General features: G+C 46.4%; 3 protein-coding genes and 3 long non-coding RNA genes across 12 annotated transcripts; 3 read left to right on the top strand and 3 right to left on the bottom strand.

Moving 5' to 3' along the window:
* Positions 1-506: 506 nt before the first annotated feature.
* ABCC1 (ATP binding cassette subfamily C member 1) lies at positions 507-135978 on the top strand. The gene is made up of 31 exons (XM_035717481.2): positions 507-648; positions 39626-39802; positions 42435-42560; positions 47055-47192; positions 48323-48448; positions 59490-59551; positions 60867-60998; positions 69348-69578; positions 70459-70636; positions 71908-72069; positions 75798-75890; positions 77689-77892; positions 87177-87323; positions 88991-89078; positions 91886-91961; positions 93480-93606; positions 97372-97548; positions 99381-99548; positions 102090-102273; positions 111621-111711; positions 114148-114283; positions 117026-117233; positions 119208-119518; positions 123739-123938; positions 125654-125780; positions 126571-126672; positions 129308-129454; positions 131624-131782; positions 132458-132624; positions 133598-133792; positions 134298-135978. The coding sequence occupies exons 1-31, from the start codon at positions 601-603 to the stop codon at positions 134404-134406; spliced, it is 4596 nt and encodes a 1531-aa protein (XP_035573374.1). The 5' UTR covers positions 507-600; the 3' UTR covers positions 134407-135978.
* LOC118354965 (uncharacterized) lies at positions 64534-81020 on the bottom strand. The gene is made up of 2 exons (XR_004816474.2): positions 80857-81020; positions 64534-64776 (listed from the first exon to the last, which is right to left on the bottom strand). It is a non-coding gene; the product is annotated as an uncharacterized LOC118354965 (long non-coding RNA).
* Positions 135979-141024: 5046 nt separating the features above from the next.
* ABCC6 (ATP binding cassette subfamily C member 6) lies at positions 141025-190048 on the bottom strand. 3 transcript variants are annotated; one of them, XM_025416410.3, is made up of 31 exons: positions 189901-190048; positions 188863-189045; positions 186695-186820; positions 186423-186551; positions 183004-183129; positions 182093-182154; positions 178832-178963; positions 173966-174169; positions 172440-172617; positions 169552-169713; positions 167533-167625; positions 166350-166553; positions 165033-165179; positions 164073-164160; positions 163601-163676; positions 161762-161888; positions 161378-161554; positions 159123-159290; positions 158498-158672; positions 157092-157167; positions 155580-155700; positions 153588-153795; positions 152367-152677; positions 150216-150415; positions 148147-148273; positions 147024-147125; positions 146260-146406; positions 144366-144524; positions 144120-144286; positions 141887-142081; positions 141025-141561 (listed from the first exon to the last, which is right to left on the bottom strand). In XM_025416410.3, exons 1-31 carry the CDS (start codon positions 189934-189936, stop codon positions 141453-141455), a joined length of 4515 nt encoding a protein of 1504 aa, XP_025272195.1. In that variant the 5' UTR covers positions 189937-190048; the 3' UTR covers positions 141025-141452. The 3 variants fall into 3 exon arrangements, with proteins under 3 accessions (XP_025272195.1, XP_025272196.1, XP_035573372.1); XM_025416411.2 differs by having other exon boundaries at positions 188863-188978; positions 189901-190015; XM_035717479.1 differs by lacking the exon at positions 144366-144524.
* A 4128-nt stretch (positions 190049-194176) lies between these two features.
* LOC112679048 (nodal modulator 1) lies at positions 194177-251346 on the top strand. Its single transcript, XM_025478542.3, is given in 32 exon segments — positions 194177-194463; positions 196711-196800; positions 198341-198386; positions 202149-202249; positions 203214-203320; positions 205567-205639; positions 207599-207637; positions 207639-207752; positions 208284-208421; positions 208750-208839; positions 211112-211217; positions 211394-211544; positions 217553-217727; positions 219257-219398; positions 220435-220566; positions 221597-221733; positions 223246-223333; positions 225325-225388; positions 226230-226325; positions 228787-229005; positions 229095-229177; positions 230227-230386; positions 230512-230638; positions 232902-233015; positions 233846-233973; positions 234924-235065; positions 238446-238529; positions 239929-240039; positions 241870-241971; positions 243372-243491; positions 247944-248036; positions 250700-251346. Coding segments are annotated over 32 exon segments (3678 nt in total). The 5' UTR covers positions 194177-194289; the 3' UTR covers positions 250832-251346.
* Positions 251347-257825: 6479 nt separating this feature from the next.
* On the bottom strand, positions 257826-269471 carry LOC112640331 (uncharacterized). 2 transcript variants are annotated; one of them, XR_003123988.3, is made up of 4 exons: positions 268920-269471; positions 259017-259153; positions 258054-258220; positions 257826-257935 (listed from the first exon to the last, which is right to left on the bottom strand). It is a non-coding gene; the product is annotated as an uncharacterized LOC112640331 (long non-coding RNA). The 2 variants fall into 2 exon arrangements; XR_003123989.3 differs by lacking the exon at positions 268920-269471 and adding an exon at positions 261913-262085.
* On the top strand, positions 269300-299608 carry LOC112640330 (uncharacterized). Of its 4 annotated transcripts, XR_004816471.2 has the most exons (5): positions 269300-270444; positions 275847-276018; positions 293375-295658; positions 295889-295968; positions 299488-299608. It is a non-coding gene; the product is annotated as an uncharacterized LOC112640330 (long non-coding RNA). The 4 variants fall into 4 exon arrangements; XR_004816473.2 differs by lacking the exons at positions 295889-295968; positions 299488-299608 and adding an exon at positions 271197-271554 and having other exon boundaries at positions 269506-270618; positions 293375-295801; XR_004816470.2 differs by lacking the exons at positions 295889-295968; positions 299488-299608 and having other exon boundaries at positions 293375-295801.
* Positions 299609-487587: the final 187979 nt, after the last annotated feature.

The following is a 487587-nucleotide window of genomic DNA, read 5'->3' as shown; positions in this document are numbered from 1 at the left end:
ATGTGGAGGCGACAACTGTTTGGGATGGGGTTTGGAGTCCCCCAGCCCCGAGCGCCCTGGCGTTTCGATGGGTCGTGGGTTCGAATCGCACTCGTACTACGGGCCTGCTGCGTGACCTTGGGCAAGGCTCGGCGCGGCTCCCGCTCGGAGCCCAGGGTCCCCACCTGCGAGGGGCAGACTTGGCGGGGCGCATCCAGCCCCTCCGGTGTGTGCCGGCTCTGGGGGTCAGCGGGCTGGGGAAGCCCCGCAAGCGGCTGGAGGGATCCGGGGGGGGGGGGCCCGGCTCGGGGTGGGGGGCACCCTCGGGGCGGCCCGGGGCTCAGCACCTGCGCCTCCCGGAGCCACCGCTCCCGGTGCCGTGCCCCCCCCGCCCCCGGGCTCCTGGGCGCCGCGCAGCCCCCCCGCGCCCAGCAGGGCCGCCGCAGGAGGTGAGCGGGGCGCCGGGGCGGGGCGGGCCGGGCCGGGGCGGGGCGCCGCATCCCCGTGACGCGCGGGCCAACCAGGGCCTGGGCGCCGCCGCCTCCCGCTCGCGCTCCGGCTCGCGCTCCCGCCCTGCAGCCGCCGCCGCCGCCGCCGCCAGCACCCGGGCCCGCCCGCCGCATGGCGCTCCGCGGCTTCTGCAGCGCCGACGGCTCCGACCCCTTCTGGGTACGTGCTGGGCGGCCGCGCGGGGGCTCCGGGGGCGGGGTGTGCGCCTGTGCGGGGAGCTCCGGAGCAGGGCGGGGGCTGTGCCTGTGCCGGGCTCCGCGGCTGGGGAGACGGGGCCGGGGGGCTGCCTGCGTTGCAGTGGCCTCCGTGCAATTAAAAATAACCTTCCGCGGAGGGGGACTCCGGGGAGGGGGGCGGCCCAGGTTGGGGTGTCCCCCGCATGAAGCTCTCCCATCCCCTTTGTGGGCGCCCCCTTGGCGAAGGTCTGCGCTGGGAAGAGGCTGGCGGGCTGTGGAAGGGATGTTTACCCCCCCCCCCCCCCCCGGGGCGTGCTGCATCAACATTACTAGGTTGTGGTTACACTTTTTTTTTTTTTTTTTTTTGCCATCTTTTACTTTCTGTCTGCCGCTTTAATTACTGTAGGGGCATCTGGGGGAAACAGGGGGAAGAATTAGGGGAAGTTGGGGGGAACAGCCAGGGAGGAAAGTAGGGTTGCTCATCCCTGATGTGTCTCACCTGACACCCCCCCACCCCCCTCCCAGGATGCCCCAGACCCTGGTACCTGTGCCATCCCCCCTCCCAGGATGCCTCAGACCCTGGTACCTGTGCCACCCCCCATCCCAGGATGCCCCAGACCCTGGTACCTGTGCCACCCACCCCCTCCCAGGATGCCCCAGACCCTGGTACCTGTGCCACCCCCCCTCCCAGGATGCCCCAGACCCTGGTACCTGTGCCACCCCCCCTCCCAGGATGCCCCAGACCCTGGTACCTGTGCCACCCCCCCTCCCAGGATGCCCCAGACCCTGGTACCTGTCCCACCCCCCCCTCCCAGGATGCCCCAGACCCTGGTACCTGTCCCACCCCCCCCTCCCAGGATGCCCCAGACCCTGGTACCTGTGCCACCCCCCCCTCCCAGGATGCCCTAGACCCTGGTACCTGTGCCATCCTACCTCTGTAACATGAGGCTCCTCTCAGTGGGGATGCACGTGGCTTTCGCCCTGGCAAGTTTTCCTCTGCGTGTTCAGTGCTGCGCCTGGCCCCAGCTCCGAAGTCCACTTTCTGTGGTTTAATCCCCACTGTCTTGGGCTCTAGTTTACCCTGTAATGCGATTTACCCCTTTGTTCCAGGAGGGCACGTCTGTGTCACATTGTCTTAATTACTGGTAGGAACAATAGGCAAATCTGGACATGATAGTTTCCCCCTTTTGTTTAGGACTCAGGAGAGAAAAACAGCTTTGCCTGTTAGGAGCTGGTGATTAGCATCCAAAAATACCTCCTTGTCCTGTTTTGTGGCCCTTTCCTTGCAGGCTCCCTCTGGAGTGCGAAAAAGTCATCCTTTGAGGGTCCCAGGGAAGGCTTTATTTTTTTTGGGGGGGGGGGCGTTGGGTATCAACCAAATAGACCTAATTTTCAGGCCAATGAGATCACAGATTTACACATGGCTGGAAAAGATGCTTTTGCATTCAGGGTCTGGGGAGATTGGAGAACTGAGCATTTGCAAAGTAGGACTCTGGAAAAAGCTTGTGGAGTCCCTGCTCCCTATGCTGGGTATAACAGCACCAAGATTATTTCAGCAGAGTTCAGAGGAGGATCTTGGTCTAGTGTTGCTATGACTTTTGGAGTGTTTCCTTGTTTATTTTCTTCTCCTGGATGACACAGGGGAAAAAAAATAGGCAACCATAAATTAGATTTTGCATAGGGAGGTGCTTTATTGATGACAACTGGCAGTTGATGGTTAATGAGGTTTTCCAAAGCGCAGTGTGTTTGGGGGTGCTCACAATTTATTTAGCTTGAGAAGCTCGTTCCGGGAAGCCAATTGTGTTTTTTCTCCTTGGACTTTTTGCTACAGAAATTATCCAGTGGTGGTTTTCTTGAGGAAGGCAATGGCTGGCCTTCCCTCTCCACCCAGTCTTTGAGCTTCCAGACTTTGCTATGTTTCTTCTCCTTCTGGATTCCTGGATGCCCCAGTTTTGGGTAGGAGCGGGGAGGTGTGGAGCCTAGAACCGGAGTTTGAGAGCTGGCCCACTGCTGCATGAGAACTTCCAGGTAGCAGGAGAAACCAAATGCAACAGAAAGAAGGTGGCTTCTGTGTTTGCTGGGGTGGCACACTCAAGGCTGGGGGAGGCCAGCCTCCCAGCCAGTTAAGCTGTGTGACCTTGGGCCAAGCCTCTTTACCTTTCTCTGCTCAGATTCCTCATCTGTAAAATGGGAGCAGGATCCCCTCCTCAAAAAAAGCCTCAACTTTTGGGGCTTTTTATGGTTATGATTGTTTGAAGAGTGAGATCGGCCTGTGCCCTGAACAGAGTTAAACAATATTTTTTACCATTCTTTCTAAAGATGAAGTTGTATGTTTCCACTTGCTCCTCCTTCCTTTGGACTTTTTCATCAACTGCTAGGGAAGGGATTGGGCTCCCCCACCCCACCACTTATGCCTGGCTTCTCCCTGACCAAGGTCGTGTGTTTAGAAATTAAAGGGACTGGCCCACGTGAGACTCTTATCAGAGCTTTGTTCCTGGGCCAGTGCCTGCCTCTGAGCTTCAGGAAACGTCCGGAAAAACCAGAACGTGGAAATGGCCCACGGTGAGGGTTCCACTGACTTAACCACCCTCACCCGGGCAAATGTTCTGGGATGAGATCAGAGGAGCTTCATTACCCAAATCGGTGTTGAGTTCACCAACATTTGGGTTTTTTTTTTTTTTTTCTGTTTGTGCTGGCAAGAAGGGCTGTTTCTGGCTGGTGTTTGTATGATGGTTGGGTGAATGGGCCTGGGCCTCTCCCTGTGGGTTAACTTTTATTTTTTATTTATTTTGTAAGTATTTATTTATTTATTTATGAGAGACACACAGAGAGAGAGGCAGAAACACCGGCAGAGGGAGAAGCAGGCTCCCTGCGGGGAGCCTGATGCAGGACTTGATCCTGGGACCCTGGGATCACACCCTGAGCCAAAGGCAGGCACTCAACCACTGAGCCACCCAGGTGCCCCATTGTGGCTTAACTTTTAAAAATTATTTATTACATAGAAAAATTGGAAAAATGTCAAAGTGGGAGAAAAATCAGTAAGCAGCACACAGTGCCTGAGAGCGAGTGCCTGCGTCTCCTGGCTTCAAATCCTGGTTCTGCTGCTCAGTCAAGTTACTTCCAGCGTGCCTTAGTTTACCTATTTGGAAAATGGAGGCGAGAACACCATACTGAGCAAAGAGCAGTCACATGGGAACAAATGAGCGAATCCTTGGCAGGTGCATAGAACATTGCTGCCTGGTATACAGTTGATGCTCAGTAATTGTGAACGGTCCACACCGGTTGGAGTTGTCAAGTTAGGTTTTTGTTTTTTTTTGTTTAAGATTTATTTATTTCTTCATGAGAGGCAGAGGGAGAAGCAGGCTCGCTGCAGGGAGCCTGATGCGGGACTTGATCCTGGATCCTGGGATCAGGCCCTGAGCCAAAGGCAGATGCTCAACCACTGAGCCACCCAGGCGTCCCTCGAGTTAGTTTTTGCTGCTGCACCTGCTGTGGCTGGGGATGAACCCCAGTAGCAGATCTGTGTTGCGGTTTGTGGAAGCCTGCTAGTATTTGGCTCCTGAGCTGCCGTTTGCCTCAGACAACTCAGTGAATCTCTGAGTATTTGAATCAGTAAGGGGTGGGAGAACAGAAATATTTTAGAAGCTATTAAAAATTCCTCCTGGGGTAAGATCTGGCCTGAGTCAGTGTAATTTTTTTTAAAGCTTTTATTTATTTATTTATTCATGAGAAACACACAGAGAGAGGCAGAGACATAGGCAGGGGAAGAAACAGGCTCCCTGTGGGGAGCCCCATGTGGGACTTGATCCTGGGACCTTGAGATCATGCCCTGAGCCGAAGGCTGGCGCTCAACCACTGGACCACCCAGGTGCCCCGGGACTCCGTGTAATTTGTCCCTTAATAGCTCTTCTGGGCTTCATGACAACCTTTGAAGAGCCATATTCCACCCCTAACTGCCCCCCCCCACCAACCCCTGCGCGTTTCCTGTTGGTTTTCAGACTCATCCTTTTTCCTTCTTCCACCTTCCCTTCTTCCCCCTTTTGTTCACCCCTCCTTCCAGTCTCCCCCTCTGGATTGTTAGAGGTGAAAGGGACCCTAGAATGAATGGGGTCCTCCCCTCTCCACACGGCATGAGCGGAGGCCTGGAGTGGTGGCGTGGTGGGCCCAAGGGTAGAAGGTGAATGACTGTGAGGAGAAAAGGGGAAACTGAGGGGACAGGGCCGGGTGAGAGCTAGTTTGGGGTTCTCTGGGTCGCTTCAGGGCCTTGTCCTGCTCTCCTTCCCCCAGCTGGACTGGTTCCACTGGTGATGCTCTTGGAGACGACTTGCCTTTTGAGTGTGGTCGTGGACTCAACTTTTAGGAACCGCTGTCTCCAGTGGGAGACGGGGCGTCTCCAACCTAGCCTGTCCCAAACGGAACTTCGGACCCTCTGCATGTCCCGTAACACCAGCCCCATCCTCCGAGGGCCCCCAACCTGCAGCATCCTTGACCCACCCCCTCCCCTTTCCCCCTCCTATTCCACATCTCTGAAGTCAGCACATCCTGTTGCCTTTTTCTTCAGAATGTTTCCAAATCTGCCAGCTTCCCACAACATCCCCCCTCCTCCATTCTGGCCGGAGCCACTGTTGATGGGCTCACTCCAGGATTTGAACAGTCCCTCCCTCCTGCTCTTCTGCTTCCATCCTTGACCCCTAGTCTTAACCCAGCAACCAGAGGGGTCCTGTTCAAGACACAGGTCAGGTCCTGTGTGCTTGAAACCCTGCAGTGACTCCACACTTTGCTCAGAAGCCAAAAGGCTTTGGCCTACAGGAGTCAGCAGAATCGCCCCAACACCTCTCTGACCTCATCACCTACTTTCTCACTTTCTTCCTGCCACACTGGTTACTAGGCTGCCTCAGGGCCTTTGCACTTGTTTCCCTTGCTTGGAATACTCCTTTACCTTTGAATGTTTGTTCAGATGGCACCTTAGGCAGTTTTTCTCTGACTCTGCCACTTTCATGTACCTCTCTCCTTCCCTGCACTCAGGCTTCCCCCCACCCCACCTGCCCCTGGCCCCGAACCAATCTAATACACCAGATATTTTATTTATTTTGCTTATTCTCTGTAAACTCCCACCAACAGGTCCACTCCACAGGAGTAGAGTTTTTTTGTTTGTTTCTTTTTTTTCAGCCTGTGTTTATTTATGGCCATAATCCTAGCACTTAGAATGGTGCCCGAGATGTAGTAGGTGCTCAGTAAATATTTGTGAAGGAAAGAATGACACAAGGCACTGGAATGGCTTTTGAGCTGCGTTGCAGCCTCTCTCCAGAGGTCTCTGACGGAAGAGTCACTCACCTGTGTGGAACGGATACCCAGGGAGATTGAGCCCTCTGGCTTGCACACTTGACGGTGTAGATTTTACTTTGCGAGGGTCAGCACCGAGTCTTCCTCCTCTCTTTTTCCCAGGACTCAGTGCCTCACACATACTAGGGTCAATCAGCATTTGAATTCGAGTCTCTAAGGTATAGATCTAGTCCACCAGTGTGCTGGCTTGGCCTTATTTATAATTATGAATTCCTGTCATTGCTGCTATTTACTCACAGAAAGAGTGTGCAGAAAAACACTTATTTCTGACTTCTGAAAAATCAGAAGATGTGATAGCAGTGGGGCCCGTGTTGGTACCTGGTAGTGGTCAACTGGGGCTGCCCTCCCCAGAACAGGCCTTCTGGCTCCCGTTTGCTGTAATTGCCAGACCTCCTTGTTGTGGCTTCAATCCTGGAGCCCAGTGTTGCTCGCTTTTTTCCCTTAGTGCTTTCTCACCAGGTCACTTCCTTCCATGAGGGAGCCACCTGGCACCCGTGGCCAGTTGAGTGGACATCCTCTTTCTGGAAGCCTAAAGCTTTTGGCGAAGTGCCTGGGGCCCATGCGACTTGTTCGTTTGGTGGTGCAAAGACCAAGGGCTCCACCAAGTTCATGTTGGCCGGTTTCTGGCTGGGGGGGTGTGCAGGGGGAGAAACAAATTGCCAATGTCCCAGGAATTTTTTTTTTTTTTTGCCCCAGGAATTTGAAGCAAGTGTCTTGTGTGTCTTTTGGCTCTAGATTTTCATGGGGCATGAGGGTGATGAGGTCTAGCTTTTATTATCATAGCCTAATGATTAGTAAACCTTGAACCCATCAAAACTTGCCTGAACATTTTGCAAAAAGGAAGTGCTAATAAAAGGGATTGGGGATAATGCCAGGGGGTTGAACATCCTGAGGCGAGGGCTTCCCCAAGCCTGGCATGGGAACTGGGATAGCGTCTCGTGATGGAGGCATGGAACCTGTACTTGCCTCTTGGAGGCTGAGGGTGGGTGGGGGCGCTTTGGGGAAGCCAGTTTCGGGACAGGGGCAGTAGGCGTGAAGCACAGATTGTCAGCCTTGGCACTTTGGCATTCGGGGCCAGGTGGTCCTCTGCTGTAAGGGCTGCCCTGTGGGACATTCAGCAGGATCCTTGGCCCTCTCCCCACCGGGTGCCAGGAACCCCACCTTGTGTGGCACCAACACAGATGCCTCCAGACATTGCCACATGTTCCTTGGGTGGTAAAGTCCCATGGCCATTGGAGGCATCGGGAGAATAAATCTGGGGCAAGATTTGCCTTCATGCCTGCGAGATGTTAGGCTGTTGCCCTTCGTGTGTAATTGGCTTACAGGGGTTGCCTTGGAGAAGCTTAATGAGACCATAAGGAGGTTAGACTCTTAATTCCCTAGAGCAGGAACTTGCAGGCATAGCCTTGCTGCTCGCCTCTTTGCACCCAGGCCTGTGTTCCTCTGTGCTCCTTCATTCTGGCTGGAGTGTGTGTGATGATAGAGATTGGCTCGGACCCTTCACTCCCTCGTTTTATTTTATTTATTTGAAATACTTTATTTATTAGAGAAAGAGCAGGAGCAGGGGAAGGAGCAGAGGGAGAGGGAGAAGTAGACTCCCCGCTGAGCAGGGAGTCCCACGCAGGACTCGATCCCAGGACCCTGAGATCACACCCTGAGCTGAAGGCAGACGCTTAACCGACTGAGCACCCCCGCCCCCCCCCCCCCCGGTGCCCCTTGACTCTCTCATTTTAAACTGCCCCAGGAGAGGTGGACAGTCACGAAGTTGAGGTTCTACTTAAGTGTTCCCTTAGCTTAATTGTGGGATTCACGTCCTGGGGGAGGTTGCCAAGTCCTGGAAAATGGGTCTAGATGACTGGGGAGGTAGTAATTGACTTTTTATGAGGCTTCTCCCTTTCCTCTCTGAGAATCTCAGTTTACCTTTTATAGGCCCCTTGGGTGGTTACTTGATTGGGAGGTGCCCTTCTCGTCGGAGAGTATTTCTTTAATTTTCCCCAGCACAACTTCAAAACACTGGATTTGATTGCTTGTTCTTCCCACAACTGTTTCTTACTCATTTTGTCAGTCTTTTGTTAATTGAGCATCTACTGTGTTCTAGATACTGGGCATACAGCCACAAACAAGATAGATGAGGTCCTTGTGCTCATGGAGCTTACATTAGGAATGACCAGAACGATTTTGGGTAGTGGTAAGTGCCGCAGAGACACAAACTGGGAGGAACATTGGGGGTGGGGTACAAGCTATGATAGAAGGGTATCCAGGAACAGCCTTTCAGAGGAGATAATATTTCACCTGTGATCTGAATGGCGAAGCTGGTCGTGAAAGGACTGGGGAAAGAAGTATTAGGTAGAGAGAACCATGGGTGCAAAGGCCCTGGGGTGCGTGGAGTTGTCAAAGTATCAGAGAGTTTAACTCAGAGGAACTACAGAGCCCATCTCCTAAAAATCTTGCCTACAGCATCCTGCAAAAACGCAGAAAGCATTAATAAAATGGCTTGTAGTAATAATAGGGGCCTGAAAATTCCAAAGAGGAAGCTTGGCGAGGAAATAGAGCCATACTTGCAGAGGCGTGGGCTTCTGATCCATTTAATGTTGGAATGAGTCTCAGGTTTTTACAATTAAATTCAATGCTTTTAATTTTTTTTTATTTATTATTTTTATTTTTTTATGAGTCTCATCTGTTTCTGAACCGTAGCTGAAAACCCTTTAGGGTCAGACCAAGCTGGGATTCCCCGCTGCCCTCGATTCTCTTCCAGAGGCATTTCGTGACTGGTTTAGATGACTTCCTTTAAATTGCTAGGAAACTCTTCTTTTAAAGCTGGATGTTGAGGGGCGCCTGGCTGGCTCAGTCAGAAGAGCATGTGACTCTTGATCTCAGAGTTGAGTTCAAGCCCCCGTTGAAAGTACAGGTTGCTTTAAAAATAAAATCTTTAAAAAACACTAGATTTTGAATTGATCTGGCTGATTGCATGAAGATCTTGTGTGGTAACTGTTTTGATTGTGCTATTTTAAAAACGGTGAATAGGAGAATACAGGGGAAAGTAAACATTTTAATATGGCTCCTCCTCTTTTCCCAGGGGCAGCCACTGATGATAGTTTCTTGAGTATCCTTCTAGAAAAATGCCAGGCACCTGCAAATATGTATGGAGGGGCACGAGAATACCTATATCTTTTTTTCTTCCCTAGAGAGCTTCATATTCTAAACGTTTTGTATTTTGCTCCTTACACTTAAAAAAACTGATGTGGATTTTTTTCCCCCACGTTAAGTCCATGCAAATCGAAAGAAAAAGGAAATAACGCTTCTGTCCAAGCCATGCATTCTTCTCTTCTATGACCGTGTCATATGTTTACCTCAGTCCCACCTTGGTCGCTGTTGGGGTTGGTTCCAGAATTTTGAGATGAGACACATTGCGGCCTGGAGCATTCCCGGGTATTCATTTTTGCATATGTGTGCAAGTCCATGCAAATGACTCAGCAGAATAAGTTCCTCCTTGAGGAATGGTTGGGTGGAAGGATCTGTGCTTTGAAAATTTGATAGTTCTGATTGCGCGGTGGCTGCTCTCCACTCTTGGACCCACCAGCATTTATTAAACACCTGTTGTGTTCCTGGCATTCGAGGCCAGGAATCCGGCTGGAAGTTGACCAGGTTCACGTTGCTTCTCTGTGTAGGAGAGAATTTTTGTGGGAGTTCAGTCTGGAAAGTGCTTGGCTTTTGCTCCCAATTTAAGAAGATACGGTTACGTTTTAAGCAGTCTTTGCCTTCTCTGTCATTTCCAAAGAGCTTTGACATCAACAGTTTAACAACGTGTGAAGTTTTACTCAGTCTCATCATGCTAATGCAGTCCAATTTAATTTTTTACACATAAACCTTCCAGTTTCGTCTGTTGTCTGATTTACAAAAGTGACATTCCATTTTACAAAACAGACATCCCATGGACAATTTATTTATTTATTTAAATTTAAAACATATTTTGTATATATTTTTTAATATTCTATTTATATATTCTATATTTTGTATATATTATGTATATATTTTTAATATTCTATTTATATAGTCTATATTTTGTATATATTTCTATATGTTTTAATATTCTATATACTATATTTTGTATATATTTTCTATATATTTTAAAATATTCTAGTTATATATTCTATATTTTGTATATATTTTTAATATTTTATTTATATATTCTATATTTTGTATATATTTTCTATATTATGTATTTTCTATTTCTATAAAATATTATATAATATTTTACATATTATATAAGCCCTTGTCCAACATGGGGCTTGAACTCACGACCCTGAGATCCAGAGTCATAGGCACTACTCATTCAGCCAGCCAGGTGCCCCCATCTCCAAGTTATTTAAAAAATGTGTGAACCTGCTGCTCCCTTGGGCTAGGAGAAACTGAGGTCTTCTTCCGGGCTTTTCTGTGACCATAGAAATGTTTACAAACATAAACACGTTTAAATAAAATGAATTATGTTAAAATCATCGTTCTGCTATTTTTTACTTTAACGTATGATATGTGTCAATACATAGTGTGTATGTGCATATTCTTTATGTGACATGTAATGATATTTAATACAGCATAACTTATAATATCCATAATTCTGTGATATTTCAAGTTACAGATTTGTTATAATTAACTCAGTGGTTTTTCCCTATTATTAACTACCACTTGTGTCATTTCCCATTTTCCATTCCTGTGAACAGTGCTCCAGTAAGCGTCCTTGTCCGTAATGTCAAAATTCTGTAAGTTTTTTTTATTTTTTAAGATTTTATTTATTTATTCATGAGAGACACACAGAGAGAGAGGCAGAGACACAGGCAGAGGGAGAAGCAGGCTCAAGTAGGGAGCCTGATGTGGAACTTGATCCTGGGACTCCAGGATTGCACCCTGGGGCTGAAAGCAAGCGCTAAACTGCTGAGCCACCCAGGGATCCCTGTAAGTTTTTTTTAATAGGTTTTAGCTGGTTATTCTCCAGAAAGGAGAATTTTTTAAAAAGATTTTATTTACTTATTCATGAGAGACACAGAGAGAGAGAGGCAGAGACACCGGCAGAGGGAGAAGCAGGCTCCATGCAGGGAGCCTGATGTAGGACTCGATCCCGGGACCCCAGGATCACACCCTGGGCCGAAGGTAGATGCTCACCTGCTCACCCAGTGTCCCCAGAAAGGAGAATGTAATGCATTCTATTACCACTGACTGACCACGAATGAGAATTCATGTTTCTCTGCCTCATTCCAGGTGCTGGGCATAATTGACTTTGTTAATTCGATGGATTAAAAAATATATATATATATCTTATTTTTGCTTGCATTTCTCTTTTGGTTAGAAGCTGAGTGTCCCCCAGCATATTTCCCGGTTGCTACGTGTGTCTTTTCCTATGTCTTCTCTGCCCATCTTTCCACTGGTTTGTCTTTTTCCTGTTAATTTGCAGACACTTTTGATTTGGGAATCTTGCCTCTTTGTCATGTGGCTCACAGATATTTTTCCACAGGCTGTTGTTTATTTATTGGCATGTTAACATCTGATTCTTGTGCAGATTTGTGTGTAGTTTGCAAGGGCACCCTGGACCATGCCTATCAGTTTCAGTCTTAGGGTTTTTCATTTACTGTTGGAAGGATTTTCCCACGTTCCTGTATAACTTCTTAAATTATACAGTGTCAAAGCAATAGTTCCTTGTATTGGTGGACTATAATTTACATAATTATTACCTGTGGTTGACATTTAGATTGCTGTCTCTTCTTTTTTTTTCCCCCCTTAAAAGAAAACATAATGAGTATCACATGGATTATGCCTGTTGATTTAGTCCTTGGAGCATATTCTCAGGAGTAGAGCAAGTGTCTCAGAACATTTGAAAAGATTTCACTTTAGCTAGAGCTTTGTTTTGTTTTGTTTTGTTTTGAAGGGGTTGGCTCAATGCACCATTCTAGCAAAGTCTAAGGATACCCATCAATAGGGTTGTTTTTATTACGGAGGGCAGACGATCGGTGCATGTTAGTGACAGTGTTTTTTCTGGTCCCTCCAGTCAGCCTAGAAGCTGGAGACCAGTGGCCCAGAGGCAAGTTGTTGCTGCTGGATGCTGGGAAGATGACCTGGCGGTTCTAATTTGGTTACATTATCTAGGAGCCCTGTGATAAGGCATCTTCCTCAAGATCATTGTCACTAACCCAAGATCAAGGAGAAAAGACACATGGTAGATTAGACTCTGTCTGAGGACTGCTGTGATAGTGTCATGGGGCTCTCTCATCTTTCTGATGAGAGAAGTCTGGGGTCTGGGTGGGCCACACCACGTTCAGTGTTGAAGTCTGGTGGCCCACCTCCAGTTCACTTGGGTACTTGAAGGGCTGGAGAACGGGCTCAGCTCTGAGTCAGACCCTCTTTATTTTCAAAGGGGCTACAGGGGAGGGACCAGCATTGGCCATTCAAGTCATGGGGCTTCCTGGACAAGAAAGTACAGCTTCAAAGAAAGCCAGGGAGTTCTCTGTCTGGGATCAAAGAGGCCAGATTCAGGAGCTTGTGTTTCAAAATCCGTCCTGCTACTTCCCAGCATATGACCCTGGGCTGGTTACTTCTGGGAGCCTCAGTTTACTCACCTGTAAAGGTGGCATTATGATGACATTGCATATTTTACATACTTGTAAGGAAGAGGTAAGGCGCAGGGGATGCAGAGCTCCAGTGGGCACTGGCCATGGTTAGGAGGCTGGACAGCCGAGGGCAGTGGAGAGGGCATTTCGGGTGTCGTGATTCTCTTCTGGTTTATCATTTCCTTGCAACCCCTGGGCCCATGCAGGCCTTGGCAGAGTTGGGAAAGAGCCCAGCCTGACCACATGGATTCAGACACCTGTCCCCAGACTCTGAGACAATTCGGGTTAATTGGCCCGGTTGTTACTGGCTGTCTGTGGTGGTGGTACTGGGTGTCTGTGGTTTTGTTACCAGGTGTCTGTGGTGTTTACCGGGTCTGAGTGAGGCATGCTGGGGTATTGAGTATCAGCTTTGAAATTGGGCTGGTGTATGGGGAAAATTGATTTTCCCCATGCTTTTCTTCATAGTTGCATACTTGCTTAAGTATTTAAATCGATGGCATACAAGTCAAGTTGTGACAGTCCTTTTTTTTTTTTTTTTTTAAGATTCTATTTCAGATAGTACAAGCAAGAGCAGGGGGGAGGGGCAGAGAGAGAAGCAAGCTCTCCCCAGAGCGGGGAGCCCGATGGGGGACTCGATCCCAGGACCCCGAGATCATGACCTGAGCTGAAGGCAAATACTCAACTGACTGAGCGACCCAGGTGCCCCAAGTTGTAACAGTTCTGAGAACTGCTGACATTTGTATACTTGGAAGGTTCCAGGTTTTCTGTTACCATAGACATGGCAGTGATTGAATTATTTAAAGGGACTTTTTTCTTTGACTCTCTTCTTGGTCTGATATTATAAGAGATACAGTATAGAATGAAACCGTACAGGATGGAGTATATAGTACAATCCTCCGTAACTACAGTCTTCTGGAGATAATCTCTTATTGGCAGATTGGCGTCTTAACTTTCAAATCAGTCTGTTTTTGCCACTTACGCTAAATATGTAGTGTCTTGTAAAAACAGGGATGGGATCCTGTAAAAACCAACTCTTCATTTTTTTTTGTTTTCACTTACTAGTGCATCTCAGATATGACCCATTTTTTTCATTGACATATTTACTTGATGAAATGTCAACATGGACCTAATTAAGTAATTTGCTAATAATTGTTCCCTCTCAAGGCGGATGGGTCCCAGCCTTGTTGTCTTAGCCTCTGCACAGGGAGCTTCTGGGAAAAATGTGAAGGGAGTCTTGAGTGGGTGGGTGTTGGAGGGGCATGTCTCGTCCTCTCTTAGGTGCCCCTTGCAGGAGACAGAACCTCTGAGGTTCGGTGCCTGTGGGACTGGGCCCTCATCCGTGGCTTGTCCCCATTCAGTCCACAGCTTTTGGGAGTCTCCTGAATAGCCTTGCTGGGCTAGAGAACCTGTAAGTTATGGGATCGATAGGGCAAGTGAGCATTTGGTTTTCTGCTTTTTTAGTGGGAGAAAGGTGTTGGGAGAGGCTGCCGTGTACTTGGTTACTTAATATTTTCCTTTAAACCAATTCACTTAAAAAAAAAAAAGATTTTATTTATTTATCATGAGATGCGGAGAGAGAGGCAAAGACACAGGCAGCGGGAAAAGCAGGTTTCCTGTGGGGAGCCTGACACGGAACTCGATCCCAGGACCCCGGGATCACGACCTGAGCTGAAGGCAGATGCTCCACCACTGAGCCACCTGGGCGTCCCAGCAATTCACTTTTTTAAAACCTAAATCGATGTATCCTGAACGCAGTTGCTTATCACTTTTAGGAACACATGCAAAGTCACAGGGTGGCTGTATTCAAGTATTTACCAAATAGCTATTAACCAGCTCATTACTAAAATGAAAACATAGGGTATTCCGTAGACTGCCCAGGTCAGCGGTTCTCAACGCCAGGCAATTTTGCCCTCGCGGGACATTTGTCAACATCTGGAAGCGTTTTAGGTTATCGCACCTGGAGGGAGGGTACTCCAAGCCCGGACTGGGTAGACGCTGCTGCTGTTACACCCCACCCCCTCCCCCATGAACAAAGAGTTATCAGGGTGCACGTGTCCCTGATGCTGAGGTTAAGCTCTCACCTGGGGCAGCTCCAGTGGCCTAGTGGTTTAGCGCCGCCTTCAGCCCAGGGCGTGATCCTGGAGACCTGGGATCGAGTCCCACGTCCGGCTCCCTGCAGGGAGCCTGCTTCTCCCTCTGTCTCTGCCTCTCTCTCTGTGTCTCTCATGAATAAATAAATAAATAAATAATCTTAAAAAAAAAAAAAGAAGCCCTCGCCTGGATTCAGGCCACATGCGGCCGTGGGTAACGTAATGCTTTGCTAGTTGGCTAACACTCAGTCTCCGTGCAGTTCTGTCTTTTTCGGGTGACTCATGGGCGTGTAACTGTGACACTGTGCAGCTGGCTGTAGCCTGCTAGTGGATTCCAGGCCTGTCCCCACACCTGATGTCAGATCTCCAGTGAACCTGTTCGGTAGTTTGCATGTGGATATGGATTCAGGGTCCCGTGTGCCTCCCCACCCCGAGGACCGTACAGACATGGGGGGGACAGGGCGCGTACGGGAGCCTGAAGTGGTTGGAATTCGTGACCCTCTGGCCGGGCAAATCCGCTTTCAAGTGCAGAGAGGATTTCTCCTGTGGGCCCAGGCAGAAAACAGTGGCCTGCTGGTGACCGTGCCCATGGGAAAGGGCTGTACTTTGTCAGCTACGAGATTTTATCACCTCCTCTCTGCCTGGGTTTGGCAAAAACACCCTGACCTGGGGAAGGAAGTGTGTAGACAAGGCAGGTGGATGTGGTCGGAGGTGCCGTTGGCAGCTCTGCCCAAGCTGGCCCGGTCAGTTTGCTTGACAATCACCGCCCCGCCGCCTCCGTTAAAGTTAATTGCAGTGTTGTGCATGGAGCAGTAGTGAGGAGGCGGGGTGGGGGGGAGGAGTGGAGGGGTGGGGAATGAGGGGGAGTGGGTGGAGGGGGGGGCGGCGATTGCTGTTTTGCATTTTTCACTTTTCCTTCTTGATTCTGGAAACTTAGGAAAAAGCCTCTTGCTGTCCCTAAAGGTGAGTTCAATGAGGATCAATCAAGGATCCGGGCTGGCCTGCCTTCTGTCGAATCCAAAAGGCCTGGCAGCTATGGCATGCATCCTAGTTTCAGAGACGTTGTGCTGTGCAGAGATAGCCAGCAGAGGCTGTAGGATTCCCTGATCGGGAGAAGCTGATATCAGAGGAAAATGTGAAGGATTTGGGGTTTATTTTTAAAAAGATTTTATTTATTTGTGAGTAAGTGAGAGAGAGCACAAGTGGGAGGTGGGCAGAGAGAGAGGGAGAAGCAGGTTCCCTGCTGAGCAGGGACCTCTCAGGCAGGACCCCAGGATCCCAGTATCGTGATCTGAGGTGAAGGCAGGTGACTTAGGCCGGTGACTTAGCTGACTGAGCCACCCAGGCACCCTGAAACGTGGGTTTGGAATTAATAGCTTCCAGTCTCTCCCTCCCTTCTTCCCACTACTGTGAATTAATCCTCTTATTGCTGTAGGTCAGATACTGGGAATACATCCCTGGTGAGTGACACAAGCGGCCTCCCTGTCTCTCGGAGGGGGATGCTCAGAGGGACATAGCAGTACAGGTTGCTAGTGTAGCTTCCATTCAGATCCCAGTTCTGCTGCTTGCTAGCTGTGTGAGTTTGGACAAGTCCCTTGACCTCTCTGTGCTTCGGTTTTCTTGTGTGCAAAATGAGAATGATGGTAGTGCCCACCTCATAGAATTGTCAACTTAAAAGAATTCAAGTAGACTAAGGTGCTAGCCCTGTTCCTGAGTGCTGGTCCTGTCACTACTGCTTGTCCCTTGTCCTTGTTGAAATGGTCATCATCATCAGTACACAGCAGTCCCTTGCTCTGGTCTAAAGGGGAGTCCGAGGATGCTGAGATGGGAAAGTATGGATGGTGATAAGGTCCTGGGTCCATCTCCCCACCCACCCCTGGCCAAGTCAGCCATGGTTAACTTCTGCTTCTCTGGGTAGCACAGCCTTCTTGGTTCAGGTCCAGAACTTTGGACATTGTGCCTCAGTTTCCTCATCTATCACATGGAGAACAGTAATACCTGGGTTGTCAGAGGTTTATTTTAGGGATTGGACAAGAGGAGACATGCACAGTGCTATAGTCTATGTCCAGGCTGTGGAAGGATTTGCTGTGATGGTATCTAAACCTCTCTAGCAAAAAAGCTGCCCTGGTCCCTTCCACCTTAAGCACTGTTTCCTTGATCAGAACCTTCCCTTGACTGGCACCCAGCTCATAGGCAGTCTTCCTTGTAGTTGGTATCTTTGCTCTAGTTCTTGGTCTAGAGTGTGGACCCAGGGGGCCTGCGCCTGCCCCTCTTTGCTGATGGCTTCTGCAGAGCTGGGGGTGCCCCCTCACTTTGATTTGTGACAACTGGGTCATTTTCAACGGGATCCTTTGCCCTTGTTTGCTTAGCTCTAGCGTGCCTGGGAACTTCCTGGTTTGGGCTGTGAAGGGGCCAGCATATACAGACTGCTCCTTTTCTTGCTCTTGGAGTTGTTTCCTTTGGACCCGTGCCCATAACTGGGATTGTTGGGTTTCAGGCGGGATGGAATCTCTAGCTTTCCTTTGCATGTTTCTGGGTTGCTCCTCGGGTAGTTTGGTTCACTCCTTTTGTTTGCTGAACAAATATTGAATGAGAGCCTACTGTATGCAGGTGAATTGAAAGGGCATGGTCTTTTTTTGGGAAGATTCCAGGTAGAGTTCCAGTTGGAACTCCTTAGGAAAAAGAGTTGAGAGCGTAGACTTCTAGAGCATGCCTAAGTGCCAGGGAATGTTCTAGATGCCTTATGAGCACCGTGATTTCATCCCACAGTAAATAACCTCTGGAGAAGGGACTGTGGTTATTCCCATCCGATGGATGGGGAAACAGGCAGAGAGAGGTGATGTCACCCAGCTAGTAGACGGCAGAACCAGATTCAAACCCAGAGTCTGGCTGGGAACCCCTGCCCTGTGCTACAGGAATATAAACTTTGGGGTGCTGAAGGAAATATGCATTTAGGTCCTAGTGAATATTGGTGGAGTTGGGCACTTTAGCCAGATGAGGCCTCTCTCCACCAGCTGGCATCTCAGGCAGCCGTGGAGGGATGAGATGTTGCTGACCAGGCCGGGGCATTCTAGGTCCAGGATAGAGCCAGTGGGAAGAAGCTGGGTGAGCTCAAGGAGCAGTGAGAGACCTGCGGGCGGGTGTCAGGGCTGCATCTCGGGGGGCCGGGGAGATGACTGTGCCTTGCCGGGCTAGGTTAAGGCTGATGAGAGTATTAACTCACACTCCTGTTGCTCATGAATCCCAGGCCTCGTTCAAAATGCTTTCCATTTAACCCTCAGAACAGCCTACAAAGTTGGTAGATTAGTTATCACCCCCATTTTACAGATGGGGCACCTGAGACCTAGGAAGGTTATGTACCTTGTTGAACGTCCCACAGCTCATATTGCAGCAGAGCTGGGACTGAACGGTGCCCGTTTGGCCCAGAGTCCAGGCTCTTAGGCGTGGCACCATCCTGCCACGGTGATGGGAGTGTCCCTAGTGGCCTGTTTTAAAATAGCCGTTGTGGGTGCTTCCCAGTCAGTGGCAGGACAGCAGGACTCCGGGGTGGCCCGGAGCAGTCTTTTCCAGCAGGCTGTGCCAGATGACTCTGGCTGATGCTGGAACGAGATGGAATAAAAATCTCTTGAGTGGCTTCGGCCTTGTGGCACATGGTGTCCTGAGCTCACTTGGGGGTGTCATGCTCACTCGGGGGTGGTGAGGCTGCAATAATCGTAGCAGTAGCAATGTTTTAGAGGTGACAGCGGTGAACTTGGCCCCCAACAGCTAACCTCTCCCCGAACACGGAGGGTTAACAATCTGAGAAGTGAGTGACCACAAGTCAGAGAGGTGGAGTGACTTCCTCAAGGGCACACAGCCAGGAAGAGGTGTTGCTAGGGCTTCAGCCTAGGTTGTCTGCACCAAGGGTGGTGCTCCTGACCACCGCGTCATGGTCCTCCCTTGGACACCACGTCCTCCCGGTCCATCTCCCTGTGATGCTCTCTGGCACAGATCGGGAGCACGCAGCTTGGATTTCTGTTTGGAGTAGAGGGACCTTGGGATAGGGAAGAGGGAGAGCTCGGATGTTGGGGCGGGGGCCTCTCGGGGAACTTTCAGAGGATGGTGGTGGATTTCCCAGTTTCCTGTTTTGGGCCGTACTCAAGAGAAGGGTCTGAGAAGAATGAGCCAGAAACTGAGGCTCTCGCTTTCACAATGCCTGGGAGCTTTTGCAATGTGTGGATGATGCAGCACTTTCCTGGTGGGAATCCCAAGTGAGGCTTGGGTTTTCCTTTGCTTAACTTGCTCAGGCCCTGGCCCATGCTCCCTGCCCATCTGTTGCCCAATCCCCCTCCTGGCGTTCTGTTCTCCTTGTGGATGGACATGCGTACCCGAAGCTTGTCTTGGATACTCTTCCACGCTCCCCTTAGAACGCGTTGCCCCATCTCCGAGATGGCACATCTCGGCATGTTTGCTGCCCTTAGGTCTTACCTACTTTGAGAAACCTGCCCTGAGCTCCCAAGTGGAAGCAACAATGACAATGACTTTCACTAATAGGTCACCAGGTGCCCACCTGTTGTCCCGTGCTCGACTTCTTGGGGAGGCGGTACCTGCGGCATGAGCCAGCCTGCCTGTGTTGACATCCACTCCTTCTACTTCCAGGCTGTGCCACCTGGGGCAAGTTGCTTTACCCTTTTGTTCCTTGGTTGCTTTTCCTGCAAAATGGGAACATCCCACTGGGGGATGAAAATGAAATAACGTAATGTGTAGATTTCATCCTTGCGATGACTTTGAGAAGCACATGTTGTCCCTGCTGTGAGGATGAGGAAACAGAGTTTTCATCCCCTTGACTTGGTGACTTAGTCCCTCTGACTGCTCTGGAGATCTCTTGTCACTTATGTGTAATTCCTCAGTGACACGTAGTACTTGAAAAATCTTTTGTTATAGCTGTATAGCTAACACCCTACTTCCTGTATCTGATTCTAAGCTTCTTGAGGGCAGGATAGATAGGTGGATCGCATGGTTCAACTCCTTTTGCAAACAGGGCTCAGTAAACATTTTAAATGAATGGACAGGCACGTGGATGGTCTTTGGAGTCACTAGATACTGGTGGCAGGAGTGAGGCCATGTAGAAAAACCGTTAAAACAGTTGGGTCTCAACTGAAGTGATTGTGCCCCCACAAGGGGACGTGGGCACTTTCTGGAGACGTTTTTGTTATCATGACTTGGTGGCAGAGGATTGCTATTGGCATCTGGTGGGTAGAGGCCAGGGATGCTGCTGGACATCCCGCCATGGGCAGGACAGCCTCACAACAGCATGATCTGGCTCCAGATGTTAGCTGTGCCAAGGGTGAGGAATCTCAGGTTAAGGGGACACGTAATCTAGTTAAAAGCAACATAGCAATGGGAAAAGACATAGCATTCAAATTTATTATTATTTTTTAGCAAATGCAAACGAGTCCTGTCTAGATGATTTATCTTCTTACTGAGGTGATGAAGGATGTGTATTTGTTTTTGAGAAGGGTGTCAGGTTCTAAAGGCAACCTATGTGAGGTGAGAATTCAAATAGTTAAAATGACCCTGGGTCGTCATCGTCTTTTTTTTTTTTTAACAGCTTTTTTGGGATACAATTCATACACCATATGATTCATGCATTTAAAGTACACAATTTGGTGGTTCCTAGGATAATCACAGAGGCACAGAGGTGTGCATCCATCCCTATGGTGGATTTTGGAACATTATTTGTGTTTGTGTCCTTCAGGCATGGCCGGGTGTGTGCCTCGTGTAATGGGTCATAAATGTTATGTTTACAGTTTGCGGAGACTCTGGTGTCTGGTTCATAGATCCCACAGGTGCTGCTGAGCACCTGCCATGTGCTAGGAGCTGCAGCTGGTAGGAGGGGAAAAATCCAGGGTCACTGCCTGGGCATTCACTGCCCCCACAGAGGTGATAGTCCAGGGGAGGGCAGGTGGGGGAAAAATTCATGTCTGAAGTAACATCAGATCAAGTCCTATGAAATTAACTGACCTTCAACAATTTTGACCTATGGCCAGGGTTTGCAGACTTCTTCTGGAAGGAGCCAGGTGGTAAATAGTTTTGTGGGCCAAGGCCAAATCAAGTGACTGTGCTTGAAAGCAGGCAAATCATCTGTTTTATATTTTATATTTTAAAAATGTGAAATTGGTTCCTAGTTTGGAGACAAAGCAGGCAGAGGGTCAGATTTGGCACATGGACTTAAAGTCTGCCAACCCCTGACCTCAGCAAATGGCCATTTATGTGGTTTTTGTTATCATGTGTATTACACATAATGTGTTATATGCTGTATTGCATATTCCAGGACATATAAAACATTACAGTGTTAAGATAGTATGTCAAACATCAAGTAATATCTGAAAAAAGTAGTTAATGACTATATGGTGAGTGCTCTGTGGGAAATGTACAGAGCTCCCTGAGGTGGTTAAATCAGGGATTTGATGTGCTTGACAGAGGTGGGGAGGTGGGCAGGCCTCCCCGAGGAAGGGCTGCTTCTGCTGAGGCCCAAAGGCTGCCTCTGGGTTGCAGGCAGGGCAGTGAAGGGGTCAGGGTTCCAGGGGAACAGCTGTGCAAAGGCCCTGAGGCATAGGGTGGTCCAAGAGCAGTGAGTGAGGAGCTTCAGGCAGAGAGTATCAGGTTTGGGTTACAGTTTGAAGGTATCCCTTTGTGGGGTGGAAGAGAGGCCCGAGTGGAGGCCAGCAACCAGTTAGGAGCCTGGGTAGTAACCCAGGAACTATTTGCCAGGTGTGGAAGGGATTGAGTGAATCCCCTATCTTCTAGTGGTATACCACTTTCTACTTTTATTATTTCATGTTAATAAAAGGACTTCATGTTTATCAGATAGATACCAGAGGTCATGGCTAGGTTATATTCAAAACAAATCCATGTGCTGTCATTTCCTTGATGATTTCTCTGCCATCCATTGCTTGGACCAGTACCATCTGATAGAAATAGAACGCAGGCCACGTTTGGAGTTTTAATTGTCTGGTTGCCACTTTAAAAAAAAATAAAAAGCAAGTGAAATGATTTTAGTGATATATTTTCTTTATTTGTAAAGATTTATTATTTGAGAGAGCAAGTGTGCATGAGTGGGGCAGAGGCAGAGGTAGAGGATCTCAAGCAGACTCTCCACTGAGCGTGGCGACCAAGGCAAGACTCGATTCTGTGACCCCTGAGATCATGACCGGAGCCAAAACCAAGAGTCGGCTGCTCAACCGTCTGACCCGACCAGGCATCCCTTTATTTTTATTTCTTAAAGTGGGTTGATTGATTGTGATCTGTATACCCAGCGTGGGGCTCTAACTCACGAGACCCCGAGATCAAGAGTCGCGTGCTCCACCATCCGAGCCGGCCCGGCGTCGGAGTTCAGCTGTTGCAGATCGCACACGCGAATGAGAACACGCTGTTTGTCTTTCTCTGTTTGCCTCATTTCACTTAGCACAAAGCCCTCACGGTCCATCCCTGTTGTCACGCACGTCAGGATGCTCTGCTGATGTCCGGACGATGCTCCGTGGTGTCCGTATACGGCACGGTTTCTTTATCCCGTCGTCGGCCCGTGGGCCCGAGTTTCCCCGTCTTGGCTGTTGCGAGTGATGCGGCAGTGGACGTGGGGATGCACATCGCCCTCCAGGATTGGGATTCCGTTTCCTTCTGATGCATTTCGTGATGTTTTACAGACTGGATTCCCACAGGGGTGACCGGGCCAACATTCATCACCGCTTTTATGACGCTCATTGTGTATCTCCGGCTTATCCAACTTAACCCGCACCACCTTGTTTTCCGCCTGGGAGGTTTTAGGAGTGATTAAGCGAAGCTGTTGACCCTTGGGTCAGGCCTTCTGTGTTTTCTTCAGTTTGAGGAATAATTTCTAAGGGGATTCCTTGAGTCATTGTTTGGAATAGCAAAAGATTGGCAGCAACCCAAGTGGTGGGCAGCAGGGGCCTGGGTAAATAGATGATGTCCCGCCATTCCGCAGAGGAGTGGGGATGCTTCCAGAAGAAAGGAACAAGTGAGGACAGGGCCTGCCTCCAAGATCCTTTTTTTTTTTTTAAAGATTTATTTTTATTTATTTATGATAGAGAGAGAGAGAGGCAGAGACTCAGGCAGAGGGAGAAGCAGGCTCCATGCCGGGAGCCTGATGCAGGACTCGATCCCGGGACTCCAGGATCGCGCCCTGGGCCAAAGGCAAGGCGCGAAACCACTGAGCCACTCGGGGATCCCCCCCCCTTTTTTTAAGTGAAAATGTCAAGATATAGTCGTTGTATTTGGTATAATACCTCTTGGATAAAGAAGGGGACAAATAAGAATATGTAGCTGTATTTGCCTAAAGAATTCCAGAAAGGTACAAAGGAAACTCATAAAGGTGGGGTTGGGTTTGTATACGGAGATGGGGTGCGGGGGACGGTGCAGAGCGGACGTGACTTGTCAGGGAGAGGGAGGCAAGAGTAACTTTTTACTGTTGGGTGCACACATATATTTAAATCGGAGTCCCATACAGCCTATGAAAATCAACTTAAAAGGAAGTTGATATTTTCTGTTGTTCCCAGCTTCTGCCATTTAAAGGCATTTCCAAAGCACCTTCCCTGTGGAGGAAGCAGAGATTGTCATTTGGGAAAGTGATCTGGGTGATCAGAACCCCTGGTGAGTGGAGCAGGTGCTTTGGGACTGGGTTAATTCAGGCAGGATGAGGTGGAGGCCAGGACCCCCCCCCCCCCCCGGGGAAATCGAGGCACGAAGGAGTGTCAGCTTGGTGAGGGCACAGCCAGCCCTTGTCTCCTGCTGGCTCCATCCATATGCGATATCATGCTCATGCATGGTGAAATATTTTGCATGTAACTCATGAAAATGTCGAAGCAGCATAGGAAGAGGTAGATCTGGAAGTAATCCCAATAAGACAGTGACATTTATTGAGTGCCCGCTGCATGTTCTGGCCTGTACTTAACTGCATGCTTATTTGCTTCATTCTGTTGGTATCCACACTTTATGGCTTTGGAAACAGGCTTGGTTGCCCAGTGTCATGTGGTCAAAGGCTGAAACTGTGCCTGATACGGGATATGATGAGGGCAGGGACTCTGTTAGATGGGGTTTCTCAGCCCAGCACTGTTGCTCTTCGGGGCTGAGTACCTCCCTGTGGTGGGGCTGTCCTTACATTATGGATGTTTGGCACCATCCCTAGCTTCTGCCCACGAAACGCCCAGAGCGTTAAGTCCCACTCCAGTAGTGACACCAGAAATATTTCCAAACATTTGTCAGATGTTCCCTGCGGGAAAACTTGTGGAAGCAATTTCTCTGGAAACTGAAATTAGATGAAGGCCTGAAATCTGTGGTCCCCATGTCACTCAGAATGAAAGTTTAAAGTGCCTGTAATGACCTGTGAATCCTGCGTAGTCTGTCCCTCCCTGTCCCCTGCCTTCCTCCCTGACTTCATTTCCCACTACTGCTGAATCATATTGACCTGTTATTGCTGCAAAATACCAGACATGTTCTTACCGCAGGACCTTTGTACTTGCTGCTTCCAGTGCTTTCCCCCCAAATGGCCTTTTGGCTTACTCCCTTGTTTCTTTTCTTTTTCTTTTTTTTTTTTTTTTAAAGATTTTATTTATTTATTTATGACAGACACACAGAGAGAGGCAGAGACACAGGCAGAGGGAGAAGCAGGCTTCACGCAGGGAGCCTGACGTGGGACTCGATCCCGGGTCTCCAGGATCATGCCCTGGGCTGAAGACAACGCTAAACTGCGGAGCCACCCAGGCTGCCCCATACTCCCTTGTTTCTTTAATGTGTTACTGAAATACCCATTCTCAGCAAGTTCTTCCTACCTCTTTGAGTCGTTTTCATCATAGCACACATGCACATGCCCACACATATATATGTACGTGTGTATATTTATACACACTATATGTATGTGTGTATGGTTTTTCCCTTTATCCTGTTGACGCTCTCTCTCTCTCTTTTTTTAAGATTTATTTATTTATTTATTCATGATAGACACACACACACACACACACACACACACACACACACAGAGGCAGAGACACAGGAGGAGGGAGAAGCAGGCTCCATGCCGGGAGCCCGATGTGGGACTTGATCCCTGGACTCCAGGATCGCACCCTGGGCCAAAGGCAGGCGCCAAACCACTGAGCCACCCAGGGATCCCCTCTCTCTCTCCTCTTATAAGGCTGTCAGTTCCATGAGGACAGGCCTGCCCTTCACAGCTGGGTCCTCAGCAGCTGGAAGCAGTGCTCAGTTAACAGATGAATGCTGTGTGTCCTGTTTACTGCTGTGTCCTCAGATATATTCTTCTAGCTGGTATATGCCTCACCCCTCTCAGGTCCCTAGAATGTGACCAAATGGAGGATTTCCTGAAGCTCCAGAGTCTGATCAGAGGACAGGAGGTGGCTGGGGACAAAATCAGCAAAAATGGTCAGGGTGGGCTGGGGACCATGAGAGCAGGGGCATGCTTTGTAGGGAAGGGCCCAACACTGGGAGAGTTGGGGTCAAGGCGGGTCAGAGCAAGCTACTGGCTGCGGTTGACATTTGGACACCTGTGACAGGCAGCCGTGGCTCTGATTTCATCTTGGCTGTCAGTCCTCTTAAGCCAAGAGTCTTGGATTTGCAGGTAGCGCCTGTCCCTGTCTTGCTCAGGTGTTCAGTTCTGCACCTTGGGTGCCAGGATGCAGTGATGCTTTGAGGCTCTTGCTTACACAGGGCCATGGCCTGACTTCCTGGGTGCTGGCGGTAGAGTCTGGATGTAACCCTTCTACACCCCACCCCCACCCCCGTTAATAATTCTGGGCTTTATTCTTAGCTCTGGTGAGTCAGAGGGTGAGGAAAGGCCACAGCTCAGTGCAGCAGCAGGCGGGGGACATGGCTGCCCACGTGATGCTGGCACCTGCTGCCCTTCTCTCACCGCGGGTTGCCCTGGCCTCTCTCTGTGTCGGGGCAGGACAGGCCGGAGACCTCCTAGTTGCTCTCCAGCCTCTGCCGGGGCAGTGGAGGCTTCCTGCTGTCTCTGTAAATAGGATTAATGGCCAGAAGCCCAGCAGGCCCTGACCTGACTGACCTGACTCCCTGCTTCCCTGTGCTCCTCAGCTCCGCTTGCTTCTGGCTCAGCCCTGTCCCTCCGCGGGGGATCTCGCGCTTGGATCTGTTCCCAGCAGTCACCTCACCTCTGCTCCTCAGAAACAGGGCTCCTTGCTTGGTTGTGTCCTGCACTTCTCCTTCTGTGCCTGTGCTGGGGCTCTGCAGCCAGCCTGTCGGGGTTCAAACCCAGCTCCCACCAGGTCCTGCCCGTGTGCCTTCCGACAAGTCTTCTTACCTCTGCTTGCCTCCGTGTCCCCCTCTGTAAAATGGGGGGAATGCAGGACCTGCCTTATAGGGCGTGGCTCTGATGAGGAAACGGAGTGATGGATGTCAGAGCAGCAACACGGGCCCCCGGGTGGCTCGGTTGGGTAGGCGTCCGACTCTAGATCCCAGCCCAGGTCTCAGCCTCAGGGTTGTGAGTTCAAGCCCTGCATTGGTCCCCATGCCGGGTGTGGAGCCTACTTAAAAAATACAAATAAAAGTAAATTAAAGCAGGAACACAGTGCTTGGCACACACGGTCAGTGCTTTGTACGGGCTCCTCTCCTATTCATACTCTCATCAGCCTGAGTCGCAGCCCCGTGGCTTCACACTGGCTTCGTGGCCGCCCTGCTCTACACCCCCACACATCCCAGTCCATGCTGCCCAGAGCTGATTAGGCATCTCCAGGCAAGCTAAGCCCTTAACCCAAGGTCTGCACAGCAGGTTCCATTATTAGATATATTTGCAGGTGAAGGAGACCAGGGCCGGAGAGTTTAGCTAATTACCTGAAGGTCAAGGGGCAAAAGTGAGCTTTGGCAGCTGGATTCAAACCCAGGCCCTCCAGCTCCAGGATCCCTTGTCTTTGCTGCTCCTGCTTGTGTTCATCTTCTGGAATCCTTCCCTCCCTTCTGCATTTTTGAAAAGGTGGCTACCCACATGATGTCTTTGCCCCTGGTGCCCTCTGCCTTGGAGGTGCTTGCCCCAGATCTCTGCATGCCGGGCTCTTTCTGACCCTTGCTTTCTCCACTGCTGAAATGTCACCTTCCCTGACCCCCACCTTGATGCTTGCCATCCCAACACCCTTCCCTTTCCTGAATAGCGAACATTGCCCTTTGCAGTTATGTTCTGTGACCTTGTGTCTTCCTTCAGTGGACTGTGAGTCTTAGGGAGCAGGGACTGTGTCTGATTTATCCCCACATCCCCTTGATGAGTCCAGAGCTTGGCACAGAGTAGGTACTCAATAAACACTCATGTGATGGAGAGAATGAATGAATGGATGGATGGATGAAAGAAACCAACCAACCCTGTGTTTTATTGATTGGTTTCTTGGCCAGGAACTGAACCTGGAACCCTTTTGGGTCATATCATTTAACCCTCTTGATGAATCTGTAATAGCTTAGGTTCTAGAACGCATTTCACAGATAAACTGAGGCCTGGTGAGGCCACTGCTTTAGGGTGGAAGGGGCAATTTTTGCCTCCCCTGGGGCTATTTGGCAATGTCCGGAGGCATTTTTGTTTTTGTTTTTTTTTTTGTTTTTTTGTTTTTTTAATTTTTTTATTTATTTATGATAGTCACACACAGAGAGGCAGAGACACAGGCAGAGGGAGAAGCAGGCTCCATGCACCGAGAGCCCGACGTGGGATTCGATCCCGGGTCTCCAGGATCGCGCCCTGGGCCAAAGGCAGGTGCCAAACCGCTGCGCCACCCAGGGATCCCTGGAGGCATTTTTGATTGTCACAGTGGCTGGGTGTGCTGCTTGCAGGTTACAGGACCCGAGTTTCCATGAAAGGGATTTAGAGCTCCTGCCTTGGAGAGTCGTTTGTAAGGATTAGATGGGATGTGTGCTTACTGGACAGAGGTCAGAGATGCTGTTTAACATCCTCTGATGCACAGGATAGGTAGCCCTCAAAACGAAGAATTTTCTGGTCCTGAATACCAGTGGTATCAAGATTGAGAAACACTGCTTTCAGGCACCTGTCTGTGTGTGACAAGGTGGAGACTAGAACCCAGACCTCCAACCTTGTATTCTTAGCTGTCTCCTTGCACTGTCCACGTCGGGTAGGTGGGTCGGGGGAGTTGTGGCATATTTCCACGTCTGCGTTAGCACGTTACCTCTCCATTCTGCACAGTTGATCTTGGACTCCCTAAGGCCTGAGGACGTTTACTTGATGTCCTGCTCAAAGAATGTCGCCTCCTGGGGACACCTGGGTGGCTCAGTGGTTGAGCATCTGCCTTTGGCTCAGGTCATGATCCCAGGGTCCCGAAATTAGTCCCTTATCGGGCTCCCCATGGGGAGCCCGCTTCTCCCTCTGCCTCTGTCTCTGCCTCTCTTTCTGTGTTTCTCATGAATAAATAAATAAAATCTTAAAAAAAAAAAAAAAAGAATATTGCCTCCCAAGTTGCCCCAGGCTGGCTAGTAAGGCCCTGGAGCATGCACATCCCCTGGAGTTCCAAGCACCTGGCTGAGAGGTGGTGCAGCCTGGGAGGTTAGGGCACGGTGTCTGTCTCTAGGTTCAAAGCCCAGCTCTGCGACCCTAAGCAAGCTCCATAACCTCTCTGGGCCTCAGAGTCCCCTAGGTCCGAAAAGGAGGCATTCTAACAGCCCTGACTTTGTAGGGCTTTGAATGGACTCATGCTTGGAAAACCCTTAGCACTGTGCCCGACATTTCAACTATTGGGGTCATTACAAGCGCCCAGTAGATATGTCTGTTTTCCTTGTTCCCAGCTCAGCATTTAGCAGTGTCTCCCCTTAAATTCCTGCTGTCACAGTTTGTTTATTCAAAGTGCGAATTCCTTTTGTTATTATTAGTTTAGAGGTAATACAGGCTGAATGAAAAAAAACAAATGGTGCTAAAGATAATAAAACAAAATGAATAGTGGCTTCTTACTCTAGCCGCCCTGGAGATAGTCCCTGTTAGCTTGCTTGCTTGCTTGCTTGCTTTCTTTCTTTCTTTCTTTCTTCCTTCCTTCCTTCCTTCCTTCCTTCCTTCCTCCCTCCCTCTCCCTCTCCCTCTCCCTCTCTTTCTCTCTTTTTTTTCTTTTCTTTCTTTTCTTTTCTTTTTTCTTTTTCTTTCTTTCTTTCTTTCTTTCTTTCTTTCTTTCTTTCTTTCTTTCTTTCTTTCTTTCTTTCTTCTTCTTCCTTCCTTCCTTCCTTCCTTCCTTCCTCCTCCCTCCCTCCCTCCCTCCCTCCCTCCCTCCCTCCCTCCCTCTCTCTCTCTCTCTCTTTCTTTTTCTTTCTTTCTTTCTTTCTTTTCTTTCTTTCTTTCTTTCTTCTTTCTTCTTTCTCTCTCTCTCTCTCTCTTTCTTTCTTTCTTTCTTTCTTCTTTCTTTCTTTCTTTCTTTTCTTTCTTTTTCTTTCTTTTCTTTTCTTTTCTTTTCTTTTCTTTTCTTTTCTTTTCTTTTCTTTTCTTTTCTTTTCTTTTCTTTTCTTTTCTTTTCTTTTCTTTTCTTTTCTTTTCTTTTCTTTTCTTTTCTTTCTTAGAAAATGTCCCTGCCTGCAGAAGCATCTGTATATGTATACCCTTTTATACTTATTTTATTATTTTTTATATACTAATTTTAAATGGGAACAGTAGTAAATGCATGTGATTAAAAAAAACGAACAGAACATTTTCTAGGTATATGAAGGCATCTACCCTCGGATTCAAATTCCTGGCTACCCATGCTGCCTGCAGGTTATGTGACCCGGCCTCAGTTTCTGTATCTGTAAAAAGGGTTTAATTATAGTGCTTGCCTCCCAGAGTTGTTTGTGAGGATTAAATGGGATGTATAGGGTCACTAAGAACCCCCATGTACCTTCAGACTTTTTGTTCCTGTTGATGGGGGAAAGTGTCACGTAATTTCTGACCTGTAGGTCTTTGCTTGGCTCTCCTCCTGGCCCAGAGCTCTTTCTGTAATGGTACCCACCTCCCACCATTATTCTCTGTCCCCTCTACTCTCCTTCAGGACATGTGCTGCCATTGGACGTGCACGTAGCTATTTAGTATCTGCCTGTTTTAGTAGAATGATCCTCTGAGAGTAGGAACCTGACCTCCAAATGTTATTGGAACATAGGAATCTCCTGATAAATAATTGTCCTCTGAGTGATAGAAAGCCACCTGTCATGAGTTGCTGAGGCGATCACATCCGGGAAAGGACCCTCAGGCCCCACTGGAATGCCTAGTTCAGAGTAGGTCCTTGTGACTAAATAGGTCAGAGGAAGCCTCTACTCCCAGATAACAGGTGACCCAGAGCCACGGTTCAGATTCGTAACTGTGTACCCCGCCTGTTGTTTGCTGTCTGCTTGCCCTCCTCTCTAGAGCCACCCCTCCTGTCCCGGGGTCAGCCAGTGGGGCCCTGGGCAGAGCTGTTCCCCTCATCCCTGCAGGCCCAGGCCTGGTGTCCCTGTAGAAGCTGTGTAGGCCAGGTCGGAGCAGCAGCCTGTGGGGGAGCCCCATGGGGCCCCCTGCCAAGGACATACCCTACAATACGGTACTTCTGTGACTAGCTCGATTGAGCTGAGAGAGCGGTCAGCATCAGGACCACTCCGTGTGGGGCTGCCACTTGGGCTGGGCAGCCCTGGGGTGGCTTCTGGACTTGACCCTGCCAAAGGGAGTGATGGTGCCGGCGGGAGAGCCATTGAATGGAGGTGAGGACAGACCAGAGTGCTCCTGACGGCACATGGTAGGCTGGATAACGGCCCCTCCAGAGTGCCCTGGCCTGGTCCCCAGAAGCCGTGAAGCCGGAAATAAGGCCAGTATTCATAGTTGACCTTGAGATGGGTGGTGTCCTGGGTTATCTGGGCTTGCACAGGAATCACAGAGGTCTTTGTCAATGGAAGAGGGAGACATGAGAGCACAGATGAGGAGAGGCGGCAGTGTGAGCAGCACTTGGCCTGATGGCTCTTGGCTTTGAAGATGGAAGAAGGGGCTGTGACCGGAGGAATGTGGACGGCTTCTAGAAGCTGGAAGAGGCAAGGGAATGGATTCTCCCTCGGGGTCTCCTGAAGGAACGCAGCCCTTCCCATGCCTTGACCATAGCTCACCGAGACCCCTTTCAGGTTTCTGACCTCTGCACCTGTGGGATTAAACCAGGGTGTTACCTTAAGGCACCAAGTTTATGGGACCCCTGGGTGGCTCAGTGGTTGAGCATCTGCCTTTGGCTCAGGGCGTGATCCTGCAGTCTTGGTATCAAGTCCCACGTCAGGCTCCCTTCCCTGCATGGAGCCTGCTTCTCCCTCTGCCTGGGTCTCTGCCTCTCTCTGTCTCTCTGTCTCTCATGAATAAATAAATAAAATCTTTTTTTTTTTTTTTTTTTTTTTTTTTTTAAAAGGCACCTAGTTTATGGTGATCTGTAACAGCAGCATGGGCAGTGAGTACAGGTAATGGGGTCTGAACTTGGTGATGATGGAAGGACTCACATCTTCCTCTTGGCCCAGATTTTTCATGGACACGGGCACAGCTCCAGAAAACCCTGCTAAAATTCCTATGTTTCCCTTCAAGAGGAGCCAGCACGGGGATCAGGAGGGCAGCTCAATAGTCAGGCTTCCTAAGTTTGAGTCCCAGCCTCAGCACATACAAGCTGATTGACCCACGGCTGGTTATTTGTCTTCGTGTCTCTTTTCTTCATCTAGCAAAGGAGCTTCACAATAAAACCTCCCTTCCGGGTAGTCATAGAGGTTAAATGAATTAATTCACTTCAAATGCACAGAAATAGTGCCTGGCACATAATTAGTGCTTAGCTAATGCTACCTGGTATTATTATCCATAACGATCTAAGATCACCATGTGAAGTTTATACAATGGCATAAGTTTTCATTAATACCATTATTTTATTTATATACTTAATATACATGCCATTTATTTGTTACATACATTATTTTTTTTAAGTTTTTATTTATTTATTCATGAGAGACAGGCAGGCAGAGACACAGGCAGAGGGAGAAGCAGGCTCCATGCAGGGAGCCCGATGCGGGACTTGACCCAGGGACCGTGGGATCACATCCCGGGCCGAAGGCAGACGCTAAACTGCTGAGCCACCCAGGCGTCCCTGTTATATACATTATTTTGTAATGGTATGATTTTTGTTACTGACGTAAGAATTAAGATTACTGACAATAGTGTGCAGGACCCTGTGTGTAATTTTAGTTAACCTTTGGGATAGCTCTAAGAGATAGGTATTCTCAGCCTTGGAGATGAGACTCAGAGAGGTTAAGTAACTTGTCTAAGGTCACATGCAAATAGAGAAGAAAACTGGGTCTAGGAGACAAAGGGATAGTCTTTTTGGGAGATGGGGTGGGATGATGTGGAAGGAGAAGGAGAATAAAGAAGGAGGAGAACAGAAGGAAAGAAGTGGGCTCTAAAAGAGTCAGCTGAAGAATTTGTATATAATAATAATCATTTATGTGGGTTTTTATGATCCCCTAGGGAGGAGAGGGTGTTAGCTCCATTTTCCTGGTGGGCCATGTGAGCCTCAGAGATCAGTGACTTACCCAGAAATATACTAGTGGTAATGGTATAAACCCTAAATTCATGCATGTCAAATTCTGAGTCATATTATTATCTGAAAGTTGACTCAGTGGATCAAAATTTGTATTATTGGGATGTTTTGTATCATGAGAGCAGATTCATTTTATTTATTTATTTATTTTAAAAATATTTCTATGTGGTCTCTGTTTGTTTAAAGATTTTATTTATTTATTCATGAGAGTCACAGAGAGAGAGGCAGAGGGAGAAGCAGGCTCCATGCAGGGAGCCCGATGTGGGACTCGATCCCGGGACTCCAGGATCACGCCCTGGGCCAAAAGCAGGTGCTAACTGCTGAGCCACCCAGGGATCCCCTATTTTTAATTTTTGAAAAAAAGATTTTATTTACTTAGAATGAGTGAGAGCATAAGCAGGGTGGGGGGAGGGGAAGAGCAGACGAGGAGGGAGAGGGAGAGAAGCAGACTCATCGCTGAGCAGGGAGCCTGGCACTGGGATCATGACCCGAGCCGAAGGCAGATGCTCAACCGACTGAGCCATCCAGATGCCCCAAGAGCAAATTAATTTTAAACTTGTTTAAACAATATAGTGAATTTATTGGGAAAGGTCCACTGGGAAGGAGGACTGCAGGTGAAGTTTGATCCAGTGGCACCCTTCCCCCATCCTCTCCCCCCCACATGGCACCAAGTACCAGTTTCTTTCATCTCCGCTTTTTATAATGTCCACTTTGTTCTCAGCTCTCCACAGAGGTGACACTCCTTCCTTCCCCTCCCAACTTTTGGTGCTTCCCTGGTAAATAGCCGAGACACCTATAAACCCCACATCCTCAGCCTGCATCACTGGGGACAAGAGAGTAGCATCTTTGCTGTGATTGAATTGATTTGGATCAAGATGCCTTAGTTTCCGGTGGCTCAGTTTCCTCATCTGTGAAATGAGCATAGCTTTAGTGCCTCTCCTGTGAGGACTGAGTGATATGCCTGGTACGTCGGTGCTCAGCGTGCCGGTCGTCATCATTCTGCTCCAAGAGAGAAGGATGTGAGATGAAAGCACCCAGTAGATATGTTACAAACTCCCCGAGCTTGTGGGCCAAGCAGACTTGGATATGTGCATCAGGGCTGGGGGCTGTAGGGGGAGGCACATGAAAGGGCACCAGGGCTGTTGAGGTGTCCTCACACCATTAATCGTATGGGTTGGGGGAGTCTGTGATGCTCTTCTTGTATGGAGCTTTTCTTGGGCCGCATTCCCCACGGTGCGCTGCCTGGGTCCACACTGGTGACTGTTTTCTGGACTCCCTTCTCCCAGGGTTGAATTTTGTCACCAGCCTGGGGCCCGATGGCCGCTCCAGAATTAGAGAGCAGTGGTCAGGCCAGCCTGATTGCTGAAGCTCCCTGGATCTGGAGGCAGAGCTGCTGGAAGGAAGAGCGGGGTGGCTGCAAGCCCTGGGGTCGTGAGCCACGAGTGGCCCGCAGACTCTCTGTGAGTCATCGCCTTTCCTAAACCTTCCAGTGGCCCTCCGCATTTGCTGTTTCCTGCCCAAACCCCAGATAGCGGGGTCACGCTGCTGGTCTCCAGGGGGCGGCCAAGGGAGTCCCTTTTACAGAAGATTCCTTATAATCTCAGCCAGTGAGGGACACACTGGACGCCCTGATATTGTTGTCTTCATTCTGGGGACAGTTGTCAGGGCCACTGTTGGCCGGCTGAGGCGGCCTGGGGGCAGGTGGCATCTTGGCTGCCTCCTGCAGCAGTGAAATTGCACGTTCACGAGCAGGTTTCCCCTCTCTGTGTGCCCCCCAGTCCCCCCTTGCTGCTCCCTCCTGCCTCTCCCTCTGGGTCAGGGCGGGCGTGCGGCTTGGAGCAGGAAGCTGCCTTCTGAAGGGCTGGCTCCTGCCTTCGCTGAGCTGAGCATTTCTTCAGCTTCTCCTTGCCAGGGATTCCGTGTCCTTAGATGCTCCCCAGTTTCCTCTTGCTTACTTCCTAAGTCAAGTGTTTCTCTGTCCTCTGAGCTTCCTGAGTCTGGGCCCTGCCAGTGCCAGGGGTGGGGATTAGCGTGAATTCTTAGCATCTGCTACTGGCTGTCACCCCCTCGTGTCTAGAGCATGACAGTCCCATGCAGAACACCTCTCATGCACTGTGCCTTTTGCTACTGGCCAAAACCCCCTCCAGGCCCTTGGTTTTCCTGACCATCTCACTGGGGAGGAGACTAAGCTTGGAGAAGTGAAGTGACCCGCACAGGTTTTCATGAGGTCAGGGCCTGAACTTCAGTCCGCATCTGCCCAACCAGTAAGTCCAGGGTTGTATCCAGGTTCTACCTGGATAGATTGTTATTTTTTAAAAAGCAAAGTAGGAGATGATGTTGGAGAGGGGAGGCATGGCATGAGCCATTTACTCAATAATTTCTGGGTACCTGCCAGGTGAAGAGGAGAGGTGTCCAGAGTAAATAAATATGGTCCTGGCACTGAGGTCCTTGCATGGTCCTCGTAGAACAGAGGTAGTGACAAGTAGGAAAATAATTGCAAAGATTGGGGGGATGAGTCTGAGGATTTGGGGAGTGGGGAGGAAAGCTTCCTAAAGGAAATGCCCAAGTTGGGTTTTGTGGGATGCATAGGAGTTTGTTACAGCAGAAAAACATTTCAGGAAGAGCATCTAGCCAGAGGTATCCCAGAGAACCATTCACCTGACCAGCAGCTAGGGAGTGCCTTAAAAGCAGGGACCATGGCCCTCCTGGGTCTCCAGTGCCTTGAACAAGCCTGATGCACGTGTGGTAAATGTTTCTTGGAGTGAATACTGGAGTTGACACATTGGGGAACAAGGGTGGGAGAAACTGTAGGAGAAATAGATGGGGCTCAGATGTGGAAGATCTCACGAACCACAGCAGGGATCGGCTTTTGAAGGGGACCGGGAGCCATGCAAGCTGGTACCCAGAGGAGAATGGACAATCAGATCTGTCCCATTTATTAACATGAATACTTAAGTCTGTGAATTTTCTCCCCGAGCAGGAAAGCCTTACTGCTTTTTAACACATATGGAAAGATCTTCCATTTCACTCATTATGGAGGGAGGGAGTGAAGCTACAGTGAGCTATTTTCCACATCCACCTCTGCAGAGATCAAAAAGCTCGTAATACGTGTTGTTTGGGAAGTAGCCACCGTTATACCTTGTTCGGCGGAGTATAAATTGATACCCCCTTGGAGGCCACTGTCTGTCTTAACTTTAGATGCATGTACCTTTTGTCCCCACACATTCACTTCTAGAAAGTTATCTTATATATATATGCCTGTGTGTATGTGAAACAAGGAACTTCCCAGGTTATCGATTTACTGCCGCATTGTTTGTCTATTAGAGTAGCCCATGCCCGGTCGGTAGGAGGCTCGTCAGTTAAAGTCAAGTCCATACCAAGTGCCTGGAACAAAGAATGAGGAAACACTTCTTTTGCAGTGCAGGATGACCTTTAAGGCCTGTTATTTAAGAGAAAAAGCTGGGCGCCTGGCTGGTTTAATTCGTAGAGCATTGACTCTTGACTCTTGATCCTAGGGGTTGTGAGTTCAAGCCCCCCCGTTCAGTGTAGAGATTAAATAAATAAATAAATAAAAAACTTAAGAGAAAAAGCAAGGTACAGAACAGTGAGAGGTGGATGCTCCTTTCTATTTGATAACAGAAAATATGTAAATATGTATTTGTGTGTGTATACACCCACACACACATACACACACATACATAAAATATTTTCTGGAAGGATATGCAAAAAACCCATAATGGTTGCTTCTAGAGACAGGGTTAGAGACTGAGATGCAAAGATGGCATGTTACTTTTACCTTTATTTAAAAGAAAGGTCTTAAGAATAAAACATACCTCTGTTACTGAGAAAATCAGTTGCTAATATTAGGCTAAAAACAGAATACAGGGCAGCCCGGCTGGCTCAGCGGTTTAGTGCCGCCTTCAGCCCAGGGCCTGATCCTGGGGACCCTGGATCGAGTCCCAGGATCGAGTCCCACATTGGGCTCCCTGCATGGGGACTGCTTTTCCCTCTGCCTGTGTCTCTGCCTCTCTCTCTGGGTGTCTCTCATGAATAAATAAATAAAATCTTTAAAAAAAAGAATACAGAACAGTATATTTTATACTTTTTGGGGAAATGAAATCGATACACTTCATCTGGAAGATATTTGGAAGAATACACAAGATGTTAGCAAGGGCAATTTTGCCTGTGGGATGGGATAGGGGACAGCAGGTTCAGGGAGGGAGATTACTTCTTCACCATATGTATGCCATTTTATATAGTTTGAAACATTTTTGACACATAAAATGTATGACCTTTTAAAAAAGTAAATTAATACAAAGAGAGAAACATGGATGAAATGTTGGTTGGGTGCATGAGTGGGTAGATGTATGGATGGTTGATGCATAGGTTGGTAGATGTTGGGTGGGTGGCTGCATGCATGCATGGTTGGATTTGTAGAGAGTGGGTAGATGGATAGACAGGTAGATGGATGGATGGGTGGCTAGGTACATGCATGTTAAGGAGAGGGTAGATGGATGAGTTGGTACATGGGTGGATGGGTAGATGGATGCATGTATGCATGGACACATGGCTAGGGAGTGGGTAGATGGGTGATGAGTTGGTTGTGTGGGTGGGTAGATGGATGCATGGATGCATGGGGAGGGAGTGGGTAGATGGATAGATAGGTAGATAAATGAGTTGGTACATGGATGGATGGATGCACAGATGCATGGGAAGAGGGTGGGTGGATTAATGGATAGATGGATGGGTGAGTTGGTGCATGGGTGGGTAGATGGATGGGAGTTGGTGCCTGGATAGATAGATGCATGGATGTATGGGTAAGGAGTGAGTAGATGGATAGATGAGTTGGTGCATTGGTGGGTGGATGGATGGATGGGTGAGTGGGTGGGTAGATTAAGTATCTTGCGGATACACGTATGGATGTCCGAGTAGGTAAGATAACTGGCTGTAGTAGGGACGACTGAGTGGGGCCAGGAGGACTGGAAGCAGGGAGTGGTTAGAATGGTTAGAGAATTATTGAAGTAGTCCAGACAAGGAATAATTGGGGCAAGGATTAGGTTATGGAAATGTCTCATACATGAACCAGCTTCTGCTATACAGAACCGCATATATTATTGCCCAGCATTGTTTTCACAAGAAAGGCAAATTCTTTTGGAATGAGCTTTTTCTGGCAACTGCTCAGAAACGGTTCTGTGTATAATAACCAACTAACAGTTTAATTCTGTTTTCCACCATCACCTCAAGAATTACAAGTGATGTGAAATCAGTCAAAATAATCAGTCTTTGATCTAAACCACTCTTATTCTCATTTACAAGGCTGTCTTCCAAATACCAAGTCCACGGAGGCGTGACCTTTATCCTTTTTTAGGATTTCTTTGTGTCTAGAAGTTTCCTAGCTAATCCCTTTGTGTGCGTTGACCTTTTAAAGTTTATTTATCAATGATTTTCTTGTTCTTGGTTCTGGAGAAGTAACTGTTCGTATCCTAGAATAATTATACCTCTGAAGAACCAGTTTAGGTACCTGCTTAATAACCAGAGCCCCACTTGCGCTCTTTCTTAATGTCAAATCCTTTCTTTTTTTAACCATCTTAATAACCATTTTGAAGTGTGCATTTCAGGAGCGTTAACTATGCTCAGTGTTGTTGTTCATAATGAGGTGTCTTTTCTGAGAAGCTTGGAGCATGTATTTTGATGAAATGTGTGTTTTAAGTGAAATGATCTTTTTGTTCCCATTACCTTCTTTCATGTCCTCCTATGTGGCTTGAAAGCTTGTTATAGAGCCCTAAGTTTCTGAGTTCCTTGGTGGTCCTGCTTACCTGATTGTGGGGAGTCTGTAGGGATCAGAGCTACCTGGAGCTTTCTGGAGTGTGCTTTGTCTGGTGGCGGGGAGAAAATTCTAGGAGGGAAGTAGGCTGCATGGGGCCTGGGTCCTCGAGGCAGCTGGAACACCCGGACCTCATCCTAAGAAGGGCTGCTCCCCAGCTCTCCTGCTGATGGTTGTGAAGCAGGAATTTGGGCCCGGTGCTGCCAGATTTTTCTCATTTTCTAAGTGGAGCCAGATCTAAATGTTTACATGAAATTTTCTGATTTTAAAAGTTGGCATCTAACCTAAGACTCTTTAAAAAGCATGCTAAAACAACAGCAGTAACAACAAACCGTGGGCCAAATTGGCCTGGGGGCCACCAGTGTCAGATCTCTGATGTTACCTGACCTACTCATGGTAGAAATAGGAAGTGAAAACCCCAAGGTAGGGTAATAACTTTTCCCAAAGTTGTGTAACTGTCAGTGGTCAAATCAGGACTTGAATTAAATTCTCCATTTACAGAAGTCCTAACTGACAGATGAAGTTTATTCTTGGGCCCATATACTTGATCCATTTATTATGTGTCTGCTTATCTATTTGGCTCCTTCCTTCCTCCCTCCCTCCCACAGAGAGAGGCAGAGACACAGGCAGAGGGAGAAGTAGGCTCCCTGTGGGGAGCCCAGCGTGGGACTCGATTCCAGGACCCTTGGATCACCCCCTGGAGCCGAAGGCAGATGCTCAACCACTGAGCCATCCAGGTGCCCCTGTTTGGCACGTTTCTAATGAAACACATGTGGGTTCCTAAAAAAAGAAAAGCAATTAAACTTGTTTCCGAGACTGGATAACTTAGTGGTTCAGTGCAGGGACTTCAGAACCAAATTGGCTGGGTTTGAATTGGGCTCCAGATCTTGCCTACTGTGCGGTACTGGCACATATCACCAAACCTGTCCGTGTCCTGGCTCGCCCTTCTGAAAAAAGAATGACAGAGTCCTCAAAGAATTAAGGGAGATAACCGCATATAAAGCATTTAGAATAGAACCTAGCACTTAGATTACAACTTGGGCGTCATCCATGATGCTGATGCTGCTAATGGTGGTGGTGGCAGTGATGATGATGATGATGATGGTGGTGGTGGCGCTGCCGATGGTGGCTGTGGTCATGATGATGGTGATGTTGGTGGCACCGATGGTGGTGATGGGGATCAAGAAGAAGACTTTCTGAAGTCCTCAGTTGATGAGATGGTAAGGTAGGGTGATTCATAATGACTCAAGGACTCTTCAGTTGACAGGGGAATACCCTTCTGGGTTTCTTCAGTGACAGGCTCTAGCTTCTTCATGATGGCGGGACTTGCCGCAGGTCCCAGGCCTTACTGGTTCTGTGAGGCAAGACCTGCCTTTATGCCTTATTTTTTGTCTCATGGTCTTTCTGGCTCCTGATCTTTCCAGGTGGCACGTTGTGCCCAAGAGGGCCTCAGGGTAGGGTCTCATGTGTTTTCTTGCGCTCCATCGTGTCGAGTTTTGACCTTTGGGCCCCCCTCTCCCACGGCCCGTGGATCCTGATCCTATGTTTTTGTCCGCAGGAGTGGGATGTCTCGTGGAACACCAGCAACCCCGACTTCACCAAGTGCTTTCAGAACACGGTCCTCGTGTGGGTGCCTTGTTGTTACCTCTGGCTCTGCTTCCCCTTCTACTTCCTCTATCTCTCGCGCCATGACCGAGGCTACATTCAGATGACATATCTCAATAAAACCAAAACTGTAAGTCCCTTGGGGTTTCATCGAGGTGGCAGGTGGGGTGGGGTGTGCTTGGGTTGGGGAGTGGTGGTTGGTGAAGACAGACACGTTTCTTCTGCTTAAGTGGGTTCCTTCTTCTAGAAGGTGGTGGGCAAAGGCTGAGGCTTTGGGTTCAGACTTGGGTGCACAGGTGGGCTCTGCTTCTTACCAGCTGTGTGACCTTGAGCACAGTTTTTGACCTGCCTGAGCCCCTGCTCCCCCATCAGTACAGTGAGCATGATAAGCTCTCCCCTACGAGATGATCAGGAGACAATTAGGAGGTCTTCATACCTGACCCGGGGATTTCTTTATCTGCCCTCCCCTCCCGTCCCCTCCCAATAGTCTTTACCTTGAAGTAATTTCATGCTGCAGAAGGGTGGCAGGAAGGATCCCAGGAACTCCCCCCCACCCCACCCGACCCCACCCCGCTGACCCTGGATCCCCGTTACAGTCAACAGGTTTTAACATGTTGCCACACTTGTTTTATGATTTGCTCTTTGTCTCTCCAGTTACACAGGTCATTTATTTTTTTCGGAGTCATTTGAGAATCGATAGCATCTGTGCTGTTTACTAGTTGATTCTTATGGTGTGTCTTTTCTCAAAACAGGGCATTCTCTTATGTAACGACAGTATAGTTACTAAATTCAGGCAATTTAACATGAACACAATACTTTAAAAAAAAATCTTCTGTCTGAATTCTGCTTTTGTCACTTGTCCTACACAGCCCTGTCTAGCACCACACCCCCAGCCCCATCCAAGAACCAGTCTTGGGGCAGCTGGGCGGCTCAGCGGTTGAGCGTCTGCCTGCAGCTCAGATCGTGATCCTGAGGTCCTGGGATCGAGTCCCATATTGGGCTCCCTGCAGGGAGCCTGCTTCTCCCTCTGCCTGTCTCTCTCTCCCTCTTTCTCTGTGTCTCATGAATAAATAAATAAAATCTTTAAAAAAAAGGATTTTATTCATTCATTCATCCATTCATTCATTCATGAGCATGAACGGGACGGAGAGAGAGAATCTGAGGCGGACTTCACCCCTGAGTGCAGAACCCGATGTGGGGCTCGATCTCACCACCTCGAGATCATGACCTGAGCTGAAACCAAGAGTCAGATGCTTGACCAACTCAGCCACCCAGGCGCCCCTCATGCAGTACTTTTAGTCATGGTGTCTCTTTGGTTTTCTTTCATCTGGAAGGACACCCTGCCTTCCTTTGTTGCTTTATGACAATGACGTATTGGAAGAGCGTGGCCCAGTTGTGTTAGAGGGAGTTCCTCAGCGGGGGCCTGCGTGATGTTTCCTCAGGATGCTGGTAATGCATGTCCAGCTGGAAAGCCATGGAAGAGGTGTTGTGTCCCTCTGGGGTCTTATACCTAGGGTCGTGTGGTGTTCATCCACCCCGGATTGATGGGGTTCATTTGGATCTGTGGTCGGAGTGTTGCCTGTTTGTCCCCATTACAGGGCTGTCTCAGGGAAGACATGTCAAGAGCAGGTACTGGTCACGTTCTTTATTCCATTTCCTCTTCTCGACTTAGCAAGTGTCTTACTTCATTTTAAAAGCCACGTTTCTGAAGACTTAATTTTCCTAAAAGCGAGAGAACTTGAGTGGTTTTACTGAAGCTGCCCCTTTGCCTACAGTACCCTCATCCAAACGTGTCTCGTTCATACCACACAAAACGCTATCGATTTCCCTCTCCTACGTGGATCTAATGTCTTCCTCTCAGACCTTTGGGGGCACTTTGTGCTTTTTTGGGGGGAGCAACATCTCCCTTTAAAATATAAAACAGATTTTACAAAGAAATGAACAACGCCTTGCTCAAAAAACCTCTTGTTGAATAAAATCCTCACTGTGGCCCAGCGTGATCAAGTGCCCAGGCTCCCCTGCAGCCATCTGCCACACTCACTGCTCGTTCCACAGCAGCCATAAACCTGTCACACGCAGTTCCTACCTCAGTGCCTTTGCACTTGCTGTTCCCTGTAACTGAATTGTTATTTCCCTCAAATATCCACATTTGGCTCTTTACCTATATGTCTCCTGATTGCAAGGGCCCTCCCTGACCATCCTGTGTTGCCGGCTTCATTTTTCCTCATGTCAGTTCTCACTCTCTGGCATCATAGCCTACATTTTGCAGGTTGGTTTTGGCCCATTTTTTTCCCCACTAGAAGCTCCGTGATGAAGGCAGGGACTTTTGTCTGTTTTGTTCAGTGTTGTATCCTTGGCACTTTGAAAAACATGTGGCCCATAGCAGGCACCCCGTGAATGTTGGTGAATGAGTGCTTAGAGCATGAGGTGCCTTATGCAGGCGTTCAGGGTGGCAGATGGAGGTGAGCTGTAGACTGAGCTCTTGAATTTTCCTGTGATGGAAAGAACAGCGACCAGACAAATGGCGATGCCCTGGGTGCAGAGGGCATCGTACTCTGGTTACAGGCTAGCGTGTGATGGCCCGGAGGCTGGCTCGCCCTACCTAGGACTTGCCCGTGCTCAGAGGCTGTGTGCTGTATCTGAGGACCACAGTGATGGTTTCGGGGTTGGCTGGTCCCTCCAAGGCTGAGCTTTTTGCAGGGGTGCTGGGCGAAGTTCCAGGCCGCCTGTTGTAAGACATGTATGTCCTTCTTCTCTTCCAGGCCTTGGGATTTGTGCTATGGATCGTCTGCTGGGCAGACCTCTTCTACTCTTTCTGGGAAAGAAGTTGGGGCAAAATCCTGGCCCCGGTGTTTCTGGTCAGCCCAACCCTCTTGGGCATCACTATGGTAAGTAGGAGCTAGCTGTCCACCAGGTACCACCAAGGCTAAAACCATTGGTCAGCGTCTAGAAATGAGAAGATCTCATAAGAAAAATCCAAAAATTGGGTTTCTCATGAACGATTCAGAGATGGCAACAGCAGCCTCATCGTCTCCTGGGACAACAATCAGCCGGACCTGAGAGATGACTGCAGCCTTTCAAGGGGGGCCTGTGCCGTGCACTTTGCCACAGTCCCCACCACACCTTGTTACCCTCCTTGCCACTGAGGCTGAATGGCGGGTGCCATCTCCTGTCGTGTCTGCTGTGTTCCGTTCTCGTGCTGGCTAGCTCAGCCATTGATACCAGTTGTCTGTGACCTAACGGCCACTTGAGTTTTCAGCTTCTGGCTTACGAGGTGGGATGCCAAGCTGAATGGGAAACCACCCTGCCCCACGGGGGCCCATTATTGTGTGGGACACTCACCCAGGGCAACTGCTTTATTACAGCTGCCAGGTTTTAAGTACTTAATGTGTGCCTGGTGCTGTTGTTGGGGGTTTATATGTCTTGAAATGAGAGATTAGAATTCATCTATTCTCAGAGCAGCCTTGTCCCCATTTGGCAGGGGAGGACACTAAGACTCAGGGACATTAAATGTCCTCAGGGTCATGCAGCAAATACCTAGCTGAGTGAGGGGGTGGTCACTGTGGAGGCTGTGGTTTGGCGCCCACATGCCACGTTGTTGTACTCTGAATGAAGGGCCGTTCCTGCGTATGCATGCCATACCTCGGTCCTTGGAGAAGCCTGGAAAGTTCTCAGCAAGCATAGCCCTCGAGTGTTTGAGAGTGAGCAGGGAAGCAGGTTCGGGGTAGGATGTTGTAAGTGGGGAGAACAGTGAGTCCAAGGAGGGGTTAGAGGCTGGGGGTGAAGGAGTAGAAGCCATCCATGAAGGAGGACTGCGGAGTGGGGCTTCAGGGGGTACAGAGCAGCAGTTGGCAGAAGATGGGAAAGGCAAGGCAAGTCTGAGCCAGATTGCGGAGGCTCGTGAATCTTTATTGCACTTACTAACAGCCCCAATCTCTTTACATGTGGACTCATTAAAGGATTTGTGCTCTTTATTCCTGTGTTTATGGATAAGCAAGTTGAGGCACAGAGAAGTAAAGGAACTGACTCAGGGTCACACAGCCAGTAAGTGGGAGAGCCAGCCTCACACCCAGGTGTCTGCCCCACTGTTTGTGGGCTTCTTTGCCAATACGTGGCTCTCCCCGGGGGCTTGCTCACCTCTCTGTCTCCATAGCCGGGCCCCACGCCTTAGCATGTAGTAAGCACCCCATAAGTGTGTCAAGGGAATTGGTAAAGGAAGAGCTTGGTCTTGTTGGCCTGAAGGTCTTAGACTGTACGTCTGGGCAAGAAGGTGTAAAAGGGAGACTAGTGTTGTCTGGAGTGGCTCATACCCCCCTTACCTTCCTTCTTCCTGGTCTTTTGATTCTTCATTCATGAGTGTGTCTGTGATGTTGGGGACACAGGTGTGAGGGGCTGAGGGTCACTGGGCCTTACGCCTTCTGAGACTCTGAGCTGGCTGAGAGGTGGCCTAGGAGATCTTCAGTGTCTCCCTTGCCCTGTAGGCTCCGTGACAGAGGAAAGGATCCACCCTGCTGTTCCTGTGACAGTGACATTCCGTCTACACCCCTGGGGGCAGGAGGAGATGGCACTAGGAATACGGGGTGAAAGCAGTCAGCAGATAGATTTTTATCCTTACTGTGTGGCAGGGATTGGAAACAAGACAGACACAGTTCCTGTCCTTGTGGAGCATATGTGCAGTTGTGCAAACACTCAATGAACAACTTCCCCCAAAAGGGCACAGTTTGCTCTTGTGCAGTGTGCTGTAAGGGTGAAGTTTGGTGGACGTGTTTGGCCTGGGGGGCTAAGGAGCCAGGAGTGGTAGAGCCCGAGCTGAAACAATGAGCAGGAAGTTAAAAAGTTGAGGAGGCTGAGGGCAGGGGACTGTCTAGTTGGAGAGAATAGACTAGGGTGTGCAAAAGTCCTGGGCGTCAGAGGGAGAAATGGGGGAGTTGACCTGTGTGGCTGAGGGAGAGGGAGTAAGGAGTGGAGGGCAGCAGGGATGGCAAGAAGGGCAGAGGGCTGACTCCATAGGACCTTGAGTTTCAGGGGAAGTGGGTTTTTTTGTTTGTTTGTTTGGTTCTGCATTCCCAAACTTTGGTTCTCCAACTTTCTTGTGCCATGGGCCCCTTTCTCCTTTGCCAGTCAGGTCTGAGGATAACGTTCCTAATATAAATACGCAGGATCAGGGAGGGATGCCCGGGTGGCTCAGCGGTGGAGCATCTGCCTTTGGCTCAGGTAGGGATCCCGGGGTCCTGGGATCAAGTCCTGCATCGGGCTCCCCGCAGGGATCCTGCTTCTCCCTCTGCCTCTCTCTCTGTCTCTCGTGAATAAATAAAATAAGTCTTAAAAAAATTAAAAAAATGTAGTATCACAAAGGAAACCAATCCTACACACACGTATATATGTGAAGATTTTGTGATCGTGTTTTTGTTTTTACTTGAGGTTTAATTTAAATATAGTAAAATTCACTTTTTTTTTTACATTATTTATTTATTTATTCATGAGACACACACACAGAGAGGCAGAGACATAGGCAGAGGGAGAAGCAGGCTCCCTGCGGGGAGCTCGATGTGGGACTTGATCCCATGGCCCTGGGATCACAACCTGAGCCAAAGGCAGATGCTCAACCACTGAGCCCAGGTGCCCCTAAAATTCACTTTTTTAAGAAAAATACAAGTTCATGAGTTTTGATAAACCTACAGTGTCATGCAACTACCAGCTCCACATTGAGGCCTGGAACAGCCCCATTGCCCCAAAACGTTCCCTATCACCTGGCCTTTTCCAGAATGTCATGTGAATGGCACTGTGCTGTCTGGCCATTTGAGGCTGACTTCTCAGACCTGCAGGCCAGCTGTGTTGTGTGTGTCCAGAGATGTTTGTTTTTTAGTTTTTCTGGGTGTATTTGGTGGCCTGGTTTCAGCACACATTGTTTATCCATTGTTCAGTTGCAGGGCACTTGGTTTGGGAAACCAAGCATGCTTAAAAACAGCAAAAGATTAAAAAACAAAGTAAAAAATATACGTGCGTTCCACATCAGGATCTCCCAGCATCTGGGATCCCTCCTTCATTTCCAAGCAGCGATGGCTGTACGTGAGCGCAGGAGACCTCGTCCCCCATGTATTTTCAGATACAGTTTCTAATGGCGACAGAGTCCCAGGGACTGCTAATGCTCTGCGGTGTATCGCCCTCACTTCTGACTGGTGGTGCTGATGAGATAAAGCAAAGCTGTGATTGTTTTCCCATCCAAGTTCATGGACCTCTGGGTTCTGGCCACAGCCTGGTCCTTGGACCCCAGGTTAAACCCCCCAGTCCTCAAAGGAGACTTTTGGAGCAGGGGTGTGGCTTGCCTGGCTCTGTGTGTTCAAAAGCCAATTGTGGCCTCTGAATGGGGAAATGGATTGGATTATTGGGGCAGGTGGGGAAGCGGGGAGACCAGTGGAGGGCCCATGGGGTCACCCAGAGCAAGGGGAGGGGGCAGGTCCAGGATGAGCAGTGGATGAACAGAGCATTGGCCTTGGTGGCAGAGCCGGTTTGGGTTGCTGATATATTAAATGTGGGGAGTGAGGGAGATGAGGGCACCCCCCAGGAAGATGAATGATCGGTGGCTGTGCTTCTGGGGAGTAAGGGCAGGTGCCATGGGGTCACTCCTCAGAAGTCTGGCTCATGACTGGCTTTGGGGATGCACCTCTGGAGGCCAAGTCTGCTTGTTTGGGGAATGGCCATGGCCATTTCTCCTTCTTTCGGGAAAAAGCCGTCTTACCACGGATTTTCTCTCCCTGATCATTAAATCATGTGCGAAATGGCCTACTAGTCCCAGGTATCAGGAATGAAATAAAATCGCAGGCTCCCCTGTCCACCATCATGCTGATGAAGTTCCCACAGACGAGTTGTATAAATGTAGGCAGGTGATGTAACTTCCTTCATTTCCTTCTGTTTCCCAAAGAATAATTAGTCTCTGTCAGGGCTGGGATGACCTGTAACTGAAGGGTCGGCCCATGGCTCATTTTTGTAAATAAAGTTTTATTGGCACTCAGCCATGCCCATTCATTCAGGAAAATGTGTGCCTCCCCCTATTGTAAACTGAACTTCCTCCCTGACCTCGCCATCCTATCCCAGATCTGTACATGGCCTCCGTAAATTCCCACCACTTTCACGTTAGGTGCTGTTGTCCTTTCTCTTTTTGCAGACGAGGCAGCGGAGGCTCAGAGGAGTTCAGTGACTCTCCCGGGGTCACCAGCAAGGCAAGAGCAGAGCTGGTAGTGGAGCCACGTGTCCTCCCCAGACTGTGTTTTTTGTACCACTGAGCTGAGGGCAGCCCTGCTCCAGGCCTAATACGTGCCAAGACTGTGGGGGTTTGGGGCCTGGACTTCTGACAACTCCTGTCGTGTGCTTCTCTCTTGCAGCTGCTTGCTACCTTTTTAATTCAGCTCGAGAGAAGGAAGGGAGTCCAGTCCTCGGGGATCATGCTCACTTTCTGGCTTATAGCCCTACTGTGTGCCCTTGCCATCTTGAGATCCAAAATCATGACTGCCTTAAAAGAGGTAAGTGGTGGCCTTTTCCCACATCTTCCTGCAGCGGCCCTTGGGAGGGATGCTTGCTCCTTCCAGCTTAGGTGGAAAGCATGTGTTCCCACGGGAACCAGGGGATGGGTACTACATGGACCCAGTTTCTTCCACAGGGATTTCCCTAGCTCTTCCAGCCTTTGTTCCAGAACTTTCTTTCTTTGGGGCCCCACTTGTGTAGCTTCAGGGGCCCATGTGGGTTCTCCAGGGGTCAGAGCCACAGGCAAATAAATGCACACCACCCTCTGAGCATCTGTCAGCAGTTAAAGAGCAGGGCAAGTCAGCTCTGGATATTGGGCCTCTGGGGGCCCAGTACCTGCCCTCCTATTACTTCAGTGCCATCAGCCACCACTCCAGCCAAGAAGTGGTTCACGTTGGCTGCCTATGCTGCTCCCAGGAAATGGGAAGAGTGTGCTTTTTCAGATGCTAACTTGCCGTCCCCTGCCATCTTCAAGCTAGTCAGTAACTGCACATTGATCGATCACCTGTAGTGTTTGGTGTAGATGGTCTTTAGTACTGAGGGCAGCTGACATGTATTGAGGTCCTGTTTCCAAGGTACCAGGCAGGGACTAAGTTTTTTTTTTTTTTTTTTTTATGAATAATCTTATCCACTACTCACAATTGCCCTGACAGGGTTGTGAGCCTCAGCACTAACATTTTGGGGTGAGACGTCTTTGTTGTAAGGGGCTGTCCTGACCTTTGTAGGATGTTTGGAGGGCATCCTGGCCTCCCCACACTGGGTGCCAGTAGCAGTGCCCACATTACAGTAAACAGAAGTGGCTCTAGATACTACCAGATGTTCCCTCGGAGGCATAATTCCCTTGATTGAGAACCGCTGGTCCCTTTATAGATGGCAAAACCGAAGCGCAGGAAGGTTGAATGAATTGGCAAAATCCCGCCACCAGTACGAGCAGAGCCACGCCTGAGCCTCCCTTCAGCACATCGGACGCCCTCACCAGGGCATCGGGAGCCACACTGTCGTGTAACCGCCTCCCTTCTGTTAGGGCAGGTGGCTCAGGGCAGGGGAGCTTGTTCCTGGGTCTGCACCCTGCTCCCCTGGCCTCTCCAGAAAATGATCTTCTCTTCCTCCTTCCATGGCTCCCATTTAGGATGCTGAAATCGACGTGTTTCGTGATGTCACTTTCTACATTTACTTTTCCCTCGTGCTGATTCAGCTCGTGTTGTCCTGCTTCTCAGACCGACCGCCCCTGTTCTCTGAAACCATCCATGACCTCGTAAGTGTGATCAGAGATTGTGTGTGTGTGTGTGTGTGTGTGTGTGAGAAAAATACTGCACCATGCCAGGTAACATTGATTAGACGTCTGTTCTGTGCCAATATTGTCCATTTGGCATCTCATTCCATCTTCCCCAAAAGCCCAGAGAGAGGTAATATCATCGTGCCCACTCTGCAGATGGAAACATAGAGGCCTACATGTGGCTACGGGGGCTTAAGAAGGGACTCTGATGCATAGTTGTAAAGTGTTGTGTCTTACAGGCCTATAGGTTTTCTCATTTGGTTGCCATAGTGATTTTAGGAAATGTGAGCGAACATTTAAAAGTTAGGAAGTTTCCCATAAATTCTAACTGTGGAGGTTTTCTAGAAAAACGAGAAGTTCTGGCAGTATTAGGACCACTGTCCCACATGGCAGGCAGCAGTTGACCTCAGCTGTGGTGTGTGGCCCTACATTACCGCAATCCCCATTACTCTCTTTTGCATTATATAGTCTTGGTTCCTTCTTTTACAGTTTGGGCCTGGCCCCTGAGGGATTTCCATTTGAGACCCTTGGTTCATTCTATCAGTTTGAGGGACACAGAAATCCTGTGTCACCAGCAGATGAGTGGGTGGATGGAGATACGGCCAGTCTTCCTGCTGGTGAAATGAAAGGGAACATAGTCCTTTACTGCAGCTGCCTCTGTTCCTCTGCCCTGTTTCCCTGTCTTCCTTCTTCCTTCCCTTTCTTCTTCTCTCCCTCCTTCCCTCTCTCCTTCCATCCACAGCATGTGCCAGGCCCCAATCTGGGCACAGGGGTGTGGCAGTAAATAAAGCAGAGTTCTTGCCTGCCTGAAGCCTAAGTTGTCATGGGGGCAGGGAGGAACAGACAGTAACCCAGGAGCCAAATATTATCAGTTAGGTGACAGTAAATCCTGAGGAGAAGAAAGCATGGAAAGGAAATGGACATGTTGGTTGAGGGTCATGGGCAGTTTCAACATGATAGGAGCCAGGAAATTAGTTGAGCAAATACCAAGAAGAAGAATGGTCCATGTAGAAGGGTGTCAAGTGCAAAGGTCCTGGGGCGGGAGCTGCCATGAAATGTCAAGGGAGCAGCAGGAAAGGCCAGTGTGGCTGGAGCAGTGGAAGGCCAGAGACGGCTAATACCTGGCATCTCAGAGGTAGGGACAATTGCCTGTAGTTGTGTGGTCCATTGGATTTTATTCGGAGAGGGAGGGGAGAGCCTTTGGAGCATTTATTTGATGCTTTGTTCGTGGTTAGTCAGCTGTATACTGGTGAAATTGCAGCAAGAGCAGTTTTCAGCTGCTGTGGTTCTATTGGGTTTGGCCTGGCCCTCAGCAAGAGGCTGAGGCTACAGTTATGGGTGGTGAAGGCATCTGTGGGGTCGGCTTGGGGAAGGTTGATGCTTGCAATATGTTTGGTAGAAACCCATGTCCTGGAGCGTGTTTGGAAAGGCCCCGTTCTTGGACTTCCCTGCTCAAAGTGGAACGGTGTTGGAGAAATTTGCAAAGTGTGTGTGTGTATGTGCGTGTGCATGCATGTATGTGTTTCTACCCATAGGCGTGTGTGCATGTTTATGTGTGCTTGTGCATATATTTATGTTCATGTGTTCGCATGAAAATGTGTCTGTGAGCATGCATGTGTGTGTTAGGGTATTCTTATACACGTGTGTGTTTTCGCGTGTGTATAAAGTTCACAAGGGCAGTGACCATGCCCAGGGTACCCGTACCCCTTGGATCCCAGCTCATGCCTGGCACAAAGGAAGGGCTCAGGTGTCTATGGCTGTTGGGTCTCCTGTTCATCAGTGTTTGTGTACGTGGGTGTGGGTGTTTGGCAGGGGTGTGTCCCCATCAGGAAACCTTTATTGCATGTCGGGCTCTGCTGTGGAGCTGGAAAGAACAATGAACAAGTCTTAACCCGTCCGGGGGGCTGCAGACCCGGGGTGGCTCTGAGGGTAAACTGAGCCTGGGAGAAGCTGGCAGGGTGACCTGGAGCTCACCTGGCTCTGCAGGCTCCCTGTAGGACCTGAAAAGCAGCTGTCCACAGGGGCCTGTCTCAGACACTTTGTGGGGGGAGGGAAGTTCTGATTTCTGGTTCCCTTTGGGGATTTGGATTAAATTTCTCTTGCTTCTTTCCTGGTTGCCTGTACATCGGGGTGGCTCATAGAGCTGACTTCTTCCTCCTGTTGTGTTTTCTAACGTCTCCAGCAGCCTGGGCCTGGAGCCTTCTCTGCCTCCCACGGGGGCTGCAGTGGCCTGGGACACCCTGACTGTTGTCCCTAGCATTCTTTTTTAATTGGTAATCTAAGCTTAGGGAAGATGATTGGACTGTTAGACCCTAACTTACACCTTAAATCTGATGGTGGAGGCAACGTGGTGTCATGGAAGAGGAGCCTCATGTTGGAGTCGGGTAGACTGTGGGCTCCCTCTGTCCCTTTATTTTTTTATTTTTAAATATTGTATTTATTCATGAGAGACACAGAGAGAGGCAGAGACACAAGCAGAGGGAGAAGCAGGCTCCCCTCAGGGAGCCCGATGCAGGCCTCGATCCCAGGACCCTGGGATCACTCCCTGGGCCAAAGACAGATGCTCAACCACTGAGCCACCCAGACGCCCCTCCCTCTGTCCCTGTAACAGACATTTATAAAGCATCTGTTGTATCCTGTGCCTCAGTGGTTCTGAGGACATGTGAAATTGATGCGGTTCGTGCCTTACATACTCTGCAACAAACCACCCTGAATTTGGTCCCATAAAACAATAGGAGTTTATTATTCTGCTTCACAGTCCTGGGTGTTGCCTGGCTCAACTGGGCACTCCCCCCTTGGGGTCTCTCCAACAGGAGCCGTCCTCACTCATGTATCTGCTGCTAAGTGCTCACCCCTTGCCCGAGCCTCACCGGGGCTTGACAGTCCACTTCAGGGTGGCCAGGATGGCCTCACAGTGTGGCAGCTCGTGTCTGAGAATGAGTGTTCCTAGAGAGACAGTGTGAGGTGGAAGCTGTGTCACCTCTTATGACCCAGTCCCAGATATCTGCAGCCACACTCTTGGAGGCAGGTCTCAAAAGTCGGCCTGGGTTCAAGGGGGTGGGGACACAGCCTCCACCTCTAGATGAAGGAGTGGTCAGGTCTCATCCTAAGAAGAGCTTGTAGTGTGGCAGATGATGTCTGGCCGTCTTTGGATAGTGCAGTCCACGAGGGACCCTCAGGAAGCTTGTGGCCTCACGGGGGACAGCCATCAAATGGGCGAGCAGACAAAATGAAACTGGAGCATAACTACAGTTGAGATGAAGCCTGGGAAGGCTGAGTAGTAGGGTCTGTGACTTAGATTTGTGGCCTCAGACAAGTCCTTCCCCCTTCCAGGACCTCAGTGCCCCCTTCTTGAAAACACGTGGAGGCTCCATTTGATGCTTGCCACGCCGCCTTCCCGCTGGGATCCAGGGCCTGTGATCAGGAGAGGAGGACACCGTCAGGTGCCTTCCACTGCCTGCCTCCCTGTCATCCCCAGGGCTTGCATCACACCGGAGCCCAAGAGATGCGGAGAGTCTGGCCTGAGCTGCTCTCCTGATGTCAGAGCCGCGGTCACATGTTGCTTGTCCTCAGAGGAAGCGGTCAGCTATGCCCTCGGGTGGCCGGGGTCAGGCGGGGTCTGGGGGGGAACTGGCAGCGCCGGGCCCTCCTCTGCTGAGTCACCGAAGCCAGCATCCTCCCCAGCTGGCCCTGTGCCCTTTGCATGACTCAGCCATCTGTTCTGGCCCTGGCTTCTGGTAGGGCTGCTCCCCTCTGTCCCCCCAGGCCCTGGGCTGCCTGGAATCTGGGAGCGGCTGACCAAGCCTCCCACGCTCTCCGCTCTCCGGGGGTTCTTTCTGGCCCCAACCTGTGATCCTTCATCTGGCCAGAGCCAGGCTCCTGTTGAAGATGATGGGGTGGGAGGGAGGAGGGTGTTTCCATTTGCACATCAAGGGCAAACGTGGTCATGGGAGTGGACCCCCCACTTCTCAAAGTGGAGGTTTTCGGAGCAGCAGCAGCAGTGGCATTCCCCTGGTGCTGTTAGAAAATCAGAGTCTTCCGCCAGCTGCGCTCTGCTGGGTCAGAGTCTCATTTTAACAAGATCTACGGGTTCATGGTTGAAAAGCATTGGTTTAGCACATTTAGGAAAATTGCTCAGCTCATTTGGCATAAGAGGTATTTTTAGCCCTGTCTGTAAATACGGAATATATTTCCTTCCCCCCAGTATTTTGCCATGAACGTGTCCAACCCACAGAAAAGTTGGAAGAATTACACAGTGAGAACCCGGTCTGATTTTACAGTTAACACTTTGCTAACCTTGCTTTCTCACATACCTGGCCAGCCAGACAACAGGCTAAATTTTTGGGGGATCTGAAACTTACTTTGAAATATTCAGTATCCTTCACCTAAGCACTTCACCGTGCAAACCATTAGAGTTCTGTATCCATTGTCAGTTCTTTCTTTTTTTTTACTTAAAGCAAAAATATACGTAGTGAAATTCCTGAATCTTAAATTACTGTCTGATGAGTTCTGACAAGTGTATAACCCAAGTCCCCATCAAGATGCAGAACATTACCAGGAGCCCAGAAAGTTCTCTCCTGTCCCTCATGGTCTGTCTCTACCCCACACACCCCAGAGGCAGCCATGGAGCTTGGACTGCTTATGAAAGCCTAATAAACCCATTTTTTTTAAAGGATTTTCTTCTTCATGCTGTGGGTCATTAGGGAGTCGGTATTGTGCAGGGCAGGGGGTGGTGCTCAACCAGACTCAGAGTACCGAAATGAACAAACTTGACCATCCAGGAGAGGGTGGTGGGCAAATAAACTAACTACGAGGGACAGCGGGCTCTGAGGGGCCTCAGGAGAGGTTCCTAACTCAGCCTGGGTTCCAGGGCCAGCATCCAGGGGAAGAGATGCCTGCGTCCAAGAAACGAGAGGTGTTGGCCAGGCCAAAGCCCAGGAAGGTGCTCCCAGCAGAGGAAGGAGCATGTGCAAAGACCCAACCATATAAAGGAACTTGTGGGTGTTTGGGAGCTGCTTGGTCAGTTTGGCCAGTTTGGAGGGGCCAGGGAACCAAGTGCGCAAAATCAAGGGTAGAATTGTGTGTTACTGAAAGGACTTGGGGTTTTTGACCTGATGGAAGATTCTCAGCATGGGGAGTGACATGCTCAGGTTGTAGGTGTTTTGGAGGATCCCTCTGGCTGAAAGGAGGAGGGTGCATGGGACACAGAGAGGCTGGTGGCCCTTATAGTCGTTACAGCCCCGCAGATGGGTCGGGAAGGAGGCTGAGCTGGACAGTGACCCTCTGTGTTGTTGTTTTTAACGTGGTCCTTTTCAAAGCATCATAGTGAGGCAGGACTTTGAGTCTCTCCTCGTACAGATGTGAGTACCGAGGGCCTGAGTGTTGGAGTGCCTTGCTTGAGTTCACAAGACTGGACCAAAAGCCCTTCTCCTGGGTTAGCACACCTGAGTGTGCATCCCCTGGGAGGCCTGGTTAAACTCTGAATGCTGAGCACCCTCCCCAACCCCCCCGCCCTGAGTCTGAGTCCCTCAGCTGTGGTGGGACGTAAGCATTTGCATTTTTAGCAGATCCCCAGGCACCATGGATGCCGGTGATGGGGGCCACATCGGAGCACCCCTGCTCTAAGCTGTACTGCTGTGGCAGGCACCCCTTCCTGCTGGGCACGAAGGCAGTGGGAGAATGGGAGTGACTGACAGGAAACAAAACAGAATCAAAACCAGGACAGCTGTGTGGGGACCCAGAGAATTTGTAGCGAAAAGGCTAGAGTGTTGAGAGACCCAGATGAGGTCCCCAAACTGCCTGGTGTGAGCTAATGAATGACCAGTTCTCAAAGAACCAGTGCCTGGGGCTGTTGCACTAAATTGGTTTAAGCCACTTGGTTTCTGGCCAGACCGGCCAGTGCCAGGTAGAGATGCCAAAGCATGCAGCCTTCTCTGTACATCGCATAGACCAGGCTTTTTTCTCCCTCTGCCTTCATCTGGGGCTTGTCTGAATTACTTTCCTTTCTGAATAAATGAGGGACCCACTAATAAGTCTCCTCCCTCCTGGGATAGGAGTCACTCTGCTCGCCTCAGTGGCCAGGAAGCCCCAAGCTGGAAGCTCTGCCGTTGGTGAATTATGGGAGAACATTCTGCTTGGTTGCGGTCGAGTGGAACGCCATCTGGATTCTCATCCCTCACCCGTTCCCTTTCTTTTCCTTGTTCTTGAAGGATCAGTTCTTGACTGCTTGAGAATTCAAGTTGTCAATGATCATATCAGGCCTTCGATGCCAGACAGGGACTTCCAGAAACCAGCTTCCAGACTTACAGATTTCCTTCTGTGGGCTGGCGATGCGGACCTTCTGTCAGCGTGATGTGGCTTCTCATAATTTGAAAATCCCTGTTTGGATCAAAAGACGGAGGAGGCGAATTGGACAAAGCTCTTGGAGCGTGCAGATACGAAACTGTGAAATGTTCTTGTACATAATGCGTGTGCGGGGAAAATTTTCTCGCGGCAGCTGGGATTTCTGCTGGCCAGGGTGGGGATTAACCTTTTCCCCCTGGGCTAGCATTTCTTATGGTTTCAGGGGAACAACTCTATTTGTATACAGTAGGGCGGACAGGGCATGAATTGGCCCTCAATTCTACAATCAAAAGGTTGCTTTGTTCTTGCCCCACGGCAGCTGGAGTTGTCTGATTTTGAGAGAATGCTAGGATTTGGGGACCCTTTGTGTGCATGTGCCTAACACCCCCGCTGTTCTCACTGTGTCTCCATGCAAATGGGAAAAAGACCTTGTACCCCATTGGGGTGGATGAATTTGGGCACGGCCCTGCCTCCTTTGGGCTAACGCAGCCCCTTGCAGGCACAGGACTTGAGGGTCTTGTTGAGCTGGGCACCGGCTGCATCTGAGCCCCGACTTGCCCCTCAGCTGGGCGTCTGTTTGCAACGTCCGTAACCCACACAGCTGTGCTCCGTGGCTCTAATTTTATACCTTAGTGACCACAATTTCAGGGTGTTATGAGCTCTGATGTAATAAGTGGGGCTTAGCCAGCTTTCTGTGTCAAGAGCCAGACAGTAAGTATTTCAGGCCTTGTAGACCATATAACTCGGATTGCAATGACTCCCCTCTGCCGTCGTAGCTCAGGAGCTGACGTAGACGGTATGTAAATGAGTAGGCCTCCCGTGTGCCAGTCACACTTTGTTGGCAAGCAGCCAGCCTGTGGGCCTTTCTGTGCCAACCCTTACAGAAAGCATCTGGTATGGTGCTCAGTGTATTGTGGGGCTGCAAGAATTATTATTGTTATTGTTTCTGATATTAGTATTAATACCATGAATACCATTTCCAGCTTTCGCTCTGTGCCACGTACTATTCTAAGGACTCTTAACATGCTTCATCTCATTCAGTCGCCTCACCAGGTCACTTGGCCAAGGTCCCCGCAGCTGGTAAGTGGCCGGACTAGGTTTCAGAGCTTGCTGTTTGCTGCCTCACACAGAAGCCAGCCCCCGGCCCCCTTCTCTCTCTGGCACCTTCATTTTTCTTCTGTGCTGCGGCTCTCCTGTTGCTATTTATATATTTAATCCCACCGGTTTGCTAATTGTCCACCTCCCCCTCCTTTATCCCCGTGGGAAGCACTATCAGGTGAGGACCTCCCCATCTCATGTATAGCTCAGTCCCCAGCCCTTAGCCACCTCCTGGCATCTAAGGAGGCCCTCCCTAAATATTTACTCAAGTAATAAATGAGTCATTGTCAGCTGTGCCCTACCCCCTTCCGCTTCTACTTCCCCGCTGGAACCCCACCTTTTCACACTGGGTTGGAATTGGGCTGCAATTGAGATGCCCTTAAGATTCACCCGATAACCCACCCACCACCAGGTTCCAGAGCAAAGACCACTGCCTCCCCTGTGCATAATGTTGTCACCCTGGGTTGGAAAAGTTCTAGCTTACAGCACAGTCCCATGGACTCGTTTCACTTGTCCCTCTGTCCAGTCTTGTGAGGGAGGCTGAGCTGACAGACGAAGCGTTCCCATCACCCAGATTAAAAAACCAAGGCTTTGGGGGCAAGGGTGGGGGTGGGGCTTACCTGAGGTCATTCAGTGAGAAAAGTGGCAACTCTGGGGTTTGAACTCTGGCTCCAGTCTGAACTTATTCTGCTTTAGATTGGCTCAGAATGCCAGTCTATGGGGCAGCAGTGTCTGATTTCCTTAATACAAATTTTGCAAGGCCAGAACCCAAGCCCAGAGACACTGATGGAAGCTGGTCTGGGATGGAGACTCTGGGCCCCCACCCCCTGTTCAATGAGCTCCCCAGGTATGACTCTGGCCCAGGCAGGGCTGGGAACCTCCTGACACCTCATGGCCCCAGAGCAGAGCCTGGTGGTTCTGGGCTCAGGATGCGTGTTTACATCAACGGGGAGAGTTTTCCTTTAGCTCTTTGTGATGGAAGCTTCCATATGTGTATAGAAGTAGAGAGCAGTGTATGACACACTGCCACAGACTCTTTACCCTGCACCGTGCCGTGTAAACATTTCAAAATGTATCACTGAAAGATAGGAATTTAAACATGTTTAATAACTTTTTATTTTGAAATAATATTTTGACTTACAAAAGATTGCAGAAATAGTAGAATTCCTGTCTGCCCTTCACCTGATGATCCCCAGTGAGAATATCTGAAAGATAAGGATATAAACAGGACAACAGTCCCACTGCTCTCTGGCCCGAAAGCATTCATAATAGTTGTTGGGTATTGTCAAGTATTCTGATAATCCATTGCGGTTGCAAAATGGTGCATTGTCCTGAATGTTGTCATTCATTCTTCATTTATTAGCTGGACTATTTTTTTTTTTTTTAAGTGGGAGGTGGGAGAGAGAGAATCCCAAGCAGGCTCCACGCCCAGCACAGAGCCCAGTGTGGCCTTTTCATGAATGACACCAAGGGGTTGCCCTTTTTTTTTTGTTTTAGTGTCATTTTGAGATTGTGTATTTAAACATAAGTGATGGTCGCAGTCTCTTCTGCTTACTGTCCTGATCATGGCTCGTATCATCCCTTTGTAGGCTGTTGGGAGCCACTTCTGGTTGCTTCTGAGGCCTTTTAACTTTACACGTCTTTAGCTTCCGTGGTATCGGGTGTGACAAGACATCCTAGGCTTATCTGGTACATTTCCTGCTGAGCCACTTTGCCAAGGAGACCGTGGGAGTTAGAAATAAAAAACTTGATGCCCTGGTCCCACCCCAAACCAGCTTAATCAGAATCTCCAGGAGGTGGAGACCAGGTATGGTGTTGTTTTTAGAGCATTCGCAACCTGGATGGAAAACCACCACCCTCTGGTAGAACACGTGTACTTGTTGGGCTCTCCAACGCTAGAACGTGGAGAGGCCTCCTCTTCAGAGACCTCATCGCTGTGTGGTGACCCGCCCCCCTCCCCCCCCCCGCCCCGCCTTCACTAAAGCATGTATTTCAGAATATAGATCTGAATGTGTCAGCATGGAAAAAAAGGTGGGCTTGGGTGCCATCCCAGAGGCTCCATGCTGACGTATCTTTCCTGGTGTGTGTTTTTGGAGCTCAGCTCTATGCCGCTGGAAAAGAGGTTCTGTGCATACTTGCTTGGGATGTGTTGAGGACTTCTTATTGCCCTCAGGATGAAGAGCAAAATTCCTTCTGCGGCCTCCTGTGTAGACCACTCAGCCCCCTCTTGGTTCCTGGAGTAGGTTATCCTCCCTTGTGCCACAGGACCCTTGCACACATACTCCCACTGCCAAGACCACCTTGCTCCTCCCCTACCCTTGTTATCCTCTACTTGGTTTTCAGACTCCAGCAGGGATTCCTTCTCTGACCTTCATCAGCTACGTCAGCCCCCATCTGTTTCTCGGCTCTCTTGCTGGGAGCTCACTAAGATACCAGTGACCTCAGTGATATACCGACCTAGCTTCAGGGGACGATCCTCGTCGCAGTTGCGGTTGTGTGTTTGCTCACTGGCTCATTTGATGAATGTCTCTTTCTGCAGCCTGTTGGGGGCTGAAAGACTGTCTCATCTGCTTTTTTTTTTTTTTAAAGGATTTATTTATTTATTTATGATAGACATGGAAAGAGAGAGAGAGAGAGAGGCAGAGACACAGTAGGAGGGAGAAGCACGCTCCATGCTGGGAGCCCCACTCGGGACTTGATCCCGGGACTCCAGGATCGTGCCCTGGGCCAAAGGCAACCGCTAAACCGCTGAGCCACCCAGGGATCCCCGAGTCTCAACTGCTTCTAGTTGGGGGAGCCTGGCAAGGTTATTCCGTCCTCTGCTCTTCTGTTTCTTTAACTCCACAAAGTGAGGACGATGCTTTTAACTACTTGGTAGGGTGGTTACGAAGATTTAATGAGGTTGTTTTTGTGAAGCACTTATACAGATCATTCTTGTCAAGCAAGAATGAAACAACAGGGCCAGCTAGTAGAGATGTTAGCAGGTGTCACAATCACTCCAGTCTCCAGTACAGCATGAGCTTCCTGAAGGCAGGGATTGTGTCTGTTTGTATTTATACACGCGGTGCTGGGCACATAAAGCAGGTGCTCAGAAAATACCTGTTGAATGAATGAATGGAACAGGAATAATGGTAATGACCGTGCTCATAAGGTTCTGTGAGGATTCAGCATGATGCTAGCACTTTGCAGAGTGCCTGGCGCATGCTTGGTGCTCAGTATTTGTTGAATGAATGTGTCAGCGAATGAATGGGGGAACGTCGGCCCCACCACCCTCACCGGGTTGCCCTGGGAGTCAAGCTACGGCAGGGCGGGGAGGTGCCTCCCTACCCCACTTTTGCATAGTAGACCCTCCGGAATGATTTCCTGGGTGAAAGTGGGGAGCTGCCATATGTTTCTTTGGAGGTCGCTGGGGCTCAGGAGAGAAACCCTTCTAGGGTGTGCGTCATCGACGTGACAGTGGCTGCTGGTCCTTTGAGAGTAGGACCGCTCCGCTCACTGCTTGCTGCTGGGCACTGGCCTCGATGAGAAGTTTAACCAATCGTTTCCCGTGTCCCCCCTCCCCCTGTGTTCTCTCCACTAGAATCCCTGCCCGGAGTCCAGTGCCTCTTTCCTTTCCAGAGTCACCTTCTGGTGGATCACAGGGTAAGGCCAGGCCCGCGGTCCCTCTGACACCCTTCACCCATGTGCCCAGCGTGTCTGCCCAGGGCCCGGGGCTCAGACACCGACTCTGTGCTCACACGTGCAGACTCAATGTGCATGAGCCACAAACGCTTGCTCCTCTGTGTACGGCTTCACCTGGGGCACTTAAAGCCATGTACTCCAGGCTTTTGGATTGGGGTTTTTGGTTTTTTATTTTTTATTTTTTTAACGTCAGGTATAATTACCATTGTTGGCATCGTTTCTGAGAAATGCAATTGCCATTGGAAAAATAATACCTGTGCCCCGTAGGAAATGTGGGTAAGAGAAACATGCCTAGACCCACAACCAAAAACACCCAAGGCAACCGCTCACAACACTGTCCTTTTTTCCACACATTGTCAGCATCTTACCTGAGATTCTATGAATCCTTTCTCCCCTGATAAGCACCATTCCGTGTCTTTATAGACTTTTCACAAACATCTTTTTTTTAAATTATTTTTTATTTTTTCTTTCTTTTTTTTTTTTCTTTTTCTTTTTTTTTTTTAAATGAAATTTTTTCAAATCATGGCTAAGGAACATCACTAGGACAGTTGGTGTAATTTGAGTGTGGGCTGCAGGTCAGGCCACCCTTGCTCATATTTCTGATTTTCATTAATCTCTCTCTGGCTTCTGTGAGAGCAAGTCCTTAGAGGGCATACGCTTACATTGAGGAGTGGAAGTGTGTAGAGTCTACAGCCTGCTCTCAAGGGGTTCAGAAAAAAGGTCAATTTGGGTATGTTTATAGGTAGAGACAGAACAGTACAGAAGATGTGACAAATGGCAAACAGCAGTGGGCTGAGGGAAGGCAGGTAGGAATTCTTTGTGCAGTTCATGGGATTCTTCTATAAGTTTGGTGTTATTTCAAAATAACGAGTTAAGGTGATAGGTTTCCTTTCTATTATGAAAGTGTCCAAACACGTAGGAAGACTAGTCTTAGTCAATCGCAATGAATCCGTCACTCAGATTTGACAATTATTAATGCTTTGCCACTGAGCCTTTCAAAAAAAATTTTTTTAAAGGAAATTGGAGCCATTGTAATATTTCTATCCTGAAATAGTCCGTGTCTTTTAAAAATGAGGCCATTTTTCCTGGGCGACCTAACAGAATTAGCAGTGATGACTTAACGTGCCCAAATGTCCTGAGCTGCGTGCTGTCCCCGGTGGCGGTGGGCTGCCCTGGCGCAGAGGGTGGTGGGCTGGTGTGGCCGGTGTGGGCAGCGAGGGTCATCGTCCTCTTCCTCTCTACTCTCATCGCCTCCCTCCTGGTGTTTTGGCCTCAGGTTGATGGTCCGAGGCTACCGCCAGCCCCTGGAAAGCACTGACCTTTGGTCCCTGAATAAAGAGGACACGTCAGAACAAGTGGTGCCTGTTCTGGTAAAGAACTGGAAGAAGGAGTGTGCCAAATCCAAAAGGTAAGCACGAGCCCCTTGCCCCAGTGGAGAGCCGGGCACTCTCTAGAATGACCTGGCCACCCCGGCCCGGGATGGTGGCAGCGTCACCTCTTACTAGCTTCATGGTCCTGGGCAAGCTGCTCTGCTCCTCCGAGCCACGGTTTTGCTCATCTGCAAATCCAGGAAGAGTCTTCCATGTAGCTAAGGCAGCCTGGGTAGAAAAGGAGAGTGGGAGAGTGCATCGAGCAGCAATTGATGCTGTTTTCTCTGGCCGTTGGGAGGTGTGTGCCTGCGGCGTGCGGCCCTGCCCTGCCGGACACAGCTTCACTTCGACGGCCTTGCTGGGAGCCTCTGGCCTCCTGAGGCTTCTTACTCCACTCAGTGTTTCTGCTTCAACACACTGAGCCCACCACTTCATTAGTTTTTCTGCTTTTGACTGTGCTGGTTTTATTTTTTTATTTTTTATTTTTTTGACTGTGCTGGTTTTAAAACCAAAACAGACTCGAGAACAGAAGGCACAGAGTTCTGTGTGCCCCCTCCCCCCCCCACACACCTGCACAGCCTCCTTCATTATCAGTGTCCCCCACTGGAACGGGACATTTGTCAGAATTGATGAACCTGTGCTGAGGCATTATGATCATCTGCAAGTCCATGGTTGGCATTACGGTTCACACTTGGTGTCCTGAATATTATTTTATTTATATATATATTTTAAAGAGTATTTATTTATTTGAGAGACCGTGTGCACACGAGCGGTGGGGGAGGGGCAGAGGGAGAAGCAGGAGAAGCAGATTCCCTGCTAAGTGGGGACCCCAACGTGGGGCTCGATCCCAGGACCCCAGGACCATGACCTGAGCTGAAGGTAGATGCTTAACTGACTGAGCCACTCAGGGACCCTGGTATCCCGAGTTTTAGACACTCCTCCCACATAAGCTGTATGCCCTCATGTGGCCCCTCTGTCATGTTATTTTGGGAATTGGACCAGGGCCTCCCCAGCACATACTTGATTTCCTCAAATCTAAGACGTCCTGAATTACATGAAACAACATGATATTATGCACCAGTAGGAAGGAGAAGTGGCTGTTACAGCGGGGTCGGTCATTGACTTAGGATGTGTTCTGTGTCCGGAGGAAGCAGTTGAGAAGTGTGAGTGATGTGGGGATGGTAGATGGTGGTGGTAGAAGCAGAGTAAAACGTGGCTGTCATTACTCCTGTGGTTTTTATGGGATGGGCCTGTTGTTGAGCTCTTAGCACTGGCTGACGATGGGGCCAGCCTGGTGTGCTGGATTTCCCACAGACCATTTGTCCTTCCAGGAGAAAAACCTCGGACCCGAGGTCCAGTTGCCAGAACAGGTGTTAGAGGTCTCGGTCAGGCCTCGCTGGTGGGTGGAAATTGGGAACACTGGGGCTGTTGGCCGCTAGGACGCCAGCAGAGGACCTTGTGATGCTGAGTGGGTGGCCCAGTTAAGGTGGCCGTGGACACAGAAGTTGTTATGGGAGGCAGGTTGAGCGTAAGCCTCTGTGGGAGGGCATCGTGAGATGCATTGTGAGATGGGTGGTGTTCTCTGCACATATGGTTCCATCTGAATCTGATGCCCATGACCCAGTTGGTGGTTCTCAGGTAGAGGTGGGTCCTTGGTTCCATCCCAAGCCTGGCTGGTAGCATCCTTCTTGATGACCAGGTTGCTGGAAACAGTGTGGGAGAGTTTGCCCCTTGAGGCTCCATGGAAAGTGGACTGGGCACGAACAAGAAGCTCTATCACCGGCCTGGCCCTTACTTGACACGTTCAGCAGATCTGATGTTACCTGCTACTGTGTGGTCTGTTTAGGCCCTCTGTGTCCAACAGTGGGACCAAACAGTCTCCTTGTTTGGTGCCACCTTACAATCCACATAGGAGACAGGACGGGAGTCAATAGAGAGATGGGAAAAGTTTTGGAGAGCCTTACGTTTTATGAGATTACATAAGGAAGTGGGGTAAGAGTGACTGAGGAAGCTGATGGAGACACTGTGGTTAGGGATGGCCTCTCTGAGAAGGTGACATTTGAGCAGAAGTTAGTATCGAAGGAGGTTATGAGCTGTGTGCGTGTGTGTGGGAAGGGCTGTATGGCTCATGCAAAGGTCCTGAGGTAGAAGTGAGTCTGGCGAGCTTCTGGAGCAGTGGAGTGGGGTGGGGTGGGGGGCAGTGTGGTCTGAGTGGAGTGTGAGGGGTAGAATGGGAGGAGATAAGTAGGAGAAGCATTTTTAGGGGTCTCATCGGCTGTGTTAGTGAGCTAGGGTTTGATCCTAAGTGCAATGAGAAGTCAGAGGTTGGTTTTAATCAGGTCAGTGGCATGTCCTGAGTTTTATGTCCTGAGTTTTTTAATAATGAGTGGGGCTGCCCTGGGGAAGGTGAGAGAGAATGCAGGGAGACCAGGATGGGGGCCCTAGAGGCTGTCCCTGAAGTGGCTTTTTTTTTTTTTTTCCTCAGAGGGCTTTCTGACAATTCAGTGAGGTAAACGTCATCTGATAAGCCCTGTCATGGTCCTAGGTAAGCTCCGGGCAGGTCACACTATACAAGTTGTGTTTATTCACTAGATGTGGCACCAGGCTGGGTGCTCCCATCCTGCCTGGGAGGGCATGGTGAACCCTGGCTCCTCGGGCTCCAACAGGGGCCACCCCAGAGGCACTGGGTCTCTTAATGCCTCGGCCTTTAGGGCTTCCCAGCTTGGGGGTTCACTGCCTTGGGTCACTCGTAGCTGAGTCACTCTGTTTCCAGAGGCACATACTGGACCTGGCACCTGTAACCCCTGTGGACATGGTGGGTGAAAGGTGAACAGAGAGTCCTCTTCTAAGCTGGAATTTCTTGGTGTCACCCTTTGCGGCCAGGCCTCTTCTCTTAGCTAGGAAACAGGATGCAGGTGGGAGGGAGAAGTTACACCGGGGCCCTGGCAGACCTTGTAGGGAGGGGGCACAGATATATTCACCATCTTGGTTTTGCTGGCGGTTTCACAGGTATATGTATCCATATAGGTCAAAACTCAATATACGCTCCCAATATGTGCAATTTATCATACTTAGGAAATGTCTCAGTAAAGCTATATGTAAAAAAAAAAGCACAAAGCCTGTTTAAAGACAGGATGACTATATTTGCTTAATTGTCTCTATTTTGTAAAGGAATGCAAACGGAAAATAACAAAAAAACAAAGCACCAGTATGTGTGCATTGAACAGTGGTTCTGAACCTTCCAGACTCCTTGCCTTGAATACAGAGATTTTCCAACATCAGTACAGTTACTTTAAGGTAATCTATCAATAAAAATAGCCCACCCGGGACATGTGGGTGGCTCAGTCAGTTAAGCATCTGCTTTTGGCTCAGGTCATGATCTCAGGGTTCTGGGATCAAGTCCTGGGCTCCCTACTCAGCAGGGAGCCTGCGTCTCCCTCTGCCCCTCCCCACGCTCATGCTCTCTCTCTCTCTCTCAAATAAAAATCTTTAAAAAGCCCACCCACATATCTAAAATTTTAAAAATTAACAAAATGCTCTCTCTAGACTTTAAAGGAAAACTGAAACAAGGGATTTGTAATAAGACAGCATGTATTTCAGTGAGTAAATGCTCAGGCGTGCGCTGGAAAGAGCAGAATGGAGAGTCCTTGCTTGTCCTAAAGTGGAGGATCCCTTGTGACAGCTGCAAATCCCTGCAGATCTCCAGAACCACATCAGTCACCCTCACCGAAGAGGTTTTGCAGAGTTGGTGGCCAGTGCTTGGCATTGTTCTGAACAAAACACAGTCTTCCTTTCATTTCGGCAATAGTTGCATTCCTGAAAAAGTTCGAGGTGTATTTAAACTTGCAAGAACCAAAAAATACACACTATGGGTTTATGTCCGAAAACAGAGTTAGATTCCAGACCTAGTCATTTCAGGCAGGCTTTTCAACCTACACAAATTCCTGTTGGGGTCTTCTTTTGGGGGCGGGGGGATTTAAAGTTTTGTAGGTTCCAGGAGGTCTGGTATCTAGCTCAATCTTTGACAGTCAGAGAATGTGGAATTTGCAAAGCACGGCCCCTTTTGGGAACCTCTGTTTTTGAGGAACAGAAAGCACTGAAAAAAAATTTTTTTTTTTGAGAAAAGGGTAAGATGGTGGGGGAAAGATCTTGAGTCATTTGCATTTGTAAGCAACACATTTACAGTTAGGATTAGGGTTCGACTGTTGTTTGTATATCCTTAGCTCTGAGAAGAGTGAAAATGTGCATCAAGTTTGTACAATACATTCTCTGCAGTTGTAAGTCACGTCTGCCCTTGGATATTCACTTCAGGTCACAGACTGTGATGCTCAGAGTACATCCAGAAATGTAGAAATTTCAGGCGAGCTAAGATTTTTTTCAAGTTTGAGATTTACCTCTCCTAACACCTTCAAGCCAAATGACAGCATCCTCGTGGCGCCTCATTGCTGTTTGGTTGGTTCAGGCCTCCTATAGTGGCTCCCAGTCCTGTTCAGGTTCCCCTGAGGCACTCTACCTGTTTGTGGAAAGGCTGCCAAACCTCATTTCAAATCCTTCACTCCAGGCCTGGCTCCCTGCTCCCCCTGCCCGGAGCACCCTTTTCCTTCTCCTGAATCTCGCATCCTACATAGTTTTGCTCCGATGTCACCTCCTCCTGGAAGCCCCCATGATAGCACCAGTAACACAGTCTCTGAAGTGAAGTCACGCCTGCTAATCCTTTCCTCTCCTGGGGTTCTATGATGGTGGGGGCTCTGTCCAGAGTTTGGTCCAAGACACGTCTTTAGTTAGTGGAAAAGTGACCGATGGACATCTCTGCCCACAGTGACATTTTCCCAGCCTTCAGCGTCCCATGCTTTCTGTTCCCATGCTCTGGACAATTTTCTCCTGACTCAGACCTTTCCCCTCCTTGCCGAAGCTTGCACATGCCCTGCTTGCTTCCTCTCCCCTCCTGGAACACTTCCCTCCTTTGTAGGCCTCCGGTTCCTGGGATAGTTCTCCTTCTCTACTTGGCCTTAGCTGATCCTTCCCACTACTCTTGACCTTGTCCACCCAGACCTGTGTTTTCCTCCTCTCTGTCTGCCCGAGACCTTCCCCCTGACCCTTTGGCACCTCTTTCTTGGTCCCTGGCAACAGCCCTGGGTCACCCGCAGCCCATGCAGGCCCAGGGCCAGGGCTGGCTTAGGAAGTGGTAAAGAAAATGAACAGGCAGGGTTGAGCCACTCCCTTCCTCTCTGCCTGCCCTCTTTCTTTCTTGCCAAGGAAGGCTGCGTGTGCTAGGAGGAATGATACTAAAAATCCCCGCCAGCAGCCCAGCTTCGGGGCAGGTCAGTAAAGGGAAAAGGGAAGACCTTGCATGGTGACATTGACAGTGTGGTTGGTGGGATAATGCCCTCACAAAGATGTCCACGCCCTGATCCCCAGAACCGTACATGGCACAGGGACTTGGCCTGATACGATCACGAGGCCCTTGTAAAAGGGGACAGGAGGTCAGAGAGAGAGAGAGAAAGAGAAAGAAAGAGAGAGGGAGAGAGGTGCTCTGCAGCTGGCTTTTAATTGGAGGAAGGGGCCACAAGCCTAGAAATGTTAGGAAGCCTCTAGACGTAGGAAAAGACTAGGAAACACATGAAAAGGAATGTAGCCTTGACCCTTAGATTTCTGATCCCAAGAATTATGAGACAATAAATTTGTGTTGCTTTAAGCCATTCAGTCTGTGGTAATCTGTTACAGCAGCCGTAGAAAGTCACACAACTTCCCACGAAGTTTAGATTTTATTCTGGATGCAGGGGGGAGGCTGTCAGGGGAGTTGAAGTAGGGGGATGGTATGTTTTTAGGAAGGTCTCATTGGCTGCCCTGAAGGACTTGGCTGTCAGGGAACAAGAGTGGGAGGAAATGAGGGAGCAGGAAGGAGGCCCCTGCGGTGGTCGTTTGCATGGGACAGAAGCTGTGGACCTAGAGTGGAGGGATGCCCACACATATCCTGGGAGGGGCAGGTAGGACAGACCCCTGATTGACCCCAGGGAATGGAGACTCCCATGGTTCTGGTCCTCTCCTGGGGTGGGGAGTGAGCCAAGGCAAAGTATCAGGTGTTTTAAATAGTCAATTGTGTGGCATCGACCTAACAGGGGAGAGTCTTCTGAAATTGAGTGCTGTTCAATATACTCGTGCCATGGAAGGATTCTATAAATTGCAGAGGTTGGGTTAGGTGAGGATGAAGCATGTATTTGAGTGGTGGAGCCCACGTGGGGCCATTAGAAGATGTTCACTTGATTTTAATTTGGGAGACAAGAGCTAGGAGGGGTATGTCTGTTGTTGTGTAACATATTACCCCAACCTAGCAGCCGAAAAGGACAACGAACATATGCTATCTCTCATAATTTTTCTGGGTCAGGGATCCAGCCTAGCGGAGGCGGGGGTGCGGAGGTTCTGGCTCAGTGACTTTGTGAGCTTGCTCTCAGCTTGACAGCTGGGGCTGCATCATCTGAAGGCTCGACTGGGGCTGCAGGCTCCGCTCTCAGGTTGCACATGGCTGGCTAGTCCGGGCTGGCTCTTGGCAACATCTCCCCATGGGGGGCTCCTCCAGTGTCCTCCCCACTTGGCACTTGGCTTTGCCCAGAGTGAATGATCCAAAGAGAAGGTGAGACAGAAGCCGCCCCGTTGTCTGTGACCTAATCTTGGAAATGGCGCGCCCTCCATCATTTCTGTCCTCTTCCAAGCAGGAGGGCACTGTGCAGGGGCCTTTTGTGGGCTCCGGTTTCTCACATCCTTGTAGACATTTGTTACTACCTGACTTTTGGATGGTACACCTTGTGGGTGTTGAAGTAATATTGTGGTTTTGGTTTGTGTTTCTCTGATAGCTAACGGTGTCAGGCAACATTTTGTGGCCCTTTGCATATCTTTTTTGCCCCCTTTTAATGGGGTTGTTGTTTTTTTTCCTTATTGTGTGATGAGAGTTCTTGATAGACTCTGGTTACAAGTTCCTTATCAGGTATTTAATTTGCAAATATTTTCTCTCATTCTGTGGTTTGTCTTTTTCACTTTCCTGATTGTGCCTTTTGAAACGTGACTTTTTTTTTTTTTTTTTTTGACATAGTCCAGTTGGTCTCATCTTTTCTTCCACTGCTTGTGCTTTTTGGTGGCCTATTTCAGAATCCATTCCAAATGCAAGGTCATGAAGATTTTCACGTTTTCTTTTTTTTTTTTTTTCCTGATGATTTTATTTATTTATTTGAGAGAGAGTGCACCTGCGAGCGGGGAGGGAAGGGCAGAGGGAGAGGATGAATCTTAAGCAGACTTCCTACTGAGCACGGAGCCTGACTCAGAGTCTGATCTCATGACCCCAAGATTATGAACTGAGTTGACATCAAGAGTTGGATGCTTAACTCACTGAGCCACCCAGGTGCCCCTCACTTGTTTCCTTCTAAGAATTTTATAATTGTAATTCTGTGTTTAGGTCTTGACCCATCTCGAGTTAATTTCTGTATATGGTGTGAAATGGGACCCAGCTTCATTCTTTTGCATGTGGCTGGGTGGCTTCTCAGCACCATTTGTTGAAAAGGTTATTCTTTCCCATTGAACGATCTTGACACCCTTGTCAGAAATCAGGTTTATTTCTGGTTCCATTGATTATGTGCGTGTATGTGAGTGTGCGTGTGTGTGAATCCTTCCTTCTCCTTATGCCTATCCTGATTACAGTTACAATAAAGTTTGAAATTGGGGGCGCCTGAGTGGCTCAGTGGTTGAGTGTCTGCCTTCAGCTCAGGTCATGATCCCAGTGTCCTGGGATTGAGTTCTGCATTGGGCTCCCTGCATGGAGCCTGCTTCTCCCTCTGCATATGTCGCTGCCTCTCCCTCTCTCATGAATAAATAAATAAAACCTTAAAAAAAAAAAGAAACAGAAAAGTGTGCATTCTCCATGTTTGATTTTTTTTTTTTTTCCTTAAAAATAGTTTTGGCTATCCTGGGTCTCTTGAGTTTCTGCATGAATTTTAGAATCAGCTTGTCATTTCCTATAGAAACAAGTCTGCTAGGATTCTGAGAAGAGATTGCGTTGTATCTGTAGGTCACTGCGGGGCTGGCCCTTTTCAGTGCCCTTCATGTGTATTAACACATTGGATTTTCAGAGCAACCTGGTGAGGTGGGTCTTAGGTGTATCTCTGTTTTAGCAGATAATAACCTGGGCCTATAGAACAGTTGGGGAATCTGCTCACCTAGCCAGCGCCCTGAGGCTGTGCTCCTAAGCAGTGGGCTCAGCTGCTCCTCTGCAGTGACTGGTTTCCTTTGGCTGGGCCTCCGCAAGGGGTGGACTGCTCTGGCCCTCTTCCCTGCCCCCCTGGCTGGCCAGACAAGTCTCCAGAAGACCCCACAACCACTCCACACTCCTTGTGTTCCAGACAGCAGAGGAAGATCACATACTCCTCCAAGGATCCTGCCAAGCCAAAAGGGGGCTCCCAGGTGGACGTGAACGAGGAGGCTGAGGTGTTGATTGTTAAGACCCCACAGAAGGAGCGCGAGCCGTCTCTATTCAAGGTGTTATACAAGACCTTCGGGCCCTACTTCCTCATGAGCTTCTTATTCAAGGCCCTCCATGACCTGATGATGTTTGCTGGCCCAGAGATCTTAAAGTAAGACCCCTTCCCTCTCATCTGAGCATGTCTTTGTGTCCCTGACCTTCCACCTCCTTCCACCAGCAGCATTCCCGACCACTGCCTTGGGGTCCCAGGGCATGTCCCCCAGGGGCTTCAAGCCAGCCTCTCTGTCCCCCCTGCTTTGATTAATGCTTCGCATTGATAGCCATCTGAACTCAGGTTTATTTGGGTTCAGTTCTATTATAACTTTGGTTATAGTAGAAACCACCTTCCCTGAAGCCACAGGAGGGAAGGGAGAGGATTGTCTAGGGAAACCAAGAATAAGAACATGAGCCAGAGAGACACCTGGGTAGCTCAGTGGTTGAGTGTCTTCCCATGGCTTAGGTCATGATCCCAGTGCCCTGGGATCGAGTCCCACATCGGGCTTCCTGCATAGAGCCTGCTTCTCCCTCTGCCTGTGTCTCTGCCTCTCTCTCTGTGTCTCTCATGAATAATCTTACAAACAAACAAACCCACGAGGTAGAGTGCATCCATCCGCCTGCAGCCTGAACACAGAATCTCACAAAGGAGCCCCCTCCCTCCTCTCTCTCTTTACCTCTCTCTTTTTGTCTCTTTGGGGCCCCATGTTCCTTTTCTTTGCCTTCCTCCCCCTGCCTCTCATATTCTCAGGTTGGGTGAGAGTATTCTCACCTCTGGGTGACTGTCCGGTGATGGAACAGAGCAGTCGGTACGAGAAGCCCAAGGCTTGGGCGCTCTGCGTGGTCACATCCCCACTGTGGCTTTGTTTTCCCATATGAGCTGGAAGGAGTAGCACCCGCCCCTCCCGGCTCCGAGGAGGTCGAAATGCCCAAGTGGAAGGACCTTCCCCATGGCGCGTGTGTCAGTGTCCCGTCATTCTGTCCTTGCTCCTTCATAGGTTGCTCATCAACTTCGTGAACGACAAGAAGGCCCCGGACTGGCAGGGCTACCTGTACACTGCGCTGCTCTTCATCTGCGCCTGCCTGCAGACCCTCGTGCTGCACCAGTACTTCCACATCTGCTTCGTCAGCGGCATGAGGATCAAGACAGCCGTCATCGGGGCCGTGTACCGGAAGGTGGGTGAGGCCGGACGTCACCTGCCGTAGCCTCAGGATCTGTGGGGACCGGGCCGGGGCACCGTGGGAGCTGCCGTGAGGATTCCAAGCCTTGCTTCTGGAGCAGTAGCAGGAGGGTGGCCCACATGACCACAGATGGCTAGGATCGGCCAGCAGGCATCACACTGCAGCAGAGCCAATGTCCAGGGTGGGTGGGTGCGTAGCATCTCCTTGAGGCCTGCGTCCGCCACGGATGGGATTTCATAGGTGGTACTTGACTTGGGAAAATCCAGGTTCGGATCCTCACTCTGCCATTGATGCTCTGTTGGAGCTTGTTCCAACCCCCCACTTGAGCTGAGCCGGTGGTCCTTTCCCGGAATAGTGGAGTACCTAGCAAGCATTCATGCTTATCCAGTTTAAGAGGAATTTCTCGCTTCCTTCAGTTTCTTAGCTTCTGGGACAGATGCTGCTTGAGCCCATGGGAAGAGACTACCTAGTGATGGTCAGGAGAGGGGGCCATTTGGTTGGTGCTCAGCCCCGTCTGTCCTTAGACTTCACCCGGAGAACTTCACGGCTCCCCTGTCCAGGCTGCACCGCAGATGAACAAAATCAGGGTCTCCGAGGGGGAGATCTGGGCACTAGTATCTTAAACTCCCCAATTAAGAGTGTGAAACCATGTTTGAGAACCAGAACAATTTTGTCCTTCCAGGGAATGTTTGAAAAGAGTCTGGAGATAATTTTTGGCTGTCCTCGCTGGAGGTGGGGGCATGTAGTGGGTAGAGGCCGGGGATGCTGGTGAACACCCTATAATGCACCGGCCAGTACCACAAAGAAATACCCAGCTTCACATGTCAGTAATGGCAAGGTTGAGACACGCCGACCTTGACCTCAGTCCTTGAGCGTGATCTGCAGACCAGCAGCATCTGTGTCACATGGAAGCTTGTTAGAAATGCATTGTCCTAGGCCCCACCCCAGTCCTACCAGGTCTGAAACCATAACAGATTTCCCTGGTGACATGTATACAACCTAAAGTGTGTGAGGCCCTGCTGGAGGGGCCTTGGGGGGTCCCTTCCCTGTTTCAGGAGTCAGGACAAGGCAGCGAGTGTTGCTGATAAGAGCTGGGCCTTCACAATGAGACAGACGAGCTGGGAACGCAGATAAGGCGGCAAGGGAGGAGAAGAGAGAAGTGGGCCTTCTGCTCTGAGCTGTCGTCCTCCTCCAAGGGGGCCCGGGGAAGGGCCTGGACTCTCGCCTGCCACACTCACCCTCTCTCCCTCTCCGTTGTCCTGCAGGCATTGGTGATCACCAACTCAGCCAGAAAATCCTCCACCGTCGGGGAGATTGTAAACCTCATGTCTGTGGACGCCCAGCGGTTCATGGACCTGGCCACGTACATTAACATGATCTGGTCAGCTCCTCTGCAAGTCATCCTTGCTCTCTACCTCCTGTGGCTGGTGTGTGTTTGACGTCGTCCCTGTTGTGTGGAGGGAGGGACCACCCCTGTGGGCGGTGGGGGTGAGGGGGTGGGTGTTGGTGATAAGAACCTCTGTAATTCACTGGGGCCTTTTCTTGACGTTGTTCACATTTTCTCTCCTGGCCTGTTGGATAAGTCCTGGGTATTTTATCCCTTTCCTCAGTGTTTGGATCTATGCTCTTTTTGGTGGCACAATACTTGTTTGCATTTGTCCTTTTTCTGACAGTGTATGTAATTCACAACCTTAGAACATTATGCACCACATTTCTCCCACTGTGTCTTCCCAAACACTAACCAAACTCCTGTACTCACCAGTCCCGAACTGCTTTGGTCAAGATTTCTCTGAGTGACAAGGGATAGAAATCCAGTTTAAAATAGTCTAAGCAAGTACAGGGAATTTTGTGAGTGTGTGTAACTGCAGAGCACAGGGTATGGCTTCAGGCATGGGTGGATCCAGGTGTTCACTCAGTGCTGGAAGGACTCAGGCTCACTCCATCATTTCTTGGCCCTATTTGCCTCTGAGTTGACTTCATTCTCTGTGATTTCCTTCAGTGGCTTCCATACCTTTGGGCTTTTATCATCTTTGCTGAGAGAAAAGAAAATATTGCAGTCCTCATTTCCTCAGCCAGAGCCCCCTGGAGAGCTTTGATGGACCAGGCACAGTCCTAGTCATACCCCTGAGCCAATCATTGTGGTACAGGAGGCAGAGTTCCCTCATTGGCCAGCCCGGGTCACATGCCCACAGGAGAGGGGGGGCAGTTCCCAAAATGAAAAGTTGATGAGGTGCTATTGGCCTTACACGTGCCTTATCCTTCGTCACCTCTGAGCCTTTGCATGGGCCTTTCCTTCTGCCAGGAGTTCCTTTCCCTCCTTCTTCCGTAAGGGTGGCGTCCTACTCATCTTTCAAGGCTGTGATGACTGCCACCTTTGCTAATTCCTTTTCCCTCTTGATTAGATGGGTTTCTTCCTTTTTAAATCCCAGTAGTTTAGTGCAGAAGCTCCTCTAATGTTACCTTCTGGAATAGTTTTTTTTTTTTGCTGATTGGTGTAGCAGCCCCTCCTCTTCTGGTAAGTGTATCTGTTACTCATGGGCTCAGTGTCTTTTTTTTTTTTTTTTTTTTAAGATTTTATTTATATATTTCAGAGAGACAGAGAGAGAACACGAGGTGGTGGGGGGCAGAGGGAGAAGCGGGCTCCCCGCTGAGCAGGGATCCCAACGTGGGTCTCAATCCCAGGTCCCTGAGATCATAACCTGAACTGAAGGCAGATGCTTAACCAACTCAGCCACCCAGGTGCTCCTCAGTGTCTTGTTTTTGCCTTATTTTTTATTTTCCTTGAGTGTAGTCCCAGCAGGGCCTGGTGCCTAATAGGTGCACAGGAAATCATCTGTTGATTTGACTGTAGTTTACATTTTTTTGTCAGTTTATATAGCAGAAGATGAATGATTATAAATTGTTTCTAGCAATGAAACAGAAATAAATACCAGAATCTAAATGTCTTTTTGGGCTGACATCTTGGGGTACCCACTTCTCCAGAAATTTCAGCCACAGGTGAAATATTTTTGGAACACTTCTTTTAGAATTGGCCTTCAGGGTTGATTTATGAACCATTAAGGAAATTGTTTTGTTTTAGATGAGGGTTGCTGAATGTATTACTGACATTTGGAGCCAGATAATTTTCTGTTGTTGGGGGGCTGTCCTGTGCCCCTGGCCTATTCACACTGACACCAATAACACAGTCCCCAGCCTCCAACCCCAGGTGTACCCATATGTCTCCAGACATTGCCAGATACTCCCTGGGGGCAATTCTTCCTTGGTTAAGAACCACTGGTTTGGATAGAGATAGGATTTCTCTGACTGTCAAAAACACAGTATAGGATAGTGATGGTGGTTCTGGGCTCAGGAATCAGACTGCCTGGGTTCACTTCTTGCCTCTTCCATTATTAGGTTTGTGACCGTTTTACTTAATGTCGCTAAGCCTCAGCATGTCTGTCCTCTTCTGTAAATTGGTGATGACAATGGTATCTCTCGTCATAGGGATATCAGGATGAAGGGAGGAGTCAGCGCAGGTGCATGGTGTTTTTTACTCATGTTTGGTATCTTTTAATTACTTTTTGTAATCCAAGTTCATTCTGAATGCTTTAGGTTGTTGGTAGAAATCACCTGCATTCTCAGAGGTGGATTAATCACCTTGGGAAGAGATACTTCACAGAAACCGTTAGGAGCAACAGCATTGTTTGGGAGACTAGGACTGGTACCCCCATGGGTGATTACTTGGAAGAGAGTGATGCTCCTGGTTTTCTGAATGCTTAAGGGCAAAAAAAAAGATCACATTACCCTCTAGTTCCGTCTGCGTGTACCTGCTGAGTGCATGCATACTGGGCCAGTTTCTCAACCTGTCTCTTTTTAGGTGTCGAAATTAAAAGATGGAGAGATTGTATCTTATCTTGGCCTCTTCATCTCTCTCGGGGGTATTTTCCTCATCTGCAACTGGGATGATAGAACAAGTTTACGACCTCTTGTCTGCAAATCCTCAAATCCAAGAGCTCTGAAAGTTTCCTTGGCTCCTTTGGTGCCATAACCTGACCTGAACTGATATGAAGTATTTATGATCTTGATGATTGTCTCAGTGCAAATGTTCCTATTTTGCTGCTGAGAAAGCAATACGTTTGATTATAGAGTGCTGTGCTAGGACCCCAGTGGGCCTGTCATGCAGTATACGGACACACCTGTGTCAGCAGGTCCCCAAGACCACGCCAGGTGGATGAGTTGCGAGGAGGACTCATAGCTCTAATTTACTACAGCAGGAATAGCAGAGGGTAAAGACGCGGGGGGAGGAATCAGAGGGAAGTAGGTACAGATTTCAAGAGTCCTCTCCCAGGTGACCCACGCAGGATGCACTTCATTCCCTAGCAACAAGTTCTGACAACGTGTGAAATGCTGTCAGGCAGGGAAGCTTGGTAGAGAGCCAGTGCCCAGGGTTTTTGTCTATAGGTTGCCTCTGCTTGGCACATACCAAACTTGCAGACTCCCAGGAGACAAAGAGGGGTTCAGCATAAACCATGTTGTTTGTACAAAGAGTTGAGGCCCACTGAGCCACTCTTGCCAGTTCTGAGAATGGTGGGAGCCCTCCCCAAATCCAGGCTCCCAGCTGCCAGCCAAGGGCCAAATTTGTAAGCAGACCTTTAAACAAGATCAACCATTAGGCTGGCTGTGTTAGCTAATTTCTATTCAACACCTTATTATTTTTCTAAAGTTTTTTTTTTTTTCAAGATTTATTTATTTATTTCAGAGAGAGTAAGTTCACGACCCAGGGGAGGGGCAGAGGGAAAGGGAGAAGCAGACCGCCCTGATGAGCAGCCTGACACGGGGCTCCATCCTGGGACCCTGAGATCACGGCCTGAACCAAAATCCAGAGTCAGAGGCTCAATCAACTGAGCCCCCCAGGCACCCCACCTTTCTAACGTTCTGATATGTGAAACTCACCTGTCCCCTGGGGTTTCAGATACCGGACATGTGTGTTCTTAAAGGGGTCGTGGGATCCCAGGAGATGTTCAGGAATAGATCCAAAAATTCTGAACAGCCCCATTGCTGGGTCACAGTTATGCAGGTGCCCTGAATGCGCTCGGCCAGGTCTGTGGGGTTGGCATAGTGGGTGCTCAGCCAGGGAAGCCCCATGTTGAAGGCTTCTGTTCTCTTCCTTCCTTAGAACCTGGGCCCGTCTGTCCTGGCTGGGGTGGCTGTGATGATCCTCATGGTTCCGCTCAATGCCGTGATGGCCATGAAGACTAAGACCTACCAGGTAGGGAGTCTGTCTCCATAGGGCTCCAAGCTGGGCTCTCTTTCAACACTGGGATTTTAGCGAGTTCTTTCTATGTAGGCCCTTGGGGTTCTCAGCCCTGCGTGCCTGTTGGAATCCCCTGAGGAGCATTCACAAATGCTGATACCTGGGCTCCATTTCTGGAATTCTGGTTTGCATTGTCTGGGTGGGCTCTGGGCATCAGTTTTTGTTTTTTTTTTTTAAGATTTTATTTATTTATTCATGAGAGACACACAGAGAGAGGCAGAGACACAGGCAGAAGGAGAAGCAGGCTCCCTGCAGGGAATCTGACATGGGACTTGATCCCAGGACCCCGGGATCACTACCTGAACCAAAGGGAGATGCTCAACCACTGACCCACCCAGGCATGCCCTGGGCATCAGTTTTTAAAGCTTCCTGGATGATTACGATGGACAGCCAAGGTTGAGAGCTCCTGAAACAGACCTCATAGACCATTGACCAAAATCACATCTGTGAGTCTCTGGGAAATTCCATATTTCCCACAGAATTCAGTCATTTATGCATTTTCTGTGCATTTTCAAAAGTTGAGTAAAAATTACCCCCGGCTTTTTTCCTTTGTCCCCCACTACCTTATGCTAGGCAGAGCGTTCAACTATTTTCAGAAATGTTTTATACTTTCTAAGTTTTTAAATATCCATGTAACAGAGCACATGCCTTCCCATTATAAAAAAAAAATATTCAGTTGATAGAATAGTATATAATTTAAAAGGGGATGTCCCCTTCCCTGTCCTCTCAATCCCAGTGAGCACGCTGAAGCAAATCCGTCTAGAACTTTACGTGTATTTATAGAGAGATCTGATTATACAGGTGGGCTTGGTGGGCCTATGTGTGTGTGTCGTGTGGCATCACCACCACGTAAGTTTTTATACACATGGGCCTGTTTGGCAGCCTGGTCTTATCATTTGACACCACCTCTCAGGGATCTTTCTGTGGCATGTCGTATAATCTGACCTCATTCTCTTGAAGTAGCGCCAAATAGTCCGTAACCGAGAGAGGCCAGAGTTTATTTCTCTGCTCCCCAGTTGATGGCTGTTTACGATGTGCCTGCAAAATTGCACATGAGAGCGCTTGACCGCACAGATGATGCAGGAGGAGAGAGGAGTCCAGGACGTGGGCCTGTTGGAATGAGGCCACAGCAGGTGCAGGTGGGAGGAGGTTAGGCAAGGAAGGGGCACTGTCACCTTTCTTCCAGTGCTATGCCGGCTTCCCTGAGTGACCTGCTTTTGAAACAGCTTCAGTCCCTGACTTTGACCTCACATGACTTAAAAATCATCCTCATCCATGAGCCAGGAATGACCACAGACAGTACTCAGTGACAGGGTTCTTGTTAGCAACATGTCACAGCATATGGCTCAGTAAAGAGACAAAGGAAACAGAGGGAAAAAAAAAAAACCCAAAACAACACAAAACCCCTGTATCAGTCTCTCTCCTGTGTTTGGATCGGTGGGACGGGGCCCCTGCCCTCCTTCCCTGGATGCCTATGGGGTTCTCGTCTCTGCTTCTCAAGTCTAAATGTAATAGGTGTCTCGCATCCAATTTAACATGCTCCAAAGCAGGCTTTTTCCTCTGGGTAAAAGAGTCCTTTGTGCTCTCAGGGTCAAGGGCAGGCCAGGGGTGGGCGTTCATAGGGATCGCAGGATCGGCTTTCCCAGCCTTGGGAAGGCCCAGCTCTCATGGTTGGGGATGCTGCTGACGGCCTGCTGCTGGGCCTGGAAGTGGGTCTCTCCAGCTGTGGCCTTGACTGTTCTCATCTCTGAAGGTGGCGCACATGAAGAGCAAAGACAACCGGATCAAGCTGATGAATGAGATTCTCAACGGGATCAAAGTGCTAAAGCTGTACGCCTGGGAACTGGCCTTCAAAGACAAAGTCCTGGCCATCAGGCAGGAGGAGCTCAAGGTGCTGAAGAAATCGGCCTACCTGGCCGCCGTGGGGACCTTCACCTGGGTCTGCACGCCATTTCTGGTGAGTGAAGCTGGATCTGGCCCCTGGGCCCCTACCCTCTTGTTGGTTTCTGTTTTGTTTTCGCACCTGAATATTTTTAAAAGGTCACTGTTCAACCAGGCTTTTGCCTACAACTCTTTTTGAAAAATTGCCACCCGCCCCTGCTCCCCAGCTCTCCTGCTTTACTTTATTCATAGCACTTAGTAGCTTCCAGCTCAAGGGATCCTCAGAAGTAGCTAGTTCAGGAACCAGTGGTTCCTAGGTTTGCGATAAGGTAAGAAATTTGTGCCAGGATGTCAGGTAGGTCTCTTGTGTCCCTCGAGGAGAAAATCGTGGTACGAGAAGCATGCCAGCTGAACTCCACTCCGCTCTTCTGCTACCATAGTCAAGCTACATGATGGTGTCAGCCCCCTGATCTGTTGCCGACTGGTCACAAGCTGTGGATTTGGCCAGTGCCAAGCACTCTCTAAAATTTACTTATTTACCATCTCTCTCTCTCTCCACTAGAAGGTTGGCTCCAGGAAGGCAGGGATTTTGTCTTCTCTGTTCACAGCTGTGCCCTCAGCCTAAAACAGCACACAGTAGGTGTTCAGCAAATATTTATCATTCAATGTAAAAAAAAAAATAAATGAAACCAAACAAAGTCATAAAATGAAAAATATATTGTCTTCCCCTTCCGTCTGTCCCTTTCCTCCAAGGTGGCCGTTTTGTGTATCTTTTCAGAAAAAAAATTATGAATGTAGCCCATAAAAATTTTTTAAAAATATTTTTAATGTATTTGGATAGAGTCATGCATGCATAGTGTTCTTTCTGTACCCTTTTTGTACTTGACAGATGACCTCTCCCTTCATGCGTTCAGATCTGCTTCATCTGTTGTCATGAAGCATGCTTGTCCAGTGCACGGATGTGCCATAGTTAAAGTAACCCATCTCCCGTTGCTGACTTCGCAGGGTAGTCCCCTGGTCTTTGCTATTATGATCCATGCTGCACTGAATGTTCCAGTATGCATGTCGTGGATCCTTTAATGAGTCTATCCCTGGCTGGCCAACTTTGAAAAGTTTAAAGATAACAGTAGAAGTTAGTGTTTTTTCTTCTTGTCTTTCTTTTTTTAAAATTTAAGATTTATTTATTTTAGAGAGAGAGCATGCACGTGCGTGCATGTGGGAGGGAGGGGCAAAGGGAGAAGGAGAGTGAGAAACTCAGACTCCTTGCCGAGTGTGGAGCCTGACACAGGGCTCGATCTCATGACCCTGAGACCATGACCTGAGCCGAAATCAAGAGTCGGACATTTAACTGAGTCACCCAGGTGCCCGCAAGTTAGTTTCTAAAGCTGCCCCCAAATAGGAGACCATATAAAGATGGATTCTGTAAACTCCTTAGGTACAGTTGGCTGTTAAGGATGGTTAAGGATCATGCCCCCCCCCCCCCCCGGGCTGGTTTTTACTTTCTGTCTTTGTATTCTTAGCTGTACCATTATTATTTTAACACTGTGCTAATAATAATTGTCTCTTAGTTATGTTGGCAGATATATATTCTTATTGGAAGTTTCTCTGAATTAAAATCACACATTTTCACGCATATGAAACTCTTCCATGACAGTATTGCCCCTTTCATCTCAGCTGGGTCACAGGTGGAATGTTTAAGGAAACTCGTGCATTTTCAGTGTTTGTCAAAGTATGCTCCTTCTGACACTGGGTTTGAACTTAGGCTCATGTCTCCCAGAGTATGAACCTGCACATGGGGCAGTACAGTGGAAAGCAGCTGATGCTCACGCTTGAACACACGTCGGAATCACGTGGGAGGCAGGTTGAAAGAAGAGCCAGTAGGTCTGGGTAGGATCTGAGTGGTTGCATTTCTAATAGATTTCCCAGTTTCTCCGGATTGCTAGTGGTTCGGCAAAGGGTACACAGTTTGAGAACCAGTGGAGTAGATCCTTACTGCTTGGAGTATGGCCTGTGGACCCGTAGCATCAGCAACACCTGACTTTCAGAAATGGAGACTCAGGCTGCACCGTAGATCAGCTAAAATAGGACCTGAATTTTATCACCCACCTGCCCGCCCAGGTGGTTGGTATGTAGGTTAAAGTTTGAGAAACACCGGCAAAAAGCAGAAGTGAGCAGACTTTTTCTACGAAAGACCAACTAGTAAACGTTTCAGACGTTCTGAGCCGTACAGTCTCTGTTGCAGCTCTTCTCTCCTGCTAGTGTAGGAGAGTGTACATGACACCCGTGTGAGTGGGTATGCTTGCATTCTCGTAAAAATTTACTTTATAGATACCGAAACTTGAATTTCATAAAAGCTTCCTGAGTCATAAGAAACGCTTATTTTTCTCATGTTTTGTCACCCTCTCTAATTTTTCTCATGAGAGACTCCTAATTCTGGGAAACGAACAAGGGGTAGTGGAAGGGGAGGTGGGCAGGGGGATGGGGTGACTGGGCGATGGGCACTGAGGGGAACGCTTGACGAGATGAGCACTGGGTGTTACACTAATATGTTGGCAAATTGAACTTCGATAAAAATATATATATTAAAATATATTAAAATATTCATATTTTAAATATAGTATATTATATTATAAAATAAAATATATATTAAAATATTCAATTTTTAAATAATTTTTTCAATTATTTTATTCAATAATTTTATTGAATATTGAATATTTTGAATAATTTTTTCAATTATTTTATTCAATAAAAAATATATATTAAAAAAACACATCACCAAAAAAACGCTTATTTTCATATTTCAAAAAAATATATCTGATTATGTAAAATTCTTCTAAGCCCATGGGCCAAACATAAGCAGGTGTGGACGCCTGGCTTAGAGTGGGGGTGCCTGCTGAACTTGGCTGCCAGCCCACCGTGTGCCCCGGAGCTCTTAGTCCACCTCCCTGCATCTGGGTTTTCATGTATGGAACATGAAGGGGTGGAGCCCTAGGGGTGTCACATATGGGCCCCTGCCTGCCCCCCACTCCCATGTCCATACCAGTCATCCACAAAGCGTCGCGGGGCTCTCTCCCACTGAGTTCTGTTGAAGCCACACCCAGGTGACCACTGTCAGCTGACTGGAGTTGGCACACAGAGTGACATCTTTCAGCTGTTCTAGGACTCTGAGTTCCCTTAGATCCTTTCCGGCTCACATGCGCCAGCATTCCGGGCTGGAAGGTTCTGCTAGCTCATTCTTTGAGAACATTCTGGTCTCCCCAACTTTGCCCAGGTGTCTGATGGCTTTCTTTGATTTTCAGAAGTAAAATGTATTAGAAGGCCGGTTGGTAGTTATATATGGGAATTAATAGTTATATTTGATTGTTTTCTTTTAAACTGTTAAATAGTCTTAATGCATTTATAACTGTGAAATATTCTCCTTTGTATATGTGATACATTTTATTTTAAAAATGTGGGCAGCCCCGGTGGTTCAGCGGTTTAGCGCCGCCTTCAGCCAAGGGCGTGATCCTGGAGGCCCAGGATCGAGTCCCACGTCAGGCTCCTTGCATGGAGTCTGCTTCTCCCTCTGCCTGTGTTTCTGCCTCTCTCTCTCTCTCTGTCTCTCTGTCTCTCATGATTAAATAAATAAAATAAAATAAATAAATAAAAAATAAAAATAATAATGTATTCCCATGATAAAACTAGTTAAAGCTGTTCCAAAGGATCTAGGACAAGGTTTCTCAACCTTGGCACTGTTGACATTTGGGACCCGATAATTCTTTGTTTCTTTGTGGGGGGGGAGGGGGTCTGTCCTGAACATTGTAGGGTGCCCAGCAGCATCTTGGGACTCAACCCAACAGAGGCCAAGTGACCCCTCTTCCCCCACCTCCCCAGTCGTGACAATCAGAAGTGTCTCCACACACTGTCCGGTGTCCCTCCAGTTGAGTGAGAACCACAGGTCTGTCTTGCTCCCCAGACCCCCGATGACCTACCTAGCTTCTCTCCCTGTACCAGTTTCTTCTGAGTATTTCCAGAGAAAGCCTGCACATACAGCAGCATAAACAGTGACTGTATATATGTAATAAATGTAACTAAACTTCTGTATTTCTTTTATTTACTTTCACACAAATGATGGCAAGTCATGCAGAAATCCAAAGTGTTTGAATTGCATTTTTATTTTTTAAATTTTACTTTTTTTTAAAAGGTTTTATTCATTTGAGAGAGAGAGAGAGCTGGGGGAGGGGGAGGGGCAGAGGGAGAAGCCAACTCCCCAGTGAGCTGGGAGCCTGCCACAGGGCTGCATCCCAGGACCCTGAAATCATGACCTAAGCTGAAGCTGATACTTAACTGAGCCACCCAGACACCCCTTGAATGCATTTTAAAAGTTTTATTTATTAATCATTTTAAAGATTTTATATATTTGACAGAGTGAAAGAGCACAAGCAGGGGGAGCAGCAGATGGAGGAGGAGAAAAGCAGGCTCCCCGCTGAGCAGGGAGCCCCATGTGAGCCTTGATCCCAGGACCTTGGGATCATGACCTGAGCTGAAAGAAGATGCTTATCTGACTCAAATCACCAGGGCGCCCCTGAATTGCATTTTTTTTTTTTTTTTAAATAGGAAGAGCTCTGCAGCCAGAGGGAGAAAGTTGACAGGGTTTAATATGTGTGTTGTGTGACACTTGGGATGGGAGAACCTTTTCCCATAAGGCCTGGCTCTGCACATGGGGTCCTCTAACCAAATGTCCAGTTTCTAGCTCATAACTCAAATGTGCTGGCTCTTCACTTAACATCTCCTGTCCTCATCTTCATTAGGAAGCCATGGCAAGAGATGCTGAAGGGGCGGGCTGGCTTTTCTTGACCTTGAATTTGCCACTCAGTGTGTGTGTGTGTGTGGGGGGGGTGGATTGTGGGGAAGGGCAGGGGCAGTGAGCTTCCAGAGATGGAGTTGGTTAAGCTGTTTGGCATGAAACAGATGAGCCTGGGTGTCAGTTGGGGACCTCGGCCCTGGCCGAGACACCGTAGCCTCTGACTACATTAGGATAAAATATGTAGCCTTTGGTTCCCTTGAAAGGTGTTTGCATGTTCTTTCCACTGGCAAATTCCTGCGCTTCAAGGATGATGAGGTGTTTACCCACCGGTAGGTGTGATGGAAGACAGAGGCCTGGGGAGGTCAGACAAGAGCAAGGATGCCATTTGGGTGGGATTAATGGGATTGTTTTTCTGAAATACAGAGCCTGGCATCTATCATGTACACTTAATGCACTTTCCAAAAATAGTATCCCCCAGGCAGCGGTCAATATTTAGCATTTTGAGTCTTGGAAGGTTTGCAAGCTTCCCCCCTTCTTACCCTTATCTCCCTTCGTTAGGATAATTATCATTCCATTTGGTAATTATCCATTGTGTACTTCTCTGCTGATCAGATCATCCATGGACCTTAACCTTTGTTGTTGTTGTTTTTGCTTATATTCCTAGAACAGGGGACTTGGCATGGGGTGCACATTCGGTAAATACAATGTAGAATAACTAACTGAATGAGTAAAAGATTTAAATAAACTATGTCAGGAACTGTCATGAAGTTGGCAGAAACCTCACTCAAATTAACTAGAGTGGGAAAAAATGGGCCTTTTGAGTCACAAAACTGGAAAGTGTAGGAAATTGCTGGTTTTGAGCATGACTGGGACTTCAGGCATGGCTAGATCTAGGTGGTCCAAAGGGAATGACCCCTTCTCTATCACTCAGCTCTGCATTCTCTGTTTTCTTTTGTCAGGGAGCTGCTCACCACATAATTACAGTTCATCCTGTCATCTTAGTAGCCCCTGTGGGGGAGAGGGCCCATTGACCCATTTTTCCCATTACTCTCTACAAAGCTGTGGGATTGGGTCTCACTGTGGCACATGCTGTTGGCCTCATGCTTATCCCAGAAGCACTGGGGCCAAGGAGGTGGGATGCTTGGATTGACGAGGGTTGTGGGGCTTCTGTGGAAGCTTGGGGTAGACCATGAGCAATTGGCCAAACCTCATAGACTCAAATTTGGAAAGATTCTGTCCCCCAGAAGAAAATTGGGGATTGTTACTAGAAACAGGAATGGATGTTGGGCAGACTAAATGAACAGATGTCCACACAAAGAGACACCAGGTGTTTTAGGGGTTGGGCTAGAGTAGATGGTTGATTTGTTTTCCACATTTCTCACTGTGGAGGGACTATTAGCTCTTGCTGCGGGACACTTGTTCTTAATTGTTTGCAAAAAACTTTTCACATCCTTGACTCAACCTTCAGGAGGCTGTGGCAACACACCCTCCCCAACTCACCTACTGCTCCAGTCTTTTCACTGACCCCACTTGTCTCCACACACTTCCAAATATACCCCCTGCTAAAGAGAACTCACTCAGTACCCGTTTCCCCTAGACTGTGGGTCTCAGGAATGCCAAACCTGCTGTACACAGTAGGTTCTCAGTTAATAGTTGATGAAGAATGACCTCCACTTCCTGGAGAAGCCAGGGCTGTAGACTCAGGGGCCACATTATGTTGTTTCCTATCCACAAGTGCCCTGTGCTGCCAGCCAGCCTCCCCCACCCCCCCAATGATTGCGCTAAGGGGGCTGGTGTGTTGTGGTGGTGAGATGCCTGAGGCCTGGTTTTCCCTACTCTTGAGGAGACCCCTCTGAGTGAATGCTCTCCTGCCCACCCGTCTGTTCACCTGCCCACCCATCCATCCGTCCATCTACAAACATGGAGTATCTGGGCTATGCTCCAGTGGCTAGTATAGAGAGAAATCACTGCTCTCATGGAGTGGTCATTCATTCTGATTGGGAGAGATTGATGATAAACAGTAGACATGATAAATACCCCATATAGCGTACTAAGCTGTTGTAAGTGCTATGGAAAAAAAAAAAAGATTGGGGCCAGAGTGATAGGGAGGGCTTGCAGTTTTAAATAGGATGGTTGAAGACCTCACTCAGGAGTCGACACTTGAGTAAAGGCCCAGTGGAGGTGAGGGCTTCCACCAGGGAGTGGGAGGAGCATGTGCAAAGACCCTGTGGCAGGACAGTGCCCGCTCCATAGAAGGAATAACCGTGGAGGCCAGCGGGGCTGGAACAGAAGGAGTGGGGTGGGGCGGGGCAGGGGGGAGGATGGTAGGGGAGGAGGTCAGGCAAGTTACAGGGAAGGGATTGCCCTGGATCCAGAATCAAGACTTTGGTTTCTGTACTAAGTAAAATGGACTGACTTTAGACAGATGGTTTTTTTGGTCCTTAGTATTTTTACTGAGTTATAATTTAACCATCTAAAGTGGACAACCCTAAGGTGTTAAATATATTCACCAGGTTGTGCAACCATCATCAGCCCTATCTAATTCCAGAACATTCCTGTCAACCCAAAAGGAAACCCTACAGTCATTGACAGTCATTCCCTGTTTCTCTGACCCAGGCACGCACTCATCTCTTTCTGGACCCATAGATTTGCCTATTCTGGATGTAAACCAATGAAGTCACATAATACGGGGGTTTTTTTTGTGTGTCTATCCTGGCTTCTCTTTCACTGAGCATCATGTTATAATGGGCCATCCTTGTGGTAGCAGGTGTCAGTGCATGTTCCTTTTTATGGCCGAACACTGTTCCTTTGTGTGGATGTATTTGGGGCGTTCTGAGTTAGAGTTGCTTTAGATGAGAGAGGCTAGTGCGTCATCCTGCTAGTTAATGTCAGAGCCAGAACAGGAACCAGCTCTCTACTTCGCAGCGCCTAGCTCTTGGGACCCAGTTAATAGGTTCTTTGGAAGAACGGACCAACGAGTTTGGACTGGGGCCCGTAACCAGACATAAAAACAGCTGCCATATATTGCATTTTGCTGTGCCCCAGGGCAGTGTGCTGATAAAATAAGCACTTTGCAGAAGTGCCTCATTTCTTGCTGCCAGCAGCCCTGCGAAGGTGTATCACGATTCGCATTTTGTAGATAAGAAAGCGGAGGCTTGCTCCGAGAGGGGAGGTGACATGCACAGGGTCCTACAGCTGATACGGGGCAGAGCTGTTGGTTTTTAATTTTTCAGCTGTGTTACCTGCCAGTATGTAATAAGGAAATGAGGTGACTCTGACCCTGCAAATGCACTGGACCACGCCACAAACGAGAGGCAGGGTCCGCAGGCCAGCATCCTGACTTCCAGGCATTCTGCTCTGAGCTCAAAAGGGCAGGGGCCTGGGCAGTTTATTTCCCGCAGTGAAAGTCTCTACTGTCTCTAGGATCCTGTGGCTCCTGTGGGGGCAGGGACTTGTGTCCATCTGTCGGGATCCAGGGTTGTCTACATTGCTTCTGATAACGTGTACTCGGTGATCTCGTAGGATGCTTGCTCTTCGCCCCGCCTGGCAGCACCTGGCACCTGTCTGTCCCCAACAGTAAAGGAGGGAAAGGCCTGGAAACCTACCTGTTGGTCTCCTGCCTCCCTCCCAAGCTGAGCAGCCCGGCCCCGGATGACTGAGTGTCCTCCCTTTGTCCTGCTGTCTCAAACATCCAAGGCCGAATTCCCGTTGGCTGGGAGCCTCGGTAGTAAATCATGAGGCTCTAATGCACGTCTGACTCTGTGAGGAAGAGAGTACCTTTGCCTCTTAGTTTTGCTTGCTTTCCCCCCATGCCCCCCTTCAATGTTCCTTTCCTGGGAGTACAAAATCCTACATTCTGTGAGCTGGGAGAAATTTTAAACAGTGCCATTAACTTTCCACCTCCACTGTCATTTCATGGATGAGACACAGGAGGCACGGGGAGAGGAGGCAACTTGCCCAGGGTGTTTCTGGGTGCCCTGAAGATTGTCGGAGACCTGCCCTGTGGAGACTGCTGTGGACAAAACCCAAGTCCTCGGCCTCTGTAAAGTTTACACTGTAGTGTAGGGGCAGGTGATAAATACATATGGCACTGCGGTAAAAGGTCATGGAAGTTGCTATGAAGACACATAAGCCAGGATAAAGGATGCAGAGCAGGAGCGGGTCGTTTTGGGTGAAGGGATACGGCAACCTTTCCAACGGGTCAGAGGGAGGAACCAGGCCACCATCTGGATGGGAAGGTCATTTCAGGCAGAGAAACTGCAGGAGCAAAGGCCAGGAGGCACCAGGCGTTGTTATGGGGTCCCCAGAATGTCTGTCCAACCTGCTTTGGAGAAGGTTGGTGCGGAGGCCAGGATTTTCAGCTCCTGGTCACTCACTGATCTAGTTCATCCTTGGGAGTGTTTAGAGAGTGCCTGCTGTGTGCTAGACACTGCTTCAGCTTTTTTTACTACCCTCCTGGTGGCCTATTGTGGGGCGGGCTTGAACACACCACCTGGCCGAGGTAGGGAGTGCTGTTGGTACAGTCATGTCTCTGACGCAGGGACACAAGTCATTGCCATACGCTCTGCTTGCAGGTGGCCTTGTCTACATTTGCTGTCTACGTGACCGTCGACAAGAACAACATCCTCGACGCCCAGAAAGCTTTCGTGTCCTTGGCCTTGTTCAACATCCTCCGGTTCCCTCTGAATATTCTCCCCATGGTCATCAGCAGCATCGTGCAGGTACAGGCGAAGCTGGAGGGACCTCAGGGAGGGGTGATCTGGGGAAATGTGGTAAAAGCACATACAAATCCCCCTCCATGTGGCTCCCTCTGCATTACCTGTCCCACTGTGCGAGGTTGGCCTGATGAGGCTCACACCAGTGGTAGGCCTCAGCCCACTGTTGGGGAAAACCCCAGCCTAAACGCCGCCCCCAGCACCCCCACTGGCCCCAAATCCCTAAAGTCCATGGCAGTGATTCTCTAAAGAGAGGAAACTGTCTGCTCGGTCACACTTTCACTCTCTGTGAAAGTTTCTACACTTTGCAACTAGTGGTATTTTTTTGTATTTTTCTCCCCAGCATTGAACATGTTCATGCTGAAAACCCGATTTTCAGCCACGCAGACAGATCCACCTTAAGATTTGGTTGTACAACTTGGGTTGTATGCTTTTATTAAATAAATTAATAAGCAAATGAAACCCCTTTTTGTTGTGAGAAAATTCAAATGTCCACAGAAGTAGGGAGAGAACAGAACAGTAAGTATAATAATGAACTCTGTAGCATTCACCCAGATTCGACATTTTGCCACACTTGGCTCATCTAATCCTTTTGCTGTCTTCCCTCCCCCTCCCCCACTTCCTTCCTTCTTTTCTTTGCCAAAGAAATTTTTTCTTCTCTTTTTTCTGTTTTTTTCTTTTCTTTCTGTTTTTTTTGTGTTAAGATTTTTTTTTTAATTTTTAAGTGATCTCCATACCCATCGTGGGGCTCCAGCTCATCACCCCGAGATCAAGAGTCACAGGCTCCACCGACAGAGCTAGCCAGGCACCCCTGAGGAATTTTAAAGCCGACCTGAGACCTCTTGACATTTCACCCCTAGATGCTTCAGCGTGCATTTCTTCTTCTGTTGTTTTGTGGGGTTTTTTTTTCCCTTCCATTTACTTTTATGGGATAGGATTGATATATAATGTTGTATACATTTTTTTTAAAGATTTTATTTATTCATGATAGACATAGAGAGAGGCAGAGACACAGGCAGAGGGAGAAGCAGGCTCCATGCAGGGAGCCTGATGTGGGACTTGATCCCAGGTCTCCAGGATCATGCCCTGGGCCAAAGGCAGGCGCTGAACCTCTGAGCCACCCAGGGATCCCCTGTTGTGTACATTTAAGGCATTACAACGTGTTGATCTCACACCTTGGTGTGTAGCTGCCAGATGACCGCTGGGGAGTTAGCTCACACCTCTATCATGTCACATGATAGCATTTCCTTTTTCGGACAGGGGCTGTGGAGATACTGTCCATTAGCCACCTCGAAGCATGGACCGCAGTATTGCTGATCGTCATCACTCTGCAACAGCTCTCCCAGCTCTTGCTTCTCCCCCTGCCACTTGGTGGCAAGTTTGTCCCCCTACACAGGGCCACTGCCTCTTGTCATTCTTTCTTAATCCCCCCTGCCCTCTTTTTTTTTTTTAATGCCCGTTGTGGGCTCTGAAAGGAAAATACACAAGAAACCAAAACCTGTTCTGTGTTTCATTCTGAGGCACACTCTTGTGGGAAACACCAAGCCTCCAGAGAGGAGGGAGGATGTGGCCTCTCAACACCCAGGGGAAACCACGAGAAGTTAGCCTCGAACTGTTCGTTTTGCAAAAATACTTTGAAAACTAACTGCAGCCTGCAATTGCTTTCTCTGTAGGCAAGTGTCTCCCTCAAACGCCTCCGGATCTTCCTGTCTCACGAGGAGCTAGAGCCTGACAGCATTGAGCGAAGGCCCGTCAAAGACGGTGTGTGTGTGTTGAGTTCCCCTGTGCCACCCTTGTGCTCGCCCTGTGGCATGGAGGCTCCCCTTGGGGGTGGCTGCACCCTCAGCCTGCCTGCGAGGCCCCAGGGAGCAGGAGCTCTGCAGAGCCGGGTGGGCGTCGGGCCTTATCTTGCATATCCCAGGCTGGCAAACTTCAACTTCTATTTTCTTGGTGTTTTCTGGTTATGAGACCGCCAGAGGGTGAGGCCTCCCACACGGAGCAGGCTCTGGGGCTCAGATCTCCTCTGTTCTGGGCCAATGGGCAGGCAGGCACAGCAAGGACATCAGAGACTGACCGCCTCTGTGTACTTGGGCAGGTCACTTGACTGCCCCGAGCCTGTTTCCCCATCTCAGTAATGGGAACAAAGATGGCTTTGTGTGTCAGAGTGTTATATTTATTTTATTTTATTATTATTATTATTTTTATGTGTCAGAGTGTTACGTGGTGAATTTTTACTGGTAGGCTTCTGTCTTTTGTGACTCAGTAATTTATCATTTCCTAGGCAGCCGCCCTGAGTGGGGATCTTATTCCCAGCTGTATGTCCAAGCACTTAATCATAAATATTAATGCATTACCGACAGTGACTACTTTTCACTTGAGTGACACTCCCATCGTGCACATTGGAAATGTGGAAACCCCCATTTTACAGATGAGGAAACTGGCTTAAGTCACTGGCCCGAGACTGCACAGCTAATAAGAAGTAGAGGCAGGATTCAGAGCCACAGCCAGTCAGTGGAATCTGCTCTGAGCCACTCTACAGTGTTGCCATAGGGAGATTTGCTGAGCGCCTACTGTGTGCCCAGCACCACAGCGGTATGCAGTCCATGTCATTATTAGCTGTTGTACTTCACCGAGAAGCACAGTGAGGCCCAGAGAAGTTAAGTAACTTGCCCAAGCCCGTCCAGCTAGGCAGCGGCGGTACAGGGACTGGACCCATAGAGTTGGGCTCCAGAGCCCAGTAAATACAGGTCAGGGGAACAAACACGTGTATGCGTTTGTTGAAAGGTCTGAGCAGTGCCCACCCCTAGTAGGCTTTCAGATATCCTCGGTGGTGTGCAGGACACTTAGCGCAGCACCTGGTCTGCACACGTGGTGGCCGTTACTCCCCTAGGGGGAGAGAGAAGGGATCTGGGACATTTGCAACTCAACCCTTTAGGGCTGGTTCCTTAGCCTCAGTGCTGCCGACGTTCGAGGCCTGAGCGTTCTTTGCTCTGGGGGCCGTCCCCTGAACTACAGGATGCTGAGCAGCATGCATGGCCTCTACCCACTAGATGCCAGTGGCACCCACCCAGTTTTGACAAACCAGAACTGTCTCCAGACATGATGTCCCTTGGGAGGGGGCCACAAAGTTGCCCCCATTGAGGACCCCTATTTATAGAATGCTGGAATCCTCTTCCCGGTATCCCTGGCCTTGGTCATGAGTTTCTGCCGTCCCAAGGACCTGGTCTCCCCCGCTACCCTGTAGATGGTACAGTGCCATCTCCTCCTGGGTCACATTTCTCTGTGTAACATGGGGCCAAAGTTTGGGACAGCCCAGGGAGGTTTCAGGTTCCTAAAGTAGCTCCCAGCTCCCTGCGGGGGTCCTATTGGAAACCACCCCCAGGCTTCCTGGTGCGGTCCAGGCCTCAGCACCCCCTTCTTAGACAGGTTGACTTTTTGAGATGTTTATCTACACTCTATGGGTGCCTGACGAGGCCACCTTGGCAGCTCCCAGCCATGTATGGTGTTTTCTAGCTTGTCTGGTTCAAGAGGCTTTTCTTAAATTACTTAAATAGCACCTTCCAATTTGTTCCTCATTCTGTTGCAAGGGGGCAGGGTGCAGGGCATAGGTGGAGGGAGGGTGAGGTTAGGTTAACCAGTAACTTCCTCTTGCTGGGGGGTTTTTGTTTCTTTGATGTGTGTGTGGGGTGGGGGGAGGATGTCTTTTCTTTCTCTGATAGCTTAAAAGCCCGTCCATCTTATCTCTAGGTGGTTTTAAGGAGACTCATAATGAAGAGTTAGAAATTATTGTTTCAAGTAAGGGGGACATGAGGTCAAAGGACAGGAAGGGGGGAAGTAGATGCGGACGGAGGACAGAGGGGCCGGCATCTGAGAATCCAGGGCTGTTGTGGATAGAATGCTGGCTTTGTCCTAGGGCCCTGCCCACCCGGATCCGCCCTGATCCTCCCCGTGATACCCCACCTCCTGCCTTTTCAGTCTGTGAATGGTGTTTCAGAAAGACTGACCTCCTGTGATGTGAGCCTGGGAAGGGGGATCCGGGGAGAGGTGTTAGGAGGCAGCCCTGCAATCTGGGTACTTGGTACTTTGGCCCTGGACCCCGCTTGAACATAAAGGAAGGGCCTAGGGTGTGGTGAGGGCCGGGGCCGGGGGGGGCGGGGGGGGGGGGGTAGGCTGATGGAGAGAGCTGCTGCTTCCCCACTGGCCTTGCCTCCTGCTGGGCCGCCCACAGCTGCCTGATCCTCCCAAGATGGGGTGAGGGAGCCAAGAGCCTTGAGGAAACCCCGGGGGGTCCCTCCCACCCCCGACCACTGCCAGATGGGCATCTGGATGGTGCAACCTCCTGTCATTCGGGGCAGAGCCCTGTTGTGGTTTCCTTCTGTTTTGTGGGTCTGGTTGGGGTTCTTTAGAAACCGAGGCTGATGTAACTAGATAATGCCTAGTGCAAGTGTCTCACATCTGGCACTGAGCTAAACAAAGATTAGGGAAAAAATAAAAAAAGCGAGAGCCTCCTGCTCACACTCAGTCTCAGGACTTCCATCTCTGCCTGACATGTTGCTGGTGCTTTTCAGGCGGGGGCGCCAACAGCATCACTGTGAAGAATGCCACGTTCACGTGGGCCCGGAGCGACCCTCCAACGCTAAGCGGGTAAGCTGGGATGTCGAGAGAGCCACAAAGCTCCGGCCAAACATGGGTTTGAATTCTAGCCACACTCTGTGACACTGAAGAGGCCACTTTGCCTTTCTGAGCCTCAGTTTACCCATCTGGGAAGTAGGTCCAGAGGTCTCCCCTTGGGCTGCAGGAAGGAGCAGGTGCGAGTGTGCTGGCACAGAGGGTTCCTTTGGATTGTAAATGACAGAAGCCTTGCACAGATAGGCATAGGCAACAAACGGAGATTTTTGGGTTGCATGAGTGAGGCCACTCTCAGGTACAGTGTGATCCAGGGGCTCGGTGTCATCAGGGTTCTCTCCATCTTGTCTCTCTTCAGTTTCCCTCCGTGCTGCTCCCTCTGTCAAGCTGCCTCTCCCTTCATGATGGCAAATGGCCCCCATCCGCTAGGAGTGTACCTGTTACCAGGGCTGGAGACACCCGCCCCCCCCCCCCCCCCCCCCCCACGTCTCACTGGTCCACATTGGGTCATGTGCGCCTCCCTGAGCCAGTCACATGCTGGGAGAGACAGCGCACCCGGATTGGCGGGGCTGGGTCTGAGGCCGTGATGCTGCAGAGGGTGGCAGGCAGGCTGGGATCTGCTGAAGGGAATGCTTGTCAGCAGGGATTGGCTCCCAGGACACATGCCTCTTCTCCATCCTGTCCAGGGTCCTCGGCTGCCTGAGTCCCCCTCTCTTCCCACCCAGCCCTCATTTTCCCACAGCACACAGCGTCCAGGGAATTGCCCCAGTTCCCCGGGCCACTTGTCAGGTGCCTCTCTACTGCTTTCTGACCTGGGGAGGCCTTGCCCCCTGGCTCTGTCAGGCTTCCCCATAGGAGTCCCCGAAACACAGGGCTAAGTTTATCCCCCAAACCCCTTAATGGTTACTCCCTCACCAGATGGCCACATCGTTGCTGTGTATTAACTCAGGAAACAGGCCTGCGTGGGAGCGGGGGCAGCGAACGCTCTAGAGAAAAGAATCTTTGTTGACACCTCCCTTGAAAACCCCTGCATGCTTGGGAAGTTCTCATGTCTAACTTAAGTCTTGCCTGCTTCAATTTTAGCTTTTCTCTCATCTCTTCATCTCTGTTGTCTTCTTGCTCCAGTCACCCACCCCACTCCCACCCTTGAACTCCCCAAACCTTTCCCAATCCGCACCTTTTCTCTCCTCAGCCTGTAAAAATACTCCATTCCCGCCTGGACAGTCCCAGGAGCTGCCTCCCTGGGCTTCGTGTTCTGTGGTGGCCCCGCCATCCGTCCCCCCCTCCGCACCAGAGCAAAAGCATGATGCGTGTGGCCGTGCCACAGATTCACAGCATTGACCAAGCCAGTGACAGCAAACGTCTGACAGTATTTCCACTGAAATGTTGAAGCCATAATAGCATCTGTGGGAAAGCAGAGCCGGAGCGAGGAAACCTGCCTCCCGCCTCTGTCCACGCTGGGTGCATCCGGCCGCGGTGGGCCGCCACCTGTTCGGGCGAGGGCGTGGCTGACGCGGAGCACCTGTGTCATTTCAGCATCACCTTCTCCATTCCGGAAGGTTCCTTGGTGGCCGTGGTGGGCCAGGTGGGCTGCGGAAAGTCGTCTCTGCTCTCGGCACTCCTGGCGGAGATGGACAAGGTGGAGGGGCATGTGGCTATCAAGGTAGGACGGGGACTGGGCAGGTGAGGGGTAGCTGGCCGGGGCGGGGGGGGGGGGGGGGGGAGGCTGCCGGCCTGAGGGGAAGGTCAAGTGCGATGCTGGGTTTTGTTTCCCGACAGCCCCTTGATAGAAGCAAGAGCAGCCAGGACTCCCTCCTCCTCTCTCATTCTCTGCTCTTGCCCGTGCCCTGCTAGAAGGCAAGAGTTGGCCTCACTAATTTCCTGTCATATTCCAGCCCCGGGAATAGCGCCCAGCAAGTAGTAGGTGCTCCATAAATACCGAGTAAACACATGGGTGCTCCCTGGTCCTCTCCCTCACTCGCTCACCCTCTCCTGGCCTCTGGCCCCCTGTGCATCTCATGGTCTTAGTGGCATGAGTCTTTCTGGCTTGTTCTTTCTGTACATGCATCTCTCTGTATCACTTTTTATAAATGTAGCAAAACGTAAACGTAAAAGTGTTTATTTGTATCTTTTTGTTTTGTTTTTTGTTTTTTTGTTTTTTGTTTTTTTTTTTTTAGAGAATCCTCTTGAAGAAAACTTTTTAAATCCCAAGCATTCCTGGGATTCTTAATATGGGACTAAAAGAAGGACTCACAGTTTTTATTGGTTTTTAAATATACAGAGTACTTTGAACTAAGTTTGGAATACTTCTCAGGAGAGAGTTTAAAAGGCTGCTTCACTGACCAGATTAGTCTCATTGGAAGTCAAGAACCCCTTTGTGCATTTAGCTTATGCCCCATGAAGGACCTTGCCTGGTGTAAGAGTCTTCCCTCAAAGTTTTATTGACACCGGCATTTCCTGGAGCGTGGTCTACAGCAAACTCCTCTTGCAGTCGTTTGGAGGGTAGAAAGTTCTGGACTCCCACGAACTTGGGAGATGCTGCAAACTCCGCTTCCCTCCCTCTCGGTGACTTAAAGTAAACATTAATAAAGTAAAGGCTCGGGGATCCCTGGGTGGCGCAGCGGTTTAGCGCCGGCCTTTGGCCCAGGGCGCGATCATGGAGACCCGGGATCGAGTCCCACGTCGGGCTCCCAGTGCATGGAGCCTGCTTCTCCCTCTGCCTATGTCTCTGCCTCTCTCTCTCTCTCTCTCTCTGTGTGACTATCATAAATAAATAAAAATTAAAAAATAAAATAAAGTAAAGGCTCTGAGAAGTCCCGTGAGGTGAAGAAGACCCATTTAACTTTGGGTCACCCAGTGTGTCCCAGACATATTTGCCCATACTCTTTATTATTTGTTCAACAACTGTTGGCATAATGTCTCTGAAAGTCTCCTCTTGGGAATGCTGGTTTATGTAGTTGTTTTTATTTCAGAGCGAAATCCTTCGTTTATATGAGGCCCTTTAGCCTGGTATGCATTGGTAGAGAAGTACACTTTATAATCGTTGGATCTAAACTAATGACATTTAGCTGTGATTTTAAATGTCCTATCACTGCTCTCAAGTGCATGTTTACTAAAATAAGATTAATGACCACTGTGACCTAGGTTGATGGAGAAGACTCTAAACCATCCGCGTTGTGTTCTGTTTCATTGATGGGGTTCCCACGACTGCAGCTCTATTGACCTTTCGGGCTGGATGATTTTCTTCTGTGGGGGCCGTGCTGTGCTTCTGTAGAGTGTTCAGCAGCGTTCCTGACCTCCATCCACTAGATGCTGGTAGCAGCCTCCAGTTGGGACAACCGAGAGTTGTCTGGATGTTGTCAGATGTCCCCTGGGGAGCAGAATTGCTCCTGGTCGAGAATTGCCATTTTAAAGTAAAAGTATTAAAAAAGCCTTTAAATACAAAAATAATAGATCTAGAAGTTGAGGTTGCACCCGAGTATTTGGTTCGATGGGTTGACAGATTTCTAACTGGTTATTTTACCATGCAAAGGCGCATGCTAGAAATATTAATTTTCTCCGAATATTTTTTTTTGTCTGAATTACCTGTGGGCCCTCTGGTGGGACTTTGTGATATTTTGGTCTCTTTTGAAGTGAGGGCATTAGAGTCAGCAGTTTAGCCTAGTAAATATTTATGAGAATGGGATCCCTGGGTGGCGCAGCGGTTTGGCGCCTGCCTTTGGCCCAGGGCGCGATCCTGGAGACCCGGGATCGAATCCCACGTCGGGCTCCCGGTGCATGGAGCCTGCTTCTCCCTCTGCCTGTGTCTCTGCCTCTCTCTCTCTCTCTGTGACTATCATAAATAAATAAAAATTAAAAAAAAATATTTATCTGAGAATGAAGGTTAAATTTGGGACAGCTGGATCCCACTGCCAGCCTCATCCCCCTAGAATTCCCTTATGTAACAATCTTTACTGGGATGCCTGAGTGGTTCAGTGGTTGAGCATCTGCCTTCAGCTCAGGGTGTGATCCTAGAGTTCTGGGATCGAGTCCCACATCGGGCTCCCTGTGAGAAGCCTGCTTCGCCCTCTGCCTCTGCCTTCTCTCTGTGTCTCTCATGAGTAAATAAATAAAATCTTAAAAAAAAAAAAAAAAAAGCATCTTTACTGGCCCTTCCAGGAAAGCCCACACTCCCCATCAGGACCCTCAGGACCCCTGGCCTGGTGTGAGCTGGCCCCCCACTCCCCTGCACGTTCCTACCTGTCTTCCCCCTCACACCATGTTCCAGTCGTACTTGCCTTCCTGTTCCTTGAATGTTCTAGGTTCTTCTCATCTCTGGACCTTTGCCCGTGCTGTTCCCTCTGACCAGCTATGCTCTTCCACCCCCTGTTTGTCACACCTGCTTATCCTCACCTGTTGATCATTACTTAAAACTTTCTTACTAAAATACGTGAAACAGATACCCTCACCCCTAGCCCTTATTCTAATGACATTCTTGGCACTTTATCACGTGGAAATGAACACTGAACTTTGGAAATGGACAATTTTTGAAACTGATGTCCTTGCTTAAATTTCATCAAGGAAATTTACCTGAGCAATCCTTCTGTGATGACCCAAGCTAGGTCTCCCTTTATATATATATGTATACACATATATAATGAATATATATATACATATATAATGAATATATATTCATTGATTCATGAGAGACACCGAGAGAGAGAGAGATTGAGAAAGGCAGAGACACAGGCAGAGGGAGAAGCAGGCTCCCTGCAGGGAGCCTGACATGGGACTCGATCCGGGTCTCCAGGATCAGGCCCTGGGCTGAAGGCGGCGCTAAAGCCCTGAGCCACCTGGGCTGCCCTAGGTCTCCCTTTTTAAAAGACGTCTTGAAGGATGCATATATTTTTCTCTCTTAGCATTTACCATAACTATAATCAAATTATTTTTTTATTTTGTCAGGGATTTCTTACTTTTTTTTAAGATTTTTTTTGGGGGGGAGAGAAAAAGAGTACATGAGTAAGGGAGGAGGGCTAGAGGGAAAGGGAGAAGCAGACTTCCTGCTGAGCAGGGAGCCCAACATGGGGCTCGATCCCAGGACCCTGAGATCCTGACCTGAGCCTATGAGCCACCCAGGCGCCCCAGGGTCGTCTTTTTCTTGAGATGGAGGAGTTTTAGTGGCTGCTGGAAGCATTCAGTGAATACTTATTAAGCACAGAACTATCATCTGTGCCAATTTCCACTCCTGAATTCCTGATATTAGAGTCCGTGACTGACCCAGCATGAGGTCTGATCCTAGCTCTGGCATCTGAGTCTGCCATGACTCAGTTTCCCCTTGCTTGAACAGTGGGTGTGATGAAAATATCTTGGGAAGTAGGGCTCTCCAGGTGGGTGGGTGGGCTGGCTGCTATCTTGATCACCAAGGCTTGTCTGTCTTGCTGCCTTCTAGGGCTCAGTGGCCTACGTCCCCCAGCAGGCCTGGATTCAGAATGATTCTCTCCGAGAAAACATCCTTTTCGGACGCCAGCTACAGGAACGGTATTATAAGGCTGTGATTGAAGCCTGTGCCCTCCTCCCAGATCTGGAAATCCTGCCCAGCGGGGACCGGACAGAGATTGGTGAGAAGGTCAGTACGGCTTCAGCATGGCTCCTATTACTGGTGAGCCAGAAAATCTTCTCCCATTAGTGTGTGTGTGAGTTGATTGTGGGGGGCTGACCCACACTGGGCTCAGCTAGCCAGCTCCACTCCACATGGCAAGCCCACTGTGCTCAGGTCCAGCCTGTGGGATTGGCTGGGGTCTGCCCCAGACCCCATCTTGTTGGGGCTTAGGCTGAAGGGGCAGTAGCTCTTCCCTGAAGAGGGGGGGGAGCTCTCATGGTGGCAGCGGAAGCCCAAGAGAACCCCCCCGCAAAAAAAAACGAAAAACAAAACCACGTGATGACCCTTAAAGCATATCGTCATTTTCATTTGATTGAACAGAAAGATACGGGAGCAGCAAGTGCACCCTACCTTTACAGTCACTTGGCAGTAATCATATGACAGAGGGTGCTGTACAGGGGGCAGGGTACCCCTGGAGTCAGAGGTCCACAGTCTCTTTCAAAGTAAGGATAGTAGTAAAAAGAACACTAGAGTAGCTAACAGTTACTGAGCATTTACTGTGTGCCAGGCAGTGTCATAAGCATTTTACATGCATTCCGTCCTACAGCAAGGCCATGAGATGGACTTTACTGTCATTTCTATTTCATGGTTAAGGAGAAAGAGGCATAGAGGGGCTGAGTGACTTGCCCTAGCTTTTTCCCACCTCAGGGCCTTTGCATGTGCTTTTTCCTTTGCTCGGCCTGCCTGTTGCAACACCCCTGGTGGTTATCTGGTATATGCGTGGGGAGTACAAATGTTCCACAGCAGCACCAAGGAGCTTTCCTGCCTCTCTTTAGTTATAAGCCAGTGGCTTCACCAGCTTCCTTCGTTGGTGAGCGATTTCTTTTATCTGAGGGACGTCTACAGCCCCTTGGAAAGAAAAACAACTATTAGCAGGGCTCTTTGGGTTTTCAGTTAGCAGAGGAGCCTGGGCTAGCTGTTGTTTTAACACAAAGTGTCTGTTTCTACCACTTGCGGAGACTCCTAACTGTCCCTGTGTAGGTCCCAGGACCAGACTCTAAAATGAGAGAATATGCTTGGGTCTGGTGTCTGCCCCTCGGCCAGGGGGCAGACCAGGGAGTTGTGGCCAGGGGGCCCATTCAAAAGAATGTGACTGCCAGGACCCCAGCTCGGTGCCTGGGGAGGGCAGGCCTCCCTCAGGAGAGACTGGGCACTTAACCAGTGGGCCGTCCACTTTGTGGGCGGTCCATCCCTGGCCACATACAGAGATGACAGGCGGTCATCTGTTCCTGGAGGGAGGGCTGGCAGTGCTGCTGTGTGCTCCGTGGAGCACCCCCGTGGGAGTTAGAAATGCGTGCCCTTCCTGCCGGTGAGTGGGGCTGGGTTTCGGCACCCCCAGGGTACAGCCTGCCTCTGCTCTATGTGCTTTCACAGCGACGGAGAGAGCAGAGCAGCCTCGCAAATGTGTTAGCTGTTATCACCTGTAACAGCAGCAGCCGCAGTAGGATCATCACTGTGCGTGCTGCTGCCTTCCTTGCAGCCCCCCATCATTTGCTGCCACCAGCTAGCCTTTGCCCAATATCTGCTCTGTGCCAGGTGTCTGCTCAGCAGCTCACGGGGGGCTCCAGTTTTCTCTTTTGCTTATTTTAGGGTCGAGTGTCCAAGACCCCACGGTGGGCCTTGAACCCAATTCACACAGATACGACCTCATGCCTTGGCTTCCTGCTCACACAAGAGGAGGCAGATAGCCACGCAGGGTGGCCAGCCTGGGCCTGCGGCATCCAGCCTGGGCCTGCTTCTACCCGTCTGCATGTGTCAAGGCCCCAGGAAACCCACCCTTCTGCTTTGTCTCTTCCCAGGGCGTGAACCTGTCTGGGGGCCAGAAGCAGCGAGTGAGCCTGGCGCGGGCCGTGTACTGTGACTCTGACATCTACCTCTTCGATGATCCCCTGTCAGCAGTGGATGCTCATGTGGGAAAACACATATTTGAAAATGTGATTGGCCCCAAGGGGATGCTAAAGAATAAGGTACCTGCCTAACAGGCAGGGCTCGGGTGTCTGGCTGTCCTGCTCTTTGGTTAAGTCAGAATGTGTCCCCTTTGGGAATCCTTCACTTCCCACTTACCAGGATTTTTTTTAATTGGACTTTAGAACACTTTTTTTTTTTTTTTAAGATTTTATTTATTCCTGAGAGACACAGAGAGAGGCAGAGGCAGAGGGAGAAGCAGATTCCCTGCGGGCATCCGGATGCGGGACTCGATCCCGGATTATGCCCTGAGCCAAAGGCAGACGCTCAACCGCTGAGCCACCCAGGCGTCCCTAGAGCATATTTCTAACGCTTCCCTTGGATACCTTCCCAGGACAGCCTTCTTGCTCTTGTCTTTACAGGGGGAAGCCCTTGACACTGATTTGCAGTCCTCTCTCCACTTGGCCAACGGAGGCCCCTCTCTCTGACTTAATTATAGAGGTGGCTTCGCAGAGGGAAATCCCAGCCCCTCTGAATAGGCAGCGACCCCGTCCCTGCCGAGGTGGCCGTGGGCCTAGCCTTGGGAGCAGGGAAGCTGCCACAGACTATAATGACAGGAAATGGGTCCTCTCCTCTATATGATGATTATTATTTTTCTGGGATACATGGTGGCTGGGAGGGAGCACTGGTTCTTTTTCTTCTTCTTCTTCTTTTTTTTTTTTTTTCCTGCTGGAGAAAAGAAGTAACACACATGCCCGTGGGGAAAATATAGGAGATTCAGAAAAACACGAAAAAGAAAATCACAAGCAATTATGCATAGTCTCACCTCAGAGATTTTCCAATTTTTTTTGAGTCTTAACAAAGTTGCTTAATAGGGTTATTCATATTATATATGTGTATACATATATATATGTATGTATGTAGTAGGCATCATGCTATTTAACTTATTGTAAGCATTCCCATACACAACAAAAAAAATTTTTTTTTAATTTTTAAAGAAATTTTGGTTACTAGTGGCACCTGGGTGACTCAGCCGGTAAAGCATCTGCCTTCGGCTCAGGTCATGATCCCAGGGTCCTGGGCTCGAGCCCCACATCAGGCTCCTTGCTCAGCGGGGAGCCTGCTTCTCCCTCTGCTGGCCACTCACCCTGCTTGTGGCCCTCCCTTCTGCACCCTAGTTTTTTTTTTTTTTTAATTGGAGTTCAGTTTGCCAACATATAGCATAACACCCAGTGCTCATCCCATCAAGTGGCCCCCTCAGTGCCCGTCACCCAGTCACCCCCACCCCCGCCCACCTCCCCTTCCACCACCCCTAGTTCATTTCCCAGAGTTAGGAGTCTCTCATGTTCTGTCTCCCTCTCTGGTATTTCCCACTCATTTTCTCTCCTTTCCCCTTTATTCCCTTTCACTATTATCTATATTCCCCAAATGAATGAGACCATATAATGTTTGTCCTTCTCCGACTGACTCACTTCACTCAGCATAATACCCTCCAGTTCCATCCACGTGGAAGCAAATGGTGGGTATTTGTCGTTTCTAATGGCTGAGGAATATTCCATTGTATACATAGACCACATGTCCTTCATTCATTCATCTTTCCATGGACACCGAGGCTCCTTCCACAGTTTGGCTATTGTGGCCATTGCTGCTATAAACATCGGGGTGCAGGTGTCCCGGCGTTTCATTGCATCTGAATCTTTGGGGTAAATCCCCAGCATGCACCCTAGTTCTTGTCTCGGGAGCAAGGGGCCAGCAGTCTGGCTTGATGCTTGTTTTTGTATCACCCTTGAGCTAAGAAAGATCTGCATTTTTAAGTGACTGGGAAAAAATCCAAAGAAAAATAGTACTTTGAGGCCTACGGAAATGAGAATTGCATTGAATTTAAATGCCAGTGTCTATGCATAAATAAAGCTTTTTTTTTTTTTTTTTAATCTTCTTCTGTCTTGCGTATGGCCATTTTCCCACTGCAGCAGGGTAGCCAGTAGTTGCCATAGCGACCAGAGCATCCAGAAAACCGAAAATATTTACCGTTTGGCCCTTTAAGAAAAAGTTTGCCAACTCAGGCAGCGTGATGAATGTCCTTCCCAACCCTGACTTAATTGGATAAAATACATATACACGTATGAATTTCATAGTGGTTTTTTTTGGGGGGGGGGGAGTTACTTTAAAGAATTAAGCCATTGCATGCGAATTGTTTTGTATCTGGTTCATTCTTTGAGTCATCCACACTGCCTACCCCTCATCCTTCAGATTGTTGTTCGCAAATCAGCTTCCCCATCACCCGTGTTTTAAGTCGCAGCCCCCTACCCTCCGCCTGTCCCCTTGGGACCAAAATGACAGAAATGTTGCACAGAGCCTTTGGTCGTGTGACATCCAGCATGCACCGTGTTGTACTTCTGTTGGTCCTTTGTCCCGACCGTGGGGTGTGGGGCAGGGACCTGTTTCTCTCCCCAGTGCCCCCCAGTTCCTGGTTCCAGTGTGGAATGAAGGCACCCACAGATCGGGGCATCCCAGGCACTCAGACTTGAGCTCGGCTGGCTAGGTGTCAGGGCATTTCCTGTGTCACCCGGGCACTGACACACTGGTCCCCACTCTGCCCACAGACGCGGCTCCTGGTCACGCACAGCATCAGTTACCTGCCCCAGGTGGATGTCATCATTGTCATGACCGGTGGCAAGATCTCGGAGATGGGCTCCTACCAGGAGCTGCTGGCCCGGGATGGAGCCTTCGCCGAATTCCTTCGCACGTACGCCAGCGGCGATCAGGAGCAGGCCGAGCAGGATGACGGTAGGGTCCCCGGGGTGCCTTGTCTGCCTCCCCGTTCCCCACTGCCTCCCGGAGGTCCTCCCGGCTCCCCTCCAGCACGGCTCATCAGTGCTGGCCCAGCCCCTTCGCAAACCCCGTGGAGGGACCGTCCTAAGGCTCACAGGACTGACTTGAGAGGGGGTCCCAGCACTTTAGGCCGGGGTGGGGTCGGGGGCAGACTTGGGCCCAGATCCTCATACTTGGCTGCGAGGTGGCTTTGGGCCTGCTGAGCTTCAGGGTTCTCGTGGCAGGAACAGGGACAGTGATAATTATAGTCCTCCTGCTTCTCAAGAGGCGGTGGGAAGTGGTGACATACGTGGCATAATCCAGAACAGATGCTAGGGTCATGGGGGACATGCAGTGGCTGAGGGTGCAGGCTGGCAGTTGGCGAGACCTGGGTTCAAGTTCCACCGCTCCTCTTACCAGGGTCCTCCAAACCCTTCTGAGCCCCAGTCTCCTCGCTGATCAAGCAACATAATAACAACTTTCTGGTTTTTGGTGGAGATTTAATGTGCCGAATTCCACAGAGCCTTGGGCATGGTGCCTGGCACAGAGTGTTTGATACAGGACAACTGCTGTCATTCCTTCCCTGGGAAGAGTGCCCATCATTTACCCCCCGTGCACTTGGCACCTGCCAGGTCATTGCAGACCTGCCCACTTCCCAGCTACCATACGCGGCGTGTTCTCGCGGGCTGGGGCTCAGAGCTGTGGCCTCACCCTGTCCTCACCGGAAGGCTTCTGTGGCTGCGGGGAGACTTCTAAGAATCTTTCCTTGCTTCTCAGTTGGCTTAAAATTCACAGGATTGGTTTGCAACCTCCAGGCTGCCCTGTGTTTCCATCAGTTAGACTGGAGTCTCAAAGGCTCCTCTGCTCCCCTTTCTTCTTGGAGCTCTGACCCCACAGCGACGGAAGTGGTCATCTGACACGTTTGCTACTTACCTTTCAGCTGTTGCTGAGAGGTCACCTGTCCTGCCCTGACCCCCTCCAGCCCCACACCCCCTGCCTCCAAGAGCTAATTACAGACTAGCCAAGCCTCGGGAGCATGTTCCCTGTGTACCTCGTCCCCAGACCAGTTGGGCCCTTTGCCCGGCTGCAGTTGTCCTGGAAGTGTCCGTGATGTGCCACTAAGACACAGCTAGTGTTTGCTGGGGGCTTACCAGGGCTCCTGTTCTCTGCAGGAGTGGTCACATTGACTCCTAACGACAACTCATGAAGGAGTAGAATTGTTATTCCCAGTGCCCTGGTGAGGAAGCTGAGGTTCAGGGAAGCTTGTCCCTTTGTCTGCCAGGGACAGCCAGGTTCCCGTCTCTGTGAATGGGGCTGCTCCCTAGGAGCTATTCACTGTTCATCACTATAGTCATGCGGCAGATTTTATTGAGCATCTACTATGTGTTAAAGGCTTGTGTTACTTCCCTAGGGCTGCTGTGACCAAATGCTACAGCCTGGGTGGCTCCCACAACAGAAATGTGATCCCTCATAGTTCTGGAGGCTGGAAGCCCGACACCAGGGTGTGGGCAGGATTGGTTCTTGCTGCCGGTCTGTTCCACGCCCCTCGCCTGGCTTCTGCTGGTCTGCCGGCAGTTTGGCCTTCGCTGGCCTGTAGAAGCATCACCCCAATATCTGCCTTCATCTTCACACAGTGTTCCCTTTTGTGTGTCTGTCTCTGAATTTCCCCTTTTTATGATGATACCAGTTATGTGGGATTAGGGCCCGCCCTCATGACCTCATCCTAAGTAATTACATCTGCACATAAACTGTCTCCAAATAGAGTTGCTTTCTGAGGCATTGGGGATTTAGGCCTACAGTGTATGGATTTGGCACGGGGGTACAATTCAGCCCTTGACAGTTTCGGGGAGACAGAATTGGACAACATCTAGACAAAGCCCTGCCCTCACGGAGCTTAGAATCTGGTGAGAGAGAAGGACAGAAACAAATCAAGAAATAAATGATTTCATAGAGCATTAAGTGCTATGAAAGAAGAAAGATGCAGGGTGATGAGCTGGGGAGTGATGGGGGTGGCACCCGGCAACCCAGGGAGTGGTCAGAGACGCCCTTTCCGAGGAGGTGACAGTGACATGGAAAGGAGCCAGCAAGGAGAAGATCTGGGGAACAGTGTTCTGATGCAGGGAACGGTGTTCTGACAGAGGGAACAGCAAGTGCACAGGCCTCTGGCCTGGCGTGAGGTCAGTTTGTTGAAGGAACGAAAAGGAGGCCAGTGTGGCCAGACCACGGCGGCCAAGGAACAGCGGTGGGAGATGGGCCTTCGTGGGGTGGGGGGGTTGGTCTCCATGCAGCGGGAAGCCGCTGAATGTCAGATAAGGGGGAGCAGCTTGTCCAAGGACACGCAGCTGCCACTGGCAGGGCCGGGCCGTCCCGTCTGGCCTCTGAGCTTCAGGCCTCCTTCGTGGTCTGCCCAGGGTGGGGGCTCATTCATCCCTCCGTTCAGGTTTGCCGCAGGGGGTTCCTAGTGGTTTACGGTAAGTGCTTTATTGAGATAGAATTCACGCAACGCACGGTTCACTCACTCAAGGTGTACAGTCTGGTGACTTGGAATGTTCCGGGTTCAGCAGCCATCCGCAGAATGGCCTTCAGAACGTTCTCGTCGCCCCTGCAGAAGACCTCCTTGCTGTTAGCAATCACCGCGCATTTTCTTCCGGCTGCCCACGTCCTAGGCACGCACGCTGTCTTTCTGCCTCTTGAACCATCTGTTCTGGACATTTCGCACAAATGGAATCTGCGTGGTCCCCTGTGCCCGGCTTCTTTCACTTCATGTGATGTTTTCATGGCTCACCCGTGCGGTAGCAGGTGTCCGTGCTTCGTGTCGTTCTGCTGGGCAATAGCACGCCGTATTTTGTTTGTTCATTCATCAGTTGACGATGGTCCAGGCTGTCCCCGTGTTTTGTCTGGTGTAAGTTGTGCTGCTGTGAACACTAGTGGTTTTAGAAGAAAGGCGTTTGCCTTTTGCCAGCGAGAGGCGAGAAACTCCTTCAGCTGTTCATTCCTGACCGGGAAGGAGTTTCTGCATATCCATGCTCTCGTGGTTGGAAAGTTCTGCCTTTAAGTCTAGCCTGCGTCCCTCCTGCTGAGGCTGCTGAGTCGTCACCTTCCGGTTGTCAAGCCAAGGTGACATGCTGGGTGAGGGTGCAGCCTCACGATCGCCGCTGCGTCTCGCAGACCGGCCTCAGTCAGGTGAAAACGACCCCGTGTGCTTTCCCGAGTGACACGTGTGCATTCAGCTGAATCCTTTCCCCGGGACGAGGTCTCTCTCCTTCCTCTCCAGGTGCACAGGGAGTGTCCTTAAACCCTGTTGACCGCAGATGGTTTTTCCCCCTTCCCTTCCTCCGCCGCTGCCGGCAGATCCAAAGCACTGGATACAGAGCAGAATGCTGCCAGTTTCTTTCTTTCTTTTTTTTTTTTTCCTTTTCTTTTTTCCTTCGGCCACGTCAGCACTTAATTTGGCCATGAAAACGCCAGCCGCCAGCCTCGCGCTGCTGTGGGGTCATTTTCCCGATCCAGCCACGCAGCCTCACGTACACAGGTGCTCAGCCTGTGGGTCTGAACTCAGACCGGGCACCCCATTCTCTTTCTACCTCTCCCGGGGGTGCTGGGGGGGCTCGGTGATACAGCCTGGCATCAGGGCCCATTCTTGCTCAACTGTAGCCAACTCCCAAGAGCCAGTGACCTTGGATTTGTTTGAACCACATTTTTGGCTTCTCCTGAAGGGAAACTTTTTTTTTTTCCCCTCCCTGTTGGATGAATCAGGTCTTTTTTAGAACACCCAGGCTGAAGGGGAGGAGTGCTTGGTCTGGGGGTGATTCTTTTCCACTGGGGTAGAAAAGAACACATGTACCAGAAACTAGGCTTAGGACGGGGAGACACCGACTCCTCCCTAGGGGTACTTACTACACTGATAAGTCAGATGCTTTTTCTTTTTTTCTTTTTGGTCTATTTTTTCTTTTTTTTTAAGCTGACAACGTTACAAATTGGCTCATTAACCTTTGTACCTGGAAGGTGAAGAATGTTCCTATTTACTCTGGTTTCTTTATTAGGAATCTAAAGTCTGGAGCAGGAGTTTCCAGCGGGGAATACTTGTGTCTCCCAGGACACTGGGCAATGTCTGGAGACATTTTTGGTTGTGACGACTGGGTTCGGAGGGGGCACTGTTGGCATCTAGAAAGTAGAGACCAGAGAGGGCTGCTGAGCAACCTATGATACACAGCAGACCCCATTCCCACCCCCCCACCCCCCCACCAGCCCTTAATGTCAGAAGTGCCAAGGCTGATGGCTTCCCCGCTCTGGCTTCACGCTGCCCTGCTCCCCCATCGTTTTGAGAGAACGACCTTTATTCCAACAATGTGCCCACTTCCCAGACCCCTGCTTGATTCATCCCTCAACCTCGTAACTGATTTTTCTCCATCTTTCAGATCTTTGCTGAAAGTTGTTTTGTTTTTGTTTTTTTTACTGATCATAAAATCAGCCCATGCTCACTTTAAGCATTTGGAAACTGCAGAACCAGGCAAGAGAATCAGGAAAAAGAATGTCCATCCGCTCGCCCACCCACCAGAGGGGTTGTGTCTGTCTTGTCTCGCCTCTCGGCCTTTTTCCCGAGAGGAGTAGCATCCTTCTCTGCTCTCAGCCACTAGTCCTCCTGCTTTGCTTGCTTGCTTTTCTTAAGTGGGGCATAGGTGCCTCCCCCATTACAAAAACCCATCATAAACACTGCACAGCTGGAGCATGTGTCGTACACACAGCACATTCCTTTAGGCTGTCCTCAGTGGCCGTATTTCTTCTTCTTGAGTACTGAGAACTTTCTGGGCCCAGGCGGGTGGATCGGGCCGGGTGATGCAGCCAGTTAATTCCGTTTTTGGTCAAAAACGAAGTGCTGACTGTAAAGCAGTGACTTGGATTCTTCCCTCGGGGGAGACTTGCCTCCTGGCCCATGCCCAAGCAGAGTTCCAGAACCTTCTTGAGAATAAACAGCGAGTTCTGAAATGCTGGCTTTGAGGGCCAGTAACAGGCTGGACACAGAGCCCTGGGAGTGGCACTAAAGAGGTTCAAGGGCGGGGACAGCACCAGGCTTGTCAGCATGAAAGCCCCATACCTGGAACCCGGCACCACTCAAGAAATGTTGACTGGATTACAAGTTTCATGCCTTTGCTTAAAAAAAAATTCTTACTATTTTATAGCATCCCCAAGCCCTGACGCCTTTCGTTTTCCCCTTCCTCTGCTTTAGTTTTCTTTGTAGCACTGAACATTGCCTGACAGCTAATTCTGGATTCACTCCTTTATGTATTCTCTCTCTCTCTCTCTCTCTCTCTCTCTCTCATTTAAGCTCCATGAGGGCTTTTTGGTCACATCTCTATCCCCAGGATTGGAAGGAGTGCCTGGCACATAGTAGACAGTCAGTATAATGTATTAAGTAGGTGAATGAATACATTATGCCTTAATTGTTTAAAGCATGTCCTACCTAAGCTTTGTGCATTAACACAGCTGTATAAATATCCCAGTTTAGAAGAAACTATGCACTGATTTTACCCATTTCTCCAGGGCTGGTTTAAAAACCAGCTTTGTGGGTATGGGCTGGGAGATGGTATCATGGTGGCCAGTGGGATACCCATTCTGGTCCTGGAAGGTCAGCTCTGTTGGTCACTAGGCCATTCATTTGTCAGTCTGTCCATCTGCGTATCGCGTGTATATAGAGCGCTTGCCGTATGCCATGGGGACACCCAGTACTTGCGCCACTATATAGAATAGTGCCCCTTAGATTATGCAGTGCACGTCCTGTGCAACCACACGTGGTCATCTGATGTGCCGGGTGTTGGGTATAAAGTAATGTGGTAAGACCTACTCTCTGTTCTCAAGAGCTCACAGTCTTCAGAGTGTTTCCCCTCGTTGGAGGAGACAAACACCAAATAATCAAGGACGTGGTGGTGCTAAATGCAGTGATGGAAGTGAGCCTGGGGGCTCTGAGAACCCCAGAAGGCATCCTCATCCAGCCTAGGAGGGGCCAAAATGAAATATGAGCCAAATCACCTTCTCTTCTTCCCTTGGCTGCCTGTGCGTCCGGTTCAGAATAAGATTGTGCGGACCAGGCCCCTCTCGTGAGCAGCATGTGTCCTTGAGGAACCAAAGGCTTCAGGCTGGAGCCGAGGCCTGTGCTGTCTCCCAGCTGCTGCGCCTCCTCCGCCCGCCCCGCCCGGCTGTGACACTTGACTTTTTACCCTCTGCTGCCATGAAAACAGGTGTAGATACAGAGGGTTGGCCTGGATTTTTCTAGATCTTTTTATGTGTAAACACGGCTATCACTTTTGGGGAAAGAGCTGGCCCCGTGCAGTGCTTGCCAGGGATCTACCCAGCACACATGGGGATGGAGAGGTGCAGACGCAGCAGGTCCCTCGGCCATCTCTGGCCCTCTTCCTTAGGAGAAGACCTCCATCCACCCCCCCTGGGCATTTAAATGGGGGTTTCAGGAGGAATTTTGTCTTGGTTCCTAACACTTTCCCGGATCTTGTGAATTCTCAGGTGGCAAAGTGGTGCACCAGGAGGAGGAAGGTCAGTGCCAGCTGGGTTAGAAGTAGTCCTGCTTGCAGGGGGAGGCTGTAGATAGACTGGGCCTGTGGCTGCATGCTTGGGAAGAGGCCCTTGACTGCGTTTCTTCCGCCTTCCATTGTTCATCCAGCAAACATTTTGGGGGCACCCACTATGTGCCAGGCTTGGTGGTGGGCACTGGGGGAGATAGTCTGAATCCCCAGATCTCTTGCTCATCAGCTGGGTGACCTTGGTTAAGCTCTACTGTCCTAGAGATAAAATGACCATGACGAGCATGCCTTGGAGGAAAGCTTGGCACGTGGCAGATGGATGGTGAATGACCAAGAGTTTGGTTATTACGATCCCACCCTTACCTCGTGGACATGGCAGGACCTAGGCAGACCAGGACATACAGGGTGGTGTGCGTGCCTGACGGAGCAAGCGCGGGTGGCTGTGGGGGGCTGCCCTGGCTCCCTCTGGTGAGGTAAAGGCATGAGCCGGCCGCTGGAGCAGACCCTCCTGCCTTCCGGAAGCAGCAATGTGGCTGCGGGTATAGACTGAGGGCTGTTCTGTAAGCCACGGAAGCCGACTCCCACCCCTGAAACAAGGGTGTTTACTGGAAGGGGAAGCAGGTAGCTCAGAAACCGGAGGCCAGACCAAATAGGCAGGCCTCAGGAAATGGGAACTCCTGGAGGACACATTAGCCAGAACTATCTTTGGTTGTCAGGGGGCCACTGATGGTTCAGAGTCCTGGGGAAGGGGGTTCTGACGGGCTGACCTTGGGCAGCAGCCTCCCCCCCCCTCCCCGCCAGCATGGCCTGCCAAGACTTCAGGAAGAGGGGAAGGCAGACGGAGTGGTGGACTGACCCACGTTCACGTTGCCCTCCCGGGACTTTTGGTCCCTCCCCTTGCAGAGGAGAATTTTCCAGCTGCCCCAGCCAGTGCACCACCCTGTGAGCTAATGGGCTGGCACCGAGTGGGCCACTGTGAGGTCTCCCGTCTGCACCTTGCAGCTCATACTGGGAGGAGCAGAAGGGAAGCTGAGCTTACTGAGCATGACCTGTACAGCCAGGTGGGCGAGGGGAGCTCTCTGAAGCCCCTGCCATGGGGCGGTGTCTCTGGGAATGTTCCCAGGGATCTCTACCCCGCACAGAGGAAGATGGGCAAGGCCAGGCCTGGGCCTCCAGTGCTGTGTGCATTTATGAGCGCTGACTGCATGCGCCTGCATGAAAAGTCCTGCTTGTTAGTTAGCATTCTGCTTTTTGATTTAGTTTAGTGGCTTTTTGTTGTTTTGTTTTGTTTTTAACTTAAGAGAAAAAAGGTGCTGCCCTTAAGAGAAATGTGTAAAGCAGTGATTCTCAGTCTCTGCTGTGCCCCAGAATTATCTGTAGAACATGTTTAAAAAGGAGAGTAATACTGAGCACCACCTCAGTGTCTTTTGCTTCCTGAGCACCATGCATGGCCTCAGTCATCCTCCCTGTTGGGAAGGTAGCTGCTGTGGTCACCCCCATGTTGCGGATGTGGACTTTGAGGCCTAGAGGCGTTGACTGCTCCCCTTAGTACACACACCTGGGAAGTGAGAGAACACTGCATTCCTGGCTTTGCTCTAACTCAGCAGCCAGAGCTAGAAGCTGGGCCAAGGGCGTCCCCGGGTGGGTGGGTGGCTGGGTATGTGGGGCATCGTTCACGCCAAGACGGAGAATCACCAGCTCAGAGCTCCCCGCCCCCCCAACCCAGGAATGATTCCCGGCCCGGCTCTGCTATCTTTGTTCTCTTTCTTCCCGTGACGGTCATCTGAAAGAGCCTGCCTTTTTGCATTTGATTTCAGCTCGTGTCCCATCAGCCTGTTTCCAGGGTCAACCCCGTCACCACTGGCTGTGTATCAGTCCCCTTTTGTAAGGACTCCCCTGCACGCCCTCCCCTCCCCTTCCCCGCCAGCTGGTGGAGCCCTGCACCGTGTGTCTGTCTCTCTTGTAGGCTCCTTCTTTCTCCTGGCACCAGCATAGGAGACCAGTGCCGGCTGGGGGTAATGATAATGTATCACTGAGTAGTTGGGGAAATTAAGGGAGATCATGTATTTCAGCACAGCACAGGGGAGCCCCGCTCATTTAATCAGCGTTAGTCACTCTCATTGAGGTTATGGTGATTAGTGTTGGTGCTGGGGGCGTAGTTCCTGGGACTGGGATGTCTCATGGTGGCTGTACCAGTTGTTTGGGCGAACTGCACTGTTGCAGGTGCCCTCTTCCCCAGACCTCTGGACCTCCCCATGGTCTGGCAACCAAAGGGTTAACTCCTGGCACAGGGATGCAGGGTGCAGGTGCCCTCTGGGACGCCTCCTGTTGGCTGGCACCCTTGTCAAAACTGGTTGTTAATTTATTTCGAGTATTTCCCTCACTTGGATGCTTGGGGACCAGAGGGCTGTGCGCTGTTCCCCATGTGGCTCCCTGCATCCTGCCCCTCGGACTCACTTTAGTGCAGCTCTGATGTGGTCAGCTGAATGGCCTTGTACCTGTGGCTGCTGGCACGGAGCACCTTCCCAGGCCCAGCATACTGCGCTCATGGGTGCCTGGAGACGGTGGCAGGTCACCATCCCTGCCCCAGGGGAGCCAGCTAGCTCCACAGACCTCCTGCACCTCTGCCAGGAGCCAGTCTGTGGCCTCAGCCAAGCACCTCTTGGTTTCTAGAGCTTCCTGGTGGCCTGACAGTGTGCCATGTCCCGTCCAAATGACGGGTTTTCCCTGTCTTTGGTCTTGGCGTCCAGCTCTTGAAACCGAATTTCGCTCTTTCCTCTCTCCTGCCAGGGTTAACAGGTGTCAGCAGTCCCGGGAAGGAGGTGAAGCAGATGGAGAATGGCATGCTGGTGACGGATGTGGCGGGGAAGCAGCTGCAGAGGTAGGTGCAGGAGGGAGCCCCGTTCGTGTGGACTCTCCAGGTGCCGTGTTTCTGTGCCGCACCTGGGGGCAGAGGAGAGGGACGGGGTACTAGCAGCTTGTCTGACCTACTGAACGCCTCAGCTCCCGAGGCCATGGAAGATGTGGGCTATCTGCCTCCTTCCCCAGATCGCTAGGAGACCTCACTTTTCTGCGGCCTGAAGGGGAGGCCTGGCGCTGCTCTCTCGGGAGGCACAACTCGCACAGGCCTTTGACCACCTGTCTGCCTTTGTGATGCAAGTTCCCCACACGATTTGGGTCTTTGCTCAAGTCATTCATTCAGACTTCAGAGGGACCTGGAATGTTCCAGAGGGACCTGGAATGTTCAGGTCTCGGGAGCCAGCACTGGAGTCAAAATAGTCGCAGTAATAGTGACCATGACGTTTTACATACCATTCACAGCCAGATGCGGTGCCGAGCCCTGTGCAGTCGGTTGAACCTGGAGGTAGTCACTCTTGTGTTACCGTTTTATTTTTTTATTTTATTTTTTTTATGTTTTATTTATTTATGAGAGAGAGAGAGAGAGAGAGAGAGAGAAGCAGGCTCCATGCAGGGAGCCTGACGTGAGACTCGATCCTGGGTCTCCAGGATCAGGCTCTGGGCTGAAGGTGGCGCTAAATCGCTGAGCCACCCGGGCTGCCCATGTTCCCATTTTATAGATGAGCAAACCGAGCGTTCTCCCTAAGTCAGGCAGCCAGAGAGAAACTGAGGTTGGATTTGAACCCAAGCCCTGCCTCTGAGCCAGCGCTCCAAAGTTCTGTGCTTTTGCTGCTTTAAGGGAGGTTGCTTTCAACTAGATTGTTGGGGATTTGGAGGAGCAGCATGCCGTGGACTTTGTTGTTTAACTTCTCTGTGCCTCAGTTTCCTTATCTGTCAGATAGGATCTGTGGTGTACCTACTGCAGAGGGCTGAAGTGGGATAGACACCCAGTGGTGCATGTGAGGTGCTTCGCACAGTACTTTCTTCCATCAACCCCGTGTAGCGAGCACTCACTTATTATTGGATGAGTTGGGGGTGCTGGCAGTTACTTCTCTGGCATGGGGAGATTTCACAGAAATGGGGCTGGGAAGGAAATTGACATGAGCCCACAGTACCCTCCTAGACTCCGATTTTTATTTTTAGATTTTATTTATTTATGTATTTGAGAGAGAGAGAGAGAGAGAGAGAGCGAGTGAAGGGAGAGGGAGAATCTCAAGCAGAATCTGCACTCAGTATGGAGCCCAGTGTGGGGCTGGATCTCACCACCCTGAGATCATGACTGGAGCTGAAACCAAGAATCGGATGCTTAACTGAATGAGCCACCAGGTGCCCCTGGCTCTGATTTTTATCACATGGGACAGGTGGAAATATTGCCTGCACTGTCGGTGCACCTGTAGAGGTGGTGAGCAAGGTGTATGTGTGCAAATCACTTAGAATAGGGCCTCCCCCAGGGGGTGCAGGGGCACTGCCAGGGTTCAGGCAGGTGGCTGGTGTGACCTGTCCTGATTGCTGCCATCTGGGAATTTGCTGGGAGAGCCAAGGCGAGGCAGCACCTGCAGGTGGTCCTGGGACCTCGGGGCAGGTGATGGTGGGAGGCTTGCCGAGGAGAACCGTGGGTGGATTGAGTAGAAGCCTAGGGGACTCTGGGCATATCAGTTGCTATGAGGCAGATGACCTCAAACCTAGTGGCTGGTCGTCTCATGGTCTCTGTGGCTTGGGAAGTCTGGGCACAGCTTAGCTGCCTGCTGCTCTGGATCTCACACAAGCTGCAACAGGCGTCTGCCAGGCTGAGGTCTCATTGGAAGACTCGGCTGGGGAAGGATCCGCTTCGAAGCTCACATGGCTATTGGGAGGATTCATTGCCTCAGGGGCTGTATTAGCAGCCTCAGTTTCCTGACTGGAGACCCCCGTTCCCAGCTCCCCGGGCTACGAGCCTGTGTGCTTTGCTTCATTGACGTGCACACACCAGGAGGGCGGTAAGGAGCATCAGCAAGCAGGATGGAAGCACACCCCAGCCCTTTGCCGTGTGGTTCTAAGCCATCGCCGAGAATGGGTATTCCCACCTCATAGACCCACACGTGGGTGTGCACACACCCACACAGCCATGTCATCCTCCAGGATTACGAGTCCCCAGGGGAAGGGACTACCTCGAGGTCTGTAAAGACACCTTTGGGCCACATGATCTGCAATAACATGTCATGGTCTGTAGAAAGCTGCTGACCACCCCTGGCAGGAAAGAGGTGCTTTTTGGATAATGCCGGCGTAAAGGGACAGTTCTCCATGGGGCCCTGTGTCACCTTTCCCCTCTTCATGTCACATCTGTAAAATCAGAAGATTGAGCTAGTTTGGCACATTGTTGGGGTTGCCTCCCTGCCCAAGGCTTCCATTTGGTTGACGCTGTGTGCCTTGGTTTCCCCAGACAGCTCAGCAACTCCTCCTCCTACAGCGGGGACGTGAGCCGCCACCACACCAGCACGGCTGAGCTGCAGAAAGCCGGTCCCAAGAATGAGGACGCCTGGAAGCTGGTGGAAGCAGACAAGGCTCAAACGGGGCAGGTGAGGGCTGGCTCCCCCGCTGAGGGCAGCAGCCGGTGTCACCACATGCCACTGCGTGAGGGTCCTGTGCACAACACTTCATTTGTGTTAAATTGTGTCTCTCCCTCAAAGAGCCTATAAAAATGTTCTTTTCTGGTGCCGGAAACGGGCGGGAGAGGCAAGAGGACTTGCCCAAAGTCACAGCCAGGGAGAGGCAGAGCTAGGATTTGAACCCTGGTACTCAGACTACAGCGTTGGCGTGTGTAGCCTCTGCTATACCGGCTGCCGCCTCCTCGGAGCAGCGAAGGGCTCTCGTTGGCTGCAGGGGACCTGGGTGCTTTAGATCACGCCTCTCCACTGTGGGGGAAAGTGTATGGAGGATGGAGCGAGATAACACCTCCGTCATAACGCCTATCGTGACCGTGTGCATGCGTGCACGTGTGTGTGCATGTGGTGGGATCCGTTTCTTATTTCTCATTTAGCCCTAACGATTGCATAGTGAGAAAGCCCAAGTTGCGTGCCTGTTGCTCTTTCATGCCTGTCTCAGGCTGTTGGGGCTGCTCAGCAGAAGGCCACAGGCTGGGTGACTCAGAAGCAGCCCACTTTTATTGCTCACGCTTCCTGGTGGCAGGTCCCAGGTTAAGGTACCAGCAGGTGTGTGTGTAGTGACACTTCCTGCTTGGCTCAGAGACAGCCATCTGCTCTGTGTCCTCAGGGTTGGGAGGGGTGAGGAGTTCCCGGGGGTCCCTCTTAGAAGGGTGCGGATCCCCTTCTGAGGGCTCCATCCTTATCATCTGACCACTTCCCAGAGGCCCCTCCTCTGCACACCATGCCCCTGGATGGAGGGGTTAGGATTTCAGTGTGCAAACTTGGACACAGCGTTCGGATCCGTAGCACGAACCACCAAGTTCTCCTCGTCACAGGAGGAATCTGGTTTTCAAGCTCTCGTTCTCTTCGAGGAGTTTCACAATCATGTATTTTGGGCACGTGTTGATAATTTTCCATTTATGGTCATGATCTAAAGTTCATTTTAAAAAATAAAACACACATGTAGTGTGTTTATTAATTTTTTTTTAAGTAGGGAATGGAATTTTTTTAAAAAAAAGTACACACATAAACAGGCCACCGTGAGAGGTGGTACAGAAATGAAAGGTCGGGACACCGTTCTCTTGGATCTACCTGGATGCACCCAGAATCTCCTGAAACCTCTGTTCCAGGCTGCTTCTCCCATCTTCCCCTCACCGCCGTGGCCATGGGCACAGTACATCCTGCCTCCTTACTCTCGCTGGTCCTCGGGGGGGCCGGAGTAATGACCGCACATCTAGGGCCGGAGAAGGAATAGGAGGCCTATTTAATCCTTACGTAATCCCACACTGCCCAGAGGAGGTCCTGGTATTACCTACCTGCCTCCCATGTAAAAGGAAAACAGACTGTGGGGGGCTTGTCACTCGCCAGAGTTGGACCAGGAGAGGCTCTGGGCTCAGCACACGTTCTCAGAAACTTCTCACTCCCACGCCTGCCGTGTCTGCTGCTCACGAGGAGCCCCCAAGTCCTGCATGTAATTCCAGCCTCAGCAGATCAGAGGGCTGCTGGGCTTTGTGACGAAGCCAAATGGTGACAGTACACATCGTAGTTCTGGGACACCCCACCCCCCAAAACACACACACACACACACACACACACACACATACACACACACACACTATTTCAGTTTGAAAAACAGAAAAGTTCAGAAAGAAACTCAGTTATACAGAAGACTGCTGTCCTTTCACCCGTCACCTTTCAACCTGGCTGTAATTCGACAGATGGTTTTTATGACCCAGAATTCAGTGTGAAAAAGCTTAAAATGCCACTGAGCACACACACAAGGAAGGATGCCTGGTGTTGTTTGAAACCAAGCCAGGCAGGTGCGACCCAAAGCCGGTCACCTCAGTCTCTGGTGTTGACGTCAGGCCATAGGCCACGTTTTGGATGACTGAACATCATTAATTAGCCCTTGTGGGGCTCCGTGGGGAGTATGGGAGTGGAATAAATCCTCATTCGTCGCCCCGTGGCATGGGGGCGCAGTTTAAGCAAGCACCAGCCAATGGGAAGCCAGTGGAAATGATGCGGGACTGACCATGGCTGTTCAGAGGAAATGGGGGCAGCGCATGGTCTTGGTTGCTTGGCAACGTGCCACATTTGCTCTTTGATGGCTTCCTGATGGTCCTGGACCAAAGCTCAGAATCTTAAACAGGATTTCCCAGACCCCGTGTGGTCTGACCACTACTTCTTCTCCAGCTTGATCTTATTCCTCCTTTTGTTTCCTGAAACATGGTGCATTCCCTCCTACCCCAGGGCCTTGACACATGCTGCTCCCACTGCCCTGAGTGCCTTTTTTTTTTTTCCCCATTCTGCTTGCTTAATTAACTCTTGGTTGTCACTTCCTCAGGGAAAACCTCTGATTACCTCTCTCCTCGGTTAGGCCAATATACCCAATTTTATACTCTCACAGAACTCTGCACTGCTCCAGCCCTTCTCTATAATTATACATTTATCTGGGTCCCGGAAGGCCTGTCTTGCCACTTGACTGGAATCTCTGTGAGGCCAAAAGCCTTGACTATATCTCCCAGTGACTTTGTCAAAAAAACCCAAGGGGGGGACTATGCCATGGATATGAGCACAGGCGGGGAGTGGGGGGCATGGGATCGCACAGCTGCGGCTGGAGTGCCCGACCCCTGGTGGGAACATTCTGCAAGCTGTCCTCCCTCCCCTGGTCTGCAGGTCAAGCTGTCCGTGTACTGGGACTACATGAAGGCGATCGGGCTTTTCATCTCCTTTCTGAGCATCTTCCTTTTCCTGTGTAACCACGTTGCCTCCCTGGTCTCGAACTACTGGCTCAGCCTCTGGACCGACGACCCCATCGTCAACGGGACCCAGGAGCATACTAAAATCCGGCTGAGCGTCTATGGAGCCCTGGGCATTTCGCAAGGTGGGGGCCCTCCCCTCCCCACCCTCCCCGGTCCACCCAATTTGGGGCCCTGGGAACCACTTCCATGTCTTATTATGGAGTGGAGTCCCCCCGCTTGTCAGAGTTTTGTGAACCCCCAAACTAAGCCATGCTCACATGAACAGTAGTTATCACTTAGTAGACACTCAGGCATTTAGCGAATATTTCTTCAATGCTGTTTCATGGGGCCCTAGGAGATGGAGAGAAGCTCGAATGTGCCCATTTTACAGATGAGCAAAGTTGAGGAACAGCAGCCCCCCTGGAGCATTGCCGAGCAAGGGCCCTTGCACCTCGTTGCTCTGTCAGGATGATGGGGCTTCTATAAACTCTTCATTTGTGGACTCTTCCCTGCTGCCTGATGGTGGGAATTCGTTTAGGCCAGTGATTCTCAGTGAAGACCATGTTGTCCCCGGGGGGACAGGTAGCAGTGTCTGGAGGTACTCCGAGCTGTCACAGAGGGACAGGGTGGGGATAGTGCTGCTGGCTTGCAGTGGCCGGGGATGTCAGGAGATGTCCTGCCGTGCACAGCACAGCCCCCGCAACAGAGTGACCGAGCCTCAAATGTCAGCAGTGACGACGTTGAGAAACCTTGTTTACCCTTCCTGTGGTTGCCTGAAGGTCTCCAAGCACCACGACATTCGGAGTAAGAGCTGATGTTTCCTGAGCACTTCCTTGATGCCTGGTTACATTCTAAACACTCGAATGGGTTTTATTTGACTTTTGCAGCAGCGCCACAATATTAGCAGCTGATATGTTGCCCATTTTAGAAACAGACTATACGGTCCAGTGAGGTTAAATAAGTTGCCCAGAGTCACACAGCAAATACATGGCCCCCCCCGGCATTGAATGAGGCGGTCTGGCGCCAGAAGCCCGTGCTCTTAATCCGTGCACCACACAGTGCACGAGCTGTGTGTTCAGGTGCTCATAAGAACAGTGGGCATCTACACGTACAGACGTATATCGGTGTCTGCAGTACGGAAGTGTAGACGATAAATACAGGTTTGAGCACTTCCTGTACACCAGGCACATTGCCCTTTACATTCGGCTGTGCTGCGAGCTAAGTATCCCTGCCCCCATCTTACAGATAAGGAAACTGGGGTGCAGAGAGGCTGAGTGACTTGTGGGAGGGTCCCACAGCTGGTGGGTGGCAGAGGCAGGATGTGCCAGTGTCGGCTCCAGAGCCCATCATTTTAGGTGCTGCTTCCTTGAGGAAGCCTCCCCACCCCTGTGGAGTCTCCGCAGAAAACAGGTGCTCTCCTGTGGGTTGTTTGCAGGAGCCACGGGTGTGGCTCATGATCTCCAGGAGATAGCTTTGAAAGAACACCAGAAGAGCAGACATGGATTTCTTAGATTTCTGAATCCCTAACCACCCCCTCAGGGCAAAGGACTGGCCTCCAAACTGTCACTGAGGCTCGGGGAGGGTGTGATAGTCCCCTGGGCTCACACAGCGGCATCTGTTCTAGAATATCCACTCCAGGAGCCACTAGCCACATTTCAGGTGCTCACTAGCCACACTGGACTGAGTAGACACAGAACATTTGCGTCATCTCGAAAGTTCTGTTGCACATCATGGGTCTAGAGGGATATGGCACACAGATTAAGGGCATGACCCTGGAGCAGGCTGCCTGGATCTGAACCCCAGCTCCGCTTCTGATTGGCTGACTCTGTTGAGGGCAGAGGAGTTCACCTGTCTGACCTTGAGTTTCCTTCTCCATAAAATGGGTGCCGATAGGATTTATATAGAGTCAGTGTGAAAATCAGATTCATGCAAAATTCTTGCACAGTGTTTAATTTATAGTGAGTTCTCAGTAAATAATAGCCACTGCTGTCCTCACCATCACCATTATTCTTAAAAGATAAGAGTGTAGGCCTGATGCATCGTCATGGCCACTCCTCCCTGCCCCCAGCTCGGCCCACGTCCCTTCGTTGTGGTGTTTACGGTGAGATTGTTTGTAGGTATCACGGTGTTCGGCTACTCCATGGCGGTGTCCATCGGGGGGATCTTCGCTTCCCGCCGCCTGCACGTTGACCTGCTACAGAACGTCCTCCGGTCCCCCATGAGCTTCTTCGAGCGGACCCCCAGTGGGAACCTGGTGAACCGCTTCTCTAAGGAGCTGGACACGGTGGACTCGATGATCCCACAAGTCATCAAGATGTTCATGGGCTCCCTGTTCAATGTCATCGGCGCCTGCATCATCATCCTGCTGGCCACTCCCATCGCCTCCATCATCATCCCACCACTAGGCCTCATCTATTTCTTTGTGCAGGTGAGAGGTGGGGTCTTGGGGTAGGATGAGCGCTGCTCTGTGAGCTACTCCCGAGTGAGCTAAGGGCTCGCTCCGTCTGACCATTCCCTCAGTGTGGAGCTGTTGGGAATTTGCTGGAGGAGGGTTGAATTTGTTATTGTCAGTTTTAAACACCTCTCAAAGGGGAGGGGGGAGCTATAATAGTTCCTAATGATATTAATAACGTACAGTATTATTTTAATATTAAAATTGATTATTACAATTAAGAGAGTTTTATGAAATTCTTTAGGTCCTAAGCCCTTGCAGAAAGTGGAGATGTGAATAACAGCAGCTTTAACAGCATAGACATTTTTGTCTTTCTCACGGTGGAAAGGTAGAGGCGGGTCACCCAGGGCTGGGATGGTAGATCCACAAGTCTGTTAATATCCCGGACTCCATCACTGCTTTTTTGTGGTTGTTGTTCACCCATCTTTGCATAAACCTTCATTTTTAAGTTGATCTCATGGCCCAAAACGGCTGCTGGAGCTCCAGCCATTAATCTGCAGTTCAGAAAACAAGACCGAGGAAGGAAAACAGAACAAGGGAGCACGGGACAGTGGAGTCACTAGTTTCTTAGGTTACCACAGCATAAACTGTGCTTGCAGCTGTAGATGAGCATATCGAGGCCCTGGTGGTGGAGCTGGGAGTGGGAACTCACATCTCTCTAATTCTAAAGCTTGTATTGGTGACCTTGCACTGCCCCTTTTTGCCCTGAGAAGGTTAGCTGCAGCATGGTTGCTGGGGGTGTGGGGTGTGGGGTGTGGGGGAGTGGTTTAGATGGGAACCTAATGACCCCAGCACAAAATAGGAGAACCACAAAGTGCTCCCTCCATCATTCTGCCCCCCCCCCCCACCACCACACTGCGGCCCAGTGGTCGGTGAGCGTCGAACGCAGGTGGAACCAGAGAGAGCAGGTCTCTCGTGCCTTCATTGTGTTCTCTTTAAATTGGCGCCAGCTGTTTTGTCCTGCTGCATTTACTAAAAATATTACCCGTGTTCACACCCTGGCTGTACATTTTCCCGAGGGACTCAGTTCAAAGGAACAAAATAGGCCCCGTGCTGCATTTGCTGCAGCTCACACAGCTGCCAGCAGCAGGACCATGCAGCGATTCTATGACAGGATCTTCTGTCCATTAATGGGGACAGTTAGGGAGGTGCTGTTGTAATACCAATTTTATTTTTAAATAACAAAGTTCAAAGGATCATGTTGTGTGTGCACTGTTATAACTAAGCAAGTGGAGTGTGCACGTGCACAGCTGGAAAGGGAAGCAGCAAAAGGAAAACATATCCCTGAGGGTTGGGATTATGAGAGGATGTGGGTTTTTAATTTTTTTAATTTTTATTTTTTTAAGATTTACTTATTAGAGAGAGTGCATGCAAGTGGGGGGAGGCTGAGGCAGAGAGAGAATCTCAAGCAGACTCCCCACTTAGCACAGAGCCTGACTTGGGGCTCAATCTCATGACCCTGAGATCACAATCTGAGCCAAAACCAAGAGTCGGGTGCTCAACCGGCTATGCCACCCAGGTGCCCCAAATGTGATTTTCTTTAATGGCTTTAAACTAAATATACACTGACCCTACAACTCAGCAGTCTCCCCTCACTGTATATGCAAAAGAAATGAGGAAGTGTATCCAGAAAGGAAATAAAAGGTGCTGGAATGTTCTTTGCATCTTGGTTCATGATTAGCCCCAAACTAGAAACAACTTGGGGATTTTGACCCAGAGGACATAAGAATTTTCTGGGATTCTGGAGATATTCTAGACTTTGGTCAAGTAGTGGGTGTGCAGTTGTAAATAAATATAAAAATTCATCAAGCTGTGAAGTATAATAGAAATGTTATGTCTTGATTAAGAAATGGCTTTAGATGTATGTACGTTCTCTCTGCCTAAGGTTATACACTGACATTGGAATACACAGTGCTTATCTTAGAATAATATAATGTAATTTTTTAAAAAAATATGTATTTATTTGAGAGAGAAAGTGCAAGAGGAGAGGAGCAGAGGGCGAGTCCCAGCCAGACTCCTTGCTGAGCACAGAGCCCGATTCTCGATTCTTGATTCTCACTTCTCGGGGCCCAGTCCCATGACCCTGAGATCATGACCTGAGCTGCAACCAAGGGTTGGACACTTAACCAACTGCACCAACCAGTACACCCCCGTAATTAATTTTAATTTAGTCTTTCCATCTGTATCATCCCCCCCTAAATTTTGAAATGGGTATCCATTATTGTTTTTTAATTAATTTAATTAATTAGTGATTTTATTTATTTATTAGAGACACGGGGGGGGGGGGGGGGGGTTGGGCAGAGACACAGGCAGAGGGAGAAGCAGGCTCCACACAGGGAGCCCGACTTGGGACTTGATCCTAGGACTCCAGGATCATGCCCCAGGCCAAAGGGATGCCCTTATTGTTTTAATTTAAAAGCAAGTCATTTTTATGTAAAGGTGATGCAAGAGAGGTGAGGACATGGAATTGTGTTGGGGCTTCCTTGTTGCCAAAAGGAGGCATTTCTATCTTGTGGAATGTTCTGGCCTCTGTGAAACCCACCCAGCCACAGGTCCAAGTACCTTAGCTCGCAGCCCGCTGCCTGTATCAGGCAGGTACGTGTCAAGCATTATTTTTGTTCACGAGCACCAGGCACTTGGTCTGAAAGAGTAAGTAAGGTGAATCTAGGAGGTGGATTATGTCTCCTGGAAAAGAGTTTATTTTCATTGTTGTTGTTGCTGTTTAAAGATTTTATTTATTTACTTATTAGATCAAGCAGGGGGGAGGGGCAGAGGGAGAAGCAGAATCCCCGCTGAGCAGGGAGCCCGATGTGAGGTTCGAAACCAGGACCCCAAGATCATGACCTGCGCCAAGGGCAGACGCTTAACCGACTGAGCCGCCCAGGGGTCCCTGGAATGGAGTTTAAGAGGGAAGCTGATATATATACATTTTTTTTTTTTAACTGAGTTTAAACACAAATACGCCTCAGTTTAGCTTTCTGTGGTCAATAAAGCCTGAGCGTATGGCAAATGGCATACGTTGAGCAGGGAAAACACGTGGGAATGATGTGCATCTGGGATGTTTAGAAAGGCCCGGAGAGGAGGCATCACGGCTAGGGTAATGGGGCAGATCCCGCAGGGCCGAGGCGTCCGGGTTTTGCTCAGGCCAGTGGGGGTCACCTGTCCCGTCTTAGGGCTGACAGAGCCACCGTCCCGGGACTGTCCTGGTTGGCGTGGCCCTGGATTAGCTTACGGAGTGGCTGGGGCCCGGAAGGCTGCTGACCTCAGAGCCCCGTGAGAGCCTCCTGGGGGGACTGTGCCCCGAAACGGCCCCGGGAGCCCGTATCCCTGCCCACCCGTGTTTCCGTGCCTTGGCCGTGTGTCTGGTTCTGCCGCTTGCGGAGCGGCTGCATGGACGTTAGATCCCTGGAGTGGGGACCCGCGGTCTGTTTGTACACAGAAGGACACTGAGGACACAGTGTCCTCCGGTGACCGGTCCGTCATCTGTTCTTGGCTCCTCGAAGCTTCCAGTGGGCGATTTGCTTTTGTTCCGTCCGCCCTGGTTATTAGGGCAGGAGCAGAACAGATGGATGTCTGCCCACGGGCCCGGGGGCATCGGGCTTTCAACCGAGGCCTGGTTGTCCTCACAGCCTGTGCTGAAAGCCACACTGATGAGTTCATGACACCCCAGATGTCAGCGGCTCAGGGACGCGGTGCAGCGTGGAGTGGGCACCTCACAGCCGGGCTCCCCGAGTCCAGACCCCAGCTCGGCCACCTGTGGCCGCTTGTAGCCCCGAGACCTAAGCGGGGAGGTTAGAGAGCTGCTTTATGCCTGGGTCTACTGAGTGTTACATGAGCTGGTGTCTGTGAAAGTACTGAAAACTGTACAAGGATTGGGGCATGACCTGCCCCAATTGGGGCTACTTTTGGGGGCTCAGTCGGCTAAGCATCTGCCTTCAGCTCAGGTCACCATCTCCAGGTCTTGGGATCGAGCCCTGCATCCAGCAACCTGCTCAGCAGGGAGTCTGCATCTCCCTCTCCCTCTGCCCCCACTCGTGCTCTCTCTCTTTCAAATAAATAAACAAACAAACAATTCATTCTTTGGTGGGGGTGGGAGGGAACTCTGCTAGGACGGTGGGCTCTGCATGAGGCTTCGCTGCTGTCACTGCATCGTGGGAGGGGCCTTGCCAACTCCCTGGTCCGTTCTCTTCCCCCAGAGGTTTTACGTGGCCTCCTCCCGGCAGCTGAAGCGCCTCGAGTCGGTCAGCCGCTCCCCGGTGTACTCCCACTTCAATGAGACCTTGCTGGGGGTCAGCGTCATCCGTGCCTTCGAGGAGCAGGAGCGCTTCATCCGCCAGAGTGACCTGAAGGTGGACGAGAACCAGAAGGCCTATTACCCCAGCATCGTGGCCAACAGGTGGGCGCAGGAGGCCCGTGGGATGGAGGTGAAAGTCCAAGAACGCTGCTTAGTTCCTGGGGGTGGAGGGTGTGCAGCCAGGCTCAGGCCCTCGCATGGGGGACGGCTAGAGTGGGTGGGCCAACAGGACGGAACGACCATGGAAAGCAGACTGGAGCATTGCAGCTCCAGGCGTTGCATCAATGCAGAGGCCACGGTTTTCCAGAGTCAGAAACTACTGCCACAGCTGTCCTTTACGTATTTACTTACTTATACGAGATCATCAGGGACAGGCCGACTCCGCCAGTGTTTTTCGTGTCCCCATTCTTGGCTGAGAGGCAGTCACCCACCACCCTCCTGTGATGAGCATTGGAAGCCATCCGCCAGTCCTGGCGTCAATTCAGAAGAAGGGGCAGACGTTTGGTACTTGTTGATAACTAGATTCAGAAAAGTGTCTGATTTATCCCTAAAAGGGGATCTTCCTCACTCATGTCCGGATATATGTTTTGAGATGTGGGATGGAAAATTCTGGGAAGAAGGTGACAGCACCCTGGGAGCGACCCATCCTAATCAAACGCCAGCCCCATCATACATAGTAGAACCCTAGACTGTAAGACTTGGGGCAGAGACCATGAATTGCTGGAGACCCTGTGCTCCCCTGCAGAATTCTTAGAGTTTGTCAAATCTGGCTCTTTGGAAGAAGCTACATACCCGGGAACATCAGTCACATGAATCTGAGGGGCTCTAGTGCCAAAAAAGATCGAGACACCTGTCTCCCTAGAGTGTTTTTTTTTTTTTTTTTAAGGTTTTTATTCATGAGAGACACAGGCAGAGGGAGAAGCAGGCTCCATGCAGGGAGCCCGATGCGGGACTCGATCCCGGATCCTAGGATCATGACCTGAGCCAAAAGCAGACGCTCAATCGCTGAGCCACCCAGGTGTCCCCTAAAATGCTTTTTATACCTTAAAACATTCATAGTCCTAATGTCGTGTGATATCTTGCAAAAGTAAGCTTTAAGCCAATAATATGTCTGTTTATACTTTAAGAAGTAAAATAATACATTTTAACATTTCTAGAAGGAGGATGATCTGGCTCTGGGAACAGTAGAGCAACATTGAAAAGTAGCTTATTTCTCTCCTTTCTCCCCTTTCCTGCCAAGAGAAGGTTATTTTTAAGTAATCTCTACACCCAGCGTGGGGCTCGAACCCACAACCCTGAGATCAAGAGTCACACGCTCCATGAGATCACCAGCTAGGCGCCCCAAGGGAAGGTTATTTTAAATCAGTGGTGTGCCTCTTACAGTTAATGGCTTCTTGGTATTTAGGAACTTTCCCAGATATCATTTTAAAGATGGGTCTGCAGGGGTATATTTTAAAGCTTCCAGTGAGAAAAAGCTGGTTCTTAAAAAGGCAAGCTTCGGTTTCCTGGGAAGTGTGCTTCTGGAGAACTCCGTTTTAATCCCTGGGGTTGCCAGATTAATGAGGAAGTAGAGAGACCGGGTCCCTTTGGCTCCCCCTTCCCCCATGAGAGGTCAGAGAAGGCCTTTCTCGGGAACTCTCGGGGAGTTATTTCAGTGAGCAAAGTGCCCACCCCAGCCACCCTCCCACCCCTGGCTTGAACCAGAAACAGGATCTCTGGAAAGCTGACTCCAGGTGTGTGTGTGTGTGTGTGTGTGTGTGTGTGTGTGTGTGTGTGTTCATGTCTGTCTGTCCATCCATCCGCGTGTCTGTGGGCAGGTGGCTGGCCGTGCGGCTGGAGTGTGTAGGCAACTGCATCGTCCTGTTCGCTGCCCTGTTCTCCGTGATCTCCAGGCACAGTCTCAGCGCTGGCTTGGTGGGCCTGTCCGTGTCCTACTCCCTGCAGGTAAGAGGGGGTGCTCTGTCCGTGTCATTCTCCCTGCAGGTAAGGGGGGGTGCTCTCAGCTGCATTTTTTAAAAAGATTGTATTTATTTGAGAGAGAGCAAGAGAGCACAAGCAGGGGGAGCAGCAGAGGGAGCGGGAGAAGCAGGTCCCCTGCTGAGCAGGGAGCCCAACCTGGGCTCAATCCCAGGACCCCGAGATCATGACCTGAGCTGAAGGCAGATGCTTAACCAGCTGAGCCACCCAGGCGCCCTTCAGCTGGATTTTCTAATTCCCTTAATGGTGGAGTCAGTTGTCGGGTTCTTAGGCCTATTCTTTGAATCCGGCCAGGAGCTGAGGGAGGGGGAAGGGACCGAGCAGCTTGTGAGAAGCCCGGTGACCCACTGGCACTGGGGCAAAGGAGACCCTTGGATTTCCCCCATTAGTCCAGGAAAGCCTTTGACGGCCGACAGGATGCCTCTGGCTACAAGAAACATGCTTTTCTGTCTATGACTTTCCCTCTCATCACAGCTTTAGCTTGGTCCCCCAAATTTGGATATGTTGTGTTTTCTTATTACCACCTAGTTAAAGATATTTTCTGATATCTTCTCTGATGACTTGCGTGGCCCAGGGGTCATTTTGAAACGTGTTTGCTTAAGAAGTACAGTGGAGCCCATCCGGGTGGTGGCCGTGCGCGAGGTTGCTGTTTTCTGGACCTTATCTTACCTAAAACATTTCGTAACTGGTAATTACTTCCTAAGATAAAGCAACTCTTGCTCGCTCTAGAAGCTCCATGTGGCTCTTCTGCCCTCAGGTCACCACGTACTTGAACTGGCTGGTTCGCATGTCATCCGAGATGGAGACCAACATCGTGGCCGTGGAGAGGCTGAAGGAGTATTCAGAAACGGAGAAAGAGGTAAAGCCAGCCCCCGGCCTGACCTCTCCTGACCTCTTCACCGCGACTTAGCCCGGACAGTCCGCTGAGCCACAGCCTGCGTGCCTCCCAACAGACAACCTCTATTCAACAAGAATTGTCTTCTGTTACTTGTCACATATGTGTATGAGGGTTTCTGTTATGGAAAATGAGACACTAGCTTCCCCTTTAAGTTTAAAAATTAATTTACCAGTGAGTTGATTCAAAGCACTGAAAGTCACTAACAAGAGAATCAGTATGTGGATGTTGGTGGGGAATTGGCCAAAGTTTGGGGAACCCTGCAGTTATTCAACGGAAGTCCCCATTTTATAGGTGGAACAAAGGGCGGCCTAGGGAGGGACAGTGGCTGGTCCAAGGTCACACGTGGTCAGAACGGCTGGGAGTAGGACCCAAGTGTCCAGACTTCAGTGGCCCATTGTCCTTAGAACTGCCTTTTTCTGCTTGCACACCACCCCCGAGAGCAGTGGTAGTGACCATCGTGACGATCATGGTAATGCCTGGAGAGACAGCACCGGTAATGATAGGGACACATGTTGTGCCCTCGGAGGGGTGTCAGGCCCTGTACTACACATCTGACATGGAGTACTTCGTACTCTCTGTAGCCTCGTAATTCTCATTCTATCAGGATCCCATTTTACAGATGAGGAAACTGAGACACAGGGTTAAGTTATTTGCCCGAGATTACATGGCTGGCAAATGGCAGGTCTGTACAGTTACCACTGGCACGCTGCCTCCCCAGAAAGTGCCTCTTGGGGATGAGAGCAGGGCCCTGCTGCAGCTGTCTGGAGGCATCTGCAGAGGTGAGCGGTGCCCCGTCCTTAACACTCAGGCTCTAACTCACTCCAGGGAACCAGGTCCCGCGGCATTGGAGGGTGTTGATCAGAATGGTGCGAGCGCCCCCTGTGGAGATAAATATGTATTACACCAGGGGTCTTCCCAGGGCATTGATTTTATTTTTTTACAACAGCTTTTATTTTATTTTTATTTTTTTTAAGATTTTATTTATTTATTCATTAGAGAGAGAGAGAGAGAGGCAGAGACACAGGCAGAGGGAGAAGCAGGCCCCATGCAGGGAGCCCGACGTGGGACTCCATCCCAGGTCTCCAGGATCACGCCCTGGGTTGAAGGCGGCACTAAACCGCTGAGCCACCTGGGCTGCCCACAATAGCTTTTTTTTTTTTTTAATAATAAATTTATTTTTTATTGGTGTTCAATTTGCCAACATACAGAATAACACCCAGTGCTCATCCCGTCAAGTGCCCCCCTCAGTGCCCGTCATCCATTCACCCCCACCCCCTGCCCTCCTCCCCTTCCACCACCCCTAGTTCGTTTCCCAGAGTTAGGAGTCTTCATGTTCTGTCTCCCTTTCTGATATTTCCTACCCATTTCTTCTCCCTTCCCTTCTATTCCCTTTCACTATTATTTATATTCCCCAAATGAATGAGAACATATAATGTTTGCACAATAGCTTTTAAGATCAATTTCTCACGCCATGCAGTTCATCATCTGAAGTATGAAATTAATTTTCTCTAAAGTGCCATGTTTTTATTTCTTTTGATTTTTTAGTTTTATGTTTTTAGAATAAGAATATGCTTGAAAAATACAAAAGAAAGTAAAGATCATCCAGGATCTTACCACCATAAAAATACATATTTGTGTGTGAATATAGTTATTAATTAACATGATGTTTATGTTAACATATATTTTCATAGTTTGAAAGTTCCACCCACTTCTCTTCCAGGGCCCCCTATGTTTGTAGAGCTTATCCCCTTCATTTATACACATAAATATATGAAAGGAAAGTATGCTTGTTGTAAAAAATAGTAATAATCTAACAAGTTTATGGAGAAGAAAGGATGAAAGTTCCCTTTCATTGTCGTCTCCATTTCTCAGTTTCCCCCAAGCTAGCCCCAAGGCTGGCCCAGAGCACACCCAGTTGTAGCACTCAGGAGGTATTGAACTGAACTAAGAAGCTCTTCAGAACTAAGGGCTGTGTGACCCTGGGCAGGTTACTTACCCTCTCTGTGTCGGTTTCCTCATGTGTAAGGACCCCACTCATGGAATTGTAGTGAGGATTAAATGAGGTCATGTGACCGTGATCTTTAAAAGCATCAGCCTTTGCTTTTACAGTTGCCCTCCACTCCACACGTAGAAGGCAACACCATTCAGAGTAACACCTCTGCCCTCGTGTCTGTCCAGAGAAGACCACTCATTCATTGATTCGGTCCGTGAATATTCACGGAGTCCCTCCTGTGTGCTGTCGGCCCCGGAGGGTGCAGGGAGCTGCCACATGGTCTGAAGGAGAATGAAGCAAGGAGGGGATGGAGGGCCCAGAGCACAGGGGTGGTGTGAATGGCCCTGAGATGTGCAGCATGTGAGGGAGCATGCCCAGAGGGGAGTTTGGGGAAAAGTCTTCCATGCAGAGTGTGCAAAGGCCCAGGGGTGGGGTGTGCAGGTGCGTCTAAGGAACAGTGCAGCCATGGGGGTGAGCAGAGTGAGCCAGAGGGAAGGCGATGACGTCACAGGGGTTGTGCAGCCACAACCTGTAGCCTTGAGGCTCCAGAGACGGACTTAAAATCTTTTACCCTGTCTCTCCCCCACCTCCTCCTCATCACAGGCTCCCTGGCAAATCCAGGAGATGGCTCCGCCCAGCACCTGGCCTCAGGTGGGCCGAGTGGAATTCCGGGACTACGGCCTCCGCTACCGAGAAAACCTGGACTTGGTTCTCAAGCACATCAACATCACCATCAACGGAGGGGAAAAGGTGGGTGCGTCTTGTTCCCCCAACCGTTGACAGCGGGACATAGCTTGCAACCAGGTGCATCGTTTCTCCAGTTTATCACAGTCTGATTCCGTGGGGTGGCCTTATCTAGGAGGGGTTTGTGGAAGTAGAAGCCGCTAGAGTGTCCCAGGTGCCTTGCATATTGTTAGCAGGGAGCCAGATGAGGCCCAGAGGTATGTTTTGAAAAAAATCTGAATACAGGGATGCCTGGGTGGCTCAGCGGTTTTGCATCTGCCTTTGGCTCAGGGTGTGATCCTGGAGTCCTGGGATGGAGTCCCATGTCGGGCTTCCTGCATGGAGCCTGCTTCTCCCTCTGCCTGTGTCTCTGCCTCTCTCACTCTCTCTCTCTCTCTCTCTGTCTCTCATGAATAAATAAATAAATATTTAGAAAAAAAATATGAATACATTGCAAATATTGAAAAATCAAGTGTGTCTTATACAAAAATCCATTTCCTGCTTTTTCTTTTTTTTTTTTTTGAGAACACGTGTACAGGCAGGTGGTAGGGGGAAGGGCAAAGGGAGAGAGAAATCTTAAGTGTGGAGCCTGATGTGGGGCTCAGTCACATGACCCTGAGATCATGACCTGAGCCGAAACCAAGAGTTGGATGCCTCACCGACTGAGCCACCCAGGTGCCCCAACTTCCTGCGTTTCTTGCAGAAAATCTAGCAACACTGGGCTTACACTCCCTGCCTGGTTTCTTTCTAGACGAGAGCCTCCCAGCTCACCTGGTCCCTCCCTGTCTCACTTACATGCCTACTGGGCTCCCGTAGGCATTTGAGTTCCTCACGCCTAGAATAGAAAGATGCCATCGTCACCGCGAGGGATAGCTCAGTGAACATGTGAGATTGTCAGAATTTTGGAACATACCCCTAGTCCCAAGCTGTTCCTGGAAGACATCCTTGACCTGAGACCCTTAGAGCCTCCTCAGGAATCAGAGGAAGGGTCTTCCCAGCTGTCTGCCAGAGGACAGTGTTTCTTTCATCTCTGAACATAGGCATTTTTTTTAAAAGATTTTTAAAAATTTATTTATGATAGAGAGACAGGCAGAGACACAGGCAGAGGGATAAGCAGGCTCCATGCCAGGAGCCCAATGCGGGACTTGATCCCGGGACTCCAGGATCACACCCTAGGCCAAAGGCAGGTGCTAAACTGCTGAGCCACCCAGGGATCCCCTGAACATAGGCATTTGCTAAACCCTTCTACCTCAAGGCTCAGAATGTTTCATTCTCATTAGATAATTTCTCTAAGTGAACAAGGGGAAAAACAGAGTGGGTGGTGATCTTTATGGCTCACTTTTCCATCGTGAGTCTCTGTTGTTTGACATTTCGGTTAGAGGCTGGAGGAAGCCTGCCTTTCAAGAGCCCGGATGAGAAGGGAAGGGTTGTAATTGGATGTCAGGAATGTCAGTTGTTGGCCACTGAACACGGAGCGCTGTTTCCTCAAGAGAGGATTAGTGGAGGGACGCCTGGGTGGCTCAGTGGTTGAGAGTCTGCCTTCAGCTCAGGACATGATCCCGGAATCCTGGGATCCAGTCCTGCATCGGGCTCGTTACATAGAGCTTCTCCCTCTGCCTGTGTCTCTGCCTCCCTCTCTGTGTCTCTCGTGAATAAATAAATAAAAATCTAAAAAAATTAGCAAGAGAGGATGAATGGAGACCAGGTCCTATCCATAAGTTCTTGTTGCTCATGCAGCCAGGATGGAGGGAGGAGGTGTGCAGGGGGATCTACTTGAATCTTTGAGATACTTCCACAGCTTGGGATGGGAAGCTCACCGTCAAAGGGTTGAAAAACAGTATGAGGAAAACACCTGACTTATTACTATTACCTAGAAACAAAAAAATAGGGCTTTATGGAAAATCCCTTCTGCTCAGCCGAGCCCTGTCCCTTTAGGAGGTCTGTACTAACCTATCAAGAGGGCTGATTACCATTAGTTCTAAAAAGAGCTGGCACAGAGAAGGAAGTCCTTCCTGACCCTTGGCCAGCACGGCCCCTGAAGGAGTGTCCCTGGGAAGCTGTCGTTGGGGAAGGCTGTGGTGGGTGCTGGGTTGACCAGATGACTTAACTGCTTTAGGGCAGACACTGGGGACAGACGGGAGGTGACACCCGGATACCAGCATTCCCACCTCACCCTGGGCCCTTCCTGTCACACAGGTGGGCATCGTGGGGCGGACGGGAGCTGGGAAGTCGTCCCTGACCCTGGGCTTGTTTCGGATCAATGAGTCTGCCGAGGGGGAGATCATTATCGACGATATCAATATTGCCAAGATCGGCCTGCATGACCTGCGCGTCAAGATCACCATCATCCCGCAGGTGGGGTCTGGGTGCAACGGGGGCATGAGTGAGGCATACGGAGAGCCATGTATGCATGTTTTGGGGACAAATGTGAATGTATTCTTACTTTGTTTTTTTTTTTTTCCTAGTTTGTTATTTTCATTGAAATGATACTGTCGCTTTGCCACTGAATCTCCTCTTAGTGTATAAATAACAGTGGAAATTAACTGGGTATCCTTCTTTTACTCCTCCTGGTTCCACTCAGGACAAAAGTAAGCCTCTCAAGAGCCAGGCAAGAAATACGAATCTTCTAGATTGATTCCTGTAGGGGGCCATTCCCTAATGAGTTGCCTTGTTATGTTATTTTTCCTAAAATTTCTTCTAAGACTCTTCCTTTGAAGGCAGGGAACAAGGAGGAATCCCTAGTACTTTATGCCAAGGAATTACCCATGCTGCTTCCACCTTCCAGAAGCTTCTGTGTACTGGAGGCTCTGGGAAGTTTTGCCAAAAGAAATCTATTCTATTACAGTTACCCCAGGATTTTTCCGAACTTTTCCTCCCCCCTCATTACTCATATCTCCAGAAATAGTGATTCCAAGGAACCCTGGAACCCTGTCTTGAACAATTCTGGCTGGAACTTTGCACGTCCCCCCTGTTCACCCCGTGCGCATCCAGGATGACGTGAGCCTCACCTGCTGTCTTCTCCCCGAACAGGACCCTGTGTTGTTCTCGGGTTCGCTCCGCATGAACCTGGACCCATTCAGCCAGTACTCAGACGAAGAAGTCTGGACGTCCCTGGAGCTGGCTCACCTGAAGGACTTCGTGTCAGGCCTTCCCGATAAGCTGAACCAAGAGTGTGCAGAGGGTGGGGAGAACCTGAGGTAGGCAGGGGTGTGAGGCCCTGGTCGGGCCTCCTGGGCTCCACCTCCGTCCAGGTGTTGAACAGTTCTGTCCTTTTGCGTGTGTCCGGCCTGGGTTTGAGTCCCAGCTCTGCCACGGATGAGCCGTTTTCTCTTAACCCCTTGGAGCCTTGATTTCAGCGTGGGTAAGATGAGTTTCAGTCCAGGCCCGTTGTACCGTGAGGTGTAGCCAGGATGGCCATTTCTCACACTGGGTTTAGTTGGTTCAGAGTGATTGTTAGTTGTTCGACTGTTGAAAGGCTTCTGTATCGGTCGGTACATAGCACGTCTCTGAGCCCTCTGAGTCTCCACCCGCTGCCTCGGGGAACCTGAGTCCTGCTCCAGTGTCATTAATGCCTTACCCATCCCGGTGACAACCAGCCACCAAACCTCGGATGTGTTCAGCTGCTGCAGCATGTGGCGCTCTGCTGTTCTTGGCTCCCATGTGTGGATGGGGGTCCACTGTGGCAGTTAGGGTCGGCTTCACAGGCGCCACCTCCTCCAGCGGCCCAGCCCAGCCACGGTGTCATGGTGATAGCACAGGGGCACGTGTGAGCAAGCCCTGGCGTGCATTCCCTCTGCGAGCCTCCACTGGCCTTATGTTTGCCACCATCCCATTGACCAAAGCAAGACCCACGACCGAGTCCCGAGTCAACTGGGAAGGTACGGGAATGGGGCCATTTAGTGCTCGGCCACACCACCCATGTCGAATTGGTCAGTTAGTTTGGATATCCACTCCGAGCCCTGTTTGGAACACGATTCGAGCCCAATTCTAGCTCACTAGCAGGAATGTCCCGAGCAGTCAGTAACATGTGCCGGGGCGCAGGCGTAGGGAGGGTGGCAAGTATCAGGGCCCTCCTGGTCTCGGCGACACCACGTGTCCCCCGTCCCTTCTTGCAGTGCAGGCCTGGGCTTGGGGGCAGGGATGGTGTTGACCCTCTGTCTCCTGGTCCAGCGTCGGGCAGCGCCAGCTCGTGTGCCTGGCCCGGGCTCTGCTGAGGAAAACCAAGATCCTCGTGTTGGACGAGGCCACGGCGGCCGTAGACCTAGAAACCGATGACCTCATTCAGTCTACCATCCGGACGCAGTTTGACGACTGCACCGTCCTCACCATCGCGCACCGCCTCAACACCATCATGGACTACACAAGGTGAGGCTCCTGGCACTGGAGGCCTCCCGGCCAGGGGATGGCCCCGTTCACTCAGCTTCGTCCTGTGTCTGGTGACAGCCCTCTTTCCCCTGGGCACTGCTGGCATCACTGCATCGTTTGTTCAGTCAACACATGTGTGGAGTGCCTCTCACTTCCCGGCCCTGTTGTAGGCGCTGGAGACTCAGGAGGGGGGTAGCAGATAAGGAGCCTACCTGTGGGACCTTCTGGGTCAGGTGGGGGCTGGATGTGGAGATAGACAATAAACACTGGGAAGGTACTAGAAAAAGAGAGCCAGTCCTGGGGGTGAGCATCACAGGACTTTGACTTTGAGCAGAAGGGCTCAAGGATGGCAGCCAGCTGGAAGGCTACTGCAGCAGTCCAGCAGTCCTAGCAGAAGATGTTGGGGGCCTGACCCAAAGCCAGAGATTCGTTTGGGTGGCTCTTGGGGGTACAAGGTGCCCACCCCCTTCCCTGTTGCTCATGTCTGTGTCTCCTCCTCTTGCAGGGTGATCGTCCTGGACAAGGGAGAGATCCGAGAGTGCGGCCAGCCCTCCGACCTCCTACAGCAGAGAGGTCTCTTCTACAGCATGGCCAAAGATGCTGGCCTGGTGTGAGCCCTGGAGCTGGTGCGTCCCGTCAGAATTGCAGGGCCGACCTGCCAGCATCCAAGAATGACACAGTGAGGCACTATCCTTGCAAACCTAAGCCTCCTGTATACTGAAACCAAAAATTAAAAAAAAACCAACCAACCCCCAAAACCAAAACATGCAAAGCAGCCACCGTCTGGCCCCCAAGCTGGAATTGGCCGTGAAGCAGAAGAGACCCAGGTACAGCCCACCCAAAGCGCTCCCCAGCCTTGCCTCCATTGCCGTTCTCACGCCCCTGGGAAGGCATGCTCGTGCTCCTGGTGCTCTGCAAGGAGGTTTTGGCAGACAGACTGCCAGAGAAATTGGTTTCATAAGATAGCTAGTGACCAAATCCAGCCAACTGCCTCAGATCTCTCCAGCCAAAGTCTACAGTTCTGTCTTTGAGGAGCTCCGTGGCCCCTGACGGCTGTCTCCGTACCTCTCGCGTCCTCGTCTGGCTCCACCGGAGTGCTTCATCTCCCGGGGGCTGCAGATGGGAGGTGAGGGGCCTGGGAAGACCCCTCTCACCTCGGGCAGTACCCCGAGGGCCAAGGACCCTCTCCTCTCCCACCATCTGGTCTTCCAGGCGTTCAGACGCTGGGAACCCACGGCCCAGCCCTGCGCCACCAGTACTTGCCTCCCAGGCCAGGGGCAGCCTCCACGTCCACCGACGCCTTGCAGACGGGACTCAGTGGGACCCCTGGGCCATCCGGACCCGGAGCTCTGGGCCCCAGAGATCATCTCAGGGCCGACTCCCCAGCCCGGCCGGCCGTTCAGATCCTCCTCCACTCGTCTTGCTTTCTTTCCTCCCTCTTCTACCCATCGCTGCAATGGCTTTACTGCTCTAGGCCCCGAGAGAAGGTCAGCCGCTGGTCAGGAAGCGGTCAAGGCCGCGAGCGCCCGGTACGTGCTGGAAAGAGCCCTGCTGAGCCGCCTCCGCGCGTTTAGATTTCTTCTCTCGCCCTTGGCATCTGGGTGGCTTGAAGGATGGCGGTGTGGAGAACTGACCTTGCGTTACCGAGTCTCTTCCACGACAAGGAAAGGACCCATTCACGAAGATCAGTGATCGCTTTTTCTTTCTTTTTTTTTTTTTTTGTTGTTTTTATGGCTTTTTTGTTTTTAAGCACTGCTCCAGGAGAACAACAATCTCAAGACTGTAGCTTCTTGGGAGGGAAGCATTGGTTGAGGAGCAGCATTCCCAGGGAGTAGCCGCGTCGGCCGGCAGGCGACAGACGGGTGGTCCCTGTGTTCCTGGAAGAAGATGGAGAAGCAGAGTCCTTCGATGCCCGTCCTGTAGGTTTCTCAGAGACCAGAGCGAGACCCAAGACACAGAGGAAGGTCACTGCTGCTCCAAGATGCATAATTGCTGACTTCAAACCCAGAGAGGCAACTTTCTTCTTTTAGGTGGAAATACATATTTATTTTTTTGTAAGTTATACCATTCTTTCACATTAGATAAACCAAGTTTTTCTTGGGGATCTTTTTCTAATGACTTACACTGGAAACATGAACATTTGCAAATAATTTACAGTAAAAAAAAATATTTTGTTTCTTACTGAACGGTGGTTCTGTATTCTTTGGGGCGTTAGCGGCGTTGCCATGTCCTTCAGAGGTCTGGATGGGGTGACCTCTTGCCTGCTTCCTGTTCTTTGTGGCAAACCCGTTGTCTCCAGTGGGAGCTCCCATCCAGGACTGGGACGTGAGAGCTGAAGCAGCAGGTGGGGTTTAGTGGGGTGTGGGCACAGCACAGCAGACAGAGCCTGGGCTTGACCCTGCCTGCCCTTGTGGTTTGCTGGCCTTTGACCCTCGGTAAGTCGCTTGATGTCTGTGCCTCAGATGCCTGGTCTAGAAAATGGGGCTGCTCATATCTGCCCCATGGGATTGTTGGGGCAATGAGCAGTGATGTGTTTGTGGTACGTGACCTTGGTCATCTAGAACGCGAACCAGGCAAAGTCCCCTGTGGCCAAAATTACTCTAGAGAATCTCCCTATGTTAGGATAGGCCAGGCTGCGCTGAGGTCCCAAATTAGCCCTAAACTCTTAGGAGATGAACACAAGGGTTTATTTCTGACTCATGTATTTTTTGATGGGCGTCCCACGCCCCTCTAGGATCCCCTGCCTTTCCTGCAGCAACGGAGAGATGCAGCCTGTGCTGGTCTCACAGCCTCCCCTCCCAGGGGCTGGCTTCCAGAGATGAGCATCACGGGGGGAAGGGAAAGTGTGGAGGACGCACACCCAGGGCCGAGGTGCCCCAAACCAGAAGCGACACGTCAGATCCACTCAGCCCGTTGGCCACAATCAGCCACGTGGCCCGGACCTCAAAGGAAGCTGGGAAATGCAGGGCTGCGTAGGGAAGAGCACTAGGTGCGTAGGGACCCTGTGGTCGCCTTACATGGTTTCTGAGCTGCCGCTAGCTGGGAAGTGAGGCTGGCCTGCTAGGTTTCTGATTTTGAACTGGGGAGTCTGGATAGAGAAGAATTGCCTGTGTTTGGGGAGCACGCCTTTCCTGCAGCACCCTGCCACCACGTGCCAAGTAAATGCACCGAAGGAGTGTCTGGGCACTGGCGGTCTCACAGCATTGCTGCCCCCTGTTAGGGACTGGGCTGTGGAAGCGCCCCGTGAAGACGAGCTGATCGGGTGGTTCCTGTCCGAATGCCAGTATTTGGATGTGCAAGTGGGGGCTCAGTTTTAGATGTGCGGTCTCCGGTCAGGTCCTACACGGGTTTCCAGGTGTATGACCTGGTGTGTGCCTGTGGGGCTGCCTGGGGGGCCTGGGTTAGAGCTCACTCTGCTTCTGGAAGGGGAGGCCACATGCAGCGTTAACCCCGAAGAGGGTGGAGCCCGAAGCACCGAGGTTGGGGCTGGAGCACCTGCTCCCCTGCTCATCCAGGTAAGTGCTTTAGTGCCATGGAAGGAGGGGCACCTCCTGTGTGCCAGACCCTAGGCTCAGTGCCAGCCTTGCTCACATGGGAAGGGGTCCCCAGGCCAGAGGGGAGTGGGGATTCACGTGACGCTCCCCATGTGGGTCCTGCAGCACATTCCAGCAGAGCACTGAGAATCTGACCACTTCTCTGCCATCTGGTTACCGCCATGCTGGCCCCTCCCTTGTGTCCCTAGGACAGCCACCCCACCTCAGCCACTGCCCAGCTTCCGCCCTGGCCGCTCCTACCTCCAGTACAGTCTGTGCTCCACCCGGGAGCCATAGTGAGCCTGCAAAAACACGACAGAGTGGGCGGCCACTCCATCACCCCCGTCACATGGTCCCCATCTCTGGTGGCAGCCAGCTCCCCCACACAACCTGGCTTCCCGCGACCTCTCTGCCCTCAGCTCCCCTCTGGCCACCTTGCAGGCCTCTCTGGCCACAAGCCCCTCTGCTGTTCTTCGGGCGTGCTGGCCACTGTCTCCACTCTGGGTCTTCCCTCTTCCCCAGATGTCAGCATGGCTGGTGCCTTCCCTATTTCTCTTACAGTGGTAGCTCCATGAGAGCAAGGGCTTTGTTCCTTAACAAATCCCACCGGATGGGCACACAGTTTGCGTCCATTGACTGGATTCTCTGAGCCAGGACTGAGCCCTCTGTGCAGGGCCCTGGGCCAAGTGTGAAGTCATCGGGGCCTCTAGAACATGCCTTTCATCTGTGCTTGCTTCGTTGGTACAAGCCGGGATCATTGTGTCCACCTGGCCAGGTGGGTGTGAGGATGGGAGCAGATCCAGGTAAAGCACCCGGTGCCACGCCTGGCCCTCAGGACACTGTCATACATGGTGACGGCTTTCGTTCATTCATTTGTCCATCCATCCCCATATCCATCCATCTATCCACGTAATTGTCATTTATTGAACACTCGTGTGTGCTGTGCATCGTGCCAGGTGCTGGGAGACACGGTGAACATGTGAACAAATCCCTGGCTTCAAGAAGGAAGTGCGCCCCTTGCTTCCCTTGTGGTGGGACACCAGGGTGGAATCCAGCTGTCGGTGAGCTGATGTTCTAGAGCTTAAGTGTGCACAAGGCAGCATGGCACAATGGTTAGGACGTGGGCTCGGGATCAGGCCACCCGGGTCCAGATCCCTACTTAGGCTCTGTCTGCGTTTCCTCCTCTATAAACGGGGCCTCATCAAAGCATCCCGGCGAGGGGATAACCATGGAACATTCCTTCTCCCATCTTAAGGATTCAGGGACAGGCCATGGCGGGCATTGGGGCAGGGCTTGGTGAGCGTTCGCAGTGACGTGAGGGGACACAGGAGGGTAAAGGACCTACTGAGGCTGGCACTGACCACAGGTCCGGACGTGCCTTGTCCTGCAGCTGTGCCCCTGAGTCTGTGGCAGGGGGAGGGAGGGCCTGCGTGGCGGTGCCAGCCAATCTCCAGGGAGCTGGGGTCAGTGTGGGCCCAAGAGCACCCCTGACAGTGCTGGCTCCTGAGGCGCACACTCCGCTCGCTGGCAAACAACCTCCCTCCGTGAAAGAGGAGGCCAGTGGCCCTCGAATGACCCCAAGTGAGTTTGCCAAACAGCTGCTGCCACTTTGTCCTGCGGTCGCTCTGCCCGGAGGTCAGGTGGCTCTCCTCCAAGCAGAGAAGTGCCAAGGGTTGTGTCTGGTCCCTGCCGGTGCCTCAAAGTCGGGCAGGAACCCCCACACCCTGTCTTGGGCCGTGGGGTGAAATAGGCCCAGGAGCAGACCCCGCTCTGCCGCTGACAAGCCAGGCGACCTTGGCAGGTCACGTGAACTCTCTGAGCCTCATTTGGCACATTTCCAAAATAGAGTTCGTCGGCGCTAGCAACAGTGGGGCCAGCCCTTGGTGGACAGGCCTGGGTGCAGGGAAGGGATGCAGACCCCAGACGCCCCTGGGAAGGCATCCATGTGAGCTCCTGGCCACACCTAGGCACAGAGAGGGATATCCTGCCCTCGGATCTAGGTTTAGTTTACTCAGGGCTGAGAACTCTAGGTTGATGGACCCAAAGTCCGTGACCTGGCTGGGACAGGCTAGGTCCTGTGTCCCGCCAGGCAGGTGGGTGTTCACAGCCCCTTCCTGATATACCAACACAGCCGCTGTCCGTGTATCTGGATTATCGATGGGGTCAATTAGTTTCGGCCTCTCAACCGGGTGATTGATCCCCCAGGAGACATTTGGCAGCGTCCAGAGGCATTTTTGTCACAATTGGAGGTGACAGTGCTATCGGCGTCTAGTGAGTAGAGGCCAGAGATGCTGCCGAACACCCCCACATTCTGTGATACAGAATTATCAGCCCCACGTCAGCAGTGATTCAGCTTAAAAAAATAATCTGGTGTGTATATCCTCTGCCCCATGGAGGACCCCAAGGAGGTCCTCAAACAATAGTATTTCCAAGGGACGCCTGCGTAGCTCAGTGGTGGAGCATCTGCCTTTGGCCCAGGGCATGATCCTGGAGTCCCCGGGATCGAGTCCCACATCAAGCTCCCAGCATGGAGCCTGCTTCTCCCTCTGCCTGTGTCTCTGCCTCTCTCTCTCTCTCTCTCTCTCTGTGTCTCTCATGAATAAATACATTTAAAAAATCTTAAAAAAAAAAAAAGTATTTCCAAGAATAGTGCAAGTCGATGGAGCACGTACCCTGTGCCCAGCTCAGCTCTGAACCCTTCCATGTATTAATTGATCTCCACAGCGATGCCATGAGGTCACGGAAGAACCCGGAGCTGCCAGAAAGTTCTCATCCAAGGCGTTGACTCATTTCTCAGGCTGCCGTCACAGCCTTGTCTGCGTGACCTCAGGCTTGGCTATTTTAGACTCCAGCCCCTCTTTCCTGGGGCCTGCAGCTAGTCTGAGGAGCTCTGTATTAGATTTCCGACTGCTGCGGGAATGGGCCTGAGCTACACACACGGCAGGCGGGGGGTTTCCCTTCCCAGAACAAGCCCAGAACCACCTCTGACCCTGACCTCTGACCTCTGGCTTCCAACAACAGCCTCCCGCAGATGCTCTCTGGCTGTTGCACCTGCTGCTGGGACGACCACCCCCCACCCACCCCACCCCACCCCAGGAGCTGGAATTTGACCTTTCACCAACATAAGAAACATGTGCCCTGAGCAGATCATCTCAGTGGGGGCCCGGGTCCTGGCTCTGCATATCTTGTCTTTGGACCTGCACGCATGTGTCATGCCTGTGCTCATGCTGGGGGTCGGGGCTGTCCTTGCTGTGGGCCGTGGCTTGTGTGTCGGTTCAGACAAGACACTCCCTGGGGCTCATCTGCAAGGGCAGAGGAGCAGCAGGAGGTTAGAGTTTTCTGGAATCCTACAGGGAGCTTTAAAACGACTTACCAAAATGGAGAGCACATCAGCAGGTGCTTGCAGGGCAGGAGGAAGGTAGGCATGTTGCAAAATAGCAACCAGAGGGGTCCTGGTGGTGATGGAGGTGTTGGGCATCCCGACTGGTGGTGGTGAGAGCAGGAGCTTGCACGGAAGCACGTGTGTGTGCACACACGTGCACACGCATGTGCAAATACAAGTAAACAGGGAAAAAGCAGACAAGATCGGCCAGTTGTACCGATGTCGCTGTGCTGGTTATGATACGGTCCTACTGTTTTTCAAGATGTTATTATTGGGGGAACTAGTAAAACTACACAGGAACTTTCTAGCACAGGAACTTTCTAGATTATTTCTTATAATTACTTGTCAGTCTGTAACCATCTCAGAATATAGGGGGTAATTTGTAAGAGGTACATGCTCCGTCATCCCAGCTCCAGGGATGTGGACTTGAACGGTGTGCAGTGGAGCCCAGGCTGGGGCAGGTGTCTGAGTTCCTCAGGCGAGGCCGGTGGGCAGCCAGCGCGGAGATCCACCGTTGACTTCAGCTCCAGGGTGGACAGGGCTGGACGAGACCGCACCAGGCCAACCTGGGCGTTGCCGTGTCCTCCTGGGTATGTGGCGATTAGCCACTTTCTCTGCCGGTTCCTCCCAGAGAACAGTGGGGTCTAGACCCAACGCGGTGGCACCAGCGATGACCCCAGGTCCCTTGCACCCCCAGAGCACGGCAGCCTCTCTGGGTTGGTACGACGAGGCGAGGGCTGAGGGTTCACACTAGGCCTGACTCCTGTGCCAGCCTGTAAAACAGGCCCTTCTGGGCCAGCAGCTGGGCAGGGCTGCCGCTCTCTGCCACCTGCCCCTTGTCCATGACCAGCACCCTGCAGGGGAGAGGGAAACGAGTGGATCTTAGCAGCCCAATCGGCGCGAGCACTCTGCCACTGAAAGCCCAGCACGTCTGCTCCAGTCGAGTCTGGCCTTCCCTGCAGTTTCCGGACCCTGACAGCCTGGGATGTGGAAGCATCGCTGGGCACGAGTCCTTGGGCTCGCCCCTTCCCCTGTGGGCACCAGGTGTGCCACCCGTACAACGGGCCCTTGATAATCCATCCCAGCGCCCCTCCGGCTCTAAACCCTGCTGCATTCCTCTGCCACTGCAGGGCTGAGGGGTAGGGGGGTGGCTGAGCGCCAGCTGGGAGAAAGGCTTACCTGGCGCAGTCCAGCACAGAGCGCAGGCGGTGGGCGATGAGCAGCACCGTGCACTGAGCAAGCCAGCTCCCGAGGGCAGCCTGCATCTGGAGCTCTGTCCCCGGGTCCACGGCGGCTGTGGCCTCATCCAGGATAAGGATCTGGGTTTTCCGGAGCAGGGCCCGCGCCAGACACAGGAGCTGCTTCTGGCCCACGCTGGGAACGAGTGGGATGGTCAGGCTAGACATTTGTGTGTCTGCCCACAGATGGGTTCCCCCGACAGCTGCAGACGTTGGGTGGGGGGCGGGGGGTGTGCATGTATGCACCTCTATACACGTCGGTCCCCAGTCCACAGAGCTGGTAGGGACCCCCAGCCTGCCATTTTTGAGCAGGGTGACTCTAGGAAAACACATTCAAAGCCCCGTGCCTCAGTTTCCCCCGCAGTGAAATGGCTATTTCTATTTCTGTTCTGCAGTCTTCACTTTGTGCCGGACATACCCTGAGTGCTCATGCACACACTGGCCCACTGTGACTAAGGAGGGGGTGAGGACAAGGTAAGTCCCATAAAAGTGCTCAGGTGGGGAAGTTGAGGCTCAAGGTCACACTGTCTGTGAGACCCTGACCCTGGAGACCCAGGGCCATCTGGGGCTATTTCCTGTCGCGCTCTGCTGGTTCTCCCAGCAGTATCTCTTGAGAACCAGGACCTACTGTGGCCGTGCTGGGGGACTCTGGGTAAGTCTCAATTTGCCAATTCTGCAAAATGGGATTCGTGAGAGTGCCTCTCTGGTGACTACCGGAAATAATTCTTGTTCCCTCTATCCAGGCACTGTTTCAACAACTTTACACATTAGAACTCAATCCTCATATGGGAAGGAGATACTAACTGTAATTCGCATTTTACAGAGAAGGAGGATGAGGCCCAGAAGGTTAACCCTAGGCCCAGGGTCCTGTTGCTGCTAATTGGCAGAGGCTGGATTTAAAGCACGTCCGAACTCTTAGCCACCAAGCCACCCACTTCTCCAGTGTGTGGAATCTACCCACAGCCCCTTACCCTAACGCCTTTGGGGGCAGATGGTTTTCAGAATCCAGAACATCTCGGTTTTTAAAAAGGCACACACTTAACACCTAGCAGCATTCTTCACAATAGCCAAAAGTTGGAAGCAACCCACGTGCCCTTCAATGAATGAATGGATGGATAAGAAAAATGCGGTCTATCTATACAATGGAATATTATTCAGTCTTAAAAAGGAAGAAAGTTCTGACACCTGCTACACCATGGAGGAACCTTGAGAACCTATGCTAAGTGAAATAAGCCAGTCACGGAAGGCAAATCCTGTAATATTCCACTTTAAATGAGGTACCCAGTGTAGCCGAATTCATAGAAGCAGGAGGCAGGATGGCGGTTGGGGGGAAAAAAGAGAATTATTTTTTTAATGGGGATTGGGTTTCAGTCTTGCAAGATGACAAAGCTCTGGAGATGGGTTGCACAATGATGGTAATGTACTCAACGCTACAAACTACATTAAAAAACAATAAGGTTGCTAAATTTTATTAAAATTAATAAATTTATTATGTGTATAAATTAAATCAATTAATTAAATTAATTAATTAATATGTGTATTTTAAATTAATTAATTAAATTAATATGTGTATTTTACCGCAGTTAAAATTTCTTTTAAAAGGCATATGCCAGGGCCCCCTGGGTGGCTCAGTGGTTTAAGCACCTGACTCTTGATTTCAGCTCAGGTCATGATCTCAGGGTCCTGAGGTCAAGCCTGAGTCGGGCTTCATGCTGGGCATGGAGTCTGCTTAAGATTCTCTCTCTCCCTCTCCCTCTGCCCCTCCTGCCTCTACTCACCCTCTCTCTCTCTCTTAAAAAAAAAAAAAAGTCATGCCATATGTTACTCGATACCCAGTGAGCATGGGGTTAGCACCCAATATCAAACACAATGCCTTTGGAGCAAAATAAGTGCTGAGTGGGATAAAGGAAGACTGGAAGTAGCCTTCTGTCAGTAAAGGTTGGGTCTTGTCACCCAAATAAATTTAGGGACTGAACTTAGGAAAAAGAAACTGGGTATTCAGAGACTGTGTTGGGGTTTGAATTGCGGATAAGGGACGGGATTCGTACTGGCAGTGTTCACGGAATGGGGCTGGTAGTCCTATGGTGGGGGGCATTCCAGGGTCTACTATCCTGGGGATGGCGCTGGGGAGCCCTGGCTTCTCCCAGGTCCTGGTCGTGGTGGGGCAAGCCTACCTCAGGTCGGAACCTTGGTCGGTGCACTCATACTGCAGCTGTCCGGGCAGGCTGGCCACCAAGGGTCTGAGCTGCACCATCTCCAAGGCTTCCCAGATGGCTTCATCCGTGTGCTCGTCCAGCATGTCGAGGTTCATCCGCAGAGAGCCGGGGAACAGCGTGGGGTCCTGGTCGGAAGGGGCAGCAGGTCAGAGCCGGGCCCAGCCGGGCCTCTCACCTCGGCCCACCCTATTCCCCAGACCTCACCTGGGGGATGATGGTGATTCTGGAGCGCAGCGTGTGCAGCCCCACGTGTGCGATGGGGACCCCGTCGATCCAAATCCCCCCCTCGGCCGCCTCCAGAAGCCGCAGGAGGCCCCCGGCCAGGGAGGACTTCCCGGCCCCCGTCCTGCCAACGATGCCCACCTATGGGGGGGGGGGGCAAGGCTCATTCTGAGCAGGCCTGGCCAGAGGAAAGCAGGCCACAGGCTGGAGGGGCCCTGGGCATCTGGGCAAGGAGATGCCTGCATCCAAGATCCATCCATCTACCCATCATCCTTTGAGCACCCACTGTCCTGTCATCTGTCTACCTTCCCATATATTCATCCCTTCTTTCTGCACATCACTGTCTTCCTCCCACCTCTCCCACCTTGCTCCCCATTCCCCCAGCCTTGAAGCTATACCCTGCTCTTCCATTACTCCTTCCTTCTCTCCCCGTCTCAACCGAATTATGTCCCATCCTTCCATCCATCCTCCTATCCTTCCAGTCATTTCCTGTCCTTTCTTCCCCTCCATCCATCCATCTCCCTTCCCAGCCCATCCATATCTCATCCTTCCATCCATCTGCCCATTGCTGTATCCGCCCCCCCCCACAACCCTCCTCAGTGTTTACTGTTGCATTCTCAATGTCCGACACTCAGCAGAGGTTCAACATGATTTGTTCAAGAAGTCAATGAAACGTGCCACCCATTGTGTGACAGGCATTTCCTAGCCTCCAGGAATATAGATATTAAGGGGCCCTGGCTCCACAGGGCTCCCTGGCTGGTCTTGGAAATAGTGCAACTGAGCAACCCTAATCAGAATATGGCGAGACGAATAAATCCCCTCTATAATCAGACTCTGGACCTGAAGCTGCCTGGCAGAGGCAGTAACGGGGTAATCAGAGAAGGCTTCGGGGTGGAGGGGATTCTTGAGTGGAATCTTGCAGGGTGAGGAGGAGTTTAGGAAGGGCGAAGAGTCCAGGTAAACCACACCAAGTGCCAGGGCGTAAAGTCCCCAAGGGCAGCACCATGTGCCCACCTGGCTCAGTGAGGCAGCTGTTGCACAGGGTTGGCTAAGAAGCCCGGGCAGGGAAATGCATGGAGAGTTGGGCGCAGCCTTGAATGCCAAGCTCAGGAGTCTGGCCTTTACTCTGAGGGAAGCTGGCAGCAGGTGGAAGGTCTCAAGCAGGGGAACGACACGGCCAAATCAAGATCATAGGAAAACAGACTGGAGGTGGTGAACGGGGAGGCTGGGGGCTCAGCGGGGGGCCTGGGGCAGTCCAGGAGGAGGCAGGGAGGATGTGCACCTGGGTGGGGAGTCAAACGGACTAAGCCTCTGTAAAATGGGGTAAAACTGGTACTTCTTCATAGGATTGTCGTCAGGGTAAGGCTGCAAAGGATAATAATAGAAGCACTAGCAAACATCTTGCAGCGCTTGCCACGTGCCAGGCACCGTGCCAGGCAGTGTGTGGGTATAAGTCGGGTGAACTTCACAACTGCTCTGTGGGGCTGACATTATGGTTCCCATCTTACAGATGGAAAAACTGAGATCAAGGCATGAAGCGACTTGCCCAAGGTTAGCCGTGGCAAAGCCGGGAACTGAGGCCACACAAACCGGAGAAGGTACGTGGAGCCCTGGGCGCTCGGCCCCGGCACGAGCAGGTGTTCGGCTACGGTCAGAGGTGAAAAGAAAGAAGGGGGTCGGGGAGCTGCCTCCTCATCTGGGAGCACCGGGGGGGGGGTGGTGCGTTTCATCAAGATGACGGCAGGTGTGGGGAAGACTGCAGGTTCAGGCAGGGTGGGGTGGGTGTGCGGATGAGGGGGTGCAGGAGGCAGCGGGTGCTCAGGGCCTGGGCTCCGCCCGGGGCCGGGGCTCCGTGGGGAGGGGTGCGGCTGCCCACCTTCTCTCCAGCGTGGATCTTGAAGGACACGCCCCGGACTGCCAGCGGGAGCTCGGGGTGGTGTCTCAGTCCGAAGTCCCGGAACTCCACCTGCCCCCCGTGAGGCCAGGGGGACCGGGCTGCGCAGGCGGGCAGCCTCCAAGGCGCCTGGGGCAGGAGGGGACATGGGGTCAGAGGAGCCTCTCTCCCTTCTGGAAAATGGGCTTGTTTACGGCTGTGGCAGGGCTGGAGGGGGCATGGAACACAGCAGAGCTACAAACAACATCCAGGATTCTAGAAGTATTGACTACTCCGTATTCCTCTTCTTAGCCACTATCGAGGCTCACAGAATATCCCGTCTTCCTCTAGAAGGGGGAGACAGGCCCCTCTTGTCTCCGTGAAGAGGGCAAGGTTGCACAGGGGGTGTCATGAGCTGCCACTGGCTGTTCCTGTGACCTGGCACGGGCCCTCCACCAGTGCACGTGTGTGGAGTGTCTCCAGGGTGCCCCCCGGGACACCAGCGCAGTCAGCCTTGCCTTGTCGCCCTTCTGTCACTGTCACCTCGCTGTGATGCGTCCGTAATGTCACTGTTGTGCTGCTGTTACCCATGGTCCCCAGTCACTCAGAAGAATGACCTGCTTTGCCCAAGTGAAGAAGCAAAGGAACCAGGATCTGTCCTGGCTTCTTAACCATTACCGCCACGCTGGCTGTGACACCAGCCCACGGGGACAGGGGCTCTAGCGCCCACGTCCACACCTGCATCCCTGCGCGTCCCCACCCATCACCTCCTTGGGCGTCTGGACATAGTCCTTCATCCGCTCCACCGACACGACGCTGCTCGCCAGGTCTGTCCAGCTGCGAACAGCCCACTGCAGTGTCTGGGTCACCTGGTGGGAGAAGACACCTCGGGCTGGCTTCCGCAAGGTCCCCCTGCAGGCCCGCGGCAGCCCCGAGGCGGGGGGCGGGAGGCAGGACCTGGGCAGACAGGGGGATGGGATGTGGCTGCCGCTGCCAGGACCCCTCCTCTCTCCCTTCCGTAGAACTGGACTATGCGGAGCAGAAGCAGCTTGTCTGACCCGTCTTGATGCAGGTGGGGAGACAGGACCAGAGAGGGCACGTGGCCCTCCCACGGACACACCGCAGGACCCAGGCCCGCTGACTTCCATCCTGAGAGGTTTCTATGCCTTGATTTCTCATCATTTTGCCTCATTGTAAAATGAGGATAATAACAGTATCCCTGATGGGTTGTGCGCAGGGTTAAATGAGTTAATATTTGTCAAGCTGTTAGAACAATGCTTCATTCATAAAGAATGCTATATATATACACACATATATATATGTATATATATATGTTTTTCCTTCATAGATAGGATCTGATAGTATATTTTTAGTTATTAATATTATAAATAATATATTAATATTATAAAATATGGCATACATAAATATTAATATAAATATAATAGTATAATATAGTTATATAATATTAATTAGTTAATATCAACTATATATTAATATGTTAAGTTATAATATTAATAGTTAATAAAAATTATAATATTAATAGTTATAATTAATAGTTAAGGGTTAATTAACTATTAGTAGTTATAATTGATTAATTTAATATTAACTGAATATAATTAATTAATAGTCAATAAAACTTAGCAATGCCCTGGAAATGTACTCTATATGCCTTCTCTCAACTAGTCTTTACAATGTGTGAAGAGATTACTGACCCATTTTTCAGGTGAGCACACTGAGGCTCTGGGAGGGAAGACTCTAGCCCAAGGTCCAGGAAGGTCACCCCAGCTAAGCTTCTGTAGAGCTATGTTTTCCTCACTGGTCAGTTGTCTGGCCCTGGGTCCTTGAAGGCCCCACTGGCAGGGGTGTGTCAGTCCCGGGTGTTGGGAGTACCTGCAGGGCAGCAGAGACCGAGAAGCCCACGAGGCCGGCGCTAAGGTGGGCCTTGCTCAGCACAGCACACATGGCGGCCGCCAGCACCAGCATGTTCCCCAGCAGCTCCAGGTTGGCAGCCAGCCACCTGCGAGGGGAGGCAGGTGAGAGCAGGGTCAGCGGGGGCCCTCCCTGCACAAGGACTGGCCATCTTGCCACCACGAGTCCCCCAGGGGCCTCAGCAATGGTCCCCTCCACACCCCAGGCCCCACTCAAGCTCAGTGGGTGGGGGAAGTTGATGCTTTCCTGTCTCACCTGTGCCCAGTTCAGAGCCTGGCACACAGTAGGTGTTCAAGTAAAGTTTTGCCCTGGTTCCACTTTTCTGTCGCTGGGATATGCCTGGCCATATCCCTTGTGTTCCCCCTGCCTGAACCCAGCTTCCATCTCATCTTTATGTGCAAGTCAGCTCAAATGCCGCCTCTTGCAAAAGCCATCCTGGACTGCTCCTCCCTTTCTCTCAAACAGGTCACTGATGATTTCATAACAGTTACCACTCTTTATAACAAAACTATTTAATCAGTCCTTGACTGTGAACTCTGAGAGGGCAGTGGCTTTGTCTTGTTCACAACTCTGTCCTCAGGACCTAGCATAGGACCCAGCACATAGTAGGTGCTCACTGAATAATACATTAAGTGGATGAATAAATATGCACCCCCTTCTCCTGGATTCCTACTCTACCATACATTCATTCAACACACATGTATTGAGCATCTACTGTGTGCCGTGCACGCTGGAGATGCTGGGGACACAGAATGACCCGGTATTAAAATCCCTGACTTCAGAGAGCTCTGGGCTTTCCTACAATATACTATCTAGTTCCCCAAAGAATCCCACAAAGTGGAATATTGCTGTCCTGTTTGACAGGTGAGGACACTAAGGCTCAGAAGTAGGTAGTTGCCTAAGTCCACACACATAGGTCTTTGAAGCCACGGTGCTCTGACCAGGAAACACAAACCTTCCCCAGCAGGTCATGGGTTTTCAGCAAAGTGGCCAACAAATGAATAAAGAAGCCGCTTCCTAGACGGCTGACCTTGAGACAGTCCCTTTGTTTCCTCAAATCCCAGTGGAACCATCTGTGGAATGAGATGACACCTGGCTCCTTACACTTGAGAGGATTAAATGAGATATGCCACATGTGGCACAGAAATCCCTGGGCCCTCCACATAGTAGGTGCATTCTAGATGTCCGTGAGGTCTTTCCTCCCTCGGTTTACCCCAGGAAGAGGTGGAATAGGTCATCCAGAAGGCATACGGGATTGAGACACTGCCCACAGCCCCAGGGCCTGAGAGCCACAGCTGGCCAGGGACCCAGGGCATAAAGGAGAAAGGAATTCACATTTATTGAGTTCTTACTGTGTGCTTGCCCTCTCCACACTGTGGCACCAGGGTGCCTGGATGTGAAGCCTGACTCCACCACGTGTTTGCTGTGCGGCCCTGGGCAAGTCCCTTAATCTCTATGCCTGAGGTCTACCCTCTCCAGAACAGCCTCTGCCTCGTGGGTTATTCATAGGACTAAGTGAATACATCCATGTAGAGCGCTCAGAACCGGGCTGGACATGCGGTAAGCATGTTACAAGCACCAGCTGAGTGCACATATTGGATCCTGAGGCCACCCCGTGAATGCCGTCCCCCTTTGACAAAGGAGGCTCAGAGAGGTACATAACCTGCCTGGGATGGCCCAGCTAGGAAGTTGCAGAGCTGGGATTTGAGCCCATGTCTGTCTGTGCTCAGACACTTTGTTACTGAAAGGAGGCTGGGGATGCTTATGTAGCTGCTCTATCACCAAGGCAACAGCGGCTTCTTCCCTTCGGCTGCCCCCTGTACCTGCTGCCCCTCTGCGGCTGTGGACTCCTCAGGCCATGCTCCCAAATGCACCCACATGGTACGTAGCCTTGGTTTTATCCCTGACTATGTGACCTTGGGCAGGCCACATGATCTCTCTGGCTGCACAGTAGGACACTGGGTCTCACTCTCTGGGGACACAGATGTGTTTGTAGTACAGGGCCTTCTCTGCCCCAAGGCTCTTCGTACCTGTCAGCCACCAGCCGTGGGAAATTGACTCTCTGGCTTTCATCCACGTGTGTGTCATTCTGAGCCACAAAACGGCACTGGGCCTGGAAGGCTCTGACCACTACGCTGCCCTGGAACGTCTCGGCCACGTGGGAGCACACGAACGAGTGCCTGGCTGACTCCAGGCGTCGGAGCTGGCATATGCTGGCCACATATAGGCTCTGAAGCGAGAACAGGTGAGGACGGGAGAAGTCACAGATTGAGACAGGTAGTTTGAGGAGCACAGGGGAGCCTCAAGTACAGAGTTTCAGCTTGCTGTATGACCTTGGGCTAGTCGCTTTCCCTCTCTGGGCTCCCATCTCCTTACAGAATCAGAGTTACGTGGTTCTTTTTAAGATCACCTAGGAAGCTCAAAAACCATCCAGTGCCCCATTCCAGAACTATTAAATCTGGTGGGGTTCCCTTGGCCTTGGTATTAAAAAAAAAACTTCTGGGTGATTCTAATGTACAGCCAGGATTGAGAAATCACTCCATCCATGCAACTAGGCTGTCTCATTCCCAGGTCTTAGGCCAACTGCTTCACTCAGGGCCAGTCAGTAGGGGAACAAGACCATAAAGGACAAAGAAGACAGTTGGCCAAGCAGAATTCATTCACATAAGTCAAGCTTCCATGGCAGGCTCTGGGAACATAACAATCCACAAATAATATGAGGTGTTATTTGGTTTGGGGTTGCAGTGTGTGCGCAGCCAGAGAGGGTGTGCATTTGCTGAACACCCAGGCTGTGTGCTAGGCTCTTTACAAACAGTATTTATTAACATGAGCTGGGCGTTAGTGGGCTTCACGGTTTACAGATGAGAACACCTGAGGCCCAGAGAGATAAAGTGGCTGGTTCAGGTCTCTATGGCAAGTAAGTGGCAGGGCCTGGATTCAAACCCACCTTTGCCCTACCCTAAAGCTGTCCCTCCCCAAGTCAAGAAGACACAGAGAAGATAGTGGTGGTTGTGGTTTTTGTCTGGCTACCATGGTTCTTTCTACTCTATTTCTGATTTCCTGGGGTGGGGCTTGGGGAGTGGAGTTCAACCATGGGACCAGATGGTGGAGGTGGTGGCATGACACAGCCTAGCTGGTTGGGGTAGCCATCCCTTTGGTCGCTCTGATTAGCCCAGGGATAAACACATGCCCCGAAGTAGGCAACTCTAATCTTTCCTGGGTCTGACATACGAATGCCGAGCTGGAGAACAGGTTACTTTGTGCTGGTGTTGCTGAGGGGGATGCTGGGAGCACAGGGTTGCCAGGAGCACGGAAAGAGAGTGTGTGCAAAATCAGGCCAAGCAGACTAAAGCCAGCGGTTCTTAAACATTAGCGTGCACCAGGGTTACCTGAGGGGTTTGTTAAAACCCAGATTTCTGGGCTCCATTTCCACAATAGCTGAGTCTGTAAGTCTTGGATGGGGCCCGAGAACATGCCTTTCTAACTAGCTCCCGGCTGGTACTGATGCTGCTGTTCTGAGACCACACTTTGAGCCCCATTGAGCAAAGACATGGAGAGACTATACAGCATCCTGGTGACAACTGGCCCACCCTGCACTTTAGGGGTGTCAGTCATTAAATTCTATCCTTTTGTTTAAAGCTAATGAAATGGGATGCCTGGGTGGCTCAGCGGATGAGGGTCGGCCTTTGGCTTAGGGCGTGATCCCAGTCCCAGGATCGAGTCCCGCACTGGGCCCCCTGCAGGGAGCCTGCTTCTCCCTCTGCCTGTGTCTCTGCCTCTCTGTGTCTCTCATGAATAAATAAATAAAATCTTGAAAAAAATAAAAATAAAGCTAAAGAAACAATTTCTCTGGCAACTGGAAGAGTCAAACTTAATGCTGCAGTCTCTGAGACCTTGCAGTGGCTTCGTGGTGTCCAGATAACTGGAAAAGATGAAGCTGATTTCAGCAGCAGCCACAGGACAAAATCTTAGCTATTAAGAACTTTGACGTGGACCATTGGGAGACAGACGAGTATAGGGTGTTGGAAATAAATTGTGGTGTCTCTGCCTCTGGGATTCTTCTAGGGACGGCCCCTGGATGCCCATTGTGCAGAACCTCCTACACAGAATGCTGCCCCGAGACAGGGGACTGGATGAGGTGACCTGAGCTGAGCCCCGGAACCTCCTCAATCTCTCCCTACCTGAAACCCAGCATAGAAGACCAGCAGTGGCAGGATGGCCATCATAGCCAGAGGGGTGGTCACTGTCACCACCAGGCTGACCTCCAGGAGTCCAAAGACATAAATCAGCAAGGACCGGAGTTTGTCTGGGATGTCCACATCAACTATGTCTGTCTCTTTGGAGAAGCGATTCAGTAGGTTCCCGATGGGGGTCCGCTCAAAGAAGCCGATGGGAGACCGCATCACATCCCACAGAAGTCTCTGGAAAAGCAGGCTGGATGCCCGGATCCCCCCTAGGAGCACCATGGCCATGGAGGCAAACAGCCCAACGGCTGGGGAGAGAGAGGTATCAGAGCATGAGAGCTGAGACCACCTCCCAACCCCCCATGGTAGACAACTTATGATTTGACCCTCCTGATAATCCCTCAATGGAACCCCCCCCCAGCAGGTTGAATATTATGCCTCCCACCCTCCAAATATATGTCCACCAGGAACCTCAGGATGTGAACTTATTTGGAAATGGGATCTTTGGAGAGGTTTTCAGTGAAAGAGCTTGAGATGATACCACCTTGGATATAGGGTGGCTTCTAAATCCAATGACTAGTGTCCTTACGAGAAGACATCCAGAGACACAGAGGAGGTGGTGTGAAGACAGGCAAAGACACAACAAGCCAAGGATTGCTGGCCCCCAGCAGAAGCTAGGAGAGAGGCATGGGAGCGTTGCTCCCCCAGAGCCTCTGAGAAGAACCAGTCCTGCTGAGAGCTTGGTTTGGGGGCTTCTGGCTTCAGGGCTGTGGGAGTTAAGTTTCTGTTGTTCTGAGCTCCCAGGTGTGTGGCCATTTGTGTCAGTCCTAGGGAACTCACATGCCCACTTCCTCCCCGTCTGATCTACGGACTGGGATGCCGCCAGCTTGCTCCCTGTCTCTGGGGCCGGGCAGATTGGACCCCTGGCCAATCCAAACACTGCAGTTGGCCTGTCCTCACCCCAGTCCTCAGCTGTCCCCAACATCTGGGGGCCAGGATTCTGCATTTGCTGATGAGTCTGGCAGAGACTCTGGGGGGCCCAGGAGGGGAGGGATGGGCCATGTCCCCACCCCCACCCCCAAGCTTTATCTGAAGGATGCATTTGAGCCCAGGAGGTTGGCACAGACGGTCATGAAGGGCAGGGTAAGCCAGGGACGGGCAGGCCAGGGAGCCCTGAGCACTCGGAGGGAGGCTGGGAGGATGGAGGGTGAGGGGTACCTTGAAGGCAGCCCAGGATCCCGAAGATCGAGCCCCGCAAAGCTGCCTGCGTCTGCCGCCCGTCCACAGTGGGATCGTCCGCCCACAGGCTCAGCCAGTAACCGTGACAAAAGGAGGCCACTTGCTGGCAGAGGAAGAGGAAGAGAGCGTAGACACAGAGGGGAACACCCACAGCCTGGAAGTAGCTCAGGTACATGGTGGCCTTCACCTGTAGTGCAGGTGGGGGTGGTGGGGGCAGAGGGAGGTGAGGCGGGGAAAGACCAGGTGAGGCTCTCAAAACACATCGGCGGGGCACATGGAACACGATGCAGACCTTACGGGTCCCTCCTCTGGGCCTCCCACCTGGAGTATGTCTCTCCCTCAGCCCCACCGGCCTCCAGGCCCTCTTCCTCTGCAGAACCCTCAGAGGGCCTGTCAGCCGAGAAGGTGACAGGCTGTGGCACTTTCTGGCTTGGGAGTAATTTACTGAACACATCCTGCGGGACCGGCACGTGTCTCTGCCCCCATCAGAATTCCCACCTGACAGATAAGGAAACTGAGGCATGAAGAGGTTAAGATGCTTGCTTTAGGTCCAGCTCCCATGAATCTGAAGTTCTTCATGTGGCCACAGCCAGAGCAAACTTCTGGAAACATCATCCTGACCCCATCTTGCTGTTGCTGACCTGCTCATGGCTTTCTCTTGCTCTCAGAAGAAATACCAAACCTCTAGTCTATGTCTCTGACCTTACCTCCTACTCACTGTCTGCTGGTCTTCTGGGATCCCCTTTTTCCTCTGGCACCCTAAGCTCTTTCTCACCTCAGAGCCCTTGCACCTGTTGTTCCCTCTGCCTGTAATGCTCTCCCCCTGCTCTATCTGAGGCTGGTCTCTTGCTTTAGGGCTCAGCTAAGTGTCACTCCTGAGCATCTCAACCCAAGTAGGCTCCTGACCCTCCGTTGGCTGGTCCCCATCTCATTGCCCTTCTTTATTTTTTATAGCATTTATCATTTATCACTTTGCTTCGTAGTCTCATTGTTTGCTGCTTGTCTCCCTTCACTAGTGTGCAATCTCCACCACAGCATAGACATTTCCTGGCTGTGGGAGTTCTGTAAATGTTTTCTGGGTGGATAAGTGAGTGGATGGTCGGGTGGGATAATGGGTGATTGGGCGAGTGGGTGAATAAATGGGTAGATGGGTGAATGGGAGAATAAATGAGTAAGTCTGTAGTTGAGTGGGTGCATAGGTGAGTTGATGGAAGGATGGGCAAGTGGATGAATGGGTAGATAGATGGAAGATGAGTATATGGATAGGAGGGTGGATGGATGGATAAGTGGGTACAAGGTGGATAGATGGGTAGGTGGGTGGATAAGTGGGTGCATGGGTAGATGGGTGGGTGGATGGATGGATGGATGGATGGAGAGTAGGTAGATGGCTAGATAGATGGAAGATGGGTACTGCATGGATAAGTGGGTGGATGGGTAGATGATAGTAAGTGGATGGCTGGATGAGTGAATGGGTGGGGGGTTGAGTGAGATGAATAGATGAGCAGGTAGATGGGTAGGTAGATGGATGGGTGAGAAGGAGGGAGGGGGTGAGTGGTGAATGGGAGGAAAGGTAGAGCAACAGGAATGAGTGAGTAGGTAGGTGGGTGGATGGGTGGACAAAGCAGCACAGAAGAAAAGAAATAGTACAAGCTGCAGATTCTGGCTCTCCTGGATTTGAGTCCCCGGGTGGTCCCGTGCTAGCTATGAGAACACAGACAAACATTTCCAGACCTCAGTTTCTTCATCCCTAAAATGGAGCTATCGCCATCTAATTTTAGGGGGGTTGTGAGCATTAAGAAATATGAAGCACCTCGAGTCTTGCTTGGCATGCAGCAGGTGTTCAATAAAAGTGAGTCCCTCCGCTCCTCCGCTCCCGTACCTGATGGGAGGCCTCGAGCCCTGGGGGGCCAGTGGGGGGGGTGGTGGGAGCTGTAGCCTTGGATGCAAAGGGGAGGGAGCAGCCGGTGTTACCCTGCCATTCTGCGTGCCGTCCTCTCCTGCTGGCCGTCCTGCCCACTCGGGACCAGCTAGGGGAGCCCCTGTCTGGGCCTCTGAAGTGGTCCCGTCCTTCTCAGGGACTAACTTCACGGACCTGCCATTGAGAGGAAATGAGGACACATCAGGGTCCCTGTCCACGGGCTGTGTGCGCCCAGCCCTCCCGGCCACTGGTCGCCAACGAACCCTGAGGTACGCTCTCCACTCACTCATTCATTCACTCATTCGTTCAACTAGCAGTGCTCCGTCCTCCCTGAGTGCCGTCCCCTACCCCAGAGGCGAGCAAGCCTGTTCTCCAGATGCCGTGTCACTGAATGAGCTTCATGTGTCCAACTTCGGAACTTGGTTTTTCAGAGTTTTTGTTTTGCCTTAAGCTTTGCTACAATCATTCTGCCTGTGCTGTTTACACTCCGATTTGTCATTCCAGGTGGCCAGAGTGTCACTGTCGCACAATTCAATGTTGAGGACTTCTTGTGTGTTCCTTTCATCTATGGATGGGTGGGCTGCCTCAATCTTAAATGCCAATTGCCACCTGCTGACCGTGAAGCCACAGGAGGCTGACTTAGCTGTCTGCCTCAGTTTCTTCAGCTGTAAAATGCGGTTAGTCTCTACAATCAATCATCTATCTATCCACCATTTATTGATCTCTTGTCTAGCTATATATTCACCTATGTACATGTCTATCTGTCTTTCTCTCTCATCTTACTTAGGACTACCATGCACTGTGAAGACAAGTGGGATTGCCCAGTATGTGACCAGGAGCGCTCTGGGAGGCTAGCTGGCATGGGGAGGCATTGTGCCAGCCTGTACTTGCTCCCAGGGACCAAGGACCCTCAAGATCCCCCAACAGTCCCCCAACTATAGTCACTTAAGCTCACACTTCCTGGTGCCCAGTGGTCTGTTGTTCTGTTTTACAAAATCACTTTCCATAAAAAAGAGAGAGCACCATGTTGGCTGGGCTCCTCGGCTGCAGACAGCCCACAATGAGTCCGGCTATGGCCTATCCAGAGGGGGCCAGAGAAAGGGGGACAGCAGGCCTTCTGGTGACCCCCCCCACCTATGTGTTCTGGCCTGTGCCAAGTGATCCCATGAGTGTAGACTCAAGCCCTTTGTGTGGCAAGCCTGTCAAAGCATGATGAGCGACAGGACCAGGCATGTCATTAACAATGGTGAGGATCTTGCTTTGCAATCAGCCCTGCCCCTCCCCGGCCATGAGACAACCTGACAAACTGTAAGGCATTCATCATACTTGAGGACACACTGGTCATTCTATGAACTGGCCACTTGAGGACTTAATCATTGTAGCCAATTGATTATCCAATAGTTTTTGGTGAATTATCCCACAGCTGAGCCCCATGGCAGGTACTCTGGGGGGGTCCAGAATCATCTTGGCTCCCCTTACCCGCCTGAGAGGCAGTTGGTGACACAGCCACCCTGCCTCAGCCTCTGCCCATGCTCCCCCAGCACTCAGCATCACAGTGGACTCACCTCTCGGGTCCACCTACAGGCTGCTCGCTTCCAGCAGGGCCTCTGGGGTCCTCTGCATTGGTCATGAGTTCTGTTTCTGCAAGGTCAACAGAGTCCTGTCACGTGATGGGGGTCAGCACTCGGGGTCCAGATGCTAGCTTTGCCACCCAAAGTTGACCGTATGGCCTTAACTTGTCTGAGCATCTGTTTCCTTCCATCTGGCTCTTGCAACTTCTCTCAATCCTCACTGGGATCTTCTGGGAACATTATTCCTTCAATCACTCATTCATTCATTCATTCACTCAGCAGATATCATGGCACACCTGCTATGAACTTGGGGCTAGAAAAACAGTAGCAAACACTGTACACAGCAAACTGCCCCAGGTTCCCCCCAGCAGCCCTGCCCAAGCAATTCCTTGTTCCTGGAATGTTCTTTTCTAGGTGACTCCCACCCAACCTCAGAGTCACCTCCCCCAGGGGGGAACCTCCCTCTGACTGTCACCCAGACCAGGCGGGTTCCATCTCCAAGCTCCAGGATGGTGACATGGTGAGTCAACACTTGGGATTTTTACCAGGGTGGGCCAATGCTCAACAGATGTTTCCTGGCAAGGCAGACCCTGGGGATGGGGGCACCTGGCTGCGCATCCTTGCTTTGTCATGGTGTCATGGGGAATGTGGGGGTGAAGGACAGCATCCTGCCTACTCATGAAAAAGCACATACTCTGGAGTCAGGCTGCTTGGGTTCAAATCCCAGTACCACCATTTAGAGGCCATGTAAGCTTGGGCTAGTTCCTTCACTTCTGGCCCTTGGTTTTCCCATCTGTAAAATGGAGGTAAAGATGGCCCCGACCTCACAGGGTCATTGGGATGATTAAATGAGCTAATGCATGGGAGGTGCCACCCACTGTGGGGGAGTTCACATCGGTGGCTTCACTTCCAATGCATGGTCATCTTTCCAGCACTCGCTGTGTTTTCTGGTTATTAGAAGCCCCACCTAGCGTGTCGTGGGCCTTCTGGCCTCTAGCCACCAAGTGACCATCTCGCTCAGCCTCTGTAGCAGTTAGGAACATAGACTTCAGATATGAACATACCCAAGTTCTAATCCTGTGACCTTGGAAAATCGAATTGTCTTTGCCCAGTTTGCTCATCAGTAACATGGCAGCAATGACTGCATGTGCCTCGTGGGCATGTTGTGAAGATCTAATGAAATAATCACTGCACTTAGCACAGTCCCTGGTTCAGAGAAGGTGACACTGGCTCTAACTGAGGGGATAGGTGGCCTCTTCAGAGAGCTGTCTGCTTCCAGGCCTGGGCCACCATGAAGGCTGTGGCCAGAGCATTCCAGCCACGCCAGTGGGATCCTTGGAGCCTTCTTCCCAAGGGTGGCAGGAGCCAGGCCCAGAGAACCGGCCAAGCCTAGCTAGTACCTCCATCTCCTCTGTCTCCTGGCTGTCTGGCTGCATCCAGAAGACCCACCAGGGCCCCCTTCCTGTGCAGAAGCTCCTGGTAGCGACCCATCTCTGCAATGGCTCCATCTTCCAGCACCACGATCCAATCAGCTTGGGGCAGAACATGGAGCGCATGGGTCACGAGAATCCGTGTCTGGGCAGGGAAGGGCTGAGTCACACTCACGTGTATGACCAGTCCTCCAGAGCCAGGGGTTGGGGGGGGGAGTGTCAGGCAGTGTCCTGGGGCTCAGGGTGGAGAGAGCCCCCTTTCTTGTACTCTCACCCTCTTTCTCCACATCCCAGTAGAGAAATAGAGGGTCTCCTTCAAACTGTGTCTTGGAATAAGAAGACACACAGGCTCCACCTGAACCTGGACCTGGTCAGTGACCTGAGGCAGAGGAGCCTCATCCCAGACCCAAAAGCAAGAACAACTGCTGTTGTAAGCCACTGTGATTGGGGGTTGCTTGTCACTCAGCATCAGCAGAGCAAAAGCTGACTATTACAGAGGAAGGAGAGCCTCGAGGAGAGCGGTGGTGAGACAGGCTGGGGTCAGGTCCTCCCCTGCCTCTGCCCTGCAGCCTTTGACACATTTTCCCGAACTTACCGTTCCGTGGAGCAGCCCGCCGGGCCCGATGACCTGGTTAAAGACGCTCTGGCCAACGTGGGCATCCAGGGCCACCAGGGGGTCATCCAGCAGGTACACAGCGGCCTTGCTGTACACGGCCCGGGCCAGGCTCAGCCGCTGCTTCTGGCCCCCAGACAGATTCATGCCCTGTGGCCACAGGAGGGGCAGGGGCCTGGGTGTAACACCTGCTCATCAGAGTGAGGGCCAATTCACTCTGCATGTCCCCCCAGGGCCACGTCCCAGCTTCCAACACTTGCTGTCAAGCCAGCATCCCCCTCAGCCTCTGCCCAGCCTCGCTTCCCCCTTTCCAGCCAGGCTTCCTGGAGGGGGTGGCTGCACGCTCCACACCTACCTCTTCTCCTCCCAGCCACTACTCCCTTGAGTCTGGCTCGTGTTCTCATTTCTCTACCGTATGATACCTCATTCCTCAGGGACACCAGTCATCTCTCTGTTGTACAACCCAGTGCTAGCCTGTCAGTCCTTATTTTCATTCATTCATTAATTCATTCCACTCACATTTTCCCCATGGCTATGATACACTCTGTTTTCTAGGCTCCGGGGATACAGCAATGAACAAGAGCCAGTCCCTGCTCTCATGGAAGGCACTCTTACATTCTAACGAGGGTGAGGTGAGAGACACATAATCAATAGATAAACAAGTAAAAATACATCACCTATGGGAAGGTGTTACGTGCTCTGAAGAATAATAAAGCAGCATTAGTGTGTTTGCTGAACCAGCATGAACAGGGCTGCTGTGTGGAGAAAGGTGGTCAGGTAAGGCCTCTCCACTAAGGGGACATTTGAGTTGAGACCTAACAGACGTGAGGGATGAGGCATGTGGACCTGTGGGAAAGAGCTTTACAAGCAGAAAGAATAGCAGGTGCAAAGGCCCTGAGGTAGGAATGTGCTCTGGGTGTTTAATGAACATCATGGAGATCCACGTGGCTGGAGTGAAACAGGGAAGGGGGGATCACGGAGAGGAGATGGGGTCAGGGAGGTAAGTGGGGCTAGACCTTGAGAAGCCTTGTTGCTGACTATCAGGACTTTGGCTTTGACTCTGAGGGCGATGGGAAGACCTTGGAAGATTCCAAGCAGAGGAAGGATGTGCTCTGTCCTACATTTGAACAGAATCCCTTTAACTGCTGCACTGGCATTGGCCTATCCAGTGTGAGGACAGAGAGAAGCAGGACAGCCACATGGGAGGGGGAACTGATGGGGGATGATACCAGAACACTCCTGGAAGGTGGACCCAACAGGATTTGCTGATGGATCAAATGTATGCGTGTATGGAAAAGAGGAAAATCAAGGATGACACCAAGGTTTGGGATCTGAGCTCTGGAGGGATGGAGCTCTGGGCAGTGGGGAGGGTGAGTTTCGGGGGCACACGGGTTCCCTTGAGGATGTGACAGTGGGACACAGGTGGAGGGCAGCAGCCACTCCTTCCTCCTGAAACACCCTCCCCTGGCTTCCAGGTGCCCATCCTCCTCGCTGGACACTCCTCAGCCACCCATCGGGGCTCGGCCCACACAGGGGCTTCTCTAGACCCTCTCCTGGGCCCTGTCTTCTCACCAGGAAGCCCACTCATTTATTAGCAGCTCCTACCTTTGCACTCTCAACTGCCACCTAGGGGGTGGGGGGCAAACTTGTTCTGCAAGGGGCCGATGGTAACTAGTTTAACTCCAGTCTCTAAGACCACTGCTCACCTCTGCCCCCGTCATGCAAAAGCAGCCTTGGACTGTCCGGTAGATGAATGGGCATGGCTGTGTCCCCGAAGACCCCATTTACAAAACTCTCGGTGGATTGGATCTGACCCGTGGGTCACAGTTTGCTGAGCCCTGCCCAGTCCGCAGCTCCAGGTGCGTCTGTCCAGTCTATGGGACATCTCTGCCCCAGACCCTTGGGTGAGGCCCAGAGAGGGGAAGCTCTTTGACCAGAGTCACCCAGAAAGGCAGGGCAGGACGGGAGCCTAGGTCTCCTGACTCCCAGCAGCCGAGGGCCCCTCACCCCCCGGTCCCTGCCACGCCCCTGCTTTTGTCTCTATTTGCAACCATTTGCCCATTAAGCACTATTTATTGTGCTCTTCCTCTGGGTTTGGCCCTGAGCCAGGCCCTGTGTCTGCCCCATTTCTCTGCTCCCCTGTCTTGTCCCTCCCACCACGTGGCCCACAGGCCAGGGAGGCCAACGGCCCCCAGCTCCAATGACTGCCTGTGGCAAGAAGGCCCCGAGACCCTCACCTGCTCCCCAATTTTGGTGTGGACCCCTGCAGGGAAGCCGCTCACGTCTGGCCACAGGGCACAGGCCTCCAGAACTGTCTCCAGCCACAGCGGGTCCAGCTTCTGCCTGAAGCACACGTTCTCTACCACGGACGTGTTCTGGACCCAGGCCTCCTGGGGCACGTAAGCCACGGAACCCTAAAATGCAACTCACTTTAGCCATTAAAAGGCTGATAGGGATGGAGGTAGGAGCGGTTTTGGAGAGGTAGGAGGAGCAGGGAGGAGCAGGGAAGAAGGAGGCAGGTGAAGCTCTGGAGGAGGGGGCAGGAATGGGGGGAATGGGAAGGAGCCGGAGGGCTTTTAGGATGGGGAACATTCTAGCACACAGGCAGGGGGCAGCCTCACCTTGATGCTCACAGATCCCTCCACCTTTGACAGCTCCCCAAGGAGGGCAGAGAGCAGGGAGGACTTCCCTGACCCCACGGCACCTACGACAGCCAGCAGCCGGCCCTGGGGCACAGTGAGGTTTATCCTGGCAACACAGGAGGGACATGTCCCTGGGTTGGGCCCAGCCTGAGTCTGTGCAGGGCTGCACCCCGGACAGAGCCGGCCTTTCCCGACGGTGACGTGACCCGAGGTCCCCCTGAGTAAGTGTGGAACAGTGTGGCCCCTCGCAATCCTCGTCTGGCTACTGGAGCAGCCCTCCTGCCCCATACGTGTGCATGTGCATCTCCACCCATGCGCACTCCCATAGCACACACGTATAATGCACATGTTCATTACACCACATACACACATGCACACAGCCTCCCACAAGGGCACACGCACATGCACACCACATACATGTGCAAACGCGAGCACACACGCCGACATGCATGCACACGAATAATGGATGCATGTGTACATTTACACAAACACTGCACCTGCTCTAACATACACATACCTGTAGGTGCACATATGCACATATGAATGCCTGCATACACGTATGTACACACACACAGTTTAGTGTAGCAGGAGGGTACACCAGCCTTGCCTCTTGTCTAGGGTATTGCCATAGGCTGCCCACCGCTTGCACTCTGCCCCTGCCCACGTGCTGTAGCCCACCCTCCACGCCGTGGCTGGAGGGACCTGTTAAACCCACCTGGGATCGTGACACACTCTTGCTCAAACCCTCCAGTACTTCTCATTTCACTCTGGATCAAAGTTAAAGTCCCAACAATTCATGAAGGACCCCCAACCTCCTACTTCTCTGTCCCTTGGCTGCTCTGCCTCGGCCACACGGACCTCCAGTTCCTCAAAGACAGGAGGCCAGTGGTCCTCAAGTAGGAGGGATTGTGCCCTCTGGCTCCCAAGGGTCATTTGTCACACCCGCTGGGGGTTGCTGCTAGAAGCTAGAGGGTAGCTACTGGTGGTCCTGCTGAACATCCTACGATGCACAGCACAGCACCTACAACAGAGAAGTCTCCAGCTCTAAGTGTCAGTGCTGCTGAGGTTGAGGAACCTTGGTGAGACACACTCCTGCCTCAGGACCTTTGTACTTGCTGCTTCCACCACCTAGAAAGCTCCTCTCCCAGACACTTGCAAGGCTCCTTCCTTCCCTTTACTGTGACCTTACTACACATGCCTCTCCCCCAGCATCACCCCCTCCCCCTGATTTCTCACTGATGGGCCCCCATCCAGATGTCAGCCCCAAGAGAGCAAGTCCCTTGTTTCTTTTCTTCACTCTGCCCCCCAGGCGTCCAGCAGGGACTGGCATATGGCAAGCATTTAATAAAGACTGCAGAGTGGCTGAATGATAATGGACATGAATACTGCCCGGCGTATCTCTCTCCCTTCTTACGGGAGTGTTGGGGTTGGCTAGAGGTTTTCTGTCACAAAGACTCAGTCAACATTGGGGCCTGGAAGTGACAGTGACCTGGAACACAGGAAGGAGAGAAGCAGACGCGGCTGATGAGGCCAGGCCTCTCTTGGTGTCACCTCAGCCAGCCTGGGGAGCAGGGGGGTGTCTCCTGCCTGGCCTGGGGGGGGGCTCGGATTCCCTGTTCCTTCATCTCCGGGAGCCTCACTTCCCCAGAACTCTGCCGAGGCCACCTCTACTGATGTTCTTGACAGCCCCAGTGCAGACGGACCCGCCTCCGGTGCCAGGCTGGAGACCTGTGCTGTCTGTCATGTGGGAAGCTGCTGGAGCCTCTGCATCTTCCTCCTGCCCGTGGCAAGGGAGTCACCGGGGAAGCCCTTCTGTACCTGCGCAGGCAGGGCGTGCCTTCCCGGGACCAGGCGAAGGTACCGTCGTGCACGCGGATGCAGGTCTCCCCAGCAGCTGCGGAGCAGAAGCGGGTCACCCAGACAAGCTCTGCCTGCTGAGTCTCATCATGCAACTGTGCCCCTCACCTCTCCGATTTTATTTTCTATCTCAAGGAACACCTTGCCAGGTTTATCTCCCTGACTTGGCGCACGAGGGCAAGGACCCTGTCGGTTAGAGGGCTCGCGGCTGTACACCCAGGGTGGCACGCAGGAGGTGCCCGTGGATGAGTGGGGAAAGTAGCCTCCGCGTCTGTCCCCATGTTACACGGCGGCCGGCCCAATCTGCAGGTGCCATCCTGTCACCAGCAGCCCCCCAGCTGGGGACCCTGGCATTTGGTCGCTGGGCTCCAGGAGCGTAGCGGGTCCCATCACCCCTTCCATAGCCCCACCCCCCGGCCAACTCTGCACTCACAGCATCTGGAAGGACTTAAGTCCACAGCCCTGAGGTCCAGTTCTTCCAGGCAGAGGAAGGCGGCCAGACGGTCAAAGGACACTCGGGCCTGGGGGAACCAAAGCTCTGGGTCACTGGTGCCCAAAGAGCCAAAAAGAGGACTCGGGCTTCAGGTGTCTGGTGCCTCAGGATGTAGAAAGGCTTCTGGTGTCCCAAGCCCGAGGCACCGGCAAGGCCTTAGCACACAGCTTTCCAGGTCATGGGAAACTGTGCATGGAGGTGGTGATGATGATGGTGACAGTGACCTCCTGGCTACTCTCCCCTAACTAGCATAATAGGGACAATCGGGCTGCCATCCTGCATGCAGGTGAGACCCAGGAGGAGGATGGTGGCTTTTCCAAGGAGGTCAGCAGGCCATTATCAGAAATGGATCCAGACTTGGTCCACCTAGGGCGGCCGTGTGGGTAGGGACGCCTCAGCCTGGCATCACCTTGCCATCACCTCCATCACGGCACAGTGGGCATGGACACGGCAAGGGAAGAGAATCGAAATAAAGACGCTTTGTACGAGAAGGGAGACAGAACACGAGGGACTCCTAACTCTGGGAGGCGAACTGGGGGTGGTGGAAGAGGAGGTGGGCGGGGGGTGGGGGTGACTGGGTGACGGGCGCTGAGGTGGGCACTTGACGGGATGAGCACTGGGTGTTGTTCCATATGTTGGTAAATTGAACACCAATAAAAAATAAATTTATAAAAAAATAAAGCCTATTATATCTTAATTCAAAAAAGAAAAAGAGAGAGAGAAGTGGGTGGGAATGCTGGCACATCCTGTATCCTCTGCCTCTCCGTTTCCCTGCCTCTTCCTCCCTCCCCCCATCCATCCTCCTCCTCTGCGGGCAGTGTGGGGGTGCATGGAGGCGGGGCCCTGCTGCTACACCCCTGCCGGTCAGCTCCCAGCTGGCTTCCCCGCACCCTGCCTCACCTGGACCACAGAGTTGATGGAGAAGGGCATGAAAACCTGAGCCTTGTTGAGGATGCTGAGGACCGTGAGGGTCACAAAGGCTTTCTCAGCGTCCATGGCGTTCTCCTCGGCCACCAGCGTATGGACAGCAAACACAACCAGTGCGACCTGGGGGACAGGCGGAGTGAGGGGGACAATGAGCTGGGGGCATGGCCCGGGAAGCTGAGCGAGCGAGACATGTCCGGAGGCCTGCGTGGCCAAACCCGCTCCATCCTCCCCTCGCCCGAAATTCTGCTAGCACCCCATGCCTCATTCCAAGTTCATGCAGCTGTGTAGGTGTCACCAAAAATATGAGTGTATTGGTGAAGGGACTTGTGTGTGCAGCCCCCGTTCGAGGACCAGAAATTCTTGGTTGCAGACATCTAGGGATACCGTGCATTTGATCTTGGTAGCATTTGGGAGGTTCTAGACATGGGGGGCACTTGTGTTTCTAGAACACTTTGGAGATGACCCGAGGTTGCAGCTATCGTCTGCACCCAAGGGCAGGGCGGTGGGCGTTGGTGGCATCTGTGGCTCTGGAGTCCCTAGGGGGTAGTTCAATTCTAGGTGTTGGAGATGTTTCGGTCCTAGGTGTCACTTGGTGTGATGACCTGATGGTCGCTTGGTGTGATGGTGACTCAGTGATCCTGTCTGGGGAGATCTCATGGTTCTGAGTGGTGGTCCTGGTGGTTCTGAGTGTTGCTACTGTTGGTGACACCCCCCAGGATCAGGGTGGGGGGAGGTTCTAATCCTTCTGGGAATAGGTGTTGAGGCCCACCTGCCACCAGCCTTGAATATCTTATGAAGAGTTTGCATTGTTTATTTATTTGTGGGCACTGAGTCATTGCAGGTTTGTTGGTAGCAGCGTGACTGCAGTCAGAGCCATGCTTTAGGAAGGCCGATGCGGCAGCAATGGAGGACAGGACAGGCATTGTGCCCAGTGCAGGGCCACTGCAGCCATGTGACAGCCAGTGCCAGTGTGGACGTGGGGCTCTACCTCCGCAGCTTCCCGCACCTGTTGCCTCATCCCCAGGCTAGAAACTGCAACAGCTACAGGCCAAAGCCAGGCCTTATTGGCCACTGCCGCCTTCGGGGGAATGGTCTAAGTGCTTAGCTAACTCAGCACAAAGCAAGGATCCCTGTCAGAGGGAAGGATCCAGAAAGGTACACTTGGATGGATGGGGTGGTCTGCAAAGCAGGGCTCCAGGAGCTGGGGGGCAGGGGGCTCCACCTACCTCATCCCACGCTAGAGCTCCCTCCCTTAGTCTATGCTCTGCAGAGGGACCAGAGGGACCTCACCAGAAACGTGGACACTTGGAAGGACACCAGGGACACAGAGAAGAGGAGGCTGGAGGTCCTCATGGCGCCCAGCTCCTGGCCCCGGATATGCAGGACTCTTTCCAGAAAGGCTTCCTCCCAGCCGTGGGACTTGACCATCTTCATATTCCTGATGATGCAGCTGGTGAGCCGCACCCGGGAATCCTTCTGCCTCATGTGCTCTTCCTAGGACCAGAGGGGAGAAGAGGGCAGAGGGCAGGGAAACATCAGAAATTCTCCTTCCCCAAACCATCACACTCCACCTTCAGCTACTGCTGTTGATTCAACCTCCACGCCAGGCCCCAGGAGGTCTGCCTCTCAGCAGGGCTGGCCACACAGTCCTGGCCCAGATCACTGTCATCTTGCACCTGGGCCATTGTAGGTGCCTCCTCCCTCCTGTCCCCGGGCTTCTGCCCTCTTTGTGCGTGAGAGGTGATGTGCCATCACAGAGGGAAGCTCCCAAAGACCAGGGAAGCGGGAAAGAGAGCCGGGAGCCAGCGTGGGCATGGTGCCATCCGGAAGGCTTCCTGGAGGTGGGAGTGACACATGAGCTATGGTGAGGAGGTGCTGGGTGCACAGAGAGTGGGTGGATGAGGTGGACAGGGGAAGGTGAAGGGGACAGCATGACCCAGAGGATGGGCAGTGTGGTCAGAGAGAGTGTGGGGGAACCCGGGGTGGGGGGCTGGGCTGGACTACATTGGGACACGGAGGTCAGGCAGAGGAGTTGGGGCTGTCTCACCAAGGGGGGCGATGGCACAGGGACAGGAGGAGGGTATGAAAGGGTATGTGAGACCGATCTTCCTTCCTCCCGGGGTTCTGAGCTGAGAGGGATGTGTGGAAAGGTCCGGGTCGGGGCGAGGGCAGAGGCGGGGACCCAGGGAGCGTGAGACAGGGGCACCATTCTGGATGCATCTGCTGACGGACGTCATGTGAGAAAAAGAGACCATCAAAGCTGACCCACGGTTGGCTTGGAGCTTGAGTGCTTGGAGCGAGGGGAGCAGCCGTCCACAGAGATGCAGGGGGCAGGGGTGACAGGAAAGGCTCCCACCACCCGGTCCCCCCTCGGCTCCTCACCCCCCTGCACTTGCCCCAGTGCCAGTCCCGTGGCCTGCAGGCTTCCCTTCCCACTTCCCGCCCAGTGTGTCCCGTCCCCCAAATATCACACCTGATGCTGTTTCCTCTTCTTGGTGATGAAGAAATTCAGAGGGAGGAGGCTCATGAAGACGGCGATGGCAGTGAGAGCAGACGGTCCTAGAAGCTGGAGACAGAGAGGGTGGATGTCCCCAGATGCCTCCAGGAGCCCAGCTGGACGACCCCAAGGGATTTGGTCAGACTAGCGTCCTAAGGTAACGGACTCCAAGGGAGCTGATGAGAGCGGCCGATGGGCGCCTGGTGAGGATGGAGTCCTTCCTGGTCATGGACGGGAACAAGCACCCCACACAGTGGTGGTGGGGTTGTGTTCAAGTACGTCACGAGGGTGCACGCCTGGCCAGAATGCTGAAGTCGGATCTCTGGGGTCAGGGTCTGAGTTCAAATCCTGACCCTGGCACTTACTGGCACTTACCTTCCCTAAGCTGTAGTGTCCCCATCTGTGAAAGGGACGTCGAGCATCACCCATCACATATAGTAAGTGCCCGTGTCATACAATTATTATCTTAGTCTTCATTTCACCCTTGACAAGGTTGCCTGATTTAGGGTGGGGGGGGAAGCATTCGTAGTTAAATTTGAATTTCAGACAAAACAGCAAATGTCTTCTTAGTATAAGTATATCCCATGCAATATTTGGGATATACTTATACTAAGAAATCAATCAATTTCTCTGAAATATGTATCTAACGGGACGTCCTGTATTTTATCTGGCAGCCCTACCCCACACCTGCTTTGTGACTTTGGGACAGGAATGTTCCCTCTTGGCTTTGGTTTCTCTGTGTGGAAAATGTGGAGGTGGGGGTAAGGTAAATGATTTCAAAGGGGTTGTTTGAAATTTCTTCCGAGGTCCTCTGCACCCAGTTTCTAGACAAACCCCACCTCCACTCCTACGGCCACCATGGCCCTCAGTTTCCCTTCTCAGCCTTTAAGAATACTATTTTGTAATCTGGACCACAGAGCCAGCCAGTTTGTTTCATTTATGCAGCCATCATGCCTCCCAGTGGCCACATGGAGAAGTGCCCAGAAGGCAAACAGCCCAACAGCCGGGGTTGGGAGAATCATTAAAAAAAAAAAAAAAAAAATATGGTGAAGAGAGGGCACCTGGGTGGCTCAGTGGCTGAGAGTCTGCTTTTGGCTCAGGTGGTGACCCCGGGGTCCTGGGATCGAGTCCCACACTGGGCTCCCCATAGGGAGCCTGCTTATCCCTCTGCCTGTGCCTCTGCCTCTCTCTCTGTGTTTCTCATGAATAAATAAATAAAATCTTTAAAAAAAGAAAAAGGTGAAGAGAAGGTGAAGCTTTAACTGGCAAAAATAATATCACTTGGAAAAAATTGCTACAAAATCTAATTGTGGCAAACTCAATGTCCATTCCTCCCAACCCCCGTCAACAAGATTTCAGGCTGACTTTCTGATGTTAGGGACCTTCTGGCAAAAGGCCAGGAAAGTGATGGCTGTGTCTTCTGCAGATTTGCTTGGGTCAGAGGCCTGCCCACTCATTTGCTCTGCATTTTTCCGAGTGTCCTTCCTCGCCCTCTCTCTTTCTAATAGTAACATCTAACATTTATTCATTTACTCTTAAAGATTTATTTATTTATTTGAGAGAGAGAAAGAGAGCACGCACACATGAGAGAAGGGGAGGGCCAGAGGAAGAGGATCTTCATGCAGGCTCCCTGCTCAGCGCAGAGCCCGTTGCAGGGTTTGATCTCACGACCCATGAGGTGATGATGACCTGAGCCAAAACCAAGAGTAGGACACTCAACCGACTGAGCCACCCAGACGGCCCTAACATTTAACATTTATGTACTGCACGTCAGGCACTGTTTGAAGTGCTAGGCCCTGGATACGAGCTAGCAAGTCAGAAAGGGTCCTGGCCCCCTTGCCCCACGGGGTCAGGGCAGTAGGAGGAGATGTACAGTAACCATGACATACCCTGACCAAATACCCCTGGATGGTACTGGGGAGTATTCCACACTCATAATCAATATGACTGTGATCATTGATACCCCTGTCCAGACGTCCCTGAACGACAGCATACCTGCCAGAGATAGACAAAGCAGATAATCATCCAGATGACTGGCAGCCACAGCCCGTTAAGGTAGATGATACACTCAGTCAGCCGCTGAACATCCACGGACACCAGGTTGACCACGTCACCCACTGCGCTGGCCTTTCTGGAAGCGCTGGACAGGACCAGGACCTGGGCAGGGTGGGAAGATGAAGACCTAAGTCAGAGGGCAGGACAGGACGAGTGTGGTGGAGGGAGGTGGGGAGGCCCTCAGAGGCGGGGAGGCCCAGGGCATGGATGGAGAAGAGCACAGCCACCTGGCGGGCCTGGATCTAAGCTGGTCTGCCCTTGGTCTGTTCACTCATCTGTAAAGTGGGCCAGTAAATCCCCAGAGCCGCCCTCCTAGGGCCGTTGTGAGAATTCAGAGAGACAACAAAAATGGAAATGCTCTGAAATCCCTAAAGCACCGGAGTGATAAGTTAATAGCATAACACGTCGAACCCTTGGGTTTATGACGGTCATGGTGATCCTTTGCTGAGCGCTAACTATGTCCCAGGCCCTGCGCTAAGTGAACAGCGTCATCACTTTCTGTGACGGAGCACATCCCACAACCAGATGGAGCAGGTACTGCCGCATTTCATTCAATCTGGAGTAAAACACTCTATTCTTGTATTGCTAAGGAAACATAAAATCAATGCAATTAAGTTAAAACACAGGAGACACCTCTTGATATCAGAAGGGCTAAAAAAGGGGCGCCTGGATGGCTCAGTGGTTGAGCATCTGCCTTTGGCTCAGGGTGTGACCCCGGGATCCTGGGATCAAGTCCTGCATTGGGGTCCCCACAGGGAGCCTGCTTCTTCCTCTTCCTGTGTCTCTGCCTCTTTCTATGTGTCTCTCATGAATAAATAGATAAAATCTTGAAACAAAAAGGAAAAAAAAGCCTTAAAAAGGTGAGACAGGAATCAATGAAATGCAAAATTCCTAACCTCGTTTTACAGCCAAGGCTAGGCCAGGCTTGGAATCTGAGATAGGAAGAAGACCAGACACAAGAGCCAGACAGGGTGTTAGACCAACCTTCGAAGGCATTCAACATGCCTCTCACACACCAGCTTGGCTCTCTGGCAGTCCCAGCTGTGCTCCGACCCCGGGGTCACAGTGGACCCCTTCCAGCCTGTTGAATCCTATTCTATTTGCAATCCTCTCTGCTGAGTGCATGAGGAAAGAAGTAAGGGGGTGAAGATGTGAGCCCAGAATGATGCAGTAGAAAATCTCCAAAAAAAAAAAAAACACTTCAAATCTTTATCAAATACGTACTCTGGGCAGGCATATCGCTGTAAACAACAGAGGGGGATAGCTTGCTCAACCAGGAGCAGTTTGAGCTGGGAAGAAAATGAAATAAAGACTTACATAGCTCCTTCTTTTTCTTTTTTTTTTAAGATTATTTATTTGAGAGAGAGAGAGAAGCAGACTCCTCACTGAGCATGGAGCCTGATGTGGGGCTTAGTCCCAGGACCCTGAGATCACGACCTGAGCTGAAATCAGGAGTCAAATGCTTAACTGATTGAGCCCCCCAGGTGCCCCAAAGCTCATTCTTTAATGATAGTTATGAAGAATGTTAGGGAGACATGTTTTAAAATATTATTCAGTAATATTAGTAATAATACTCAATAATAATAATTACCATAATTATTATTATTAATAGGAGTTGTCCCTCATGGTCCAGTCCCTGGCCCTGGGCTGATTAGGGCAAGTGTGTGGTGGCCCAGAGTGTTGAGAGCCCCAACAAGGGGGCGATCGGAGTGCGAGCTCTGGATTGGTTGGTAGGCATGTGGAAAGCAGGCTCCCTGGTGAGTCACTTACTACCTCTAGGAATTGGCGAGCCCTGGCGGGGATTGGCAAGGCCCCAGATGTCCAAGCACCGGATACGGAAAATAAGAAGACACCGTTAATGTGAAGACAGCCCAGCAGGAAGAGCCGGGGCCTGACCTAGAGATGAGCAAAGCTTCCCTAAGGGTGGGGATGGGAAGAGCGATGGCCTCAAGCTGCCTTGCTGTCAGCCTCAACTCAGCAGGTGGACTCACTAGGCCAGTCGGGCAGCCCTGAGCTCCGGCTCGTGTGCTTGGTGGGGAGACATGGGTGGGAAACACAGCAGGCAGGCAGTACGGGGAGCCGCCCGTGTGGCCATCCAGGAGCTTCTTCTGTTCCCCTTGCACTGCCTCTCCCCCAGGAAACAGCGCAGGTATGAGAAGGGACTCATGGGGACCGGGTCACCCTGGCTCAAATGCTCCAGACCCCACAAGAGCTAGTATCTCTTAGGCAGATAGTCTGGCGGGCTTCACTTTCAGGGCTCCCGAGGGGGTGAGTCACTGCCCCAAGAGAAGCCCAAAGCTATGGCTTCCCACCAGGTGTTCATACTCCATTGACAGAATTTTCAGCCTTAATGAATTTACCAAAGGGTCAGGAGTCATTTTTACCATAAGCAAGTGTTGCCTGGTAACATAGCTGACAGCCCACCTCTTTCTGGTTTCCACACAGCCCCAAGATTAACCCTTTCTCCTCATGGGGGATGAGTGGAAGGTAGGTACGTGAAAAGAAATGGAAAGGGTGTCCAGGTAGTAGGAACAGCAAGTGCAAAGGCCCTGAGGTGGGAGTTGCCTGGTATGTTTGAGGCCGGAGTAGGCTGAGCAAGAAGGAACTTATATGACGTGATAGAGTTGGGGGGGATCCCAGGGTCAGATCACTCAGGGTTTTATGGAAATAACCCAGAAGGTGAGAGGGTAGTGAGAGACTGTGAATGAGTAAAGTAATGAATGAGTGCCTTTTCAGGCACAGATGATAAAAGATGTGACCCTTCCCAGCTAGAACATTCATACATGAATTGGGATGAGAAAGACATACCCCTCCCCGCCAGGGCTCACCTTTCTGTACACCAGGCCCGTGATGGCCGTTCGCAGCCTCATCTGCAGCACCTTGAGCTTGTACATGTAGTGCTGCTCCAACAGCGATTGCAGGGAGGCGGAGAGGAACAGGAGCACCGCGAGGACATACCCCTTCCAGGCCGGGATTGTGGGATTGCCGATAAACTCCAGAAAAAGGCTTTTGAGAGAGGGAGGGTACAGGTGCTGAGAGAAGGCATGCGTGGCTGTTGCTTTTGCCTAAGCCTGGCAAGGTGGGGAGGATCACACCGTGGGGGCGATATTTTTGCCAATACGGGTCCAGCGATTTCTCCCACCATCCGCACACCTTTTCAATGTGACTGAGGCTCCTTCAACCAAGAGGTGAGCGTTTTATCTCCACCTGTCGTGGGCTATGTCGTGGACTTACCTATGTTAAGTCCTTTTTTTAAATTATTTTTTAAAGATTTTATTTATCTATTCATAAAAGACACACACACAGAGAGAGGCAGAGACACAGGCAGAGGGAGAAGCAGGCTCCATGCAGGGAGCCTGACGTGGGACTCGATCCCGATCCCGGGTCTCCAGGATCACAGCCTGGGCCTAAGGCGGTGCTAAGCCGTTGGGCCACTGGGGCTGCCCCCTGTTAAGTCCTAATCTCTGGTGCTTTGGAATGCACCTGTATTTGGAGCTCAGGCCTTTCAAGAGGGGATTTAGTCAAAATAAGGCTGTTAAGGTGGGTGTCGTTCTAAGACATTTGCACACAGGCTCAGGGGAAAAACCCTGTAAGGACACAGCAAACCAAGAATGAGGCCTTGGATAAAATCAATCTTGATCTTGAACTTTGAGCCTCCAGAACTGAGCGAAAATAAATGCCTGCTGTCAAAGCCGCCCAGCCTGTAATGTTTTGTCAGGGCGGCCGCAGCAAACAAATGCACCATTCCCTGAATCTGGGCTGGCCGTCCAACCAGCTGTGGCCCAGAAAACACAGTGGTGGCGAGACTGCGCCAGCTCCAGGCCCGAGGCCTCACGATCATGCAGCTCTTGATCTGTGTCTCCGAGCCCTGCCAAGGGGCCATGGGAACGAGCCGGAGCAGGCTTTGTGGAGCAGAGACAAGCTGTCCCCGCTGAGAGCAGCCAGTCCCCCGGGCCAGCCTCATGGCGCGACCGCGGGCACACGAGTGAACCCAACTGAGGAAAGAAGAACTGCCTAGCTGAGCCTGGCCCAAATTGCTGCCCCACATTATCATGAACCAAAGAAGTGGTTGTAAGCTCCCTGGCCTTGGGGCTGTTTTGTTATGCAGCAAAAGCGAACTGATACACTCAGGTTAGAGTTCATTCATTTTCTCTCCCTGAGGTTTATCACTCTCCCATGTATTTTTCCTCCCATTCCTCAGTATCCTTTCAACCACCCTCCAGTGCCCTCAGCTCTGGAGGACTAGGCGGGGCAGGAGGAGAGCTGATGCCCAGCCCCCAACCCCCAGCTCTGGGAGAACACCATGAAGGGAGGGACCACCAGCCTCCACAAAGCCCCCAAGGCCTGGACCCACCTGAAGAGCTTGGGGACAGCAAACCTGAAGACAGTACAGATGACAAGGTTAAAGGTCGCCAGAAGGAAGGTGGAGCGGGACACCTGCCAGATGGCTCTCAGCAGTGGACCTCTCTGGCTCCCTTCTTGCTGTAGCAAGGCTTCCATCTCTGGGGCTTCTACGTCACGGCTTCCTTTCCTTTTAGCATCTCTCGCCTTGGTGTGCCTTAAGGGAGAGAAGAAATTGGCTCTGGGTCATTGCAATAGATGCCCCCCCACACACAAACTCATATATAGAACCCTAACCCCAGTGTTATGGTATTTGGAGGTGGGGCTCTGGGGAGGCGATGAGATCATGAGTGGAGAGCCCTCATGAACAGGATGAATCCCTCAATAAAACAGGCCCCAGGCAGTACCTTCCCCCTTCTGAGTGAGGACACAGTGTGGACACAGCTGTCCCTGAACCAGGAAGCAGGCCCCCACGAGACACCGCAACTGTGGTGTTTTGATCTTGGACTCTCCAGCCTCCAGAACTGTGAGAAACCAGTCTCTGTTGTTTCTAAGCCTTTCAGCTTATGGCATTTTTGTTAGAGCCATCTGAATGGACTATGACAGTCCTTGTAAATATTCTCAGAGGTGGCAGCTGGATTTCCAGCAGGACCAGGTGTCACAGGGCCATTTTTATGGCAATTGGGATGAGTGGGTGTGAGTCCAGCCTCACTCCCTCACCTGTTTTTCTTTGCTCCCCCAGGGGCCCCCATTATGAGACAATTGGGCAGGGGAGGGACCAGGCAGGAGGGCAGCCCTAAGACGTTAGGGGTGTTGATGGGAATGCATGTGCACTGAGCACCTCCTATGTGCCAGGCACTCCTCAGTCCTCTAAAGCTAAGTCCTCGGGATCCCTGGGTGGCGCAGCGGTTTGGCGCCTGCCTTTGGCCCAGGGCGCGATCCTGGAGACCCGGGATCGAATCCCACATCGGGCTCCCGGTGCATGGAGCCTGCTTCTCCCTCTGCCTGTGTCTCTGCCTCTCTCTCTCTCTGTGACTATCATGAATAAATAAATAAAATCTTTAAAAAAAAAAAATAAAGCTAAGTCCTCTAAAGCTGGCAAGTTAGGTGTTATGCCCATTTCGCAGATAAGGAAATAAAGGATTAGAATGAACTTGTCCAAAGCCCATGGCTGGGAAGTAGAAGAACTGGGATTTGATTCCAACTCTGCGTCTTCAGGGCCCAGGAGCTATGTGAGCCATTAATGCAGCTCCCCCCTTTCCCTTCCACAACTGGCTAGCCCGTAGGTGGTTTAGAGCTGGTCCAGAGCCAGTTTAGAATCACAGCTGACATCCGTGGCCCTGGCACTCCTGGGCTGGATGAAACCACAGAGGGAAGCTGGGGGGTGGGAGGAGGGAGAGCCGGCTGGTGTGTGGCCTTGGGCAGATGACTGCCGTCTTTGTCCTCTGCATCCTTGTTCATGAAAGGGCTCTCTGAGCTCCTTCCTGCTCTGACAACTTCCGGGGGTTAGCAATGCCTGTTTACAGAGCTGAGACCCAGGGCTGGGCACTGGGATCAGCCCTTTACATGCACTGGCTTATTGATTTTTCTTGACCTCCCTGCCTGGTGGGTTTCACAGGCTCCCTATTCTACCCAGGAGGACATGGAGGTTCCAAGAGGTGGTGACAGCTGCTCGAGGTCACACAGTGAGGACCAAGCAGGGACTTGAGCCCAGATCTCAATTCGTGATGCATATGGCACCTCTTTGTCAGCCCCACTCACAAACATTTTTAGAAAGAAGGGGAAAAAAAGAAACTGATCTTGGTGAGCACTGGCAGCCAGACCTGCACTAACAAGTCAAGGTCTTGCCCTTTGACCGCGGCCCAGCTTCTTGTTTGGTTTGGCATCTCTCAGGTGGGTCTGTCACTGAGTTGGGCAGGGCTGCTGCTCACAAACATTTTGGTATTTGGGTCTCGAATGCCAGAAAGATGTCACCTTCTTATCACCTGGCCATCCTTCCCCATCAGCCCACCATTTACTTCACCTTCAAAGCCATGCTCCAACTCTCACTTTTATATATTTGTCTTGTTAGAACTCCAGGTGGGCAGACTTCACTTGTATTTCCCCCACATTTGGCTCTAGAATGCAATAGGCACTCAATAAATACTTGCCAGATGGGAAAAATACAAATATGTGACATGTGTAAAGGGCCTAATAGGTGTGCCTGGTACATAAAGTTGGAAAGATGTGTCAAAGGAAGGAAGGCAACCTGGTTTGCTCCTGCCTTGGAGCCAGGAGCCTGAGATTCAAATGTCTATGCTGTCCCCATCTCTCCCAGAGCCTCAGTGTTTCCATCTGTAAGATGGGGTATGCCAGGAGATGACTCTGAAAGCCTCTTTCCAGCTGGATGTTTTGCTCAGTTCTGCTCCACCCTAGAATTCTGAATCGCTGCGTTCCACCTGCAGGCTCCGTAGCCAGGCTCCTCCTTCACAGCGGGTCTCACGTTCCATCATGGGAGGTCTCCAGAATGGTGTCTGGTCTTTGGTCTCTGGGCCAAAGGACCATTTAGTGTGGGACTTGCAAATGACCACAAGGAGAGGCAAGGGGTGGGAGTGAGCAGCCAGGTCTAAGTTGGGTAAACAAAAGGAAGTGGTGGAGACTGTGGCAAACCAAAGAACACACACCCTGTCCACTGGGGCAGCTGCTACCCAGATCCATTCCCTTGTTGCCATCCAGGGATGTGACCTGGCACTGCCAGTGTACTTTATTTTTTATTTAAGATTTACTTATTTATTTGAGAGAGAGAGAGAGAGAGAGAGAATGCATGAGAGTGCAAGGGGGGTGCCGAGGGAGAGAGAGAATCTCAAACAGACTCCTCGCTGAGTGTAGAGCTCCAATCAGGGCTCAATCTCATGACCCTGAGATCATGACCTGAGCTGAAATCAAGAATCAGACACTTAACAGACTAAACCACCCAGGCGCCACCTGCCAGTCTCCTTTAAAAGAGACGAGAATTCCAGATTTCTGCATGAAGTCTCCAATGTTTTAAATGTTGGCAACATTAAAAAAAAAAAAAGAAAAGAAACAAAAGTCCCAAATAACCACAAGAGTAAACACCAGGTGGACCAAACATTGATTTCATCTAGTCAGCAAGTGGCTGGTTCCTGACCTCTCAGGATGACGTCCTCTCCCTTCCCCCGAGAATTGCAAAATACTTTAGAAATAAAACCAAAGTTCTCTGTGTGTGTAATTAGCTCAGAAAATAACTGAGCTGGATCTTTGTAAGGCCATGCCTTCCTCCTTTCCTTCTGTCAATTGCTGTGGATTCTTTAACTGTTTCGGAGACTGGTTCCAGCTTAGCTCCCAAGTTCCCATGTCCCTAGGGGGCAGGTCACAGCTGGGAGAGACTGGGCCAGACCTGGAGGGGGCTTTTTTTTTTTTTTTTTTGGAGGGGGCTTTTAAAAGATTTTTTATTTATTTATTCATGAGAAACAGAGGCACAGGCACAGGCAGAGGAAGAAGCAGGCTCCCTGCGGGACTCGATCCCAGGACACCAGGATCACCCCCTCAGCCCAAGGCGGATGCTCAACCACTGAGCTCCCCCCGCCACCCGGTGCCCCTTGAGGGCCCTTTTGAATGAATTCCGGCACTTACAAATCACTGAAGAGTGGAGGAGCAGTACAGCAAGATATGGCTGGAGTGAGTTGCTGTTTTATGAGTTTGCTCATATCATTTACTCCTTTTGCAAAAATCACACTCCACGGTGCCTCTGAAAGGACCACCAAGAATGGGGCCTGCCCCCTGGCCATGGGACTAGTCCCTGATTGGCACATGACTCGAGCCCGCCAATCAGAGGCCTTCCTTAGCAGTTTCTGTATGGATGGAGAGACACTCGTTGTGCTGGAGTTGCTGCACTGGCAGGATACGAAATAGGCCCATGCACAGACCTCAGCTGAGCTGAGGGATGGTGTGAGAGAGTTTGGACGTTACGCAATGTCCCTGGATCCAGCCACACCTGAGGCTAGACCTACCTTCTCAGCTATGTGAGCCAATAGATGGTCTCTCTGTTCATTTTTCTAATTTGGAGGGTTCAGCTCTCTACAACCACCACCCAAAATCCTAGCGCATGCAGGGGAACCCTGTAACTCTTCCCACAGAGCTAAGTCACTTTCATCTGTCCCCTGAAACACCACGGTCACGTGATTTGTCCGAAGTCATCAACCACTCAATGGCAAGACTGCATTCAACCCACGTTTCATGAATCCTGTGCTAACATCTCTTTTCTGTAGACCAGAGGTTCCCCAGCCTTGGTTCCTCAGAATCGGAGGGGACCACAGAAGTTTCCAGAGATGCCACAGAGGGCAGGAGTGAGGCAGAGTGGACAGGACTCAAAAGAGCTTGAAATCCTCTGGATAACAGATACTGCTTGTGCTTTCACCATTTGTGAGGTATTCACTAACTTCTTTTCCCAAATCATTTTTTCCCTCCCCCACGAGCTTACGAGCCAGGGCCTAATGGCATGCCCATTGAACAGATAAGAAAATCAAGAACCAGGAAACCAATCCCTCAAGTTAAGTAGTAAATAGCTGCGTGCACGTCGTGGACCACCACCCAACCCTCGACTCCCCCACCCTGCCCGCCTGCCCTGGCCCCTGTCTGTTTCCTGCCTGGCATCCCACCATTGGAGCTTTGTCTGGGGGCTCCCAGGAGCACCCACTGTGTCCTTAAGGAGCCTGCAAAGCGCTCTGGGAGGAAAGTCAGTTAATGCTTAGTGGGATCAGCTGGCAGGTGGGGACTATGGCAGTGAAGCCCAGAGTAGGGTCTGGGGTTGTATTTGGGGCCAAATGATGAGCTTTGCTGACCAAGCACAGGGTCGAGCTCTTATTTTCCAACCACTCACTGCTGAGCCGCGCTGCGGGTCCTTGTCCATTCCCTTTGGAGTTGGGAAACAAGCTCTTCAGAGGAGTTTTCACGCCCAAGTGACCAGAGATCTTCTGGCCCCAGCAGCCTCCTGTAGCCTCTCCAGACCAGCCTGTAAAAGAAGGTCACCGGGGCACGCTCCTGCTGCCATTCCCCCTGCAGAGTCCTCGTCTGGTCGCTGTGTGACCCCAAGTAAGTCACTTTACCTCTCTGCACCTCTACTGGCCCCTCAGAAAAACGAAAGCAATTAACCTGATCACACCTGACATTTGTAGGGGCACTTCTCGGTTTACAAACATCATCTAATTACATCTCACACAATAACTATTGACCCACTTTATAGATGAGATAAAAACAGAGACTCAGAGAGATTAAGGGACTTAACCAAGGGATGACCTGGGTGGCAAGGGAAATAGACCTCCCTAGGAGTCAGAAGTCCCCAGCTGGAAACCTGAACTCTACCCTCAGCTTTATTTTATTTTATTTTATTTTATTTTATTTTATTTTATTTTATTTTATTTTATTTTATTTTATTTTATTATTTTATTATTTTATTTTAATTTTATTTTCTTATTTTATTTTATCTTATTCTATGTAGAGCTTTTATTTATTCATGAGAGACACACAGAGAGAGGCAGAGACATAGGCAGAGGGAGAAGCAGGCTCCCTGCAGGGAGCCCAATGTAGGACTTGACCCCAGGACCCTGGGATTAGGACCTGAGCCCAAAGCAGACGCTCAGCCACTGAGCCACCCAGGTGCCCCATCTATTCTCAGCTTAAGTGTCCCCACTCCCCTCCTCATTCACCTCTCCAGCTGCCTGGCCTCAGGACCTTTGCAGATTCACATCACTTGGCTTAGAACCCTTTCCCTGCCACTCTTCACCTGGCCCCTCTCTCATCCTTCACCTCTGGGCTTAGAGGTGATTTCCTTACATGCCCATTTGATGCCCCTCCCGTCAGGTAGATTTCCCTATTATAAACTCCTTTCCCGAGCTGTTCTTTATAATGCTTGCTGCAATTATGATTTACTTTTTTTGGTGTGATTATTTATTATCTTTCTCCTCCACTGGATGGCAAACTCCTTGGGGACAAAGAGTATTTACCTTTATTCTCCTCCCCTGTAACCTCGCCTCCTGACGCAGGGCAAGAGATTTGTCAAATGAAGACATTTACCAGCCTTGTGACCCTGGGCAATTCACTTCCCACCAGCAGCCCTCAATTTTCTCACTTTATTTTTTTTTAATTTTTAAAAATTTTCTCGCTTTAAAACAAGACAGTGTCCCAACACTTAAGACTAGTATAGGAGATGAAGGTAGTTGGCACATCGTCGGAGGAGGTCATGGAGAGGATGTGACCTACTGTGGTCCCATAAGCTGGGCGTGGGCAATCGGAGTCTCCTCACCCCTCCCCTGTCCTTGGAATATATGTCCTGTCCACTCTGCCTGCACTAAAAGCCATTGCGAGGACGCAGCCTTGAGAGAGCAATGTGTTGTTGAGACCGTCTGGACGGCAGGTGTGACTGAACCCCGCTGAGCCCTCCACTAAGATTCCGGCGGGCAGGTGCAGAGAGCAACCGGTCTTGTGGCTCCCAGGACAAGCCCCGTGAGTTCCCTTGCTTATTTTTAAAGCTGCTTTGTGCCAATAGGAATGGTCTACCTCCTTCTTCAGTGTCTCCTTGCCCTCCAGGTATGGGGGCCAGTTTGTGAACCAACACACATACACATGAAGTTATTACTATGGGGGCAGCTGGGTGGCTCAGTGGTTGAGCATCTGCCTTTGGTTCAGGTCATGATCCTGGGGTCCTGGGATCGTGTCCCACTTCAGGCTCCCTGCAGGGAGCCTGCTTCTCCCTCGGTCTGTGTCTCCGCCTCTCTCATGAATGAATAAATAAAATATTTTTTTAAAAAGAGATTAGTTACTATAGACTTCTATAGCAGTAGTGTTGTTTTCTACTCAGATCTCCATAATCTTACTGATAATAAGGAGAAGGTCCTTTTTGGTGGTCCTAAGTTCCCATCTGAAACTTTCCAAGTTCCTTTATTTTAGACAGATGGGGGGCAGAGGAAGAAAGAGAGAATCTTAAATAGGCTTCACGCCCAGCACAGAGCCCAATGTGGGGCTCGATCCCATGACCCTGGGATCATGACCTGAGCTGAAATCAAGAATCGGATGCTTACTCGACTGTACCACCCAGGCACGGCTCTAAATTCGTTAAAAAACAACCACCAACCAACAACAACAACAAACACAGACACACAGACACACAGGGAAAACTCAGTCAATCTAGTTCTGATCTAGAGGTTATTGACATGGCTTGGTTTTCACTGAAATTTTTGGACCCTAATAAGGCAAACAGCTTGAGGAATGGTTCATAAATGCCACGTTTGGAAAACAGAGGGTTAGGTCCCCTCTAGAGCTGGTTAGCAAACCTGTATGCACTTCCCACCCATTCCTCCCCCTAGAGCATCCTGTTTGTGTATTTACCAACCACTTTGTGCAATACTCATAATGGACCAGACACTATGTGCCTCACAAGCCTTATTTCACTTAATCCTCATCACCCTATATAAGGTAGATGCTCTTCTTATCCTCATTTTACAGGTGTGGGGACTGAGACACAGAGAAGTTAAGTAGCTTGCCCGGGGTCACACAGCCAGGAAGTGGTGGAGCTAGGATTTACATCCAGGTGCTACCAAGATCCGACTACAGTGTGGCCAGGAGGGGGACCCTGCAGGTGGGCACACCCTCAGCACCTGGCACGCTAGCCCTGGAGAAACATCTGTCTTCTCCACCAGCCTGGGAGCCTCTGGAGAGTAAAGATGTGAGGTCTTTCCCATACTTTGCCCAGAGTAGGTACTTACTCGATATTGTGGCATGCATGAAGCCGAGTAATGGATATGACTTTGTTGAGCACCTGCTGTGTACAAGCATTTAGCAATTTACTTTTAATGAAGGTAGAGTTGTTCCCCTTTTACAGAGGGGCAAATGGAAATTCTGAATGTTTGCCATATGGGCCAGCAAAGAGGGAGAGCCAGGCCTCACTTGGTGAGTGAATGAGATGGAATGTGGATATTGGACACTGAAATCTGGCAGAGAAGCACTGAGACTGAGAGGGAGAAACCTGGCTGACCTTGGTTGGCTTGGGGAAACGTCTCGGGGAGAGAGCTGTGGTGATGAATAAGGGTGGCAAAGGCAGGTGGCGGGGGCACCACCTCGGCCTGTTTCCTGCTACTTTACTTACCCAGAAACCCACCAGAACATGGCCCTGGAGAGGAAGGAAGCTTCAGCCTTTGGACACGGATTCTGTAAAGACAAGACACAAGGTGGAGGGAGGACGTGGTCTCACGTTCCATGGCTGGTGTAAGGCAAGGGAACCGAGGCCAGGAAGATAATGCCATCACATTATCATTTTTTATTTTTTTCTTCCATTCCCATAGATTTCAAAAGCCTACTATGGTTTTCACTTGATTACTTATGTCAATTTTTTATTTTTCCTTCCATTCTCAGATTTAAAAAGCCCTACCATAGTTTTCACTTGATTACTCATGTAGCTGAGCATTTTTTTTTTTTTTTTAGACGATCTCTCCCTCAGATCCTTTCCTGATTTCGCAGGCTTGTTCAACACCGCCTGTTGTAAACTCTCTTGGCCACAGATTTCTCCTGCAGGGCACTCGTCCCCCCCCCCCCCCCATTGTAATTTTGCACATATTTGTGTGATTATGTGGATAATGCCTGGTTCCTCGACCTGGCTGTTAGCTGCATGAGGAGAGGGACTACATTTGCTTGTGCACCATCGATCCTCAGGACTTAGTTGTGGCACAGATCAGGGACTGGCAGACTGCCTGTCTCTGCAAATAAAATTTTATGGGAACACAGCCACGCTCCTTTGACACACTGTCTGTGCTGCAACAGCAGAGTTGAATAGTTGTCACAGAAACCATATGGCCCACAAAGCCTAAGATATTTTCTATCTTGCTCTGATCAGAAAAAGTTGGCCAACCCATGGCACAGGGCAGAGATAGACAATACCCATTTTGCTGAATGAAAGAATGCATGAAACATGCTTAGAGGCTTGGGCTCTAGTTTAGCTCCCTTCTGTCCCATGGGGAGAGCGAGACCAGACGTGGAAGTGAGGGAGACGCGACAACTTACAGACTGCTGGGGGTCTTTAGGGAAGAAGGGAGGTTGATCAACGAGGCAGGACAGCACGAACTGTGCCGCCACCAGAGACAAACACAAGTAGGTCGCCAGGTGAGAGAAGGGGTCACTCCGGAAGTCCTGTGGGAGAGAAAGCAGAGGTCCCATTGAGTCTGAGCTGAGGCCCCTGGAGAGCACAGGCTGGGCAGGGCACCTGTAAAGGGGAAAAAAGGTCAAGGATGAGTGGGGTTTCAGAGACTAAGAGCAGGGCCCAGGCAGGGATCCAGAGCCACAGGGTTTGAAAGCCAGTACCCCTGGTGTCCCAGTTTATGAATACTCAATTTGCACACATTCTGACTATACACATGGTGGGCCAGGTGTCTCCCCTTAGCCAGGTGATAATTGGCCACAGCCCCTGGAATGTGAGACAAGGGAATACTTTTCCTTTCTCCTTGTGCCACAGAGGAAAGCCTTTCTGCACTCCAGCCCTCCACCCCCATCTCAATCTCCCTTTCTTCTTCCTCATGGCCAGTGTTCTCTGGTTTAAGAAGGGAACTGATTTGGGGATCCCTGGGTGGCTCAGTCGCTTAAGCACCTGGGTATTGATTTCGGCTCAGGTCTTGATCTCAGGGTCATGATCACAGGGTCCTGAGATGGAGCCCTGCATTGGGCTCCACACTCAGTGGGGAGTCAGCTTGAGATTCCCTCTCTTCCTCTCCCTCCACCCCTCCCACTGCTCATACTCAACCCTCCCTAAAATAAGCAAATCTTTAAAGAAAACAGAAGGGAACTGGTTTTATTGAGCATTTACTCTGCCCTGTGCCTATGCAGTAGTCTTTTTTGTTTTTGTGTTTTTTTTTTGAGTAGGCTCCACACCCAGCATGGAGCCCAATGCTGGAATGCTGGGCTTGAACTCAGAATCCTGAGATCAAGACCTGAGCTGATATCAAGGGTCAGACACTCAACCAACTGAGCCACCCAGGCGCCCCTAAGCAGGAGTAAAGCTTTATAGGCACTGTCTCATCACCTTGACTCCAGCTGGAGTTTACTTGCTCTGTTTTACTCATGTGGAAAAAGGCTCAGAGAAGCCATAGTACCTTGCTCAAGTGCACACAGATGATCTGATCCAAACCACAAGCTTTTGCTGCCCTCTGGTCAGAGCACCTTAGTTTCTTTTCTCATGCTCAGGTATGTGGTTTATGCAGAACTGACTCCATTCCAAGCGGTGGGCAGGTGACTGAGGTCTGACCAATGAGTATGTTCCAGTTCCCTGGCCACTGTGATTGCATTAGGAATGGAGGCCAGACCCACACTGGGCCAATGAGAGCTAGAACCATCGAGAGATCTTCTACCAGGTTTGCTTCACAGGCAGATCATTAAGTGTGGATCAATTGGTGGCTCTTCTGGCTACCCCACCGGGGAACAAAGCTAACATAGCAGAGCCAAGGGACAGAAATGGAGATCTGGTGTCATCTGGACACCGGGATCAGCTAAGCCCAGGAGATCTCCCATTTATGAGCTAATAAATCCCTTTGGACCTTTCCCCCCTTAAGCTAGTGTGAGTTGAGTTCTTGTGGCTTAAAACAAGAGCCCTAGTTTCAAATTGCAATTCCTTGCCTGGATTTCTACACTCTTCTGTTCGTGTTTTTTTGCAGATTGTAGACAATTGGGTATTCCAACCACATTATGGCCCACCTTCCCTATATTGCCATTTTTACAACTTTCTATCAGGAGGTTTGTTCTTAATTTGGGGGTGATGGACTTGGGCTCTGTGCTCCTTGGCTATGTAACCTTGGGGAAGCTATTCAAAATTCTTGGCCTTGGTTTCCTTGTCTTTAAATCAGGACTGTTAGAATCTGCCACAGAGCATTCTTGTGAGACTCCAATGAAGACATGATGTAAAGAGCCTGCCACAGGGCCTGGCATGTGTGGATTGGGCTCCAGAGCATGTGTGGTCACAGTATTATTATTTCTATACTGTGTCTGTCAACTGTGGGAACCTCCCTTTTCATAAATCAGTGGATGGCCTATAGAATTTTCCCATTTGTTAGAAACTCAGTTACAAAGATTACTTTGTAAAAATCTTTACAAAGTAAAGAGGAATGGAGTTCCTCTGCCTTTTTCTTTCAGGAGCAGGATGGAGCAACCATTTAGCTGGAAAAATGATGACCTACAGCCTGCTGCAAGGGGTCCCTAGATCAGATGTCTTGGGTGGGCATGACATCTCTGCAAGCAATTTTCAACTGGGGCAAATTTGTCCCCAGGGAACGTTTGGCTATGTCCGTAGACATTCTGGGTTACCATAATGGGGGTGTGCTGTTGGCATCTAGTGGGTGGAGGCCAGGGGTGCTGCTCAACATCTCACAATGCAAGAATGGTTCCCTCTACCCATCTGTTCTTGTCCACTGTGTCCTGAGGTTGAGAAACCCTGGTCTAGGCTACTTTTCCCTTTGCAGATAAAATGATCCATTGTGTCCCTTAATATGGAAGTGCTACTTCCCAGGACAGAAATGAGTGGGTATGCAAAATGAGTATGTATCTGCGGATGAGACCATGGGTGAGGGTAAGTGAGCATGAGGGGAAATGTGCATGCACATACAGAAAGAGTGTGCACAAGTGTGTTTAGGAGGTCGTGGGGGCGTAATCCCAGGCTCTTTACCGTTTTCCCTTTTCCTTGGAATTACATTCCATCCATTTCCCACACTAGGAGCCTTTTCAAGAACACAAATTTGAGAGAGTAACATGTCATGGAGACCATCTGGACGTAGATGTGACTGAACCCCATTAATCTATAAGCGTCGAAGATTATGGAAGGCAGGTGCAGAGATCTACTTCTCTCGCAGCACCTGGGACAAGCCTCGTAAATCCTCTTGTTTACTAGCCTTGCCCTGTACTGTCCGAGTGCTCTGCCTCTTCCTTCATCTCTCCTTGCCCTCTGTGTACGGGGCCACTTTCAAATTTCACTGGGGAAGCCCCTGAGGTTGGGAACCCACAGTGTGCCTGTGCCCGGGGCAAGCGGGGGGCACAGGGGCTCATGGGAGGATGTGTGAATGGATGTGCAGTGTGGGAACCTGTGTCACATGTACCTGAGTGGTGTGGGAGCTTGAAGACACAGACACACTGGCTGGTGGCAAGTGTGGGCGGCCACGTGCACGTGTGTGTGTCTCAGTCTGTGGTTGTGTAATGCGTTCAGAGGGGCATACAGGTGTGTGTCTGGTGTGCAAGTGAAGTGTGTGACATGTGCATGTAAGACATGGGAGTCTGTGTCCATGAAGGATGTATGGGATGATGGGTACACCTGTGCGAGGGAGTCCCCTTGTGTGTGTCTCTGTGTAGACACTAAGTCATGCGTGAAAAGAGGAGGAGGAAGGATGGGACCCAAGGCTTGAAACGGGCATCTCGGTTCCCCCCCCCCCCCCCAGGCCTCCACTTACCCCTTGCAAGGTCAGCTGGGCAGTGCTGGTAATCGGCAAGAGAAAGCAGAGCATCCAGTATCCAAACAGCACCCCTGACGCCCGGACACCCTTCTTCCTCTCCGTGTGGATCAGGAACATGGCAAAGCTCTGGACAGCGGAGGCGGGATGGGCCCCTCAAGGTGGGGAGAGGTGGGGAGGTAGAAGGGGCACCCCGCTCTGCCCCGCACCCTCCACCAGGGCAGGAAAAGCTGCAGCCAGGAGCAAGCCCAGCAAGTCTGGGTCGTCGTTACCATCGTGGTGAGCCACACGGTAGGATGGATGAGGATTTCCGGGGCCTGGGGCATGCCCCGCTGGATTCTCCAAAGAGCCACAGACACGCTGGAGGTGCACAGGATTATGAGGGCGAGCCCAAGCACCTGGGAAAACAGGTTTAGATAAGGCTCATGGGCAAAGAGAAAGGCAGTGGCAAACCAGACAGTGACCCTGTGCCCAACTGGACAGTGGCTCTGGACGAGGCACCACTAAGGTACCAATGTGACTTTGACAGTGCTGGTGTAAAAGATGCCTAAGAAAAAGCAGTAAGGGCTGTTGCAGATGGATCTTGACCTGTAAGTGTCCTATAAATAATGCACGGAGTGATGAAACTCTCTGTTGGGACTAGTATGCCTCTAGACCTTTCTCTAAGATGTGGTGGTCTCTCTTTTGAACAAGAGAAAGTGATGTGGTGAATGCAGGTGGGGGAGAAGACAGGACCTGGGAGCATTAAAGAAACTATTGCAAGCATCTCAGCTAGTCTAAATTAGGGTTTAAACTACTACCGACAGGTTAAGTTTGACACACTGCCTGTTTTTCTATCACCTGTGAGCTAAAAATGGTTTTGACATTTTTCTCTCTTTTTTTAAAAAAAAAATATTTATTTATTTGTGTGTGTGTGAGATAGAAACAGGGAGAACCTAGGGAGATGGAGAAGCCGACTCCCCACTGAGGAGGAAGCCCGATATGGGAGTCAATCCTGGGATCATGACCTGAGCTAAAGGCAGATGCTTAACCAACTGAACCACCCAGGCGTCCCTCTTTATTTTATTTTATTTTTTTTTAAGTAGCCTCCATGCCCAGCATGGGGCTTGAACTCACAACCTTGAGATCAAGACCTGAGCTGAAATCAAGAGTCAGATGTTTCACCAACTGGGCTACCCAGGCACCCCTGGTTTTGACATTTTTCAGGTATTAAACAAAAATCAAGAAAAGTATAACATATCAGGACATGTGAAATTTACATGAAATTCAAATATCAGTGACTATTCATAAAATGTTACTGAAACCCAGTGATGATTATTTACTGTTGTCCGTGGCCGCTTTCCTGCTACAGAGGCATAGTAGTTGGGATGGAGACTATATGACCCTCAAAGCCTCAAATATTTACTATCTGGCCCTTTAAGGAAGAGCGTGCAACCACTTGATAGGTGGTCAGCAATAGGACAAAAATTAACAAGGTATTATGAGGATAAATGAACCTTGAAGGATGTTCTTGCAGAAGTTTGGAGAAGGGGCCAGATGAGCAGGAAGGCTCACACTCGGAATGCCTGTGTTTTTGTAACACACGAAAGCAAATATATAACCATGTTAAGAATAGAAGGGAAGGAAGAAGAAATGTGTGGGAAATATCAGAAAGGGAGACAGAACGTAAAGACTCCTAACTCTGGGAAACGAACTAGGGGTGGTAGAAAGGGGGGAGGGCGGGGGGTGGGAGTGAATGGGTGACAGGCACTGGGTGTTATTCTGTATGTTGGCAAATTGAACACCAATAAAAAATAAATTTATTATTTAAAAAAAAAAAGAATTGGTTTTTAGAAATGTCAGTGGAGAGGTACCTGGGTGGCTCAGTCATTAAGTGGTTAAGCATCTGCCTTCGGCTCAGGTCATGATCCCAGAGTCTTGCAAGAGCTCCCTACTCAGTGGGGAGTCTGCTCCTTCCCCTCTCTCTACCCCTCCCCCCCGTTCATGCACTCTCTCTCACACACTCTTTCAAGTAAATAAATATTCTTTTTAAAAAAGAAATGCCAGTGGAGAAGCATACAAGTCAATGCATAACTGTTAACTTAAAAAGTTCATCTCGGTGTGATACTAAAATCACCTCATGGATCCCAGGAGTATCCATTGCACACTTTGGGGAGTTCCAGGTTATGGTGTTCATAAACTGGCTGGGAACATGCGTGTGCCTGGATGTGTGTGTCTGCAGATGCATGGATTTTATTATTACGGAATCCATTTGGGGCAGACCTTATTCCACAGAGCTTTCCTCTGTAGCCTTGCAGGATCACTCTGTTTGACTAACAGATCCCCTTCTTGTTTCCCACACTGTGTGTCCACTTCAGGGTCGGGTCTCAGCCGGGTTCCAGCCTACTCCTCCCACCTCTCAACCATCGTCTGTTTACAGGCTCCCAGAGGCAGCAGTTACCATTTTGGCCTTGAAGAGGGGGGACATCCGGAGGTAGCCCTTGCCACGGCGGTGGATGTAGAGGAGGTAGATGGGGCCAAGGACCCAGAGGTACATCGGGGGCATCCAGACTCCTGCTGTTTTCAGGAAGCACACATTCAGCAGATGTGCAGCAGTGGGCTCGGGCTCTGTCCAGTTCCAGACCTGAGGGGACACCAGGGCCACCCTTGTGATGGTACCGTGCAGGGGTCCCAAGCTCACCCCATCAGGGAGCAAGGCAACCCTTTGGACTCCTAACATTGCCATGAGAATGGGCCCAGCACTCCTTGGAGTACCTTATAATTCTTGACTCCTTTAACACTAACATCGACTCTATGAAGTCGAGGCAAGCATCATGCTGATTTTTCGTATAAGGAAGCTGAGGCCCAGAGATTAAATAACTTGAGTGACTGTCATCCAGCTGGAAAGGGGTGGTGTCCTGCTTATTTTTCTTTACTGTTCCCCACTTCACTGCTGGCCAACTCTGTGAACTTCAGCCTCCCTGTGCCTCAGTTTCCTTCCCTAAAACGGGGAGGGGCGGTGTTCAGAGATTGTACCTCTAAGGGTTGAGTTAAATGGGTTACTGCCAGTAAAACACATAGTAGGATGTTGGGTACAAAGTAAGCCCTCTATTAACATCAATAATTATTACTGCCTTACTTGGTGGCCCCTGAAATCCTGGGAGCTGGCGACTCTCACTCCCACCCCATGAACGTCACTCCCCAGAGTCCTTTGCAAAGAGCCAGGCTGAAAGAGGAAGTCAGCCCGAGAGGTGGGGGTCCTGAAGCTTTGTGCAAATAGAGGTCAAAGCTCACCGGCAGCTGGGAGGTCTGGAAGCCTCATTAGCAGGGCTAGGGTCTCTGGGGGGCAGGATCTGATAAAGGGGTCTCTCTCCCCTGCTTTTCGTCTGGCTGGGAATTTGGTGGTCTCTCCCCTCCCCAGTATCACCGACAGAGGAGAGCTTTTGGGGAGATCTAACGAGCCCGGAAAAGGAGAGTGGGGCAGGAGGGGGACACTCACCGCCTGTCCCAGGCAGGGCTCTGCAGGCGCGGCCATCGCGCACCCCCAGTGCCTGTCTGTCTGTCTTCCCCGAGGTCTGTCCCTTGGTCCCCGGGCAACCTCCTCGGCCACACTCCAGGTCCTGGAAGGGGCGGGGACTGGCAGGCTTGTCTGAGATTTGAGCTCTGGGATAGCCAAGCCCAGGGCAAGGTCCTGCCCGGCGATAGGGGTGGGGCGAGAGGGGTGAGAAGAGGTGATCAGAGGAGGATCTGAGGGGACGATCTGAGTGGAGGGGGAGGGGAGGGAGGGGATCCTCGAGCCCCAGAGAGTGCAGTGGCATCCCAGTAGAACCCGCCAACCCTGCAACAAGCGGCATGAACGCTGTCTGTCTGTATCGTGGAGGGAAGATTTTCAGATCACTAATGAATAGTTTAGTGCAGTGTCCAGCACATGGTAAATGCTCAAAAAGAGTTAGCAATTGTCAGCCTTAGTAGTGTTATTTCATCCATAGGTTACTGAACAGGGGTTCTGATATGTGCCATATCAGAAATATAATACAGAAAGATGGTTGCTCCATGCGAAATGAAAAACAGAAATTATAATACAAAGTAGACTATGATATTTTTTGAAAAACAAGCAAACAAACAAAAGAAGTAAATGCTTAGATTGGAGAAAGTGGGGAAAGAAGTAAAATCTTTGCCTTCCTCTCCTGGGTCTTCAAGCCAAGTGTGTGTTCCCAGCTAGTAGCTCTTCTTGGAAAATCCTCTATGTGACATATATGCATAGATGAAAAATGGAAATGTACTCCAGCCGTAATCATGGGAATTCTAATTTTCTTTTCTTTTTTCTTTCTTCCTTACTGCCACAAGCCATGTATTCTTTTCAAGATAGAGAGGAAAAGACAGCTTTTCCAGACAGACACAGTTACTCACTTTGGATAAAAAAGTAAAATCCTGGGATCCCTGGGTGGCGCAGTGGTTTGGCACCTGCCTTTGGCCCAGGGCGCGATCCTGGAGACCCGGGATCGAATCCCACGTCGGGCTCCCGGTGCATGGAGCCTGCTTCTCCCTCTGCCTGTGTCTCTGCCTCTCTCTCTCTCTCTCTCTCTCTCTCTCTGTGACTATCATAAATAAATAAAAATTAAAAAAAAAAAAAGTAAAATCCTCTTCACTCCCCATGCTGCCTTGTCCTTTCTCTGCAGATCTTTCACTCCTGCCTCCTGTATGCCCTCCACTATGTGGGTTCCCCCTTTCTTTTGGGGTTTCTTGACCCTGGTCTGGGGCCCTAAGTCAGTCTTCAGCTGTCCTCCTGCCTGAGTCTTCTAGAAGAGCAGGGACACAAGGAACAAACTCAGTTGTGAAGTGAAGTATGGCAGGTCTGCTCCTTACATTTATACATTATGTCTGTTGATTTGAGAGGTGATTTTGGTGGAGGCTGATGGAAATTAGGGGGAAGGCTTGAGCCCTCTCTCTCTGGGACTCCGCCTCCAAATGGCATTGCCACAGTTCTAGTGCTTTATTTTATTGTAAATTTGAAGAGGAATTTGAGGGCAATGATGAAAATTTGAGAGGGAATATTCAGGAAGTGAGAAAGAACACAGAGGAAATCAGTTGGGTGAGCCAAGAACAGATCTCAGGGATCCCAAGGCCTACTTTCCAGTCCTCTGAACAGTACATGGCTGCATGCAGAGCCCTAGACAAGTCCCTTCCCACCCCCAGCCCCGGGTTCCTATTCTGCGAGGTAAGAAGGTTCCATAGGCCACCATTTCCTAATTGGTGGCTTTCAACCCCTTGGAAATTTGCCAAGACAAACCAGGAATTTGTGCTAGGGAGAAGAAAGGGCATCTGTTTCAATCGTAGTTATGAATAACAAACCCCAGGGGCACCTGGGTGGCTCAGTCAGTTAAGTGACCCACTCTTGATTTTGGCTCAGGTCATGATCTCAGGGTCATGAGATCAAGCCCTGCATTGGTCTGCACACCGAGCATGGAATCTTTTTGAGAGTCTTTCTCTCCTTCTCCCTCTGCCTATCTCCCTACTCTCTCAAATAAATAAATAAATAAATAACCCCAATAAAGAAAATAATTTAACTAGTTTCTCTTTATAACTAAACACTTGAGGATTCCACTGTATTTCAAGAATGCAGAGTGAGAAACGGAGATCAGATGCGCCCATGATTGAGATCCTCTGTGGATCTGTCATTCCATTGTAGCCGTTATGAAAGTTTTGTCCATTGCATAGTTTACACTCTCTGTGGTTCAGAGTTGTACATTGCTTGAGTCTTAGTCACAATGGCAAATTCTAGTGGGAATTTTTTTCTCTTACCTGGTCATGTAGAAACAAAATATAAAAACTATCACAATAAAGCACCTGATTCTTTAGTAGGACAAAATGGAAGAATTCCAATATCAGGTCAAAAAAGCAATTTTTGTCTATTTTGATGTGGTGATTTGCAGCTAAATTCAGTTTTTGTCATCGTAAACCTCTAGTCTTGGGACAAAACACCAACATGCTGAGATTTGAATTTATTTTCCAACAACTCATGCTTCAAGTCACAGACAGTGCAAAGTAAATTCACTGCTTGCATCTCTTGCTTATGGGAGGAAACCCCTCAAACTTGTTTCTTTGCAAATGTTATTAGAGCTGAGATTTAAATAAGTTCTAAATACACTTTTTAAACATTATGCTGATCTTAAATGACCTATGCATTGCTTTAAAAAAGGTATTGATCATTTATCACAGAAAATGCACCGGCTTAAATTCCTAAAGGTTTTTTTTTTTTAAGATTTTATTTATTTATTCATGTGAGACACACAGTGAGAGAGGGAGAGGCAGAGACACAGGCAGAGGGAGAAGCAGGCTCCACGCAGGGAGCCCAATGTGGGACTCAATCCTGGGTCTCCAGGATCACGCCCTGGGCCAAAGGCAGGCGCTAAACCACTGAGCCACCCAGGGATCCCCCCCAAAGGTGTTTTTGAGATTACATATCACCTGTGAAATATATGTGCCAAAAAGATTTGGGAAAGTTGTTGGCTACATGCATCAACATGAATTTATTTATTTGTGAGAGACACAGAGAGAGGCAGGGACATAGATAGAGGCATCACGACCTGAGCCAAAGGCAGATGCTCAAACACTGAGCCACCCAGGCGTCCCACATAATTCAACTTTGGAGTTTTTTTAAAGCTTTATTGAAATAAAATTCATATACAAAAGATTGCACTCTGTTGTGCCCAAGATTGTGAATCCGAGAAACCACTGAGGAGCCGACACCAATGCAAACACACGAGGGTTTATTTACAAGCTCGAGCTTGGGTCCAAGTGTACCCGACACAGCGGAGCAGGAACTTGGACCCCGAAGTGGGTTACAGCTGGTTTTTTTATAGGCTGGTCTAGGGGATTTTCAGAAGGGGTGGAAGAATTTCTCAAGTTCCGCTTACATTCTGATGTGGGGCTTTCAAGGGCATTGAGCTCTGTTCTCATTCTAATATGGGACTTTCTACCACGGGCGTGGGCTCTGTTGTCTTTCTGATATGGGATTACCTGCCCAGGCCATTGAGGACATTCTGCAGTTTTTCCTGTAAAGTTCAGCTCTTATTCACAGGGGCCTAAGATGGCTGTACTTGTGTTAATGTTAAACTTGAGGTGGAATGGCCTTGATTTTTCTCAGCCTCCACACACTCCTTGAAATAAGTCAGTCGGAGAAGGACAAACATTATATGGTCTCATTCATTTGGGGAATATAAATAATAGTGAAAGGGAATAGAGGGGAAGGGAGAAGAAATGGGTAGGAAATACCAGAAAGGGAGACAGAACATCAAGACTCCTAACTCTGGGAAATGAACTAGGGGTGGTGGAAGGGGAGGAGGGCGGGGGGTGGGGGTGACTGGTGGCGGGCACCGAGGGGGGCACTTGATGGGATGAGCACTGGGAGTTACTCTATATGTTGGCAAGTTGGAACACCAATAAAAAATAAATTCATAAAAAAAAATAATTGCCAAACAAAAGCTAAAATGCTCAAGTGCTAAATGTTAATTATTGATTAAAGGAAAATTTAGTTAACATTAAAAAAAAAAGATTGCACTCCCTTAGTGCCCATCTTGGCGGATTTGGAGTTTGTACCCTATACCGCACCGGCTGGACGGTGCGCGCAGTCCTCCGGGCCTGCAGGGGGCACACGGGGGCTCGTTTTTGTTGCCGAGCATGCGCGGTAGTTACCCGGTCGGGGCGTGGGCGTGGCGGCGTGGCGCGCACGCGCGGCGGCGGCGGCGGCGGCGGCGGCGGCGGCGGGGGGCGGGGCCTGGGCTGTCAGCCGCGGACCGAGGAGGAAGCGGCGGGCCGCGCGCGGGGCGGGGGACGGGGGGCGGACCCGGGAGGCCTGCGGCGGGGCGGGCGGCGGACCCGGGAGGCCATGCGGGCGAGCGGGGCGGCGGGGCGGCGGGGGCCGGGGGCGGTGGCCGCTCTGCTGCTGCTGCTGCTGCTGCTGCTGAGCGGCGCGGGCCCGGCGCGCGGCTCCGAGGACATCGTGGTGGGCTGCGGGGGCTTCGTCAAGTCGGACGTGGAGATCAACTACTCGCTCATCGAGGTGAGCGCCGGGCCGGGCGCTCCACCTGTCGGCGCTCGGCGGCCTCGCCCGGGCCGCCACCTGCTCCACGCTCTCGGAGGAGCCCTCGCCGCCCCGGAGGCTCCGCTCTGCGCGGGCGCTGCCCCGGGCCGGCGCCTCCCGGTCGCGCTGGGCGAGGGAGGGCGGTGGGGGGAGGGGAGGGGGATGGATCGCGTCCTGGGGTCGCCTGCCGAGGGGGCCGGCGGGCCTTGGAGGATGCGCGCACCGGGTGGGGGGCGGTGTTGGTAGCTCCCATCAGCTCCCTCAAAACGAAGGATTCCCCCCCAAATCAGGACACCCAAACTCCAGAAACCCCCCCAAATCCGGATCCAAGATGCTAGGGGACTCTGACCGTCCCCACAATCCAGGCCCCAGATCTCTTAAAAGCCACTCTCTGGCAGGACCCAGACCCCCACATCCTCAAAACTCAGATCCCCTGGAACTTAGATTTCCCCAAACCCCGAGTCTGGAATCTAGAGGCTGCCGAGTCTGGACCCCTGGCCCCACAGCTCAGAGCCCCCCCCCCCCAAGGTCCTAATCCACTCCTCCTAAAACTGCGCCACCCCCCCCCCCCCCCCGGGATGCTCTTAGGGGGATCCCAACCCTGTACATGTCTTGGCATCTCTGGGGCTTGGAATCCTGTTTTTAATCTCCCGCATCCCTCCCTTGGGGAAATCTCCCATTTTCCTCTGTGAACGGAGAGTTAGTTGTCTGCTGCCCTGATTACCTTGCTGGGTGGTGACTGGGGTGACGCCAGAGATTTGTGCAGAAGTCTTTGTGTTAAGTTGTAAAACCCCATGCAGCTACATGATTATCGGCCCAGTGGGACTGTGACCCAGAAAGCTTTTGCCAAGAGGAAGGTCACTTGTCGGGATAGATGGGAAGGGACCTGATGGAGGGCTTGGCCTCTATTTTAGGAGGGTACTGATGATGGGGCAGGAGAAGGGGATTTGAAAGGGGATAAAAGAAGGAAAGAGGCTAGGAGATGCTGGAGAGAAGGGACGTAGGGGGGACCTCAGACCCCAGGGACTGCCTGAAAGCCTGGTTGAGCCACGCCAGTGCTGGCAGCGGAAGGGCAGCGCTGAGGAATTAAATGTTCTCCGAATCTGGGTGCAGAGATAGGTTTGGGGAGGGGCTGAGGATCGTTTTCACACCCCACGAGGTCTTTCACCTGGCCTCGTTTTTGTTCCTGGAGGATGGGGTTGGGACAGAAGCAGCCCAACCCAGGACGCGGTGTATTTCCTAAAGAAGACCCTTCCGTCTGTGGCTCGTGTCTGATCTTAAGTCAGGTGTTTAGTGAACCTGCCCACCTGCAGTTTCAGGGTTCCTAGGTTCTGCTGGGTCCCCGAGCCACCTCCTGGATTGCCTCCCAGTGTGTGGGCACAGGCAGTTTCAGAAGCTGCCTTGCAAGGCTTTTTGTAGCTTGTAGTTTCCTGAGGCTCTGGGAGAAAAGTGAAGGCAGAGAGATGTGAGTAATACAACATAGTAATATAGTAAAATAATAATAGTATTTTGTTTTTTGAATCATGCTCTCTGCCAGATGCTTAAAATGCATAGACGTGATCCTGTATAAACACAAAGGGAAGTGGCTCTTTTCCTTGCCCCTTATGAAACTGGACCTCAGGAGGTAAATTGACTTGCCCAAGGTCACACAGTACAGGGAAGACCCAGACTTTGCTGGAACATTTTAAAAAGTTAACAGATTGTGTTTGGAAATGCCCAGGATGCAAGAGCTTTGGAGATCCTTGATAAGACCTGTATTAAACCTCCTTTGCTTTGTTTTTGCCAGAGAATGAACATAAGAGAGAAGATTAAAAGTTTCTAGATGAGTGTTACTCCCAAGTATTCGGAATCATTTGGGATTAATAGTTTCAGATCCTTGGCCCTCGCCGCAAACCTTCTAGTTTAGAAACAGACATGGGGCTCGGGGATTACATTTTAATAAGCACTTTTCCTAACAGCAAATTTGAAAATTTGTTCTAGGTGGAAACAACATAGGGACAGCCACTAAAAATAAACTGAAAAATATGAGTTTTGGAGGTAGTCTTTAGATGGTTTCTAACCAGAGAAATATCTAATCACATTATTTTTGGGATACTTTGTTTTCTCTCTAATGCCTGGTGGTAATAGCAGCATGTAGTAGGTCCTCAGCAAACGCATACTGATAGATTGCATCCTGGCATAATGTATGTAGGTAATTCTCTTACGACTTCTTTCCTTGCTTTCTAGATAAAGCTGTATACCAAGCATGGGACTTTGAAATACCAGACAGACTGTGCCCCTAATAATGGTTACTTTATGATCCCCTTGTATGATAAGGTAAGAGACTACTGTAGTCATTTATGATGGGAAGTAGTAAGTGTGGCCCTCGGCACTGCACGAACCGGAGCAGTCTTGATTTGCCACACAAGCGAAAACTCATCTCTTTTGTAAATTAGAAGTGGTATTTGACAATTCTGGCCAAATTTTGAGGGAGACAGTTTCTAAACTGGTTTGATTGAATACAGTGGCTCCTCAGTGTCTGCAGGGACATTTGGCAGTCAATGTCTAGAGACATTTCTGGTTGTTACTACTGCTTGGGGTTGAGGGAGTGCTACAGTATCCAGTGAGTAGAGGCCAGAAATGAAGCTCGACTTCACATCATGCTACATAGGACAGACCAAACATCGGCGGTGCAGACACTGAGAAACCCTGATTTAATAGGGTTAAGTTTGCAAGCAGCTTAACACACTGTTTAAAAAATTATACAAGTGATACGAGAATTTATGAGCTTTGTGGAAGACAACAAAACAAGGTCTTTAGAAGTATACGAAGTAAATTTAATCTTTACCCCCCAATTTCTCATCCCTCAGTAATGGTAATGGGTAGCCCCACTGATAAAAGTTTTAGTGTGTATCCTGAAAGACTGCTTTCTGTGTGCTGTGATTATAAAGATGTTTACACGTGTGCACGTGTGCATAGATGTATATCTGCCAATTCCTACTTGCAACCCAGCCTCCCCTGCTCCCACCCCCGCCCCCCTCCCCATGTCAACTTTTTATTTGGAAACACAGATTTGAAGCACGTTGAAGAAATAATCAATAGGCACACATCGTTTTGATTTTGGTTTTTAAAATATCAAATGGAGTTAAACAATAGAAATCATTCTGCAGTTTGGTTTTTCTTTTCCCTGTGATAATATCTTGATATGCTTTCAACATCAGTGTGTATGGATCTGTTGCCCTCTTTTTAATGGCTGCACAGCACATCAGAATCAAATGAAAATTGTAATTTATGTAACCACGTCTCTGTTGGTAGGCATAGAGGCTTTTCCCAATTTAAAAAATTTATTACTGACAACACAGCAATAAATATTCTTGAACTTAGGTCTAGGCACAATACATAGGACTGACTTCTACAGGTTGATCTTAAAATATGGTGTTTTTTTTGTTGTTGTTTTAACTTATTCCTATCAATCTCAAGAAACCAGGGTATGTGAATAACACCTAGTTTTCAGCAGTGACTTTCATTGCTAAGAATACATGCTGACGCTAGCAACCTGGGCTCGGGAGGGGTTAATAGACTCCATGAGTAGTGCATTTGATATCAAAAGACAATGAGTGACTAAATATAATGCCTTTAGAACTTTTCCATGGGCACTAAGTTGGTATTTTCTGATTGGTTGGATGGGGACTTCTGGGCATTCAACTTCAGCTTGCTGCATCTGAAGGCAATCAGAAAGCCCACAGCTACTTAGAGTGGAGCGTGTGCTTGGAATTTCATTGCAGGTGTATAAATCCTAGATTAAATAGTAGCACTGTATTAAACTAGTTGAGAGGTTATCAGTTTTCATCTCTTTTTCTTTCTTCCCCTGTCTTAGGGAGATTTCATTCTGAAGATCGAGCCTCCCTTAGGGTGGAGTTTTGGTAAGTGAACTGAATAATTAGATACATACTCTGTACAGGATTAGATTATATGCCGAATATTAATTTAAATTGGTAGAGTGCAGACACTGTTAAAATACTAAGGACTTATTCCTAGTGAGGAACAAAGCTTTTTCCCCTCCTTGTTACTTTAGAGTAGATTGGATTTACCTTGGACTTACCTTATCATTATTATTTTTAAAGATTTTATTATTTTATTTTAATAAAATATTTTATTTTATTTATTTATTTATTTATTTATTTATTATTATTTTTTATTTATTTATGATAGTTACAGAGAGAGAGAGAGGCAGAGACACAGGCAGAGGGAGAAGCAGGCTCCATGCACCGGGAGCCTGATGTGGGATTCGATCCTGGGTCTCCAGGATCGCGCCCTGGGCCAAAGGCAGGCGCCAAACTGCTGCGCCACCCAGGGATCCCTATTTTATTTTATTTAAAGATTTTATTTATTGATGAGAGACACACAGAGAGAGACAGAGACATAGACAGAGGGAGAAGCAGGCTCCTTACAGGGACCCCGATGTGGGACTCAATCCCTGGACTTGGCAAAGGCAGACTGGCCTAGGCAAAGGCAGACGCTCAACCGCTGAGCCACCCAGGTGTTCCTACCTTGGACCTATCTTAAGGTTTTCTGTCATTTTTCTTTTTTTTTTTTTTTCTGTCATCTTTCTTGAGATAGGCATCTTGTCCTGAACCTTTCTCCAGAAGCTCTGCTTTTGTAGTTCTGTTCATAAAGTGGTAGCACAATGGTATCTAGAGTTCAGGAGTTGGGACTTTTTTCCTGTCCCAGGGTGGCTTCTTAGCCCCCTCGATCCTTTTTAGGACCGCAGTATTAAACATGGTGAAATTTCACATGAAAATCTGGATCTGCTTCTCAAAGGAGATCAGAACATCTGGTGACCTTGAGCAATACTGGTTCTGTGATGACCTTGGACAAACTACGTCCCCTGAGTCAGTGTCCAGTCTCCTTGCTAGGGGGTCAGGAGAGTGGTAGTAGCTGCCTCACAGCCTGACTTGGAGGACTAATGGGCCAGTGTATTTACAATGTTGAGAAAGACTGGCACATAATGAGCCATGAATAAATCCTTAAAAGCATTCTGCACACGTACAAACAAGAACTCGGAACTTACCTGATAATATCTGCCTTTTAGCAGAGCTGGAGATGTGGGAAAGGGGTTGAGATAAGAGAGGGTTCTGCTCTGCCACGGCTGACGTTTCCAAAGAGTAGGTGTGTGTGATCCCAGTTCTGTAGCTTCAGGAGAGGGGTTGGGGGCCATGGCTGTTTGTGTCAGGCTTGCTTGTCAGTTGGAGGAGGAAGAATTTAGTTCCTGTCATCACAAGGGCAAAGTAGAGCTCAGGTCAGCCGACAGCCATTTGGACTCTGAGGGAGGTTCTTTTTCAGTTTATAGTAGGGGGCACCTGACCCATGCATTCCAGAGAGCAGCAGAGGAAGGGAACCCAACACAGTGCTAAAGCAGAGGTTGCAGATCACCGGCCTGTGGGGGTGTTTTTTCTTTACTTTATTGAATTGTACTATCAGAAAAGTGTAGTCGTCGTAAGGGTATCACGTGAACGTTCCCCAAGTGAACGCAGCATGTAACCTCTACCCGGATAACGACGTAGAACCAGTACCCCAGTGGTGCCCCCTCGCAGGTACTCCCCAACCGCTCCACCCCACCCGCAGGTGACCACTGCCCCGACCGCCTAAAGTTGTAGATGAGTCTTGTCTGTTTTGAACTTGATATAAATGGAATCCTAAAGGGGTACATTTTTGTGTCTGGTTTCTTCCTCCCGACATTGTTAATGACACTCATCTCTATTATGTGTGTGGCTTCCGTTAACTCATTCAACTGCTGTGTGAGTATAAAGTGACTTACCCCTTCTGTTGATGGACGTGTGGGCTGCTTCTCAACTTTGGCCACTAAGTGTGGTGCTCCTGCGAATGTACTTGTTCTGGCCTTTCGGTACATGTGTTCTTGTGTTTGCATTTCTGGTGAGTATATACCAGGAGGGATTGCTGGGCAAGAGAGCACTTACCTGTGCAGCTCTCGTGGATAGTGTGAGGTGTCCAAGGCGGATGTCGCAGCTTCCGCTCTCCCAGCAGTGTGGAAGAGTTCTAGCTGCCCCGCAGCTCACCAGCACTTGGTAAGGGCAGTGTTTTTTCATTTTAGCCATTCTGGTGGTAATGTGGTGGTCTCTCACTGTGTTTTTTAAATTTTAATTAATTGAATTTAAAAATTAAATTCAATTAATTACTAATTAATTTAGTAGTAGTAAATTAATTAATAATTAATATAGTAGTAGTATTAGTTTCAGGGGTAGAGATCAGTGATTCATCAGTCTTATATCACACCCAGTGCTCATTCCATCATATCCCCTCCTTAACGCCCATCACCCAGTTATCCCATCCCCCAAGCCCCTCTCCTCCAGCAAACCTGAGTTTTTCTTATCATTACCAGTCCCTTATGGTTTGTCTCTCTCTCTGATTTCATCTTGTTTTATTTTTCCCTCCCTTCCTCTATGAGCCTCTGTTTTGTTTCTTAAATTCCACACGAGTGAGACCATTCTCATTGTGGTTTTGATATTTATTTATTTGATGGTCAATGAGATTGAATGCTTTTTTTAAAAATATGTTTATTGGCCATATGGATAACATCTTTTGTGAGGTGTCTGTTCAAGTCTTGTGTGCATTTTTGTATTGGTATCTTCCCGTGTGTATGTAATTATTCATTTTACCCAAAATTCTCTTGATTTTCCCTTTTCTCTATTTAACACTCTACACTCTTCCTAACCTTTTAAAAACTTTAACCCTTATTATGATGACCTTTTCCGTCTTTTACACAATTTGAATTAGTTGCTAATACTGAAACATCAGGAGATGACACATAAAATCCAGATGTCTGTTTTTTCTTGAAAGTTTGAACCAGTGGCCCATCCCCTGCTTCGTTCCTGTGGGCATTAGAGTTTATGATCCTGGTTTAACGTGGCTGAGCTCATGCGGTTGGTCAGGACACAGTTTGGAGCCAGGCTTCTGGAGGTTGAGTTGGGGCTCCATCACTCACAAGCTCTGTGACTTTGGCAGGGGGTGGGGGGGCCTTTAACCTTTCTGTGTGTCAGCTTAATCCTCGACCTGTTAAAGTCGTTGTGAGGTGCATATGCACCTAGCCCTGTATTGGGTATGTGATAAGCATCCAATAAATAAAACAATTTGGTGCTTGCTGAATTTTCAGTGGGACTCTGAGATAAGCGCAGCCAAAAGACTGTTATAAAAGCATATTATTGGGATGCCTGGGTGGCTCAATGGTTGAGCATCTGCTTTCGGCTCAGGTCGTGATCCCAGGGTCCTGGGATCAAGTCCCACATCTGGCTCCCCTCAGGGAGCCTGCTTCTCTGCCTATATCTCTCCCTCTCTCTCATGAATAAATAATTAAAAAAAATATATATTTTGTTTTATTTTATTTTATTTTTTATATATATATTTTAAAAAGCATATTATCCTCCACACACTGTTTCACTCTGGGACAGGAAACTGGGTGTCCAGGGGAAGAGGCGAGAGGGAGACGTCCCTGCATCCCTCTTGGTACCTTTGGATGTTAAATCATGAGAGCGTATTAAGTGCTCAAAAATAAACTGAAGATTGACCAAGAAAATGTGTTTTGCCTAGACAGGTTCACCTTCTGTCAGAACTAAACTTGCTCTTGTGTCTTGTACCCTGCTCCTTTCCCTCCCACCTTCATTTCTTAGAGCCAACGATCGTGGAGCTGTATGTGGATGGCGTCAGTGACATCTGTACCAAGGGTGGGGACATCGACTTTGTGTTCACCGGGTTCTCTGTGAATGGAAAGGTTTGGCTTCGGAACATGGTTATTTTTAATGTTTGCTCTGTATCATGTACTGAGTCTTTTCTGACCTTTAAAAAAGCAGGACTTTTTAGTGGGGACTCTGAGTTCCCAAGAGACCCACAGACAGACTTCAGGAGGGTCTCAGAATGGGTAAAATTTGGTGTAAAAGGTAATGGGTGACTAAAACCCAGTCAGATCTGGGCTACTTGTCATTCTCTCATGAGGGCAGTTGTAAGGGAATGCGAGGCCATTCCACTGTAAAGCTTGGCTGAGTAACTTCCAGGGATGGCCCCTTCTGGGTGCAGGCTGGGAAGAGCGCAGGCCTCAGGACTTCTGGCAACCTGTAATCACCGTGGGCAAATGAAACCAGTCTCCTGCAGATAGGATTTGCATTTGCTTCATCCACTCTCCCAGGAGTTGTCTCAGTAAACTAGATTCTCTAAGAGTTTTTTGGGGTACCTTGGTGGTGTGAATTTAGGGGGCTAACCTGTGTGAATGGCGGCTCCAAGTTCAGATATTTCAGGGGAGTTCTTTTTCCTCCCTCCATCTGGCACCATGGTTGACATGTGCGAATTGCCCTGCTATTCGTTTCTTCACGGCAAGTTGATTTCTCCTCTGCCTTCAAATGAGAGTGAGGTGCTTGCTCTCAATGAGGCAAAGTGGTCCTGGCTTCATGTGTAAGTTTCTTGCTAGTGTGGAGGATCATGGTACTTTTCTTTCTCCATAGATTGTAAAATCATGGTGCATCTTTAGCTGATGGTGTCTTAGATTCGATGAAATAAAGTATTATTTCACCATTACTGTTGCCTCACTCAGCACCCCAACTAATTCCAGGGAAGGGTATGCATCATTTATCTACTCTTTGTGAAGGAGTCTTGACCCAAAGAAAGGTATAAGGTCCATGCAGGGAGCATGAGCAGGGGAACTCTGCTGCTGGTTTGGGTCCTGACCTCCTTCTCCTTGACAGGTTCTCAGCAAAGGGCAGCCCCTGGGCCCTGCAGGAGTTCAGGTGTCTCTGAGAAACACAGGGACTGAAGCAAAGATCCAGTCCACAGTGACACAGCCTGGTGGAAAGTAAGTTGTGCCTGTGTCCTCCTGCCTCACAGCTGAGGGGAGGGAGGGAGCCTGTGACTGGGCCTGGGAGACCTGGGTTCAGATCTTTATTTGGCCTCTTAACTGCAGATGAGTTCATGCCTCTCGGGGCCTCAAGCTCTTCATCTGTGAAATGGAAGTTATCTGACCCGTCACCTCTAGAGTTGATGGGATGATCAAACATGAGTTAATCTTTGTACAGCACCTGCTGCAGGCCTGGCACATAGTAGGCCTTCATTTAACAGTGGGCTTGGCTCTGGAGCCTAAAAACCTGGGTTTGATTCCAGGTTCCTCCACTTACTGGGTTTGATCTGGAGCAAGTTACTTAATGCATTTGGGCCTCAAGTTTCTTATTTATAAATGATGATGGTGGAACCTATCATCATTTATAAGGAATGATGATATTAAAGGTTAGCAGGAAGATTAAATTAATAGTATTACTTCAAACTGCCTGGCATGGAATAGAGTGCATAATAGTGTTAGCTCAATATAGATTTGGTCAGTTATGATTTTTTTTTTTAAATTTTTAAATTCTGTTTAGAGAGTGCATAGGAGGAGAGGGGCAGAGGGAGAGGGAGAGAGAGAATCCCAAGCAGTTTCCATGCCTAGTGCAGAGGCTGGGGCTCAATTTCATGACCCTGAGATCATGACCTGAGCTGAAATCAAGAGTCAGATGCTCAACCAATTGAGCCACCCAGGTGCCCCTTAATTAGGATTTTTAAAAATCACATTATCACTATTATATCAAAATTATTTTGTGGTTGGAACTGACAACTATTTAATTAACCTCAGAGTCAGATTTAAAGTGTTTAATGGATTTATATCGTTGAGTTGTAAATGTTAACAGATGTGCCAAGATTAACTCAGAGTAGTTCCAACTGATAATTTTGAAAGCATTCGAATCATTACTCCTTCAATACACAAAACCAACTTAACTGCAAATTAGAAGCTTATAATGAGTCTGTTGCTCTCCAGTTTTTCAATGAGGATTGTTGAAATTATTTTTTAGTTTGGGGATAACATTTATGTCTACTTGATTGATGCCTGTGGGAGGAATGCGGAGCTTCTATTTTCTCTGGGCTAGCAGTTTGCTCTTGACCTCCCTGGGTGAAGTGACTTGAACTTGTTCAGTCTCCTTCATCTGCACTGAGTAAAACAATGATCATAACTTGCAGGAGTAGAGGCTGCATCTCCCCACGGCCAAAATCCAATAGTAATTTCAATTTTATTGTAGCAAAGTGATTTCCAAGTCATACCCAATTATGACAGGCAATACTTGATATAATGAAATACCACCACAGGAGAAGAAATTAGATGGATTTTTTTGGTAGTCTATTTTACTAGAATGAGCACTCATTGTCTGGTGCTTTACACATTTAAAAGGGTCAAGTGTATCAGACAGTGTTTCCAGCCTCAGCTTCTGTCACTCTGGTCTTGATTTGCCCATGGTTACTTAACTGGTATTCATCAGTGTCTGGTTTGGTCATTGTAGTTTGTGCAAGAGCCCAGAATGGCTCACTCTGTATTTTTTCTGATAAGAGATCTAAACTCTTCTGTATAAGATTCGAAGCTTGTTATCATTTGCCCTGCCCACGTCATTAACATCAGCATAGGCCTCAGCCTTTCAGATCTGTTCTCTCTTCTGCACCCAGGACTCTTTCCTTCCCACTGTTCCCCTGGACACTTCCTTCCCTTCTCTTTGCCTATTCATGCCTATCACCTCTGCTCAAAGCAGACTTGAATGTTTTATGACTGATCCTTGCTGAACCAGGGACTGGTTTTTGTTTTTTGTTTTTTTTTAAAGATTTTATTTATTTATTCATGAGAGACACAGAGAGAGAGGCAGAGACATAGGTAGAGGGACTTGATCTCAGGACTCTGGGATCATGCCCTGAGCCAAAGGCAGACACTCAACCACTGAGCCACCCAGGTGTCCTCCCAATATCTGGTTTTTAAGGTCAGAAATCCTTGGGGTTAAGGGAAACATAAAACCTTCTTCCTGGCAGCACACAGAATACCTGTTCTTGTACACAGGAAGTATTCCAATTAAGTGCTCCTCGATGTGGATTTGTATAGTGAATGACTGAATTTTTGTTTATGTTCATTTAGCCAGCCATTGGCAAGTTTGTGATAATCCAAACATTATTTTCTTGTTCTTACAATATTAGCTATAAATTAGAACACTTGGGCTGTTGAGAGAAAGTTAATTGGTATTTTTTATTTCTTAGGTTTGCATTTTTTAAAGTTCTTCCTGGGGATTATGAAATTCTTGCAACTCATCCAACCTGGGCATTGAAAGAGGTGAGTATTTCAGTTGTTGATAGCTGTGCCAGCAGTGTTCTGGTTTGGAGACAAGGATAGAGGGCTCATTTCAGGGTATGAAATGAGTTTATGGTTTTTCTGGAAGTAAATGAGAAAAAAGACAATGCTGCTGATTGATTCGGTGGTATTTATAAGATAAAACTCACTGTAGCAGATGTTCCTTCTGTTGTTTTTGGTTTTAGGTGACAATACTGTCTTCCTGCTGTGAAATAGGTCTGTTATTAACTATAGCTATTTTAAGCTGAATCAACACCAGAAGGACCTGATGAGATTTATTTGTTCTTTTTCCAGTCTGAAACAGCAATCTATAAACATACTTAACATTCTAGAAACCATTGCACGTGTGCCCAAGGAGAATGTAAAAGAATGCCTATCGCAGTTTTGTTTATACTAGCAAAATATTATAAGCGACCTAAATGTCCGTTAAGTAGAGAGCAGAATGTGGTTTTATCACACAGAATCCTGTAGGACAGCAATGAGTGAAACAGAGCTACGTGGATCAATAGGAGTACATTTAAAAACATAAAGTTGAGGGAAAAAGGCAAGTTGCTGAGGGTAAGGAAACACAGTATTGTTTATACAGTAATTAAAAACACTCAGGGTACTTCCACTTACAGATAGAGTCCTATGTAAAAAAAGTATGAGGATGTGCATGAGAACGGCAGATACTATATTCATTATGACACTGACATCTATAGAGGGAGGCAGGAAGGGATTTCGAGGTATGCAAGACTCGAATTATACTTCTGCTTTTATTTCTTAGCTGGTTAGAGTGTGTATAGGTGTTCTTTAGAGTAGTTTTTATATCTTTTTTAAAGGTATTAGAGATACAGAGCACAAGTGGAGGGGAGGGCAGAGGGAGAGGGAGAAGCAGACTCCCTGCTGAGCAGGGAGCCTGACATGGGGCTTGATCCCAGGATCTGGGATCATGACCTAAGCCAAAGGCATATGCTTAACCCAATGAGCCACCCAGGCACTCCCAATGATATCTTTTTATTTGATGGAAATAGTTTATGATAAAAGATGAAAAAAGGAAGAAACAGACCAGGTGAGGTTTTGTAATCACTACAGGAAAACAAATTGAAGTAAGATTTAAAGGACATTTCAACACATTAACTTTTATATTAGTTTTGAGGCTGTGTTTTGTTCTTGCTAAGGAACTATTAGAATCAGTATTTTAGTTTTTACTCTATAGTTTTTAAGCATTTAGAGTTGATGGTATGGTTTCACACTTCTACTTATCTGTATACTATTTATGACTGCAAGTTTTCAGGGGGTTAAAAATGTTTTATTTAGAACTCATGGCTTATACATTGATTAGAATAAACTTTAAGGCTTATATTCTTAATCGTATGTATAAAGGAATTTGAATCTATTAACATAAGATTGTATTTAAAAGTAGATCATGCTATTAAAAGTCACGATAATGATTGTCTTTGGCAGATAGTACCTGGAAATTAGTGTGAAGGGGCTCCTGGGTGCTGGTTACAGGGCATGTTCAGTTTGTGAAGATCACTGCTCTGTACACCTAGACTATATGCATTTTTTTCTCTGTGAACTGTGCTTCGACAGCTTTAAAGTCACATGCATATATACCATCAAACATGGAAAAAAGTAAAGGATGCTCATTTAAAAAAATTGCAACAGATAGACCAGAGTAAAGGAGTGGTAACAGAGGTGGAACATTTGGAAGGTGGAAAAGTGTAAAACAAACCGTTCGCGACGCAAAGGAGATCATCATTGTGATGGACATTTTGCCACATTTCATTTTAATTCATTTTGCTTGCGAACACGTGGTTGTGATTCTATCACCTTCCCAGTTTTCCATGTTACTCCCCACCCCCTCATTAATATTTTAGCTTAAGCATATCTTCACGGTTGTTAAACACTCCGTGAGGATTTGTTACTTGGGAAGTTAAAATCACCTTCTTCCTGTAGGCGAGCACCACTGTGCGGGTGACCAACTCCAATGCCAACTGCCGCCAGTCCCCTCATCGTGGCTGGCTACAATGTGTCTGGCTCTGTCCGCAGTGATGGGGAACCCATGAAAGGGGTGAAGTTTCTTCTCTTTTCATCTGTAGTTTCCAAAGAGGTACGTAAAAAAGAGCCAAGAATGGGTGAGATTGTGAGAACGCAGGCTGAGAACACACTGAAAATGCAGGCCAAGGTAGGGGCACAGTCTCTACATGTAAAAGCTTTGCGTTTCTTGGTTGACTCGCAAGAACCTGAATGTCTGTGGTGGGAGTGGGCTCCAGTGGAAAGTGCACAGGCTCTGAAATCTCATACGCAGGTGCAGACAGATCACAGCTCTGCCTTTTGCTGGCTGTGTGAGCCCGCCACTTGCCCTTCCAGAGCTCTATTTCCTTGACCGCAGAATAACGCCCCACTGTAGGGAAGGACGATGACATCGTTTGTTCCAAGAAGACCATGCCAGTTTTTTTAACTCCCCAACTTGAGTGTAAAAGTTTTTGTTCATTTTACCTCCCTACTATGCCGTGGGTTTCAGAAACATGTGTTTTGTGATGTAAAACTTAGAAGAATTTTCTGCTAGTGTGGCCGTTTGATGGTAATGAGAACCTAGGAGTGGAAAAGGAAGTCATTTTCTTTTCTCCCCTTGACATAGGATGTCCTGGGTTGCAACATCTCTCCAGTGCCTGGCTTCCAACCCCCAGATGAGAGTCTGGTGTATCTGTGCTATGCAGTCTCCAAAGAAGATGGCTCGTTTTCCTTCTATTCCTTGCCAAGCGGGGACTATACTGTGGTGAGTGGAGAATATTTGTGTTTTCTGGACATTGTAGACTCTGCAGACACAGCGAGAGTCAATGCCATTTGGGTGTTAAAGGGAAAAAAATGATTGCCTTGCAGTTTCGCGACCGATTTCTTTAGCATTGTTATTTTGGACGAGACTCAGACTTCATCAGTCGTGGCTGCAAAAAGTTTGGGCCTTCCTCTTTTAAGATCAGCAGCAGTTATGATTAATAGTTTCTCTTGGCTCGCCTCGAACCCCTTGTCGTTTGTGGCTTCCTGGGTCGATTATTAATATTGATCATGTTGTGGGCTCTTAGTAATTAACAGACCCTTCCTTCTAGATTCCCTTTTATAGAGGGGAGAGGATTACCTTTGATGTTGCTCCTTCCAGACGAGACTTCGCAGTGGAACATGACAGCCTGAAAATTGAGGTAAGACCTCCCTCCAGAAGGGACAGGTGTTTGGGTTTCCCATCTCTGGGCACAGGTGTTGCAAACATGTTTACGAAAATCAGTATTTTATCTGGAAGGGCTGGGCTGTGGGAAGAAACCAGAATCTTGTGCTCTGTTCCAGTTTAGCCTGGGATCCACTGTCTCAGAATTTCTTCACATGAGGAATGTGGAGGCCCCAGTTATAGCTACTTTGTTCGTTGAAATGTATTTATTGAGTGTCAGTCTCAGGTGGCGATTCAGGTACTGTTCTAGGGGTGGATGTACCCTGGGGACCCAAAAAGCTGCAAATTTCTATTCTTCCGGAGTGCAATGGCAGAAAGAAACAATGCACTTATAAATAGGTATGTTAGGTAGTACATTAGGAGGTGGCAAGTGTTCCATAGAAAAATAAAGAAAGGAGGTGACACACTTCCAGGATTTCATAAATGGACCTCCTAGTGTTACAGTTATTGAAAAAATTAGATTTTAATCGCGTTCTTTTAATGTTGCATTTGAAAGTACTGTGTTGAAGTAGCTGCGGTTGGTAGAAGCTAGCTTTTAGGTCACATGCTCAGTGGGGTTCTGACGGCTTTTTAAGATTCCTTAAATCACTTGCCGGCTTTGTGCACACTGGAGGTGGATGGGGGTGGGGAGGTGTCCTTGCTTGCTTTGTGCGGGGCTTGTGCATTTGATCTCGACTAAACACCAGTTTTTAAGTAGAGACATGAATGAAATTTCAGGGAGTAGCCTGGAAGCCGCATGAGGTCAGGTGCATTAGTGATGTCTCATTCTTCACATATTCCTAAGGTGATTTAGTGCCTGGCACAGAGCAGGTGTCTTGTAAAAGTAGTTGTTGAGTGAATGCAGGAATTGGTAAGTAGATAAACCACATCTTTTTAGAAGGATCAGGAAGGGCTACCTGAATTAAAAAAAAAAAAAAAAAAAAACAGGGCAGCTGGGGTGGCTCAGCGGTTTAGTGCCTCCTTCAGCCCAGGGTGTGATCCTGGAGATCCGGGATTGAGTCCTACGTCAGGCTCCCAGCATAGAGCCTGCTTCTCCCTCTGCCTGTGTCTCTGCCTCTCTCTCTCTGGGTTTCTCATGAATAAATAAATAAAATCTTTAAAAAAACAAAAACAAAAACAAAACAAAAAAACCATTGAATTTTTAAGAAATCTCTCAAATGCTCTTGTATGTATGCGTGCATTCATTCATCTGTTCTTGGATTCAGAAGTGATTTATTCAGTGCCTACTGTGTACCAGCTGACTAAGACAGAAAAGGTCACTATATTCATGGAGGTTACATTCTAGTAAGAGGTAGACAAAGGAAGATAAATCAAGGACATTTGAGATATTGATAAAATTTGGACCAAGCTAATGAAATAGGCTAGTGTGATAGTGAGTGGCTGGGGTAGAAAGCAGGGGCAGGGGCCTCTGAGATGGGATGGATAGTCAGGGAAGGCCTCTTGGAGGTGGTGATGGCTTGAGTTGAAACTGGAATGATGAGAAGGAGGAGCCTCCCCCCTGATCTTGTCCAGAGGTGGGAGAGAATGGTCCAGGCTGAGAGGGGCAGCTGGTGTAAAAGGTCCACGGGAGGGATGCCTGTGGTGCATGCATGTAGTCAGCTTGAGGACCCAGGGATCAAGGTGGCTGGAACATAGTGACTCCAGGGAGAGCAAAACCATGGTACTCACGAGCTGGAGCATAGACACATGTAAATCAAGCACAGGGTGTGGTAGTGGGTGCGGAAGGTGACCTCGGTGGAGTGAACCAAGATTTGAATTCAGGTTATGGTGGGAAAAGACAGGACACCTGGCAGGGGTAGGATGCATAGGATGGATTGATATTGGAGTGTGGGGAGGGGGTCCCAGGTGACGCTGTGGTTTGAGGTCAGAAGACTGGAGGTGATGTGGTTCACCAGATTGGGAGCATCTGGAGGGGAGGAGGCAGGACGGGAGCAAGTGTTACATGGTGGTGGGGGGAGCAGGAGGCTTTCAAGTTTGATTCTGTGATCTTTAACTGGGGAAGTAAGCCTGTAGATCTTTGGTACTCAGTTATTTGACAAACATCAGGGTGACCAGAGTGTAAGAAGCAGACAGACCCCCGGGGAACATGCAGAGGTGTGGGAGCAGCAGGAGTCAGGGGAGTGGGTTGGGACCCGGCTGGGACTCGGGACTCCTGCACCCATGGCTGTGCTGAGCGCTGGCGTGAGTGGACGAGGAGGGCCTTACCGCTCCGGCACATGTGAACCTTCTTCCTATTCTTCATCTTCCAGCCTGTGTTCCACGTCATGGGATTCTCTGTCACTGGGAGGGTCTTGAATGGACCCGAAGGCGAAGGCGTTCCAGAGGCCGTAGTCACTCTGAATAACCAAATCAAAGGTCGGCAGCTGTGTTGACCCCCCAGAACTGTTTGCCAGTACTGGATTTTGATCCCAGAGAGAAATGGAAGGGAAACTATCTTAATGGTGCTGTGAAAATATGCCAGCTTTTTGTCTCAAGAGGGGATGGACAGCTGTCTTTGGCTCATCTTCTATTTGCATCTTTTTGTTTTCTAGTCAAAACCAAAGCTGATGGCTCATTCCGCCTGGAAAACATCACCACGGGGACGTACACGATCCATGCTCAGAAGGAACACCTCTACTTTGAAACCGTCACCATCAAAATTGCACCTAACACACCTCAGCTGGCTGACATCATTGCCACAGGGTGAGGTCATTGTGTTTGGGTCTGGAAGTGCCTGTGTGGACGTTTGAGAACAAAATTACCTTTGATCTGTCTGTGTGTTTCTGCCAGGGATCCACATGGGGTCTTAGGCACCTGTAAGAAATTCGGGCGGGGGGGGGTGGGGGTGACCCCCCGAGGAAGATTAGTGCTAAGTCTTACAAACTGAAGGAGCTAGTTATATGTCGATGCTTAGGGAAAACTGTCTTGCTTCAAAGTTAGAATGAGTCTAAGTTAGAAGAAGATCTCTCTATATCTGACTTCACATCTGCAAGACCTTCCATGGCTTCACTCTCAAGGACTTTGGAAGATAGTATAGTTGTTTGAGAAAGTTTGCTGTGAGATGCTTCCAGTCTTTGTGACCGTTCTTCCTGCTTTGCTGTACTTACTGCGAGTATGAGAGGGGATCTGGTAGTTGAATCTCTATGGTCTTATCCTACAGTGATACCATGTGGTGCAAAGAACCTGGGCCTTGGAGTCAGATCTCAGATCCTTCTCTCACCTACGTGTAACCCCTGGAATGGGGGAGCTACATCTCTCTCTGAGATAGCACTGGATACTCACTGAACCATAACTTTAATGGAGTTAGGGCAGGGTCTTCCTGGAGAGAGGTGGCAGGAGCAAAGGCACGCAGTCTAGAACAGCACAGTGTCTGTAGCTGGGAGCTTATGACTTGGTGTTGCTGGGCAGGCCAAAGAGAGTGATGAGGCTGGAGGGACAGATCTCAGAGGACCTCTGGACACCCCACTGGAAGAATGAGGCTTTCTCCAGCACGGGTCAGGGGGCCAGCAATCCATTTTGAGCATAGAGGTGACATGATTAGATTTTTGTTTTCAGGGACACCTGGGTGGCTCAGTAGTTGAGCGTCTGCCTTTGGCTCAGGGCGTGATCCCAGCTGGGGTCTTGGGATCAAGTCCCACATCGGGCTCCACACAGGGAGCCTGCTTCTCCCTCTGCCTGTGTCTCTACCTCTTTCTGTGTCTCTCATGAATAAATAACATCTTTAAAAAAAAAAGATTTTTGTTTTCAGAGAGGCACCTTGGCAGTAGTGAAGGATGACTCTGAAGGGGACAAGATTGGGGCTCAGGTAGCATGAAAGCAGACTTGATGGGGGCTTGCCTTAGGGGGAGATCAAGGACGGGTTGGAGGAGTATTTAGGAGTTCCCAGTTTGAGAAGCAGGATGGCTGTGGCGCCCCCAGCTGTGGGCAGGGAGAGGAGCCTGTTAGGTGCTGAGGGTTGAGCAGGACCACCAGGTGGCACTCTGCGCAGATGCCTGGACAGGTCGTAACCCAGGGAGACCCTGCCAGAGGGCAGCCAGAACCCTAGATGTGTAAAAAGCAAGTAGAATTAGAAGAGCAGGCCCCAAATGGAATGCCGGTGTCCGAGGGGTGGCCTCAGGAGGATCCAGGCAGTGGGTTGTAGCTGTGAGGTCAAACCTGACGGTCAGGGAGGCCCAGGAGCTGAGCCTCGAAAGCATGCTCCATTGCCTTGGTTACTGAGGAGACGTCAGTGACAACTTCTGTAGACAGGTAGGGGTCAGGGTCAGGGATTCTGTGACAAATGAGTGATTGGGAAGTACATCACCGGTGGGAACCCTGTACATCATTGCGTTAGAGCTTAGAAAATCATTTTGGATTCACAGCCTGCCTTCTTTTCCCTCATAAACATTTTTGAGCAACTACTCTGGGTGAGGTGCAGTGACAGAGGCTGGTGTGTAGCAGTGAACTCATTTGGCATTGACAGAACCAAGGATTTCATCTTACTGGGGAGACAGGTTTGAGCTGAGTAACTTGTGATTGTAAGTTCTGGTAGGTATGCAGGGAAGAGGGGCTTTTTTTTTTTTTTTTTAATTTATTTTTTATTGGTGTTCAATTTACTAACATACAGAATAACCCCCAGTGCCCGTCACCCATTCACTCCCACCCCCTGCCCTTCTCCCCTTCCACCACCCCTAGTTCGATTCCCAGAGTTAGCAGTCTTTACGTTCTGTCTCCCTTTCTGATATTTCCCACATATTTCTTCTCCCTTCCCTTATATTCCCTTTCACTATTATTTATATTCCCCAAATGAATGAGAACATATAATGTTTGTCCTTCTCCGACTGACTTACTTCACTCAGCATAATACCCTCCAGTTCCATCCACGTTGAAGCAAATGGTGGGTATTTGTCATTTCTAATAGCTGAGTAATATTCCATTGTGTACATAAACCACTATCTTCTTTATCCATTCATCTTTCGTTGGACACCGAGGCTCCTTCCACAGTTTGGCTATCGTGGCCATTGCTGCTAGAAACATCGGGGTGCAGGTGTCCCGGCGTTTCATTGCATTTGTATCTTTGGGGTAAATCCCCAACAGTGCAATTGCTGGGTCGTAGGGCAGGTATATTTTTAACTCTTTGAGGAACCTCCACACAGTTTTCCAGAGAGGCTGCACCAGTTCACATTCCCACCAACAGTGTATGAGGGTTCCCTTTTCTCCGCATCCTCTCCAACATTTGTTGTTACCTGCCTTGTTAATTTTCCCCATTCTCACGGGTGTGAGGTGGGATCTCATTGTGGTTTTGATTTGTATTTCCCTGATGGCAAGTGATGCAGAGCATTTTCTCATATGCATGTTGGCCATGTCTATGTCTTCCTCTGTGAGATTTCTGTTCATGTCTTTTGCCCATTTCATGATTGGATTGTTTGTTTCTTTGGTGTTGAGTTTAAGAAGTTCTTTATAGATCTTGGAAACTAGCCCTTTATCTGATATGTCATTTGCAAATATCTTCTCCCATTCTGTAGGTTGTCTTTTAGTTTTGTTGACTGTATCCTTTGCTGTGCAAAAGCTTCTTATCTTGATGAAGTCCCAATAGTTCATTTTTGCTTTTGTTTCTTTTGCCTTCGTGGATGTATCTTGCAAGAAGTTACTGTGGCCGAGTTCAAAAAGGGTGTTGCCTGTGTTCTTCTCTAGGATTTTGATGGAATCTTGTCTCACATTTAGATCTTTCATCCATTTTGAGTTTATCTTTGTGTATGGTGAAGGAGAGTGGTCTAGTTTCATTCTTCTGCATGTGGATGTCCAATTTTCCCAGCACCATTTATTGAAGAGACTGTCTTTCTTCCAATGGATAGTCTTTCCTCCTTTATCGAATATTAGTTGAGGGAAGAGGGGCTTGACACTGAGAGGACTCGCACTGGGTCACTGAGCCCAGGGAGCAGCAGTTAGCTAAGTGAAGCACTTCCCAGGCAGCTGGGAACAGCATGTTCCAGGGCCTGGAGGGGAGGGAACAGAGCTTTCTGGAAGGTGGCCAGTGTGGCTGGAGGCAGCTGGTGAGGTTGGAGAGCAAGTAGCTGGATTGTGGAGGTGGGCTCTTCCTGCCCCCCCCCCCCCCCGCCCAAATGCAATGGAAAGCTGTTGAAGAGTTTTCACCAAGGGAGCGATAGGGATCAGGGCATTTTCAAAACAAAAATTTTTGTTTTCTCTTCTGGCTGCTATGTGGAGACAGGATTGCAGGGAGGCCAGGGTGTGAGTGGAGGGACTCGATTGGAGGCAGCTGATAGTTGTCTGGAGATGTGGTGGTGGCGGGATCCGGGTGCCGATCAGGAAGGGTGAGAGTAGTGCATTTGACAGATACTGTGGGGAGGGAGTCAGCAGGCCTTGTGCTCTTGAGGTCCCACATTTCTTATTTGAGCAACTGTATAGATGGAAGAGATGCTATTCATGGAAATGGAGAAATATATTTATATTTATTTTTTTCCTTCAAGTGGAATATTTGGGACAAAGAAAAATGATATCATTGAGCATATTTGGGAAAATTCAGTTTCCTTTTGGGTCACCATAGCACACTTGCCTTTTAATTCATTCCTATTTCTTACTTTAAAAAAAAATCCCAATTTATTTGAGAAGGAAATGCTTTGGCTTCTGTCCAAATGACTAATGAGACTATAGTTATCTTGCAATGCACCAGAATTCCCAGGTTTTATCCATAAATTTTTTTTTTTTTTGTTATCCATAAATCTTGATGAAGAAATTTTGTGACACAAATCAATTTCTAAGGGCTTCAGTATAATAAAACACCTGTCCTACCAGCTTTTTAGTTCAGTTTTTTTTTTTTTTTTTTTTAACTAAAGCCAATATGCATTTGAGGTTTGGGGTAACTGGCCACTTCTCTTTGAGAAAATTAGCAAAAACAGGTTGGATGGTTAGAATATTTAAAACTTGGAGAAGCAGAGAAGTTCAACGTGGATGAATAAGGTGACATTTCCTGGGATGTGTACACAAATCAAGAGACTATGACATAGATCCTTAAGAATAACTCCTCAATATTCCCTTTCTGCCCTTTTATTCTGAAATGCCCAGAAGAGGGAAATGAGAACCAAAATGTGTACCTTCAAGTCTAGATCAGAGACCTGCACACTTTCTGTGTAGAGGGCCAGGGAATAAATATTGTAGGCTTCCTGGGCCATGTGGCCTCTGACAAACCCACCGGAGCCAGCTCATAAATGGATGGGCGTGGCTGTGTTCCAGTTAATCTTTATTTGGAACAATGAAATGTGAATTCCATATGATATTACAGGATATTACTATTTTGATTTTCTGCCCCTCTTAACCCTTCAGAAGTATGGTTGAGCCCAGTTGGTTGAGCCACTCCTGATTTTGGCTTAGGGCATGATCTCAGGGTGAGATCGAGCCCCTCTCTTGGGCTCTGCACCTGGGCGTGGAGTCTAAGATTCCTCTCTCCCTCTCGTTTTGTTCCTCCTCTCCTTTCAAAAAAAAAAAAAAAAAAAGAAAGAAAAAAGAATGGAAGTAAAAGTGGGAACGACATTCCTAGCCCACAGTCCATGCAAGAGCAGGCTGCTGGCTGGACTTGGCACGTGGGCCCTCGTTCCTCGCCCGCTGCTCTTGATCGTGAGCTCATGTGGCAGGCTGGTCACTTTGCTCTAAAGAAGTGATTGGCTCGTGGTCATTATCGTATTTCACACACAGTCTGCCACCACTTTGTTGTTTTCCACCACTTTTTATTTGCATCGGGGAGGGGGTGGGGTGGGGTGGGGGGTGTTCCAGCCTCGAATGTACCCCCATAATTATCCAGCATTCCCAGCCACCTTTTCTGACTCTCTTTCTGTCACAAGTATCAACTGATTTTTATCCAAAATGACTCTTGATTCAAAAATACAACCTTTAGTCAGTGGAAGAGACAATCATGGCCTCCGGCTGTGGTGCATTATTACACTTTAACAGGTCGACTGCTAAAAAAGTGAAGAACGGCACTTAAGGATGATGGTCTTTGTTGGTCTTTCTCAGCCTGGGGATGCGCCTTTCATGCCTTTCTCTGGGTGCACTTTCCGGCACTGCACATACTGCTCATTTAGAACCCCCAATCCGAGCCATGACCTGAATGGAACCTTTCAATTTAAGTCGATTTTGTGGCTCCTAGCTCTTAAGGAATTCAGTTTCAGCTTTGTAATTATTTTAAACTTAATTACATTTTCTGTTCCCATCTCCTCGATCACTTTTATGCACGAATTATATATAATCACAGGCGAGGAAGGCGTCTTCAGGGACCCTGCCCTTGTTTCACGTGGCTGGTGCCATGGGTTTGGAGGGCTGCTTACAGCCCTTGCATTTAAGCTCTGGCCCACATTCTCTGTCCAGGGCTGCTATACCATCAATGATCCAATTTACCTGAAACATTTTTATCATCTACAGATTTTCTGAAAATTGCTTCTGCAGTGGGGGGTGGCACATGTCCCCCAGAATGCACAATCAGGCCCCACCGTGGGCCTCTGCTGTGTCTTTTCCCTCACACAGGGAGGGGTTCAGCCTTCCTTCCAAAGGTTGCTTTTTTGGAACTGGAGTCATTTGGGCTGCTTTTCTATCTCTCTGTTAGGGTTAAACTTGTCGCCAGGAGTGGGGCAGGAAGAGGGATGTACAGTTTGGGTGGGAGGCTGCCTTTCTCCTGTTTTAATTGAGTTCTCATGCTGGAATGAATGGGCCCCTTGTTGCAGGTTCAGTGTCTGTGGCCAGATATCAATCATTCGCTTCCCTGACACTGTCAAGCAGATGAGTAAATACAAAGTTGTCCTGTCGTCTCAAGACAAGGACAAGTCTTTGGTCACCGTGGAGACAGATGCCCATGGATCATTTTGTTTTAAAGCGAAGCCAGGGACCTACAAAGTCCAGGTATGATGAGTTTTATTCTATATAAGATATTTGAAAATAACAGTGATTTTTTAAAGGGTTATTATTAGCCAAATTGGGTAACAGAAGGGGCATTTCTAGTCCCCATTTCTTATGAGGTATTTATATTCCTGCATGTCACAACAGAGCAGACAGGCACCCAGTCTGGAAATGATACACAGGCTTCTCTTTCTTCCAGTCTCGATGTTTATTAGGAGTTAGTTCCAGGCTGCCAATCACACCTCCACTGTCTCATGCTTTTGGCTACTCTAGAACATCCATAAGTCCCCAAATTAACCCTTTATTAGTGGCAGGTGCATGGCTGCTGGCGCCCAAGGCCAAAATACAGCTGGTGTTTCTCCACCTCGCCCAGAATTGAAGATGGCTGGTCAGGTACCATCTGATTTTCCCGTTGCAGCAGGCAGAGAAGCTGGGGATACCCTGGCGTGGGGTCTCACTGTGAGGGTGAAGGCCCAAGCACGGTTGGGGGCAGCAGGCAAGAGACGAGACAGAGCCAGGGGTCAGCCCACTGAGCCTCTCGGTGCCATGGCTGTGCCCACCTGCCAGACTGTGTCTCATTGGAGCTCAGGCTCCCATGTGTCCAGCCAGCTGCTGCTCTTCCTCCCAGAGGAAGGGCGGAGGGGGGGTAGGCTGGAAAGGGCCCCCCTGTGCCTGTGCTCTTCTCCAGAGCAAGTGGGATCCCCCTGAAGGAGATGGGGTGGGAGGAGATTGGTTTCCCTGTTCCCACCAAACAGTGTGGTGTGCGAGTTCATAGCTCCTCTACCAGGTAGCCAGCTCTTGTGAAGTTGGCCACATCGACAAGCCTTTGGAAGCCCTTTCGAACCATAAAGGTCTTTTTCAAGGAAGAGCAACTTTGGAGTATAATCTTTAGGGGACCACCTCTTCCCCAGCCCCTTTTCTTAGCCTAAGAAAGGACACAGAAGAAAAGGAAAAGGAAGGAGCACTGGGTGGCTCAGTGGTTGAGTATCTGCCTTTGGCTCAGGTCATGATCCTGGGGTTCTGGGATCGAGTCCTACATCAGTCTCCCTGTAGGGAGCCTACTTCTCCCTCTGCCTATGTGTCTCAGGGATAAATGGATAAAATGTTTTTTAAAAAAGCAAAAAAGAAGAAAGTGGCTTCTTCCTGCCAGGGGGACATGCAGTAGCATTGAGAGACTCCTAGCTTACGTCATGAGTGACCTCAAGCCACTGGGGAGAAATTCTGGGCTTTAATGTGGTTTCCCCCCAGTGTACAGGTGACCTATGACAGCCATGTGCCCCTGGGGAGTGATGCCAGCTATACTTTCATGTACTTCATGACAGGGCTGAAGGCTAGTTCTTCTGTATCTGAGTAGAAACACGGTTTCTCACCATGGCCTATTTGGGGATTTGTTGTGATTATAAAACCAGGCCCAGAAGTGAACTTCTCTCCTTCAAATATTTAGCCTTGGGCCCAAGGGAATGTTCTGGTGCCCTGGAGGCCGGGGAAGCCGCGCCTTGACGCAGACACTGACGTCCTGTGTGTCCTTGCAGGTGATGGTTCCCGAGGCAGAGACCAGAGCGGGGCTGACCTTGAAGCCTCAGACTTTCCCTCTCACTGTGACTGACAGGCCCGTGATGGACGTGGCCTTTGTGCAGTTCTTGGCATCAGTTTCTGGGAAAGTCTCTTGTTTGGGTAAGATGTCACTTGAAAGCAAAAACAGGTGGGATTTTGGTGAGATTTTCCCTGTTGGGTAGCTGTTAAAGGTGAATGCCAAAACCACGCCTGGAGGTGGTTTTAGAATCCATATCACATACGGTTCTGAGTAAGTGCCACACGACATCACTAGAAACATTTCTCTTGGAGTATTTCTGCTTTGGCTCCTAAAAAAACCACATGGGGTGCTTTTTTTCCCAGCTCTGTCACTTACCAGCTATGAGACAGTAAGCATTTACCCGCCCAGCCTCAGTTTTTCTTCTGTAGAATGGGAATACTATGGCTCTCAGAGGGTTTTAGTGAGGCTTTAATACCATCATGTTGGGCACTGTGGCCCAGATGTTAACACCCTAGAGTCTGAAACCAGACTGCAGGGGCTTGCACCCTTGCTGTGTGACCTGGAGCAAATTACTTAACCTCTCTGTGCTTTGACTCTCTCTTTCATATGCAAGTAATGACAGTACCTGCCTCACAGGGTGGTTGTATCAAAGGAATTCGCATATTAGGGCCTGTGTGAGGACCTGGAGCACAGCAAGAGCCATGTAAATCTTTGCTATTATGAGTAATATAATTACAATGACAGGGCCCAGTTCTGTGCCTGGAATGAGAATGAAGTGGGCATTCAGCCACGCTAGGTCATCTTTCTTTTCTCTCTTTTTCTCTGGCTTATGCTAGTGTTCCATCAATACTCTTTCCCCCGTTTCACCTTACATCTGACTTAGTAGGTGCTCTGTAATATGATTTTCCCTCTCCTGCCTTCTCCGGCTGGCACGAGGTGTTGGATAAATAACAGGGTCACTTTCACTATCAGTGGCTCCATTGTTTGGTACTGATGACCTGCCCCAGGGGAGGGCTCTCAGAACCCAGTAGATGCATGATGGCTGTAGAGGAAGTCTGCTAGCATCGCCCTTCAGGATGTATACCGTGGCCAGCAGCGCCCACAGGTGGGGGGTTCACAGCAGTGCTGTGTCTCATGAGGGCAGCCGAACAAGGCCCTCCTGCCTCTTCTCTGCAGATACCTGTGGCGACCTGCTGGTGACGCTGCAGTCCCTGAGCCGCCAGGGCGAGAAGCGGAGCCTCCAGCTCTCCGGCAGGGTCAACTCAATGACTTTCACCTTTGACAACGTGCTCCCCGGAAAATACAAAAGTAAGAACCAAAGGCAGCATCTTGTGGCCCTCACGTACTTCCTGTCTTTTCTAAACTTTCCAAAACCCAGCTCTCAAATTGCATCCCAGCTGCATACTTGTCTTCCTCACCCCTTGACCTTGAACGTGCATTATTTAGCAATGGGTGATAATGCAAGAATCAGTGGTCCATGCGCTCACTGCCACCTTGTCAGGACAATGCGCACGTGTCTTCTGTTTGCAGAGGGTGCCCTCATTTGTGCCATTTTATTTCTAAATGCCTGAATAGAGAGCACGAAATAATCACACTGATGTGTTCCACCACTGAGCAGCTGTGTGACCATGACACGTTACTTGATTTCTTTGAGACTCAGTTTCCTCTTCTGAAGTAGGAGTGATACAGTCTTTCTGTAGAGTGCAAAACAAATGAAATAGTTTGTACAGCGCCTGGTAAGTAGTAGGTGCAGGTGCTGGCCAGCCTTAGTTCTCTTTCCCCTGCTGTTCTCGAGAAGCCACCCATTGGCTCTATTTCTGCTTTTTCCAAGCTCATTTTGGAGCTGCTGGCAGGTGAATAGCTTAGAAGATAGGCTGTTTTATCTGGGGAATTATATTTTCTGTTCTATCAGGTGTTGGCAAACTATGGTGGGGGGACCAACTGCCTGTTTTTATAAGTTTTATTTGAACACAGCCACACCCATTTGCTTCTGTATTATCTACAGTTGCGTACATGCTACAAAGGCTAGTTGAATATCTGCATGATGGGCAGAGTTGAAAATATTTACTGTCTGGCCCTTTACAGGAAAAGTATGCTGATCCCTAAATATCTTCTTGTGAGCGTGCTCTTTAGACACCATTGAATTTCTTTCTTGCTGATGTTAATGATCACTGGTTTCATTTTTCTCTTTAATACTTAAACTAGTTTTAAATATTACTGGTTTGTGTGTGGGGGTGTGTGTATGACATACATGTTTAAAAAATTAAGTCATTATAATTTTTACTCAGGGAGGTGATATGCATTATGCCCATGTGTGTCTGTGTTGTGGCTTTTCCAGTAAGCATCATGCATGAAGATTGGTGCTGGAAGAACAAGAGTCTAGAGGTGGAAGTTCTAGAAGAGGACGTGTCAACAATTGAGTTTAGGCAGACGGGCTACATGCTGAGATGTTCCCTTTCTCACGCAATCACTCTGGTATGTGTGGCTCCTGAGAGTTCTCTTGTTTATAAGGTCTTTTGGGAAGTGGGAAGGTACTAGCATGCCAAGAATATTATAATCATAGTTAAGTCAGATTTCCTTTTCTGCCCTCCGCTCACCCTCCCTATTCAGGAAAGCATAGTCAGGAAGCTTTTAAAATCCCTCTATAGAAAGATGCCTTTGTTTGGGAGATTTTCATGTCCCGGCCCTGCATTAAATTCTAACTTTGATGAGTGATTTGGGAAAGCCATTGATGTAGCGTAGAACACATTGTTTTTATAGCCCTGGGATCTTAATACCCACTTCTCAGGGTTGTAGTGAAGTTTAAGTAAATCTCTTATGTATTTGGTTTCCTTGGCGTACGCTGCTATTATTATTAATAGGTCCTGCTGAGTCACTTTCTCTAGTATATTCTGGGGCAAAGGACGGAGCAGGTACATCTTACTGTCTTGTTGATGTAGTCTCCCTGATAGGCAGTGTGCCATGTGGGTTTCAGGAAAGAGAACATGTGTGTAGGCCTGTCTAGGACCCTTCGTGAGTTTTATAGAACTTTTTGGCTTCATGCAACAGTAGATGTCATTGTTGGGTTCTGGTGGAGAAACTGAGGCAAACAGCAGTTGAGCCACCGCTTATGTTAGACACTTGGAGGAGTGGTTGCTGGTGTCTCAGCTGCCAGTCAGCTGTTCTAACTACCACACCACAAATACTCAACAAGCAGTGTTGCTCCAGGAGATGCGTTCGTTGAAACCCAGTTGAGAGTAAGTGGTAGACATTTAGGAGATTGTTCCTTTCCTCAAACTGTTTAGCAGGTTTCTGGTTCCCTTAGGATAAGATCCACATTCCATAACATTGGCCAGCAAGGCCCTTCCCTAACCCCCAGCCTCCTCCCTCTCTCTCCACCTCACTGCCTGGGCCCTGGCATTCCAGCCTTCTCTCCACTTCCACCCCACGCTCGTTCCCTCCTCTGGGCCTTTGCACATGTGCTTTCCTCTGCGTGGAATGCTGCATTTTCTCTGGGCATTACACATGGTTGGTTTTCTCTCGTCATTCAGGCTGCAACCCCAGTATTGCTTACTCAGGAGAGGTCCTGCTCTGAGCCTGGCCAGCTGAGAAGCTCCTGCCATGCTCATGCTTTATCCCACTTCCCTGGCTATTTTGCCCACCGCTCTATTACTTATTAGCTGAAATATAATTTCTTTGTGGACCACATTTATTTTCTGTCTTCCCGTATTAGAACATAAGCCCCTTGAGAGCAGGAGCCACATCGGCCACCAAGGCCCAGCCCTGGGTCTATCACATAGCAGGTGCTCAATAAATATTAGTTGATTAAATGAAAAAGAGCATGTTTTCGTGGGAAGTTTTTGAAGGTTTTTAATTTTCCTGTGTCACCCAACTGCTCAAATGATAAATGGGTAAAACAGATGACTGGTTCAGAAACAGAAATATTATTAATCAACTTGGTGTCTCCATCTTCCCTAGTAAGTCATTGTATTGGCTTTGGTCCCTTAGGAATTTTATCAGGATGGAAATGGACCTGAGAACGTGGGGATTTATAACCTCTCCAAAGGAGTCAACCGTTTCTGCCTCTCCAAGCCCGGTGAGTCTGGAGGGATTGATGGGCTCTGAATTAGAGAAATAGAAAGGCACCAAGGATTGTGGTAAAGGCCTTTGTTTCCCCTCTTGGTTCTCCTTGCGTCAGGCTATCAATTTCGGTGATGGTTAGCGTACTCTCATTTTTCTCTTTCTGCTGGAGAGAGTGGTGTTTTTACCCAGAGAATTAGAGCCGGGAGCTGGAGAGTGTTCCTGGTCTCCTGGGTTTGAGTTTGGTAGAGACAGTTGAGCCCTTTCCCCTTGAAAAATACTACAGCCAGTGAGCCATGGTCATCTTTTTGAAGATAAAAATTGGACCATCTCCCACCTTGCTTAAAATCCTCTAGTGGAAAAAAAAAAATCCTCTAGTGGCTTATCTCCCTTTTTTTTTTCCTCTCCCTTTTGAACAACTTTATTGAGGTGCAGTTTGCAGACCATAAAAGTCACCCATTGACAGCATACAAGGATTTTTAGTAAACATACCGAATTATATGACCAAAGCCATAATCTGGTTTAGGGCATTTTCATTACCTTGGTGATATTCTTCATGCATATTGACAGTTAATCTCTGCTCTAAGCAGCCACTAATCTATTTTTTTTGTGTATAGCGATTGGCCTTTTTTGGACATATCATATCATATCATATATCATATCATATCATATAAGTGAAATCTTACCATAGTGATATTTTGTCTGGCTCCTTTCACTTAGCATGTTTTTGAGGTTCATGATAATGTTTTGAAGTTCGTGTTGGAGCAGATATTAGTAGTCTGTCCCTTATCATTACCAAATTCCATTGTGTGGCATATCACATTTTGTGTGTCCACTCACCAGTTAGTGGACATCCCCGGTTCTTGGCTCTCACAAATAATGTTGCTATGAACATTTGCATACAAAAGTCTTTGCTGTGAATATCTGTTTTTATTTCTTTTGGGTTGGATACCCAGGAATGAAATTGCTGGGTCATACTGGTAAATTTGTTTCATTTTTTAAAGAAACTGCCACATGGTTATGTGTGCCAGTGATGTTCCCACCAGCAGTGGCACAAGGGCTCCTGTTTTCCCACATCTTCATAACATCTGTTACTGTCTTTGTGATTTTAGCCATCCTGATGGGTGTAAAGTGGCATCTCATCGTGGTTTCATTTTGTATTTTCCTAATGAATAATTCAGTGACTTTTCTTGGTTCTCAAGATAAAATACACAATCTTCCCCTCAGTAGCAGTCCCTAGCACAATACTGGCCTGTAGTAGGTGCTGGTGCTCTGTCAACATTTGTAGGCTGAAAGAGGAAACAAAGTGAATGGAGAGACTGAAGTCTTTTTTTCTGCTGGTAATTGCACAGGGGCTTATTCCGCGGGATGGAAACAGCAGAGGTAGTTTGATCTAATCGCAGGTTTTTGTAGGAAGTATGGCCAAAAGGTTGGCTCATGATCGTTCGGGAGAATAAATTGTTAAACTTCTCTCCTTCCTGAAATTGACTGTATTCCTTTGGCAAATGGCTTACTCTCCTAATCAGAGTCGTTACTCTATGTGGGCTCACAGCTTCAAAGTGTTCTCTGTGAGCGTTCCACAATTTTCTAGGTCTTCCTCTGCCCCATGCCCTGTTTTCAGACTATTTCTAGGAAGGAGAGCAGGCTGTGGCTGTCTTTTGGGACTTTAACAGAATCTATTAAGTGGAAAATTCTCAGTCTCGTCTGCGGTAGAAATATACTTCCCATTCCTTCACATGTCCCTATTAGCTGGGTCTGCGCAGACTAAACTAGCATGAGTTGTTCAATTATGGAAAGTGAAATCCTGAGTTTGTGAGGGGCCATTACCGGGTCATTGGTAAGAAGCAGAAGCAGCAGCAGAAGAGGCATCTCTGATGCCATTATTGCACATCTGTGTGTTGTGTGTTCAGGTGGGAGGCTCTGCTTGTGGCTTCCCAGTGCTGGCTGGGTGTGCTCAGTGTGATAGATGCCCTCCTCTGAAAATGGCTTTTGATTTCCTGGCTGCAGGTGTGTACAAGGTGACCCCTCGCTCCTGCCACCGGTTTGAGCAAGCATTCTACACCTATGACACGTAAGCTGGGTGTTCACTGCCCTGTAGTGTTTGTGAGCCTCCTGTGGAGTTAAGTGGACACACATCTCTTCTTCTGAACAACATAAGGAAATTTTTTTCTATATTTTTTTTCTGGAAGAGGTAAAGTTTAGGGCTATGTAATTGAAAAGGTTAGCGACACCGAAAAAAAAAAAAGAGGTAAAGTTAGGTTATTAAAAGGAATTTCCATGTAAGGATTTTAAGACACTTGGATAAATTATCATGATTATTATTATTTTTCATAGTGAGAAGCGTGAGCGAAAGGTGGGAGGGACAGAGGGAGAGAGAGAATCCCAGATAGGCTCCATGCCCAGCGTGGAGCCCAACATGGGACTTGATCCCACCACCCTAAGATCATGCTCTGAGCTAAAACCAAGTCAGGCGCTTAACCAACTGAGCCTCCCAAGTGCCCCAACCCTTGAATAAATTATTGAGGAAATGGAGCTGGGATCTGTTTCCCCAGAATTCTATAAACCCAGGGTGGAAGGCTGCAGTTCTCAAGTGGCGTGACTATCCTCTTGGTTAAATCTTCCAGCCCTCACTGATGGGTGTTTCTCCAACCTCGGCCTCCCATTTTTACATTTTTCTTACAAACACTCTAGGCTTTCACTGGGAATTGGAGATGTCAAGTTTTGGAATGGAAAATTAGTTTACCCTTTAAAACACTGGTAACCACATCAGGAGTTACCTCATCCCAAGCTTAGAGCAATTTTGTATTTGTGTACTTCAGGGTCAGAATGGTTGCCCATTAAGGGTGTGTCTATGATCCTTTGAGAACAATGAGGTGATGTTGCTAGTGTTTTCTTTCCACTTTGATTTATAGGTCGTCACCCAGTATCTTGACGTTGACAGCCATTCGCCACCATGTCCTTGGAACTATCACCACTGACAAAATGCTGGATGTCACTGTGACAATCAAGTAAGCCTCTTGCTCCACAGTGGTCTGAGCGTGGGAGGGTGGTGTGGTGGACAAGCACTGGGGACTTGTCTAACAGACACTCTGAAAGTTATTTCTGATTTCTCATCTCTAGGTGTGCGTACACACGGCCTTCTCTTACACGACAGAGCTGTAAATTCACCACAGCCTTGATCCTCTCCTTTTATGATTCAGGAATTAACTATGAATTGAGGGAGAGCCTTCTGACAGCTCGTTGCAAGTGCCTTAAATTTCTGTTTGAACTCTCTACACTTCCTGTCTTTGCTAAGGGGGAAAAAAAAATCTCTGGCTTGTTCATTGTATTTCAAGTGTTTTAGCAAATTCAGAAAAATTGTCTATTTTTCTTGAGACCTTTTCTTGAAGACTAGAGATGGCACCTGATATACGAAGGGTCAGGAGGGAGAAGGTATATGAAGGTATATGAAAGGCAGTCCGTCGTAAGGGTCAGGTTCATGCGAATGTCCCCTTTGAGAGGACTCTTTGCTACATGGTGAGGTGCATCGGACACCCTAATTTTCTTGAGAAATGACAGAGTTTTGGCCACATGACCATCTTTGTAAGAATGGAAATCTGAGTAACTTTCCCTCTCCTTACCTTAAGCGATCTTCTCAGCTGTGTCTCTTCTTTTCTGTCCACTGCCTTTTCAACTCATCCACCCATGCAGAAAATGTTGAGGGCCAGCCCCTGCGCTCACGGGACTTAAAGTCTCATGGGGGACACGGACAGTTGTCTGGGTGTCATACACGGGACTGTGAGGTTACACCTATAATGAGGGCTTTGAATTGGACCCCATGGGGACTGCGGGGTGGGGGGGGCACACAGGGGAGGTAGGACAGTAGGACCAGCCCATGTTTTTTTTTTTTTTTTTTTGACCAGCCCATGTTAAGGGTCTTTGCTTTGTTGTGTGGACACTATGACATGTTTTAAGTAGAGGGATTACTTTTTTGCTTCAGCAAGATCCCCCTGGCTGCTGAGTGACCAAGTAGAAGCCACTTACAAGTGAAAGTTACTTGAGACTGGAGTCCAGGTGGGTTCAGCCAGACATATGGTAGTGGATGGGGAGCAGTGGACGGCTGGGAGGTTTGTTGAGCAGATGGAATCAACAGGATGTGGCAACACACTGACCAATGGTGTCAAGCAAGACGAATGTCTGGCTGAGTAGTGTGGATTAAAGGAGTGCCCATATTCCTCAGGGTAGCCAGGTGTCTAGGAGAAGGACTTGGGAGTATTTCTTGTAGGCCCAGGACTGTGCCTGGTGCTGGAACAAAGCCTTTTATTATTTTCCTGCCTGGAAAGTAGTAATTACTGGTTGGACTGGAAACTCATGTACTTACCAGTCGTGACCCCGTATTACTTTATTTTCAGTCTTTATTGAATTCATTTTTCTAACCTCAGAGGAAGTTTTGTTTTATTTGCTTGTGCTGAGGATTGTATGAGATGCATGTTCCAGCTGGACGTGGCCACCTGGATCCCTCAAGGGGATCTCAATGTTCGCTGGATCCCAAACTGGACTCCTGGTTGTTGGCCTCCCCAGCCCCCACTCTTTGTCATCTTTCTAGATGGTCCTTGACTCTCCTTTCTCCAGCTTCCTGGCCTCCCTGTTTGGGCTGTTGTTGCATGGTGACAGTGTGTTTTCCATGTGGAAGGCAGAGTTCATCCTTTTAAAGTAGAGATCACGTCATTCCTCTGTTTACAACTCCAGTGACTCTCCATCCCACTCAGAGTGAAATCCAGGGTCCACACCAAGGCATACAAAGCCACCTGCTCCCTCAGGATCGTCTGACCCATCTGACTCTTTGCTGGGTCCCTCTGCCCAGGCTACCTCAGTCTCCTTGGTGTCCCCTGAACATGCCAAGGGAGCTCCCTCCCAGGCTCCAAGGGCTTTGCACTTGCTGTTTTCTTGCCCAACATACTCCTCACCCAGGGACATCAATAAAGAATAGTGCCCTCATGTCTCCAGCCTTCTCTCCTTCCAGGCTGCTTTATTTTTCTACATTGTACTTACCCGATATTGTTTTCTGCTGCTTGTCTACCTCTTCCCACTGGAATGTGGACTCCACATGGTTAGGAAATGTTGTCTCTCCAGCTTACTGGTTCTCTAGCAGAGTGGGTTCTCTGTTAATGATTGAATGAAAAAAGATGGTGGTGTGCAAAAACCTCCATGTCCTACAGGAAATCTGATATTTCTTCAAGACATAAAGCGTTTCATCCCAGCTGAAAAGCTACTGGATACTGCCACCATCACAAAGAAGTTCAGTTTTTATTTCTTAAAAAATGATTGTTTTTTTTTTTCAAAATAGGAGCAGAGCATGCCACCATGGTGGTGTTACAGGGCATTTTGGTTTTTGATGGAGGGATGACTCCATATAGAAATGTCAGATTGCCACCGACTGCAGGGATAAATAACCACATATGCTCTGAGCTACTCCTTCCTTTCTTGCAGATCTTCCATTGACAGTGAACCCGCATTGGTCCTCGGGCCCCTGAAGTCTGTGCAGGAGCTGCGGAGGGAGCAGCAGCTGGCTGAAATTGAGAGCCGTAGGCAGGAGCGGGAGAAGAGTGGCAAGGAAGATGCTGGGGAGGGAAGGACCAAGCCCCCTGTCCAGGAGATGGTAGAGGAGCTCCAGGGCCCCTTCTCCTATGACTTTTCTTACTGGGCACGGTAAGCTCTGTCTCTTCCGTGTCCTGTATGTCTTCTGTTTTCCAGTGGAGGGCAGAACTGGCCACGTGGAAGTATTTTCATTGTTTTAGGTCTGGAGAGAAAATCACAGTCACACCCTCGTCTAAGGAGCTGCTCTTCTACCCTCCTTCCATGGAAGCCACCGTCAGTGGAGGTAAACGTCAACTTATTGAGCCTGTGACACATCTCTACAACTGTTCATTTACATGCCTTTAAAAATGTATTCCATGTTGTTGTTCTCACAAAACTGTCTTTGTGAGGCTCCTTAAATCCCCTTTGGCAAAGAGCTGTGCCTACTTGGTGTGTGGGTGAGTGAATGGAAGGTCTCCGTCGATGAAAGTAACTCTGGTAATTAGAATTTGGGCAGTCTTTTTGGAGAAGGACCCCTGACTTCTTCCTGACGTTTTTAGTTTGCCACCAAAAGTAGACAAAAAGCACAGATGTTACTTGTTGAAATGTGATCATTAGCCATCGTATGTCTGGTGTTTATATGTATTGGTAGGGGTGAGTGAGAGTGTTTTTGGGACTGGACAATTAGAAGTGATGGCTGTTGGAATATTTGTCTTTTGGCTTCCGACCATCTCCTCTAGCATTGGGGGTTCATTAGGTCCTGGGCATTTATGTGGTCTGTGTTTAGAAGGAGGGCATATTGAATAGTGTGGCTTTCCAGCAGGCAGCCTGTTTGGGGTAGGCTTCTGCCTCGGGTCCAGCCGCATAGCCTCCTATGCGCCAGAAAGACCTTGTGACCACAGACAGAGGGGTAGTGAGAACCCAGGCTTTCTTAGGTTTAACTGTTGACATTCCCAGCTGTTGAGCAAGGGATGGAGGCAGGCATGGGCCCCCCCAGTTATTGCAGTTTTATAAATTAAACAACCTCATTAGGGACGCCTGGGTAGCTCAGCAGTTGAGCATCTGCCTTTGGCTCACGGTGTAATCCCAGAGTCCCAGGATCGAGTCCCAGGATCAAGTCCCATATCGGGCTTCCTGCATGGAGCCTGCTTCTCCCTCTGCCTGTGTCTCTGCCTCTCTCTGTGTGTCTCTCATGAATAAATAAATAAAACCTTAAAAAAAAAAAAAAAAAGAAACCTCATTGGAACTAGCTTCAGATACCTCCGTTTCAGGCCCTCCCTTACTGGGAAGCCCCTGGCCCAAATGCCCCCTCCCACTACAGCTAAGTCTTGGCCTTGTTTGTTTCCTGTTTAGAAAGCTGCCCTGGGAAGCTGATTGAAATCCATGGGAAAGCAGGCCTATTTCTGGAAGGCCAGATCCACCCAGAGTTGGAGGGTGTCGAGATCGTCATCAGTGAAAAGGGGGCAAGCTCCCCACTGATCACTGTCTTCACTGATGACAGAGGTGCTTATAGGTAAGCCCTGATGAAGAGGTGACTTGCTGGGGACCAGGTGAAGAGCCCAGGCTTGTGTGGGGCCGGCAAGGCCTCCTGCAGGTGTGTGGCACTGCCACCCCCAGCATCTACTTGCTTCTGTTCAGTGTCGGGCCCCTGCACAGCGACCTGGAGTACACTGTGTCCTCGCAGAAGGAAGGCTATGTTTTGACTGCAGTGGAAGGAACCATAGGAGACTTTAAGGCATATGCTTTGGCCGGCGTAAGCTTTGAGGTAACACATTTTTAAAAGATGGTTTTATTGAGGTGTAATTGACATATAGTAAACTGCACATAAAGCATATGATTTTGTCGTCTCAACAGAGGCATACACTCATGAAAATAGTGAGAATCTGGCACCCCACTAAGTTTCCTTGTATCCCTTAGTACGCTCTCCTTCCCACCCTTCCTGCTGATCTGATCTGCCTTCTGTCACAATAGATTAGTTGGCATTTTCTAGAGTTTACACAAATGGAATCATACAGGATGTGCTCTTTTGGGGGGTTTCCTTTCACCCAGCCTGATTTGGAGGCCTGCTGACCTCAGCTCATCTGCATACCTTTTGGCAAGTGTTTCGAACTCTCATCTTTAACTGTCTTCTGTGTAAAAACACAGAATGTTCCTATAGTGGTATTTGATGTCATTTCTCTCCTCTCCATCCTTCTTGGGAAGAAGCATGCTGTGTGCCATCCAGAGTAGGGCTGGAGACCCCTGAGTATAAATATTTTCAACATAGAGGTTCAAGGAAAAGAAGTATAGATGACATCTCATACAAATTTCAAATTCTATTGTGCAGGATGTGTTTTTTACATTTTTTTTTTTAAGATTTTTTAACTTATTTTTGAGAGAGTGAGCAGAGGTAGTGCCAGAGAACATGAGTTGGTAGGAGGGGCAGAGGGCAAAGGAGAAGCAAATTTCTCCTCAGCAGGGAACCCGATGTGGGGCTCAATCCCAAGGCCCCAAGATCATGACCTGAGCAAAGGCAGATGCTTCACCAACTGAGCCACCCAGGTGCCCTGCAGGTTGCATTTTATTTACTTACATTTTAATTTAATTTAATTTAATTTATTTAATTTAATTTAATTTAATTTAATTTAATTTAATTTAATTTAATTCAGTTTGCTAGAATATAGTGCAGAATGCATTTTAAAGCATATTAAAAGACATTCCAACTGGGAAGAAATCTTTATGCCATAAATAATATCCTAGATTATCAGGAACTGCTAAAATTGATAAGAAAATGACAACTCCATAGACAAAAGAACAACAAAGCATATGAAAAAGCAATTCGCGCAAGTCCTACAAGTGATTAATAAACATAGAAGAAGTGCCCAACTTCCATGGTGACTGAGGAACGTGAAGGAAGTTACCATAGGGGATCGCTGGGTGGCGCAGTGGTTTAGCGCCTGCCTTTGGCCCAGGGCGCGATCCTGGAGACCCGGGATCGAATCCCACGTCGGGCTCCCAGTGCATGGAGCCTGCTTCTCCCTCTGCCTATGTCTCTGCCTCTCTCTCTCTGTGTGTGACTATCATAAATAAATAAAAATTAAAAAAAAAAAAAAAGGAAGTTACCATAGGAACACGGGGTTTTAGATTACGTTTGCAGTGATGACGGCAGCGTCCATGTTTTGGAGAGTGTATGGTCCCACGTGTAGATAATTCACAGAAGTATAAGTGGTCACAGCCACTCTGGTGTGCAACGTGGTGGCATTGTTTTGAATTCAGAGTGCACGATGCCCAGCAGTTCTCCTAGGAATAGAGGAAAACATAAATGCACACAGATACACACATTCTAGGATGCTTCGATGGTCTCCTTTTCTCTTAGAAAATCAGGTGGCTGGTCTGCATGCGTTGGTCGGCCGCACCGTGCTTTAGGATGATGTGCATTAAGACTCGGTGTGGCAGATGTGTGTGGACTGGATGGGAAGCCAGGACCAGTGGTTGGAGGAAGACAGCCGGGTATGGGGCTGTGTGGCAGTGCCCCATGTTGAAGTAATACCCAGTATTACTTCAAACCCATGATGAAGTTCCACCCTCCCCTCCTGCACCACGAACTTGCCGGTCAGTCAGCACTAGCCGTAACATTTGTATGTTGGTGTAGGCATAGAAGCAGTTCTGGAGCACCTGGGTAGCTCAGGGGTTGAGCATCTGCCTTTGGCTCAGGTCGTGATCCCGGGGTCCTGGGATCGAGTCCTGCATCAGGCTCCCCGCAGGGAACCTGCTTCTCCCTCTGCCTGTGTCTCTGCCTCTCTCTCTGTGTCTCTCATGAATAAATAAATAAAATCTTTAAAAAGGAAGGAGCAGTTCTGGAGGGCTACACACCACCTATTAATGTTAGTTACTCCTGGGGACAAGGAGTAGACCTTATGTTCCCCCCACCTCCCATGGATAACAATAAAGAAAAAACAACCCAAAAGAGTTACCTCTTGACTTTCAAAACGTTCTCTTCAGTTGGTAATAGGCATCCACCTTGCTCTGCTGTTCCTTTCTCACCCCAGATAAAAGCTGAAGATGACCAGCCCCTCCCCGGCGTCCTCCTATCCCTCAGCGGTGGTGTGTTTCGTTCCAACCTCTTGACTCAGGACAATGGCATCCTGACATTCTCCAACCTGGTAAGGTGTCCTGTAGTTTACCGCCGGTGAGCGTGCAGGGACATGGCATGAGGGACTTGTGTAGTGCTTGACAACGTGAGAACAACACCAGCATGGATTGTTTTACGTTTCTTCGGGGACCAAATGTAATTAGAGTACTGCTCTTACTAGAACTTACTGTTGCTGATTCACGTTCCCTTCCACACACACTTCTTGTTTTCTGGCCACCGGCTTGTCACTAAGACGATGTAATTAATTACCTTGGCCACAGTGGCTCCCCTCTTAGGCATCCCGTTGTTAGACCACAGCATCACAATGTTTATGATGCTGAGTCTTGCTTGGTGGTTAGCTTGTGTTTCTTCTGCAAACCACGTTCCACCTGGTGGGGGAATAGAGATGTTATCTGGGGCCCCCACTGGTTGGAACTCTGGAGGTGTGTGTTAATTGGCCCTTCCCTAGAGTCCTGGGAATAAAGTGACTGCTCCGGGAACGTCAGTGAGGCGTATCTGAAAGATCATGCGCTGTGCAGCTTCGAATCTTCCCTCTGCTGCTCACTTGCTGTGTCATCCCAGGGAAGTTACTTGACCTCTCTGAGCCTCAGTTTCTTCATAAAATTCAAATTGGTTTCTGTATCACAGAGGGACTATAAGGCCATAATGCTGGCTGCTATTGGAGATGTCATTGCTGTCTCCATAACCCACTCACTGGAGAGTTAGAGTCATCCTTTCTGTCTGTGCAGGAAGCCCTGGAGTTCTGGCCACATTCCCGTGTGTGCTGACCTCAGTCGCCTCCTGTTAAGCCATTACCTAGATGTGGCAGCAGGGGCTCAGTATGTGGTTGTCTCTCGGCAGAGTCCTGGCCAGTATTACTTCAAACCCATGATGAAGGAATTCCGGTTCGAGCCGTCCTCACAGATGATCGAGGTGCAGGAGGGGCAGAGCTTGAAGATCACTGTGACTGGGTACCGAACGGCCTACAGGTGCGCAGCCAGCCTGCTCCCCAGTCCTGTAGAGTCCTACTTGGGCCTCTGTTTCCCGGGAGCTCCACCTTGCTCCCCCACCCCACCCCCCATTTCGGGTTTTACCTGGGAGCCAGATGAGATGAGATAGCAAGTCTAGAGACTTTTAACTGCTGCCTTTTTCTTCTGATCGCTCAAATTAGTGATTCTGTCACAAAGTCCCTATTCTGAAATGGGCTTGAGAGAGCCCATTTCATTGCTTAAAAATTTATTTTTACTAGAGCTTGAAACTCAAACATTTAAAAAGGAGGAAATGAACTCACTTGAATAAGGCTTCAGAATGTTGAAGAGCATATAAAATGTCAAGTTTTCCCCCATTTGTTGTCTCCCAGCCACTCATGTTTTCCATCCAGAGACGGTTTGCACAAATGGTTGTATACGTATACAAAACACTGTATGTTAGCCGTATCAGCATCATGTAGCTAAACACATTGATCTACACACCATACATATGTATTTGTAAACGTACAAAAACCCTTGAGATGAAGGTTGATTAATCAAAAAGTTTAGAAAAAATGGGCCATTTTCAAATGAATATGTAGAATGAGAAAGAAACTGATTTCACTTTATTAAATGTTTCATTATTTAGAATAAAGCTTAATGAAAATAAGATAAAATGGAATAAAGTAAAGTTTAGCCTTTCTTAATTGGAATTTTCTGGAGCATCCCTTAAAATGTAAACGAAGAAAAATTGACAGTCTTCTGCCCAGCTCGAGCCTTCGGGCAGGAAGGCCGGATTTGGAAGTGATACAACCAGGACTGAATTGGCTGGGTCATCGGGGTACAGTTCTCCACTGGGCTATTCAGCACTGTAAATTGTTGGTAAATGGAGGGCACTTTACCACAAATCCTTTGTGTGCTTCAGAAAACCACGGGAATATCATGTTCCATTTCTTCTCTTGTCATTCTAGTTGCTATGGTACAGTTTCTTCCTTAAACGGAGAACCAGAACAGGGTGTTGCCGTGGAAGCAGTCGGACAGGACGACTGTAGTATTTATGGAGAAGACACCGTGACAGATGAAGAGGGAAAGTTCAGGTTACGTGGATTGCTGGTGAGACTTTGGACATTCTTTAGGAGTGGGTTTTTTCATACTGTGTTCAGAGGTGACTGGCGGTGCCCCCAAGACTGCTAGGAATAAGCTGAGCAAGGAGTTAGGACTCTGGAACCCTCCTAACCCCTTTCACCTGGCACAGCTTACCTTTCATTGAGTGGACACATTGGGTTGGGGTTTTGTGACAAAATACGGTTGGAAAATGGGTTTGGTGCAGCTTTTGCCTGGCATTGGGTGGTTATGGGATAGGCCAGGGCTCTCAGACCAAATGCCTGTGGCCAGAAGAGGCATGTGAATGGCCTAAGGAGGTGTGTGCTCATCTAGGTAGTGGTGAGTGTGATTAAATCCAGAGGGCAGGGCCCATGGAAAGGGGGCAGCTGCCATCCAGCTCTTTATAGCCACGTGGGAAGATAGGCTCGGTACTGCTAGATCATTTGAGTTGTTAGAAGTCAGAAGTTCAGATTTCCACGTGAAGACTCCTGACTTTTTGGTATCAACAACTAATGAAAACGAAAAAAAAACACCCCACAAACTCCCAACATTTTTGTATGGGAGCCAACACATTTGCCCGTTTGCTCAGTTGCCACATTCAGTTTTCTGGTGCTGCTTCCTCCATTTTTATTTGTGCATTCACTCTCTTGCTCATTCAGCAGATACTACCTCTCTACTGTGTGGTCACTGAGAGCATGTGGGTTGGACAACAACGGCTGGATTGGGCCCCTTGGATCTCGGGTTGGATCTTTAGGCTTTTAGATTCACACACTGGATATTCCTAGCTGACTGCAGAGGCGCACATTATCTCTGCAATGGGCTAATGTTTGCTCAGATCACAGGAGCTGAAACGTAAACCTGTTTTCAGTTTATTTGATAGGTTGGGGCAAAGCTCTTCTTTCCCCAAAACAAAAATATTCGTGTCCAGGGCACCCCAGGGTCAGATCCTGGGGTACCTGGGAGGCAGGTTGGAAGGTTGCCTGGTGAACTTGGGGTGTTCAAGGTGAAGGGGAAGGATGGACTTGGGTGTCTTCCTGGCTGTGCTGAGGACTGGAATTCTTATGGTCCAGCCCAGTGCACACCAACTGGGTGGGCTCCCCGCAGCCTGCTCTGCCCACCACGGGTGTGTTCTCACCAGTCATCAGGATGACACTTACCTTGCTATCCCTAGGGATCTGCACAAGCCTTACTGCCATGCTCCTTTCTAGCTATCCTCTGCCTTGCAGGAGGGCTCTGGCTCCGAGGAACATGCTGCCTCCAGGCCTGCTTCCCTTCCTGTAACGAAACAGACAGGCAGAACACCATGGCCTCACACTCCTGCAGCCAGGGCCCAGGGACAGGCGTCAGGTCTCCGGGGCCAGGTCCTCACAGGGCCTTGGCCTCACCAGTCCAGTGTGAGCCCAGCCTTTGCAAGTCTGTCCTTTGTTGGCCACACAAATGAATGCCCTTCTGCTGTCATCTGCTTAGGTTTAAATCCTGCCTCCGTCATTTTTAGCTGTCTACTTTCAGGCAAGGGGTCCATCCTTTCTGTTATCTGCATCTTCATCTGTGAAATGAGGATGAGAGTGACACCCCCCTCATAGGTGGGCTGTTGGTGTTACAGAAGTTCACATGTGCAGACACAGCAGTCCTGGCACAGTGATGCAGTTAAGTGCTTAACAGAGCCTTCCCCTGGGGCAGCCTTCCCCCGGACTGCCAGCTCCGGTTTTGGTGTTGCAGCTTTCTGAGGCCACAGCTTGAAAAGGGGTCTGGATAGGTGCCCTTGTAGGTCGGGCTTAGGGGAGCCTCCCTTCCCCTGGGTGGACTCTAGCAGCGTCCTTGGCTTACATCACTCTTAAAGTTGTAGGAATGCAAAATCTACATCACCTCCTTGATTCCCTCAGCATCTTGCGAGCCCAGACGTGTTCTTCTAAACCCACTAACCTAACACATTGTTTAATTAAACTGAATATAGTTTCCTTCTCCAGTGCAGATTTCCATTTTAATTAATGCTCTGAAGACACCCTCCTTCTTCTAATAGGTGTTAATTTATTAGCTCTCACAGTAGTTTTCGGAGTCACCCTGGTGGCCGCCCACACCTGCCACGTGCCAGACCACACATTCTGGAGGAATATCCTTAGCTATTCCTCGGCCAGGATTTGGGGCTTGAGTTTGCCAGTCTCCCAGAGGGTGCCAGGTTGGAGATCCCTCACTGAAGGTTTTCTAAAGATTTTAGCCCCAGTCAGGATGTGTTCATTCATTTCCCCTTTCCTGGCACTGCTGTCAGGCTGCCTTAGCCGAGAGACTGCAGCACTAGATTCCACTGCTAAAGGATGAAGGTGAATCCAGGAGTTGGTAGGCCTGAGCAAGGAGCGTCCCGTCGGGATGGAGCAGCCCCCCCAATAGGCTCCCACTGGCCCAGGCGTGGGAGTGAGCAGCCAGTGCTGTCCCCTTTCCTGCCCAAGTGACTACTCACATCCCTTCCTCTCTGGGGTGCAAATAGCTGTTTTGAACTGAACTCAATACTACTGTAAAGTCCTAACTGAGCTGTAAAGTCAATGAATGTGTCTACTGGTGATCATAAATTTGTTCTCAGTTTTTTAAAAAAATAATAGCTTTATTGTCTTTGTAAAGGTGCCCCTGTGCTCATTATAAAATAGCTCAAGCAACATATCCAAACAGACAATCTTGAAAAGGAAAAAACACAGCCTAAAGCTATCAAAGCACACATTATTTTAGGAGACCAGAACTCTTTTATCCATGCTAGTTTAAAAATAAATGATTATGTCTTAGGGTTGTCCTTGTTAGTGGCATATAGACACCTCAGAACTCAGCTCGATGCCTTAGATCCTAATGTGTGAGCGGATTAGTTATGCTATTGATCGGAAATTGGTCGCTTTGAAAGCTTTCTTAGAGTAATGATTTATTTGGTAAACTCCATGTACACCTGTAAAATTGAGCAATAGAATCAAATCTTAGAAAGAACAGATATTTTTAAGAAGAAAATTCTCAGGTCTCCCTTGGCAGAAATCCTGTCCATTATAAGCATTCGGGAATCTCATTGCAGTTGTCTCCACGCATATATGCAGGCAGAGGGGAAGAGTGGACAGCCAGGCAAGAATGATTTTTATCAGAAGAAGCATGTTGTGCTTAGCAATTTTGAAGTAGGAAGCCAAATCTAATTTTTCTTGGGGATTGAAGGAATCACAAACTTCCAGATAAATGTTCCTTCATCAGGGTGCTTCTAAAAGGGATTCTTACGAAGGTTAATAGGCCACAGACTGTGACTGGAGGTGGGGTGGGAGTGGTGGTGTGGTCGTGACGAGGGCCTGCTTGGTCAGGGCAGGCTTGGGTCAGGTTCTGGGCGATGACCCCTTTCTAGAGATGTGACCTCTATGGTTTGCTTGCAGCCGGGATGTGTGTACCACGTGCAGCTCAAGGCAGAAGGCAATGACCACATCGAACGGGCCCTCCCCCACCACCGGGTAATCGTGGTAAGGCTGGAACCTCTGCGGGGGATGGCGTTGCGGTGGATGGCGGTGCGGTGGGAGTGCTTCCCCAAGCAGAAACGCTTTAGCACTCCCCTGGCTGGCTGCCTTTCATCTGTTGCGGGGGGAGCTCCGGGTCCTAATTAAGGGTCCTCTTAGAACAGTGTCATCTTCACAAGTGGCATCTCCTGCAGGGTTTTAATGAGCAGCATCACTGTCGTGAGTGCAGGGGAGAAATTTGAGCTGTTGTCTCCTCACTCCCCGGGCAACCTCTGATCATTATTCTCCAAGTTGAGGATCTCAAGGTCTAAGTGGCATTTCAGATCAAGGGAGGGTAATAAAGACAACATAGGCTTAATTGGTGGTAGGGCCACCCGATTTTCTTATATCCAGATGACCTTGTTTTTTCCACTTGGTGGTGGAGTCTCTTAATATTCCGGATCACGACTGAACTCATTGATCCCTAAAGACGCAGCCGTCCCTCCAGGTCACGGGAAGGAGCCCAGGAACCATTTGAAGTGAAGCTTATCCCCTGTGGAGTGATTCTTGTTTGCTAGACTGAAGGGTTTGGATGAGATGGGGGAGAGGTGGGTGGAATCTTGGTGGCTTGATTAGGTGGCACTGGCATGAAGGTTGTGAGAGGTCAGGAGAGGGGTGGGCCATTGAGGACCATTTGACTGAGAAGTAGGTTTTCTTGATGTCCTTATGGCATCTGGCATTTTAAATGGCTGTGAGGGTGGGATCTCACAGTTGTAGGTTTCCCTGCCATGGTGGGCAAAGGTCAGGGTCATGGGCAGTTGTGGGGACTACGGCCTGGCATATATGAAAAAGTGACAGATAGGAGGGCACATACCCAGCTCCTGCTGTTGGCTGCCAGGCAAGTTCATCTTTCTCTATTTTTTTTTTTTTAAAGATTTTATTTATTTATTCATGAGAGACAGAGAGAGAGAGAGAGGCAGAGACACAGGCACAGGGAGAAGCAGGCTCCATGCAGGAAGCCCAATGTGGGACTCGATCCCGGGTCTCCAGGATCAGGTCCTGGGCTGAAGGCAGACGCTCAACCACTGAGCCACCCAGGCATCCCTCTTTCTCTATTTTTAAGAGAAGCTGGAAAATCTGGCTTTTTTTTTTGTGTATGAGATTTTTCTTTAAGATTTTGGCAAATAATGGAAACTGAAGAAATATCCTGTGCCAGTCAAGCAGAATGTCTCTGTGGGCCAGCTGTAGCCCACCTCTGTGCTGCCAGCGTGTGCCGTTGGACTTGGGCCACTTCAACGGCAAAGTTCATTCCCTTCCTGAAGAAGTGAAGTTTGCTATGAAACAGCTCCTAGGACATCATCCAGCTAGAGTGGAAGTTCCTCTCCTGGCTTCCTCACCACCAACGTTGTTCTTGGTCTCTTTCTAGGTCGGCAACAATGACATCGATGATGTAAGCATCATAGTTTTCCGGCAGATCAATCAATTTGATTTAAGTGGAAACGTGATCACTTCCTCCGAGTATCTCCCTACATTATGGGTAAGGCCAGTTTTTTGTTTTTGTTTTTGTTTTTGTTTTTCTATGGTTGTTTTGTTCTTTTCGGCTCTGAGAAGAGTGGGAGTGGGGTATGTGGGCTTGCCTGGCGCTTGCTTTAGTGCGCTGATGGTGGAGGTGCTGAGGGCTGAGCTTGAGATCCCAGCACATATCTAGGAGAATGGTTGCTGATTGCCCGGAGAGAAAGGCTTCGTACTTTGAGGTAACTTTGTTTAGCTGCCCATAGAAATAAATCTTTGGAAACATTGTGGTAGAAGCCTAACTAATGCCCCATTCAACGTAGAGTCTAAAGCAGGAAGGATAGTTTTCAGGCAGAGTGCCTTGTAACTTTTAAAATTCTGTCCAGGATGGAGGTGGTGGGCAGGGGACAAGGAGTCGGGCAGTTTGAGCTGTGTCCTGCCCACCCCACTGCCACGGGCAGGCCCTTCCTTCCTGTGGACCGTGGTTTCCTCCTCTGTGAAACGCAGGAGTTGGACTCAGTGACCTCTTAAGATCTCTTCAGGTTCTAACAAAATCTCCTTGCCTGCAGTTAACAAAGTGTTTATACCATGCTCCAGGATCCCTTGAAAAATGTCAGTGAATTGTCATGGGAGTGTGTTTTTCAAAGGCGCTTGTAATTTTATGGATGATGACATGTTTGACTTGGGTGAGAATGTGCACTGAGTTTTTAACTCCCCTCTTAACTTGCTCTTCATTCCAGGTTTGCCAGCATGTTGCCTATGGGGGCCAGGCAGGCAGCGCCAGGGTGAAGCCGGCTGGGTGGGCTGTGGGCAAACTGAAGCAGACGGGAGGGGATGGCACCACTCCTCGGCTCCCTGGGATTGTTGTCATATTGGAATCCTGGCCCAGGGTTGGGATCACTTCCCAATTTTCCAGAGAAGCTGGAAATTAGAATTACTTAAAATCACCTGGTTTTTAAATAGAGGCAATGAATTCAGATTTGCTTAGAACATCGTATAGGACAAAAGAACGCATATGTGATCTTGGATGTGACCCACAGGCCTCCAGTCTGTGACTTTCGTTTTAGGAAAACACCTTGTGACTTGTGTGTTCTATGTAAAAGTGTCAGTGTGGACCCTGAGGAGGGGTGGCTGTGGCATTTTCATGGCAGAGTGGAGCCCCCAAAGCCTTCAGCGTCAGCCAGGACTGTACCCCCTTCACACGTCCCATTGCTTATGGCAGTGAGAATGAGAACAGGCCAGAGAGAAAGGCTAGAAACATGGGACTGAACTGCTTCTGGAAGCAGCCTGGATAACCAGATGCAGAAGGGGAATGCATTTTGAGTTTAAGGAGTTTGAGGAATACAGCCTATGGAGAGGCAGTGCCGGGTGGGCCAGACCCTCAGTGATGTGTTGTGTCCCAGGCGCCAGCACGTATGAATCGTGTGCCTTTAGGAGATGCAGGCTCTGGGCCTCCCTACGGGTGACAGTGATGCCTATTCAGAGCCAGGGTTGGTGACCGCATATATAAAGTGCCTGTTGCTTGCCCGGCACATTCTAGCTATAGTAGAAGCTATTCCTTTTATTATTATCAGTATACTATTACCATTTTGAACATTAACATAAATTGCCAGAATCGATTTTAAAATCTTACATTTCTATGCAGGTCATGGAACTGTGAGTCTCCGGTGATTGAGGAATGTATTATGTATTCCGGCCGGGGGCAGGTGGTTTCTCTTTCAAATATCCACCTTTCCAAAGATCCTTTTCCCCCTGAAGAGATAAGTTATTCTGAGCATGAAGTGAAATCCTTAAAACGAAATGTTTATTGTTTTTTAATTTCAAAAGCACGTCCTGCTTTGTTTCTCCTCTCCAGGTAAAGCTTTACAAAAGTGAAAACCTGGACAACCCAATCCAGACGGTTTCCCTGGGCCAGTCCCTCTTCTTCCACTTCCCGCCGCTGCTCAGAGACGGCCAGGTAACTAATGCCCGTGGCTCCATTCCAGCAGGTGTCTTTGAATAACTCCACTTCCAAGTTTAAGGAAAGTTTTTTCATTTCCCCCCCAAATACCTCTCTGCAGAAATGGTTGATGTGCTCTCCGACTTAACAGAGGTCGGGCTCTGTAGGGTTTATTTTTTAATTGGCTCTTTTCCTGTTTACAAAATAATACACATTCCTGACTGGAGATTTTTGTGGGTAAAAATCAGATATAATCCCATCATCTAGAAATAATCCCTGTTAATGTGCTGATAGGTACTCTGGTCTTTTTTCATTGTGTGTGCGAACATAAATATACATTTTTATGTATTTTAATATCGCAAGGCTGGGATTATTTTGTACGTTTTATAATCTGCGCTTTTCAATGAAGAATATATTAGAACTCTTTTTCCCATCATTAAACCTTTATGACATGATTTTTCATGGTTGCCCAGTAGTCTGTCATATAGGAAATGCTGTAATTTATATAACCAAGGCCTTACTTGGTGTCATCATTTACTGGTTATGTTTATTATCAGTTGTATTTGGACAGAGTCAGCTATTGTAGTTGTCATGGTGAGAGCAAACTTTGCAAAGAATTTGATTCTTTCCTGATGGGCCTGGCATGCATTCATTAGTAGTGAACCTATGTATGCCGTTCTGTCTCCTTGCTTCTTACCACCTGCCATGGGAATGATAAACTGTGGCCTTTTTTGGGCATGAAATGGCCGTAAAATAATGAAATAGGTTGCAATGGACGTTTGGAGTCACTCCCCGTTTCTCGAGATGCCCTTTGAAATAGCTGCCGTATGCAGCACTGTGGAAAGAGCACAGGCTTCAGTGTCAGACTCCACCTGGGCCCACCGCCCACTGTGAGATGGGAGCAGTAAACCCTACCTTGTCAGTGGTTGATAGCAGAACAGGTGTCTGCCTCATGTGGCGCTCATGGTGCCTGGCACACAGCCGGGGCTCCGCACACAGGGTTTGTGACCGTCACCGGTACCATTCCAGAGGTGCTGTGTTCTTAGAACTTGCCAACTAATGAGCCACTTAAGTATTGTCCCTTAAAAGTCAACCTCATTTTGGATTGAAATCAGCCTTTCTCAGTTGGATCGTGTATCTCCCTCATCAGAAGTGGCTCGTAATAACTTGCTGTGTTTCATGAAGTCAGATCCTCAAAGGACCACAATTATATTGTGGCTGAATGTGCTTATACGGAAGTGCCGCAGGCTCTGACGGCTTTATCAGAAGATGCTGGGGACACACAGCTGTCCCTGGTAGAAGGGCCCACCGCGGTTCCTGCTCTGAAGTTAGCGACCTTGGTTTGGATGTGTAACCTTGTGGGGTTCTATAAAGCATAAAGTCCTTTATAAATGGAACTTCTTCTCACTTGTACACAGAATTACGTTGTGCTGCTGGACTCCACGCTCCCCAGATCCCAGTATGACTACGTCTTGCCTCAGGTTTCTTTCACGGCAGTGGGCTACCACAAACATATCACCTTGATTTTTAACCCCACGGTAAGGAGAAGGGGGAGTTCGGGAACGGCCTATAGGGATGGTGAGAGGAGGAAAACTGTGCAACCTGTGGTCCGGGTATTAGTGGAGGGAGGACACCTGTTGCAGGGCCCCCAACTTTGGGTCCCTTTTGCATTCTTGATTTCCCTAGATCCTTTTCTCCTATTTTGAGTGCTCATGCCTTCAGTTCACTTTGAGGAGGAAGCCGTCAATGAGGAGAGGGGATGTGTGTAGGTCAGTGGCTCAGGTGTGACTTTGGGGGAGAAGGTCACTGCTGTATCGTGGTTGAGGGTGTTGTGGTCCTTCAGCCGGAGATACAGGACACCTGACCTGCCCAAGTTCCTAGAACCAGGTGCTGGTTTGTGAGAAATAGGACACAAGAGCATATAAAGGATGCCATGGAGCTGTGGGAAGCTGCAGGACATGAACCTGGCACGTGATTTATTTGACACATTGCAAGAGAGAAAAAATCCTACACAATGGGTGGGATACCTGTAGATTAAAAGGAACTTGCTTATTTAAAAAGTTTTTATTATTATTATTATTATTATTTTAAAGATCTTATTTATTTGAGAGAGAGAGAGCATGAGCAGGGGGAGAGGCAGAGGAAGAACCAGACTCCCTGCTGAGCCAAGAGCCTGACACTGGGCTTGATCCCAGGACCCTGAGATTATGACCTGAACCAAAGTCAGATGCTTAACTAACTGAGCCACCCAGGCACCCTGAAACTTGCTCGTTTTATCAACTGTTTGCCATACATAGACGTCATGGGATCCTGTATCAAACAGACTAAAAAAAACAACAGAACAAACAAAATACACATTCATGAGATAGTTATTTAGAACAGTGCTTCCCATAGCTGGTATGCGGTAGGATCACTTGAGGATTAAACGCACAGCAGCCACAAAAATGGGCCCCAGGGCCCAATCTCAGACCTACTGATTCAGAACTTGGTAGTAAGGGTGGAACCCAGGATCTATGGTAAAACAAATCTGGCCTCCCAGCTGCCATATTGGTCATTGTCATAGACCATTTCAGCTCAAGGGTCAGAATTCTATTTTTTTTTTAAAAGATAATTGTGCAGAGGAGTACATTCAGCCACTCTCTTTCCTTTTTAACAACTGTGCTACCTAGTACTCCTGTGGGTGGCTATTCCGTAGTATATTCAGTTAGCCCCTCTGCTCAATAGATGTTTGGGTTATCGCTCGTATTCTGCTGTTATAAACAACCTGTTAGTGATCGGCCTCGTGCGTGCATGTTTTTGAAATTTTGTCTGTCTGTCTCCGGAATAGACTAAGAAGTAAAGTTGCTGACTCACAGGGTCAGTGCGTTTGGAACCTTGCTGGATGGTGCCCCTCCCTCCAGGGAGCTGTCCTATTTGTGTTCCCACCAGCAGTGCATGAGAGCACCTCCTTTCCCCAACAGAGCGTGTGGTCAAATTAAAGAAATTTTGCAGTCTGGTGGATGAGAAATGGCATCTCCTTGGAGCTGTCCTCTGCATTTCTCATCCTTCCACATGCTTAAGAACCATTTTTTGTTCTCTTTCTGGAACTGTTTACTTTTATCTAGATTGTTGGTCCTTTTCATTTTGGAAGCCCTTTGTATATGAAGGAATTCTAACCTGTTGTGATGTATGCTGTACCTATTTGTCCCAATTTGTTTTTTCGTTTTGATTATGCAAACATTTATTTTATTTTTTACGCTAAATGTATCGATGTTTTCCTTATTGCTTCTGAATTTTGAATCATAGTTAAGAAAATCTCCCCCACTTTTCAGTTTTTAGAGGAATTTCTTTTTACTCCAGGACTTGCATGGTTTCATTTGGTACATTTCCATCTCTGTCCGTTTGGAGTTTTTCCTGGCGTAGGGTGTGAAGAAGAGTTCCAAATTTATCTTTCCCACATGCAATCAAGTTATCATTTTGTGCTTTTCAGAACACCATCCTAGCTGGGAGGTAGGTAGGAATTATTCTCCATCATCTAGAGATGAGACCCAAGGAGACACTGAGCAGTCTAGGTCCCCAGCTCGTGCACAGCAGGGTTAGGACTTGAACACAGCTCTTCTGCTGCTTTCTGGGCATCTCTGGCCAGAGGCTTGTGCTCAGTGTCTTGGCAAATAGGATCTTACCTGAAGTAGAGAGTCTTTCTGACAGACTCCAGGAGGAAGCACTTACCTCACTCCCCACAGAGGAGGCCTGGTTAGGAGATGCCAAAGAGATGAGCATGTAGGGAACCATCTGTCCCTGTGTGGAGGCACACTGCCAGCCCAGTGAGAGCAGAGGGTCTCTGTGAAGGGCACTGATGGTAGCTGTCTGCGATATTCCCTGGGGCCCCCACCAGGAGGTTCATCTGGATCCAGGGAGACACGTGGGCAGCTGGTGGCGGGAACAGATGCTGCTGGTGGTGGCCAAGCAGCCACCACACCCCAGAGCTGCTGCCGTGATTGTGTCTGTCACTTCGCTGCATGTGAGACACCTCCAAGTGCAGGGAGTGCCCGCTCCCACAGGGTCTGTGCAGGGCATTCACTGCTGATCCTCACAATGGCCCTTGTGGGGATGTGCCTTTCTTGCATTTTACAGAAGCCCAGAGAGAATGAGTAACTTCCCTGCAGAGCCAGGACTCAGAGCAAGCTGGTTTGTCTCACATCACATAGTTTCTAGAACACTCCACCTCCCGATGGGTGGCTCAGCGTTGTGCATTTGTGAAGGCCTTCCTAAGCACTCCACTTTACTCTTCTGTTATGTGTAAGCCACATCATTGATTTTTTTTTTTTCTCAGTATTTCCTGCACTGCTTGGCACTTTACATTGCTGATCTCATTGAACCTCACCTTCCAAGACTTGAGCCTTGGAACTCATTGTCTTCATCCCTCTGCAGTGTCCCCAGTAAGCATTTACTTCTGGGGAGAATACAGTGGGATCTAAGACATGTCAGATGATCCAGGAGTAGGGAGCTGAAGGTGGAAATCTGTTCCACCTCCTGTGAAATATTTCATTTTTAAGAGACCATCCCATTCTGCCTCAACCATCTTGGGTAAAATGGACCCAGAGTCATTCCCCAGCCTAGATGCTCTCAGATGTTTTATTTCTCAGGACCCTCTTACCCTGTTCAAAGTTGTTGAGAATCTGAGAGCTTTGGTTTAAATGTATGTCATCTGTCTTGATTTATTAAATATAATAAATTAGCTGCCAGAGTGATGACATCATCACACGTGGCTTCTGGAACAGTCCACTGTTCACTTGGGAGAGAATGAGAGCGAAAAGGATGTGTAATATCTTAGCATTGTCATGAAAAGTTTCACCTTGAATATCCCCTGAAAGGGAGTTCCTAGACCATACTTTGCGAACCAGTGCTTTGTCCCCTTACCTTATTCTGTCATTGTCTGAAAGTTTCCATTTATTTGTTTCCTTTGTGTGGGTGGACTGAGCGAGGGGGTGGGTTTGTTTACTGGTACAGAGACCCCCAGTTTCAGGGTATTCAGGAAAATGGAAGTTTCTGTCTTCTATCAGCATCCAGGACCAAGGTCTAGGAATGGCATGGGAGCCCCAAGGTATCGGGGACCCTGCCTACCCCCCTCTTGGGGCTCCGCCATCCCCTAGCACCGCACCCCTCTCACAGATGGTGCAGCTGGCTGGCAGGAGGGGAGGGCCTGGGTGTATTACCAAACGGTTCTGTTCACAGTAGCCTTGGCCGGCATTTAGTCCCATGGCTATCCTATCTGCAAGGGAGGCCGGGAGGTGTGTGCACTCTGCTTGGCCCAGATGAAAGTTGGGGGTTCTGTTAGAAGAAGGGGGGGATAAAAAAAAAAGAAGCGGGGGGATCCCTGGGTAGCTCAGTGGTTCAGCACTTGCCTTCAGCCCAGGGTGTGATCCTGGGATTGAGTCCCACATTGGGATCCCTGCATGGAGCCTGCTTCTCCCTCTGCCAGTGTCTCTGCCTCTCTCTCTCTCATGAATAAATAAATTAAATGTTTTAAAAAAAAGAATAAGAATAAGAAGAAAGGGTGATGGGCCCCTGGGACACAAGCTACAGCCTGCCTGTTCTGCTCACTGGGCTGACCTCTGGGACCTGCCTGTTTGTCGCTGCGTGCCTGAGCCTAGCGTGGCGGGTTCTCGGCACCCCCTTGTAGGAAGGAGCCCTGTGTGTGTGGCCGGAACTTGGCACAAGCAGGCCGTTTACTCCTCAGCCACAGGGATTGCCGCCCTCCATGGCTCTTGCTTTCCTCAGCGGAGGCTCAGAGGGCGAGATGTCGGCAGCCTCTGTCCACCCCGGGGTGGCAGAGAGCAAGCCGGGAGAGCTCGGGAGGCAGAGGGTTCACCTGAAAGTGTATCCAGGTCACTGCACTTGCTGTCGCGTGGGACATCCGGGGTCCTGGCCGGTGGGCCGAGGCTGCGGGTGCTGGGTGGTGGGGGGAGCAGAGTGCCTGTAAAGCAGCAACGGTGTTCTCGTGTCCGCAGAGGAAACTGCCCGAGCAAGACATCGCACAGGGGTCCTACATCGCCCTGCCTCTGACGCTGCTCGTCCTGCTGGCCGGCTACAACCATGATAAGGTAGGAAATCCAGGCGCCTGGCGAGAAGTGCCCTGTGCCAGGGAACGCCCTCCTGCACAGTTGTGAGGTGTCCCGTGTAATGGAAGGTAGGACATTTCAGGGTCGGCAGGGACTGCGAAGGCCTCATGCTGTCCCCAGGTCTCCTTACTTTAGTCCTCTTTTTTTTTCCTAATTTTAAATTTTTTATTACTATGTTTTAATGTTTTAAGATTTCTATTTAATAATACATAGCAGAATATTAGTTTCAAGTGTACACCACTTGCATCCGTCACCTGGTGCTCATCACAACTAGTGCGCTCCTCAATCCCCATCACCTGTTTCACCCATCCCCCAACTTCCCTTTTAGCAACTATCAGTGTGTTCTCTGTAGTTAAGAGTCTGTTTCTCAGTTTGTCCCCTTTATCTTTCCCCCGTTATGTTTTGTTTCTTAAATTCCACGTATGAGTGAAATCATATGTACTTGTCTTTCTCTGACTTACCTCACTTAGCATAAAACCTCTAGTTCCCTCTATGTTGTGGCAAATGGCAAGATTTCTTTTTGAGGGCTGAGTGATATTCCATTGATATACCACAACGATATACCACATCTTTATCCATTCATCAGTTGATGGACAAGTGGGCTGCCTCCATAATTTGGCTCTCGTTGATAATGTTGCTGTAAACGTCAGGGTGCCTGTACCCCTTCAAATCAGTGTTTTTGTATCCTTTGGGTAAACACCTAGTAGTGCAATTGCTGGGTCATAGGGTAGCTGCATTTTTAACCTTTTGAGGAACCTCCAAACTGTTCTCCAGACTGGCTGCACCAGTTTGCACTCCCACCAACAGTGCAAAAGGGCTCCCCTTTCTCTGCATCCTTGCCAACACCTGTTGTTTCCTGTGTTAATTGTAGCCCTCCTGATAGGTGTGTGGTATCTCATTGTGGTTTTCATTTGTATTTCCCTGATGATGAGTGATGTTGAGTCTCTTTTCATGTCTGTTAGCCATCTGGATGTCTTCTTAGGAAAAATGTCTATTCGTGTCTTCTCATTTCTTAACTGGGTTATTTGTTTTTTGGGTGTTGAGTTTGATAAGTTCTTTATAGATTTTTGTATATTAACCCTTTATCAGATAATGTTATTTGCAAATCTCATTCTGTAGGCAAGCTTTTAGTTTTGTTGACTCTTTCCTTTGCTGTGCAGAAGGTTTTTATCTTGATGAGGCCCCAGAAGTTCATTTTTGCTTTTGTTTCCATTGTCTCTGGAGACAGGTCTAGCAGAAGTTGCTGTGGCCAAGGTCACAGAGGTTGCTGCCTCTGTTCTCCTTTAGGATTATGATGGTTTCCTGTCTTACACTTAGGTCTTTCATCCATTATGAGTTTATTTCTGTGTACAGTGTAAGAAAGTGGTCTACTTTCATTCTTCTGTATGTAGCTGTCTACTTTACCCAACACCATTTGTTGAAGACACTGCCTTTTTTCCATAGGATAGTCTTTCCTGCTTTGTTGAAGATTAGTTGATCATACAGTTGAGGGTCTATTTCTGGGTTCTCTGTTAAGTTCCATTGATTTGTGTGTCTGTTTTTGTGCCAGTACTATGTTGTCTTAATGACTACAGCTTTATTATATGGCTTGAAGTCAGGCATTGTGATGCCCTCAGCTTTAGTTTTCTTTTTCAGGATCGCTTTGGCTATTTGGGGTCTTTGTGGTTCCATATAAATTTTAGGATTGTTTGTGCTTAGTCTGTGAAAAATGCTGGTGGTATTTTGCTAGGGATTGCATTAAATGTGTAGATTGCTTTGGGTAGTGTAGACATTTTAACAGCATTTGTTCTTCCAGTCTATGAGCACTGAATGTTTTTCCCATTTCTTTATGTCATCTTCAATTTCTTTCATAAGTGTTTTATAGTTTTCAGAGTACAGGTCTTTTATCTCTTTGGTTAGGTTTATTCCTAGGTATCTTACGGTTTTTGGTGCAATTGTAAATGGGATCGATTCCTTGATTTCTCTTTCTGCGGTTTCATTATTGGCATATAGAAATGCAACAGACTTCTGTACGTTGATGTTGTATCCTGTGACTTTACTGAATTTGTGTAATCTGTTAGCAATTTTGTGGTGGGGTCTTTTGAGTTTTCTACATAGAGTATCATGTCATTTGGGAAGAGTGGAAGTTCGACTTCTTCCTTGCCTATTTGGATGCCTTTTCTTCTTTTTGTTGTCTGATCGCTGTGGCTAGGACTTCCAGTACTGTGTTGAAAAACATGATGAGAGAGGACGTCTATCTTGTTCCTCCTGCCTGTAGAGGAAAAGCTCTCAGTTTTTCCCCCTTGTGGATAATATTAGCTGTGTCTTTTGTATGTGGCTTTTATGATGTTGAGATACATTCCTTCCAGCCCTACTTTGTTGAGGGTTTTTATCAAGAAAGGATGCTGTACTTGGTCAAATCCCAGGCCTCCTTTTAAGGCCATAAACCTCTTGTGACATCTACCCCAATCCTCAGTCCCCCTGTCTCTGAGACCGTCTGCAATGCAAAGGTCTCTGCTTTGTCTTGAACCAAAGCCACTCATTAGCACACAGTGAGTGATGACCTGGCAGGAGGAGGATGTGTGCTGACAAGTGAGGTTCTAATGCCCCTCTGGGCACAAGTGTTCTCCTGGCATCCCCCTCTCTCACTCTCTCTCTCTTTCTAGCTCATTCCCTTGCTGTTGCAGTTGACAAGTCGACTGCAGGGCGTCCGAGCTCTCGGCCAGACAGCCTCTGACAATAGTGGCCCAGAAGATGCAAAGAGACAAGCCAAGAAACAGAAGACAAGGCGGACGTGAGGAAGAAGAGGGGCAGGTGAATCTCACTCGGGATAGGCCACAGCACAGCTGAGGGGCCACCACTCGCCCTTGGCATCAAGCATGCATTCAACTGCCTTCACCAGCTGTCTGCCCCATGCTCCTGTCACCGTAGCTGCCTGGGCCTGCCCTGCCTCCCTCTCCCATCCAGCCCCTTGGTGCAATGCAATGAATGGACCCTCCTGTCACTCTGCTGAGCACAATTTATTTTCTGAGTTGAAGATAATTTATTATTATTATTTTTGTCAAAGAAGTATTTAAGCTGTGCTAGTGGCGTGAGAATGTATTTCTTGATCTTCAGCATTCGTTTGCAAGAATTCCAGGAAACACAGGTTTTCGATCCGCTGATAAAGTGCCCATCGGATTTGCCTAGTCCCTTAACTTCCCTCTGCGTCTCAGATCCCTGCTGGAAACTGCACAACCTGTAACTACTACTAGGAGGGTTTGTGAGGAGGTAAAAATCAATAAAATTGCCCATTCATGTGTGTTGTAGCTCATCTCATATGTGTCTGTTTGATGATGTTGGCATAAAGCAGGGATCATAAACAGAGATGCCTTGGGGGGTACATAGGTCCTGAGCAAAGGGCCGGGCAGGAAAGTCCTATGCAAGGGGGAAGTGACACACAGCAGCCATGTTTGTTCTCGGTAGTAGAGAATAGGGGAGGGAGGCATCTGGGGCAAAATGAGTGCCCATCCCGTCTGAAGGAGCCAGAGCATCTGGGCCCCAGCCCACCAGTGCTCTGTAGGAATGTGTGTTCCTCCATCTAGAGAAGCCGGAAAGACAATGGCTTTGTGTGAAACCCAAGTTATAAATGCTAGTGACAAATTTAATTTCTTAAAAAACCACATAGACCAAACAAAATGCATGTGTGGGATGGGTGAGGCTTGAAGGCTGCTCCTTTGCATGAGGTATGCACAGGAATTGCCAGCATTTATTGAGAACCGCAGTTGACCGGCAATGGGGATATGAAGGTGGGTGCAGTAGGCGATGCTCAGGATGGGGCCACGTCTGCTTCATTCCTTGTTGCCTCCCCAGTGCTTGGCATATGCTGAGCATCTGTGAGGAGTGAACGAGTGCACGCACACATGCATACACGGATCGGTGGGCACACAGCACCTGCCTTCCCAGAGCGCACCCATCCCTGCATGGAAGACCAGCCGCTTGGGACAAGTGCAGTGTGATGAGCCGAGAGCCTCCTCGCAGAGGAAGCTCAAGTGGCCATGAGGTCTGATCTCCCGTTGAGGGATTTGGGAGAGAGGGCTTCCTGGGTGTGCTGTGTGAGTCTGGAAGGATGTGGAATGGAGGCAGGAAAAAGAAAGCACAGGTCTTGTTGGGTGTCGCTTGGCAATGCCAGCCTGAGGGTTCCCCAGTCTTGGTGGCCACCTGCAGAGGTGCTGTGCTTCCAGCTTGTGGCTCTTGGCCTTTTGCCATTTCATGGGTTTACTTTTTTTTTTTTTTTTTTTAGCCCGCAAGCAAGAGGTTGTGGGTTGGAGGAAAAGGGAAGACCGGACAGAGGGAGACCCCAGGACTGAATCTCAGGCAGGCTTCTTAGTGTGGAGCTGAACTCGGGGGTCGATCTCATGACCCCGAGATCATGCCCTGAGCTGAAATCAGGAGTTGGACACTCAACCCACGGAGCCACCCAGGCACCCCTCTTGGGTTTGCTCTTTTACCGTGGCAGGAAGTAATCTCTCAGAGATCTGGGACAGATGAGATACATAATCCAATTCTCGGAGTGTTTTCTAACTCTTATTCCAAGTGGACACCCAGAAACATCCCTTTTAAATGTTAATGGGGCTTTTTATTGACATGGTGTAAAGGTTAAGAGCTTGTGGAAGATACAACTAAATGTCAATACATCTAAGCCAGTACTGGCCGCCGCCAGCAGGTGGCAGCCTTCCCCTGCCACTGGCCTGTGGGTCACCTGGGGTGCCGCCGGCGCTGCTAAAGGGCTCTGCTCCCGGTGGGGGGTGGGGGGACGAAGTGGATGCATTTCTAGTTCATTTGAAAGGTGGGCTTCCTCTGTGGTCTGTAATTTTCTCATTTTCTGGCACTCTCAGGACGGAATTCCTCTGATCCCCCCTGGGAGGTGGACAGGTGAATGGTGTTAGGATTTTGAATGGGGCCGCAGTTACATGAGAAATTTTTCCTTATCCCGGGAAATTTTTTAAATGTCCGACACGGTGGGTTCTTCACTCCCACTGCTTGCGCGTTTTTGCTTATTAAAGCGGCGTAAGACTTGACCGAGGACACCCCAGAGACTTTCAGGGAAGTGTCATTCTCACATGCTGGCTGGACTTGGTTCTGAGTTTTCTGTTTCCTTTCCTTTTTTTTTTTTTTAAACAAATACTTTTTTTATTTTTAAAGATTTTACTTATTTATTCATGAGAGACAGAGAGAGGTGGAGACACAGGCAGAGGGAGAAGCAAGCTCCATGCAGGGAGCCCAATGTAGGACTGGATCCCGGGACCCAGGATCATGACTGGGCTGAAGGCAGATACTCAACCACTGAGCCACCCAGGTGCCCCCCTCCCCTTCTGGGTTTTCTTGTTTTGAGTTTTGCCAAGCAAGCAGTGGGGATTGTTGGGCATGGGGGGATGGGAAGGGCTGAAGGGGCACTGAAGAAGAAGAGGCAGCCCTGTGTTAACTCTTCACGGTCTCCCTGTGAGGAAGAAATATTCATGAGAGTAGGCCAAGGTGAGTGATGGCCATCCCCGGGAAGAGCACCAGTGGGAAACACTAGCCTTCCATGCGTGGCCACCATGTGTCCCATGTGTGTGGTTCGCTGGATCTCCATGACCTTCATGAAGCATACATGTTTCAGTCCTATTTTACAGAAGAGGACGTGGAGACTCAAGGATCTCACAGCTATTAAATGGCAGAGCTAAGATTTGAACCCAGGTCCAAGAGTTGTCCCCGCTACACAAAATGCAATAGTGCGGTTCCATGGGGGGCTGTTAGGGACTAGTTTGGGGATTTAGAGAAGGAAGGCTGTGTGTGGGAGATGGGGGCATACCTGTGGTAAAGTCAGGGCCTGGTGACATGTAGCAGTGTTTGCAACGGAGGGTCAGGTCACGGAGGGACCCTCAGCCTGGTGTCTGGGACCAAAGAACTCTAGGACTAGATATTTAAATCCAGTCCCTTCATAGGATTTCCGTTTCCTTTGGAGCTGGAGCATCCAGAAGGGAAGTCTTGGTAAGGATTTGGGGGAGAAAATGATGGTATTCTGTTGAGCCTGAGGCCAGGTGCTGATGAGAGGTGAGAGCCACGTCTTAGTCACCTGGCACATGGTTGGCGCTTGAGACAGGAACCAGCCTCAAGAGGGGCCCCAGTGACCCACACTGCCCTCTGGTCCCCTGCCATTGCTCAACTGGGGCTGGCCTGGTGTGGCCCATGGAATAGGGCAGAAGCAGGGGCATGGGGGGAGGAGGTGATGTGCGGCTTCTCAGGCTAGGTCAGGAAAGGGCGCACCTCCTCCTTTGCCTGTGGGTGCAGCCAGCCTGCCTGCCTCGCGGGAGGGTCCTCATGCAGTCCTGTGGAGAGGAGCTGAGCCCTGTGGCCTATAGCCCATCCAGCATCCCAGCCACCTGCGTCAGGCACCTTAGAAGTGACCCTCCCGCCCCAGTCAAGCCTTTGTATGATGCAGCCCCAGCCGACATCCGCAAGGCCCTCTTAGAGACCCCAGATGAGTGGGGCCCAGTCGAGCTCCTCCCAAGTCCTGTCCCACAGAAGCTGTGAGTACTGTACACAATTGTATTAGGCCTCCAGGTTTTGGGGTAACTTGTCCTACAACCTTACATACCCAGAACTGTCACACGAGTGGTCAGTGACTGAGAGACTCCCAGCAAATTGATGCATTTCTGCTTGTGTGTTCATCCACTCTCTTTTGGTTTCAAGTAATAGAAACCCAACTCCAACTAGCTTAAGCAAAATGGGCCGTGTCACTGATCACATAATGAAGAAATCAGGCTTTGTGCGTGGCTGGATCTAGGGTCTGTCTGAGTCTCCAGGGTCTGCTCCCCTTTGTGTGTTGATCTTTGCTATTGGCTCCATCAAGGCTCTAAGGGCAGCTCTCTGTGGTGGACTCTGAGAGACCCCTCTGTAGAAACCAATGGACATTTAAACCAGGCCCCAGGCTGTTTGCTCACTCACTGGTCTTGCTGAGGCAGGGGCAAGCGCCAGGCACACAGGACAACAGCTGACGGTGAGTGGAGTCTGGGAAACTGGCCTTTGGCTTCCACCGGTCCATTGTGCTTCTATGGAAGACGTTCATCCAGCAGTGTCTGGCCTTACGTCATCCCAATTTGTAGGCCCGACAGGAAGAGAACTTCATTTTGAGGCAACACGTGTCCATCCTGGGGAAGGGGCAAACTGCAGAACCGCTGGGGCAGACCTGAGGCACACCTACACCATGCCATCGGTAGCTGCCATGACCGGGATGCTGCATTACCCAGAGAAGGAGGCAGTGTGGAGTGAGCAAAACCGAGAGAAGCCAGCTCCACTTTCTTTAAGACTTGATGACAAGGCCTGGTTGAAGTCAGCTACCAGATTTGGCTTTAGCTTTTCATTAGCACAGTGACGATGACCTTATGACACAGAGGAGGGAGAAATTAATCTGGTTGTGGGCCTGCCATGTGCTAGTGCTGGGAAGCTCCTGGCCAACCCTGGAATTTGAGTGGAGCTGAGGAAGGTATGTGGCCCCTTCCTGCCCCCCCTCTCAGTGGGAGGAGGTGTTTATGCTTCATGATACAATGGTAGGATAATGGTTGGGTCATGAACATACTAACTACACTCTTGCTGTAATGTATGCCTGGGGTTGTTTAAGATGCTACCCGTTTTCATATCCTTTTGGATGAGTGAATTTTTTTCACTGTTCCACTGTGTAGATGAAAACAGCAGCCTAACTTGCATTTGGTTTTTGGAATGTGAAGATTTTATAAAATAGATGAATGCATCGGAACAGGTGGTCCCCAGGTCGGTGTAGAATCTGTGCCTCCGGAGACCGATGGCTCCCACCTCACCTGGGGAGGTGTTAGCAAGAGGAAGGATCCCGCAGCTGCTGCATTTTTACTCTGTCAGGGGCCTTTGAGCTACGAGGAAGAGGTGGCCAACACCCCTGAGTGGTCCAACTTGGGATGGGCCTCTCTTGCCTCCTTTTCATGGATAGGGTGGGAAGGAATAGGGACAAAGAACTATTTGTTTACTGCCTATAAAAATGCCTCTTTCCTTGTACACTTGCAAGAATGCCTCATCTAAGTGATGATGGATAGTCGGTTATAATGGCAAAGATCTGTTCACATATAAAGATGAGGTCTAAGACCTGGATTGGTTTGAGTGCAGGGGTCAGCAAACTATGGCCCTCAGGCCAAATCTGGTTTACCACCTGTGTTTGTAAATAAAGTGTCATGGGAACACAGCCATCCCTGTTCATTTACAGATTGTTCCTGGATTTTTTTTTTTTCCCTACAATGGTAGAGGTGAGTAGTTGTCACAAAGACTGTATGGCCTACAAAGCCTAAAATACTTATTATCTGGCCCTTTCTAGGAAAGGTTTGCTGACTTCTAGTCTAGCGGGCACTTTGTAAAGTTTGATCTTTGGGGGGGGGTCATTAATTCGTTAATTTGTTCAGCACGTATTAACTGAGCATCTAGCCTGTGCCTGGCACTCCTCTGTATGCTGGGAAATTAGGGGTGAGAAGGGGCAATCAGGCCTCCTCAGTTCTCCTGAGACATAATGCTGATGGAGGGAGGGACAATCAACAAGAAAATGAGATTTCTTGGATAATGATAAGCGTTATTTAAAAAAGTGGAACAGGTAGTGTGGTAGAGGGTGACTGGTCTCAGGGAAGGCCACTCTGAGGAGGTGACATTTCAGCTGAGTCCTGAAGAAGAGAAGCTAGTTATGCCACGATCTACAGGAAGTGCTGCCCAGGTGGAGGGGCAGTCATTGTAAAGGCCTTAAAAAGGAAATGAGCTTCATGAGTTTGAGGAACAGTAGAGAGGCCATGCCCCGGGATAGTTAAATCTTCAGAGGATGGGCAGGAGGAAGGAACTGCTAAAGAAAGCAAGAAGAAGTGGCCCCTGAGGTGGGGGAAATCCAGGGGTGGATGGTGGGTGAATGATTGGTGCTCTACCCACTTGGTGATGAATACTCATTAGTAGGAATATTGGTCATGATCAATCCACATGGACTCATATGGAGGCCATGTCAGCAACTCATGCTTGTCTTCTCTTTGGGATGAACCATATGAAACTACCATTTTTACACTCAAAAACGGTCGAATTACCAACCCACCATACATGTATACTGAGATTAAGCAAGTAAGTGGAGTGTGGATGGCAGGAGCTAGGTTTCTCACTGTTGGAGTAGAAAGTGATGGATCAGCTCCAAAGAGAGCTAGAATGATCCATGTGGGAATGGATCAGAGTTGGACACACAGTACGAACTGATGTTTACTTTCATATATATACAGATGGCTGCATGTAGAAATACTTATACCTGTGTGCAGACATACAGGTTAGTTCCCTGCTCTTTCAGCTGAGGCAGGGGGAGGTGCTAGAAGGAGTGACACTCCGGTAGTAACAACACCTAGCACCTGGATCTTCATTCTCTAATAAATACCACTCCTCTGATAAAAGGAGTGGGGGCTCCTTGGGAAAAGTCTAATTCTAGGATGGGGGTAGGAAATACATAAGATGAGCCAGGAGCATCTTGCAGGGTTAAAAAGTAGGTGCTTTCTGACCTTTTGTGCTTGGAAGTGCTAAACAAAACAACGCAGAACACCACATTGATGGGTATCTCACCAGGACACAAGAGCCAACTGAAAGAGGTCCCAATGGTCAAAGCTGGAACTGTCTGAACAACAAGATAAAGTGGCACTGGATTATAATCCAAAGTATAAAATCAGTACTATGATTCTGCATTGACATAAACAAATGATTGAATGAGCAAATAAATGGTGGAGAAGAGACAAATCTGTCTTGTAATAGAACTCCAAATTGATGTAGCTCCTCCACCCTCCAGAAGATGGAGGATAACCCTTCCTCCTCAAGTGCTTCTTGTAATGACTTCCTTCCAAACGGGACTGTGTGAAAAAGGGGGAAAAAGAGTAACTTTGTAGTGAAGAAACCTAACCCGACACAACCTCAACCAAGTGATCAAGGTCAATGTCAACAGCAGGAAGTCATCCCGAGAGTGCATACCCTTGATACGAAGTGATGTCAATGAGATGTCCTCTACGATCTTTCTTCTCAAAACACACAAGTCTCATCAAATGAAAAAAATATCAGACAAATCCCAATCTTGGGACATTCTAACAAAACACCTGGCCAGTATTCCTCAAAAGTATCAAGGTCGTCAATGTGGTATCCTGGCATAGAAAAAAAAAAAAAAAAAAAGGACATTAAGTAAAAACTAAGGAAGTCTGAATAAATATGGACTTTAGTTAATAACAATACATTAATATGTGGGGCACATGGGAACTCTGTGTACTATCTTCACCATTTTCCTGAAACCATTGCAAAATGGTTTAAACATTTACTTAAAAAAAAATGTTGAGCTCTCAGCCCTAGAGCCATCTTCTTGGAAACCTCCACATCATGAGAGCCAAGTAGAGGAAAAAGCACAGGCTGAATTGAAAAAGAAGAAAGCAGAGGCAGAGGTCCAAGCAAAGCACTAGCTTGTGCACCCATGGAAGCCACAGGAGCAGAAATAAGGAAAGTCAGGGGCAGGGATGCCAGTAGAAATTGTTGGGACTGAGAGCTTACTTTCTAGAACTTGATTCAATGGATCAGAACATCCATCACCATCTGATGGCAATGATCACTTTTTTTTCCCCTAAGTCCATGCTGGGCGTGGAGCCCAATGTGGGGCTTGACGCTGAGATCAAGACCTGAGCTGAGATCAAGAGTCAGAGACTTAACCGACTAACTTAACCACTAACCAGGCCTCCTGCAAAGACCACCTTTGAGACACCCACCTTGCTCATACCAAAACAGTCCCTTATGGCCCTTAGCTCTGTACCTGTGACTTTGGGGACTAATTCCATTTTCATTTATGGCTGAATGTTAACGTGTACAATAAATCATCTCTTCTGCTGTCTTAGCTGAAGAAAAAAAAAGTTGAAAACCAGCAGTGTCATATACTTGACCTAGTACATGTCTTACCTGGTTTTGTTTGGGAGCATGAATTTGTTTTGTGCCATCTGAACTCTGCTAGTTGATCCCCTCATGGCCAATGGTAAGAGACAAAATGACCCAAGTCAGGAAATGGCCCAGCATGCAGACCACACACATCGGTCTGCCTGAAAATGCCAAGAAGAAGATAGTCAGAGGTCAACAACCTATAGCCCAGGGGCCAAATCCATCTGGCTGCCAATAAAGTTTTATTGGAACACAGCCTGCTCATTCACTTATGTATTGTCTGTGGCTTCTTTTGAGTGACACTGCAGAACTGAGTAGTTACAACAGAGATCGGAGGGCCCACAAAATATTTACTATCTGTCCGGTCCTGCATAAAGGACACAGGCTCTGTCATCATCCTTAGCAGGAAGGGTGAGGAATCCCCATCTCGGGACAAGTCGGTCTTTTAACAACACAACACACAGCTGGGCAAAGCCCAAGGTTCTTTGGGACTGAAATGGATCATTAATATTGAATGTTTACAACCTTCTTGTTCCAGATGATTCAATTTAATTTCTCCTGACTGTTGTAACAGAGCTCCCACGTGCAGAGGTCGGGGCTGTATGTCTTCATTGGCTTTCTGAGGCTTGGGAGCATATTGATTCTGCGGAATGTACATTTCTCTGGAAAAAACATCTCCTGACATGACAGGAGATCACACATTGCTTGTTTCCTGTCCCTTTCATTCCCCTCTGAACATAATAAAATCATGATTCCAGCATCACTGAGGGACCCTCGCGTCTCTTGGAAGCAGGGCTCCTTTTGCTTGCTTTCTTTTTAAATCTCTTTCAAGCCAGTGAGGCAGGGTAGAAAAATTTTACTGGCGTTGGAGCCACACAGATATGAGTGCAAATCCTGTGGCTGTTATTTCCTGGGTTGTTTGATTTTGGGTGAGCTGCCTCATGTCTCGGAGTCTTAGGCCATCCCACTGTAAAATGGGGATGATGGTTGCAGTACAGGGTGCTTCTGAGGATTTGGTGAAGCGATGCTCATAGAGCACCTGCTACAGGGCTTGCTGCACGGTACCATCCCTTCGCAGAGGGAGGACAGCTGTATGTGCTGGTGTAACTGTGCCCGTGTTTTACAATCAGCCATTGGAGTTGATTGGTCAGTGCCCATGCCATGACAGATGTTCAATATTTGAGAAATCACCCCTACGTAGAGACAACTTCTCCTCCTTTCAGAGTTTCAATTTCATTGGTCTACACTAGTGCAGACACCGGTTGGAGCCCTGCCCAGCTCCCCTTTACCTGGCCACCTTTCCCTAGCTGCTGTGAGTGCTGGCTGCTGCGAGCTCACAGCTGTCCCCTGTTCCAGAGAACTGCCCTCTCCAGATGGGAGCCACCTTACCCCAGAGGGGATGCCATGCTCCGGGGACTAACTGATAGAGCAGTAGAGGCTGCATGGTGGTGCAGTTTGTGCCCCAGAGCTCGCCGTGGGATCGCACCAAGGCAAGGCCGTACAGACCACATTTTCTCTCGGCTCTTTCCCCTTCTGCTTCTTGGGGCCTTCACTTCCCTTCTCTTGACAGCTCTCTCTTAAAAACCCACATCTGCCCAAGTCCATTTGCAGCTCTGCTTCTAGGAAATCTGGCTCTTACATCTTTCTGCCAGAACAATGGTCCATCCCTGGGGTCCTAGTGAGGAAGGGTTTGAGGGGTCATCTGCATGGAGCTGCTTTGGTGGAGTCTGCCGGTAGGCAGGGCCCCTGTGGGAGATGTGACTCAAGGGTTTTTGTCAAATATCTTTGTCCCTTGACACATGCAAAAAAAAAAAAAAAAAATCTGGGATCAGACTCCAGGATTTCCTCCACACCATACCATGGCCCTGTTGTCTGTTGTGCTGTCGGAAGGCTGTGAGTTTGGAAGGAGTGTATTTGTATGTGTGATATGTGGGTGCAACTATGTGTGTGCATGTATTTATGTGTGGGGCCCCGTGTGTGTGTGTGTGTGTGTGCACATGAAACTGAGCCTGTGAGCCCCACTTCTGGTCCTGTGCATCTGCCTGGGCTGGCCCAGCCTGTCTGCTGCTTTGCAACCCTCAGGTGATGGCCAGCTGGCAAAGAAGGAGGGCGCTGGGATGCCTTTTTCATTGGGACTCTTGACCATCCCCACCATATTGGGCCTCTTGGTCTTTTGGGCACAACTTGGCCTCTGCTGACTTTGAGGACCTGCCAGAGATGCCATCTGGTCTGGGAAATGTTCTCAGCCTGGGCACAGCCCACTGACCACTGCCTGCTGATCTGTGACTCCTCCATCCAGGGAAACAGCAAAGCCTGACCTGAGTGAGCACTGGGATGGGGCCACGTCTTGGGAGAGGCTGCTTTGTGGTCAACCAGTTTCTGGACCTGGTGCTGCCAATAAGGTGCAGAGGAGATTGTGTCAATTACTGGCCACTGGCTCCATTCTAAGACTGACTAGGAGAGAGCTAGCCTCTCTTTGGGTTTGCCCAGTCTGGACCACTTCCTCTTGGGGAATGGGTGGGGGAAGACATTAACGTTTGGAGTAGTGTTGTATTACTCAGCACTCATGTTTGCAAGGGTTAGAAACCCAGCTTGACCTAACTTAGGCAAATGTCTCCAAACTCGAAGGGAGGGTAGGATGTTGTACTTCTAGATGGAACACTTGAACCAACGACTGAGCTCCTTCTTTATTTTAGGCACAGAACTAAGAAGTTTATAGTTTTTTCTCATTTGATTCTCACACTGGTGAGGGAACTGAGTTTCAGAGTAGTAAAGTGACCTCCCAAGGTCATAGAAATCATCATAAGTGGTGCCACTGACCCCAAAGCCTGAGCTATTAGCCACCAAGCATTGTATCAGGGTATTAGTTAAGGTTGGCTAAACTGCTGTAACAAATAGACCCAAACTGAATGGCACACACCCAACAGAAGTTTCTTTCTGACTTGTGTTACAGGTCAAGATGGTCCCAGGTGAATGGAGAGGGCTTGGCCTGTGTTACAAAAAGTTGTTCAGGGGACAAGCTCACAGAGTTGTGCCATCTCCAATATGTGGCTTCTGAGATCACCTTGGAGACACAGCATGGTGGAGTACACGTGGTGGAATTTTATGGACCAGAACAGGAAGTGGCACATTGGTTCTATTCCCTTTCCACTGTCTTGAACTCATTTGTGTGGCCCCACCTAGATGCAAGGGTTTCTGGGAAATCTGATTAGCTGTGTACCCAAGAGAAAGGGAAGGACCATATCTGATGGGCAGCCTATAGTCTCTGCCACACAGAATAAGTATTACCACCATTTCTTGCTCTCTTCTAGTCCTTGTTCATAAGTAGTTTTTGTACTCAGAGCCATAACATATATTCTAGTTTTATTTCTTTCATTTATCATAATCCTTTTTCTGTGTGGCTCCGTTGACTTTCCTAATGACCATGGTTATGGTCTGTGTACACCAATTGTTGGACAGTTAACTTGTTCTAGGTTTTTTCAGATAATAAAACAGTAAACACTTTTATGCAGAAAACCTTTGGCACTATTGAATTATTTTTTTTTAATTCCCAGGAGTGAGGATACCAAGTCGAATGAGTGAGCATTTTTATGGCTTTTGACACTGATCACCTTATTGCTCTCCATAGGGCTCATAGGCATCTACAATGATACCTGCAGTGCTGCCAGCACTGGGTGCGGCAGTTTTTTCTCATTTAGTTGCTGTGAAATGGTTCTTTAGTTTATTATGATTGCCTTTTCTAGGTCTCAGCCACTGGGCAGGAAGTGTTGGTGTGTGTGTATTTGGCCTAAGTCATACCTGCTGTAATTTTAGCCTTTTCTTTTACCTTTGGGAGTGACAAAACTATTTATTCAGTCAACAAAAACTTAGGGAATACCTAAGTCCAGGCCCTGGGCATGTGGTGAATCAAAAAAAAGACAAAGACCTCATCCTCATGGGACTTTATATTCTGGTGGGAAGACAGACATTGGTAAAGTAACACAGAGATAAATGAAACCATTTTAGTTAGTGAGAAGCACCAAGAGGAAAACAGGACTGGGTGATGGGATAGAGACTGGGGCTATCCCAAAATGGGAGTGGTATTCAGAGGAGGCCTTTCTGAGAAAGTAGAATTCAAACCTGAGCCCTATGTGATGAGAAGGAGCCAGCCATCTAAAGAGCAGAGGGAAGAACATTCCAGGACAGCACATGCAGAGGCCCCAGGGTAGGAATAAGAACGGGGAGGTGGTCAAGAAATAGCAGTTGGGACAATCTGGTGGGCATGAATGAGGGAGTAGTAAGAGACAGGACCAGTGACCTCAACAAGGATGAATCACCTATGACTTTGCAGATGGAATAGAGAATTGACACATTTTCTAATGGCCCCTGAAAACTGCTGGAGGACTGTAAGCCAGGGAGGAAAATGATCTGATTGCCATTTCAGAAGGATGGCTGTGGGCAGAAAGGACTGCAGGGCAGATATTGGAAAACTTGTCTGCAAAAGGCCAGATCAAAAATACTTTAGGCCTCATGCCCCACGTATGGTCTCTATGGCAACTACTCAGCTCTGCCATTGTGGTGGGGAATTAGCCCTAGATGGTCTATACATGAACAGATGTGTTTTTTTTTTTTTCCAAAATAAACATGTATTTTCAAAAACAGGTGGCTGGCCAGATTTGATCTAAGGGCCATAGTTGGCTGATCTCTGCTGTAGGGGATTAAGAACCCAGGCAGGGAGACCAGCCTGGAGGCCACTGGATTAAACCAGAGGAGACACGTGATGGCGGCTTGGGCCAGAGTGATGGAGGCGGAAATGCAGAGGAGATGATATGGGATGTGTTGCGGAGGCTGAATTGACATGAACTGCTCTGCCTGGGGAACCCTTCTGTTTTTCATAGATGACTCTGGAGAAGAGTCAGGAAAGTATGGAGAGGTTTAACATTACAGCCTTTGACGGGGGCTAATCAGTTGCTTGAAACGTGGTCACTCCATCACTGAAGACCAAGTAACTAGTCTGAGTCAAGCTAAGGGGTGACAAGGATTTGACTTCAGTCACAGCCATGATGCTATGCCACCTCCCAGCTCTGGAGCGGACTCCCACCCTGTCCAACCTGTGGCTGATCCTCGGGGTTGTCTCTAGGCTGTCTGCCAGCAGGTGTGCAGCCTCAGTGTGACTTGGGGGCCACATGGCCCTAAGCCCCACTACTTTCTGGTGGTGTAACCTTGGGTAGGTCACCCTTAGCTCTGGGCCTGTTTCCTTAACTATAAACCAGAGTCAGCAGAGAGTCCTACCTCTGGTGTTGGGAGGACCAGGTCATCCCCAGCCCTAGGACTCACTCACAAATGGCAGGCAGCTCTTGATACTAAAAATTCTTCTTGTTGATGTTTCTTTCAAAGATGGCACCCCCTCAGAGCCTACTGCTCCATCTTGCCGTCTCATATTTTTAAAGGTCTTTCTGTGACTTTGGAACATCTCTGTTGTGTCTGATCCATTAGGTGTCAGTTTTTACTGTTAACTCAGTTCAGCTTTATTTCCCAGCTTGGGTTGGGGGTGGAGGAGTCTTCTTCCTTCTTGAGGGTTTGAGCGGTCCTGGAGCAGAGCCTGGTTTTTTGTTCAACACTGCATGCCCAGCCCCCAACGCATTGCCAGGCACATAGGGGCTGAAGGTAAGATCCTCAAATCTTTGAAAAATCCCCAAAGGAAGCCCTCATGAGCCCAGTAACCATTGTATTCTATCCCTCCCCAGCACCTAGTCCAGTTCCCGGCATGCAGTAGGGCCTCAGTAAATGTAGATGGAACTGTTTGAGCTACATTCACATTAACACTTAGGAGAAGCTTGTTTGCTCGGAGCTTGGGATCTTTGCTTTTTCTTTTCTGTGCCCCACAGCATTCAGGCATGGGGTGGGCTAGGGCTCCAGGGCTAACTGGGGTTGGCAGGCCAGCGATGGCTCCTGGCCCCTTGGGAGCCTGTGTGACATGTGGACTCTCAGGTCCTGCCCCAGACCTACTGAGTGATTGGAATCTCTGTGGGGTGGGGCCCAGGAAGCTTCCTGGTCATTCTCATGCACAGGAAAATTTGAGCCTTGCCTTCATTTCTCAGCGTGGGGGAAGTCACGGATCCCTGTCAGAGATAGAACCCTGCATGTGATGCTTCATTGGTCTGACCCAGGCCAGCATTTATCATGTAATAGTCTCCCTTTTGGTGAGTGGCTTTGACAAAAGGAGCCATTGCTTAAGTTGGTCGGGGACCAGGCACTTCATCTGCTGTATGTGTCCGATCCAGCAGCTTGCTCATTCTTCAAGTGCCTTCCTCCAGCTCCGAGTCCATCCATTGCCTTGGACACAGTGAAATGACTTCTCCTTAACAGGCAGTTGGCTGCTTGAATCCCATCTGGGCCTGGTGATGTTGGACTCTTCAAAGGCTGGTCCTTTGTGGAGGAGTGGTGAGCTCCCCATCATAGGAGTTGTGCAAGGAGAGGCTGGACAATCCCCGAGCAGGGATGCTATCAGGAAGAGCCTGGCATTCAACTTGAGGTCAGACTGGATGATTCTGAAAGTCCCTCTCAGTATTAATGCATAGCTCTGACTCTCTCTTTTTAGCACCAGCTTCTCCTTTCTCTTCCCCAATGCTTGTTCATCACCACCATCTATGCCCAGCCTCAGGCTGAGAAGAAATAAGGATAAACAATACCCACCATGGTAGAATGTAAAGACCATGGATTTGGGGTCATGCCCTACCGTGTTGAAGTATCCCAGGTGTCCTCTCAATAGCTGTGCAACTCGGGTGTGTGTAGCAGACACTCCTGTTGCCTTACCCACATCCCTCCAGTTTAGCCGTGTGCTGAAGTAGGCTAGCATTAGCTCCCAAGAATCAACTGGTAAATTTTCAGGAATTTTGCGAACATTTTCAGGAACATTGCAAGCCAACTGACATCACATTGGTGGCTTGAGATTGGCCATCCTGGGAGTATTTATACCACAGGAATCAGCAAACATTACAAATCCAGGCTCCTCCTCCTCCCCAATCTGGAGAACCAGTTGTTAAACACTGACCACCACACGACTGCTCTAGCCTTGCTACATCAGTAAGCGTTGGTCAACTTCCAGTTACTGGTATATCTGCCTCTCCTTGTCTGAGGGCTTTCTGCAAAGCTGTGGAATGCTACTCCATCCTCGCAGAGGGCAGGATGGCAGTATCTGGGAATTAATGTTCCTGAGAGCATCCCCCAGCCAGTGACTGACAGGTGTGTAAATACCTGGCTCCCTTGCCTCGTGGCTGGGAGGACTCTGAGATGTGTGTCTCTCACTGACATACAGTGTTTTCCAACACGATTAAGCTGCAGAGCCTACAACCAGAGGTGCTTGAGAACAGGCTTTAGTTAGCTGCCTCTCTTCCCTGGGTCACGTCCCTGCTTCCCTATAGGTATCTTCTGCACCTCCCAAATCAACTACTTGTAGTTGAATCCTTGCCCCATGTCTGCTTCTGGGGAAGCCCCCAACTAAGAGTGCATATGATTTAACCTCTCTGGGCTTCGGTTTCCTAATTTAGACCTGGGGTATTGATGATCGACTCACAGGCAGGGGTGAAGGTTAACTCAGCACAGGGGAAGTGTGAAGCTTGAGCAGAAATTGGTCTACTTTCAAGTGCTTAGAACAGCGCCTGGGGTGTGCCCAGGAAGCATGATTGATAGTGCCTGGTACATAGGAAGCCCTCAGTAAGGGGTCTGTTAGCATCCCCTATGGCTCATCTGACTGGTTGCAGCTCCTTCACTTACACGTGACCAAACCTACCCAAAGCATGCTGAAGCAAAGCTAGATCAAAGTGGCTCATGGAATGGAAGGAGTTGCTGTATGCACCAGAGACTAGGGACTCAGTGACACCAAGATGCTTTATAAATCTGTCCATCTTTCCTCTGTTGGAGTTCACAGGTCTTCGTGACTTGGGCTTATGTTAACCTACCACAGACAGGCTCCTCTCATGGATGAGAATGAATGAGAAAAAAACCTTTGTGGCACTAAGCTGCTGACATCTGGGGATTTATCCAACACTGCCCCATAGTCACTCTATCCCGACCAATCTAGAACTTTCCCTGTGTTATCTATAGTTCTCTTAACTGCCGTACAAGGCGGACATTCCTAGGTCTACTTATCAGGTGGGAAAACAAGTTCAGAGAGGTTGAAGAACTGGCCCAAGATCACCCAAGCTGGCAAGTGGCAATGCCGTGATTCAAACCCACTTCTGCTCAATGTCATGGAGCTTGCTTTCTTGCCCCACAAGCCCTGGTCGGGGCAGGGGGGGGGGCGGTGTCTTAAGATGTAAATCAGGATTGAGGAAGTGGGGTTGGAAGGCAGCAGAACTAACACATAGGATGATTTGGAAGTCAATGTCAATTTAGCTCACCTCCTGCCAAACTGCAACTGTGAAACATAACAGATTACATGATGGGTCCTGCGTTCATTTGGGGTGTTTTCAGATGAGCAGTTCTGGAGTGTTTGCTAAACACTTTGGATGTGTCTTCAAAGACCTCCTTCATATTTCATGCAGGCAGACAGAGCAGGATGATCATGCATGCTAATGCCCCTTCCTGGGAGTCCGGGAGGATGGTTCTCCTTAGATCCTCATTAACGGGGCATGTACACTTCTGAAGGAATGATGGCCAGCATCTGGACTGGATGTCAGAAGGACCACAGCTGGGAGGGCCTCACTTCTCAACTAACTTTTTCCCAGTGAAGCTTCCTTGCTTGCATGCTTCCCTTGCTCTAGGGATGAAATAAATGCTAGTGTTCCCAGCACATCTCCTTTTTCATGATAATGGCTTTTACCCTTTCTCATCCCTGACACTTTGACCCCCTAGTGGGTTCCTACCTCCATCTGCCATTGACTGATCTGACACCAAAGTCCTGAAACTATAGCGCTCTGCCCCCCCCCCCCCCCCCCCCCCCCCCCCCCGCTGCAGGTGACTGGCCCGGAGGTTGGCACATGACTCACGCTGGGGCAATCAGAACCCTTCTTGGGATTCTGACCTTGGAAATAGAGTGTCAGTCAGTCCTCTGTAGAGGAGGCTGGGAGTCATGAGGCTGGGAGTTGTAGGGAGCCTCATCTCCTGCCAACAGGACAGAAGCCCCTCCCCTCTAAGAAGAAAAAAAATGACAGTAGTAGAGCTGAAGAGTAGGTACTGTTGAAATTCACATGTTGGATTTCAATTATACCCGTACTTCTGCTTTCCTGGTTACTTTCCCTTTGATTATAGTCTAGTGGTGATGGGCGCAGCCTCTGCAGCCAGACAACGCAGGTTCAAATCCTGGCTTGCAGACTAGGTGTGTGACAGCTGTTGTTTGTCGTCTGTAAAACCGCATCAATGGGAATACCTACCTTATAGGGTGATTTGTGAGGAAGAAAAGAGATACAAGCAAAGTGCTTAGAATAGCACCTGGGAGGTAATACATGCTTCATAAATGTCTTTTCTTCTTTCCCCTCTCTCTCCTAATAATAATAGTGACAATAATAATAACAATATTGATGTTATTATTTTAACATCTCAGCTCAGGCCCGGGTCTCAGGGTGGTAAGTTCAAGCCCCATGTTGGACTCCACGCTGGGCGTGCAGCCCCACCTAAACAGAAGATTCTTCACTATCCTACCAGCGAGTTGTGCTTCTATCACCGGCAACAAAAAAGCATTGAGACACTCTCCAAAGATGAGAGTCCTTTGAAAGAATTTGCTGGGGCTGATGCTGGAGCCGGTATAATGTTATTATGTCTCATCGAAGCAACAGTACTGTGTTATTTTATCTAATAATAATCTAATAACGTACTACCACTAATACTATTATATCGGTAATAACCAATGTTACATCTAATAATAACAGTAACCATTAAGGTGGTAATAGTAATAATTAATAATAGTAATGATTACTAATAAGAGTAATAATTCGGTATCCTACCTACCTAATTACAGATTCTTCCGTATGGAGCTTCTATCCCTTGCAACAACAAAAAAACCATCGAGGGCGGGCACTTGGTTGGATGAGCACTGGGTGTTATGCTATATGTTGGCAAATTGAACTCCAATAAAAAAAAAATTAAAACAAAAAAACAAACAAAACAAAACAAAACAAAACAAAACAAAACAAAACAAAACAAAAAAACATCGAGAGCCTCCGGAGAGAGGAGTCTTTCAGAAGTCGGTGGGGTTGGTACTGGTAGCAAGTCGGTCACTCATTGGCTGCGGGTTCTGACAGTCAAATACGCTCCACCAATGGCCCGAGGGCGGACCGCATCCTTTTGGGCCGGAAGTGAGCCCGGGGGCCCGGAAACAGGAAGAGGCGGGGCTTCTGCCTGAGCGGTGGGCGGAAGATGGCTTCCTGTGGGCAGGCGAAGGTGGAGCTGCGGCTGAGCCTCGCGCGCGCTTTGGACCCAAAGCTCTGGCGGTTTCCACAGTGAAGTTTGGAAGTGGCCCCTGAAGGCGAGGCGAAGCAGAAGGAAGAGGCAGGCCACTCCAGAGGGATAGGTGGCGGTTTTAAAAGGCGACGGAACCTACTGAGGAGGCTTGGCCTGGGCAGCTGCGGCCCGGCGCCTTCGGAGTTTGCGCAGAAGCCTGGGGGCGGGGCGTTTGGTCACGTGCTCGCCCCACGTGGTACCCGCGGCACGATGCCCTTGCCAGGCTGCATCCTCCGAAGGGCAGGAAGAGTGGGTGGAGGGCACCCCCGGGACCCGGGACGGCTGAGCAGTCTGCCGTTAGGCCCGGCCGGCTGTCTCGGCTTCTCCGTGGCCTCGAGCAACAAGCTGGAGCCAGAGGATGAGAAGCGAGCCCGCTGCAGGGCCGAGCTGGCCAGATGAAGAGAAGAGGCCGGCGGGCACTGAAGGCTGCACTCCTGGAGGCTTTGCTCCATATCCTTCCATTTTCTTTTTTTTTTTTTTTTCTCCTCTTCTTCCCTCCTGGCTGGAGGCCTCTCCTCTTGTTTCACACCTGGGGTCGCCAGGAGCCACCATGTGGGAGCAGTGCTATGTGCTTCCACCACGTGGAAGCAGTAGTATTTATAAGTTCAGTTGCATTTATAGCTCACGTGGCTGTACCGGGGAGGGGAGCGGAGCCAAAACGATGAGAAGCAGATTCCCACCTTGTTGTTTGGGCTCTGGAAGCCTGCTGCTGTCCCTGAACGTAGCTCTGCACCTGGACTGCTGAACACACGGTAAACAGTGACCCCCGCCCTCGGCTGAACTGATTCTAGTTGCGTTTCTCTTTGTGATGCAAAGAGAAGAGACCCTGGTCTATACTACCTCCAGAAGAAGCAGGCAAGAGCCAGCTGGATTTAAGGATCTGGGGCAATCCATTCGAAGCTTAAAAGGAAAAGAAAACCGCAGGGCTGCAGACTCTGAGCACACCTCCTGGACAGCCCCCACCTGAACCGAGGAAGAGTGTGGGCGGCCAAGCTGCAGTCAGCAGTCTGCATAGAGAGCAGGACTAGCCCAGGTGGGGAAGGAGGGACCGCAGACTGACAGTCAGGAATGGCAGTGGCATAAATCAAGGCTTGAGGATGGGTAGCTGTGTTTCCTTGGAGGAGGAAAGCGCAGTGCTTGATGGATGAGAAGGGCTCCGCTTGAGTCTGAGGAACCCTGATCATTCTGCAGTGCTTCGTTTTACGTGGTGAGGTTCTTGTTGAAAGAATGGTAGAAGGGAGAAGTTAAGAAGATGAAGTTTTATTTTCCGGTTTCTGTATATGCAAGAGTTTCATTTGTTGAGCCCCTACAGTGTACTAGACACTCTCTTTCGTATGGATATTTTACTCCTTCTAACCAGGGCTGCCTTGCACAGCTGTCCATATTGGGTACTGCACAACTCCAGGGAGAACCATCTGCAGCACAGTCTGTGACTAGCACCCCTTGGAATTGTGCAGTGTACAACCTCTGCTGCAATATGGGCTAGTCCCATTTCCAATGGACTGTAAGTTAGGTGATGTTATATCCCCTACCCCTTTTTAAATTTTTTTTAATAGATGAAGGAATAGACACAGAGAGGGTAGGCAACTTGCCCAAGATAGCATAGCTAGTTGATGAGAGAATTCTAACTCAAACCCAGGTCAAGTTAATTCACTTTTGTTTTTATCCTTTAGCTGTTTGTTGGTTAAAGTATTCTCTAGGATAAGTTCAGTTGCATTTATATCTCAGACTTGGAATGTGGATGAGTGGTCTCATATTATTGGTCTTGTCTCTCCCAACTCTTAGCACAGTACCGGTATCCATTGGGCATTTGGCAGCAGCTTGTTGAATTGAATTGGCAGTGGACAGAGTGGCTGCGCTCCATGAAGAAAACCTCATCCAGGAGGCTGGACAGAGGGAAAAGGATTTGGAGAGGAATGGGTGTTTTCTGGCTCCTGGTAGAAATAAATCCATCAATATGCTTTGAACTTGTTGATAAAAAGGCTGGTTTCTGCAGACATCACCAAACCTTGAGAACTTCCTGGGAGCCAGCCAGCGTCTTGATGGAGCACACAGCCAGGCCTGTCTGGCTACTTGGTGGAGACTTGTTTATCACATTGGTGTATCCTCCACTGTCCCTAAAGTGCAGTAGGAACCCAACAATGTGTGTGGAATGGGATTGAAAATAGAATTGTATATTTGTGGGGAAATGTTTCCCTGAGACGCTTATCTGGGGGAAGATAGGGTCTGGGGACTGCAAATTCACCCGAAGGTAGAAAAACCCATTTGTAAGACACTAGAGAGATTTGCTGTTCCTTTCTGAAATTGGGCTTTCTGTGTTTGACCACTGTTTTAAGTATATTTGAATTAAAAGCAAACATTTACATGTTAGAAGAGTTTACATTAAAAATCCCGATTTTGAGCTCCTCTTAAACATCAGACTGTGGAAAAAAAAGTCAGACTGTGGACCTGCATTCGTGTAGGGCAGTAATCAGCTGGAGGTGAGAAGCAGCTGCCCCCTTTAGCTAGAACATGGGCTGTTTGGTTGGCCACTACTCCTTATGGTGTTATGCCCAGACTGCTCCCTTCATTTCTGCTAGTGACTAACCCTTACAGACTTTTGAGTTTGGGAATCAGAGTGTAGACTGGAAGATCAGCTGTTTTTGGTTTTCACTATAGCTTGATTTTTTATTACCTATAGAGGGAGTCACAAAGATTGAATAGTTTCTGATTCCTTTTTGGAGACGGAGCCCAAGTAGAGGTTACACCACATGAGGCCACGTGGCAGGGCAGTGAATCAGGTGTCTTTTTCCTTGTAGACCACAAGAACAGCTTCTGCTGTTTTTGACTTGGCCTTCGGGGAACTCAGAGCCACATTTTCAGACCTAGTAACTGGCCTGCCGACCTATAAATCTTTTTTCTACCTTCCGTCCCCTACTTTTCCTGTCTTTAGACCCCTTATTTTAAATTCTTTTTCTCCAAGTCCAGATTTAAAATTCATATTTAGTAATTTTGTCATATATCTTCTTGGAGTCTACTGTGAGTTCTGTGTGGGTAGTGAATGAATAAATAAAATGTAATGAATTTTAAAATTCCAGGAAGGGCCTGAGTCACATGCCAAGCTTCACACTGGATGATTGTCATAGACTCAGGATGGGGCTCCCTCCTAACCAATTGCCAATTTTTTCTTTCTTTCTTTTTTCTTTTTCTCTAGCCTTTGCCAACAATACATTTTGCTCTCCTGGCATCGAAGTGGCCCGGGCTGATAGCTTCAGCCTTGAATGGCTCTGAGGAGTTATTCCGGGGCTGGGGAGTGGGGGAGGTATCGGCCAACTCCATCGTCAGGCTGTACGGGTGGAGGTGGATTGGAGACAACTTTACTACCTGCCTGGCATCTGGGGCTTGGTTGGAGAAAGAATTCTAAGCCCTCCTGACTTCAATTCTTTCTTCTGCAGTGGCACCAATATGGGCCTTCCTGCAGAGATCTAGAGAGAACATTTCCAGCCAGGAGTTTCTGGCTTGTTTGATTTTGAGCTGTTCCCTCATATCCCCGTTTCTATCTCATCTCCCCCTGGTCTATAGACACTTTTTAAAGAAACAGTTGCAAGGCAAAATCAAATCCAGAAATTCAAAGCAGAGGGGCCATTTTAATTTATTTGGGCCATTCCAAGGTAGGGAAGTAAGCTCACATCTTTTGAGCTCTTACTCTGTACCAGCCATCGTGCTATGTGCTTAGCTTGAGTGCCTGCTGCTCTTTCATTTCAGAATAAGTTAGAAATGGCTTAGCAGACGTGGCATGCCATGATCCTGGCGGCATCTCCCTTGCTTCCTCCAGCCGAACTGGCCTCACTTCAACAACCCGCCGCCCCAGGACAAGTCCAGTCGTCCCTAGCCTTTCTACGTTTGCACATACTGGTGCTCTCTATACCAGGAAGGCTTATCCCTCCTGCTCTTTGCTTGGCTGCCTCCTTCATACCCTGGATCTTGGCTGACATATCCTTTGAGGCCTTCTCTGATGCTCAAGTAGATGAGTATCTCACAGAAACCTTCTTCCTTCACAGAACTCTTCAACCACTTTAAATTTTTTTATATGTGATTTTTTTTTTTTTACAAATCTGTTCCTTTTGTTCTGCCATAAGTCTGTTTTTTCCATTATATTATCTGCTTTATGGAGGCAGAATCATGTGTGTTATGTCTTGCTATATGCCTATGTGCCTAACACATAGGTGCTCATTAAAAATTTGCTGAATGAAGGGACATTCAGTTCAGTCCCATAATTTGAGTGTTATCATTGTTGTAATTATTATTAACAGCTACTATTTACCAGGCACTGACTATGTGCCAGGCACCATGCTGATGTTTTATGTTTAACATCTCATCCAATTCCCCCAGTGATCCCAGGAGGGTGGGTCACGTTATCCCCATTCTTCAGAAGAGGCTCAGGACTTTCTTCTCAAAGCCACCCAACTAGTTAGTATTGAGCTGGGATCTGGATTCAGGTTTTTCAGTGCCAAAGCTGGGATCTCTTCACTCGTCTGCTGTGTTTCTTTGCAGAGGAGGAGTCCTCCTCTACTGCCAGGACTTGTTTGATGTTCACTGAGGCATGTGAAGGGATGGAGGGATGGGCTTGCCCCAGGTGGGAACACCGTTTACGCATCAGCCAGGCAGAAAGGCGGAGGGAGAGGTAGGAGAAAGGATCTTGCTCCATATAGCCGGGCTAGCAGGATGAATTGGTCGAGGGCTGGGCTCTGGTTGGTTTCACATCAGCTCTCTTAGCTCAGGCTACCGTGACACAATACCGTAAACTGAGTAGACATTTATTGTTCACAGCTCTAGAGGCTGGAAGCCCAAGATCAGGGTAGCAGCATGGTCAGGTGCTAGTGAGAACTCTGTTTCTGGCTTGCAAATGGCTGCCTTCTTGCTGTGTCCTCACATGGTGGAGCGAAAGAGGGGGAGGGAGGGATCTCTTCCTTTTCTGACAAGGACACAGTCCTATTTGATTAGGACCTCACCTTTATGACCTCATTAACCTTAATTACCTCCTAAATTCTTTTTCCAGATAGAGTTACACGGGGATTAGGGCTTCAGCATATGAATTTTGGGAGAACATAATTCAGTCCCTAGCAAGACCACAGGGGGCTTTTGGGAGCATGGGCTTTGGAGCCAAACATAGCCTCAAACCCTACCTGGCCATTTCCTAGTGTTGGACTCTAATTTTTCCATTTCCCTGGCTGTGATTTGGGGATATCACGATCTGTCCTGCGTGCCTCATAGAATGCTAAGGAGTAAGTGGTATAACATATATGAAAATGCACTTCTTTGTATTACCTATTGTCATTATCATTGCTCTTGAGCAAGCCAAGTGTAATTTCTTTCTCTTTTCTGCCCACCCTTGAGTTGTTTGGAAGTTATTTTTAAAAATCTTTGAAATGTCCTTTTCTGTATTTGGCGAAAGCAAAATGGAAATTGATAGCATTGTCACCGCGGGAGCCCCCCTCCCTCCGGCTGCCTGCCTAGGGGAACAACTTGGGGAAGACGTGGAGGTTTCTGTTGAGGCAGCTGGTTTGTTACTGCGGGTGTGTTTTCTGCAAGACCTGACCAGCTCTTGTCTAAAGCAGTTTCTCCTTTTCTTGTTCCTCCTCTGTGTCACATCTGGATTCAGAAATCCAGGCAGCAGAAGTTCAGAACCCACTCTGGCCATGTCCATCTGCAAAAACCCTCCAATATTCTTTCCACCCCAGGGCATTTGCATGCGCTCTTCTCGCTGCCTAGAACTCTACCACCTTCTGTCATGGTTATCCCCTTCATTGACATCTCTGTCCAAGTGTTACCTTCTTAGAGGTCCCTTCCCTGACCCCCAGTTGAAAATAATTCCCCTCTGCTGTTGAGTCATGGGCATAACCTCAGTTAGGGTTACTGGAGAAAAACAGGATACCCAGGTAAGTTTGAATTTTGGGTAAACACCAAAAATTTTCTAGTATTGCATGGGATTCTTATTGATTGTGTATCTGAATTTCAAATTTAACTGGATGTCCTGTATTTGCCTATTGTGGCAGCCCTGCCTTCAAAGACACGTGTTAAGTGAATGAATGGGAAGCTCTTGGCCCAGAGCCTGGCACCCAGCAGGCTCGAGGTAAATTGTAGCTGCCATCTTCATCCTCCTCTTCCTCCTCCTAATTGCTTCTTGGAACTACAGTCTCCTTGGTCCCTTCCCTCTTTGGAGACAGGCAAGAAAATGTTTCCTACCAGAGGGCCATCACCTGGCTCCTTAGAATAGTATAAAATATTCTCTGCCGCAGCTTTGGAATCCGATTGCAGTGCCTGTTTGGCAGGGAAACGCAGTGAGTTATCACAGAGCGTTCCCTCCAGCGCTGGGTCATGCAAATATTTATTGCAAGCGTTAAATAATAAATGGAACAGCCTGCCCAATGGTAAATCTGTCATGTTTGGTTTCAGCCAGAAGTTGTGACGGCTCTGGAATTGCTGCCCGATCCATTGCCTCCGCCTGCCCTCCAGAGGGGCAAGGCAAACATCCGAGTTCTCCAGGGCTGAATCGGCAGGGCTGATGAGACAGCTGGATGCCAGAGGGGGCGGCGGGGGATGCTCAGCCAGGCATGCAAGCTGGCAGGTAAGGCCGGGCTGTGGCCCAGGAACCAAAGCCGACGAGATGCCAGGCAGGCCCAGACCCTGGCCATCATGCTGCTGCCATGGTTCTCAGGGGGCACCGTCTCATTGTCCACATCTTGAGTGATCTTGCAGTATCTCCCTTGATGCTCATGTCAGCTTTACTCTGCCTGACTGGCAAGCTTTTGAAAAGAGTTAACTTCCCACCCACTTTTCTAGAATGAGCCAGTGAGTAAAGAGAGGAATGAGACCTTGTGTCAGATGCTTAGATGCAAGAGCCCCTGTGTGCACTGAGGGCTCTCAAACTTACCCTCTCCTCTGTCTCTGGTGTTACAATATCGAACTTAAACACGTGGGTTCTTGAGCCAGACAGATCTGAGTTGGAATCCTGTCTCTGCACTTATAAGTTTTACAACCTTGGGCAAGCCACATCACCTCCTGGAGCCTCTGTTTCTTCAGCCATAAGATTGGGGAAATGATGGTGCTCATTTCCTAGAGTTGTTTTGAGGATTCAGTGAGATTATGTAGGTGAAAAACTTAGTCCTGTGCCTGGGACCTGGTGATGTTTGCCAAATGTTAGCTCTAGTGGTGAATAAGGGACCAGAGAAAAGACCTTGCCCAGACCCACAGTCAGGGCTGCTTCAGTCAACTAGGCATGTGTAAATCCCTTCTTGGTGTATGGGGTGAATGGGCACACAGTTACACAGTGGTGGAATTCAGGCTCTGCCCTGGGGTTTTATGGCTCTAAAACAGTGCTCTTCTTCTTATCCTGGGTCTGCCCTATCCACTGGCCCATATGCTGACCCCAGCCCTTGTGTCCTGGGATTGGTGGTGTCCTTGCAATGGGGGGGAGTGGAGTTAGAGCCCTGAGTGAGGCTGCACAGAGTGGAAATATCACGTAGGACAGTTTGGCTTCCACCTACTACAAACCCAGCTTGAAGAGGCTTACACAATGGCAATTATAGTTTCACAGAAGGTGATCCTGTAGTTTGTGAACCTAGTGGTACACAACATTAGTTATGTAATGGTGGATCCACTCTCTTTCTACCATTTCCCATTTTTTCTACCATCTGTAACAGGTTGCTCTTATCTTCACAGTCTCAAGATGGTATAGAAAGGGGAGAAGAGGGTGCCACTCTTTCACTTGCCCCTTTTTTCTTTTTAAATTTATTTATTTATTCATTAGAGATAGAGAGAGAGAGAGGCGGAGACGCAGGCTCCATGCAAGGAACCTGACGTGGGACTTGATTCTGGGACTCCAGGGTCATGCCCTGGGCTGAAGGCAGGTACTAAACCACTGAGCCACTCAGGGACCCCCACTTCCCTGGTTTCTGATCACTGCCCCACAAGCTCCCTGTGACCTCCTCCTTGAGTCTTATTGGTCAGAACTGCATCACATGTCCTTTTCTCAGCCAATCACTGGTAGGGACAGTGGAATTTATCATGACTGGCTTAGACCAACAGTTCTCAAAGTGTTATAGTGTGGTCCCCAACTATATGGGGACCACCACCAACATCATCAGCTTTACCTGGGAGCTGGTTAGAAATGCACATTCTCTGCCACTGCTCCACCCCCCCCCCGCCCCCCCTCCCCCAGGAAACTCTGAGCTGAGGCCCACAATCTGTATTTGAAAAAGTCCTCCAGGTAATTCTGATGGACACAGAGTTTTAAAAACTCTGGCTTCGCGGGGAGTTGGAGCAGGACCCAGGAGGGCGGGGATGCCCTCGGGTTCCCGGGGACAGTAACAGAGCAACTGCGCGCCCAGGAGAGTGCGCCGAGCTCCCCAAGGGCTGCAGCGCGCACGGCGGGACCCGGCGGGACCCGGAGCAGCTGAAGGGGCTCGGGCGGCGGCTCCGCGGAGGGGGCTGCGCGGCCCCGGGAGCAGCTCGGAGGGGCTCGGGCAGAGGAAGAGGCTCCGTGCGGAGGGGCCTGCGCGGTTCCAGGAGCAGCTCGGAGGGGCTCGGGCGGCGGCTCCACGGAGGGGGCTGCGCGGCCCGGGAGCGCGAATCCAACAGCGCAGGCTCCGGAGCACAGGGCGCCGGGACACAGCCCAGGATCCCGCCTCCCCCCGGGACAGGCAGAGGCCGGGAGGGCCCAGGACAGCAAGGACGCTCCTGCCCCAGCTGAGCACATCAGCGGCCCCGCCCCGGAGCCTCCAGGCCCTGCAGACGGAGTTCCGGCCGGAGCTGAATCCAGGTTTCCAGAGCTGCCCCGCCACTGGGGCTGTTCCTCCTGCGGCCTCACGGGGTAAACAACCCCCACCGAGCCCTGCACCAGGCAGGGGCACAGCAGCTCCCCCAACTGCTAACACCTGAAAATCAGCACAACAGGCCCCTGCCCCAGAACACCAGCTAGACGGACAACTTCCAGGAGAAGCCAAGGGACTTAAAGAACACAGAATCAGAAGATACTCCCCGGTGGTTCTTTTTTTGTTTGTTTGTTTTTGTTTTTGTTTTTGTTTTGTTTTGCTTTTTGATTTGTTTCCTTCCCCCACCCCCTTTTTTTCTCCTTTCTTTTTCTTTCTCTTTTTTTTTTTTTCGTTTTTTTTTTTTCTTTTTCTTCCCTTTTTTTTCTCTTTCTCTTTTCTTTCCTTCTTTCTCTCCTCTCTTTTTCTCTTTTTCCCAATACAACTTGCTTTTGGCCACTCTGCACTGAGCAAAATGACTAGAAGGAAAACCTCACCTCAAAAGAAAGAATCAGAAACAGTCCTCTCTCCCACAGAGTTACAAAATCTGGATTACAATTCAATGTCAGAAAGCCAATTCAGAAACACTATTATACAGCTACTGGTGGCTCTAGAAAAAAGTATAAAGGACTCAAGAGACTTCATGACTGCAGAATTTAGAGCTAATCAGGCAGAAATTAAAAATCAATTGAATGAGATGCAATCCAAACTAGAAGTCCTAACGACGAGGGTTAACGAGGTGGAAGAACGAGTGAGTGACCTAGAAGACAAGTTGATAGCAAAGAGGGAAACTGAGGAAAAAAGAGACAAACAATTAAAAGACCATGAAGATAGATTAAGGGAAATAAACGACAGCCTGAGGAAGAAAAACCTACGTTTAATTGGGGTTCCCGAGGGCGCCGAAAGGGACAGAGGGCCAGAATATGTATTTGAACAAATTCTAGCTGAAAACTTTCCTAATCTGGGAAGGGAAACAGGCATTCAGATCCAGGAAATAGAGAGATCCCCCCCTAAAATCAATAAAAACCGTTCAACACCTCGACATTTAATTGTGAAGCTTGCAAATTCCAAAGATAAGGAGAAGATCCTTAAAGCAGCAAGAGACAAGAAATCCCTGACTTTTATGGGGAGGAGTATTAGGGTAACAGCAGACCTCTCCACAGAAACCTGGCAGGCCAGAAAGGGCTGGCAGGATATATTCAGGGTCCTAAATGAGAAGAACATGCAACCAAGAATACTTTATCCAGCAAGGCTCTCATTCAAAATGGAAGGAGAGATAAAGAGCTTCCAAGACAGGCAGCAACTAAAAGAATATGTGACCTCCAAACCAGCTCTGCAAGAAATTTTAAGGGGGACTCTTAAAATTCCCCTTTAAGAAGAAGTTCAGTGGAACAGTCCACAAAAACAAAGACTGAATAGATATCATGATGACACTAAACTCATATCTCTCAATAGTAACTCTGAATGTGAACGGGCTTAATGACCCCATCAAAAGGCGCAGGGTTTCAGACTGGATAAAAAAGCAGGACCCATCTATTTGCTGTCTACAAGAGACTCATTTTAGACAGAAGGACACCTACAGCCTGAAAATAAAAGGTTGGAGAACCATTTACCATTCGAATGGTCCTCAAAAGAAAGCAGGGGTAGCCATCCTTATATCAGATAAACTAAAATTTACCCCAAAGACTGTAGTGAGAGATGAAGAGGGACACTATATCATACTTAAAGGATCTATTCAACAAGAGGACTTAACAATCCTCAATATATATGCTCCGAATGTGGGAGCTGCCAAATATATAAATCAATTATTAACCAAAGTGAAGAAATACTTAGATAATAATACACTTATACTTGGTGACTTCAATCTAGCTCTTTCTATACTCGATAGGTCTTCTAAGCAAAACATCTCCAAAGAAACGAGAGCTTTAAATGATACACTGGACCAGATGGATTTCACAGATATCTACAGAACTTTACATCCAAACTCAACTGAATACACATTCTTCTCAAGCGCACATGGAACTTTCTCCAGAATAGACCACATATTGGGTCACAAATCGGGTCTGAACCGATACCAAAAGATTGGGATTGTCCCCTGCATATTCTCGGACCATAATGCCTTGAAATTAGAACTAAATCACAACAAGAAGTTTGGAAGGACCTCAAACACATGGAGGTTAAGGACCATCCTGCTAAAAGATAAAAGGGTCAACCAGGAAATTAAGGAAGAATTAAAAAGATTCATGGAAACTAATGAGAATGAAGATACAACCGTTCAAAATCTTTGGGATGCAGCAAAAGCAGTCCTAAGGGGGAAATACATCGCAATACAAGCATCCATTCAAAAACTGGAAAGAACTCAAATACAAAAGCTAACCTTACACATAAAGGAGCTAGAGAAAAAACAGCAAATAGATCCTACACCCAAGAGAAGAAGGGAGTTAATAAAGATTCGAGCAGAACTCAATGAAATCGAGACCAGAAGAACTGTGGAACAGATCAACAGAACCAGGAGTTGGTTCTTTGAAAGAATTAATAAGATAGATAAACCATTAGCCAGCCTCATTAAAAAGAAGAGAGAGAAGACTCAAATTAATAAAATCATGAATGAGAAAGGAGAGATCACTACCAACACCAAGGAAATACAAACGATTTTAAAAACATATTATGAACAGCTATACGCCAATAAATTAGGCAATCTAGAAGAAATGGACGCATTCCTGGAAAGCCACAAACTACCAAAACTGGAACAGGAAGAAATAGAAAACCTGAACAGGCCAATAACCAGGGAGGAAATTGAAGCAGTCATCAAAAACCTCCCAAGACACAAGAGTCCAGGGCCAGATGGCTTCCCAGGAGAATTTTATCAAACGTTTAAAGAAGAAATCATACCTATTCTCCTAAAGCTGTTTGGAAAGATAGAAAGAGATGGAGTACTTCCAAATTCGTTCTATGAAGCCAGCATCACCTTAATTCCAAAGCCAGACAAAGACCCCGCCAAAAAGGAGAATTACAGACCAATATCCCTGATGAACATGGATGCAAAAATTCTCAACAAGATACTGGCCAATAGGATCCAACAGTACATTAAGAAAATTATTCACCATGACCAAGTAGGATTTATCCCTGGGACACAAGGCTGGTTCAACACCCGTAAAACAATCAATGTGATTCATCATATCAGCAAGAGAAAAACCAAGAACCATATGATCCTCTCATTGGATGCAGAGAAAGCATTTGACAAAATACAGCATCCATTCCTGATTAAAACTCTTCAGAGTGTAGGGATAGAGGGAACATTCCTCGACATCTTAAAAGCCATCTATGAAAAGCCCACAGCAAATATCATTCTCAATGGGGAAGCACTGGGAGCCTTTCCCCTAAGATCAGGAACAAGACAGGGATGTCCACTCTCACCACTGCTATTCAACATAGTACTGGAAGTCCTAGCCTCAGCAATCAGACAACAAAAAGACATTAAAGGCATTCAAATTGGCAAAGAAGAAGTCAAACTCTCTCTCTTCGCCGATGACATGATACTCTACATAGAAAACCCAAAAGTCTCCACCCCAAGATTGCTAGAACTCATACAGCAATTCGGTAGCGTGGCAGGATACAAAATCAATGCCCAGAAGTCAGTGGCATTTCTATACACTAACAATGAGACTGAAGAAAGAGAAATTAAGGAGTCAATCCCATTTACAATTGCACCCAAAAGCATAAGATACCTAGGAATAAACCTCACCAAAGATGTAAAGGATCTATACCCTAAAAACTATAGAACACTTCTGAAAGAAATTGAGGAAGACACAAAGAGATGGAAAAATATTCCATGCTCATGGATTGGCAGAATTAATATTGTGAAAATGTCAATGTTACCCAGGGCAATATACACGTTTAATGCAATCCCTATCAAAATACCATGGACTTTCTTCAGAGAGTTAGAACAAATTATTTTAAGATTTGTGTGGAATCAGAAAAGACCCCGAATAGCCAGGGGAATTTTAAAAAAGAAAACCATATCTGGGGGCATCACAATGCCAGATTTCAGGTTGTACTACAAAGCTGTGGTCATCAAGACAGTGTGGTACTGGCACAAAAACAGACACATAGATCAGTGGAACAGAATAGAGAATCCAGAAGTGGACCCTGAACTTTATGGGCAACTAATATTCGATAAAGGAGGAAAGACTATCCATTGGAAGAAAGACAGTCTCTTCAATAAATGGTGCTGGGAAAATTGGACATCCACATGCAGAAGAATGAAACTAGACCACTCTCTTTCACCATACACAAAGATAAACTCAAAATGGATGAAAGATCTAAATGTGAGACAAGATTCCATCAAAATCCTAGAGAAGAACACAGGCAACACCCTTTTTGAACTCGGCCATAGTAACTTCTTGCAAGATACATCCACAAAGGCAAAAGAAACAAAAGCAAAAATGAACTATTGGGACTTCATCAAGATAAGAAGCTTTTGCACAGCAAAGGATACAGTCAACAAAACTCAAAGACAACCTACAGAATGGGAGAAGATATTTGCAAATGACATATCAGATAAAGGGCTAGTTTCCAAGATCTATAAAGAACTTATTAAACTCAACACCAAAGAAACAAACAATCCAATCATGAAATGGGCAAAAGACATGAACAGAAATCTCACAGAGGAAGACATAGACATGGCCAACATGCATATGAGAAAATGCTCTGCATCACTTGCCATCAGGGAAATACAAATCAAAACTACAATGAGATACCACCTCACACCAGTGAGAATGGGGAAAATTAACAAGGCAGGAAACAACAAATGTTGGAGAGGATGCGGAGAAAAGGGAACCCTCTTACACTGTTGGTGGGAATGTGAACTGGTGCAGCCACTCTGGAAAACTGTGTGGAGGTTCCTCAAACAGTTAAAAATATACCTGCCCTACGACCCAGCAATTGCACTGTTGGGGATTTACCCCAAAGATACAAATGCAATGAAACGCCGGGACACCTGCACCCCGATGTTTCTAGCAGCAATGGCCACTATAGCCAAACTGTGGAAGGAGCCTCGGTGTCCAACGAAAGATGAATGGATAAAGAAGATGTGGTTTATGTATACAATGGAATATTACTCAGCTATTAGAAATGACAAATACCCACCATTTGCTTCAACGTGGATGGAACTGGAGGGTATTATGCTGAGTGAAGTAAGTCAGTCAGAGAAGGACAAACATTATATGTTCTCATTCATTTGGGGAATATAAATAATAGTGAAAGGGAAAATAAGGGAAGGGAGAAGAAATGTGTGGGAAATATCAGAAAGGGAGACAGAACGTAAAGACTGCTAACTCTGGGAAACGAACTAGGGGTGGTAGAAGGGGAGGAGGGCGGGGGGTGGGAGTGAATGGGTGACGGGCACTGGGTGTTATTCTGTATGTTAGTAAATTGAACACCAATAAAAAAAAAAATCAGGAAAAAAAAATAAATAAAAATAAAAACTCTGGCTTGAACCGGAGATCTTTTCCTGTGAAGAACCAGATAGTAAATATTTTAGCCTTGCAGCCACAGCTTGTAGTAACTACTCAGCTCTGCTGTTGTAATTCAAAAGCAGCCATATATAGTACATAAGTGAACAAGCCTATTTATGGACACTGAGACTTGAATTTAATATATATATATATGTATATATATAAAATACATATATATATGACTTTTAAATTTAACTTTTAAATTTTAGGAAATATTATACTTTTGATCTTTTCCAACTGCTCAAAAATGTACAAGTCATTTTCAGCTCCTGGACCACAGAAAAGCAGATGGCTGTCCAGGTTTAGCCTACAGGCCATGACTAAAACTGATTGAGATTCAACTCCTGAAACTGGGGAGGGCCTTCCTTCTTTTGAAACACAGAGAGCCCGTTTCTTAAGGAAGTTGGAATTTGATTTATATGGAAGAAGGGGCATGTAGTTCTTGTGTGTTCCCTTGCAGTGTTTGCCATAGTAGGGCTCCCAGTATTGGTCAGCAGAACCATTCCTGGCAAGAGCCAACTTAATATCTTGCTTTTAAAGTCTTGACTTAGTTTTATTTCTTAGGCAGATTTTTCACATGTTTACTGAAGACAGTCTTTCCTGTCCTTGAAAGCCTAGACATAATCCATTTTTGTATCTGAAACTGCATCTCCTCTTCCCAGGCAGCATCAGAGCCTGGAAAGGTAGCAGTACATGTGTTCGGGACACTGTTTCAAGCTTCTCACACGTTCTTTGTGATCCTCTGAGATGGAAATCTGACTGTACTTTTGTAGGTGGGCAACTGAGCAAGCAGGTATCAAGGAGGTTAGATGTCCAGCATCTAGAGCTGCATGACACTTACCCTTTTCTGCTACTTTATGCCAGTTCTTTGGGCTGCTCTTTGGGGGGGTCACTGACCTCCCCCTTTCCTTAGGAAAAGATAGTGAACATGGCAGCAATAATCATAAATTGCCAACATGTGATTAAATGCCATCTTCCAGATGCCATCCTAAGCCGTTCATATACATTACCTCCTTGAATGTAGATCTGCATTACAGGTAAAGAAACCAAGGCACCTAGAGGTGAAGTAAGCCACGGTCACCACCAGTGAGTGGGTGGCTACCCATGGGCCCCAGAGCCCAAGCCTGATTAATTAGTAGGAGGAGGCCTGTTATTAAATTAGAAGGGAAATAAGTAAATCAGAGAAAGACAGTTATCTTATGATTTCATCCATATGTAAAATTTAGGAAACAAAACAGAGGAGCATAGGGGAGGGGAAGGGAACATAAGATAAGATGAAATCAGAGGGAGACAAACCATCAGGGACTCATAATCATAGGAAACAAACTGAGGGTTGCTGGAGGCGTAGGGTGGGGAGATGGAGTAACTGGGTGATGGGTATTAAGGAGGGCATGATGAGCAGTGGGTATTATATAAGACTGATGAATCACTGACCTCTACCTCTGAAACAAATACTCTATATGTTAATTGAATTTAAACAAAATTAAATTAAATTTGCAATAATGAATATGGAGACCACTTTAACTCTGCCATTATCCACCCCCCTACCCCCTGCTCTGGGTCTTTTGGACTTGGACATAATGGTTTAATTTTGCTTTTTTTGCTTTTTGCCTGACTACTTGATGTCTTGTACCTCTTTTAAAGAAATATACCTTTAAATTTTTGAATCAGCTCTGCAGAGCCCTGTCTATATTAAGACGATAGACGGGAAAGGGGAACACTGTGTTGTTTTCCTCTCTGGGTCACAGAATAGAGAATTGAAGTTTCTGGGATTTGGCACATGCCATGGACTGAATTGTGTCCCCTCGAAGCCCTGACCCCTAGCATAAAGGTATTTGGAGGTGAAACCTTTGGGAAATAATTAGATTTAGATGAGGCCATGAGGGGATTAGTGCCCTTATAATAGTAAGAGAGACCAGAACCCTCTCTTTCTCTACCATGTGAGGGTACAGTGAGAAGATGGCCATCTGTAAGCCAGGAAGAGAGCTCTCCACAGAAGTTGGCCATGCTGGTGCCCTGATCTTGGACTTCCAGCCTTCAGAGCTGCGAGGAAACAGACCTCTGTTGTTTGAGCCATTCTGTGGTATTTTTATTGTAGCAGCCCAAGATGAGTAAGAGCATGGGAATCTGGCCCTGCTGGAAATGTCACCTCTCAGAAAAAAGGGTGAAAGGTGACAAGGTCAAAGCTGCCCAGTTCTGTGCCCTCCACCCCTCATCACCGCCAGCTTCTCCAGATAAGGGGTGCACCTGATGTGGAGATGAGAAAGATTGGAATTCATGAGAGGAGCCTTGGGAAGTTAGAGCAAACAGAGCATCATAGGTAATGGCTGTCTCCCTAGAACTTTCTGTACTTGAGGCACGAGGCTACAGGTTCCAGGAAACTATGGTTTAAGGCACAGTGTTGTTTTTCTTCTATCACAAGATGTCTGGAAATGGGGCGCTTGGGGTTGTTTCTGTGGCTCTGGTTAGCATCCCTGAGACTCCTGGCCTTCCTCTTGAGGCCTTAAGATGGCTGCTGTGGTGCTCACCTCATGTCTTCATCCAGTGAGGTCAACGGGCAGGATAGGGAGGTGATTGAGTGAGTGGAGGCAAGGAGAAGCAATCAGATTGCTGCATTAACAAATTACTCCAAAATCCAGCTGTTCTTAAAAGAACAGACATTCAATATCTGTGGCAATCAGGACTCAGAAGCAGTTTAGCCGGGTGGTTCTTGTTCTGGGTGTCTTGTGAGGGTTCAGTCAAGTTGTTGGCCAGGGCCGCAGTCTTCAGAAGGCTTGACTGGGGCGGGAGGATATGCTCCAAGACGCCTCACACACATGGCTGGCAAGTTGGTGCTAGCTGTCCGCTGCAGACCTCTCTCCTCTGTATGTGGGCCTCTCCACAGAGCATGTGAGCGCTGGCTCCTCACAGTGTGGCAGCCATGTACCCCAGAGTGAGCGATCGAGAGAGCACAAGGAGGAAGCTGCAGTGGCTCTCATGGTCTAATCTTGGAAGTCACACATTGTCACCTCTGCCATGTTGTATTCATTGCAAGTGAGCCACTAAACATAGCCCACACTCAGGAAGAGGGGAGTTAGATATCATCTTTTGAAGGGAGGTGCATTGGAGAACTTGTGTACATATTTTAAAATCACAGCACTCCTTATCAACCCATCTCTTACCAGAAGGGGAAGATCTTTCCCAGGGGCCCCCCTCCCTCAGATGCCCCTTCTGTCTTAGCAGCTAGCTCTGGATTCCATTCCCACCCACAAGGGACTAATCCACCATTCCTGAGAGAAGACTCTCTGAACTGAACTGGGTGGAGTTCTTTTAATTAACAAGAAGAATTAGGGTGGACAAGATGGCTTTTGGGTGCCTATTGACAACATCTGCTGCGTATTTTTACATTTTTATCTCTAACAACCTTGTAAAAGTTTGCTGACTACCCATAATTTGCAAATAAAGAAACTGTGTTTCCCAGAAGTAAGTAATCCCTCTTAGGTCACACAGCAAATAAGGCGGGAGAACCCAGGTCCATATAGCTCCAAAGCTTTCAGTCTTTTGTCTATACTATCAAAACAGTGATTCTTAACTGTGGGGAGGCAGTGGGGACTATGACCCACAGGGGGCTTTTGGCAATGTTTAGGGACATTTTTGGTTGTCACCACTGGGGGTGCTATTGGTATTTAGTGAGTAGAGGCCAGAGATGCCAGTCACTATCCTATAGTGCGCAGGAACCCCCACAAAGGATGATCTGACCTAAAATGTGATTAGTGCTAAGTTTGAGAACCCCCGTATTAGAACAAGTTCTTTGAGGGCAAGGATCGTGCTTTCTTTGTCACTTCTTTTTTTTTTTTTAAGATTTTATTTTTTTATTTATTCATGAGACACACACACACAGGGAAAGAGAGAGAGAGAGAGAGAGAGAGAGAGAGAGACAGAGACACAGGCAGAGGGAGAAGCAGGCTCCATGCAGGGAGCCTGACATGGGACTCAATCCCAGGTCTCCAGGATCAGGCCCTGGGCTGAAGGTGCCACTAAACCACTGAGCTACCCAGGCTGCCCTCTTTGTCACTTCTGAGTCCTCTCTGCTCAGCCTGATCCTGGCACATTATAAGTGCTTAATAAATACTAAGTAAGTGAACAAATGTGCTACACTGAATTCCAGATTCAAAGAATCATAGACTTGCAGAGCTGCAAGATTGTGAGGTGTTGGGAGGAACACTCCGACTCCCAATGGACTCATCTAAGCCCTCAGCTTCTCCTGCTTGTAAGGGGCCTGGTGGAAACACGGTCCTGCATTTGAATGTGGTCCAACATAGCCTGTGCCCCTCCATGTGTGACAGGGGCTGGCTCTTGGATGGGTTAGTCACCTGTTCATCTCTGAGATCATGGAAATAGAGGGAATAGGCAAAGACACACTTCTCTGAAACTATGCATTTCTATATGGACTAACCACCAGGGAGGAAATGCAATAATTTCTCACCACCCTTCATTCCTAGCTCTGTTCTTTGTAGGCAGTTGCTGGTGCTCCCAGGCAAAGATAATGAAAGTTCTTTCTTGTATCAAACTCCTTTCCCCAGGAGACAGAGCCCCAGCATCAGCCAAAGCAGAAGGCTGTGCTCTGGGACCCTGGCTTGGAGGCCCGGAATGGCCATGCAGGGGCTTCCTTGGGAAAAGGCTGGACTTGCAGTGATTACTAATTATCTTACAATTGATATTTCAGTGCCCGCTGGCTTCTTCATCAGATGTCTCTGTATCATGTCAGGTTATGAGAAAAGCAGTAGTCTGTAATGGCTAGGCAAGCCCATTTTCTTTCTTTTTTTTTTTTTCTAAAAGGTCAGTTTTTATAGCAAGGAAAGAGCTCTGAATTTACTCTGAATGTGTCCCTGGGTTTGTGCCACAAGCAGAAACCTCATCATATCTTCACAGACACTGAGTTACTATCTCCATTTTGCAGTTGAGGAAGTGGAGGCTCAGAGAGGTTGAGGGGCTCACTAGAGATCCCATGGACAGTAAGTGGTCGAGTAGGAACATGAAGCCAGGACTGTCTGTCCTCCCCCCATCCCCAACCCTGCACTGTATTCCCTCTGCCACTACTTTGTTGCCACCTGGGCCCCGTCTTCCAAGCCTTGTCTGCTCCTGTTGACTGAATGTTTGCGTCTCCTCCCCTCCCTCATATGTTGTGATGGTTTTGGGAGGTGAGATCTCTGGGAAGAGATGAGTTCATGAGGATAGAGCCCTTGTGAGTGGATTAATGCCCTGACTCAAGAGGCTTGGGGGAGCTCCTCACTGCTCCTTGCCACTGAAGTTCTGTTTTACAGATAAGGAAACTTAGATCCAGGGAGGTTAACTTATAAAAATGCACAGACTGATAGCTGGGATATAGCCCTAGACATGTCTCCAAAGCCCACATTGTCCATGCCACTGAGATGCACTGTCACAGACAGTGTCTCTTCCTTCCACATCCAATGGGGATGGCAGGCAGTGAGGCTGGAGATAGGTTGGCACTAGTCTGATCAGCAGGATCAAACTAACTGGGTGCATCTCAGATGAGTGTAGTGATAGGAAGGCATGGAGAGAATGGAGCCAAGGAAGAAGCACCGTTACTCTGGGAGACACCTGCCCGCAGGATCACTGCCGTGGGCCTTTAGTCTCAGTGGGTGCTCAAGCAGTCACACACCTGCTTAACTCTGAATGCCGGCCCTAATGGTAGTTGGTCATCCAAATCTGAATTTGTAACTGCTTGGGAACCACGCAGCTGGACAGATCTGGTCACTGATCTTTTTTTTTTTTTGGTCACTGATCTATTAAAGGCTTCCTTAACTGTACATCAGTTTTCAAACCCTAAATGTCAACTGATGCTGGCAACAGGAAGTCTAAAAAATGGGGGCATTGGACATATCCTAAATGGAATTCCATGTCCATCACTGGTAGTCCAGGTACCCTTGGTTGTCTACTAGTGCTTGTGTCTCCAGGTAGCATCGAGGAGGACCTTTCTGTATCAGCCTGGGAAAAGAGACATTTCTTTATCTTTCTCAGTCTCATTCCCCAAGATTTACCTGAATAGCTCTGTTGCTAAGAACCACCTCCTCAAGCACTGGCTTCTTTTTGTCCTACACAGGCATGGAATTTTCAAGGATAAGTTAGTGTTTCTTTTTCCTGCAGCCTACACTAATTACTCACTTGCTGTTGGTTGACCAAGGACTGACCTGCTGAGCCCACTATAGATAATCATTGTTGCAGGCAATGTTTTGTTGAATAACCAGTCATCACCACCAGTCAAGAGAATTGGTTTAAACACCCATGTCAAAGCAAAGAGTTCTGAGCATAACACATTCTCACTAAAGATCTGCATCCTGATTGAGAGGATATTGATTTCACCATCTCCTGAGTTATCTGAAGCTTACCATTGACCTAGAGTGTTGACCTTACCATCTTCATATGAACTTTCACCTGGCAGAGTACTGGCATGGTATTTGCTCAAAAAAAGGGTGGGTGGTGGGATTTAAGAATGAACCAACAGCCTCACTTTAGCATGTATCCTGAGAAAGGTCAAGCAAATTGTGAGGAGTTACATAATGTAATGGAGGTGTAAGCATTATAACTTCTAGTGTATCAAATCAATGCTTTGTATACCTAAACTTAGACAATGTTATATATCAATGTATTTCAATATAAAAATTACATTTGAGGGACGTCTGGGTTGCTCAGCAGTTGAGAGTCTGCCTTCCACTCGGGGCATGATCCCGGAGTCTTGGGATTGAGTCCCACATTGGGCTCCCTGCATGGAGCCTGCTTCTCCCTCTGCCTATGTCTCTGCCTCTCCCTCTCTCTCTCTCTCTGTGTCTTTAATGAATAAATAAATAAAATCTTTAAAAAAATTACATTTGACCAGAATAAAAAAAGTTAAATAAGGTGACATTTGTGGAGCCAAATTTGGGGTTCCACTACCAAATTGCTGTTTCTCCCAGAAACATAAACTCCCTTGCTGTGCAAATCTCCAACTGAATAAATATGGCCACAGCTCCATGGATACAGAGCTGACTTTCATATCCAGGTGAACTACTCTTAAAAAGACCCCATGTGAAATATCAGAAAGGGAGACAGAACATGAGAGACTCCTAACTCTGGGAAACGAACTAGAGGTGGGGGAACGGAAGGGGGGCGGGGGGTGGGGGTGACTGGGTGATGGGTACTGAGGGAGGCACTTGATGGGATGAGCACTGGGTGTTATTCTATATGTTGGCAAATTGAACACCAATAAAAAATAAATTTACAAAAAAAAAAAGACCCCATGCAAATCCAGAAAGATTAGGGAGTAGGCCAAATTATTTACTTTCTTGAAACAAGGTTACCAAAGCACGAGACATATGAGTGATAATGAACATATATTTTTCATATTGGTCTCCTCACGCCTGCTTTCTCATTAATTTCTTTCCTTAGCCTCTTCCCTCAGACCTGCAAGGGTCCTTCTCTGGCTTGTTATGGGAAATGTGGATGGAACAGAGAGAGCTGGCCTGTGTCTTCACAAGGCCTGATCACAGCTCTTTCCCATGTTCTAGGACATTTGAACATCCAGGGGCTACCATATGGCCAACTGGCAAGGAAGCTCAATTTTTCTCTCTCTTGAGGATCTGATTTGTGTATTGGGCTGAGATCAGACAGCCCTTGGGATCTAGGTTGGTGAAGTCTGGTTACTGGGCTGCTGGCAGGTGCCATCTGGCTCTTCTGGGCGTGCGAGGGAAGTAGTTCCCACCTCGATAGTGTCTGAAGGAAGAGCGAGTGGAGAGTTGGGTGGTTGTTGGGTTTGGAGTTGGCGGGATGGGAGCAGGTGCAGAGTGTGCCAGAGAGGCGTGGCCAACTGCTCTCAGGGCTTTCAGGGCCTTTGCCAGGAGGCTGTATCTAGACAGCTTTTGTTTGATCCTTCCTCCTCTTACTCCACCATCCGCAATCTGCATCTCTCTGGCCTGAGACTCCCACAGGCAGTACAAGGGTGTGGTGTTGAACAAAGTCTAGATTGGCTGTGCACTATACTGGGCATCATTCAAAGAGTGAAAGCAGCCTGTCTTAGCCTGATGGGGCTGCCCTAACAGAATACTATCGACCTGGTAGCTTAAACAACAAATGTTGATTTCTTATGGTTCTACAGTCTGGAAGTCCAAGATCTAGGTGCTGGCCAATTTGGTTCCTAGTGAGAACTCTTCTTGGCTTGCAGATGTCCATCTGGTTGCTGTGTCTTCACATGGCTGAAAGAGAGAGAAAGAGAGAGAGAGAGAGAGATCTCTTCCTTTTCTTACAAGGTTATTAATCCCATCATGAGAGCCCTTTCCCTTATGATCTCATCTATTCCTAATCTCCAGCAGCCTCATCTCCTAATATAACATTGGGGGTTAAGGCTTCAACATATGAATTTTGGGGAGGGGGCATATTCCGTCCATACCACAGATCTATAACACAGCCCTGCCCCCTGTGCAAGGAATTGCCAGTCTTGCCAGGAGCTTTTATGCCTTAATGAAGTCTGAGGAAAGCTCCTTAAAATATCCACCCAAGGATTATGGGCTTTGTAGAGGTTGTTTGATCTAAGCCTGAGAGCCTAGGTTGTGAGGAATCAGAGGCCAAACTCATGGAGGGAGGCAGGAATCTGGGAGGACCACTGGGGCAGAGGTAAGCTTCCAATGGAGCCTCAAGGAAGGAACTCTAGGGGTTGGATGTGTGAGGAAGAAGTTGGGTGTATGTTTGTGGGCTGGAAGGGCCCGGGTAAGGCCTAGGGTTGGGGTGGGAGTGGGGTGTAAAAGCTGGATTGGGTGAAGACATAAGGAGTCCAGTAGGGACCCACTGGGTGGAGATAGGAACTTGAATGCTTCCCTGCATCTGGCTTTTCTCCCATATACATATTCTCCAACCATGTGGGCTTTGGATACATTCAAGAGCAGAAGAATGAAAGCCAGAGGCTAGGGCTCAAAATCCTGCTTGTCTTTTCCAGCTACATGACCTGGAGCAAGCCACTGAGTTACCAGAGCCTTAGGCTCCTCATTAGTAAAATGGGGGAAGTCACCGGTATGCCTCATGTAGCTCTTGTGAAGATCTTGGGCGATGATGGATGAGAGAGTGCCTTGTAATCAGTGGAGACATTCAACTGTGTCTTCTGAGTATTGTTGGGGGTCCACAGAAGGGTTTTGGGTGGGTAGTGGGCCAACAGGGCTTGTAGGCTCATGGCCGGGGCCCCAGGCCTCTTCTGGCCTGCCCTGGGCAGGAGTGAGTAATGCTCACTTCACCCCAGGTTTGGCAGACGCATTCTCTGGTCTGATCCTTTTGCCTGTCTGGGGGCATCCGCTAATCATGGCATGATTAGAGCTATTTTGTGGGTGCCATACTCTCTCTGTTGGGGCCTATGGGAGGTATTGATGGGTCTTGCCCTCCCTCTGGCTGTCCCATTGAGATGGGGAAGTGAGGAGTATTACTGTCTATCAAGTCTGTTTGTCCATCTGATTCATGTCTTCATCAAACCTACCATCTTTAGACTTAGGGAATTTTATGAATAAACAACCTTTTTGTAAGCAAGAAGACTGAACCTGAAAAGGGAGACTATAACTCAGCATGAATGACTGAGCCCCATTCTTTGGGCAGGTCCTCTTTTAAGAATTTGGAGTTGAATCTGTTTTCTTTCTGTTTCCAGGTATTTCAGTCCCAGAGCTGATATGACCTCTCCTGAGCCTCTCAAACTCCTGAGCTGTCACACCCACCCTCCCACTGGAACCCTACCCCAGGTCATCTCTAGTAGGAAGGCTAACAATTGTACTGCCACAGCATTCCAAAAAGATGACTGTTCCACCTTCCCCCAACCATGGGGCTCTGCCTGCCAGCAAGCAGTGGGTGAGCCCACTCCAGAGCATATTTTAGAATCCGGTTCTTAGGATCCTTCTTGATATCAGCTACTAGGTTGTGTTCTTTGGAGTGAAACTCTGAAGTGGAGATATGCCTGCAGGAAGTTTACTGAGGAGACATCCTATGAAGGAGTGAGGGAAGCAGGATGAAGTGAAGAGAGAAGCTGGACTGGGATGAGGTGGCTGTGGAAACCTCAACTGATCCCACTTGGAGCTCTGAAGCTGGGAAAGGCCTTCAACCTTGTGCCCAACTAATTAGTCATTAGATGGGGACTTCCCCCTTGGATGAGGCAGCTCCCTTTGGCCAAGGGGTGGTTTCTGAGGAAGACTCAGCAGCGAGCCATCAGGAACCAACCTCCTGGCAGCTGGGGAATGAGCTCTGCAGCCCTGTGGGGTGACCACCATAGTCACTCTCCATCCATGTCACTGTGATGTAGAATGAACTAGTGGTAGGTCTCTGGACCCAAGTATGTGTAGGACCGCACTGCTCTCCTGCAACAGCTTTGCCCTCTGTGAGACTGTGGTGGTGGCTGCTATATTCTCCCATGGTAACCTCCTGGCCAGAGTTGCCTTCTTCAGGGGAGGGCATCTCAATGAAGCTGGCCCATTATGATACCTGTCTTTTTGGCCACTGGTGATTGAGCAGTATGGGCACTTGCACTATGCTGGTACAGTCACAAGTCTTTCCTTGGTGGGGGGAAGTTGTGTGTAGGACAGAATATTAATCCACACTTCCTTGAGGATGAGAGGCCCATGATGTCAATCTTGGGAACTTTGGTGGTTGGAGAGGAGGTCACTTTGCAGTGGGAGAGTTGAATCTGATGTACTGAGGGAAACAGACATGCAAGACAGAGTCATATGAGCCCTGGTGAGCTCTAGGGCCCTGGTTCCAGCTGTGCCTGAAGTCCACATTTTTTCTTCCTGCCCCATGGTTTGGTTGGTTAACTTCGCTTTTAACTATCATTTTATTAAATCCCAGTTGTTGCTTAAGTCCATTTGAGTTGGATTCCTGTTAATGGCAACCAAGTGAATCCCAATACATGTGAAACTATAAAGAGTTATGCTTTTAAATGTGGCTTGGTCTATCACGATCAACCCTTTTGTCAACTCCATAAAGTTCCAACTTAATGAACTTCTCTGGTCACAAGCTGAGGTCTTAAGGGCCATTTCTGGCCCTCAGCTGTATTTTGTTTGGTACGATGTTTTAAAAAATCCATTTATAATCATTTAATAATTGGGAAATTTATATAGTATTGACCTTTTAGTTTCTCTTAGTATATGGAAGACCTGTCTGCATTGGGAGTGGAAACAGCTGGCAGGTACAAGCCAAGAAGCAGCTGACCCACCTTTCAAAGGGGCATGCACTCCCTATTACTCTTCATTCCTCCCTCTTTGTTTATGTACCTGCCTGTATTCTGTAGCCATTTTAGGTAGTTGTTCCTGTTTTATGCAAATCCCGCTAGTTAGATGGCCTTTTCTGACATGGTCAAACTTTCAGTTCCAGAGGGGGCCAGAACAGATACTGGATACTGTGGAGGGAAGAAGAGATGCAGTAAAGTAGGTAGGGGCTCTTGGAACGCCCTAACGAAGCTCTCTGAAATCAGAAAGCTGCACAAATGTGAATTACCATCATTGTTATTAATAACAACCGAAAGGACAGGAGATGTGGAAGTCAGCCCCTACTTCGCCACCTCCCCAAGCCCAGAAGGGTATTTGTGCCATCACGATGGCATTTATCATTGGCATCGACAGTTATTATTAAACTACGTCAACGTGCAAATGCAAAATGTTTACCAAACGAACTAACATGAGCTGGCAGAAATAATATCTAGGCACTGTCTACCTTTAACTGTTCTTTCCATAAATTGCTGTGGCATTTCTCCAGGGCTCAGAGTCAATGAAGAAGAAGAGAAATGACTCTTCCGGCTTGTTGAAGGTGTTACTTGTTATTCCAGCTGGTGTCCTGTTTGTTCCATCGTCTCCCTTGCCACTGCTGATGGTAGTCCCTGTCACTGATTTAGGATACTGGACACTGCCGGCCAGCTCTCTACTCTGATCCCATATATTAAAAAGCAGGTGAAGTGTCTCTCCCTTTGTGTCTGTCTCTTTCCCAAATCAAAGTCGATTGACTACAGTGCGTCATTTTTAAGCTCCCAAGTGCAGGCAGAGGCTTAATAAAGCATCTTGCTGTGATCTGCCAGCAAGCCACACCTCGAAAATGTGGTTTTATATAAACGTGTGTGTTTGTGACTGCCTTACTGTGCCTAACTCCCGTGTCACTGAGGCTTTATTTAATGCACATGCAGGACCAACCATTGCCTGGCCCACCTGAACAGGTCTCCACTTTCTCTGACCTCTTCCCCTGCCATGTTTATGGGTGCACCAGGTAGGTTCATTCTTCCACGCTGTTCCTCTGTCTGAAAAAGATGTTATTTCCTGCTGTGACTTGCTGCAACATCTCTTCCTCTTACCAGACGTCCTTTGATGTTTAAGGAGTCTGCAGGAGCAGAGTTTCTGTTTTTAATGTTTTTTTTTTAATTGAAGTATGGTTGATACACAATGTTACATTAGTTTTAGGTGTAGTCAGATTCAAGTTCTCTGTATGTTATGCTGTGCTCACCACAAGTGTAACTCACATCTATCGCCATGCCACACAAGTACCATTGACTATATTCCCTATGTTGCATATCTCATCTCTGTGACTTATTCATTCTATAACTGGAAACCTCTATCACCCACTCCTCTTCACCCATTTTGCTTATTAGAGAAAGAATCCTATGCATTTGAGTGAGTCCTGGCTCCTCCCTTTTTTAGCTATGCCATTTGGGACAAATTATTGACCTGTGAGCCTCAGTTTCCTCATCTGTAAAATGAGGATGGTGATAGGATTTAATCCTGTGAGGATTAAATGTGATAATGTGTATAAAGTGTGCATCATCACATGCCAGGCACACAATGAATGATCAGTAGGAGCAATTAATATGTATGAGATAGGTCCAAAAATAGACTGACCTGAGGTAGATCATGGAAATCATTTAAACTGAAGTTGCATCACCTCATGTTTTGACTCCTTAGCTCCTTTTACCTGAAACATGAGTGCAGAGAAGGACATAGCTAATTGGAAGTTTTGGCAAATCACACCTTGCTACCCTCTGATGGCTTTGTGTTATTTTGGGGTAAAAATCCTCAACATGGTTACAAGCTCCTGTATGTTTGGTCCTTGTTTATCTCTCTAGCCTCATATCCTGCTTCTCCTCACTCCTTTGGTTTGACACACTGCCGCAGGACCCTTGAACATGCTTCTGTTTTGTGGAACCACCTTAATCCACATTAACTGCTCATTTAACTCCTATTCATTCTTCAGAACCTAGACACTATCTTTGGAAGTCTTCTACAACTCCCTGTTATCAAATCATATCCCTTCTCTACAGAGCAATTACTTGGGTTTCTGATTATACATCCATTACTGTGTTTATTTGACTAAAGTCTCATTCCTGCACTGAACTGTGAGCTCCACAAGGGCAGGGGACCAAATGTGTGTATTGCTTGCTGCAGCATCACCAGCACCTGACCTAGCAACTGGCCTGGAGTGGGCATCCACTAAATAATTTGTTGAATGCATGGGTAAATATGTGACTTACTGTTTTTAGGAATGTGTACAGTTGGGATATTTGCTTGGGATCATAAAGTCCTAGTCTTGAGGAAAGAAGGGCTTAGAGACAGGGGCACCTGTGTGACTCAGTCAGTTAAACGTTCAAATCTTGATTTTAACTCAGGCCATGACCTCAGGGTCATGAGATTGAGCCCTGTGTGGGGCTCTGCACTGGGCATGGAGCCCGCTTAATATTCTCTTTACCCCCTCCCTCTCCCTCTCACCTGCTCATGCACTTTCTTTCTCTCAAAATAAGTAAATAAATAAAACTTTCTAAGAAGGGCCTAGAGACAAACCATTGCAAGATAGAAAATAGCATGATAGAACTGGTTTGATCCTGGCACCTGGGAAGTGGACTGTTAGGATTTGTGAAGAGAGTGAGCATGCTGAGTTTCCACTGATGAACCTCTTTCTCTCCGTGGTAAGATTGGCATCTAGTTCAGAAACAAAGTTTTATTTGAGAATAGGGCTGCTGCTAGTCAGGTGTTGTTTTTTTTTCTTTTTCCCACCTTGCCCCTTCTTATAAGTGGAATGTTGGTAAATGGGTGGCCTAACCCGCATTAGAGTCTTACGTGGTTGAAGCAAATCTTTCAATTGTTCACCCAACTACAACTTGAGTGGCTGACACATACCATGTGCTGAACTAGGGGATGGGGACTGTAGGGAACAAAAATGTGACTTCATTTGGAACTTACATCATCCCATTTACACATCCAAAGTGCTTGGCATGGAGCAGACACTTGAAGCAGGACAACCCCAGAGATTGGCTTTCATTACTTTTCAAGGATCTTTTCCATGGTTAGTGATTGTTCCCATGTTACCTAATTGCCAGAAGAGGCAGAGAGCTAAATTTTTGTGACATCTCATGTCCATATAAATGTTTGCTGCAAATATATGTTGTCCCCCTTTAATATGTGCATAACTAATTGAAAGTGAGCAGTCTATGGTGTGGTATCCGTGAAACTAGCTCCGCCACTATTAACTTGAGCTCTGTTACATTATCGAGCACACTTTCCTTGGGGCATTGTGGTAAATTATTGCTCCTTCAATCACATCGTGGTCCTTGGAGGACCAACCGGTAGGCCAACTTTTATTACCTTTGTTTTTTTAATCACAACAGGGAAATGATATGAAGGCATTGGGAAGGGAGACTTTTTATATAAGATGAAATGAGCCAAGATTGGAAGATGACATTTTTATGTGGCTTACAAATGGAGTGGATACAGTGTGAATGGCATTGTGAATGTGATAAAGGGCTCTGAGATCAGCAAACCCAAACCATTCACCCTCCTGCACAGGCAGAGAGGCTTCTGGATGGGTTGGGCTCTATTGCAGTTAGCAGCTCTTACTTTTCTGTGGCAAGGAGTTTGGAGTTGGAGGGTATGTATTTCATTGCCAATCCCAATTAGCTCTGATTCCACACAAAATATATGTTGTTAATCTGTTTAGAGTCAGGGTCTTACTGGGATTTATGAGTTTTTCAGGGGTCTGCCAAAATGTTTGTGACTCCTCCCCCCAAAAATTATTGGCTCCAAAATGCAGAAAGAAAACAGCAGAGTTGAAGTTAATGAATATTTTAAAAAATTTACTGCAAACTGTGCTACTTTGTCAATATTGCTAATTGTTAAATTTAGTGTTCATAGAGATTTCATTACATCTGAAAACGCTGGTAGATTAACATTTCCCACTTTCAAGAGCTTCTGAATATGCAAATTGCCAAGAAATCATATCCAATCAAAAATTAAGTCACTTATTGCCAAATAATTTCAGAAGCAAAATTTAGAAATTTTCTCAAAAAATATTTGATGGCAAAAAATCCATTTAAAGTAAGATGTAGGTAAATTTGTAATATGTTTGTAATGCCGTCTGGTGAGGCCTCCAAAAATAAGTGTGTCTATGGGTATACAAAATTCTTATAAAGGCCTTGTCATCTACCCGCCCCCTCACCCACTAGTAAAATAAATTAGATAGAAGATTTTCCTAACTGTGGCTCTTTTGTGAAGTGTTTGTGCTTTATGGTAGATTAGATTATTGTTCAGTAAATATTCATCCTCTACCTCTTGACCCCACTGGTGTAGGGGGAGGCCATGTAACTTTGCCCTGATGGTGACTGTAGGTTACTTCTCCATCCTTTGCTGAATTGATCATGACTTTCTTTGGCCAATGTGATGTGAGCAGATCTAACTCTAGCAAATGCCTGAAATGTGCTCATATGATAAGGCTTGCCTTCTTGTGCTTCTACCTTCTCCACAGGAACATGTCTTACTTCGTTATTGGCCTTGGAAAAAGGAGAGACTCATGGAGCAGGGTTACTCCACCATAACTCCCAACTAGCAGCCTCAAGCAAAGCTGCTCTAGATAACCCACAAAGGCATGAATGAGAAATAAACACTTGCTGAGAATTTTTAGCTGTTTGTTATGCAGTATTATTTTGGCTGTAGCTGACTAATACATGAGTCTACTTATGGTGGTCCTAACCTATTTCTTTCTTTTTTTAAAATTTCTTTTTATTGGAATTCAATTTTCCAACATATAGTATAAAACCCAGTGCTCATCCCATCAAGTGCCCCCCTCAGTGCCCGTCACCCAGTCACCCCAACCCACCACCCACCTCCCTTTCCACCACCCCTAGTTCGTTTCCCAGAGTTAGGAGTCTCCCATGTTCTGTCTCCCTCTCTGATCTTTCCCACTCATTTTCTCTCCTTTCCCCTTTATTCCCTTTCACTATATTTTATATTACCCAAATGAACAAGACCATATAATGTTTGTCCTTCTCCGATTGACTTATTTCACTCAGCATAATACCCTCTGGTTCCATCCACGTCGAAGCAAATGGTGGGTATTTGTTGTTTCTAATGGCTGAGTAATATTCCATTGTATACATGTACCACAGCTTCTTTATCCATTCATCTTTCGGTGGACACCGAGGCCCCTTCCAGTTTGGCTATTGTGGACATTGCTGCTAGAAACATCGGGGTGTAGGTGTCCCGGCATTTCACTGAATCTGTATCTTTGGGATAAATCCCAAACAGTACAATTGCTGGGTTGTAGGGCAGATCTATTTTTAAAAATTTTGAGGAACCTCCACACAATTTTCCAAAGTGGCTGCACCAGTTCACATTCTCACCAACAGTGCAAGAGGGTTCCCCTTTCTCCACATCCTCTCCAACATTTGTTTCCTGTCTTGTTAATTTTCCTCATTCTCACTGGTGTGACCTTACCTATGTTTCTGAAACAATCACAGTTTATTTTCAACCACATTACTATTTATTTGTTATTTTCAACTACAATGCAGGGGTTATAACTCAAATTCAGCTGCCTTGCACATACTATTTCTGCTGCCTGAAAAGTTTGTCTCCCTGCTCTCATATAGATGGCTCTCTTTTTATCTTCAGCTTTGGCTTTAAATATTACTTCCTTGGAATTACCTCTTCAGATATAGTATTCAAGTACCATCTGTGATGGAGCCTGTTATCTGCATATCCAAACATCCATATTCCCTTTTCCTTTTCTTCTCTGAAATAAAGCCCTAATTCTTTCGTTTTTTTTTTTGAAAAGATCTTAAATGTATAAAAAAGTTACTGCAGTACAAATAATTTCTCAACCCCTATCATTTGTGAATAAGTTTCTGACATGAGGCCCACCATTTTCCAGTACTTTACTTGTATTTCTTCAATAAAGGATCTTATCCTATATAATTATAATACAACCATCAAACGCAGGACATTCATACTGATACATTGTCACCATCTAATCTACAACCCCATTCAATTCTGCTGACTGTCCCAATAATGTCTTTTACAAAAGATCTAGGCCAGAGTCCTGTATAGTATTTAGTTATCCTGGATGAGTTCTTTAGTCTCCTTGTTACTTTCTTGACCTTGGTACTTCTGAAGAGTACCGGCCATTTATTTTGTATAAGGTCTCTCATTTTGGGGTTGTCTGTTGTTTTCTCATGATTACATTCAGGTTATATGCCTGTTTCAGGCTTCAACAACTCATGCTGGCCTCTGTCCCCTGTCATGGATGGTGATCTTGTTTGATTCCATTTAATGGCTTTAAGACTGAATAAATGAGGAAGGAAAAAAGCCAAAATCCAATTTTAATTAGTGTAATATGGACTTGCTAAAAACCCCAAAAACAAAAACCCCCGTTTCCAGTTTGTCATGAAACTAGCTGTGGTCCTATGATTTAGCTTTGGCCAATGAAATGCAAAGAGAAGGGTATATGGATATTTTCTCAGAGAAAGGGGCATACCCTTTTTTGCCCATTCCTACTGTTGCTGGCCTGGGATTTGTATGCGATGGCTGGATCTCCAGATGCCATATTGGATCAGGTAGACAAGTCCAAATGAGAAAGGAGAGTTCCCAAATTAAGCCCATGGTTTAGGAAGTAAGTTAAAGAGAACATGGCAATTGGTTGAATGTGGAGTATGAAGGAGGAGGACTCAGAGATCACGTTCAGGCTTTTGGCTTGGGTACCTGGGTGAATGGTGATGATATGAGAAAGGGGGCCAGAGGTAAGAGTAAAATTATTTGGGAGGTGGAATAAATTCAGTTTTGGACAAGTTGAGTTTGATGTACCCAACAGACATCTGATGGGAAGGTCTCTAGGATCACAGGCTCTGGAAAAAGGTGTCACTACCAGGACAGTAGACAGGTCACATGATTCTGCTCATTGGTGAGGAAAGAGGCTGAAGGTGAGACCTTGAGTACCTTGTGCTTCTCAGTGCCATCCATGCTTCGTGGTTACTGAGCACTGAGCATGAATTAGATACTGTGGAGACTGAGCTCCAGGGGTGACAATGGCTGGAGGACACTAGTACAAATTACTGGAGTCTTTATTCTAGAAGGCTAGAGTGGGGGCACATTGCTTCTCTGGATCTTTAGTTTGGCCTTCCTGGGATGTGTGGTCTGGATCTTTTTTTTTTCAGTGAGCCGAATCCTGCTCTTTGTTTCTGGTGAACATGCCTCACCATACCCTATCCACAAATCACGTCTGTGGGAAAGGTACTATTATTATACCCATGTTACAAGTTAGGCCACTGAGGCTTAGAAGAATTAAGTTGCCTGAAGTTATTCGAACCCAAGTAGCCTGACTTAAGAGCTCCAGTCCCTAAGCACCACGTCATACTGCCTCCTGGGAGCTCCTACCCAATGAAGTTTGAGTCCCGATGGTGTTTCTGAGGTTATGAAGAACTTTTACATCTCGGTCTCATGTGGTTCTCACAGAAGCGCTGTGGGACGAGTAGGGCAGACACTGTGATTCCCTTCTTGGAGGTGAGGGACATACCCAAGATGACCCAGCCCATGAGTGGCAGAGTTGTAAGAATTACGATCTTCTGCTGCCTTCCAGAGTACTTTACCCCTGTACCATCTTACCTGTCCTTATTAGCATCTTTTAAAGAGATATGCCCTTTATTTAGGCACTTTTAGCTACTCAGAAGCAAATAATACCATAAGCTGGCATTGTGATATTCATTTATTTTTAAAAATGTGCCTGGGATTTTGGTTTTATTCCAGTTGGGAGAGATCAACAGTTAAGAGGACAATTGCCATTGAAAAGATAGTTTGTTACCTATAGTTCCCAGTAGTAGGAGCATGCCCTCCTGCTACTTAGGGCTGTGTGGAGAAGCACCAGGGTCAGTCAGAAGGCAGGAGGAACAAACAGAGAGTATTGGCCCAAGCATTTATTGTGCTTTCATGGGCAAGACAGGGTTGGTACACTGCGCAAACATGGGACTAGCTAGTTTGAATAACCTTGGAAGGCTGTGGGCTTAGGTACCTGTCTGATCCCTGGTCCTGGTGGGATATAAGGCAGAGGGATAGTGTCCCAGGTGGTGGGAATATGATAAAAGAAGATGGACAGGGAGATGTGAATTGGGGATTGGTTGGTTCATATTATCAAAGGCATGCTCAGAGGAAAATTGTTTGCTGTCTATGGGGATAGCTAACCCTGGGAGGGGCAGTCCTCCCTGGGTCCAGACGGCCCCCTAAGTGTCAAGGCATCATAAAATATAGAAAATGAAAACATGACTAATCCAGTTTCACAGAGAGAAAATGCAGGCTCAGTAGATTGGGGAATTAGCCTGGTTTATCCAGTGTGTCTGCCCTTCCTGTGGCACAACTTAGTTGTGGCAGATGCTCTGTGTACAGTGAACCACTGCTCAGCTGGCTGGTTGGAGGTGAGGGGGTCCAATAATCAAATTACTCCAAACAGAGAACAGTGTAAGCCCAGACATTCTCCCAAACTAGGGATTATCACAAAGAAATAGGAAAAAAAAAACATGTTTTTTTTTGACACGGTTCTTATGACACACAGCCAGTCTTTATAACTTCAAATTCACAAGGATATTGCAACGAATTTTCAGTTGTATTAATTAAAATTGGCCAGTCCTTTATAACAGAATCGTTCAGACATCAAGAAAGCTGTTACCTGTCTTTTCTGGATAGTGCAAGGATTCAGTGTCATAATAGACAGTCTCAGCTGAGCCTTCAAAAAGCAGAAAACTGCAAGAAATTGATTTTCATTAATTGAAGTTGCATGTTTGGTGAAAACATGCTTGAGATTGCTTTATCTCGTGGTCAGTCACTTGTGTCGACCCTCTGTTTTGCAAGTTGTTCTGGGAATAAGGTTCAACAGACCTTTTCTGACCTGAGCGAGCCTGCTGTTTCAAGATCTCTGGTGCCCAGAAGGATTGCTGGGGAAAAGGTGCATCAATTTGCATAGAGAATTTTCTAGTAGGAGGTGGGCCAGAGAGACTAGCATAATGCTTTTTTATTTTATTTTATTTTTTATTTTTTTAGCATAATGCTTAAAAGCTTGGGCTCTCTTGTCAGATTGCTTATCTTCAGATCGTGTTTCTTTGACTTATTTGCATAGGATATTGGGTAACAATCTTTCTGTGTCTCAATGTCCTCATCTGTCAAATGGGATGAGATGATGATGATTAAAACTATTTTTATTTATTTAAATATGCATTCATGTTCCTCAACATAGGGCCAGGCATAGAATAAAAGCTTAATAAATACAGTCAAATCATTCATTACTCATTCCTCTCCTAGCCATATCTTTATGGGGTTTGGGGATCTATTTGGAAGATGGAATATTCCCAACTAATGCCTAGTGGTAGAGAAAGAAAACAAAACTCCAGAACTAAAATTATCTTAGATAAAAGGAGGTGGCCTAACCATTACCCAATTTACACTAGACTAGGAATAGATTGGGTGGTGCCAACTCAGGTCTGTAAGATAGGGTCCTAATGGCCCTAGAGGGGAACGGAAGATGAAAGTCTTGAGTGTTTGCATGTAATTCAAAGAGCAGGACCCAGGAGCTAAAGTGTAGAGGAGGACTGCTGTGTTCTTTGTAGGGACTGGACCCTGTGGGCATCCTCACAAAGTAGGCAGACAGCCCAGCTGTATGGAACTGGCTATCAGCAGCAACACCTTGTGGCAGCCCTGGGGATGAGGGGGACCCATGTGGGGTGGCCAGTCACTGGATCAGATGCCTCAGGTTTCTCTCTATCTGGAGTTCGGAAGTTACCTTTTGACTAACTACATCTTCAGGATTTTTGGACCATGGCAAGGAAAATCTAGATGGAAATACTAGATTCCTGGCTCCTGTAGGCATAGTAGGATGGCATGAAATTAATTGGTAAAATTGGAGGTATGACTGTTTCCTGGGCTAACAGAACGGGTCATGCCTGGTGAACACATAGGATCTCACTTCACCCTCATAACAAATCTTCCAGAGTGCATTCCCATCCATATCCTTTGGTGAAGCTGCACAGGCACTGCATGATTCTCCCCATAGCTCTGTTCTCGTCCCCAGTTAGCTTCTGACCTATGTGCTCTGACCCAGCCACACTGGCTCCATTCTCTTTCCTACCTGGAGGCTTTCCCAGCTATGGCTCCTTGTGCCTGGAATGCTCTTCCCCAGACCTCCACGAGACACACTCATGTTCATCTGTTGGTTCTCACGCACCCTAAATGGGACCCTTTCAGGGGATTTTCCCATTCACACCCCTTACCCTGAGTTGATCTTTGTCATGTCACCCTCTCCGACTCTGAAATGGCCTTTGTTACTTGGTGGTTTGCATGGTTAGAGGCTGGAATGTAAGCCCTGTATGGTGACTTTGTGAGTGTTGCTCAAGGTCACATCCCTGAGGTCCTCCACAGTGCCGGCCATGTAGTAAGTGCTCCAAAAATATCTGGCACAAGTAGATGAGTCCTTGTTTTCCAGATGAAGTGCTGAGGATGTAGACAAGAAACAGCTCTTCCACAATTACACAAGGCAACAAGTGCTTTCTGTGCTCCTACATATCCTGACCCTTAGTGCTAGTGTGTCTGCTGGCCCAGCCAAGTGCCTTTGTATTTCTTTGCTTGAGGACTTTCTCTGGTTCTAAACTTCTTTGTCCACCATGTGACACAGGGGAGTCTGGAGGAGTTGCCTCTCTGCTGGGGAGCATGCCTCTCTTGGAGACTGCTGTGTACTATGAGTAGCTACCACCCCCCCCTTCCCACTCCCCACTTGCTTGCACCAACACTGTGTGAGGGCTGGGCATATGCGTCTTTCCCCAAGGTCATCAGTTTGAAATCAGCCTTGGTGGGAGTATTTACACCATGGAAATGGGCAAACATGACACATCAGGGCTTTTTCTTTTCTTTTCTTTTTTTCTTTTTTCCTTTGAAGAGTCAGTCACTGCAATGAACCAGTGCATGGCTGGATGTGTCTCAGCCTGTCCTTGTCTCCCCGGCTTTCTCCGCAGGGTTCAGCTCCAGTTTTCCAGAGTGGTAACTTGCTTGATGGTTTGCCTTCCACTCCTTGCCCTCCCTCACCTGTCTCATTTTATCTACCATGTTTCCTTTTCCTCCCAAATAAATGCACTTGCATTCTTGTCTCAGGGTCTGTTTCTGGGCGTAAAATAAATAAATGATGGAGCCAGATTTAAAACTAGGCCCATCAGACTCCTGAGCCATGCATATTTCACCCATGGACATGCCCATCTTCCCTGTTCTTTGCTTGTTTGGGTGGCAGACATTCTCTGGATGTGGAGGGGCCTCTAAAGAAGTGAAACAAATGCATTCTATTGATGAAATTAGCTGGCAATTAAGAAGTTATCCTTATGTTAAGGGCTGCATTAATTAGATAAAACATGAAGAAATCTAATTTGCTTAGTAAATTATGTGTGTGTATGTGTATATATGTGTGTGTAAATATACACACATATGCATATATATATATATATATATATATATATATATATATGGTTTTAAAGCATAGTATTGGTTCCCATAAAATTTGTAGGCAGCAAGACAGATCTTGTTGCTCTCTTGTGTGATGATCCACATCATGCTTCCATTTCATGCTTGTTATAATTGACTGTTTATAGTTTCTAACTCTTTTAAAGACTGGTTTGAATATTCAAGGGCCTCACCAGGTGGTTTAACAGATTTGACACACTGATGGTGTTAGGTACAAGTTAAAAAGACCCTCACAGAGATGTTAGGTCCAAACTGATAGACCCTCAATTGAAAAGAGGCCAACAGGCAGACTAGAAAGAGTTTAGGCTTTGGGGCTATTGCATTGGTCAGGACACTTTTGTTCTCAAATGCAGGAGACCCAGCTTGAACTAGTCCTAATCCTTCAGGGAATTGGGGAAGGAAAAGAATGGGTCAAGAAGTTGGAAAGTTCATGGATGTAGCATTAGCTTCAGGTATGGCTGGATCAGGAGTTTCTTGCTTAATAAAATCTCTTTCCCTCATTAGAATGTATGCTCCATAGAACAGGGATCTTCTCTGTTCTATTATTGCTTTATTATATAGAACAATGCCTGGTATATAATAATAGTAATAGCAAATATTTACATGGCATTTTGTAAGGAGAGAATAGTGTTCTAAGTGACTGACACATATTAGCTCATTTAATCCTCTCAACCCAACGAAGCAGACAACTATTAATTATGTTCTTTATTTTTCTAGAAAGGGAAACTGAGGCACTCAGAAGTCATATAGCTAATAAGCAGGGGAGCTGGGATTTGAATAGAGGTCCTCTTGTTGCAGAGCTGCACTTGTAACTATGGTGCTACATTAATTCAGTACATAGTTGTGGATTGAATGAATAAGTGTATAAAGATATAACTTGCCAGATATAGAATATTCAATAGCTAATCAAAACAGTGTTTATTTGGGCAGCCTTTGTCTCCTGTGTCCCATTATCTCAGGGTCCTAGTGTCTTCAGTCTTCAGGACTCAGCATACTTGGCCCTGACTGGGGAATGTTGGAGGGTCAGATAGGTCATGCTCAAGGAAATGAAGCTGAAGATATTTGTAGAATCATTTTTCTTTTGAATGAGGAATTTGGGGATTCTGGATAGATAAATCTTAGCCTGGGTTTTGAGAGGTCTTGACAGAATTATATTCTGAAACAATAGTCTGACAAATGGGAAACACTTGGAAGGAAAGCACCCTAAACCCAGACTTGTTAATATGTCTTTCTGGACAACTGTAGGTAGTTACATGTCTACCCTCCCCACCTTTGTGACCAGGAGCCAGAGACAAAGACACCTGATGTTATCTGGACGAGAGTAAAATTTGGTAAGGTCTTTGGAACCCCAGGGTAGTCATTAATGCTGTTCACCAAGCATTTCCAGTTCTCTGTCTTTTGTGCACATGGAGGTGAACATGACCATGTGACTTGCTGTGGCCATTGACATAGGCATAGAGGTGATGGCTATCATTTTCTGGTGGAAGCTTAAAGGGCCATTAGGTGAGGCACCAAACACACTTTTCTCTGCTGAAGATGCTGGCAGCACTCCAGATAGTGGCTGCTCTGTATGCTTGGGTCTAGGAGTGAGGTCAGCAACTGACCTGTAAAAACAGGTAGTATAAGTGAGAAATACAGTTCTGCTCTTTTAAGCTATTGCTAATCAGAGGTTGTTTGTTACTGAAGCAGAGCTTGCCCATCCTAGTTATAAGCTGTTACACGTGTAGGAAGGGGTCACTGAGTTCAGAGAGGAAGGGGTAGAGGGAAATAATCACAGACTTTAAAATCTGAGGGATCAAGTTCAATTTTCTATTCATTAGCTGTGTGACCTCTGACAAACTGTTTACCCTCTCTGAACTTCTATTTTCTCTTCAGTAAAATTGGAGCCATAAGAAATGCTTCATGGGATTATTCTGTAACAGAGTAGATGATGATGAATGTTAGCTCTTATTTTTGCTATTTTGTAGTAAAGAGTAGATTACTTTGGCTATTTTTAAAAAAATCTGTCCATTAAGGATAGAGTGACTTAAGTAAATTCGGTAAGCAAACAGTGATGGGGTCTTTATTCTTCACTACTCTCCACTTATGGCTGGAATTGGACAGTTATCTAAAGACTACAAGCTTGAGGACCACGACACCTGTATGTTGTAAACTTACCTTACATTCTTCCTTTCAGTGTGATTGATTGTTTTAGGACATCCCTGCTAACCCATTCTCCCAAAAATCCATCTAGCCTGGAGCTTTTATGGCCCTGATTATGACTTAGCTTCCCATGAGGGTCTTTAAAGTTAGGCAATGGGATATTCAAAGTCAAAGCGTCTTGATATCCAAAAATCTCAGATGCTCAGAAATAACTAGGATTTCTCTATAGATGTCATACAGAACATATTAACTTTGGCAGAAGTGGATCTAGGTTTTGTGGGGCCTGAAGCTTACAGATCTCTCTTTAGGAAAAAGAATTCAAAATTATGAATATAAAATTAGACACAAAAGGGAATACTTTTTAAAATGAGAAAATAAAGCAAAGTTTTTGGAGCCTTTGGATTTTACATTCCATTCTTCTGAGATCTCTATAGGTGATTAATCAGCAATGTGAATCTAGAGGTGCTTTATTCTTGCAAACTGGCTTTCCCTTCCCACCTAGAGCTCTCTAGAGGTATGCCATGGAAAGGGACCCATGCAAGAGAAAGGTCCAGAAGCCTGTTTCATTAGCCTCATTGTAAATTCACCTCTACTCTCCAGAGAAGTGGAAAACAGAGGTCTCCTCTGAATATTGAGAAATATATATGTGTGTTTATGTTTGTGAGATCCAAATGTGTGCAGAAAGCTGGCCTAGTTTTCCTTTGGGGTGAGCTTGAAGCTTTGGGTTGCTCCCTTTCAGACAATATAAAATCATTTTCCAAAGTCATAAAATACTCTGTCCTGACCTTTCCCCCCATCATCTTGCCTGACCCCAGCGTTTGTAATTTTGTGCTTACACACACACACACACACACACACACACACACACAGCAGTCCTGCCGTCAGAAGGTGGCAAATTCTCTGCCAGTATCTTAGTACATCTCTTTTCATTACCTGACATCTTTCCATTTTTACGCTGGTTTCTTTTTTTCCCCCCTCCTTTGCCAAGACTCTAGTTAAAATATGATATAGAATTTTTTTCCATATCAAAATACAGATAGGGTGTTGGGTGATAAATACCCTGTCTATATTTGATTTGGAAGCTTCTCCTATCAGGTGTAGATTGTTAGAGTGACAGGGTGTTCATGTGAAATGATTCCCCAGTGGGTATGGAGGGCCTGGTGGGATGGAAACTGTAAACAAACCAGATTCCCTGAGTGAACATCAATTATTCATGCACTGCTATCAGCGTGGAAGCAGTGTACACTCATTCTCTATTCTAAAAGTCTCTGTGTGAGTGTGTGTGTGTGTGTGTGTGTGTACACCTACTATGTGCCAGGAGGTGATGGAAGTAGTCATGAGTTACCACATATATTCGTTTGCTGGGGCCACTGTAACCAACAGCACAGGCTGGGTGGCTCAAACAACACAAGTTTATTTCCTATGGAAGCTGGAAGTCTGAGATCAAAGGGTTGGCAGGTTTTGTTTCTTCTGAAGCCTCGCTCCTTGGCTTGTAGGTGGCTGCCTTTTTGCTGCATCTTCACGTGGTCTTTCCTTTGTGGGTGTGAGCCCCTGAGGTCTCTCTGTGTGTCCTGGCCTTTTCTCCTTATGAGGACAACCAGTCAGATTGGACTAGAGTCCCACCCAAAGAGCCTCCTTGTAATTGACCTCCTTAAGTGCCCTGTCTCCAAATACAGTCCCATTCTGAGGTATAAGGGGTTAGGACCTCAGTATGACGTTTGGGGTAGACACATAGTTCAGTCCATAGCACCATAATGGATGGCTGAGAGAGTGCCACCCTGCCTCTGAGCATGTGAGAGTGGGCTGGATTCAAACAGAGCTACCACTCCCCACGCTTCGCACTTTGTGAAGGACACCCTAATTAGTGGTCCCCTCAGCTCCTTCTCCTCCTTCAGGCCCTGGTTCTGTCTTCCCCTCGCTATGAGAAGAGGTCCTGTGTCTGTGTCATCAGATAGTGGGCAGGAGTGTGGGCTCTGGGTTTAAGCTGAGTGACCCTAGGCAAGTAATTTCACTTCACTAACCTAAGTTTCCCCTTTTGTAAATTGGGAATTAATATAAGTACCTTTCCTCCCACATTGCAGAGAGGGTTCGATGGATCAATGGGCACAGCACATGAAACACTCACTGAATTCTAGCTACTATTAATAGGATTATTTTGGTTGCAAAGGACAGAAACTCTTTAGAATTCATTTAGACAATAAAAGAATTTATTGACTCCAGTAACCAACTCTGGGAAGGGTAGAGGTGTGGTTGAGCAGGAGAGGCAGCTGGAACTAATGCAATAAACCTTTCCCTGTGCCTCTCATACCTGTTTTCACTCTGGTGGCTTTGTGGTTTCAGATTTTTTCCCTGTACTTAACTAGAACCATGGCTCCAGTAACCTGCCTGTCTTGGGATGGAAGAGACCTCACATGGCTACAGTGTAAAAAATGCCAGGGAAAGACTCTCAGTGGCTAAGCTTAGTTCACATGGTCACCCATGTGGCTAGGTCAGAGGCCAAAGTGCGGGTTCCAGGAGAGCTTATTAGAGCAGGGGCTGCTTGGTAGACCCAAATAACGAATGCCTCCTATCTCATTGAAACATTCTCCACATTGTGCCTGGCATTGGGTAGAAATTATACAAACTCCCCCCTTTTCCCTGTTATTCTCACCTTCATGCCCACTGTCTATTACACAAAAGAGTAATCCAGAAAAGAAAGTCTGAGGGATATCAGTAGTGAGGAAAACACATCTTTAAGGACATGAAGGGGGAATGGTCTCTGAGCCTGGCATGGGCTTCTGAGGAGAGGCCCCCTGAGCTCAAGGCAGGCAGGTGTATCTCTCCCTAAAGACAAGACACATTTTGGTCTGTGATTCACATTTAAGTTTGGAAAGCTGATTGGAAATAGGCGTGAAGGGTTTTAGCAATGCTTATGCCCCCTAACCCCTCTAATTTACCTCTGGAGTATCAAGAGCCATGAAGGTCGGAGATATTACCCTACATGCAAGCTAGCAAATTATTTCGCCACTGTTTTCATGGATGCAGGCTTCTGGGTCAGAGACAAAGGGCTTTATTATTCCTAGCTTGGCAAGAAGCATGTGCTTCATGTTTGTGCCAGGTCCCCTGGGCCCCTAAGGTAGACTCAGGCGGATGGCATGCACACAGTGGGTTTGCATCCCAGCTGAGGAATCCCATTCTTTTCATAAAGGTGCTGTCCAATCTTGGCTTTGGAGGGAGTCATGTCCTTTATAATCCTGGTCAGCAAACAGATCTGCTTTCTGCTCTATTACATCTGTTTTCCAACACTTAGCCGTACAGACATCCTAGTAAAGAGAGTTGGGAACAAAAGCTGATACAAGATGTGCAGCAACATGAGAGATGCATGGAGAATTGTCTTCCAATAAGGAGAATTTTTCCTAAGGAAAAGAAGTTCAAAGCACGAGCAAAAACTTGTTCACAAACAACCAAAAGATCCAACATTAAGTGGGAGGTTAAGCAGGCTGTTGTTGCAAATATGCTGCTGTTTCTAAAAATGTTCTGAAGATCTTGGAATGGCAAGTGGAAATGTTCAACTTAAAATATAAACTGGAAAGTTTAGGCTATGAAATAGAATATATGTTTTTGTTAACTATGTAGGACAATCTATTATAGAAAATAATTGGGAGAGAAATTTGCTGAAATCTCAGTAGTCTTTCTCTGGGCAGTGAGTCCAGGGGCAATTGTGCTTCTCCCCACCTTTTGCATAATTTTTTTCAGTTTTTTCTAATGAACACGTATTACTTTTGTAATAGGGAAAAAAAACAAGATAAAATGATTTTTGAAAGCAGTGCCTAGCATTCACAATTTGGCAAAAACAAGGGAAGAAAGCATGAAATAAGCAGGAAAAAAACGGTTTCAGTTAAATTAGATGTCCAATTAAGCGATTTGCTTGGCTGCAAAATATCTTTTTGACAGACAATTAGTTCTGGGCAAGTCAAATGTTTCAACAGTGCGTTCTTATGGGGCAATTAAAGTAATTCATATTTGATGTGCAGAAGTGTTGTGGTAATTGGGAAACTTTCCTGAATGGCATTTGAAGCTGGGCTGGTTGTGTTTTATTTTTCTTCCTTGAAGTTGTCCTGTTTGAAGAATTTAAGCCATTTCTCCAACACGCTATGTGGCTGGACCTGCTAAGGGGGCTGGTGGATTGTAGGACAGAATTTCCTCTTGGCTAGAGGAAGTTGTGGTTGTGATAGGATACAAGGTTCAACAGCAGTAATAGCAACATTCATTATAGGATCACCTGCATTTATTATGGTAACAAATAAATAGTCATCAGCAACACTCATATATATACCCAAATCTTGAGTGTTTATGCTGTGTCAGAACTAAGTGAACTAACCACTTTATAGATCTGTTGCTTTCTAAAACTATCCTATGCATTAGATTTGTCCGGGGGCCTCCCTATTATAGGTGAAGAAATTGAGAGCCAGAGAGGGTAGGCGACTTGCCCAAGGTCACACAACAAATAAGCAATGTTGCTGGAATCTGAATCCACTAGTCTGATTCTAGCACACTTGTTCACATATTCTTGGATTTATGTACTGGAATTTCTTGGAAAATTATAAATTTTTATGCCTTTCTCTGTACTTCCCTGGATAAGGTAATCTGACCCCCCCCCCCAGGGCAAGCAAGGTATACTGTACATGCTCCATTTGAGAGGTATAAAAGCTGGAGTAGGAATTTCCATAGGCCACATAGTGAAAGAATAGAAAAATTCTGTGTTTGAAGTAGCAGGGCTTTTAAATCAATGCTGTTTGTAAATTTTAATCGATAATGTCTTTTATATTCCATGAAACTGGACCAAAGGTCCAGAGGTGAGGTGCTGAATTAGCCAAACTTTTATAGTTAGATCTTGCTCCTGCAACTCCAAAGCCCACAAATAGAACTAGACTTCAGATATGGCTGGGTCCAGGTACTGAGGTGATGTACTTTGGATTCTCTCTAATCTGTAGTTTTCAGCTTTGTTTTCATTCATGTTGGCTTCATTATCAGGTTCTTTCCTGTGTCATCAGTAGCTCTGACTTACCTCTTACCAGCTTGTAAAAAACTTAGAACAAGAACTTATATCACCAAGGGTCTTGACAGAAGCTTTGGGGTTAACTCTCGTTGGACATTTAGAGTCATGTGACCATCTCCAAACCAATTATTGTGGCCATGGAAGTAGAAGATGGTGATTGGCCAGTACTTGTCATGTGCTCACACTTAGTGACAGGGGATGGTGTTAATTCTATCCAAACTACAGGGATGAATAATGCAGGAAGGATTTTTTTTTACCCCAAAGAAAGCAAAAATGCTGTTACCAGCAAAGGAGAGGATGCTAATTGGGCAGAAGTAACAGTTGTATCTGTAGCCAGCCTGAAATATTAGAAAGAATTTTACATAGGGCATCAGAAGAGCTGACTCTCTCTCTCTCTCTTTTTTTTTAAAGATTTATTTTTATTTATTTATGATAGACATAGAGAGAGAGAGAGAGAGGCAGAGACACAGGCAGAGGGAGAAGCAGGCTCCATGCCGGGAGCCCGACGTGGGACTCGATCCTGGGACTCCAGGACCTCGCTCTGAGCCAGAGGCAGGTGCAAAATTGCTGAGCCACCCAGGGATCCCCAAGAGCTGGCTCTCTAATCCTGGCTCTGGTGTAAACCAGCTGTGTGACTGTCATCAATTATTCTCCCTGAGCCTCAGTTTCTCTAACAGTGTGATAAAAGGGGCTGGCCCAGAGGCCTGCTTAGTTAGTTTTATTTTAGAGGTTTCGGAGTGTCTGGTCTTTTGATTTGTAAGGAGCAAGATACTCTTCTTGCTGACTTCTAGCTTTCCTTTAGAATGTCAGCTTTTGTTGCATGTCAATGATGCTTGTTCTCAGGGTGGGAAGAAGTCATTTTATTAAACCAGGTGTGTACACTCGTAGTTGAAATTGGATGCTTGCAAAGCTTTGTCAGGTTCATGCCCAGGGGTTTGAGATTGGGCCATGCCTGCCTTGATCGTTATTTCTGGTCACGATGTCTCTGCTGCTCCAGGGAAGCAACAGCAGCATCCATGATAGCAAATTTAATCAGCAGATGTCATTTGGCAATTGGTTGATTATGTTTGAATATTTACTGCTGATCTCATTCTAAAGAATAGTTTGTTTAGTTGTGATTTGTTTTAGTCTTAGAAAGGAATGAAAGAAATGGCAAAGTTTAGGAGGAAAGGCTGCCAGCATTTATGGAGTCCCTTAACAGCTGATGTAATTTTTACAACACTGCCTGGGAAGCTGGTGATGGTATCTTCCTATGACAGATGAGGAAACTGAGCTGAGTGATATTGTTCTGTTAACATATCAGATTCACATCTTTTCTTGATGCTCATTCAGCAAATACCTGCTAAGTTCCCTCTGTGTGCTAGGGACTATTCTACGTGCTGGTGATGCAAGAATGGCGAGACAGACACATTCTTTGCACTCAAAGAGCTTACAAAATAGTTGGAAAGGTCAAAAATAAAGTAGCAAGTATATAAAGATTTCCAAGGGTAAGAAGTACTCCAAATAAACCAACACATGCAACACTGTGTTGTAGAATATCTAATGTAAGGAGTGGGTAGTGCCCTTAGATGGGGTAGGTAGATCAGGGAAGGCATCTATGAGAATAAGAGGTGACCCTTGAATGAAGGAAATCAGATAGCTAGGTGATGACCTGGGGAAAGATGTCTGAGCAGAGAGAACAGAAAGTGCAAAGGCCCTGAGGCAGGAATATACCTGGGACTGAAAAAAGGGCAGTGTGCTGGAGGAGAGTGAGTCAGAAAGGGTAGTAAGCAGTGGGGGACTTATCCCCTAATATCACTGCTGTGTGGCCAGATCACACAGTCTGGGAGGCCAATGCAGAGTGACTAAGAGAAGATCACCATCATTCTTTTTATAATTTGTTTTTTTAAACACTTTTTTGAGGTGTAATGTACATACTGTAATTTTTGTCAACTGTAACTGTACAATTCAATAATTTTCAGTTGTTCATATATAGAGTTGTGTAACTATGAAAAAAAAACCCAGTTTTAGAACATTTCTATCACCCAAAAGCTCCCCCCATATCCATAGCCATCATTATTCATTCATTGTGCTTATGCTTTAGCCTTTATATTCCCCGCAGTTTCTGCACAAGAGATAGGGTGTTGGGGATAAGGGATTTGGAAAGTAAATAGAAACAGGCTGTCATGAAGGCTCTCTTGTTCTCAAGGAGTATTGGCAGGAAAGTTCAGATCATGTCTTTGGTGAAAAAGTTCTTATATGTGGGCACTAGAGTCATTCCAGGATTATGTGTGTGACCCTCTTGCAATCAGCAGAGGGGCCAGATTCATCCCCCTGCATGGAGCCCTCTGGGATGTGAGTGGGTGGTAAGTGTGGGAATCCCATAGTGGGGAGTGGTTAGGATCCAGTGGTGGGAGCTGGGAATTAGACCCAACTAGCCAGAGTTTGGAGGATTTAAGTGAGTGTGAACTGAGAATCGAAAGCAGAATTTACAAGATACTGTTGTTAGTCTAGCTTCTCTGAGAAATAAACTCTACTGTGGGATTAAACCTGCATGACTTTTGTTAAGAGAAATGCCTGGGACAGAGCATTCCAGAAGGCTGGGAGATCCCCCAGAGAGGCCTCACATGACCTCTGGCGAAGGAGAGAAGGAAGTTAGGATGCAGTCACCATAGGGGAGTCCTCAAGCCATCTTTGGGGATAGGAATCTTGTGTCTCTCAGGGAGTAACCCTGCCATACTTGGTTGTCATACTTGACAGCCTGTGGAAGCGTATGCGAAAATCACATTCAGCCATGGAATGGAATGGGGAAGAACAAAGCTCGAGATTGGGAGATAAGGCGAGATTGGTCAATCAGGAACAGAGCAGAGCATAGCCAGGGAGCTTGTGTGCTTGCTGGAGAAGTCACTGAGAGCCCAGGTGGAGAGCAAAGGGACCGATTCCCCTGGAAGAACTGTGGTTGACACAGATGTGTGATCACATAGATATCCTGCTCGTGTCGGGTTGGTACAGGTGTCACCTTCTGCATATGATGCTGTCGAGAGCTGTGTTTCATCCCACCCCTCCAGCCCAGCAATGAGGACCAAAGTAGATCTAGGTTTGTATTTGCCTTGCATACTTTAGTTTGGGTAGCACTCCTCCTTTCTGTGTGGGTCAGCAAGATTGCCAGTCCTAGGCATCTTTCCTCTCCTCTGAAAGCCTGGGTGTCTTAGGCTGGGCTCCCCCGGAAGCAGGCCTGGAGATGAGGATTTGCATGAAAGTGGTTACGTGTAAGGTGACTCTAGGAAGCATAAATGAGCATAAATGTGTATTAGGGTTCTCCAGAGCAAGAGATCCATTGAGATATATGTGAACATACACTTATTTATTTAAAGATTTTATTTATTTATTCATGACAGAGAGACTGAGGCAGAGACACAGGCAGAGGGAGAGGGAGAGAAGCAGGCTCCATGCAGGGAGCCTGACACGGGACTCGATCTTGGGTCTCCAGGATCATACCTCAGGCTGAAGGTGGTGCCAAACCACTGGGCCACCAGGGCTGCCCCACATATTTATTTATAACATAATAGTACATAATATGGCCTATGTACATATTTATAATATAAAACATGTAATATTTATTTAATTTATTATAGGGAGTTGGCATGCAGAACTGGGTCACACAATGATGGAGGCTGACTAGTGCTGAATCCTATAAGATGAGTTAGCACCCTGGAGACCCAGGGGAGCCAATAGTGTACTTCCAGTCCAAAGGCCAGCAGGCTTAGGAGTTAGGAGGAGCTTATGTTTCGTTGAAGTCTGAAGGCAAGAAAAACCTGGTTTTTCAGCTCAAAGGCAGGCAGACAGGAGGAATACTCTCTTACCTGAGGGAGAGTTGGCCTTTTTTGTCCTATTCAGGCCTTCAACTGTTTGGGTGAGACCCACCACATTAGGGAGAGCAATCTGCTGTACTCAGTCTACTAATTCAGATATTAATCTAATCCAAAAACACCCTCACAGAACACATTCAGAAAAATATTTGACCAAACACTGGAAACCCTGTGGCCTAGTCAGTTCTTAGACACATAAAATTAACCTTTACAAGGAGAAATGAGATAAGGGGATTTAAGCCAGTATAAAGTATGGTAACAAGCAAGCTAGTTTTATGGGCACCTGAGGATCATTTCTTTTGGTGCGCTCTGGTTGATGGTATGGAACACACCTCAGGGGATCCCTGGGTGGCGCAGCGGTTTAGCGCCTGCCTTTGGCCCGGGGCGCGATCCTGGAGACCCAGGATCGAATCCCACGTCGGGCTCCCGGTGCATGGAGCCTGCTTCTCCCTCTGCCTATGTCTCTGCTTCTCTCTCTCTCTGTGTGACTATCATAAATAAATAAAAATTAAAAAAAAACACACCTCAGAGTGTCCCCCTTGAGTGGTAAGGAAATTGAGATACCCAACTTCCATCTCCTGTCTGACATTGCCTGAGGAATACTACTAGGGACTTCTACTTCCTGTGACTTCTCTGGGCCAAGAACAAGTCCTTAGGTGGAGAGTCTCAGATATCTGCCATGGGATGCTCTTGGCTTGTATGAAGATGATGAGGGCCCAGGGGACACAGATGGGCATTGCCAGCATCTGCTTTGATGGGATTCCTCTGTCTGTCTCTCGAACCATGGGGTGGCATATAGCATGAGCAGGGTCCATCAGAGTCTCCCTCTGGGATTAATTTTTTGTGGTCCTAAGAAGAGAGGATGTGAATATGGACTGTCAACATCTACTTTTCCTCCCACACAGAGAGATGGAGAATAAGGCTGAGCAAAGACAAAGAAGAGGAATGGAGAGAAAGTTTGTGTCTTGGTGGGTGTGAGTTTTGTTTCTAGCCTCTGGAGCTCTGGTTTTTATCCCTCCCTTATGTAAACTACCACCCCAGCTGGATAACCCAATGTATTCCTTTCTTGATTAATTTAGCTAGAGTTGGATTTCCGGGCACGCAGTCAAGAGCTCTTACAAACAGTTATGGCAGAGTGGAAAGGTGGGGGCAGTGAGATTGGATTGAGAGAGAGATTGCCCTGGGCCTAAGAGCTTTCTCTACTTATTAGCTCCCAGTGCCTGAGATTTAAGGCACTGGAAGGAAGATGAGTTTATGGTGGAAATTTGTAACCGACCATTAACTAGAATGGCACATCTAAGCCCCTGTGCCTGACCAATTGTTAGGTCTTAACGAAACAGTGATAAAAAAAAGAAATTTTAGTTTCGGTGCTTAATTAGCCATTCTTTTCCTTCCTGACTTTTAGCTTTATGACTTTAGTTTCTAGGATAGGATTTTATTGTACTCAAGTACGAATTAAGCCCAAACAAGGAGTTTCCCCATGTTTCTGCTCCTTCAATTTAAATTTAGTCTCTGTAGAACGACACGAAGTGCTACATTAAATGTCACACGTTAGGACTGTAAATTTTTTAAAAGAGAGGCAGAAGCAAGCATTCATCATTGTGATCTCTCTTCTAAACACAATGGGAACCCATATTAGTTTAAAATAAAAAGAAAAGTGAATGCTAGTTTGTTGCCTTTAAAAAGAAAAGGTCTGAAGTACTCTAAGAAAAGGCACCAAAATATGCAGTGATGAAAAGTAATAGTAGCTACCATTTGTTGAAAATACGTTAATACCCTGCTAGGTCCTTGATATTCCATATCTCCAGTCATCCTGAGAGGCCTTGAGGATGGTTGCTCTCGAGTTTCTGTTGAGCAAATGGCAGCTCAGAGAAGGCTTAAGCAGAGTCACAGATATAGAAAAGATAGGGCTGAGAGCCTGTTTGCATTAAGACCCCTGAGATTCCAAAAATCTACATGCTTCCCATTTGGAAAATGTGTGGTTTTATGCATATGATGGTGTAAGGTGGTAGTGTCTGTGGTGTGTGTTCCAGTGCTGGACATTGTGCTGGGTACTGCACATAGTAGTACTTTTGTTCAGTGAATTGGGAATATGTAGGTGAACAAACCCCATGAGACTGAAGAGGGAGTTTATCTTTCCATTATGTCTGAGCAAGGGTTTGTTAAGTAATTATATGTATGTCTTCATGGAAATTGTATTTATGCCCCTACAGAAAACAAAGATTCTTCTTTCTTTCTTGAAATTCAAGATAAAATAGAGAGCCTTACTGACATCTACCCCAAGTCCTATTTTGTAACAAGACAGAATATAAATAAATCTGTAAGAAGAAGGGATTAATGGTGTCTTGCATTTGCACAGCACTTTGCTGTTTAGAGAGCATTTGCTCACCGTGTCCCCTTTGATCCTTCCAGTAGGCCTGTGAGGTGAAAACAAAGATTTGGAGAGGTTGGGGGGGTTGCCAACCAAGATGACACAACAGTCAGATGCCCAAACCAGGACTTGAGTGGGGTTCATCTGACTCATAGTTCACACTTCCTGAACAAGATTTTGGAGTGGTGTAAAGCTCTCTTCAGAAAAACAACTGTTTTTCAGGCATTTATAGTCCATTTTAGCAGCACTCAACTGCATGCCTCTGATCTATATGCTAATTTTGGATATGCCTTATCTCTTAAATAATCTGAGGGTATGCATGTGGATGCTTCTTGATTTGAAATCCTCATGTGCTTATAACTAATGGGATTGTAAAACGTGCCCCAGAATTTACACTTCCTTAATTTAGCCTGATTTCTCCCATCCTTCGACATTAGCAGGGCTACCCCTCCCCCACTTCTGCTCTTGATTGTCCAGAGGGAAAGCACAAAGTGAGGCACTTATGGTTTTTCTCCAGAACGTTGGAGCCCAGGGTAGACAGATGGGAGACAGTGGAAGAATTTGAATTAGAGGAAACATTTCTAATATTCTTTTCTCTTGAGCATAGGAAGTTACATGTTGTCTGGAGGGTGTGTATTCACTTTACTTTTTTTTTTTTACATATAAAATTAAGGCAAAACAAAAATGAGAGATTCTGTCTTTAGTTGAAGTAATCAGCCATGTTCTAAAGGTGGAACAGCTAAACCAAAAAATCAGTGGCCAATTGCTGGGGTTCAGGATGAGTAGGCAGAGAGCTAATGCCAGCTTTATGTCTGCTTACAAAAGTTAATACTTATTTACTCTAGAAAATTGGGATTCCATGGAATTATAAAGAAAAAAAATGTAAAGTTTTATCAGTCTCTTGTCAGCCATTGGGCTGGTTGGTCAGAAGTCATTACTGTTGTTGACATTAATTGCTTAATGAGAATTAACTTATCAGGAGTCTTCTCTGTGATGATGATGATGATAGCTAATATTTATTGAATGGCTGCTCTATGCTGAGTCCAGCCTGGATCTCATGCATACTTTTATTTTCATTTTTCTCCTGGTGGAGGAGAAACATGCTCAGAGAGGGTAAGGACTTGCCCAAGGTCACAGAGGAACTGAGTAGGGAAGCTAGAGTTTGGGCTCAGACCATCAGACACCAGACCCCAGGGTCTTCAGCACTTTACCATCCATGTGTTCAGAGGATAGCATGATTCACTTTGAGTTTGAAGGGGAGAGCCTGGGAGAGAAGTAAAAGTACCAAATGGAGAAATAGCAAGGAAACCAAATGCCATTTGCTGGGCATGAGCTGTATTAAGTAAATAAAGCAAAGCTGATGACTTCACTTGAGAATTGCCACTTCCAAGTAGCCATTGTTGGGAGTATGTGCCTTATACTGATGCTGCCCCTGAAGCTAAGAACAGGGGCAACCTCTTTTACCTGTAATCTGTAGAATTAAGAGCATGTTGGTCCTCTGAGGGTGGATTGGATTTTTAAAGAACAGTTGGAAGTCACTTGTGGCCAACTCAGGTGACAATGGCAGATGATGAAACTTGTTATTGTAATTTCTGTTGAAATGAAATTTACCTCATGGTAATGAGAGTGATTTTCTTGTGCAATTCTGGAGAGCAATTAGCCCAAAGCAGTGGTTTTAAAACTTTTAACAGACTCCCCCTCAGAGGAAAGGAGAATGCATTCAAGCTCCGCGGAGTATAGCCTGAAACAATCTCACCAAGGGTGAAAATGCCTTTGAAGTCTCATGTTTTATCTTATATATTTGTGAATCCCGCATTCTACCTTGTGCCTTGTTTTAAATTACTTATGGAGTAAAGAATACTGATGCTCCAGGAAGATGGTCATGTTTGTACTGCATAGCTTTGCTTGTCCCAGGGATACAGTAGGGTACCTCTGGGGGTACCTGTGCCCCAGTTTGAGAAACATGGCTCTCTTAGAGGGAGTCTCAAACTCTGATCTCGGCTGCTGGTTGTGCCTGAGGGCATTCTTTCCCCTCCCCTGCACTTTTAAATCCCAATGTTTTGAGTAGGAAATACAGTTTAAAATTAAAAAATAAAATGATATTAAAAGTACAGTAAAAATCTGTCTCCTATCCCTGTCCCTCATCTGCTCAGTGCTCCCCTGAGGTAGCCAGCTTCCAAGATGGCCTCAGTGATCCCTGCCTACTGGCATTCACACACTTGTGTCTTCCTCTCTTACATTGTGACAGGGTTGGCGTTTGTAACTAGTGCTGCAGAAGAGATGGCATGTCACTTCCAAGATTATTAGGCTATAAAAAACTGCACCTTCTGTCTTGAGGGCTTCTTCTCTCTCTGGACAGACTCTCTCTCTCTCTCTTTCTTCCCCTTTCCCTCCTCCCTCCATCTCTCTCTTTCCATCTCTCCCTTCCTCCTCCCTCTTCATCGCTCTCTCTCCCTCCCTTCTTCCCCCTCATATCTCTCTCTCTCTCTCTCTCAGCCATTGCTCTGGAGAAAGCCAGCTGCCATATTGTGAGAACACTCAGGCACCCTAGACAGAGGCCCATGTGGGGAGGAATTGAGGGTGTTCAGCTAATTGCCAGTGAGGAACTGCAACCTGCCAACAGCCACGAGTGAGCTCAGAAGCTTATCTCTCAGACCCAGACAACCTTCAGATGACTGTAGTCCTGGCCGATATCTTACCTGCAGCCTCACAAGAGACCCTGAGCCAGAACCACCAGCTCAGCTGTTTGTGGCTCCAGATCCACAGCCACCATTAGATAACATTTGTTGTTTTCAATTGCAATGTTGTAGGTAATTTGTTCAACAGCAATAGATAACCAATACATTCCACTCTCAAGAGTTCCTTAGGTTCTTTCTAAAATTTATATATGTGAATGCTAGCAAATGGAATTACAAATTCTTCTTTCCCCCTTTACTCAAAACAGTCTGCTACAATACTCTTCTGTAGCTTGCCTTCCCCAATATGATATTTTTTGGAGATAACTAAAAAATAGTCTAGAGAATTCTCTGTTTTGTTTTTTGTTTTTGTTTTTGTTTTTACAGCTGAGTAGTATTCCATCGACTGGCTACACTATAATTTGTGTACCCAGTTCCTTATTGATGGCATTTCCAGTGTTTTGATAGTGCAGTGTTTTTGTGAATAATCTTGTACACATGTGTGCAAGTGCACTTTTAACATCTATTTCTATAGGGTGAAATTTCTTGGTCCAAAGGATATAAACATTTGTGATGATGATATTGTTAAATACCCTTCCATAGGGATAGTACCAAGTCCCGTGTTTTCTGCCCATCCCCCAATCCACCAGCAGCAGCCTGTGTGAGTTGTTGGCCAATGGTGGTTGAACCTGAACTGCTTGAAAAGTGAAATCCTTCAGTTCCAATTAGTTGATGAAGTGCATATCCAAGGACTGTTTTACTTAGGACTAAGGCAACCTTCCACATTTAAATGGTTTTTAAATTTGGTATTTATAAGTGAGACTAGTGTGTGCTTGAGTTTGCCAAGGTTACAAAATTCAAATTTTCTTTTAAGAAGAGAGTGGTAACAAGATGGGCACTTGGCCACTGGAGTCTCTTTCCCTGCAAAATGAGCTGAGTCAATGGGAACATGTAAGTAATGTAGTCCCGAAGGATTCCAGGAGGATTTTCAACAGTGGCAGCATCACTGGAATGAGTGGGTGCCTTCCCAAGGTGACAGTGTTTTGCTATTTGTTTATAAGGTACCAGTGATTGTAAGTTAGATCACTGATTTGATGACAGCTCTTTGGGGAAAAGGAAACACTACATTAAATGCTCACATTGATTGTAAGATGACTATGTTTTAGAAATGATGGAATGTGAAAAAGCCTATAGCTTAAATTCATGGAAACACACTCGATTTAACTCTGTTCAGTTCAACCCAGTTGAGTGCAAACCTATCTATACTGGGTGCCTCTCCCTTACCTCTTTTTTTTTTTTTTAATTTCATGCTGGAAAGGCATAGCTAAGTCAGTCCATTCTGAAGATAACTGATATGATGGGGCAGAGTGAGTCTGCACTGGAACCACACAATCCTGGGTCCATCTAGATGCTAGCTTTTACCATATACTACCTGGGAGATTTTGGACAGATTACTTATTTCACTGTTTTTTTGAGCCTTAATGTTCTCATCTGCAAAGTAGGGATATTTATACCTGTCTCAAGAGGTTTGAATTATTTGGAATGTTTGTGGTTGCAAGTGCCAGAAGCCTAACTTAAGATATCTTAACTGCAAAGGAGGAATTTATTGGGAGGATACTGGGCAGTGCATAAGAATAAGAGGCCACAGAAAGGCAGGACAGCCACCAAGCCATGGAAAACTGGCTTTAGGATTGACACTTCTCCAGGATTGTTTTGTATCTCTTGTGTAGAACAACATTTCTCCATGAAACAAATTTAAAGTGTTATAACTTATTGGTTCAGTGACAGGAGGGAGATAGATCCCATTCTCTTGGTTCTAAGGTCCAAAACAGAACTCCTTTGCCCAGTTTAGGTGATGTGTCTGTCCGTGGGTCAAATCAGTCAGGGCAGGTGTCAGGCAGTCCTTAGAAAAGAGATGACAAGGCAGAAAATACCATAGATTTGGAACAGAGTTACAGTGAGGATCGTGTCTATAACATACCCAGTCCATAGTAAATGCTCAAGAAATGGCCACAATCAACAAGAATGATAAACAGTGATGGCTGGCATTTATTGGATGTTTTTTTCCATGTTGGGCACTGTCAAGCACTTTACTTGCATATGTCATCGATAAAAAACATTGCATTTTTACTCCATATCACTTGTAAATTTTTCTCCTCACCTTGAACTGTTTAAAAATTGACAAGCCATAAGTGACTTCCTAAGGGCTTAGTGGACACAAAATGAGAAGAAGGGGTGCTCGAGTCCATGTTTCCTGCCCAGAAATGAATGAATGAGCTTCTGATTCCTGTGCATAAAGAAGAGACCATGATATTGGATGATACTAAACTTTTAAAAGTAATTGCTACCTCCCAGTTTGAAGCAAAGGGGCCACAGTGAACAATAAATGTGTTTGCTGCTTTTTCTGGGGGTGAAAAGTAGGAGACCCTCCACTTCTATTGGGGAAGCTTACCATGTTGTCTGTTTGGGGTCCAGATTTCTGACATCGATATGAATCTGCTTCAGAGCCAGAAGGCCCCAAGATTACTAGGCTCTATGATTACTCTGGGCTTTGGAGACCAGTTTCCCTTATGAGCAAAATAATGGTGGAAACTTGTATAGATGGAGGAGACACCCTAGAGTTTGGGGTAAGCCTGCTGCTGGTTGATGATGCTGGTGGCAGTGGGGTGGGATTAACTTTCCAAAGAGTTTTATCTCCTTTAGGTCTAGGAGCAAAGATTTTTTTAGTCTATCCTCTCTCTGGATAGTATCTGGGCTGGATGTTTTACATTTTCCTCTCCAGATTGACTTTCCATGTCCCTACTCCTACTGTACCCCAGGAAGCTTGCCCTCCATGGACTATATCACCTGGGCTCCCTCACTTCCTTGTGGCTGTTTGGGCTTGGCCAATGGAGGACCCTCATAGGACAGTGGAAGGTGGGAGGAGAGAGAGGTTGGTGTATTTATTCCTCGGGCTCTTCCCAGTTGAGTTGCCGTGGGTTGGCTGCCTCTCTCTGTTGAGGATCATACAGCTCCTATTAGACAACTCTCTCTGACAGCTGTAGCACCTCCTTTTGAGCCCCATAACTGTTTCCTCTCCTTTGACCTCAGGTCTAGGGATGGGAATGACTCCTCACTGTTCTTAGTTCTGGGATAGTACAACATTCTAGTTCAGTTACATCATCAAAGACCTGGACTCTTGCCATCTTTCTGCTCTGACTGGTAGAGTGTGGCCTCTGACCTAGTCTTTACTGTTCACAAGATGGTTGCCACAATGCCAGACAACACAGCCTCACACAACAGTTCTAAAGACAAGAGAAAGCGTGTCTCCACTGTATCCCTTTTTAACAGCAAAGAGAGATCTCCCCAAAGCTCCCAGCACACGTCCCATCAACTCTCATTGGTCAAGGTGGTTGGCATGCTTATTCCTAAAGCTATCACTAGACAGGTCACTCCATGGCTGGTTTGAATCAGTCACGATTTTCCCCCTGGGGACAAAAAGAACCTGACTTCTCCTGAATCATGTTACTGTTCAGAACCTAAAAATTGGAGTTCCTTTAACAAAGAAGAAGGGGGATATTTCTTAGGTAAGCAATAGCAGCATCTAACAGATGAAGGAAAAGCTTGAGGGGGGTGGTGACTGGTGAGGCCAGAGACTGGGAAGGTTCCAGGATATGGCATTCTAAACAAGCTAGGCAGCCCAGGAATCTCAAAAGCAACTGTCCCAATAGTCACAGATTCAGTGGCTGAGGAGTTGCACCTGGATGGACTCATTTTCTCATGAAATCCTTTCTGCTGAGACCAGCAACCTTTAGCTATAGAGACACCCTCATGGAATCAATGACAACTGAGGCCTCCTAAATCAGTGGCAGTGCCTAGAATGAGGCTGTCCTTGGGCCTTCATTTGTGAGGCACTCAGTGGTATACAAAGTGCTTCCACATCTGTGGTCTCATCTGCCCTCTGTTTTGTAATAGGGAAACTGAAGTACAGAGAGGTGAAGCGTCTTTTATTCAAGGTCCTACTGCTGAAAAATAGGAGTGTTTGGACTTGAACCAAAGACCTCCTTTAAGAAGGTCCCGGTCATCTGCTTTCTTGCCTTCCAGATAACTTTGTATGTTCTACAGGGTAGATCCTCAATCATGGTGCACTAAAGGTGTGGATGAACGTGAAAACAAACAAAAAACAAAAAGAAAGGTAAAAAAAAAGTTGGGCAGAGATAGAAACCCAGTTGTGACTCTCCTTGTGGGCCCATGAATAAAGCAAAGTTATCAAATAGAGATGTATGAGCTGCCAAGTAGAACTCACTGTGTTTATAGGGCTGTGTCAGGCACCTCTGACAATACCACGTATTTACCTTGCAGATGAATGACTTCATTTCTTGTCCCAGATGCATCACTGGTGGATAATATTTATGCAGATAGAAAGCCATTCCCCTTACTGTATTTTGTCCTGGGATGTTTGTACCCATTTGATTTTCTACCTTTTGACTTGACACCGTTCTTCAGGGGACCACGTTATGGGATGCATTTTGATAAACAATGCTGAAGTGACAGATTTCGGCTTTAAATGAAATTGTGTTCCATAAAGTGGGAGACAAAGGCTTATAACTCACCGTCGGCTACAGACATTTCAGTGAAAATTATCTTTCATGCTCTGATCTCCACTGTATCATTTTACTGAGTGGCCTCGTGTGCTCTATCAATCAAACCCACTGAAGATGCAGGAGAATCACATTTAAAATCAAATGCAAGTCATAGATTCATCTGCCCAGGAGGAAGAGAAATGTGTCATGAATCCTCGTTTCAATCTTTTGTGATTACAACTGAATTAGTTTTTGAAAACTCCAGAGGATGAAGTTTTCCACTTTCCAACTTTCATATTATTATTATTTTTTTTGAGGGGGGCTGATACTAGATCTGTATAGAGCAGACTGAAGTGATTTAGCTGTGAGATCACAGTCTTGCCTTCCATCTAACTGTAGGTTAGGGCCTTTTAATATTCCTCTGACGGGGATTTTTCATGTAGGAAGGGATGTTAAGAAGAAAGATGTTTCCTAACAAGAAAACATTTAGACAAGGAGGATATGACCTCACTCACTCATTCTTGCCTGCTTTCCTGGTGTATGTGGCAAAAGATGGAGAGTCAAAAAGGAAATGCTATCTGTGAATCTCCTTTCTCTTTTTTGTGGCACTTGGCAGGGGCTGTCTCATTCAATATCCACATATCCATGTGAAGTGGGCAATCCACAGCCCTGTTTTATAGATGAGGAAAATGAGGTCAAGAATCATATTGAAGGTCAATAGAACTGAGATGAGACCCCACGTCTGCATGATTCAGAATAACACGATTTAAAATTTCTTTTTCTTGATTTCTTGTTGATTGCCTTTCCTCTCTATAATTTTAGTGCCTGGCACACTGTAGGTGCTTGAAAACACTCATTCAACATCTGAACCAGGCATCAGCACACTTTTACAGTTAAGACCTAGGTAGAGAATTTCTTTGGCTTTTCAGGCCATAAGGTGTCTGTGGCAGCTATTCATTTCTGCTCTTGTAGCATGAAAGCGGGCACAGACAACATGTCAACAAATGAGTATGGCTGTATTCCAGCAAAACCTTATTTATAAACTCTGAGGTTTGAATTTCATGTAATTTTTGCATCACTAAGTATTCTTCTTTTGATTCCCCCCACCCAACCATTTTAAAGGTAAAAATGATTCTTAGCTTGAAGGCCACAGAAAAGCAGGTGGCATGGATATGAACTGCAGACTATAGCTTGCCAACCCCTGGTCTAGGTAATAATGACAACACTTCAATCATTCCGCTAGTAGAACAAGATCTATTGTATCTCAAAGGTCTAGCTTGATGCCTGGCACAAACGTTTCTTCTGTAGGGGGGAGAGGTTCATTTTGAGAGGGTTCATAGACTTCCCTGCTTTTCAAAGAGAGCCCAGCTCTTGTTCTGGCTGACGCCTGGGATTTTTATGATGTAAAAATCTGAGGAAGGAAAAGAGTGAGGATAGCTGAAAAGTAGAGACAGAGGGTTAAGTTAGTCCCCTTGACAAGTGTTGAGAGGTGTTGGGGAAGGGACAAAATAATATCATCTGTCTGAGGGTAAGAGATATTTTGGGGTTTGTCCTAGGGAAACTGAGAAATGCAAGTAAGGGAGACAGGAAAGGGACTTTAGGACTATCACTGAGGGTTATTTATATATATATATTTTAAAAGAAAACCTTAGTTTAAAAAAATCTATGGTTTTGGATGTCCTAATGATGGGAGGCACGAGGAGATAGTTTTGTTAGATGTCCTGCTAAAAGGAAACAAAAAACCCAAATTCTGCTTGACATTTGAATGGATTAGAAACCAAGCATTCATTTGGGTTAGAAACCTATATTTATAATTTTCTGAATCTAGAACCTTGTGTTTTACATGTAAACATTGAGTGAACACTGAAGTTTCTAGGAGCAGAGCTATAGTGTACATCCAGATCCAGAGAAGATTGCATTGTGTTTTGTATGGAGTGTTAAAATGAAGGAGTCACCATCTTGGGAAACCATGACACTTGCAGTAACACCACAGTGGCACATTTCTGCTCCTTTTGGATTTGTGACACATAGGTGTGAGCATCCAACTACCTCATTCTGTCTTCTTAACGGAAACCCATATTATTTCACCATACATTATTTCATTATAAATTCCTTTTATTTCATGTTTCCTTTGTATTATAATCAGGGCTCAATAGCAGTGGATTTGTTAGAATGAGGGTAAGTTGTTTCTATTATCAATGAATTTCTTTGTAGGATGATAAAGAGAGCTTTTCAAAATATTAGCTAAAACATGTGGCCATTGGACCCGGTGGTGCTGACAGCTCCTGCCTTGTAATACTCATTGGGTTGATGCACAGGGAACTGTTTTTAAATTACTTTCAGATTGCTGGAATATGTTTCTTTGAGTGCAGAGACAGAGTTCCTGATTATATTTTGGAACCCAAAAGCATCAACTGTAGGCACCTGCCAGAGTAAAAAAAGATAGTTCTTTCAGGAGCAACTGCTTGCTTACCTCCCCTCTTCCTTTCCTTTGCCATGTAAGGGCCAGACTCTTCACCTTCCCTCATCAGTGCTGCTTGCTCTGGACAGAGTTTTTTAAGTGCTTTATCATCTCCATGAGTTCCTTTCAAAGACAGCCTTCACTACTTGGAGCTCACTGTCAGCTCAGGCCACAACCAGCTTCTCCTCCCTGGGGTGCTGAGGATCTTCTCCCTCCCTGGAAGGTGACTGCTGGCAGTTTTCTCCTGTAGGTAGGGAGAACCATCCATCCTTTTACCTTGTGGGACCTTGATCAAACTGGCATCTCTAGTCCTTCCTTCTTTAGGTTGGTTTTTCTTCTCCAAAGGGCCCAGACAGATTATAAAGGAAAGGTTGGCTGAGGCCAGGCAGGCATTTTATTCTGATGAAAAACTCCACTGGGATTTTCTCTTATTACAAGAGAGCACGGGATTTGGGATCAAATCCTGTCTCCACCACTTACTAGATTTTTGTGACTTCAGGTGAGTGACTGAACCTCTCTGAGAGGTACTTTCCTTATCTGCAAAAGGGTAGTGATAATATATGAGGATTAAATGATAGAGGGCACAGAATATGCTTAGCCCTCAGTGCTTGGCATAAATGATCCTGTCAATGAACATCAGCTTTATAATGGCAGTTGTTATTTATCAGTATGCACAATCAAGCTATAAGATTCCATACTACTGTCCTCTTAAATGTTCTCTAAATTATTCAGTCAAGCAAAGAACTCTTCACTCATCGTGTGTGTGTGTGTGTGTGTGTGTGTGTGTGTGTGTGTGTGTTTGTAGACATGAACCTAAAATCCCTTAGTAAGTTTTCCAAAGTTACTGTATGTTCTCAGGGATATAATTCCTTTGACTTCCCCATCTTTTCAATACCAGTACTGGGTGCTTTCAGCACAGGAATGCCCACATCCGTGAGGTATGCCTTCTTTCACTTTCCCAATTGTCTTCCTCCAGGTGGTCACTGGAAAGGACAAATGTTAGAGGAAGGGCGGACCATCTCTCATTGTCTTAGTTAGACATAAGGCTGCTAGAATGAAATACCATAGCCTGGGTGGCTTAAACAGCAGGTATGTGTTTCTCACAGTTGTAGAGTCTGGGAAGTCTAAGATCAGGGTGCTGTCAGTTTGTATGTCTGGTGAGGACCACCCTCCTGGCTTGCAGATGGCCTTCTTCTTGTTATGTCCTCACATGACAGAGAAAGCAGGGACTTTGGTCTCTTCCTCTTCTCATAAGGGCACTAACTCCATCTTGGTGGGCCTATACTCATGACCTCATTTAAATTAAATTGCCCCCCAAAGGCCCCATCTCTAGGCACCAACACTGGGGATTAGGGCTTCAACATATGAATGTGAGGGAACACAAACATGCAGTCCATAGCACTTTCTTTTCCAGAAATCTCCTTGAAGCCCTCTCTGTCATCCTCAGTATCCTTATCTAATAAATGAGGAAATTAAGACTTGAAGACCTGAGTTGAGTGGCCTTGTGGTGTCCATAGCTATACAAGTTATAAGTGCCACTCCTTAGATAATGGCATTCAACTGTAGGAATGGAATGAATGACTGCATCATACCCATCTAGGGAGCATAATCCCTCATTAATAATAACAAAGTGGGGAGACCTAGTGTGGCCTGTGTCTGTGGTTGGGGTTCAGGTTCATTTGAATCTCAGATCTGCTACTCAGATGTTCAACAAGGTGTTACGGCACCTCTGGTGCTCTGGGAATAATAATAATGCCTTTTTATTGTTGAGAGGCTTTTGTGACATGATGCAGGTAAAATGCTTATCAGGAGCCTGATATACTCACTGTTTAATGCCTGTTGGACATTTTTAGCCAAGATATATCATTAGGAGAGGTAGGCTTTTATTAGTGGGTGGTATTCCTTTTGTCATTTAGGGAGAGCAGAGTCCCAAGAGGATGGAGACACAAGTTGAATTTTGAGTTGAGGAATGTTTCCATCTACTGTCTAACTAGTGGGTAAACCCAAGGATTTCATGAGACCCCTTGTCTTAAAGCAAAAAATGGACATGAAGAAGGAGGAAAAGAGGAAAGGAGGAAAGGAGGAAGTTGTCAAGGAGGCAGGAAAAGAGGAAAGGAGGCGGGAAAAGAGGAAAGGAGGAAGTTGTCAAGGAGGCGGGAAGGGAGAAACCATTCTAGAGCTCTCAGCAGGTGCCAGAGCGCTCAGGAGGTGCCAAGCATCCTCCTTTTGTTGTACTGCTTAATTGCAAAACCACGCTGCAAGGTGGGTGATATTTCCATTTTACAGATGAGAAAAAAGAGGCCAAATTAATGAATGGTTCAAAGTATTACAGCTAGAGAGAGGGTGGAGTCAAAGTTAGAATCCGCTGTTGCCCAGACACCAAAGCCCATGTCTGTATATTGATGCAAGCTTCCTCTCCAGCTAGCCCAGTCAGGTAAACTGAGGCATGCTATGACAAGGAAGGCTTAAGGAGAAGATGTCATGGCTGCTTCTTAAACATCCTTTCCTTCCCATTGCCACTTGCCAACTACAAACTCTTTCACAATGTAATAATGCTTTTGAATTTTCCTGTCATGTCAATTTGATATGAGAAATTTGGGATTTCCAAATTGACAGAGAAACCCGATTTTAAAGATGCTGGAAGGCAAACATCTGTGAAAAATCACAGGAACAATGTCAACATCTGTCCTGGTAAAAAGAAATTGCTGAGGTTCTCAATTTACAGCCAATCAATCTTGGGAGGCCAGGATGCTTGCACATTTAAATGCATGTTGAAGCTATAGGAATGGCTAATTAATTTAGTTTGCATGCCTATAAGATTTTTCATTGTTTCTAGTTAAAAACAATTCTTTTTTGAATAGGGAATGTGTGCATATGGCAAAAAAAAGTTGAAAGAATATAAAAGAAATGTACAGTGAAAAGGAAGTCTCCATTCCTGTCATAATCACCAGTTTCCCTTCCCCAAACTTAACAGGTCTTACAACTCAACTTCCCTTGACACTTTCCAGAAGATACTCTCCTTATATAGAAGAATGTATGTATATACAATCTCCTTCCAGTTTAAAAAAGTATATGGGCAATAGCATACTATACACATTATTCTGTGTCTTCATTTTTTTTCACATGACAATATGTATTTATTGCATACCTGTTGTTGCACACATGAGGATGCCTCATTCTTTTTAATGGCTGAATGGTATTACAGCATGGGATGTGTATAAACTAACCAGTGCCCTTGTGGAGAACATTGAGGCTGTTTGCTGTTTTCTTTTCTTCTTTTCTTTTCTTTTCTTTTCTTTTCTTTTCTTTTCTTTTCTTTTCTTTTCTTTTCTTTTCTTTCTTTTCTTTTCTTTTCTTTTCTTTTCTTTTCTTTCTTTTCCTTTCTTTTCTTTTCTTTCTTTTCTTTTCTTTTCTTTCTTTTCTTTTCTTTCTTTTTCTTTTTTTCTCAGATTTTATTTATTTACGAGAGACACAGAGAGAGAGAGGCAGAGACGCAGGCAGATAGAGAAGCAGGCCCCATGCAGGGAGCCCGACGTGGGGCTCGATCCCGGGTCTCCAGGATCACACCCTGGGCTGAAGGCGGCTCTAAACTGCTGAGCCCACCCGGGCTGCCCTTGCTGTTGCTTTCTACTATGATTTATGCCTATATGTATATCTCGTGTACATACATGTGTTCGTCTGTTGGATAAATGCTTAGAAGCAGAGCTGCTGGGTAGAGAGGTTGTGCATTTATAATACTGTATCTCCCAGTTTAAAAGGAACATTTTCTTACTTAACCTTTGGAGGAACCATCACCTTCTTCAGGGAGATCAGGTTGGTGGAGCTTGGTGACCATTCACAGATTCTGTGACCATCTTGCTCTGTCCCTGGTTCTTCATCAGTGCTGAGGGATGGAGTGATGTCTGTGTGTTACATCTTTGGGGCTTTTCACTGTACCACGAGGTCCTGTGCGTAGTGAAAGATAATCTCTGGGTGTTTACTGCTCGCTACCCCATTCCACAAGGTCTCATATGTTTCCTCCCTTTACTCTGAACTTCTTTATCCTGTAATTTCTTTCTTCATCCCAAGCCTGCCCAAGCCCCCTTGTACTCTAGACCTCATGCACGCCTCTTGCCCAGTCAAGGTAAACCTAGTCCCTTCTGGTTTAAAACCTAGATTTTTTTTTTTTTTTTTGGTTAAAACCTAGATTTTTTTTGGTAAAAAGTCAGTTCAGGATTCTCAAGGCAGCCTGGCTCTTTAGACCTAGTCAGTTGAAGGTTTCTCATATTTTTCTCTTCCTGCTTTGGTCTTGGGCTTTCTGCCAGGTGCTGTACTACCCAGCCCCTGTGCTGGACCACAGCAGCCCTCTCACCACAGCTGTTGGAGAGGTGGCTGCTGACATCTCAGGACTAAGTTGTGCCTCTGCTGAAGGAAGCTACATAGTTTTCGGGAGTCCTTTCTCCTCCCAGTGACATCCTGTATCCAGTGACTGATTCTTGAGGGTTACAGAGGTCATGACCCTTGCCTCAAATTGGGATACCTCTGAAGTGATGCCCCAGTTTCAGGGCTCCCGGTGGGATTGCCTCAGATGTCTCTAGCAACTCTACAGTTTCACTCCTCCCTCTGCCTGGTGCTACCTTCCTCCTGCTGTATAGATACTGCTCCCCAGTAAGCCTCCTGCACACAGGTTTCCACCCCTGCCTTGGTCTCCCTGACACCTGACCTCTGATAGGCTTGCCATAGCAGAATGGGAGTATGGGGTAGAGTACCCCTCTGGCCTGCTGAGAGACACCTGCCTTGAAGTGTCCCTGGGGAGGGGTAATGTTCCTGATGCCCATGGGGTGGATCCTATGTAGAGACGGGGTGGATGGAGGTGGCCACTGGATCTACCTGAATGCGTCTTCTTTAAACCAGGTTGCATTTGTGTACTCTGCTACCCAGAAGCTGAAGAGTGTAGCATCTTCCTCGTTTGTATACTGAAAGGTTGACTGAGTAGGTCTGGGCTGTTCAGATCCTGTGCATTACAAACAAAGGTTTAGCCTTTGACCTCTGCTGGGAGATAACCTCACAGTCCTTGGAATGTTAGCCTGGTAAGAGTGTCTGTGTTTACCTGGGTCTTTAGGACATGCCAGCTAATCTGTGCTAACAATGTGATTTATGGTGAATGTGTCAGACTTGGAGCCTCATGGTGGTATCCTTTTGCCTTCTGGAGGAGCCATCCATGAGGATGCTCCATGCCTGTGTGACCAACCCTTAGTATGAACTCTGTCCACCAAGGCTTTGGCGAGCTTCTTTGGTTATCACCACTTTGTAGTGTTGTCACACATCTTTACTTGGAGATGCAGAGGTTGTCTGCAAGACTCCACTGGGAGAGGACAACGGGAAGCTTGTACCTGGTCTCTCCTGGACCCAGCCCTATGCACTTAAAGTTTTTTTTAATTAACAAATTTTTAAAGTTTAAAAATATTTTTTCTAGCTTTTTTGAGCTATAATTGACATATCACTTTGGGTACTTGTAAGGTGCACAGTGTGATGATGTTATGGACAAATGTGAATGATCACTACAGTGAGGTTAGTTAATACTTCCATCACCTCACATGTTACCTTAGCTCTTATGAGGAAAACATTCACTATAGTTGCCATACTGTGTATTAGATCTCCAGAACCTATTTATCTTAAAACTGGAAGGTTATATACTTTAACCCACAAGACCTCACTTCTCCAGCCCCTGACAATCACCATTCCTACTCTTTGTTTTTAGGACTTAGGCTTTTTTTAGATTCCACATATGAGTGGGATCACCCAGTTTTTGTCTTTCTCTGACTGACCTATTTCATTTAACATAATGTCCTCAGTGTCCATTGATTCCATTGATGCTATTGCAAATGGCAGGATTTCCTACTTTTTATTGGCTGAATGATATTCCATTGTATTCATGGATTGTAACTGTCCACCAAAGGGCATTTAGGTTGTTTCCATGCCTTACCTCTTGTTAATATAATAATGCTGCAATGGACATGAGAATGAAGATACTTCTGTGAAATATCCTGATTTCATTTTCTTTGGATATATACTCAGATACCTGGAAGTGGGATTGCTAGGTCATATAATAGTTTTACTTTTAATTTTTTGAGGAACCTCCATACTCTTTTCTATCATGGCTATGCCAATTTACATTGCCACCAACAATGCACAAGGGTTGCTTTTCTCCATATCCACACCAACACTTTGTTATCTCTTATCTTTTTGGTGATAGCCATGCTAACAGGTGTGATGTGATATCTCACTGTGTTTATTTTTTCTTTTAATGGTTTTTATTTATTTGAGAGTGATTGAGTGAGTGCACGAGTGCGATGGTAAGGGTCAGAGGGAGAAGAAGAAGCAGGCTCCCCACTGAGCAGGGAGCCCAAAGCAGGGCTCAATCCCAGGACCGTGATATCATGACCTGAGCCAAGGCAGATGCTTAAGTGATTGAGCCTCCCACAGGCCCCCATCGTTGGGTTTGATTAGTCATGGTGAGCACCTTTTTTTGCCTGTTGGCCATTTTTGTATGTTTTCTTTGGGAAAATGTCTATTCAGTGCTTCTGTCCATCTTTATTATAACATTTTTTGAGGGGGGATGTAAACTTTTAGATTTATTCTTTTAGTAGCTTCCAAATACCCAATGCATATTGCTGTATTCACCATGCTGTACATTACACGTACATGACTTATTTATTTTATAACTGGAAGTTTATATCTTTTGACCACTTTTCCCATTCTGCCCACTTCCCACCCTCTGTCTCTGGCAATAACCCATCTGTTCTCTGTAGCTAGGAGCTTGATTTTTAATTTTTTTTTTAAGATTTACATATAAGTGAGATCACATGATACTTGTTTTCATTTCATTTAGCATAATGCCCTCAAGGTCCATCTATGTTTTTGCAAATGGCAAGATTTCATTCATCTTTTATGGCTGAATAGTATTACACACACACATACATACACACAGACATATAAATCACATCTTTATCCATTCATCTATTGTTAGACACTTAGGTTGTTTCTGTATCTTGGGTATTATAAATAATGCTGCAGTGTCTACTCAGGTCCCCTGCCCATTTTATTTTATTTATTTTTTTATTTATTCATGAGAGACACAAAAAGAGAGAGAAAGAGAGATACAGACACAGGCAGAGGAAGAAGCAGGCTCCATGAAAGGAGCCCGATGTGGGACTTGATCCTGGGTGTCCAGGATCACACCCTGGGCTGAAAGCAGCGCCAAACCGCTGAGCCACCGGGCTGCCCACCCCCCCCGCCCGCCCATTTTTAAATCAGATTATTATTCTTATGTTTTGCTAGAGTTATATTCATTCCTTCTATATTTGGGGTGTTAATTTCTTTTCAGAAATATGGTTTGCAGATATGTCCTTCCATTCTGGAAGTTGCCTTTTCATTGTATTGATGGTTTCTTTTCTTGTGCAGAAGCTTTTTAGTTTGACATAGTCTCAGGTGTTGACTTTTGCTTTTGTTGGTTGTACTTTTGGTGTCAAATGCATCTGCAAAGCCTTGCTCTCACCACCACTGGGGGCCAGCCATGGGATCAGGGTGTATAGGTGACATACAGAGAGCATTGGGGGTTCCCAGGGCCCAGTTGGGGGGTTCTGCTGGTACAGCATGCCCAGCAGCTCATGAGCAGGCTTCCTAGTGGAGTCCACAACATGGTCAGTAGGATCTATGTCTCTTTGGTGGCCTCTGAGAGCCCTGTGTCTGCTGTTCTCCTGGCCTCTGAGTTGCCCAGCACAGTCAGTATTCTGGATGGGACAAGAGAGAAGTGGTGGTCTCTTTCGAGTCCTGCACAGCTCAGGAAGCTGGGCACTCATATGCTCTCACTTCTCCTATGGGAGAAATCACGGGCCAAGAAGATTCCTTCTGGCACTGAGCTGTGCCACCCCATGGGAGGCGTGATGTGGATAAAGGAGATTGCTCCTTTTACCTTCCTTAATGCATCCAACCTCAGATTCCCCCCACCTCCAGTATTGTGCTAGAGCTTCTCTTTTGGAAAGCTGGACTTTGCAAAGGCTGTCTCACTTGGTCATTGTCTGAATTGATATTCTTTGGAGGAAAGATGGTAGAAAATGGTTATCTGCTGTGTTGATCTTCCCTATACACTCTTTTCCTTTGCTGTTTTAATATATATCCATAATAAGCCATAACCGTAAGTATGATGGCTTTTTGTGAATTCTGTGAGTGCTTCTAGCAAATTGTTGAGCCTGAGTGTGATCTTGGGAACCCTGGTAATAGTCACTGTAGGCTATCTTTTGTTTAGCTTCCTGGTGAGGGAGAGGTCATGGGTGATGGGTGTGGTGGTGAGCAGGAGAACATCCCAAAGTTCTAGGTATTAGTGATAGGTGTTCCAGGTGTTAGTGATAGAGCTGTGAACCAAATGTCTCTGACTTCATGGAACTTATACTCTGTGGGTAAGATGGACAGAAAACCCTAAACACACAAAATCAAAAACTTGAGAAATGCATATTAGCATCTTATGAAGTATTGATGAGTTTCTGTTACCTGAGTGAGCTAGCTCCTGCTTGCCTTTCCAGCTCATTTCTTACCACATTCTCCCTGTCATTTTTAACATCCAGTTTCCTCTAAACAAGACACTCCTTCTTGATCCCAGGGCCTTTGCACATGTTGTTATCTCTAAATGAATGCTTTCTTTCTCTTTTTACATGGATAATCTTTGTTGTCCTTCTACTCTTAGCTTAAAAGCTGTGACCTCAGGGACACCCACTTGGGTCCTCCTTCCCTCCCCAACCATTTGGATCTACCATTATACAATCATAGCATACAGTACTCCTTTTTTTAAAAAAAATTCATTTATTCATGAGAGACACAAAGAGAGAGAGAGGCAGAGACACAGGCAGAGGGAGAAACAGGCTTCATGCAGGAAGCCCAACGCGGGACTCAATCCAGGGTCTCCAGGATCACGCCCTGGACTGAAGGCGGCGCTAAACCGCTGACCCAGTACTCTTTTTTCATAGATTTTCTTCCATGATAATATCTTTATTTTTTATTTCAGTCATTATTCTGAGCGACTGGAAATTTGAATGTGTTGATGATCAAGATGAATCATTTAAGCAAAGTGTTATGATCCCTGTAAAAATTCAGAATCTGGCTCTAGATCTTGTCTCTAATTTTGCCAAGTCACATTCTTCTCTGTGGGTGTCTGAGTCTCCACTCTAGACCTGCTAGCAGGAAGTATTCCAGTGAGCAGCTGGCTCTATGGTATCCAGGGCCCTTGCTCAGCTGCTTGCCTCTTCATCCCTGCTGACTTGCCCCTCTTACTGCCTATTGCCCTCCCTCCAGGCCAGCTGACAGGAGAGCTGATGGGAACTTGAAATGAAGGAGAGGGGAATCTCAATAGGCAGTGAGTTCTGTGCCCATAGTTGGCAGTTGTGGCTTCTAATTTTAGGCCCAGGGAGGAAGCTGACTTTTGTGATGAGGGTGGCCGCATGCTTTATCAAGGGCCAAATTTAGTAAATACCTAAAATATATATAAAGTTGTTACAAATTTGGGTTTTCCTGGCATTTACTTGTTACTTGTGCAAGTTTGCTGTGTGGCTACTTTGCAGTGTTAATCATGGGTGGCATATTCATTCTCTAAAATGACAGCCAAAAGGGGTCAAGGCTATTAGGACTTACATTATGGGGCTGGTCCTTTCTTTCTTGTTGAAGTTAGGCAACATGAGGCTGGTGAGTCCTTCTTTGAGGCATTAAGACATACAAGGGTTTGCATTGGGAGTGACCAGGCCCTCCTAACCCTTTGTGTCCTCAGGCTCTTCTCTTTTTTTTTTTTTTTTTTTCTTTTTTTTTTTTTTTTTTTTTATTGGTGTTCAATTTACTAACATACAGAATAACACCCAGTGCCCGTCACCCATTCACTCCCACCCCCCGCCCTCCTCCCCTTCTACCACCCCTAGTTCGTTTCCCAGAGTTAGCAGTCTTTATGTTCTGTCTCCCTTTCTGATATTTCCCACACATTTCTTCTCCCTTCCCTTATTTTCCCTTTCACTATTATTTATATTCCCCAAATGAATGAGAACATATAATGTTTGTCCTTCTCCGACTGACTTACTTCACTCAGCATAATACCCTCCAGTTCCATCCACGTTGAAGCAAATGGTGGGTATTTGTCATTTCTAATAGCTGAGTAATATTCCATTGTATACATAGACCACATCTTCTTTATCCATTCATCTTTCGTTGGACACCGAGGCTCCTTCCACAGTTTGGCTATCGTGGCCATTGCTGCTAGAAACATCGGGGTGCAGGTGTCCCAGCGTTTCATTGCATTTGTATCTTTGGGGTAAATCCCCAACAGTGCAATTGCTGGGTCGTAGGGCAGGTATATTTTTAACTGTTTGAGGAACCTCCACACAGTTTTCCACAGTGGCTGCACCAGTTCACATTCCCACCAACAGTGTAAGAGGGTTCCCTTTTCTCCACATCCTCTCCAACATTTGTTGTTTCCTGCCTTGTTAATTTTTCCCATTCTCACTGGTGTGAGGTGGTATCTCATTGTGGTTTTGATTTGTATTTCCCTGATGGCAAGTGATGCAGAGCATTTTCTCATGTGCATGTTGGCCATGTCTATGTCTTCTTCTGTGAGATTTCTGTTCATGTCTTTTGCCCATTTCATGATTGGATTGTTTGTTTCTTTGGTGTTGAGTTTAATAAGTTCTTTATAGATCTTGGAAACTAGCCCTTTATCTGATATGTCATTTGCAAATATCTTCTCCCATTCTGTAGGTTGTCTTTGAGTTTTGTTGACTGTATCCTTTGCTGTGCAAAAGCTTCTTATCTTGATGAAGTCCCAATAGTTCATTTTTGCTTTTGTTTCTTTTGCCTTCGTGGATGTATCTTGCAAGAAGTTACTATGGCCGAGTTCAAAAAGGGTGTTGCCTGTGTTCTTCTCTAGGATTTTGATGGAATCTTGTCTCACATTTAGATCTTTCATCCATTTTGAGTTTATCTTTGTGTATGGTGAAAGAGAGTGGTCTAGTTTCATTCTTCTGCATGTGGATGTCCAATTTTCCCAGCACCATTTATTGAAGAGACTGTCTTTCTTCCAATGGATAGTCTTTCCTCCTTTATCGAATATTAGTTGCCCATAAAGTTCAGGGTCCACTTCTGGATTCTCTATTCTGTTCCACTGATCTATGTGTCTGTTTTTGTGCCAGTACCACACTGTCTTGATGACCACAGCTTTGTAGTACAACCTGAAATCTGGCATTGTGATGCCCCCAGATATGGTTTTCTTTTTTAAAATTCCCCTGGCTATTCGGGGTCTTTTCTGATTCCACACAAATCTTAAAATAATTTGTTCTAACTCTCTGAAGAAAGTCCATGGTATTTTGATAGGGATTGCATTAAACGTGTATATTGCCCTGGGTAACATTGACATTTTCACAATATTAATTCTGCCAATCCATGAGCATGGAATATTTTTCCATCTCTTTGTGTCTTCCTCAATTTCTTTCAGAAGTGTTCTATAGTTTTGAGGGTATAGATCCTTTACATCTTTGGTGAGGTTTATTCCTAGGTATCTTATGCTTTTGGGTGCAATTGTAAATGGGATTGACTCCTTAATTTCTCTTTCTTCAGTCTCATTGTTAGTGTATAGAAATGCCACTGACTTCTGGGCATTGATTTTGTATCCTGCCACACTACCGAATTGCTGTATGAGTTCTAGCAATCTTGGGGTGGAGACTTTTGGGTTTTCTATGTAGAGTATCATGTCATCGGCGAAGAGGGAGAGTTTGACTTCTTCTCTGCCAATTTGAATGCCTTTAATGTCTTTTTGTTGTCTGATTGCTGAGGCTAGGACTTCCAGTACTATGTTGAATAGCAGTGGTGAGAGTGGACATCCCTGTCTTGTTCCTGATCTTAGGGGAAAGGCTCCCAGTGCTTCCCCATTGAGAATGATATTTGCTGTGGGCTTTTCATAGATGGCTTTTAAGATGTCGAGGAATGTTCCCTCTATCCCTACACTCTGAAGAGTTTTGATCAGGAATGGATGCTGTATTTTGTCAAATGCTTTCTCTGCATCCAATGAGAGGATCATATGGTTCTTGGTTTTTCTCTTGCTGATATGATGAATCACATTGATTGTTTTACGGGTGTTGAACCAGCCTTGTGTCCCAGGGATAAATCCTACTTGGTCAGGGTGAATAATTTTCTTAATGTACTGTTGGATCCTATTGGCCAGTATCTTGTTGAGAATTTTTGCATCCATGTTCATCAGGGATATTGGTCTGTAATTCTCCTTTTTGGCGGGGGTCTTTGTCTGGCTTTGGAATTAAGGTGATGCTGGCTTCATAGAACGAATTTGGAAGTACTCCATCTCTTTCTATCTTTCCAAACAGCTTTAGGAGAATAGGTATGGTTTCTTCTTTAAACGTTTGATAAAATTCTCCTGGGAAGCCATCTGGCCCTGGACTCTTGTGTCTTGGGAGGTTTTTGATGACTGCTTCAATTTCCTCCCTGGTTATTGGCCTGTTCAGGTTTTCTATTTCTTCCTGTTCCAGTTTTGGTAGTTTGTGGCTTTCCAGGAATGCGTCCATTTCTTCTAGATTGCTCAGGCTCTTCTCTTTGCTGATGTTGCCTTGGGTTCTCTGCTTCCTACTGGGGTGACAGGAACATACTGGGGGCCCCTGATGAATATACCAACCACCCCTCCTACCTGTTCCTGCTTCTTTCCAGGGATTAACTCCAGAAGATGAATTTTTTTGTGATTAACCTGACATTTAAAAAAAATATTTTACTTATTTGATACACACACGCACATGCACACACAGAGAACACAAGCAGGGAGAGCAGAAGAGGGAGAAGCAGGGAGCCTGATATGGGACTTAATCCCAGGACCTTCAGATCATGACCTGAGCTGAAGGCAGACACTTCATTGACTTAACCAGCTAGGTGCCCCTAACCTAACTCTTTCACAGAAATCTCTTTCCTCCTTCCAGTATACAGTGTTTGGGAAAAGTCAACTTCACCATTTACTAGGTTTATAAAATTGAGGAAACTCCTTCATCTTTTTGAACCTTATATTTGTTTTGGATGCTATTTTTGATTTGTCTGACTTGCTCTACCATTTTTTTTTCACTAAGAAAGCTTTCTCTTACCTCTTATTCTCCTCCTTCTCTTTTTACCCTGTGATTCCATGAGGGAACTTATACATTTATTCATTAATTCATTCATTATATAGTCACTGAACGTTCTCCAGGTGAAAGACCCAGTGCCAGATGCTGGAGAAGTGATGAACAAGGCAGGCCGAGCTCTAGGAACTCACAGATGTGTAAACAAAAATTGGAGGAAGTATGTGAAAGGTAGTATTGTAAAGGTAGTGATAAGGCCCAGAAGTGGTCCTAAGTGAGTGAATGTACCACATGGAGCAGGGTGAGGTAGAGAAATAAAAGTTTATAGAGGATGAGATTCTTTAGTTGGGTCTTAAAGGTCTTAAAGGGTGAATAGGAGTTTGCCAAGCAAAATGGGTAGGGGGAAGAGCACAGCAAGCAGCTCAGTAGAGGAAGTCTATATACTTTGTTCAGCATTTATCTGCTGCTCTCTCAGTAAGAAAAATTTACTTCATACAAATCACTGGTCCCCAGGTTTGATACTTAGGCAGCCCCCACAGCCACATTGGTTATTGATGGCTGGTGTCCACTCTGACTGGTGGGTGCCTGTGACATGCTAGTTGTTAACTATTTTTAATGTCATCCCTCTTTTTCTTATATTTCTGGGCTGTGTGGTTTGTAGGGACTTTTTCTCTCTCACCTTTTTAGGGGTGGGCATGTGATCCAGTTCTGAACCATCAACTTATCCAGCATCCTAACCACAGTGATTGATTTGGGGATGCATCAGTTGGTGTGACTCAGGCCAAGTATCTGTCTGCTGGAGTTACTAAGTTGGTTGAGTACAAGCTGAAAATTGTTGAGAAGAGTTGGTGCATGGGAAGAGCTGACTGAGAAGGAAGCCATCACAAAGGGAAAAAGCTCAGAGGTGAAGTATAGATTCCTGGTCTGTATTATCAGAATTCATCAGAACTCCTGGATTCACCTAAAGGTGAATCTACCTTTAGGTATAAGTTAACAAAGCATATCTATTTTGTTTAGGCAAGTTTGATTTGAGTTTCATTTGCGTCAGAAAAGACCCTGACTACTGCAAATCATTATGCAGCCAACTGCATTTATTCTTACGTCTGAGATGTTCACAGTGAAAATTAACAACAAACTATTCCTGAGACATCTGCTGGAAGCATCTGCCATTTTCCTGCTGTCTCCTCTAACCAGTGCTGTCCAAGACAGCCTGGCTCGGTGTAGAAACACAAGGGATTTGGAGTCAGATAGATGCATCATTTACCAGTTGAGTACTTCTAGGCATAATGCTTTAAGTTTCTGTCCCTCTGTTTTCTCCTGAAAGAGAAAACATGGCCAGTTGTACCAAGGGGCATTAAAATGGGGATAACACAGAGTTGGAGTAAGGGGTAAATAAGTTAATGTCACCAGAGTAACATATGAGCACTTGGTTAAGTATCTAATTCTGTCTGTTGCATGTGGAGAGGAGTGGAGAATGCATTGGCAGTCCCTTCCTCTTGTCCTATTCCTCTCTGCCTTGACACAGGAAGTATTTGACCAGCTTTGACTTGGATGACCTATCCCCCTGCCAGGGAGATAATTGAATGAATTCAAGGTAAAGCTGGGGGTGGGAGGGGGAAGAGTGCTTGTTGAGTTGCTTGGCAACTCTCGCTTTCCCTAAGCCTTCACCCCAGCCCTTCCTTCATCTTCTGGCTCCTGATAACAGCTGCTTTTGAAACGCTGGTCTGGGCTCACTGCTGAGGGAGGAAACAGATGCAAGAGCCCTTGTGGGGAGCCACCAGGGCCCAGAGGACCAATGGCTCTTCATCCATCATGCAGACAGTTCAGCGCCAGCCCTTCCTGAGATGAATCTCATCATGCCTTCCATTCCCTCACTGTCTGCTAGGACTGAATGTTTGTGTTCCCCTCAAATTCAAAGACTGCAGCTCAATCTGCATGGTTGTCTCAATTGACAGTATTGGGAGGTGAGGTCTTTGAGAAGTGGTGAGATCCTAAGGGTGGAGCCTTTCTGAATGGGGTTCATGCCCTTAGAAGAAGAGATGTGGAAGATATGCTCTCTCTCTCCACCCTGTGAAGACACAGTAAGAAGATAGCTGTCTCCAAGCCAGGAGAACTCTTCCCAGACCCTACTCATGCTGCCACCTTGACCTTGGATTTCCTGAGCCTTTTGACCTGTCAGAAATGTCTGCTTTTTAAGCCCTCCCTGGCTGTGCTATATTGTTATAACAGCCCAAGCTTCCTGAGATGGTGTCCCTGACACTGCATTTCAGAAATGGAGAGGTTGGACTCCATACACTAGAACTTTGGTCCAGGAGGATGAAGAACACGAAAGGAGACAGTCTATATATGGATATAAACCATGTTCCCCAAGGTAGGGGACATAGAATTGAAGCAAATGTCACAAAACAGTATGCTTCTGATTCCACTCGGCCTTTTCTGTGAGAATTCAGCTGCTTTCACATTCCTTTCAGATAGTCCTAAGAACCCAGGGAGAGTTTTCTTTCTGTTCCAGAATGTAACAGCCTCTTGCACACTCTACCAGGAATATCATTTCATCCGCCAACTATTTTCTCAGCCGATAATTTTTTCTACCCCCATTTCTCTTTCTTTAGAAACTTATCCTTCCCAGAGTGCTAGAAGACTCAGAACTCTGTATATAGGATTTTTTTTTTTTTTTTTTTTTTACTCTGGGCATGGCCAGTTGTACGAAGGGGCAAATATGGTATCAAAGCCAAGCCATGTGGACTCTCTCCCAAGAGCTTGGAATTTAGAGTCTCTGAGCTGACCTCTGGTGAGTGCTTGACCGTAGAGGGGACGGAAGATTGATGACAGCACAGGCATGTCTGTCTGGCCCATGGGTATCTGTAGCAGTGGAAATGGGTAAGAAGGGTAGGGAAAGAAACTCATAAACAGGGACATAGGAAGACAGATGGGCAATCCTAGAAAGACAGGCTGTGTTGGCCTCTGCTGGTTTCTACCATGAAGCCTTGCTGTACTTCTTTGGGTTTTGTGGGATACCCTGTGTTATGGATTGAATGGTATCCCCTAAAAGGTATGTTGAGGCTCTAACCCACAGTACTCAGAATATAACCTTATTTGGAATCAAGGTCATTGCAGATGTAATTAGTGACAGTGAGGCCATACAGGAATAGGGATCCTTAATCCAAATTGACTTATATTTTTATGAGTAGAGAGGCCATACAGGAATAGGGATCCTTAATCCAAATTGACTTATATTTTTATGAGTAGAGAGGGATTTAGACCCAGACATGGACACGCAGGAAGCCAAGCATATGAAGATGAGGCAGAGAAGGGAGTGAGGCTGCCATAAGCCAAGGGATGCCTGGGGGCACCAGAAGCTGGGAGACAAGGAAGGATCCTCCCCCTTGAAGCTCCTGTGGTATCATGGCACCAATACCTTGTTTTCACATCTCTGTCCTCAAGAACTGTGAGAGAATGAATTTCTGTTGTTTTAAGCCACCCATTTTGTGGTACTTTGTTATGTCAGCCCTAGGAAACTAATATAGACTGTATCCTTCGTGGGTGAGCTCTGTACCTTCTTATGAGATTCTATCCATCTAAGGATCTAGATACAGGGTGTCAGTTTGCAGTAATATCACAGGACAGATGAATGTATTGAACTGTACCACAAGTGAGTGATTTGTGAAGTCCAGACTGGGTAACTACAAGCCAGATGCCCTGGGCTCTTCCATGGATCCATTACTAGGTAAAGAAAGGGGTTTGAGGGGAAATCCATAGATTAAGAGAAACTCAGAAAGATGCATCCTGAAGAGAAGGGCACTTCACCTCTGTGGTATTCTCCCCCAAAATGCACAACTCCAGTCTAACTGTGAGAAGCTGAAATTGAGGGACATTCTGCAATATCCCTGACCAGTACTACCCCAAACTGCTAAGGTCATGAGAAGCAAGGAAAGGCTGAGAAACTGTCAGAGACCAGAGGAACCTAAAGAGACATGACAGTTATATGTAAAGGGCTTTTGTTTTCTATACTTTTTGAGTCATATCCAGAAGAGTCATCGCCAGAACCAGTGTCCATTCACAATAGCCAAGATATGGAAGTAACCCAAGTGACCACTGATGGATAAATGGATAAAGAAATGTCATACACACATGGGGGAATATTATTCAGCCATAAAAATAAGGATATCTTGCCATTTGCAGCAACATGGATGAAGCTGGAGGACTTTATGCTCAGTAAGATAAACCAAACAGAGAAAAACAAATCCAGCTGGAGATGGTGAATGATCCCTGAGTCACAGACTCTCCTTCAGAGAGAAGGAGGTGGATGAGGCAAGATGTGAATTGTTTTAGTTTTTGAATTTTGTCAAATAAAGTAGAATCTAAGAAGAATAGGAAGAAAAAAGCTTACTTGTACACTTATATGTAGAATCTAAAAAAGTCAAACTCATAGAATCAGAAAGTAAAATGGTGGTTTCCAGGGGGTGGGGGAAATGGGGAGATGCTGGTCAAAGTTTTATGATGAATAAGTTATGGGGAGGTAGTGTACAGCATGGTGACTATAATTAATAATGCTGTATTATATACTTGAAATTTGCTAAGAGTGTAGATCTCAAGTGTTCTCATTACACACAGAGACATGGTAATGATGAGAGGTGATGGATGTGTTAATTAATTGTGGTTGTCATTTTGCAATGTATACATGTGTTAAATAATCATGTTGGACATCCTTAATATATACAATTTAATTTATTGACTATCCCTCAATAAAGCTGGAAAGATAAAAGAAAAAATGGAATGTGGTGTCCTGAATGGGATCCTATAGCAAAAACACAAATTAGTGAAAAAAAAAAAAACCTGGTAAAATGTAAATGCAGTTTAGGGTTTAATTAATAGTAATGTTGGCTTCTTGGTTTCGACAGATGTGCCACAGTAACACAACATGGTGACATTAGGGAAACTGATGCTAGGTTCAGGGAAAGTGGGAGATCTCTGTGCTATCTCTGCAGATCTTCTGTAAATCCAGAATTATTTGCTCAAAAAAGAAAAAAGAGGGGCACCTGGGTGGCTCAGTTGGTTAAGCATCTGGCTTTTGATTTTGGTTCAGGTCATGATCTTGGAGTCATGGGATCAAGCCCCGTGTCGGGCACCCCACTCAGCAGGGGGTCTGCTTGAGGATTCTCTCCTTCTGCCCACCCCCCCATCTCAAATAAATAAATAAAGTCTTAAAAAAAAACCCAAACCACATCAGGTTTAAAAATTGGGACAGACTCAATGATGGTATCTCTGGATACACATGTGAATGATAAAAATAAAGACATGTAAGGAAGGGATGGATGGCTGAAAGTTAGGACTTCCAGTGGGAGTAGGGCTGGCAAACTTGCAGTTCTTGGCCAATGGAGGTGGTTGCAAAGATTTTGCCTTATAATCCAATAAGCTATCAGCATTTCATTTTTCAGCGAACAGGTATAGACTGTGGATTTCCATGACACTTGCTGGGTTGCCCACTGCTGTATCCCTGCTTACCTCTGTTAAACTAGTGGATGGCTGCCTAGCTGATCTCCAGCTCACTCTTGGCCTGTCTATTCCAGTCTTCTCCCTGCAGCCAGAGAGATGTTTTAAAACCTTAGAGCTGGTCATCGATTGGGTGTCAAGGAGAACCAATAACTGAACTAATCTATAAGCCATTACACCTTTGTCTTTGCTCACACAGCCCTCTTTTTGTTCAGGCATCAGATGATCATGTACCTGGGGAGCATGAGGCTTCTGCTCAGCCTTTGGTGGTGACTTATTAAGGCCATTTTATTGTGCTATTGGTTGGACTAGCCATAGGATGGACATGTGAACCTGTCCTGGCCAATCAATGAGGGGGAGTTGTCTGGCTGCTTTAAAGGGCTTACATAAGAAGAGGTTTACACAAAAAGACAGAAAGAGGCTTACACAAGAAGAAAGAGTCCCACCCTTTCCTTCTGACTTAAAGTGTGGTACAAGATGTGGAGTTTATGGCTCAGCCACCATCTGGCAACAGTGAGAGGAGACCTTGTCATATGTAGAGGATGGCAGAGCAGGACAGGAAGCCTTTGGGTTCTTGATGACACTGTGGAGCACCTGGGAGAGTCCTGGAGCTAAATCAATGAGAGTGTAAACTCTAAGCAATTCACACAAACACTGAGGTGGGCTTTGGGCTGTCCTAGAATTCCTGATGGGCTTTGACCCTCTCTTACTTAGACCAAAGGAGAAGCCTCAATTGACCTATAAGTTGTGTTCACTTGTGTGTTTATTTACCTTTCCTCCTGCCCTTGGTCATGAGGCTTTGAGCTTAAGGAGAGTGTCTGATTCTCCTGAATTTCCTTAGCTTCTGCTCAGTGCCTAGTACACAGCTGGAACTCAATAAATGGATTATTCTGTTCACTCATAGTAGAGTCACATGGATTATATCATTCACTCACTGTAGGGTTTGAGTGAGGAGAGAGAGACCCAGAGTGTGAACCCCAAATAGGAAGGTTGGTCTGTGGAAGTATAGTATGGGCATTATATAATAATACTAAATTCCATGGGTTTGGTCTCTGTACCTGTTTCATAGATAACAAAACATAGGCCGAGAGCAGGGCAATGATGTGTTCAGTGAGTACCAGGTGAGGCTGAGACCAGAACATTAAGCCTCTTGGTTTGCAGGCTCTCTAACTACCCTGATGTAGGTGGCTTTCCCCATTTTTCTCTATTGGAAGCATGTCATGGCAGGGTGGAGCTAGGTGGCCTCAGACTCCATCATCTCCTGTATTCTAGCTGTGGCTTTCTCATTTCTCATTGAGTCTTGGTTTTCTCATCTGAAAAATGGTGTATCAGTTTTCTATTGCCATGTAAAATTAGCACAAACCTAGCAGCCTAAGGTAACACCCCCGCCCTATAGTTATTATGTTGATTTGTGTGGAACAGGAGTTTGGGTATAGATTAGCAGTGTTATCTGTTCAGGGTCTCCCCAGACTGCGATCCAAGTGTCAGCTGGGGTTGTGGTCTCATTAATGGATAGACTGGGGAAGGACTGATTCCAAGATCACTTAGGCTAGTAGAAGAACTCATTTTCTTGTAGAGACAAGACTGAGTCCTTGATTTCTTTCAGCTTGGGGCCTCTGTCATTCCTAGGGGCGGCTTGCATTCCTTGCTATGTGGTTCTCTCACATGGTGGCTTACTTCTTCGTAGGTATCATGGGACTCTCTCTCTCTCTCTCTCTCTCTCTAGTCTGATAAAGTGGAGCCATATGTAATGAAACATAACTAGGGGACATGTGGCACCTTTATGATATTCTTTTGATTAGAAACAAGTCACAGATTCACCCACACTTGTGGGATTGTACAATAGGGTCACCTTAGTTATGTCCACCACAACCAGGTGTCACAGTCAGGAAGTAGAAGGCTTAGGGACCATGCCTGGTGCATATGGGATTCAGTGTGATGGTGCTTGTTAGTATGAAGAGGGAGTGTTTGTCAAGGACCAGTCCTATCCATGCACACTCCTTTGGGTAAACCTTTGATTTGGGACCCCCGTTAGCTCTGAAAACCATTTTTGAAACTTGCCAGCAAAAAATTACAGCCCAGAGAATTCTGGGCAGCTGCTTCTCAGGCTTCAGGTAAATGATTTTGGCTTGTCCTGAAACCAGACTCATTTCAAGGGGATGGTTTCTTCGCCCTGGATCTACCAGCAGCAGATGCTCCAGTGGAAGACATGTGTCCACTCTGGGCAAGGTTGAGAGAATCAAATTAATTTCTCTTATGACCCGAGGCAAGTTTGAAATTGGCTTTTCCGAGATGAAAAGGGAAAGGCAGGAGCAGCTTGCAAGGCTCCCAACTCCCTTGCTCCTCTGCCTTCCCATCAGGGCTCATGCAATTTAATTGGGGTGGGACTCCTTCTACCAGGCAAGGCAGTCTACCTCTCTCACTTCAGCATCAGCCATGCCAGAGATAATTTCTTGAAGCTGCATCTGTGGGCTGACCTTTGGGGAACCTCACTAGGCTGATGTTCCTTAGCCACCTTGTAGAAGTAGATGTCAGGGACCATCAACAGCACCAGGACTGGGAGAGGGCAGAAAGGGTAAAGAAGGATGCCTGCATGGGAAGTACACCTTTGTGGTCCTGTAATTGCCAAATAAGAGGGTGAAATGTGGCCCCCGAGTGTTCATCTCCAGCAATGATCTTCTCACCTCTAATATGGATGCTGTGTTGGGGGTGCGGTGATCATACATCCTAGTTTGCTGGGACAGTTCTTGATGTGCATTGCTTTCTTGGTTTTGTCTGTCTCAAAGGCATTCTGATTTGGATAGTAAGTGAGGTGATCACTTTAGTGAAGATTTTCTTTACCTCATTGCTGTCGATCAACATTTTGGGTTAGATGACCTTCTGATCTTGCTCCCTCAGTGCTCCCCCTGCTATCTTTCACCTCATCATTCTTGGTCTTTCTTTAGAATGCATGGGAATGTTATCTGCACCTGTTCCTTGTTGCTCCTCACCTCCCTTCTGGCTTCCAACATGACTCCCCTCTCTTTAACTCTTACTCACATTTATGAGGGGAAGCATCTAGTTTGCTGCAATCTCCTGCAAATCTTAAAAAAAAAAGAAAAAAGGAATTCTGTATGTTAGTAAATTGAACACCAATAAAAAATAAAAAAATAAATAAATAAATAAATAAACCTAAAAAAAAAAAAAAAGAAAAAAGGAAATACAGGTTCTCTGGCATTGTCCTAGACTCACTGAGTTGGAAGCTCTGAGGGTCAGACCCAGAAATCTGTGCTTTAAGAAACCCTTCAGGGGACTCAGATGCATGCTTAAGTTAGAGAACTATTGCTCTAAACCTTACCTTCCTCTTTTATAAAACAGTAGTAGTAATAGTGATGTCTGTCTTATGGATAGGGAGGATGGTTACATGAGCTTATTTGATCCCTTGGCAGAGTGCCTGGCATATAGTAAACATTTAATAAGTGGTAGCTGACATCACCACCTCTGAACTTGTCCAAGGTTGCTGTGTTGGACCTGTGGAGTCTTTATCTGCCCTGCATCCTCTCCATTAAGGGGCAGCTCTTCTCCTGCCTATGAGTCTGGTGAGGCTCCAGGCATCGTTCCCTGCTCCCCTGCCCTCTGTCATGATGTGACCAAAGCATGGACAATCACATGCTTGTCTTATGGGGATTTTAAAAAAATATTTTATTTATTTATTAATGAGAGACACAGAGAAAGAGAGGCAGAGACACAAGTAGAGGGAGAAGCAGGCTCCCTATGGGGAGCCCGATGTGGGACTCGATCCTGGGACCCTAGGATCATGACCTGAGCCAAAGGCAGATGCTCAACCACTGAGCCACCTAGGCGTCCCTCTTCTGGGGATTTTGCTATCTCAGGGATGTCGTTCCATGATAGTCCAGCCATGTACTTCTCAACCTTTAGTCTGCTTAAGACTTACCTGAGCATCCTGTGAAAACGCAGATTCTGATTCAGAAGGTCCAGGTGATTCTGAGAGTCTGCACTTTCAACAAGCTCCCTGATGACAGTGACACTGGCACTGCTGGTTTGTGGCCCACACTTGGAGTAGCATCCCTAAAAGGTTCTCATTAGAATTACTGGGGTACCTTTGAGGTGAGACAGTTTCACCCATACCAGTTAAATCCCAACTTCTGAAGGGGAGGTCCCTGCATCAGTGGTTTCTAAAAGGCTCTTTGGTTGATTCTTATTTGCAGCCAGGGCTGAGAACCACCACTGTGGAGAGCTGGTCCAGGTGTTTTTGGCAGGGAGATCCTGGAACCTCCTTAGGTCTGGGTACTCTAGTTTTTTTCTTTGATGCTGTGAGTTGCCTCTCTTAAGTTTTTGTTTGATTTCACTTCTATTGCTTGCAGCCAAAGACCTCAACTAACAGAGCTTCAGAAGTCAGAACTAGAATAAAGGCTAGTGTTGTTTCTCTGGCCTCTCAATCTGCAGATCCTGTTGCAACACTCCAGGCTTCTCTGGGATGGATTTTGATTTGGTTAGGATGGCACCATAGGGGTGTGGGATGTCCCCTCTTCTCTTTGCCCCCTTCAAGGTCCTCCTGGGGAGATAGCTTTCCTCTGTGACTGCTTTGCTCTTCTCTCGGTCCCAGGTCTGGATTCCATGGGTGACAGCTTCACCAGTGTCTGTCAGGGCACACCAGCTGCCAGGAATGTGAACTCATGTGAGTGAGAAGCTGATGCTCTAGTACTGGGCAGGGCAGCCAGCAGTAAGAGGCCAGCATAGGGCCTTTTTCCTGTCTAGGGGATGGCTTGGACACCTCTGCCACCTGGACTTCAGGAGGTGCCATTTCCTCAAAGCTGATTACCTCTACCATGTGGGGCTCTTCTCCCACTCCAAGAGGACTTGCATTGACCTGGATTGGCTGACTGTGATCTCTTGGAGATCGTGTTGCTAGGGAGACCCAGGCACAAAGCAGATGTCTAGGATGCCTTGTCTGTAGCTCTTTCCAAAGGTCCACATGTCCGGCTTGTCTTGTCCCAGGCTCTCTGCTCAGAAGACATCCTCACCTTTGATGTCAGTGAGCCCCTCACAAGCAGAGCTGCTGCTCACTGTTGCTCACCAGGGTTGAAATACTCTATAGTAGATAGCTGCTACTCCTACCACACATGCCTCCTGCCTCCCCATGACCCAGTACCTAAAGAGTTAATGCCTGCCCAGCAGAGGAATCTCCAGGGTCTGTTCCCACTTCTCATTCTGGTGCCCCTGCCATAGAATTGTTACACAGGATACCACCCTGTCTGGAGGAGTTGATAACCTTAAGGCCAGGGGAACAGATGGTGTGTGAAGGTGGCAGGCTCAGCCCTGAAGGATCAGAAGCTAAAAGGGCTCCAAGTGCTTGCCTTTTGGGGTGGGGGCTGGTCTGGGAGCAGAGCCCTGGCAGGAGAGCTTTTGCTTTTTTTTTTTTTTTGTATATTTTTTTATTAGAGTTCAATTTGCCAACATATAATACCCAGTGCTCATCCCGTCAAGTGCCCCCCTCAGTGCCTGACACCCAGTCACCCCATCCCCCCACCCACCTCCCCTTCCACTACCCCGTGTTTGTTTCCCAGAGTTAGGTGTCTCTCATGTTTTGTCACCCTCTCTGATTTTTCCCACTCATTTTCTCTCCTTTCCCCTATAATCCCTTTCACTATTTTTTATATTTCCCATATTAGTGAAACCATATAATTATTGTCCTTCTCCAATTGACTTACCTCACTCAGCATAATACCCTCCAGTTCCATCCATGTTAAAGCAAATGGTGGGTATTCATCATTTCTAATGGCTGAGTAATATTCCATTGTATATATAGACCACATCTCATTTATCCATTCATCCCTTGATGGACACCAAGGATCCTTCTACAGTTTGGCTACTGTGGACACTGCTGCTATAAACATTGGGGTGCAGGTGTCTCAGTGTTTCACTGCATCTATATCTTTGAGGTAAATCCCTAGTAGTGCAATTGCTGGGTCATAGGGTAGCTCTATTTTTAACTCTTTGAGGAACCTCCACACAGTTTTCCAAAGTAGCTGCACCAGTTCACATTCCCACCAACAGTGCAAGAGGGTTCCCCTTTCTCCACATCCTCTCCAACATTTGTTGTTTCCTGTCTTGTAAATTTTCGCCATTCTTCATTGACAGGGATGTCTACTCTCACCACTGCTATTCAACATAGTACTAGAAGTCCTAGCCTCAGCAATCAGACAACAAAAAGAAATAAAATTGGCAAAGAAGAAATAAAGTTCTCCCTCTTCACAGATGACATGATACTGCACATAGAAAACCCAAAAGACTCTACCCCAAGATTGCTAAAACTTACATAGCAATTCGGCAGTGTGGCAGGATACAAAATTAATGCCCAGAAATCAGTGGCTTTTCTATACACTAACTTAATTTCTCTGAAGAAAGAGAAATTAAGGAGTCAATCCCATTTACAATTGCACCCAAAAGCATAAGATAACTAGGAATAAACCTAACCAAAGACGTAAAGGATCTATACCCTAAAAACTACAGAACACTTCTGAAAGAGATTGAGGAAGACACAAAGAGATGGAAAAACATTCCATGCTCATGGATTGGAAGAATTAATATTGTGAAAATGTCTATGCTACTCAGGGCAATTTACACGTTCAATGCAATCCCTACCAAAATACCATGGACTTTCTTCAGAGAGTTGGAAAAAATAATCTTAAGATTTGTGTGGAATCAGAAAAGACCCCGAATAGCCAGGGGAATATTGAATAAGAAAACCAGACCCGAGGCATCACAATGCCAGATTTCAAGTTGTACTACAAAGCTGTGATCATCAAGACAGTGTGGTACTGGCACAAAAACAGACACATAGATCAATGGAGCCGAATAGAGAACCCAGAAATAGGCCCTCAACTCTATGGTTGACTAATATTCAACAAAGAAGGAAAGACTATCCACTAGAAAAAGGACAGTCTCTTCAATAAATGATACTGGGAAAATTGGACAGCCACATGCAGAAGAATGAAACTAGACCATTCTCTTACACCATACACAAAGATAAACTCAAAATGGATGAAAGATCTAAATGTGAGACAAGAATCCATCAAAATCCTAGAGGAGAACACAGGCAACCCCCTTTTTGAACTTGGCCACAGCAACATCTTGCAAGATACATCTATGAAGACAAGGGAAACAAAAGAAAAAATGAACTATTGGGACTTAAGATAAAAATGCTTATTTCAAGTCTTATTTCTCATGTGCTTGTATTGCTTTGATAAAAAGATATATAAACATTTTGGGAGTACCTGGGTGGCTCAGGTCATGATCCCAGGGTCCTAGGATCAAGCCCAAAGTTGGGCTCTCTGCTCAGCAGGACATCTGCTTCTCCCTCTTCCTCTAAACCACCCCCCCAGCTTGTGCGTTCTCTCTCTCTCCCTCTCTCTCTCTCAAATAAGTAAGATCTTTAAAAAATGTAAAAATTATTGAAAAAATCAGAAGTGAAAGTAATTCCTCCCCAGCCATTAGCAATAATTAATGGTATATTCTAATTTATATCATGTACTCAGTTTTCCATGTGTCACCTGATTCACTTCTAATTCTCACTATAATCTAGGGTAACTAATGAGTCTTGGCTGGCCCAGGACTTTTCCAGGCCTAGCAAAGGAAGTTCTGTGTCCCTGGACCCTCCTCAGTCCCAGGCACACTGAATGAGACAGCTCATCACCCCATTGCAACCCCAAGGGGCAGCTGTTGTAACCAAATGTGCTTTATAAGGAAGGAAACTGAAGCTCCTAGAGCTTCTGTAACCTGTATCATGGTCACACTGCCAGCTAGTTAAGAGTCATCTAGCTCATTAGTGGTAGACACAGCTAACTAAAAGTCATACTACTAGAGGTAGACACAGTTGTCCTGCTGCTAGTGAGTGGTTGACATAGTCAAGGGTCACACAACTCATTAGTGGTAGACACAGCTATTTAAGTCATACTACTAGTTAGAGGTAGACACACATGTCCTACTGCTAGTTAGTGGTTGACTCAGTCAAGGATCACATGCTTCTTTACTGGTAGGCACAGTTAGCTAAGGGTCACCAGTGAGTTTAGTTGTAGAACTTGGATTTAAACCAGGGCACACTGCCTGATTCTGAATCCCATGCCCTTTTTGTTCCACTACCTCACATTCAGCCTCAGAGCTGAAAAGACTTTAGGATCACATGTCTAGTGCCTTGTTGGTAGACAGGGAGACTTGGTCCCAGAGCGGCAAAATGACCTTCCCCAGGGTCACATAGAAAGTTAGTTTGGTGCTTGCAAGGGACCATTGTGCTGGAGGTTAGGGGAGATTTATGGCATGACAGGGGACCCATTAGGAAGCCTGCCAGTTGGTTTGGAGATGAGACCAAGGAAGACGATTGGCACGGGCAGGACGAGTGTCTGGGGCCAGAGGCTTGTGCCTAGGGTAGGGTCTAGGGTTGAGGACAGGCTGTTTCTCCTTAGAATTTACATAGACAGCAGCAGCAGCCTGGGCAAAAACACCCAAACAAACTCTCAAAGGATGTTTTGGACTTAATCCCGGGATCAGAAGCAGCTCTGTAAGATAAATAAGATAAAGTTGGTGTGCCTCTAAGGTTGAGCGATCATATCACTATTGCATTTGAAATATTCATGAGGGGAAGGGAGGTATGAGAAACAGCTACAGAAACATATTCTGCTTTGAAAAGGCAGAATTCAAAGGCATGAAAAATGAATCAGGGGAAATTAATGTTGGGGTGGTAGGGAGGGGTGGACTGGTAGGGGGACAGTTACTGCCCAGAAGGAGGAAGGAAGGAAGACGTGGGGGTGTTTCAGGCTGGGCTGTGATCAGAATTCTCTATCCTGCCTGGAATATTTGAAATGTCAATCGTCTCATATATCATTTGAAGTCAACACTTGGTTGCAAAATGGATGGTTCTAGCAAGAATTTAAAAGCAGGGTGGGGTGGGGAGATATGAGATGGGGAGGGCGGTGCTGGGCGGGAGAGATGGAAGAAAGTCTGTAAAGTGAACTAATGCCTGTAAATCACGGGCAAATTTCTGATCTCTCAGAGAGGGCTTTGTGGAGGAACAAGATGCCAGGAGACAGGAATTTCTAAACTTGGCTCTGCCTAAAATCTCTGCCATTTCTTGCACATCTCTGAGCCTCATTTTCTCCCTCTGTAAAGCCAGGAGATTGGGCTGAACTTTACTGCAGCATTTAGGGGCTCTGATTTTGAGATGTACTTAGCCATCAAAGTTAGCTTAAGGCAGAGCGGTCAAGTGTCTTCACTGATGGTAGGGCATGATGTTTTAGGTTCATGGCAGCTGTTGGTAAAGCCCCTCAAAGCTACACCATGTCAATGAGTCCAGTGGGGTTTGGCCCCTCAAGGCAAGTCCTTGGAATGTCAACAGGTGCAGCCATTCTGGAGAGCGCTCTGGCACAAAAGCAAATGAAGTCCTCTGTGGAATGCTGCTGCACAGCCCTCAGAAGACTAGATCTGATGTATGCGCAGCAGCACAGGCAGATCTTAAAACCAGAGTGCCGAGCAGAAAAACATCAGGAACAGAGTCAGTTCCACTGCACGACATGATTTCTATTGGTTAAAAGTGCATTACGCATAAACCATCACAGTATGTTTAAAGCCCTGTGAGGGTAGGTACTCTTGTCTATTTTTTTTCACTACTGTATACCTGGCACACAGTAAATAGTCAATATTTGATGAAGAAATGCACTTTACAGAAATACATACACATGCAAGAAAGAAGGATTATATCCAATGAGAGAGGATTTTGCTCTCTGATGGTGCTGTGCCAGCACCAAGGAGTAATCCACTCAACATTTTGTATGTGAGGTGAACATAAAGTCCAGAGCTCGTGTGTGAGGGATACTGGTCAGGCCGGGTTCTATTTGCAATTTGTCCCACCCAGCAGTTGCTTGGCTGCACTGTCTCTGGCCCATCCAAGGGCCTGCTTGCTCATCTCTCAGCTCATCTTCCTGCTTTACTGTCAAGGCTTCCACGAATTAGTTTGTGTAGAAACAGACTCTCTGATGCATGCCTCACCTTGTTTATCCTCACAACACTTCCTAGACCAGTGGTTGTCTACTAGGGACAGTTTTGCCCCCTCCCCTCCCCATTTGGTAATGTCTGGAGACATTTTTGATTATCACAACATGGGGGCAGGGTTGGCAGTGTGCTACAGGTATCCAGTGAGTAGAGGTCAAGAATGCTGCTAAACATCCCACAATACTCAGAACAGCCCCCACAGCAAAGAAGGATCGTGTCCAAAGTGGCAAAAACTGTTGCAGGTGAGAAACCCTGCCCTAGAGGTCAGCTGATCTGTTAGCTCCCCTTTTACAGGTGAGGAAACAGGTGTGGAGAGGCTGGGTCATCCCTCCCAAGGTCATCTAGCTGGTGAGCAAGAGAGGCAGAATGTAAAACAAGTGAGGCTGGCTCCAGGCTCTTGCTCCTAACCAGTACACAGGATTACTTCTCAGAAATGGAGAGCCCAAACAGAGGAGGTGCAGCTTTTTCTGCCTTCACTCAGTCATGCTACCAGCAAGGTTCCCAGCTGTCCTGTTTTGCTCAGCTCTGAATGGTGTCCCAGGATGTGGGACTTTGAGTGCTCAAATTGAGACAGATGGCCACCCTAGTACTACCAGACTCTGTGAGCATCTGAGCTTGTGAACTGATCATGCTATTTAACACTGAGATCATACTATGTGCTAATCACTATTGATATTGGAACCAAACTCCAGATTCATCCTTCGAGGATTTTTGAGATTTGTTTGAGAAATAGATTAGTTGGGGATAGTGTAGTAGAGAGAGAGAAGGAAAAAAAAAACACAAACCATGGTTTGATAGTAAGATTGGAGTCCTTTCTGGGCCTGAGTGTGCTCATTTATCAAATAGGTTACTAATACTAGCCATAATTCTAAGTAAATATTTTTTTTAGCATTAAAAAGGCTGTAATTGCCCTTTATTTTTTTTAGTTTTTTTTATAATAAATTTATTTTTTATTGGTGTTCACTTTGCCAACATACAGCATAACACCCAGTGCTCATCCCCTCAAGTGCCCCCCTCAGTGCCCGTCACCCATTCACCCCCACCCCCGCCCTCCTCCCCTTCCACCACCCCTAGTTCAGTTTCCTAGAGTTAGGAGTCTCTATGTTCTGTCCTCCCTTTCTGATATTTCCCACACATTTCTTCTCCTTCCCTTATATTCCCTTTCACTATTATTTATATTCCCCAAATGAATGAGAACATATAATGTTTGTCCTTCTCCGACTGACTTACTTCACTCAGCATAATACCCTCCAGTTCCATCCACCGCGAAGCAAATGGTGGGTATTTGTCGTTTCTAATGGCTGAGTAATATTCCATTGTATACATAAACCACATCTTCTTTATCCATTCATCTTTCGATGGACACCGAGGCTCCTTCCACAGTTTGGCTATTGTGGACATTGCTGCTATAAACATCGGGGTGCAGGTGTCCCGGCGTTTCATTGCATCTGAATCTTTGGAGTAAATCCCCAACAGTGCAATTGCTGGGTCGTAGGGCAGGTCTATTTTTAACTCTTTGAGGAACCTCCACACATCTTGTACCAGGTACTGTCCTATGCACTTTGCTCGTGAGACATTTTTACATATAAGATGTTATAGGGTTATCTCATTTAATCCTTACACAACAGGAGTGGGTAGCTCCTTGGGCTAAGTGGCTCGCCCAGAAAGCCAGCTGGTGAGTGATAGAATCATGGTTCAAAACCCAGATTGTCCTACTTCAAAGACCACACTTTTACTGCTCTGTAATGCCATCCTCTGCGACTATTTCTGAGGAGATGGGAAAACATGCCCATTAGGGCTGAGAAACAGGAGATGGCCTCATGGGCTGCACAGTAAGTGTTTTTGCAAAGGCTTGTGTGTTTCTTTGCCACCGAAGGTCCCTGAAGCATCACTGGTTCTCCAGCACCTGTGTAAAGGGTCCCCATCAGCTGACCTTGCCCCCCAGCTTCTGAACACCTCGCTGCTCTCTTCCCCCAAGCAGCGTGTGTTTGATGTGATCAGTGGATTTGAAGCATGGCTCAGCCCCCAGGAACCTTCTTTCATGGAGAAGTGGAGCTCCAGCCTCCCAACAGCAGCTGGCCTGTCTCTTCTCAGCCCTGCCATATGAGTCTGGCGCGATTTGCAGGATTTGTGTGTAAGCTTCAAAAGTGCCTGAGGCTGTGTCCACCCAGTGAGGGTCCTCGATCTGCTGCTGTGGTGTGCTGAGGCTTCCAAGGACCGGGGTCTGCTAGGAAGTTGAGAGGCTGATTTTCTTTTTGTCTGCAGATGAGTGCCTCATTCTTGCATGCTAATCATTCTGAGAATAAAAGGTGCTACCATTTATTGTGCACTTATTACATGCCAGGCCTTGTCCAGAGTGCTTCCCTCATCTTCCCTGGCTGCTAGTTGTCCTTACCCTGTTTCATGTGTTCATTTTTCTGTAGCTAGTAACTATATTCTAAAAACCTGGGACAGTGCCTGGCAAATGTAGTCACTCAACAACCATTTTTGAATGAGCAGATGAGTGAGTATATGTTAGGCTCTATAGTAAACTCATTATGTGTACTTTTATTTCACTTAAAATCTCACAATAAGGGCAGCCTCAATGGCCCAGCGGTTTGGCGTCGCCTTCAGCCCGGGGTGTGATCCTGGAGACCTGGGATCGAGTCCCACATCAGGGTTCCCTGCATGGAGCCTGCTTCTTCCTCTGCCTAGTGTCTCTGCCTCTCTCTCTCTCACTCTGTCATGATTAAATAAATAAAATCTTAAAAAAAATCTCACAATAATCCAATGAGATAGGCACAATTTTAATCCCTATGTGACAAAGGAGTAAATGTACTCAGAGTGGTTAAGTAACCTCCCCCAAAACACAAAGCCAGTAAATGTCAGAGCAAGAATGCACACTTAATTTTTCTCCAGATCCTACACTATCACCCTAAGTATGTGGTACTTATGTGTGTATATCTATATCTGTATCTATGTATAGATAGATATTTCTGTATGTGGAGATATGCTTTCAGTCTTTACACATGTGTTTCTCCATGTCACACACTCACTGATAAGTATCCTATATTAAATGTACATGTGTAACATGTACAGATACCCATGTGTAGATGTATCAGTCACTTATAGCTGTATAATAAACAACCACAAAAAACTCAGTAGGGTTATAAAAATAAGCATTTTTTTTCTTATGCATAGGTCTGTGGTTTTCCTGGGGAGACTCTGCTTTACACTGTAGAGTTACTTTCAGGTCTGGTCCCTCTATTTCCTTCTGAGGTCTGGACTGGAGAAGCAATGGTTTCCTGGCAAAAGCTGGCAGCTTCCAGTTGTGAGCAGAAATAATTGGTGCCTTTTAAGGCTTAAGCTGGAGATGGGCACATGGTCACTTCTGCCCATGTTCCATTGGCCAAAGTAAGCCCAACATGAATGGGGCAGGGAATTATATTCCTCCCATGGTGGAAAGAATGGGAAGGAGTAAATATTTGCTTAATAGTTGTGTACACCAATGTATCATTTTTGGGATGTGTCTGTATTTTTTTCCTCCCATGAACTTAGCTTCTGTGAAGAGCTCTATTACATTCCTTCCTTTTGCTGGGTATTAGTTTCCTTGTTTAAAACATGGAGTACAAATTAGTAGTTTCTGTTCTGAATTGAGTTTTGCTATTTATTTGAGTGAAGCTAACACATGCTTGAGCTGCCACATGTGATAAAGTGACACTTACAAGATCTTGAACCCTGCAGCCAGGTTTCCTGGGTTTCCACGACTACGTGTGTGACCTTGGAGAGGCTCTCCTTAGCCTCAGTTTTGAGTAAAATAGAGATGGAACAAGCACATACTGCATTGAGGACTGTGAGGATTAAGTGAGAAGATGCATGTACAAGTTTAGCATGGTGCCTAGCTCTAGAATGCACCTAGCATATGTTAGCTATTGCTGTTGGTATGGGTACCCCTTCTCCACAAACCTAGACAGTATGAAACATTCTAACACTGCTCAAGGGTGTGACCCAAGCCTGACACCTGCTGCTTCCCAGGCTGTGTTCCTAACTTAGTCTGTGTCCCAGTTACAAGCCCAGTCTTTCCTTGTAGACTTGGTCTTGGGGTTTGGTTCTCCCTAGAGAAATATTTGGAGCCATCTTACTGATTGGTGCCTTCTCGGCTTCCCTGCCTGGTCAGGTCCTTGGAACATGGGGTTGGCCCCAGTCTGGCACTCCCAGTTCACTGGGGCATCAGACATTGGTTGTGAAGTTTCAATGGGAGAATGGGTGACAGCAGAACCTTCAGATGGCCACAGACATCAGTGTGGATGCTTGTGAGTCCAGGGTGGTGTTCTTTTCACCTGAAGCTCCTTCCCCCAGGAGCTGTCGAGCCCAGAATCTTTGTAATTTAGGCAGTCTGTTTGTAATGGTCTCAGGAAAATCCATTCTGCCTACGAATGTGATGACCTTTAATTTTTTTTTTCCCAGAATTTTCCAAGATGCACATTGACTCTTCCTGTCAACATGGAAGGCTCTAATGCCGCCTGGGGCAGTTGGATTGCATTTGCCAATCGCTGACTGCTGTAGCCAATTTGTTCCTGATCCCAAGGTCGATTTTGAATAATTTTAGCTGGGCTAAGTCTCTTGCATTGAATAACTTAGAGATAAACTATTAAGGGAGAGGCAGGAGGGGCTACAGGACTGTTTCTCTTTTGCAGAGACATTTTTTGATTTTGGTAAAAAAAAAAAAAAAGGAGGCTCAGCACTCTGCCATTCATGACGAAGTGGCCTCAACAAGGAAGAAGGGAGTGGACGCATATCAAGGGCCCAGTGTGAATTGGACACAATGCTAGGCACTGTGCACTTGCTGGCTAGTCCATCTTACCTTGTGAGGTGAACCTTAGGATCTCCACGGTGCAGATGACAACACCAAAGTTACAGAAGCTGCAGGGCTCACGTTCTGTCCCCACAACTGTTCTTCAGCAACAGCCCAATCAGAATATAGTAGCCTGCTTTGGGGTTTGCTGTGTCTCCTTCTGTTGCGTTATCCTTAGGATTAGCTCCTTCCAGGTCTGAGACAGGATCTGGTCCACTGTTCCCCTGGCAGGGGGCTCTGTAACTGGCAGACGTTGGCATTCTTGATCCCACAGTGTAGACCTAGAAGTGTGTGTGGTGCGGCCTGGTGTGTAACATGTAGCCTTTGGAGTGAGCTTGCTTGGATCTAAATCCCTACAAGGTGTGTGACTGAGGTTGGGCTCCTTCGAAGTCTGAAACCGGGATTTGGGTGGGGTGCGGTGTCAAGGGAGAGAAGGGAAGTGAGGGACCGAAGAAGGAGCTCAGGGCTACGGCCTGGACGTTTGTTCTTGAATTCCTACGTGGACTCCTAATGCACAAAGTGGTATTCGGAGGTGGGGCCTTTGGGAGGTGATTAGGTCAAGAGAGTGGGGCCTTGGTGAATGGAGTTAGTGCCTTTATAAAAGAGATCCCCCACAGCACTCTCCTCCCTTCTGCTATGTGAGGTGACAGCAAGGTACTGTGTCTGAACCAGGGAGTGGATTCTCACCAGACCCCAAATCTGCTTGCCCCTTAATCTTGAACTTCCAGGCTCCAGAATTTTGAGCAACAATTTTCTGTGGTTACAAACTACGCAGTCGGTGGTCTTCTGTTACAGCAGCCTGAGCAGACTAAGATACTGGAGACTGAGGCACAGCTCAGGTGAAGTACTGTGACTCAGGTCACATAGCTTGTTAAGTGGCAGGGCTGGATTCCAGTTCAGGCAGTCTAGCCCTAGAGCCTCCAGAGGAGAGGAGCCCTTTGGGACTGTTTTAATTATGGGGTATCTTTTTTTAAAAATTTTTTGGGTCATTCTTGGTTCCTTGAATTAGCTGTCTTCTCTATTGTCTGTAAGCCTTTGCATATTGTATTCTCTGTGCTGGAAATACTTTCCCCCACCTTTAACCTGATCTGCAATGGTTCATCTTTTGAGTCTGAACTTAGATTTGGTCTCTTCTAGGAAGCCTACTGGCTTATTTCCTCCCACGTGTGCTTTCCCCAGTCAAAGCATCTCTTAGGATATAATGCAATTGCCTGATTGCTTGTCTGCCTTCTCCACTAAACAGTGGTTCCAGAGAGATGGAAATTTTACTTGTCTCATCTATTGTTGTAACCCCAGGTCCTAGCATTTTGTGTAGCACATAGTAGGTACTCAATAAATATTTATTTAATGACCGAAGGAGCATTTCAGATTCAGAACTGAAACACTGGAGGCTTACAAAAGTTATTGTTCAATTGAATTAAAAATACATTGGCTAAATTCTGGGAAGGTTTTGTAACCAAGTTCATAGCACTGGCTGGCTAGAGTGTGCCAGAGCCTGTGGACAGAGCCGGCCTTCTCCATTGCCCTACCTGGGAGGCTCTAGGAATTAAAGGTTTGGGCGGAGAGTTCTTCGGAGAGTCTTCTGACATTTTTATTTAATCACTGCTTAGTTTATTTATTTAAAGTAATGTATTTATTTCTTTGCTTTATGAAAGCAAGAGAATCATAGTGCTGAGAATCTGGAAAACACAGAAGAGAAGCCCACCCCCCATCACTTGGCAAGGGCCATTCCTTTCGTGTCTTCCCCTCCTCCATATAGATGTATTTTTTCTTTCTGTCTTTATTAAACGTACTTTCAAACATACTACAAATATAGCTTTGTATCTTGCTACTATTTTTCCCCACTTGGCAAAATGAGATTCTTTTCGGGTTTAATTACATAGCTTTAAAAAGAACCATCGCCACTGTTCCTCCTTTTCTCCCCCCTTACATTTTTTATCAAAGTAATATGTATACATAGTAAAAAGTACAAGAACAGAAGGGCTCCTAATGAAAGCAGCAGTTCCTGGCCCCATCTCTTTTCTCTTCCCTCCCCTGAGTCCTAGCCCCCAGAGGCAATTGCTGGAAATGCTGTTTCCATTTTTAGGTCTTCTGGTGTTTATCTCTGTAACTCCAAATAAGATGCTTATGCAGCTGTTTCTTGATTTATCAATTTAAGACATTTTCTATTGACTCTCTACCACAGAAGATGAGGATTCAGCGTATTGACATTGTTTCTCTCCCCCTCCTCCTTTTCCTTCACATTTTTTTCTTTGAGAAAAGTAATACATGCACATGGAAAACGATGCCAGTAGGATGAAAGGATCCTTCCTACCGTGATGCTTCTGTCTTCACTCCATGCCTGTTCCCAGTTTTGTGTGTGTGTGTGTGTGTGTATGTGTGTGTGTATGTGTTTGTCTGGAGATTGTGGGTGGCTGCAAACTCTTTGACACTCTACCATTGAGAAGTAAAATCTCTCTCTTCTCCTCTTGAACCTGGGCTGGCCTCTGACTGCTTTAACTAGGAATGCCAGAAAGTGTTGCCATGCTGGCTCTGGGTCTCATCTTAAGTGGGCCCCAACCTCTTGGAATTCTTGGTCTTAAAGCCCTGAGCCACCATGTAAGAAGTCCAAGGAGAGATAGGTACGGAGACCCTGAGATAACAGGAGAGGAAGAAGGGTCCTGTAGAGCCCAGCTTCCCATTTTCCCCACCAAGGCACCTAGCATGTCACAGAAGCTGTTTGGATTCTTCAGAGTGGCCTGGAAGTCAACTGAACACCATCAAGTGACCCCAGTGGACACCACATAGAGCAGAGAACTTGCCCAGCTGGATCCTACTTGTGTTCCTGACCCTCAGAATCATGAGATAATAATAACCATGGCTTTTGCACTAAACCATTAAGTTGGGGGATTAACCAGAACAGTCTTTTCAAAGATACTCTATGAGTCACAGATTTTAGGATGAGTTATCTCTGCCTAGCAACAGAACCTGATGGAAAGTGTATACACACTAATGCTTTATTGGGCTGTGTATTCCAAGGAAGGAAGAATGATGGCAAGAGGGAAGTGAGGCAGAGAAGGAGAGAAAGCAAATGCAAGGTGGTGCCAATATCAGAGCGGCCCACAGCTTGATGGAAACACAACCTGTCTCATGGGACACCTGTATAGAGACTTGGTGGAGTGACTGCATCCCAGCACTGTCGGCCCTGAGGGAGGAAGAATGAGTCATTGTTCTGCCAGCTGCCCCCTGTTTCCTATGTTTTATTGGTCGAAGTTTGCTCTACCCTGTACTTCTGAGTTAGGTCACCCAGGCCCTCCTGGCTGGTGCTGGGTATGATGGAGGGTAGCCCTGGCCCCCATCTCTGGTAGACTAAATAATTTTTGATTGGATGCCAGACACTAGGAATTTAACCTGTCAGCTGATAGATGTTTTTTGCTTGTCACTGTCCTAGACACTGAGGACCCAGAATTGAACAAAACAAACATCCCCACCTTTGTTGAGTGTTCTTGCTGGTGTGGGGAGACAAATGAGTAAACAGCAAGCATAATTTGCATTTGCTGTTACTATGCTGTTACATACATATCTTTATGAATACCTACCCCAAGCAGCCATCATTTTTAGTGGTTGCATAATATTTGATTGAATGGTTATATCACTGTTTAATGGTGTATTTCCCTATTGATGGCTCATCAAATAAGTTTCTCCAATTGGAACCATCAGAAAAGCTCAGAAGCTCAGGATTCTAAGTTCACCAAACAGAGGTTGAGAGTTAATTTTGAGGTCTGTGGGGGGAGCAGCCACTCCTCCACCTGGGACCAAAGATTGCTCTTTCCTGACCTGAGAACTAGAACTTTCTGGATTGAACTGTCTTGCCAGATATGCAGCAAAAGAGATGGTTTTTAGGATGGCATGAAGGACCTTGGATACTTCCTTCCAGAAAGTCTTCAGCTCCTTGACTATAGCCTGTGCTCCAATATCTACTGTCTCTTGAATCTATAATTTTCTCCTCTGTTTCCATGCCTCTCTATTCATCTGGACTCTATTTTGCTGGCTGGGTTTGAGTTGAACTTTTTGTCTGCTATTCCATCAATCTCCAGTCTCAGATAATAATTATGTTATTTGCATTGGAGGATGTGGTAGATGTTGTTGGTGCATTGCCCATAAGCCCTTGAAGCCCACTCTTCATACCATAAGCACCTGCGACAGTGCCTGGTGTTTTCTCCAGCAGACCTTTGTGGGGCAGGCTGGAAGTGCAGGGAAATGCATACGCAGGAGAGTATACCCCAACCAGTGCTGGTAGTTTGTCTTGCCGTCCTCACCTATAAGCCGAGGCATACTCTGTGCTGGCTCCCAGAAGTTCCTGGTGGGACTGAGTTCCACTTGTCCATGTGAAGCTGCTCAACACATCCTAGATTTGGCTTCTTCCCCTTCCCTTGTCTCACTTCTCCACTGTCATGCCATTGTTTCCTGGGATCACTTCCTAGATAAACCACTTGCCTTCACATCCTTCTCTTAGGATCTGCTTCTGGGGAAACCTACCTAAAACAGCAAAGAATATGAGGAGCCAAGAAGGTATATATCACACAGGAGGATTCCACTTAGTGTTGACAAGTGGTGAAACCTGACTTCCCTGAGCCAGTGACTTTTCTAAGCTGAGACCTGAAAGATGAGTAGGAATTATCTAGCAAAGCAGTCACTGGGAGAGTAACATGGAAAAAATGTTCCAGGCCTGGGTAACAGCATGTGCGAAGGTCCTGGGGCAGGAGTGCTAGCATGGCCAGAGTGCAGTGAGGCCGAGTGTGGCAGCTATATTAGGAGGATGTATGACCTGAAGGTGAATTTGGGTCCCTGCTTTTACATGTCTTTCTCCTTCATTTTGGTTCTCTGTATCTACACTTTTTTGAACCCCACTATGGTCTGGCTTCATTTAAATGCATCTGAAATGAAATCTCTAATGTTAACAGTGTTGTCAGATGCAAAGGCCTCATTTCTCTTTGGTTCTTTTTCACAGAATGCTATCTATGAATTTCTGGGGAGGATATGAGGATTGTGATTGTTTTGATTGTTTTTTTTTTCTGTATGACCACATTATGTTAATTTCCTCATTGTCTTAGGATATGAGAACATAAAAGCAATAACTCATTTATATGAAGACTGAATGTGCTGAGACGTTGTCATGGAAACCAGGGGGAAATATTCACATTGGCTTGAGTAAATTGAATAACCCCTGTTAAAAGATTGAACACAGAACTTATTTACCCAGTTGTACAGTGTGTGGAAAAGATGAGAAAACCAACAAGATAAATGAGATTTTTTTTTTTTTTTTTGGTGGGAAGAGAGGTGAGGATGAAGAGGCTGAGTGAATGCTAGGGATGTGTTACTTTATTTAAAGAGTTATTCCCCTTCTGAAGGCTGTGTTTTTGCTGCTAAATGGGAATGGGGTTGTGAGATGGTAGGGGAGGGATAAGTGGAAGGGAAATGGTCCAGTGAACTTGCTCCCAGGAAAGATGAGGGTATCCCCTCATTCCTGATGCCAGAGTCCTGTGTGTATTTCTCCCTTGGAGAATCCTCTGAAGAGTCTTGGTCAGAAGCAGTTGAACAGACATGATCATTTCCTGCAGTTTCCCTTTGCCTTTGGCAGGGCTGTTTACAGAATTTCATTCTGATTTTCAAAAAAGTACTAGTTCTCTTGCTTTTTATTTTTTAAAGCAAAATGCTTCAGCTATTCCCACATAACTGCTAAAAGAAAGAATGTGGAAGACATGTGAGGAAGCAGAGTTGAGGAGGGATGCCATACTTGCTTGCGACCATAGCAGTAGGCAGGGCTCAGGAAGCCCCCTGAGCCTGGAGAGTGGCCTCCTGCGATTGGTTAAGTACCCAGGTTGGGGAGGAGGTTTGACAGTTAACACTTGAGGTTAGTATCAGGCCAGCTAGGAGATCGGGTCCCAGATTCCTGAAGGCACTGATGGTGGTTCTTTGGTTGCATATGGAGGTCTCACTGGGTGAGATGCTTTTGAGGGGCAGGTTTGTCATCAGTAGCTCCCACCGCCAAGCACTACAGTCCTACCCCCTCACATATCTTCCTTCTCAGTCCACTCCTTCACCATTTCTGGAAGCAGGTAACACAGAGCCCCATTGTGGTAGGTTGATTGCAAAATATGTCCCAGTGATTTCCCTGCCTGGATTCACACTGAGTCCATTTGGGCCTCTGTTGTAAATTTCCACAGACTAGTTGGCTTAACACAACAGAAACTGACTTCTTGTTGTGTCCTCACATGGTGCAAAGTGGGTGAGAGTAGCTCTCTTGGGTCCCTTTTCTCAGTTATTTATATATATTTTTAATAAGAATTATATATATTTAAGATGTGTGACATGATTTTATATCCATATACATAGTGGAATGATTATTATAGTCAAGCTTATTAATACATCATGTTCTCCTATAGTTACGATTTGTGTGTGCGTGTGTGTGCACTTGAAGTCTGTTCTATACAATTAACAAATTTCCAGCGTTCAATGCAGTATTATTAACTGTAGTCATTATGCTGTACATTAGATCTCTAGAACCACATAACTACAACTTTGTACTCTTTGACTAACATCTCCTGATTTTCCTCATCCTCCCTACCCCTGGTAACCAAAGTCATTTGAAAATGATTATATAAATTTGATATTCACAAAGGATCCTCCTCTAATATCATCTCCATTTGAAGGATAGGGGAAACAGAAGAGACAAAAAGTGATTTGCTCAGGTTCGTGGCAGCATCTGAAGGAGAACCCAGGTCTCCTGATTCCTCATGCAGGATTTTTTTTTTCTGTCTCTGGCAGCCCCTGTGATTCACTTCCACTGATGAAGAGGTTCCCAGTATACTGACCTGTTCTGAGTAAAACTTACCACAGTTCCACATGGCATTTACTGCAGGAACATTTAATTAGGATAAAACTGGAAAGACCCTGAATGTCCAACTAAAGGGAGGTGGCTAATGTTTATGATCCTTCTCTACAATGGAATATTATGGATTATAAGTAATATGCATGAAGCATAATAACATAAGAGCGCTCATATTGTAATATACAGTGGGAAAAGAAAGCAAAGTGACAACCATGTAAGTTCAATGCATGAAATAAAAAAAGAAGAAAATGCGGAGAAAATAAGTGAGTCTCTAGATAGTAAGTCAGTTCAGGTCCTCTGAGAAGAAGGCAAAAGAGGAATTAACTGTGCAAAAATGTACTGGAGAAATCTGGGGAGGACAATGGAGAGGGAACAGGGGCTAGGCAGGGAGAGAGCCTTCAGGTCATGATGCAGATCTGACACCCATGAAAGGTGAGGAGGAGGGAAGGGGGTGGGTTCATCACAGTTCTGAGAAAGTTTCAGCCAGGCCAGTAGACATTTCCTGAAACCAAGTTGCCTGTTGGACAGATTCAGCACTGGAATAGAAGAGCCTGCTTCTGGCTCTCCTGTGTGCTCAGTCACTGGCTGGGAAAAGCCCTGGGAAGTGTGACCTGGCATGACCACCCTGGTGGGTCCACAGGTATAGCAGCTGGAGGCTGTTGGTCAGCTGTGCTGCCTAGGGTATGTTCCCTGAGGGAAGGTCTGAGCAGGCAAATTCTGTGCCTGGTGCCTTACGATAGTAGAAGCTTTTGGTGAAAGCACATCACAGTGGTCTTGAGAAGCTGGTCTTTGGGCTGGCTCTCACCCCACATACAGGTTTGCCTCATGAGCACCCATAGTTCCTGTTCTTGTGGCCTATGGTGTGCTCAGTCATTTGGACATAAGGGGCCTGCCCATCCATCTCCCCACAACAGGAAATTGTAACAGCTGCCACAAAATGAATGGAAGGACTTTGCCAAGTTAATCTTCTCTGATTTACTGCTTGTACTGTATCCATTTTGGAAGGGACACTTAGTAGTATTGAATGGTCTAATGTGTTCAGAAAATGATTTTTGGTGAGCACGATGGCAAAGGAAGGTAATTAAGGTCAGGAATGGGGCTTGAATCCCCTCCCTGTGGTTTTGAGGTCTCCTTAAATACTCTATGGTTCAAAGCTCCATGAAGGAAGGAACTTGCTGACCACTGAATATCCTTTACCTCAACCGGTGCCTGGCTCTCAGGAAGTACTCATACATTGTTTATTAAATTAAAAGAAGGGTTAAAAGGAAATGATATGCAGAGTCTGTGTGCCTTTTAGTAAACATTGAGAATCTGTTGAACTTGGTCCTCCTCAATACTGTCCCTGCTCACTTTCACCCCCAGCAAGGCTGGTAATAGTTAATTTTATGTGTCAACTTGACTGGGCCACGGGGTGCCCAGATTAAACACCATTCTAGTATGTCTGTGAGCATGTTTCCAGATGAGATGAGCATATGAATCCATGGGCTCAGTAAAGTAAATCCCCCTCTCCAGCATAGGTGGGCCTCATCTAATCTGTTGAGGGCCTGAACAGCACAAAAGGCAGAGGAAGGCTGCCTCACTGCTTGGGCTGGGACACAGTAGCTCATCTTCTACCTCTGGACTAAGACTTAAACTATCAGTTCTGGTTCTCAGGCCTTTGGTCTTAGACTGAATTACACCACTGGCCTTCCTGGGTCTCCAGCTTGTGGACGGCAGACTGTGGGACTTCTCAGGCTCCATAATCACATGAGCCAGTTCTCATAATCCTTCTCTCATGCTCTTGATGAGGAATTGTAATACATGTAATAATTTTTCTAGTTTTCTGGAGACTCTGAATCAATGCTCTAGAAAGTTTTTTTTTTAAGATTTTATTTTTTCATGACAGACAGAGAGAGGCAGAGACATAGGCAGAGGGGCAGAGGGGCAGAGGGAGAAAAGGGCTCCTTACAGGGAGCCTGATGCAGGACTCAATCCCTGGACCCCGGGATCATGCCCTGAGCTAAAGGCAGACATTCAACCATTGAGCCACCCAGGCGTACCCCCCACACCAATTTTTTTCTTTACCACCTTCCTCTTGTACCCTACCACCTTGTCATTTTTTTTTGGAATCTAACGTCAATAGTTGTTCATCTCCAGTACAGCTTCTTGGCCATACCTTCTAGAGTTTGGTAGTTTTGAATTTATTCTTCCTTTCCTGGGCTTTAAGACCTCCAGGCAAAGCTCTTGGTATGGAACTATGAAAAAGATAATGTTCAGATCCTCTGCTGCTGCTCCATAAAACAGATTTGACCTGCTTACATAATAGAAACAAACATTTGGTATTATCACTCATGACTCTGTGTTGATTGAGAAGTAAGTGGTTCTCATTTCACATCTCTTATGCAGTTGCTGTCAAATAGTGGCTGGGGGTGGAGATATCTGAGGTCTTGCCTGAGCCATTCAGGATGGCTCAGACACGTGTTTGGCAGTTGATGTTGGCTATTGGCTGGGAGCTCAGTTGGCAATGTTGCCTGGGGCACTTTCATGTGGCCTCATCATGCACTTTGGATTTCTCACAGCATAGTGGCTGGGTTCCAAGAGTGAGCACTCCCAGAGATAGGAAGTAGCAGATGACTGTCTCCTAAAACCTGGATCAAAAACTAGAATAGTGTGATTTCCACTATATTCTGTAGGTCAAAGCAATCTCATAATTCATGAGTCAAGTGAGAGTCCATCTTTTAATAGGAAGAGTGTCCAAATGTGTGGCTATTTGAAAATGCTACAGATGGCCATAGCTATTGAGGAGTGCAAAGTTAAAATAGAGATGGTGATAGTAATGTAGAGATAGTAGTGGTAGAGTTAATACAGAGACAACAGGCTGAACAGGGGCCACCCAAAGATATTAGGTTGTAATCCCTAGAAACTGTAAAACATGTTACCTTATGAGGAAAAATAGCACACAGGCATGCTTAAGAACCTTGAAATGGGAAATTATTCCAAATTATCTGAGTGGGCCACTAATCCATTTATAGGTATCCTTATAAGACAAAGGGAGAGAGAGATTGTACACAGAGGAGAGGAGCAGGCAATAGGTAGACTGAGATTGGTATGATGTAGCCACAAGCAAAGGAATGCCTGCAGCCACCAGAAGCTGGAAGAAAGAAGGAGTAAGTTATGCTTCTGGGGGTGTAGCCTCACTCACACCTTGATTTCAGCTCAGTGAAACTGATTTCAGTCTTCTGGCCTCTGGGGAACTGAGAAAGTATACATTTCTGTTGTTTTAAGAACCTGAGTTTGCCATGATTTCTTATAGCAGCCTCTAGAAAGTAATACAAAACCAGACAATGAGAAGAGAGCATGAGGAGTGTTCTGGAAGAGAGAGTGTGTAGGTGTGTCCTGGGGACCTCCCCCCCCCCCACACACACACAGTGGGGAAAGAAGAGGGAAGAAAATGCTTCTTCAAGACATGATTCCTCTTTATCCCTGGGAAGTACGGCATAGTGGTGGGGTGGATGAGTTCTGGGGCCATGCCTTTCTGTTTGCATCTCAGCTCTGCTACTCACTAGATGCATTTTCGGGTTGTTGTGAAGTTTCAGTGAACAGATTGAAACTTGTAAATGCTAGGTACATAGCAAGAAAAGCCGTTATTATCATTATTTACTCTGCGATTTGGTGAAGGATATTTTTCTTTTTGGTGTAGAAGTTGATTCCTCTTTTAGCCATGGTATCTGTCTCTTTCTGGCTGCTTTTTGTGGTGGTCAGTACTGATTATTTTACTGTCTCTGTATAGTATACACTGCCCAGTTCACTGCCAAGGTGTTCTGCCCTCCGAGAGAACCAAACAATGACCACCCAAGGGGCCAAGACTTAGGACATGCACCTTGTCTGTTTTCCCAGTATTCTAGACTTTACCTCTGCATAAAGTCCTGAGTTAAATCCTCAGGACTCCAGGTACCAGATCTTCAGGAAATCCTGTACTGAGCACACTTTAGCAATATTCCTTGACTTTTTTTTTTTATCTCATGTAGTGACGTAGGATGTATGTACAATAAAGTGTACAAATCCTAAGTGTATAGCTTGATAAATTTTGTCATAGGTGTAAAACTGTAACCACCATGTAGCTCTAGAACATTTTAAGCACTCCAGGAAGCTCATTTGAGCCCCTTTCCAGTGAATATCTCTCAGAGGTAACTACTATTCTGACTTCTTTCACTTTGTGGATTTGCCTGTTCTTGAACTGCATATAAATGGAGTTCATACTCTCTGCACTTTTTTGTGTGTGTCTGGCTTCTGTTGTGCAACATATGTCTGAGGTTCATTCATTTCTTGTGCACAGCCCTACTTCATTTTTAAATGGTGTATCAATTCCACTGTATAAACAAGCCACATTTCATGGCTGTTTGGGCTGTTTGCAGTTTGTGGCAATTATCAAAAAAGTTGCTACAAACACTCTTATATTAAAACCTTTTGGTGGATGTATGCACTAATCTCTGTAACATATATACTCAGGAGTGAGTCACTAGGTTACAGGGTATACACGTATCCAGCATTCGTAGGGATAGCCCAACAGTTTTCCAAGGTGATTATACCAATCTATACTTCCATGAGCAATGTGTGAAAAATTCCGGTCACCCTACTTCATTGCTGACATTTGATATGGATATCCAGTTGACCTTGCCAGATCAATTGAAAAGATCATTTTTCCTCACCAAATTACACTGCTGTCTTTGTTCCACATTTTCTGGACTTCCTTTACTGTCTCACTGGCTCCGCTCATGCTATTTTATTATGAGTTATTTCAGCTTCATAATAAATGTTAATATTTGATAGTATAAGTCTGCAGCTTTGTTTTCCTACAAGACGGCCTTGGCTCTTTTTGGTTCTTATCATTTTCATATTAATTTTGGAGTCATTTTGTCAATTCCTCCAAAAGCCTGCTTGAAGTGGGACAGCATTGATTCTATAGATAACTGGAGAGAATTTCCATCTTAACAATATTGAGTTTTCCAGTTAATGAACTCTCTGTTACTTGTGGCCATTTATTTCAGTCTTTAATCTCTCTCAGAAGTCTTTTGTACTTTATAGTACCTGACCCAGCTATTACCTGTTTTTTTTTTTCCTTTTTGGTTTTTTGATCAAGTGGTAAGATTAATGGGTAGACATGAGCTTTATGAACTGTAAAATACCGTACCCATTATCAACTAGGGAAGAACACATTTGTATTTGATTTTAATAAAGTCACCTTCACATGCCCCTTTAGTTTGTACTTATGGTACTGAGTTGTGTAATTGAGTTACCTAAAGCCTCTAAGATCTCCTCAGAATATCCAAGTCACTCTTGGGGGTGTTTTGCACCATTCTTATGTCCAGCATAGCCCTTTCTAATTTATCTTTCTTTTGGAAAGTTGCTATCCATTGTTCATGTCCATTGACATATTCATTTGTGTATTGAAACAGCATTTACTGAACACCTGCTATTGAGTATGTGTTGGTTGTCTACCCAACAGACTTTTCTCATTCTTCTTTCCTGAGAGGACCCTAATTTTGCTCATGTGCCAGTTGCTTGTATGCCCAGAGAAGATGGGCTCCTTCCTTCTCCATGTCCCAGGGCTTGGGCCTCACTTAGCCTAATCCAGATATCCTTATCCTGTTGGTTTTTATCAGTGACTGGTTTGGCATTGGTATGTTCTCTGTTCTTGGCAATGAGCTATAAGGATCAGAAGCCTTAATGCCCAGACATTATTGCATTAATCTGCCTGGACCTTTGTGGAAGGTATAATAAACCTCTGTCATTTAAGTCACTTTTAGTTCACCTATCTGCTACTTGCAGCCAAAAGTACCCTAACCAATGGTTTTATTTTGAGTTCTCATGGAAGCAGATTCTGAGGCAAAGATTTGAGGGGAAATAGTCTTAAGCTAGGGAAGAGGGGGTTAAGGGAAAGGCTGGGATGGAAAGTGAGCTGAAAACTAGTATATTAACAAGTTTGTTATGACTATGGGGATCACAGAGTTTAATATCTCTAGTTAACTCTTGAAAATGGCCTAAAAAAGGGGTATGCAAAATATGGCCCAGGGCAAATATGGCTTTCCTTATGTCTTTGTAAAGTTTCGTTGGAATACATTCACACCAGTTCTTGCCTGTATTGTTTATGGCTGCTTTTGCACTACAGCAGCAGAGTTGAGTGACTGCAAGAAGAGTATATGGCCCAGAAAGCCCAAAACATGTATTGTCCAGCCCACCACACAAAAAATTTGCTGACTCCAATGTAGAACATGCACCCCAGAGCTATCTCACCTGAGGAGTGAAGGAGCCTTCCAATCCATCACTGGTTGAATCCTACCCCCAGGGATGAATGAATTCCCCAGTGCTTCTGACCTGCCATATGCACAGGCAGAGTGGGCTCCGGGCCACCATCAATGAGTTCTGCTCCAAGCAGAGAGATGCAGATATTAGCTGTTGGCGACTGGGCAAGTGTAGACACTAATGGTAAGGTTCGAGATGGACTGTGCACTGACAGGACTGTCACACCAGTGCTGAGAAATGCTCCTGACCTCCAGTGCCACATGGTTCCAATGCAGGGTTGGAAACTGCCAAACATTTTATAATGAAGGAGAATAACCTGGATGTCAGCTGTGATTTGTTTGATCCTCAAAGACCTATAGGTAACTAGCAGGAATTTACTCTAGCTAATTCCTGCTAGTTCAGGGAGGGGGTTCTTCTCAGGGTCCGCATGCTGGCCTTTTCACCCCACGTGAACCCTAGTGCAGAACTTGGTCTCTTGCCCCATGCCTACAGGAAACCTATTTGCAGGTTGTGAGTTCATGGAACTCTGCTGAATCCTGGCCCATGCAGGCTTTTAGATCCTTCTCTTCTCTCCCTAGCGCTGCCCCTCCCTTCTTTCCTGTGGGGCTCCACACCCAGTGTGGAACCCAATTCAGGATCTGAACTCACCACCTGAGATTAAGACTTGAGCAAAGATCAGGAGTTGGGTGATCAACCAACTGAGCCACCCAGGCACCCCAAAACCTTTGATCTTTTCTTACACAGGTTATCTCTTTCCAGTATCCACCTACCAGTTTCCTTTCCTAAATACTCCTAGGGTCTCAGCAGAGCAAGGGACTGACTCACTTTTGATCAAGTTTAAAAAAAGGGGGGGGGTGAGCACCACGAAACAAAACTATTTTTTATGTTTTTCCTCTAGACAAAAACACGCTTATTATTTGCTGTATTGGGCGAGGCCCCCTTTAGAAACATTTTCCTCCATTCTGTGATTGCCAAATCCTCTAAGTTTTATCTCTTCCTTTGCCAGATGGGTTTCAGGACTCACACAGTCAAGTGATTGGAATACATTCTTGGCATGCTCTCCTTCTGTTTTGCTTTCTAAAACAGAGACTGTGCGTCTCACCCAGTATGATGTTAGATCTGTATAGTAGGATGCTGTTACATTGGGTCAGCTCCTGGGAAGCACTGTCTGTCTTGTTTTCACGACAGCTGACTAAGTGTGACATCCAAATGCAGTCTAGAAAGTCTCTCTCTCTAGATATAAAAATGCCCAAGAGTTTAGGTCTTTACATTTTTTAAAAAAACTTTTGAGGGGGTGGGGTGAGTGGGGAAGCAGTTGGAGTACAGGTGAAAAGTGATGAATACTAAGTAACTGGTATCAGGGTTGGCAAATTCTGCAACAAGAATCGTGGTTGGAAAATCTAGCCTGCAAAGTATTCAGACTGGGGACCTGGTTCTTCTTCTTCCACAAGGAAAATTGTAGGTCAGTTTCACCCCCTATACGCAAGTGGAGAGATCAGGCATCTGATTCTGACTTTACAAAAATTGTTCTTTTTCATTTCTTTCAAATGATCTGATTTTTTTTCCTTAGCTTATTTAGAAATAAAAATGGAAAGGTTAGAAAATGTAAATATTTTTGTATTCATTTCCATGAAGTCCCTTAACCCTCTCAGTCTGATAGCAGAGTTTTGTTTTTCAGTCCATCTTGTATGTCTGCTATTCTTATTCTGCATTTATTTATTTATGATTTTATTTATTTATTCATGAGAGACACAGAGAGGCAGAGACATAGGCAGAGGGAGAAGGATCATGACCTGAGCCAAAGGTGGATACTCAACCACTGAACCACCCAGGTGAGGTGCCCCAGGAACCTGAGTTTAAAACACACCTCAAGCAGGACTGGCTACACAATTTGCAGGGCCCAGGATAAAATGAAATTGTGGGGCTCTTTGTTAAAAAACAATTGATAGGAATTTCAAGACACCAGCAACAGAGCAAGGCCCTCCAAGCATGGGGCTGTGTGCAGCTATACAGGCTGCATACCCAGGGAGCTGGACCTGACCTTAGGAAACTGCTTTGTGATCCATGTTTTAAAAATTCTGCCTCAGTTTCTCTGGTTATGACATGGATGTGAATGAAGAAGTTATAACTGGCACCAAGTATGGAATTTGGTTTTGTTGCTTCTGTGAATACAGCATGGAAGCGTTCTCGAATGGCATTTATCCAACTCTTGTTATGTATTTGCACATTACTATACACAAGTGGTTTTGTTCCCCAGGGAACATTTGGACAATATCTGGACCATTTTAGATTGATACAACTGGGGGCGAGAGGTGGCTGCTGCTAGCATCTAGTGGGTGGAGCCCAGGGATACCACTAAACATCTCACAAGGCATAGGAGAGCACCCTCATAACAGAAAGTTATCTGGCCTCAATATCAGTAGTGTCAAGTTGAGAAACGTCTACATTACATCCTGGGCTTGTACCTACTCTCCAGATGTGAAATCAGAGGCATAGGGAGGCTCAGCACTTTTGTTTATTATTTCTTTGTAGTAAAGAAAAAAAATCATCTTGTTCCAGGAAAGAACAGTCAGTCTAATTTCTAAAGATACATACAGTCTAAAATAAAAATAACTAGAAAATCAGTGGAAATGTGTTTTCAAGGACACTCTGTAGACTGAGGACAGATATTCAGGCTTAAGTTTGTCCGGTGAGGTTAGCACTTGTGCTCTGGGCCAAGTCAACATCCTTTTAGTGGTGTCTTGTCTTCTTCCTAATTTAGAAAAGGCAAACCCACCTGCTGTCATGAAAAATACCTTCTAGAAGCTACTGTGTAATTGGGTGATATTTCTGGATTTGTCTCCCTGTCTAATGTACATCAGTTAAACTTTTGACTCTCCAGTGCTTTCTGGAGAAAGTAATAATCAGAAACTAAATCGACTTGGTTTTTTTTTTCTCCCCCTTTGCCCCGTATTTGTAAAGATTAATCTTCAGTATCTATGAGTGCTGGGTGATTTGCAGAAACTGCAGCTGCTTTATCAATATCAACCTGGCCTCCATTGATCAAACCCTCATTTAGGTGCTTGCTGCTGCTGGCTGCTGCTGGCTGCTGCTGGAAACAGCCCAGGGACAAGGAAGGAAGGGGAAAGGCAGCTTCAGAAGGCCACTATGCCTTTGAGTTTCTGTTTTCTGAGATGATCTTGAACGGCACTGGGCAGTACAGCTCAATCAGGGAGGGGCCTTGAGGTTGGTGCTGTGGTTGAGTCGCAGTGTGGGAATAAATCCCAATGGTGGCAAACGCAAGTGAGTGGTGGTTGAACTATCCTGGCTGAATTGTTTCTAGTCTTTCCCTCCCAGCACTGTGTTCCCTCTGCCCCTGTCTGTGATCTCCTGGAGTGGGGGTGGGGACTTGCAAACGAAGAGACGCATCTCCGTTTGGTTGGAGGAGTTCTTAGTGTTTATCTAGAGGTTAAACAATACTCACATATAAATGAGATTGCACTGTATTTGTCCTCATGTGTATGGCTTATTTCACATAGTATAATGTCTCCAGGTTCATCTTCAGTGTTGCAACTAGCAGGATTTCCATCTTTTTAAAGGCTGGATATTATTCCAGTAGATGTATACACTGCATTTTCTCGATCCATTCATCTACCAGTGGGTACTTAGGTTGTTGGCTACTGTGAATAATGCTGCAAACATGGGAATGCAGGTATCTCTTCGAGATCCTGATTTCAATTCCTTTGGATAAATATCCAGAAGTAGATTTTATGGCAGTGCTATTTTTAGTTTTTTTGAGGGAACTATACTGTTTTCCACACCAGTGGTACCATTTTACAGCCCTACTAACAGTGCACAAGAGTTCTACTTTTTCTACATCCTCATCAACACTACCCCCCCCACTTTTAAAGCCATTCTAACAGGCATGAAGTAACATCTTATTGTGGCTTTGATTTGCATCTCCCTGGTGTTTCATTATGTTGAGTACCTTTCCTTATACTTGCTGGCCATTTGTGTGTCGTCTTTGGACAAATGTTGGTTTAAGTCCTTTGCCCATTTTGAAAATTTGTTCATGTTTTTCTTTTCTTTTTTTTTTTTTTTAATAGTTTGAGAAGGATAGGTTTTTTTTTTTTTTTTAAGATTTTTATTTATTTATTTTTTTAATTTATGATAGTCACACAGAGAGAGAGAGAGGCGGAGACACAGGCAGAGGCAGAAGCAGGCCCCATGCACCGGGAGCCTGACGTGGGATTCGATCCCGGGTCTCCAGGATCGCGCCCTGGGCCAAAGGCAGGCGCCAAACCGCTGCGCCACCCAGGGATCCCTGTTCATGTTTTTCCTAGTGAGTTGTATGAGTTCCTTATATATTTTGGATATTAACCCCTTATCAGGGGTTAATATCAAATATTTTCTTGCATTCTGCAGCTTATCTTTTTATTTTGTTGAGTGTTTTATTTCTTCAGCAGAATGGGAGGTGATGGTCAAAGAGTATAAAGTTTCAGTTATGCAAGATCAGTATGTTCTGGAGATCAACCATACAGTATAGTTTTTCTAGCTAATAATACTGTATTACACACTTAGCAGTTGCTAAGAGGTTAGATCTTATGTTAAAATAATATCGGCAATTGTAATAGAGGATGAGAGGAAACTTGGGGAGGTGATGGGTATGTTTATGACCTTGATGGTGGCAATAGTTTCACAGGTATGTAGTTATCCCCAGACTCCTCAGGTTGTACACATTAAATATGTACAGCATTTTAGATGTCACTTATACCTTAATAAAAATGGTTTAACAAAAAGTGATACAATGCTTATCATTTTTGAACAGCTACTACATGTTGCTCACTTTGTATAAACTAAGTCTAATTTTAGCAACTTATGATGGCTCTGCACTGCTTCTTTAATTGATTTATAAAACCCCATTAGATGGGATCCCTATTTCTGCCACCTTATCATTCATCACCTTCTTTTTATCTACTCCATTCCAGCCATACCAAACTTTCTGTTGCTTGAATTGATTTTGCTTACTTGCACTTTAGGGGCTTTGCACATGCTATGCTCTGAGCTTAGAGGATTTCACTTTCATTCCCTCAACTCACCAGTATCTTGCATGGAGTAAGGGGCTGCCCATGGCTGCAAATATTGGAAAGCTCTACTATAACAGCATGATAGGGCATGGTTTCATTTGGCTTGAGAGATAATAAGCTCAGCAGTAGACAGACTGTGGCTGGTAGAGTGAGTCAGAGATGCCATCTGGGACCCTGGCTCTCTCATCTTCCTATTTTGCCATACAGCTTCCACCCTCATGGTTGCAAAATGGCTGCTTTACCTCCAGGTATCATGTCAGCAGGCATGGAAGCTGAGGAAGGACAAAGAGTGTACAGGTACATTCTGTCTTCCTTTCACCTGTTAGAACTAGGTACTTTTATTCTGGAGGAGGAAGGCAGACAAGAAACAAGAAATATAGTAAAAAAAACAAAACAAAACAACCATAGTACTATAGAAAGTAACAACTGCTGTGGAAAATACAGAACAGATTGAGGGGTTTGGGGCATGTAGTTGGGGTGGTGGTGGCTGGGCTTGGCCTCACTGAGACAGTGGCAATAGTGTGAAGACTTGAAGGAGATGAGGGAGCCAGCCAGTGTGTCTGAAGAAAAAGCATTTCCAGGCTCTGGGAATGGCCAGTGCACAGGGTCTGAGGCTGGAAACTTTTGTGTTTAAGTAAGAATAAGGGAGACTGTGTGGCTGGAGGTCAGTGAGTGAGGAGGAGTTGGAGGTGATTAGGTAGGTCTTCATGGGAAGAGCTTTGTTTTGGACATGTTATGCTTGAGCTCCTCAGGGTCAGAGCTGGCATTTGGGCCCCGGCCTTTCAGCCTTTCCCATTTTGCCACATATGCCTGCCAGGCAACAGGAAGGCCCAAGGCTCAAGCCTGCGGGGTTGGAGGAGAGGCCTCAGTTTTACGTGGACAGACTATTTGGCAGCCACTTAGGTTGTCAAGCAGAAGTGTTTTGGAGGAAGTGATTCCACATGTGATGATTATCTTTGCCACAACCAGTAGCAGAGGCCTGAATATGAGATCATCCTTACGAAGAACCAGGGTGTGCTTTGGGTCAGGCAGAGTACTTGGTTCAAACCCTGGCTCTGCCTCTCATTAGCTGAGTCACTTTGGGTGAGTGATTTAACCTCACTGAGCCTCACTTTCTTAACCTGGAAAAATAAGGTAATAATGGTATCCTTCTATTTAGGGTGGTGGAGAATTAAATGAACTGATGAATACACATGGCTTAGCATGGTACAGGTCCATAGGGACAGTTATGACAGTGGAATGGGAGACCCCAGAGGGAGCCAAAGAAAACTCGGGGCTACTGAAGGAAAGCACATATCCTCTCCCATCATCATGGTGTGATGAGTAAATGGGGAACAGTAGATGTCTTGCTTATCCCAGAAAATCCACACCTCCATAGGGGGGCCTCGTACTCACAGAAACTGAAGAGTGAGTTTTCAGCAGTCCAGACTTACTGACTTCCCAGCCTCATAGAATGTGGCATTTTTCAGCCGCCTACCCTTGCATGTCATGCCCCTCATTGAAAGTGTCCTTCCTGCTTCTTGATGGCTAGATATCTATCCCTTTATGACCCAGCTCAAATTTTTCCACTTTAACATGCCTTTTGTTATTGTTCCAGCCTATAGGATGCTGTTTTGTCCAGCTCCCTTTTGCATTGCTTGCTGGGACCCATAGACACAGCAATAGTGAAACTTTTGGGTAAGGGTTGGGGAAGGGGGGCAGGGATACGGACTGTTCATGGGATGATGGCAGGGATTACCACACGATGGAGCCATCGAGCCATCACTGTCATTTGGGGCACCCTACAGCCAACATGGTTTGTCTTTGTTATCATTTTCTTTCTTGATGAGACATTGGTGACTTCCAAACTGTCCCAGAAGAAATGGAACTGTCTGGTCCCACAGTTAACACGTAGCTCTGATAGTCCAGTCACATCAACCACTGTTAAAATTTCCACCCCACATCCAGGGGAGTCAGAAGGAGAAAGTTAAGTACTTGCTCCTTGCAAGTAATTTGGTACTTGCTGTTGACCTTTGATATCCAAAGACTGCTTCCTCTTTTTTTTGGATTGTACTTATGTCTGGATTAGATTATAAATCTCTGGAGGGCAGGACATGGGATCCATGCTAACTCAGTAGAAGTTCTATAAAGTTTTGTTGACTGTTGCCAACTTCTCCAGAGTATAAAATCCAAACAGCCTCTTGGAAAGCTAGAAAACTACCCATTTTCTTTGAAGCAACTCTGCTCCATTTCCATACCGATGGAAAGGAAAGCAATAAATCCTTTACAGCCAAGAGCCAGTCCTCTTCATTTCCTCCTGGAAGTGCTATTGATGGTGGCTAGGTAAGTCATTTGTCTCACTGTCTCTCCCTTGGCAGGGTCCAATTACTCATATCTCTTCCTTATGCTCTGTCCGGGGTGCAGGGGGGCAGTCTTCAGAGGCCTAGCAGGCAGGTGGGGTTTAATGCACACCAAGAAGATTATAGCGTACATTAAAGAAGTTGGGTGGTGTCATGTGTCCAAGCCTCAGCCCCATTGTCCCTCACTCTACCTGTAGAGTGGTCCTTGAGTAGATTTATACAGGCAGACCTTGAAGTCAAGATGCTCTTGCAAAACACAACATTATTGACAGATTTAACTTAAAATAACCAAATTTTGTAATTGATTATATGCCAAGTTGGATACCATATTGCGTTGGATTCTTACACAGACAAGTAGAAGTTGGTGCCAAGACTGAAGGAAAAATCAATGGGAGAGAAACAGAAATTTGTTTAACAGTTAAAACTTACCTATTTTCAAATTTTTCTATTTTTAGCATTTAATCATTCCTCCAGCCACTTACTCATGCACATACTTTTTTAACAGGGTCTTTAAAAATTATTGTTATATTATTGTTTATCTTCTTTTAATTAATTATTAGAGTGGGCACATGTGCAGGGGTGGGGGGCGTGGCAGAGAGAGAGAGAGAGAGAACGAGTGAGTGTGCGAGCATCTTAAGCAGGCTCCATGCTCAGCAAAGAGCCTGACTTGAGGTTCAATCTCACGACCCTAAGATCATGACCTGAGCCGAAATATAGTTGAATGCTAAACCAACTGAGCCACCCACGCACTCCTATTATTGTTTATTAATAGACATTACACAGCCCCAAATTTGAAAGATAAAGAATATTTTATAGCAAAAGGTAATTTCCACTCCCACCTTTGTGCCATCTGCTCTGTTCCCTCCTAGGGATAACAACCACTGTTGATAGTATCCTGGGTTCCCTTTTAAAAATAGAGTATACTTGTAAATGCATATCCATTATCTGTTCGTCCATCCATCCATCCATCCATCCACCCATCCACCCACCTCCCATCATCCATCCATACTTACATACATACACTTTGGTTTTGTTTGTTTGTTTGTTTTTTTTCAGGAATAAGGAAAAGGCAAGCATTACTTTGTGGCAGACCAGCCTTGTTCCCTTGATCCATTGGAAAAGAGATTTGGAACCACTGTCCTTGCTGTTGAGCCAGCCACTCTAAGGCTGGAGTGTTGGAATGTCAGAGATCTGTCAGGGAAGACTGGGCATTTAAAAAACCGCTAGGTGTAGCTATTCAGGCTTAATTATTGTCTAGCCATATGGTCTTGTATTTGATTCCAGGGGATAGGGAAGCATTCAGTAAAGGAGTGAAGGGAAAACAAAAGTTAGACAGTGAGGAATCAGTGTTTAGAATCAGATATTCTTTTTCTTTAATATTTTTTTAATTTTTTTACTTATTTATGATAGTCATACAGAGAGAGAGAGAGAGAGAGGCAGAGACACAGGCAGAGGGAGAAGCAGGCTCCATGCACCAGGAGCCCGATGTGGGATTCGATCCCAGGTCTCCAGGATCGCGCCCTGGGCCAAAGGCAGGCGCCAAACCGCTGCGCCACCCAGGGATCCCAGGATCAGATATTCTTGGTTCCCTCACTTGGTTTCCTCACTTCTCACTGTGTCAAGGACCTCTGCTCCTGGCAGCATCCCTGTCCTGCCACTATCTCTGAGTAGGGTATTCGTGCTTCCGGCCTGGGTTGTGCCCTCACTCCTTGCAGCCTTGCCCTCTTTTTCTTTTTCTTTTTCTTTTTCTTTTCTTTTCTTTTCTTTTTCTTTTCTTCTTCTTCTTCTTCTTCTTCTTCTTCTTCTTCTTCTTCTTCTTCTTCTTCTTCTTCTTCTTCTTCTTCCTTCCTTCCTTCCTTCCTTCCTTCCTTCCTTTCTTCCTTTCTTCTTTCTTTTCTCAGCCTTGCCTTCCATCTGCCTTCACTGTTGCATGTATTGGATCTTTCTAATATACTAGTGTCACCTTTCAACTCCCTTGGTTAGAACTCCCCATCACCTTCAGGATACATTTAAATTCCTTAGCACAGGAAACCTTTGCTATGGACTGAATGTTTCTGTCCCCCTAAAATTCTTATGTTGAAGCCTAATCATCAGTGGGATGGTTAGGAGGTGGGACTTTTGGGAGGTGATTTGATTATGAGGGTGAAGCCCCCATGAATGAATTAGTGCCCTTATGAAAGAGGCCAGAGAGCTAGTCCCTGGATCCTTCCACCATGTGAGGACAGAGCGAGAAGATAGCCATCTGTGAGACCAGAAAGGGGGTCCTTACTAGACACAAAATCTGCCAGAACCGTGGTCTTGCACTGGATTTCCAGCCTCCACAACTATGAGAAATAAATGTGTGTTGGTTAAACCACCCATCCCATGGCATGCACCTAAGTCTTGAGGTTTGGTGCCTTGGCATGCACTGTCCCCTCTCCCTGAAACCCCTGCCCTTTCTTTAGCCAACTCTCTCTGTTCTTCCTTCAAGACTCAGCTCAGACAGTCCTCCACCAAGGTTTCCATGACTTCTTCAGATCAATGCCTGGTCTCAGTTGACCTGTTGGGGGTATAGTGGGCGCCTCCATATATCTCTTTTGATGAAGTATCTCAAAGGGGAGAAGAGAGATCAGAGGGTGAGGGTTAGGGCTAGAGGTCTTATAAATCCATGAGGGTGGGAGCTGAACCAACTACATTTGCTTTTGTGTGGCAAGGATTGCTGGGAATGGTCAGCAAACACTGAGAACCCCACTTTTTTCAGCAGAGTGGTCCTGTACCATTTGATAGAGGGTGAACATCCACTATATATATATATTTTTCATCCACTGTATTTTGATTTAATTTTAGTTTTTGTTGTTTCTTTTTGTCTTTGTTGAGATTTTAAAATATATATATTTGGTAACAGATATAGGTATATAAATAAATATAAATGGAGTCCCAGAATTGGCAGTGCCCTCCTTTTTGTATTACAGAATGAGTAATTCTGTAATTTGAGTGTTACATTTCTGTGTTACGTTTTATCTTGTTTTCAGGCTGCTATATCAAGTATATTGTATGCTGAAGTTGAACTTAATTATCTTCATCAAGCTGTACATAATACACAGTAGATTTTTTATGGTCTATAAAATGAAAATTCTTCTAATTTTGAAATAATTTTAGATTTATAGAGAAATGTCTGTGATAGTACAGAGTTCCTGGTTTCAGATCCTCTAATATTATCAACTTATGTTGCTGGGGTATGTTAATCACAACTACAACACCAACACAGGAACCAAATATTAACCAAATGCTAGATTTTATATGGATCTCACCAGTTTTTCTATGAATATCCCTTTTCTGTCCAGGATCTTAGCCAGAGCCCCATGTTGCCTTTAGCCTCTTCTCTCCTTAGTGTCCTCTGGTTTGTGACAGTTTTTCAGTGTTTCCTTGTTTGTTTATTATTTTTTTATGATCTTGATAATTTTGAGGAGTACTACATTTGAAGAATTTTGTAGAATTGGATTTGGAGATTTTAACCAAGGTCTGGCTGCCCATTAGCCACAGCAATGAAAACCTTTCTCGGAATTCACCAATGGCATGAAAATTCCAGGTGAGTCCACCATCTTTGATGTCTCTTGAACACAGGAGAGACCTGCCTCAGGAACAGAGCACTCACAAATCAGGTGTTTTCTCTGGAGGTGATTTTGTCTGTAGGTTCAGCACAAAGTTAGATGAAATTTTGGCCAAGGCCAGGGCAGCAGGATCTGTGCTAAAAAATTCCAGATCTACTTCCTTGCTATGGGAGGCTGAGTTCCAAATCCTAGCCTGTGTGCAGCCAGCTTCACCGAATAATGAGGCACTGGGTACTTTTTAAGGCAGCTGACCTTTGGAGCAAATTATCCAAGGAAATCTGATTAGCTAGTTCACTGGGTTCCTGCAAAACGGATCTTGGTGTATTTCTGCAGCAGAAATGTCAGCATAATTGGAGTTCCTGGAGCTCAAAGAGCTTCTTTCTCATTGTTTCCATCCTTTAGAGAAAAAAAAAAAAAAAACACCAAATAAACAAAACCCAAACCTCTAAAGAATTATTCTTTGACTTATATTCTTTGCTTTTGCACAGTTCAGAAGCTGCTTCTGGCTGTGTTTACGACTTTATTAATCAGGGGAACAGCCTGAACATCATTTAAACAAACAAGCCAAAAAAAAAAAAAATTCCATCCCCATGTAGATGATGTGAGCTTAATAGAGATGGCCTAGCCAAAGACCTAAAATAAATAAACTGACTTTAATTTGAGCGAAAGAGCATGGGGTGGTAATTACTTGAGGCTGTGTGCCATGCAACGTAACCAAATTCGAAACTCACTAATTTCATTATTTTAATGGAAGTCTGCATCCCATTCATTAGGCTGACATATGAGTAGCCATTAGTAACAGTTCATTTCCAAAGCTATGGTGGATAAAGGAAATGAGTGAGGGCCAGGCCTGGTGGAAGTTGACAGTGCTCAGAAGGTAATGTGTGGTTGGCGTTGGTGGAAGGGGTAGCAACAAGGAGGTTTATCAGTTTGATAGGAGGCAGCAAGCCATAGAGTCGAAACACAGGCCCTGGATCCAGAGAGACCTGGGTTTACATTCTAACCCTGCTGCATACTAGTTGTGTTTTCAGGGCTCATGGCAAGCATTTAATTAATGGTAGCAATATGGCAACCATGATGGTGGTTTTGCTGGGCTTGGAGGTTTTACTGAGGTGGAGACTGGGGTTGATGGGAGTAAAGTAGGTTGTCTGAGTTTTCCCTGTTACTCAGATCCCTGATTCCAAATATGATGCTAATTTTAAAATGTGTTTTTAAAAATTATTTCATCTCTGAGTAGGCAATTGATTCACATGATTCAGAAGTTTAAAAACGAGTACATCAGGGTATCCAGTGAAAAATGTCCCACCTACTTCTGACACCCCTTTTACAGACAGCCATTGTTTGTAGTTTGTTTATCTTTATAGAATTTCAGGCATATAAAAGCAAATACAAATATATATACATTTCTTAGGTTGTGATACAGATAGTTCTGTATCTTGCCTCTTCTACCTACCATGTATCTTTCTTCTCTGTCCACATCTGTAGGGAAAGAGTTCTTTCTTCTAATTTGTAATGATATGTTTTTCTGTTGTATGGATATATCATGATTTATTTAATTTTCACCCTCTTGATGAGCATTTAGGCTAGTTCCTGGTTTTTTCTATTACAAACTATGTTGCAGTAGATAACACTGCATGTATGTCATTTTGCACAGGCATGAGAACACCTGTAGGATAAACATTTTTTTTTAGGATAAATTTTTGAAAGCAGAATTGCTGAATTGAAGGGCGAGTGCATTTGTGATTCTGATAGTGTTCAAAGGTCCAGAGGTGCTGGGGTGCTGACTTAGCAAAGAGCATGAGCTGCTAGTTAGTGTCCCCCACCCCACACGCCCCAACCCTCAACCCCTGATTCACATGTTGAAATCTAATCTCCAATGAGAGGGTATTTGGAAGGGGGGCCTTTGGGAGGTGATTAGGTCGTGAGGGTGGAGCTCTCACAAATGGGATTAGCGTGCCTTAAAGAAGGGACCCAGAGAATTTCTCCCCTTCTACCATGTGAGGACTCAGTGAGAAGATGTCTGTCTATGGACAGGAAAGGGGCTCTCTCATGACACCAAATCTCCTAGCACCTTGATCTTAGACTTCTTAGCCTCCAGAACTGAGAAATAAATGTCTGTTATTAATCATCCAGTCTCTGGTATTTTGTTATAGCTGCCTGAATGGACCAAGACCCCTGGTTCCAGTTTAAAAAAAATTATCTGAACGGTAATTTGTTGAAAGAACACGATAATGCAAAGGCTCAGTAATAATAGCATCATTGGAAAGACAGAAGATGGGGAAGCCTGGTTGTGTTGGGAAGAGAGCATAGAATTTCAAGTAAGATGGGCCTGGCTTTGAATCTTGACTATGCTACTCATAGCTGTGTGATTTTAGGTGGGTTGTTTCCCCCCTAAGCTGGTATGGAGCTCAGTATTCTCACCTGTAAAATGGGGATTATAGTATTTCCATCACAACCTGCCAGGAGGATTAAAAGAGAACATACAGATACCAGTTAGCATGGTGTGACACATAGTGGGTGCTCAGTATGTAACTGGGGCTTCATAACTAACCAGCACTGTAGTATTATATAGTTTATATATAATGTACATATATTATATACTATCCTGTATTATCCTATATTAGTGAGGAATAACTACATTTATTGAGTGTTTGCTATGTGACAGGCACTGTTCTTAACTGCTTCTCATGAAACAGTCCTCTAACATATCATAACAACTCTGGGAACTCTTGTTATCCTTACTTTATGAATGAGGAAATTGAGGCATGGAAGTTGAGTGCATTGTTCAGCAAAACACAGTGAGTAAGTGGCAGAGCTTTTATTCAGACTGAGGCAGCCTGTCTGGGAAGGCTTCTCTAATCCCACTTCTTATTCTCTTGATCCATGCATTATGAGCAAGAAGCTGGCTCTCCCAAAAGATGGAGGACATCGTGGGTGGCACATTTATTCCCCAGAGCAGGCAGCAGCTCTTTCTCATGACATGGTGACCAAGTTTAGCTTCCTCATCTCTTAGGGAGATACTATTCTGATCTGAAAGGGTCAAGGTTCACTTCCTGGTCATCGTTTCCCTAGGTGGTCCAAGACTGATGGTGTGTGATGAGCTCAAAATCAAACAAAGATTTTTATCCTTATATGAAGAATACATACATATAAACAGCTTAGCTCTTGATTAAAGATACCCAGGATCCACCCTATGAAGGTTGGGATTTTAGGGAAATTTAAATAAGAATACACTAAAAAGTAAACTCTGTGAGGGCAGGGATTTTTGTTTTGTTCACTATGATAACACCAGTGATTAGAAAAATGCCTGGCACCATAGGAGACATGGATAAATGCATGCATTCAGGGGAAATAGACTTTTGCCACAGAATCCTAAGAGATTTGATCATCTTGTTGTTATAGAAACCAGGCAATATGCCTGCCACACCCAACATCAGTGACCACACATACACACATAGTCGGGTAGGAGAGAAAAGGGCCACTTTTTTGGTGGGAGTTTTGATTGGAGGCATCTCTGCCTCAGGGAGTGAGGCATGCTTTGTGAGTGAGCTCTTGGCATCTGGTGATCCTTGGCAGTTACTTGTAAATGTGCAAGAATTTGAGATTCACTTAGACATCTTGACATGCAGTACCAAATCTCTAAATTCCTAAATTTATTTACTAACTAGGGGAAGCCTATTCCCAACTATAATTTTATTTACAAAGGGCTCTAATCTGGTGTGAAGTCTGAAGGCATGTTTGTTTAACAAGTTGCTCAATTAGCCAGCAAGAAAAGAACAAAGGAAAGTCATTATGCAGATGTATGCCCATTCAAAGCCATTGTGCCTTTAGATGCTTTCTTTATGGAGGAGAGATTCCTAGTCTGAAAGTTTTCTGTCCCTGCTGTGTTTATTGCTAATTCCCTTCTAATATTAGATCACTAATGATTAATAATATTGCATTTCAGCACTCTTAGATTTGTCAGTTTTTTCCATCTAAAAGCATATAATTATAGGTTATTTTAAAATCTGGGAAAGGAAATCAACCATGAACCACACTCTAACTCATCCACAACCACTTTGATAGATTTCTTTGAGTATTTTTCTATACATAATTTTACATATTTGTAATCCTAGTGCATATACAGTTGTGAATTTTGCATTTTCCACCAATGGAGTATTACAACTATTTTGATTTCTGTAATGAAACTTTTAAGCATACAGGAAAGGAAATAGAGTATATAATAAACACCCATAAATATCATTGCTTAGAATTAATACTAATATTTGTTTTATTTCTTTTGTCTGTTTTTTTTTCCTCTGAAGTGTTTTAAAAAAATTACACACATCAGGATATTTAGCCCTAAAAAAATGGGTACTCAACCAAGGATGATTTTGACATGCTCAAGTGACATTTGGCAATGTCTGGAGATGTTTTTGTTCATCACAAAGGAATGCTCATCTAGTGGGTAGAGCCCAGGGATGCCACTAACATCCTATAGTGCACATGATAGCTTCCCCACAATAGAGAATTGTCTGGTCCCAAATGTTGGTAGTGCTGAGGTTGAAAATCTTTGCCCAAAGTTATGAAGAATGCCTTTTCTAAAGTTTTATAACCACAGATCACCATCACCAAAATTAAACATAATTCCTTAAAAATCATCTAATAATGAGTCTGTATTTCCAAACAATTACCCTAGAACATCTTTTATAGTTGATTTTAGCAAACATTTTCTCATCTTACTAGCGCTGTTTAGAGAATTTTATTCTAAGTTACTAGAAAATTGTCTATTGTATGAATTCATCAAATTTTATTCAAATAGTACATTATTTTTGGGGCATTACATAACCCCCTGTTTCAGGGTTTTAAAGAAATACTCCTGTAAATAACAACAGTTTACTTCTTTTCAAACTCTATGCCCTTTGTTTCCTTTACTTGCCTTTGTCCTGGCTAGGAACTTCAGGAACAGGTGATGAGAGTGGTCATCCTTGTCTTGTTTCTGATTTTTTAAAAAAGATTTTATTTATTTATTCATGATAGAGAGAGAGAGAGAGAGAGGCAGAGACACAGGCAGAGGGAGAAACAGGCTCCCTGCCGGGAGCCCGACAGGGGACTTGATCCCAGGACTCCAGGACCACACCTTGGGCCAAAGGCAGGTGCTGAACCGCTGAGCCACCCAGGGATCCCCTTGTTTCTGATTTTAGGAGAAAAAGGTTTAATGTTTTAGCATTAATTATAATATTAACTGAAGTTTTTTCATAGGTGTACTTTATCAAATTAAGGATGGTCCCATCTATTTCTAATTCATTGAATGTTTTGTTCATGAAAGACTAGCGATTTTTGTCAAATGCTTTTTCCGTGTATTTGGAGATGATCAGATGATTTTTCTTTTACTTTGTTAGTGTGATGATGTACATTTATTGATTTTCATGTTATTCTTAGAATAAACCCTACTTGGTCATAATGTATTATCCTTTTTATGTATTGCTGGGTTCCATTTGCTAATATTTTGTTTAGAATTTTTGTGTCGGTCTTCATGAGAGATATTGGTCTGTTCTTATATTTTTGTCAGACTTTAGTGTCAGGGTTATGCTGGTCTTCTAGGTTAAGTGATACCTCTTCTTCTGTTTCCAAATTTGTGCAGGATTTATATTCTTTCCCCTTTAATATTTTATAGAATTCACTAGTAAACCATATATACTTGAAGTTTTCTTTATGGGAAGGTTTTTCTTACAAAATTAAATTTCTTTAATAGATACAAAGTTATTTATTTCCTTTGTTTTCTTTAATATTTTTTAATTTTTTTTATTTATTTATGATAGTCATACAGAGAGAGAAAGAGAGAGAGAGGCAGAGACACAGGCAGAGGGAGAAGCAGGCTCCATGCACTGGGAGCCTGACGTGGGATTTGATTCCAGATCTCCAGGATCGCGCCCTGGGCCAAAGGCAGGCGCCAAACTGCTGCGCCACCCAGGGATCCCTCCTTTGTTTTCAAGGTTGGTAATTTGTGGTTTCATTTAGTTAATGCAAATTATTGATTGATTCCTATAATGTTTTAATATTTGTTTATCTTTTAAAAATATCTGTAAGATCTCTAGCAGTGTTTTATTTTCATTCTTGATGTTGATAATTTGTGTGTGTTTTTTTCTTTATTATTGTTAAGACTCTGTATTTACACTTCAGTATTTTTTCTTCTACTTACTTTACCTAAGATAGAAGAGTAGATTATCATTTATATATATTTCTCCAATATATGTATTTAAAGCCATATATTTTCCTCTAAGCTGCTTTAGCTTTATCCCACAAATTTTGATTTGTTGTATTTTCATAATTATTCACTTTAAAATATTTTGTTATTTCTTTTGTGATTCCTTCTTTAATCTATGGGTTATTTAGGAAAGTTTATTTATTTCCCAATACTTGGAGGGATTTTCTAGATATCTCATTTTTAATGATATCTAATCTCATACTATGTGTTCTTCTGTATGGTTTCATTCCTTGATATTCATTAAAATTTGTTATATGACTCAGAATATGGGCTATTTCACTGAATGGTCCAAGTTCACAGTAAAAGAGTATTTTTTCTGCAGTAGTTTGATGTGGAATCCTATAATATGTCAATTTGGTTGATAGAGTTGTTCAGATTTTCTTTATTTTTACTGAATTTTCTGTCTATCATTCTATCAATTACTGAGAGAGGGCATACATTCTCCAACTGCGATTGTAAATTTATTTCTTTTTTCAATTCTGTTACTGTGGTCTTCATGAGTTTTAGAATTGTGTTGTTAGGTGGGTATATATTTGTCATTTTTTAATCTTCCTAATGAATTGGTCCTTTTATCATTTTGAAATGTCCTTCTTCATTTGCAGACTCTTTGTCTTAAAGGCTACTTTGTCTGATGTTAACAAAATAATGTCATATTACTTTGTTTCATGGTATATGTTTTCTATCCTTTTACTTTCTACCTGTCTGTATCTGTATAATAAATTTTTGTTTTTTTGAAACCAACATTTAATTGGGTCTTGTTTTTTATATCCAATTTGAGAATCTCTGCCTTTTTATGACAGTGCTTAGTCCATTTACATTTATTGTAGTTAGTAATATAGTTAGATTTATGTCCCCCATCTTGGCATTTGTTTTATATTTATTTTATTTCTTTTATTTCTTTGTTCACTCTTGTCTTCTTTTGGGAAAATTGTGTATTTTAAAATATTATATTTATCTCTTGTATGATTAGGTAGGATATACCTTTATTGTAACTTTTTAAGTTGCTATAAAGACTACAGTGTACTTCTTCACTGTATACTGTACAATAATATTTACTTAATAAGCAATGTAAAAACTATACTACAGCATAATTATACTTATACCCAATTCTGTGTTTTGTGCTTTTGTTTTCTTTTGACCTAGTTGTAAGTCCCATAATACAGTATTATTTCTGGATCATGCAGTCAACATTAATTAAAGACAATTTGAGAAAATATAGACAAAATTAGAGGTCCACAAAAGGTCTTTTCCATTTAAACACAAATATTTACCCTTTCTGATGCTCTTTATTCTTTTTAACAGAGCTGAGGTTCTGCCTGGTATAATTTCCCTTCAATCCGAAGAACTTCTTTCAGCAACTCTCAGCTTTTGTGTCTCTGAGGATATTATGTTATCTGTTTTGAAGGATATTTTTTACTAGATATAATTTCTCTGCTTCCATTTTTTCTTTTAATACCTTATTTTTTTTAAAGATTTTATTTATTTATTTGAGGGAGGGAGGGAAGGGAAGAGAGAGAGAAAGAAAGAAAGAAAGAAAGAAAGAAAGAAAGAAAGAAAGAAAGAAAGAAAGAGAGAAGGAGAGAAAAAAAGAAAGAAAGAAAAGCAGACTCCCTGCTGAGCAGGGAGCCTGACATGGGGCTCTATCCTGGGACCCAGAGATCATGACTTGAGCTGAAGGCAGACACTTAACTGACTGAGCCACCCAGGTATCCCATTCTTTTAATAGTTTAAAGATATAATTAGCCATAGTTTTCTGGCTTCTGTTTCCTAGCTTCTGTGATAAGAAGTCAGATATCATTTATTTTCTTTTCCTTTATATAGTATGTCATTTTGCTCTTTTTGCTTTTTAGGTTTTCTCTTTATTATTAGTTTTCATGATTTTGACTGATGTGTTTAGATTTAATTTTCTTTATATTTATCTTGCTTGGGGTTTCACTGAGACTTATAGATTTATGGATTTATGTATTTCATCCATTTTGAAATGCTTTCAGCTATTTATTATCATGTCAAATGTATCTTCGACCCCATTTTTTTCTCTTCTTCTCTGGTACTTCTTCACACCACTTGATACCAAGTTGGACCCATTGATATTGTTCCACAAATGTTGAATATTATGTTCTGATTTTTTCATTATCTTTTCTTTTTGTGATTTAATTTGGATACTCTATTGGTCTTCCTTTTAGTTAAATGATAGTTTCCTCTGTTTCCACCCCCCCCCAGGTTTCTCATTTAACAAATTATTCATTTCTAATACTGTGTTTTTCATTTCTAATTATTCCATGTGATTTCCAACTAACATTTCTAACATTTCCTGCTAAACATTTCTCTGCTTAAATTTCCTCTTTATACATGTTGTTTACCATTTCCATTAGATTTTTTAAAAAGATTTTATTTATTTACTTGAGAGAGAGAGAGAGAGAGAGAGAGAAAGCACATGAGTGGGGAGGAGCAGAGAGAGAGAAAGAAGTGGACTCCCCACTGAGCAGGGAGCCCAACATGGGGCAGGATCCCAGGACTTTGGGGATTGTGACCTGAGTCGAAGGTAGATTCTTGCTCAACATACTGAGCCACCCAAGGAACCCCCTGTTCAATTTTTAAAAGCATTTTTATTATAATTATTTTAAAGGTCCTATCTAATAATTTCAATATCTGGATCATTTTTGGCTCTGTTTCTTTTGATTATTTGCTCTCTTAACTCTAGGCTACATTTTTTTTCCTTTAAAAAATCATTAATGTCTTTTAATATTTGATTGTTTACTGGACGTTTTTGCATTAGAGATCAGTAGAGACTAAAGTAAAATAATATTTACTTCCAGAAAAGACTGCACCTTTTCTTATGTTAGGCTGTTAGAGTGGGAGCTGAGTCCATCTGACCTGTAGTTGAGTTCAGCCTGGACTTTGTTGCAGTTTAAGATTTTTTCAGTTTACCAAAGTTTGAAATGTTTTGATGATGAATCAGAACTTTCACTTTAATGGGTCTTGGGATCTGTGTACTGGTGAAATTACAAAAAAACTGCTTGAGATTCAAAGCTGAACCATTAGCTTTTGGAGCTATAAGAAACTTCTTATGCTTTAAAGTTTTAGTGCCTGCCCTCAGGGTCATTGGAATGCTCTCCTTGCTCTCCAGTCTCATTTTCTCTGCTTTCTGAACTTTGTGAGATCTGTTTTAACCTTGGTGCTCTGCCCCTGGGTATTCTGAAGGGGACATTTCTACTCGTCATGGAGTCCAGAATACCCTGAGAAGATGTTTTTTTAGTTCTCTTGCCCTTCCTCCGGGCTTTTCTGGGTGCAAGCCTGGAGAGCTTTAGAGCATCTCTGTTGCACTGCTTGTCCAGAATGCTTCTGGTGGATCTTTCTTAGCTCCTTTACCTAGCCTGACTCCTTTTGTTTCAGAAAAAAACAGCTGCCTTTCACTTTGTGGAGGCTTTACATTTTCAAGGAGAACTCTTTCACTTTTCACTCCTGTTTTGGTCTCCTGTCCCCCAAGTGTTAGTAAAGACCTGTGAGAAAGTATTCAAAGATGGGTGAAGATCTGCTCTGTGACCAGAGTTCCTTGGGATTCTTTTTTTTTTTAAACATTCATAAGCTTTTTATTTGACCCATATTGTATTTGTTATCCTCCAACTTCTTTCTATTATGATTAGAGTAAATCCTTAAAATGAAAAGAGATTTTTTATTGGAGCAACTATATCTCCCTTCACACATGGTGAGAAGAGGCTGAGGCACAAGTGGAGAACCTCTGGAGGCCAAGTAAATGGTGGTCTCATGAAGGTGGAAAAGTTGATGTGCCTCTTGGACTTTTTAAGCTGACCCAGAGGAACCACTGGCTTCTTAAACTGGTCAAGGCCTTCCCTGATTAGGAGTAGAAATGGGAAGAGGATGCTATCTTTTCACTTCTTGTAGCCAGATGGGTAAGTGAGGGAGTTTGCACTGCAGACCTTTAAAAATAATGAGAAGAAATTTGTGGGCAGGAGTGTGTGTGTGTGTGTGTGTGTGCGTGTGTGTGTGCGTGTGTGTGTGTATGAAGCCATGGCTGCCAGACTGTCTTCCTTGGGATTCTAATCTCTTGTGCTAGCCTACACAGGGCCATTACTAGTTTTCTGGGAGTTCGGCTGTTTTCTCTTTACCCCATTTATCACTGCTCTTCCTCCTCTAGTTCCGCCAGGGATAAGATCAATGGTAAATTTCTTTTCTCCCCTAAAATGATACATGCCTCCTGAAATTTAGTTGATTTGGGTTTATATGTGTCCTTAGCTCACTGAAGGGTTTTTAAAAACTGGTTTTGTAGCTTATCTGGCGTGTGTGTGTGTGTGTGTGTGTGTGTGGTGAAAATAACATTCAGTTGTGATTTTCCATTTCTGAATGGGTGTGGAATGCCAATTGATTATATTTCATTAAAGATCTGCATTCATAAAGCCTTTAAAAGTATTTATGATAATTTTCTTAGCATAGGTTCTGGAAAGTAGGTAAAGGGTTGAAATATCTATAGATTTCCATGATTCTTAATAAAATGTGGTGCTATTACTTTTTTAAAAAAAATGAAAAGAAGGAAACAGTACCAATTTTCAGTGAATGAGAATAACCATTTTGATTCATAAGCTTTGAGTATTAGGATTTTATTTTGCAAATTCATTGGACGAAAATGTTATATAAATTCCACATCTTTAATTTCAAATATTGTAGAGGATCAAAATCTTATGCTCATTTTTTTTTTAAAGCAGAACTGACTTTACATGGAGATTAAGTGAACCCATCAAGCATCAGAGTTGTTTGAGTAGATACTAATGGCTACTGCCACTTATTGAAGGATTATGGGGCGGGGGGATGGTGATTTAATCCTTATAGTTATCCATGAGGAAGTAAGTATCGTTTGATTGCTTCTTATGGAGGACTTACTCCTTATAGAGAAGAAAACAAAAGCTCAGAGGTGATGGGACAGGATTAAATCCAGACTGGTCTGACTCCAAAACCTCAGTCAGCCATCTAACAGTGATGTGATTTTTATCCTTTCTGAACCCAGCCAGTATTGTTAACTGTATCAGTCAGCTGCTGCTACTACAATGCTATACAACAAACAACCCCTAAACTCAAACTTAAAGCAATAGTCATTTATTCCCACTGATCTGCAGATCAGCTGTGGCAGTTCTGCCTCAAAATTCCTCAATATTCTCCTTTTAATCATTTATTGAAGAAATGTGTACTGAATACCTCATATTTCCCAGGCACACTTATGGGCTCTGGGGAAAGAAGCAGTGAATAAAAAGGGTAAAAATTCTACCTTCATGGAGCTTACATGCTAGAGGAAATGACAGACAGTAAACAAATAAATAGAGTATACCATAAGTAAGATGGTGAGGATTTCTAATGAGGGAAATACAGCAGGGGAGGAGGATGCAGTTGGTTGTCAGGTAGAGATGGGAGTTGCTGTGGCAGTGTGTTTCTACCCATCACCCCATTTCTCAGCAAGCTGTCAAACCCCAGCCTTCCTGTTCATTTTTATAATGCAGAGCTGTTTAGCTACCTCTTTGTTTCACGGTCTCCTTCTAAACTGTGCCCTGGGGGGGCTCTCACTTTTCATAACCAGAGCTGCCTATCAAAAATTTTGCTAAAGAAAATATATTTAGTCTAGAGAGAAATAATGTCTCTCCCTTAGGGGCAGAAGCAGCTGCAGTCAGTAGTAGTTTTAAAATAGCATTTTTTTTCCCTCTGTCACTCATGATTGCACTCTTTTCTTTATTTAAAATTGGGGATCAGAGGTGAAGATGTGTATGGAACTTACTAGGGAAAGGCAACTGGTATTTTGGGGATACCTACTAGGTGCTGGACCAAGCAGGTATCTTCCTAATAATCCTTGAGTTACACATTATTATTCTCATTTTCCTAATGAAAAACTGAGTCTTGTGCAGGCAAAATAATCCATCCCAGACACACAGCCAGCAAGCTGCAGGTACATGGTGTGATTTCTTTTCTTTCTTTTTTAAAAATGTTATTTATTTATTTGAGAGAGAGAGTGAGGGAGCAAGAGAAAGCACAAGTAGGAGAGAGGAGTAGGCTCCTCACTGAGGAGGGAGCCCAATTTGGGACATAATCCCAGGAACCCCGGATCATGACCTGAACTGAAGGCAGGTGCTTAACTGACTGAGCCACCCAGGCACCCCCAGTGTGTGATTTCTAAGCATGCCCTCCCTGCTCTCCTAACCACCCCTCTGTTCCTTTGGACTACATGTGAGAAGTGTTTATTCTTGAACTGTTGTGGCTAGTCTGGGATGCTAGCTTTGTGATCTCAGGTCTTTCTCTTCCATGTCATTGTTAGTCTGCGTGGTACGGACCCATTACTACCATAATGCGAGGAGGCCAGCAGAGCTGGGGGAAATGCAAGAGTTCCCAGGGCACCAGCCAAATGAATGAATTCCACTGATCTTGTTTGGTTCCTTATGGGATCATCCATCATGATTGTAACAACCTGAAGTCCTGAGAAGCTAAAGGCAGGCTTCCTGCCCAAAGCCACAGAGACAGTGTAATTGGTGGCTGAGAAACTGGTTTATTCTTCTGTTAATATTACCAGTATCATGCCTATTATACTACATTATATACTATAATATAGAATTTAGACTCCCTTTGACTTCCCTGCCATTTGCTTATGGGAGACCTTGTTTTTTCCTCGTCCTTTTGTAATTCACTAAGGAGAACAGATTCGTGGAAGTAATATAAGTAGATATTTGTTCAGGGCACACTGTGTGCACAACAAATGGCATATACAGAAAAGCTTTGGTTTTGTTCTTGTCTTTAGGCAATCTATCCTCTTATTGCTTCATCATTTAATTTATTTTAAGGCAATATTTAAAACACACAAAAGAATACATATAAGTTTGTATATGTAAGTTATGTAAGGTATGTAAGTTACAAAGCATGTTAATAAAATAAGGACCCATGGAATCACTTATTAACTAAAATTGTCCATATTGCTGGATCTGCTCAGATATTACTTCCCAGTACCATCCCCTCCCCATTCTCATATAGAAATCTACTATCTTTCCTCTTTTGTGTTTTTCATTCTTTTTTTTGCTTTGTTAACTTTATCATGAATGCATTATTCTCTATTTTTGCTTGCTTTTGAACTTTGTAAAAATGGTATCATATTATAAATATTTCTCCTTTCAAATAATAGAACTTCACAATACTTTAATGCCAGCATTTTCCTCCTGACTTAAATGTCAGTGTTGTAATTGTTTCAATTTTGTCTGTTTTTAAAATCTTACAAGTTAGAATGTTATCATTAATATTTAATACAATGTTTTATATTTACCTACTGGTTTAGGAGTTTATTTGCTAACCATTTCTTCTTGCACCCAAGATCTTTTTCTCTAACACTATTTTTCTTTTTCTGTTTCATTTAGAATTCCTCCAGTGAAGATTTGTTAGTAATTAAATCTCTGTTTTTGTTTGTATGGAAATGTCATGATCTCACACTCATTTTTAAAAGATAGGTCTGCCTGGTGCACAGTCCTAGAATGATGGTTATATTACTTTTGAAACTTTGGAGATTTTAGCCTAGAGTCTTCTGGCTTTTACTGCTATAGCTAAAAACTCAGTTGATGACCTAACCATTGCTCTTTAGAAGGTAATCTTTTCCCTCTTTTTAAAAAAACCTTTTTCCCCTGGGAGCTTTTACGTCTTTTCTCTTTGATATTTTGTGGTTTCATTGCAGTCTACGTATTTGCAATCAAAGTATGGATTTCTTTTTATTTTTCTTGTTTATATAATGTCATGCTTGTTGTATCTGGAGAATTATATGTTTTGCCATTTCTGGAAAATGCCCATCCACCATCACTTTATTATTTATTAATTTTGGTTTTGATTTTTTTATTTTTTGAGAGAGAATATTTTAAATTAATTAAGTTTTTTGTATATTTTTTATTGGAGTTCGATTTTCCAACATATAGCATAACACCCAGTGCTCATCCCATCAAATGCCCCACTCAGTGCCCATCACCCAGTCACCCCATCCCCCTGCCCACCTCCCCTTCCACTACCCCCTTGTTCATTTCCCAGAGTTAGGAGTCGAGAGACTCTTAAGCAGGCTCCATGCTTAGGCCTCCTGACACAGGACTCAATCTCATGATTTGGGTATCACGACCTGAGCCAAAATGCCTAATCAACTGAGACACGCAGGCGCCCCTACTATTACTTTTTACACTATATCTCCTCTAATCTCTCTACTCTCTCCTCCTCGGACTCCAAAGAGACATGTATTAAGTAGTCTGTCTTGCTCTGTCCTCTTTTTAGGAACCTATGTAGAGATTAAGCCTCTTTAATAGAGGGGCTGACCTCTCTATTAAATGGTTAATAGTGTTCATCTCCCTGTCCGTGCTGCATTCTGGATAACTTCTTCAGATGTGTCTTCAAGTTTCAGTTCCCTTTTATTCTATTTTTAAAAATCTGAACTGAGTTTTTAAGTTCAATGATCTCTTTCATTTTTTGTATATTTTTAAACATTTTGTTTGGTTCTTTTGCAACTATGATCATTTTTTATCATCTTTGGTTACTTTCTCATTTTCCTATATTCCATATTTAATTTCTTTAAATACATGTGTTAAACATGATTATCTTATATATTTGGTTGTTCTTGTGTTTTCAGTATCTGAAGTCAGTGGAGGTAAAAGTATATTGTTTATTTTTTCTGTTGATTCTCACAGTTGCTTATTTCCTAATGAGTTTGATGGCCTTTGTGAGCTCATGGAGGTTTGATCTTAATCTGTGGAAGTCCTGAGGGCTTCAGTAGGAAATTCTTTCCAGCAGAGATAATTTGTGTTTGCTTCTCCATGGGGACCTTGTAGGGGGTACTTTGTCTCCCTTTAGAGCATTGGGCTAATGTGGGAGTCTCTGATTCTAGCCCCACTTTGCTACAGTCAATGGTTGGCTGTTATTTTAATAATATTCACTTATGTGGGTTTTGTTTGTTTGTTTGTTTGTTTTTTTAATGACACACCTGTCCTGGGTGTTTGACAAACATTATTTCTGACCCTCCCCATAACCTTGTAGCCCACTTCACTGATGAGGAGATAAAGGCTCGGTGAGGTGGGAATGCTCCCATTGTCTTGTATTTGCACACAATCTTTCCTCATCAAGATCCCTCATTTCCTCCACCATGTGGCTCAGATGCTGCCTCCTCAGTAAATTGCTTAAACTGAGTTTAGGTTCTTGCTTCCCGTGTGTTCTCCTAACCCTTAATGTGGCCCAGCTCTTAGAGTATTCAGCCCGTTTCGTGGATGAAACATTTGAGGTCGTTTATGGATGGTCGTTTGTGGAGAACAGGTCCCAAACTTACATGAGTGTCAGAGATTTACTATTGTAAATATGTTCCCCCAAGACCCACTGAAAGTTCCTTACTCCTTGGGCCTGCCCTGATCCTCTAGTTCTCTCAGATAAACAATCTTTTAAGTAGGATTTTGATCACAGATTGCACTTGGAGTATTTTTAGTGGGTCACCTTGGTGCTTCATGAGGTTTTTTTTGACACTTTTATAAGCCAGATCTTTGACATTTTATTGACCTATAGTGTTTCTGCACATGACTTAAAGAGATCTTCAGAGAATGTTTATTTTCACCTCTTTTATTTGTTGACGGACATAAGCATTTCTGCAAACACCTCAGGAGCAAGTACTGTCACTTTTTTTTTTCTTTCCTGAATTAAATCAGAATTGCTTGAAATTCCACCCTCAGGGTTGGCCAGAAGTCCCATATTACCTTTTTGGGGCTTTCTTCTACCATGGATCATCCAAGAATCCCAGAGTTCTGTGACAAGCCCCAGCTAACATCATATTGAGTGGTAAAAAATTGGAAGTTTTCTCTATAAGACCAGGGTTCTTATGTTGTTAAGAAGTCCTCCGGGCGCCTGAGTGGTTCAGTCAGTTGAGCATCTGTCTTCAGCTCAGGTGGTGATACTGGGGTCTTTGGATTGAGCCCTGCATCAGGCACCCTGCTCTGTGGGGATTCTTCCTCTCCCTCTGCCTCCCTCTTTCTGTGTCTCTCATGAATAAATAAATAGAATCTTAAAAAAAGAAAAGAAAAGAGAAGAAGTCCTTCTTCTTCCACTCTAAAGTAGAGAAAAAGCTCTGGGATTTGTCAGCGTTTTAGTGCTCGTCACTGCCACAGATGGCGCCGACGAGCACTGATCTGTCACTGTTGGGCTTCACTACAAGCAACCGGATAACTCTTATAGTCATCCTTCTCCAGTCACGTCTGCATTTGACTCCCTGGGCTCCCCTAGCTACAGCTCTTGGTACCTCATTCTTTCTTTCTTGCACAGAGCTTTCTGTCCCAAGGACTCTCCCCTTAAGATGTCTTGTGCCAGATCAGATTTGTGTATCTATCCACCACCCCTGTGCCTTTCCTAGGGACAGGAAATTAAGGAGGATCAACTTAGGCCCAGGCCATTTTTACTTAAGTCCCTGAAAGAAAAAGAGAAATTAATCTGGTTCCCTTTTCTGGAAAACAGGCATTTACTGTGGCTTTTGTTTGTTTGTTTGTTTTTAAGTAATATGCAGTAGAAAAGGAAGGACTAGACTTTAGATCAACAAATAAGGGCAGTCATCCTTCGTGGCAGAGAATGCTAGTTATACCCTGGCACTGATTTTATCCTATTCCTATTTCTAAGTAGAACCTCACAAGCTCTAACTGAGCACATGGCCATCCAGCGAGAGACTGTTTCCCAGCTTCTCTTGCAACTATGCATGGACATACAACTAAGTAGCTACCAATGGGTTGGGAGCAGAAGTGATGTGTGCAACTTCAAGTCATGCCATTTGAAAGGAAAATGCTTGCATTCTATCCTCTCTAACATCTTCCTGCAGGTGGGGAATTTAGTGGGGTTGTGGGAAGCCAATTTCATTCAATCATGTGAATGAGGACAATAATCTGGAAGAAAGAACAGTAAGATAGAGGGATCCTGGGCCCATGGCTGATTGCAAGGTGCAGAAGAACCATGACAGCCTCGAGTATTTACCTCTGGACCAGTATGTGAAATAGAAATAGATCCCTACCTTATTTGAGCCATTTTATCTTGAGTCACCTGTTCCAGCAACTTAGCCAAGTGTTCCAACTAATATCCTCCCTAGTGGGATTGGAGAATGTAAATCTCTATTTCTTCAATGAGTCAGCCTCTTCAGGATAAACAAGAATTTAATGCACCTTTCTTCATAAAGCAGCAACGAACAATGCACAAGTGAGTGGGATACTTGACTGCATGTTATTTTTGGGTTCTGAAGCCTGTCTATCAAATGGAAGGAGGAAGAAGGAGATAGAGTGATGTGGCATCATAGTCACACATGCATAGAAGGCAGAATCATTTGGATAACAGCCTGCAGCGGGGAGAGGGGTGCAGGAGGGCATGGGCTTTGGAGTCAGATCAGTAGCCAGTCAGACAGGGTTAAGTCTTGTTCTCCACCACTTTACTGTGTAGGTCACTAATTCCTCACCCATAAGAAGGGAATGGCAAAGCATACCTTATGTACTTGCAGAATTAAACAAGATGATATATCTATAGGTTCTGGCACAGGATTTGTTAAAAATGAGATGCTAAATGGAAATAAATTCCCTTCTTATGTCTGGTGTTTCAATCATTGTACCAGGCTGTCTCCATAAGGCATGTATGATTCTACAGGATCTGACCCACTTTTACCTCTTCAGCTTCATCTTGGACCACCTTTTCCTGGCCCACAACTGTGTGACTACCTCAAGCCCACAGCTAGCTTCCCTTTAACACTGTTTAATACTCCCAAGTTCTTTCCTGCCAGTGGATCTTTGCACTTCCTTTTCCTTCTGCTTGTGTCATTTTCTCATTTTCACGTCTCAGAGAAGCCCTCCTAAGGCCTGTTGTATCTAAAATAGCCCTGTGCCCCTCATGGCAGGTGGGATAACAACCTATGATTGCTGGATGTCCACATCAGAATCTCTCCAACCTGTGAAAATATGTTAGGTTGCATGGCCAAGGAGAGTTAAGATTGCAGATAGAATCAAGGTTACTAATCTCTGTATGTGAGGGAGATTGTTCTGGGATATCTGGAAGGGGTGAATGGAATCATAAGACTCCTTAAAAGTGGGAGAAGGAAACAGAAGAGTAGAGTCAGAGAAAAAAGTGTGACAATGCAAACAGGGTCACAGAAATGCTCTGTTGTGGCCTCTGTGGGTGGAGGAAGGGGCCAGGAGCCAAGAAATGCAGGTGGCCTCTAGAAGCTAGAAAAGTAAGGGGAACATAGTCTCTCTTAGTGCCACCAGAAGGAACACAGCCCTTCCAGCACCCTCATTTTGACCCTGTGTGACCCATGTCGGACTTCTGAACTATAGAACTATAAGATAATAAATTTGTGTTGTTATAAGCCACTAAGTTTGTGGTGACTTGGTACAGCAGCCATAGGACACTAATGCCGCCATATACCAGCCCACATCTGGCACTCTGTAACATGTCACTCCCTCTATTTCCATCCTAGCACTTACCAGAATCTCTAATTGTCTTGTTTATTTGTCCACTCAAAGACATCACTCAAATGTGTGTTTTATGGAGACAGAAATGTAGGCGACCTAATTCACCAGCTCACTTAATAGATTCAGTATTTACTGAGTGAGGGCACAGGTGAAGAAATGAATGGAACCCCTAGAAACTCATTTTTAAAAATCTATGGGGCCTCTTGTTTCAGCATGGACATTCAGCATTCCTGAGAGCCACGGGGTGACTGAAAGGTAGCACAGCTGGGGACCATGCCATAGGAAAAGCAGACCAGGAATTCTGACTGCTGGCCAAACCAAGTCCTAAAATTCAAGTTCTGTTGGGAAGTGAGACAGGATGGAGGAGATTAAAACCCAGCCTATCTTTTAAGAGCTTTTTTTCCAGCCTACTTTTAATCAACTATAAATCTTTAGTGAGCATCAGGAGGGGAGCTGAACATTCTGCATGCTGCCTTTTCTCGGGAAAACTCTTCATGCCAGGACACTCCAAGTTTTAACTATCTGCAACAATTCTGCTCATTCACAGTGAGACCCAGTCCTCTGCCGTGGCGGAGTGTGTGTTTGTTTAATTAGGGCGCCGAGTACAGCCTCATCCGGTGGCAGATGTTGCCATGTGTAATATAATAAATAAAAGTCTTTATAGGACCCAGCAGGCAGTGGAGCCTTCAGTTAGCAGATGGCGAAATATTAAACTGGCAGAGCAATAACTTCACCGCCAGAATCAGCTGGTCCCTGCCCAGATTTGCTCCGACATGAATCAACTTCATATAGGATGTGTCACTCAGCTGTAGATTCATACCCTCACCTGCCCTCCTCCCTTTCCCTGCTAGCATCATTCTTTCCTTGGCATCCCATTATTAAAGTCAGCTTCCTGGGGAGTCGAATCTTGTAACCCCATTAGCTGGTTGATGAGAGGAGCTGGCTGGGCTGGGCCGTAGGGTTCCTTTATGGGAGAAGGAAATGCAATAAGCCTGGCGGATGTCCTCCAGCGCCAGTTTCTGCTTGGCTCCCAATTAGCCAGACATTAGTTACCTGGCCCTTGGGCCCTTGTGGTGAGGGAGGACCATCCCACTTGGCTCCAGGAATCCATTCATTTAGGATGGGGTCAGGGGAGGGAGAGGATGGCTAAGTTAGCTCAGGGGAACCCCAGTGAATTGGAGAGAACAGGCCATTTTGGTATGAAAGGGATTGACTAATATCTATATAGTTACTCAGGGGGGAAAGGGACATTGGATTTGTTTACCAAACACTGGATTATATTATTCATGTTTATAGAGGGCTTGCTCCATGCCTGCCAGGACTCTGGATGTGGGTTTTGCAGACATAAATCCATTCAATCTTCATGATAACCCCATGAAGTAGGAATTACAAACCTTTTTGGCACATCCAGTATGCCACACACTGTTCAAAGAAGTTCATGTACCTTATCCTTTGAGCCCTCCAAACCCCAAACATTAAACCCATTTCTCATGTGGGAAAACTGAGGCTTTGAGAGGCAAAATCATTTGCTGAAGCTCACACAGCTAGAAGATGTCAGAGCTGGGATGCAAGCCAATTCTGACTAATTTGGAGGTTTTGTTCTTAGCAACTACATCATCCTTGACTCCAGGAGACTTAAAAGTAAACTTTGGCAGAATATAGTGAATATATAGGCAAAATACTACCCAGAAAATAGTGCAGAGATTTGATACTAGGAAGGTGGACAGGGGACCTGACATTTGTTGATATTTACTGAAATGAACTTGACTACTTTTGGGCAGATCTTTGAAATACATTCTCTCCTTTAATCCTTATAACAACCCTTTGAGGCAGCTACTATTATAATTTTACTGATGAGAGATTTGGGATCAGAAGGATGATTTTACTTCCCCAGTGTGACACAACCAGGAGAGAAATTGAGAAATTACCCAAAGCCCCTTAATTAAATAAATTATGGTATGTCTATAACTTGTAATATTATGCAGAGCCTGTCTAAACAAATTTCATTATTCATGCAGTGGTTTTTCAAAAGGCTTCTTGAAAGAGGGTTTTGGACATATGAAGAATCGAAATAAATAGAAATGAGGGAAAGGCATCCCAGGTAGAGGGAATAGCATGGGCAAAGGCCTGGCAGGTGAGGACAGTTGGGCATGTATGTGTGTTCTTGTGTGCACTCATGGAGATAGAAATGAAGCCAATTGCTGGAGACAGGGAACTGTAACCCCACGACCCAAAGACAACCACCATCAACCTTGGGTACATTTCCTTACAGTGATTCATACAGACCTACACAAAACACATACACACCTGTCTCTATGAAATGTATAACTGAAATCATATTGAATATGTGATTTTGTTTCCCAGTTTTCCATCCTTGTAAAATCAGTACCAATTTCTTATGTTATTAAACTGTTTTGCAAAAATCTATAGGTATGGAAAAACACCTCAAAATAATATTACGAGGGATAAAATCAGGATCCAAATTCATAAATTTGATATGCTTTCAGCTGTGTTAGCTAACTACACATGGGTGCATAATGCCTACACACTCAAAAAAACCCCACATGGAATGGAAGGACATCCTCCAAAATGTTAATAGAGGTTATCTCTGGAGAGTAATCTTTATTTTCTTCTTGACATCTTTCTGTATTTTCCACATTTTCAATAGTGAATTTTTTTACTAGAAAATTTTACATAACTACATAATATTCCAAGGTATGAACATACCCTAATTTAATTATAGCCCTATTGAGATCCTTTGTGTAATTTCTACAATTTTATAATTATAAATAATGCTGCATTAAATATTCATTTGTTTGTTCAACAGGTATTCAAGAGCCTGTAATTTGCTGTATTATTAGCTTATGTTGTGCAACTTCTGTCATTTCATATAAGAAGAACTGAAGAGCAAAGAAATCACTAAGCTAGTTGGGGCAGACATGGGTCTGTGCCCTTCAGTTCTTCAATTCTGAGACTATCTTTGCCAGATTGACTCCCTCAAATCTCTAGCCTGCCTTTTCAGAATCATGGCAAATTAGGAGGATCACTTTGGGTATACTACATCACAGATCTTCCCTCTCCCTCTGACTCCAGCTTTATTGAGATATAATCAACGTATAACATTGTGCAAGTTTAAGGTGTATAGCATGATGGTTTGATGTGAGACACATATATATTGTGAAATAATTACCACAGTAAGGTTAGTCAACACCCTCATCACCTCACACTGTTACCGTGTGTGTGTGTGTGTATGTGTGTGTGTATGGTGAGAACTTTTCAGATCTATTCTCAACAGCTTTCAAATATACAATATAGTATTGTCAGCTGTAGTCACCACACTGTACATTAGATGCCCAGGATTTATTCATCTTATAATTGGAAGTTTGGATTTTTTGATCAATATTTCTCTATTCCCCTGCTCCTTCCCCCTTTAGCCCTTGGTAATCACCATGCTACTCTGTTTCTGTGAGTTTGGATTTTTTTTGATTCTGCCTATAAGTGTTTGTCTTTCTGTAGCTGGCTTATTCCACTTAGTGTAATGTCCTCCAGATTCATCGGTGTTGTCACAAGTGGCAGTATTTCCTTCTTTTTATGGCTGCATAATATTCCTGTGTGTGTGTGTGTGTGTGTGTGTATGTGTGTGACATTTTCTTTGTCCATTCATCTACTGTGAGACACTTAGACTGTTTCTGTGTGTTGGCTATTGTGAATAACACTGCAGGAACATGAGGGTGCAGCTACCTCTTTGAGTTCCTGTTTTCTTGTTCTTTGGATATATACCCAGAAGTGGAAGTGCTGGGTCATCGGGTAGCTCTATTTTTAGATTTTTGAGGACACTCCATACCATATTCTGTGGTGGTTGTACCAATTTCTGTTCTCACCAGCATGACACAGGGGTTCCCCTTTCTCCACATCCCCACCAACATTTGTTATCTCTTCTTTTGATAATAGCCATCCTAACAGGTGTGAGGTTATAACAGATATATTTGAATAGCATGTGGAATAGTACTTACCTGTTTTCCACCTTATGCCTGGTGGCGTCCTTCTTCTATGTGTGCAGATCCAAGCACATTGGCTCCTGTGCTCTTAAACCACTAACATTTGTCTTCATGAGAACTTGTTCTCCCTCTGCTTCACCAATGTACTTTCCAATATGCTTATCATAGGTGTGGCTTTGTGACACCCAGTCTATCTGATTGAGATGTTCCTTGCTTTCTGGCTTGGTGCCATTTGAGATGATTCATTTGAGGTCCAGCTCAAATGTCACCTCCTCTCTGAATTTTTTCAGACACCTTCAGACAAAGTTTACAGCTCTCTATGTTTCCTTAGTGCTTCCTCAATGGGCCCATTTTTAGTCACATCATTCTTATTTTTTTAAATTTTACTTATTTATTCATGAGAGACACAGAGAGAGGGAGGCAGAGACACGCAGAGAAAGAAGCAGACTTCATGCAGGGAGCCCGATGTGGGACTTGATCCCCGGACTCCAGGATCACACCCTTGGCCAAAGGCAGATGCTCAACCGCAGAGCCACCCAAGCATCCCTAGTCACATCATTCTGTGTGATAGTTTGGATTATTGCCCAGAAGATGTTTATTGCCTTCCCCTTCCAGTTGTGGATGGAGTTTACTTTCTTACTCCATGATTTTGGGCTTGGCTGTGACTTCTTTTGGCCAATAGGATATTAGTGGACATGACACGAGCAGAGGTTTGAGATGTGACTGAGTTGTTGGGCTTGCACACTTCACCTCTACCTCAGCAATGAGAGTAGCATACCTTGACTAACCTGCAGGTCACAGAAGAGGCACGTGGAATGGACTTGAACTGAACTGGTGGCTGGTGGCCAAGCCTTGCCTAGGTCAGCCAAACCCAAGCCAAACAGTAGATCCATGAGCAAGAATAAATGCCCATCATTGTAAGCCACTGGCTGTGTAGCATAGTCGATGAATACATTCTATTCTACTTTCTTCCTAGTCCTTGCTTTTGACATTCTATATTTTCTCTTTAGGGCACATTTTCCATGACAAAGGAGCCTGTCCCTTCTGTTTACTTTGTGACCCTAGCACTCAGGATATAGAGGGTGCCAAATAAGTATTTATTGAAGGACTGGCCACCCCTAAGAATACTTAGCACAGTACCTGTACCCAGTCAGTGTTGGCTGAACGGGATTGTCAAACCATCCAAATCTGTTTGTGTTGTTTCCCGACAAATACATCTTTAAACTCAAGTTGGCACATGGGCCAGAAATGGTTAGCGGTGACACATTTCTCCCCTTTCCTGCTCTTGTACCACACAAAAGATCCTCCTTGTGAGGTTACACACACTGAAAACAGATGATGTGTCAACTCAGTAATTTAAACCGTGAATCTGTACTTGCTTAAAGATGAACTTGTTTGGAAGAAAAATGAGAAAAATGCCTGTGACCGTCCAACAGAGTCCCTGGATAAGTGCATCAATTTTGGTTCTTGGCAGGTCCGACACACATAATAATAATAAAAAAAAAAATGCTGAGGTCAGCAGCAGAGGGAAGCCACACTTCGTATTCTCACAAACACAATTTTGGGGATGGTAATCATATCTATTAGCAAGGGTGACACCAGTGTGGGCCTGGCAGAAAAATGAGCTCTCCCACATTGCAAAATGAGCAAAGTGGAGATCGATAAATCATAAAATTAGTTGAGACATCATCTATCTTTCATGGCTTTCCCTTTATTCCTGCCATGGTCCCTTAGGACATTAATTCATTTGTTGCATTCTATCATTGGGAAAACACGTCAAGGTTTAGAGGCTGCTTTCAAGTTAGGGGAACAGGGGCAATAATATGTGTCATTAATTAGGCAAGATCAGGAGTTTCAATCCAAACTCTGGTCTCCACTGACTTCCATAAATTGAGTTTTAGGACTGCTTCTGTGTCTTGTATTAGTTCATCAAAAAGAAGTGTTATTGAAATATGCCCTGAGAGGGGAGAGAGAGAGGGACATGTCCTCCGCTCTCCCTGAAGAAGCAATAAATTTAGGAACAAACCAGGTGATAAGCCAGATGCAGTCTGAGTTGTCTAAAGATTTGTTCTGTTATCTACATGTAATTGAAGTAAATGTGATAATCTGGAGGACTTGGAATGTATGTGTCATCAAGTGGCCATATTCTTGATTCTCAGATTCTAAATCTGAGCGGATTTTTAAGGTTTCTAAAATCATGATGTATTTTTCATTTGTAATGTGCATTTAATGCAGGCTTATTACTACATTGAAAGAATCCTGGAACCCAGGAGACTAAGTAGTTATTAGATTGAGTGTCTCAGTTATTGATTGCTGCATATAAACCAGCCCCAAAACTTATTGGATTGAAACTAATTTATTATTATTGTGATTTTGGAGGTTGGCTAGGCTCAGCTGGCAAACCTTCTGCTCTATGTGACGTTAGCTAGAGCTGCAGTCATGTGGGAACTCAACTCGGCTGGAGCCTCCATCATGGCTCGCTTACATGGCTGCAAATTGGTGCTAGCTCTGGGCTAGGAGCTCAGCCCGAGTGCCTCAGTTCTCTTCGATGTGTCTTCTCTATGTGACTTGGGCTTTCCCCAGCATGGAAGCTAGTTTTTAATGGGCAGAAAATTAATGTTGCCAGTTCTCTTAAAGGCTCGGCACATTGCTTCTATCCCAAAGCTGTTCATAAGGCCAACCCAGCTTACAGGAGAGGGGAAAACAGCCCTGCCTCTTCACATAAAGAATGGTATGTATGTTAGGGGTCATCTTTTTATTTATTTATTTATTTATTTATTTATTTATTTATTTATTTATTTTATTTATTTTTTTTTAGGGGTCATCTTTAGAAACTAGGAACCCAGTGGACTCTGGTGCAAAATCTAACATAAACCTACTTGTGTAAGTGGTCCTTTTGTGAATCGAAATGTCTCCTTTCTTCTCTGTGCAAGGAAACTGGGTTTAGCTAAAGCAAAGAGAAAGTTTTTGCCAGAAGGGAAAGACTGTGCTCTGGAGATGAGTGGTCAGTGGTTTCCAATATCCAGAATAAAACTCAGACCACTTGCAATACCCAAAATAAAACCCAGACCACTTGCTCTGGCCTACAAAGGCCTTTTGGATCTGGAACCTCTATAGTTCTTGCCTAGCACTCTCCTTCTTGCCATACTGGCCTTCTTCCTGCTCTGTTAGCTTGCCATAGTCTTGTGTACCTCAGGGCCTTTGCACCTATTATTTGTCAGGCTCTAGTGGTGCATCATCAACAGGCCCTATTCTTCTGGAGCTTTCAAAGAGGAAACACAAAGAAAACCTGTCAACAGGCAGATAGATGTCAAGAGACAGCATTATGAGGATAAATAAAATAGGTAAGGGGACAGAGAGTAGGTGCCTCCCTTTTTTTTTTTTTAAAGGTTTTATGCATTTATTTTAGTGAAAGAGAGAGAGAGAGAGAGAACATGAATGGGGGGAGTGGCAGGAGAGAGAAGGAATCTCAAGCAGATGCTCTGCTAAGCATGGAGACTGACATGGGTCTCGATCTCACAACCCTGAGATCATGACATGAGCTGAAACCAAAAGTCAAGACACTCAACCAATGGAGCCACACAGGTGCTATGTGGGTGCCTCACTTTTGATAGAGTGATGAAAGAAGACTTCTCGAACAGCTGGCTCTGAGCAAAGACCTGAATAAACCAGGGATGAGCCATGCAGATACCTGGGGTGGCAAATGAGGCAGAGGAAGGAACTAATTCTAAGGCTTCAAGGTGGTCAGATAGCTGCGGGGCTTGGAAATGGAGGCTATAATCATAAAACATGCAACAATATGGCAGCCCAGGTGGCTCAGTGGTTTAGCACTGCCTTCAGCCCAGGGCATGATCCTGGAGACCTTGGATCGAGTCCCACGTCAGGCTCCTGTAGGGAGCCTGCTTCTCTCTCTGCCTGTGTCTCTGCCTCTCTCCCTCTCTCTCTCTCTCTCTCTCTCTGTGTGTATGTGTCTCTCATGAATAAATAAATAAAATCTTTAAAAAAAAACTTGCAACAAACAATAGAAGTTTTGAGATTAAATAGGAACGTCACACAGCTGAGGCAGTGATGAGTTCTTTGTGGGGGCGTCCATGATGAGGGGCTCCCTGAGGTAAGTATGCTCAAAGGAAGTACTTGGTGACTTGAATGGAAAGGGCTGGTCCTCAGCTTGTGTTCTGCTCTTCCCACTGGCGCTTGGTGTTAGGCTCAGTGCTTGACGAGGCTCTGCTAACTCGGTTTCCCTGGCAGAGCAGACTGCTGATATGATCTCTTGGTAATGAAATCTTTGTATCCCTGTTGACACTTCTCAAAAGGGCAGAAGAAGAACTACCAGTTTCCATTTTGCTTTTTTATTTATATTTTGTCACCTCTGAGAAGATCTATCTGGAAGCTTGTGGGATCTGAGCTCAGATGGAGCTGGACTTGAATTCTACCTGGGTTGTCACTGCTGTGGGATTTTGGTAAGAGTTGCCCAAACCTAGACTCCATGCTGATGGTTCTCAGATTTGGGTTATTTAGGCCTAGTGTTATGTCTCTTTCCTTTCTGTTTTCAAAGTTTGTCTTAGTTTTAGACCCGTAAAGCATTTACTTATTTCCAAACCAAGAATGGTATTAAAAATGTATCCTCAGAGCATGGGGGCAGGGTGCAAGGTAGTTGCCCTGGCAGGAGTGGGGTGTTTGAGCACCCACACTGTTTGGCATTGTCAAGACACGGTGGTAATAGAAAGCACAATACCTTGAGTTGCTTCCCTCCGTCTCTTTCCATAAATGCCTGTTCATTCATCTGCCATTCAGCATATCCCATATATCTTTAAAAATAAACCTTTTATTCTGGAATAATTTTAAATTTACACAAAAGCTGGAAAGATAACACAGAGAATTCCTATATATACCCTTCATCCAGTTTCCCCTAAGATTAGCATCTTATGCAGTCATGATACCTTTGTCAAAGCTAAGGAATTAACATTACTATAGTACTATAGAATACTATTAAGCTATGTATACTTTATTCACATTTTACCACTTTTTCCACTAATGTCACTAATACCACTTTTTATGGCCCAGGATCTACTTTAGGACATCACATTGCATCGTACTTAGTTTTATTATTATTATTTTGTAAAGATTTTATTTATTTATTCATGACAGACACAGAGAAAGAGAGGCAGAGGCAGAGGGAGAAGCAGGCTCCATGCAGGGAGCCCGATGTGGGACTCGATCCTGGGTCTCCAGGATCACGCCCTGGGCCGAAGGCAGGCACTGAACCACTGAGCCACTCAGGGATCCCCATAGTTTTATTATTTTTATTTAAAATTCTCTACAGACAATGCACCTTATTGGCAGCCTCTAGTGGGGTAGACCACCCCCACACTCCTCCTTTCTTGGTACTCTATTCCATGCTTTGCCTCCAAGAATGCCACTTCCATTCCTGTTATTCTCTCCACCCAGGAGGACCATTTTCTGCTGGTTTATCCTTCTATTGTTTCAATTTGCTAATATAAGCAACAATATTTTCTCATCTCCTTCCTCTATAAGATCATGTACTTTGGGATGCCTGGGTGGCTCAGCGGTTGAACGTCTGCCTTTGCCTCAGGGCGTGATCCCGGTCCCGGGATCAAGTCCTACATCAGGCTCCCTGTGAGGAGCCTGCTTCTCCCTCTGCCTGTGCTTGTGTCTCTCTCTGTATATCCCTCATGAATAAATAAATAAAATCTTTTTAAAAAAATCACGTACTCTCTTCTGAACCTTGCTTATTTCATTTAAAAGTTATAAATTGGAGACCACTTTATATTGGGGATATTGAGTCTTCCTTATTATTTTTAAAATATTTATTTATTTATTTATTTATTTAAAATGAGAGACTGAGCAAGGGGAAGGGCAGAGGAATAGAGAGAGAGAGAATCTCAAGCAGGCTCCACATTCAGCACAGAGCCCAACCTGGGGCTTGACCTCACCACTTTGAGATCATGACCTGAGTCAGAATCAAGAGTCAGACACTTAACTGACTAAGCTACCTAGGCACCCCTTCCTTATTCTTTTATTATGATTTTTTAGCCCTCTGTTGGGTGGATATGCCATGGTTTATACAGGCATTTCCCTACTGGTAGACATTTGGGTTTGATTCTGTGCACTGGGTATTACAGTGCTGCAAATAATCAGTTGTGGGCAGAGAGATTATGCTGGGAGGGGAGAAAAGTGGCAATCATTCATCCCACAAAGAATGGAACTGAAATGCCTTTTCTGTGGAAACCAGGAACCCCTAAAGCAAATCTGACTCTTTCCGACGGCAGTGTCCTTTGCGATCCTTGACTGGGGGCAGATTGTGAAGTTGTATCCTTGGCGGTAAGCGAGGGACCCTATATGTGAGGCATCAAGACCTGTACTCGCACTTGCTCTGCAAAGCTGCTGGGGGAAAAATATGCCAGCTCAGGAAATGGACTCTGGTCAATAAGGCCTTCAGTGCAAATATTCTCTTGGAATAATTTATTAACTCCCTGCAGACCTTGTGGTCAGGCACAATTAGAATCTTCTTCCACAGAGGCTGCGTGCCATTTACCAGGTGGTGGCTATGGCCTGCGACAGGAATTGAGGAGACCCTGGGGACACCCAGGCCTGAGGCGAGCCCAGATGGAGTGGAGGAAACAGCTCACTGTTGAGGAAAGAGCTGGGGCCGTAAGGATAGACAGACCTGGGTTCAAATCTTCCCTCTGCTGATTTTCCAGCAGAAGTTACTTTAGCTCCTTTCCTCTTCAGTTAGATGGGGGTAAGGACTGTTGTGGGGTTTAAGTGAGCCAAAGTATGTAAAGCATTTACTATACTGTATATAAGAGATGACAGGTAATTTGGGAAGGAGTTTCAACTCCACAGGTTTCGGCTTTTGAAAGCCGAAAACGTGCACAGGGAAGTGTCTTGTTTTTTATCCTATTATCAACTGTGTGCTAAATCTCCCTACCCCACTGGGTGGCAGATCTCTTATCTTTCTGATTCGTTTAAGCTATTAAAAATCTCAGGCCCAGTTTAAACCTCCCATTTCAGACCCAAAGAAAACTCTCCCTTCCCCAGTGGCAGGGACCTGAGGAGGTAGGGGGTGTTCAGCTCTTTATACCTCCACCTCTCTCCTTGATGTGCTGAGAGGGAGGAGGGAGAAGGAAACTGGAGGCATAACCCTTCTGTGCCTTGGCAAGGCCGTTGCTGCGAGCTGGCATTTCTGATCTCACTCTGGCCAACACCAGGTCTGTTTGCTTGCTGCTCGAGACTTCAAATGCAGTAGCTCTGTCCTTGATAGTGGGCTAGGTTCCAGCTTTCCCTGTGCCCTATCTATACCCAAGACTCCAAGAGAAGGCCAGCCATCCTCCCTTTGGCTCCTTTCTTTTAATTTCTTATACTTTTTTTAAAAATTGAGTTATAATTAACATACAGTGTTGTATCAGGGAAATGCAAATTAAAACACGTTGAGGGGCACCTGGGTGGCTCACTCAGTTAAGTGTCTGCTGTCGGCGCAGGTATGATCTCAGGGTCCTAGGACATAGGACCGCATCGGTCTTCCTGCTCACTGGGGAGTCTGCTTCTCCCTCTCTCTCTCCCTCTCTTTCCCTCTGTGTGTGCACCCCCCCTCAAATAAGTAAAATTTAAATAAAAATAAAGCCACGATGAGGTATCGCCTCACACCTGTCAGAATGGCTAAAATAAAAAACACAAGCAACAAGTGTTGGTGAGGATGTGGAGAAAAAGCAACCCTGGTGCACTGTTGGTGGGAATACATACTGGTGTGGAAAACAGTGTGGAAGTTCCTCAAAAAATTAAAAGTGAAATTGTCTTTGGCTCCTTTCCGTCATCCATGACTCCAAACTCCCAAACTTCCCGGCTCCCTGGATGCCTCCTAGCTTTTCGCTGGCTTCCTCCTATACCATAGGGACATGGACATGGACATCCCGAAAGAGCTCTGAGGGCATAGGGCTGAGAGGAGGGATGCTCTCTGTATCCTCTGCTTTCATGCTCTGCTTACAGAAAACATTCTTGAGAGTCCTCACTTGGCTTTGCTCTGATGACAGCACTGGAGGGGCCTCGTGGTTCTGTAGCTCAGGGATTGGGATGCCAGGCCCCCCTTCCTTTGGTCACCCCCATGCCCAGCTCCAGGGTAGTCGACCGTATAATTTATTGTCTAAACTTGGATGCTACTGAGTGTGAAAGGGAGTGGAGAGTTATTAATAGTTATCTTAAGACAACAGGTATAAATTGGGACTATCTTGGGCAGGCATGGGATGTATGATCCTCTTCCCCAGGAGTAATTTTTCTCAGAGATCTCCTGCCCTGAGCTAGAAGCCACCTGCTTGCCATAGTCATCAATTCCAGAACAATTGGAAAATTCGCACTTGATTTCCTGTTACAGCAGCAGTGATAACCAGGCAGGGCATGGTTGAGCATTAATGGGAGAGCCCATTTAAAGTGCCCAGCACAGCTGCCAGCACACAGTAGATGTTCATAGTAGGTCCTCTTGCCTCCATTCCTTATTCCACCCACAGAACTCTATCTGACCAGTCTGCTCTGAATTCAAAGCTGAATGATAATAGTTCACATTCATTGAACACTGACTATGCGCCAGGACTATGCTGAGTACTTTATATGTCTTACCATTAAGAATCCTAACAACCCTAAGGTAGGTAAGTATTATTATGTCCATTGTATGGTTAAGCTGACTGAGATTCAGAGAAATTAAGTGCCTCCCTGAGGTCACACAGCACACAAGTGGCCGAGCTGCTGTAGAAATACGAGGATTGCCTGACTGCACAGTTCATGACTTTAACCGTTGTGTTGCATGAGGAATTGAGAGAATATAAGTATAGATAGGGGTTGAGCCTTTTAATTCCTGAGCAGACAAGCCAGAGATCCCAGGCCTGTCACCCAATGGAGGGAAGTACAGAAATTGTCTCTCTGAGTTGGAAGAGGAGCCATGTGCAAGAGTGAGAGATCAAGAGAGTTCTTGGATCTCTTCCTGAGGGGTCTGAGGCAGTTGGAAAGGACCCAACCATATGCAGGAGGATGGATGGCATGTGGGAACTAAGACTGGGAAGCCTGCCGCCGCATCATCTGTTTTAAGTCCTCTGGCAGATCTCATTGGATGGAGGGCGTTTAGAACACCTGAGTCTGTACAGACTGATTCAGTCATTGTCCCATTTTGCGAGCATTTTGACTTTGGTTCATTGCAGCTTTTCTCTGACATACCTCAGCTTGGCTGTGTTCCTAATCAAATGCTGATTGACATGTTTACATCAAATATCTTTAAGTGTCCAGCTCTGTGGTGATCACTTGGGAGAAATGCAGTCTGTTATGAAGGAGTTACTCCCTAAATATAAGCCAAAGGTTGCTTATATTTATATATTGATTACTTACATTTGCCATGCTTTGGGTGTCATCCTTTACCTTTGCACGAAGGAGATGTTTTAGTTAGCTAGTGCCAGAATAGTGCCACATAACAAACCCTCCCCACAGTCTGGCATGTCATGCTGGACATGAATTGAGCTCATGCTCTGGGGAGATGGCTGGGGAGGCTCTGTGACATGTATCTGGGTTTGCTCATGCAGTTATAGGTCCTCAGAGGTTTTGCCGGGCTAGGATGGGCTCAGCTGGCTGGTTCTATGGCAGGTCACAAGTCTGTGGATTGGCTTGAGTAAGCCCCACTCTGTGTGTTTCTCACCCTCTTTGGACTCAGGGGACCACCCAGGCACGGTCTTCTCATGGTGGTGGCAGAGATGCAACATGGCACATCTGGCTGCCGAAACCTCGACATCTTCTGCTTACATCATGTCTGTCTTCATCTGTTCTCAAGAGATAGGGAGAAGCTACCAAGCACATGGCAAAGGAAATGAGATCAAGCAAGGAGATAAAAGACCCAGAGGGAGTAAGAAGATATCATCACAAAAGACTCCTTGTGTCTTGATGTTGTTGAGAGGGTTGCCTCCTTTACTCCCAGTGTCTGTCACGAGTCAGCTTCAGGGGAAGTGTGCTTCCCTCGAGCAATGAGCAATGGAGGTTTGTTTATTGGATAGATGCCACGAATATCATGTTTCCCTTGTTGCTGTGGCCCGCAGAAAACCCAGAATCAAATTTTAGCTCCTCTCTACCTTATGGCTGTCATCATCATTTCTTTCATTTCAATATATATATATATATATATAATATATTTTTTTAATTGAAGTTCAATTTGCCAATATATAACACCCAGTGCTCATCCCATCAAGTGCCCCCCTCAGTGCCCATCACCCAGTCACCCCATCCTCCCCCCACCTCCCCTTCCACTACCCTTTGTTCATTTCCCAGAGTTAGGAGTCTCTCATGTTTTGTCACCCTCTCTAATATTTCCCACTCATTTCCCCTCCTTTTACCTATAATCCCTTTCACTATTTCTTATATTCCCTGTATGAGTGAAACCATATAATGATTGTCCTTCTCCAGTTGACTTGCTTCACTCAGCTTAATACCCTCCAGTTCCATCCACCGCGAAGCAAATGGTGGGTATTTGTCATTTCTAATGGCTGAGTAGTATTCCATTGTATACATAGACCACATCTTCTTTATCCATTCATCTTTCGATGGACACAGGCTCCTTCCACAGTTTGGCTATTGTGGCCATTGCTGCTAGAAACATCGGGATGCAGGTGTCCTGGTGTTTCATTGCATCTGTATCTTTGAGGTAAATCCCCAGCAGTGCAATTGCTGGATCGTAGGGCAGATCTATTTTTAACTCTTTGAAGAACCTCCACACAGTTTTCCAGAGTGGCTGTATCAGTTCACATTCCCACCAACAGTGCAAGAGGGTTCCCCATTTTCCACATCCTCTCCAACATTTGTTGTTTCCTGTCTTGTTAATTTTCCCCATTCTCACTGGTGTGAGGTGGTATCTCATTGTGGTTTTGATTTGTATTTCCCTGATGGCAAGTGATGCAGAGCATTTTCTCATGTGCTTGTTGGCCATGTCTATGTCTTCTTTGGTGAAATTTCTGTTCATGTCTTTTGCCCATTTCATGATTGAATTGTTTGTTTCTTTGGTGTTGAGTTTAATAAGTTATTTATAGATCTTGGATACTAGGCCTTTATCTGATATGTCATCTTCTACCATTCTGTAGGTTGTCTTTTAGTTTTGTTGACTGTTTCTTTTACTCTGCAGAAGCTTTTTTTTTTTTTTTTTTTTTTTTTTTGTTAAAGATTTTTATTTATTTATTCATGAGAGATACAGAGAAAGAGAGAGTCAGAGACACAGGCAGAGGGAGAAGCAGGCTCCATGCAGGGAGCCTGATGCGAGACTCCATCCGGGGACTCCAGGATCACGCCCCAGGCCAAAGGCAGGCGCTAAACCGCTGAGCCACCCAGGGATCCCCTCCAGTCTGTTTTGAATCTCAGTTATTGCATTTTTCATTTCTTTTTTTTTTTTTTTTTTTTTATTTTTTATTTTTTATTTTTTTTTTATATTTTTTTTTCCTTTTTTTTTTTTTTTTATTGGTGTTCAATTTACTAACATACAGAATAACACCCAGTGCCCGTCACCCATTCACTCCCACCCCCCGCCCTCCTCCCCTTCTACCACCCCTAGTTCGTTTCCCAGAGTTAGCAGTCTTTATGTTCTGTCTCCCTTTCTGATATTTCCCACACATTTCTTCTCCCTTCCCTTATTTTCCCTTTCACTATTATTTATATTCCCCAAATGAATGAGAACATATAATGTTTGTCCTTCTCCGACTGACTTACTTCACTCAGCATAATACCCTCCAGTTCCATCCACGTTGAAGCAAATGGTGGGTATTTGTCATTTCTAATAGCTGAGTAATATTCCATTGTATACATAAACCACATCTTCTTTATCCATTCATCTTTCGTTGGACACCGAGGCTCCTTCCACAGTTTGGCTATCGTGGCCATTGCTGCTAGAAACATCGGGGTGCAGGTGTCCCGGCGTTTCATTGCATTTGTATCTTTGGGGTAAATCCCCAACAGTGCAATTGCTGGGTCGTAGGGCAGGTATATTTTTAACTGTTTGAGGAACCTCCACACAGTTTTCCAGAGTGGCTGCACCAGTTCACATTCCCACCAACAGTGTAAGAGGGTTCCCTTTTCTCCGCATCCTCTCCAACATTTGTTGTTTCCTGCCTTGTTAATTTTCCCCATTCTCACTGGTGTGAGGTGGTATCTCATTGTAGTTTTCATTTGTATTTCCCTGATGGCAAGTGATGCAGAGCATTTTCTCATATGCATGTTGGCCATGTCTATGTCTTCCTCTGTGAGATTTCTGTTCATGTCTTTTGCCCATTTCATGATTGGATTGTTTGTTTCTTTGGTGTTGAGTTTAATAAGTTCTTTATAGATCTTGGAAACTAGCCCTTTATCTGATATGTCATTTGCAAATATCTTCTCCCATTCTGTAGGTTGTCTTTGAGTTTTGTTGACTGTATCCTTTGCTGTGCAAAAGCTTCTTATCTTGATGAAGTCCCAATAGTTCATTTTTGCTTTTGTTTCTTTTGCCTTCGTGGATGTATCTTGCAAGAAGTTACTATGGCCGAGTTCAAAAAGGGTGTTGCCTGTGTTCTTCTCTAGGATTTTGATGGAATCTTGTCTCACATTTAGATCTTTCATCCATTTTGAGTTTATCTTTGTGTATGGTGAAAGAGAGTGGTCTAGTTTCATTCTTCTCTGCAGAAGCTTTTTATCCTGATTAAGTCCCAATAGTTCATTTTTGCTTTTATTTCCCTTGCCTTCATAGATGTATCTTGCAAGAAGTTTATTTATTCATTTTGAGAGAGAGAAAGAGAGCACAAGCCCGAGGGAAGAGCAGAGGGAGAGGGAGAAGCAGGCTCCCCACTGAGCAGGGAGCCCATTGTAGGACTTGATCCCAGGACCTTGGGTTCATGACCAGAGCTGAAGGCAGACACTTAACTAAGCCACCCAAGTGCGCCCCTATAATAATCATTTCTGATGCTTACCTAAAGCAGCCCACCTATGGCTTCATCTTATCTTTTCCTTCTAAGACTCTCTCACTTGTTTATTTTACCCTTTTGTATTGGATATGTTTTTGTTGACAACTACAGTTCTTTTTTAGAATAAGATAGAGTATAAATGAACACACCTAAGTGCTAGATGAAGAGAACAGATAATCCATTCCACTAATATTTACTGCACCTCTATTGTGTGCCAGGCTCTGTACCTAGTGAGGTTATGTGGTTGAGTCTTACACATCCCCTGCCCTTGAAGAACCCACATGACAATAGTCAGTAGCAGGCTTTCTCCATGTCAGCACTATTGACATTTTGGGCTAGATAATTCTTAGGGGTGTGTGTGTGTGTGTGCGTGCATGCATATGCATGTGTCTGTGTTGTTGTTCTGTGTATTGCAGGATGTTAGTAGCATCATAATGACAGTAGTACCTCCTCAGCCCTTATTAGGACAATGAAAATTATCTCCATATCAGCCAGGTATCCTCTGGGGAGCCTGGTCTCTCCTGGTTGAAAAGCCCAGGGCTCCAGTGAGTACATTTGTAGGAGGCTGGGAGCCCAGGGAAAGTTTGCCAGAGGAGGTGAAGCTGGAGTGGAGGCCTGGAGGCTAGTTGCAGGAGCCATGGGATGGGGAAGGGAGAGGTCATTTCTGTTACATGGAGCAACAGGTGTTGGGCAGCAGTGGTGAGACAGGAGGTTGGAGATGCAGGTGGAGCTAGGTCCTAAAGGTATGATTTTGTTGGCTGTGACACACACCTTGGACTCGTTTGGTTCTGTAAGTTAGTGCTTCTCCACTTGCAAGATGTCTAAGAAGAGACTCTTGTTAAATGCAGACTCCTGGGCCCCACTCAAGGAATTTTAATCCAGGATGGTTGGATATTATGAATAATGCTGTTATGACCATTTGTGTGTAAGTTTTTTACATGGACATATGTTTTTAATTCTCTTGGATATATATATAAGGGTGGAATTGCTGCATCAAATGTTTAACTTTACACTTAGCCTTTTGTGGAACTGCTGGCTTTGTTTTCCAAAGTAACTGCGCTATTTTCAGTACCTACCAGTAGTGCATGGACAGTTCAGGTATCTCCATATCCTCATCAGCACTTATTGTTGTCTGTATATTTTTACTGTGTCCATTCTCCCGGGCGTGGCACAGGATCTCACTGTGGCTTGGATTTGCATTTCTTTGATGGCTAGTGAAGTCAAGCATCTTTTCATATGCTTATTGGCAAACCGTCTGTAAAGCTTCCCCAGGTTATTTTACTATGGAGGCAGAATTGGGAAGTACCCATCTGTGTTTAGGGAAAGCAGAGATGCATGTGGGGTAGTGTAGCTGGGAAAAGCTAGTTGCAGGAAGGTGAGCAGCCTAGATAGCTTAGACTTGCGGCAGGACACACTGAAAGTGTGGGACCCCCTGGAAGTCCCCACGGGAGGGATTGGAGGGAGAAGAGCAGAGAGCTCAGGGAGAAGCCTCCTGCATGGGTGAGGTGAAAAAGTCTAACGGGGGAGACATGGAGAATTGGAATAGACTGACCTCCTGGCTGATGAAGTACTGGGGCAGGGGAGAGGTGGGAGTAGGAAGGAAGATTGGAATTTGTTCTCTTTTAGTGGCAGAAATGGGGAGTCCGTTTTGGGGAAGAAAGTAAAGATGAGTCAGATCTGGAATAGGAGCAAGGGAGAGGTGGGAATGGAAATAGTGTAAGTTCAGGGTGCGTCCCCTACTTTCTCTGAGTCCTGGCTCGCAATTTGGGGTTACAGTCCTTTGTTGCTGGGTGCATATGAAAATTAAGTTTAGTAATGGATACAGCCTAGAAGGCTATATTGACGTGTACTTTGTTCATACATCTAATTTATTACCTTGTATTATTACTTACGTTTGGCTCTCTCACTACAAGACTGTCTTATTTGCCTTTATGATCATCTCATGTATTCATATAACCTCAGTGCCTGTAACTGATCAGAACCTGATTTACAGTTTCCTTCCTTTCCCATTCTTAGCAGTTGAGCATTCACTAGGTGCCAGGAGTTGTATATATTGGTTATGTTCCCTCTGCATCCGACAACCCTGGGGGTCCCCCCCATCCTTGATTTACAGGTGAGCAAAACCAGCCTTTCCAGTGTTACTTGGCTGTGGGCTGAGTAAATTTATAGGGCAGTGGGAGAAAAGAATGAAGGTTTGTTGATTCTATGTTGTATGCCAGATTATGTATAGTTTTTCTTACTTAATCCTCCAAACACCCAGTAAAATGGGCATGATTATCCCGATTTTGCAGATAAGGAAACAAATTTCCCCAGACTCCACAGTTAGTGAAGTGACAGGGTCTGACTGCAAAGCCCCTGGCTCCCCACTGTAGCACGCAGCTTCTCCTGATACCTTCAGGCAATGGGAGATGGGATAGGGGAGGGGAAGGGTCCGCAAGAAGTCACAGGTGCAGTACCTGCTTCAAGGAATGGCACCTGCGGTACCACCCTCTGCACATAGATGGCGTTCAAGGCTTGGCTTCCAGGACACACCTAGTACTCCAGCCCACCTCCGGTCAACAAGCTACAGGTTTTATGCAACAATTTATTGTAAGGAAAGGAAGAGACAAAACAAAACAAAGCAAAACAAAACAACCCACCTCCTCTGTTTTGTTTTTGTTTCTGCTTGGGAAAGGAATCCACTGCCTCTCAGCCTGCAGTTCATCTTTGTAGTGATGTCAGCCTAACGTGCTGGTGTGCCCCTGAGGGTCGGGCTGGTAAGGGCACTGGCAGGGTGAGACCTTTCAAGCACAAAATGAAGTGAAATGGCCCCATCATAGAAAGCCCCCTTCTTGACCCCTTCATCAAAGTTGCCATGGTTTATAGATGTCAGCAAATTCCCCCATCCTGGAAAGCAGGGCCTCTGCCAGAAGAAGTAATTTTGTCAGAGGTGGAAAGAGTTTCTCTTTTCGAGTCTGACCCCTCATTTTCTGGATCTAGAAGATGGATGGTAAGTCACGGGTCTGAACTCCGGTCTTTCAGTGTAACTTTGCTCACCCCTTTGGTCTTTTCCCTGTGTGTGTGTGGGGGGGGGGGGTGGGTTTTTTATTGTTGTTGTTGTATTTTTATTATTATTTTTTTTTGCCTTTTTTTTTTTTTTTAATTTAAGCATTAGTTGCCCAGACTGAGATTTGCAAACATGGTGAGCGGAGTGGGTGACAGGTAAAGCATAGGGAGTGGAAAGGACTCTGGCAGGCTGGAGGTGCTATTTTCTGTTTAAAGGGTCAACTGTTTATTCACCTACGAGGAGACACCATATTGCCTTCAGAAACATTTTTTTGGCCCAATTTTTAAAAAGTAAGAAATCAGGACTTTTATATGATGTTTCTTAATGTTTAACAGTTTCCAATGAAATAAAAGAAGGGAGGTGGTGAAAATACTCTGTAGTTTTGGTACAAACTGGAATTGCCTCCTGTCATATCCTTGTGTGTGTGTGTGTGTGTGTGTGTGTGTGTGTGTGTGTGTAGGACGATTAGAAGGGAGAGATCAGAAATATACTTGGTTAGTCAGGTGGCCAGAGAGAAGGGCTGTCTTCCCTGGAGGATGAAGCAGATCTCCCAGAGTCTTAGAGGGGTTCGTGGGACAGTCTTGGGTGCTCAGGGTTTTGTCAGGTTTGGGCAGCACCCTGAGGGGGTTGGGGGAGGGCAAGGATGAGGGGTGGCCTGAGGGGAGTGGACATTGCAGGTAGGGGGAGCTAAAATGGGGTCCAGCACATCAAGTCAGAAGGGTTTTCCCTGGTGGGGTGGGGAGGAGGATTGGCTGAGCTGTCAGCTCTTGGGACCATCTTCAAAGTACAAACAGAACTGTACTGAGAAACTGAAAGTCATGTCATCTTTACTTTCTACTTTTTTCTTCATGATTACCCTTAAAGCCTAAATGTGAAAAATGTGGGAACTCTCTTCATGCACATTGTGGATCTGGATACTATAAGTCTAATCAACCTCCACTCTCCCCCTCTCTTTTTTTTTCTTTGGCAGCCAGGGAGCTTGGAATCCAGTTGGAGTTGAAATATCTAAAAATTGTGCAGAACCTAGATACATTTCCTTTTGTTCTTCATATCTTATCCCATATATATTTCCCCTGGCTTTGTCTTTTAATTACATTTTCCAATTTTATTGTGTTGTGTACCTTCTCAGAAGCTGCCTCAAGTCCTTTGTGGGATGAATAAAAATGCTTGTGTAGTGGGGCATTTTGGCTGACTGAGCTGAAGGTCTAGATGGCTTTTACTGTGAGCTGTACTTCCCTCTCCTCTGTCCCCTCCTGGGCCCTGAAGCTTTTGTTATGGGAAGTAGGGAGACAGAGGGAAAGACTGGCATCTGTTTTCCATCTTGCCCTCTGTGCTGCATTTGAGGTCCTCTGATGAGAGGGACAGAAACGGACAGCTCTTTGTCATGGGAGGCTTGTGATATCCTAGGCAAGATATCGTGGCCAGAAGTTATCAAAACTGTCAGAGGGTCTCTTTATGGCTCTGGAGACAAGCAAAGCAGCTTCAGGGTTGGGGTAACAATTGACACAGGGCTGGTGAGAGGGCCATTCTCCCAGGCTCTGCAGGGAATCTTGCCTTTCACTATTCTCAGGCAGCTCAACAGATTGGAAGCTTTGGGGGCATCTGGAATAATCTGTTGGCTTGAAACAGCAGTGATGCTTCCCCCAGCCTCTTTGTGAGCAAATGTGTGCCAGAGCAGACACAAAAGAGCTTGGTGGACTCCAGTTGTTAAGTGCAGATGGACACATCATGGGCATTCTTCAAGTTGACTAGAGACTACTTTGAGAGGGGTTAATTTCTGTAAACCAGGTAAATGGGGGCACATTTGTTGTCATTTGTGTATAAAAGAAAGTGTGACTAGTTTCTCAACATCTCCATTAATGCAGCATTTCTACTTCTTGGAATCTGTACTACAGAAATGTTTAGGTATGTGTGGAATGACATATGTTCAAGATGTTCATTACAGCATTGTTTGTAATAGTGAAAAAGTGGAGCCACCTAAATATCCATCAGTAAGGGAGTGGCTGAATTACCACTGAGTGCCATGAGATGTTAAAAAAGTGAGATAAATTTATGTGTATTAACATGGAAATATCTCCCAAACATAACTAAGTTGATTAAACTGTTAATCTATCTTCATATATATAGAGCTACATATAATGTGTAAGTAATTAATATATAAAGCTACACATGGAGCTATATATAAGTAAATACATGTGTATATGTGTGTGCATACATACGGTGTGTGTATGATTTTATTTATATACAGTAAACATGCCCCCACCCCCAAAGGAATGCATCTGGGTTTATAGACTGACTACTGATAACTGATGTGGTAAATAAAGGCAAAGAAAAAAAAAAAGATTTCCTGACTAGTTATAGCCCATTGACAAGTCCTTGAAACAAGCAGAGTGACCTTCCTCTGGGAACTCAGCTGCCTCCATGTTAATCCTTTGCTAAGGGCAAAAGCCAATCTTAGCTGATTCCCCTTCTTATCCCCTCCCCCCCACCCAGGTATTCTGTGAGTCTACTTTAACACATAAAAATTCCTTGGAAACTTCCTTTATCTCTACTCCCCAAGATATATGTTGGCCATCATCCCCAAGCATATGAGCCACCAATATACAACTGAAGGGTCTCATGACTGAGTTTTATACTAGACAGTAATAAATTATCTTTTCCTAATGATAGCTAGTCCCCTCGCAGTTCTGGAAACCTTGTTTCTGGTATACCTTGGAGGTTTGTGCTGTCCCTGACCCCCTCCCAACTTGAAAGTATATAATTGACTACTCCTCATGACCCCAGTGCAGCCCTTTCTGCCCACAGGTCCTGTCCCCATGCTTTAATAAAACCACCTTTTTGCACCAAAGAAATCTCAAGAATTCCTTCTTGGCAGTGGCTCCATACACCAACATCTTTTCTTCATCACTAACTAGCTGATCATAAAAAGCCATTGTATGTGGTTAGGGTCATAATCAAAATATTCAACCATTCACGGGCTATGGGCACTGACTCACCAGAATGTTGGGGTGCATCCTGCAGAAGCAATCGTTACTGTAAGGTGTTAACCTTTAAGTTCTTAGGTCAGGGTGGAACAGGGTTCTGGAAAGTCCCAAGAGTGGCTGTTGACTAACAAATGTGCAGGGATTTCAGTACTTTAACCCCTGGTATGGCCATACTAATGCTCCTTGCTAAAGATCAGCCTTGCCACTGGTAATTGTATTTTAAAATTCTGTTAAAAATATGACAGGCTTACTCTACCTTGATTTGCTAGTATCTAGCTGTGAAGTGGGCTCCACAGAGCGTAAGTGTCTGTGGGTTTCCTGGCCTTGACCTGTGGCCTTGCAGCTCTGGGAACCAGATCCCTGTCCTGGACATTGCCTGTGAGTCCCGAGATATCACAACCTTTAAGAGAACTAACCCAATCCTGCAGAAAACTTGGTATAATTAGTTGTTAATAACCACAGCCCAGGTTCCCCACGGTGCAAATTGTTTCCATATTGATCTCTACTTGCATTGTCAGCACTCTGGAAAGATTGAACTTTAAGTGCTTAATTCAGCCCCATTCAACCGATAATTTTGGTTTTGTCCTCCAAACAAAAGCACTGTTGTTTGTTCTTTTTTCCTCCCACAAATAATAAAATCAATCAATTTCTCCCCCTTCCCCTGCCCAAACCTAGTCTGCTCCTTGTAATCAATACATTTCGAAATGTCAATGTATTCCTCTGTGAGGAGCTGGGGAGGGGCCGAGGTGGAAGGGACTGGAGCTGATGGGAAGACTGGCTTTGGAATCCCCAGACAAACAGCTTGTGTTTAAATCTGCTCACAGCTAATCTCCACCCACATCAGATCTCTGTGCTTCCACATCTGGGGGTCTGTGGCCTTAGAAATGGCCTGTTGGATGTGGTTGACCAAAATACACATCTGGCACTTTCACATTTGCTTCACAACCTCAAAAGCAAACTGGCAAGCTTTTGGCTTCTTGTATTTACAAGTAAACTGTTTTAGGTTTACCCAACTCCAACCCAGATCACTTACCCAGAGTCCTAACTTTATCCATGAAGCTTGTGTCAGTGGGAGGCTATGGAAGAAATAGGGGAGCAAGGATGGGGAGAGACTCAGACCTGGTCTGTTGGATAAGTCAGAACTGAGCCAGCCAACCAGAGGTCCACTTCTCCAATTTAAGAATTTAATAATGTCCCTGAATAATCAGAGTTTGGACAAGTTATCAGAGGTCATTGTCTGGGGAAAGAGGCATTCACGTAGAGTATCTACTGTCTGCCAGTGATTTTATAAATAGTCTTTTCAATTATCACAGTAAATTATTCTGCATCCCAGAGATGAAGAAATAAATGGAGACCAGGTGAACTGCCCTGAAGTCATGTAGAAGGTAAATGACAGAACCATATTAAGAACTGAACTATTCTGACTCTAAAACGTGTGTGTGTGCACGCACGCACATGTGATCTCTATGTGCCTCATTTGCCTCATCCAAAAAAAAAAAGAACAAAAATAGTTCCTCCTCATGGAGTGGTTACAAGAATTAAATGAGCTATGCTTATAAAGTGTTTAGTCATATTAAGCACTTAAAAATAGTTTGCATTGTTATTATCAGTGTTATTATTCCCCTGATATGCATAAAACATTTGCTTTCAGTAATTTCTGGTTTGCTCAGTTGCAAAAACTTAAAAAAATGTTTTTATCCTTAAAACAGGAGTGGCAAATAAGGAAATTTGCCTTATTTCTTTAGGAAATAAGACACAGTCTCTATCCTAAAGAGATGGCCATTTGATTTTGGGGGGAGACAAAGAAGAAAAGAGCAAGTTGTAATACTGGGTCATATTTACTCTAGAAGGAATATGTTGGAGGGAACACAACAGAAGGAGGCCTAACATAGCCTGGGGAGGGGAAATCAGCAAAGGCCCACAGGGAGATCTGAACTCATGAAAGATGATAATTAGGGTGAGCTGAGCAGCCAAGGAGTGGGAGGGAATTGTGGGCACAAAGAACTGCATATTCAAAGACATGGAGGTGGGAAAATGCATATGGGGGACTTGTAGGTCAGCAGTGGCATGTCACAGGAAGAGGTTTGCCAAGAAATGACCATAGATAGAGCTGGGTTGGTGGGCAGGGCTAGATAATGGTGAGCCTTCCTGGCTGAGGAGCAGAGATTTTATGTTGGAGGTTTCCTGAATCCTTGAAGGTTTTTAAACAGGAAATTGTCAGAATCAGAATCACGTTTCAGAGGATGACTCTGTGTTGCATGTGGAGCTCTGCTGGGCGAGACTAGAAGTAGTGAGACCACATTGAAGCTGCTGTAATATTCAAAGAAAATGCTCTGAGTGTCAGCTAGGAATGGAGAATAATAGGCTGGGAGAGCCATTCAGACCTGGAGTCCCTAAGAATTGGGGATCAAATGGATATGGGAGTAGGAGGAAGTCTAGAATGATTCCAGTTTGGGTGGTCATTTGGGCCACTGGCCAAGAAAAGAGGCAGGAAGAGAAGCCATGTTTTAAGAGAAAGATGGAATGTCAAGTTTTGGGCATTTTGATTTTCAGGCATCTGGGCATCCAGGTAGAGGTGAGCAGGATATATGCTGCCTTAGCTTTATATGTAGAACATAGTGTTGGGCAGCAAATAGATAATAAATATTTGAGGGAATGAGTGGATGGCTAAAACCTCAATGTGGATGAAGTTGTCCAGGAGGAACATGACTCAAGGAGGATGCAGAGGGAAGAAGAGTCCTGGGGGAACATTGACTTACCTCACGGAGCCCCAAATGTTAGGAGAAGCTTCGCTTCATATTCAGAAATCCTAAGCATATCGATCAAGAAAAGAAGATTCAGGGTGTGGAGAAGAGTCATTTTCAGTACTGATGTTGGCTTATAAAATTTATAGACTAGCTAACCTTTTTCTTTCTTGAAAGTAATAGCCAACGTTTTATTGAGTACTTTCTGCGTGCTGGGCCCTGTGTCAAGAAGTTTCCTGTATTTCTTCACTTAGCACTCAAGACCTGATGACAGTGAGATGCTAGGTTTATTCCTCTTCTAAGGATAAAGAAACTGAGGCTTGGAGACATTTATTGCTCAAGTCCTACAGTGGGTGTGCAGTGGACTTGGGAGTGAGATCCCCCCACCCCCGCGCCGGTCAAGACTTGACTCTCAGCCAAGACTCTTTAGCACTCCTATCTCCCTATATTCCCAGCCATTTAAAAATTGAGGCTGTGGAAAAGGTGCTTTGGTTCTTAAGATAGTCATGTTGAGAGAATGCTATTTTGGAGGAACATGGGAAATACAAGTTGCTGTGCTATCCCTGCCTATTTTTGTTTGTCTTTCCAATAGTGTACCTTCCACTTGTCTCATCTCATCTCTTATGATATTAAGCTGATGGCTTTCTCAAAGCTGCCAGCTCTAGGGGAGTGGTGGTCTGTTTTCCAGCCATTGCCTGGAGAATTTTTCTCCTTTTGGATGATCTGGTGAGAGCACTGAGATCAAGGATGAGCTAGTCCCAAGGTCAAATGCATGAACAGATCCTTTCTTTTGTTGGCCTGTGGAGGCCAAATTAGTAATTGTGGATGAAGGGATTCAATTAAATGCCTTCAATGAGCTAAGTCAACTAGGGACAGAGGTCAGTTCCTAAATGAAGTGAGGGCCTATCTGGACTCAACATACCCTTTGCCCTGGCTTTGGTGGCTTCAGGGCCGCTCTTTCAAGGATCATGCAGGAGAAGGTCTACCAGGACTCCCATGCATTTATTTTTTTGAGCAGCTTGTTTTCCTCAGTTCCCATCCCATAGAGTAGAAAAAGCAATCTTTAGAGTCACACAGGCATAGCTTTGGCCTCTAGTTCCACTTCTGACTAGATGCACATACTTGTGCAATGATCAACCTCTCCAGATCTTTGTTTTTTAAGTCTGAAAAATGGATCCAGTAGAGCTTACCTGGCCATTCCCTCACAGTGGACAGGAAATGGGATACTAATTTTTTAGGCACTCATCATGGGGCCTGCTACTGTGAAATGCCCAATGTTTGTGAGCCCTTTTTCCTGAAGGCGATGGATGGTGTGCCTCCTAGATGATTTGTAGCTGGATACTTATTCCATTACCTCTGGAAATTCTGATATTTTCATTGAAATGAAATCTGATATTAAAATGGCCTCCATGTTTTGTCACCACCTTGCAAAAGCTATCAGAAAATTTCCAAGAAATTTAGATTTCATAACAACTACTTGCAAACCATTGCTTCTCACCGAGTGCAGGGGCACCTGATAGAACTCCATGTGTGCACTTCCATATTACTTGTGCAGAACCACACAAACTGTATTCCAGTTTAAATGAAGAATACCCCTGACCCCCGAGAAAGCACAGGGGTGGTACAAGATGTGCAATGCCAGGCTGACATTCACAGCCACACATGGACCTGTAGTCGAAGGTACCACAGTAACTGGAACTTAAGCCGATGATCCTGTGAATCTGGGACATTTTTGGATGCTGGTCACCTTCCACAGGTAGATGTCCAGACAACTCTGAAGATCACAAAGTGTGATGTGATGTGATGTAAGGTTGATATAGGGACAGGTCCTTGCAAGACCATGTGGGAGAAGACTGGGTTGCATCTTGACAATTCTTCAAGATGTTCTCTCAGAGAGTTTTGGAATGGCAGAGTAAAAGATATAGAAGGTGCAGGATGTCCAGAATTTAGTTAAGGCATCCTCTGTCACTAGAATCTAAAATTAATAAGCACTGGATCAAAGAAAAGAACTATGATATCACTGTAACCACAACAGCAGCAAAAATGACACATAATGCTAAGTGCATACTGTATGCCTGGTCTTGTTCTTGGCTGGGAGTTCATCTAAGTTTGGGCAAACATTCTAAAGGGGAGAAGACACAATAAATCAGAACATTATTTTGTATAATAGATGATATGTGCCATGTGAAACAGAAAGAAGACAGAGTGCAAGGTGAGGTCGCTATTGTTGTGTCAAGTAGGCAGTTATGGGAGGTTTCAGTGAGTAAATAACACTTGAACAAGATGTCTGCTCAGATCCTGAAAAGAGCTTTCCATAAGAGGGAACCCCAAAGTGCCTAGGCACTGAGGCATAAGCATGCCTTACATGTTCAAAGAAGGGCAAAACATCCAGTGTAGCTGGAATGGAGCAAAATTTAGGCAAGAACAGGGTGATGGGAAATGAAGTCAAAGAGCTAAGATTGAAGTTTCCTGGGATTACCAACTTGATGTTCATCCCACTGAAGGGCTTACTGTCGTCATCATCATCTTTCCTGTTTTTATCACTCTTTTCCTTGCTGTAACATTTTGCTAGGCACTTGGACAAGCACATGACTGTAGAATCTTCTCAGTCCTCATAACAACCCTTGGAGGCCGATTGAATGTTGTTCCTATTGCTCATACAGAAATCAAGGCTTGGGGAGGTGAAGTAATTTGTTAAGTCCCCCCAGCTCAGTGGTAAAGGCTCAGTGCATTTTCCATCATGCTGGCCTGTGTCCACTTTAAAGGCAATGCTTGTCTGTGTCCAGCCTTCCAGATTTTGCTCAGAGCTTTTCAAATGAGAGCATTTGGGGAGATCTTGTGTATTCCCATCATATTTCGTCTTCCTTCTTTCTGAGAATTGGTAAAAAAGGAACTAGCAAATGCAGCTTCTTTGGTCCTTCCTGTCATGGACTGCATGTTTGTGTCTCCCTCAAATCATATTTTAGAGCCTCAGCCTGCAGCAAGTTGGTACTAGGAAGTAGGGCCTTTCAAAAGTGATCAGGTTTACCTGGGGTCCTAAGGGTGGAGCTTTTGTGATGGGATTAGCCTCCTTATAAGAGAAAGAGACCAAGGTGTCCTCCCTTCTCCATGAGAAAGTGGCTATCTGTAAATCAGGAAGAGTTTTCACCAGGGCCTGAGCCTGGTGACACTTTGATCATGGACTTCCAGCCTCAGAACTGTGAGAAATGAAGTCCTGAAGTCCAAGCCCAGCAGTCCATGGCATTTCTGGTAGAGTGGCCTGAGCTAAGACACTCCCATTCACTTTGCACAACATTTTCCTCCTGAGTTATGGCCAGGCGACTTTGTTCATAGCACCAAACTTCCCTGCATGCTTGGTGATTCTTAGTTGTGAATTTCTACCAAATTCTCCCATGCAGAGTGTCCCCTTTCTCTTTACTTGATCTTTGCCATCCAGCTGCTAATTTTTGTTTCCGTGTTTTTTCTCTCCTTGGGCAATGTGTTGAGGCAGGATTTGTCAAGTGTTCATTGCTGCTCATGGAAGCTTTCCTTTTTTCTTTTTTTTTTTAAGGGATTTCTTTTTTATTAGAGAGAAAGAAAGAGGTGAGAGAGTGAGCACAAGCAGGAGGAGCGGCAAAGGGAGAAGACTCTGCTGAGCAGGTGCTCAACTGACTGAGCCACCCAAGCGTCCTAGCCATGGAGCTTTCTTCCTCACTTTTATAGAAACTGCTGTGGTAGGAACTTTAGGTGTGCCACTGTCTGGTTTCTTTCTCTTGGGCAGAGAATGATGCTTCTCTGCCCTTCACATGAGAGGTTAGGTCCTGTGCACGGAAGTGATGTGTGCTGCTTCTGGGCAGAGACATTGCATTAGTGATGAGGAACCCACAGGGCTCTTCCCCTGACAGAGGCACAGCTTGAAGCATCTATTGAGTTGGAGGTCCCATGAGCTTCACAAATGCTGAGCCACCACACAAAGGACAATGGCCACCTGTCCTAGAAAGCTGCCCAGGCTCAGGGGTATGAGTGTTACTGCATCAGGGTACTGTAATTGTAGGGTGTGTGTGTTGTCACTGTCAAGTTTCCCAGCCCATACGGAGGGACACCACTTCTTCTTCAGATTCAGATTGTCATGTCCGGCAATGCCCTGCTTTTTTGCTCAGCAACATGGTGTGAGGTTAGAACTGGAGACTTTCAGGCAGGCAGACTTGCACAGGATGACCCAGAACAAGTGACTTTACCTTTCTGCATTTTCTGCTTTTCTGCAGGTGGAAGAGATGTAGACCCACCTCTTGAGGCATTAGTGGGAATTAAGTATAGTAACACATATAAAGTGGGTGGCTTATAGTAGGTGTTTATGAATGCTTGTTTTCTTTCCTCTTTTCCTGCACCATCGTTAACGTCAAGATTCTCTGCCAATGTGTCTTCTCCCAAGGATTCCACTCCTTTCCCATCAACCAATGTTTCCTTGTTGCCAGGATTTAATGCCAAGTAACCATTTCCCCTGCCACATCCTCTGACTTGTGAATGATGAAATCGTCAGTTAGGCAAGGCGGGGATTGATCAGATGAGACACCCAGCAGATGTCCAGAGAGTATGAGTCCCCACTGCTGCTCCGTCTTGCTTCCATGCCAGGTTTGTAATCTGTATTAGGAGAACATGGTCTGGTTGATTGCCCTGTAATAGACGCTCACAACATTAGCACTTGTTTCTCTTTCTCCTAGTTCTCTGCGATATTTGTTTTCACTTCCAATTTGCATTCCATTCAATTAGATGCTTGTTTTGACTCAGACAATGAGCTGGGCATGCAGGACACAGAGGTAGATTAAGGCAAATCTCCCGCCTGCAGGAAAGTCACTCTGGTGAGGGGAACAGACCTGTTAGCCAAACCAGCCAGACATCCAACCAAGAGAACAAAACTCCAAATGCTGTGATTATCACAAAGATGTGAGCAGCTGCATGATAGAGAGAGAGGACTCAGAAGGAACTCGTGTGTTCTACTGGGTGCAGAAGTAGGAGAGGGATGAGGAAGGCTTTTTCCAAGAGGTTATGTTTCAGCAGAGTTTTGGTGGGTGAGTGGGAGTTTACGAATTAGAGTGTGGAGAAAGAGCATTTGGAAAAAAAGGAACAGCATTTGCAAATGCCCAGTGGTATGAAACACGAATAGCTTTGGGCAATAAATGAGATTTGGTATTTAACAGAGATAAAGGCCCAAGTGGGAAGTAGTAGGAGATGAGGAAGAAAGTTGTGCCAGGCAGACCAGGGAAAGATGTCACATTTATGAGTTTTATGGGTATTTATTAGAACTGCTTCTCTTTGAGGGGTGCCTGGGTAGCTCAGTCAATTAAGCATCTGACTCTTGGTTTTGACTCAGGTCATGATCTCAGGGTTGTGATATCAGGCCCAGTGTCAGGCTCTGTGTGCAGCACAGAATCTGCTTGTCCCTCTCCCTTTGTCCCTCCGCCTGCTTGTGCTCTCTCTCTCTCTCTCTTTCCCTCTAAAATAAATAAATAAAATACTTTTAAAAAACTGCTTCTCTTTGAGATTTACTTTTTATTTATTTATATTAGCCACAAACTCCAGTTAGAATTATATTTGTTGCCTTGCCTTATAATTTTGGATGTTGAGCCCTCATAGGTTTGGATGTAGTAGAAGGCTCTTGAGATGTGCTAGAAAGAACATTGAGTCAGGATAAAGATTGACTCATGTTTAATCCTGGCATGCTTTATTTGACCATGTTCTTGAGTAGTTACCAGGAGGTTTCTGGAACCTCTGAAATCATGCCTGCCTCCCTGAGCATCGGTGAGGATTAAAATGAAAGAAATATTTGAAAGACCCAGCCCAGTACTTGGCATCCCTTGGGTACTCAGTACATCTTCCATTTGGAGAGATCATTTACAGTAACTCCCTCCCCCACCCACAGTTTTGCTTTCTGTGTTTCAGTGCCCTGCAGGCAACTATGATCCAGAAGCAGATGATCCTCCTCCTGATGTGCAGTCAGAAGGTCAGTCAGTAGTAGCTTAACACTAAGTCATAGCACCCATGTCACATACTTTGTTTCATGTCGTCACATGGGCGTCTTATCTCACATCATCACAAGAAGGGTTGGTACAGAACAATCAGATATTTTGAGAGAGAGATCACATTCACCTAAATTTTCTTTTTACAATATATTGTTAAAATTGTTCTATTTTATTATTAGTTACTGTTAATCTCTTACTGTGCCTTATTTATGAATCAAACTTTATCATTGTTTTCTCTGTAGGAAGAAACCTAGTACACAGAGGGAACTCCTAGGCATTCACGGAGGGGGTCTTGGAACGTAATCCCCACAGGTAAGGAGGGACTGCTGTATTTGTGTTTGGGAATTGTGTTCAGCTCACAGAAAAGCAGCTGAAAATCATTACGATTGATCTACAAAAATACAATTATGCTTTCTTTCTTTTTGAGAGAAGTTTTTGATTCTTTTTCATGACAAACCTTTCACTGCCCTCAAAGGAGGAAAACAAACTTCACGCAAAAAAAGAAACTTGAAACAGTATGACATTTCTGTGGTATCAAAACCTCAGAGGTCTTACCTTGAGATTATTTTGGTAAATCCATTTACATTTTTTACTCTCTCCTCCCCCCACAAATGTCATGTGTTAGAACACACTGCTGTTTTGACATCTCCATTGTGATATTTATTTTAAGCCATCAGTAGAGTTTTAAATACCTCAGCAGTGAACTCTGTCCTTTGTGGAAGGCAAACTAATTATTTGCCAAACTATTCCATAAAACAAGCCCCTGGTATTTGTTTCCTGGCATCTTGGGAAGGAAATGAAAAGCCAGTGGCTCTTTAAGGAAGAGGATGTGCAGTCAGACAAGAGCTCAGGAATTTGGAGTCTAACGTCAATGTTGTCTACCATGTTTCGAGAGGAAGTCCTAATGTTCCTGGAGAACAGCTGAGACCAGAGTTTCATACAAATGGTTTTGCAGAGGACTTATGCTAAACAAAAGTTTAGGTGGTAATGGATGAGATACAGGTTTGTCGTGGCAAATGTCAGGGGCTGACTGCGGTTTCATAGTATCATCTGATGGTTCCAGCAACCCTGTGAAATATGAGTTTCAGTCTAAATTTATAATTGTGGAAATTAGTCTTATTTTTTTAAAAAGATTTTTATTTATTTATTCATGAGAGACAGAGAGAGAGAGGCAGAGGGAGAAGCAGGCTCCCTGCGGGGAACCTGATGTGACTTGATCCTGGGACTCCAGGATCACGCTCTGAGTTGAAGGCAGGCACTAAACCACTGATGCACCCAGGGATCCCCATGGGAACTGAGTCTTAGAGAAAGTAAGTATCTTACTCAAGGTCAGAGGGCCAGGAAATGGAGAGCTGTTCCTGTCTGACACCAGACTGTATGATCTTAACCACCTGGTTCTGCTGCCTGAGGGTCTTTATGTTGTGTGACCTTGGACAGCTCACCTGGCCTCTCCTGAGTGTGTTGGTTTCTTCTTCCATCAGATGGGGAGGACAGTATCTCCAGTCTACCTCATAGTTGTGATGATCAGATAGAATTCCTGAGGTAGAAACACCTAGAGAAAATAAGTGAAAATAGAACATTGGGGTCAATTGGGTTTTGAATGTACTGGCTTCTGTGTCTTACATCGTTCCCCTCTCCCTCCTATCCCTTACCTGGCCATGAGTTTCCTGTCATAGATGGTCCCTGCCTTGGACCACAATACATGTCCCTCATACCGTTTTATCTTTATTCACCTCCCCATCTCAGGCTTTTATTTCCTGCCTAACTTCTGAAGTTCTCACTGATGATCTCCTTGTTAGAGTTATTACATGTTTCCTGGTGAAGATAAGCATTCGAGGTTTCAGGGTACGTAGAAAAGAGACAACTGACCAGCTTGGGAGTTTAGTGGAGCCTCCTAGAGGAGCTGACTTGTGGGGGATGGGGAGGATTTCGATAAGGGGATAAAGGAGGGGGTGCAGGGCATGGCAGGCTTGTGCAAAGGCACAGCATGTTCTGGGAGCCACCAGTGTTTGTACCAGATAAGGTGGGCGTGGTGGAAAGTTGGGTTTGTTTGTTGAAAATTGGATGAATATTTGTTCCCCTTGTCTCTTCAACTAGACTGTTAGTCCCAAGGGAGCAAAGACTGCACCTTAACTCCATGCCCCTGCAGTGCCCTACCTGGGGATAGGTACAGAGATAAAGACTCAGCATGTTGACTTATTAATACTCACATGCTAGAGAGCTGGGTTGCACTGAGTGAAATGGGCAGCATAGCAACACAGAAAGGACATAGGCTTTGGAGTTCTTCAGACCTCTCCTCCACTTACTCTCTCTGAGTTTCACTTTCTTCATTTGTGAGATGGGGGCGTGCATATGTACCTCAGAAAGGGTTGGACAGAGCAGACTCAGCCTGGGTTAGTTCTTATTGTTTGGCTTTTTTTCCTAGGAATTTATCCTAACTGGTTCATGGAGGCTCTGGCTTCACTGATGGCAGCTAGGGATGAGTTATCTAAGCAGAGAATTGCCAAAATTGGCCACAGCTCAAGTTCACCACTGCTGCCACACCAGGGGAAGCTGCTTTTCCATCTCTGTGTTCTGGAGGTGAGAGTTTACTTTCTTGGCAGGTAAGTTAGAGGAGAACGCATGGATGCGGGAGAAGTTTTGTTTATTTACAGTCACCTCTGCCAAAGTCTGTGGGACTTGTTACAGGCTTAGAGGACCTAGGAAGTGTTGAGGCTAAATATTGTTCCTTTTAACCACAGCCTTTGACCATCCCTTGAGATTTCACCCTTTGTCTGCTAGAAAGTATGCCCTATAAGTGCAGGCATCTTTGGTTTGCATCCCAAGAGCCTAGGGCAGTTCTGGGGCTTAGAGCAGAAGCTCAATCATTTTGTTGATACAGTCAATGCACAGACGTTTTCCAACCACTCTCCCATATTTGCCCTCAAGATGGAATTAGCTAGATCATGTTGTCTCATCTTGTTACTTCTTTCTTCATTTGCATGTGCCTGTTTTTTGCTATAATATTATTAGCATGGAAGGTGGTACATAGGCAGGGCAACCAGGAATGGAGTTCTGTGACATCCAGACATCCAAGCAAGGCCTTGTTTACTGCCTGCTTCCTTTGGTCAAACTTGACATGAGTCCTGGGCCCAGATTAGTCACATGGCTGCAGGAACATAACGCTCTGCGGTGTTTGATTAGCATGCTCCTGATGTCCAGCTGACCTGTGCATATGCCTTTGTTTAATGACTTGACATACTCTCAAGTAACTATTCCAAATGGATGGATTTATCTCCTTTTAATAAAGGATCCATGTGTAACTTTACAATTCATATTATTGATGGTGTCAGCAGTAGAGTCCCTCCCCTTCCCACCCTGAGAAACTGGGTCAGATCACCCCGCACCAAACACCTACTATGTGCACTTAGTCAGAGGCACTCACTGTCCATTTTCTTTCCCTTCTTCATTGGTATTTATTTTGTCTTCAGGCACACAAATACATCTATGAAATGGATCCACATGTCTACGTGTGTACCTGTGTCTTAAAAGTTCTCTTGCCTGGTATTCTAAAAGACGGTTGAAATGATGGTAGCTGCATTAGTCTTGAAAATTCACTTTCATTTGATTTTATTATTCAGTACAATGTGACATTTTCTTGTAAGGGATATTCCAATTTAGGATCCAGAAGGTGGGTTAGCACCATCATGATAAGAGTAATAACTTGCAAAAGATATATAGAATTTTGGAAAGAATTAGTGGGTGCAACTTGTCTTTCTGAGTTTTACTGTTAATTACCACTCTGCCACCCCTCATTCTGAAAGACTAACTCATTTCTAGCTAAGCTTCAGTTTACAGTGTGAGGCTGATGATCAGATGCAAGCCTCACATAGAGTAAGGACATCAGGAGAAAGGGCTCCTCTAGATGAAGCTCACTCACTGCGGTGGAGCATAATGAAGTGGGAATCTCAGGGATGCAGGCTGGAGTCTCCACTGGCTTTCTGTTTTTATTTCACAATCAATAAAGCCACGAATGAGAGAGAAATATATGTTGGTTACATTACTTTAAAATAGCCTGGCAAAAATATAATTTCTTATTGATTAGTTTCCCATCGAAGGCAAGGTCTGTGGAGAACAGAAAATTGACTGTTGAAAATTCTAAAATAAAGAAAGTAAATGAGGGAAGATGTTTAAATTTTTAAAGGGGAGTAAAGGGTGTAATCAATGTACTCGAATCTGCCACTTACAAAAGCGCCGCTGGAACTGAGATCTAAGTTGTTCTTGATCTGATTGACTAACTTTCATTCATGCCAATATTTAAAAATGCGAAATAGACTAACTGGCTTTGGAGAGCAAAGGCCATAGAAAGATGTTTTCAGGTATCCTGGAAAATAACGAAATGTAGGAGTGAAAATTATTCTTGGAAATTTGAGGGTTCATTTGCAGTCTTGACTCTTTTTGGTTACAAGCAGTAGAAACCTGATTTGAGCTGGTTTAAACTAATAGTCTTCAACTGGAAGAAATTTTGCCCCTCAGGGTATATTTGGCAATGACTGAAGATCTTTTTTTTTTTTTTTTTTTTTGTCATGGTTGAGGGGTGAGGATGGCTATTGATTGACATCTAGTGGGTAGAAGCTGGTGATGCTGCTAACTATCCTACAATGCACAGAACAGCCCTCACTCAGGCAAAAAAATGTTGATGGTGTTGAGGTTGAGAAATCCTGGTTTAAGAAAAAAAAAGTGGTATTTGTTGACCCATAACTTAAAAATCCAGGATAGAGCTAGCTGGACCCAGATGTGCAAACAGTCATCAGAAGCATCTTCTCTCTGGCCTGCTACTTTCCCTGTGAGCTCATTCTTGGGAAGATTTTCCCCCCATAGTCCCAAGGCAGGATTCAGCAGTGACTCAAAGCTGCTACCAGCTCAGGAATTCTTGTGAAAAAAGAGCTTGTCTTTTTTATCGGTTTTCCCCCCAAGAATTCTGAGATTGACTCTCATTTGACTGGGCTTTGTCCCATCATTCCCGAACACTCACTGTGGGGTTAGAGTATGTTCACAGATCAGACCCAGCCGCACACCTGCCTCTGACTCTGGGGGTGGGGTGTTAGATTGGTCCCAATCTAAATCACTTGAATTAAGAGGGTGGCAGGTGTTTCTCCAAAAGGAAAAATGGGGTGCTATTTCTGGAAGAGGAGAGAATAGATGCTGAGCAGCCAAACTATGGATGTCTGTTACATTGATTCTCTGAGGAAATTCAGAGGAGTGGTGGCATAGGAGATACTCGGACTCCTCTCCTCCATCTCTTTCCTCTTCTATCATCCAAAGTTATTTTTAATACTCCTATGATCGTCTTTCTATCTCTTTTCATACCAATGTTACATTATAATAAGCTTTTCAGTGTACATATCCGCCTGTTCCCCTAGTCTGTGAAGTCCTAAACACAGGAGTTCTGTCCAATTTACGTTTGTATTCCCAACATCTTGCACAGTTTAAGATAAAACTTTTTTTTTCCCATAAAGAGTGATAGCTAAAAAGTCAATTTGGTCTTTTCATACTATTGATCATTCCTGAAGCAGATGTTTATTTAGCAGCTACTATATGCCCAGCACTATGTGTCAAGCCCTGAAGACACAGCAGGAAACAGTACACGTAGGATGGAACATTGCTGGGGTGGTGGCCATTGCTGGACAAGCAGCTGAAAATGAATTGCATGCTGCAAAGTAGAAGTTCTAAGAACTATGGAAACCCCAGTAAGGTCCACCTTAGAGTGGGAGTCTGTGGAAGTGATACTCAATGAGGGCAGTCCAGAAGGTGGGTAAGAGTTAGTTTCACAGAAAGTAGGTGGAAGAGTTTTCTGTGCAGAAAGAACAGCCTGAACAAAGCCTTGAGATGGTGGTGGGGCACATGGTCGTGGTTTGCAAGATGGGGTTGCATTTCAGCTCTTATTTTAGGAAGGGTGGCCTCGGCTCTCCACCCCAGTGCGTCCCTCAGGCAGTGATATTTAATTTCAAGGAACAGAAACTCATTAAAAGAAAGTACAGTGAATAGGAAGTTTTATTGTCAGGACACCGAAGGTTCTCAGGATTCCAATGCTGTGGCTCTACCTCATGGGACTTGGAATGTTGTTAACCAACCATTGTCTCCATCTTGCTCTCTGGAGCTTATCTCTGCACATCTGCTCCATCCTCCTCACTGCAGATTGGCATCTGACATCAAGATCTCTCACATTTTGTTCTTGATCATTTTCCACTTGCCCATAGCTCTGGCTCTTCCTCTTCATGACCTTACTATTCCAGCTTCTAACACACTCTGACCAATTCAGCCTCTGTCTCCATTGCAAATTTCTAAATGTCAGAATCGGATAGGCCCTGGGAGGTGGTCAGCATCTGCTCCGGTCCAGTCAACTGATGCCAGGTAAGGGGTGCCACATGGGTGCCTCTGCCATGTGTAGGCTAGAGAGGGGATGTGGTGAGGAAGGGATGCCACGGGGGCAGAACTCATGGACCTTTCTGGAGTAGTGTGGTGAGACACTGAGGATGATGACGACAGTGTTGAGCTGGTGCTCAAAATGTGCGCAGCTTCTCCACTAGCATTATTCTGGGTAGCCTGTTTAACACAACCACCAAGCAAAGGATTAATCTTTTTCTCTTTTACCAAGGAGATAACTAAGATACAGTAAGGCAGACAAACATTGCTTCCAATGTTGTATTTGTGAAATGTTAATTGTCTAACATGTCTGGATTCTAACCTCCGGGGAAATGTCACCCCCAGATAATTGTCTGGGGTATACAGCCACAGTAATTCTCAGCACACCGTCATTCTCTCTTCACTCAGAATACTCGAACCATGCTTGTATTCTTCTGGTTTCTCAAACACACGGCCTTTGCACCTGCTGTTTCCTCTACCAGAAATGAGCATCTCTCCCATCTTGACTTGGTTGACCTTTTTGTCCTTCAGACAAGCTGTCCTTCAGACAAGCTAATAATTTTGTCATTATCTTCGAAGCAAGGTCCTTCTTTACTCCTTGAGCAGTATTGGTTTCACCCTATTTTTTCCTGGCTCCTGGCATCCTGTTCTTTTCACTTAGCTTTTATCAGAATTTATAATTTTGTATGTTGCACACAATTATTCTGCCTAGATTGTTGATTCTTTGAAAGGAAGGAATTCTCTGTGACTGGCATCTGGTAGGTGCCCAATATCGGTTAAATTGATCAAGTAAATGTAATTATCCAGAGGGAAGATCCTTTGGAAATGCTGTTTACAAAGTGTAAAACCTTAAGTTCTTGTTTAAAATGATCCCAGCTGGGCAGCCTGGGTGGCTTAGCAGTTTAGCGCCACCTTCCACCCAGGGCCTGATCCTGGGGACCTGGGATCGAGTCCCACGTCAGGCTCCCTGTGTGGAGCCTGCTTCTCCCTCTGCCTGTGTCTCTGCTCTCTCTCTGTCTCTCATGAATAAATAAATAAAATCTTAATAAAATAAAATTATCCCAGCTTTCTGTAGAGGCAGGAGAAAACCTTACGTGGGGATAACTGTGATGTTTGATAAGGTCATTAGATTAAAGATGCCCATGTCACTCATACATGAGTTAGGAAGATCCATTCTCTTCTCTGTGGTTTTTCTTTTCTGTTATTTTGGGAAGATTCACAGGGTCAATCTGTAGCAAAATTTGGGGAAAGTCAAGGGAAACTAATGTTTATTGACAAGCCACTAATGGCCAGGCATTTGTGAAGCCCTTTATAAGTACCATCTCATTAGATTCTCTTGATAATCCTTGTAGACAGTCTCCTTCAACCTCAATGCCACCTCTACTGCAGAGGCTGGGGAGCCAAAAAGCACATTTCCTGGACTCCTGCGTCTAGGGTCCTGGCTATGACTCAAGTTCTGCAACTTAATGCACTTCCATGAATCTTGAATGTGGACTGTGTTAGAGCAGACGGGGGTAGCCCCTCCCCATCCAAGATGTAGCCTATCTTGCTGGTGGGGTCACTCCAGAGGCAGGGTGTTCTGCAGGCTTTTGCTCTAGTAGCAGCGCTTGTAGATTCCCCCTGTCATCGTAATGTAGGGATATTTGGGGAGGAGCTGTTTGTTCTTAAAAGGTCCAACTCGTCGAGTGCTTCCATTCATTTTCTAAGTCGCCTTACCCCTGGTAATAAATTCCTGCTTTCTGCTTCAAGGAGCTGGAGGGGTTTCTGTTGTGTGCAACTGATCACTACCTGAAAACTGGTTCCCCACACCTTGCTCCAAACCCTCCTTTTACAGATAAGGACATGAGGTCCGAGAATCAGAGTTCACGTGAATTTACCTGGTTTCCACAACAGGTGAGAGGTGGAGAACTTGAAAGCAGACCAGCTGTTTCCTTTTGCCCATCTTCCATGCTGCTCCCCATTCTTTTATCTCTTTTATCTCTTTCTCTTTCTCTCCTTCCATATCCTTCTCCCATACCACATTTTGTTCTGGACAGGTGGGATCTGGCAGGCCATTCCAAGGCCTTAGGGCCATGATATAACCCATCCCAGTCATTTTTGAGCCTTTCAGGGGGCCAAAGGGAGAAGGTGATGCCGAGCCCTGGGGCATGCCTCCTAAATGGAATCCCAGAGTCTTTGGCTGCTGCCTGAGGAGGAGGGTGAGGGGGGCAGGGGAGAAGTGAATGGAGGGGCTGCAAGGATGGTCCAGAAGAAACTTGGGTTCTCCTTTCTCAATTATCCTGGCCTGATTTCCTCTAGGCATGTGCTAATCTTCCCAATTTGCTGACAGGGGCTTGCCCCAGGGGGTAAGCTTCCTAAAGCTTTGGATTCAGGTTTATAAGCCTGTTGGAGCACAACCCCCCTTTCTAACGGACCCCCAAGAGCTCTCCCGTCAGATTCTAGACATGCCGGCTAATTCCTTTCTATAGATTCGCCTGGCTTTATTAGGAGTAATGGTATCGAGGGTATTTTTCTTTATAGACATTATAATTAGTAATTGTTTTGAAGGGCAATCGCTGTTAAACTACTTATTTTTTCTTTTCCTGGAGGACAGGACAACTTCCAAGACTGATTATTTCACAATTGAAATTCCATGTTTCCCAGAGGTAGATTTTTACAGCGGTTGGTAGAAGCAAAATTCTTTCTTTTTATTTTTTTCCATTACACATTCAAGACACAGACACACACACATACACACAGACACACACACACAAATGTTCTTGGGAAGGGAAGTGGAAAGACAAAGCCTCCACTGAGTGTTCAACGGCTTTTATAGACAGTCGTCTGGCTCTTTGGCTAATGGGATAGATGATAAATGCTCCCAAGATACCATTTCAGTCAATTAATTAGTTAATGTTTAAAGAGGGAATGTGTCATGTAGAGAGAGAACATTATGAGTCTCTTAACAAAAAAGACTTAAAGTAAGAAAAAATGGGAATGAGAAGATAGTGCAAGTTCTGCCTTTGGACTAGAATGTCTCACTCTGGTCCTATAGCTGCAAGCAGCTCCCCATTTTCTCCTCAGGAGAAAGTTCCTTACTCGGGTTTGGAAGTTTCAGGATAGTCAATATGGTTGAGGTAACTGATTATTTTCTTATCAGTGGAACTTGAGTAGGGAATATCCAGAGCTGAGTGTGTTGTTTGGGGCTCCAAAGCCAGGTGGGAGCAGTTCTCTAAAATCAGTCCTGCTCAGAAGTGACTGGAAGATGGGGGCATGGCACACAGACCCTATCTTTAGGAAGCCCCAAGTTTCAAGATCCAGAAAGTAAAATCCATTCCTTTCTTGTGAGGCTCTTGAGCTTTGAGCTGAAGACAAGAGGCAAAGCAAATAGTGAGACTCTTGGGTGAATATTACCCCAAATGATATTCATAAAAGGAGAAGGTCCCAGAAAAATAATAACTACCAATGGGGCTGCGGGATCTGGTTCCCATGATTTTGCACCACCTGCTTCCATGCTGGGTGGGTGGTCACATTAGTGAAAAGGTTTGGGGTGAGTGCAGACAGCCGCATAAAAAAACGGAGTTCGGCAAGTCCACCTGCTGCAAACATCACCTGCCTGTATCACCTACTCTGCTTTGACTTCATTTGCTTATTGAGAGGATCCTAGAGAGAAGGCATGCATCAGAGAAGTACAGACACAACAGTTTCTTTCTTTCTTTTTTTTTTTTAGTTTCTTGAGATTTCCATTCTATCCAGTTATTTGACAAATTAGCAATGTTTGATTTGGAAGACAGGTCCCAGGTATGACATACTCATGATTGTGGGCTGATAAAAGACTTTTTCTTTCCTTGTCACAGCTGTGCAGACATTTTTCATGAACAGAAGTTGGAAAACAATTGATTAAAGCATAATCTCCTGTCTTCCCACACAGTACCTAATAGTGATGGAAAATTTCAGGCTCTTGGCATTAGGTAGTTCTGTGGTCAAAAGTCAGGCTGTTACCTCCTGGCTGTATAAATGTATGGAGTTTTCTGACCTGCTCCAAGCCTCAGCTTCCTCATCTGTAGGTGGGGATAATGAAAATACTTATCTTGGGGGAGGATTCAAGAGGAAGTTATTTATTCACTCACTCCACAAATGTCATGGCAGGTGTGTGTTGGCATGTTGGTCTCACGAGAGTCAGGCAGGAAACTTCCTTGTTTTCATGAAGTTTATATTCTCACAGGGAGGCAGACAAGAATTAAATTAATTAAAAGTGGCAGTGGACTCTGAAGAAAATATGGTAAAGGAACCTGGTGGAGAATGGGCATGGAAGGTGGGCAACCTGACTAGAGAGGACCTTTCTGAGAGGACACTGAATTGAGCAGTGAGGGATAACAAGGAGTGAGACATGAAAATATCTGGACAAGAGCATTGCCAGAGAGGAAACAGCAAGCACAAACAACTTGAGGTAGGAAGAATATAGAGAGGGCCAGTGTGGATGTAGCATGTTAAGTGTTACAGGAGCATGGGCAGAGAAGTCATTAGGGGGCCAGATCAAGTAAGATCTCGCAAGCTGCAGTCAGGAGTAAACCTCATTCTCTAACCTGGTGCCTGGCCCAGAGTCAGCACTCAGTCATCTGTTTCCTCTCTTAACACCCCATTTCCCTTAAAGTAAGTTGGATTTTGGTCAAGGTATCAAGTTACCATCTGACTTCTTCCTCTCCCAGAGCTGAGAGGATCTATTAGGTTAGTGACAAAAAAGTCACCTCTGTTCACCATGCCCTAGACCATGGGAAGGAATGGAAAAGGAACTTCATGTGTCTTGGAGGGAGGATCCGAGATGCTTAGGAGACTGTGAGTCCCTACTGAGTGCAGAATATGAGATATTAATCAGTTTGGATTTAGGGATCTATAAATGAGTCTCCACCATATTAACTAAAATACAGTATAACTTATACGAGCTGGACTTCAAGAATCAGGAACATATAACAGGACAATAACAATAACAGGACAAACACTCCATCCTTTGCTCTTAGAAGAGGCAAAGACAAGGAATATGAGTGTTAGCAAATACTTTTTAAAAATAAAAACCCCACACTCCACAAAGATCTCTGCTGATTCAAAGCTAATTTCTAACAGCATCTTTAGTCCTCTGGCCTGCAAGATGCTCATCTCTCTCAGACTCAATTTCTTTGGGGGAATTTATTTACAGTGGGCAGCAATGTGGGCTAACCTATTGATTCTTTTTCCAAGGAATAAGGGAGGAAATAAATGGCATTTTCAGTTTTATCCCTTAGCTAACCAGAAAAAAAATCCCCCCAAACAAAACCACTGTGTACTGAGTCCTGGTTAATCAAGTTTTTGTCATGGTTGGCAGACAAAAGCTGAACAGATTTCTTCCAAGTGTGGTGCAAAATATGACTGGATTTTTCTATAATTTTGTCATTGGGACCAAAAGAAGAAATCACATCAATCAGAGATAATTTCCCTGGGCTTCCCAGAGGGGTATGAAAGGAAGAGTGAACTCCCTGTTGCTCTGAAGTGGCAGCGAGTGACCGTCCAACAGATGAATCGAACAGATGGGAGGAAGTGTCAATGTAAAATTGATATGCACCCTGGTGATTGAAAAGGAGAAGCTGCTTAGGTAGTAATGCAGGGGAAGCATAGAGTGGAGATCTTGCCGGATACCAACGGCCTGCTGTACCCTTCCTTTGGCATCTGGAGAATGACAGAGTATGGGGAGACATTTGGCCAAAACCATGCTGGAAATAATTAACAATGAAATTAATCACTTTAATAAACATTCATTAAGCATCTACTATATGCCAGATACTTTGCTTAGGTGGTAAGATAAAGAAATATATCAGGCTTCTCCTCTCCCAAAGGTCTGTCTTCAAGGTGATGGTGGGGGGACAAATGAATAGAGGCAAGGGACATCAATGATTAAATTCAGCATGATGAGGACCATGACAGAGGGGACCCAGAGCTCTGGAGGTTCAGAAATGGCTTTCTAGAGAAGACAACTGGGATAAAATATTTTCTAATTATAAAAGTATTACATGCTTTCTTAAATTGAGATCCTGTATTAGTTATCCCTTTATAACAAATCACCCCAAAACTCAGAAGCTTAAAACAATTTACCCTTATTATCTCATGGTTTTTGTGGGTCAGGAGTCTGGCTGTGGCTTAGTTGGGTCCTCTGCTTCATACTTTTGCAGAAGGCTGCAATCAGGTGTTGGCCCAAGGTCTGTTTCTGGTCTCATCCAAAGACTCAACTGGGGAAGTATCCATTTCCCAGCTCAGTGTTTGTTGGCAGCATTGAGTTCTTTGCTGGCTGTTGGCCAAAGGACCACCCCCAGTTCCTTGTCACATGGGTTTCTCCCACACAGCAGCTTGCATTATGAAAGCATGCAAGGTGGGAAGATAATAAAGTGTGCTAGCAAGATAGAAGTCATAATTGTTTCTAACTGAATCATGGAAGCCACACTTTTCACTTTTAGACTTAGAAGCAAGTCATACTCAAGGGAAGAAATTACACAATGTCTTGAACACAAAGAGGTGGAGGTCATTGGTGGCATGTCAGAAGTGTTTATTGCAGATTCCAGAAGTGGATCCTGAATGAGAACTCATTTTAAACTGATCTGTGAGGAAGCATTTCCAGGAAAAACAGAAGCAAGTGTGTGATAACAAGCAAAATCCTGCAGAGGAGAACTCAATCTATAGAGGAGATCTGCAGACAGTACATTTTAGATTTATTCTTATCAAGGGACAAGGGAGGTGGAGTATTTCTACCTCTGCACCTGCCATTCATTGGATAAGGGCTGCTTTTGTGGGACATACATTCCTAGGAACTTGTGGCTCTCCAAGCACAAAGAGAAAGTGAGTTTCAGTAGCCCAAGGCAGTTGAGAGTGATGGCACATGGGGACTGGTATGCATATCAGTGTCAGAAGGATCTTCAGGGTGGCAAAGCAGTGACAGTGTCTGCTACTCATGTTCATTGTAAGAAATTGTGAAAATATAGACAGTATAAAGGAATGGATAATTCTGCAGGAGTAACTGCTGCAGAAGTGAATCTTAAAGGCTGAGCAGGAATGAATCCGGGAAAAGGAGATGGGAGGGGTGACGTAGGCAGAGGAGAATCAGAGAGGGAATTATGGAAGTGAGTGAGCACAGTACTGTACAGGAACACTAAGTTGATTACAAAAATAGATTCTAAGTAAGCATAGGGTAGGGATCCATAGACCACAGAAGGGGTTTGTCTGGCCTGCATAGCATTTAAAATTTTTGAGCCAGTACAAAAAAAATGGCAGATCCTATAAAAAAATCTGAATTTCCTGATTCATATGAAAACTTGGAAGCACTTGCAGTGCTGAGTCTGTATTCCTGCTGGAAAAAGGGGCTGGGCCTGTAGAATTGCTCTGTTTTCAAATTGGGGCATACACTTGCTGTTTTCTCTGGGTCCAGGACCCTCTGCTGTGTCCCTGTATACCATTGAGATTGGGACCCCTGGTCTGAGTGTGTCAGGGGAAGGCTTCAAGGGGAGGCTGGCATGAGCTACATCATTTAGGGCCTTAAACATCATGCTGAGTACTGAGGAGCATGTCCTGGGGCACTACGGAGTTATAGAAGATTTAAGTAGCAGATGATATCGTGAGATTGGTGCTCTAGAAAGTCCTCACCACTTGACCTGATTGACCCAACAAACAGATCTGGGGATAGCTATGGTCTACATCAAACACTTTAAATGGATCTCACATGTTCAGAATTAGGTTGATTAGAACCCTGTTCTTGACATACTGTCAGAACTTACCTAGGAATTATTCTCTTTAATTGCCTAAATATTTAATAATCTAATAAATGCCCTTGCATGTATCACCCAGCCCAGGTGTTATAACATTGACAACAACCTATTCCTAACTCACCTGTTTGTGGGATTTTCTCCTTTTTGTTCATCAACCATTCTCCATCAGAGTAAATTGGTAAAGGTTAGATAAGCTTGGAAGTCACCTGATCGAGCTATTTTTAAAGAATCTTTGCATCCAATCATGGGAAATGCACTACTTCAGTCAGCAGCCAATTTTAGTTAGAAAGTTGAGCTTGCCTGTAACACCTGTCCCCTGATTCTAGCTGTGCTGTTAACTTCCTCCCATTTACCTGGAATCTGGTAAACATCATCATCATTCAACATGCATTAAGCTCTTGCCTTGGATAAAGCACTGTGGGGAATGCCAAGGTGGTTAAGACAAGGTTTTCTGCCCCAGTGGAGTTCAGAGTTTAGTAGAGAAGACAAATACACAAATAATTATAATACAATGTCAAGAGTGCCTATGTACTATAAAGAGAGGAACAAGCAAAGTGTTATTAGAATTCAGGGAGAGAGGCAGAGATTAATTCCTGGTAGAGGAATTTGGAACAGCTTCACAGGGGATGTAACCTCTGGGCTGTGCCTTGCTGGGAGGTAGAGATGATGGTTGTGTAGATTGAAGAGGGAGGATGGGCTGGTGCTATCCAGGCAGAGGGAACAGCGTGGACAAAGGCATAGGGGTTGGAAAGCACAGGCTCCGTGGCACCCAGAGATATGCTTACGGGCATAGGCTCTCATTGAAGAGGAGTCCAGATGTAGGAGTCAAAAGTTGTGGTGAATGCAGTGGCAGAGGAGGCCACAGCCTTAAATGGTGTAAATTTCTCACCTGCCAATCCGTCTTCCCCTCTCTGTCAGCTTTATGAATTCCTCCATCTCCCCCTCCAGAATATCCTCCATACTTCCCCGGTTTGGACTCCTCATGTACTCTCGAATTTCCCTGGGCCTACTTCTGTCATAGGCGTTAGCTCTGTCCTGCCTTGTCATGTCTGTGTTAAGATGGTGCGTTTATGTTTTGGTCTCCTTCACAAGACCATGAGCAGTTGAGGGCTGGAACCATGGCTATCCCACCCTATCAACAGTACTTAGCATAGTGCCTGGCATACACTAGGTACTCAATATGTAGTTGTCAAGTGAGTGAATGCTTCCTATTCTGGTCCAGTTACTCATTTCTCTCAATCATTGTCTTGCCCACTGGACTTAGAATGTGTGTTTATTTATTTATTTTTAAAGATTTTGTTTATTTATTTATGAGAGATACAGAGAGAGGCAGAGACTCAGGCAGAGGGAGAAGCAGGCTCCCCAGAGGGAGCCCAATGCAGAACCTGATCCCGGATCCCAGGATCACGCCCTGAGCTGAAGGCAGACGCTCAACCCCTGAGCCACCTAGGCGTCCCTGAGAATGTGTGTTTAGTTCCCTCTACTTTGCCCTCAGCTGTCACTCAAGGTCTTGACTTTGTCTTATTCTGGAGTGTATTTTCATTTTACGCATTACCTCTGGACACAGATTCCAGCTCCCACTGGCCCACCTGCAAAGAGATGGTTTGGACAAATCTCCTTTATTCTGCCAACCTGCTCTGCTTTGAGCCCCAGTATATGATCCCTCGGGCATTTTCCAATTAAACATTTATTGAGGGCCTACTACATGCCAGATGAGGGCAGCCCAACAATACCCCTGGACTGACTAAGCTTGACTGCATCCCTATATCTAACCTGAAAGACTAAGGGGCTGGAGTACATAGCAAGTTTCCATGGAGGAGAGAGGCCTGAGGTGTCAACCAGATTAATTCCTCCCTTGCCACAATTAGATGAGCAGTTGGGTCCTTCAAGCGAGTCCTGATGGCAGCTACCTCTTCCACTGATCATCAGGAATCTATCTGGGCTCTTGGGCGGGGAACAAAAGATTGTAATTCTGAAGTGGAACAGAAAGAAATGTAATGGGATCAATGGGCTGTTAATGATGCTATTGAACAGCTTTCTGCCAGAGCTGGGTTGTGAATGGGGCTGGCCACAGAGAATCTGGCCATGCCATGTGAATGCCCAACTTTGACACAAAGCATTCTGTAGACTGTAAAGTGTTTTTTGTATAAATGATCTCATATAATTCATTATAATCTTCCTTGGCCAGAGATGAAGTTTAGGGTGTCAAAGCAGGCACAGTGGACATTTGGCTTTGTGTGTGGGGATGGGAGGAGAGATCCATGTGGACATTTGTACTTTATGGGTTGGTTGCCAGCATCAGACAACCTTTTGTTTGTTGCTGCATGGTTTCTGATGGGGGAGAAATGGGAAGCAAAGTGAATACCTTTCATAGGGTGATGGCTGAGTAAATTATGGTGCATATTCTCATGGACTAGTTTGTGCCAATGGAGGAGAGTGCAGTAGGGCTCTATCAGGTGACTTGGGGAGCTTTCTGGAAGGAATTGATATGTATGATATGATCCCATTTCTACAAAACACACAGTGACCACCCATGCTCATATATGTCCATATGTCTGCCTCGAATTAAATGAGGATGGGGAATATATGGAAAGTCACTGACTGAGCTTTTGATAGAGGGTTTGCAGGCAGGACAGGTTTTGGGATAAGGATGGAAATGAGAGGGACAAGCAGGTAAGCAAAAAATAGGAAATAAAAATGCATGCATGCTCTCTCTCTCTCTCTCACACACACACACACGGCATTTTCAGACATATGGATGGATATATGTATCACACAAAATAACTGAAAAAAATGATCAATGAATATTATTTTTATTCCCATAACCTGTATCAGTGACTGACTCTGCCAGGCACCATGCTTGGCATAGGTGATTCAGTGATAATGCCTAGGACCCATCCTTTAGAAAGTACTTTGTAATCTATCTAAGTGCAGTGCAAACCAGAATGGTTTGCAATTCCAGCTGCATGTTAGAGTAGTCACAGGAGATCTTGAAAAATCCCAGTGCCAGAGTCCACGCCCCAGACCAATTAAATCTGAATCCAGAGTCTGGGCACCTATTCTAAATTTCCTCTGCTATGAGGGTTGAGAACCACTGTCTTAGAACCTGAATTCTAATACCTTTAGACATATTATTCTAGGCCAAAATATGTACTAATAACTCTAGGCTAGGCTTTTTGCAGACTTTGCATTTATTTAACATAATGCCAAAGCTAAAGCAAAAATGATAAATCAGCTTTGGCCCTTTGTAGGTAGCTCCTGAATGTCTGGCCAGTGCTGTCATTCCAAAGCTACTAAGCTAAAGGGAGAAGCAGAGGGGGGATGCTCAAGCATGGGTGGAGATTGAGAAGGGAGTGGTCTGACCTCATGACTCAAAGGGGGGTCCCAAGTCCCCACCCTCTGCTGATGGTTTTTCTTTTCTTTTCTTTTTTTTTAATATTTTTTTAATTTTTATTTATTTATGATAGTCACAGAGAGAGAAAGAGAGGCAGAGACACAGGCAGAGAGAAGCAGGCTCCATGCACCGGGAGCCCGACGTGGGAATCGATCCCGGGTCTCCAGGATCGCGCCCTGGGCCAAAGGCAGGCGCCAAACCGCTGCGCCACCCAGGGATCCCTCTTTCTTTTCTTTTCTTTTCTTTTCTTTCTTTTCTTTTCTTTTCTTTTCTTTTCTTTTCTTTTCTTTTCTTTTCTTTTCTTTTCTTTTCTTTTCTTTCTTTTCTTTTCTTTTCTTTTCTTTCTTTTCTTTTCTTTCTTCTTTTCTTTTCTTTTCTTTTCTTTTCTTTTCTTTTCTTTTCTCTTCTTCCTCTTCTTCTTCTTTTTTTTTTTTGGCTTTATGGTATTCAGATAAAAGCAGCTCTTGGATTAATCGGGGGCTCTCCCTCCTCTAAGATGTTGGCGCTTGCTAATGAATTGTTTTCCCACTTAAAAATACACACTCACATTGCTTAAGGAGACTCAACAGGTGAAGCCCAGTAATTAAGCATCTCTGCAGGAAGGGGAATGGAAAGCAGCATCTGGTTCTCTTTAACTGTGCCATTAATCAACCCCACCTGCACAGGAAAGATGAGGCACCAATCATGACAAGCCCAGAGGACAGGGCTGTGCTCCTCCTCAGGATTTTCACTGTCTCACATTTCAGAGCTATGGAAGGGAGAGTGTACGGAGGGCCTGGCAGTGTGGATGCCGGCAGGAAAATGAAAGTTGCATTCACCCTGCAGGGGGAGCCTTTCTTTCTTTTTTTTTAATAAATTAATTTTTTATTGGTGTTCAATTTACCAACATACAGAATAACACCCAGTGCTCATCCCGTCAAGTGTCCCCCTCAGTGCCCGTCACCCATTCACCCCCACCCCCTGCCCTCCTCCCCTTCCACCACCCCTAGTTCGTTTCCCAGAGTTAGGAGTCTTTATGTTCTGTCTCCCTTTCTGATATTTCCCACACATTTCTTCTCCCTTCCCTTATATTCCCTTTCACTATTATTTATATTCCCCAAATGAATGAGAACCTCAGCCATTAGCAACGACAAATACCCACCATTTGCTTCAACGTGGATGGAACTGGAGGGTATTATGCTGAGTGAAGTAAGTCAATCAGAGAAGGGGGAGCCTTTCAAGAGGGAGAAGGCCTATTGAAGCTTAGGCAGGCACCCTATGACATCACTTCTCTGAGATTTTATTGGTCAAAGCAAACCACGTGGCCAGCTCAGATGAAAGAGGGCAGAGGAATAGACTCCCTCCCTTCCGGGAGGAGCAATGTTGCATTATAAAGGCAAGTGCATATAGGGATGGGAGGGATCAGTATAATTCTGATTTGGCTCATAAGTACCACCAAGACTAACCATTGCCATTTTCTAGTCCAAAAAAGCAGCAGACCTGCAACATTCCTGGGGATCCTCACATGCCTGTTACTTACATTTCCATATTTATATAGAACTTCAACTGTCCTGTTCTCTTCCATCTTTTGACACACCTGTACATCCGTAGGGTATCTGTATCAGCGGTGGTTGGTGCCACACTTCTTCCTATCTCTGTGCTCACATTAGACATAACCCCAGCTTTTGTGTGACAGCATTTTAAAAAGTTACTGAATTAATTTTAAAAATTCCCTTTTATTTAACATACAGTGTTATATTAGTTTTGGATGTACAATATGACTTAGCAATTCTGTAGGTTACTCAGTGCTCATCACAATAAATGGGCTCTGAATCCACAGCACCTGGTTCATCCATTTCCCTCACCCCCCTCCCCTCCAGTAATGGTCAGCTTGTTCCCTGTATTTAAGAGTCTTTTTTTTGGTCTCTCTTCTTTTTCTTTCTTTCTTTCTTTCTTTCTTTCTTTCTTTCTTTCTTTCTTTCTTTCTTTCTTTCTTTCTTTCTTTCTTTCTTTCTTCTTTCTTTCTTTCTCTTTCTTCTTCCTTCTTTCTTTCTTTCTTTCTTTCTTTTCTTTTCCTTTTCTTTTCTTTCTTCCTTCCTTCCTTCCTTCTTCCTTCTTTCTTCTTCTTCTTCCTTCTTCTTTCTTCTTCTTCTTCTTCTTCAATTCCACCTAAGAGTGAAATCATATGGTATTTGTCTTTCTCTGACTTATTTCACTTAGCATTATACCCTCTAGATCCATCCATGTTATTGCAAATAGCAAGATTTCATTGTTTTTTAGGGCTGAGCAATGCTCCATTGTATGTATGTTCTTCATTCATCTGTTAATGAACACTTGGGTTGGTTCCATATTTAGCTGTTTTAAATAATGCTACAGTAAACACAGGGGTGTTTAAATTACTGTTTTTATTTTCTTTGGGTAAATACCCGGTAGTGGAATTACTGGATCAGGGCAACCCCTGTGGTGCAGCGGTTTAGTGCTGCCTGCAGCCCGGGGTGTGATCCTGGAGACCCAGGATCGAGTCCCACGTTGGGCTTCCTGCATGGGGCCTGCTTCTCCCTCTGCCTCTCTCTCTCTCTCTGAATAAATAAATAAATAAATCTTTAAAAAAAAGGAATTACTGGATCATATTAGTAATTCCATTTTTAACTTTTTGAGGAAACTCTTTACTGTTTTCCACAGTGGCTATACCAGCTTATATTCCCACCAGCAGTGCATAAGGATTTCTTTTTTTCCACATCTTTACCAACACTTGTTCCTTGTGATTTGACTTTAGCCATTCTGACAGGTATGAGGTATTATCTCTCTGTGGTTTTTTTTTTAAGATTTTATTTATTTATTCATGAGAGGCACAGAGAGAGAGGCAGAGACATAGGCAGAGGGAGAAGCAGGCTCCATGCATGGAGCCTAACGTGGGACTCGATCCCGGGTCTCCAGGGTCTTGTCCTGGGCTGAAGGCGGCACTAAACCATTGGGCCATGGGGGCTGCCCTCATTGTGACTTTGATTTGCACTTCCCTGATAATGACTGATGTTGAACTTCTTTTCATATGTCTGTTGGCCATCTGTATGTCTTCTTTGGTTAAAAGTCTATTTGTGTCTTCTACACATTTTTAATTGGATCATTTGTGATTATTTTGGTGTTGAATTGTTTAAACTCTTGTTTTTTTAAAAAATTCTTTATGTATTTTGGATATTAACCCCTTATTGGTTATATCATTTGCACATATCTTCTCTATTTGGTAGGTTGTCTTTCTGTTTTGTTGATGGTTTCCTTTGCTGTACAAAAGCTTTTATTTTCGTGTAGTCCTAAGGATTTAATTTTGCTTTTGTTTCCCTGCCAAAAGAGAAATCGCTAGAAAAATATCTCTACAGCTAATGTCAGAGAGGTTACTGCCTATGTTTTCTCCTAGGAATTTTATGGTTTTAGGTCTTACATTTAGGTCTTTAGTCCATTTTGAGTTTTATTTTTGTGTCTGGCATAAGAAACTGGTCCAGTTTGCATGTAGCTGTCTATTTTTCCCAACATCATTTGTTGAAGAGAAATATCTTTTTCCCTTTGTGTATTCTCACTTCTTTTGTTGTAAATTAATTGACCATATATTTTGGGGTTTATTTCTGGGCTACTTTTTCCATTAGTCTATGTATCTATTCTTGTGCCACTACCATACCACTTTGATTACCACAGCTTTGTAGTGTATCTTGAAATCTGGGATTGTGTTACTTCCATTTTTTTTCTATTGCTTTGGGTTTTCAAGATCTTTTGTGGTTCCATACAAATTGTAGGATTATTTATTCTAGTTCTGTGGAAAATGCTGTTGGTATTTTGATAAGGATTGCGTTAAAGCTATAGATTGCTTTGGATAGTATGGACATTTTAACAATATTAGTTCTTCCAGTTCATGACTGTAGGATATCTTTCCATTTATTTGTGTCTTCAATTTCTTTAACCAACATTTTATAGTTTTTTTGAGTACAGGTCTTTTACCTCCTTGGTTAAATTTATTCCTAGGTAATTTCTTACTTTTGGTACAATTGTAAATGGGATTGTTTTCTTAGTCTCTCCTTTTGTTACTTCATTAGTAGTGTATAGAAATGCAACAGATTTCTGTATATAGATTTTGTATCCTGTAACTTTATTGAATTCGTGTATCAGTTGTCAGTTATAATAGCTTTTTTTGTGGAGCATTAGGGTTTTCTTTATATAGTATCATGTCATCTACAAGTAGTGAAAGTTTTACTTCTTTCTTACCAATTTGGTTGCCTTTTATTTCTTTTTCTTGTCTGATTGCTATGACAAGGATTTCTAGTACTGTGTTGAGTAAAACTGTTGAGAATGGGCATCCTTGTCTTGTTCCTGATCTTAGAGGAGAAGCTCTCAGTAGGGAGAAAGCTATGGAGTATGATGTTTGCTGTGGGGTTTTCATATATGGCCTTTATTATATTGAGGTGTGTTCCCTCTAAACCTATTTTGTTGAGAGTTTTTATTATGAATAGATGTTGTCCTTTGTCACATGATTTTTCTGCATCTATTGAAGTGATCATATGGTTTTTGTACTTATTGATGTGATGTATCACATTGATTTTTTTTGCAAATATGGAACCACCCTTGCATCCTAGGAATGAATCCAACCTAATTGTGGTAAATGATTTTTTTTAATGTATTATTGAGTTCAGTTTGGTAATATTTTGTTGAAGATTTTTGCATCTGTGTTGATTAGAGATATTGACCTATAGTTCTTTTTTTTTTTAAGTGTAATCAGGATAAAAAAAAAGTGTAATCAGGATAATGCTGCCCTCAGAGAATGAATTTGGAGGTTTTCCTTCCCTTTCTATTTTTTGGAATAGGTTGAGAAGAATAGATATTAACTCTTTAAATGTTTGGTAGAATTAATCTGTGAAGTCATTTGTGTGTGATGACATTATTATGACATAAGGAGTACTTAGATCTGGTTACCCTGGGCCTGGATAGGGGGAACCCTTCTTTGTGATAGATCACTGTTTTTTTCTAACTGTGCCTTAGCCATATTATACTTCTTCAATCCAAATCTTTCAGACAACTATACAGTTATATTTCATGATCTCCTATATATTCATGTTGGTGTTAAACCAATTTCTGTGATTGTCCGGGTACTTTTGACAGAAGCCTATTTTTCCATAGGTAGTTAGGTCTATCTACTTAAAAAGTACAATTGAACCTGAATACCCTAATCTTCTTTAGGTCTCTGTTCAAAAATCACTTTCCAAGTGAGTCCTGGCCTGGCCCTGCTATTTAAAATTGAAACCCCTCCCAGCCAGTCTCAAGTCTTTCCCTTTTATTTTTCCTCTCCATAGCACTTAATACCAAATGTCATTCTATATGTTGCATTTATGTATGATCTCTCTCTCCTCCTTCTGGAATGTAAACTCCAAGAAGGTAGGGGATGTTTGCCTGTTTTGGTTACTGTTATATCCTCAGCACCTAGTAGATACTCAGCAAATATTGAATGAATGTCTTTGTTTATCTCTATTCGTCTATATCTAATTGTCTACATCTGCTTATCTCCATCCATCTACTGGACTATCCTTCGTTCCTTTGTTCCTTCTTTCTTTCCTTTCCTCCCTCTCTCCCTCCCTCCTTCTGTCCGTCCTCCATCTAGCGAGCCTGCCTGGTTAACACACTAATATGGCTTAAATAATAATCAAAACTGATAGAGCAGATCAATTAATATCAGATTTTTTAAGTGGCTTTTGCAGGCTTCCTGTTCTTGCTGAGCATCTGTCTTTGAGGTGGGATAAGAATGTAGTGGATATAAAGGCAATTCTTTAGCTAAACAGAGACCAGGCCCTGCTGCAACTGAGAATTATCATTAGGGAACAAAACCTTTTTCATTCCTGAAACTTTAAAACACCGAACCAGAAAACATCAGAGAATTTTTCCTTTTAATCACTTTGCAGCTGTGGTGGCAGGGATGGTAGTGGGCCAGGGAGGGTCATTTCAGGGAGGTGAGAATCATTCTGTCTTTAGATTATCCTTGGGGATATTTGGGAGGTGTTCTCTGCCCTCTATACTTCTGTTTTTTAAAATTTTATTTTAAAGTTTCTTTTTTTTAAAGATTTTATTTATTTATTCATGAGAGAGAGAGAGAGAGAGGCAGAGACACAGGCAGAGAGAGGCAGGCTCCATGCAGGGAGCCCAACGTGGGACTTCATTCCGGGTCTCCAGGATATCACCCTGGGCTGAAGGTGGCGCTAAACCGCTTAGCCACTGGGGCTGCCCTATACTTCTGTTTTTAACATTTGCTGAGAGATTTTTTTTTTTTTCTTTGTCTCACATAGTGAGACAAAGGTTAGTGGGAAATACATTCAGGTTGGTTTGTTGAGGGCAATGCTGCTTTAATATGAGAAAAGGGGAAGGGTCTCCTGTAACCGGTAGCCATACTGTGCCTCATGGGGCTGAAATAGGAGTGTTTATAGGGCTTCTTTACCCTGTGGTTGCAGCCCTGAAAGCAGAGTTGCAGCACAATGCCCATGGCTGTATCTTGGTCAAACCATTGTTTTATTTGACTGATACAGTGTTGATTTTATTTTACTTTTTCTTTTGGATTAAGGCTCATTACATTTCAACACTTGTCTTTGCAGGGCTGCAGAGCAAGTAGGAGTTAATAGCAGGACAGAAGTTGCCATCTTAGAAGGGCATACTTCTGGGCTTGACCCTTGACTGACACCAGGGAACTCAGCTTTTGGATTGTTCCAAATGCTGACAAGGCTCTTTTGCCCACCAAGGGCACTGAATACCTACTTCCCTTTTAGGATCCTGGGATTTCAATAGTGGTGTCTGGTTGTTGTGCCTTAGTGACCATCCCCCAGTAAAAGTAGGCTTCCCTGGGCAGAAACACTACACACATGTTGCTGGTCTACACGCACATATTTCTATTTCTGGCTTTTCTGAGATGTAATTAACATCTAACACTGTGCCAATTTAAGGTATATGATGCACTGATTTGCTACACTCATATACTGCAAAAACGGTTACCACTATAGTGTTAGTTAACACCTCTGTCACATCACATAAATTACTATTTCTTTTTTTGTGGTGACATTTAAGATTTATTCTCTTAGCAACTTTTAAGTATGTAATACCTTCTGTTTGTTAGATTGCCAGAACTTGTCTTATTTCTAATATAGTTGTCTATTAATTATGGAATAGGATTCTGAATCAATATCTTATTTATTTTATATTTTAAGTTATCAGGTAGTGCAGTTGACTCTCTTTGAGGGGGTGGTGTAGAGGGCTATGAATTTGAACATATACATGGCTTCATGTCACCTTTCTCACCATGGTCAGGATATCGAACACATACATTACCCTGAAGAATTCCTTCAAGCTTTTCCTTTGTCACACTCTCTCTCCACTTGTAACTCCTGGTGACCCCTGGTCTGTCTCCCTCACTATAATCTTGTCTTTTCAAAGGAGTCATATAAATGGGATCATGCAGTATATAACATTTTGAGATTGGTTCTTTCAGTCAGAATAACACCTTTGAAATTCATCCAGATTATTGCCGATATCAGTAGTTTGTTTTTATTGGTGAGTAGTATTCTGTGCTGTGCAGTTTGTTTATCCCTTCACTCACTGAGGGACATTTGGATTGTCTCCAGTTTTTGGTGATTATCATTGGAGCTGCTAATAAACATTTGTGCATTTATGTGTAGGTTTTTATATGAACATAGGTTTTCCTTTTTTAGGGTACTCAGGAGTGGAATTATTGGGCCATATTATAAGCGTATGTTTGGCTTTTTAAGAAACTGCCACACTGTTTTACAGACTGGCTGTGTCATTTTGCATTCCTATCAGCAATGTATGAGCATTCTTAATTGCTCTTCATGTTTGCCAGTACTTAGTATTGTCAGTTGAATCTGTATCTTTTGAAAGTGCCCCCTCCATGTTTTATTTTTAGTTAAGGTATAATTAACATAAAGAGCACAAATTTTGTGTGTGTAGCTTGATATTTTGCATATGTATAGACCCCTGTATAATTGCCACCTAGACTAAGATACAGAATATTTCGGGCACTGCAGTAATCTCCCGTGTGCATCCTTATAGTCTGTCCTTCCCAAATGGATGACTTCTAACAGTATCGATTAGTTTTGTATGATTTTAAGCTTTATTCAGAGAATCACTACATCCCATTCTGTACTTTTTGTGTTTGGCTTCTTTTGCTGAACATTGTATCCGTGAGATTCATTCATGCTGCATTCAGTTGTGGCTTGTTCCTTTTTGTTGCTGTATAGTATTCCATCATATACATGTGCATCATTTTATTTATTAACAACTGGCTTTTTCCAGTTTGGGGTTAATATGAATTAAACTGAGATGAACATCCCTGTACATGTCTTCTAGTAGACACAACATTCATTTCTCTTGAGTATAGGTCTAGGAGTTTAATTGCTGAGTCATAGTATTTATATTTGACTTTAGTAGATACTGGCAAATGATTTTCCAAAAGCACTTGTGCCAATGGATTCCCCCAATGTGTACATTTAAAAATATTTATTTGACAGAAAGAGCACAGGCAGGGGGAGCGGCAGAGAGAAAACCAGGTTCCCCACTGAGCAGGGAGTCTGGAATCATGACCTGAACTGAAGGCAGATGCTTAACTGACTGAGCCACCCAGGCACCCTGAATGTGTACATTAAAAAAAAAAAAATCATGAGTGTAGAATTGTCCTAATTACCTCATGCTGTTTTTTTTCTCTCCTACCTGCCTTTCATTGTAGTTGTCAGGTCTATCTCTACTGCTGTTTGTACATCTAAAATGTCACTTCTAATACTCTGTGTTGCTCACTTATCTACTTTTGCTTGTCTCCTTCCCCGGTGATGGACACTCTGTGGCCTTTAACTTCCTAAAACCACAAACAACATCATGGTGATTATTTTCATACATGTTGTAAGGAGCTTTGTAAGAATTTCTCCTAAAACTACTGGTCCATTGGGTTTGTGACTCTGACTATGATTAAATAGTAACATGTTGCTTGGGCCACACCAGTGTCCATTCCCACTAACTGTGCATGAGTGTTCTCACATCCCCACATTCCTGCCAGTACTTAACCTTTTTGATCATGTCACATACCAAGTATGAAATACCTCATTAATATTTTAATATGCATTTTTCTGTATACACGTAAATTTTAGCATCTCTTTGTATATGCTTCATGTTTATATGTGTGTGTGCTGGGCTACTTTAAAGCAGAGTTTTTCAGCCTTGGCACTTTTGACTTTTGGGGCAGGGATAATTTATTATGGCAGTGGGCCTGTCCTTTGCACCACACAGCATCACTCCGGGCATCTGCTTACTAGTTGCCAGTTGTGACAACTCAAATGATTTAGGCATTGCCAAATTACCCTGTCAGGGGTGGAGTGAGGTGCAAAATTACTTCCATTTGAGAATCAGTGTTGTAACAGGGTCAGAGTAAAGCAGATATAAAGATAAAATATCCAGTAGCATAGACCATAGTTTCGTATTTAGGGATAGTGGGGGTAGAGGAGCATAGACACTTTTATATTCTCAGACCTAACTAGAGCCCAGTGACATCTAGATCTGGAGTTGTAGTCTCCCACATTTTATTTATTTCCCTATTACCGATTGGTTCTTGCCTTGGAGATTTTCGGGCTGAGAGCCAGGCAAGCCTGGTTAACAATGACACCCAGAGGGATGCTGTTGTCGGGGATTGAGAAGGCTGAGTTAGTGGGACACACACAGGGTGGCCAACCAGAGGGAGATTCCAGTTGAGATGGAGAAGAAATGAGAAAACTGTGACCAGAGCTGCAGTGTCCTTCATGGGAGCCAAAGATGGACCTCAGACTCTGAAGCTGGGTGGATTAGGAGAGGATTAGGCAAGGAGCCTGAAACAGGGCAGAGAGAGCAGCTTTGTATGTCCTGAGAGTATGGGAGGCTTGGTTTTCAGAAGGCCAGATGCACCACTGGACTTCTTTTCTTCTCCCTGAAAACGATAAGGCTATTTCTGCCTTAGTGACTCAGTGTGTGACTTTTCTTGTGCCCCAATATTTGTCTTTTCGTGCTCAAGCTAGCCAGCAACTTCTCATCACTTAGGACTTGGCTCAGCTATTACTGCAGACTACCCAGTTATTTACTGCCATATCCTCGGCCTTGAGAACAGTGTTGAATGGAGTATGAATTTACCATATTCATAATTTCACAGATGAGGAGAACAATTCAGAATGCTGAAGAACCTTTCTTAAGGTCACACAGGTATTAAGTGGAAGAATTGGGATTTGAACTCAGAGCTGTTTCAAGGCATGGTCTGTGTTATCATTATAGTACACTTATTATGAGTGTAATATATTTTACTATATTTTGTTATAGTTATATACTTATACTAATATACTACCATTATGTTCTACTTAACCTCCATCTGTGAAATAGGATAAGCCTTGTACAAATTAGTAAATATTCACCTAGGAGGCTGGCGTGTCCTTGATCCTGAAATAGAGAGGAAGGCAAGGGCTCTGGCTTCATAGAACCCACAGACTGGTTATACTGACATGTTATGAAGATGGTTCCTATACAGCGTGATGAGTTCCAGGGCAGAAGATGCATCTGGTAAATAGTAGTTGGCCAGACTTGAAGAATAGGAAGAGAAATGTTACATGTGAGAAGAACTTGGTGATGTTGAGGAGCGGGAAGGAGTTCTGGTAGGTCACTGGAGGGTAGAGGACCTATTGGAGTGGTGAAAGTGGGAGTCCAGGGGATGAGAACTGTCAGAGAATTTGAACTTTGTCCCAAAGTCACCAACCTGCAACAGTGTCTGAGGTGGTATATTACAGACATCTGAGGTTTGGGTTTTTTGGGTGGATCTTAATTGACTCGATACCCCAAGTACCCAACACAGGCTTTATCAGAGTTTATTAGCCCAGTAGTTACACTGGGCCAGGCACATGAGCTGAATTAACTAATCACTTAATCAAATAACCAATTAATTAACTTTAAAAATTAAGTATTGAGTGCCTAATCTGTACCAGACACTTCTAACTGACTGGGGAGGCAGCAATGAATGAAAAAACAGAATCCCTGCCTTCAAAGGTCTTATATACTATGGCGGGGAAGAGAGAGTAAATGAATAAGTAAATGGGAGCCTTAGACTGGGTGACTCAGTATGTTAAGTGCCTTTGGCTCAGGTCATGATCCCAGGGTCCTGGGATCAAGCCCCTCATCAGGTTTTCTGCTCAGTGGGGAGTCTGCTTCTCCCTCTCCCTCTGCCACTCCCCCTCCTCATGCTCTCTCTCTCTCACTCTCTATCCCAAATAAATAAAATCTTTTAAAAAATGAATAAGTAAAATGTTCAGTATGTCAGGTAGTATGTGCCATGTGGAAGGATAAAGCAGGGGAGGGGCTTACAGAATTAAGTAAGAGAGAGGGACATTCTCACTGAGAAAGTGACATTTGAGCGAAGCCCAACAAGACATTAGTTGGAGAACAGGTACAAATGACCTTGAAATGTCCTTGACATGCTTGAGAAGCACAAGGAAGTCCATGGGCCTGCAGTGTCATGTGGTGGGGGGGGTGAGTTGTAGGAGATGAGGACAGGTAGAATGAAGCCAAGCCCACCATCTCTGCAGCTTGAAAGGTGAGCATCCTCACAGTCCCCTGGAAATTATAGCAAGGTTGTTCAGGCTATGGACTGTCAGATGGGGCAGTTGGTGCTGAATGGCTGGTGTTAATTACACATCTCCAGCTTGAGTTCCCAGCCAGGGTGGCTTAATTTAGATTAAGTCTTTGATTTAATACAAGGTTTGTGTCTCATGTGCTTAAGGATATGGCTTGATTTAACTGTTGAATCTATAAATTGACCTTCTAGTTGGGGGTTTTCTTTTAATCTTTCAATTAGATTTAAAGATGCCAACTCTATTTGCAGAGGGATAGATACCATAGCACTTCAAGGACTTTTGCATCTATACGGACAGCCCAAAGGGGATTCAGTTGACTTGGGCTAGCTTTAGGAGAAGCCGTAATTGTTGTGGGTTAGAATAGTTCAAGCCTTCTTCCTGGAAATATGCACCATATGCCTACAGGGGGACAAAAGGACCCCAAACGAGAACTTTAAAGGAGGGAACCTCAGTGTTCTTGACATGACTATCACATTGTTTTTTTGGGTTAAAAAAAATAAAAGGAATGAAAGGAAGGAAGAGATAGCTCCACATTTGGCCATTCAGTCATTCAAAGAATTTTGAACAACTACTACATGCCAGGCACTGTTCTGGGTGTTGGGGTGTAAACAAAGTCGACAAAAATCTTGACCTTGCAGGACTTACATTCTAGTGGGGTGATAGGAAGCAAGAAACAATTTTAAAAGTAAGAACAATATGTTGTATGTTAGATGGTGGTAAGTGCTATCAAGAAAAATAAAACAGGGCCAGGGCATGTTGACAGTTTTTGGGTTCCAATTTAAAATAGGATGGTTAACTCTTTTTGTTTGCAATGAAGGGAATTACTGGGAAAATTGGTGAAGTATGAAAAAGGTTTGTCGAGCTGATGATGGTATTAAGTCAAAATAAATTTCCTAACTTTATATAGTAGTTACAAGAAAGTGACTTTGGTCTTAGGAAATAACACACTGAAGTGTTCAGAGTAAAGGAATATCATGACCTCAACTCACTCTCAAGTGGCTCAGAAAAAAAATCAAAAAAATGTGTGTGTACAGAAAAGATGATGTAGCTAGTGTAGTAAACTATTGACTGTTTTGGGGAACTAGGTGGAAAGGGCATATATGAAAGTTCTTTATGTGAATCTTATAGCTTTCCTGTTAGCATGAAATTATTTCAAATCTAAAATCACATGATAAAACCAAGCAAGCAAAGTGATTGAGGGGCCATCACAATTTGACTTGCTCATCTTCCACCACTCTGCTCCCCCATGTTGCACCCGATAGCTTTCCTGAATTATATGCCATCCTCTTTTCTTATTCTCACTCACCAACCTACCAAACATGTTCTTTTACAATTTCCTGCCTTCAATTCCTCCACTTCTTCCTGGAAAACTTCTATTTATCCTTTAAAAACCTTCATCTGTGAAAACTTCCTTGTGTCCTCTCCTGTCCTCTCCAAAGAGAATACATAACCCTTCCTCTATCTTGTTTTTTCTTGTGTCATTGCATGGAAAACACAGTTCAATTTTTATTTTGGTGTAAGTTGTTTACCCTTTCCTTCTGACTACGAGTGCCATGGGTCTATAGGACCTGGATCTCATCTTTCTATCTCCAATCTGACCTGATGCTCAGCTCCTAGTAGAAGCTCAGTAGAACATTGTTGATATGAATTGAAGGGTCTGAATGGAGAACAGGAGCTTAGGAAAGGAATGGCATGGTGAAAGAAGGGGTCCAGTTGGGACAACCTAGCAGTCATTTGAGTCAATAGAAATACCTTTTTATAGAACTAGATAATGACCCCTCTGCAGTTGATTAATCGCAGTGTAGGGAATCCTATAGGGCAGGGAGACCCTATAGAACATTTATATCCTAGAGCTGGCTGAGAGTGATTGGGTGCAGGGCAGGGAAGGATGGTGATGGTGGTAAGATAATGGATAGAATTATGATTTAGGTTGGTCTGAAAATAAATTGATAGTGAGCGGTTGACTAGTTAGCCTTTTTCATTAAATGATCAAGACTTCTTTTGACCAAGATCCTCATAAGTTCTTTCACTATGCTGAACTAAAAAAAAAAAAAAAAAATCACAAGAACTCAGGGCTCAACAGAAGCTCACAGGTCACTAGTCCAGACCTCATGCTTGCTGGCACCTTATTATGTTGATGCCCCTGGCCTTAAAGCTCAGGAGGATCCTGAATGTTAACCTTTCAAGTTGAATGTAGAACACAAGACTCTTATATTAACAGGCCTATTTCTGTCTCGATGGGTACCCTGGGAATATTCTATGTTGTATGTGAACAATTTTAGTTGTTTGTGGCTATCAGTAGAGTTCAAGCAAGTCTATTCTCTAAAGTTTGGAGATCAGGCACAAATTGATTGGAACAGAGTAGAATCATGTAGTGTTTGTAGGGATCTGCTAGTGAGGGAGCAAAATAGAATGCCGTGGAACAGAATACCATAAAAGAAGAAGAGTCTTAGAGACCCAGAGCTCTGGGCTTGAGTCACAACCTGGCCACTCACCAGTTGTGAGACCTCAAGCAAGTCACTGGTCCTCTCTGAGCCTCAGTGTCCGTATCTGTGAAGTGGAGATAGTCATTGTACCTATTTCAAAGGTATTTCAAAGGGTCCACATGAGGATTAAATGAGTTAATACACCTAAAGTGCTAGAGTAGTGCCTGACACATAATAAATGCTCAGTTAATTTAGTTAATAATAACATAATAAAAAACAAAAATAAAATCTCTAATTTTCTGGTGTGTCTCTTATATTTCATGAGCACTTCAGGGCAGGGGCTGTGTCTGTTTTCACTTGGATACCCCACAGTTTCTATAAGGGCTAGCACAGAGAAGGTGCTTGATGATTGCATTTCTGGAACTGAATTAGACTCACCATCCAGATTTTGTCTCCAGGAATGGCCCTGTGCCTATCTAGCTCACAGTAGTATTTTGAGTACCTAGCATGGCAGCTGGTACATAGTAGGCATGCAAACATTTGTTGACTGATAGAGGAATGAACATAAGAGGCAGTGAGCATAGTTTCTGAGAGGTGTCCGCGGTAACACCACATGCATGCCTCAAAGACTGTTCGAGGCTGCTGGTCATTCTGGTGTGTGTCTCACCGCTTCTATATAAATATATAATATTGTATTAAACATAGTTTGCGGGATCCCTGGGTGGTGCAGCGGTTTGGCGCCTGCCTTTGGCCCAGGGCGCGATCCTGGAGACCCGGGATCAAATCCCACATCGGGCTCCCGGTGCATGGAGCCTGCTTCTCCCTCTGCCTATGTCTCTGCTTCTCTCTCTCTCTGTGTGTGACTATCATAAAAAAAAGCTATAAATAAATAAATAAACATAGTTTGCTTATATGTGAACAGTAAATATTGTAAAAGGTTATGTGCCAAACCATCACCAGCAGTTTGCTAAGGCATGGGGACATTCACCATTTATTCTGCATTTACCTGTTCCTTGATAGTTGGATGGTAAGCATGTATTACTTTGGTGATTAAGACACTAAATAAGATGAATAAAGTCATGAGTTGCATAGATAGCTGAAGAAAAGGAGTGGCAAAAGATGAGGAAGAAGAAAGAGAAACAGAAATGAGCAGATTTTCTAGAAAGAATAATATCAGGCACAGGTACAAAAACCATTGTGTGAGTTTTGTCCCTGAAAACCTCAGGTGTTAACCCCTTACCCCAAAGAAGCTTCTGTCTTTTCTTTAAATTTCTAAGTCCCACAGAAGAGGAGTGAACTGGGCATTTTTTCACACTTAGAGGGCAGTATTTTGTTTGGGATAATGCTAAGAACTTATGAGAACAGCTACCAATTATGAACACTCACTGTATACCACATCAGCTGAGGATAGTGTTTATTAGGAAAAATTTTACAGTTAGACAGAACTGGGTCAGAGTGCCTGCTCAATGATTTGCTGGTTTGTCTTTTTTTTTTTTTTTTAAGCCTTAAGCTAAAATGTAAAGGGGCATTAGTAAGTATCTACTTTCTGCATTGCTTAGAGGTTTAAATGAAGTAGTGCTGTGATACATCCTGGTTCTTGGCACATGGTCAGTACCCTCAATAACCATTCTCAGGACAGCAACGATGATATACAGTTGGTATGGATAGCCAGCCAATCAACTGCTAAGTCACACTCATATTTCTTTTATTGTCCAAAGATTGAGCCTCTGAACTTGTTTTCCAATTCCCAAATGCTTTTCTGGAAGCTACATGTGCTGTTTTTAACATACATGATCTTCCCAAGAGGTCCCAACCTGATCATCCCACAGAGTGCATTTGGAAGACCTACTCTCAATGAGCTTGCAATAGTTTCTTTAATCAACTCTTCTGTAAGCTTGCTTAAATCTGCTGTTTTACGATCTGTTCAATAATTTCATCAGAAATCAGCAGTTGCCTCTGGTCCTTGGTTATCCACTTTCAACTCTTCCCTGTCTCCTTTGTGGCCTCCCTAGTTTTTTGGATTGTCTTAAAGATGTCAAAGCCCAGATCTTTGATGGCAGCTCCGTGGACATAACCGTGAAAATTGTGAGACTTTGTTCCTCTGGCCTCTGAACTCATTTAAAGCAATGCACTCCTACTGCTGCTTCTTTATGTCAGATTTCACATTCTTCCTAATAGTGTGTTTTTCATCTTTTGCTCTTAATTCTTTTTTTTATTACCGAAGAGATGGTCTTACATGAATTTGTACTTTTCTCTGTTATCTGGGGATCAGCTATTATTTTGCTTTCCAGTCTCCTCTTCTTCTGGTACCTGCTTTTCTTCTGGAAAGAGATTCAGATGGTGTTCAGTACTTCCTGGTCTCCAGGGTGGGCCATGTGTTCTGGCCCAGGCAGTCAGAACCTTGCTTTCTCGTAACTCCAGTGATTGGTTCAGGGATGGCATGTGACCCAGTTGGTGGGTCTTAGATGTTCTTGCATCGGTAGGGGAAAGAGGCAGAAGCTCTTTTTTTTTCTAGAACTGCTTGTAATAAGGTGAAGTGAGCCTAGGTTTCCAGGGGCTACTACCCAGGGCCTGGTGTTGAAGCCAACACAGTGGAGAACTGAGTTAAGAGAAAGTAAGTCAAGATGCTAGTGAGCCCCAGAACCAATCTATTCCAGAACTCAGTCCTTCTTCTGGATTTTTTAATTCTGTAAGCCAGTAAGTAAGTCCCTTCTTTTGCTTTATGCAGTTGGAGTTGGGGTTCCTGTCAATTACAACAAAAAGAGTCCTAATCAACACACTTAAAAAGAAACAGCCCCCAAACAACCTCTCAATGATGAGTTTTGAAAACTCAATTTTTTAAGAGTTTCAAGTTTTTATTTAAATTTCAGTTAAGGGCAGCTGGTTGGTTCAGTGGTTGAGCATCTGCCTTTGGGTTAGGTCATGATCCTGGGGTCCTGGGATTGAGTGCTGCATCCAGCTCCCCACAGGGAGCCTGCTTCTCCCTCTGCCTATGTCTCTGCCTCTCTCTCTGTTTCTCTCATGATAAGTAAATAAAATCTTAAAAAAAAATTCCAGGGGAATCCCTGGGTGGCTCAGCGGTTTAGCGCCTGCCTTTGGCCCAGGGCATGATCCTGGAGTCCCAGGATCGAGATCCACATCAGGCTCTCTGCATGGAGCCTGCTTTTCCCTCTGCCTGTGTCTCTGCCTCTCTCTCTCTCTCTTTCTCTCTGTATGTGTCTTTCATGAATAAATAAAATCTTAAAAAAAAATCCCAGTTAAATAAAATTCCTAACATATAGTATAATATTAGTTTATGTGTACAATTTAGTGATTTAACAATTACATACAACACCTGGTGCTTATCATGATAGGTGCTCTCCTTAATCCCCATCACCTGTTTCATACATTCCACACACACCCCCAGCAACCATCAGTTTATGATTTGCCTCTCTTTTGTTTTTCCCTTATGTTCATTTGTTTTGTTTTTCTTAAATTCCTCATATGAGTGATATCATATGGCATTTGTCTTGGACTAATTTTGCTTAGCATAATACCCTCTAGCTCCATCCATGTCGTTGCAAATAGCAAGATTTCATGCTTTTTTATGGTAGTAGTATTCCATTGTGTGTATACGTATCACATCCTTTTTCCATTCATCAGTCAATGGACATTTGGGCTCTTTCCATAATTTGGCTATTGTTGATAATAGTGCTATAAACATTGGAGTGCATGTATCCCTTCGAATCAGTATTTTTGTAAGCTTTGGGTAAATACCTACTAGTGCAATTGCTGGATCATAGGGTAGTTCTATTTTTAACTTTCTGAGGAACCTCCATACTGTTACCCAGAGTGGCTGCACCATTTTGCATTCCCACCAACAGTGTAAGAGGCTTCCTCTTTTTCCACGTCCTCACTGATTCCTGTTGTTTCCTGTGTTGTTAATTTTACCCCTTCTGACAGGTGTGAGGTGATATCTCATTGCAGTTTTGATTTGTAGTTCCCTGATGATGAGTGACATTGAGCATCTTTTCATGTGTCTGTTAGCCATCTGGATATCTTCTTTGGAAAAATGTCTATGCATGTCTTCTGCCCATTTGTTTTTTGGGTGTTGAGTTTGATAAGTTCTTTGTAGATTTGGGATAGTAACCCCTTATCAGATACGTCATTTGCAAAAATCTCCCATTCCGAAGGTTCCTTTTTAGTTATGTTGACTGTTTGCTTCACTGGGCAGAGGCTTTTTATTTTGATGTAGCCTCAGTAGTTTATTTTTGCTGTTGTTTCCCTTGCCTTCAGAGACATACCTAGTAAAAAGTTGCTATGGATGATGTCAGAGAGGTTACTACCTGTGTTCTCCTCTAGGATTTTGATGGTTTCCTGTCTCCATTTAGGTCTTTAATCCATTTTTAATTTTTTTGTATGGTATAAGGAAGTGGTCCAGTTTTATTCTTTTGAAGATTGCTGTCCAGTTTTCCTAATACCATTTGTTGAAAAGACAAAAGTCAATTTTGAGAGGCCCTCGCCTTTATGTTTTTTGGCAAATTATTCTAGGATTTATGCCTTTCCGACCATATCCTTGACATTTCCTGCTATTAATCCTTGGTATTTGTTTCTTGATCATGAATCCCTTCTTATGTGTGTTGTAACATTTTAAGAAAATCCCTAGCCTGGACCTGTGACCTCTTTCATTTAAATTTTTTATTACAAAAGTATTTCATTTTGTCACACATATAAATTTAGAAATATAGGAAAATGGGAGAAAAAAATCCAGTGGTCTACTATGACTCGAAATCAGTTAACATTTTCCCCAAATTTTCCCAACTTTTCTTGTCCTTGCATAGACTGTTGGATTACAGTCTATAATAAAATAGTTTGGCATGTTACTTTAAATCATTTTTGCCAAGTTGATACATGCATAGGACATGAAATTTCAAAGATCCCACACACTCTTCTGCACCTTGCATTTTTCACTTAATAGTTAATCTTGGCAAGAGTTTTATGTCAGTATAAAGAGACTCACCTCATTCTTTCATTATGTGGATACACCAGATGCCTAATTTAAGGAAACCCCTACTGTTGGACACTCAGTTTGTTTCCAGGTTTTGTGCCATAACAGCCAGTGATGCACATCTTTGTGCATGGAACCTTTGTGTTAGTTCCAAAAGATGTACTTTCTGAAAAGAAAGAACAGCGTCAAATGACAGGAATACTCTTTAAGGCCGCTGACACCATTGTGGAATTATCTCTCCAATGAACTCCTGAATTTGCTGCTTTCTCCAGTAGCAGATGAAAGGGCTGTGTATTTTTATTTAGGTCTATTCAGCACAGAGATCAATGCCTGGCACATAGTAACTGCTTAGTATGTTAGATATTATTACTGCTACTCTTAAGATTTTTCATTTTTACTCTCTTCACTCTTTTTTTAACCTCATTAGTATCATTTGAGCACATATTATCAATATTTCATTTGTGTAAACCTGTCTCCTAAGCCTGCAGACTGTGTTCTTAGAAATATAATCTTTTCTCTGAACTTTAGGAAATATAACTTTCCCCTCTCAGCAAAAAATATAGGACATAATTCTGAAAGAGAGAGGGAAAGCAATGATGTTTCCCTTGGATAGGTTGAGATCTAAAATACTATTTTCTCTTAAGTTACATGTTGCTTCCCATTTTTTAGGGCCCACTTCCTTAACACAGAGCCCAGCACAGAATAGGGACTTAATTTTTACATGAATGAATGATCTATTCATTGTCAGGCTCTTTGGTCAGTGTCTACATTTGTCAACTCTAAGCTTGATGAGGGACATGACCATCTTTTCATCATTTTTGTGTCTTACCAAAAACATACAATGATTATGGGTTAAATAAATGAATAGATAAATCCAAGCATCTGGATTGCTACTGAACTAATTATAGAACAATCCTTATATTGTATGTGACTCAGTCTAAAACTTGGTTGCGTCCTTAGCATCATCAACTTGTCATTCTTGTAAAAATTGTTAACAGATTGCTAGAGATCACTTACACTGACCCCACCAGAAACTTTAGGGAGAGGTCCAGATTCTGTACTTTTTAAAACTCCCCTGGTGCTTCTGACGTGGCTGTCCTTACAGAAAAGATCATGGACCAATGCTCAGGGTGCCTACTGGTATTTGCTCTCCCAGTAACCCATTACAATTTTTTATTTCTGAAGTGGCCTCTTGGCTGCTCTGTGGGTGATCTTATCTTTGAGTACACACTATTTCATGCTGATAAGCCACCCTGACTCTCCAGCAGCTCCCCCTGGCTTTAATCCTACTAATAAACCTGTCCCCTGGCCTCAGAGGCTGTGCCCTTTCCATCTTTCCCGTTAAGGCTGCAGCAAACAGCTTTTCCTAGCATCCAACCACAACTCAGTTTTATTACAAAGTTTTGCTTTCTTTTGGAGAAACAGACTTGATGCTGTGATTTCAATCACCAGGCTCTTGCTGGCCAAATGGCTCATCCAATTGTTTTTATGGGGCTCTAGTGATTCCACCATATTGTGCAAGTGGCACACTGGGAATTAACACTGGGCCACCTCTTTCGTGTGCAGACACTATGCTGGGCATGTTATGGGCATTTATATCCATCAGTGGGTATCTTTATTTCACTTTTTAGGTGAGAAGGCTAAGGTCAGACACATGAAATAAATGACCCAAAGACATTGGTTAGCAAGACACTGAATGGCAGAATTTAAACCCAGGCCTCTGGAGTACCATCTTGGAGCTGGAGGAGGGCTCAGAATGTGCAGGTTCAAAGTGGGGGGAGTGGATAAGATTCAGGAACCAGATCATCCATGGGACGGATGGACCCCTGGCTGGGAGAGTCTGAGTGGATAAGCCAGGAGAGGGTCCCTGAGGCTTTCGAACTGGGGTTGAAACTTAAGAAAGGGCTCCTGAGACTTTGCTGTGGGAAGGAGGGAGCACTAATAGGGCACTTGAGTAGCAGGTCTGTAGGCAGCTCCAGATCATATTTTGTCACCAGCTAAGCTTGGCATTTCATGCGATCACTCAGCAAACATTTATTGAGTTACCTCCTTTGTCCTGGAAGTGCTGGAGTGCTGAGAAAACAAGGCAGAAAAGGTCTCTGCTATTTTGGAGCCAATATAATAATACTATATTAATAATCATCATAATCATTGCAACCCACAGTCATTGAGCACTTAAGTGCTAGGCACTGCTTTAATTACTTTACACATATTAATACATTCAGTCTTAACAACTAAACATAGGAGACTAGCACTATTATTATCTCCATTTTACAATTGGCCCATGGGAGGCTCTGCAGGGACTGGGACCAGTGACTCCTGGCTTTTATAGTCCTTCACCTGATCCACTGGATTCTGTTTCCTCCCATTTGGCCACTGGCCAGTTTCTCCAACTTCTTTCAATAGCTTTTGATAACTTCCAGTTTCATTTACTGTGTTTTGTACTCCTAATTGTTCTCACAGGCATTTCTTAAAGAGTCTGCTTTTTAAAATGTAAAGCATTTAATTGGCCTCTGTGGTGAGAAGGCAGGCACCTGCATTTTGTTGAATGTCATCTGTATGTAAATTACCAAATAGTCTCCTAGTCATTCCACTGGGTGGAATTCAGGGCTGCATAGAGACCCACTCCTGGCTTCCCCACTGACCTTCTGCCCGTCCCCCGCCCCCCGCCCGCTCCTGTGACCTGAGACATTGATTTAGCATCTGTTGAATTGCTCAGTTCAATATGACACATTTTTCTTTTCTTTCCTCCTAAGTATCCAGCCCAGTAGGGTTGACCAAGACATATATGAGACAAGGGACCTGCCCTCGAGAAGTCTACAGTGTGGCTGTTGAGACAGGACTTACCTAGGATGGAATACTGAGATGATTATAGCAAGGCATAATTAAGTACTAAATCGTGCAGTAGAAATTGCCAGATGCTATGTAGATTCAGAGAAGGGAAAGAGCAGGGTGGATTTCTTGAAGAAGTGAGAGAAGTCAGGTTTTGAAATATTTGGATAGGTGGGAGTGGAAAAGGAGGCCATTCTAGGCAGGAGCCCCACAAGGGCAAAGGGATGATGCTGGGAATGGCTTGACTTCTAAGAAGCATGAGGAAGATTAACATTCCCAGAGCCTGGGGTTATGGTGGTCTTATGGAGGGAAAAGCCTTCAGTGCCAGCCTCAACAACAGTAGTAGCTAAACTTTAAGTGCTTTATATGTGCAAAGCACCATTTATACTCTCCCTTTGGATTTGCAAGACATCAAAGTACACTTTCCTCATTGTATTTTGTGGAAACTGAGGCTCAGACAGCTGATGTCACTTGTCCAAAGCAACAGTTCCAGTGACAGAGCTGGGGTTTGAATGCATATAGGCGGTCTAGTCTCAGCCTCAAAGCTCTGGACACCTCTGTGATATTCCTAATACTGCTAATCACTCTTCCCAAAAAGGCTCAGAGAGGGGTTAAGTTACTTTTTCGTGATTATAGGCAGCAGAAGGCACTTGATCTAGTTTAAGCAGAAGGGAGTTTCTGGAAGGCCTTGAAGATGCACTGAGACCATCTCAGAGGACTGGGGTTGAGCTTGCCAGGAACCCCACCACAGAGCTGGTCTTGAAAGCCCACACTGTGTTGTCACCTTGAAGCTCATGCTTCTGAGAAATTCAGATTTAATTGGTCTGGGGTGTGGCCTGGAGAGCAGCATTTTTAAGTTTCCCATAGGATTGTAACATGCAGCCTGGGTTGACCTTAGATAATGTCAACATTTATTTTTAAAACGTGGCTTTGCACTTACACATACAACTTGCCCAGGTTGTTCAGCCCATCAGAGGTTACTGCCCTTGCTGTAAAACAAGGCTAATAATATGCATTTCCTTGGGTTATATAAAATGGGGCAAAATTGTCAGATAACAAGCACTCAGGAAGCATCATTTTATTCCTTTATAATGCAGTTTTGTTTTGTTCCAAAGAGGCAGTTTCATTCATGACGAGGGGAAAAAGCCCACTTTGAGTCCTTCTCCTGCAGCTTTCATTTTTATTAAATACTTTTAGTTTCGTCATCTTCAGGTTGCACATATTTTTATTTTGCTTTTTAAGCAAGGTTGGAATCACTATGAAATACAGTCTGTACTCTGCATTTCTTTGCTCATTTTACGGTGATGAGGTGATAACCACTATTTCAAACCTGCTAAGGGTTTAGAATTCTGAGTATCTCGCAAAATTAGGGTGGATCTCATGGATGGAGAGTTACAGAGGATTGTCAGCCTTCTCTCTTGTGATTTTTTTGGTGACAGTTTGGTCCCTACGAGGCCGTCTTTGCAAGTTGTGGAACGTTCAGTCTAGGGATTGACTCTGAAAGTGTGCTCACCAGTCTGAGCTGGCTTTTCATCCAGAAGATCCTGCTGCTCCTTACATTACAGGGCAGAGCTGGTGCTATCTTTATGAGGGATTAAACTTTATTATTTCTGGGATGAGAACATGTCCTCTCTATTGTGACAGCATAGGGATGTCTGCCTTCACCTCATTCTGTCAACCCCCCAATTACTCCCCAGTGCCCCAGGGCTCACACCCTTCTTCTCCCATCACACAACACTGTCCTGACTGCAGGCAGAAAGAAGCAGCCCATTCTGCATCCAGTCACCCTCACCTATAAGCTGAGCCCTTCTGGAGTTTCCTTTTCTGTGGAAGTGGCAGGGTGGTGGATGGAGAGAGGCCTTTAGGGATCTCACAGCCCTGATGTTGACTCTAAGATCTGCAGCTTACTCTCTCATGGACTTCTGGTGAGTTACCTTATGCTCTGAGCCTCCATTCCCTGACCTTGAAGAGAGGAACAGTATTCTCTCTCTACCTCGTAGGATTGTATGAAGTTTAAAAATGAACTAATTTATCCACTCCAAAATATTCACTGGGCACTGTTTTAGGCCACAGGCTGTGTTAGTTGCTGGGAATATTGGCAAGCAAGCCAGAGAGTTCATGCAGTTTGGTAGAGAAGAGCTCCAGGTAGAGATTACAGTCCTGGGCGGTTCAGGTTCAGATGGAAAGTCCATGATCCTCTGGAAGTACACTGTAGTGACACCCAGTGCAGTGATGGAGGATTTTAAAAGTAAGTACAGTGCACTGAGCTGATGTGGCAAATTCACTCTTACCACTTCTCTTTAATTATAGAGAAATTCTGGGTAAGATATAACAAGAAAAAAAGAAATGTAACCAAGCTTGGAAAAAAAGAAAGCAGAACCACATTAGTAGAAAGCTAGAGGAATCAAAGCCAAAGTGATGAACAGGAGCTGCATCTAGACAGCCCCAGGTGGCCACTGCATGTGTGTAGCTCTTGGCTTCATGCACAATTTACCCATCAGTGAAACGGGAACTCTGAATCTGCTACCTGCTGGCTTAGGAGTGCAGCAAGGAAGCCACGCTTCTGTCTGGCACTGCGGGTGGAAAAACAGTCCCCTGAGAGAAGCTGGAATCACACAGGGCCCTGTGCATGGGTGCAGGTTCTGGCTTTGCCCTGTCACACAGTGTGGGAGCCCTGAGCAAATGGATTAACATAAAAACTATATCAAAGGGCTCTGGTCTGGGGGAGAGAGGTGTACCTAAGACCACTCAGGGAGCATCTTCCTACTCCAGGGCCTTGGTACAGGCTGCTGTCCCTGCCAGAGTACCTGGTCCCACTCACCCTCGAGGCTGCCCACTTCTAACCTGCTTCACCAGACAGTGTCCTGACTCAAATGTCACTCCCTGGAGAGGCTTTCCCTGACCTCCAAGATGAGATCCACTCCTCCGTTATCCTTTCCTGACTATTCCTTTTCTCTTCCATATTCTTTACCTCAAGCACAACTTAGTAATTGTGTAATTATGTGTTACACAACTGCTTCCACTAGATTGTTCTATTGTAAAAGTAGGAACCTGGTGCAATTTGTCGTTTTAGCTGTATGCTGCCAATTCGGGCATGATGCCTTGCCCAGTCAGTGCTCACAAATGAATATTGAATGAATGAAAATTTGTTTGTCCTCACTGGACATTACGTGTCCACTACCCCTATCTCCTAACAAGCTCAGCTGGAAGTAAAACAATAACAATGTTATTGTTCATGCATTCATTCATTCTTCACACTTAGTAGTTACTGCTAAAGGAAAACATATGTTCTACTACAGCAGTGGTGCTCAGACTCTAGTGTTTCATAAGCATCCCCTGGAGAGCTTGCTCAGAGATGTCTGGTGGGGTCCCCCCACAGAGTTTTTGATTCAGTAGGTCTGGGACCAGGGCTTGAGAATTTGCATTTCTGACACATCCCCAGGTGACGCTGATGTGGCTGGTCTGTGGGTCGGACCTTGTGAACCACTGCTGCACAGCATCGTTACTTTGGTTGTTTGGTTTTGAATCCAGAGCTACAACATACACCATCAGTGAACACAACCATAGTCTTGAAACTTAGTGTAAACAAGCAATTAACACTATTGATGCCTGATGACATGTAAGCATTTTTCCTGGGACAAGTGGGCTTCCTTTCTGTTTTTCATGTAAATGGGGGAGCGCTTGGGCTCTGGAGTCAGAGCTGCTGTGTCCCAACCCTAGTGCCACCCCTGAAGTGCCAGAACTCCTGACAGGTACGTGACTTCTCTGATCCAGTTTGCTAATCTATAAAATGGGACGAGTTGGAGGATCTGCTTCACAGGTTGTGGAAAGTTTTCTTTCAGCAGTGCCTGGGCATATAGAAATTGTTGCAAAAGTGTTACTTCTTATAATGGGAAAGGAAAGGAATATTTAACAGTACCTGGTAGGCATCCTGTTAGGAGTTGCCACACAGTGTGTCTCGTGTAAGCCTCTCAGCAACACTGTGAAATAAGTATGACTAGCCTCATTTTATAAGGGAGGACACTGAGGCACGGCGGAGTTAAGGGATTTGTTTACGGGGATGTGTATAGTAGGGATAAGGGGGGTTGGCCACGAGTCTGTGTCGTGCTGCACACTGTTACTGCGGCTATGCCAGCACTCCCAGGGTCTCTAGGAAACAGCCCTTGAAGGGATGGAGGGTCCTGTCCATCCTGTCCGCTTACAGGTGCCTCATCTCTGCCTTCAGTTTCCTTTTTCTCTCATGCCTGCGCGTGCTGTTCTGATGCACTCCTCCAGCTTTTCTGAGGCTGCAGCTCTGCCCTTTCTCATTGGCACTGAAGGGGAGGCTGACAGGGAGGAATTTGAGAGGTGCCTCAGCCTGACGGCTGCTGTCCATCACACCGAGAGTGGCAGACTCTGTGGGCCTCCCCCATCTGACAGCGACGGACGAAGCTTCCTGGAGAGCCACACAGGCCCAGATTTCCGCCTTTAAAGCAGGTTCACCAGCAGCTGCCTGACTTGCAAAGAAACCAGACTCCTTGTTCCTGTCCAAGGACAGGTGGTGGCTTTGGCTTCCCTTCTCCAGTTGGGGGCTGAGTAGAGATGACATTGTCCACCAGAAATGGCAGCTCCGCCTGACAGGTTTTGAGTTGGCCCAGGATCTTTTTCTTGACTGGTTTGGACAAAATGCTTTTGAAGGTGTTTCTAGAAAAGCATCCTGGTGTGAATGGGCTGTGAAGTGTTTGCTTGGACATGAGTCTTGGCATGGCTACGCCCTGCAGAGTGAATGGGACCACCCTGGAGGTGGGCAAATGCCCTTCCTTTATTAGGAGGAGGGCAAATACCCTTCCTTGATTAGGAGGAGGCTTTGTGCACAAACAACATAGGCATCTCTCTTGGGGTACAGGTGGGCTACAGAAAGTTCCTGGACTTTTAGGTCTTTTTCACTTAATTTTTTAAACACATAATGGGTTGTGTTTATACTGATAGGGTTATACTGGTAACTCTGATGGCTGCCCATTACCTTCATTGGTAAGTTCAGAATGGCTTATAAGACTGTCTTAGCATGAGTTTGCCATAAGTGGACCATTGAGATAATGGATGTGAGAATGGGTCATTTATTTGGGAAGGATCTCAGGAAACACCCAGATAGGAGTGTGGAAGTAAAACAGGGAAAAGAAAACAACCCATAGAAGATCACTTTCAAGCTTGTCATCACCATTACTGCCCATTACTACACTGGGCAGTTAGAGCAAGATCCTGCAGGGCAGGCCTAGGGAAAGGTATAGAATATGAACTTGGGAGAGCTGGGGTATTTATCCTCCAACCCTTATCAGTCATTGATTGGGGGCTACTATGGTTTGAGAGCATGAACTCACTGGCACTTCTGGCCTGCTGAGAGTGGGGCCAAAGTGGGACCCAGACCCAGAGATGGCCCTCTGGCAAATCCATGCTGGTGCTGGCATTTGGAGACCAACTGTCTTGCACTGAGGAAGGGATACCTTTGGGGCACCAGCAACATCTAGTGTGCCATCCACAATCTGGTTTAGCCTACCCCTTTAGCCTATGTACACACGCACACACACGCATGCATGCAAACACACACGTATCCTCCCTACGATCCCCATACACACATAACCAGCAACTCCTCCATACAATCTACCACCCCTGACATAACTCAAAACACAATGCACATGTAATCGATCATATACAAAATACACAACACACATATGACTCACAACCCCCACATACAACACACAACCCTCCATTACCCATAATACCCACTCATACACAGTACACATACACAACCTTCCACAGGCTACAACCTTATTGTTACCCTATTTTACACATGTGGAAAATGAGGCTCACAGTGCCTATGATTATTCCGTGATAGACCTTTAACTCTCTGGCATGTTGGGACTAGGCCCTGGATCTTCTCATATCTGCTCAGGCACATTTTCCCATTTATCCCATGAGAATAGTTATGGACTTCATTTAAGTGTTTATCTTGGGAAGCTTCATGGCAAGTTCAGTAATGTGGCTATTTCTCAATAGCTCATAAAAATGTCTTTTTAAAGTAGAAAACTAATTAATATATGCTTTTCTTTAAAAATGTTTTTGGAGAAGGCCTTTGAAACAAGTCAAAAGATAGTTTTATTTCAGTTTTTAACCAAAGCAGGATTTCCCAACCTCATTTGTTCCTATCTGTATAATAGAGACGTTGGACTAGGTCCAACTTCTTCACTGTGGGTCTGTGACACACCACTGATGAGCTTCAGGAGATCTGCAGATATTCAGATATTCATGAAAAAAAATACACGTGTGCACAGCTTTTCTGAGAAAAGTCTGTATAACTTTTTCAGATTATTGTAGTTCTGTGACCTCAAAATGTTTCTCAATCATTGTGCTAGATATTCCTTAAGGGCTCTTCCAGAGGAATTGTGTTAAAATCTTTATGAAATGTCAGCAGGTACCATAAACCTGAGGACCAACAATTATTTTTTAAGAGTTGCAGTAGGAGAGTGGGACAGAGGTGGTATATCTTGTATATTTTATAGCCAACATTCAATAGTCTTATCAGTTGACAGAGATTTTAGTTGTTAAAGCACAATGCTGGGCAGAGTCCATTTTCATCCCCTGTGGAGCGGGGGCAGAGTATCAATTGTCTGGAATCTTCAGGGATATACTTTGACAAAATGTCTGAAGAACTTTCAAACATTTATATCTTTGATCTGGTAATTTTACTGTTCGCCTTGTGACATGGGAAAATAAAGGATTATGGAAATGTGTAGTGCAGGAAAAAAGTATTCTATACATCTTGAGATCATCATGGTAGATCCTTAAAAATATTTGATAAAATCTGACATCTATTACTGATAATGGGATGATTGGAATCTGAAAGTGCATTTTTTCTTGACTAAAAAAGAAATCTATACCAAACCAACAGCTAACCAATGTTATGCCTTTTTCACTTGATAAAGGAACAGGTTGCTCTTTCTGTCATTATTTACAAGTGCCCTGGAATTGCTCGCCAATGCAATTAGAGGGGAAAAATGAACTAGGGTTATATATTGGAAAGAACCTGGCAAAATAATCATCACTTAAAATAATGGGGATATCTACATAGAAAATCTCAGGGGAGGAACTAAAACCTATTAGAAATAATAAGAATTTGGTAGTTTGGTGAACCATACCTTTTCTTTACCAATAGTAGTTGCATAGGAAATATAATCACTTAAATATAATCATATATATAATAATTGAGATTGGTGACCAACAATATAAAACATCTATCAATAGATAATTGACATGCAGGACATATTAGAATATATTTATAAAGTGCACCAAATGTTATAAAAGACCACTAGATGTATTCTAGGGTGGGGTGCCCAGGATTTACAAAATTAGCAGCAAGTTCCTGCTAATGTATAAATTTAGCATTAATCTATAAGTTTAACATCAGTTTTTATGTGGCAAAAATGATTTCTGAATTTTATATGTATGAAGGGGTATGAGAGGACATGGAGTTCTTGGGGGTGAATTTGGTGCCTAGTCTCTAATCTACTTAAAAATTTCTATAATAGGCATTTTTAAATTTTTAAAATTTATTATTTACTTATTTTTAAAAAGATTTTATTTATTTATTTGAGAGATAGTGAGAGAGCATGAGCAGGGCGAGGGGCAGAGGAAGAAGCAGACTCCCTACTGAGCAAGGAGCCCAATGTGGGGCTTGATCCCAAGACTCCAGGATCATGACCTGAGCTGAGAAGGCAGACCCTTAACCAACTGAGCCACCCAGGCACCCCAATAAGCATTTTTAAATTCAGTGATATACAAATAGCTTACTTTTTTAAGAATTGTGGGAAACAGGAAGGGAGTGGATGTGATGGATGGCCATACCCAGTTCCCACTGGCTTTGTGCTTTCAACAAAATGGGGGTTATGGTGTGGTTGGTGCCATTTCTCATGTATTAGTGGAGAACTTCCAGAAATCACCCATTGCTTCCTTATAGACTATGGTTATAGACTATGATGCTCCTGAAATGGACATCATTTACATAGAGTGGGTCCTCTTAGGCCTAGTCCCTTGCCCTGCTCTCATTTTTCCCCACAAATTTACCCAGAAGTTGTGCACAGGAAATTCTAGCCCATCTCTGGGGCTGGCCATGGGTAGCCAGACCTTAACTCTGGGGATTTTTGAGGCAGGGGCAGTGGGAGTCTTTGGTGGATATTGTCTTGGTCTTTATATCTCTTCTTAGAGGTGGTGTTGGGTTCCATGACTTAAAGAAGGATATAGGGATGCAGTGACCCAAGCTAGTGACACTAGTTTTCAGGACAAGGGGAGGCTGACTGACATTTTACATAACTGCCTCAGCAACTTGGAGTCAAAACAATTCAGAAATCCAAGTCTGCAAATATCCTAAGATGCCTAGACCCATCTTGCACATATTTCCCTTATAGCATTCATTCAGTGTCTTTTGAATATCCCCAAGTGGTTAAACATGGTGTTGTACAATTGACCTCTTTTGTTTATTTTCTTATTTATCATCCTTTTCCCTTGCTAAAGTGCAGACTCTGTGCAGGCAGGAAACTAGTCCATCTTGTTCACTGTTGCATCTTTGGTGGCATCAACAGTACCTGGCACATGGGGGGTCTTCAGTGGATATTTATTGATGAATAGAGGTGAAAAAAGTAGTTACTATTCCCAGAAGCTCACAGTTCAGTGGGAAAAAAGGAAGGAATATATAAATCACTGTAGTGCAAAGTGATAGTTCTCTAGTGAGGGTGTGTCCAAGTGGCAAAGAAATATAAGATGGGAAGCCAAACACTAGAGGGGATTTCTGAGGGGGCCTCACCACGGAAGAGGTGTCTGATTTGCCTTTTAAAGGAGTATTTGTCAGATGGTTAAAGTAGGGGAGGCCATTTCTGGAAGAGTGGTGAATGAGCTCAACAGTGTCCCCCGCCTCCAATTCACATGCTGAAGTCCTAACCCCCAGGGCCTGAGAATATGACTATATTTGGAGACAGAGTCCTTAAAAAGGTAATAAGGCCAAATGAGATCATTAGGGTGGGTTCTGATCCAATATGACTGGTGTCCTTGTAAGCCGAGGAGATTAGGATACAGACACAAACAGGGAAGACCATATAAAGATGCTATGTCTAGCTGTAACCCAAGGAGAGAGGCCTTAGAAGGAACCAGTCTGCTCTTACCTTAATGTTGGACCTCCAGCTTCCAGAACTGTGAGAAAATACAATTCTGTTGTTCAAACCACTCAGTTTACAATACTTTGTTTTGGCAGCCCTACCAGACTAATACAAGAGTATACTGCATGCACAAGTGTGGAGGTGGAAGAGAGCATGACTTCTTTGGGAACTCTAAGTCTTTGGGTGTAACTATAGTAAAATTTACCAGGGCTGGCTGGTAAAGAAAAAAGGAAGAGCCGGAGGTGTCAGACTCATATGCCTGCATGAGTGAAGCAGGCCTGGTGTGGGCTACTAAGGGAGTGGTGGGGTCTGTGGTGACCTGGAGAGCACAGGCACCATTGAAAGGGGGCAGATGTGGGTTGATTCTGGCTAATGGTTGCTATGTGGGAACAGGAGCCATGTGTTGCCAGAGTTGCATGTTTTCTAAGATAAATCAGAAATCTGAATTTTGATGTATAGTCTTATGATTTGTAAAAGTTGGAAATTAATTTACTATTGTGACTCTCTGGGTTACAAAAGGCACACAGGGGTTGGATGAAGCCCATGGGCTGCCAGTTTGTAATCCCTGAACTAGGGAAGGATTGATTTGTAAAGAATGTTGCATGCATGTATGCCAAGGCATTTTTATTTTTCCTATTTGGCAGGGGGACCAGTGGGTGAATCTTGAGTGAGACGAAGACAGGTGACTTGGACTCATGCCAGGGGTGGTAGTAAGAGCAGAGCTCAGCAGGCTTTTTATTAAAGGGCCACAGAGTAGATGTTTTTCACTCTGTGTGCCACAGGGTCTCTTGCAAATCCTCAATTCTGATGTTGTAGGATAAAAACAGTCATAGATACAGTGTAAGCAAATGTGATTGGCTGTGTGCCTGTGAACTTTATTTACAGAAATGGGTGGCTGGCTAGACTTGGTGCCTGGGCTGTAGTTTGCTGCTCCCTGGGTTAGAAGGCTGGAGAATCAGACTGGGATGCAAGTGGACAGAACAGTCTAGGCCTAGTCCCTTGCCCTGCTCTCATTTTTCCCCACAAATTTACCCAGATGATCTAAGGCCTTGGTAATAGAAATGAGGAGGATGGGACAGATTCTAGAGCTACTTAGCAGGTGACATTCCTGGTTGATGAGTTAGTCAAGGAGAGAGAAAGAACTAAGGTAATGGCCAGGTTTTGGGCTTGACTGAGGGGGTCAGTTTGAATCTCCCCTTAGTGCCTTTGACCTCCCATACCAGCTTGTCCCCCTTTGGGTTAACCTTGATGGACCCT

The sequence above is a fragment of the Canis lupus genome, chromosome 6, assembly GCF_003254725.2.
Source record: "Canis lupus dingo isolate Sandy chromosome 6, ASM325472v2, whole genome shotgun sequence".
In the NCBI taxonomy this organism is placed as follows: domain Eukaryota; kingdom Metazoa; phylum Chordata; class Mammalia; order Carnivora; family Canidae; genus Canis; species Canis lupus.
This window is presented reverse-complemented; position numbering and strand designations above follow the sequence as displayed.

What these genes read in the sequence shown, in the direction of transcription:
- ABCC1 (XM_035717481.2), top strand. Translation starts at nt 601, where the DNA reads ATGGCGCTCCGCGGCTTCTGCAGCGCCGACGGCTCCGACCCCTTCTGG. An exon ending in GCTGGCCCAGAGATCTTAAA is followed by an intron (nt 69,579 to 70,458) that starts GTAAGACCCCTT and finishes GCTCCTTCATAG; the next exon opens with GTTGCTCATCAACTTCGTGA. An exon ending in ACAAGGCTCAAACGGGGCAG is followed by an intron (nt 114,284 to 117,025) that starts GTGAGGGCTGGC and finishes CCTGGTCTGCAG; the next exon opens with GTCAAGCTGTCCGTGTACTG.
- ABCC6 (XM_025416410.3), bottom strand. Translation starts at nt 189,936, where the DNA reads ATGGCCGCGCCTGCAGAGCCCTGCCTGGGACAGGCG. An exon ending in TCCAAGTGTCCACGTTTCTG is followed by an intron (nt 165,180 to 166,349) that starts GTGAGGTCCCTC and finishes CCTGTCCCCCAG; the next exon opens with GTCGCACTGGTTGTGTTTGC. An exon ending in CCTGTAGGTGGACCCGAGAG is followed by an intron (nt 155,701 to 157,091) that starts GTGAGTCCACTG and finishes TCTCAATGGCAG; the next exon opens with GTCCGTGAAGTTAGTCCCTG.